The 576,716-nt window shown below is 40.2% G+C and overlaps 4 protein-coding genes and 1 non-coding gene across 6 annotated transcripts; 1 reads left to right on the top strand and 4 right to left on the bottom strand.

The window, feature by feature from the left end:
• Positions 1 to 900: 900 nt before the first annotated feature.
• Positions 901 to 19,258, bottom strand: WHAMM (WASP homolog associated with actin, golgi membranes and microtubules). Its single transcript, XM_036735446.1, has 10 exons — positions 18,447 to 19,258; positions 14,820 to 14,993; positions 13,532 to 13,682; positions 12,166 to 12,335; positions 11,309 to 11,474; positions 10,608 to 10,795; positions 8,517 to 8,603; positions 8,195 to 8,290; positions 5,558 to 6,053; positions 901 to 2,710 (listed from the first exon to the last, which is right to left on the bottom strand). Exons 1-10 carry the CDS (start codon positions 19,059 to 19,061, stop codon positions 2,415 to 2,417), a joined length of 2,439 nt encoding a protein of 812 aa, XP_036591341.1. The 5' UTR covers positions 19,062 to 19,258; the 3' UTR covers positions 901 to 2,414.
• A 19,147-nt stretch (positions 19,259 to 38,405) lies between these two features.
• FSD2 (fibronectin type III and SPRY domain containing 2) lies at positions 38,406 to 116,139 on the top strand. Its single transcript, XM_036735653.1, has 13 exons — positions 38,406 to 38,564; positions 46,928 to 47,678; positions 47,759 to 47,854; positions 56,321 to 56,551; positions 63,955 to 63,977; positions 69,684 to 69,805; positions 74,347 to 74,502; positions 81,711 to 81,845; positions 86,797 to 86,950; positions 89,260 to 89,393; positions 102,322 to 102,454; positions 110,240 to 110,416; positions 112,901 to 116,139. Exons 2-13 carry the CDS (start codon positions 47,001 to 47,003, stop codon positions 113,151 to 113,153), a joined length of 2,292 nt encoding a protein of 763 aa, XP_036591548.1. The 5' UTR covers positions 38,406 to 38,564; positions 46,928 to 47,000; the 3' UTR covers positions 113,154 to 116,139.
• A 3,006-nt stretch (positions 116,140 to 119,145) lies between these two features.
• Positions 119,146 to 119,277, bottom strand: LOC118830392. Its single transcript, XR_005009037.1, has one exon.
• Positions 119,278 to 155,089: 35,812 nt separating this feature from the next.
• Positions 155,090 to 408,561, bottom strand: PDE8A (phosphodiesterase 8A). Of its 2 annotated transcripts, XM_036734908.1 has the most exons (22): positions 406,809 to 408,561; positions 250,180 to 250,236; positions 245,475 to 245,665; positions 241,428 to 241,484; positions 239,626 to 239,680; positions 233,381 to 233,469; positions 227,966 to 228,044; positions 225,797 to 225,934; positions 218,525 to 218,613; positions 214,393 to 214,444; positions 214,248 to 214,290; positions 208,078 to 208,155; positions 204,785 to 204,855; positions 203,591 to 203,755; positions 191,386 to 191,434; positions 190,986 to 191,118; positions 187,601 to 187,799; positions 181,299 to 181,516; positions 177,235 to 177,367; positions 167,821 to 167,988; positions 160,509 to 160,638; positions 155,090 to 156,519 (listed from the first exon to the last, which is right to left on the bottom strand). In XM_036734908.1, the coding sequence occupies exons 1-22, from the start codon at positions 407,064 to 407,066 to the stop codon at positions 156,413 to 156,415; spliced, it is 2,559 nt and encodes an 852-aa protein (XP_036590803.1). In that variant the 5' UTR covers positions 407,067 to 408,561; the 3' UTR covers positions 155,090 to 156,412. The 2 variants fall into 2 exon arrangements, with proteins under 2 accessions (XP_036590803.1, XP_036590804.1); XM_036734909.1 differs by lacking the exon at positions 208,078 to 208,155 and having other exon boundaries at positions 406,809 to 408,427.
• Positions 408,562 to 519,841: 111,280 nt separating this feature from the next.
• On the bottom strand, positions 519,842 to 564,323 carry SLC28A1 (solute carrier family 28 member 1). Its single transcript, XM_036735713.1, has 17 exons — positions 564,237 to 564,323; positions 557,932 to 558,020; positions 556,687 to 556,778; positions 555,465 to 555,648; positions 553,699 to 553,840; positions 552,196 to 552,309; positions 550,514 to 550,591; positions 539,625 to 539,705; positions 534,820 to 534,900; positions 531,188 to 531,313; positions 528,970 to 529,100; positions 526,832 to 527,000; positions 525,552 to 525,749; positions 522,017 to 522,098; positions 520,737 to 520,835; positions 520,385 to 520,496; positions 519,842 to 519,953 (listed from the first exon to the last, which is right to left on the bottom strand). Exons 1-17 carry the CDS (start codon positions 564,321 to 564,323, stop codon positions 519,842 to 519,844), a joined length of 1,977 nt encoding a protein of 658 aa, XP_036591608.1.
• Positions 564,324 to 576,716: the final 12,393 nt, after the last annotated feature.

The raw sequence follows: 576,716 nt of genomic DNA, 5'->3' as shown, positions 1-576,716 counted from the left end.
GAAATAGCCATTTGCAGGGCTGTGAAGCTGCAGCCAGCTCAAACTGGCTTGAGGGTCAATTGTTAAATTTTCAGTGTGAACTTCTACACCTTGGAAATCAGGAAAAACTACAAATCAGGGCTTGACCGTTTTATTGATTGTCTCGATGTAAGAAGGTGATGGAGAAAATGTTAATAGTGCAGATTAAACTTAAAAGTGTGTCATAAGTACATTTCCCCCTCCTGAGAGTTGATTGTTAAACATATAACAGCACAACACAATGTATTATTATATTATCATTTAACTGGAATTTTAATAGTCATTTCCATCCCAACTAGATGTTTCTCATTTTACAAATGTGAAAACTGAGGTACAGGGAGGACAGGGCCCAAGATCATACAAGCTCTTCAGCGGCACAGCTAGGACTGGAAGCCAGGGTCCTGCCAAGTCAATGCTTTCTAGTGTACTATAATTGCCTTTCTTCATTGAAATTTGGTGAATGTAAAAGAAGTCCTGTAATCAGTCCCTAAAGTTTTTTTTTTCTTTTTTGCAGGGGGAAGGCAGGGCAATTGGGGTTGAGTGACTTGCCCAAGGTCACACAGCTACTAAGTGTGTCAAGTGTCTGAGGCTGGATTTGAACTCAGGTCCTCCTGACTCCAGGGCCTGTGCTCTACTAATTGTGCCACTTAGCTACCCCTAAAGTTTTATTTTTTAAGAAACTTTTTAGAATGCAATATAAAACTTGACAAACTTCAGTAACTTGTAAAGTAACTCCTAACTCATAGCAAAGGGTTTCTCTTCCCAAGAAGCCTGTCTTTTAGACAGATAAAGAAGAAAAATCCCACGGCAATGGTCTATAAAGGTATGTCATAGAATTTGAAGTAAACAAATATAATTAAATGAAAAAAGTACGTGTCCTGCTTCATTGTTAAAACATTTTAATTTCAATTTTGCCTTTGTTACAAAACACAGAAAGCTCTATCGTCCTATAACCAAGTATAAAACTGATGACCAAGGCAGCACATTTTCTCCCCAACAAAAAGGCACTTGTCAACATTCTAGATGGAGAGCTCATGAAGGTGCATTTTAAATTACTTAAACTTAAATTACTCAAGCTAAACCAAAATGTTACTATATTAAACACCAAAAATACATGAAATCCAAGTTTTTCATATAAAATGTTTTTAAAATAGTAAACTGTGTTTTATAAACACAGTAAAAACTGTGAGAGCCAAATTCTACCTATCACCAGGGTATCCATCCCCCACAGACAAAAATAAGGTGTTTAATGGGGCAGCTAGGATGCATTTCCTCATTTTATAATAATGTTTAGATACCAGAAAGGGGGAACATAGTTTCCAAGAGCAGCCATTTCCTGAGAGGAAATGTTTCCAACCCACATTAACTACATGATTTAAAATCCCCTCCCACCCCCAATAAAATTGTACATGGCAAACAAAGGATCAGTTGAAATCCTACTGAATCTTAAACCTCATATTCTGCCAGTTTTGCCCTGGAAATGTTAAAGAATTAGTAGCCACATATTACAAAATTATATCAGTTAAGGTATTGTGAGATTTCCATTCCCCATAAATGTAACACTGAGGTACTGAAAACAGTTCTGTGCACAGATATGCTAGAGAATATAAAATAAATTATCTTTATATTTAAAATGTTTCCCAAATGCCATCAAATTACTCTGGTTACTCATAATAAATTATTCAGTTTTAACAAATTAAAATGTTGATAAACACAATCATTTCAATTATATAACTGCATTATTTATGAACCATAGCAAAAACTGCCCAACACCTCCAAAAAACTCTTCCCTCACCAATAAAGTAAAATGGTAATGTTTACTTTTCTGATGTGAAATACGCTCCAGAATCAGAGTGTAATACATTCTACACTGCACGTGGCTTAATGGATAAATACTTGTGCCAACAACGTCTGCCAGTTTCTTTAATCTCAATGCTCTTCCTCTCTCCTTTTGTCTCTAAAGCAAACATGGTTAGGCTGGGGGTGGGGAGAGGAGAGGTGACTTGTTTATTTCATTATCCAAAGTATTTGCTGAAGACTTTACACTTTTCAAATTTATTCTGTGGTAAAATATACCAGACACATGTCCTAAGTGTGTGGTTTTTTTTTCCTGGGGGTGGCTCAGAAACTTCACCCATGAAATGTAATCTAAAGGTTCTTTGGTTAATCTGTGAATGAAAAGATTAAAAAATCATGCATACTCTATTTCAATAACAATGAAAATAATGAAAACCCCTGCAATGTGGTTCTCGTGCACAAAATGCTGTTTCTGATAAACAATTATGGAGGCTGTCCTTCCCTGAGTACATATGCTTCTCACAAGTCCCCATGCGCCTATATTGCTTCATCCTGAGAACTCCATTATTCCAGCAAACCTCCGGCCTTGACAAATCAGGTTAACTGTCCCATTCTGTGTTATTCTGCTCTCCACCGTCATCCTCCTCAGAGTCAGCAGACACTCTCTTAATTCTCTGGAGAGCTGCCTTGATGCTTCTCTCCAGCTCATTGGGTGACTTTTTGTTGACGTCTGTGACGGGCTCTTGATGAACCTTCTTCAATTTAACCCCTTGCTTTATAGCAGCCAGAATGCTATCTCGGACTGAAGTTTCTGGAGCAGGCAGAGTGGGCTTCTCTACTTTGTGGAGAAGCATTTCACCATGCTTTAAAGAAGCTAAAACTTTATCCATAGCTCCTGTGACAGATTAAAAACAGTCATAATTATCATAAAAGCAAAAAGTTTGTCCAAAGCTGGTTAGATGCAGTACTCCCATTTACATTATGTAGATACAAGTATATTTACATGTAAAATGACTTAAGGATTTAGCCAACAATCCATAATGAGTTAATGGTGGTGATGCTACAGCTCTCTATGAAGACATAGGGCTTTTTCTCAGAACTGACCCTCTACCCTACAGCTAATTCCTCCAATTCAAATCCATGAGCAATACAGAACAGATGAAAATAAATATAATGGTAGCAGCATCATTATTTTCTTAGACAAAGTAATTTTAATTTATTTGCCAGAAGTGATTACTTTCTTTTAATATGTATAAACTTTATATTAGGCTTCATGTGAGCACCAAAAAAAGGTTAAAAGGACCCCAAAAGAAGAGCCACAGTGGGCTGAGGCATAAGTGAACTATTAAATTGTAAACCTTGACTCCAACACAATGCAAACACTTTAACAACTTTGGCTCTTCTTTTTCTAATCTAAACATGTTCCATGTTAAGTGGAAATAGTTTTATTTTTCAACAAGCCCTGAAAAATATAGATAATAGATAAAAATAGATTAAAATAAGATAAAATAGAAGAAAATAAAATTCTCTGTGGTTCCATTTATATAGTATGCCCTGTATTCTATTCCCAGTTCACAAAGCTGGACTTCTCTAAGCTAAAATCTTAGGTACTAGACAGTATGCATGATTTTTTAATCTTTTCATTCACAGATTAACCAAAGAACCTTTAGATTACATTTCATGGGTGAAGTTTCCAAAGAGCCCCCAGAAAAAAAAAACCCACACATTTAGGGCATCTGTCTGGTATGTTTTACCACAAAATAAATTTGAAAAGCGTAAACTCTTCAGCAATACTTTGGATAATGAAATAACAAGTCACCTCTGTTTCATTCTACAAGCCTGAAGTCAGCTGGTCTCTACAAGTGAAAAGGTGCACAATAAAACTTCCAACGAGCAGCTCAATTATGGGAGGTCCATTGTGGACACAGCAGGACTCAGTGCCTCCACTGCACTTCAGCGAGTACACTTATGCTACGCTTGAGGAATTAGAAGTGTAGCAGCAAACTATAGACCAGGGGTGGAGAACCTTCGACCTGGAGGCCACATGTGGCCTTCTGGGTCATTGGGTGCGGCCTTTTGACTGAGTCCAAGTTTTACAGAACAAATCCTTTTATTAAAGGGATTTGTTCTGTGAAGTTTGGATTCAAAGCTGGGGCCCCCACCTTTTGTGAAGAGAAGCTACTGGAGCTGCTTTTCATTTCCCTAAAATCATGAGGAAGGTCATTATGAAAAGATGGGGGGTGTGTGGAGAGGAAGATGGTAATAACAAGCCCGAATAGTGAGAGAGCTTTGCTAGAAACTCTGGCAAACTGTTTATATTTATGGGTTGACGTGTTTTGGTGGGGAAAGGAAGGGAGGTGGTGGCAGCATTGGGCTTGGAATTTTATCAGGTAAAGCTTCTAAATCCAGGTCTACTGATTGGTAACTCTCGGGATTTGCTATGACTAGCTAAACATGGTTTGACTTTGGATTTAAACTCGTAAATTGAATTCACAGTTTGGTTCTGGGAATGAAAAGATTTCATAGTCAAGGTCCAATTATTTTGGTGTGATCTAATTTTCTTTTGGCATAACACGCAGAAACTTTGTGTTCTAAGGCCAAAATTGCTACTGCCGTATAAAGACCTGTCCATAATCTAAACTTTCAGGCACTTTTGCTTTCTTTCATCACTCATAAGAATAAATCCACGCAAACATCCAATTTAGTTTCACAATAATAGTGCTGAGATTTTACATGGCACATAATAATGTAAAACGCAGATACAATAAAGCCTTTAATAACCTAGAACCCAGACAACAAGAATCAAGGGCATAGAATATTTTTGTATTAACACAGACCCTTGCCCATAGGCTTGATGAATAAACACAAAATGACAAGAAAACAAACTTGGTTCATTTCAGCAAGTATTTGTCAAGTACTCATAATGTGCTCAGCACTTTGGAATACATTTTAAATATTGTTTAAAAACACCTCTGCACTTGCTAGCATCAATACAGATTTATCCTAATGGTCTAAGACTACAGCTATTATGAGAATGTATTCAGAGTGAAATTATTCTACAGATGATCAAGACCCTTGTCTTGATAAAGAATGATTTGATTATGCTCCCTTTGTATTTTTACTAAGGCAGGAAAATGTACCTATCCATTTTAGAAAAAAAATTTTCTATAACAAAAGTCAACAAAAGTTGAAATCAAAAAGGTGTTTTACTTATCCCTCAGTTAAATTACCCCAAACCAAAAGTTTTAGGACAATATTTTCCAAAGTAAAACATATTGATTTTCCTTTAGAAAAGCAAGAACTAAATTCTCCTTACAAATAGCAAAAGTTGTGGAATCACAATACTGTAACTGATGCGAGTTCATATAAAATAATAAACAGCTCCTCAAGATCACAAATCAGTACACTCTCAGCTTAAGAAACTTGTAAAGATGGATTCATTAATACCCCAAAAGATCCCAAATCATTAAATTCTTCGAAGTGGTCATGTTTATCAATAGCTATATTAATAGAAGACAGCCTTATCAATATAATCTATTGAACTTAAAAACCAAAGGGCTGCATGATTTAAAAAAAAAATTGTTAACTGTTATCTAAGACAGAAATCACTGGAATATTTTGAGATCAGAATGAATTTAGGGCCCTGTTCTAAACTGGGGATACAGTGACAATTTCAGATTTCTGAAACAGGAAATGGAAGTTTAAATTATCATAGCAAGAGACAGAAATTTCAAATATTTACCTGTACAGAGGTTTAAAGAACTTTTAGAGGGATCATATAATCTTTCAGCAGTTGATTCACAGACCAAAGGAAGTGGCTGATCATTATCCTTCCCAGGTGTCATGAAGTGTGGAGGCAGAGGAAATGAAAGTGAAGAGGAAGAAGGAAGAGGTGGTGGAGGAGGAGGAGGAGGTGGTGGTGGTGGTGGAGGAGGAGGAGGAGGAAGAAGAGATGGTGCTGGTGGTGACATCAGTTCTTTGTTGCGTTCTGGATGTGGTGGGTCTCCAAATGGAACCAAAATCTGAACAGGGATATCTCCAGGACTGTTTTTATATTTAGATGTTTTCGAACTTCTGACTGTGCATGAAGGAATGTTTCTTGTTTGCTTGGAAGATAAGTGGACTATTGACAGTGGTTGAGAAGCTGGTGATGAGATTTTCTGGGAAATATCTTTGGGCAATTTTGGACTAACTGGCTTTGAACAAGATGTTTTAAGCACAAACTGAACTTGACATTTCTGAAAAAGAAAAGAGTTACATTAAAAATTTGCTAAAAATGCCAACAACAAAATTTAACATAAAAAAGTAACAATAATTCCCATTTATGTAGCACTTTAAAATTTACCTCCCATCAACCTTGACAGAGGTAGCTGATGTATTATTAACCCCACTTTACAGATATGAAATACTTTGCCCAACATTAGTGAGGCAACACTAAAAAAGGCTTGGATCCAGATTACTGTAGTTTACAAAACCAATCCTCTACGAGAAGTAAACCATCCTTGGGTACTTATACTTTACTCTCAGACTTTCTTCTCAACCTCCCTGTAATATATGTAGTAAGGCAGTTTTCTCCTGATTTTCTACGACACAAGTTCAAGGACTGAAGCCTCTTGCCCTGGGTCGAGCAGGTGCCAAGACAAAAACTGAGCACCAGGACTCAGAGCCCCTGATGACAAGCCCCCTTAGCTTCCTCAAGATGGCACAAAAACTTACAAAGAACTTAATAGGAGAATTTCGAGAATGGCTGATAACTTTTTAAATATTAATTCATTTGTTCTAGGCAATTACATCAGACTACAAAGCCTGAATTGCAGATTCAACTCAAGAAGAGCATTTATATAACAGAAAGGGAAAACAAGTCCAAGACACATGAGTAGTGGTAACAGGTAAAGAATCAGTAATGCAGAGCTGCAAGGACTTCAGGATGAGAAAAAGGCTTACAAATCACAGAGGTTTCAAAGAAAAATAAATTACGAAAATAGGCTGATTCTATCTGGTCACAATACCAAAGATTGTTAGTATCTCCTGGTTCTTTGCAATATATACCGGTACTGGCCAGTAAGCAATTTATCTTGATCAACAGCTAATGTTTTAAGTTGGAGCCCTACTTAATTCAGCCATGGTATTAAGGCCTTTTAATTCTACTTTATTTATGTATCTGAGACTTAATATTCTGCCTCTTCAACAAAAATAATGGTTTTTCAGATCATCCTTTTGATCTCGTGGCTTTTCTTTTCTTAAATTTGCAACAAATTTAATTTCAATAACTCAAATTTATTCCTAAGTAATCTTCACAAACTAAAAAAATTCTTACAATGCAGCAGACATTTCACCTATTTATTAGATAGCTCCTTTTAATGTAAAAATCCATAACTTTGAAATAGTAAAAGTACTATACTTGGGGACATAAGAAGCATAAATATCTTAGCAGTCGTCTAATTTTGGAAGGCTTGTTTCTTGCCTTCCTAAAATAAGTTCTTAATAGTTATGAGAAATTCAGAATTTCTTTGCTTGAATCAGATGAAATGCTCTTCAAATAAAAAAATAATAAATTATGGAAATCTGATCCTTGTCTAGGAATGTCAATCTAGACTAAGGTCTAGATAGATAAGGAATCCAACTAAATTTAAGAAACATACAAAAATATCTATACTTCTCATGTACCAAATTTTTCAAAGTATTTTCAGCTAAACAATTCCATACGATCAACATTGTTAATATTTCTTGAAAAGGATAAATACACGAGAATAGTATTTCTTTAAAAACTCGAATTAGCAAGTCATTTACAATAAGTGATTTTTCATCATTACTTTAATTTAGAGGTTTTAATTTACTTTAAGGTAAATGAATCTATTTTATTCTTCCTGACAGATTCTAGTCTTCCAGATGCTCCTTAAATGAAGATTCACTCCTCATTCTTGAGTCTTGCTTTTCTCCTTAAATTACAGCATATTTTCTTCTCTCTCTCCTTTTATCTTAAAAACTGCATTATCTACTTCTGATCCTATAAGAATATGCTCTCATGTTCTGAGTGGTGCTGGGCCCTGGAGCAGGGAGCTGGTGACCAGAAGTAGGGAGAGGGCCAGAAATCTGTGGAGTGGTGAGCCTGACATCCGCTCTGGTCAGAGACACAGTGGTGAATGGGGTGAGTGAGGAGGGGGAGGTGGAGGGCAGGGAGGGAGTATGGCTTTTATTTTCTAAATTTAGATCACTAATTATAATTATAGTAAAAGAAATAAGACTATAAGCTGCCATTTCTCATCTTTATATCTCTAGCACACAGTAGGCCCTTAAATGTTTGAATTAAATTTAGACTATCTTTCCCTCAAAAAAACTTCACCAAAATATAATTGAGATAATTATTTCAAGTATTTACCTCTTTAAATGATTTTAGGCGTTGAAGTGTTTTCTGTCGTTCTTGGCTTATCCACTCCTGTTTTTCCTTCTCCTCTTCTTTTCTCTTGTTTCTTTTCTGTATTTAAAAAATACATACACATTCGTAATCTTTAAAATGCTTACCTCTGTCTTGAAAAATAAAGGTGTCTAAATCTCCTAACCTGTATCATTCCTCCCATGCCACCTAACAAACGTTCAGAGCATGAGCCATGGAAGAAAACTGAAGGTTTCATTTTCTTTATTTCGGTGTTATGCTAGCGTGTAGTGGCAAATTGATTAGGCAATTTTCTTCAGCTACTCACCATCTGAATATTATGATGCTGATGAAACTGCTTTATGTTTTCCTGTGCCTGCTGCAATTTGTGGTGATGACTTTCCTTGCATTGATCCTGTCATAATAAAACAAATACAAAATTCAATTTGATTCTTATTTCTGTGGGCCATGTTTTAAAAAGTAGGTTAAAAAGCATTCATCTTATAGGTTGCCCATTCAAGACACTGAACTAGCAGGAGTTTCCCTTGTAGCTCAATAGCACTTCTTTCTACACAATACTGCCTAATAACTTGAGAACTGAAGAGATTCTCCACCAAAATGCACATGAGATTTTATTGGGCAGTTCCCCAGGCTGTGACTAGGTTGTGTTCCAAAGGGGCTAAAAGTGGTGGTGAAATACATAGGGCAGCCTCAAAGCCTAACAAAAATTGTAAACAAAATTTATGCCTGATAATTGGGGAACAGAATATTACTCTGTCCCAAGGAATGAAGAACACAAAAAATTCAGAGAAACACGAGAAGTTCGTATGAAGTGATGCAGCGTGAAGAAAACAGAGCCAAATAAATAAGCATAAAAATGTAAATAAACATTGAGAAGCAACAAAACTGGTCAAATACAGTGCTCAATGTTATGCCATACTATCCAAGATACATTATATAGATATACATATACATATATAGATATCACACACACACACACACGTACACATTTCTATAAGCTTGTATACACATACATGTATATCGTCCTTTCTGTTAATAATCAATAATCTGTTTTTTTTCCTCTGGGAATATACTTTGTAAATGGGTTTGTTTGGAAATAGTTCTTGAGCCAAAACAACATGTATCAATAATTTAAGTCCATTTTACTAATAACGTACCTGAAGTACAGTATTAATAATATGATTAAATGCGTAGCCTTATATATGACCTTGAACTTATCAAGTTATCATTCAACTACATCTGACCACCATTTATAATACTGTCTTGAAGGATATATTCTAAAATTCAACCTCATATGTTAGAAACATTTTCCTTCTCTTGGAAAGCTGTCACAGGAGGTTAGAGCAGATGTTCCTGATCACCAATAACTTCTAACCACTGAAGCCTGCACCTCTTTACAATCCTCCATCTTTTTCAACTTCAAAAATTCTATGAAATGTATAAGAGAAGGCACCTGTTAGAAAAGCAGTTCCTAAATATAGCAACTATGACTTTGGAAAATGAATTGTTACTCTTCAAATTCTCTTTATCCACTTAAGTCATGGTATGCTTATTTTAGACTGGGATAACTCAAGAGGGCAGCTAACTGGTGCAGAGGACAGACTGCCCAGCCTGGAGTAAGGAAGACTCATCTTCCTGAGTCAAAATCTGGACTCAGATACTTACTAGCTGTGTGACTCTGGACAAGTCATTTAACTCTGTGTCTCAGTTTCAGTCTCAGTAAAATGAGCTAGAGAAGGAAATGGCAAACCATTCCAGTATATTTGCCAAGAAAACCCCAAATGGGGACATGAGGAGTCAAACACAACCAAACAACTCAGAACCCAACAAACATAATAAAGCTTACTAAGTCATAACCTGACCCCCTTGAGCACACCTGAAGTCCACTGGAAACTGCCTGGGGTGGTTGCTTGTCATTAGAGTAAGATAATTCTTTAAGTATTTTAAATTTCATCTGTATAAAGAGATTTTAAAGAAAAAAAACCTCACTGAAATTAGGAAAATGAAACTTCATTTTAAAGACAGATGAGATGAAGAATGTTATTTCAATAATGTATATTTTAAAGTAACAATTTTTTTTACAATAGCTAATTAAAAAAAGCAGTAAAGCACTACCCTACAGGAGTCTCAAATTGCAAGAAATTGTGAATAAATTGTGAATTCCTATTATAGTGATTGGCATTTTTTTTTAACCAATACTAATTCACTAAGGAACCTGAAAAAAGAGCTCATAAGAAGGAACTTAAACATGTGTTTAGTAATGGGAAATACTGCATAATTGCACACATTCTTCTATAGTTACTGGGTTGCTAAAAACTTAGTTTTTAATGCATTTTTATCCACCAATAACAGGAAATGACAGGAAAGGAAGATAGACAGATTCCAGCAGCGCATTTACTTTTTTGTTCCTGAGATAGGCTCTTCTTGCACAGATGGCTCCTCGCTTGGATTCCAGCTGCTGGGACTGCCGCTTGAGGGTCTTCATTGCTGAAATGTGGGGATTCTGTTGTCCCACTAGATGATCAACAACTTTAAGTTCCTCAGGATTTTCACATGTATCATAATACACAACTTCATCTTGTTTCTCTAGAAAGTGGAAGCATGAATATAGTTTTAAAATTAAGTCCTTAATTTATAAAAGAACCTTAATGAGGAATTTTAAACATGCATTTAGTAATAAACACATGTAAACACTAAAATAACTTAGTATTTTTTAAAATCAAGAACATTTTTTTGGGTCGAAACCCATGATTTCTTCCCTTCCCCTCCCCAGCCCCCAATACTGATTAAAAATTTATCTGTAACATAACCTTACAAAGCTGCCTTATGTATTGAAAGCTCAAGTGACCTATACAAGGTCACACAGCTATTCTATGTGAGGCAAAATCTGAACCCAGGTCTTCCTGACTCCAAGTTTCAACCCACATGCTATCTTCTGAAGAACATTCCTTAGATGCTAAACATCTAAAATGTTTAAAACTCAAGTTTTAAAAGTTGGTTTAAAATTTTTAATGTAAAGTATATCATTTGTAGGAACTGAATTACATTTACCATTGTCTCTAGCCACTAGATACTGCACACAATTTGTTCTCAGCTTACCTCTTATGAGTCGCCTCACAGTGTCTAGCTCTGTAATAAGCAGCATCTCTTCAAACTTCAGTATCTCAAGCTGAACTTCATACAATTCAAGTTGAACTTCATAATACTGCATTTCTAGTTCATCTACCACATCCATGTTTTTCTCTACTTCAGAAAGACCTTCTACCTTATTAATGAAAAAGAACATAATGTCAATAAAAATAACACCATGGAAAGTTTGTTTACAGATTGTCCCAATTATTTTCTGACAAGCAATAGATACATGCGGCTATGGAGAAAAATACTGCTGTAACTTGCCTATTTAACGTGACAAAGGCACTAACTAGTATATTGTGACCAATTCAAGTCTATTTACGAGAGGTCATCTTTAGCTTTTCCTCATAAACTGTGAAACGTTTGTCTTAAGAAACTGATGAAAGGGAACAATGTGTATTATATAGTAATTTCCTCTTTAAAGTCATAGGAGCCCAGGAAGTTATATGGTCACGACCCTATAATGAGTAAATTAACAACAAAATTTCAGTGCACCATTAAATAAATTACAATCTCCAAACAATAAAAAGTGTGCTAGTGCCTTGAAAGTATTAATTCATTGCCCAAAGTAGCTTATCCACTTTTGTAATGAGTTTTAACATTATTACAAAGAGAATTATACCACAAATAGGTTAAATGCTGACTTTCCTATCTCTTATTTTATGGAAAAAAAACCTAGAATGACATCAAGTTGCTCTCTAGTGATTTTATATTGGCTTATTCCACACCGCCCTCAAAAATGTTTTGAGCTCCTACAAAGAAAGGTGCTACATATATTGTAGGGGCAGAGTTATTAATCAAGATCACATTTGTTTTCACCTTACCTTCTTTTTAATTTCAACTCTTTTTCGATTCAAGCATAGTTCTCTGGCCCTCCTGTGTTGTAGAGTCTCTCTTGCTAACATGTACTTCAGTTTTTCAAGTCTGGGAGCAGCTAAGGCCCAGGTGGCTTGGCCAAATCTCTCCTCATCCCGCTCCATCTGTTTTTGCATTACTATTGCATTAAAATTTAGAAGATAAATGATACAAGAAATCAGGGGTTTGTGTAACAATTAAACAACAGGCCCCTCCCTCTACTTTTTGCCCACTGTCCCTAGTTATCTTTCCCTTTAAGCATTATGCACAAATGGGTAATAAATCATAATGATGCACACCCTTTTAAAAAACACGAAGAGAAAAGGAGTTGTCTTTTCTATACATACCAGATACCTCTCAATATTTCTTCTTTTGAAAGCAGAAGGACTGAAAAATCTTTTGAAAAGATTTTTGTGTGTTATATATAGTACCCATCTCATTATAACTGCTAAATGCAAACATTAAGGGATGAATCTGTTAAACAACCCACTTTGAAAACATGTACTACTTTATTATTCATTTCAGTGTGCTGATAAACCCTGCCAATTAATCTAAAGCAAGTGGTAATTATCAGTAATAAATATGGCAAAAAGCAATTTTAAAATCAATTTCACCTAAAATGCTTTTAAGAGTAACTTCCTGTCCTACCAATGAAAGCCAAATTCTTCTACTTAAAAATCCACATTACTCATTTTTAAAAAAGAATTCTGCTTTTCTAGCCTTACCTGGTGCATTTGCTTTCATTTAACCAAAATTAGGCAATCTGGTTGTACTCTAACAGTTTGACCATTGTTTAATCCTATTTGCCTGAACATCTGCAACAGTGAGTACTGTAGAGCTCAAAGAAACAATTTCACTCTTATAATGAATTCTGGGAGGGTAGAGGTATATGTAGGGGGTACAGGGGAGTAAGGAAGCCAAGTGAAGCTGGCAGTCAGTAGTAAGACCTCCCCTTATACTAACCTACAAGGTGGATTGCAGCTTTGAAAATATTTGTATAAGGTCAGTGGATCACTCATACCCAACTACTGTTCCGATTCAGGAAGAGCATGGAAAGTCATTCAAAGTCATATGTAGTTCAGAGAAAGCTGTTCCTTTAAAAATAAAAAAAGTTGATTGCTACAATTTTACAGATATCTAATACTGAAGCAGATGTCTACATGACATTTCTACTGCTGGAAAATGAGACTGTTAGGAAGAACAGCAAAACTCTGCTTCTTTTTAACTCCAGTAACACTTGAAGAAATGAAATTCATACATTATTGTTCACTGGACGGGGGAAGGGGAAGGGGAGTGAGAAGTCTATGCTCTATCACTAAATTCTCTGATGCTTACTAGCCAAAGCATTTACTATTTCCTTAAAATAATCCACAGTGATGTCCTGAATGGATGTCACAGCTTCTTCAGCCTGTCTGGTCCATTCTTTGGCCTCTTTCTGCAATGCCTCTATTCTCTTAGGGCCCAATTCATCAAACTCCAAGGACTTCTATAGAGAGAATGAAAGAACAACTTCAGCTCAGCAGCCGATAATGGCAATATGGATGCCAAATGTGTTTTGCAGGATTCTAAATACCTTTGCCCCTCATCTAAAGCAGGTAGCAGGAATTATTTTAGCTATGTATTATTACTTTTCTCCATAAAGTTTTGGCTTCTCTTGGTATGGAAATAATAACACCCTAAAATTTGTATACCACCTACTTGGGAAGAAAAGTACAAAGTCATTTTTTTTATGAATAAAGAATTATCCTTTTCTTTATGTACAAAAACACAGTATTTACAGGGAGAGAATTCTGAAAAAGCAACATTGTTGGCGAATGTTTTATGGCTATGAACAGGAGCTCCTCTGTGCACAATTCTATAGTTTTCTTTTAGAACTGTGGAACATGTGTGTGAATTTCTCAACTAATTAAATTTGATAGCACTAATTCCATACTTAAGTTAATTTATATTGAAATAGCAATTCTAATTGTAGCCTAGCTTTAAAATCTTTTTCTGTGAAGTACAATTTACCAATAAAAAGAACACTATAAGAGGAGGAAAAAGTAGAATAAGTTCATTAAAGAAAACAGTATAATGCAAAAACTGCAAATGAAAAGGAGACTTATTTTGTAGAAGAAGTCAGAATAGCATGTGTTTATATATTCATTTAGCAATAAGGTTTTTAAAAATACCAAAATATGGCTGGTTTTTAATGTGTATTGTTGGGTGGGGGAAGAGAGTGGTACGGTGGATAGTACAATGAACTGAGAGTCAAGAAACTAGGGTTCTTAAACTCTGCCACTAATCTGCTTTTGAACTAAGATAAGTGATAACATTGCTGTACAATACCTCTGTATTTCATTTGTGAAATGAAAGTAATACTTGAAAAATTGCTGCAGGGCTCAAATGAGATAATAGTATAAAGCACTTTGAAAAGCATAAAACATTATGAAAATAGATTATCATTACTTAATTTCCATTCCCTTCCTTTCGCAGACCAGCATAGATACACTACTAAAATATTCCTGTATGGGTAACTAATTTACCAATATAAAATATATTATTATTCATTTAAATTCAGGTGGTAAAATATTGCTTTACAAACAGTACAATAAATATAAGAAAAATATGAAAGAAAACATACCGAAATTTCTAGCTTGTATAACGTTGCAAGCTCTCGCATATCCCTGAATGGTTGCAACAAATATTGGTAGAAGTTTGTTGCCACAGTAACTAATTCCTGGTAAGCTTCATCTTCTTCTTCATAAACTTTCATTAAATCTATCATCTTGTCAGCATTTTTATGCCCATGAATAATCTAGAGGATAAAAAGGATTTTAAAGGTTAGCTACAGCAGGTTTATGATTTGTACAGAATAGAATGACCATAATCACTGTATTGAGTACAAATTTTATGCGTTTACTGATTTTTCCCAAACCATGATTCGCCTTTAGTTCCAAACCCAGGTCCTCTAACTCTATAAAGCCAGTTATTTTTTTCCACTGTAACACAGTGATTCTTATAAAAGTGTTTGATATAGTATAACTTTTATAATATGCTTAATTTTGAAAGTATAATCAAAGTTGGATGAATTAACTACCATTTTAAAAAACAAGTAAAATTTGGTTAAATTCCCCTTCCCAGTCTCTCATTCCCTGAAACATGCCACAAACTATAACATTAGAAATTAAATAGTAAAGTTAAAACTATTTGGCTTAGTATTTAGCCTTTCATAGTGAAAATGTACAAAGTCATGTTTGAAGATGGGAATATGCCTCAAACATCCTCACCTTCCATCTGTGAAGTGAGGGGAGAGGGGAAGACCAGGTGACCTCTGAGGCCTTTCCAGCTTTAAATCTTACCGTCTTAGCCTAAGAATTTTTAACCTGGGGGTCCATGAACTTGTTTTAAAAAAAATTCTGACAACTGTACTTCAAAATTGGTTTCCCTTTTAATCCCATATATTTATTTTAAGCATTTAAAAAGACTGTTCTGAGTTCACTGCCTTCACCAGCCTGCCAAAGGTGTTTGTGACAAAAAAAGGTTAAAAGATCTCTGTCTTGAGTCATACCTATTACAGTCATACTATCCATGTTAGCAAAACCCTTCTATAATGTATTTTAGTCCCAAACTATGACTTTTAAGAGAATCTTTTAAACTCTAGTATTCTGAGAGGTGAATGGATTGGCTAATGAACAATTTCCAATTTACCCTTGATACAGCCTTTATTACTTAAAAAGATTTGATTCTATTCCTCCCCATCTTCATAACTCCAAAAATGAGGAATCCTAATCTTAGTTTGCCCTCGTGTGGATATCCATTCCCTTCACCATTTTACCTGCCCTTCCACATGTGCTTCCAGTTCCATCAGAGAAGCTTTTCATTACAAAGACTAAAACATCACAAAGTACTGTAGGATACACCATGATTTTATGCAAGAATAGGATGCTTTTCACTATGCCTCCAATGCACCTTCCAGACACCAGCATTTTATAATTTTATTTTTACTGCCAACTGACTGCTAGATGCTTCTACCTGGATGATCCATTAGATTCTCAAATGGGATGTGTCCCAAACAGAACTCATCACTTCCTCAAAGCTTCATGTCTTCCAGACTTCTCTATTTCCACAGTAAGCACCACTGTTTTCTTAGTTACTCAAGGTCATACCCTTCTAGTAATCCCTGCCTCTCCCCCTCACTCCACACATCCAATTAGTTGCCAAATGTGGTTGAGTCTGCTTCCAATCCTTACTTTTGCTCCAGTCACACAGCCACCATCTTTTAATTCAGATCCTAATCATCTTCCAGTCTCTCTTCCCGACATTCACTCACCTGCCAAGATAATCTTTGTAAGGCATGTCTACCCAAGTCCCCTTCTCAAAAACCCTCTCTTTATTTCCTCTAGAATAAAATGCAAATTCCTCACCCTGGCATTTAAAACCCTTCAGAAATAGACATAACTTACATTTCCTACTTTATTTCATATAATTCTCCCACGCTGAAATATAGACTGCAGCTAAACCAAACTATTAACTGTTCCTTAAACTCATCTGCTCACACATTTTCATAAATCATCTCTCATACCAGGCATACACGGCTTCATCTTGGCTTGCTGGTATCCTCAAATCCTTTCAAGACTTAGCTTAGGTGCTATTAACAAAGAGCCTTACAAGCCAGTTGTTGCCTTGCTCTTCCTTAACCACATACATGTATTGTATAAATTTCTACATTCTCTTCAGCAGAATTTAAGCTCCTTGAAGGCAGTTGCAGATTCACTGTCTTCCTATTCCCAAGGCTTGCCAGTGTCTTGCACACAAGCAAGTGCTTAATAAATGCTAACTGAATTGCTGAATTACTGTCATTTTTGTCATAACAATTAAGCAACAGTACATTGTAAAGTTTTCAGGTAACTGAAAAACTGTACGATGACCAAAAGATCCCTTTCCTGGGTTTTGATTTAAAACATATGATAGGCCATGAGCTATTTGAACTCTGCTTCTGAAAACTCTTTACATTTGTCCACAATAAAGCTTATTCACCACTTTTTTTGCCCTTTCATTGCCTTATGAAGTCCTTCTATAGCATTTTCCTTGTCCGTTCACTATCTATAGACAGATTTCAACTTTTATTTCTATTTTCACATGCCCAGCCAAAGAGATTGTGTCTTCTGCCTTCTATAGTTCAAGGAATCAGATTTAGGGTTGGAAGGAACCTCAAAATCTATAGTCCAGGATTTAACTTGGGATCTGTGAAATAAAAAAATTTATTTTGATAACTATTTCCATATAGATTGGTTTTGGGGTTTTTTTTTGGCAATCCTATGTACTTTATCATGCATCTAAAAACTTTCTGAGAAGGGGTTTAGTCTTTGCTAGCTGCCATGGGCAGCTAGGTGGCACAGTAGATAAGAGCGCTAGGCCTGGATTCAGAAGACTCAATTTTGTGAGTTCAAATGCCAATGCAGACACTACCTGTGTGATCCTGGGCAAGTTACTTAATCCTGTTTGCCTCAGTTTCCTCATCTGTAAAATGGAAAGGAAATGGCAAACCACTTCAGTATGTTTGCCATGAAGACTCTAATGAGCACATAGAGTCCAAACACAACTGAATAACAACTGTTTATGACACACAAAAAGGGACTGTTCTTATTGCTTCCCAACATATACCTCCCAAAATACATTAATGCTAGTTTCTGGATAAAAATGTTTGACATTTTGTAAATATCAACCCTTACAACAAACCTTGAGGCAAACAATATATTCCAACAATGAAGTTCATCCTTACAGGATCTGCATTGGAAATATTTATTTCTCGGTTGACAATACTGTTACCCAGCTGTTCAGGAGAAGCACACATGCCTTAATTAAGGAAAACTCCTGTAAAACCATCCTCGCAGAATGTAATCTCACAATAGGGTTTGGAGAGAACACTGAAGTGAAGGCCTGAATGTAAAACAAGGGACCACCTTTTAGAATTAAACTTTTAGCATGGGCTCTCAATCCCTAAGACCAGGAGCCAGGTGCTTAAACCTCACCTCTTTTGTTCTACAGGTGAGAGGGGGTTCACCGAGGGGGCAGACCCGCCACAAAATTTTAATTGGATTGATTTACGCAAAGTAGCAAGTAGCCCCTCCCACTTTTGGAGCCCATGTGCTTGTCACTTTCTCCAGGTGCCAAACCTGCACCTGAAGGCGTGGAGCGGGGGGGATTTGGTGACACTGTCCCCGACCCCTGGAGTCCCCTGCCCCAAGGTGCTGCGGGCTGGCCGTACCCCCTGGAGTCGCTCTTTGGCCCGGGCCACGTGCCCCTGCAGGGTCTTCTTCCGGAAGTCGTGCAGGTTCTCGAAGTACTCGTCCCCCGGCTCGGCGTCGGCGGCGAAGAGCGAGTCCAGGAGCATCCTGGCCCCGCACCTGTCGGCCGCGGCACTCAGGTAGAGCTCCAGCTGGCGGCAGCGCTCCTGCAGCGCCGCCTCGTCGGGCGCGGGCCCGGCCGGGAAGAGCAGCGCCCACAGGCCGGGGCCGAGCTCAGGAGGCAGCGCGGGGAAGCAGCCCTCCAGCTGTGGGCTCACGGCGGCCAGCTGCCGGTGCACGCCCTGCAGCTCGGCCGCGGAGAACAGGCCGGCCCAGCTGAGCGGCCCGCACGACTCGGCCTCCGCCTCCTCCGCCTCGCCGGGGGCGCCGCCGCTACCCGGGGCCGGGCCGAGGCCCTCGCGGCGCCGCCGCCGCTGCCGCTGCTGCAGGGTCCGGTTGTGACAGGTCACGGCGAACTTGGCCTCGGGCTCGTTCCAGGCCACCATGAAGCGCAGATTGGGCCGCTCAGGCTCTGAGAACAGGTTCTCCTTGACGGCCACCCAGCCCTCCAGGCTGTCAAGCCGCTCTTCCGCCATGGCCCGGCTCTTTCCGGGAAGGGCCGCGAGAGGCGCTCCCCTCACGGGCCGCAGGGCTCGCAGCTAGAGGACAGCACGAGCGCAGGGCCGCTCCGCCTTCGCGCGGCCCGCGGCGCTCTGAGCCTGCCCTCTTGTCGCGGTCTCCCAGAGCCGCACCGAGCCGGGGACATTTTCTGCGCGGGCGAGGCGTCCCAAAGCCGAATCACCCTCCACCGCCGCCCCTCCCATTGGCCGAAACATTTCCTCCGCTACTCCTCCCACTGGAGGGGAAGGGGGCCGGGGGCGGGGCGAGAGGGTCACCCTCCACCGCCGCACCTCCCATTGGCCAGACACTTCCACCAGTGCCCCTCCCGTTGGCCGGGTCACCATCCACCATCGCCCCTCCCATTGGCTGAACCCAGGCTCAGGGGGCGGAAGAGGGGCGGGTGCAGTCATCGGCTCTGCTGTGAAACTGAGGGGAGTAGAGGTAGAGGGCGGAGCCATACCGTTGGGGGCGGGGCCAGGCTGCTGGGTCTGGTGCCACTTAGGGGAGAGAGGGCTTTCCAAATGTCCTCCAATTTTTAGTCTCCCCCCGACCCCCCACCCCCAGGCCCTTTACAATTTCCAGTTGTAGGATCATAGAATCATTGACCTAGAGTTGGGACTTAAGACTCCATCTAGTCCAATCCCCCCATTTTATAGATGAGGAAAACAGACCTATGGAGGTTAAATGGTGAAAAGCCTCTTTCTTACAAGCTTCAGTGTTCAGTCGTTTTTCCCTTGTGACTGACTTTTCATGACCCCATTTGCAGTTTTCTTGGCGAAGATACTGGAGTGGTTTGCCATTTCCTTCTCCAGCTCATTTTCCAGAACTAGGTTAAGTGACTTGCCCAGGGTCACACAGCTAAAATCTCTGAGGCCAGATTTGAGCTCAGGAATATGAGTCTTCCTGACTCCCATCCACTCTGCCCCTTAGCCGCCCATAGAGGCCACCGTGGTAGATGTAAAGACTGGTCTCCGTCCTCAGAGACGCAGGGAAGGCTTGTGTGTAGGCACGCTCTAACTCAGAATCCTAGGATGCTGAGACGGGAAGGGACATTTGGAGCTCATTTTGGGCCTAGGCCAACTCTCTCATTTTACAGATTAATAGACCGAGGCAGGAAGAAGAGAAAGGGCTTGTTCAAAGTCCTTTTCAGTCAACAAGAGCCTACTATGTATGGGATACTGTGCTAAGTGCCGGGCGCACAAAGAGGCAAAAGACAGCCCCTGCCCTCAAGGAGCTTGAGTCTAATGGGAGGGGGGGTGGGGGCGACAACATGCCAACAAATATGTACAAAGCAAACAGCCTACAGGATAAATAGAAAATAATCAACCGAGGGAAGGCACTGGAATTAGTGATGAGGGCACAGTCTCTGGGAAACCCCTTGAATCTGGAGTGCAGTCTCTGGGAGCCCCCTTGAACTGTCCTTGAATCTTCCAACTGGATCTGGCCTTCCCTTAAGGCCACAAGCCTCACATTATCATTAGGCCCAAATCTCTACCTAGCCTCGCCCTTTGTTGTTCAGCTACTTCCCACCCTTAATCCCATTACCTCACCTTGCCCTCCTTAGACTTCCCCTCAAGACCCTCCCTAAACCCCTCCTCTAGTCACCCCAGACCACCCCCTCAATCCCTTCTACAATCTTTGTGTATATAATCTCCATCTTGCCTCCATGAAGGTGCTCAGATTCAATCTAATTCAGTAGGTTGAATCTGGCCCGCTTGTGAAAACAGGCGTCACAAAGGGGGGGATTTCTTAAGGCATCCCGTTGTGGTGAATCCCTAATAAACTTTCTCTTTTCCCTTGGCTGAGAAGGCTTGAGTCGAATTCTTTCGGCAGGACCCGGCGTGTAGGTATTTTGGGGCCGCGGGGGTCACCCCTAGAAACATATAGTTCCGTACAATCTTCATTTACAATAACCTCTTCATTAGGGGTTGGGGAAGGTTTCTGGTAGAAGATGGAATTCTGGTTTGGACTCAAAGGAAGATAGGGAGGTCACAAGTCACAGCCATGGAGGGAGAGTGTTCCAGGCACGGGGGACGCCAGAGGGAATGCCTGGAGCAGAAACACAGGGAGTCTTGTTTGTGCTAGAGCCAGGAGGCCAGGGTCCCTGTGATGAGGGCACAGTCTCTGGGAAACCCCTTGAATCTGGAGTGCAGTCTCTGGGAGCCCCCTTGAACTGTCCTTGAATCTTCCAACTGGATCTGGCCTTCCACTAAGGCCATAAGCCTCACATTATCATTAGGCCCAAATCTCTACCTAGCCTCACCCTTTATTGTCCAGCTACTTCCCCACCCTTAATTCCATTCTGGACTCTGACCCCACCTTATCCTCCTTAGACTTCCCCTCAAGACCCTCCCTAAACCCCTCCTCTAGTCACCCCAGACCACCCCTCAATCCCTCCTACAATCCTTGTGTATATAATCTCCATCTTGCCTCCATGAAGGTGCTCAGATTCAATCTAATTCAGTAGGTTGAATCTGGCCGCTTGTGGAAACAGGCGTCACAAGGTGGGGGGATTTCTTAAGACAGCCCATTATGGTGAATCCCTAATAAACTTTGTCTTTTCCCTTGGCTGAGAAGGCTTGAGTCGAATTCTTTCGGCAGGACCCGGTGTGTCAATATTTTGGGGTGTCGAGCACCTCTCAACCTAAAACCTCTTCACCTGGACTAAGAAGAAGGAGAAGTAGGAGGGGCCTAGATTATGAAGGGTTTTGAATGCTAAGATAATAGCAGAAAAGTTTACTATGGCTCACCCTCCCCCAGGTTTAGAGATGGTTTCAGTTGACTCCCTAAGACCAGAGCTGCAGAGGGTATCAACCCTCCCTAGAGTCTTAATCTCAAATTCTTTTCTGTTTTTCCTAATCTACTCCAGCCAGTGGAAAGAATACTGGTTCTGGAGACCCTCCTCTGATGTTTATTGCCTGTAGGATGGTAGGCAAATCCCTCACCCTTTCTGGGCTCTTGGTACTTCATCTCTAAGATGAAGGGACTGAACTAGATGGCCCCTGAGGCCCCTGATCCAATTCACTGTGAGCAGGTGAGTAAGTTAGTACAGGAAGGCATGGGAAGGAAGGCGTGCCTGGGCTTTGATGGGATGCAAGAGAACATGATCTCAGATTCTGGAACACCAAGATGCTGAAAGTTGGAGAGGATGATACAAGCCACTCTATGTTACCAGGGTGCATAACAGTCTATCGCCCTTCTCCCCATCACAGAGCGGAAGTTCCTTTGCTCTGGTCCCTTTCTCTTCCAATATTTTTAAAATAAATGTTTTATCTATTTTTTTTTTAAATCGACAATGTGGTCATCAATTCCCAACATCTCCTGCTATCCCCTAAAGAGAACTGTGTCCCCTCTATAAAAAAAAAAGTAGTTACATTAAACAAATCACCATATTGGCCTTGTCTAACAATGTATGATTCGTTCTGAATCTAGAGTTGGACACCTCTCTCATTAGATTGTCAGTTCCTTTAAGACAGGGATAGTCTTTGGCCTCCTTTTGTATCCTAGCACTTAGCACAATGCCTGACACATATTGGGTGTTTAATAAATGTTTATTGATTGATCGACTGAGAGAAGGGAGGTATGGTTTCACCAGTCTTCCAGAATCAAGGTTGATGATTGCATCAGAGTTCTGATGTCTGCTACAGTGGAGAGAACTCTGTATCTCAAGTCAGGGGACCATGTGGTGGGGGTGATGGGTTACTAAAAGTTTAGTCGTGTTTTGGAAAAGAGAATAATGATTTTCCACTGAAAACTTTGTCAACCACTCATCTGCTTACTCTTCTCTCAAGTTGATTACTTTGACAAGTAAACAAGGGACTTCTCAGCTCTGACTCACTCTTCTCCTATAGGAATATCCTCTTTCCCTTTGTATAAATCTAGATCCCACTTGAAAGTGATGCTTTATGGATGAAACTGCATGATGTGAATGTGAAAAATGCCAAAAGAGAATTATTATTGCTGAGAAAATCCCCACTTACAGTATAGCAGTTGAGACTCTGAATTCCCAGATCAAAAGGGTTGCTTCCCAACAGCCTTCGCATTTGGAACTTTCTGTTCTACAGCATTCTCCCCACACTTGATGCCCAATGTCTATGTGCTTTTCTAAATAGAATTCAGGTGATCCTATAACCTGGAAAGTGAGGCCCAGAGTTGTTGTTTGGGTAGTGCTGAGGGTTTTTTTTTTTTTCCAGCATGGTGATTTGTCTACAGCCATCTCCTCATCTTGAGGTCAAAGGTATCTTGGTAAAACAGTTTCAGTTTTTGTTTTGCCCAAGTTTTTTTTTTTTTTAAATGTGGCCTTTCTGATAGTCCCACTTTTGCCTTAGTGAGATCTTGTCTGGAGTATTATGATCAGTATTAAGGCCACTGATAAGCTGCCAGAATGTCTAGAGCAAGGCAGCTAAGATGGTATAGGGTTAACCTGGGGGCCATGCATAGATTTCAACACGATTGGCTTCCTTTGTAATCTCATGTATTTTATTCTAAGAATTTAAAAACTATTCTGAGAAGGGGTCCAAAGGCTTCCCCAGACTGTCAAAGAGGTGAATGGCACAAAATGGTTAAGAAGCCCTGGTCTAGGACCTCAATTTCATGCTATAGGAGGGTAAGCTGAAAAAAACTAGAGTTATATACTTTCAACATGTAGAAACAACTTAGTTAACAAGAACTAGCTAAAATTAGAAGCTACCAGATAGTTTGCTTTTATCTCCTTCTTCCTCATGACCAAAGGCGAGTTATTCCCTGGCCCATCGCCACCCTCCTACGCATCTTCCTCTGAATGGCCTCTCCTCTACATTACCGTGCCACTGCATGGTAATGTCCCAGGGTCTTTCCTCCAACAGGCCCTGATGTTTCAAGGTCTAAAGTCTCCTTACCTACCCTCAGACGATTTTAATCCAAGAATAAGAATTGCTGGTTATGGCTGTAGTTGAAGGCATTGTAAAGCCAGGCCTGTCCTTAAGCATCTTCTCTCAGTCTTTCCAGGTTTCCCTTCCTTCTTTCCCACCTGGTATGAAATTCCCCAACTTATCATTAGTTGTAGGTTAAATAACAGTGGCAGAGTTATTGTGAACACTGAAAATGCAGAAGTGAAGATGATGTGTCACCCAACTGAATGGTTTTGGTGCTCAAACTGGAGCCCAGGTCTCATGATTCCCAATGAACAAATTCAATAAACGTTTATTAGGTAACCACTCGATGCCAGGCACTGTGTTAGGGTCTGGGGGACACGAGGACAGAAAAAGAAAAAATCCACCCCTTCTAGGACCTTACAAAAATCTAATATATTTTCTACTGCACCAAACAATATTTCTTTTCCTTTATATGCTCTTATACCTTACCATGATATCTTACCCCCTATAGACCTCAGCCTAGTCTGGGTCACCTTGTAGGTGGTAGAAATTGTTGGATGCCATGAATCACAGCCTGCTGTGGAAATTTGCCCACTTTTGCATTAAAAAAAAAATGGAATGCACCGTCTCTGTGTCGGTGAGTTGCTTGGCATTTGAGCATTCAGGGAGAGACTTGAATGACTTTCCAGGGATGCTCTAGAGGGGTCCATGGGCAGGTGACTGTCAGGTCTCTTCCAGCTCTCAGAGTCTGTGATTTTGTAAATAGCCAAGGTAAGGTTACAAAAAAGCTGCACATTCCTACAGTTGTCCTTTGGGTAATTTATTTAATAAAATATCTGTCTTCAGCAGGTTCTCTGGTTATGGTGTTTTTAATCACTAGTCTCTCCAGTTTCCACAGAATGGATTTGTCAAGAAACAATAAATAGAATTATAAATTCCACAACCTGTTGCTGTTTCTCATTCAGCTTCTGTCCCATGTTGAAGTGATTGTAGGCCTTCCATATTTCTATTGACAGTTAAAGTTAATGTGATTGGGAAGGTATTGGTGCAAAGAGAGGATAAATCAGCAAGATTCATTAGAAAAGAACACTGTCTTATCAATCAAAGGACCTGGGTTAAAGTCCTTTTTCTTCTACCTGTGTGACCTTGGGCAAGTCACTTATCCTTTTGAGGTCTCAGTTTCCTATGTATAAAACAAAGAGGCTGAATTACATAATTTCTAAGTGAAATAATATAAACTATCTAAAAATCAAGTTTTTTACATTTAACCACTTTAAATACCCTTACCTTTGGCAAGTCTTCCACTGTATTTCTTGCATATTATTCAACATGATCATTGTCTATACTCTTTTTTAAATGTCGCTGTAACCTCTAGCTATTTTATTTCGTATTTTGCATTGATGAATGTTAGCAATATTAATCTATAATTTTCTTTCTCAGTCTTCTCTCTCTGTGATTTAGTTATTAGGAACATATTGGTCTCCAAGAAGGAGTTTGTTAAGATGCCATCTTTTTTGCAAACAGTGTGTACAAAATTAGAGTTCATTGTTCTTTGAAGTCCTTGAACTTCTTCTTCTTTGGGAGTTCATTCATGGCTTCCTTAATTTCTTTTTCCATATTGGGTTATTTGAATTCTCCATTCCTTGTACTGCTAGAAGGGATATTCTGCACTTTTACAAATATTTATCCATTTCATTTATCATTTTTTGTTGTTGTTGAGTTGTTCCAGTCATGTCCAATTTTTCATGACCCTGTTTTGGTGTTTTCTTAGCAAAGATACTGGAGTGCCACTTCCTTCTCCAGCTCATTTTCTAGATGGGGAAACCGAGGGAAAAGGGTGAAATGACTTGTCCAGGGTCACACAGCTGGTAAGTGTCTGAGGCCAGATTTGAAATCATGAAGATGAGTCTTTCCTGTTCTAAGCCCAGGGCTCTATCCACTGCACCATTTTTACTGCCATATGATTAGGCAAAATAATTTCTAACAATTTCCTCTTTATTTTTTCTTCATTTGCTATGAGTTCTCTTTTCAATTTTGATGTTATTAATTTGGTTTTCTTCTATCTTCATCATCAACTTTTTATCATCAGTTTGTCTATTTTACTAGTTTTTAAAAATAGTTCCTTGTTTTATTTATCTTTTCAATGGGGGTGTCTATTTTGTTTATCTCTTTTTTGATTTTTAGGATGTCTATTTTGTGTTTTAATTGGGTTTTTTTATTTGCTGCTTTTCTAATTTTTTTAGTTGTATACCCAACTCATCAATCTGTTCTTTCTCTGGCTTTTTTTTTTGGGTGGGGGAGGCAATTAGGGTTAAATGACTTGTCCAGGGTCACACAGCTAGTAAGGCTGGATTTGAATTCAGGTTCTCCTGACTCCAGGGCTAGTGCTACCCACTGTGCCACCTAGCTGCCCCTCTCTCTTTTGTTAATGACAGTGTTTAGATATAGAAATTTTCCCCTAAGAACTGCTTTGACTGCATCCCTAAAGTGTTGGTGTGATACATTTTGTCCCTCCAATCCTTTAGGATTTAATCTATATTTAAGTTTTCATCCTTTCTTCAGAAGTCCTTTATTGATTATAATTTTATTGCACTATGGTCAGTAAAGATGTGTTTAGTATTTCTGGTTTTTTTTATGAAGGCTTTTTTTTTCCCCCAGCATATGGTAATTTTTTTGCAAAGGTGCCATGGAGGGATAGCAAATGTACATAATCTATTCTGCTTCCATTTAGTTATCTTCAGAAACCTAGCATACCTAATTTTTCTAAAATTTCATTCACATCCTTCATTTTTTTCTTTTTTCTTTTTATTTATCACAGTACCTAGCATATAATGTGCTTAATAAATGCTTATTGTTTATGAGTTAAATTTATTTTCTTTGTCTAATAAAAACTTTTCACTTCTGAATTTCTTGAACTGCGTACCAAAAACAAGTTGGTGATAACATTCTGGGTGGGAGTGAGGGGGGAGGGAGAGAGTATATATTCCCAGATTTCCTGAATGGTTACTGTGAGGCACAGAAGTGAGAACTCCCCCAAAAGTATACATGTAATTGTAGTCATGTAAAGGCCTCTAACACAGAGATCACATGTCTATAATCTCCTGTACAAATTTAGAGCATGGTCACAGCTTGCCCAACATTTCAATCAGAATTACAGAATCATAGAATTTTATTTCTCCCAAACATTTGACAATCTGCCAGTCCAACCCCCTCAGCAAGCTAATTGACTGATCTTTAGCAGATTGGAAGGTAAGGTCTGGTATCCTAGAAAAAAAAAGAGTGGGGTCTACAGATTCTTCAGAATTTAATCAAACTTTAAATCCATATATTGACTTTACTGAAAAATCTTAGACCTGGGTGACTCACAAAACTCCATTTATATACAGTTGCCCACTTTAGTAAATCACCTTTCTCAAGTAGGTGGGCTGTTGTTCAGCTTGTTTTGCAGATGACAAGGCACAAAGGACTCTTTCTTTAAAATTTTACTTAGACATTTAGGGCCCCAGAACTCAACCTCAGGTTACTGTAGCTGACTTTTTTTTTTTGGAGTAGTTAAGCTTGGTAGAGTCTATGGTAATCATTGACTTCTAAATATCCTATTCCAATGCCTCATTTTGGCATGTAGCCCTGGGTTCTGACAGGCTGTGCCAGCATAAGCCTGTCATCTAAGAGCTAGCTTGGCTATGTTTGGACGGAGGCATCTCCAGATTGGCCGTAGGATGAACTTTTTGGCTACAGAAAGTCACAAAGATGGTATACTAAGGCCTGGAGGAGTTGTAATCTGTAATCATGTAGAAAGAATGCCCCTACTGAAAAACAATCTGGATCCTTAAAGCATCAAACAGTTAGTGACAGTCTTAGCATGGTAGGGTAACAAGAATACTGCATTTGGACATAGGAGACCCCAGTTCCTGGCTTGACTCTGACACCAAATGACTGTATGACTTTGAGCAAGTAACTTCCTGTCCCAAGGCCTCTGATTTACTCTTCCATAAAATGAGGAGGTTGGGTTAGATCAGAGCCCCTTGTGATCCATCACAGTCTTGAATTTTGGTGTTGGGAAATGTTCAACAAAGTAAATAAAAATACAGTAAGACATAAATAATATTAAATCTTTAAATTAAGTCAATATATGGCCCTGAAGGATCCTTATGTATGAATTAGAGGCCCTCTTTCCTGTTTGAGTTTGACATCATTGGGTTAGATGATCTCTGAGGTTCCTTCCATTCTAAAATTTTCTCTGCCTCTCTACTTTTTCCTTTAGTAATGATGATTAACTGTAAAATCTAGGTAGCTTAGGTGAGTCCATGTTTTTACCTACTGGGGCCATTCCACACCTGGAATGCATTCCTTCCTCTACCTCTTAGAATTCCTAGTTTCCTTCAAAGTTTAGCTCAAATGTTACCCAGCTGGTAGTATCCCACTCCCTCAAATTACCTCAGATTTATTTTGCACATTTTTTGTATATTTGTCTTCCTTTATAGTATGTAAGAATCTTGGGGATAAGGATCATTGCATGTTTTTTCTTTGTATCCCCTGTGTCTAGAACGGTGCCTGGCGCGTAGTATGAGCTTAATAAGTTCCTGCTGATTGATCATTGAGAAGCCCTGGTTGAAGCCCTTGGATTACTTTTTCAGGGGTCCCAGCTCTACAGTGTTTTGTGAAGTCTCTAAGGATCTCCTAGGAACATAGTACATGAGACTTGAAGAGGTCTTAGAGGTCATCATATTCAATGCCCTCTTTTTAAAGATAAGGAAGCAAAGGCTCAGAGAGGTTTTGTCTTCCAAAATCACACAGGTAGTAAGTAATACAATAGCTAGTATTTATATGGCACCTTAAGGTTTGCCCAGCACTTTACCAACATTATCTCATTCTCATTATAACATTGGAAGGTGGTTGCAATTATTATTCCCACTTTACATATGAGGAAACTGAGACTCAGAGACATTAAGTGACTTGTCCAAGGTAACACATTAAATACTTGAGGCTGGATTTGAACTCAGATTTATGCATAGGAACGTAGGTAACCAGCTATCTGATTTGATCTGAAACATGCTAGAAGATCTCAAAACAAATCCCTGACTGGCATACCGTGCCATTCTTTCCTTTCCTCTCCCTCCCTGCACTCCCCTGAATATACACACCTGTCTTGAAATTCTCACCATTAGAATATTAGACAATGAGGGCGGAATACTACCTTCAGAAAGCCAGTGTTAAAATACACAGATATTATCTGTTCACAGATAATATTTGAGAGAAGACTGGAGTTCACTTTTCTCCAATTAGCACATATTGGTTTATTAGATTACTTGAGATGTGGGTAACTAGGGGCTTAAGAGCTGCATTCTAGTTTTTAAATACATGAGTTTCTTTTTGCCAGTACGGGCAAAGGAGTTGCCATCTCTGTGTTGACTCATCTCATTAACATGCAGACTTGTTACAAATGGTGGACAATGACTTGCTAACCTTGGAGGTGAGTAGAGGACAGGCTAGAACTCTCAGAGAATCACAGACATTAGAATGAAGTACAAAGGATAGGGACTTGGGGAGTCACTCTGTTATCTTAGAGCTGATGACCCCTAAGGAAGGAAACAGCCGTTGGCTCATTTCAGTTTAAGAGAACACACCTCAAAGAATGCAGAGAAAGGATAGATAGGGTCTCACGATCTGAAACTCTAAGAAAAAGTTTGCTTATGAAGCTTAGGAGACACTTAAGATAGAAATTCTGATAACAGAACTACTGTTCATTCTGTCAAGGAGGAAAATGTGGAGGAATTGGGAGAAATTGATGATGTTGAACAGGAGGCTCACTGACCAGCACAAATTTTAAAAGACACGTATAAGAGATGTAAGTAAAAATAGGAATCCAAAGACAAATTTATAAGAGCACCAAGATCTTGAAAGAATTGTTTCAGGAAGGGCAAAGCTTAACCTTTCTATGAATCGTAAGAACAATTTTTTAAAAAAGCATTTAAAATTATATTGAGAGCAAGAAGAATTAGAACAGGGAAAGGATAGCATCACTTCTGGGTGTAAGGAGATAGATGTCCATAAGAGAAAAAATAGAACTACTCTTTTGTTTCTGTTTTGTCTGCCAAGGAGAATGAGCTTGACCTGAGGAAGGATAGAACAAGAATGAATAACAGGGAATTAGAACCCACAATAAGTAAAGGGATGACAAGAGGCTACCTAGCTGCCCTCATTAAGTTCAAGTCACATGATCCAGATGAACTCTGTCCCATGGTGCTGAAAGAACTTGCAGATGGATACAGTGAAAATGGATCAGGAGAATCAGGGAATGGGAATCCACTAGCCTGGAAGTAGGCAAAAGTTCAAAAAGTACTTATTTTTAAAAAGGGAAGTAAAATATTTATTCTATGGCCAATGAATTTGATGTTACCTCCTGGTAACAATCTAGGATGATTATTATAGGGATTGTTTATGAGCACTTAGAAGGGGAAGTGGTGGTACATCCAAAATAGGACAGGTTTGTTGAGAAGAGTTCATGTCAAATCAACCTTATTCATTTTCTTAAAAAAAAAACCCGATATTGTTAGCTCAGTAGAAAATGAGCATGATGTGAACATAATTTATATGAATTTCAGTAACACATTTGACCACTTCGTGATATCCCTATAAACAAGACAGGGATATATGAACTGGATGGCCATATAGTAAGGTGTATTCAAAACTGGTTGACCAATGACATAAAGAGCACTGATTAAAGGATCCTTGTCAGCTTGTGGGGAGATCTCTAGTAGAGGGCTCCAAAGATCTGTCCTTGGGTCTGTTCTGGTCAGCATTATCAGTCACTTAGGAGAAAGCATAGATATCATACTCACCAAACTTGAGCAAGACAGAGCTAGCAGAGGTTGCTAATTTATTGGATGACAGAATCAAGATCTAAAATGATAAGCTGCAAGAGGGTCAGAAGTTAAACAGATGAAATTTAATAGGTGTCAATGTTAAGTCTTGGACTAACTGGAAGGCCTAAGGTCATGGAGACTTGGCTAGATAACTCATACAACAAAAACCTTTGGGTTCTTTGGAACTGCAAACTCAATGTGAGTCAATAGTATGATTCAGTTGCTAAAACAACTAATGCAATCTCAGCCTTCATTAATCACAGTATAGTGTCCCTTTCCTGAGCCCAGCCTTATCCTTTCCACCACCACAATCCCTTCCTCAACACTTATGGTGTCATGAGCCCAGATGAACAATTCTTGGAATAGACTGTTACCTCACCTGATGTTACTGAATCCACAGTAGACGTGACCCCGCTGCGGCTGTTGTTTCCAGATCCCTGTACACACACACACAACACACGCAACACACACACACACACACACACACACACACACACACACACTGCATAACTGAATTTGCCAAAGGCACAAACATTTATATCTATCTATCTATCTATATATATATATATATATATATATATATACACATACATATCAAATTGAAATTTACCTCTCCCGCACCACAGCTAGTTGTGCCCTCTGAAGCCAAGCAGAAGAAATGCAATCCCTTGACTCTTCAAACATTTGATGACAGCGAGCATGCTCTCCTGAGTCTTCTCTTTTCCAGGCTGTACATTCACAGTTACTTGAGTCTCCCTTTCTTTATGTTACATTGTGTCAGGGTCTTTCATCATTCTGGTTACTGTTCTCTTGATGCTCTCCGGCTACACAAGGTGAGCAGAACTTAACCTACCACTCTAGACGGAGTCTGACTAGGACTATCACCTCCTAGGTCCTGGACCTATAGCCTCTTTTATTGAAGGCCAAGATTGCAGGAGTCCTTTTGGCTATCCTGTTGCATATTAGGTTTTCAATCTACTAAAACTGGGATTGGCAGCTATGGCCCAAAGGCCAGATCATGTCTGCCGCCTGTTTTTGTATGACTTTCTGATCCCTGCACTAAAACCTCTTCCAGCTTTGGGTGTTGTATGTATGTAGTGCCTTGATTCCCTTTCACATGTGGGCCCCCAGGAAACTGCCCTGGCTGCCCAGTTCATTAATTTCCTCAACTCACATGACCCATCTTCACTGTACGTCAGTTACCCTAAGAGGTGATCATTATCACCTAAAACTTTTCTACCTCCAAATCTCCTTATTTCCATTGATAGTGACCTCATTAGGTTCAAGACTTTTGAGCCATCTTTCCCCCTTTTCACCCTGATCAGTTGCTGCCAAGTCCTATTAATTCCTCCACCCCTCACCTGTGGCTCCAAGAAGCTGTAGCATGTGAAGGCTGGTTGTACTCTGGTAAAGCCATCTTGGCATATGGGCTGAGGGTAACTGGCAGGTCTCCAGCCAGTTAGTGAGTTAAGGTAATGTCCATCCCAACCATGTAAAGACAACCTCTCGGTGAATGAGCAGATGAGAACAATTTGTTCCAATAGTCATGAAAGCAGCTGGAGCAGGCATTATGGAGTGCTTAGAGCTTGGCCAGACATCGAAGATGCCAAAGTCATCCACTGCATCCTGGAGCATTGCTAATCATCCTGTAAGTGGACTTTAATAACTCTGGAAGAGAAAATGGTGTCATTGGTCCTCTTCTAAAATAAAGGACAAACAACAGCTGTAATTCCTCCTTTTATAATATCTCTCAAGTACTTTTTCTTCCTCTCTATTATTACTGAAACAACACCGGTTTAATTTAGTTCCATTTAACAAATGTGTTGAGTGCTCACTATGCACCAGGCACTGGGGGGAGAAAGACAAAATGAGAATTAATATCTTCAAGGAGCTTAAGATTCCATTGGGGGAAAAGATGTAGAGGGGTAAATACTTACAAATATAAAATCCCATTTGGCTTTTAAAGTCCTTTATAGCCTGGCCACTTCCTACCTTTCCAGTCTTCTGCCTTACTCTCCTCCAGTGACTCTGGCCTCCTTGCACAAGACACTGCATTTTCTAACTCCAGGTGTTTTCGCGGGCATTCCCCCGTACCTGGAATTCTCTTCCTCATCTCTGCTAGAGTGGAATCTTGAAGTTAAGGATGACTATGAAATGGTAAATCTGGGTGATTGAAAGGATGATGGTGCCCTTGACAGAGACAAGGAAGTTAGAAAAAGGGGTAGATTTGGGAAGAATAAAAAAAAGTCATTATGAGAGGAAGCATGCATAACAGACAGGCAGCTAGCTGGCTTAGGGGTTGGAAATAATAATAATATTAATAATAATACTTTATGCTCTTCTTTGAGGTTTACAAAACACTTTACAAATATTACTTCATTTGGATGTCACAACAACCCTATGAGACAGGTGCTATTATCCTCATTCTATAGCTAAGGAAATGCAGGCAGAGGTTAAATGATTTACCCAGCTTTAGAACTAAGTATCTGAGGTGGACAAAATTCAAGTTTTCCTGACTCCAGATCCAATGTTCTGTCAAGTCCTGACATATATTGACTGTGCATCTCTGGGGAAGTAACTTCCCCTTTCAATGCCCCAGGCACTTTTGGAGACTGTAAATTGCAGAAAAGGCACTGATCCGCTTTGGTAGATGGATGTGCCTCACTGGAATTTTCCTAGTTAAAATAAAAAGATACTGCTATGTTAATATGTCCTTTTATAATTAGTCTGCTTTCTTGGACTTCATCAACTCTAGAAACTCATCTTTAGCAAGATGAAATCAACTCAGAAATTCACACCTTCTCAGATCATTTCCCAATCCACTGCATGATTTCATCTTCCCTCCCCTACATCCTGATAACCTCCCCTCCCCGTTTCATCTTCTTTTCATGCCTTGTCTCATGTATTAGATTGTAAGCTCCTTGAGGGCGGGTACTGTCTTTTTTGTTTTAATTTCTTTTTTAATCCCCAGAGCTTAGCACAGTGCCTGGGACATGTTTTATTGGCTTTGACTCTGACTCAGTCCCTTATCAGTTCTCCCCTAGATAATTGTGTTTAGTTTTCTCTCTAGTCTCTAGTCTCCTCCCTCTTCTTCCTTCACATAGTTGGCAAAAATTCTTGCCAATCCACAGGCCTGCTTGTGTAAGATCTTCAGTCACTCCCTGTTGCCACCAAGATAAAATACAAATACCTTAGCTTGTAATTTAAGGCCTTCCAAAGTCTGGCTACCACTTCTCTTTCAAGTTTTAAAGCACATTTCTCCCTTTCAGAGGAGCTACCTGGTGGTGCAATAGATTGAGCACCGAGCTTGGAGTCAGGAAAATTTGAGTTCAAATTTGGTCTCAGACATTAACTATATAACTCTGGGAAAGTCATTAACCTTTGTTTGCCTCATTTTCTTCAACTGTAAAATTTGGATAGCCTACCCTGAAGAGTCGTTGTGAGGATCAGATGAGATGATAGTGCCTGGCACATAGTAGGTGCTTAATAAATGCTTGTTTCCTTCCTCAAGTTCTCCTAGGATGATTTCTCTTGGTTTCTCCTTTGTCCCATCACAATTTGCTCTGTACCACATTTATTTGTTAAAATGTTGCAACCCCCCCCCCCCATTTTTCTACTTTATATCTCCAGTACCGAGGACAGTGGCTTTGTGTAGGTAATAAATGTTTGTGAAATTGAATTTATATAGCCCTTTGCAGTTTACAAAACATGTTTTACATACATTATGCCATTTGGGTCTCATAGCCCTATGAGGTTGAAAAGGCAGAGATCATTATCTGTATTTTACAAATGAGGAACTTGAAGATTAGAGTAGTTCAATGATTTGTCCAAGGTCACGCGTCCAGCTAGCAAGCAGACTCCTAGTCCAGTGTTTTCTTCAACATAACACACTCTCTCTCACATTTATTGTAATTTATTTGCCTAGCTCTAGATCAACCAATATTGATAGCTGGAGACAATAGAATAAAGTAGATGTTGGACTAGACCAGGAGTCAGGAAGATCCAGATCTGACCTGACACCTACAGCTGCACGGCCATGGGCAGTTCACTTAATCATTCTGAGTCTCAGCTTCCTCATCTGTTCAATTGTCATGATACCTACACAAACACCTAATTTATGTAAAGTTGCTTTGCAAACCTTAAAGATCTATATAGGTGTCTGCTATTATTATCAATGTAAGTAGAGAGTTTTTGCAAGCCTTAAAGCCTATTGAGATGTCAATAATCACTATGCTCTATGGAACTTTTCATGACATATTTGCTTTGAAGTGATCCTGATGATGAGAGAGAAATGGTCACTGAGAAATATGGCCAGAAAGAAGGAAAGGTTTCCAAATGAAAAGCAGAACATTCCTCTTAGTGCTATTAGACAAATGTCTCATTTTTCTAGAGGGTCACTTTCATTCTGACTTCCTTTTATACAAGTTTGTAACTTTCAGGACCACATAAATAGACATTTAAACCATTGCTTCATAACTTGGGACTTTAAGAAAAAATAGAAGTATCCGAGACAATTCCAAAAGACTCATGATGGAAAATGCTATTCACATTCAGAGAAAGAGCTGATGGAGGCTGAATAGAGATTAACACATACTATTTTCACTTTTTTTTTGTTTTTTTTGTGTGTGATTTTTCCCCCTTTTGTTCTGTTTCTTCTTTAACAACATGACTAATGTGGAAATATATTTATATGATTACATATGTGATGGAATCCTAATAAACCTGCCCCCAGTCCCAATATTCTAACTTCCTTAGGGCCCCACTCAACAGCAAGTATGTCCTGATTTAACCACACAATCTGACTTTAAGCACACCACAGGCACCCAGACTCAATACAGCCACTGCCTCTAGCTAGCCACTGCCCCCAGATCCAGTTCACATATTTGAAGAGGTGTGTTCTTATACTCAACCACAATCACGTCATCCATTTAGACCAAGACAGGACCACAATACCTAAGTATTCATCTTGACCAGATAGGACCACAATAGCTAGCCAATCGGAAGGCAGCATGACTAGGATGTTTGACCACTGAACCATAGAAAGGACCCCTTACCATTACCTAATCCCTTAACAAATTCCTCCTGCCTTTTTAATACTCATCATTTCCATTGTGTAATCAGCATTATTACACCATAAATTTGCCTGTGTTGTCTTACTAAGTTGCTGTTTCCTCTTGGAACTTAGCCCACATCATGAGAGGTATCAGTCTCAATAAATGCCTATATTTGGATTAAAGGTGGTCTGACTGAATTCTTTTGAGATGGCTCTGCCACAACACACCATGAAACTGCAACATGTGTATAACCTACATCAGATTGCCTGCTGTCTTGGGAAGGGGGTGAGGAGGGAAAGAAATTTGGAACTTAAAATCTTTCAAAAGAATGTACGTTGAAAATTGTCTTTAAATGTAATTGGAAAAAACCAAAATACTATTAAATTTAAAAAAGAAAAGAGAGAAATGCTATACAATTTCCTTCTCTTTACAGAGAGACTTATATCCTCATACCTGATAAGAAAGAGGAAGCTCCTTTTTCTTGCCCAATTCTAACACATTCTCTCTTGGAGCAAAGTAGGAGAGGTGAGAGAAATAGAAGAACTGTAATTACCCACCCTAATACCAGTAATGTGACTTTCCCATTCCTTTCTCACACACTGGGAACTCAGAGGTTTGGAGGAAAGTCTAGGAGAGGATGACAGGAGGAGAAAGACAATCTGGTGGTAATTTGCCACTGTTCAGAAGTGGAAAATCAGACTTCAGTCTTTGAACTAAGAAACAGAGCACTCTACTTCCCTCTCCACCCCTCACCCCAAGCACTGTCATAGAGCCAAGGAACATTGGATTCTAGGAGACAACCACTCTTTCCAAAACTGACAACCTATAAACAGCTACCATTTTAATACTCACTTTTCTATGACACCCCGAGAATGCTTCTGGAAAATATCAGAGCAGGCACTTAGCACTTCTCTCTGTGTTCCCAGAAGAATATCTAGAAGTGCACATGGTTAGAAGATACTTTATTACATTAAAAAGGGCATTGACCTGAGAGTCAAAGGATCTGAGCCTCTCTGGTTCTCAGTTCTGCTGCTGGTTTGTGACCTTGGACAGCTCAGTGTACCCTCTGTAGTTCTTGCATTCATCATACATCAAATGAGGGGTTGGAGTAGATAACATCTTCAATTCCTTCCAGCTATAACATTCTGATCTTATATTCTAATGCTGTAATAATCTGGGACCTCTCAAAGAGCAGACTGGTTATAGAATAATTAATAATAATAATAGGTAGGTGACATTTCTTTATAATCCACAAAGTACCATGGACAGCATAATGTAGCAGATAAAGCACTGAACTTAATTATCAGGATGACCTGAGCTTGAATCCCATCTCTCACACTAGATGTGTGGCTTTGGTCAAATCATTTAACCTTTCTAAGCTTCAGTTTTCCCAACTGTAAAATGAGGGGGTTGGAATCTATGACCTCCAGGGTCCCTTCCAGCTATAAATCTATAATCCTAACAACAACCTTAATAGGTAGGTAGTATAAGGATTATGCTGTGGCCATTTCACAGATTAGGAAATTGGAGGCCCAGAGAGATTAAGTAATTTGTTTGAGGTCACACTGTTAGTAGATGGAAGAGCAGGGATTTGAATTAATGTCTCCTGGTGACAAATTTAGTGTTTTTTCTGTCCCATTCTGGCTTGCCTCTGCACCCCCACATCTCAGGACTCCCCTAGATTGTGGATTGAAGCCGAGCCAGGGAACTTCGTTTGGCTGGATGTTACTTTGCAGGGTATTGGCTTCTGAGCTATCTGTTAAAGCCATGGTAGGCTCTGGGGTGGGGTGCTATGTTTCTATAGCCTGCTCGTAGTTCCAGACCACACCAGTATGTGTTCTCAGGTCACTAAAATTAACCCAAGCCTCTTTGAAACATTGCTCTAGAATAGCTCAGAACTACCCCATACAACCCTCAGATTCCACATGGCTCCTCTAGCCTAGCATTGGATCCATTGAGGGCTCATAGCTATTTCCCTACCCTATCCGGCACCCCTGCCCATACCCGTACTTCTAGTGCTATCCTTAACCTTAATCCCAGGTTCTACTAGCTGAGGCCTTTGGAAGCTGCCCTGGAATCCTAAGACACCATCAATATTTGTGCCATACTGCAGGGGTCATCCAAGAGCTTCTGCCACTCTGCTGATCTCAGTGCCACCTAGAAAAGTGTTAGGTTGTGGGACCACTTATGAACCTGATGGATGGACTGAAGAATTGGAGCTACATTAAGTGTGGTTCATTTCCTATGTGGCGTAGTGATGGTGTTAGGCACCCCTCCTCATTAACCCGCAGAGCCTGTCCTCCACAGATTTCCAGCATCCCAGTCTTTAGCCAGCAATTGAGAGAAATAGGTTATGCATGCTTTGTAAGCTGAAATGCGTAATAATTATACAGGGGGCTTGAAACACTTGGTTCCACACCATGATTTCCAATTAGCTTTGTAACATGTGACATTCTCCCTGGTGACACCTGAGGAGTGTGAAACTGCAGGACAGCTGGGCTGGGGCTATATTTATTTCCTTTGCTCATGGTTGGCATGTTACTATTTGGGGGAAGGAGCAATCTCGAATTACTCCAATATAGTTTTCCTAGGCTACTCTCAGAAAGCTGGCACTGAAAGACTGAAGATGAATTCATTTTTTTTCTTTGCAGAAATTTGGTGTCATCTGAGTTAAAAGAAGAGTTTATGGATTCTTAAGTTAGAAGGCAAGTTTATATATAGTCATAGTCACTTGTTTCTAAACCATGTTGGGTTATTAAAAACCCTTACTTGAGCATGCTGCATCGTAATATGTCTGTCCTTGTAGACTAAGCAAACCACTTGATCCAAAAACTTTCTCTTATGTGAAAAAAAAGCATCATGGTTAATTGAAGGCATTTTATGTAGGTATAACTTATTGGCAATAAATGGCATAAATAATTTTCTATTCCTTTTTTTAAATCAGTAGTGACAAGTTTCCATGTTATAAATAGGATATTTTCTCTACGCTAATGAAAGTTTTTGGAAGTGGTAAGAAGACGATGTTTAAGCAACATATTTTAGCCTATTTTAAGTACAGTGGCCAACTTAATATCCTAACAGTTTCTATAACTTGGTATATTTCTAATATTTAGCCATGCTTTTATTGATGCATTTATGTGTATGTGTTTATTTTGTCACCAAATTTATGTATCCTATGCCAGCAATCCAGATTTTAATGGTTATGTTAATTGAAAGTGCCAATTTCAGAAAATATTCTCCCAGCTTTCATTCTAGGGTTGTTTCTCTTCTCCTCCTCTTCCTCACTTCCCCAAGCCCTAGAAAAAGGAAGTAACCTGGTTGTATAGTCAAGTTGTTTTGATGGACCACTGAGGACTGGAGCTCTAATTAATAACAGTAAATCATATGCTTGTGTGTATATATGTGTGTATATATATGTGTGTATATATGTATGTGTATATATATTTATACACACACAGAGAGAGAACAGGGTATAGTAGGTAGAATGCTCAGCTAAGGATCAGGAAGAATCGAGTTCAAATAACTTAATGGAAGACAATGGACTTCATGGAAGACATGTGTGACCCTGACTTCTTGTACCCTCAGTTTATTCAAATGTAAAATGGATAATAGTACTTCATTGGGTGGTAGTGAAGACCAAATGATATCATATTGCAATGTACTTTGTAAACCTTAAAGGCTATGTTAGGTAGGATGAGCTTTTTTGTATAATTCTTTGTAGTTTGCAAAGTACATTTCTCACAATCATCCTGAATGATAGTACAAATAATGGCATCTACATTTCACATGAGGAAAATGAGATTTAAGAGAGCTTAAATGCCTTTAGAATTGTTATACTAAAGCTGGGACTCAAACTCAGGGATTTTTTATTCCTAATTCTGTGTTCTTTTCCTTTTTTAAAAGAGTTTATTGCTTTTATTTTAAAATTAACATATCTTTAAAAATAATCTATTTCTCCTACTATATCCTCCTATTTCCCCCTACTTCCCCTTTCCTCCACTATTCCCACCATTGATCAATTTTTTTTTTAAATCTCTACATAGTATGGTAAAACAAACTCCCACATTAGCCGTGTCCAAAAATTTTTCTGCATTTTAAGTTTATTATCTCTCTGCTTTATTTTTTATCTTTATTCTTTCAGACTCATTTTAATTATCACTGATCAGAATTATATAGTCTTAAAGTTATTTTTCTCTAATATTATAATTATATAAATTGTTTTCTTAATTCTGCTTACTTCATCAGCTCATAAAGGTCCTCCAAGTTTTCTCTGAAATTGTCTATTGCATCTTTTTAAAGCATATATATAATATATAAACTATTCCATTATATATTGGAATATACTAATAGAATATATACATTCACAATGAAATATATATATATATGTATATATATATATAATGGACTATATAATATTCCATTACATTCATACGCATAATTTGTTTAGGCATTCCCTAATATACACTCCTTTAATCTTCCATTTTTGCCTACCATTAAAAGAACTGCTATACATATTTTTTTTTGAAGGGGGGAAGGCAGGGCAATTGGGGTTAAGTGACTTGCCCAAGGTCACACAGCTAGTGTGTCAAGTGTCTGAGGAAGAATTTGAACTCAGGTCCTCCTGACTCCAGGGCCAGTGCTGTACTCACTGCGCCACCTAACTTCCCCATGCATATTCTTATAATAGAGATCTTTTTTCTTTGATGTCTTTGGGGCATCAGCTTACTAGTGGTATAGCTGGGTCAAAGGGGTTACATTTTCCTAACTTAGTAGCTGGACCCCACTAACAGTATACTAGTGTACCCATTTTCCCGTATTTGTCATTTTATTCTTTTGTCATCTTTGTCAGTCTGATAGGTATGAAGTAGAACCTCAAATTTGCTTTAATTCACATTCTTCTAATTAGTGATTTAGAGCATTTTTTTATGTGATGATTTATAGCAGGCCTGCACAACTTTGGGCCAGTGGGTGCTTATGGCCGTCGGGCCACTTGTGGCACTGCCAAAGGATTTCCTCTACGTAAAAAGGATGTTTTCCTCTACATTTTTCACCGTTAAAGAACATAAGCTGCCCACAGGCCACAAGATGTACAGGCCTGATTTATAGCTCAGATTTCTTCCTTTGAAAACTTCCTGTTCATATCCTTTGACTGTTTATCCACTGGGGAATGGCTCTTGCTCTTATGTATTTGAATCAGTTCTTTCCATCCCACTATGCTGCTTCTCACATACTATTCCACACCTAATATTTTTCCTCTTATTTTTAAATTCTAGACTTAGTAACCATCAACAAAAACATTCATCCAAATGAAACAAAAGTTGATTGTACATGAAATCACAAACTTCAAATCATTCATATTTTTTAAAAAAATGTATATTAACATTAATAAAACGTACTATTTACTTTCACTTCCCTTTCTAATTTCTTTTTCTTCTATATATTTTTGGAGGTTTTATTGCTCTTTTATTATTATTTTTACATAGTTATAGTCAGTACTGTTGTTTTGGTTTAGGAGTCTAAGGACATAAACAATTTGGTCTTTCTTATTGTATATTGCCGCCTATTCTATATCCCCCAATTCATACCTCTACCAGCAGTGAATGGAACTATACTTGTTTTTCCACAGCCCTGACAATGTGGAATTTTCTTGGTTTTAACTTTCTTTGCCATCTTAACAAAGGTGGCACCTCAGAGGTATTGTCATTTGTATTTCTCTGATGTCTGGAAAGTTTGGCCAATTTTTTCCATGAGATTGTTAATATTTATGAAGACATTTCTAATTAAACCAAAAAAATGCAGGCTCACAGAAATGTATTTTCTGAGACAAATGAAAATAATTCTTTTTTTTTATTTGGCACTTTTTGGGGGCTATCTTGTGAAGTGAGATTGAACTGTTATTAAAGAAGTGAGTAAAGACTAGGAAAGAAAATTGATGGCAGTGCATGGGCCAGAACTACCTGCAGCTGAGTCTTATTGCTTTGTTAGCCCAAACCTTTGGTATGTTGGGATTAAATCTTTGGAATCTTTGCTTTAAGAGTTTTTCCTAGTTTTATGAGCACAAGTAGAGTACATTTAGTAGACCAAAAAGTATTCAGTCTTTAATGCCTTATAGAGGCAGTATGCCATAGGGGTTACAAGTTCCAGAATTAGTCAGGAACAGGTGAGTTCAAATACAGTCTCTGCTATTTACTATGTGACTATGACCCTTATTATCTCTGAGCCTCAGTTTTTTTACCTCCAGTATAGGAACCTATCTCACCAAGGTTGTTGTAAGGTACTAGTGACAAAATATCTGTAAAATACTTTATAAACTTTAGAGTGCTATATAAATGCCAGTTATTATTATCATTACATGTTTCTCTCCCTCACCTTCTTCCTTCCCTCTGAGATGACTTTTCACCTACTCTGTCTCTATCTTAAATATACACAGTTGTTTACATGTTGTCTCTCCCATTAAAAATGTAAATTCCTTGAGGGCATAGATAGCGTATTTGCCTTTCTTGTTTCCCCAGCATTCAGCACAGTGTGTTAGCACACGGTAAGTGCTTAGTGTTTATTGACTGACCAGCCGATTATAACTTTAGCGCACCTTCCAGTCCCTGTGTTGAGTTAAATCTTTGACCAGGTGGAATTTCCATGACTTGAACATCAGTAGGCTGTGGCCATCACAGCCCAATTCTCGGTTGTTCCTTGGGGTGTTTTCTGGGTTCCTGGATTTTGTTACACTAATGTTCATAGACCATGATACACATAAGTCCAGGGGCCTCTCTTGTAGGCCATGTTCATTCATAGTCTAGCTGTTTGTTTGCCTTTAAGCTTCAGGGGTCTTTATTATCTCTTGTTCAACCTCAGCTTCCTCATCTGTAAGACCAGAAGAGTTGGGCTGGATGACGCTTCCAGCTTTCAAGTTCTATGTCTCTGTGGCTCAAGAGGCAGATGGTAACAAAGAGACCAATCATTGTTGGGGGATGAGCGGGAGTGCCCGTGTTTTGGGGATTGTTTTGTCTTTCAGCACCTTGTCTTATTTTCAACTGTTATCAGAACACTTAAGGGTGACATTTATCAGGCCTTACCCTACCCTCATGCCAACCTTAGCTTTTTATATGGTATTTCATCAGTGTAGTAGAGCCTAGAGAGGCAGGCTTTCCACTTTTCCAGAGGAAAGAGCACAGGATTTAGAATCCAAGGACCCCTGTTAGAATCCTAGGCAAATGTCTTAACCTCACTGGGCTTCAGTTTCCTTGCCTGTAAAATGGATGGGTTGGACTCTATGGTTTTTAAGTTCTCTTCCCCCTCTACATCAGTGAACCCAGGGAGGAAACTTCCTCCATCAAGGCAGAAAAGTAACTCATCTATGGCTTGTTTTTAAGAGTTGCCCAGGACACCACGAGGTTAATTGACTTATCCATGGTCAGAGTTAATACGTGTCAGAGGCAGGATATGAACCCAAGTCTCCTTTCCTTCACTGATGGCCTCCTTTACACTATGTCACATGGTCTCTCAACCAGGACCGTGCTGGAGCTGGATGGGACCAACTCCAGCAGGATTGTTAAATTTTCTGTGTGAGGGTTTACACCTCAGAAACTGGCAAAGGCTACAAATTGCCTATCAACTTGAGTTATTGTTTTGTTGATTTTCTACACTTAAGAAAGTGTTAATAGTACAGATTAAACTAAAAAGTGTGTCATGCTTACTCCCCTCCACCCCCCCCAAGCCTGTTGTTAAACTTTTTTCAGCATATCTCTGCTTTTAACACAAATTAAATCATTTAAATGTTTAAATGTGACTTACCTAAACATTTAAGTCATTTAAGTGTTTAGCTCTGCTAAGTGACAATAGGTCATTCCAGAGTCTTGGTGCCAATGAATTTTAGGTTTCCATAGTGACAATTAAGAAGCCAGTGTTCTGTCCATTTTGAGTGCCCAAGGCAGAAATAGTAACCCTGGTTGTAATTAACTCTGTACCTCACTCCCATTATCAGATGTATGTGACAAGTGGCAGGCCCAGAAGGATAGCACGGGCATTAGAAAAGAGATAAAATATTTGGCAACTGTTGTAGTGAGATTGAAGCTGGTATTTTCCTCTTATTTTTCAATACCCTGAATTTTTAATTTTTTTCTTTTAATTTCTTTATTTTGTCACCCAGAAAAATAAAAAGCCTTCTTAAGTGCAGGGGCCTACATCATCTTTTTCTTTGCATCCTCCACAGTGCCTAGGAAAGGGGACCTTGAATACAGTGAGTGGTCAACTCTCTGACTACGTAAGATGCAGAACAATGACGGAGTTGAACTGATAGAGAATTTCCTATACCACTGGATAAGATCACAGGTCCAGACCAAACCACTACCACCACCAACAAAATTAGCTAAGACTATCCATCACTGCGCACATCAGTGATTGCCCTGCACTTCATGTTTAGAAAGTGTGGATCATGGGGCTGAATGTTAGGTTGGCTTTAGGAGATACCTGGGAACTTTTGTGAAAACCATAAATATCAGTTTCCATTCTTGTCATTTGCCCAATATCATTCAGAGGGAAAATAGACCTTAGAGCTCATCTCTTCAAACTCTCTCATTTTATAGACAACAAAACTGAGGCTTGAAGAACTGAATGACTTGCCAATAGCAGAGTCTGGGTTCAAACTGAGGTCCTTGCTTCCCTCTCTGTATCATACTACTTCTGTATCATAAAAGTGGAGTGTAGAGTATGAAGCTGCAAGGCTTCCTTTCTATAAAATGAATGATTGAATTTCAGGCTGAAACCACCTTCTAGATTGTTTTCTTACTTTCCAGAAATTTTTTCTGCCTTTCTCAGGGTCTTTTGAACTTTCAGTGGCGTTCACTATATACTTCCAAATAATTAACACAACAGATCACTTCCAATCCAACCCAACAAGCATTTATTGAGCATTTCTATACGAAGGCACATGTGTTAGGTGCAAGGCAGCTGGGTGGTTCAGTGGATAGAGTGCTCTACTTGGAGCCAGGAAGATGAGTTCAAATCCTGCCTCAGACACTTATTAGCTATATGACTCTCCACAAGTCATTGTTTCAGCCTCAATTTTCTCATCTGTAAGTTGGGGATAATATTAACAGTTACGTCACAGGATTGTTGTGAGGATCAAATGAGATTGTAAACATCAAAGTGCTGTATAAATCTTGGTTGTTGTTAATCTGATGATGATGTTGGGAGATACAAAGACAAAAAACAAAAGAACTCCTTGATTTCAATGAGTTTGCATTCTATCAGGAGGTTACAACTTAATTGAAAAATCAGTATAAACATAAGACTTTGAGGCAAGAGAGTACTAAAAAATAGAAGGATCAGGAAAGGCTTCTTCAAAAAGGAGTGTATTCTAGGCATGGGGAACAGCCTGTGCAAAGTCATGGAGGTGGGAGATGGAATGACAAGTTTGAGTCACAGCAAACAGACTAGTTTGACCAGACTGTAGAGTATATGAAGGGGAATGATGGAAAGTAAAGCCAAAAAAGAGGCAGGTTGCAAAGGGATTTAAATGCCAAGCAGAAGTTTGTATTTTCTACAAAAAGAAATAGACACTGAAAGTTCTTGAGCAGAACGACATGGTCACATGTACTTAAGGAAGATTATTTTGGCAACTGTGTGGAGTTTGGATCAGAAAGAGAAGATGGGATGCTGGGAATCCATTTCTGCTTCTGTTAGCTTTCACACTCCCTCTTATCTTGAAGTGTTTGTTAATGAATCAGGAAGAATATATTTCATCACTTCACAGGTTTATTTTTTTTTCAAACCTTGCTCCAAAACAAGTTTCCTTCATGATTTCAAAGATTTGTATTGGTACATTTTCTCCTCAAGGCCTTAATTCAAAGCTACAAAGTTTTATCATCATCATTATCAGAAGACATTCTACAAATATAGTTCCAGGCCAAAACTATCAACAAGCTCCTCATTATCTTTGAATTTTTAGCAGAATTCTAGGCAGAAAAAACATTAAAAATGATATCTTTTGATAGGCTGCCAAAGCACACCATTCACTGGCATAATCTTTCAGAACTCAGGGTCTCAATAAGGCTTTGGGGCAGGCCTTTTGAGGAGGGCAAAGATATTACCAGACACATCCCACTTCTTCAAGGTGAGGTTTTGAGTTGTCCAACGATGCTATTCTTGGGTAAGTCTGGAGTTTCTGTAGAAGTTCAGGCATACAAAAAATAGGTTAGAACCAGTTAGAAAAGGTTGTCCATTTCTGCATGCATGGTCTCTGCAAGTTGTAGGTAAATGTATGATGCTTTTGAAAGGTTAATGACAATAAAATAATTTTCCAGACACCCGAGATTTTGTTTCATGGGATCTTGCAGCATGAACACGTGGGTGAACAGTCAAATCATCCTTATTCTGCTTTAATTTCCAGCACCCATCAGACTACAACTGGGTGACTAGGCCCAAAGGAAAATGAGTCTCTTGAAAATCAAGATATTTTACAGCTTCTTGGTTTGCTGATGATGTATGTTCAGAAAGGAGGTTTTGACATTTCCAAGTGAGATATAGCATTAGAATACACGCTGGAGTCAATTTCTAAAAGTCAGTCAGTGGTATTTGCTTATGAAAGGCTTGTGCTTTGTCAGTGAGCATCATTCCAGACTTGTGCATTGACTGATCTTTAAGTTGAGAACCACTTATAAAATATAGACTGATTCTGATCCCCTAGCAATCTCATCATGGTACCCTAGTATTTTGGGTGAGATCTTGCCTGAAATACAGTTAAGTTCTAGGGTGCTAGAAAACAAGATTTCCTCCTAAAGACTTTGAACATTCTCCAGGCCATCTGGTTTTCATTAGGACACACCATAGGTAGCTGACTCTTTTCTTATTAATTGCGTAAAGGTAAACAATCAAGTCAGTAAACTTTATTAAGGCTGTACTATGTACCAGGTACCATACTAGGGATGCAAAGAGAGGCAAAAACGCTGTCCCTGCTCTCAAGGAACAAACATCCTAACGGGGATGATCACAAACCACCTGTAAAATTCATCAGAAATATGGAACAGGTAGATTGCAGGTAAATTAACATTTCGTCTTCTTTACCCTCCAGCACCAAGAGAATCTCTACCGTTTATCTGGAAAGGCCACGAAGAGCAGGCACCCAGTGCAGGGTTGGTTCTACCATGGAGGAAAGAACTGACAGAGCTCCATTGTACAATCGCGACCCAGCCCTTAGTCCTACTGCCGGCCAGGGCTTCAACTTTTATCACATGGATCTCTACGACTCTGAAGACAGGCTGAAAATCTTTCCGGAAGAAAAAATTCGAGTGAGAGGAGAAATAGCAAAAGAATCAAAGAGAGGTGAGAGGGCCCCAGAGCTCAATTTGGCCACCCACGATGTTCAAAAGGAAGTAGAAGAATTAGCGCAGTACTATGGGCTTGAAGACGATAAAGACCTAGAGGGAGAGATCGAGGTGGGGAGTATGCTTCGGTCTGGGATTTCAGAATACCGGTCAGCTCCTTCTTCTCTCAGACCCCACACCGTACCAAAGAAAAGAGACCCAGGGAGAGAAGAGAAAGAATGGCAGTATCTAGGGGAAGAGGCAGATGAGGAGGACAGATTCCCCGCATGGGGCTCTCGGGGTCAATACCAGGAATTACGGGAAGCCTACAGGTACGCTCGGGGTCGCTCCAGTGAGGACTATGAGTGCTATGTCATACCAGAAGAAGAGGACGAGGAAGAAGCCGCTGATATTTTCTGTGTCACCTGCAAAATTCCAATCAGAGCTTTTGACAATCTTTTTGGAGAGCACAAGGGACATGAGGTGACCCAGCTTAACACCGCAGCAGAAAATGCCCGGGTAAATAAGACACCTCTTTTTCTTACCATTGCTATGTAAAGAACATTCCAATTACCACTCATAATCCTTTTGTTTGACAGGAAGAAATTCATAAAAACATGTTCAAATTGGAAGAACAGATTATTCAAATGGAAAACTTCGCAAGTCATTTGGAGGAAGTTTTCATTACTATAGAGGTAAGAGAGCATTTTTTCCATTAACCCACCAGTAAGTGCTTTTTCAAAATCAATATTGGGTGGGTTAACAGTCATTACATGGTATGGATGCTCAACACAGATTTGATTGTAATAGTCTTATTACAGGAACTTGGGAATTCAAAGAAACTGCTGCTCCTCTCTCCCTGATGCAGGCTGGAGCTCATGGCATGGAGATTGTAGGTCATATACTTGAGCAGAAGCCGTACAGTACAACTCCCTCATTTTACAGACGAGGAAACTGAGGACCAAGGAGGTTAAATGATTTGCCCAGGGTCACACAGGTAGTAAGCATCAGAGGCAGGCCCAGGTTCTCTAACACTAGAGTCTATGCTCTTCAATATTGTTCCAGGGAAGAGGAAGAAGAGTAAAGCCTCTGGAATTGCTTTGAAGGTGACAGAAGTGACATTTCCATGTTCCCCTCCACCACATACTGAAATTAATTCCCACCTGTTTACTATGCTCCATTGTCCTTTGTCTTAAACTAGCATGTGTGCTGTCTCCACTCTAGAGCGAAAGTGGTAATGAAAGTGCTTCCTGGTTATAGATTGACTGTTTTTGAGCTAAATGACCGCACTCCCACAATGCAATGGACAGAAGCAACAAATGATAGCGTCCTGTCATAGATGTCTAGCTGGGCAGGACCTTAGAGCACAGTTAGCCCCACTCTCTCACTTTACATATGGAGAAATTGAGGACTGTCTCTTGAAAAGCCCAGCTATATTTCCATAATTACTTACTAGAACTAGTGAGGGGCAGGATAGGAACCTAATCTGAAAGGTGATATCTGTGTTTTGGCTGCATGAATCACACAGAAGACACCACCCACTCCTAGTTCCAAGGACTTATCTGTGCTTCTGAGGCATCTATCATATTACCCTGCTGTCTATATATGCCTGACATTTAACAGCTGTCAGTGAGGGAAAACACTGACCACTCAGCAATTTCACCAAACCTTTCCTGGAGGAGGAGAGCCCAGGTTGACAAACTGCTAAAGAGAATGCCTCCATGAGGGTCTAATTCACTATTTTCACTTGAAATTTCCCCACCACATGGCAAAACACATTTAATATATTAATGAAGCATTTTTTTAGGCACACCAGGATCCGCCATTAACAGCTTTCCATTCCTATATTGCATTGGGTTTCTCAATCAGCAGAGCTGTAACTAGGACTGGGTGACCAGCGATTTGCCCTGGGATACCAAAGTTGTTAGGGCATAAAGTATAGTTGCTATACCAACTAATTCCCTCTCCCATTCCACTGAATTTTTCTTAATGAATCTTACATTATGTGCATAATTATAAGTTGTAAAATTGATCTGAGAGCTTTCCTGCTGCCTGCCCTGGACATGCTATGGCCCCAGGGGATAAAACAGCTAGTTACCGCTCTATGCACCAACAAAAACTGGTAACAATAGCAAGTAACGGTGCAGGGTGCTGTGAGGAAACAGAAGCATAAGGTAGGTGACCATTCTTGAAGAAACATTTTATCTAGTCGAGTGGACAAAACATGAAACAAAAGCCAACAGTGCAGGACTGAACATGATTAAGTACAAAAGTGTATGGTAGCATTAATAGCCAATTTCCTACTATAGGTGCTCACCAGAGATCTGCCAACACCCTTAGAGTGCCATAGGCATTCAGAGAAGGCAGAGGATGGGGAAAGTAGAAATTAGTGAGGATTAGAAGGGGTAAGGAAGACTTAATGGTGGGGGAACCTGGGTTGGGCTTTGAAGGATTAGACTCGGAGAGAGGAAAGGATGTTCTAGGACAGAGGTAGGGAACCTGCGGCCTCAAGGCCTCCTGTTCTAGGCAAAGGGGGTAGAAGGGAGCATGACAGGAGCGGGAGCTAGAGGGAGTCTTAAAGATCATCTAATTCAAAGCTCTTATTTGATAAAGGGAGGAAACTGAGATTCAGAAAGACTAAATGACTTGAGTCGGATGAATGAAGCACAGTGGTAGTCAGTCATTAAACATTTATTAAGAACCTACTATGTGCCAGGCACTTTGCTCAGTGCTGCATATGCCAAGAAAGGCAAAAGATGGCCCCTGACAGTTTAGTGGAGTTCTATATAGACAAGTTCTATATAGGATAAATTAGAGGTCATCAATAGAGTGAGAGCACTAATATTGAGGGGAATTGGGAAAGACTTGCTGTAGAAGGTGGGGTCTTAGCTGGATTTGAAGGGAGCCAGGAGGTGAGGAAAGAGAGCATTCCAAACATTCAGGACAGCCAATAAAAATGCCCAGAGTCAGGAGATGGAGTATCTTGTTGGAAGAACAGCAAAGAGGCCAGTGTCACTGGATTGAAGGGCAGGGGAGAGTTGCAAGGTGCAAGAAGACAAAGATGGGGAGGGGGCGGCAGGGTATGAAGGGTTTTAAGAGCCAAACAGAGGATTTTCTATTTGATCCTGGTGGTGAGAGGGAGACACTGGAGTTTATTGAGCGGAGGTGAGAAAGTTAGATTGAGGCAGTCAGACCTGGCTCTAGGAAGATCACTTTGACAGCTGAGTGGAGGGTGGGCCAGAGTGAGGAGACACTTATGGCAGGCAGACCCACCAGTAACTATTGAAATAGACAATGGACAGATGTGAGGTGATGAAATCCTGTACCGGGGGGTGGCAGTGCCACAGGAGAGAAGGGGGCATATAGGAGAGATGTTACAAAGGTAAAAGCAACAGACCTCAGCAATGTATTGGATGTGAAGAATGAGAGAGAGTGAGCAACCAGCTTAGATTTTCATGGGATGATAAGGACATTGGTTTAATGAGATCTGAGACTGGTGTATAATGGGAAATAAATTTGGATAGGTAGGGACTGCCTAGCCAGACTTTGGAGGGCCATGCCAGGTTTAGATTTAATGTGAAAGGAAGTAGATATTAGGGGGAATGGGGAGGAAGGAGGGAATTGGAGTGTAGTACATCCTAACACATCTACAGCCTTCTTTGATGGCACAGCTGAGGCTCAACAAGCACAATACGGAAGCCTGGCTTTGAGCTCTCCGGCTCCAAAGGGCAGTGACATGCTGTAGGAAACTGAGTGGAGCAAACTGGCCCTAGGCTGCCCACACCTGGACAAGGCCCTTCCGCTTATCTCTTCATTGGCAGCCTGTTGCTTCTGGCCAGACCCTAATTAAGCTCTCACTGGGTCAGATGTGGTTGTGGTCATTTAATTTGTTGGCCTGCAGTAAGCAGGCCTGCTTTACCTCAGTTCTTTTCAGGAATGATCTACCTGCCTGCTCCAAACTCACATTATTGTTGCACTTGACAGATAAGCTGACTGTTCTCACCTTTGGACTTTCATAATATCTGACTGGCGGACCTGTGGGACTTACAAACTTGCTCTCCCCTTCTTCAGTGAGTGACCTTCCTGTTCCAAAGGTCTGACCCCAGGCTGAGGCCAAGTACAAGAGGACACAGTGTGGTATGGAGAAATCACTAGACTGGGAATCATATTCTAGTCTTAGTCTGTCATTAATTAGCCACATGACCTTGGGTAAACGACTGCGTCACTCTGGGTCTCTGTTCCCTCCCATCCCAGCATTTGTATAGAACCTTAAGCTTTGAAAAACACTTTACACATCTTATTCAATTCTAACAACAAGTCTGAGGTAGCATCTCCATTTTACAGATGATGAAACTGAGGCTGTAAGAGGTTAAGGGACTTACCCAGGGTCACCTGGTTAGTAAGTATCTGGGGCAAGATTTGAACTTGAGTCTTCTTTAGGTCTTCCAAATCTAACACTCTCCCATGTTATGCTGCCTAGTCACTGCCTGCTGCTTTCCCATCAGTGAAATGAGGAGAGCACATGAGGCTTTCTGTAAGGTATCTTTCAGCTCTAAAATTATTATTTTTGATAGTGTTTTATTTTTTCCAATTACATATAAAGACACTTTTTAACATTCATTTAAAAATTTGGGTTTCACATTTTTCTCCCTCCTCCCCTCCCTTCCCCCTTTCCTAAAATGGTAAGCAATTTGATATAGATTATATATGTGCAATCATGTATAACATATTTCCATATTAGTCATCTTGGGAAAGAAGAAACAGACCAAATAGAAAAAAAACCACCACCAAAAAAGTGAAAATAGTGTGCTTCGATCTGCATTCAGACTCCATCAGTTCTTTCTCTGGATGTGGATAGCATTTTCCATCATGAGTCCTTTGGAGTTGTCTTGGATCATTGTATTGCTGTCAGCTCTGAAATTATAAGACAAGATAATAAAAACAATATTTAAGGAAGAGAATTAAAGAAACTATATTAAAGGAAATGTATCCGTGGATTTGAATGGGAAGAACCTCAATTCAAGGAGGTCAGTTCCTCCTTCTCAATGGGAAATACCCAAACATAAGTCATAGCAATCCCAAAATGTATTTGGCTACTATTAATACATTACATTTGTATGATCCTTTGTGTTTTCCAAGTGCTTTGTATACTTATCCCATTTATTCTTCGGAACAACCTGGTGGCCTATATAATACCGTCCTTTTAGTATTTCTCATATGCAATGCTTCCATATTCCCATTTTTGAGCATTGGTACTACTGGCTTCCTCCATTCCTGGAATGCTCTCTCTTCTCGTCTCCATCTCTCAGAATCACAGGCTTCCTTCAGATTTAGCTCAAAGGCGACCTCCTGCTGGAAGCCTTTGCTGTTGCTAGTGCCTTCTCTGCTAACATTAACTTCCATCTACTCTGCAATATCTTGCATGTACCAATTTACACCCATGTTGTCTCCTCCTATTAGAATGTGGGCTCCATGAAGGCAGGGGCTGTTTTTGTCTTTTCTTTGTATCTGTGCCTGATGCAGAGTAGATGCTTAATAAATGATTGATTTATTTATTAATAATACTAATAGGTGACTATGTATAGCACTTGAAAGTTTGCAAAACAATTTGCACACATTATCTTATTTGATCTCTATCACCCATCATTATTCCTACTTATGAGCAAAATGAGACTTGAAAAGCCTAATTGACTTATTTAGTAAAACAATCAACAGGATAGAGATACAGAGAAAAAAAATCATACAGCTCCTTCCCTCAAGGACCCTCCAGTCAACTGGGAGAAACAACGTGTACACATGTGAGTAGAGTCAAAATATATACAGAGGAAACACAAGAGCAGCTGAGAGGCAGGAGTCACTAGAACCTCCTGGAGAAGGCAGCCCTTGAGTAAAGCTTTTAAGGAATCTGAATTCTAAGAGGTAAATGCATGCATCAGGTGTGGAAGCTAGCAATGGAATGTCACAAATAAAGGACAACAAGTGACAGTTGGACCTTCCATAGTGCACAGGACGGGTAATAATGTGTAATGAGTCTGAAAAAGTAGGTCGGAGGCTGGTTGTGAAAGGCCTTGAATGCCAAACAGATGAGTTTGTATTTGATCATAGAGGTTACTAGGGAGTCACTGGGGCTTCTGGAGCAGAGGGATGACACGTGTTCAGACCAACACTCTAGAAATATCACTTCGACAGGTGTATGAAGTACAGATGGGTGTGGGGGCAGGGAGGAGATTGGCAACCAATTTAAAGGCTCTGGGAATTGGCAACCAAGGGTATATATGCTAGTGAATGTTTAACAAATGGCTGAAGGAGGGTGGAATACACCCACAACACATTTTTAAGTTTAATTTGCCTTACTAACACTTTCCCCAGTACTTTCTTAAATCTAGACAATCAACAAAATAATAAACCAAGCCCAGATATGTAGTTGGGCCAATTTCCTAGGTGTAAATGCTCACACTGAAAATTTAATTATCAGCTCTAGCACATCCCTGAAGCCAGGCAAAAGTTGATGAGAGCCTGAACTAGAGCAGTGGCTGTGTGAGAATGAAAGATAACAGGGAGGTAGAATTGACAAGGCTGGATATGTAGGTGAGGGCAAGTTGCAATTCAAAAATGACCCTAGGGTTGTAAACATGGTGACTGGAAGGATGGTGGTACCCTAGTCGGAAATGGGGAAATTACAAAGAATGGTGGGTTGTAGAGGGGAAAGATAGAGTTCTGTTTCAGAACATGAATGATAAAGAGTTCTGTTTTAGGCATTGTTCATTCTGAGATGCAGCACTTGGAAATCGCTCATTGGAACTTGTTTCTAGGATAGAATTCAAACTCTAGTTTGGCTTTTAAAACTCTTCAAACTCTGGTCTCCAAGGCTCTCTACAATCTTTCTTCCTCCCTCCTACTCATTCAGTCTCATCTCTCAAATTGCTCCTCAATGCAGACTTCCCACTCCAGCCAACCTAGTCTGTTTTCAGCCCTCCAAAGAAATCATAAGCAGATTCACCTCTGAGTCTTTGCTTATGTTATTCCCTGATTATAATTCCCTTCCCCTTGTCCCCAAATTAGCCAGAGCCTACCTATTCTTCAAGACCTTGATCGCTTTCCACTCCTACAAGGCTCTTCCATATTACTGCAACCCACTGTGAGCTATCTCTCCCTTTTCCCATGGCAGCTCCATAAGATTAGGACTTCATTTATGTACTGCCTTATCTAGGATTAGAAATGTATTGTGTTTGTTCGTCTTATTTTTTCAACAAGATCATAAGCTCATTAGGAGCAGAAATTGTCCTCTGTTGTAGCATTTCTGCCCCTGGCACAGCACTGTTGGTAAATGTGTGTTCATTGATGCAAATGATAGAAAATATGCTGTCAGGAAACATTAAAGGGGCCCCCTTCTGACTCTAAGATTTTATGATTATCTCTCTAACTCTCTGTAAGCATGTGAAAAAGTGCTTTGGACACCCTCTCTTCATTCCTACAGAAGATAAAATTATAGGAAATACATTTCAACAGTCAAGAGTGAGATTGGAAGTTAGATAATTCTATGAATAAATGTAGGGGTTTTTTTAACAGATTATATAAACTATACTTCAAAGGTTTCAAGGCAAAAATGAAATGACTGGGTTTCCCAATGAGAGATTGACAGAATCTGACCTTGATAGTGTTCAAGGTCATATAGTGGAGAAAACACTGGAATCAAATTTGGAGGAGCTGGCTGGGTTCTAGTCCTGATTTTGTTAATAATGTGGCTGGATAGCCTTGGACAAATCCCTTTAACCTGAATGAGCCTCAGCATCCATTGAGAACAGAAGCTAGGTCAAATGCTTTCGATTGTTGTTGTTTAGTCATATCTATCTCTTTGTGACCCCATTTGGGGTTTTCTTGGCAAAGATACTGAAGTGGTTTGCCAGTTCCTTATCTATTTCCCGAGGAGACTGAGGCAAACAGGGTTAAGTGACTTGCCCAGAGTCACATAGCTACTAAGTGTCTGAGGCTAGATTTGAATTTGGGTAGTTGGGCCTTCCTGACTCCGGGCCCGGCACTCTATCCATTATGCCACCTAGCTGCCCGTTTAAGTTGTTAAATGATGTAATGCTTGCTTTGTGTTAGCTCTGGAATGTTCAGAAAGTGGGTTGGGATCACGTTCTTGCCCACCCTCCCACCCCTCTGCCCAACCTTCCTACCCCTCCTGCCACCCCTGGGAACCTAGACAGGTTCATTGGTTTTGGAGTTTAAAGACCTGGGTTTTTATTCTGGCTCTGCCACATACTACCTTGTGACCTTGGATAAATTGGTTAACTTTTCTATACCTGGTGTCTTCATCTATGAAATACAGAGGATGTAATAGATGATCTCTAATTTGAAGGAAGGAAATATTTATTAAGCACCTACTGTGTGCCAGGCACCATGCTAAATGCTCTGCAAACATCTCATTTGGTCCTCACGACAGCCCTGAGACAGAGGTGCTATTATTATCCCCATTTTACAGTTGAGGAAACTGAGGCAGACAGAAATTAAGTTACATGCCCAGGATCCCACAGCTAGTAAGCATCTGGGTCAATTTTAAACTCAGGTCTTCCTGACTCCAGGACCAGAGCTATATCCACCATGCTACCGCACTGCCTCTAAACAGATCCATCTCCAGATCTCAGGCATTTTCACTGACTGTCCCCCACCTCACACTTTACACAGGAAGTCTTTTCCAGTCTCCCTTAATTAAAATGCTTTCCCTCGGTTAATTATTTCCAATTTATCCTGTCCAAAGCTTGTTTGTACGGAGCTGTTTGCATGCTGTCTCTCTCGTTAAACTGTTAGCTCCTTTAGAGCAAGGACTTTCTTTTGCCATTCCTTGTATCTTTCGCACTTGGCATAGTACCTGGCACACAGTAAGTGCTTAATAAATGCTTATTGACTTACTATGACCTTTGTTCTAGTTCTGGGTCTTCCCCTAATCAGCACTGTTATTATCGTAGACAAACCACTTAACTTTCTCAGTCTTAGTTTTCCTTTCCTATATATGGAGGGTTTAATTAGTTGATCCTAAAATCCCTTCTATCTCTAAATTCAACAACTGAACATTTTAAGGTGCTTAACTATATAATATGGCTGAAAATGTTATGGCATGGTCATGTAAACTAAAATAACTTGTCTCAAATTTCTTACAGGAGAATTTTGGAAGACAGGAGCAGAACTTTGAGTTGCATTATAATGAGATCTTGGAAACTCTTGCTCAGAAATATGAAGAAAAAATGCACGCTTTAGGGGAAAAGAAAAGAGAGAAACTAGAAGCATTATATGGACAGCTGGTCAGTTGTGGTGAAAACCTTGACACTTGTAAGGAACTAATGGAAACAATTGAGGAGATCTGCCACGAGGAGAAGGTTGAATTCATAAAGGTAAGCAATGATACAGAAGAAAAGTATTAACTGGGATAGATTTTGCTCATTCCAGCCTAGAATAATTTCAATTAACTGAGGGTGTAAAATGGCTTGATGCCATTGAGTATTTGTGGTGAGCGACATTATCACTTTCCAAGGGTAAGGGGCCATGACCTGCAGGGAAGGTATATATATTAGCTAATTCACCCAACTTGGGAGAGCTAGCAGAGTTGACAGGATGGCTGTCAAATGATATTGCACTGGATTTATGACCTCATCCACATGGGCACTCCCTACAGTGGTACAAATGGCAAACCATCTATGCCTTCTTACTTTGTACAATTCTGGTCCACATCCATCCATAGATTCTCTAAAGTGCCTAGATACCTAACATTTTGGATGTCTTCCTTCAACTGATAGCACAGTTAATTATTTGTTACAAATAATCTCTAATGGTGCTAGGTAAACATTTTCCCAAAGTGCTCTTGGTACCCCCTGGAGATCTAGAACCATGAAACCACAAGGTTTTTCAGGGTGGAAGAGCATGTATACTTTTCTCAGTTTCTACTAACTTCTTCCCTCCACCTCCATTTTTTGCTAACTGTAGAAAACACAGGGATGTGTACATCTCAGTCCAGAGAGATCTTTAATGACAGATAAACCTTTAAAAAATAACCTTGCTTCTAACTCTATAGCAAGGCTGTCCAACCTCAGGTTATCTTAGGGGCTCATTAAAATAAAATAATTATTCGAGGGCTGCACCCAGAATAAAAAATACAGTACACTACTATAAAGTGGGGGAACGTGCGTCATCAATATGACAAGCAAAGGTGCGAAGCACGAAAACAAACACAAAACAACAAAACGACAATATAACAGTATAAAGGTAGGGGCATACTGACTAGTCTGCATCATACAGAGGGAACGCGTCCCACAGAATGATTGAAAATTCTGTGCTATATGTTCTGTCCCCAATACTGCTTAAAAACACCAAAGAAAATTAACATCAACGAGATTATTTATTAGTGGTGGAATTAAAAAAATCTAATACGCATTCCATGCAAATTATTATTTTATTTTTTCGCTTGTGAAAATTAAAACCCACAGGCGGGCCTCATAAAATCGTATTACAGGCCGCATGCGGCCCATATTTTGGACAGCCCTGCTCTGTAGAGTCATTGAATTAATATTTATGAACTCTTATTATGGGTAAGGCACTACTTTAAAGGTGTGTGAAGTTTCTATATCAAAGACTCCTTTTTAGTCCTCACAGGATGATAATAATACAAGGAGAGAGGCTTAGGGCCTATGTCCACAGCCCATGGAGCATTTGGATTCCTTTACAGGATTCCCCCATCTGCTCAGATAAAGTGTGTTTAGTGTCCATCAATATAGATCAGTAGTATCAAATTCAAGTGGAAACTGGGGCCACAGAAGGATCTGTGCAGGCCCCATGTTGACTTAGAAAAATATATGTTAATATTGGTATTTTATTGTGTTTTTATTTATTTTGTTGGATTTCCCAATTACATTTTATTCTAGTTTGAGCCTTACTTGGAAGTGTTATGGCTCTTGTGTTTGACGCCTCTAGTGTAGATAACTCTTTTAAATCCCAAGAAGCTGGCCAAGAGTGGAGGGCTAAACAGGCAGGCCTGAGATGTCACATCTTAAAAAGCAGCAGAAGCCCCCTGGCAGCTATCAGAACAACTACTGCCACGTATCTACCTGGTTGCTACAACCATGGACTGTGGGCTCTAGAGTATTCTGTTTTCTGTTTTCTTCTTTTTGCCACTGCAGCATCCCTTCAGTGCTGGTAGACTGGTTGTCACCGGAGACATTGATGTCACCGCATCTGTCTTGCTGTTTAATGTTCAGGCCTGGACTTTGTGATGCAGCAATACAGGTTTCCTTGACCAGATTCAGAGCTAGGCCTCTTCATCTTTGCACTGGCTTTAGGATAGATGACCTAGCCTTGCCTTCCACATTCTTACTTCGTCCTTAGGGAAATGTAAGCTTTGGTGACCTAGACTAGTAACCATGAGGCTGTATAACAATGCCCAGTTGATCCCATCACTTGGCTGACTCCAGTCTAACAGCATGGTGCCGGGGATGAGTATGACTAAAAAGAACAATATGTGTTCCTTCCCAAACTTTGCACACATGCCATAAATGTTATCTGCTTTGCAACAATAGCTGCTAGTTGTTAAACTTGTTGGTCTCAGGACCCCTTTACACTCTTAAAAATTATTGAGGACCCCAAAAAGCTTTTATTTATGTGAACTGTATATCTACCAATATTTACCATTAAAATGTCTTAGTATTACTATGAAAATAGTCTTGACCTCATAGACCCCCTTAAAGAGCCCTGGAACCCCCGTATTTGAGTCAGTTTCAGGTTCATAGGCCTCCAAAGGAGTTCAGAAGATCATATGTTTAGAGCTGAAAGGGAGTTTGGTGATCTTCTAGTCCAGCCCCACCATTTTCTTTTTATATATGAGGAGACTAAGGCACAGAGAAGTTCAGTAACTTGTCCAAGATCATGCAAGTAGGAAGAGACAGAACTGGGAGTTCCTTTGGAAATCTGGTGAAACCTGTGGACCTCTTCCCAGAATAATTTTTTAAAAAAAATTCATAATGGAAGAAAATGCTAAATTTCAGTTAGAGGCTATAATAAAGATATAATTTTCCTACCATATAAGTTGATAACTGCTCCCCCCCAATCTACCCATGAACCAGTCTGCACACCCTGGGGTAAGAACCCTTGCTCTATGACTATAAGCTGCAGAGGAGATGCTGACCTGTACTTACTGGTAAAAGGAGGTTCCTCACCCAGGGATTCCCTGGTATCAATGAAATCACAGGTTCTACCCTTATCCTACCTACCCCACAAAGGATATTAAGAGGAATATATAAGAAAGGAGTTGTAGAAACAATTTACAAATCATAAAACACAGCACAGGGACAACATGGCCATGTAACCCATTTATGCTTTTGTTGCTGCTCAAGGAAAAAGAGGCCATATCTATGACAGGTGCTCCAGAGATCCATAGACATGATCAGGGAAGAAGCTAGACACCATCAGGGACTCCAGTTCAAGAGTACAGAGACAGGATGTGTTGGCCTCCCTAAGTCACTTCTCCATTCTCTTGTTAATCCCTGCCTCATTAAAACATGCACAGCCCGTGTTGCCAGTGAAAATCTGCGGCTCTGGATAGGGCTTCCCTGCTGCATGACCCCAGTCATTTGAGGGATTAGCATAGTCCACAGCTGAAGGATTATTTTTAGTACACCTACTTCAGGACCCTATAGGAAGCTGACCCCTAGTAAGGTCATAAAACATTGAGAACCTTGGAATAAATGCTCAGGCCTTCCCCTAGACCCTCTAGAACCACTATTTCTGCGCCATCTTGTTTAGCCATCATTGTCCTTAGCCTAGGAACAAATTATGGGATAGTCAAATTGAAAGCTATGAGTAAGTTAGATAACTCAAATAAAAACAGAAGGCAAGAGAAGAGGACTACCTCAGAGGTGATCCATCTAGGCCTATCCATCATTTTATAGGCTAGTTTCAGAGACAGGGAATGAGTTGTCTAGAATCTCATGGATAGTGAGGGTTGGAGCCAGGCCTCTGAGACCCTGTCCAGTATTCTTTGCTTTATACTATCCTTTCTCTTCAAGACTGCATTCCTTCTCTGGGTGCTGATTTTACACGTGTTACTCTGACATATATATATATATGTATATATATATATGTATATGTATGTATATATGCATACACACACATATAATATATATATATATATATATATATATGTAAAACCAATGGCTTGACTCACCATACAAAGAAGCCTCAAAGAACTAAGCATAATTAATAATGATGATGGTGATGGTGGTGGTGATAAAAAAAAAACAGCAATAACAACCGACATTCACATAGCACGTTAAAGTTTACAAAATCTTTTATTTACATTGTTTCATTTGATCTTCACAGCAGCCCAGTCAGGTAAGTGCTATGGATATTGTTATCCCCTTTTAACATATGAGGAAACTGAGGCTGAGACATTGCCCAGGGTCACAAAGATGGTGAGTGAGTGTCTGGGCATGGGATTTGAACCAAGGTCTTTCTAACTTCCAAGTCCTTGGGAGATGCTCAGTCCACTGTGTCACAAGAAAGCTATTTCTTCAGAGGTAGGAGCCAGGAAAGCACTATGATCTATGTAGCCAAATGGCTCACAGGGTTCATAGTTGTAGATTCTTCCTAGTGACAAGGAGAACCCCCAGTTGATGATGGGTAATACAGCTTTGAAGAATCTGGAGTGTATATTTATAGCTTACTAAACCTCTAATTGAGAAGTAAAGCCTTGCTACCTGGGAAACTTTTTTCCGCTTTGTAGTTATATCACCTATTAGGCGTGGCTGAGGTTTTATTTTTCACCTGAGGATGGGGTCACATCAAGCATTCTGTTTTGTTCTTTTGCTCATTTTTCCCAACAGTTCATCTACATAGTAGAATGTTCAGGAATGTTCTGAAACATACATAAGGAAACCCCCTAGTGACCGATTAATGATCCCATTAGCCTTCCCCATCCAGAGGCACCATTTTCTTTGGCAGGTGCCCCTTTGGGGGAAATAATAGGTATTTTCAAACACAGCATTTGGTCCTCTTAATCCGAGCTGCCTCGTGACCCCGTGCGTGGGTGCTTTTCCTCATAGCACAGCAGTGGCTCTGAATTTGGACAGGGAGGGGGAAAGTTCACATGCCAACATCCTCCTCCTTTCATTGTCAAGCCACCTTGGGGCCTTTCTAGTCTTCTCACCATTTGACATCATGCCTCTTCCCTTTCCTTTCTCTCAAGGCCAATCCCTATGTTCTCCTTGGTTTAGCTCAGCCAGCACTGCAGTCATTCCCCTTTGCAGCCCTCCCTGGGTGTAAAGCAGCAGATGTGAACAGCCCAAATTGTTTTTCAGCAGCTGATACAACCTGAGAAGTATAATTGCAGTAATCTCCAAAGTAGCTGGGGCAGAGAGTTCTTTTCATTGCAGAGCAGGGACCAGCTTTGAGCATTCCACTCGTTTCATGGTGTTAAGCTTTCTACTAAAAGAAGGAAAAAACCAAAAAAATTAACACACAAACGAAAAATACTCCCTAGTGCCCCATTCCAGGAGAAAGAGAAGCTTAATGCTTTAATTGCTTCCAGATTTCAGGAAGCTTCTCCAATTTGTCCTAGGTGGTTTATTTTCTTTCAAGGAATGTGACTGTGCTCCAATTGTGTTTTCTCCTGGACTCATCTGGGCTCTTCAATGAGGCTTCTTTTGGTTAGAGGGTAAGCAGTGTCTGTCATTGTAAATAGTGGCCAATCGCCCTCTTGAAACAAGACCCTAAAAAGTAGACTAGTGGACATGGCGTACCCCGATATTGAGGCTTCTGATAAGCATTAAAATGAAAAGCGGATAGCCTAGAGATGAGCATAGACATAAGACAAATCCTTTATTCAAGTTCTCCACAGGACAAAATGCAATTAATGTCCATTAGAATCCTCACTCAGCATCACCAATGAAACGATATTTGTGAGAGGCAGGATGGCCTAGTGGATAAAGTGCTGGATGTGGAGTAAGGAAGAGCCAAGTTCAATTTCTACCTTAGAAACTTATCAGTTGTGTGACCCTTTATCTCCTCTGTGCCTCAGTTTTATCATCTGTTAAATGACATAGTAGGATTTGATGGACTCTAATGTCCTTTTCAGCTCTGAATCTTTAGTCCTACATGAAACCCCAAATGATATTTCAAGCATATATCAGCTATATACCATGCAAAGATGGTGGGCCATTTATTCATTATTTTCATCATTATTATTATTGTTCATTCTACCTAAGCCTTTCAAATCTGCTTGCAAGTTACTTCAATTTCTGCAAAACTTTGCTATTAATATAATTAATCACCAAATTATAGCCTGTTGTTACAAATGGTTTGCAGTTTTCACAGCACCTGAAGGGAGTGCACTAACAGCCCATTTTTCATCTTCTTTAGCTCAAATTAGAAAACCAAAATTGCTTAAATTTAGCTTTGCCTAAACTGGGCTGTCACTTGCTAGAGTAATGAGTAGCTGCCTATGTCCTCAAATAAGTTTAATTTACTTCTGGCAGCTTTGGTATTTTGGCGATAGGGAAAGCATTTTGTTTATCATGGTACCTTGCCTATAGTTGGCACTCATTAAACATTTGTTGAATTTAATTGAATATTTCTTCTGAAGAGATGGATTGTTCCATTTTGGAATGTGGGGCAAGGTTCAAAGTACATTGCTGGGGATGGAACTAATATGAAAGACAACCCTCAAACCAATTTTAAGGATTATTTCAGTTAAGAAGAGAATGAAATAAAAGGCCACAAGGTATCAAAGACCCTTGAAATACTGAGGAGGCTGCCACTGGAAGCACTGCATGGGTTTGGTTAGGAAGGAGCTTACCTGGGTTATGGCCACCAGGAAGAAGTACCACCTAAGAGTTTCCTATTTTTAATGAATAATCTTCACAAAATTTTTAAAACTAAACTTTTTGGTCAGCAAAAATATGCCTTCCCCCCAATTAAAAATGAAATTAAAAAACCAAAAAACTATTAATTAATATTCTCGTTAGTTAGGTGTCAAGAGGCACCCTGGTATAGTGGATAAAAAGTGAACTTCTAACTCAGAAAGACCCAAGTTTAAGACCTGCCTCTGCCATAAGACCCTGGGCAAATCACTCAACCTCTGAGGGCTCTAAATAACTCTGTAAGACTCTGAATGGCAAAGAAAGGGCTGACCCTCACTGGTAGGAGTTGCCTCACATAAGATTTCCCTATATCATTGCAATCACGAACCAAGTCCTCTTGTCTACTCCTAACTAAACCCAGATGCTTTTATGCTCCTACAGGAATGTAGATGTTGTCGGCATCCTCTCATTACAATGCTTTTGGACAGAGACCGAGTCACCCCACCCTAGTTAAAGCTCTGATTCCCCCAAAGGGCCTCGCACACAAGGCACCAAACAATTGTCTGCATGGAAGGATTTATTCAAAAGCATATCCCTAGAAGCCACAGTGAGACTGGTAGATGCAGAGAGGAACAAGAGGGGATTAGAAATAATTTCTCTCTAGAAGGGAAAGCAGTTTAGGGCCATCCCCCCTTTCAAAAATCTCTCAGTCAGATGTAGGAGGGCTGCTTGCATCAAACCAAATGTAAGGTAAACTTGCTGTTACAAGCTTTCTACCTAGTCTTGGCATCAACTTTTTGCCAAGATTACTTCAACTGGAATAAAATCTGATTAAATTAAATCTGAAATTGTATAGTTCCTTTTTTTTGTTTTATTTAAACACTGAATTTCTACTAATGTGAAATATTCACCATTTTCATCTAAATCCCCTTCCCCTTTTCCTCTCTTTCTAGGACGCAGTAACTATGGCTGACAGGTAATATTTGTATTTTGGCATACATTGCATTTTGTTTGTTTTTCCCACCTCCCCACCCTGCTGTATATGTCTAAGCACATTCCATTGCAATTAGCTGGATTGCCAGGATTTTCTTCTAGGGTGTGAATGCTTTAGATTGAAGCACAAATGGCTTTAGAGTAATAATATTTTATAGCCGAAAGGGGCAATAGAGACCAGTCTAATCCCCTCATTTTGCAGATGAAGAAACTGAGGTCCAGAGAGATGATGTAGGTAGCTAATTACTCAAGATACTCTATGGCAGAGATAGGAGTGGAGTCCTGACCTTCTAATTCCTAACCTTTCCTATCACTCTATATTTTTTTCCACCCATGACTACCACCCTAGTTCAAGTCTTCATCACCTCTCACTCGAACCACTGCAGTAGCCTTCTAATTGGTGTCCCTACTTTGAGTCCCTTCCACTCCAATCCATCCTTCACCCAACTGCCAAAGCAACTTTCCTAAAGGCTAGTTCTGACTGCATCATAACATACAATAAACTCCAATGTCTCCCTGTTATCTCCAGGATCAAATATAATGTCCTCTCACATTTAAAGCTCTTTACAACCTGGTCCCTTCCTACCTTTCCAGTCTTTTTAAGACTTTACCCTACTCTTTGCAGTCTGTGGTCCAGTCACACTTACCTACTTTACTGTTCCTCACACACAACATTCCACCTCTCATCTCTGTACCTTTGTTCTCCATGCTGTTTTCCATGCCTAAAATGCTTTCCTTCTTCATCCCCATCTCTTAGAGTACCTAGTTTCCTTAAGATTCAGTTCAATTCAGTTTGAATCCCCCCTTCTGCAAGGGGCCTCCCTGTGCCTTCCCATCTGAGAGATTACCTTTCATCTACTCTATCTCTTATACATATGTTGTTATTTTATGTTTGCTTCCCCCATTAGGTGAACTTCTTGAGGGCGGGGACTTCTTTTGCCTTTATTTGTATTCCCAGTATTTAGCACAGTGCCTGGCACACAGCTTAATAAATGCTTGTTGACTGATAAATCTAGAGAAATAAACATAACTGAGCTTAGATATAGCCAACTCCTTAGAGATATGCTTTTAAAGACTGGAAAGTTAATATCCAAAGGGTTTGGAAATAGTTTTACATATTTTAAGAAATATGCATTTTATATATATATATATATATGTATATTACATGTATATGTACTATAAGAAAGAAAAGTTATTGAAACTTGAGTGCCAACTTCTCTAGGAAGCCTTCACTGATCACCTCAATTTATTTAATGTTCTCTCCCTTCTTAAATAAACTTCTAATCTCAGTGGTATACATGTTATGCTCTAAAACTCCCATCCCTCCCCCAGCAGTAGAATGTAAATACCTTGAAGCCAGGGACCATCTTCTTTTGTTCTTTGTCTCTCTGTCACCTGAGATGTGGGATGACATAGTAGATTGAGAACTGGCCTCAGAGTTAGAAAGACTTGTATCCAAGTATTGCCTCTAACACAGGATGGACCCTGGGAAGTCATTTAATCTCTCAAGGTTGTGGGTAACTCTCTAAGACTGTGGGTTATGGAGAAGGTGCCAGTCTGCATTGGTAGAGTGAGTTTCCTCCTTGAGGGTTCCTATCTCAATAAAATCATAGGTTCTATCCCCATCACCAGCTCCAATTATCAGCCCACACAGTGCCAGGCATGTATCATGTACAATAAGTGTTTGTTGTTTTGTTGAATATAATCTGACCAGAAAAGAGTACAGTAGAACAATTGTTTCTCTTGCTCTGGGAATTATATTTTATATTTCTATTAATGTAAGGACTGTTTCATTGTCTTTATATCCCTAGAATTTAGCATAATGCCCTGCACAAAGTAGGCATTTAATGAATACTTATTGAATGGAATTGAATCCCTTCTGTGTGCTATTAGTAACTTAGATGATTGAACATCAATGAAAAATCAAAAAAATACATAAAAATATTTGTAGATGTCAGTTAGGTTAAAGAAAAAAAAGGAGTTGCCACCTTGCAAAAATCAACTGCTTTAGAATTTATTTCATTGGCATTTGTAAAACAAAATTTCAAAATGCCATCTTAGGTATACTAAGCTGAGAAGATTCATTATAACAAAAATGGTAAAACTCTGCCCCTGTAAGTCTGTATCTTGGTTGATTTGTTGGTTTTGGAATTAGACAGACCCTTTTAGTATGGGTATATGCACATGTGTCTGTGTCCCTACCAGGACTAAGCTTTCTTAGATGTGTTACTCTACTCAGAGTATCTTTTGCCGCAGCAGCACTCAACAACACTGAGAAAACTACTTTAAACTTGTTGATTCATATACAACCCACTAGGCTTTTCCTCACTGGACTCTTAGAGTGACTCTTCAGGACTTAGTAGAAAGGTGTGATGATGCCTGATATGATGCCTGAGATGATTTCTGATAGCTGCTAGCAAAGGAGGATGAGAGAAGAAAGAGGGAAGCTATCCAGCTATAGTGTGCATCCTATTGCCACTCCCTAAAGCCTGAAGCGACCATGGACAGCACTCAAATCATAACACTATAGTCTTTCTCTTTGTTAATCTTCCTTCCTTTTTCACCACTGCGCCACTCCCCCACCCATTCTCTCCATAATTACACATAATATAGAATTGAAGAATATTTTGTATTCTGAATTTTGTATTTCTCTCTAAGAAACAAAACCTAAATTAAATTACCTTTTACTTACATGGCCTGATTTCTTCTGCAGAATGAAAGAATAGACTAGATGATATAAGGTTCCTTTGGTTCTAACACTGATTTTAGGATTATTCCAGTCCTGCTATGAACCCTCTATCAGACCACAAGTAACTCACTTGACCTTAATTTCCTCATCTGGAAAAAAGGGGGTTGGACTTGAGGATTCTTCTGGCTCCAACACTGTATGATTACTACTACTACTACTACTACTACTACTACTACTACTACCACCACCACCACCACCACTACTACTACCACCACCACCACCACTACTACTACCACTACTACTACTACTATTACTACTACTACTACTACTACTACTACTACTACTACTACTACTACTACTACTGATGAGGTCAGAGTTGGGAGAGCTGGTTCAAATGTGAAAGAATTAACTTAGATCTTCTCTGTAGCCATTGGGAGCAAAAGCAAAAGCAGTGGGTCTGTGATTTAGCAAGGAGATAAACAAAGGCTCTGATATGGGAAAAGAACCAGACTTATACAGACAGAAAGCTATACAGTCTGTGGAATGTTGATGTAAATTTTAGGGTTTCTAATGGGGGTTGGAGATTTAGGGACAGGATGAGGAAGAGGGATGACACTAGAGAAAGGAGACGGGAAATTTTATGACCCAGGATGGGAGGAGACAAGGAATTTCATGGTCTAGGATAAGGGGTAAGTTTTGTGGTACCTCAAGATAAGGGGAAGGGACTTTAGGGCACCTTCAGGGTAAAGAATAAACTAGGGGCTTCACAAAGTCAACTCTTAATGTTAATTTTAACTCTTAGGGCACTGTTTGTATCCAGATCACTACTACTACTACTACTACTACTACTACTACTACTACTACTACTACTACTACTACATAAATGAAATCCAAATAGATGATTGGGTAGTGAAAAAATATGGAGTGGGAGAAGAGTCAAAGGACTTTGATTAAAATTCTGGATTTTCTACTTATTAGCAGTGTAACCTTGGGCAAGTCACTTCTCTCTGGGCCTTAGTTTACATATCTGTAAAATGAGAGGATTGAGCTAGATGATCTAAGAGGTCTCTTCCAGCTCTAAACCTATGATTCTATGTTTTGTGTTTTGCCTTCTCCCCCGGCCCCAACTATCTAATTAGGAATTGTTTCATATGCCCAAAATGGGTAGGAAGAAGAAAGAGAACTATCTATATCATTTAAAACTAATAGTTAGCTGAGGCTATGTGTTGGGCTCCCTCTCATCAGACTCCAAAACAGCCTTTGCCATAGATTGTCTGCTATGAGTTATAGAATCATATGCTCTTAGAGTTGGAAGTGATCTTCAGAGTCACCTAGTCCTAACTTCCAAATAATGTAGGAATCCATTCTACTATGTCCCTGATAGATGAACCTTCAGCTGTTGCATGGATATTTTTAGTGGTGGAGAGTTTACCACATCCTAAGCAAAACTTATTCCATTATTGCATAATTCTATTATAAGAAAATTCCTCCTATGCAGAAATCTTCCCCAAATCTGCCTCTTTGTACCTTCCACCTATTGATGCTAGTTTTGTTCTTAGAATTTTGACAAATGATTCTGCACTCTTGGACAGTCACTGCAGAGGATCCCTTATTACCTGTCTACTATGATCGAGAGAATGATCATTTTTCAGTTCACAAAACCTTTTCCCCTACATTATCTCATTTGATCCTCATAACAACTCATTGAGGTAGACAAGATATTATTCCAGTTTTATAGAAGAGGAAACTGAGGTTCAGTAATTTGACCAGTATCATATTATTAGGGAATGATGGAATTGTGACTAGAGACCAAGTCTTTTGGCCCCCCTGCTTAAATCTATAAATGGGAATCTTAAGAATCTTTATTTGCAGGGTTGCTGGCTGTGCAGTAGAAATCATGAGACTACTTTATAAAACTTTATGTAGGATAGCAACTCTAGCATGTGCAGCAGTACTGTGTGATGGTATGATTCTAGGCTCCTAAAACTCATAGTCCTACAATATATGTAAAGGTAAACCAGTGATCAGACATCCCACAACCATGTCTTCCTCATTGTTTCTGGGAAAGAGCAACAACAAAGCACTTGAAGGGAAGAAGAGCATAGAGTGGGTGTCTGTGGAGGGACTATTGGGCAGAGACCCCTTTCTTGAACTAAAAGACCCTGGAACAGCTCTAGGAGGCATATGGAAGGCCCTGAAAGACACATACACAGGTGAAATGGTCTTTGAGAATTCTGAATCATGCTGAAGCTCTAGGAATCCTTCTCAGCACGGGTTAGACCCTGAGGGGCCAGTCCCATTTTGGAACCTCTGAAGACAGTGATCAGAAACTCCTGCATGTCTCCTGAATCTTTATCCAGGGAGTGCATGCCTATTCTCTGCTTTCCTGTCTCTCTCTATCTCACTTTGGTTGGAGATGGTTTCTGATGCATCCTTTTGTGTCTTTGCTTTGTAAACCTCAAAGCACTATATTAGCATGAATTATTATTGTGCTTTTATATTACATTTACCTAGAACTAGGACAAAACACTTGTATGCCCTAGGTAAGATTTGAAAACTGTAACTGCACCTCAGTTCTCACGCTGCTGTTCCCCTCACCATGACCCCTTATGTGTCGCTGACCAACAGAGGCTTGAGCCTTTACTGTAATTCCTGTGACTTGACATTATAAGAAATAACTAAGTACCATGGACAGCAGAATTCTAACATGTCCTTTCTTGCACACTTACCCTGTCTTTCACACAGCAGGTGCCTACACCTGATTCCAGTGCTAAGCATATTTAAAACAGATGAGCACAGCTAGGCAGAGTTCCAGAATTCCTGTTCACATTTTCTATGCAACCAACAGAAACTTAACACTAAGTAATAAAGATTCACTTTCTGCATTGAATAACAGAACAAAGAACTCCCCCTCCATCCATTAGCAGTGACAGAACAGTGTAAGCAATATCCCAACGGCACAATTCTATGCATTGTTAACATGGTCTCTTAAATGTGCAGACTCGGAGAGTTCCTGAAAACCAAAACAGATGTAGAGCTTTCCACACATCCAGATTTTGAAGACCAAACCATCGATTTCTCTGACATTGAGCAGCTGATGGATTCTATTAATGCCATTCCAGGTAGTTTTTTAATAAATGGACAAGCTTAGAGTCAATTTCAAGTTTGAATACTTGATACTTGGGAAATGTCTATTGTGACAAGCTAATGTTCCTCCACTTATTACCTAAAAGGAAGATTTAAAGTTACATTTTAGAAATCCATTTTCCTCCTAGCCTTCACGTTTTTTATCTTTACCTCCAGAAGTTCTTAAGGGATAGAACTCAGGGTATTACCTGTTGGTGGGTAAAGTTGCCTATGGTAACTATCCCCTTGGAGGATTTTAAGGCCTTAGATTTGTTACTAGGCAGGATTAAGATGTCATTTTGAATTTATAGCTGGTCCAGCTTTGTAAATAGCTACCAATTCACCTAGTTAGTTCCAGGAAAGTATTTCTGCTTTTACTTCTTTAGCTGTAGTACTTGAAATTCCCCTAGAGAAGAGGGCCAGCCAAACGAGTTGTGACGGTCAGTAAAAGCTTTGTATTTATTTGCAAGAGCATGGCAGGAAAAGTTGACCCAGTTCCCTTTTCCCATTAGAATAATTGTTCACCATAAAATCCTGTGGACAGCTATGTTGTAGCTATAAAATAATGGGGCTAATTAGCATAAACCACACATTAAAAAAACCAAACATTCTCTTTAGGTTACAACCCCAGGCTTAGCAGCATTCCATGAAAAGGAAATGAACCATTGGCCACGAGCACCAGGAAATGATCTTTTATCTGGATTCCTCTAAGAAACCAAAGTTTGATGTTGTAGAATGATAATAGTTATAACAATGACTCATTTGTGTATGCTTTAAAAGCTTAAGAAATGATTCATATCTCTTTGAAGACTTGGGGAAAGCTCTCTTCAAAACCTTAAGGTGATGATAACTTACTATAACAGTCCAAATTTAGGATTTCAGAAATCTTACAAATCAAATTTTATCCCCTAACCTTTCCCCCTTCCTTCCCTTTCAGTTAAAAACCAAACCCTGTGCCCCTCAACCCACCCCCACCCTCCCCTTCAAGACCGCAAATCCTTAGGCAGGGATGTGCCAGACTACTTGATTACACATTTAGAGGTGAGATCTTCGTGTCAGATGAAGATCAAAAAATCAGAATTCTCTTCCAAACATTATCAATAACAGCACCCAATGATCCCAGGGCCAGCAGCTCAGCATCATGCTCTTTATTTTTTTTTTAATTTTTATTGCTATTTTTTATTTTTTAAATTTGATTTTTTTATTTTTAGTTTACAACACTTAGTTTTACATGTTCTTGAGTTTCAAATTTTCTTCCCTTCTCTCCCCTCCCCTCTGCCCCACCCAAACCGGCATGCAGTCCGATATAGATTCTACATAGACCTTCGCATTAAACTTATTTACACAATAATAAAGTTGCAAAGAAGAATTATGACCAATGGAATGAATCATGAGAGAGAAGAAACAAAACCAAAAAAAAAAGGAGGAAAAAAAGAGAGCAAATACTTTGCCTCAGTCTGCATTCAGACTCCTCAGTTATTTCTCTGGATGTAGATAGCTCTTTCCATCATGAGTCCTTTGGAGCTGTCTTTGAGCCTTGTATTGCCGAGGAGAGCCAAGTCTATCAAAGTTAGTCATCGCAGAATCAATATGTCTGTGGTTATGTATAATGTTCTCCTGGTTCTGCTCCTCTCACTCAGCATCAGATCACATAGGTCTTTCCAGGTGATTATGAAGTCCGTATCTTCCCTGTTTCTTATAGCACAATAGTATTCCATTATATTCATATACCACAACTTGTTCATCCATTCCCCAATTGATGGGCATCCCCCTGATTTACAATTCTTTGCTACCACAAAAAGGGCTGCTATAGATATTTTTGTACATACAGGTCCCTTTCCCACTTGTGTGATCTCTTTGGGATATAGCCCTAGGAGTGGCATTGCTGGGTCAAAGCGTACGCACATTTTTATAGCCCTTTGGGCGTAGTTCCAAATTGCTCTCCAGAATGGCTGGATCAGTTCACATCTCCACCGACAATCAGCATCATGCTCTTATTCCCATTTTATACTGATAGGTTATAGAAAGAAACCTTTTTGTTTAAAATGTTTGTTCTGTTCTCTTCAAATGTTTTTAGTATTTTAAACTATTTGCCTGAAAAGATTGAGCGATCTGATGCTACTCATTTATTTGTTTGTTTGTTCATTCATTTTAAAATTTATTTTAAGGAGAGGGGGGCAGGCTTCTGGAAGCCTGCTGTAGAGTTACTAAGGAAAACAGTGCTATGGAAATACAGAACAAATAAAAGGAAGAATGGAAGAAATAATTCGTAAAGCAGTTACAGAGCTCTATTTCTGAATGGGAAAAGACCATCTTGGGATTTTAGAGACTTGTATCATACTGAAATATGATTTTTCTCTCTTTCTAATTTTGGCATCTTTTCAAAGAAGACACAGGAATCAGAGGAAGCAGGGAGCACCTGGAGTGATCATGAAGTATGCTAAGAAAGTAATTTAATGCCTTTTCTCTCAGGTGTGCCTAAGTCTAAAGGCCTAGTCTTTTAGAGGGTGTTCAAAGGCCTAAAGAAAGTTGCCCACAAAGGCTTTTTCTTTAAAACCTTGAAACACCCTAAAATCTTGAAGTTCAGAAACCAGAGCCAGAGCTATACAAGTGTTCTAAAAGTATTTCCTATGTGAAGAAAAGGATCAGGAGGAGTTTAAAGGTTGTTTTCTGCTTGAGGAAGAAGGAAGGCCATTAGAAGATTAGGTAGTAATTCATCATAGTTAAAGGTTAATGAGAAAGATCATAAATTGTAACTAAACATTTGTATTTTAAAATCTTGCTCTAAACCACAGGAGTCTTTGAAATGTGTTATGCTGAGTACAAATTAGCGATTAGCTAATAACTACATTTTTGTACTTTTAATTCTTTAATAGAAAAAAGCACAGGAGAATGGAAACATATTAGGTCATGAACATAAAAGCCAGGCATTTCCATACACCTACTGGTAGCTATTCAAAGTCCACGCACACTATTTGAGAGGAAATAAACAGTTTCATGTGTTCCAGCTTTGTAAACTCAAATCTACAAAGAGATAGCACAGATCTCGCTTCTTCACACTCCTTGTCTCCCCTCCTCCACAAAACATAATGTCTTAGGAGTCAGTCCATAGGTGGGGCTGTACCCTACCTTCCACAGGCACCTTTGTTCACATTTGTTCTCTCCCAGCTCCCTCATGTCTAACTTCTCCCCTGAATCTAGGCTCATTTCCTCTTCTTTAGGCTTACACTCAAACCAAAGGGCCTCCAAGTTTTCTCTCTTTTTTCCCATACACAGGCAGTCTTCCTGAATGATGCATCCCATTCCTCATCAACTCACAAGCTGCAGCATGATTACAATTCTCTTACTCCTGTCTTATTTTTGTATGGGACTTTTGCCCCAGTCCTGAGATTCTATCATCCCTGATGAGGTAGACAATCCCTTGGTGGGATGCTGATCAGGTGGGCTCTCTCTGGCCCTCACCTTTCTAGGTTGAGAACATCAATAGCTCCAATTCATAACAGCTGACAATGGGGTAACAAAGAATGCAGGAACCTAACAGGAAGTTAAAGAAACACAAAGGCTGGATTGAAATGAATAGACTCACGCAAGGCTGCATAAAGTAAATAGTCAAAACTTCTTGGCTAAAGCTGTATCCATTACACAATACCTTCAGGTGGAGAAATAGAGGTGGCAAGGGTGTGGTATAGGACAGGAGGAGAGCAGCTGTGTGGGCAGCACAGCCAGAACAACTTCTCTCTAGCTATTGCCACTACTTTAGGCATTAACCTTGAGCTATATCTTGCAGCATCAGGGACTCCTCTGATGCTGGTGATCTGATTTCCATTTTTTTCCCCACATTCTTAAAGAATTTATTAAAGATTAATCATGATGTTTGTTTCCACAGCATAAACTCTTATTTTCTAAAGAATCCAGTACCTAGGAAGGCATCAATTAATCTATCTATAGTTGGGAAAGGAATGTGGCAGGAGGGACTCATTTGAATTGTTTAGTTTGCTAGGGATGTTGACCACTGAATGAGAAAGTGGACACCACTCAAGCTAACCATCAAGAGTATAGCACCTCTTATCTCCTTATGGGAATACTTGGGGAAGAAGACTGAACTCACTCATGGGAACTATTTTATCTGTGTATTCATTGGTGATAAAGTTTTGGGGGACTGATTCATGCCACCCAAACTCACAAGAGACTGATTGGCAATGGGAGATATACCAAGCAAGATGAGAAGGATTGGAGGTAATCTACATGCAGTCCTGAAAAAAGGAGAGTAGGAGAATACGAATTTGCTCATCTTTCTCCAGGACTGTTCAGGGAGGGAGAAGCTCTAATTCTAGATGACTGCTTTATTATTTAGAAAGAATTATTTTATTTAGATTACTTAGAAAGAAATAAAAATGAAACGGAGAGAGGTCATTATGGGTTGGACTAGAAGACACTGAGCTTCTATGAATTCATCAGGCAATCGTAGCTTGAAATAAATCTCTCTTTGACACCTTTATCTCTAGCTGATTTTTTTTTCTTCCTTGACTATATATAGCTCCTTGTGCTCCAGTGATCAATACGCAAACACCTAATTCAGCAACGGGGACGTCAGTCAAGGTGTGCTGGAGTCTGTTCTCTGATGACACTGTAGAGAGCTACCAGCTGTCTTATAAACCTGTCAGTGATGGTGCACAAAGTGAGGAGGAAAAAGGTATGGTTTCATGAGCAGTATTTTTATAGAGCAGACTATGTGCTATGTTCAGAGTTGTATTTACCAAGTTAAGTCTAGTGGTTATACATAGGATGGACCAAAGGGTATGGGATTGGGGTGGGGGAAATGAAACTGGTCCCACATGACTTCTGAGATCTGTGATCCTAAGAGACATCAGTTAGGAAATTCTGCCCCCAAATTTGCTAGTGTCCTTTCTCCTGAAATTCCTTTATTTTTTATTTACTTATCTGTGTACTTGTTTTCACTCTAATAGAATATAAGCTCCTTGAGGATAGGGATCATTTCATTTTTTTTTTGTCTTTGTATCTAATGTGCCTAATATAGTGTTTGGCATATAGTAGGCATTTGATAAGTGCCTTTAATTTATATTTAATAAATAAAGAAAGTTAGGTGTTACAGAGGCAGCTAGGTGGTGCAGTAGCTATAATACTGCAGTTACAATCAGAAAGACTTGAACTGAAATCCTGCCTCAGGCTCTAACAGTGTCACCCTGAGCAATTCACTTAACTTCTGCCTGCCTCAGTTTTTTCATCTATAAAATGGAGATAATAATAGTAGAGAATCAAATTATGAATTGTTCTAAGGATCAAATGAGATAAAATTTGTAGAGTGCTTTGCAAACCTTAAAATACCACATAAATGCTAGCTATTTATTATTATTAGTAGTAACAGTATATGCTTGCTGAATGAATAGTCGGTTCTTGATAAATGATTTTGGATGAATGGAGAGATGATTAAATGAATGAATGTACATCCTTAGCAAGACTGGAGGAGGAGGAGATGGTTTGGTATTTCACCTAGATCATGGTTGGGAGTGGGGTTGATCAAGAATGGGTCTAGGATAGAGAGCAGCTTCTTGTCTGAAGATTGCTTAGCTTTCAGGTACGAGGCAGCGTGGCTGAATTGAAGACAAAACAAAGTTTCCCTCATCTAAGGGAGGCTGATCAGGCTGCTAGGTAGCATAGGGCATTGAATGTGGTGTCAGGAGGACATCAGATTGAATCCCACCTCACATACGCACTAGCCGTGTGAGCCTGGATGAGTCATCTGACCTTTGTTAGCCACGGTTTCCTTGTCTGTGAAATGGGGACCTTAGCACCTATCTCTCAAGGCCAATGTGAGGATCAAATGTAAAGCACTTAAAGCACGATATAAATGCCAGTTGTCATTGTTATTATCTGGGAATTACCCTGTTCTCAAAGGCTGTAGAAGCAATTTGGCATTGCTTAGAATGGGCAGTAATCCCCCCTCCACCTCCAAGAAGCCATTCAAACTTCATCAACTAAATTTTTCAAAGCTAGTGATCCTACCTCTACTTTCTCTCAGCTGCTGATGTCCCGGTAAGGAGAGGGGGAAGGGGCAGACCTAACCTAATAAAGAAACAAGATGTCACAGGTCAAAATACCAAATTTTAAATTAATATTGTTGCTGTTGTTTAGACATTTTCAGTTTTTTCTTACTCTTCATGACCCATTTTGAGGTTTTCTTGGCAAAGATACTGGAGCAGTTTGCCATTTCCTTCTCCAGCTCATTTTACAGATGAGGAAACTGAGGCAAACAGGGTGAAGTGACTTGCCCAGAGTCACACAGCTAGTATTTACTGAGGCTGGATTTGAACTCAAGTTTTCCTGACTCCAATATAATCAGTTTTCTTTGTAATTCTATATATTTTGCACATTTAAAAACATTATTTTGAGAAGGGATCCATGGTTTTACTAGACTACCAAAAGGATATATGACACAAAATAAATTAAGAATCCCTGCTCTTGAGGATGCAAATGGAGAGAAGCCATTTTCCCTAGCCTTAGGGAGTGGAGAGTTTAGTTGAAGAAATAAGCTATAAATAAATAAAAAGTTAAATAACCATGATTTAAATGCCAATGTCATAAGACCATCCATGATTAATTGCTAAATTAGTCATACAGTTAGTACATGCAAAAGATGGAGAGCTGATGTCAGCTGTAGTGGTCTAGTACCTTTTTATAGTTCTATTTTGTCTTCTAATTTGTAAATATGTATTCAACATAAAAATGTCAAAATGCATCTAGGGCCCCCAACCCAAAATATTGGGAAGGTGGTATTTAATTTCACCATGTAGTCATGTTACTGACATTGAGAGGTTCTGACACAGGCTGCCGAAGAGCAGACAAAGCCTTGGCTAAAAAATGTTGCTGTTCTTTCTATGTCTTTGGAATTGCCATAGTGACAGCTTCCTATTTAATTCTTCCTATTTATTCTTGCTAACTAGGTGATAAGCTCAGTTGTTTCTCAGCTGCTGAAGGAAGGAAAGAAGGAAGAGTTATTAACCCCCTTTAATTTTATTGCCCTGGAACAAAGCCATGATCACCTGTTCTGGTTCGATTTCTGCATTGGTTAGGCACTTGTAGAAATGCAGCATTTTAACCAGCCACAATCTTAAATCCAACAACCTGAGAATGCAATTCTAATATCTTTTGAAAAAGGGCCTCCTCAAAATATAAAACGCCTGATGGTCTTAGCTGAGGAGAATTAAGCAAGTGGAGGGGGGAAATAAAATCTTTTTTCCTGAGTTTAGTGTAACATTTATAGAGGGTCATAGATTTAGAAGTGGAAGAGACCTTACAGATTATCTAGGTTAACCCTTTAATTTTTATAAATGGAAAAACTGAGGTCCAGAGGGGTTAAATGACTTGGCCAGGGTCACACAGGGAGCAGCTGCAGAGGTGAGTTCTCCTCCCACTGCACTAACCTGCTGCCCCAGTTAGAGATCTGGAATGTGACAGGTGTCTTTGGAATTGGAATTTCCAATATAGAAGTAATCGTCTTTATGGAAGCAGGTGTCATTTGGAAATGGAATTTCATTTAAAAATGAACATGTTACCAGGGACATTGATGCCGATCACTGAGACTGGAGGACTAAGAAAGAAGAGAAGAAAAAGATCTAGAAATGTTGGTACCATTTATGCCTAATTATCACACAGGCAATTGTGATTATTTCTTTCCTTAAATGAGTCAGATTAACTCAGTTTTAAATCTGATTTGATTACAACATTGAATTGTTCTGTACACTCAGCCCTCTGAGTGTGCTTCAGAGGATTGTCTTCTCACAACTTTAAAAATTAGAGGAAACATTGGTTCCAATGACACACAGCTTTTCTCAAACTTAATTGCCAAAGGTAGAAATAGCACAAGGGGCACAGGGGGTTTACTCCACGATGTCAGAAAAATGAGGTTCGAGTACAAAAATATCACCAAATGCTAACTGAAATAATAAATAATTAGAAAACAGAAGATATATGCCTTGGAATCTTGGGGAAGAAAAGGAGGGGAATGTCAAAAGAGAAAGGGACTGACTCATTTGGATAGATTGTAAACTCTTTGAGGTCAGGAATGGTTTCATTTTTGTCATTCTGTCCCCAGTACCTGGCACTGCACCTGGGGGAGCAAATGAGATAATAGATGTACTGCAAACCTGAGAGAGATATGCAAAGGCTAGATATTATTATTACACAGTAGATGCTAAAATCAACACTTGTTGGTTTGGATTGATTGAACGGTTTGGAGACTTAGGCTGGACATTGGAAACCTACCAGGTCTTAGAAAACCTTAGTGATGATGGGACATTTGTGTTGGTGCCCCCAAGGGCATTCTAGATCTTGTCTTGTCAAGGGGAGGAGAAACTATGAAAGGAGACAGACTAACTCATCACTTTTGACCCATTTCTCAATGTAAATCACTGATAACAGGTCTATTCTTGTTTTTATTGTGGAAAGGATATTAGGATATTAGTTCACTGCGTACCTGCAATAGGAGAAGAACCTGTGGTGGGGAAATGGGAGGCTTGAGTTATTGAAGACCAGGGTAAATGATGGATATCAGATTATTTCCTTATTTGCAGCTGACTCTCAGTGGTAGAATATTAGAACTAAAAGAGAACTTAGTCCAATCATCTAATTTTATAGAAAAGAAAATGGAGGGTCAGAGAGGGAAATAAATAACTTACGAGGGTCACACAGTCACAGAACTAGAACTTAAGTCTCCTAGACTCCTGGTCCAGTGCTCTTTTCATTAAATTAGGCTAATTTTGATGGAGAGTTTGGAGGTAGGATTGAGGTAAGGGAGCAAGGGAGCACAGGAAGAAGGAAAATGAATGAAGTCTCAAAAAGAGAAGCTGAGATACTAAACACAAAGTTACACTTCACAGTTGCATAAGGGTCAGACTTGTGTATTGACAGACAGATAAAAGCCGTATCCTAGCCATAACAGGCAGTGTGGAATTATAGAGGGCCTGCCGGGACCCAGTAAAATCAAGGTTTATTCTGTAAAATTGACATTATACACATAGTGTTAGACCATTACTCTTGCAATGGTTACATTCTCCTTTTCCTATCTTGTAACTTTGGTGAACCAACTCTTTGGTATCTTCCACTCTGGATTCCTTTGCCTCTTTGCCCTATTGCCAATCATGACTTGCCAAGCCCCAGTAATTCTGCTACTTTCTACCCTCTTCACTCCTATTCAGATATTCCTGGAGCTGGAAGAATTCATGGAACTGTGCCGACTAGTCACACTACCAATTTGTGTTGTCTCGTCTCCACTGTGTCCTCACTATCACAAGAAAAATAATCTATTCTTTCATGATGGGTTCACCATCCTGCTCTTCACAGTGGCTGTTCTAAACCTTCTCATCTTTCCTCAGGTTTCCCACTATACCTACACCCCCCCACCCTCTAAGCCAGGGACCTTCATCAAAAAATTGAGACCATGTGCCATAGGGACCCTCTTCTTCCTCCTTCCTCATCTCAAATAACTTGGATATTTTCTTCCACTATCTTCTATTTGAGATTAAAAAAAAGTAGTCCTTCTACTTGCCAAGGCAAAAATCCTATATCCTCCTGTCTTTTCCAGCAAATACGCCCACTACCATCCCCACTTTACATTGCTCTTTGTCTGCTGGTCTCTTCTCTGCTGCCTACAAGCAAGTATGCCCATATTTCCTCCATCTCTAAAAAGAAAAAAAAGCTACACTTGATCTGATTGTTTCTACTACTTGTCATTCTATTTCTCGCCTACTTTCCATGGTTAAACTCCTTAAAAGTGGTGCCTTCACTTCCTTTTTTCTTACTCTCTTCTAAAGTCTACGCATTCTGACTTCTGACTTCATTATTCAACTGAAATGCACTGTCCAAAGTTACCAGTGATCTCCTAATTGCCAAATCGAATGACCTTTTCTCAATCCTGATCCTCCTTGACTTCTCTGCAACATTTTACACTGCTGATCACCTCCTGCATATTTTCTCTTCTCCAGGTTTTTGAGACACTACTCTCTCCTGATTCTCCTCCCATCTGACTGATTCTTTTCAGTCTTCTTTACTGGTTCTTCCATGTAATACCCTGTAACCATGGGGGTCCCCCAAGGGTCTCTCTTGGGCCCCCTTCTCTTTTCACTCTGCACTATTTCGTAGAGTGATCTCACTGACTCGTGTGGGTTTAATTATCATCATCATGCAGAAGATTCCCAGGTTTATATATCCAGCCTCGATCTCTCTGCTGAACTACAGATGCAAATTTTCTAATGCCACATGGGCATCTCAAATCGGATGCCTGTAGGCATATCAAACTCAATATGTCCTAAACAGAGCTCATTTTCTTGCACTTGTACCCTCCCTGCTTACGAACTTCTCGATCACCTTGAAGTGAAGATATTTTCCCAGTAACCCAGACCTACAATTTCTGTCATCCTTTGACTCTTCACTCATTTCATGTGTCCAATCCATCGCCAAATCTTCATTTCTAGTTTCATGACATCTCATAAACAACATTTTCTCTCCACTCACACAGCCACTTCTCTATGTCACCCCTTCCTCACCTCTTGCCTGGACTACTGCAATAGTTTGCTGACTGATCTCCCCCAGCCTTCAGATCTTGCCAATCTAATCCATCCTTCACTCAGCTTCGAGGGGATTTTTATAAAACATAGGTCTGATCACATCATCCTCCTCTACTCAAAGAGCTCAAGTGGCTTCCTCCCTCCAAGCTCAAATAGAAACTGTTTGGCATTGAAAGCTCTTCATAACCTGGTCCCTTCCTGGCTCTCCACCTTTCTTAAACCTTACTCTCCTCCATGTACTCCATGATCCAACTATAGTGACCTACTTGCAGCTCCTTGAACATGACACTCCATCCATATCTTTGCAATGCATGTCTACCATGCCTGGAATGCTCTATTCCCTCCACCCCTAACCTCTCTAGTTTCCCTGGCATCTTTCAAGACTCAGCTCAAATCTCATCTTCTGCAGGAGGCTGCTAAATGCCTCCCCTTTTCAAACTGCCTTTGTATGCTCTGTAATAGCTTGTTTTTACGTTAATATTGTCATAGTATTAAAATTTACATTCCTTGAGAGTAGGAACTATTTTTTGCCTTTCTTTGTGTTCCCATCATTTAGCACAGAGCCTGGTACAGAGTAGGTACTTAATAGATGTTTATTGACTTGTTGACTTAGTACCCTGCCTCACAGGGTGGCTGTGGGTCCGCAGTGAGAGAATGTATGTGTATCACTTTGCAAACTTGAAAGTGCTTCATCACTATATAAATGTCAGATATTATTATTATTATTATTAATTTGAGGAAAAAATCCTCAAAACTTTATCTGATTTTGACCTCTAGCCTCATGTCCTTGTATCTCTTTATATTTTGTATTTAGTTATTTGTGTATGTTTTATATCTTTCCAGGAGTATGTGAGCTCCTTGAGGGCAGCGTCTCTTCCTTCCTTCCTTCCTTTTTCCTTCCTTCTTTCTCTCTCTCTTTCTCTCTCTCCCTTCCTTCCTTTCTTTCTTTTTTCTTCTTTCCTTCCTTTTCTGTCTCTTTCTCTCTCTCTCTCTCCTTCCCTCCCTCCCTTCCTTCTTCTTCCTCTTCCTTTCTTCCTTTCTTCCTTCCTTCTTTCCTCCCCCTTTTTTTGGTCTTTGTATCCCTTGCACTAAGACAGTGCCCTGCACTTTGTAGGTGCTAGTAAAGGTTTACTGAATCAAATTGAATTATAAAATACATTTGTTTTGAGGAGATTCCTTCATCAAAGGATGACTATGCTTTAAGGGGCTGCAGGGAAGGATGTTTTCAGGATTTAAAGCAATGAAAAAATTCAGGGACATTCGACTCATTTCCATGTTTTATAAAAGAGCTGAGGTCATGTCTCTTTTTTCATTTCAGAGTTTTCAGTGAATGTCAAAGAATCACACTATTCTGTGGCCAACCTTGTGCCTAATACCCAATATGAATTTTGGGTCACAGCTTCGAATAGCACTGGCGTCAGCCCACCAAGTGAACGAGCAGTGTACGTGACAGGTAATGTGTTCTGCTGATGTCCAGGGAGCCAGGCCTCGGTACATTCACTCAGAGAGACACAGAATCTTGGCCAGTGCAGTTTTATGTGCTATTCAGATGGATGAATTATGTGGTTTCTAGATAAATACTGGCATTTTCCTTTTAGACTTATAATTCCTATTATGATTGCCATGCTAAGAAATAAATTTTTTTTAAAAATGAAAGCAGGGCACAGTAGTGTGTTTGGAGGGTGGGAATGGAGGGGAAGGAATGGTGGTATAGAGATGTGTGATACACATTGGTCCCCAAATAGCAAGGATCTTAGAGAGGTTTGAGAATGTAAGAAAATCAGGAATGAGAATGGGAGAATCTCAGTGAAAGAAAAGGTTCACACAGCAATCAAGAGAAGCAGAGATGGGCTGGGAAAGGGCCAGCTGTGCCCAGAGCATCTCCTCTTCACAGCGTATGAAACCCCAGTCCCAGCCTCATACCTGGGTAGCTATGAGGTAGTAGAAGGCCTTCTCACTCACATCTAAATTGGAGTCTGGACTTTAGTTTGTTCATGTTGGATTAAAATTATAGATTTAGGAACAGAAGAAACCCAAGGGTCATCAGATTTCAACACTTCATTGTGCAGATGAGGAAACAACCCCAGAGAAGAGACCTGCCCAAGATGGTGCAGGTAATACCAGTAGAGCCAGGAGTGTGGAGCCAGGTGTTCTGGTTCCAAAGCATTGCTCTTCTTACAGTATCACTCTGGCTTCCATGTAAAAGGAGGGACTCAATAACTCAGTTTTCAATTCAACAGTCATTTAGTAAGTCCCTACTCTGCTCCAGGCAATCAACAAGGCTTTGTTGAGAACCTACTACGTGCTAGGCACTGGGAATAGGAGCACAAAGAACAAAAATAAAAGTCCCTACGTTCTAGTCTTGATGGAACTTACAATCCTTTTTTTGGTGGGGAAACAAGACATACGAGATACAGAATACAAATTCGTTTCATGTGGGGAGGTCACTAGCAACTGGGGTGATCTGATGGTGGCACTTGAGGGAATTGGACTAGAAAGTCTGTGAGGTCCTTCTAACTTGGAGATTCTGTTCTATGTCCTTTCCTCTCTCAGGGCCCTCCCTAGCTCCTTTCCTTCCTGTTACTTGCGCTGCTTACTTCATGAGGTTGTTGTGGGAATGGCTTCAGAGATTCTGTGCTTTGTAACCCTTTAAATCACATTAGATAAAACAGGAGGTCATTGTTCTTGTGGTCAGCATTACTCCATGCCTCTCCAAGGCACACATTCTCAGGAGAAACCCCGCCAGACAACCTGTGTTCTCTTGTTTTCATTTATTGGCTATGAATTGAATTATGCTACTGAAGTCCAGAGTGTGAAGTAATGGCCACCAACATAAGATGTTGCCATGATCCATGTAGGCATGCTTCATAACGCTATGAGGCAGCAAGTTATAACCTAGTCATTCTTTCACATTTTTAACAGCACAATTTCCCCCATTCAGAATAAATACGGGGTATTCTTAAAGTCTTAAGGCAGTTTTAACTTACTAAATCTCAAGACTTTGGGAACACCCTATATACACTGTGGTTGCAAGATTCTGATGCCAAGGCAAATCTTTTGCTTCTCCTTAGTTCAGTTCAGAAAAGGGGACCAGTCATTAGCCTGGGAGTCAAGACTCCTGGGTTCTAATCTCACCTCTGCCAATAACTAACTGTGTAACCTTGGGCAAGTCAAAGAACACTGGATGTGGAGTGAGAGGACCTGATTCTGAATCCCAATCCTACCCCTTGCCACCTCTTTGACCCTGGGCAATTCACTTGGCCGTATTATCCTCATCTATAAAATGGTAGTTGGACTAGATGACCTCAAAGGTCCCCTCTAAATTTATGATGCTATGACCTCACCTTTTGGGGCTTTGATTTCCCTATCTATAAAATGAGGAGGTTGGACTAGATGGTCTCTAAGGTTGCCTTGTCTCACTTCCTCTCCAGAAGACATTGCTCCATACTTTGCTGAGAGAATAGGAGCCAGACATTACTTTAACCTGGTTTTACACTTCAGACCCGCTCAGGACCATCTCCATGCTTCCCTCCTATGCTCTAGCCTCAGAGGAAGAGCTTATCTCTTTTCTTGGTAATGTCAAGTGCTCCTCTTGTGCCCTTGATCCCCTCTTTCATCTCCAACCATCAATCTCTATCCACTGGCTCCCTCCCTACTGCCTCCATTGGACCAGATCTCTCCTATCCTTAAAAACCTTCCTTTGACCCCACCATCCTTAAACTACTGTCTCATGTGTCTCCTCCCTTTCAAAGCCTTATTGCTAGAATAATCCATTTAATCTGGTGCCTCTCCTTTCTCAATTCTTAACCCCTTGCATTCTGCTACTTCCTAACTCCACATCTGCTCTCATCAAGGATACCAGTAACCCCTTATTTGTGAACAAATGGCCTTTTCTCAGTATCCATCTTTCCATCAGTCAATGTCTTAAGTGTCTGCTGTGTTCCAGGTACTATGCTAGGCACTGGGGATAGAAACACAATTGAACTTCTTGTTCTCTCTGCAGCATTTGATCCTGGATTTCCAAGATATTGCTCTTTCCTGGTCTTCCTCCTACTTGTCTGACAGATTCTTCTCATTCTTCTTTGCTGGACCATAATCCGTGTCCAACCTCCCGTGCACGTCTGTATTCCAGGGTGTCATCCAGAATCCTCTTCTCTTCCTCTCATGCTACCTCTTTGATGCTCTTATCAGTTTCCATGAATTCAATGATCATCTCTATGCAGATGACTCCCCAATCTACACATCGTGACTTCATGTCTTTCCTGACCTCCGAACCCACATCACCAGCTAAGAAACACTGACACATGTACATCCCATAGGCGTCTCAAACTTGACGTGTCCAAAACAGAACTTATTATCTTTCCCCCTTAAATGACACTCCTCTAAATTCCCAGTTTCTACTGAGGGCACTACCATAATTAGTCATTCAAGTTTGCACCTTTGGAGACATATTTGACTCTTCACACTTTCTCACTTCCTCCCGTTCTCCACCTCCCCCATCCAATTAGCTGCCAGGTCATATGCTCCAGAGGCAGCTAGGTGGTGCAGTGGCTAGAATGCCAGGCCTGGAGTCAGGAAGACTCATCTTCCCAAGTTAGAATCTGGCCTCAAACACTTACTAGCCATATGAGCCTGGGCAAGTCATTTAGCCTTGTTTGCCTCAGTTCCTCATCTGCAAAATGAGCTGGAGAAGGAAATGGCAAACCACTCCAGTATCTTTGCCAAGAAAAACACAAATGGGGCTACAAACAGTCAGATACAACTGAAATGACCGAACAACAGTGACAACATGGCTCCTAATCTCCTCAGCATCTCTTGAATCCATTACCTTCTCTCCATCACAGACACCAGCCTAGCTCAGGCCTTCATTACTTCTTGGTTAGACTACTGCCATAGCTTCCTAATTGGTCTTCTTATCTTGTGTCTCCCCTCTCTGGTCCTTCATCCACAAAACTGGTATTTCTAAAGCTCAGGTCTGGCCGGTCATGCCCATGGTCAAGAAAGTTCACTTGCCTGTAATATAAAATACTAGATCCTCCGTCAGTCATCTAAAAGGCTTCATAATCTGGCTCCAATCTATCTCCTTAAAAATATTACTCCCCCTCAAACATTCATGGATTCCAGCAAAACTGACCTCCTTGCCGATCCCATTACACAACATTCCACCTCCTGCCTCTATGATCTACCATTCCTCATGCCTGGAATTCTGTCCTTCATTACCTCCATCTCTTGGAATCCCTAATTCCATTTAGGACTCAGCTCTGGTGCCACATTCTTTCCTGATTGATCCTCCCACCCCACCCCACCCCTCCATGCACCACCTGAAATTACTTTGTATTTACTTATCTATATGTGCATCATATCCCTCAAGTAGAATGTGGGATATTTTAAAGCAGGGATTGTTTTGTTTTTGTCTTTCCCAGGGTCTGTCTCAGGAACCTTGCCCAGCACTTTTCACACAGGAGGCACCTAAATGTTTGTTGAATTGGATTGAATTCCAGCCCTAGCATTTGATATCTCTTAAATAAACAAAACCAAAACAATTTGCCTGATACTCCCTCCCTTGATTCAATACTTGTTCTTTGGTCATGGAAAGGCGAGAAACCTTCTTAGCTCCTCTCCCATCTTCTCTCCAAGAGTTTGCAGCTTAAAGTCCATACAATATTAACTCTGAAAGCATAGGACTTAGAGGCAAGAGATCTGGGCTCAAATTATAACCCTGGTAGTTATTAGCTCTGTGACCATAGGTAAGCCACCTAACCTCTCTGTTCCTCAGTTTTCTCATCTGTAAAAGAGATCATATTTGTATTACCTACACGGGGCAAGGTGAGGCAAGCACTCCATAGGTCTTATGGCATACTAGTGGGGTGAGCTCTTTTTGTTATTAGATCATTTGATTGAAATATGGAAGGGACTCTGACCCAACAGTTTCCATTTTAAGATGACGAGACTGAAGCCTAGAGAGGAAAAGTGATTTGCCCAAAGTCACACGGTAAAGAGTGAAGGCAGGATTCGCACCTAGACAGTCTGACTTCAAATCTGTCACTCTTTCCATTATTTTTCTTAAGGAATTTTCCTTGTATTCTTTTAATTACAAAATATTTTGGGGAAAGGAATGGGTCGAGGATGGTTGCTTATGCTTATTTGCAGCCAAATATTAGATCAGAAGCAAATGAATCATAAGATCATGGATTTAGAGATAGAACCAACCCCTTCCTTGTACAGATGAAAAAAGGGGGTGTAGAAAAACGAAGTGTGACTTGCCAAGTGTCACATGGCTAGGTAAGTGTCTGAGGTGGGATTGAGGCCCAGGTCATCCTGACTCCAGGTTCAGTGTCCTGTCCACAGCATACCACGTTGCCTCTCCAATGGTTTCCCTTCTGCTTTCTTTCCCTGAATCTTAGCTCCTTCACCTCCCATTATCAAGAGCAAAGACATCCTAAGTTGTGAGCATGCTGCCTTGGTGCGCTGGGAATCTGGAAACATGAATCCTGTGGACTCCTACACCATTGAACTGTCTAAAGTAGACAGTGAAGAACCCGCGAATGTCGTCACAGAGTGAGTCAATACAGGTCAAGGCTATGGCTCAAGAATGCTCAATAATCACTTTTATGTCATGCAGGACAACGCTCCCTAGTCACATTGCGTGTGAAACACAAGTTGCCTGAAGAAAGAAAATTGGATTTTGAGATAAACAATATCTTTAATTTGGCCTTGCTTGGTTGTAGCAAAAAGTGAAAGTTTAAACCCCTTCCAGGGAGTGAAGATGCAGGGGAAATCAGAAAGGCCAAGGACTCAAAGGCTTTTTTTTTTTCATATAGTCATGTTAAATATAAACCTTGTCTATACATTCATCTTTTTAAAAGGTTCCAATCTTTTCAAATAATTTAGGATTTTACTTATTTTCCTTGGAAGATGGAGCAATGATGTGTTGGGGGAAATGTGGTGGAAAGTTAATAATAGACTAGATCAGAATTATATAAGGCAAGTGGTATTTTTCTTCTTCTTTGCTGTCTGTCTGTGAAGGTAGTTCAATTCCTGGCACAGTACAGGTATACAGGTGTGTAGGCCCAGATCAGAATAGACTTGGACTATCCCCATCCAAAAATGTCTACCCACATGACTGGTTCAAACTCTGTCTAGAGCAGACCTCCTTGCTAATGTTTTATTTTATTCTTGCTATTTGCAGAGTATAGGATTATTTACTTAGCCCTAAAGATTCAGCTAAAATTAATTGCAATAATCTTATTAAAATAACAGGACAAAAATGAATTTACAATAATCATTAGAATTTACTATAAAACTCATCAGGAGATAGAAAATATATATCCAAATTAACTATAAAGTGTATAAAATATCCAGGAGCCTCCCTACTAAGATACATTCAGGTCCTGTTTGAATACAACTTCAAGACACTTTAAATGAGAAAAAAAAGAAGACAAATGGAAGAAATACAAGTTGTTCATAATTAGGTCATGCCAATATAATAAAAAAATGACAGTACTTCCGAAACTGATTTATATCCTTAGCCTCATAACAATCAAACTTTCAAAGAGTTATTTGTAGAACTAAACAAAATAATACCAAATTGGAGAAATCATGAAAAGAGTAAGAATGGAGACTAGCATGAAATAATGAAAGGTGAAATGAGCAGGACCAAGAGGATGCTGTGCACATTAACAGCTGTATTGTTCAAAGAATAACTGTGAATGACTAAGTTATTCTGAGTATTACAAATACTCAGAACAACTAAAAAGGACCTATGAGGGAAGATGCCGTCCACTTCCAGAGAAAGAACTGATAAACAGAATATAATATGTCAAATGGTGGCCTTCTCTAGTGTGGGGTGGGGAAGGAGGAAGGGAGACAGTATGGAACGTAAAATGTAACAAAAAAATTTTTTTAAAAAGACTGCAGTCTAGCAGTACCAGGTTTCAAACTCTATTGCAAAACTAGAATCATTGAGATTATTTGGTATAAGTTTTAAAAAAACAGAAACATTGATCAGTAGGTGAAAAGGTTCATCAAATTAGGTAAATAAACTCCAGAAATAAATGGACCCTGAGGAGGTCCTAGAGCGGACCCCACAGAGGACACCTAGAATTCAGGTTGGGCTTTCAGTTCCCTGAATATGGAACCAAATCAAGTGATAACAGGGGAACACTGAACTGGAAAAGACCTGGGGCTGCATCTTTTCTTCAAAGAGTTCTCTGATCTAGAGTTTCAGTCTTAGGTATGACCTAGAAATCAAATGAGTTCCACTGAGTGAGGAAATGGCCGTTCAAGTGAGTCAGTCGACAAGCATTTATTAAGTGCCTACTGTGTACCAAGCACTATGTTAAGCACTAAGTCATTAAATTAGCCTTCCTTTTGGACTGACAGTGGTCAAAGTAAACAGAAATCTCAGAAATCCAGAAAACTGGACTGGTATAAAACTTTATTCTCTCCGAGGGAATAATGTTGTTGTCCTCAACAGTGTTGTTGTTGTCAGTCCATAATGATATAAACCGACTATATAATGTTTTAAAATTTGCAACATGCTTTACACCCATCATCTCATTTAATGATGATGATGATGATAAGCTAGCCCTAAGGTGGGCAAAGTGCTCTGCTAATGTTGTCATCTCATTTAACAATGCTGTAAGTGAGGTAGGTACTCCCACAGGTGTTATCCCCATTTTAAAGAGGAGGAGAATGAATCTCTGAGACGTTAAGTGGCTTGCCCACAAGCCTACTGTCTTACTGCCTGGCCATCAATAGTAGCAAACATTGGAGTGCCTAATGCTTATTATGTGAAATGTTTATCAAGCACTTTACTACTACCACGTATAATTATGTTTTGTTTCATCGCTTTAATTTGTTTTTAGGTCTATAGTAGGAATTCCTACCTGTGAATCTCTAATTCAGCTGCAACCTGGAGAAAGCTACCTAGCCTACATAAGAGCCATCAACGTGGGGGGCCCTAGTGAAAGAAGTGAGCCTGCTACTATCCACACTACAGGTATGGTTTAAATCCACATTTGGCTCTTGGGAGTAGAGCTTTTGGATATTGTGGTTAGAAGCGAGTGGAGGTGATCTCTCTGTTCCTAACATCTTTAAGGGCTGAGATGCATAGGTCTTTGATTCTATTCTCTGTCGTCCCTCTCACTGTTGTCACTCACTAATGTTCTTGGACTACTCACCTACATAGTGGGTTAGTCATAGGAGGATGATTTCAGGAAGTAGGTCTCCTTCTCCTCCCTCTTTTGCTAACCTCAGAAGGAATATGACATAATAGAAAGACCTGGGAATCAGGAGATCTAAATGCTAGTCTCAGCTCTGCCACTGACTAGTCATGAGATCATAGATGTATATATGGGGTATGCTGGGCATGCCCTGGCAAAGTCAAATGTCCCAGTGCCACAGTGAAGTTGTCCGGGATCTGGAGCCAATAGAGGTGGGGGCATCTTTCTTGGTATCTGCAGTTGCTACAACCACCACTGCCACTGTTCCTGCTTCCATTCACTTCCCCTCCACTGCTTCTGTCAAACTCTGGTTTGTGAGGAATAAAGTACATCTAGTGATTAGGTGTTTCTGGAGCTCAGGGCAATCCTCATGACAATCTTCTAGATTTTTCCATGATGTCTCACCTGCTGTGCTGGTGGTACTTCTTGGCAAAGCTTGATTCTTATTTCCCCAACTCATCTGTGCCCCCAAGAAGCTTGTGCCCAGGAATCCCAACTGGGTCAGAAAACAAATCAACTAGTCCTTTATTCCCCCTTTATTCATCTAGTCACCTTGTTTTCCATGGCCTTGGGGCTCTGGTTGATATGGGAAAGAAAGGCAAAAATAAAATTTTAAATTTTAAAAGGATTTACCAGTCCTTGAACTCTACCCCTGGCTCTTCTTAGCAAAGCAGAGAGCAGGGTCTAATTGGAAAGAGGTTAAAAAGGTTGTTCTGGATTTAAGGGAAAGTGTATAATTTAAAATGAACTGTATGAAAAGTTTATATTTTAAAAGTAAAATTTAGTGGTTAATTAAAAAAATAAAATTTAGTTGTTTTTGTTTCCTTAATTTGATGAATAAAAGTTTTATAATGAACAGTTAATATTTACCTTTACAAACAGAATTCCCTAGGTGCACTCCTCAAGGAAACGCGCTGAACATGTCTATAAATGTGAGCTAGGGCAACTTACTTTTCTGAGCCTCAGTTTCCTCATTCGTCAATGAGGGGCTCTGCTAGATGACCTCTCAGGTTCCTTGACTCTAACATTCTATGACTTTATGATTCTAAGTTTACAATTATAATTTCCTTATTAAAATAGACAAATCAGCGGGATCTCACTGTTGAGTTGTTCTCTCAGCTAAATCAGATGGACTAGAGTTTCATTATTCTCTTCCTGCATTATTCAGTTATCTATTCAGCCCACATATAAGAAATTAAACACTCCTATGAAACCCATTGTATTTATCTGAAGCATTTTCTAGAGGAGTGACTTCTCCCTTTAGCAAAGAAAACAAGCAATCTATCACAATGGCTTCTGGGGATATGAATTAACTTTTAGGGAGAGAACACTTGTATACTATTCATTCATTCACTCAACAAATATTTATTGAGTAGCATTATGAGCAAGATCATGGTAAATGCTGACGATACAAAGGTAGATACAACCCATTCAGTAGCAACACAGATTACTAGCTCAGTAAGAACAGAAATGGGCTCTATATGATCTTGTCTCCCTGTCCCCCAGGATCTTGCACTTAATTGGCCAATGCAACAAAGTCGGTAGAGTGCTGCCCTTAGAGTTAAGAAATACTGGGTTTGAATCCCACCTCTGATGCTTGCTGGCTGGATATCCCCAGCCAAATCATTAAATGGTTTCAAGCCTCAGTTTTGTCATCTGTAAAAGGGGAATAATGACGGCATTAGGTAGCAACCTCATGGAGTTGTGGTGATGATCAGATGTATGTAAACTGTCTTGAAAACTTTAAGTAGGTTAAAAAAACCCAACCTCTTAAGTGTCTACTTTGTGCAAAACATGGTGGTGAGTGAATGCATAAATACGCCTGTTGAAGGAGTGGGTTACAGCAACAACAGATGCGGTATCAGCTTAAAAGTTTCAGTTTCTCAACAGCAACAAAAATTACCAACAATAAAAAGCCAAGAAAGAACTAAAAAGTTCTCTGAAAGTGCATTTACCACTGACCAAGCTGTCCAAAAATAACATGCGAAAAAAGTTTCTGATTTTATCTGCATGGTACCCCTATAAAGTAGTTGCAAAAGCTGTTATCCTCCTTCTGCATTTGAGAAAATCAATGCCAAGGAGGTGAAATTGTACCTCACATCATGACAAGTCAAGAATGGAGTGGGGGGTTGGATACGTCTCCACTCCAGACCCGCATCCTAATTGAGATATTAGAGTATATTAAACATAAAAATTCTATTAAGTCACGAGCCAAGAGCCAACAACAATAAAACCCCCAAAGCTCTGGGCTAAAACTTTTCTGGAAGAGACCAGAGAGAATGCAGGATTGTGGATTTGGAGCTGCAGAGGGAATCAACCACAGCTCTCATTTAAAGATAAACACAGAGGTTCAAAGAGAGTAAGTGATTTGCCCAGAGTCATCTGAGTTAGGGTTGTAAGTAGTCAGGTGCCCTGACTCAAATCTTGCCGCTTTTTACCACATCAAAGAGCAAATGATCCAACCGTCTGGTTTTTCATTCAGAATTGTTGGCTTCTGCCAAATTCTGGCAAATGGCGGAACTTTTCTTTGACCTGGTTCTTTTATCTGCATAATGAAGATTAATAATGCTTATACTTCTGACCTCAAAGGGTTGTGGTGAGAATCATATAAGATAATGGATATGAAAGTAGCTTGAAAGCACTGTGTGATGCAGAAGAAATAAACACAATGACTACAATGGGTAAATGAAGATAATACAAAAAGACAATAGAATTTTAGTCAAGTACAGTGGTCAATGATGGTTCCAGGTGATTGAAATATATTCCCTTTCTTTTTGTTAAGAAACAGCCAACCAGGAGTGGAAAGTTACACGAGCTGATGATGGCAATCACTATATACTTGAATGGTTTTGCTTAGGTGGTTTGTTTGTTTGGTTTTTTTAAGTGAAAGTCTTATATCAGGCTTGTTTATTGAGAAATGAATGTAGGTCCAAATAAAAATGTCAATAAAAAGAAAACATTAAATTATATATAAATTTTCATATATCTGTTCCCATATCAAAGTTAGAGACCCTTTGTCTTTATTGTTTATACACAGAGGGGAAAATCAACCATGAGTCATACACAAATAAAAAGCAACTTGATTAAAGATGATTTTTTGAGAGGTATTGGGTATTGAAGCCCAGCATAATCAAGTGACTTGTTTCAAGTCACACATCAAATTAGGGGCAGAAACAGAGAATGTTCAACTCATTTGCTTTCAAAATTAGGGACAAAGAATATAAAATTGTATTCAATGAATACAATGAAAATACTTCAGTTCTGTATTGTATCCAGTTAAGGGAGAGAGGCAGAGAAGTTTGGAGAAGGGGAAGGAGTTAAGGGAGAAGGTAAAGAGGGAAAATGAAACAGAGATGGAGGGTGGGGGGAGAAAAAGGAACATTAGAGAATAACAAAGATTGGAGAAAGAAACATGGGACCAGAAATGAAAAAGAAGGAGGAGAGACAGAATGGGAGAAGAACCATGGAGGAGAGTAATGGAGAGAGATTCAGAGAGAATGAAACAGATTCAGTAGTTCTGAGAAGAGGATGTAGGTCATATTAGGGTTTTTAATCACACCCCACGGTTACCTTGGACTGTGAACATCAGATTATGTTTTTGCTTGAACTGCTCCTCCCTCAAGTATAGATGGATTTTTCAGGAGTCAGTTCCTGCTTACAATTGTTCACTGATTCTTGGCCCTTTTAATTAATCCTTCCTCAAAAGAGGCTGGCCATGGAATTATAATTCCTTCAGCTGTGGCTCTGGGTTGCTAGAGCAATGTGTGTATGTGTGTGTGTGTATACACACATACATATATGGTATATACACATATATAGTATATACATATATATTATACACACATATAATACACAAAAACACATCTATATATAATCCTGTATACACACATATATATCATATATATCAATATCCTATGTATCTTACATATATACTATATATACATATACTGTCTGAGCAGATTTATGCTAGAGCAAAATATCATATATATATATATATATATATATATATATCCTTTGTGCATATGTATTCTAAATACATATATCCTAGATCGGGGTGGAGAGCCTGCGGCCTCAAGGTCACATGTGGCCCTCTAGGTACTCAAGTGTGGTCCTTTGACTGAAAGGATTTGTTCTCTGAAGAATAAAGGATTTATTCTGTGAAGTATGGATTCAGTCAGAAGGCCACACTTGAGGACTGTTAAACCTGAAAATTTGGTTGAAGGAAACAACAGAGCTAGGTGATAGAAAAATCCATGTTGTTTATTATTTTCCCTTAAAGCATAGCGGAGCTAGCTTACTTGTACGTACAAGGAGTCAGAGTATAACTCTGGCTGCCTGAACAAAGCAATGAGAAAACTTATATACGTTATTTTAGCAGAGCTAGCAAGCCTGTATGACCTCATTTTTATGACCCCCATGTATGTTTAACCATGATACAAGAAGAGGATTTTCCTTAATGGAATAGATTGTAAATACAACAAATTAGATAGTTGTCAAAGTGTCAATTGGATTTGTAGCCCCAGGATCTCTGTGTTTAATTGGCCATTAACATTCCACAACATAGTATATGCCCATAAAATATTAAGATAAGGAAAAGTTACACAATTCAAGATAGTGTCTGGGCTCAAGGTTTTCACCCTTAATGGCCATGGACAGAGCAAGGAATACTCCATCTGGATTTGTTGATACAAGATAGAGATGTCTCTGAGCTTACTCAGAGAACAAAGAGACTGTTAGGATCAGGCTTTTCTTCTGGTTAAGTAGTTCAGGCCCTGAGTCTTATTGAAATTACAAAAATGATATAAAATAGTATAATATTTTCCACATTTCCTCCTTTTGGTCAAAGGTAAGCTGAAAGCTTCACCTGAAGACCAATTAAGGTATGGAAAAACCTCTATCTTCCTCAGGGGTAAAGTTGTAAAAATCCTTATCTAGGTGGATTCAGGTTTTTTTTTCTCTTTCTGTGTTTGGACATCCCCAGAGATGCACAGTAATTATAAACTACTTGTAAACAAGCAGGGGGAGCAAGTTGAAAGGGGTATCAGTAGGCAGCATAATGGGGAAACTAGAACACCTAAGTAAAATAAGCTAAAGACACCAAAGGTACAAGTAAACAGTCTTGGGAATGCAACGGACTCAGAAAGGGAAAGAGCAGTTCTTCGTTCAGGTTCTGGTCCAGGCTCTTGGGAAGGTTGCCTGCGTCTGATGCTGTCCCCTTCAGGCTCCTTGAAACCGGAGGGCAAGGTGTCCTATGGGCTCAGATGTCCACTCAGGAGCACAGGCAATCATCAGATATGATAGAAGGATCAAGGAGTCCATATCCACAAGTTGGCAGCTGTAGAAGTAGTCAGATCTGACAGGAGCTCTCAGAACACATGTAATTTGATAATTGAGAGAAAAACAGCACACCATAGGTCCCAGCCACTCAGGGCCAAGTTCAAACAGTACAAATACAAAGTAGCTTTAAATCCCAGTTACATATTTCCAATGTCCATTTAAAGCAAAAAAAAAAAAAAATTTTTTTTTTTCAGATGCCTGATTGTGGTTATCTGGTTCCTAGATAGTAAAAGAGAGTTCTGCTTCTCTGGTTCAGATCTAGAAATCCTCAGACAATTCTAACTTAATATAACTTAATCACTTAAATTTGGCTCTCCTTCTTTTAACTTCAGAGTATTGCAGTTCATATATCATCTACTGTTTCTAACCTTACCTAAATTTTGTACCTGGTATAAGAGTCCTTTAAAATATAAAGGTCCAACCATAAATTGAACTCATCTTCCTTTTAAAATCATCAGACAGATACCTTAATAAAGGAGATATAATTTCACTTGTACTATCTCATACAATTTTCTTGTACAAAAATCCACATTTAAGATCTTACTACCAAAACACACTAATTAACTTGAATTTCCATGACTGATAAATTTTGGAGCCAATCATACACATCTGTATATAATTCTTAGAGGAATCAATTTGGTCCTATTGCCTTTTCCTCTCAAAATTTGCTATCCTATTTAATTAGACATTTATCACATTACATCTTTGTCTTATTACTCTGTCTAATCATTTCCTCCTTTTGGAGGATGTTATCTCTATATCCTTCTGATCTTTATTTGGTCATGAACATAGGTTAAAATTGTAAGCTATTCATTCCTGTATCCTATTATAATAACTCAGAGATATTCCAATATCCATCTATTATCTAATAGATTTAGCATTGTGCTTACAAAACTTTCTTGATAATATAAATTTGCTATGAAAGAAAAGAGGGACAGTGTCACACAGAAAGAAAGAACTTCCTTAGCTCTGTTTGATTCCAGGCATGAGTCATATCTGATAGCCAATCATATAGCCATTAGATGCTGAAAGCAGGGCTTAGGAGTAATCAGGTGGGGATTTTCCTTTTCAGAAAGGAAATAGCAGAATTGGGAAATAGAGTCAGGAAGATCCTACCTAGGTCGTGTCCAAGGTCGTCTTCAAGACTTTTTTCCAGGCATAGACATCCACCTTTAAGAATTTTCAGTCTGTAATGCCTGCCATTCCACTACTGGCTTCATGTGACCTATACCTGTAATCAGAGCTTAAAACAATATTAAATTGTAGTCCCATAAAATCTTAAATAGCAAATAAATATCCTTCAGATAGGACTGTCCCAAATTTCATTGAGCTAACAATTAACAAATCAAGCTACATAACTGTTCCATCTTCTAAAATACTTTTTCACACTCTCAACTTAACTTAAACCATCTGAAACTATCATTCTCAGGACAGGGGAGGCTTAGCTAACTTCCATTTGTCCCCTAACTTTCTCATCTGCCTTTCGTATCCCCTCAAGCTTTTATTTACCTTTCCAATCTATTACTCAGTGTCCCTTTATGTTTCAACCATAACACAAAACAACTCATAAGTTAGTACCTTTTACTGACATAACTGTGTATACTGGAATCCCATTCCAGTTTGCTTAAACAAACAAAAGAGGTTAATGACTGACCTCACAAGTTGATGGATTGTCCCTGTTAACTCATTCTGGAGGGAAAAAAAAGGAACACTTCAGGAATCGAGTCTTATACACATTGTTAAGCTCTAACTCTCGCTTAAAATCACAAAAACATTTTCCAAAATACTTCTAGAACTGTTTACCTAAACTGAAGATGTCTCTGATTTAGTCGCAGTAATTAATTACACTATTTGTGGCAATACCTAATTGCTCTTATATCACTTCACAACACCTAAGCACTCTATTTCACATAAATACAGTATAACTTTAAAATCCCAATCTTAGTCCACGGGATAATGATTCAACCCTACATCATAAAACTTCTCTTCCCTTTCTAATTATTCTCATTAACACTTTAGAAACCATATTATCTTTCATTTTACTATACAAGAGTACCAATATAACCAGTCATTTGATTAAAACAACAATATTTTACATATTTGCATTTATCCAATTTCCCATTTTTTCAAAAAAACAACTTTTTTCACAATGGTAACAGATTCTGGCAGATAACTTCCCTTTTGTCACTACCTGCTTATTTCTGATTAAAGAGATCTGCCACATCATCTCCCCCTGAGGGTGGGTTCTTTCCCATCAGATGGCAAGCTTCACTAATAAAAACTGTATCCTTAAGACCCACATCCTCCTCGAAACCTAATCTTATCCTAAAAACGCATCACTTTTGCTGACTTTAAAAAGCCAGGTTTTTTTTTTTTTTTTTTTTTAGGCTTCTGACCCCTACTGTTCTTTCTTTCAGTAAAAACTCAAATCCCAGTAATTGTTGCCCCTCCCCTTTCCTTCCCTTCTGACAGGCGGGCTAAGGTGAATCTTCTTATCTAAACTAAGGGCGGGGAGGAGTAAGGAATTCAGACTGTCTTTTCCAACCTCCTTACTCAAAAAAGAACCTTGAATAAGACATTGAATGGGCGCTTCTATAGATAAGCATTAATTCTAATAATTCTAATTAGGTTCTCACCCAGAAACTCAGAGAACTCACAATAGGTTTGAACTGCAACCAATTGACTTACAGGTGGAAATTCAGCGGGCCTTCTAAAATTATACAAAAAGATTTTACAGAACATTTTCCAAAAGTATGTTCCTTAAAGCAAATTAATCCTTAAATGCTGGAATTCATTAACTGAGTTGGTACCAAATGTCCTCATTCTCAAATATTGCCCAGAATTCCTGGATATTACAAATTCCTTAGTCAAAAAGTGTTATAATGTGGAGGACACTTAGTTTGTAAAAATTACATACCCAATTAATTAGCCTTATCACAATAATAAAGTTTACCAGGACTTTAAAAAGCTTTTTCCAGAGTAATTCCTCTACACTGAAAACCACACAAGATTGATAAGAATTCATGACTAGATGGTTTCAAAAGTTCTCGTTTCAGTTAAAAACCTCAATTTCTTAATTAACTACGATTCTTAATCTAACAACATCCAGATTATAAGAGAAATTATTCTAATCACTAGTGGTAACATTTTAATTTCTAAGGCCCAATACTCTTAGCACTGTAAAAGACTACCACATTTTTCAATATTGCTGTTACATCTATTTGTCAAATTACACAATTTAGAAATGTAACAGTGCCCTAAACATAATTATGCATTTTAAAACTTGAAACAACCCATTTATCAGTTAGGTGAACATATTCCTAAATCTCCTTGCACAGAGAATCTTTCATCTCATCATTTGAAACTATAACTTTAAATCACCAGATATATTCTCATAATAGAAAATTTTTCACACAGAAAGTCTGTTCTCATGGTTAAATATCAGTATTATTAATTATTTACTTGTTATAACCACATATAACGGTTCCAAATTTTATCACATCCCTTTGAAAACCCAATTCACATATATCAAAATCAGATTAAAATTGCTATAATATCATTTCTTACCACACAATGGTCTTCTCAAATTCCACAATCTAAGAGAATTTTTGGGAACACAATGCAAGTTTAGAAATACAGAAACAACAATTTTCAGATGACATCTATTGCATTTCCAGATTACCACATATAGAAATTATTCAGCTTATTACTTTTGGTATTTTAAAAACCACTTCAAAAGTTAACAATTACATTAAATCAGAGAGAGATAATAATAATGTTGTGTCTAACATATACCAGACTTTATGTTACGCATTTTACAATCATTATCATTTTGATCCCGTAACAACCATCATTATTACTTTCCCTTTAAAACTCAGGAAACAGGTCAAACAGATTAAAATACAGTTTTGCAATTGGAACAAGAAGTGTGAAGTTACCTAGAGAAGTCACCTAGTATCCCAGCGGTGACAATTCTGGGAAGCAGAAAGTCCAAATCCATCTACCTTACCCTTCCCCCACAACTGCAAAAGTTACTGAGCCTAGGGCGGTTTGCAGCTGCTGGGGACAGAGTGGGCAGAATGCATAGGACCTGGGTGACAATTCCAAACTTTGCCAACAAGGATGGGCTACAAAGGTACCCAGGGGCACAGGACTGTCAGAATACTGTCAGTCTGTGAATTTCTGTCCTTCTCCTCCTTTTGCCAGGTGGGGAAAGGTGATTTAAGTTTTCCCTACAGTTCTCCTGCATTCTCTTCCCCTAATCTGATCTGGCAAGAGAGGAGTTTGTTTTAGCTGCTCTAACTTTTACTGCAGCTCTGGCTTGGTCAGAGACAAGACAATGGTGAAAGATCTCAATGATTGTAACTCTAGTAAACTTCATCTAAGTGATCAGCAAGAGTGAGCTCCTGGAGGGATTTTACAGTCTCAGGAGTTCTGTCCCAAAATCCAACTAACCAATTTCCAAACTTTTAATGAATAATCAATCCCAGAATATGCTAAAATGTTTCAGCTCTATTTTTTTCTTCAAGTTCGGCTGGCCAGGCCAAACATTGAAAAAGGAAATAGAGTCTCTGTTTCCCTAACTGCAGCCTTAGAATTCTCTGGCTACCTGCGTTTCAGATTTTACACGGTATAGACATTTCACAGCACACGCTTTCACACAGACAGTTAACAGACAATTAACAAAACAAATACAGAACAAATACAGACTGAGCTCAGAGTTTAAACAACAGAGAATTAGAAGCTTTCATGAGTTAGCTATTAGCACCCCTATGGTCTTTGGGGAAGCCTTGGCATTCCTGATTTTTCTGACTCTCCATATCCTATCCCTTAGGAATGAGGAAAGGGGAGATGGAGGAGGACTAGGACAGGTAAAGGAAGGCGAGGAGTAAGGATAAAATGCATTTATCCTCCCCATAATCAGAGCCTTCAAGGGAAGGAAGCAGGAATAGGGCAGAAGGCAAAAACAGAGCCCTTAAGGGAAAGGGGGAAAGGGGTGGGGAGGAAAGAGAAGGCAACGGTAGCAGAACAGAGTTACCTCTCTCAGGATCAGAGCCCTTCCTGGGAGGCAGAAGGGGAGGGAAAAAGCAAAGTGCAGTTTTTCTCCCCAGGACCAGAGCCTCCAAGCGAAGGAAGAGAGGGAGTGGAGGAACAGTTGGACTTCTAATTCTAGTTTTTGACTGATCCATAGTTAATTTTCTAGATCAATCAGTGTTTCCAGGGGATCTATGTGCGTTTGACCGCAGATCTGTGTTTTACCACAGATTTGATCCCTGCCCCCAGAGCTAGCTTAAAGGGAATTTCCAGACTTCAACCAATTTTGTGGGAGTTCTTTTTGGAAGCTGGGAAGAGAGACAACTTACCCCACCTTGTCAAGGCCAAAATTCCAGGAAAAATTAATCCTATGGCGCCCAAAAGCGTTGGCAAGGTTGGGCTGCGTTGTCCCGTTTCCATCATTTCCATCCGAAAGTCACGGCACCATAACTGTTAAACCTGAAAATTTGGTTGAAGGAAACAACAGAGCTAGGTGATAGAAAAATCCATGTTGTTTATTATTTTCCCTTAAAGCATAGCGGAGCTAGCTTACTTGTACGTACAAGGAGTCAGAGTATAACTCTGGCTGCCTGAACAAAGCAATGAGAAAACTTATATACGTTATTTTAGCAGAGCTAGCAAGCCTGTATGACCTCATTTTTATGACCCCCATGTATGTTTAACCATGATACAAGAAGAGGATTTTCCTTAATGGAATAGATTGTAAATACAACAAATTAGATAGTTGTCAAAGTGTCAATTGGATTTGTAGCCCCAGGATCTCTGTGTTTAATTGGCCATTAACATTCCACAACATAGTATATGCCCATAAAATATTAAGATAAGGAAAAGTTACACAATTCAAGATAGTGTCTGGGCTCAAGGTTTTCACCCTTAATGGCCATGGACAGAGCAAGGAATACTCCATCTGGATTTGTTGATACAAGATAGAGATGTCTCTGAGCTTACTCAGAGAACAAAGAGACTGTTAGGATCAGGCTTTTCTTCTGGTTAAGTAGTTCAGGCCCTGAGTCTTATTGAAATTACAAAAATGATATAAAATAGTATAATATTTTCCACATTGGATTCAGTCAGAAGGCCACACTTGAGGACCTAGAGGGCCACATGTGACCTTGGGGCCACAGGTTCCCCATCCCTGTGACAGATATATACATCCCGGTGAAACACACACACACACACACACACACACACACACACACACACGATGCTCTGCTTCAGAATGAATCTGCTCAGACAGCCGTTGTCTTCCTTCCCACATTCTCTTCTTCGACCTTAGCCATTATTTATCTATCCTGCCTTCAAGTTTTAGAAGGTAGGCTTTGGAGATGGGTTCCCTGTCCCTTCTGCTATCACCCTTCCTCACCCTCTCCTATAAAACAGTTTATTACTATCTGTACCTTTTACATCTGACTGCTTTACACTTTTCTTTTTTAACTGCTAAATGAAACAGACTTTTCTATTATTCAGGTCATTTCAACACATGTTTATTGGGCACCTGCTTTCTCCAAGGACTCGCCGGTGCTTCAGGGGATGTGAAGGATAAGACAGAGTTCACTGCCCTTACAGATAGATGGAGCTCCAGGTCTAGAAGGCGAGATAAGAAATGTACACAAATGAAACGTGATTTGCCCAAATTCCAGCTCTGTCTGTTCTCTCTGTGACCTGGGACAAGTCACTCGCCCTCTCTGGGCCTCATCTATAAAAAAATAAAATGAAGGAGTCTGCATAGACGGCCTCGAAGGTTCCCTTCCAGCTCCAACACTCTTGCTTAAGTTGTTCATGTAGACAGAGCTCTGGACTCAAAATTAGGAGGCCTGGGTTTTCCCTGTGATTCTGCCACTAATTTGATGTGTGACTTGAAACAAGTTGCTTGATTAGGCTGGGCTTCAATACCTTTATCTGTAAAATGTGGTCTGGGGGCTGCAGGAGGAAGAGTGGATTGATCATTCTCCAAGGTCTCTTCCAGCGCTGACATTTTATGAGTTTGTGATTCCAGACTCATCATAGTGACTATCTAATTAAATTTAGAACCTCTCAGGGCTACTTGTGGGAAACTATCCAATGCATGATGCTAGCTGTTCTGGATATGGAGTCAGAGGATGGGGGGAGGGTTGGATCTCAGCTCATCTACTTTCTCTCCAAGTGACACTGGACAAGTAGCTTCAGATTCCTCATCTGTAAAACAAAAGGATTGAGCTAAGGGATCCCTACCGACCCTTCCTGCTCTAAATGTTTGATTCCTGGACTTTGCATCACTGACAAGCTCTGTTAGCTAAAATTCACATACTTGCCATGTATTCTTCCCTTCCCTAGGTACCTACTTCCACCTTAATAAGGATACCAGCCATCCTTTGCTGTCCATTTCAGAAGATGGGTTTACAATTGTGCGTGGTAAAGGAGGAAACTCAGCAAGTGAGCCCCGTGATGGTGACACCAGGTTTACCAGGTACTTAATCAGTAGTAATCTCAAATTCTCACAGGGAAGTGTCATGCAGCAGAGAGAATGTTGGTCTGGGATGGAATTAGGAAAGACTTGTGTTTAAATCTCAGCTCTGGGTTTTACTAGCTCTAGGCTAGAATTTGAGCGAATGTCTTTATTTTCCTGATCTTCAGTTTTCCTATCAACATAATAATACTTCCACTACCTACCTCACAGGGTTAACAAGGGGAAGGTGCTTTGGAAATCTTGAAATGCTATAGAAATATAAGCTATTACAAGATAAGAGTGGCATGGCTTATTCCACTTGTCTTATTTCACTATATCTCTCTTCTAGATCTTAAGTCAATAATTTCCCTATAAACAATAAAAATAACCTCTCATCTTTAAATAGCTTAATTCCTGAGCCATTCTCAGGGAACATAAAGTCCTGAAACGTTACCCCAAAGCGATCCCATGCTACACTGGGACAGCTCTAATTGTGAGGAAGTGGAGATAAAATCTGCCTGTGGAGTTTCCGCCCATTCATTACTCCTAATTCTGCCCTCTGCGGTCAAAGAGAATAAATGCAATCTCTCTTCCAAACTCTTAGTGATCAAACTTGGCCCTAAAGAAGATACATGAGAAAGTCTTTCCTTATTTTCCTTTAGGAACATTCAGTTTTGACTGTTTTGTGGTGGCAATTCCTTCCATGTGCATTGTTTGTGGTGACTGTGTATATGATTTTCCTGGTTCTGCTTGCTTCATTTTGCATCGGTGCATAGACATTTTCCATAGGGCAGGGACTACTTCACTTTTGACTTCTCATGAGCAGCATGCCTGGGACATAGTGGGCAATTAATAAATGCCTATTGATTGAGTGATGGGCACAACAGGATTATGTGATCCCTTTGTGGGTACAGATGGCTACAGAGGGCCAGAGACAACCACAGCCCAGCATACTCATGTGGTTATAAGACTATACTATAGACTGCAAACAAATCGCTTAAATTCTCAATTGTCATCAGTCTCTCACAATGGGAGACTCCTAAGTGGTCATCAGTCTTTCCATCTATATGCTAAGGGAAATAATCTCAGGCTTATGGAGGTATTGAGAGGCCTAATTAGATAATGCCCGTAAAGTGAGTGGGGCACCGGGGAAAGGTTTTTCATAATACAATAAGGTGTTCCTTAATGATGGGTGAATCAGGGGACAGTGAACCTTTCTTGTCTCTTTATGGGCACAAACAACCCAGGCCTGATGAAATTCCCCAGAAAACATTTGGAGAAGAAAAGAGATGGTACCCAATGTGACTCATTCCATTAAAGCTATCAGGGAAAGGACTACCGGGAGCTCAGTCTTACTAATGGTCCTTTTAGAGGGTCCTGACCTGTCTCTGCAGGTGCTAAATGAGGGGGATCTGTTTTGAAGCTGAGATCTAGATGAACTCTTCTTTCAAGCCAGGTGGGCTGTCAAGCTGAAAATACAGACGGAGCCCAAATAACTGCTTCACTACATCAAAGTCAACCATTGCACATTATTTTTTTTTAATGGAACTTTAATCAACCATACATTTAGGCCTCAAGTCATTCAGCTCCAAGCCCCAGATCAAAATGGCACTACTAGTTAAGCTACTACAATAATAATAGCTCATACTTGTATAGTGTTTTGAAGTGTACATTATTTCATTTGTTCCTCACCAGAAATAACCCTCTGAGATTGGTGCTATCATTATCCTCATTTTATAATCAACCAACCAGCATCTGTTTAAGCACCTGTGCCATGCACGGTGCTAAGCACTGGGGATATGACGACAGCAAAGCGTGAAACAGCCCCAGATCTCAGGGAGCCTGCATTCAGTCAGGAGAGACAGCATGTATATTTAGAATAAATACAAAATAAAATCCAAATAGTTCAGTTTAAAGTAATTCAGGAGGAGGACACTAGCAGCTGGAGATGGAGAATGGGGTCAGGCACTAGAGCTGAGTCTTAAAGGGAGTGAAGGATTTTGGGGAATCTCATTCTTACCCATGAGGAAACTGAGTCTCAGAGAGGTTTTGTGACTTATCTAATAAAGTGTCTAAGAAGGGATTCAAAACCAGGACTTCCTGAAAGCCTTGTGGTTGCTGTTCAGCTGTGTCTCACTCCTTGGGACCCCCGTGCACCATAGCAGTCCATGGGGTTTTCTTGGCAAAGATCCTAGAGAGGTTTCCTTCTCCAGCGGATCTGGTGGATCCTTTTGTCAGGCAATCAGAGGTTAAGTGACTTGCCCAGGGTCACAAGCTAGAAAGTGGCTGAGGCTGGATTTGAACCCAAATCTTCCTGACTCCAGGCCCAGTGCTTTATCCACTGAGCCACCAGCTGCCTCAGGGAAGCCTTGGTCATGTGCTTCTATTTCACACACGAGTTTTCTTAAATTTACAAAGATGTACTATCAAGTACATTGAAAGTTCTTCACGACCTGGCCCCTAACATATGACTCCTCTCTTATCACTCTATGATGCAGCCATATTGTCCTGCTCACTGTTCCTCTTTGTATTGGCTGTTATCTTTCATGCTTGGAATGCTGTTTCTTCCAATCTCTGCCTTTTAGAATTCCTGACCTCCTTAAGATTCAGCTCAAGTACAACCTCTTCCAGGAGGTTTTTCCTGGTCCCCCTAGATGTTAATGCCTTTTTCTCTAAAGCTACCTCCCATCTACTTTGGATGTATCTTACATGTACATGCATATATTGTCTGTCGCACTATAGTAAGCTCCTTGAGGGTACAGACTGATTTTCCTTTTTTTTTTTTTTGTCTCCTCAGTACTTAGCACAATGACTGGTACATAGTAATAAATGCTTATTGATTGATGTTGATAATTCAGTTCAAAAAACACTTACTTAAAGCTTACTATGAACAAAGTACTAAAGTACCCACTGGAAATACCAGGGCAGAAGGAAAAACAGCCTCTGTCCTCAAAGAGTTTATTATATTCTATTAGAGGGGAGGGATAGAGACAAGTTCTCTGATTTCATTGGTATAGGGAATTCCCAGGTTCTCACCATAAATATCCAATTGCTTATGGGAAATGGATGTCCCATAGGCATTTCAAACTCAGTATGTCTAAAATAAAAGTTAACATTCCTGCAACCTCCCCCACCCTGCACCACCCCCTCCCCAGCAAAAAAAAGAAAAATTCTTATTCCAAACTTCCTTATTTCTGTTGAGGGCAACACCATCTTGGCAGTCACCCAGGCTAAGGTTGACAAGTGACTTATTCATAGTAAGCAGTCAATAAGTGCCTTCTGAATTGAATTATCAGGAGAGGAAACTCCCTCTATCAATGCAAGTTGACACCTTCTCTGCAAGTTCTTAGTGCTACCTAGCTTACTGAGAGAAACACAGTACCTTCCCCAGGGTCACACAGCCAGCATGTGTCTTCAGAAGCGGGGCTGCAGCCCATGTCTTCCTGACTCTGAGACCAGCTCTCCATCCACTACGCCACACTATCTTCATCATTTAAGCACATAGGTAAATTTGAGATAATTTCAGTAGGAATAGGGCAATAATCAGGAAAGACTTCCTGTAGGAGGTGGCATCTGAGTTAAGCCTTGACCAAAGCCAAGAATTCTTGAGGAATGGAGGTGTGGAGTACAAAGACAGGGCGGCTGGAAAAAGAATGTAAAATTCAGGAAAAAGCACTTAGGCCAGAGTATATAAAAGGGAATAATCAGTATGGAAATGTGGGCTGAATGAAACCAGTCTGTGGAGGGCTTTTAATGCTAAGATGAGGAATTTAACTTAAACTTCGTGATTCCCCCAAGTGCTGGTCTTTTACTTATCCTTTAATTCCCCTTCCATGGAAGGGACTGTGGACAGGAGTGAGAGAATTCTTGAGTCTCAATCAGAAAATACTGCCTCTGAGTTCTCTGCAAATTGCTGGGATTCTTTCATTCTTATCTTCAAGCCCATGGATACCATCCTTTCCTCTTCTGGGCCCCATAGAATCTCAAGTCTGTCATCAATATTCCATGTTGAGGTCAGGCTGCCATAAGTCACTTTGGAAGCTTAGGTGGAGGTGGAGGCGACAATGAAAGAAATCAAGGGTCTGGTGCCATTGCTCCCTATACTAAGTCAGCAACCAATCAATTAGATCTTGATGGACCACTTATTTTGTGGAAGGCACTATGTTACAGTGCTATTTCAGATGCAAGGAAGCATTAGGTATGGATCCTGCCTTCAAGCAGCTAGGATGGGAAGGTCATCTAGGCAAAAATGAAAAATTAACAATACAAGATAATAACAAAGTACCACATGACAAAAGATGAAACCATACGAGTTCAGAGGAGAAAAGGTTCATTGTAGGGTGTGGTGGTAAGGATGCATAGAGATGTTACTTTAATAAAACAGTAACTTGTATAGCATGGTGCTAAGTGCTTTATAAATATTATCTCCTTCGTTCCTCTAACAACCCTGGGGGGTGGGTGCTATTATTATCCTCATTTTACAGCTGTGGAAACTGAGGTAAATAAGTGACTTGCCCAAGGTCGCACAGTTAGTTCTAAGTGACTGAGACAGAATTTGAACTCAGATCTTCCTGACTCCAAGCCCAGTGTCACTGTACCACCCAACTGCCTCTAGGTACTTGCTGAACTGGGCCTTGAAAGATGACTAGGATTTGACTACATAAAGAATACTTGAGGTGAAGGGTGGGAGGGGCAGGAAAGTGAGCAAAGGTAGTGAGAAAAATATGCAGCATCTTTTTGAGAGAGATCCTGGCTAAAGATGAAGGCTTCATGTTGGGAAGTGGTAGGAGATCAAATTGGAAGGATAAGCAGGGACCAGATCAGATCTTCAGTGCCAGGGTATCAAGTTTAGATTTTTATTCTGTAGGCAAAGGGGAGACAATGAACATTTCTGAGCAGATGACTGATAGGAGTGGTATTTTGTTTTAAAGTTTTATTGGTATTCAAAGTAATTTCCAGATATACTCCTCCACCTACCCCCTGAGTGGGATTTTATAAAGATTAAACTGACAGCAATGTGCGGGATGGATGGAAGGGGGATAGATGAGTCACGGAGACTGGTGAATATAGTGGGATATTACTGTGCCTTGAGAAATGATAAAAGGGACAGTTTGGAGAGACTCGGGGAGATATGTATGAAGTCATGCACAGGAAAGTGAGCAGAACCATGAGAACAAGTTAGACAACAATAACACTGGAAAGATAAGTGACTTGGACAGACCTAAGAACCCTGACCAATGCAGTGCCTAGCCATGACTCCAGAGGACTGATGAGGAAGCATGCTACCCACCTTCTGACCAAGAGGTGACGGGCTCAAAATGCAGATCTATATTTCCGTACACAGCCAATGAAGGCATTTTCTCTGTTCACTTGACCCTGCATGTTTGTTAGCAGGGTTTTGTTTTTCTTTTTAAAATTTGGGGAGTAAGGGAGGTAAGAGGGATACCAATCAGTCAGTCAATTGTGCCTAATACATGCCTGGCACTGTAGAAAGTGATGGAAGTACAAAGTGAGGCAAAAGACAGTTCCTGCCCTGGAGGAACTTACAATCTTAACGGGAAAAAATCTAATGGGGAAGAAATAATAGATGCTTATTAGTTAAAAAAAAGTTAAAATAAGGAGACCGTAATAATCTAGATGTGAAGTGGCAAGAGATCTTACTAAGGAAGAATCAAAAGAACATGGTAACTGATTTGAATGTGTGTAGAAGGGAGCAGGAGGTGGCAAGAGACAGTGGAGAGGGAGGAATGACTGAGTGAATGGGAGAATGAATGGCATCTTAGACAAATATCGGGAAGTCAATAAGGGGAGCTGTTTTGAGGAGAGGGGAAAGGATAAAGGTTCTCCCAGGCCCTTGGGAACCCCTGTTCAACTATCCTCTTAACTAAAAGTGCTGATACCTCTTGAAAAGTGTCTGGAGGACTGTGAAAGGAGTGAACTTGCCAAGGTGTATGAGGTGTATGTTTTTGAAGGCAGTGGAGATCATTGCCTTACAAAGTTTAGCCTGAGCAATCAGAAAGTGAGAATTTTGAGAGTGGGTGGAAAGGCTCAATGATTCCAGTTGAATTAGGAACTTTGACGGCTTCTAAATTAGATCTTGGATAGTGTAGGAGGCTTCTGGACAGCCAGTGCAGCAGAAATACTGGCAATGATATGCTTTGGTGGATGCTTAATTTCCAGAGAAGACCCTCTTCTGCCAAGTCCTCTATCTTTATAGGACAAGACACAAGTCTAATGCTTTGTATATTCAAAGACCCTAAGGTCATTTCTGAAGGTTGGCATTGGAATCAGACTGCCCGGATCGCCTATGCTGCCAAACACCAGCAATGACTTTTAAGTCTTTTCTTATTACTAAATGCTCTTTCCTGACACTCCTACCCATTTCACTCTTGCTATCCTGTGGCTTTTCCCTATGATTGCCTTGAAAAATTGCAACCTTGATAATGAAGTCTGCCTGCACAGCTGTGAGCTAGGTACTCTGTGTTCCGTTCCCTCCCCTCCATACTGCTGGGCTCTCCACTGAGACACCACTTCCTATTAGTCTCTGCCACTGATTCTAGGTGGAGTGAATTACCCCCCATTATAAGCCATTTCTATTATAGCAATTAGCTTAACAATACTCCACACTGGCTTTGCACTTTATGCTCTGGAAAATTATATTTTGTCTGCAAGCTTCGATGTATATGGTTGCCTTTCTCCTTTTTCATTTTGTGAGCTGTCAACTCATTCCCTTTCCACTTGTGACTTACAATTTTAACTTTAGCCGAGTTCTTATTTTTATAACTCTAAAAACCACAGTGACTTTTATAAACAATCACCTCCTTCTCTGGTATGTTTCTTCTCCCTTTCTTCTACTTAATCACCATCACAGTAACCTTACTTTTCTCATCTTCAGAAGAACTGAAGAAGTTAGTGAATTGTTTCAAGAGAATCACGCTCAGAAGGATGATGGTAGTAGGGCCTGTGAGAGTGTACCAGCAAAGAGGCATAGGATATCCACAAATCTGCCTGAAGGGACTCACACTGTAGATGACCACTACTTCTTGTTTTACAAATGGCACCATGGTACCATAATGAAGCAGTGGTGCATAATGGATAGCGTGTTAAAGTCAGGGAGACCTAGGTTTGAATTCTATTGCCCTCCTAGTAACTGTGCAACTCCAAGCAAGTCACTTAACCTCAGCCTGTTTCCCCATATCACTATCCATCTCTGCTCAGATGATTCTCATCCCTCTCTCCTACCACCTCTGCCACTCAAAGTCATATCTGCTCTTCAGAAGCTTAGATGCCACCTCTCCACAAGACCTTTCCTGAATCCCCCCATACACTTCATGCAAAGTCCATGATCTCTTATGACACTTAAAAGTGTGCTTTGTACCCTCTCCTGATATGTGGACCTGTCTCTTCTACTAGATTGTAAGTTCTGTGAAAGCAAGGTCCATGTCTCATTCATCTTTGTAGACCTCACAGTACCTAAAACAGTGTCTTGCTTGGCTGGCATGGGATAAAAATTGAGAGGCAGTATGCAGTAGTGAATAGAGTGTGATGTTAGAAAGGACTAGATTCAAAGCTTGCCTTGGACACTTACTAGTGGTGTGACCCTGGGCAAGTCATTTAACAGTTTTCCTCAGTTTTCCTCTCTGTAAAATAGGGAGATTAGCAGTACCTACCTCTAAAGGTTCATGTGAGGATCAAAGGTATTTTGCAAATCTTATGGGATGAATATAAATGCAAGCTGTTACTACTATAAGTATTTGTTGAATGATTAATTAATGAAAACTAATACTTACATATTCCAAAAATTAGATGTGTTGCTGTTATGGGAAGCCTGATACCTATTAAAGGACAGCACTACTGGGAGGTGGAGGTCAATGAACAGATGGACTACAAAGTTGGTGTTGCATTTGAAGATATCGACAGACAAGGGGACCTTGGGGCAGACAGCTCATCCTGGTGCATGAGTCACACTTTTATATCATCAAGGTAAAGTAAAACCTCCACTTCCTGAGGATTAAAATTGCCTTGTAAAGGCCTTCTAATTAGCAACAGTGAATGCCGACAAAACAGCTTAGACATGAGAGTATGGTTCCATGATGTTTCATGACCTTCATGCTCACCTCTCTTGCTGTGTATTCTGAGGTCCAAACCGGGAAAAAAAAAAAAGATTCCTAGAAATTGCCTACCTATTCAGAAAGGATCTGATTTACCATGTAAGCTCCACTTTGTGTTAAGAACATGCATAATTTAATTTCCCCCTCTAGTAACATGGGGGGAAATTTATATTGTGGTTCTCTTTGATTTGTGGTCAGGGACAGAAATTTCTTTTCTTAGACATTCTACTCCAGTGCCACACTACTTCAACAAAACAGCCAGGGCAAATTTCCACGGTACAGAATTTCCAACAGGGAAGAGCATTCTTGCACGCTTCCTCCACTTCTGAAATTGTTTAAAAAAAAAAAAAAGACAACTTCATTTGACCATCAGGAAAATGTCTAATTGCCTTTCTAAGTAGGCTGACCTTGTCTGGGACCTCATGGGCTTTATGAGGCTCCTGTTCCTATCTGCATCATTCCCACAAATTGTTACTTTTCATTGCTCTCCAAGGGATTAGTGTTATAACTCTAATTGCATCTTTTGTCCAAGCAGATAGGGTAAGACTTAATTTTTCCCCATAAGATATATTCTGCAAGTATAGAGCTGAATTTTTTACTGCATGGAAAATCCAGTTCGGGTGTCCTAAGGATTACTGTGCCCAGAGCCAGATTACAAAAAGTATCTCCAGAAAAGAGATTGAAAACAATAGAAAGGTAGGTAGAACACTTGAATTTTTAGAATAGATAGCAACAGCATTTAAACCAGATTCCTAGACTTCTGCTTTAGTATCTGGGCCAAAGGTGACCTTGACTAAAATCCAGAAAGGAGGGATTTGCTGAGTGTTGAGCCTGATCAACAGATCCCTCAAGCCCCAGCAGCTATTACTCTAAACAACTTCCCAGTTTCTACTTTCTAGCTTTTAAATTAGTATTGAGCCTTGAGCCTTCCTATGTGGTGAACTCAGCTAGTCAGGGCAATATTTTAAGAACCTTTTCCCACACAACACACCTCTCAAGTGCTGAATTTTCCATTACATACCAAAGGAGATAGACGGTCCTTTTAACAGTCCGTAGTAGGGATGTGTAAACTGGCAGATGAGGGGGTAGGGACAATGGCACACACACAAAAAAAGACATTTTTACAAGTCCCTACTTTTACACTAGAGGAAACAGACCAGGAGAGATCTCATCATAACTGAATTTCTAAGTGATTAAAGTGGAAACCTAGGATACAAAAGGCTAAATTTAATGACGACATGGAACCTGCCCTACTGATAGGGGATCAGGAGTATGGTTGTTAAGTGAAAGAGATTAGAATAAAAAAAAGCTGGGGAGGACAAAGAAAACAGTCAAGGGTGGAGTTGAAATGCAGAAGAGAGAGATGGGAGGTGGCATAGTACAGGAGAAAGGGGACTGACTCTGGAGTCTAATGACCTGGGTTTGAATCTTGACTTGGATACTTATCACTGGGACTTGACTCTAAATGTAGCCCTCTTTCCACTCCACCACGATGCCTCTCACTAGAGGGATTTCTTAGTGTCCCATCACATTCTGCCTTTTCTAGCATAGCTGCAGCATTGCCAGGTATAGGGCAGATAGCAGTGACTGGTCCAGAAGTCTAATTCTAGGTACTGCTGCTACTCCCACTAATGAATGATCATCATTCCTATGACATAGTCATTTGGCTCTTTGGAACTGCTTGGTTTGGAACAGGAAAAGCTTAACATAAGGAAGCAGCCTGGTCTGCTGTGACACCAGCAGGGTATCTGAAAGGTGAACTAAAGAATTTCAGTGCAATCACTGGGAACCAGTGGGTTAGAGCACACGGGGCAAGTTATTCATTCATTTGGGTACTGAGCCAAAGATCAAGATTTTTCTGTAAAATAAAAAGGTGCTAGAGATGGTAAAAACCTCTTTAGAATTAAAGTTTCCTGTTTCTTTGGACAGATTAACTCCCCTATTTTGTTAAGCACTACTGTTTGTCCTTAAACTATCATGATGTTAATTCTGAATTTCCTTTATTACCAAGCATACTTTCCCACCCAAATACTATAATTCAAGTTCCTTAAATTTATGTTTTAACAGCTTCCTACAGGAATTTTAATGTAAAATGAGTTTCATGAAAACACTATATTGAGTTTCTTAGGTAGAGTGATTTGCCTGCACAAACAAATTTGAAATTAGTCTCTTGAGTCAAGTGCTGAAAGAAGACACAGCTTGGAAAATATATGGCTTTGGAAACAACAAATTACTTTGGTATTCATTTAACGAAGGAAATGTCATAAAAATGTTAATAAAATCAGGAATATAAAATGTTATGTGCAATAGCAAAGCCACGAGTTTTGTGAAGCTTTATTTGTTTTCAAATTTTCAGGCATAAATATGAATTTCTGCACAACGGGGTTACTCCAGAGATCCAGATTACAGTTCCTCCAAAGAAGATTGGAATCCTACTTGACTATGACAGCCATAGATTATCTTTTTTTAATGTGGATATTGCACAGCATCTTTATACATTTAGCTATCCACTTCAACATTTTGTGCAACCCTGTTTTTCTTTAGAAAAGCCTGGATTGTTAAGAGTTTGTAATGGAATTTCAATGCCAAAGTTTGCCACAGTCTTCTAGACTAGATTGATGTCTAATGGTAGGCTCAATTCTAGGGGAAAAAAATGTGAAGTTGGTAAAACTGGTCCTTGATGCTCCCTTCCCCGAATTTCCCACCTTTCCTCCCCCCACCCTCAAAACTCTTAATTGTACATGTACTCATGCTGGTCAGTTCTCTAGTTAGATGGAAAACTGATACTGTTTGAATACAGGCTGAAGCATGCTATTTTTCACTTGCTTTCATTATTTTTCTTTTATTTGAGTCTTCTTGTACAAAATGACTAATATGGAAATGTTTTACATGATTGCATATGTATAACCTGTATCTGATTGCTTACTGTCTCAGGGAGGGGAGAAGGGAAGGAAGGAGGGATAGAATCTGGAACTCGAAAACTTTTTTAAAAATGTCAAAAAACTGTTTTAACATGTAATTGGGGAAAAATAATATATATATGAAAAAAAGAAACATACTCTATACCTAAAATTAGAAGGCTGTAAATTATACAAAGTATCCAGGCCTCCATGTCATTTCTGGGCCATTTCCAAACAATGCTAGCACTCATACATCCTCCCTTCTCCTTTCTGTTGCCTTCCCCTATTAGAATGTAAATATCTTGAGGAGTCTGTCTTGCTGACTTGTATCTGAATCCCTAGCGTCTAACACACCACCAAAAACACAAGGCTTAATAAATGCCTTCTCATTTTATTTGGAGAGAGAATCACTGTGGACAAAGATAGTTAGGAAGAGCTTCACAATGGAAGCAGGATTTGAACTGGACACAGAAGTATCAAGTTACATGGTTATGCCATAAACATTCAAGGGATAGTGATTGTGTCCCTATATTCTGAAAAAAAAATAGAAGGGAAACTAAGACTTATGGGTGGGAGGCAGAGAATCAAGAGGGGAAACTTTTTAGGGATCTGGGCTCTGGGGAAGTCTGAAGAGCTTAATCTGGGGTGCACTGCCTGAGCTACGAACACAAACTTCAGAGCCAGACAGAAGCCGTTATACTATACATCATAAATGAATTTATAAAAGTGGGCTTACACATAACATGTGTATGAATACATAAAATACCCAAGAGTGGATCATCTGATATTCCTTCCATATAGCGAGGCTGCTTCTTCTCCTAGCCAAAGCATACTGTTTGTGTATGGGATACCCTTGTATCTGACTGCTTTCCCTTGGCTCCTGGTGCAATGACTCTGCTTGAGGACTTTTATCACAGAGAACCACTGCCATAGCTTCTAATCTACTTTACCTTTAACCTACCCTTCATACTATGAGATTGATCTGAATAAGACTGTTCATCACATTGCTTCCCTGCTTAAAAGGCATCTCTGCCTGCCTAGAGAATAGGTCTGATTTCGTACTTCAATTTAGTTTTCATATTCTTGGTGTTGTATTACCTTTATAAACATGTATTACACAATCCCACTTCCAAGCCTTAGTTCACACCAACAGCTCACATTTTCAAAGCACATAGCCTTCAACTCTGTGAGATAAGCATTGCAAAATTATCTCAGTTTCTTACAGAAGAGGAAACTGAGACCAAGAGAGGTTAAGCAACTTCCTCAAGGTCACACAGCTCAGGAATTCTCAAGCTGGGACCTGAACCCAGGCCTGATTCCAGGTTCTAACCTTTTCTCACTATAACACAGTACCTTCAAATACCAACCCCACTCAAAACATCATTTCCACTCCCTGCTGGACATCCCCAAGGTGCGCAAAGCCTTCCCTGACCAGCCCAGCCCTCGATCTCTCCTCTGAACTCAACATTTCTAAGCAGATTACATTGTTAGTTATTTTTGAGTTGTTTTCCTCCACATGGAATGAGTCAGGTGAATTGGCCCATGATAACCTTCTCTAGAGTAGCTGCTCAATATTTGCTGAAGGATAGAAGCCTAGTGAGGGCAATTAGGTGGCTTCGTTGATAGAGTGCTGGGCCGGAGTCAGAAAGACTGAGTTCAAATCTGGCCTCAGACCCAGGGTAAGTCACTTAACCCTGTTTGTCTCAGTTTTTTCATCTGTAAAATGAGATGGAGGAAAACACGGCAAATCACTTCAGTATGTCTGCCAAGGAAGCCCCCAATGGGGTCACAGTCAGATACGCCTGAAAATGACTGAACATGACTGAACAAAGAAATAATGTATTGCTCAAAGGGAACACCTGCAGTCACATTTGACAGGGACATTTTGCAGCTGGTATTGTCTCATGTGAGGGTGGAGTGTAGCTCTTTTCAAGTCAGTAATGGAGAAGCAGCAGTTAAAGAGATGGGAATTTCTGGCACAAGGAAGAATGAGGGCAATTGAAAAGCAACAGATACTTAATAACAGAGCATATAAATTGGTTAAACAATTGTTCATTTATGAAAGGTTGAAATGCTGCCTCTGCATAGGGGGAGGGACTGCTTTGGAAATCACAAATCTACTTACTATTCTCATCACTACTCCGGTGCTCAACTGTCAGTAAACTTTACCCTAACCAGCTTCATTTCTGCTTATCACGTTTCAGTTTTCAATGGTAAATTTAAAAACTTGGCAGTCAACCTTTAAGCTCTGCATGTATATTAGTTATAAAACTGTTTTATGAATTAAAATATAAAACTGTCCTCATTAATGAAACTAGAAACAGTAGGCAACTTAATGCCATGCATCTCAACTTGTCTATGCTCTAATCTCATAACCAAATCCTTAACACACTCAGAATATGCCTCACTTAAAATTTCCCATCATTTTTTTGGCACCCATTAACTATGACAAAAAGAATAAAAGTTTTATGTTTTGAAAAGCCCCATCTATTGGAGAACCATAGCTTCTAATCTCATATTATTCATGAATTAACAACTTATCCAATCAATGTGGTAGGTTTATTTCTAGAACAAAAAATGTTAAGGACACATAGTGAAGTATAGTATTCGTTGACACTGCTCAAAATTCTATGACTTCGTAAAATAGAAAAACCCAAGTGCTAAGATTTTTTAATAAAATTTTATTTGTCTTAAAGTAATGACACTCAAAAGAAAAAAAAACATTAGGATGTCTGCCTTTCATTAGTAAGGCACATTACCATTTCTATATATCCTTTCTACCAAACATTAAGAAATAAGCCTAGTCTAAAAACAAACCCGTTTTTGCAAACATTAAACAGTCATTCAAACCAACACCTGCACTCTTTCAATACAGTGGTCTTGTTCACATAGCTGGTTTCCATCAAGAGGACACACCCAGTCACCTTTACATGAGCCTGTTGGGGAAAAAAAAAGCCCAGCAATCACACAGAAGAGAAGCTGCTCCATGAATAACAAAGACATAGCCACGTAAGAGCTTGCTGTAGAAGTATAGGAAATATGAAAAGCTTTCAGTTCCCTTGTTTTATTTCCAAGTTATTATGTAGCTCTTGGCAATTTATCCAAGGGTGTCAGAGCTTTGTATTTCAGGACAGGGAACAAGCTAGTGCAGGACCAACGTCAATGACTATGTTATGAAATTAAAAGGATTTTTTAAAAAATTAAGTGGGATTGGAAAGTCATATCATATAAAACCTAAGATAACAATTGTAGTAGAATTAGAGTAATTTGTTAGAATTGTTACACAGATGACTATTTTCCTGTTGATACATTAACCCCTTGAATATACCCAATAAAAAGTTTTTAAAGACCTGTACACAGGTTTTCATGACATTGAGTAAAAGCTTAATAAGTAAGTACATGGCTACCAAAGCATTTATTATTTTTAACAATATATCATGCTTAATCAAAGAAATACTAAATTTAAGGGTCCTTTAAAAGGTGATTTGGCCTATTTCCTCCTCTTCCACATGCCTATACTCTTGAAAAAGGATACCAGAAAGTTAAGCGAGGATCCTAGACGACCCAGAGCAAACAAAGCAGAACCACTGCCCTCCTCCTCCTGTCAATACTTTCTTCTCTCTGTTGAAAAGGTCTAGGTGTAGACTAGATAGAAAACTGAACTTAAAGAGTCATTGCCTGAACCAGGGGAGTAGACGTGAACTAAGAGAGAAGGGAGAGGCTGTGGAGGTGGAAAGACAAGATTTGGCAACTGAATGCATATGTGCAGTAACAGAGAATGAAAAGTCAAGGGTAGAGTTTTGGAGGTTTTGAAACTAGGTGACTGAAAGGGTAGTGGTCTGGAGGGAAAAAAAGGGAAGTTCAGAAAATTGGAGCAGAGGAGGGGAGAGAAGGAACATGTATTAAATACCTACTCTGTGCCAGACACTGTGCTAAGTGATTTACAAATATTATCTAATTTGATGAAGGGCAGGGATTTGGAGAGACGATAATGAAATTTGAGATGCCTATGGTACACTGAGTTCAGAGATATTTAATAGTGCGACTAGGGTGCAGAAACTAAGGATGGTGATTAGAGAGGTCTAGGAATCACTTGCACATGGATGATAATTAGACCCTTGGGAGAAGATGAGGTCACCAAGCGAAAGAAGAAGAAATAAAAACTTAACTAACCCACTTAGAAAAAGAAATTCAATAAGCCATCAGTGAACTTCCTAAGAAAAAATCCCCAGGAACAGATGGATTCATAAGCAAATTCTACCAAACATTTAAAGAACAATTAAACCCAATACTATATAAACTATTTGGAAAAATAGGCAAAGAAGGAGTCCTACCAAATTCCTTTTATGACACAAATATGGTGCTGATACACAAACCAGGAAAAACCAAAACAGAGGAAGAAAATTATTAGACCAATTTCTCTAATGAATATGATGCAATAATTTTAAATAAAATACTAGCAATGAGATTACAACAATATATCACAAGGATCACACACTATGACCAGGTGAGATTTATACCAGGAATGTAGGACTGGTTCAATATTAGGAAAGCTACTAGCATAATTTACCATATCAATAACAAAATCAACAGAAATCATGATTATCTCAACAGATGCAGAAAAAGCCTCTGACAAAATACAGGACCCATTCCTATTAAAAATACTAGAGCATAGGAATAAATGGAGCTCACCTTCAAATGACAAGTAATATTTACCTAAAACCATCAGCAAGCATTATCTGCAACAGGAATAATCTAGAGGCCTTGCTAATACAATCAAGAGTGAAGCAAGGATGCCCATTATCACCTCTGTTATTTAATATTGTACTAGAAATATGAGCTAAAGCAATAAGAGAAGAAAAAGAAATTAAGGGAATTAGCATAGGCAAGATTCTCAGTAGTGAGGATGGAGAACAGAAAGATGTAGGGCAGTCTCTGGGCAGAATAGGATGGAGAATCAATTAGAGAAGAGTATAAAAATATTTCTTTATTACAGGGACATAATTTTCTTGTTGACAGCTTGGCTGACTGACTTTAACCAGCTCCTTTCAGAAGCAGCAGTGGAGGAATGAAAATGGTGGATAGTAGGAATAATACTGGGTAGGGATATGCCAAGGCATGAGAAATGACAGTATATTAGAACAAGGGATCTGAAAGTAGCGGACAGTGTAGGTTGAACTAGTTAGACAGTTAAAAATGTGAAGGGAGAAAAGTGAAGTCATAACAGGGATGACAACCTAAGAAAGCTATAGAACTAGTGGTCCTAGTGAAGATGAACAGATGGAAGATTTGATTTTTTTTGCTTCCTAGCTGTGGATTGAAACTGCCTCTCTTCCAAATTACCCTATTTGAATTGAGTGTACCACAAATCTCTCAGTTACTGAGGTCTATTACCTTGGAATCACTGACTCTACCCTATTTTCCATATCCATTTTGGGCATGTTGAGTATGAGGCACTGACAAACATCCAGGAGGAAATGCCCAGTAGGGCGTTGATGATTTGGGACCAGAGTTCAGAACAAAGTTTAGAGCGATTGCTATTTATAATAGCAATAGCCACTCCAAGAAAAAATAAAGCTTACCCTCCTGCTTGCTACTAAAGCAGGCTCCACAATGCCACATCCCTCCAATAGTTATGACTCCAAGAGTCTGAAGAGTTACGAATCATTTTATGATGTCAGAATATGGTAAACTTTATATGCAGTGTTGGTTGATGAAGTAGGACCTGAGTTCATCTTGAAGACAGGGCCTGTTCCAACCACCGTTTCATTTAGGAGGCTAGTATCAGAAGAGTCAGCTTGACTTCAATGACTCCACTTTCTTAGGCCTCCAAGAGATTCAAATCCTGAATCAAAACATTTTCTCCTTTTGAATGTAAGAATATTAAGATAACAATAGAGAACAGAGAAATAAAAGCTTAGATCTGAATCTTTAAAGTCTCTGGATACTCACTTCACTGCAATTAGTAGCTGCTGAATGAATTCACTAAATGCAAGTAGCAGATGAACTCATTATCTGAGAATAAGCCCCCAGACAATCAGCATTTCCTCTGTCGGCCATAAGTGAAGAGTCCTGGAAAGAATGAAACGATTTACTAGACACAAACATTCTATCAATTCCATTACTTACTCTGGAATTTAAGTCAAATAGCCCCCTTTCTCCCTTAGATTTATGCTGGTTTACTGGTTCTATTTAAATTATTTCTTAAAACCTTATAAGCTGCTCTCGTTTCTCCCCCTTCTGGCCAAAGGAAGCAATACTCACTGGAGGATAAAGATGTCCCTAGTTTCCAGCTTCTGAAAGAACCATACTTCTCATCTACTTTCACTTGCTTAATTCTATACAAAAACTTGGGTATAAATCTTGTAGTTTCCTTTGTTCATACTCCCAATGCCTAATAGTGTGGTTTTTCTCAGAGGCCCATTGGTCTTTCTCCAAGTTTTATGTTCAAAAGGGGCTGGCAACACACAAAAAACTTCAGAGGGGCCAATGCCACATAAAATGTCCAACAGGAAAGTACCAGCCCTCCACCCTCACCCCGGCCCTACCCCCAAGTCCCCATGGAATTCTCAGTCATATACTTGAAGGACAAACAAGAAATGACACCCCAAATGACCACTCTCAAAATGCTTCACATGTAAACTTGTCTTTTTTTAGCACCTTTAAAAAAATTAGCTGGCAGCCCTAGCCATCTTTAATCTCTGCCTCTGGCCTTTGGGGCACAAGTCTTAAAATATCATAGGACTAATCTGCTATTTAAAAAAAAATTCAGGATTTAATAAAAGATAAGGGAAAAGAAATATTAAGCATGTTGACAATCTCATTATATGAGGCAGGGCAGGCCACTGGAAAATGCAAGGTTAGCACATTTCAATGCTTTTTATAAGACTGCATAACCCATAAAATAGTTGTCAAATCATTTTGATGGCCATTTTCTGGATAGTCCAACAAGCTATGTGTCGACTGGCAAGTTTAACCTTCAAACTCACACTAACCAAAAAAGCATGAGAAATATATTAGTGTCATATGTAATTTCTATTATTTAAATTGAATTACCCTATAGCTGATCCGTTTACAAGTGCCAAAGCATCATGATAAAATTGCAATTATCTCCTTTCCCTATATAATTTGCAGGAAACTTTAGAAGCCTGACTGTACAGAGCTGCTCTTGAGTTTAAACAGAAGCTTCATACTTTAAACTTGTTATCTCAAGGAACAAAAGACAAGAGCTACAAAAAGCTTTGCTCTAGCTCCACATTACTTTTCACTTAAACCCCAAATAGACATGAAGGCATCTAGTGAGGATGGGTTTTTCTTTTAAAGAAAATGGAAAAATGGGGGCTACTAGCCATTTACAACTAGTCTTTGAATGAAACAGATAAGCACATTTTCTTTGCATGCTTAAAGCATTATTTCAAAATTCTGCCACAATATTTTCTATTATTCTTCCTATGTACCTGACACTAAAAAAGCCTTAATTTTAATGCTATGTTTACTAGATTTTTTTACCCTTCCAATCTTTTTTTCCCTTCCAGAACTATTTAAGAAAAGTGATCTAAATAGGAGATTGGCCTAGAACCAAAGAGGAGTCAGGGAGTATCTGGTTATTCAATTAACTCTGCCCTTAGCATGTATAAGTCTGGATGACTCATTATTATTTAGCAAATGAAGGTGAGACTTCTAAAAAAGATGTATATTGTAACATTGAAATAGGTGCCAGTTAGTGTGAATAATGAATTCCCTGATGTGACTGTATTATTTGAATTTAGACTGTATATTTCAGAGTTAAAAAAAATGTTCAAAAAAACCCCAATTTACTATATGAAGTTACCTTAGGTCCATGCCTTTAATAGATATGAAGGCAATATTTTTAAGCCTAAATATAGCAGTAAGGACTCAAGATAGAGTAGACTGAAGATGGTCTCTGGCAAAAGATGTACAGAACTACCTGGTAATTTTTTTTATTTTACAATTTGTAAATGAGCCAGAGATTCTTATGTTCCTTTTAACTGCATGTACAAAACGTAAAAGCCAAGTGATTTTTTAAAGAAACTCATACTTAGAAAATAAACAAAATAAAAAGACTGTCTTCACAATCAGGAAAAAAAAGCAAAGTCTCTTCTTTAAATAAACAAAGCAGAGATCAGTCATATGGCAAGAAATGCTTCAAAATACAATTTTACCTCAAAGAGCCATTTCTCCAGAATGGAATCTGCAGCTCTCTAAAGTATTGTAAAGACTGTATCAACAGCCATTTAGAGTATTTCATGAATGACTCAAAATTTGAGCTTAGTTTTAGAAGAAATTAATAGAATTGTACATATCCACCCAACGCACTCTTTCCCTTTAATACAACAAATTAATCTGAAATGGTGACTATCAGATTTAAAACTCCAAGGAGACACATGTAATACCTCCCCCAGGCACAGTGCTTTGCACACAGCAGGCACTTAGTCATGGTTCTAGAACTAGAAGGTTCTTTCCACTTCCTTGTTTACAAGATGAGGAAAATGAGCTTCTACCAGGCGGAGTGACTTTCAGTTTCGTACAAGTAGTCAACGGCAAAATCAGAATTTGAACCCAGGTTTTGATTCCAAACCCTGTCTTCTTTCTAGTAGTAACAGGGAGCCAGATGAGCCTACCTGTCTATACCTACCATGAATTCTCTCCTCAGATGAGGACCCACGTCTGCTATAACAAGCAACACGAATGACACTGTTAACAAAGCATCACAGTTTTGTTTTGTGTCCCTGGAGCTTACACATGCACTTAGGAGGCTCTCAATAAACACAGTAAGTACATGTATGGAAAACAGAACAGGAGATGACTAGTAAATACTGGATTAGTTGTACCGTCTTATAGACCAGGTTCTCAAGCAAGATGCGAGACTTGGGCTAGATGCTTTCTAACATAACTTGTCAAGTTTCTCCTTTCATATTTCTTTTGTAAGTCATCCCTCCACTCACTAAGCCACATACCTTAGCACAGGCCCTCTTTACCTCACACCTGGGTCTATTTCCATGGCCTTCTCATTTATCTCCTTGCCTCTCTTCCCACTCCAATCTATCCTTCACTAACTGACGAAAGTGATTTTCCTAAAGCATAGGAAAGTATATCACCCCACTACTCAAACTCCAGTGACTATTACCTCTAGATTAAAAAAAATATAACCACTGTTGGGCATTTAAAGCCCTTCACACATTTAAAACCCTAGGCTCCTTCCTACTTTCCAATATTCCTACACCTCATTCTCTTCTCCCGCACCTCGGTATCTCCAGACTCCAAATCTTCGCACTGGCTGTGCCCAGGCCTGGAGCCGTCCCCTCCTCTTTGGTTCCTTCAAATCCCACTTTCTGCAGGCCTTTCCAGGTCTCGGCGCCCAGTCCTAGCCCCAGTTCCTTCCCTCTGACATTACCTTGCATCCATTCGGTCTGCATGTGGTACGTACACAGTTCTTTACGTGTTACCAGAACGTGAGCTCCTTGAGGGCAGGGAGTTTTGGCCTTTGTATCCCCAGCAATGAGCACAGTGCCTGGCCCATAGTAAATTATGGTTGTTGACTGAATTCCCCATTTCATTCTAGGTCGTACAGTGGTAAAGAGCACCGGATTTTGAGTCGGAGAACACGGGTTCAAATCCGTTTTGCTATTTACTCCCTGTGTACCTCGGCCAAGTCAATATCCCTGCTGGGCCTCGGTCCGTCCATCCTTAGAGTAAGGTTTAGACGTTAAGGTCCCTTCCAGCTCTGACTCTAGAAAAGCGGATGGGCCCATCACGGGTGCAGGGTACGGGGCCGCCTCGAGCCCCAAGGGAAGGCGCAGGGTCCCCTGGAGGGCTCCCCACTGTCTCCCTCCCACTCCTCTTCCCCGCCCCTCCCCAGGCAAATGTAGTCAGGGCCATCCCCGTTCGAACCCTGCTCCTATGCCCTGACGTCCCCCTGTCCCCCAACCCCGCTTGTGGTCCCCGGAGGCCCAACAAAAAACAAACGCAAGGCGCCCCGGGACAGATAAGACTCCACAGGCCATCCCGCGCTACAGCCAACGACTCCGAGCCACTGGATAGGAGGACGGCATTTCCGGCGGAAGCGCTTCTAGTCCTGAAGAGGAAGTCCCGCCCTTCGCCGCACCACACCACGCTACGGAGAACGTAATGACGTATGACGCCCTTAGAGAGATATCCGCCCTCCCCCAGGGGGCGGTTCTTTGAGTTGGAGGAAGGCTCAGGGCGGAGCTTTGGTGCATCAGTCAAGATCTTTGAAACCTTCCAGTCCAGGCCGCCAAATGTCAGCTGGTTAGGAGGGTGGAGGAGAAGGGGAAGCAGCCCAGCCCTGGACGAGTGCAGTTAAAGTACATTGGGAGGCTTCCTGGCGCAGGGAAACTTGGAGTCCGGGACTCGAGTTCGAATTCCGTGTCACTGTCCCAAGAGGCTCTCGGAAGCAGGGAAGGGGCCTCCAGTGTGAGTAGCGTTTCATCCACCACCAGGCTGTTTGGTGCAGGACCCAAGCTGACACCAAGCAGGAGCGTGCTGGTAAATGTTTAAGAACCAACCCTCTTTGGGGGAAAAAAGTTCCCTTAATAGTTTTAAGTTTAATTTGTATTATTAATATCTTCTCGATTGATTTCTTAAAGTCAGACAATCAACAAAACAAAAAACCAGGCACCTAATTTGTAGCATTTGGCGGTTTCCGAGCTCACACTGAACACTTCGTAATCAGCTTCCCGCTCCGAGCCGGCTCCAGCACACCCCTGGCTGGAAAGGCATCTGAGAGATGGAAAAAGCACTGGTTTGGGAGTTCTGAACTCAGGAGACAAAAGTCAGTGAAGCCGGATCTCACTCTTCTCATTTATAAAATGGGCCATGACCTGTAAGGTTTCATCTTAATTTATAGTCTCAATTTATAATCTAGGCTAAATGCCCTTCTTAACAGTTGAAGAAACTGAAGTCAGAAGAGATTAAGTAAATCACTGAAGGTCACATAGCTATTTAATAGCATAGTAATACCATAATAATCTCTCACTGATTTCCCAAACTTCTAAATTCATCCACTTTTGTTTGAGGAGCACTAATAGGGCCTGGGCAAGGCACCCGGAGCACTTATAAAAAATACATGCTAGGAGGAGCAAAGCAATCTTCATTTATCAGAGTTTTTCCTAGGGTACCTTTGAATATATATGCATGGAAATGGTACATTTCTTTTCCCTTCCCCCTCCATAATAACTTATCAGAATTTCATATTTTGAAGAAACTTCAGAGCCCCTGTAGTCCTAACCATGCCTGAACAAAAATCCTCCCTTAACATCTCCAGCAAATGAAGTTTTGCGTAATCAAACCAAAATCTGCTTCTTTCCAACTTCCACTTTTTACTCCTAATTTTACCCCCTGGAGCCAAGCAGAACAAGTTTAATCTCTTCCACTTGATTAGTCCTTAAAATACTTTAAGGTAGCCTTCACACAATATCCCCAAGTTTTTTCTCCAGGCTATACAATTTAGTTCTTTCCATTGATCTTCATCTGAGGTGATCTCAAGGCCCACTCCAGTTTATCAATTTTCTTTCTAAAAATATGCACAAAATGGAATACAATAGTCCAGTTATAGACTCACAAAGGTGAAATACAGGGAGACGATAACCTCCCTAGTTCTAAACACTGTGTCTCATTCTAGCTTCCTTGGCTATTCACCCTTGACATATTGAGCTTGTAAGCCCACTGAAATCTCCAGTTTTTTCATATTACTTTTTTTTTTTTTTTTAGCAATATCTCACCCATCTTATACTTCTGAAGTGGAATTTAGTTTTTTCTTTAAAAAAGTTATTAAAAATAACATTAAAATAAAAACAGACTTTATTAGTGACTAGTTATGTTTAACCTAAATTTATCAAGTAATCTGTAGAAAAACAACTGGGACAGAAAGGTGGCCTAAGAGATAGTACAGAGCCTGGAGTCAGGAAGACTCCTTCCTGAGTTCACATCTGGCCTCAGACACTAACTAGCTGTGTAGCCCTGGGCAAGTCACTTACCTCTGTTTGCCTCAGTTTCCTCATGTGTAAAATGAGCTGAAGAAGGAAATAGCAAATCCCTCCAATGTCTTTGCCAAGAAAACCCCAAATGGGGTCATGAAGTGTTAAAAACCACTAAACAACAAGAAAAAACCATTTGTTATGATGGAAAGAGGGCTATGTTTGGAATTAGGAAGACCAAAGTTCAAGTCCTCCCTCTGAGATATACTGACTGTTTGAACATGGGCAAGTCATTTAGTATTTTCAAAGAACTCTAAGACTATATTGCCTCAGCATTGGTAGGGAGAGTTTACACAGTGGAAGCTCCTTCACTGATGATATCACAGGTCCAGATTTTTCAAAAAGAAAAAACAAACCCCCAACCAACAACCAACAAACAAAAAACTAAAATTTATAATACAAATGAATGCTGAATCATTAGAAGTAATTTGTTTGGGAGTCTGCCACTCATTCTAATGATGTCATTTCTCAAACTATTTTTGGAACTACCTTTAGAGCCTGTGGCACTTTATATTCTTGAGGGAAAATATTTGTTCTTTTTGAGTGAATTTGGAACCAAGTCTGGGGAGTAAGGTGATCAAACTACAAATACAATTTTTGTCAAAAAAAAACAAAACCTCTTAATAGAAAGCACATTGTGACATGGTAAAAAAAAATCGAGTTGTTATGTCATAATTCACTTTTGTGCACATTTACAATCTACATATTTTAATTTTTTAAAATAATAAACCTGGGTGACCATATAGGGCAACTTTTTCATGGAAGATGCCTCAGCAAAAGAAGCTAGTCAGGTGTGAGGGTTGAGTCCATTTAGGTATCAAGAGAGGTATAAACAAGGGAGTCTTAGCTCCACTGTTAAGCTTCAATTATCTCTGTCACTAAACATTCTATACCAGTAGCCTTGAGGCCACAGGTCCCCCACCCCTGGTCTAAACAAACTAGATGGCTATTTGTTCAATTTTCGTCAGCTAACCTGGACTTCACTTCTTGGATTTTTCTATCAACTTTATGGAATTTGGGTCCTCCTCTGTACTCATAAGTAGATTCCCCTCCAGTTCCCACGAACAGCTCAATTCATTAACTCCTGGTCCAGTCCCCCATTTCACTGTCTGATAATCAGCTCCATGCTCACCATAGAATTCCCACCAAAGGAAAAGATTTACCATATTAGAAGGGATCTCTCCTGTCCCTGATTAAACCTTGTCTGCTTTGACACTTTCCTGTCAATATCTTATTGTCTCAAACCTACTCACAGAGGCAGTCACTCATGGTTGTGGTGTCTGAAGTGGCACCTCCACTCCTTTTCCTTCACCCTAACCTGTCCTCACGCAAGTAGGTCAGGTTTGTTTGTTTTTTCCTACCCACAGGAGGGGGAGGCAAACCACATGGTTCAACTCAGCTTCTCTTTATCAGGGCCCTACAGGTAATTCTGCTTTGGAGGAGATATACTCATACTACTTATCACTAGAACTTCTGAGCCCCTACTGGTGTATTTCCTATTTATGTGAAATCAGTCACCATGTCACTATTAATTCCTAAACATAAAACATTTCCTTAAACATAAGGTGAAAGCAAGAAAGATCACAATAGTATTTACTTAGAAGGCAAAAGCAGAAATAACCCTAACTTTTACTCAAAAGAAGGTAAAATCAGGAATATTAAAACATAACATAACATTACTCATTAGAAAGCAAAGATAGGAACAATCACAGCATCATTCTTCCTATAAACTTTCATACAATGTCTGTGAGGGCTAGTAAGAACACATTTTAGCAGGGAAGGATACGAGTGGAGAAACCCATGAATGCAGGGCAACTCACAATTCTGAACTGCAATTGATGTCCTTAGTCCCTATAGGAAAAATCTGTACCTGACAGAGCTTCTTCTCTGCTAACTGCTCCCTTCTTGCCAATTTTTTCCTATAATTTGTCTTTCTGGCTTTTAGCAGCTTTGAATGCTGTTAAATCAGAGCTTCCTGGTGGTCAGTGGATCATGAGGTATAAAGCTCAAGAAATTTTCCTTTCTGTCAAGTATGAACCCAGATATATAAACTTCCCATAATCCCTACACTAAAAAAGTTCTTGTCTTTACAAATCCTGTCTTATCTTTACTGTAAGAAATCAGAAAGTAAAGGAACACCAAAATACAGTAATGGAATTCAGCTGCTGCATGAATTCAGCTGTTTCCATTGTTGGCAACAAGCAACAACAATGAGCTGTCCATAGTTAAAACTCACGCAAAAGAACTTAGAGACAGTAGCAGATTTAGCCCTCAACAACTGAGCTAAAAAGAGCATTGACGAACTCATAGAATCAAAGACTCTCAGAATTGGAGCAGACACCAAGACATTTAGTGTAACTCATATCTGAGTAGAACTACAATATCCTTAACAAGTCTTGAACATTTCCTTCTAAGAAATATCATTCCACTTTGAGAGAGATCTAGTTTGTTAGAAAGCTTTTTTTCTTATACCAAACCAAAACTGACCCTTCCTTTACCTTCTAACCATTGCTCCTAGTGCTGCCCTCCTTGACTAAATAAAACCAATCAAATTTCTCCTCCATATGAAGAAGCTAGGTGATGAATCAGATAGTGTGCTAGTTTTAGAGTCATGAAGACTTGGGTTCAAAGATAATTTGAGAAACTAGCTCTGTGACAAGTCACTTAACTTCATCTGCCTCAGTTTCCTCATCTGTAAGAAGACGATAATAATAACACCTATTTCCTGGGGCTTTTGTGAGGATAAAATGGAATAATAATTTATTTACAAACCTTCAGTGTTATATAAATGCTAGCTATTATTATAACATAGCTTTAAAATATTTAAAGAAGCTTATTATATACCACCAAATATTACCTTCCCTAGGCTAAACATTCTCTTCAAAAAAAAATCTGTATTTGCTGTGGTTTCAAGTCTCCTCTGTATTGAGGTCTCCCTTTTTTGGATAATACATGACCTAGGACATATCTCCATGACAGTCAATCAACAAATATTTTAAAGTACCTACCACTACCAGGCATTGTCTTAGGCTCTTGGGATATAAATACAAATACAATGCAAGGAGCTTGCATGGAGTTGAGGAAGACATCAATTACATAAATAAGTATATACAGAAAGAGAGTAGGTACCCAAAAAAGGTAATTTAGGAAGGAAGGCACTAACAGTTGTACTGATTAGGAAAGACTTCATGCAGACAGTAGTACTTGGTTTGTGTCTTGAAGAAAGAGAGGGATACTATGAGGGAACAAGTGCATACTACACTGAGGATAGCCAGTGTAAAATCATTGAGAAAGGAGGTGAAGAACATTAACTCTCACAGGGGGCATCATATGGACGATGAGGCAAACAAGGAGGAGAAGGAGGGGTCAGACAGGTAGGAGGCAAACCAAGAGACAGTGCTGTCTCCAGAGAGGAGAGTATGTCCAGGAGGAGATGGTGGTCAGCACTTTCAAATGCAACAAATAGGTTGAGGATGAGGATAGAAAAAAGCCATTAGGTCTGACAAGAGATTATCGATAACTTTGGGGAGAGTACTTCAAGTTTCAAAAGCCAGTTGAGGAATGAGTGAGAGAAAGTGGAGATAGCAAGTGTGGAGAGCTTTTTCAAAACTTTGGTTGAGAAAAGGAAGAGAGATACAAGATGAATAGTTTGAAGGGATAGAGAAGTCTAGCTAAGATTTTTTTTTAAGGATAGAGGAGTCTTGGGTGTCTTTGAAGATAGTAAGAAGGAAAGGAAAGGCTAAAGATGTAAGAGAAAAAGGATAATTGAGGTTATAATCTGCTGAAGATGATGGGATCAAGGGTACATGTAGAGGCCACTTAAGAACTCCATCTACTTGATAAGAAGTATGGAAATGGAATGGGGTACAATAGAAAGAGCATTGGATTTAGAGTCAGAGGACCTAGATTCAAATTCCTGCTCTAACATTTACTACCTGTGTGTTCTTGGGCAAGTTAGTTAATGTTCTGGGATAATGGGGTATATGTGGAATGGATGGCCTCTAAGGTTTCTTTGCACTCTCTCTGTATAATCCCATAATCCATGATCTCTTGTACCAGTTGAATGGAAATGATTTTTTGCATGAATCCATTTGAATACCTTGTTCCATGAACTTCTTTGCTGTTTGGATTCTGGCACTTATAATTGCTACTCCATATTTCTAGACCATATTTCTATTCCTACTTCTGACCCCTCACTCTTATTCACTATTTGGCGACAACCAACCCTTTGGCTTTTCTTCTTGCTTTTCATCTCTGGAACCATTATGATTACAGATGGCCCTCCTCAAACCTGGTCTTTGTTGGGATTGCAGCCTGTGCCAGGGAAGGCTCCCAACTTGACATTTGAGAGAAAGCAAAATGTGGGACCAAAAAGCTGGACATGGGGATAGAATGGTCACAGTTTCAAGAACTAGAGTAGATACGAGATATTCCCATTCTAGTTAGCATTTTTTACAGGAGGAACCTACAAGCAAGGTAATGTTCCTAAGTGGTTTGAGAGGGAGGGAGGGAGAGAGAGAGAGAGAGAGAGAGAGAGAGAGCGCTCTATTATGAATGCTCTCAACATCACAGTTCTCTGTGACGGCTTGGTGAGTGGGCGCCACTTATTAACTTACTCACCTAGTGAACGTAAAAGGAAAAAAAAAACAGGGGACCAGGCCATTTCCTGGAGAGTAATGCTTCACTTAGAGGAAACAGTGTCTTGAGTCAAACCTAAAAGGCTATTAATCTAGGGTTGTAACTAATCCCTAGGAAATGTTGTAGACAAATATCTTTAATACTATGATAAGCTGTTTTTCGAACTGCTCTTCTGCATGGGTTTTGGCTCTTCTATTGCCACTGAAGTCACTGATGTTATCTTTGCCAGGTCACATGCTTGGCTGCCCCAGCAATTGCTAAAGCTTTGACATGAGCCAACTGGATTTCTTCAGTGATATGGCTGTCCCCAATTTAGTTCCTAATCTCTCTCTCTCCTACTCTTATAGAGTTAAAAGCATCTCCTGAGAGCAAATTGAACTTCTGTATTCCTGTCACAATGCACACAGCCACTGCCAGCATCCAAGGAAACATCGTTCTTTCTCACATAACCATCTTGCCTTTTCTCCTGGGAATGATTTCTCTCTCCATTTTTTCCTTTCTTGCTAGCTTATTGTCCTCTTCATTTTCCTCCTCTTCTCTCTTTAAGAAGTGACAATGTCTATATAGAATTTTAAAGGTTCTAGCTCGAGCTCAGAAACTAATTAATTGGTTTAAATTGAACAAGGCACTTAACTTCTACCCCATTTACTTATCTGTAAAATTGTAAACAATATTTACCTCTTCTCTAGCTCACAGGGATGATTTAAAAATGATTGAACTAAGATATGGGAAAGAATGTAGAATAATATACCTTCACACCTGGTAGGGATCTTAGAGATCTATTCTAACCCATTCATTTTACAGATGAAGTAACTGAGGCCCTGAACGAATGAATGAAAAAGTATTTATTAAGCATGCTGTGTCGAGTACTATGCTGTGTGCTGGGGATACAAACACAAAAGCTATCCTGCCTTCAAGGAGTTTAAATTCTAATGGGGGAAGCAGCACATAAAATAGAGGGCTTGTGGCCAGAAAAAGATTTTGGTTCTGGAAGTCACAGAGATAGCAAATGGAAGTCTATGTGATCGTTCTTTTCTAGTGGCAATGGTAGTATTGATCTGATTATTACTAGAGGTAGAAAGTGAAGAGTAGGTTTGGGTAGATTGAGGAGAAGGAAGGAGGACATGTTCACGGTGACAGGGCAGACAAACCTTTAAATTTACCTACTGTGTGAGTTAGTAGCAATCTAGAACCCAGTCTCCTAATTACTGGTATGCCTTTGAGCTTAAAGAAAAAAAATTATATTAAGGAGCAGTAGCATGATATTGTAGTGGAAAGAAAACTCAATTTGAAGTCAGAGGAGAAGACTTATTTTCTAGTCTTGGTTCTGCTACTTGTCACCTATGTGTCCTTGGAAAAAAAATAACTTTGCTACTCTGGGCTTCAGTTTCATCAGTAAAATGAAGGGTTGGACTCAATGATCCCTAAGGTCCTTTCCAGATCTAGTATGACCCTATGAACGCAACGTAATTGCAGTGATGCTCCACCATAAAGTGCAGTGATGCCTGCCTACCTGGAAATCAGTGATCTAATGAACTTCACCTATTCTGAACATAACTAAGAACCAACAAGTTAGCAAAAAAGGCACCTGAATAGCCAATTGATGTCACAAAACGTATGCCTTTTACTCCTAAAGAGAGCTTCTTAAGCCTTCATTCAACTGTACTTACTGATTTTGCATCCACTTCTAATGAGTGTGGTTACCTGGTTTCTCAACTCCCAGAAGATTGCATGCAGCAAATTAGAAGGGGAGAGTAGTAATGTGATGATACAGAGTAGAAGTCACTTTTGTTCATCAAGAGAAAATCTAGATTCACCATGGATAAGGAGTCTACAGTCTAAAGTATCACTTTAATAGAAGGAATTTAAAGGTAATGGGGTGAGGGAGTATATAGGGTACATCTCTGGATGTAGGGACAATGATCACATTACAGAGGAGGACGGAAAAAAGGCATTTGGGACTGATGAGAATAATATCTCATCAATAATCCAACCTATTGAGCATGTATTATGTGCAAGACATTGTAGGGGAAGAAAAATAAATTAGAAGTAGTTCCTGTCCTCGAGAAACTTACAGTCTAGCTGAAGAATTTGTAATGTTGCACAGCAGAAAAATCACTGAAATAGGAACCCTGAAACCTTGGTCTTGGTTCTGGCCCTACTACTAATTAACTCTATGACCTTGGATATGTCATACATACCTTTCTTGTCCTCAGGTATCTGTCAAATGATGAGATTGGACTAGATTGTCTCTAAAGTCTTTTCCAACTCTAACATTCTTTGTTACACACTCTTGTTACCTAAAAAGATCTATGTTTTTATCTGTGTGAATATTACCCATTTCCCTACCAAAATAGATTATAACCCCTTCACATCTTAGCAGACGTTTTCATAGAAAAACAGAATTTCAGTATTGAAGGGACCAACCTGTACCTGAATGGGGACATGCTATAACATTCCTATCAAATGGCCAGCCAGCCTTTAATTGAAGACCTGAAGTGAACCTCTCAAGGTACTACATTCCAATTTTGGATATTTTGAATCATTGTTAAGAATTCTTTATGTTGTTATTCAGTTGTTTCAATTATGTGACTCTTTGTGATCCTATTTGGGGTTTTCTTAGCAGAGATACTTGAAGGGTTTGCCGTTTCCTTCTCCAGCTCATTTTATAGATGAGGAAACTCAGGCAAATAGGGTTAAGTGAGTTGCCAAGGGTCACATAGCTAGTGTCCGAGGCTGTATTTGAACTCAGGAAAAGGAGTCTTCCTGATTCTAGGCCCAGTCCTATATCAATTGCACTCCACCTGCCCTGAGAGTTCAACTCAAGACTTTTCCTTTTTTGGAGCATCTATCCATTGCTCCTATTTCTACCTCTATGAGACCAAGCAGAACAAGTCTAATTCCTTTTCCCTTTGACAGCCTTTCTCGCCTGAAGAAAGTCATCATCCCGGGGCCTGATCCCCTCCCATTTTCTCTTCTACAGGCTAAATATCCACAGGTCCTGTAACCCATTTTCACAGATCACGAACTTAAGGCCTTTATCAACCTGGTTTCCCTCCTTAGTACAATCTTCAGTTTAACATTGTTCTTTCCAAAATGTAGCTTTCATGAGATGCTATGGTCAAAAAAAGTCATTACCTCATGACCAACTAAAGGCCACAGACCCCTGGTGGCTCTGGCAGCAAGCCTCTCTGCACTTAGCTAGTCTAATACTTGACCCACAGACATGAAAATCTGGTGCTGGGCCCATACTCAAAGCTTTTCCAGCTTGGTGGGCCCTGTCATAGTTTGTGCACTGCCAACATGAAAACCTAGGGTCATCTCTATTTCGTTGAAAGGCAATGTAGGACCTTAGTGAAGAATAGCACTATTATTATAGCATAATAAAGTCATACTTCATTTGATTTTATACTTCATTTTGATTTTAAAATGACTGAGTTTTTGGAGACTGTGCCACTAGGGAAGAAAGAAAGTTCTGACATGTCTTAACCACACTGGAAAGGCTTAAAGTATAGAATCAAAGACAGAACTGAGGACCAGCCAAAAGAAGTTTAGAAAGATTTATCATCAGGTTGACTGGAAGCTGTTGAATATTTTGGCCACAGAAATTCATGAAGATAATTTACCGTTAGGTATAAGTGAGGGGAAGCGGGATGTGATCTACATTAGTATAGAGAATACTTATGATATGATATCATAGATCTAAATATTGAAGTATATAATTATTATTAATCATTATTTACTGCATGTGTATATTATGTTTGATTATTCAGGTATATGAACTAAAGAAAGATTCCTTTAATTCATAATGCAGCATTAAAAAAGCACAAAACCCAAATAAAAAAGCCAGATAAAATATCAAACCAGAACTTTCTAGAATCCATTCAGTACAATAGGTCAGAAAATGGCCATCATTTTGGAATACAGGATACTCACATTTTATCAAAGCACTTAACAATAATATTATATAATTGCACATATATAACCTATTTAAAATTCTTACCTTTTTAGGGAGGGAGGGAGAAAACGTAGAACTCAAAAATTTTTTAAAATGAATGTTAAAAATTGTCTTTAGACGTAACTAGAAAAATTCTATTAAAATAATAATTATAGCTAAGATTTTTATACCTCTTTAAGATTTGCAAAGTGCTTTCCCTTGTGGATAAAATGGAAAAGGATATCTTCCTACTTGTGTGGACAAGATGGAACAATATGACCTAGATGACTATACATATGGGTGCATTTGGAAGTGGATGAATGGCTTTACCTAAAGAATAATCAGTGGATTTCTGTCATCTTAGAGGGATGTAGAGTGGCCCAGGCAGCTTGTCTTCAACATTTTTATCAATTATGAATGAAAGCATAGAAATTTTGTTTATCTAATTTTTTGACAATGAAAAAATAATCAGCTAACATGTTGTATAACAAAGTCAGGGCTAAAAATGTCTTTGTAGGCTAGAACAATGGAGAAAATATAAGATAAAATTTAATAGGGTACATGAAATCATAGGACGTTGGAGCTGGAAAGGACCTTAAAGATCGCCTAGTCCAATTCCTTTATTTTTACAGACAAAGAAAGAGGTAGAAAAGAGAAGTAACTTATATTTAAGGTCACATAGTAGGTAAATGACAGAGCCAGGACTAGCAAGACTCCTAACTTTCAATACAATGTTCTTTTCAATATATTTTGTCTCCTACAACTATTAAAAAACTAGAGATCATAATCAAGGACTTTTGGGTGAAAAGAAAACCAATCAACATACTATTGATATGGACTGAATCTGATTTCAGTTTTCTTTTCTGTAGGGTGAGAAGATTAGATGACAGCAGGGATTCTTAGCCTGTCATGGACCCCTTTGGCAGTTTGGTGAAGCCTATGGATTCCTCAGAACAATATTTTTAAATGCATAAAATAAAATGCATGAGATTACTGAGGGAAGTAATTATGTTGAAATACAGTTATCAAGATACTTTTTAAATCAAGTTTATGGACCCCAGGTTAAGAACCCCTGGACTAGAGGAAAGGGCTCCAAAGTCCCTTCCAATACTAAGATTCTATATTTCTCAAGTATTCAAAATGCAAGCCTATTTGGTTTATATAGTATGAGGAACAAATTGGGTGCAGCTGCGGGAATGTGGGACAAAGGTCACAGCTCCAGCTCTTCTCAACCAAGTTAATTGAAATTTCAGGGTAATTTGTATGGTCCAAGAATACCAGTCAGGGGTAAAATGGAAGTTGGAAGGAATTTACTCACCTGAACCTAAATATCAGACAGGGCTGAGGAAATTATAGAGTGAAGTGAAGAAAGTAAAGTGATTTTAAAAGACAAGTTTGACCTACGGGACTTTTGCAGGCTGATTGGGCAAGATGAGGGTCTGCTTCACCAAAGAGTTGAAATTGTCCTGTTTTCCAAAAAGAGTTGTCAACATTCCTCTTGCAGAAAAGAGATTACACGGCATCTGTAATTCTGTATACTGTCAGCAGATGGCAGTATACACACAATGGAAGACCTATTGAGCAACATTTCTATGGAGAAACAGCTGGCTGGGATGCAGATCTAGGAGCATGAGTTGCTAAGTCTGCAAATGTTCCCTCTCCTGCCGATCACGTGGGAGAGTGAATCCCTGTGCATATGATTGTGGGTTGTAGAACTTTTTCCTTGTTATTTTCCTTGCTATTTACCTTGCTGCGTGTCAAATGCCTTGGATATGAGTTAGGGCTTTGACTGCTTTGGTCTGGTAAAAAAGACGCATAGGGTGGAGGTTTACAAGCGGTATGTTTGAATAAATGCTGACCAAAATGTACCTTGAATCTGAGTATAGCTTTTAGGGGCCCCTGTTTGGGAGGTACTCAGGTTATATTTGAATAGGAATAGGATTTATAGCCCTATTTTGACTTTTAAATTTTTCCTGATAAACTAATTAAAATTTCAACTTCTTTTCTTTAGAGACATGGTCTGTTCTTATTCTTGAAGCCTTCACTGAACAAAATTCATTCCAAAAAACTGCAGTTTTTATCTGAGTGTTTTAGTCATGCCTTGGGGCCACAGTTGGGACTGATGGAATCTAAAGTATTAACTTTTTTTCCCATGTACTTCAATCTGTTAAGACACTCTGAGAGCTGCATGTATGTATGTGTGTGTGTGTGTGTGTGTGTGTGTGTGTGTGTGTGTATACAGACAGGTATCAGTAAAGATAGCTTAAATACATTCTGTCCCTCAAAGAACCTTACTCATTCCCTGTAACTTCCTACTCTCAACCATCAGTTTGCAGATCTTTCTGTTTGTTCTCCTCTCTTCCATTCAGTTTAATCGAATATTGATTTAAGGGCCTTCTATGTGCAGAGCCCCACACCGGGCACATTTATACACTAGACAGAGTGAAGTAGAGTTCCTGGACAGAGATACAAAGTTTAGAATGGCCATGATCCCTGCCCATATGACTCTTGGCACCTAGCCTGATTCATATGTAACTATTATGTGAAATAATTCATGATTAGTGCATTAGAGAAATGCCAGCAAAACACTTTGTGAGATCTGAGGAGTAAAAGCTCATGCGTGAAGGAAGGATGAAGAGAATCTTCATGGCCAAGGAGGCCTTTGGGTTAGGTGATAAAAAATTCAGTGGGCAAAGTGGGAGAGGGAAGATATTCTTCATTTAGGTAATATGAGCAAAGATCTGGAGCTGGAAAAACACAGTGTCTTTGGACTGCAAGTAGTCACATGTGACTGGAGTGTAAAATACTTGGAGAGTGACAGTGTGAGATAAAGCTGAAAAGGGAGAGTGGCATCATATCAGGGACAACCTTAAGTGCTAGGCAAAAGAATTAGAACTTCCTGTAGGCCAGAGGGATGCTTCTATTTCTACATCCCACCACAGGGCCTGAAAAGGGAAAAACTATTATCCAATTCACCAACAGGTGTCACTCAAACATAAACCTTTGGAAAGAACACAAAACCTAGAATTACAAAAATATAAATCTCACACACACATGAAACCCAATAGCACTGTTATATTTTATCCAGTTTCTATGATTCTCATGCGTTTTCAAAGCACATTTTCCTTGAGTTGGGAAGGAATTAGCACATATGGCAATGCCTCATAATGACACAGTGCTGAATGGGCAATTTTAAAAACAACATATTAGTCTGGACTTTGTGATTCAAGTCATGTGGAGAGCTCCTAGTGTGGAAATCCCTCCATGGATCCAGGTGAGTAATTAATCTGTAACTTAATAATATTAAAGTGTTGCCTGGATAAACTAACAGGTTAAGCAAGAGGTCAAGTGACTTCTCCATGGTCACCCAGCCAGCATGTTTCAGAAGCAAGATTTGAGCCCTAGTCTTCCTGACACAAAGCTGGCCCTTTATGTCAAGTTAACCTTGGATGGACATTGTCCCTTTGTGTATGTAGCCCAGCTTTAATTTCCAGTGTATGACCAAACACTTAAGCATGAACATATGAGGAAATGCTCCAAATGATGAATCTGGAATCACTTTGTCCTATTATGAGATTTCCTTGAAAGAAAAAACTGCCCCGTTTCATAACAAATCACATTTTGATTGTGGCTTTGTGGTGATAAAGTGTTTTGCACATATCTTTTCACTTAAGGCAGCAGGACAGGTATTACTGTCAACATTTTACGGCTGAGAAAACTACTCAGATAGAAGTAGTAACTTGCTCAAAGTCATGCCATAAATAAGTGAGCCAGTACTTTAAACCAAGTGTTTTGACTTCCAATACATTGTGTTTTCCACGACACTGTAATTTCTACTGTGTAAACTAAACTTACAGACACCTTGGAATCAAAATTAAACATTTGCCCTTCTTGTGATAGACCAACAAGGAAGGGGAAAGGGAAAGAACTAGATATATCTGCTGATGGCCATTTTTCAACAAAAAGATGGTAAAGGAGACTGGCTGGTTGTGCTTAGTGGCAGGAATTCTTCACATCTGTGCAGTGCTTTATGGTTTACAAAGCTCTTTTACATGCATTTACCACCACCTCATTTGAATCTCACTCTGTAAGGTTAGCAAGATGAGAACAATTAACCTTATTTTGTAGGTGAGAACCTGAGTCCAGAGAGATTAGATGAGTTACTGAGCCCCTTGGGGTGCTATCCTTAAGGGTCACCATGATTTAGTATTCTAGTCTCTTGGTTGTATGTGTCTGAAACCTTGATGCTCAGCTTAGCTCATCTAGGAGCAATCAGAAGCATAAAAAATTTTAGTTTATACTCCAAGCTCTCTTGTTGGTACCAGAAAGGCAACTGGAACGTAATGTGGGTTTATCCTTTCTTTTTTCCTGTCCAGGGGCTACATATCTCAGAATTGGGGCATGGAGGGATTGGAAAAGGCCTCCTGCAGAAAGTTGGATTTGAGCTACATCTTGAAGGAAGTCAGTGAAATTCAAAAGTGGAGGGCTGGGGCGGGGTGAAGCATACAAGGCTTGGGGTACAGCCCGTGAAAAGGTAGAGTCAGGAGGAGTGTGGTGTGTGAGGGACAAAAAGGATGCCAGTGTACTTGGATCACAGAGTTTGCAGAGGGAAGGAAAATCTAAGGGGTCTGGAAAGGTAGAAAGAGGCCAGTGAGGGCTATCATAGAGGGGATTATTTTTTTTTTCTTTTGGGAAGAGGGTAGGGGGAGAGCAGAAATGGCACAGCAGAGAATAATCTGACTATGAGCTAACTCGTTTCAGGAAAGGAAATGTCTTTCCCTGAGAAAGTCCTGTCTTGGCCCCCATGACTGAGAGGGGCAAGGTGGGCCAAGGAAAAGGGTGTCATACTACATTGCCCTGGGGATGACAACTGAGGCTAGATGAAGGAGCAGCATTGTGCCATGTGGACTCTGAGGCACAGGTACAGAGTCTGTCACAGGGGGAAGCAGACCACCTCTCCCTATAGAAGAGGGGCACCCTTCCCTGAGATAGCAACACTTAAATGTCCACAAAGCCCCCGTTGCACGTCTAGTTGGAATCCTAATTGTTGATCTTGGAGAGAACAGTAGAATAGTCATGCCAGAAGCCAGTTTGTAAGAAGTGAAATGACAACTAAAGTATGTAGTATTCTTCCTAAATGTTTAGTAGTGAAATAGAGGAGAGATCTAAGGCAGTAGCTTGAAAACAGTCGAGGAAAAGCTTTTTAGGAAAGTGGAGAGCAGGACATGCTGAGTACACACTGCATGCAAAGAGTGATAGAATTTGAAGATGATAGAGAAACAATGATTGACAGAGGAAAGGAATAAGATTAAAAAAAAAACCAACCCAAACAAAAACCACTGTTTCAGGCAGAGCCCCAGTGAGGCTTCACTTTCCTCACAACTTGACTCTCTGGACTTCTGTCCTCCAGCCACTGTGACCTGACACGGGTGTCTTTCTACTCCCCTTTCTGCTCCCCTTTTTGTGTCTTTCTACCCCCTTTCTGCTCCCCTTTTTGTGTTTTCTTTCCTCATTAGAATGTAAGCTTCCTGAGGGTAGGACTTGCTCACATGTGTTTTTGTCCCCACTGCTTAGCCCAGGACCTGGCACACAGTAAGTGCTTAATAAATGGTCTACTTTTCTATCTAAGCGGAGCTTGAGTCGATTCTAACCTAGCCATGAGGATTTCTATAGGTGCTCAATAGGTTTTGATCACTTTTGTTCCAGGGGTCTTCAGAGAGGCTTCATACCAGCTTCTGGCCTCAGGAGAGAGTCCCATACCACTGAGCTCCAGGATTTGGGTTACATCAGGTTCCCCTTCCCCTCTGCCCTCAGGATGCCAGAGATGTTCATTGTGGTTTTGTACAAATAATAATTACTTTCGGTTAAGTCAACTACATTTCCCCCCAATTACCATGCAGTACGGTAACCATTATACATGTCATTAAATCTGTGTCAGATGAGTTCTACTAAATGTTTTATTGGATTATAACACTAAACTCCATTCCCACATGCTCAAGTCTTTATTGTTTATTGCTGATGTTAACATGGTGCTCTAACTGCAACTTAGAGGGAACTCTGGTGGCAAAATTCATGAAACAGCCAAAGTTTCTAAGGGCTCTACTCACTCGTAGGTTCTACCCCGATATTTTCTTGCCATGGAATGAGAAGGCAAAAGTGTTGTGTGGGCATCAAAGGAAAGGGCGACAGAGAGGAAAGCCTAGGTCTGTTTGGAGGGAAAAGTCTCCCCCTTGTCTCTTCAGGAAATGAGTTCTCATCCCTGGGATTAAACAACGGTCTAATACTTGAAGCTGTCCACTCGCTCCCCTGTGAAGACAGAATAGCTTACTCCTGAATAACACTTCCTAGGCGTAATGGCAACCACGCTGGCAGACCCAGGGTGGCTGCTAGTGCAGGTTCTTAGATCTTCTTTACTAGGAAAGACAGCTGTCTTTAAGACAGCTTTCTTTAATTAAACAGAAAAAAACAGAGAAGAGAAATAAAGATCAACAGACAGGGCTGTACTGCCTGAATCAAAGCTTTACATCCACTTGAGAGAGCCTTTACCTCTGAGGAGCCAGGGAGTGCTGAATGTGTAGCCACTCAGTCTCGACCAGGGAATAACAACATCTCTCTTATATACGAGCCCCCAAAGCTAAAGCTCACTTCTTAGAATAGATACTCTTTCAGCTAATAGGCTCAGAGCCAGAACCCTCCTGACTCAGTGCCTAATTAGAAATTAACAAAAGGTGTGTAAGCCTTCCTACAAGCAAGCAAGCTTTCCTTAATGGGCTGCCCATGAGGCCTGTTGATGGGCAGGGAGATCTTATTCCCCATTAACCTTACACTAGGTCATACTTCACTGGTGGGAAAAAGATCTCCTTGAAGCAAAATTTTGCATCAGGTTGGGTACCACCTGATTCCTTTTCCTATCCCTGTCCACTCCCTGATATGCTGTGTCCTCAAGGTATGTCTTAGACAGCCTGACCTGTTTTGTTGCTTCTCACTCATAAAATTTACCCATCTTGTGTCCCCTTAGAGTCTTATTGTTTAGCTAGATAATGATAAGGTTAACCAGGTAAACTAGTCCCTGCTCATGTTTGAGCTAGCTAATGGGTTAATCCATCCCTCATCGTCAGTGATGGGGTAACTGTGCCTATTGCAGGTGTTGGGACATTACAATAAGATATAAACCACAGCTTCTCCCCCTAGTGAGATTAGAGTCACACACACACAAAAAAGAACTGTTCAAGACAGTCTACAATGAAGTGCTAAGTCATGTTCTACAGATGGTCAGTACTGGGGAAATTCAGAAATCATTGTAGGCTAGAGGCAGTGCTTCTTAAACTGTGAGTCTTGACCCCACACGGGATCACAAAACATTTGGCAACAGTAAAAGGTTTCTGAATGCATAACGACCAAAAATTAATTAAAAATCAAACATGTAATGAATCCAAGGTGTTTCTGGCCTCACTTGCCTGTGTGGCATGGTTGTAACTTCACTGTAGCCTCGGTTCTGAACACAAAGCAAATGCACTTTGCAATTCGAATGCCCTCAGGCCACACAACACCAATGAATGCTGCCAAAACGCCAAAAGGGATAGAGAGTGGAAAAAGTTTAAGAAGCCCTGGCCTTAGAGCAGTTTCATGGAGGAAGTGGAACTTGGAAATTGGGTTGGATCTGGTTAAGGAGAAGAGAGAGGAAGAGCATTCTAGCTGTGTGTGGTGGTAGGAAGGAGGCCCAGAGCACACTGTATCTCAGAGGAACGGTAAGGACAATGGCATGGCTGGAGAAAAGGGCTTCTGTTGGGAACTAGCAGGAGATCAAGGTGAATCAATAAAGTAGTTATCTACTCATTGCATGTCAGGCAGAGTTTAGGTCAGGGGTGGGGACTAGAGGTCAAGTGTGGCCCTCTAGGTCCTCAAGTGTGGCCTTTGACTGAATCCAAACTTCACAGAAAAAATCCCCTTGATAAAAGGATTTGTTCTGTAAAACTTGGACTCAGTCAAAAGGCTGCACCCAAGGACCCAGAAGGCCACATGTGGCCTTGAGGCCGAAGGTTCCCACCCCTGGTTTAGGTGATATTAAGTAAAGGGAAGTATCAAGCAGTTGTCTTTGAGCAGAATAGTGATACAATGAATGTCCCTCTAAGGGACAACTTCTACTCAATGAGCTGGGAAATTTCTTAAGAACTGTCCAGGGGGGTGAAGTAGCAGAAAGAACATTAAATTTAGAGTCAGAGGATCTGGGTTTGAATCCCAGCCATGTTACTAGCATTCCAGGTGTCAGGATGATGTGGGAGAAAGATACTGAGACTGGAGCAAATATGATCAATTTAAGGGTTAGTGAGGAGATCGACACAGCTGGGGGAAAGGTCTTTATGTACCAGGCGACTCTGCCCATGCCACTTAGTCAAGTCAATAAACATTTATTAAGTACCTTCAATATGCCAGGTACTGGGCTTAGGCCCAGGGATACACAGAAAGGGAAAACAGCCTCTGTTCTCAAGGAATTTGAAATTTATTGAGGGGGGCTTCATGATTTAAGTATTTGAGCCTCATTTTCTTCATGTGTAAAATGTTGGGCTAGACCACCTACCTCTAAAGTCTCTTTCAGTTCTAAATCCCTATGGTCCTGTTAACCTATGAACTCAAGGGGACAACCTACTGCTGCTACCCCTTAGCACAGGAAAAATGCAGTTAAACCCTGTGTTCAGTGGGCTACTGGTCAAGCATCTGTTTGCCCTCTGGGGTCATCAGCATTTTCTTTCCATTTTCTTCCCCTCATCCCTAAAGCAAGAGTAGAGGCAGGTAAGATGCACAGTGGATAAAGCCCTGGGCCTGGAGTTAAGAAGACTTGAGTTCAAATCCAGCCTCAGAGACTTACTAGCTGTGTGACCCTGAGCAAGTCACTTAACCTTTGCCTCAGTTTCCCCAGTTGTAAAATGGGGATAATAATAGCACCTGCCTTGCAGGGATGGCATGAGAATAACATGAGATAATACTTGTAAAGAACTTAGCCCGATGCCTGGCACATAGTAAGCATTTAATAAATACTCATTCCCTCCCCCCCACCCCGCACCTGTCATCTCATCCCATTTCATCCTGGTGTCTGATTTTCCTGAGATACCACCACCACAAAACACAGGGGAGTGGAAAGAACCACTGCAGTGAGCCATCCTGTAGGCTAACCCTAACTCTGCCCATACCTTGTTCTGTGACCTTGAACAAGTAATTAACTATTTCTTGCCTTGATTTTCTTTTCTGAAAGTGAGGTGGTTGAGCTCCATGCTCTTGAAGGTCACTCTTACCTCTAAGAGGCCATGAATCTAATCTTCGAGACAAATACCATGTATGAACACCAGTTCCTGCGTTCTGCTCAGATCCACAATTGGGTTTCTCACTTAGAACCGTTCAAGAAACAAAATTGTTATTGGATCATGGAAAAAAAACCCTGTTTGTCCAAAGATTTTTATAGCAACATTATACGTAATTGCAAAAAACAAAACAAATTCCTTTGTGGAGTACATTACTGAAGATTTTCAAGTTCTATATAGATGGATGAATGGAGAGTCCAGAAAACTCATAGTGAAAAAGAGGGTTTGTCATCCCACTTACAGATGGGAAAAGCGAAGAGTAACCTTATCAAGGTCTCATGGTAAGTCCAGAGCAGAAATCTAATCCGGTTCTCTTCTCCCTTTTATCCAATGCCTTTGATTTTTTTTTTTTTGTTAAGTGATAAGAATTGGAAGAAAGGAGTATAGGGAACACTATGACCCTAACCAAACCAAATTAGTTTATAACAAGGATTTGTCTGGGGGGTAGGCAGGCAGGGAGATGATATCAACTGGTTGTTTTCATCCTCCAGTCCTCAGTTCCCATATGTAGGTTGGGCTGCAATGAAGGGAAAGGTTCCCCCCTCCCCCACTCTGCGCCTAGAGGGACAGAGAAGGGGACAACAGAATCCTGGGATGTTTAGAGGTGAAAGGAATGTTAGAGATCATTCTGATCCAATCCCCTAAAATTGTCAGTGTGGAAACTGACACCCAGGGAGGTGAAATGACCTAGGTCATGAAATGAATAACTGCACCTCCCAAGTAACTATGTAGGAAAAGACCTTCTTTACATCCGTTTTTACCACTGCCACTTTCTTCTATTTATCACCCAATAACACCAGTTCCTATGTTCTGCTCAGATCCACAATTGGGTTTCTCACTTAGAAAGACCCATTCAAGGGTTACTCCTAAAATTGTTGTTAGATCATGGAAAAAAAACCCTATTTGTCCAAAGATTTTTATAGCAACATTATACGTAATTGCAAAAAACAAAACAAAATAAAACTGGAAGCAATTCAAATGTCCAACAATAGGAGAATGATAAATTAATTGTGACCCACTAATATAATGGAATACCGTAAAGCAATCAAGATGAGTAATTATGAGACATACAAAGACATCTGTAGAGACCTTTATGAAATAATGCAAAGTTTTAAAAAAAAGCAGAACCAGAAAAATGGAGCACATGCTTAGGTGAGGAAATGATATGAGGAAGATCATATGAGGAAAGATGAATGAAAATAAATGGGCAAGGAATCCTGATGGAGACTTAGCAGGAGTAATTGAAGTATTGTAATATTTTATGAATGGAAATGCATTTAAATGTAAATAGTTAATAAGTAGGTAAAGTTGGTATTGATGGTTAACACTAAGTTTCTAACGAAAACTTTTAATTATAAAATAAACTACTCAATCTCAGATTCTGCATGCTTAAAAATTATTATGCTAAAGTGCTAATGGGTTGGAGAATACAGACTATATTCTCTGGAAGAAACAGTATTAGTTATAACATAGAGCTTTCTGTGTGGAGTTGCTGGTAGAAACTTCAGCTCCCTTCTGTACTAACTACTTTAAAAAACTTGTATATTCATTTTCCTTTATGTAACCTCAGATACTAAGATGAGAGAACAATCTAGTCTCTGAACATAGTTGAGGGGAAAATGGGATCTGAATATATTCCAGCTCCTCAAGGTCTGTTTTATCTTTTAACTGAGAAGAGATTACATAATTTTAATGTTCCTGCCGCATGTCTAAATGGTACACAAAGTACTGTCCATAATTTAACCCAAACAAATTATCTAGCATGTCAGTCAAACCCCCACAAAGCAGTCATTTATCCATAAGCCTGTGCATAAACCATAGGCTGATGCCCATTTTAACGTATTTTATCCATAAGGGTCCTGGAAGAACTGGTTAATCATCCTTACTCAGAACAAGGGACATTATTCTCCTTTAATGAAATCAACAAATACCTTTGGTGACATTTATTGTTGCTTTTACCAGGAAGTCCTTGGGTCTGATCAACAGCTATGTGCTATGCTTCCGTTAAATGAACAGTGGCAACTTGAGTTTGGTTGTAGAGGATTAACAAATTGGCTTCCTCCTTTTCTCCAAAACATTCGTCCATGGACATGTAAAAGATATGAGATAAAGTACAAAACCCTACCGATAACGCTTTTTCTACAAAAATAGAAATCCTCCTTAAAAATAATGCTAGTATGAAAGAACCTAGTTGCCCTTAATGAATTCAAGGTGTCAGACCTGGACAAATTTTGTTCCATTAGGAGCAGCTAGGTGGCACAATGGAGAGAGCATGGGCCTGGATTCAGAAAGACTTGAGTTCAAATCCAGCCTCAGACACTTACCAATGGTGTGACTTTGGGCAAGTCATTTAACCTCTGTTTCCCTTAGTTACTCAACTGTAGGATGGGGATAATAACAGCACTTAGCTCCCAGGATCGTTGTGAGATTAAATGAGACAATATTAGTAAAATTTATTGTGTGCATGTGTGAGACATCGCTTCAAAACACTCTCATTTGTTCTGTCCGTGTCTGTCCATCTTTACTATCACCCCAAATCTCCCGCAAAAAAAAATCGTGTGTGTGCTTTAGTAAGATCAGTTTGACAGTAGAGTAGAGAATGAACTAGAGTGGGGAGAGATTTAAGACAAGCAGACCAACTAGCAGGCTATTGCAGTGGTCCAGGTGTGAGGTGAAGAAGCATGCACCAGAGTGGTGGCAATGTCAGAGGAGAGAAGGCGGGCTAAACTTAATTTCTATTGAACTTCTTTCCAGTTTACCCAGCAATTCTTTGCAACTAGGATATTCTTCCCTACTTAATTTATGTTTCGGGGTTTAATGAACACTGGTTTATTCAAAGTCTTTCTTTTTGACATTGATCTCCTCAATTCTGGTGGGAATTATAACAGGTTTGCTTGATGTTTAGGTTGGGGTGAGTAAATTCCTTTCAACCAGCATGATTCCTCTGGCAGGTAGTTCCAGGGACATCCAAATTATCCAAGGGTTTCGCTAAGTAGCCCCGGAGATCTGGGTATAATTAATGGCCCTTACCCTGAATTTCAGCAGCTTTATCTACATCGCTGTCTATATACTATTTGAAGCACTGTGACATCCCCTAAAAGAACAATGAACTCAGTCAGAAGATCTGTATTTGAGTCCTGACTACTACTGAATAGTTGTGTGACCTAAGATAAGTCACAATAACTTCACTGATCCTCAGTTTATTAATTTATAAAATGAGGCTAAGTCTCTCCCCCATGGGATTGTTGTAAGGGTCAAATGAGATGACATATATTGAAAGCATTGTGGTGCTTTACAAATAAGCTACTAATTGTCTATAAGACAACATTCTTTATTATAGAAACAATATACAGTGCCCCCCTACTTCCAACATTCGTGACTTAAATTTCATTCCTTCTTAGTAACACTCACGGATGATTTTTTGTGCATTGTTCTTAGCCCATGATGTTTTTCGTCATCCCCACCCCCCCCCCCGCCCCGCCCCAGTTAATTCTATTGCTTCCTCACATAGAGATCACTGTCTTCCTGCCTCGCTTATTTAAGAAGGACGTTGTCATTAAGACAGGACACATGGGTCTCAGACATTGGGGGAAGTGGGAGTAGGAGCAGGGAAAGGAACTAGAGTGAAATTTCTGTGTAGCTGTGTCTCACTTTGTCTCACTTTCAAAACTTAACTCTACTGACCAAAGCGCCTCTTTCCTCCTTTTCTTTAGCCGAGCGTACGCCATTCCTTTGGAGAAGACCTGCACAACTTGGCAGTAGCTAGGGGCCAAAATTAAAATAGGCTAAACTTCTTCCTCACCGTGGATAGGTTAGACTAGATGGTTGGCTGTTGCGGGTCACATGACAAACATGACAGTGCATAGTGGTAACCCTACATTTTTCAAGGCCCCCCCCCAAATCCTTTGGAGGCAATGCATGTTGTGGAGGCCTGCTTTGGAGCCTTGAAAAACCCTAGGCCCTAGCAAGATCCACCATTTTGCAAGGAGAGCATCCACTAGTGACTGATGAATAGGGATCAGCCTTCCTTTCTTGATCACATACATGGCTATAAATGATAATGTGCAGAAATATTCCCTCTTAAAGATTTGTAGATTCCCCAGATCTTTTTGATCCCAACATGGGGCAATGAAGTTGTACTGTGGATAGACTGCCTGGCCTGGAGTCAAGAAGAACTGAATTCAAATCCAGTCTCAGACACTTACCAACTTTGTGACCCCGACCAAGTCACTCCACCCTTGTTTGCCTCTGTTTTATCATTGGTAAAATGAAGATGGTAATAGCGCCTCCTTCAAAGAATCAGATGTCGTGAGGTTGAAATGAGAATTGTAAAGCACTTAGTGTAGTGCCTGGCACATAGTAAGTGCTATAAAAATGTTAGCTGCTATTATTATTATTATATTGCTGTCAGTACAGAATACTGCTATTTTTTCAAAGTCTCCTTTAAGCACTATGGAAAGAATTGTTCAGAAGTTTATTCAGCTTCTTCCTGGTCTGGTTGAACTCTCTGAGTCTTGTTGACCTGTTTGAGATACTAGCCCTTGGGAAAAGATTTCCCTGTGATTCAGACTTGGTTCTTCCACATCTAGTTATTCCTTAGGGGAAGACTGGGGGAGCACAACTCCTTCCTACTTTTCTTTGACTTTTTCCTCTCCCTTTTAAGAAAATTCAGGAAGAGAATGGCTGTTAATATCTCTAGCATGCATGCAAAGCTTGGCCTTTGCCTCAATCTCTGCATTAGTAAGCTTTCTACTCTATTTAAATCTTCATTGTTTGAGCTCACTGAATTCCTGATGGACACATTAGCACAGTATCCGCTATTATTCTACATAGCTGGAATGTCGTGGTCATGTTAGAACCCTGGATTGGGGTAGTAAGAAGTCCTAGGTTCTAGTCCTATACTGCCAATAACTGGCTATGTGATCTTAGACCAGTTACTTTACCCTTCTAGGTCTCAGTTTTCTCATTTATAATACACAGGGTGTCCATAAAGTCTGTGTGCAATTTAAAATAGTTGTAACTTTGTAACTGTATGTGATAGAAAGAATCTGTAACAAGGATTAGAAAGCTTGATGTATCTAGCTTATTTTGGTCTTTAGAAATTTTATGTTTATGTTTATTTTTAGTTTTAGAAATTCAACTTAAAAATTACTTATTTTTCAGGGTTACTGTTGACCCATGGCTTCACTAGAAGAGAAAGTAAACTGTGGTCTTTGGTTGGCTGAACTAAAATCTACCACCGCTGTCCAAAGTCTACCATTTTCTTGGCCTCCACATTCGCCAGATTTGATACCATTGGATTTCTTTTTATGGGGACATGTGAAAACTAATGTTTATTCAACCAAACCTCGATCTAAAGAAGACTTGCAAGCTAGGATAACTGATGTGATTGCTGGCATTACTGAAAATCAGCTTGAAAATGTTTTCCACAAACTACAGAATTGTATTACCCTTTATATTAGTAATGATGATGAACATGTTGAAAATTAACAAGAACGATAAAAAATTGTGTTTCTTCTTTCTTTTGCTATTTACAGATTCTTTGTATCACATATAGTTACAAAGTTACAACTATTTTAAATTACACCCTTATGGACACCCTGTGTAATTATGATACTTAAATATATAGTTATTTTGTCAACATGGGGAACTCCCATTGTGGGAGCTCTCTCCACCAACCAGATCACAAGCACTCATTACTTAATAGATAAGTCCTAGGAAGTTGCCTCAGGTACATAGAGGTTGTGACTAGGCCCAGCTAATAAATGTCAGAGGTGGGATTTGAACCTATGTTTTCATGACTCCAAACCTAGCATTCTATCCACAAATCGTCTACGGCTGAATTGAAATTGTTTCTATGATAAAAATCTGTGCCTTCAACTTCTAAAACTTTTTCTTGTGCCCCCAAAGTCTCCTTTATTATCGCCATAAAGCTTTCCACCTGTTTCCTCATACTCCTTTAATTAAACTTTCTTTCCCTCAAGCAGAGATTGCTCAAGGTAGAGTTAACTGAATTGGGAATCATGAAACAGGGAAAGTGTGGAATGCATGGGATTCTCCGAGAGGGAAGAAAAGCAGTGGTACAGAAAAGATACAGAAGAGATCAACCACAATATTCTTGATTGGTTGCCGTCTTGGGGAGAACGTAATGGGTAGCTGGAGGAGAAGGCAGCTTATTTGTATATATTACAGGGCATTTATAAGCAGAGGTGGGCTGGAGCCCACTACAAGGGCTCACGAGAGCCAATTGTAAAATTTTCAACGTGAGCATTGGCAAAGCAGAAATTGGCAAATGCTACAAATAAGAGATGGATTTATTACTTTGTTGATGGCTAGGCTTAAGAAAGTGATGGAGAAAATGTGAATAATGCAGAGGAAACCTGAGTGTATCATGGGCACATTTCCCCCGGAGAGATTGTTGCTAAACATTTACCAGCATATTCCTGTATGTCAGGTTTTCGTAGGTGGGGGGAAGCCTGTGTAGCTGGATCCTCCTGTAGGAGAAAGCAGCACAGTGGAAAAAGCACAGAGCCTGTAGGTGGTAAGAAATGGTTGCTTGCTTAATAGGTTGAAAGAGAACTGAGTTTAGAGCAGGAGGATCTGGGTTCAAATCCCAGCTCTGCCACTTACTAACCATTTGATCTGGAACCTTAGTTTCTCCTTCTCTGAATGGGAAAACCAACACTTGTACTCCTCAATCTACTTTACAGGGTTATTTGCAAGGAAAGCATTTTGGAAAGTTTAAGGCTCTACATAAGTATGAATTGTTATGTAATATTGGTTGCAGGGGTGGAGAACCTGTGGCCTCAAGGCCACATGTGGCCCTCTAGGTCTTCAAGTGCAGCCTTTTGACAGAATTCAAACTTCACAGAATGAATCCCCTTAATAAAAGAATTTGTTCTGTAAAACTTGGACTCTGTCAAAAGGCTACGCTTGAGGACCTGTGTCAAGTCACATGTGGCCTCAAGGCTGCAGGTTCCCTACCCCTGATTAGGAATGAATATAATAGCCATGTTATAAACTGCCCATGTTAATACAGAAAACAAATACACTATGTATGTAGAGGATTTGATTTAACATGAAGTATAACATTGCTTGTGCTATAAATGGAGTATTTTATGATTTTAAGGGCAGTGAGGTGACACAGTGTATAAGCCCTAGGTTTGGAGTCAAAAAGACTCATCTTCCTGAGTTCAAATCTGTCCTCAGACACTCACTAGCTGGGTGACCCCAGGCAAGTCACTTAATCCTGTTTGCCTCAATTTCCTCTTTCTGTAAAATGAACTGAAGAAGGAAATGGCAAGCCACTCCAGTATCTTTGCCAAGAAAACCCCAAAAGGGGCCATAAAGAGTTAGACATGACTGAGAAATAACTGAACAACAACAAAATTATGATTTTTAAATTTCTAGAAATACTTTTGTGAAAAAGTTCAATCAAATGCATTTATTCAGTGACTACAATGTGTCAGTCGCTATGCTAGGCCTGGTCCTTAATTCTAGTGCCTTGCCTCTATTGATTATCTCCACTTTTATACTGGTATTATTGGTATATATCTTGTTTGCATGTAGTTATTTGCATATTTTCTCCCCTATTAGGTTGTGAATTCCTTGACAGTAGGGACTGTTTTTTTTTTTAATCTTTCTTCACATCCCCAGCCACAGTGCCTGGTACATAATAGGTGCTTAATACATCCTTCCTTCCTTCCTTCCTTTCTTTCTTCCTTCCTTCCTTTCTTTCTTCCTTCTTTCCTTTCTTTCTTTCTTTCTTTCTTTCTTCCTTCCTTTCTTCAGTCCTTTCTTTCTTCCTTCTTTTCTTTCTTTCTTTCTTTCTTTATTTCTTTCTTTCTTTCTTTCTTTCTTCCTTCCTTCCTTCCTTCCTTCCTTCCTTCCTTCCTTCCTTCCTTCCTGTCCTTCTTCCCTTGCTGCAGGTGAGAATAGGGAAGCATTTCCAATTGCTTAGCATAAATATAACCCAATCCTCCACTCATTCTCAATAGTATGAGGAATTGGTTGACTGGGATAGCCAATAAATCCATCATGTGGGACTTAGGGAAGGTCTCCTATTCTGAGTATTGTCAGATACATTAGTGTCTTATGCATTTAGTGCCCAGCACAGCTATATGCTGCCTTTAACCACAATCCCCAGACAAGGCCTGCCTTAGAGCACCTTTCTGAATACCAGGATTATTAGATGGTGTTTAGCATGACAAAAGTAGAGAAATGGGCACAATATAGGTTGTTCATACCATCAGCCTGGTTTGGGGTCTCCAGACTGCCAGCTCCAATCATTTAGTAGATCAAATATGGCATCTGCAAGAGGTTTTAGAAAAGAATCAGGAGAAAAATTTCATCCAACCCTCTACCTTCCCTACCAAAGACCCAGTGCCACTCCTTTAAAAAGCAGAGCGGGGAAGGGTAATGATCTGAGGCTCGTTGTGGGTGTCATTATCATCTGGAACTAGTATTCTTTACCCTTGATACTTAATCTGATGGACTAGTTGGCTTGGTTGGTGATGGTTACCAAATTGCACTTCCAGGGGCATACTACCTGATCTAGATATGAAGAGGTGATAAATGGAATAGATCTCACATGGCTTATATAAATATCTGGGTTAATGTGTTTGGCTTGAAATAAAACTAGTATTTTTGTAGGGATTTTTAAACCCTCCTAGAATCCCATTTTTATTTTTTAGGGATTCAAAATCAGTTGGAATCTTGTGGTAGTTTATTTTAATGAAAAGTTCCCAAGTTCCTATGCAACATACCCAGTTGGTCTGAGTAATCTTTTAACTAATTCCTTTGGTGCCAATATTTATAAGCCAGAGACAGTTATTATCTAAAAGTGGAGAAATGCTAGCTTGAATAGGAGGGGATCCATCCCCTCCTCGGGAGTTCCTGGGGGAACTTAGAGGAATAAGTCAATAGGGAGTCTGAATGCATTTCCATTCAAGTTGAAGGCAGTAGGGGATTCCCTGTGTATACAAAATGTTTAACAACCAGCTCTCAAAAAATAAAAATTAATGCATGACACACTTTAAAAATTTAATCTGCATTATTAACACTTCCTTAGGTCTAGATAATCAACAAAACAATTAACTCCTCATTTATAACATTTCCTGATTTCCAAGGTGTAAATGCTCACACTGAAAATCTAACAATTCACTCTCCAGAGCAGTTCAAACTTCCTGTAGCACATCCCTGATTCCTTCTCTGTGCAGGGCCCACAGTGATTTATTTGTCAGTTTTAGTTTCTCTGTCCTGACAGCTCTCATCATGGACCTGCTTGATCATGCCAAGGTGGACATGTGGAGGAGGGTGAAGTGGGCACATTGAGTATCTGGAAGACTTAGCCCATGCCAAATGGTCACTAGCTCATTATAGGGACTAACACATTTCACAATGCCATGGAGGCCATCCTCTCACCTTTTTCCCTTCTGGCCTGGGGCTTGCTTCTTTTGCAAGCTGACCCATACAGAGAAGAACTATACTGTCTGGGAGAGGAAGCTGCTGGTATTCAAAACCACATTTGAGGCTGAGGAGATGCCTCACTACATCATTATCTTAGAGCACTCAGCCTGCCTACAGCTCAATCAACACCAGATCCACCGTTTTATTTTTAGTAGATTCAATCTTGTTTTCACCCACATCCTCAGACACTGAAATTTGTGGGTGGATGAACTGTCACAAAAAGCTAAGTTTGTGCACCCATTGGATTGATCATTCTGACACCCAACAGGTCCTTCTAGCATCTACAAAATCTGAAATTGCTAACCCTCGACTAGAGTTAAGCTGCCAGCAGCAAACACAAGAACATTTTGCCTACCTTGTAAGTAGGCATGACACCTACACTTGAGAAGAGGTCAAGATACGCATTTGACTTCTAGTCATATGAAGTTGGTGAGTGCAAGAAAAAAAGATGAGAGGATGGCCTTGATGGCAACATGAAAGTGATAGTCCTTACAATGATCTAGTGACCAACTGGGATGAGCTAATTCTTCAAGACACTCTTCATCCTCCTCCACATGTCCACTGGAAAGCCTTGACACAAATAATTAGGTGCATGAAGAGTGCTGTCAAGAGAGAGAAATTAAGAGTGACACAGCAGTGTCTCACAAAGCCGATGGATCACTGTGGGTCTTGCATGAAGGAGGGATCAGGGATGTGCTACAGGAAGCTTGAACTGCCCTGGAGAGCCAATTGTTACATTTTCAGTGTGAGCATCTATACCTTGGAAATCAGTAAGTGCTGATTACTGGAGCCCTCCTCCAATGCCTTCTTTAATCACAGACTAATGTTGGCACCATGTACTTGGAGGCTATGCTAATGGAGCCTAACCTTGGTGGCCTAACCAAGCTGTTTTGGTACACTGGCAAGAGAGCTGGATTTGGAGTCAGAGAAACTAGGTTTGAATTTGAACTCTGCCCCTCGTTCCCTGGATGACTTTGAACAGATTGATCCTCCTCTCTGTGTCTCAGCTCTGCCATCTCTAAAATGAGAGGGGACTAGATGATCCCTAAGGTTCCTTCAGGCTCTAAGTATATGATCCCAGCCTAAGCCCTTCATTTTGCAGACAAAGAAATCGAAGTTCAGACTAAGACCCAAGGTTATACAAGTATTATTAAGTGGCAGAGTCCAGATTCAAATTCTACTTTCTTGATTCCAAATCCAGGCCCCTATCATCTGTACTATTCCATATCCAATGTGAGAAAACCTAAAGTTTTAGTCCTGGCTGTTTAATTTTTGTCTTTGTATCCTCAGTGCCTAGTATAGTATCTGGCACTTAGTGGGTACTTAATAATTTTTGACTCATTGGTTGGCTTTGTCATTAACTAGCTTTGAAAACCTGGGTAGGCCATTTTGACTCAGGCCTTCATTTCCTCATCTGTAAATTCTAAGATTTCTTTTAGCTTGAAATGAACAGTTACCTAGATCATATCTAAGGTATCCTTCCAGCTATAAAACTGATTTGAGAGCCTAAGAAAAAAATTGTAGTGAAACTTTATAGTAGGTTTCACATTAAACAGAATCAATGCATCGAATCTTCTTCCTCCCTCCCTCCATTCCTCCCTTCTTCCTTCCTCCCTCCCTTCCCTCCTTCTTTCTTTCCTCCATCCCTCCCTTCCTCCCTTTCTTCCTTCCTCCCTCCCTTCTTCCCTCCCATTGCTAATTGGCAGGGAAGTTTGATCAGCTCCATTTCAGATCTGGATCAGATGACCTCTCTTCATGTAGCCTGGTGGCCCCCTCCTCTAGGGGGCTCACTACATAAATACCTAATCAGCTATTTAGCCTCAGAACCTATGGGCTCAAGTGATTCCATCAGCCTTAAGCCTCACCCAGCAGCAGAGGTTACAACAGTGTGCAACCATACCTGCTACTGAATTTTCTTAAAAATTTATTTGAGAAACAGTATAGTGTAGTGGATAGAGGGCCAGCGTTAGACCTTGGAAGACCTAGGTTCAAGTCCTGCCTCTGACACATACTGGCTGTGTGACTTGGGTAGGTCACTTAACCTCTCTGTAGAAAACTTTCTAAGACTATCATTGCACTACAGGTACTGAACCACACTAGTAGTAGGAGTTCATTATACTAAGTCATAGATCTAATCCCTATCCCTATCAGGAATCCCTATGCCTATCATTCCCATCCAGGGAATGAAAAATATAGAACATGGGGAAAATGAAACGGTTCAAGCTTAGACACTTCTTAAAATATATGTTTTATTGTTTTCTGGTGTTTACTTCATTCAAATTGTGAAGGTACAGAACCTTTACAAATTTCCAGAGTTAAAGATTTCCACTGCCAAGGAAAATAGAGAGGCTATAAAATGCTGAGATTCACTAAATATTCCATTGGTTATTTCCTTGTCTATGATATGGAATGCTTTGTAGAAATACTGTATAAAATAAGGCAGACTTTTGATAGGGAATTTAATTATAAAATTTTAAAGGAGAAAAAAAGTTCAGTCCCAACTTTTTTTTTCCCCTGTCTGACCAAGAGTTGTACAATTTCACTTTGGGAAGTCATCAGCAAACAAGAGCAGAGAATGATAGCTAGCGTAGCACAGCTCTGGTGTTTCTGGAGCAGAAGAGTCTTTCAGACCTTTGTACTCTGGAGTGAGTGAGACCTGTCAACCAAACAACCTTCTTTGATTAGCATAAATCAGAGACAACAGTTAACATACACAGTTACCCATAGAGTACAGTAAAAATGTGTGTCATTGGATAGTATTTTGTCTTTGCATTATGAAAATAAAAGGTCTGTACATCAAGTAATGCATATCAATGAAATGAATCATGTAAATTTGTAATGGCATCTAAAGTTGGCTTTGGCTTTTAAGTATTTATAAATTCATAGAAAATATTGAACATCTAACAAAATAAATAAAACATATTTTAATCATAGATGCTAACAATCAACTTCAAAAAATTCTTTGTGGTTTTTTCTTTACATTTGCTACTAAATTTCTTTTGAGAGAAGTCACTTTCAGTAGTGCTCAGAAGTGAATGATTGCACCTTCTGCGATGTGAAAAAATAGAAGATGTCTATTTTTCATAGAACAAAAACTTGTTCATGAAGAGTTGCCTTTAAATGTCTAATTGCTATTAACAGTTCTTAAGTGCTAAACCCAGCACAGAACATTCTCCACAAAGCTATGAGTCACCAATGGGGATTTCTCCTTCACTTGCTGAATTGAGGATCCGGGAATTTTTTCTATTATCCTTCCATGCTGCATTGTCTTGTATGATGAGAATGCAGATGTATGGTTCATATTTGACCTTCTTCAGGATAGTCTCTGCAGCCATCCATCCAGTGTAACATCAGGGGAAAGACTGACTCTACTCCATGGGTTTTCAATGTTGAAGGCCATAGGAGTGTGCCATGTCCTTTCCAGATCCTCAAGTGCACGGGCCGGTCTGACTAATACTGAAAAGGCCAAATGATTCTGGCTTAAGATGAACCCAAGTGAGCTTGAGGAACAATGCATCTGGATGCCTGGGCTGGGTAGGGGAGGAGCAATCGTTATTCAGGTGGTGGTCGAAGGCTCCGGAGCTGCTTCTCATCTAGTCCCTTCCAGTATTTGAAGTTGTTGTCAAGATGCTGCATTAAGTTGGGCAGATCTGCAAAGGCTAGAGAGAAAGATATCAATGCATCAATCCCTGGTTTTGAGTTTTAGGCTTTGAAAGGAATAGAAATAGGAAAAAGACCCCTAGGTACAAACATCTTTTTGTAATGGCAAAGAACTGGAAATTAAGAGGGATGCTCATCAACTGGGGAATGGCTAAATAAATTATAGTATATGAATGTAATGATGAAGGGTATGGTTTCAAAGAAACTCAGGAAGACTTATATGAACTTATGCAGAGTGAAGTGAGAAGAACCAGGAGAATAATTTAACAATGATATTGTAAAAACAAGCAATTATGATGAGTTTAAGCACTCTGATCAACACAGTGACCAACCATGATTCTAGAGGATCCATAGTAAACTATACTATCCTCTTGACAAAAGGTGATGGACTCAGGGTACAGATTGAGACATATCTTTTTGGACCTGGCCAATATGGGATATTTTTTCTTGGCTATACATATTTGTTTTTCACTTTTTCCTTGGGGTGGGGGACAAGGTGATGAGAAGAGAGAAAATAGATTTTTATTCACTGAAAAAATTAAATTAAAAAAAGAAATGGATAAAGATCTATTGCGAATGTGTATGTGACTTACATAACCAAAATAGCCACATAACACAAAATAGCTATCTATGGGTTCAACATCTTAATTGTACTTTAAGGCCAATCTTGCATTCAACCTAATTGATCTTGTATGAGTGACTTTCTATCTCTGGACCTCAGTTTTCCTTATATGTAAAACCAAAGGGTTGATTGATCCCTAAGGTCTTTTCCATCTTTAAAAATACCTACTAATTATCTGCTTTGCTGACACCTCAGTTGCTCCATAATGAGAGCAATGACTGGGTAATATAGTGTTGCTAAAATCCTTCAAGGCCCCGTAAGAGTCCTGGCTTTTTCATGACCTCCTCCCAGAACTACTCCAAACTATGGGGATCAACCTCTTCTCTCAACTTCCATAACACTGACTGTCTCTACTCGCCATTTGGCCTTCTGTCTTATGCAAGCTTGGGGCAACTCTTGTCTTGCTTTGTACTGCCACTTAACTCTTGTGCTGTTATTTAACTTTTTATGAGTATTGAACAAGAGGACCTGGTCAATTTGATGAGGTAAGTTGTTCCTCATTAATTAATCACCTTGATGGAGATAAGCTTTGGTTTAGAACATCGATTGCACTCTTCATGGAGGGTGCAGACACGTCCATTAACGGCTCCCTCGAGATAATTCAGGACGTCTCCTTTGCTTGTATACTTGGCAGCCCTTACCGATTTTATTGAGGGTGAGTGATTTAAGTCTCAGCATTTGGGGATAATTTTATTCACTCAAGCTATTTGTGGATCAGAGCCCACTTCTTTGCTCTGAACCAACAAAGGAACAGGCAGACCTAGGAGATCTAGTCTGAACACAGACTAGAGACCAAATATTTCAGACCAGACCTTGGCAGCTGGGCCTGGAACTTGCGTATCGCATAGTCACTCAGAGACCCATCCTTTCCCTTTGGGCTCGGAGTCAGGAAGACCTGGAATATTACCCTTTATATTTAGTAGCTGTTTGACCATGGTTCAATCACTTAACTTTTCTTGGTCTCAGTTTCTTTATCTGTGAAATGAGGGAGTTGTTTTTGAAAACCTCTAAAGATTTTTCTAGCTCTAAATCTGTGAGCTATAATTCCTTTGGCCTTCTAGAAAAAGGAGAAGTCCTTGAATAATAGTAGCATTTTGCAGAGAAGAGTGTCAGGTATACATGGCCCTGGAGCTGGTGGAGTAGCAAGGGACTGAGCCACATTTCAGAAGGGAAGGGAACAAGTTTTTATTAAACATGTACTATATGCCGGGCACTGTGCTCAGAACTTTTCATATATTATTTTATTTGATTTAGCTGAGCAAAACCTGGATTTTACCTTATGATACTACTGTGAGTCTGAGGAGAAGGGGTTGGACTCTTCCACAAGCCCAAGTTTGTTGTTCTTCTGAGGGAATACAAACTCTCAGGGTTTCACTGAAAACCTGGAGGCCTCTATGGATCCCTGGGATGAAGGCAAGAACCAAATGAATGTGAGGAGTTGCCTTTTCTAGCGGCCCCAAATTTGTTTTCCTTCTTAGGGAATACAAACCCTAAGGCTAGTACTATAAGACCGGTGGCCTCTACAGGTCTATAGGGTAGGAGGTGGAACTCACGGGAAATTGATACAAAAATTTAATTTTTTTTATTGTGAGTTCTTTGTATAGTTCTGCATTCTTTGGCAGGCTGTTCATTATCTGAAAGGCATTGCTCCCTTCTGTGCTTGCATGGGAACCAGGGACCCTTTTACCCACATCAGTGGAAACCTAGACATGAATTATATTTTAAGGTGGGAACCTTCCTCTGGGTGGAGGCAAAGGGAGTCAAAAGGACATGATTTACAAGGCAGCTCCAAGTTTAAACCTGCTCTTTGTAAATCTAGAGCTCGTGGTTCTGGACTTCAAGCTACATCTCTGTATATTTTATCTTTTTAACTAGACATAGTGTGGTATGGTGGAGAAAGAAGTGAATTAAAACCAGAGGCCCTGAGTTCGAATCTTGGCTCTACTTCTTACTCTCCATGTGACCTCTGGCACATCACTTAACCTCTCTTGGCCTCAGTTTCCTTATCTGGAGAATAAGGTATTGGACTAAATGATATAGATTTAGATTCAGGGGACTGAGAATCAAATTCTGGCTCTGCTCCTTACTGCCTGTGTGACCTGGGGCAAGTCACTTCTTTGGGCCTCAGTTTCTCTATCTGTAAGATGAGGGGGTTGGAGAAGAAGATTTTCAAGTCTCTCCTGGCTCTAAACCTATGATCCTATAATCTCTAAAGTCAGTTTCAGCTCTAAATCCTTTGATATGTATATGTTATAATTTCCCTGAGGGTGGGACTACCAAATGTACTTATCTATATTTCCCAAAGTGTCTAACAGAATAGTCAATAGTCGATAAATACCCATTCCATGTTAATTGAATGCGTATCTCAACTACTTCTATCTGGAACTATTTCCTACTTGGTCAAATGGGGTAGAGGGTGGGGTGCCAGTGTAACAGATAAGCTATGGTAGTGGCTTCCAGCTCTGAACATATGATTCTATTTTCCTATTAAAGTTTGCTACCCCAACAGTTAACTATCTTCCTTGTTCCAACAAAGCTTTGAGAAAGGGCAGGCTTTATTCTGCTGAAAGAGATCAGTCTATTCTCTACCAAACATGGAATGTGTTACATAGAGGGAGTAGTTTCGGGAACCTAGGCAGTTTCCCAGCCTTTTTTGAGTCAGGTCTTCCCAGCATGTCTGGGAAAAGTGACTCTGAAGTGAGTATGAATTCCCAGACCATCAACCATACTCCTATGCAAATGTAAGCACAACACATGCCAAAGCCAAATAGAAATGATTAAAAAAAAAGATTATCTACCCTTTTGGATGCTTATGTCCATTAGTACAGATAATCAAGAATCAATTGTACAAATAAATAATTTGAGTGTTCTAGATGTCTGCACAACTCTGACACCTTCTCCAAAGAAGCAATGACCTTACAGGACTTAGAGTCTAAAAGCAGAAACTTTCTGGCAGCGACCCACATAATAGCCTCATAACCACATTTGTATTCTCAGTTTCCAATCACAGGAAACACAATTAGGCCATTACAAGAGAGCTAATGTTTTCAATACTGTACTTAAATCTTCAAGGATATGATTGAAATACACTTGGTACTGCTTAGTTTACAGAAATTCCCTAATGAGGTCTGTTCTCCAGTCTATTTGAATTTTACAATGACAAGCACATTCCATTTTAGGAAGATATAGCTAGGTAGGATTGGAGGAAGATATTCTTCGTTCTGTTACACTCTAGTTAGGCTGCTTTGGGGGCATCGTTTTCCTTTTTGGTCAGGAGTGAGGTGAAAAATTGTGACCCAGATGCAAACAGTGTAGATTTAATTATCATAATTTGCAAAGAAAAAAATATGCCGGATGATTTCTTACCGTCCCAAGCATCAAACATGTCCGTAATGAAGTAGTCAATGAACGAGATTTGGGATTTGGGGATGCTGCAAGTGTTTCTGTCAAAAACTGGCATTACCACAGGTAAATCCTGCCTCTTCTCTTCATCAGTCTGCCAATCAGAAAATATTCATTCATCAGAAAACATTTTCAGGATTACTCACTGGTATCAGGTCATACTCAACCCAGCTTTAGGTAGAACGATGATACTTAGGAAATTCGTCTTTTGGTAGATGGGAAAGGTTTAACTCTAAGGAACCATTATCATGTCAACAGCCAATATAATCCAATTCCATTCAAAGGTAGAAACTTACTCTCAATGTGAGACTATTTGGGCGCCAGAAGTGCTTCGAGACATACATGCCCACAACATGGTGATAAATAAGATATTGCTGATCTTTTTGGAGGCACTTCAGGAGAGACTCCCAAGCGATAGCTATCAGTGAGATGGCAAGGTCTTTTTCTACCAGCTCTAGCATTCTTTGATGTTATTTGAGCATTCATTGGCTCTCTGACCTTGAACAAATCATGGAACCCCTGTAGACCTCAGTTTCATCACCTATAACATGAAGGAGGTTGGACTTCTCTGATCCCTATTTTCAGTGGCTCTCTACTGATTGACTCTATGAAAAAAATACAAACTTCTCTGTTTGGCATTTAAAGCTCCTCACGATTGACTCCAGTCTATTTTTCCAGATGTATTTCACATTATTCCCCATTGCACACTCAACCAAAATGACCTGCTTGCTATTTCTTTCTGAGCTACACTCTTGACTCTTCACAGATTTTCTCTACCATGCCGTAGGAATCATTCGCCCTGGAAGCTCAGTCTAACTCTTTACTATTTCTCACACTGAAAGCAGCCTCTGCCCCAGAGGACTCTTCCTCAGATTGTCCAGCTCCTCCCACAACCTTTACTTGAAGGAAGACGACCAGGTCAATCATATCTTCATTCATCTCCAGGTTCCCAGTTTTTCTACCACACCCTCGCCCCAGGTATCTCCTGTTTTCAGCTTCCTTTCATGTGTTGTCTTCTTTTTCTAGGATGCAAGCTCTTTGAGGGCTGGGACTCTTTCTTTCTGCTTTTATTTCTATTCCCAGCACTTAGCACAGTCTGCAGCTCATAGTAAGTACTTAATAAATGCTTGTCAATTGTTTGATTTCCATACATACCACTCTATCTCTTACCTCTGTGTCTTTGCGGAGGCTGTCCCCCAGGCTGGGTCCTTTCAAGGCTCTACCTACATGCCAAATCCTGACTTAGGCCTTTTCTGATCTCCTCCCCACCCCCATTGTTGTTATCGTTCTCCCCCATCCTACTGTTACTTCATGTTTACTTATCTGGGTATGTCACTATAATGTAAACTCCCTGAGGGCAGGGATTGCTTAATTTTTTTTGTTTTTGTTTCTCTAGCACCTATCTTAGTGACTTGCTTGCTGAATTGAATTCAATTTAGAATTTATGTTAGTCCTGCTCATAAATGATATCTCCTCTCACTCATGATAATTATTTTTTAACTAGAAGAAATGACTATTTCTGAAGACCTGGAGTAAAATGTGGCTCTTGGTCCAGTGACTTAGCTCCTTTGACTATATTATTTTAAAATACTATCATGTATAGAGCTGTCTGGGTGTGCCAGCAGTTCTGGCCCATGCTGTATGCACAGCTACATTCCAGAATGCCTTTTAATGATTGATTCCCTAAAATACATTCTCCATAGCACCTGTTATAAATTTTCTCTTGTCTCCTCAATCTACCACTACCGATGCCTCTATTCTCTCTTATTCTTTATGGTCAAAAGTGAGGCCATTCATTTCGAGGTGACTTTTGTCCCCAAATGTACTCTCAAATCTCCTTACCATGATTCCCTATTCTTTCTCCAGGAAGGAGAAGGAGAAGGAGAAGGAGAAGGAGAAGGAGAAGGAGAAGGAGAAGGAGAAGGAGAAGGAGAAGGAAGAGAAGGAGGAGGAGAAGAAGAAGGAGGAGGAGAAAGAGAAGAAGAAGAAAGAGGAGGAGGAGGAGAAGGACGAGGAAGAGAAGAAGGAGAAGAAGGAGGAGGAGGAGGAGAAGAAGCTCTTCTGCTTGCTCAGGCAACACTTTCACTCATGCTTTTAATCCTATTTCCTATCCCAACTCCTATGGGAGTTTGCCCTTTCAATTATCCTTGTTCTTATTTTCATTCCATCCTCGTCCATTGGCATTTTTGTGCTGTTTACAAGCATGTTAGGATATTCTGAATGCTTAGAACAACATTCGCTTGACCCTCCTCCCTCCTCCACCCCCAGCTATAATTCCTCCCTGTTTCACAGCCAAACACCTGGAAAAAGCTGTCTACATTTCTTGCCTCTGCTTTCTCCACTCCTACTCACTTTTTACCCTTTGCATTCAGGCTTTTGACCCTAATACCCAACTGAAATTGCTTTCTTGAAGGTCACCAATGATTCCTTAACTACTAAATCCAACAACCTTTCCTCAATCCTCATTCTTCTTGACCTCTCTGTAACTTCTGACACTACTTACGACCCTCCTTCTCCTGGATACTCTCCTTGGGTTTTCATGACGCTGCTGTTTACTAAGTGTCATCCTACCCGTCTGCCTGTTCCTTCTAATTCTCCTTTGAAGGGTCATCAAGGCATTGCCCCTATTTGTAGCACTCAAGAGCTCTGTCCTAGACTCCCTTCTTTTTCTATGATCTCTCTTACTGATCTGGTTATTTCCCATGGGTTTAATTATTATCTCTATGTATCTAACTCTTAGATCTATATCTATATCTATCTATATCTATATATCTAATCCTCCCTTCTCTCCTGAGTATCTGTCCCATCTATATCTATATACCTATTTCTCTCCTGAGTGTGCATCCCACATTTTCAACTGTCAGACATCCTCCTATAGAAGTCCTGATGGAATCTCAATCTTTATGTTTAATACAAACTCCTTATTTCTGGCAAGGGCACCAATCTCCTAATCACCTAGGTTTACAACTCCAGAGTAATATTCAACTCTTCACTGTCCTTCACCCTCCAAATCCAATCTGTTGCCAAGTCTTATTAATTCTATTTATGACATCTGCATCTGTTCCCTTTTCTCCGTTCAAACAATCATGTTAGCTTAGGTCCTTCTTGCCCTTTGCTTGGACTATTGTAATAATCTACTAATTGGTCTCCCTGTTTCAAGGGTCTCCTTTCTCTAATCGAGCCTCCACACAGTTGCCAAATTGATATTCTTAAAACACAGATCTGAACCTGTTTCAATTCTCTGGGCCTCAGTTTCTTCATCGGTATTTTTCACTAGAGGCGATAATGAGCTGCTAAATTTCTTAATCACAGGAGTGATAGTATGACTTGTCAGAAATATTGTAGGAGAGAGTCTTGATGGACCTCGTTGAATTCTTTTTGAATATAGAGATTGGAATACATGTTCTCTGAGGTCCTTTATAATTCTGAGATTCTATGATTCGAAGGGTGCATAGGAAAGTGGAAGGAGTGCTAAGAGGGGGCAGACTTGGGTTCTTATCCTGGCTGTTGTTCAGTCAATAAGCATTTAATAAGTATCTTTTATGTACTAAGTACTCTGCTAAGTGCTAGGGATATGAAGAAAGGCAAAAGATGATCCCTGCTTGCAGGGAGCTCACAGTCTAATGGGAAAGACAGCATACAATCAACTATGTAGAAATGAGACATACATATGAAAAAAAGGCAATAATCAGTAGAGGGAAGGCATGAATGTTAATTGGCTATCTGACCTTGGACAAATCATTGAACTCCTCTGGGCCTCAGTTTCCTCACCTGTAATATGAAGGAGGTTGGACTATGGTCCTCTTAAGAGCCTTCCCAGTTCTAAGATACAAATGTCTGTGTCTTTTCTGTATGGCTATATTAGGAGTCCAGTGAAATCTGCATCCTGAGCTTAGTGGTGTTTCAATAAAAAGCAGGGATTTGCCTGTAAATGTACAAACTTTCTGACTTTTACAATTTTTTTTGTCCTTGAATGAGAGTTGAGGGTTTCCAAGAGTGCACACTATTCCTTGACATGCTTTGACTAGAATGAATTCTGTAGGCAAAACATGGACCCAACCTACAACCAATATAAGAATACTGGTGAAAAACACCTCAGAAGCTAGAGTATACAAGTTGGCATCAGAGCATGTTTTCCAGAATGTTATGTATAGGAGCTTTTGGATACATACAAGTAAGGTCATTTCAACACAGAATTGTGATATTTTAAAACAAGATTTAGGTAACCACGGCTTGTACCTAGTTCAGTTAATGTTCCTCACCAGGCTACAAAGTCAATCACTTGTTATTATTCTCAGTCTTTCTCTCCATCTTCCCTTCCCCACCCTACCCCCCCATCTCGGGCAGTTTTCCCATATTTGAGTCTTGCTACAATTCTGTGAGGTGGGCAAGGCAGGCATTGTATACACACATAACGTGTGTATATATATATATATATATACACACACACGTGCACACACACACACAAATATACATATACACATATAGGTACATATAGATACACACATTTATATGGAGATGTATATTTACTATATATATATATATATTATAACTCCTGTCTTGCTCACCTCACAGAATGGCATACACACATATATACATACATGTATATATACACACATATTCACACAATGTACATATGTATATACATATGCACAAATACATGTGTATGAGCTTAAAACTGTACTAAGATTTTTGAGATACTGTATACACTTTACATACATATATATCGTGTATGTATGTGTTTACTCTATATATACTCTCTCTATATATACTAGAGACATAGATATATAGAAACTCCAGCTCAGAGAGAGTTGCTTAGGGTCACACAGCTGGCTAATGGCACAGCCAAGGCTGGGACCCAGGTGTCCTGACTCCTAGCTCATCTTCTTGCCACTACTCCATGTTTGCAGCCTGGAGACCTCCTATGTGGAGAACACATGCAGATATGTTCCAGAGGGATTCCTATTACAGGTTTTCCTTCCCCTATTTCCTTCAATGGCTCAGTTCTTTTAAAGGATTCAGTACCTCTACACAACCAGAGACTATTTACAAGTGCCCTTCACACAGTTTTCTCCTTTGAAGACTCTCAATATTACTGAAATACTTATATGCTGGACACCTAAGTTAACTTCTGCCCTCATCCAGTGCTATTTTAGTGTAATTCAACTTCATCTAAAACTTCATCTTATTTTCCCCTTATGTTTCCTCTTTCCTGAATCAATTCGTCTTTCTTTCCTGCCAGGCTACTGCATTGCACTGCACTCTCCAGCTCTGATCTGGCACTCCAGCTGCTGTCTTGGGGCACTGTACTCCTGACTGATGAAAGCTGACCATGTCTAGGCTCCCCCAGGCCCACCACAATGCCCTCTTGTCACCCTTCTGCCATGCCACCACATATGTCTCCCTTTCCTTGCTCCTTCTGGCCTTCCACCTCTTAAGGACTCAAATCAATACTTCTGTTTCTGGAAAGGGCATGTTAATTAGTTGCCAAGTGACTTCATTCACCATCCTTGTCACTTCCTGACCAAAATACCCCTCTCTAGCCAACATTCCCCTATGTGTGTTGTCTTCCCTATTAGAATAAAAGTTCCTTCAAGAGAGGGACTTAAATTTGTACCTCCAGTGCTTAGCATATCTCTGGTACATAGTTACTGCTCAATAAATGCTTATTCATTCATCCATTCATAATATAAAATTTGTCAACACCAGTGAGTTATTGCATTGCTGTATAGCAGTTCACTTCAGAAGGAATATAACTAATTACTACTACTGTGGCCTAATTTAAAGAGGAATCCAATGATCAGTCAACAGTGCCCACTATGTGTCAGGCACTGTGTAAGGCACTGGGGATACAAACACAATGAAGCAAACAATTCCTATTAGGAAGGAATTTACATTTTAATGAGGCAGACAAGGACATATAGGAGGTCATGCAGAATAAACATAAAAATAATAAATACAAATGAGCTGAATAGAAGGTAGTTTGAGAGGAAAAATGCTAGCAGCTGAGGGGATCAGCAAAAGCTCAATGTAGGTCGATTAGCTGGTCAGTCAATTAGCATTTAAGTTCTTACTATGTGTGCAATGCACTGTGCTAAATTCTAGGGATACAAAGAAAGGCAAAAACACTATCTTTGCTTTCAAGAAGTTTCCATCCAAACTGAGGAGACAACATATTAAAAATTGCCTATGTGACAAGACACAAACAGGATAGATGGAAGGCAGTCTGAGAAGGGAAGCGCTAGCTTTTAGGAGGGTTAGGAATGGAGGAAGTTGAGAATCTGAGCTGAGTCTTGAAGGAAGCCAAGAAAACAAAGGGGCAGAGGTGAAGGGGTGGAGGGTTCCAAGCATGGGAGCTGGCCAGGACAAAGGGAGAGGACAGATGGAGTTTCATGTTAGAGGGATCCCAAGTGGGCCAGTGGAGCTGGTTAGTAGAGCGCATGGAGAGCAGTCAAGTTTATGTAAGAATACTGTGAGGGTAGGAAGGAGCCAGGTTATGAAGAGCTTGGATTGTAAAACAAGGGAGTTTATATTTGATCCTGAAGGTAACAGAGAGCCACTAGAACTTACTGAGTGTGTATGGTGAGGGTGGGAGTGATGGGGGCAGGGAGTGACGTGGTCAGACTTATGCTAGAAAAGTCACCATGGCAGCTGAGGGGAAGGTAGATTGGGGTATGGAGCTCTGAGTCAGGGAGATTAGTTCAGGTGAGAGGTGATAAGGATCTTATGTAGGGTAGTGGCTCTGTGAGTACACATAAGGGGATTTATCGAAAGGTGTTAGAAATGCCCAGATTTTGACAATGGATTGGAAATGGGGGGTGAGTGACAGTGAGGAGTCAAGGATGACACCAAGGCTGCAGACTTCAATGAGTGGGTAGGTGGTTGTACCCTCAGCAGCAAGCAGGATACTTGGAAGAGGTGAGGGTTTGGGGGTAAAGGTAATAAAAACCTGTTTTGGACATATCGAGTCTGAGATGCCTATGGGCTTGAGCTGCATTATGAAGAAAGAGAGGGATTCTATAAGGAAGATGAGAGGAGGGAGAGCATTCTAGGCACAAGGACCAGAGATAGGAGATGGAGAGACACGTGTAAGAAACAGAGAGAAGACTGGTTTGACTCGATCACTGAGCATGGGATAGGATACAATGAAGCTGGAAAGATAGGTAAGGCCAGGTTGTAAAGGGTTTTTAAAACTAAATAAGAGTTCATGTTTTATTATAAAGATAAGCTCTGGTTAAAAGTCTAAGGAATTGAGTTTTATAAATTCTCTTCTTACCTGTGCAAAGTACTCCTCAGAGATGCGCCCAGCCCATTCAATGCACTGTTCTAGGGGACGGCATGGATTGGACACATCAGCACACTTGATCAGCATCCGTTTGATAAGAATTCGATTCTCTGGAGATGTGAGCACATTTTTGACTAATTCTCCATCACCAGTGTTAGCCTGGGAGATGAGCAAGTACAAAAGAGGTGTGGTTGTGTCTGCTGGCATTAAGGGCCCAATTACTTGAGAACATCTTCCTTAACCAATAAGACAAGAGGAATGAGTAATCATCTTGTTCTCTTGGTAATCCAAGGGAGGAATTCAATACAGCAAACATTTATTAAAGACCCACTATTTGTAAGACCCCATATTATGTCATGAAAATACAAAGACAGAAGTGCTTCTAGAAACCTGCAATATTAAAGCTGAAAGGGAATATCATCTAATGTAAACCTTTCATTATACAGATGAGAAAACTGAGGTCCAGAAATAATAATAATAATAAACAAAACAAATGGTGCTATATGATTAAGATTGGCAAAAGACTTTATGTATTTTTCCTCATTTAAGTCTCATAATAACCTTGTGAGGTAAGTACTATTATCCCTATTCGGGAGATCAGGAAACTGAAGCTTGGGGAGGTTAAGTGAATGGTATCAGCTGTTAGTGTTGGAAGTAGGATTCAAATCCAGATTTTCCTGGCTCCAAGTCCAGCACTTTAGCTACTATGCAGAAGTTTGAGGGAGGTGGGCCACTATGGGGATCAAGAAGGCTGGTTGGGAAGACATTAACCTGTCCCTGTCTCCCTCCCCAACACCTGTGTCAATCTCTCTTCTTTTTCTTTTTTATCCATATCTTTCACAATGTCACTTTGTCTCTTAATATTGTACTGAAGTATAAGGTATATTTACTGAATAATGGGTAAGTTGACCATTTTGTGTTTCTCTTTTTTAAAAATACCAAATACCTACATGCTTCAGGTGACTCATAAGTCCTAAGCTACAATTTACTTGTATGTGGTACATGACTATTTTTAAAAATCCTATGGTTTGAGTAGCCTGATAGCATATAAAAAGGTTCCCTGATCCTCCACCATTTAAGAAGGGCACCCAGGATATTCACCTCATCATTTCCTAGCTGATTGCTTTCACCATCCCCAGAAACATGTCATTGTGTAAGATGAAATCAATTCAAAGCTGATGCCTCCTCAGCATCCCTGTCCCTGGAGCCCCTCCTTCCCCCTGCCTGGAGGGTGTGAGGGTGGACATCAGAGAGCTCCTCTCTGATCCTTCACCATTTAAGGAGGGGACCCAGGGAATTCACCTCATCATTTCCTAGCTGCTTCCCTGGACTTCATGGGCTTTAGAAACTCATCATTCTGCAAGATGAGACCAACCCTATAACTCATACCTCCTCAGCTCATTTCCCACCTAATGTAAAACTTCATCATGTCCTGTACACCACCCCCCCCAACTTCTTTTTATTGTGTTCTCTCCCATTAGATTGTGAGCTCTCTGGGGGAAGGGACCGTCTTGTGCCTTTCTTGCTTAGCACAGTACCTGGCACATAGTAGGAGCTTAACAAATGTTTATCGACTCTCCCTCCAACTTCCTGTTCTAACGAAAGCTGGGTTTAGCCATGGGCTGTCTAGTCACTGATAAGTAGCAACTAATAGCAGCTCCTCAGCTGCCTTCTTCCCATACCGCCACCCCCTCCCCACCAGATCCCACCCAGGGTTGACCATGAATATAATGTAAAATGTGGCAGTGTGGTACAGTGAATAGGTTGAATAGCTTGAAGTCAAGAATACCTGGGTTCAAATCCTGCTTCTGAAACATAGCTAGTTGTGTAACCTTGGACAAGTCATTTGGCCTCAGACAACTCCCTTGGACTTATCTACTAAGTCATAAACAAATTTTAATCTGCATTGTTAGAGGGAATCCCTATATGAGGAGTTCCCCACGATGTGCTAGGATACTGAAGAGACAGCATTTCTGCTAAAAAAAATTTTTTTTTGAATTAACAATGAATATATTTTAGTGAATGACTGTCTCAGCAGCAAATGGACATGTGGAATAAGAGGGACAGCAGGAAGTAGGGAAGAGCTCAGATTGTACAGCAAGAAGATAAAAGAGAAGGAAGAAGGAAAATAAAGGAAAGCAAATCATGCTCCTTTGTTTGCTTTGTTGTATTTAAGAGCTATTGGGGAGAGAAAACTATAAGGAAGCCTGACTATCTTAGACTTGGGACTCACTTGCACCCCACTGAAATGCATCAGTCTTTTTATACAACAACAATAACACTGTAAAAACAAACAACTTCGAAAGACTTAAGGACTCTGGTCCTTGAAATGACCAACCACAATTCTAAAGGTCCAAGAGAAGAAGCATGCTACCCACCTCCTGATGGAAAGAGGATGGACCCTGGGTACAGAATGAGGCATGTTTTCTGGGTACTACCAATGTGGGAATTTATTTAATTTAAAAAGAAATGGACTCGTCTCATCACCAAGGTGCCATGTCTGAAGCATGCGTGCTGAATGTGGAGTAAAACATTCGAATCTTTATGTTAATGGGAGAAAATAAGGGGGCTACCTCTATACTGCAAACGTTCATTAATGGTGGCCTTGAAACATTCTAACAAAACAGATACACTGGAAAGCATGATGACTTTGCAATTGCAGGTCCTGGGTTCAAATGCTCCCTTTACCATCTGTATGACCTGGGGTGAATCACTGTACTTCCCTGGGCCTCAGTTTCCTCATTCCTAAAAGTAAGGAGTTGGATTAGAGGCCTCTGAGGTCTCTTTCATTTTTAGATCTATGATATTATGATCATGTCAGGCTTTCCATTAATGTGCTAAATTGCCTTGGGCATGTCATTTAAATTCTCTGGGCCTTAGCTTATTCATTTGTAAAATGAGGAAATCTCACTAGATCTTCCCTAATGTCTCTTATAGTGTTAAATTTTTACATTTATGTGATTCTATGATAGTCATTAAAGAAGTATCGTAGGTTTCAGAACTTGGGAATGCTATGGTGAAAACATTGTTTTGTAGGGAGATTAGCCTGGTAGTGTTAGGTAGGATGAATTTTATGGGAGAGACTAGAGTCAGGCAGACTAGTTAAATGGATTTTACAATACTCTAAGACTGGGGTGATAAGGATGTGAGCTAAGGTGACAGTAGTAGGAATCGAAAGCGATCAAAGAATCATACAGTCATAGATTTTATCTCAAGAAGGGGACCTTAAAAGTCTTCTAGGATAGTCTCCTCATTTTATGGATGAGAAAACGGAGGCCAGAAGAGGTGGCAGAACTTGCTCTATGACATATAGCAAGTTAGAGGCACAAGCTGAAGATGAATCCAACAGGCATTTCACAGGAAGAAACAAAATGGGATTCAAGTGAAGAAGGAAGATCACATATTACTTCTAGATTTCCCCCAAAATCTCCCTGAAGGTTTGAATAAAGAAATAGATATTAGAAAGTTTGGAAGAGTGATCAATCACAACAGGTCATCCAAAGGCTACTGTCCTAGAGACAGAGCAGGCTGGAAACGAGGTGAGCCTAAAAGAGGCTACAAATGATAAAGTGATGAGTGTGTAGGAGAAACAATAAACGAGAGGGTCTAAGAGCTGGAAGGGACTTCAGAGACCATCATATCAAACCCTGAATTGAATCATGAATACCCTGAAGAACAACCCCAACAAATTAAATTAAATCACACTGGAAATTAAATTGATACTACAACACTATTGTGTCTGAAGAACTGAAGTTGAGGATCACCCAAAGGGCAGTGGAGAGGCACATGGCAGATGAGAGTAGGCCACTATACGTGACTCACAAAGCATCATTGGGAGGGGGGTGATGCAGAGGGTGTCATCAAAGAAATGTATGACTGAAAAATAAAACTGGCCATTCATGTGGAAAGAGCGAGGGATAAAGGACAGTCCACATGTGTCACTGGTGTTCTGATGATGTCAAAAGAATGCCAGGAAGGCCCTTACACATTGGATGGATCCCTTGCGGTGAATTTATGGCAGTACATGAATATAGTAGGAAAAGAATAGAGGAGGATGAACAGGTACAGTTGAGTTGTAATCTGCATCACTGAGGGAATTCCCCTATTTGATGAGACTACAAATTCATTGGATTCTTAGAATGCCACTGATGTTGGAAAACTCATTATTTCATGGGTCCATTGTTGAACAGCTCTAATAACAAACTAGAAAGGTGTTCCTTATATTAAGCTGAAATGTGCCTGTCTATAACTCCTTCTCAATGGTCTTAGGTGTCTCTGGGGCCACATGGAGTTAGGTCTGGCCCCTCTTCTACATAGCAGTCTTTCAAATAGTTAAAGATAGTGATTACATCACCACCAGTCCCTTAATTCTTCCCTTCTCCAGGCTAAATGGGCAAATTCATGAATTGTTCTTCTGTTAATACTTCTAAAAGCAGGGCTAGTTATTTAAGGAAAGACCTTCTGTCTTCTGGAAGGCCATGAGTGAGTGAAACGATGTTCACATTTGACAAGTATGTCTGGATTTGTTCAAACGTTTGCTGTTGTCAGGCCAACTTCCTCTCTGTCAGTCTGTGTTGTCACTTTTAATTTTCATTGCCGACTGTCTGTTCCAAAGGGGACAGTTTCATTTTTAATCATGTAAATGTAGTGATCTGTGACGTATATGTCTATCTTTTGCTTGTTTTGGATCTGTCTCCATGAAGAGGCAGTATGATACAGTGGAAAAAGAGCAGAATTTATAGTCAAAGGACATGAGTTCAAATCCTAACTCTTTTACTTATTATCTGTGCGACCTTGTACAAATTACTTAACTTCTTGGGCTTCTTCATCCGAAAAAGGTGTGTGGGGGGGTTGGACTAGATGAACTCTAAGATCCCTCCCAGCTCTAAATCTATGAGCTTCTGAACCTCTTACAGAGCTATACAAAAGTAAAAACAGTGCCTGGCACACAGTAGGTGCTTAATAAATGTTTATTGATTGAATGAATAAGTGAATGAATGAATGAAGCTTTGTTTCCTATCTCTTCCCTGTGTTCAAAGATAGAGGAAGAAAACCATATCATTTATCTTCCCATTTTACTTAATAATGTCTCCCCAAGTCAGAAATGAGTTTTCCTCTTCTGGCCCTAACATAGTACTTAGCTCCTCTGCTCTTATTAAAATTTAGAAATTTAAACAAAATTTTTAAAATTTAATTTTGTTAAAATTTAATTTAATTTTCATGTTTGCATTTTGTCCCTCTCACCTTCACTATCTCCTTTCAATGACTCATATTTATAGTGTGCTTTGAGGTTTACAAAATGAGTTCCTTATAAGATCCCTATGAATTGGGTAGCATGTGTGTCACCATTGCCATTTTACAGATCAGGAAACTAAAATTCAAAGATGCCAAGTGGTTTGCCAAGGTTGGGAAGCTAGTAAATGTTAGGGTGATATTAGGACCCAGGCCTCACACTCCTTTTCCATTGTATCATGATGTGCTTACATATTTTTTTGGTATGTAAAATTTAAAAAGCCCTTCATAACCTGGCCCCTTCCTACCTTCCCAGTCTTCTTACACCTACTCTCCTCCAGATACTCTGAGATCCAGTGACACTGATGTCCTGGCTGTTCCTTGCACAGACACTCCATCTCCAGACTCTGAGCACTTTTATTGACTGTAACCCAGGCCTGGAACCCTCTCCCTACTTCCTAGCCATCTCTGGTTTCCTTCCAGTCTCAGCTAAAGTCCTACTTTCTGCAAGAAGTCTTTCCCAGAGCTCCTTAAACATAATGCATTCTCTATGAGACCACCCCCAGTTTATCCTGTATATTCCTTGTTTGTACAAGTTATCTACAAATCATCTTCCCCAGCATACTATGTGTGGGCTCCTTGAGAGCAGGGACTGTCTTTTGCCTTTCTTTGTATCTCCAGTACTTAGCATAATGCCTGGCACATGGCGAGATCCTTAATAAACGCTTGTTGGCTGGCGAGGTATCACTGGTATGTCTCAGATTCTCAGTGGAGAGGACCTCAGAGGCCAGCTAGTGTAGTCCCATCTCCCTACTAGATTTTCAGCTTCATGTAAACAGTAGCCACGTCTTATCTATCCTTTGTATATTTTTCAGAACCTAGCCAGGTCTCATATATCAAATGATAAATGTAATAAATATTTGTTGAATCAAATTTAAAGCTTTTTACACGAAGTCAGCATTTGAAATGCTTTCTACCTCTGATTTCCCAACAGGTCATTAAATTGCAACACTCTTTATCAACATTTTCTTCCAGGATATAAATATCCTAACACTGGGAGTCACTATTGGAATTTTCTAGGCTTCAGATACAATACCAAAGTGTAGTAGATATCAGTCTGTGTATGTTGCAAAGGTTTGGGAAGGTAGTACTGACAAGGTTGGGAGGAGAGGTAAAATACCACTGTAAAATGTGAAACCCCTTGGGTGTCAATTAGAGGTCACTCAGAACATGAAGATATGACTTTATGTACCTTCACTACAAAAATCTTTTAATCTCAAGATGCTCCTTGAAAGATTGGAGGGCTAAGAGGGCTTAATGAAGCAATGTGACAGAGGGAAAAGAGAAAATGACCAGCAGTCAGGAGACACGCAAGTTCTAGTCCTGGGCTTGTCACTGACTATATGACCTTGGGAGATTACTTAAACTTTTAATTTCTTTATCTGTAAAATAAGGAAGGAGGCTCCTTTCTTTGCAGATGTGGGGAGCCTACCTGTGTGGAACACTGTATAAATCATTGGACTCAGTTCCTGTGTTGGTTAGTTTTGCTTTTCCATTTCTTTTTCATTCTTTATTAAAAAGGGATGGCTCTCTGAGTAGAAAATGGGGGGGGAATATTAGGGGATAAAGGTTATCTTTATATTATCTATTATAATATATTTATATCTATGATAAAGGTTATTAAAAGATATCAAAAGTTTTTAAAAATGAAAAGGGAAGACTGGTAAGCTAAATAATCTCTAATGTCCCCTCTAGCTGAAGAGAACATAGGCAGAAGATAAGTTAAGATAGGTAGTGAAGGCCTTGAATGTCAGGGTAACATGTTTTAATTTGATCTGAAAGATGTATTTTAGGTCACTTCCTCAACCAGGGATTAATATGATTGTCTGTGTGCAGGCAGACTAGAAAAGAAAGAGAGCAAAAGTAGGTAATTCAGTTGCTAGAGAATTATTACTGTAGCACAGATATGCATGAAGAGAAACTTGATTAGGGTGGTAGCGAAAGGGACAGAGAGAAAAGAATGAATCCAGGAAATAGGATGAAGTAAGAAATTTTCTTGGTGTCAGAGACAGATTGCAAATAAGAGATGAAAAGGAAGTTGGAATCCCAGATGCCTTATAAGTTTCAATCGTGAGTGACTGGTAAAATAATAGTGTCATTAACAGAAATAGGAAAATAGGAAAGGAGGGGGTGTCTGCCTCTATTAACGTAACCTCTACTCCAGTTCAGGCCCCCAGAGTCTCCTAATTGGTCTCTCTCTTCCCTAACCTCTCTATCTTCCACATAGCTACCAAAAAAAAAATCTTCCTAAAGCATAGGTCTGACCATGTTGCTCCCCTGCTCAGAAATCCTTCATGGCTTGTCATTGCCTCTAGGAAAAAATATAAACTCAGCCTCGTGCTTAAAGCCTTTTGCAAACTAGCTCCAGCCTCCTTTTCTAGATTTACTTCACATTACTCTCTTTTGCCCAGTATCCTCCATGCCTTTGACCTGGTAGGCCCCCATGTTTAGAATGCATTCTCTTTTCACCTTTACCTCTCAGAATGCTTAGCCTTCTTCAGAGCTCACTTCCAGTAACATATACTTCAAGTTATCTTCCCTAATTCCTCTAACTGTAAGCTAGGGCTCTCTCCCTCCTCAAATGATCTTGTATTTACCTATTTGTGTACTTTGTATTCTCCAGTAGAATACAAGAAGCTCCCTGAGAGCATGGAATATTTTTTTTTTGTCCTTGAAAAATGCAATGCCTTTATATGGCAGATGCTTCATATGTGCTTGCTGAATTGAAGGGATGTTGGCTTAGGAAGGAAGATGATAAGTTTGGCTTTAGACACATGTAAATATACATATATATATGCATGTGTGGGTATATATGTATATATACATATATATGTACATACACACACACAAAGTAAACACAGGGTAATTTGGCATTGGGGAAGGCTATATTTGGTGAGTGGGAGATGGGGGGAACCAATAAAGGAGAAAAGACTCATCTAGAAGATGACACTTGAGCTGAGCCTTGGAGGAAGCTGAGGATTTTCAGAGATGGAGGTGAGAAAGGAGCCAATTCTAGGTGTGGGCAGCCCCTGTATAAAGATGGGAAATGAAATATGATGTGGGAAGAAAAGCAAGTAAGCCATTTGCTGAACTGTAGGAGATATGTATAGGAGTAATTATAAGAAGATTGGAAAGGTAGGTTGGAATCAGATTGTGAAGGGCTTTAAATGCCTAACCTGAGGAGTTTGTTTTTGATCCTAGAGGCCACTAGAGTTCTAAGATGACCTTTGAGATCTTGTTCAATTCTAAACTTCTAAAAGTCTAGTTTTGGAGTGAAATTTTGTTTTAGTGACAGACAATATAGATAAAGATTATGTGAGATATGAGCAGATACCAATAAAGATTCTTATTTGACCCTACAAGGCATCCTCATCAAGAAACTAGGAAAAGAGGGGCCATTCCCCTACAGTACACTCAGATTTTCTTCTTCATTGAGTGAGTTATTGATGGCATTGTGAACTTGGAAGAAATGTAGGAGAAGATCCTAAGTCCACTACTAATTAATACAAAGAGGGATTTAGATTAGGTCTAAGGGTATTCTTCCTTATACGGTAGCTTTTAAAGTACTGGAACAAACTGCAAAGAACTTCTTTCTCTAGTAAGCTTTAAGGCTAGGGCACAATTAATATGCTTAGATAGTCCTTTAAGGTTTACAAAGGAGCTTCCTTAGAAATAGTTTTTTTTCTGAGAAATAATGCCTTCAGGCCCCTTTTTTTAACCTACACCCACATCCTTCTGAAAGTGTTGTTCCCTCCATTCAAATTTCCTAGGGTATTCTACCTTGATCTTTCCTTTGCTTGTGTCACATTCTACACTGCATCACCCTTGTGTATGTGTCCTATCCCCATTGATAGTACTTAAATTCTCCAAAAGTAGGCGGCTGTACTGTTTTCTTTCTTGGTAGCCCCAGAGCCCAACAGCAGGTACTTTGCATGTGGTAGGTGCCTAGTAAATGTTTGTTGAATTAAATCTCTCTGGTAGTTTAATTTTCCAAGTCTTCCTAGCTAAGGTATCACAGTGACATTGCTAAGCATAATGATGATGGGCTTACAGGGTGATCTGACCTTATTCTGCCCATTATGGGGGGCAATCTTTGAAGCAGGCTTCACTTACCCCATTTTCTTCTAGTGTTGCCAAGGGCTTGTTGATGCTGTTGACAAATTTGTTGACATGCTCAAAGTGCTTGGTCATTTCTGTTGCTAAGACCATGTCAATGATGGCTTGGCGAAGCGTCCGATATTCATTCCTGTTTAAAATGACAAACGAAATTCCACCACTAATCATGGACAGGGAGAAGGCAAATGCCTCTGAAAGAAAGAATATGATCTGTGTTGTGTACGCCCACTGTGCCAACAATTTAAATATCAGAGAGCGAGAAGTAAAAGAGGAGAGATAAGCCACACTGGATAACAAATATACAAAGAAAGTGACTAAACTGTTGGGATCCTTTTTGACCTTGATGATAAAAAAAAATGAAACACAGGTCCAGAATACATAGAAATATTTTGTAGTGGCGCTTATTGTGGAAGTAAAGAACTAAAAAAAACTAAAGTGGGTGTTTATGGATTGGGGAATTAATGCATATGTATGTTATTCAGTTGTTTTTCAACTGAAATTGTGACCCCATATTCTTTGTGACCCCATTTGGGATTTTCTTGAAGAGATACTGGAATGGTTTGCCATTTCCTTCTCCAGCTCATTTTACAGATGAGGAAACTGAGGCAAACCGAGTTGTGATTTGCCCAGGATCACACGGTAAGTCTCTGAGGCCAGATTTGAACTCATGAAGAGGAGTCTTCTTGACTCCAGGCCTGGCACTCTATCTGTTGTGTCACTCAGCTGCCCTAATGGAATGTTATTGTGTAGTAAAAAATAGCAAATATAAGGAATACAATAAAACATAGGAAGATGTATTTAGGGGGGAGGGTTGGACATATGATTTCATTGAATAGGGAACTCCCAATGAGGAAACTTTCTGCCAATGTAAATCAACATCTGCTCTGACTTTTAAAAATTATTATTTTATTTTTAGTATTTATTTTTTTAAAAATTCGAGTTCCAAACTCTCTTCCTCCTTCCATCGCCTCCCCAATCCATTGAGAAAGCAAGCAATATGGTATCAACCATACGTGTGATACTTTGCACTTTAGAATCCTAGAGAGTTGCCTGGGGGTGTTGGAAGTTTAAAGTGACTTGATCAAGATCACACAGCCAGTTCATATTAGAGGCAGATCTTCACCCCATTCTGCCTTTTATGAACTGACACAGCGTAAAACCAGTAGAAGTAGAAGAAAAATATACAAAATGACTACTATAATGTAAATGAGAAGGTCACTTGAAGGAAGCCAAACTGTGTTCTCAGAGAAAAGATAATGAAACAGAGCTCTCTTCTCAGGAGAGAGGTCAAGGGCTCCTGGGGCAGGTTCTTAATTACATTGTCAGGTAAGGTCACTCGATCTGTTATTTTCACTTATCTTCCTCCTTAAAGAGGAAGGGTTCAATTTCTTTGTTATGATGGTGGCAACTGGGAGTGGAAAATATATCCAGAAATGACAGTGATATAAAAACAAAAGCCATCAGTAAAACTGTTGTGTAAGGAAGAGGAAGAAAATGCTTGGCAGAGAATAAATGCCTTTTTTTTAAAAAAGAATGCAGCAGGTGTGATAGAAGCTGGCTGGAGTCAGCAATTGTCAAGAATGGAACATAGATGGGAGCACCTTGACACATTAAAATGCCTAAGGGACTTGGCCATAAAGCCCCAAAGGGAACCCCCTGGTAGCAGGGAATATTGGGGTCATCTAGTTAAATTATCTCACCAAGAATTCCTTCTACAACATCCTCAACATGTAGCCATCCAATCTCTGATGAGAGGCCTCCAAACCTAGGGAAGGCCACCCCCACCCCCCACCTCTAGAGGCAGCCTCTGCCACTATGGGGTTGTCCAAGTTACGAACAAGTTTTTCCTTTTGGTAAGCCTATGTTTGTCTCTACCACTTCTTCCACTATTCCTAGTTTTGTCTTTAAGAACCACACTGAACAAGTCTAATAATCCCTCTTCTACAGGAGATATTTTCAAATACTTGAAGATGTTATCATTTCCCCATTAAAACTTCTTTCTTCCAGTCTAAATACTTCCAGTTCCCTCAGCTGATCTTCACTGGGAGTAAACTCCAAGTTTTTCACCAACCTTGTCATCCTTCTATAGGTATTCTTCAGCTTATCAATATCCCTCCTAAATGGAGGCACCCAGAACTGAAGGAAATATTCCAGATGTCAAACTAAGGGAGAGCGTGTTAGGACTAACATTTCCCTAAGTGCTATCCACACTATGCCTTTCTCATTGCAGGGACATCACTTTTTTCATTGAGATTGAAACCATTTGTTTCAGTATTAGAAGTAGGTGGGATCAATATGTTTCTGGAAACTGACAAGAATTTCTGTTCTCAATTTTACTTCTCCAAGGGAAATTCTTGGGCTCTCTGAAATTGTTGTTATTCAGTTGTGTCCCAACTCTTCATGATCCTGTGGACCACAGCATGCCAATACTGTCCATGGGGTTTTCTTGGCAAGGATACAGAAGTAGTTTGCCATTTCCTTCTCCAGTGGATTAAGGAAAACAGAGGTTAAGTGTCTTGCTCAAGATGACACAGCTATTAAGTGTCTGAAGCCAGATTTGAACTCAGGTCTTCCTGACTCCAGGCCCAGCATTCTATCCACTGAGCCACCTAACTGCCCCTTTTGCTCTGCAATAGTAATATTCTCTTCCTCTCTATTCCACATTGGTTCAGGAGACTGATCACTCTCTTCCCTGCCTAGCCCCTAAGGGTAGAAATCTTGATTTATTCTGTCCTTAAAATTTTTTTTCCATTCATTCATAGCTGTGATTTCATTACAGTAATTTCTAGTGAGGAAACTTCCTCTACGAATGCAGACTGATAATTATTCTGCAATTTATAGGCTTAGAGAGTTGCCTAGAGCAATGAGAAGCTAAAAGACTTGCCTGTGGTCATACAGTCAATATATGTCACTGGCAGGACTCAGAGCCACTGTCTTCCTGACTCCAAGGCTGTCTTCATCTCCTACTCCTTCCTTGCTCCAGATAAAACTTTTTATCCATAAAATTGAGAAATTTTTAGCATTTTGTAGAAGACATTCAATGGGTAAATGCTACCCTGTCAATCATCTTCTAATGGTATGACACTATCTTTATGAATATTTTTCTTGAAATTTATACATAATCTGTGGCTCAGAATCACAAGTCTGGGTTCAATTTAGAAGGCTTCTCAGTAATGACACTACAGGAGGAGATCTTAAACATTTTTGTGTCATGGACCCTTCTGGCAGTCTATGGATGGACCCTTTCTCAGAAAAATGTTTTTAAATGCATAAAATACAATACATAGGATTGCAAAGGAAACTGGCTATATTAAAATGGAGTTATGAAAAGATTAAACAAAACAAGTTCATTAACTCTAGGTTAAGAAATCTTATTTTATAGCTTTTTTTTTTGGTCCCTACAAAAAATTTCTATGGGAATGTCTGAATCTGATTAATCTTTCTTTTTTTTTTTTTTTGAGGCAATTGGGGTTAAGTGACTTGCCCAGGGTTACACAGCTAGTAAGTATCTGAGGTAAGATTTGAACTCAGGTACTCCTGACTCCAGGGCCAAGGCTCTATTCACTGCACCACCTAGCTGTCCCTGAATTTAATTAATTTCTAACTTTTTCCTAAGGATATTCACTTTTCCTTCAAGCATCAAGCTAACAAGACAAATAGATCAAGTTTATTCCACACAAGAAGGAACATAGAAGGGGTGCATACCAAGCATTTAGTCAGTCAAGAAAATTTTCCCCTCTAGCAGGTCCTACATCCCCCAGGGACTTATTTCACTTGAGAATGCAGACCTAGAGTTCCTCATGCAGAAAAAGAATTTAGGGTTGCTAGGGATTCAAGGTGAGCTTCCTCTTTCTATATTCTTTTCTGATTCCCATCAGAAAGCCAGGCTTTGCACAACACTCCTAGGCATACAGAAGCCTCAAGAAACCACTAAAAATTCTGCAACTGAGTAGAAAAAGTTGTCATGGCTACAATGGCAATATCACCAGCAATAAAGTACGATAAGCATTTAAAAAGACAGAAGCTAAAATATATGGAATAGATCAACACTTTGGCTTTACCTCTCCATGTTTTTAAATATATTGCATTTTTCATCTCGGATAGTGAGCTGGAAAGCTAGGGCTGCATGGTGGCTCTCCAGTACGGCAGTATCATTATATAAAATTGCCAGCTCACTCCCTGCATTACACAGGAATGAGTTTGTTCTTCCAGGGTGATCCACATCATGGACAGTGGCAGCAATGAGAGCAGCAACTTCATCAATTGGGTCTAAAGTTTGCTAGGGAGAAAAAGAGATTAAAAAAATTCAAGTTATCTTATGCCTGAAGTGTCTGTGCCCTTTGGCCAAAGATCCCAGTGTGAGGCATATATACTTCAAGGAGATCAAAATAGTCATATCAGCACTTTTTCTGGTGTGTATGTGTGTGTGTGTGTGTGTGTGTGTGTGTATGAGAAAGGGGGGGGGAAGCAGTAGAAACAAAGCACACATATGTGCCAATCAACTGCAGAATGGGTAAATGAGTTTTGGCACACAGACATAGTAGAATATTATTGACCTGTAAGAAGTGATGATCATGCCATTCCCCAACTGACAAATGATCAGAAGATATGATCAGTTTTCAGATGAAGTAATCAAAACTATCTATAGCCATATGAAAAAATACTCTATCAATATAGACTAGAGAAATGCAAATTAAAACCATTCTGAGGTACCACTTCATACTTAATAGATAGGCTAATAGAACAGCAAAGGTAAATGACAAATGTTGGTGGGGATGTGGGAAAAATGAGACATTAATGCACTGTTGGTGGAGTTGTAAACTGATTCAACGATTCTGTAGAGCAATTTGGAACTATGCCCAAAGGGTTATAAAACCAGGCATATCTTTTAAGCTAGCAATATCCCCAAAGAGCTAAAAAACAAAAAGGAAAAAGATCTATCTGTACAAAAATATTTATAGCAGTTCTTTTCTGGGGCTCAAGAATTAGAAATTGAGGGGATGCCCATTAATTGGGGAATAGCTGAACAAATTGTGGTATATGATTATGATGGAATACTATTGCCCTATAGGAAATGATGAGCAGGATGTTCTCAGAGAAACCTGGAAAGATTTAGATGAACTGATGCAAAGTGAAATGTTCTGTGTACAAAGTAAGAGCAATACTGTAAGATGATCAACTGTGAATGACTTAGCTATTTTCAGCAATACAACAATCCAAGACAGCTCTGAAGGACTTAGGATGAAAAATGCTATCCATCCAGACAAAGAACTGATGATATCTAAATGCAGAATGCAGACTGAAGCATACTTTTTGGTCTATGTTTTCTTTCACAACATGACTATTATGGAAATGTTTTGCATGACCACACATGTATAACCTGTATCGAATGGTTTGCTTCTCAGTGAGGAGGGATGGGGAAGGAGGAATTTGGAACTCAAAGTTTTAAAAATGAATGTTAAAAATTGTCCTTTACACGTAACTGGGGAAAAATAAAGTACTAAATGAATTTTAAAAAATTTAAAAAAAGAAATGATGATCATGACAAATACTGAGAAGCGCAGGAAGATGCATATGAACTGACGTGAAGTAAAGTTAGTAGAACTAGAAAGACAATCTACAACATGACCAAAACAATGTAAATAGAAAGAATAAAAACTGAAACTAAATGTTGTGTCATCAGAATGGCCAGGACTAGCTCCAGAAAAGAGATGAAAAAAAATAGAGAAGTAGGAGATTATGCATATGTGATATTGTGTTTACTGTGAAATTTGATCAATCTGTCAGTTAGTTTTGCTGAAATGATTTTTCCTCCACTTTCTGTTTTATTCTTTATTTTAATGGAAGGCTTGCTGGATAGTGGGGTAGAGGGAAAGAGAAAGTATTTGAAAATGAAGCTGATATAAAAACAAAAAAATCAATAATTTTTAAATAATAAAAAAAACCTTGCTGTAGGATTTGGATGACTTAGGAAAAGGGTATGACTGCCAGAAGAAAAATGCCCTAGGTGTAGTTTACTACTCCGGTTTTTGTGATATCTAAGAACCATAAGTGAAGCGGATGTCAATCAGTTGGTGAATGGCTAAACAAATTGTTTAGACAATTTGTCTAATAGGACAAAAATATAATAGGATATTACCAATGTTCTTAGGATGGATACAATTGGGGGTTTCTTGTGAAAAGTGCATTACTACATGACAAAATCCAAGTTTCCAACCCCCAATTGTGAAAACATGTCTGCAATAACACTGGGAAATAACAGACTAGGTGACAAACAAATCTGAATCTGCCACTTGACTCTCACACAGCAAAGTCTAAACTTTCTCAGAAAACTGGACAAGGAGTCGGAAAAATGTGGAGTGATCAGCTTTGCATCTATGCCCCCTTTCAGCACTCTAGATTCCAGCTGACATTCCATCAGAGAGTAGCCAGTTGGTACACACTAAGAAACCTTTCATTCATTTCATTCATAATTAAATGGTGTAGTGAAACTTCAGTTGATGGAGGCAGCTCTCTCCCTGAGGTCGTAAAGAGTTTATTATAAATAAAGGGTAAGTTCTTTAGAGTTTTTTTTAAACACTACTAGCTGTTGATGGATCAATAGACTATCCAAAAATATCATTTTTCCCCTTTGTTCTTGGTAAAAGAGTTCATTTTTCATAAGAACATCAGACCGTAAGTTCATAGAAGGCAATTAGGGATAAAGCCACCATTTCTTATCCATTTATAAAAGATCATTCCTGAGCTTTCAAGCCAGCTGCATTAAGCTAAAGTGACCCTTCATTGTGAGAAAAGCATCCAATCCAGCATTTTTTTCATACAGAGTAATGTCTAGGCTAACAGTCGTTCTTGTAAAATCTTGGGGCTCAATCCAAAATGTTTTCAGTTTTGGACAGAGCAGGAGGGTGGTGTGAACCAGGTTACACTACTAGTCTCTGGCTGTGCTGTATTTGTTTGAGGTTTCATCTAGGGGCAAAGATCAGGAAGCAAAACTGAAAAACCTCTATCTCCATTGTAACCCTTCCCATCTTTCCTATCATGGGTTCTCACATCTCAATGATAGCACTAAAGTTCTTTCGAAACTAGCAAAATCAGGCCTTTCTGCTCTCCTTCTTCACAACTTTATCCAAAGTATGGTATTCAGTTGACTTTAGACCTGAGCGGCTTTTAGGTATTATGTTTCTCTGGGACATTAAACACCGATCCGTAATTCTGAAGAATTTAAAATTGGGTGGAAAGAATGACAGACCTAGGGAATCAGGAGACAGTGATTCTAGTTCAGTCCTGGCACCAGACCTTACTAGTTTTGAACTGTTTGGAGAGCTAATACAAAGCTGAGTTTCCTTGACTGTGAAGCAGCAGTTGGGAGAGGAATGGACTAAATAATCTCTAAGGTCCAGGTCAGTTCTTAAGTGTTCAAAGTAGAATTTGAATGCAGATTTTCCTGACTCCAAGTCCACTATGTCATGTTGTTCCTCTAATATGACAAACTTTGTTGATTAAAAGCCAAAAAGTTTAAGTTCAAGGTGTCCCTCCTCTCTGTCTACTGAATACGTGGAATGCTCATTTGCCAGTGTCTACAGTTTCCAAATGAAGGTCTTTAACTTTAAGAATCAGACAAATTTAGACCAGGTCAATGGACAGGTATAAAAAGAAAGCAAAGTATCATTTCTTAGCATCAGAGATACTAAGAAATACTTGTATTAAGTATATTATACTAAGAAATACTTAGTATCAGAGATAAGAAAATGAGTCTTGCATAGGAAGTTGAAATTCTTCCGTGTCTCAGCATATTTATTATCTTGGTCTTTTTTTGACAAGGAACTCTGAGTAGAATAAAAGTTCCCATGGTGTGCTGGCCTGCTCTTAGGACTTGATTATTTCAAGGTCTAGCTTAAGACAGGGTTGGGGAGGTATAACTCATGCCTCAAATGGAATGGTCACAGCAGGCAATGTTTTACATCTTAACATTTTCTATTCCTATTTTTTTTCCTATCCTAAAAATAGAAATGCTAGAAAAATTCCTTATGAACTAAGCTCTTTACTTTTATACTAAGAAGGCAAATGGAGTGAAACCACAATATTTATCTATGTATTTTCCTGTTCCTGTTTTGAGAAGAAAATTTAAAAACATGTTTTCCCCAAATAATTCTCTGACCCAACTTCCTCCCCTTCCCCTCCACCCCGTTCCCAAAAGAGGTATCTTCAAATGGAAGATACTAGAAACTCCAAAGCAGAAAATGGGAAAGGAAAGAAAACCCTAAATGTCAACGCCTTCCTGAATTCACCTGAATACCACTTTCTTCTCATTCTCGCTGTCTCTTCTAACATGTATGTAGTTGATATCCCACTTAAAGCAGTCTTTCTGTGTCTCTCTGAGTCATGGCAGGAAAGGGTTAATGACATAAGATTGGGATTCCAATTAATCTGGCTTCTGTTTGCTGTGGAACAGGAGAAGTTCTTTAATAAATGTGGGTAAGAATTTCAAGGACTGATCTCATGATGCCAAGTGGGATGGTGGTGAAATATCAAAATCCAGATGTTCACTGAATTCCTCCCCTCTCTCTGCTTTTAGAATAAAAATTTGTGGGGTAATAGAGGAAAACTATGCAAATAAGTAGGATATTTTTTCTTATTGCTTAAAATTTTTTTCCAAATCTCTCAACTTAAAAATCATAATATAATGGAGGAGGGAAGAACTAGATGATCTCAAAGGTGTTTTGTGAACCTATGATCTGAATGTTAAGCCATTTGGGTATGACTAGGAAGTAAAAAACTCTTTTTGCCAGAATCGATTTCTTTAGAGAGAAATAATTAAAAAAAACTAACATGGGGTGAGGTGGAATAAGTTTGATTTTGAAAGCAATGGCATTGAAGCTTTTTGTTTTTTTAAATTCCTGAATGAAGACTAAAAGCAATGGCGGTTTCCCTTCAGCAGGCTGGGCCTTCAAAGTGAATACGGATAGCCGTTTAAATGGGCAGAGATGTTTTGGGTAAAGTCTCATTATTGCACCAGGAACTGAAAAGTATTACTTGTAGCAGCCAGAAGGGGTGAGCTGAGACATGAAAGAACCTCACTCTTTCTCCTCCCCCAGCTCTCTGGCTCCTGCCCACCCACCTCTGGATGCTTTTAGCATCTCTCCTCAGCTGCAGCTCCTGCATGTTGAAAGCAAGTTACAAAAGAACTAATTTTGTAATAATAAAACTTACTTCTTAATTAAAAACACAAGGGATCAAGAGTGGGAAAAGAAAAGAAAAAAAAAGACTCAGAATTAACCAGGTGTGAACTGTCAGACTCAGTGATGTTGTGTTGATTGGTTTTGCTGAACTGCTTCACTGCCCACCCCCCTATTTCTTTTTTATTATTTGCTACAAAAGATGGCTCTCTGGGGAAGGGAAGAGAGGAGGGGCTGAATTTGAAAATGAAGGCGAAAGGACAAAAAGCATCTAGTCAGACTGGGAATGAATAACAACCACTGTTACCAGTTTTCCTGTTTCATAGAATGTCAGAGCTGGAAGGGGTATTTGGAAGCCCATGATCCCTACACCTCCTTATTTCATATACCAATATACCATGGAGCGATGATTTCTTAGGTGTGGGACCTAGGGGTGGGAAGGCCAACCAGTCTGTCACTTACTAGGTGTGCCTTTTTGAGTCATACGTACACTGTGAGCTCTCTGAGGGCAGGGATTGTACTCCCTTTTGCATTTGTATGTTCATGACCTAGCACAGTGTAGAGCACATAGTAGAAGGAGAAGGGGGAGGGCAGAAGCATTTATATAGTGCCTACTATTTGTCAGACACTCTAAGTGCTTTTTATAAATAGCATCTCATTTGATCCTCACAACAACCCTGGCGGGGGCGGGGGGGGACTGCTATTATCATCCCCATTTTACAGTTGAAAAAATTGAGGCAAAGAGAAGTGGAGTGACTGTCACACAGCTAGTATTTGAGGCCACATTTGAACTCAGGTCTTTTATCCACTGTGCCACCTAGGTGCCCCATAATAAATGTTGATTGACTGATTGAGAGAATTACCTGAGGCTCAGGTCACAGAGCTAGTAACTATCAAGAAGGGGGACCTGAACCTAGGTCTTCATGACTCGAGGTTTAGCGTTTTATCTATTTAAGTGGATAAAACTCTTTATCCAATTAAACAATGACGTTGCCTCCTTATAGAGAAGGAAAAGAGATGAAACTGTCCAGGGCACAGATGGGACTTGAACCCAAGTGTCCCAACGACCATCTTTTCCCTCCAACATGCTGCCTCCGATCAGCTGTGTGACCTGTTGAGTATTGGCTGCCTCCGTCCCTCCTCCCTCCACATACTGATAAATGTGCATGTTCCAAAAGGCAGCTTACCTTGACTCTTTCCTTAGAAAGGAAGTAGGCAGTGGCATGAAGTACATCTGCAGAGTGTGTAGAATTGTGGTAGGAGTTAGATGAATGGTAGTTGGCTTCAATGATTTGCAACCAAGACCGTAGAGTTGACTCAGAGCAATTTAGGAATTCACAGATTCCAAAGCGAGCAAAAATCTTGAGACCAAGATAAACCAACGGCCTACAGAGAAAAACATTCACAACACTGAAACATGGAGCCAGGCCTGGAGGACAAAGTTTGTCAATACGGAGGCTCTTGAGTGTTTCAAGCCAGAAATGTCACACTCAGCCCTACAATTCAGACAGAGGGCCCTGGTTCACAAAGATCACTCAAGTTTGGTTTTTGACAATGTTTCTGGCAATTAGAAAAAGAAAAGTTAGCATCGAGGTTGTCTGCATGCCAACTCAATGCATTTCAACAAACACTTGCCAAATGCCTACCGTGTATAGAGAATTAGAATATAAGCTCAGTGATAACAGGGATTGTTACATTCTTGTTCTTATATTCCCAGTACCTAGCACATAGCAGGCATTTTAAAATACTTGTTGATTTAAAAAATCCTTTCCTGATCCTAATCTTTTTTAAAAAATTATTTTTTTTAATCGTTCTTTTCTTTTAAAATTTTGAGTTTTAGATTCTCTCCCTCCCATCCATTGAGAAGGCAAAAAATTATGATATCAAATATATATGTGAAATCATGTAAAACATATTTTCATATGAGCCATATCACAAAACAAAGCAATTCAATTTGCACTCAAGTCATCATTCTTTTCTCTGGAAGTGGATAGCATTTTTTCATCATGAGTCCTTTGGAACTGTCTTAGATCATTGTGTTGATCAGAGTATCCAAGTCTTTGATAATTGATCATCATTACAACATTGCTGTTACTGTGTGCAATATTATCCTGGTTCTTCTCACTTCACTTTGAATCAGTTCATATAGAGCTTGTCGTGTTTTTTTCTGAAACCACCTCCCTCATCACTTCTTATAGCACATAGAACTTCATCATAATCATATGTCACAACTTGTTCAGTCATTCCTCAATTGAGGAGTATCCCTCAAGTTCAAATTCTTTGCCACCACAAAAAGAGCTACTCTAAATATTTTTGTATATATAGTCCTTTTCCTTGCATCTGTTTGGGGTACAAACCTAGTAGCAATATTACCAGATCAAAGGGTACACAAAGTTTTATAGCACTCTAAGCATAGTTCCAGATTGTTCTCCAGAATGGCTGGACCAGCTCACTACTCCATCAACAATTCATTAATGTACCTATTTTCCCTCATCCTCACAAGCATTTGTCATTTCTGATAGGTATGAGGTGGTACCTCAGAATTGTTTTAATTTGCATTTCTTTAATCAATAGCAATTTAGAGCATTTTTTATATGACAATAGATAACTTTGATTTCTTCTTCTGAAAACTTCATATCACTTGACCATTTATCAAGTGGGGAATGGCCCTTAGTTTTGTAAATTTGACTCAGCTATCTATAAATATGAGAAATGAGGCCTTTATCAGAGAAACTTGCTCTAAAATTTTTCGATATCACTTCATTGTCTATGGTAACTTTTAGCAAAATGTAGTTTCCTTGATTATCTCTTTTAATTAGGTCTTCTTTTGCTTTGTCTGAGATCATGATTGCAACCCCTGTCTTTTTTACTTCAGCTGGAGCATAATACATTCTGCTCTAGCTCTTTATTTTAACTCTGTGTGTACCCTTTTTGTTTCAAGTGTGTTTCTTATACATAACATAATGGGGGATTCTGGTTTCTAATCCATTCTGCTATCCACTTCTGTTTTATGGGTGAGCTCATCCCAATCCTATTCATAGTAATGATTACTGTGTATTTCCCTCCATCCTATATTCTTTTGTTTATCCTTCTCTCCCTTTTTATCTTGTCCCTCCTTAAAAGTTTGTTTTGCTTCCAATTCCTCCCTTAATCCACCCTCTCTTTTATCACACACACACACATACCCCCTGTCTCTTATCCTCTTCTCTTCCTGTTGGGTAAGATAGATTTCTATACCAACTGAGTGTGTGCGTGCAAGGGTGTGTGTGTGTATGTGCGCCAATTCTCAAGACAGTAAAGTTCAAGCATTCCCTGCTCCCCATTTTTCCCTCCACTGTAAAAGCTCTTCCTTGCACACATCTTTTATGTGAGAAAATTTTCCCCATTCTACCTCTACCTTCCCCCTTCTCCCAGTACATCCTTCTTTCTTACTCCTACTTTAAAAAAATCATTCCAACATCATTAACTCATACCTGTGCCTTCTATCTGCATAGCCTCCTTCTATCTCCCCTAACAGTTATAAAGTTCTTAGGAGTTACATATATCATCTTCTCATATGGGAATATAAAAAGTTTAAGTTTATTGGGTCCTTTATGATTACTCTTTCAGGTTTACCGTTTTTTTATTGGAGGGGGGAGGGCAGGGCAATTGCGGTTAAGTGACTTGCCCAAGGTCACACAGCTAGTAAGTGTGTCAAGTGTCTGAGGCTGGATTTGAACTCAGGTCCTCCTGATTCCAGGGCCTGTGCTCTACTCACTGCGCCACCTAGCTGTCCGTATGTTTACCTTTTTATGCTATTCTTTAGTCTTCTGTTTGAATGTCAGATTTTCTATTCAGCTCTGATCTTTTCATTAGCAATGCTCAGAAGTTCTCTATTTCATTAAATATCCTTTTTTCCCCCCTGAAGGATCATATTCAGTTTTGTTGGGTAGTTTGTTGTAGCTCTAGATCCTTGGCATTCCAGAATATCATATTATAAGCTCTCCCTCCTTTAACATGAATGTGTGTGTGTGTGTGTGTGTGTGTGTGTGTGTGTGTGTGTGTGTATTTAAAATAATTTATTTTTAGTTTTCAACATAATTTATTTTTAGTTTTCAACATTTATTTCCACAAGATTTTGAGTTACAAATTTTCTCCTCATCTCTACCCTCCCCCCACCCCAAGATGGCATGTATTCTAATTGCCCCTTTCCCCAATCTGCCCTCCCTTCTATCACCCCATCCCCCTTACTTTCTTATATGGCCAGATAGATTTCTATACCCCATTGCCTATATATCTTATTTCCCAGTCAACATGCATATATATTTTTTAACATATATAGATATATATGTGTGTGTGTATATACATATAAACATATGCATATACATATATACACATACATATATAAAGATATATATGCATATACTTAGATATCTATAATCATACTCATATATAGACAGATGCATTCATATGCATCTATGTAAGGCCGCACTATACTTATTTGTCCTCTGTTTCTCTGAGGGTGGATAACCTTGTCCTTCATAAGCCCAAGTCTTTCCATATTTTGTATTGTAAGACTTGAGGGTTACTAACCTTTTGTGAGTGGCAGCCTCCAGTTCAAAAATGTTAAAGTCCCAGTACTCTTCATTTTCCATGGCCTGTGCTATCCGTGGTGGGATGTCATTAAGGGAGATAGAAATAAAATTGCTTGGAACCTGATGAAGTTCTGCAAATGGATATATTTCAGGAGAGAAACAAAATTAGAAGTCTATATTTGTTGAAACATTTCTTAACACAGCATTTGCTTTATGGAACCAAAAAGACTCCGTTATTTCTGAAATTTAAAAAAAACCAATGACTTTGCTATACTAGTAAACCTCTAGGAAATAAAAATTAGAAAAAATGCCATTTGGGAATTTTTACGTGAGCAAGCTATTTTTCAATGCCATTGTGTGCCAAGGCACCAAAACTGAAAAAAAATAAAACAACTTACGTTTTGATGAAAAAATGTATTCATTCCCCGACAACCTTCGTAAACCATCCTATTAAAAATGGGATAAAATGAAAAAGAAAGAAAAACAAAGCTGTTAGAAACATTCTTTTTGACATCACACATCCAGGCTGTGCTGATTACCCCCAATCACTTCTCAAGGGGTAAGGAGAGGGTAGCTTACTGACTCAGTCAACAGCTGGTAACTGTGCCTCTGGTGTGCACTAATTTAGTAATGTGCTAGTCACTGGGGGGCCTACAATAGATATGGAAGACTCAGTCCCTGACCTGGAAGAGTTTAAGAGCTACTTGAAAGGCCAGGGTGTGCACTAAAAAAGATTTGAGAACAATGTAAGACAGGGCACGGTCCAGCATTGCATTGTGGGCTATGGACAGACAATAATCAGTAGCACAGGGGAGGTCAAGAAGGGAAAAGAGCCACGTGTGCACTGGAGTAGTCAAGGTTGGCCTCGTGGTAACACTTAAATGGACCTTGAAGAAGGACAAGGATTTCGATAGGTTTAGAGCAAGGGGTAGGGCATTCCAGGAATGGGGATGGGCCCGAATGATGATGCAGAGAGATCCATTTGGAAGGAGTGTGAGGTGAGGTAAGTATCATAACATTTACACAGATCCTTACAGTTTGCAAAGCAAATATAATCTCCTTTGAGTCTCAAAATGATCCAGTGAGGGTATGATTACAGGTATTGTCATCCTCATTTTACACAAATCAAACAGGCTGAGAGGTTCAAGGATTTGTACCTAGTCAGAAAGATAGCATTTGGGGGGGGATTTGAACCCTGGTCTGCCTGACTTGAAAATCTAGCTCTCTATATACTGTGCCATGCTGCCTCTCAGGAAAAACTTAGCCTGAGGGGAACGAAAGGTATACATTGGGATGTGGTAGGAGCTAAGGCTGGATAGGGCTAAGTCAGCTTGTAGAAGGCCTTAAATGCCATAGGATTTAGCCTTAATATTTCTGATTTCACCAAAGATCTGTGGTTGCAACGTTATGGGTATTCCTGCTCTCCATACAAAACATAGTGTCTGTACAGCTTATGATTATTGATCTAGAAAGGAACCTTGAGGGTCCGTCTAGTCAAATTCCCACCCCCTCCTTTTATTTTCTTTTTTACAGAGAAGTTAAATGAGTTGTCTGAGGTCTCAAAAGTTGTAAGCATCTGAGGCAGGATCTGAACTCAGGTCCCCTGACTCCAGATCTAATGGCTTTTCTGCTGTACTATGCAATTTCCTGAAGTGCTATGGGCAACATATTTCACCACCTGTTGGCCAACTTCTCATGACGAATGTCACTTACTCTGGATAGGCTAACCCTTGGATGGCAGAGACACAGTTCATCCATGACCCCCAAATTAAGGCCTTTTTCTAGCTTTGTCAGACCAGCTAGAGCTTGTGTTCCAATGATATGGCCGTTAAGATCTCAGGGACATCTTCACATCATTATGAAATTTTTAAGGAGATAGTCAATAAAAAAAATCACCATGAAGTCGTGAGCAACTGAGTGTAATGATGAAAGGACTATTAATCTGATGGTGATAGGAGGAATCATAAGAAAGAGACTAGTGATAAACTAGGAGGTTTTTATAGTCATTCAGGTAAGAAGCTATGAGGTCCAGGACTAAAATGTTAGCAATGATGATCGAGATGAGGGGGAGAAAACCTGAGAGACATTTTGAAGAAAGGATCAACATGCCTTATACCTGGCTGACTCTGAAAGACAAAGGAATGGCAGAGGCAAAAGGATGGGAATGTGGTACGGTAGAAAGAAATGCTGGATTTGAAGTCAAAGGACCTGAGTTCAAATCCAGGGTCAGCTACTCACTACCTGTGTGTGCTGGGTAAGTCAACCTCTCCGGGTTTCATTTTTCTCATCTGGAAAATAGACTATGTGACTGCTAAGGTTCAACCTTGACCCAAATCTGTGGTCCTGTGACTAGAGTATTTATAGTTTGAGAGACTAGAGATACTGATGACAGGCATAGGGAAGTTTGAGGGGAGATATGAGGGAGAACAGCAAATAGAGGCCAGAGTGGGACCAGAAAAAGGACACTATTGTGGGAGTCTGGAAACCTGGGTTCTAGTACTCTGCTGCTCAACCATCTTCTTCATTTCTTATTGATTTTTTAGATCACATTTTTAACCTTTTCTCCTCTTCTCAAATTCTCAACCTTACCTTAGGTTCTTCCTCAACAGACGACGTCCCTCCTACTTTACTAAACAGAATGGAAGGAAGTGGGGGTTCAGAACTGTGATTTCTGTAACGTAGTGAACAGCGAAGGGTAGAATAGACTACAACCACCCTCAGAGGGCAGCTAGGTGGCGCAGTGGATAGAGCACTGGACTTGGAATCAGTTACACTCATCTTCCTAAGTTCAAATCTGGCCTCAGACACTTAGTAGCTGTGTGACCCTGTTTGCCTTGGTTCCCTCATCTGTAAAACAAGCTGCAGAAGAAAACAGCAAACTATTCCAATTCTTTACCACAAAAACCCCAAATGGGGTCACAAAGAGTTGGAAATGACTGAACAACAGCAACACCCTCTAAGGCTCCTTTTTTTTTATTTTTTAAATCATTTTCTATTCATAAGGCTCTAATTTCTAGATGGTCAAATTGGGAAAATCCAATTCAGCTCTTTGTGAGGAATGAACCTTTCTTTTTTTTTTAAAAGTTTCAAAAAATTTACTTTTTGAACTTCTTTCTTAAAGTAACACTGCTGTCTTTAGGTAGGTGAACATATGACCACTGGAGCCATTTTTAGCTTGGTTGTGTTTTTGCACCTGTAGGATAAACAGAATTTTAAAACTCATGGGTGAGACCTCTGAACTCAAAAAACAAAAGTAGTGCCTTCAGTTCCTGTTTCATGATCTCTATGTACTGCTAGTTGGGACTTTTCCGAAATGGTGAGTGAGGCTGTTCTCCTACTGGAGGACGTCTCTTCAATTCCAATGGCTCTTTCCTATACATATCTAACACCTTTTTAGTGCTGAACACAGCATGCTGAGTATGTTGGATGTTTGGTAATTGTAGCTCACTAACTTGCAGATGAACCAGAGGTCTTGTGGAAAAATCCAACAGTTTTGGTTGAACTTAGCTAATCTATTTTAATTACACAATTAAGTGATTCTCGGATGACAACAATAACAGCTTACAATTTAATAGCACTCGACAATTTACAAAGCACTTTTACCTCTCTTCTCTCTTTTAGTCCTCAAAATGACCCTGTGTGGTATGTGGAACAAGTACTATTATCATCACTATTCTATGACTTTAGGATAATAAGAGCACCTGCCTCACAGGATTGTTGTAAGAATCAAATTAGATAATATATGCAAAGCACTTTGCAAACCTTAAAGACCTACGTAAATGTTAATCATTATTTGAAAATTCCACATATCAGATAATTTTCCCACTGATTTTTTTTTTCAATATCACCTGCAGGATGCCATTTCATATATCTAACCTGAAGTACGTAATGACCAAAGTCCAAAATTTTATTTCCTGGCACTTGTCTTGCTAATATACTCCTCGTATATAATGTCAATTTTCATTGGTTTTCATTATCCGATATTTTAGTCAGTCATGTAGCATTTATTAAGCACCTACTATGTGCCAAGCACTGTACTATTACCATGGCAGTGTAGGTCCTTGAGTTAATGCCATAAAAAGATCACCTAAAGAAAAAAGGGCTGTTTAGCCTGGAGAAGAGGTGTCAAACACCTGGCCCATGTGGCCAGCAGCCCTGATTCAGATTATAATAGAGACTATTTAACAAAATAAAGATATAATAAAACATAGATAATATCACATTTTAAAACTAAGTCACCATGTAGTCTGCAGGGATCCTTACATACAGATTTCTGGGTTTCTATTTGAGTTTGACCCATTGACCTGGAGAAGGCTTGAAGGAGGCAGGGAGGAAACCACAGTTGTCTTAAAGCATTTGAAGGGCTCTCCTCATGAAAGATGGATTAGACTTGTTTTATTTTATTCCAGAGGACAGAATTAGGAGCAATGGGTAGAAGTTTCAGAAAGATGAACTTAAGCTTGGTTTGAGGAAAAACTCTAACAACTGGTGCCAGGACTCAGTAGAATGAGCTGCCTTGGGAGATACTGGTTTCCCTCTTGAAGACTGGAGATCTTCAAGCAGAAGCCAGATGATTACTTGTCGGGCATGTCATAGAGGAAATTGGGAAGGATTACAACTCCACTGAGGTCTCTTCCAACTCTGACATTATGATTTTAAAAAAGTCTCTCTGTGCAGTCAGTGGCTACAAATTAGCTATCTTACTATGGACCCCGTGTAGCTACAGAAAGCTATTAATGTCCATTCAAGGATGGATACACCTTCTTGATTTTTCTGGGAAAGAAAAAGGTGTATATGAATTTGCATGGGGTTATTCATATACTAATTAATTAGTATAATTAATTAATGAAATAAATAACTGTATGAAATTGTTTATATATCTACGTATTGATATATTATATATTAATGGGATTGTATTATATACACTTTGAGCATTTATGAATCTTGAGAAGAAGGATTGTATTCAATTGATAGAAGGCTACAGATGCCCAAATTGAGGGTATCCTGAAATATGGTGACAAGCTAATCAACATGGCACAGTGTAAAGATCACTGGATTTAGAGTCACATCTCCTGTGTTCAAATCGTAGCTCAGTTTCTGTATGACCCTGGGTAAATTGCTTTATCCCTCAGATACTTAGTTTTGTTATTTGTAAAATCAGAGGGTTAGATAAGGTCAGTTGGTTTTAACCATTTTTTTGGGTCATGGTCCCCTTTGGACAGACTGGTGGAGCCTATGAAACTTTTTTAGAATAATGTTTTTAAAAGCATAAAATAAAATACATAGGATTACAAAGGAGACCAATGACATCGAGATACAGTTACCAAAAGTAAAAAACAAAACAAAATCACCAGGTCTATACTAGTTAATCTGTAAGCGCCCTTCCAAATGCTGCTATGAGCCTCTGAACAGGAATTGTTACCCACTGAACAAGAAATAATGCCACTGTAATGGTCTACCTGGCTTTGTGCTTTCTATCTCTCCTTTAGTGATCAGATCTGGGGCCACTGAACTAACCCTTGCTAAAAGCAGGCCTCAAACTGTGGGCCGAGTCCAGGGACAGTGGCTCATTCCAGGAACACTCTGTCAGTCTCTGAAGGTACCACTCCCACCCTTGTACTGGGGTCCGTACACGATTTTGCTACTTAGCAGTTACATGATCTTAGCCAAAACATCAAACCTGCTTTCCCACCTGTAAAATGGGAGCAATAATTCTTAAGCTATGTACCCAAAGGGATTGTTGCAAGAGTCAAATGAGATAGTGCATATAAAAGGCATCTCAATTTTCTTACCTATAAAATGGGTACGTATGCAGTAATTACCTCACCAGGTTGTCGTGATAATCAAATGAAATAACAGCTATAGGTTTCTTATAAAGGGTAGTGAGCTTTGTGAATGTGTATTGTCACTGTTGCAGTCATGAGTGGGTAGTGGCTGACATGGTCTCATAAGAATAGAAGACATTAAAAGGCCTATGCACCCACTGGCAGGAATGACTCCTTTGGGTTAAAACACTATCTCAAGAAAGCTGCTCTAATGTAAATATGTTTTTGTAGCTGAGATAACCTGTGAACCCATTAGTACCTATTAGCACCTCAGCAGAGAGTGAGAGCTTAAGGGGAGGTGTCAACAGGCCATGTTCTTGCTGGGGGAAGGTAGGACCGCACAGTCTAAAGAACCCAGCACGGGAAATCAGGAGGCTGCATCTCAGCTCTGGAGCTAGAAGGGATCTCAGAATTCATCTACCTAGATCTGTTCCTCCATTTTACACACGAGGGGACTGGGGCCCAGAGAGGCAGCTAGGGGGCATAGTGGATAGAATGCCTGGCTTAGAGTCAAGAAGACCCAAATTCAAACACCACCTCAAACATTTACTTTGTGGCGTGAGCTTGAGCAAGTCACTTAACTTCTTTCAACCTCAGTTTCCTCGTCTGTAAAATGTGGATAATCACAGCATCTACCTCACAGGGTTATTGTAAGGATCAAATGAGATAACACATAAAGAAAGCACTTTGCAAACCTTAATGCACTATATAACCGCTAATGACGACAATTACGGTGCTGGTGGTGGCGATGATATGATTTGTGCAAGGTTACGCACGCAGTAAGCGGTAGAGCCAGGACTCAAATCTAGGTCTTCTGATCCCAGTCTACTGCCCCCAAATCATTTTTTCTTTTGATGTAGAAATGCAACCAAAACACAACAGTCCTGGATGTCTCTAATAATTAAATGCTGTGGCTAAGAGTTCATCTGGTTATGGCTCCATGTCGAGGAGTTCAAGGCTCTTCGTAGGGAAAGAATAACTTCCTTCAAGTCCGTGACTATGGCGACATTCCCAACCAGTCCCAGTTATCTGTACTGCAAATGAGGGAGTGTGAAATTGTCCCACGTGGAAACCTAACTGCAAGCACACCCAACGGAGATGCACTACATTTCTGCCAGGGTTGTTGTGAGGTGAAGATGGATAGGAAAGGGCTCTGGAACCTTAGGGCACCATAGAAATGGAAGCTATATTATTGAGGCCGTTATTATAATGAGGTGATTAAGCAGTCTTCTAAAGCTTGATAAATTTTTTCAACCATAGCAACACACAACCACCATCTGTTAAAGCATATGGGAGTCGCGGTAGGCACTGGTGGAGGGAGCAACCCTACTGACAAAATCAGCGACTTTGGAACGAGAGCTGTGTTGGCCCAATGGAAAGAGTGTTGGCTCTGGAGTCAAAGGAACTATGTTCAAATCCTGCTTCTTATGCTCATTACCTATGTGACTTTGGGCAAGTAAATGCACCTCAAAGACCTCAGTTTCAACACCTGAAAAATGAGAGGGCCTTTCTAGCTCTGTATTTATGATTCCAAGATAAACAGAACTGTACAGGCACATCTTTACTTATGAGGAGGAAGGTTGTGCATGTACATACACACATTTTTGTCTAAAATTTCATCAGAGGAAGAAATAATATAAGAGGCATGAAAATACCATAATCCCTAATCAAGGATGTCAAAATAAATGGGGTCAAGGCATAAATTCATTAAGCATGTTAAAGTAAGATCCAAAATCCTGAAATTATGAGAGCACAACAGCTTTTCCAAACGTTTTCCTCCCTCTTCAAAACTCCCATGGCTACCCCTCCCTGCCTCTCTCATCAGAGAACCTTGCTTCATGTTTCAATGAAAAAAAATGAGGCCATTTGCACAGAACTTCATTTTCTCCCTCATCCCAAATCACTCAGAGGCCTTCTCCCACTATCTGCTCCTTTACTCCCCTTCTTACTATCAGCACAAGTGACCCCTTTCTACCTCTTCTTTGCTGACAGATTATCCTCTCTATCATTCCCACTCTCTCACTCATCTTCTATCTCCTCCTATCTACTGGCTGCTTCCCTACTGCCTACAAACGCACTCATGTCTCCTCCATCTTCAAAAAACTCTGACATGATCTGTCCATACCTGCTATCTATCATATATCTCTTGTTCCTCTCGTGGGTAAACTCCTTGAGAAGGCCATCTACAATCCATGCCTCTACTTTTCCTCTCACTCTCTTCTTCAGTCTCTGAAGTCTGGTTGCCAGACTCATCATTCAGTTGAAACGGCTCTCTCCAAAGTTATCAGTGAGTTCTTAATTGCTAAATCCAATGTTTTTCCTAGTTCTCATTTTTTTTGGTCTCTCTATAACCTTTGACACTATAGATCACCCCTTTCTCCTTGATACTCTCTTCTCTCTCTTTTTGTGATACGGCTCTATTCTGCTTCTCCTGCCTGTCTGATTGCTCCTTCTCAGACTCCTCTGATGAATCTTCATCCAGGTAACATGGATATCCTCCAAGGCTCTGTCCAAGGCACTGTTTTCTTTTCCCTCTATATTATTTATCTTGGCGATTTCATCAGCTCCCATGCTTCAATTATCATCTTTATGCAAATGATTCTCCAATCTATTTATCAAGCCCTAACCACTCTCTTGAACTCTAGTCTTACATCTCCAACTGCCTATTGGACAGCTTGAACCAGATGTCCTGTAGACACCTTAAACTCAGCATGTCCAAAACTGAAATGATCTTTCCCCTTAAACTCACCCTTCTCTTGAACATTTTCCTGGTCACCCAGGCTCCCAACCATCCTTGTTGTCATCACTGATTCCTTTCTCACTGCCCCCCCCAATATCCAGTTAATTAGCTGACAAACCTGTCATTTCTACTTTCTGTAACATCTCTCATACATGCTCTCTTCTTTCCTCTTACATCACCACCGCCCTGATGGAGGCTCTATAACATATAATGTGCCACCTCCCTCTCTTGTCCTTCCTCCCAGAAGCCCTTCAAGTCTTATTTGACCGCTTTGGTGGGGGAGTGCCCTGAAACTACTTTCTGGGGGGATAAAGCTTTTAATCTCATAATTAGAGATAAAGTGCTTAAGATGCAGAGGCAACTCATTGAATTTTACTCTGATACTGCCTGAAATTAATCGATCAATCAACAAATATAAATGGTGACATCATCATAATTGACATTTACATGACATTCTAAAGTTAACACTCTTTCTACCCCATGATCTCATTTCATCCCTATCCCACCTCATGACGTAGATCCTGCAGGTATCATGCAGATAAGAAAAGCTAGGTTCAGATGGGGGGCAGGGTGGAATGAAGGACGTGTTCAAGGTTACCTAGCCAGTCAGTATCAGTGTCAGGATGTCATCCCAGGCCTTCCTGAGTCCCATCTACCACTTGACCCACAACGTCACGCTGGCTCTTCTCTTGCTTTATCCAACGCATAGAAAGGTTACAGAACAACAGAGTATTTCTTCCAGGACTGATGAGGAAGTGTTTTAAACATGGCCAGCTTTGTTTAAAGTAACTTAATTCTCAGAGAATTCATGAAGGGAGATACTAATGTAGTCTTATTTATGCTTACATGGTCATCCATGCCCTTTGAAATTCTGACTGATCCTGCTAATGATATAATGCAATAATAATGTAATGATATAATTAGATCTATTCCAAAGGGGCCTGTCAAAAGGAATGGTATGCTCCAGGCACATTTTATCACCTTTTCCCCTTCTTTATTACCCCTACTCCACCCCAAGGTATGAGCTATCGGCAAAGAAGGGAGGGAGTGGGATTATTTGGCTCAATGTGGCATTAAAAAATAGTAGTTACCAGTAATTCATTCAAATGGAGGAGCTTAAACTAGTTTTTCTATGGGTTAACTAAATTAATCAACATTTTTGACTTTTTTTGATCTTGAAAAAGTGTGATTCAAAACACAGCATGTTTAATATCTCTATTCTTCTAATATTTCTGTATTCCTGTGAATCATGGAACATTATGGTCTCCGAGGAATCATGGTTATGGATGAAACCAAAGGCCAGAGGAGAGATGCATGGCTGGTGAGAGCAGGCTGCAACACGTCATCATGAGTGACATGCCCCGTTGTATTCAGTGTCAGCTGAACTCCTAAAAAAGCTGTTTACGTTTGTTGCTGTGACTCCCTCACCTCCCACTCACTTCTCTTTCCTTCGCAATCGGACTTCTGACCCCAGCATTCGAAACTGCTCTCTCCAAGGACACCACTAGACCAATGGCCTCTTCTCGGTCCTTATTCTTCTTGACCTCTCTGCAGTATCTGATGCTGTGGACAGTCTCCTCCTCTTCCATATTATCTCCTCCTGGGATTTTTTGTGATACTGCTGAGTCTCATTCTACCTGTCTCACAAATCATCTAAACTCTGTGTGCCTTAGTTCTGTCATCTGCAAAATGAGCGGGTTGGTCTAGATGGCCTCGAAGGTACCCTCTGGCTCTGAATCTATGATCCTATGCTCCTGTCTCTCCAGACCCAATTCACTTCACTTCTTCTCACTCCCACATTCCAGCCAAACCGGCCTCCTAGCCGTTGCCTGTACACGATATCCCATCTCTGGCCTCCCTGACCTTGCATTAGCTTTTTGTCACACCTAGAACACAATAATAACAACGACAACAATCGTCATAGTAACAGTAATAATAACATTCCCATTTTCCACCAGGTTATACTCCTTTGGACTTCTCTACCATATAACCTCTTCATTCTAGGAGATCAGCCCAGTCCTGGAACTCATACCTCTTGCTGCCCTCTGCTTCTGGGGCCCCTCCCTCTGATTGGATCCTGCATTTAAGGAGGGTGCCCAGGCCAGCCACCTCTTCTCTATGTGCATGCATTTTTTCCCCTCCAGAAGACTGTAAATTCCTTAAGGTATGGACTATTTTCTTTGTATCTTTGTGCCCCTAGCACATAGAACAGTACCTGACACATAATAATAGATGCTTAATAAATGCTTGTTGAATGAGTGAACAAATGATTTGCCCTACAGAGGTGGTGTCATTAGGGATGTGTGTGATCAGAAAAGGAGTCATATAGCCAGGGCAAAGGACACCAGATGGACAGCCCAAATGCTGTGGTGAAACCTGTGGAATATAGAAAATCTCCAGGCTAATAGGTAGAGAATGTGGACATGAGTCACACAGGATGAGAAAGCATGGATAGGCTGTGATCTGCACAGCAGAAGGAAGACTCAAAATCAATATCATGGATTCTCTGAGATATTTTTTGGTCCCTGATCCATCTGTTAGATGTTTACTATACTCAACTGGCATTTTTAAAAGGACTGATGGTATGTATATATAGTTAATCCATTTCAGTTGCTGAGACAGTGAAAACAATTGGAACAACCTTTTCTTGGTTGAGTTACTTTAGTCATCTTAATTATAATGATTAAACAAGATTATCTATAGGGCAGTCCTATCTAATGCCCAGTAGCTTCACTGTAACCAGTAGAGTAGTAGCATGGCATAGTAGGTATAATGTTAGACTTAGAAGACCTGAGTTCGAATTCTACCAAGCATCATCTATTATTATCAACTGGTAGGCTTTATGTCAATTAGCCTAATGCTTAGGTAGTCCTTTATTTTGTGTGACTTGAATGGTGTCATGAATCTCTGCAACCCAAAAAGTCTCTTCTGCTTATCTTCAATAGTGTTAGAAATTCTACTACTAGAGATTTTTTTTCTTTTGAATTAGGTTATTCCCTCTGGAAGTATCCTTGGTTAAAATGTAGATTTTCCTAGGTATGAGTACTATATTAGGGGATTTTAAGTCACTCACACCTTAGTATGAATAATTTATTATGTATTTTCTTTCCTGACAGCTAGCTGAAATCAGGACCATGAAGGAATGGGGGACCGCCAGTGAAAAAAGCATGGGGTTGGGTTATGGAATGCTGTGCATAACAAGAAGAAGGCCAGTGCTCTTGGATTAGAGAGTGCATGAAAGGGGGTAAAGAGTAAAAAGAGTAGAAAATTCGAAGGTGCCGGGTCATAAAGGGCTTTAAAAGGCAAACAAAATTTTATATTTGGTCCCGGAGATAATAAGGAGTCACTGGGATTTATTGAATAGGGGAGTGACATTCCAGAACTGCTTTAAGAAAATCACTTAGACAGAGGAGTGAAGGATGGGTTAGAGTGAAGAGAGCCTTGAGGGCCTCTACTGAGGGAGCCACCATTTGAGAACAGAGAAAGGGTTATTACATGAGGGATGTTTTGAAGGTGAAAATGACAAGACTTGGCAACAGAAAGGACAGAGGTCCTTGGACTTCACATAGCACTTTGCTTTTCACTGCCAATGTGTCCTTATCATACATTCCAGCTATCTGTGTTTGTGTATGTCTATTCCTTGATTAGACTGAACACTCTATGAGGGCAGGGATTGTGTCTTAATCTAAACTTGATTATCTCCCCCAGCTCCCGGTATACTGTTCTGTACACAGGGGCTTTAATAAGTGTCTGTTGAATTGAATTGAGAGGGTGCCAAAGACAAACTACTGCCCCCTTTTAGGGCTAGCCTTGGTTCTATTGACCAAGTCCTGAGGGCATTTGGCGACTCAAGGTTCTGGTGCTGAACAAGGTTCCTTGGCATACCCACTGAAAATTAAGTCTTAACAAATTCACTGGCTCCATAGTTCTTTGGGTATTCAGATAAAAGGACTGGACATTTCTAGTTTCTGAAAATGTGAAATGCGGCAAAAATGTAAAAGTGAACCCCCACCCCCTACTATTATCTTTGTTACTTACAGACATGAGGCCACCAACAAGGTCGCTGGCATGGGGATCATCATCCTTAGTCCCAAGTTGTGGAGAATATAACTCAGTAGTTCTTAGGATCTCCAGCACACGGTCTAAAGCTTCTGCCACAGGCATTGGACTACTTTCCTGCGCAGCGTTGATGATATTTATCACCTATATTAAAACAGTGCGTTATTTGTAGACTTAGTAGATCACAGAATTTCAAAGTTGGAAGGGGACTCAGTGGCCAATTTCTCCAACTCATATCTTAAAAAGAATCACCACTACAACATATCTATCCAATAAATGGTCATCCAGGCTTGGCTTGAAGATCTCCTGTGGAAGAAGTCCACTATTTCCCTAGGCTGCCCATTCCAATTTTGGATAGCTCCAATTGTTAGGAAGCTTTTCCCTCAAATCAAGTCTAAATTTTCCTCCTTCCAATTTCTGGCCATTGCTCCTGGTTCTGTTATTTGGGAACTAAAATAAATAGACCAATTCCATCCACATGATAGCCTTTTAATTATTTGAAGACAGTTATCATGTTCCAACCCCTCCCCCCCCCCCAGTCTTCTCTTTTCCAAGCTAAGCATCCCCAGGTCTTTATATAGCATAGATTTAGAAATCTTTACTATTCTGGTTGCCCTCCAGCTTATGAATGTCCTCTCTAAAAGATGGTGTTCAGAATTGAACACAATATTTTAGATGTAGACTGACCAGTGTAGAGGACAGCAAGACTATCACCTCCTGATTCCTGGAAGCTATGTCTATCTCAATTCAGCCCAACATCTCATTAGCCATTTTGGCTGCTTTAGAGCCCTATTTCATATTGAACTTGGAGTCCATGAAAATTCCAGATCTTTTTCATTTAAACTACCTTCTAGCTACATTGTACATGTGGCACTGTTCTTGAACCAAAGTTTCAGTCTTTACATTTGTGCCCAATCAATTTCATTTTATTATATTCAACTCAATTTTCTAGTGAAACTACAGGAAACCTAAGTGAGGTCAATTCTATAGGTTCCAGCTAATGATAGCACTCATTGCTGACTTACGTAAGACTCACCTCATCTCTGTGGGATACAGTTCCTTGTACATTGAGCTAATTTAGAATTTTTAAAAGCCACCACCACCACCAACAGACAATAGAAATTCTGGTTCATGCAGTTCAGTTTAATGAAGAAATGAAGTAAAAGCATATACCTTGGTGATAGGTGCTTCAATAGTCATTGAATGTATCCTGGCCATGGAAGAGTGCCGTCTCTGTGAACTTCCTGTGATTAAAATAAAATGAAGATTACCAATGTAAATAAACATTGTGCCACACAGTCTGTGTCTCAAATCAAGTCATCTCAATCTTAGAATTGTAGAGTTGGAAAGAAACTTAGACGTTAACTAAGGCATATTGGAAATGATCATCCCTTTCTTTTTATAGATAGAAAAATTGGGGCCAGCAAAAGTGATTTGTCCAAGGTCACAATCAATATTCTTTTCACTCCGCCATGCTACCTTTTCCAGGGAATCTGACTCCTTATTTTCCAGGGCTGTGCCTAAATCTTCTCTGGCACAGAAAGTCACACTGAAGATTTGTCCCTGCAATTTGGCACTGACTCAAAAGTATTAACAGAGAAATAGCTTAAGGAAAACTTCATTGCCCTAAGCAATGGTACCCATCTCTAAAACACAAACCATTTCTCTGCAACCACGATGACAAAATCAGGTTCATTTAACTGCTCGGTCTATTAAATCTTCTTGCTCTGCTCTAAGAGTCTCGATCAACCTCTTTTGTATGACTACCTGCTTCTTTTGTTCTATTAACAAGAATCACAGCTTCCCATGCACTGACACTGCTGAGGTTATAGCAGGGAGGAAAGCAAAAGGGTCTCTCTTGTGCTCCAGCCCCACATCATCAGCTGCCTCCTGGAGAGCTGGATGTCCAATGGGTATCTCAGTTTCAACATGCCCAAAACAGACGTGATGCTACATCCCATCCACACTCCTTGCCAATGAGTACTTCCTCCAAAGTTCCCTTATAGTTAGAAATTGAGGGCACTGCCATTCTCCCTGTCGTCCAGGTTCACAACTTTGAAGTCGTCCTTTAGTCTTCCCTTTCTCTCACTTCCCACATCCAAACAATAGCCAAGTCCTGTCAGTTCTCCATCTACAACATCTCTTGCCTCTATTCCCTTCTTTTCACTTATATGACCCTAACTTGGGCCCTCATCACATCCTGCCTGGACTAGTGCAAAAGCCTCCAGATTGCTTTTCCTGATTCTCGTCTCCCCCTCCTCTAATCCATCTTCCGCTCAAGTCCTGGAATAATTTTTCTAAAACATCTGGCTATGTCATCTCCCAATTCAAGAGTATTTACTCTAAGGTAAAGACACAAAGGCGTCACTTTGACATTTAAAGCCATTGACAAGCTGGCTCCGGTCTACCCTTCTAGACTTATTCTCCTTTGAACACTCTATAATCCAGCCAAATTGGCACATTTGCTGTTCCCAAAATTTAGCATTTTATCTCTCATCTCAATTTCTTGGTACACGTTGTCCTCCCTGACTGAAATGCACTACCTCCTTGACCCTGCCTTAGAATTCATAACTTTCTTCAGATCTCTGCTCAGGTGCTAGCTCCTACATGAGGTCTTTCCTTACCCTAATTGTTTATGCTGTTTCCCTCCTCAAATTATCTGTTACTTATTTGTATATATGTCTTTTACCTGCAATAGAATTTAAATTCTTTGCAGTTAGACCTGTTTTTCACTTTCTATTTGTCTTCTCAGCTTCTGGCTCAGTGCCTTGTGGAAAGGAAAACTTAAAAAATGTTAAACTACTGGATTATTTAGTCCATATGCCCCTCACATGCCTTATTTTACATGAAGGAACTAAGGCCTGTTGAGCTTAGGTGGAGGCAGAAAGATAGTAAATAGTACAGTCCAAATTTAGACCCACATCCTCTGATTTTAAATCCTATGCTTTCCCTATTACGATCAATCCAGAAACCCAACCTGAAATATTAGAGTTATTTCCTCTTTTTCCCCACCACAACTCTAGGAAGAATAAGTAACATGATCCACGGTTAAATGGACAATACATGATTTTCCGGCTCAATTTTTCAAAGCATGATGTGCTATCATTTTGGATGCTTAGACTAAATATTATATGAGGCAGTAGAAGCTTTCTGGATCTGAGATGTGATTTTTTTTTTGGCCATTGTTATTATTAAGATATGGTTCCTTATTTAGGATAGGGATAGAGGGAAAAGTCCCTATTCACATTCCACATACAGTTGGTACACTGTTAAATGAAGGCACCAACAATCTTACTGAAGAACAATTGCTTGGCCTGGAAAGGACTTTATAAAAAACCCTCTCATTTGACAGAAAAGGAAAGAGGCTGACAGTGAGGAAGCAACTTGTCCAAAGTCACACAACTGGTAAATGGCAAATAGGGGACTAGAACGTAGGTAGTTTGATTCTGCTTCTGGTCCTGTCTCTACTTTGCCCGGCTACCCTGGACCTCTACGATCCACCTACCCAAATGAAGGCTGCGGACACATTTTTCCTTGAAGTAGCACCTAGTATAATGCTTGTTCTTTAGCTGCCAAGGAGCCAGAACATTTCAAGACAACCATACGCATGCACTTCACTGCTCTGCCTTTGCTTCCATACCATCTAGGATGATTTTGATCACATGTATAGTAAACAAGACAAAGCAAAAAACCAACAGGCCACTCCAAGCCATCAAGTTGACACTTCCATGTTGTTGTTACTGGGTTGTACTTGGAATAGGATTATTCCACTGTATATTTTCCAGTATTCTGGCCAGCCTAGGCTTTAACTGATATCTTGCTAATAATAAGTCCTTCTTAACAAAAAATAGCTATTGACACAAACAGAGATCAATGAATATTGCCAAAAAATTTACTTAAACAATTTTTTGAGGGGAGGGGTGAGGAACTAGACTTGTGATTTCACTGGCGTTGGGAACTCCCCACAAGGAAACTCAACTAATAAAGATCAATAACAGCTCTTCAACTCACAGTATTGGAGTTGTGGGGATACTGAGAGGTTAAGGGATTTGCCTGGGATTACACAGTATGTCAAAGTCTGGACTCAAACCCAGATCTTTCTAAGGCCTCTTCTGTATCTACTACATATACTGCCACTGATATAATTAAACCAGGTAAATTAACATCTAGAGTTCTTTGATAATAATTCAATTTTAATTTGTTTTAAACTGTACAAAATGGCATGAATCAATATATATAATGGGGAAGATAAAAGAATACCATGCATTGTACTATAAGAAATACACAGAGAAGTTTGGAAAAGGCAAGTTCCTATAAAGCCTTTGAAAGAGATTATTTTTGAAAGTGCAATCTAGAATGAAAGAAAATAACTACAACTTTTAAAATATGCACAAATGAAAGTGGGCAGGCCAAGATTCTATAATATTGAGATGACAGTCATTCCTGTTGCCCTATTTGTCACATACCATCACTTCCTCGGGAGGTGGTTGATCTGACATCTAATGAACCTTTCCTCCTATCTTTGTGTCTGCAACACTGATTATCTGTGGAAACAATGTTGTTGTTGTTTTTTTAAAAAAATCTCTTAGAAGAATAATAGCAAACCACCCCAGTCTAAAATTTTCAGAAAATAAATTATAATTCAATGTGGGATAAGAGTACCACAGCTTCAGTAATGTTACAGTTTCACCGAGGCCAATAATGTTCCCTTCTAAGAACAAGACCCAGTTGAACTGCAAGGAAGACAGCCATGTCAGAATTTCCATTATAAAGTGGTGAGGAATGTTAGCCAATTAGAACTCTCCCTTGGCTGAACATTCCACACCTTGTTAAAAAAAATCCACACAGAAAGGTTCCTTGTATAGAGTTTCTGGATCATACGCTTGCAGAGAGTTCCTAGAAATCTGTAAAGAAATAGTCTAAAGTGGACATTGTGAGTGGGAGGAGGGAAAGAAATGCACATTGAAAAGATTTCCCCCTTTAACCTTTAAATGAAACCTGAAGTGAATCAGTAGAAAAAATTTGATTTCCCCCCCCCTCCAAATTTTCTCCATTTTCTATAGAATATAAGTGGTTTTAAAAGTCTTGGGGGTTGAAAAGTGAGCTCTTTTGATAGGGGACATCCACAGCACTTGGTTTTGGGTATATTCTAAATGTGACCAGCCAGTAAGCCTGTTGGCTTTCCCTGAAAACCAAATCTAACTCTAGCCCTCCCTGTCTTTGTCCATAGCACCACCATCTTTTTGTCTCCTTCAGGCTCAAAACCTTTGAGTTGTTTTTGATTGTTCTCTCCTCATAGCCAGATAGTCCCCATGTCTTTTCATCCTTCTCTCCTAATATCTCTTCTGTCTTTATATTTTTGTTTCAGCCTGTCACCACCCTAGTTTAGGCCCATTGGGCCTTCCTGACATACTACTCTGATAGCCTCCCAACTGGTTTCCCTGCCTCCAATCTCTACCATCTTATACATCACTGCCTGAGTAAACTTCCCAAATAACCTCCCTCCCGGCTCATTTCATTCTCCTGATTTTAACAATGAAAACAAAACCAAAAAATTCCCTATCATTTCCTAATGCCTACAGGACGAAGTTCAAACTCGTTCGCTTGACATGCAAAGCCCTCCATAATCTGGCTCCAGCCTAACTTTTTGCCTTTCTCTCTCACCACTCTCCTGCATAGACCTTCTGCTGTAGCTTGACTGCCCTATTCACTGTCAAGGCTCACTCCATCTCCCCTTCCCCCCAAAAAAACACCCTTGTATTTTCCCATGTTTCCATTTTCCATTCCTACTCATCTGAAGTGCCTTCACTTCCTCCTATCATTCCCTGTGGAATTTCCATCCATCCTTTAAGATCTGCCTATTCTATAAAGTCTTCCTGACCACTTCAGCCTGGTGCTTTAAGCCTTCTTTTGGCACTTATGCTAATTATTGCCTGGTCCATTGGTTTGTTAATCAGTCATGTGCTGGTCTTTTGCACTGCTCTATTAAAATGTTTAAATAACATAGTATTAGTTTTTGTTTGAATCCAGAGCTGAGATTTCATTAGGTATGGAATTCCTGGTATAGGAATGTCCCCTGCTCAATGCATAATTAATAATAATAATAATAATAACAACTAGCATTTACATAGTGCTTTAAGGTTTGCCAAGTGTATTCATCTCTGCTACCTCATTTAATCCTCACAACAATCTTATAAGGTAAGTGCTATTTTTATCCCCATTGTATAGATGAGGAAACTGAGGCTAGAAGAAATTACATGACTTGCCCAGGATTCCATAGCTAGTAAGTGTCCAAGGCAGACATTTGAACTTAGATCTTGCTGACTCCCAGTCCAGCACTCTGTTCACTATCCCACCTAGCCATATCTAGGTCTGTAGCTGGTCTGCAACTTACAGTCTTAGAGGACTGCCTAGGGCTGAGGGGTTAAGTGACTTGTCTAGAAAAACTCAGCTAGTATGTGTTAGAAGGAGTGGAACTCAGGGTTTCCTGAGTCTAAGACTGGTCCCTTTATCTACTACAGCATGTTGCTTCATAGGTCCCAACCCAAATAACATTATTTACCTCCTCCAAGTTTAATCTGATTGTTTGTTGAGATGTGGAGGAGAACTTGGATTAACAAAGACTATGATAGTGGAACATAAGCTCTGGTAAGTTCTGCCAGGCAGGAGGAGCTTCGCGTGTTGGTCTAGTGATGGGTTTGATTTATGTCTGTTATCCAATGACCAGTATTAGGTTTGGAGAGTCTTATTATTAGACTTCTGGTCATTAGATCATGACTTATTTTGGCTGAAGCATCTCATGAAGATAGTATATCAAGGTCTAGAGGAACTGTAATCTTTATAGATGAAGGTAGTACCCATTCCATCTGTAATTATGGATCCTTGAAATAACTAATGCTATTTAAATTTTTCCGTATGAAATTCTGAAGACCCAAAGTGAAACAATTTAAATGAGGAGGAGAAATGGAATTTGTCTAAAGAGAACGATGTGGATGCACAAGAAACTCACAAACTCACTTATATTTTAAAGGAAACATACAGAAGTTGGAAATAAGCCTAAGTAATGGAGAATGAATAAGAGTGTGGGAAGGTCCTGTAAAAAAAAAAGTGTCAGTAATTACAAAACTCAGAATGAACTGAGGTGGTAAGGGAAGCTGAAGACAACATAAAGGTTCTCTATTTTGTTTTGTTCTTGTTTGTTTGTTTTTTTAGTTTTATGGGAGAAGTATCAAAGAAGGAATAGGACCTCTGCTTGGAGTGAATGGGACAGGGATGACTGTTAACAGAAGGTAGCAAAGCTCTTCAATTTTTACTTTGTTTCATCCTCTTCTGCAAAGGAGAATAACTATAATATTGGAAATGGTCGAAGAAAAATGACTTCTAGGGAGTTTAGACTAGAGCATTTGGTTGTTCTTCAAAAACATAAATCACATGGCCCAGATGGACCACATCCTTGGGTACTGCAAGAACTGACAGGACAGGTATGATTGCTGAACTGCTCTCAATGATATTTAAAATATTATGGGAAAGAAGAGAGCTACCACAAGATTGAAGAAGGTCAAATGTGTTCCAATTTTCAAAGAAGGGAAGACAACAGAGTCTACGAACTACAGACCAGTAAGCTTAACTTCCATTCTTGGGAAAATTGGTCTCTTGAAGGAGATTCAGACTCTTTCAACCAATCAACAAATACTTATCAAATACCTACTACATGACAGGTATGGTTTTAGGAATACCAAGCTCAAAATGGAACAGTTCCTACACTCAAGATAGTTGCATTCTCTTAGGGAAACTATAGGGATACATAGAAGTATGAATTAAATATATACAAAGTAAACATAAAATAAATACTGAGTAATTTTGGGAATATCCTGGAGGATATAAATAGAAAAAGTCTCATGTAGGAGAGATGGTGTCAGAACCGATCTTTATATAGAGAAATAGATTGGATTGGCTAGATACATAGATAGATGAATAATAAATAGATGGGTGATAAATAGATGATAGATGAGATGGGTAGATAGATGAGAGACAGATGATTAATAGACAGAGAAATAGGTGCTAGACAAATGATAGCGAAATATATTAGATCGGCTAGATATATAGATGAATGATAGACAGATAGATGGTAGACAGGTAGGTGGATAGATGGATAGATAGATGATAGATGATAGGTAAATAGATGATAGCTGAGAGGTGATAGATCAGTAGATAGATTGATAGATGATAGACAGGTAGATAGGTGGATAGATAGATGGATAGATGGATGGATGGATGGATGGGTGGATGGATGGATAGATGGATAGACAGGTAGACAGAGAATTATTTAGTACTCATTATATTTCAGGCACAGTGCTAAACACTGGGAACACAAATATGAACTTAAAAGAAGACAACACTGAAAAAGGAGCTGAAAGGAGAGGCTGGGGGAGGTTGTGGGCAGGGAAGGTGCCCACTTCAGGGCAGTCAGGAGTGGAGCCAGAAGAGAAGTGAGCAGGGCTGGCCTGGGCACTCTCTTAAATGGGAGCTCTCAAGGGAACTAGGGGTTCCAAGAGATGGAGGTGAGAAAGCAGTACATTACTGGCATGTGGGATGTCCTGTTTGAAAGCCTGAAGGCAAATAGTAAGAAGACCAATTTGACTGGTTCATAGACTATGTTAAGTGGACTGATGTATAATAATCCTGGTAAGGTAGGTTAGAGCCAGATTGTGATGGGTTGAAATGCCAAACAGGGTTTACACTTTATCCTAGAGGTAATAATGGGTCACTGGCATTCATTGAACAGCAGATTAACAGTCAGAATCTCTGCTTTAGGAATATCAATTAGGCAGCTATATAGAGGGTGGATTCAAGTATGCAGGAGGCCACTGCAATAGTGCAGGTGAGGGGGGATGACCTGTCCTCTACTTTCATCTCCTCATTTTACAAATGAGAAGACTGAAGCCTAGACAGGTAAGGTCATTTGTCCAAAAGATGAGCCTTAAGTTGGGCCTTGTAGGAAGCTTAAGTTCAAGGCCAGCAAACAGTATGAGAAAAAATACAAAAGGTAAGGATGAGTGGAGTGTGTTCAATCTTCAGTTAGAAAGCTAGTCTGATTAGGGCAGAGGATAAGGATCTCTGTACCATGATCTATTAAGAAAGGACAGATAGTATATAGATGGTAGACAGATTTGGAAGAGATTCTTCTAAATAACAGGTGTACCTGACATCAACCTAGAGTTCAAGAAGCCTGGCAGGGGTCATGCTTTAAAGTGGAGTGCCTCTGGCATCCATAGCTTCACAAAACACATCTACCATCTAATATCATGAAATGATGTTGAAGCGGGGAGGCAGGGATGGGTGGGGATTGTTTTGCTGGAATTATGCTACAAGTGAGTCAAAGGCGGAATGCCATTAGGACACACTGCAGTTTGGTTAAAATGTGTTAAACAACATTATTGTGAAAGTGTTAATCAGGAAAGCTTATTGCCCATTGCCCATATGGTGCTCTGGCAAATGAAGATTTACTAAGCATCATCAAATAATTTTTTTTTTATTTGAGTTAACCAATTCAATTGTTCACAGTTTGAGAGGGGTTATCTCTCTCTCCTCACTGCCACACCTTGGAATCCTGTCTCAATTCAAATGCCACTTTCAAAGAGAGACCTTTGTTGACCCCCTAATTGTTAGTTCTACCCCGAGGCTCCAATTGCTTTATTTACCTATCTGTATCTATGGTTTCCAACCAATAGACTGGAAGGTCTTTGAAAGCAGGGACTATTTTTGTTGTAGTCTTTGCATCCCTTATACCGGGCACAGTGCTTGACACGTAGGTACTTGCCAATTTTTTTTTTTTTTGGGCAGGGCAATTGGGGCTAAGTGACTTGCCCAAACTCACACAGCTAGTAAATGTGTCAAGTGTCTGAGGGCGGATTTGAACTCAGGTCCTCCTGACTCCAGGGTTGGTGCTCTACTCACTGCGCCACCTAGCCGACCCCCAGATATTTCTTAAACTAGAATTGAATATAGGAGAAAATCTTACATTTCTAAATAATACAAAAGTGAGCAAAGTCATGTGTGGTTGGGATTCTGTGAAGTCTCAGAGAAAACAAGCCAGGCAGGTATAGAACTATCCCCTTGTTGGTAATAAAAACTTATTTCTCCTCCAGGATATTATGAAACCTCTTCAGTGTCAAAGGGTCTTTTAAAGTCTATTCTGCATAAATTTAACAAGTTTAGAAATTGCACAAGTGGCAAAAGCTTTGTTATCACATAAATGAATGACCAGAAAAAGAAAGGAGCTGGCCATATGGGCATAACTGAGACGCAGCTCACATGCTCTACTGGTATCTGAACAATGCCGAGAGACCTAGAGGTAGCGCCCCTCAGCATACCGGTGGGTTGTGATCTGCATTGCAGAACAGTGTGATTATTGATAATAATAGTTCCCATTTAAATATCATTTTAAGGTTGGCAAAAAGCTTTATATAACATTTTCTAGTTTGACCCTTACACTCTTATTATCCACATTTAACCAATGAGGAAAATTACTCTGAGAGAGGTGAAGTTATTAGGTTACAATCCCATTACTACCCATGCTGAGGACACACAGAAACTTTCGTAGGAGTAACACAAGAAGGAAAATGTGATATCCTACCTGTTTGAGATTCAGCCTGAACACGTTCGCACGTTTTTTCTACCTATAAATGAATACTCAGAGATATTAGTTCATGTTCCTTAATTACTCATGCGTATTATTTTTGCCGGAATTGATATTGGGTAATAGCCTTCTTTTTACTGACCTTATTGGTGTCACTGCACACTCTACTAATGGACACATAGTGTCTAATCTTTCTGCAAGCAAAAAAAAAAAAGCATTATTTTCTTTCTGATTCTCCACGCTGATTAACCCAGTCTAGTTTTCTTTTATGAGGACAACAAAAAACAGTCAAAGGTATTAGCCAGTACACAAAATGCTCAGGGCACGATATTTACTTTTCTGGTTTCTATCCAAGGTCATTGATAAAGGAGCAGGGGGTCTAGGAACATCCATCTGTGTCTCTGTAGAAAAATGAGTAGCTCTTTAAAGAAAACAAATTCTTCCCTACAAAGAAACGAATCTTATGCTCAGTAACTACGTCAACTGGGTCGGACAACGAAGCAAAACCTGTCTAGCAACAGAATTCTGAGGCTGAGGGCAGGGGGTCAGTGCTTTGACTCAAAACAGCAAACAGTAATTTATTCTTTAAGATGCTTGCTTCACATGTACTGCAATTGTGGCCACCTCTTGGGCAACTTAACCAGCTCAGTGGTGCCCAGGACAGTGAGGCTGTTCTTCAATAAACTGTTTGATTAGAATCCACCCTGGAAACATTGAAGCTTCCTGTCAAATTCTCCTAAACTTAGCCAGATTTGCTCTCACAATACAACAAACCATCTCAGCTAAGCTCTGAAGCTCTTCAGTTCTCTTGACTATTTGATGAACTCCAGAAAGGAGTTTACAAAGTAGATTTCAAAGTTCTTTCTAAAATTTCCTTGAAAAAAAAAAAGAAGCTTTACTTTTCTGGTTCCCGTAAGAAGCATGATAACTGGCTAAGGACATTTTGAAAAAAAGGTTTTCTTGTTTAAGTACAGAATGGGAAAGAAGGGGTTTCTCACATATCTAAGAGATGTCCAATTTCTGGGTATTTTGAATCCATTGGAAATTGGTTTGCACGTAACCTAGTTTGCTCCTAAACCAATGTTTAGTGTATTTAAAAATCATAGCTTGTTTGTACAAGGATGACAAATGTATTAATTCAACTTCGAAATGATTTTGATTTTGACTACAAGTGGATCTATAACCTACTGAACTTTAAGGAATCCAGTATCTTTGTTTTTGATGGTTTTTGAGAAGTAGGTGAAAAATTGAGAGCACAGGAAACCACTGATATTTGTCTTAAGGATTTTGTAATTGCAATGTCTTGGAGATAAAGAATTCAATCATTTTCATATGAGAGAAAGGGAGGTGGAAATCCAAGCACAACTTTCATCCCACAGAACCCTGCCTAATGGGTATCATTTTCTGAGCTACCACCATCAGCAGTTTTTACTTCTTCTGAGGCTACATTTTTATTACCTTCACAGACTTCCGAAAATTCATGTTTGCTGAAATTGAAAGAAGCCTCTCCGCTTATTCTCATGTTTGTTTATTTTTTTAAAATTTAGTATAAGTCCTTCCAAGGAAACATAGATCAGTGTTTCACATGCTATAGGAACTAGAGGAGTTTGAATTAGGAGAAGGCAGAGGAGGCGTTACATGGAAACTCCACCCCCCTCACTGCAGGTATGCAATTCTAGCTCAGACCCAGGAGGTTATTTTTTATTCTACAACATTTGAAAGGAATTCCCAAGAAGGTGTCATTATATTGTAGCTTACTTTGTAACCCAGGCTGACACAGAGGCAGTGTTATCCACACTTACTTTTCTGCCTTTGATTGGTTCCAAGAAATTTGAAGTGATTATTAATAACTGCATATAGTTTGATATAAACTCTTCCTTCAGTAGGGTTTTTAGAAAGCATATTATGGGAAATGGTCAGTTAGGGCCAAGTAGCAATAAAGGAACAACTATCTTAATCACGTTACTAATCATTCTGAAGAATTGCAAAAATTGGTGGAGTGGAAGAAAGAAATCTAGTTTTCCATCAAGTTTCATTCAATGATGGGTTTTATTATTTTATTCATTGATTTTTTTGAGACTCTGGGTCACTCTATATCTCCTGGGCTAGAAGAGTATAGTTATCCCTTCTATACACAAGGGCTAGGGGTGTGGCGCTCCTGCAATCTTGCAAACCCACGTAAAATATTTTTGGACCTTTCTTTGTACCAGAGAAGAAGTCTGAATTTTTCCTTTCTCTTTTATGAGGTGCTTATAGTACCTTATTGTAAAATCTGTGCTAAGTATTTGGTCATAGGCCATATATAAGTCAATGTTAAATAAAGATACTTTTTCTGCGTCATCTGCTAGCCTTTGCGTGTCATCTGCAGCTTCTGTAAAACTCTCCAAAAATTCCCATTTAATTTCTTATGCTGACTTGCAATATGTCGAAATTGTGATGGGAAAAGTCATGATGTACAATGGATAACTATCGTTTACTCCTTAGGCTTTTTTGTGGCCCTCTGCTCTAAGAGGGTCATTGTATTAGTGCCAGACTTAGTGCAGACACCAGATCTTTAGCCCTACTGCTGCTCAGAACTCCTGCACTCAATCAATCCAACCTCAGCCTCTCCCAGTATCGGAGATTATAGGTGTGCACCACCATTCCCATCAAAAAATGGGTTAATTTTTTTTAACTGAGATACAAAAAACATGTGCAAAGATATGTTTAGCATAGCCCAAGTTTCTGATCCAAGCAGCTACAATCTAGTCACAGATGGATTTGACTGGCATAGTTTATGGAGCACTCAAGCCCACATTCTCTTCCTTCTCAATTTTTGGCCTAGATATATTTGCATGTGATTCTGGCAATGGTAATGAATGGTTATCTAAGCATAATGTTTATTTTTCTTTTGGAGAAGCTCATGTAGAAGATCCTCTTTTCACTTCTCTGTCATTCTGTGCCTCACCTCTTTCTTTAACCAACATCTCCTTTAGGATTTTAGCTCTAGCCATGATTCTCCAGTTATCTGGCAAATATGTCACCCCTCAGTTGGAGAAAGAAACCCTTATGCATAGATATAGATAGTTCTCCATTATCATGGTGAGAATCACATACCAACCTGACTGTGCCTCCCCAACCAACAAGTGCCTTCTTGCCCTCTTCACAAGGGCAATGAAATCACTGTTTCTCTATGGAAATTCTTGCTAGTGAAGATGATAATGGGACAAGGCTGAAATGTGAGATCTCCTCCTAGTGAATTCTAACGTCAAATTTGGGACAGAATGAAAATTGCCATGGTATATTAACTAATAACCCAAAACTTCAAAAAGATATAACTGATTCTAAAGGAATTAATAGCATTTTTTTTAAACAACAAGTATTTCAACTCTGTTATTCCTAAGAAATATTCAGGAAATTTTTCAGAACTAAGGGCTGAGTTCCACCATGTGTTATGCTGGAGAATGGTGAAATTCACAAAGGTTACAAGGGGTAACCTATGGGAGTCATCATCTCATTCATTCAATCCACTAAATGAAAAATAATTAAGCACCTACTACATACAAAGCACTGGGGAAAACAAGAAAAGAAACAAAATAGTTTGGAATTTTGTCACACTGGTTACACAAATGTGAATAATGTAAAATCAATTTACTATTGAACAATAAATTAAAAGTGTTGCTTTTCCTGCTTTATAGCAAAAATAATATTTAGGAGTAAAGGCCTAGAATATGCAGAGTAACACATTTCCTCTAGTATTTTTTCTTCATTGGCAATGCCACTTATAAACCGAACATTCTGCCTTCAGCTTTGTAGCTAATGTGTGCCTTTCTCCCAGGGTGTAGCACATTGCCTGGCACATAGTAAATACTTAATAAATACCTGTTGACTTGATTTGAATATTATTTTTGTGTTTGTATATGTGTATGTCACTACTGAGACTTTAGCTGCACAGGTGGGGAAAAAGGGTTTAAGGGATGTGACATTAATTCTTTCTTGTATGGAAGAAAATGGGGGATGGGAATAATTTTGGATAGAAGACAGATAAAAAGAATTCTAGAGAGAAAGATGGGCTTATATCCCCTGAAAACAATTACTTTAAAAAAATCACCATTGTAAAAAACCCAAAATCACTGTTGTGAAGGTATTTAGGATATATCAAATTAATTTTCTAGTTTACCTATGACCTTGCTGAGGGTTTTAACTTACTCAAATAGGCATACTGTAAGGTCAGTTTTGAAGCAACACAAAAGTAAATATCTGTTGACTGAAGCACTGGATTTCTTTCTACTCACCCTCCCTGTCCGATGACAGGTATTATCTTCACATTTTGTTGTATATTATCCCCATTTTTCTTTTTGGCATAATAAATTCCTTGCCACTCCTATAAATGGAGTTCAAGCATCATTAAATTTTGTATTCAAAACAGAAACCTCAGAACATTTCCCAGTTTGTGTTCCAATTCATTTAACACTACTAAGACACTTAAGGATAAAAAGTGATCTAAACCCCAGACACAATGTTTTCCTCCCTGCCTCAGTTATTGACAAAGGTCATTGTTTTGCAAGCCCATGTGGACACTGGCCAAGAGCCCCTTTGCTGGCTAGAGGGTCTCATTATATACTAAGTACCTTTCACAGCATGGTCCTCCATACTTGAAATGTAAAGGCTACCAACCTTTAGGATATGACAGCCCCAGTTTGCTACAAAGATCCAGGAGTCTTGACCTCTGCCCCTGTCTTTGAGGTCCTCAGACTAGAAAAATAGCAGTACAGGGGAAGGAACATAGCTTTAGAGTCAGAAGACCTAGACTCCAAGACCAAATCTACCACCAACTGCCTGACTGACTATGGGGAAGTAGCTGGGCTCCAGTTTTTCTGATGTCAATTAGGGGGTTGAATCACATGACTTCTGGTGTTCCTTCAACCTCTAGACCTATGATATTGAGACTTCCAAGGAACCCTGAAGTCTCCAGACCCTTTCTCCCTAAGGACTAAAAGGAGACTCATCTGCATCCACTTTACACTTCAATTAGTAAATCAATAAGCATTTATTAAGCACCTACTATATGCCATGCACCGAGCTGAACACTTACGATATAAAGACAAAAATGAAAAAAGCTTCTCCCCTCAAGAAGCTACCATTATATCAAAAACATGTACATATATAAATATATAAATAAAATCAAACAAATGGATGCAAAACAGTTTGGGGAAAAAGTACACCAGCAGTTAAGAGGGAGGTAGAATCAGGAAAGGTTACCTATAAAAGGTAGCTTTTAAGCTGAGTCTTGCAGGAACCAGGTAAGAAGAAGTGGTGCAGAATTTCTGGGGGGACCACCGTACAAAGACACAGACACTGGAGTTGGATCATTCAGATCAAAGGTGCCTGAAATTCAGGTCCAAGGGACCTTTACGAGACAGGAGAATTTCTCTCCCCTGGCACACCAGGAAGAGAAGCAACAGAACAAGGATAATCCAATGCACCCCTGGACAGGGGGAGCAGAGCGGTCACTGGGCTCTAGGAGGTGCGAGCTAAGGGGTAGAGTGTGTTGGTATTCTAAGTCAAATGCAGGCAAGAGATTAGAAATACAGATGGTTCAGATAAAGGTAGTTATCAGTAGTCAAGAGTAAGTAAGGAGTCATAAATCCAGGTACACAACCAAGTAAGTTACAGTACCAGTGATCAGAGAATGGGGTGTGATTCTGATCCTGATATGAAAAGTATTTAGTTTAGGGTCTATCAATATATTTGCCAGGGCAAGAACTGAGGTCATTGTAGGACAGGGAGGCAGCATGGATAGGGGTCTGAATTTGGAGTTAGAGGTCCTGGACTCAAATTCCAGCTCTGCCCCCAGCAAGACCTTGGATAGATTGCTGCCACTCTCTGGGTCTCAGTTTCTTCATTCATAAAATGAGGCAATTATGCTAGATGACCTATGAAGTCTCTTCAAGAACTAAATTTATGATCCTACAGGCCTGTGATTCTAGTAAAGGAGTGACTAAAACTGGTTAAGGAAGGGGAAAACTGATTGGTGAAGACAAACTAGAGTTGTGGCAATGGGAGTGGAAAGGAAGGGACAGATATGAGAAAAATGTTAAGGAAGAATGGAAAGATCTTAGTGATCAGATATAAGGGAATGGAGAAAGCAGAAATTCAAAATGACCAGAAAGATTTGAACTTCTGTGATGGGAAGGATAGAAATATAGAACATACGATCTTTATTCTAAGGGGAAAGTGATAAGCTTGGAAGGCAACGGTGCCTAGGTCTGTAAATTCAGTCATCTTGGTCTCTTCACCTTCTCATATCTAATCAAATGCCAAGCCTGGTTACTTCTACCTCTCTCTCAAATCCATGCCCTTCATTCCACTTATATAACTACTACTCAAGTTCAAGCGTTAATCACTCCTCATCCAGGCTACTGTAGTAGCCTCCTAATCAACCTCCCTGCTTCCTGTCTTCCCCATCTCAGATCCATCTTCCACACCCCTGTCTTAATAATCTCCTTAATAATGACTCTGTCTGCTCACGTCACTCCCCTGATCAATAAGATGCCTCCTTCTGGTATCTCAGGCCCTGGTTCCACCGTAAGACTTTTCCAGCCTCAGTTGACATTCATCTCCTTCTCACACTCTCTGTCTCATCCAAACTGAACCATTTGCCATGTCTTCATCTTAAAAATTCTCTCTCTCACCTTAACTCATTCACCAAGTGTTCCTCCATGCCTGAAATGCACTTCCTCTGCCTCTCCATCAAGATTCAACTCTGCACTCTCCTTAAAACTTTCCCTAACCTCCCCGTTGTTAGTGCCTCTTTTCTTCCCCAGTGACTCAGCTATTTACCTGTGTATACAGTTTATCTTATCTGTGTACATATTTAAATCTCCTCCAAAGTATGTGAGCTCCTTGAGGGCAGGGACTATTTCATTTTTATCTTTGTAACCCCATCGCCTGAGTCAGGGTAGCCTAGAGGAGGGAGGGCTAGCCTTGAAGTCAGAGAGATCTTGGGGGCCAAATCTGCCTCTGAGACAACTAGCTTTGTGACCAGTCTCTCACTCAATGTACCAGGCAACTAAGACAAGTGGCTAATCTACATTGGTAGCACTACAGCAGGAGCTGCTTGATCCTAAACATAACTTAAATTTACACAGGCTGTCTTGAACGTCTTAGTGCAACTTTAAGTTTAAAACTGAGACTTTCCAGATAGCTTCCATAGTACTTAATGTAACGTAAAGCACTGTGCAAATGTTACTCGCATTTGATCCTCCCATCGACCCTACCCTACAGTACAGATCTGTACCCGTTTTACAAATGAGGAAACCGAGGCTCAGAGCAGTTAAGAGATCTGGCCAGGGTGATACCGATAAGTGTAGGAGGCAGGATTTGAATCCAGATGTTCTTGACTCCAAATCTGGCACTCCATCCAATATAGAAATTGTAGATTTGGCCAAAACGAAATAGGGAGGTATTTAACCAATGTTTGTTTATGTGAATTTTAGACAAATTGAGCTGAAGGTAATGGAAGAACATTTAAGAAGGAATAGTTAGCTTGCATTTGGAGATGAGGTACTGGAACACAGGTGAAAGGTCACAGCTAGAGACACAGATCTGGGAGTTGTTTGCGCAGCTGAAGTGATGGGTACTGATGAGCTGGAAGGGAGGGAAGAACAGACGGAGGCTGGAGAACCAGAAGAGCAGCATCATGAATGCTAAAGAAATACAGAGTCTCAAATCAGCAAATGCTACAAGGCATTTATCATTTTGTTGGTTGTACAGACTTTAAAAAGTGATGAGGACTATGTTAATAATGTGGATTAAATTTAAAAATGTGATATGTGTACATGTTTCCTCTTGGAGAGCCGGTTGTTAAACATTTACCAGTATACCTTGCTTATACTCTAATGAGAAAGATATGTACAAACATAAACCTGTAGAATATTATTTTTTTTTAATATTCTTAGTGTAGTTTTATGCATATGAAGTTTAAAACTGCATTAAGACTTTTGGCACTCCCTGAATACAGAATAAATATGGAGAGAATAAATACAAAGTAGTTAAATATTAGGTAGTTAGGGAGAGAGAAGTATATGTGTGGGGGTGGGAGGATGGCGACAACCACCATCACCAAAAATTTATACATTTTAGGCAAATTAAACTTGTGTCTTGAATATATTTTAAAAGACCATATGTGTTTTTTTTCAAAGCTATCACATGCAGTTTTGGATTCTGAAATAAATTGGTTATAAAAATATGAAATTTCTGGTTTTTATTTATTAATATTAAGCAGATTTTATTACATTTATTTAATAAATTAATCTTAAATTTATTTAATAATTTTACTAAATTTATTAAAATTAAGCAGATTTTTGTCAGGTCAATAAGAAAAAATTAGCATATTATGCAGCTAGGTACGGCAGTAGATAGAGCCAGGAAGACCTGAGTTCAAATTTGACCTCGGATAATTACTAGCTGTGTAACCCTGGGCAAGTCATTTAACCTTTTTCTGCCTTAGTTTCTCAACTGTAAAAGGAGGATAATAATAGCCCTCCCTCAGAGAACTGTTCTGAGGAGCAAATGAGATAATATTTGTAAAAGTACTTTGTACAGTGCCTAGCACATGACACTTGATTCCCTCATTCCCTAACTCAGTTCTCTCCTTCTTCTTCTTGCTTGTTCATGAAATAGAAAAGAAAAAGAAAGTTTTCTGCCCCTTCAGTTCCAAATGTATTCTCACTTTAGAATCAATGAGTCAACATTTTGCTTCAAATATTTCCAAAGATCTGTGGTTTCATAGGTCAAGGGAAGGTGGGGGACAACGTGTACTCCCTCCACTAACAGCAAACCCGAGATGCCTTTAATTATGCCACTTTGTGAGTGGCTATGACCTTCAGAAATCACCAGCTGGTGGCTAACTTTCTTGATGATGATCCTCTCTGAACTTGGCCAGGCAAGACCATGGAAGACAGGCACCCCCAGTCCATCAATGGGCTGGTCTATGTAGAAGAAGCCTTTCTCTCTGTGTAGCTTTCGCCAAGCTAGGGCAGCTAGGTGGTCCAACGGATAGAGCACGGGGCTTGGAATCAGGAAGACTCCTCTTCCTGAGTTCAAATCTGGCTTCAGGCACTTACAAGTTGTGTGACCCTGGGCAAGCCATATAACACTGTTTGCCTCAGTTTCCTCATCTGCAAAATGAGCTGGAGAAGGAAATGGTAAACCACTCTAGTATCTTTGCCAAGAAAATGCCAAATGGGGTCATGAAGAGTCAAACATGACTGAACAGCGGCAGCCGAGCTCATGCTCAGCCGATACAGATTTCAAGAAACCAAGGTCACCTCCACATCACAATGAGGGCCCAGAGCAGGACTTCAGGGGAGAAAATGAGTCAAAAAGTGATGAAAGTGGTTTTTATCTTTTGCAGAAAGCTTTTTCTTTAAAGAAAAAAGCTAAATGATCTCTCTTCTCTCACAGGGTGGCTCTGGAGAAAAGCACTTAGTATGACATAAAGAAAACATTATACAGATGTGAGCTTAGATGATTTCCATTCGGGTAACTTTCATTGGCAAGTGGACTTACTAGCCCTGAAATTCATTATAGATGCTATTAAGAAAAGGTGGGTGAAAGTGGATGCTTCTTGTCCTGTCTGCACTATGCAATAGAAAGGCCAGGGAAGTGGCTCAACAGCGAGTGTTGACCTTGGAGTCAGAAGGACTTGAGTTAGAATTCTGACTCAGACACTTACTAGCTGTGTGACCCTGATTACTTCTCTCGGCTTTAGTTTCCTCATCTATAAAGGCAGGACAGCAATAGCACCTCCCTCCTAGGGTTGTTGTGAGGATCAATTGAGATAATGTATGTAAAGTACTTCACAAACCTCCAAGTACTATTATGATGAGGATGATAGTGACAACTACGTGGGGGATGGTGATTGCAGATATATAGTGAGTTAGTTGGGTCCAGAACTGAGCCAGGGGAAGAGAGTGAGCTAGATTGCACTTGGAAAACTGTGCTGGGTTTTCAGGGGTCTCAAGATGCTCCTTAGCCCCCAAATCACCCTTGTAGTTTGTTTTCTTTAAATAAACACAAATATTCTTCTAGTGATGTTGTATGATTGCAAAACTTGGAACAGAACAGTCTCCAAAGGTTTAAAATTACAGGAGATCCAAAAGGGAGTGGAAAGATACACAGTGTACACAAATTGCCACTGGAGGATTTACAACCATGACCTATGTGCCAGAAGTGAAATCAGGAACACCATTGAGGAAATGTATGGACAGAAAAACAAGAAGTGGGGGTTATGTCAGGGGGAGAAGGAATACAAGATAGACAATCTTAAGCAGGGTACTACTAACCACAACATGTAGAAATACCCAAATCAAAACTCTCAACATGCTAGACAAAGCCTTTATGGAAGATGTATGGGAGAACATGGAGAAGAATCACATGGGATGAAGACACAGGGGAAGGAAAGGGAAGAGAGCTGTAATCTGCATCAAAGGAGGGAATACCTACACGGGGGAGATCACAGACTCACTGAAGTAGTCAAGTAGGAAGAGATAATTGCTAGTTGAAATATAGATGGAGAAATTACATGACAGTTCTGTTTTTAGACTGTTAGTTGCTGCCTGAAAATGGTTCAATTGTTCTATTTCCATGGAAAATGTGTCTCGTCGCTTTAAAGGAAGGGAGTCTTGCAGGCCAGGCTATAAAAACTGCAGCACGGCTAAAGGAAAGGTTTAATCAGTAAACTGGAGAATTATAGTTGGTACAAGTTAATCAGTAGACATCTAGCAGCAGCCTGATGTCTGAGGAGAGGGAACAAGTTGGGAGAAACTTGGAAGTTTGCTTTTGCTTATAATGCTTCCTCAAAATCAAGAGGCTCTTTACTTGTTGAAATCCTACATACCTTTCAAAGTCCAGTTCAAATGCCACCTCCTCCATAAAGAGGCAGCTAGGTGGCCCAGTAGGCAGAGCGCTGGGCCTGGAGTCAGGAAGACGAGCTCAAATCCAGTCTCAGACACCTATTAGCTGTGTGACCCTGGGCAAGTCACTTAACCTCTCTCTGTTTCCTCAACTGTAAAATGAGGATTATAACAGCATCTACCTCAAAGGTTGTTGTCAAGATCAAATGAGATAACATTTGTAAAAAGCACTTAGCACAGTGTCTAGTACATAGCAGGTGCTTTATAAATGCTTATTCTCTTCACTTCCTCCCCACTCCTAAAGCCTTCTCTAATTCTCCCATAGGCAAGCTCTCCCTTCTCTAAACTGTCACTGCATTTTGTGTATCTCATGGCCCCAAAACATACAGCCTTGTAGTAATGTTGTTTATATACATGTCTTATGAATAGACTGGTAGCTACCTGAAGGCAGGCAGGCATTGGGCTTATTCAGTTTTGCCTAGGAGGGTGGGAGGGAGGGTCAGAGATAGGGAAGGTGGGAGAGAAGATGAGGTGTTCTGCTTTTGACCTGCTGATTTTGAGATGCTAGTGAAATATACAGGTAGAGGGTGTCTCAATTGGGTGGATGGGTGGGTAGGAGGATGAAAGAGTTTTAAGATTCTTACTTACCTTTCCTATCTTTATGCATGAATTAATAGTATCCAGGAAATCAGCTTTTTTTTCATTTAGAGGCACTTCTGTTAAGTCCTTCCCAAGTAGTTCACCTGTTTGATAGCCCATAGCCGTTTCAAATGCAGGATTGACATACTAGAAAAAAAAGGAGAAACTTGTCAAAATCAGTGCTGAAAAAGAAGGCAATTGAAGTTACTGAAGTGTAAACATACGTAGCAGTCTGTCTTGGGCCAGCACCTTAGTTGCTAAGGCATTTTATCCATCCAAATTTAAAGGCCATCAAATTAAGCTTACATTGTAGTGTTCCTCAAAGCAATTGAGGACAAAATCAGAAGAAAAAAAAGCCCTAGTTTAGAGAAAAGATCCATCTTGGGACCTTCTCATAGTTTCTCTGACTTTGGAGTTTGCTAAACTCCAAATCCCTTATGTGCTTGCTTCCCAAACTCCCTACTTTGGCTGGAGGCAGTTAACCTTTTACTTTTGAAATGGTGCAGGGAAGGGAAGATGTGAAGATACCAAGTCAGCCACAACATGATTTCCTGCTGGAATAAACCCCCAAACTGGGGGGCGTGAGATCAGCCACACAGAACACTATGACATAAGGGTGGCAAATGGAAAACATATTGTCTTCAACATCGTGATGGCCTAAAAGCATTTATTGATGACTTACCTAAGTTCAGGGTGCTGGCTCTGTAGGCACTGGAGAGAGGCTGGTTACTTATAGGAGAGATGGGGTGAGGTGGGATGGGGCAGGAAACTTCATGGGAATAAGAGAAGGCTAGTTCTCTCTCATCCCCACCTCTTTAGAGGTGACTCAGGATTTGGGGCTGAACTTAATCTCCTTAAAACTTTTCAAATTTGCCCTGAACTCCAAAGAGGGGCACAGGACCATCTTTCTCCCTATAGTTCATTAACATTTTTTTGTGTTTGTCATGGATCCTTTTGGAGGCCTGGTGAAGCCTAAGGACTGCTTCTCAGAGTAAATATTTTAAATGCATAAAATAAAATATATAAAATTACAAAGAAAGCCAATTCTATTAAAATAGAGATATCAAGAAAATGTTTTTTTAAACAAGTTCACAGATCCCTGGTTAAAGACTCCTGCTATATAGCAGGATGTTCTAAGAATAGAAACCTCATGTGCTGACTCACTGACCCCACTAACCTGTCCAGCAAGGACAGTAAAGGAGAACACATTGGCTGAGAAGCACAGTGAGAGAGGAGCACACTTTAAATCAAAGTTTTGGACACAGAATTATTATGCTAGCAATATATACCAGGAAGAGTATCACAAATCTTGCTCAAACAAGATATGAGGGGGAAATGGATGTGGGCCAAGTAAGAGAAGGGGATCCCTAAAGGAGAGGCGCATCCCTCTGGAGCAGATTGCTTTTTCTTTTTAAAATTTTTTTAAAATTTAAATTTTTTCAGCAATTTGGATGCTATACATCATAAACCGACTGAATAAATAAGCTGATAAAATATGATTTAGCGGCACGATGGAGTAGAAAGGAGTCTAGATGGGATTGGGAGTCAGGAGATGTGGGCTCAGATCCAGAGCATTACCACTTCTAACTGTACAGCTTTAGACAAATCTCTCAACACTCTCTGAACCTCACTGTCCTCCTGTGCAAGCCAGAGACGATACTGCTCATACCACCGACATCCCCAGAGTGTCGTGAGGATCAAATGATGTTATGTGTGCACGGTGTTTTATAAATAAAAAGCAGTATTTAATGTGATTTCATAAACATAGATATGCCATGTCATTTCCAGATTATAAATGAGATTATTAAATTTATTTTGTTTTTTAAGAGAGAAAAGGATTCAAAATAAATGTGATTATCTTCACAGCATTTGGTAACTCCTAAAGCTATCATTAAAAGATCTATCAGTCCTTTTTATAGAAACTATATTTGATTTAAGTGAAATATTTTATTTCATGTTACCTTTCTTGTTTCCGGAACCTTAGAGATGAAATATAGTAGTAATAATTCTATGGGTTTTTAACTACTGAAATAGCCAAAACAAAATAACAACTATAACCCTCTTACTCTTCTCCAAAAAACAAAAGGGGTGGGGGGTGGGGGGAGCCAGAGTCAGCGCCAAGTCCCTTAAGCCAAAAAAGCACATTTCTACCCTTTAGAAAAAAAGTTTGTCACAAACCTGTATGATGTGATCTTCACTTTTAATTTCGACGGCTTCTTGACTTTTCTCTAGTGCTGTGAATATTGAATTGCAAGCCCTTGTTGGGTAGAAAATAAGAAGGGATTAGAATGGATGTAATTTTAACATATTTTCAGTGGAAATGATCAGAGTTACCTTTATGGGTAGGTAGAAAAGAAGCTATGGAATAGAATGCATTGGGGGCATCAAAAAGCCCTAATAACTAAAAACATTCCTTTCTACCTCCCACAACCTTCACTTTGTTGGTGCTGAGTCGCTTCTGACTCTTCCTGACCTCATCTGGGGTTTTCTGGGCAGCGATACTGGAGTGGTTTGCCATTTTCTTCTCCAGCTCATTTTACAGATGAGGAAACTGAGGCAAACAGGGGTAAGTGACTTGTGTGACTAAGGGTCAGATTTGAACTCAGGAAGACAAAGTATTTAACCTCTCTGGGCCTCAGCTTCTTCATTTGTAAAGGGAAGGGACTGTACTAGAGACTTAATAATGTCAAAAGTCTCCCTGGGCTCTAAATGTATAGGATTATGGATTCTACATATTTAGAAAAAACAAATGATTTTTTTTTTGATAAAGGCAAACCTCCATTAGGAGGATGGTAGAAGGGATTCATGAACTGGGTACAAAGTTAAAGAAGTCCCTTCCAATCCTAGGATTCTATACATTCTGAAATTTGTATTTGAAATGCATTCTGATGTAGTATTTCAGGAAGAGCAACAGAGCACAGAAAACTTCTGGTCCTTGCACATTCTTGGTGATCTCTCCATTGTCAAATCTGGTGGTCTCCTCTCAGTTCTTTTCTGACCCCCTCCCTCTTTTTTAAATCAGTTCCTGTTGACTCCTTCTGGATCCTCTTTCTTTTCTAGGTTTTCATGATCTGACTCTCTACCGGTTCCCCTCAAGCCTGTCTGAACATTCTTTCTCAGTTTCCTTTTTTTTAAAAAAAATTCAGTGCCCACATCACATGCCCTAAATGTGATAGCTGTTCCCCCAAGATTCTATCTTAGGCTTTCTTTTTTTATCCCTCGGTACTTGATAATCTCATCAGAACCTCATGGGTTTAACTATCATCTCTATGCAGATGGCTCCCAGAGCTACACAGTCTTAGTGAAGTTTAAAATAGGTTTAATACTGGTTTACATAGGTTTTTTTTTAAAAATAGGTTTAAATAAATTTAAACCACAGTAAGATTTTTGGGACACCCTGTAAATCCAGCCCCAGTCACTCCCCTGAACTTTGATCCTATATCACCGACTGCCTATTGGATATTTAAAACTGGATGTCCCAGAGGCACGTTAAACTTTACCTATCTAAAACGGAACTCATTATCTTTTCCCCTAACCTCACCCCCTTTCAAATTTCCCTATTTCTCTCAAAGACACCACCATCCTCCCCCTTTTCTTACCAATCTCTCTCGGGCACCTTTCTAATCAGTTGCCTAATCTGGCCATTTCTGCCTCCGCATTTTCTTTCCTATCTAATTCCTTCTCTCCAGTCACACTGCTGCCATCTCCGTTCGGGCTCCCGCTACTTACATGATTGATTGTAGCAGCCTCCTCATTGGTCTCCCTGCCTCTGGCCTCTCACCACTCTGGTCCATCCTATGCGCTGCTTACAAAGTAAGGATCTTTAAGCACTGATCTGATCATGTGACTCCTCTAACTCAACCAACTCCAGTGGCTCCCTAAGGCTTCCAGGATGAAATGTAAACTTCTCTGTTTAGCTTTTGAAGCCCTAACCTGGCCCCAAACTCTCGTTTCAACCTCGTTGGCTGGCGCTCCTGCTCCTGCACTCTGTGCTCCAGGCAAATTGGCCTTCTCTCTGTTCCTTACACACAGCACTACATCTGTCTCTACAATGGCTGTATCCCCCATGCCTGGAAAACATTCCCTCCTTACTGCTTCACGGAATCTCTCTCTTCCCCAAGACTCAGCTCAGGCACTGCCTTTTCTGATCTCCCCAACTGTCGGTGCCCACCCTGCTAAACTACTGTGTATTTAATTATTTCATATATATCAGTATTCACTAACTTTCTACATATTTCATATGTACTTGGTATGTCCACCATGTGAGCTCCTTGAGAGTAGAAATTGTTCCATTTATCAAATATTTGCTCGTTTCCCCAATATCTAGCATGGTACTTGGCAGTTGTAAGTACTTAATAGATGTTTGCTGATTAATTGTGGAGAGAGTTAACAACCCCAGGCCTTAGCTTCCTCATCTCTAAAATGACAGAGTTGAGTTAGACGTTCTAACTTCCAGTCCTAACACTGTGCGTGATGAAGTTTTGAGTTTGTTTTTCACACCTAATTATCCCTTGTTTCAATAAAGGCATGGTCACAAAGCATTTTTTGCTTTCTCCAAAATGCAGTCCAATATATTCATTTTTGATACTTTAACAACCAGAAAGATTCCCTGGATCTATTCTCTGATTGAACTTGGAGATTGGTGACAGAAGATAAATGGGGGTCATGGTTATTCTTGATAATGGGCCTCTCTTAGGGTAGTGTCAAGAAGAATAAGTATTCAATAAAATGCTTACTAGATTGGATCAGAGCCAGGACTAGATATTTTTTTCTAGTCCTCATGTGCACATCATTCTAATTTGTGACACGAAATCAGCAATGACTGGAATCTTTCAGCTTCCTTTTGTGCATTGTCTTCACCCCTTAGATTACAAGTTCCTTGAGGGCAAAGATTGTCTTTTTTGTATTTATATACTTAGCATTGCGCTAAGTAAGGCATAGTGCCTGGAACATTTGTTGTTGCTCAGTCTTTTCAGTCGTGTCTGAAAATTTGTGACCCCATTTGGTGTCTTCTTGGCAAAGATATTGGAGTGGTTTGAGATTTCCTTCTCCTACTTATTATATTACAGATGAGGAAACTGAAACTGAGGTAAACAGAGCTAAGTAACCTATCCAGGGTCACACAGCCAGTAACTGTCTGAGGCTGGATCTGAACTCAGGTCCTCCTGATTCCAACTCCAGTGTTCTATCTACTGTGCCATCTGGCTTCCCGCCTCCAACACAGTAGATGCTTAATATATTTATTGACTATTTTATTTAGACACTGGTCCTAATAAAATATTGGCGTGTTGTATGGCTGCTATTGCACACACCTGCTGCAGAATTCCCTCATAAATTCCTAATAAAACACTGGTGTGTTGCATGGGTGTTTTTACAACTATCTCCTTTGAATCAAGAGTTCTCTGACAAGAGCAGATCGGCCACTTTTTGTGCCTCACAAAACACCTTTGCTTCTATCACTGGAAGATTAGATGAAGAAGCCAATTTTTTTAAATGATTAAATGAATGATTTAAAAGATTGAATGATTTAAATGATAGTAGACTAACTTGGAATGTTTAATGAGATTGCTGAGGCAGAAGTATGAAGAAGTAGTTTCTTGCCATTTTCTCAGCTGATGAGAATGCAGCTAGGTGCCGCAATGCATACAGCATTGGGTCTGGAGTCAGTCAGGAGACACTTATTTGTTTGCGTGACCCTGGGCAGGTCATTTAACCTGTCCACTTCAGTTTCCTCAATTGCAAAAATAACAGCACCTACCTCATAGGTTACAAGATTGTTGTGAGGATAAAATATAAAAAAGATATATAAAATATATGTAATATATAAATATGTAAAATAAAATAAAATATAAAAAAGATAAAATATAAAAAGGAGTATAGTGCCTGGCACTATATAAATACTATATAAATACTAAATCCTTTCCCTCCAAGGAGACAGAGAGGCTGTCAACCATCTCTCACTGCTAAGTGTTAAACTAAAGCCTCTCAGCCCTAGCAGACCAATTCCTATTTTTGCAGTGACAACTGAGGACGTGGGTTCTGGATTGTTTTTCCAGGAGCGTTGATGGGTTTCCTGAGCCATCCACTCTCATCTGGCTGGTCCCTGTTGGCATGCACTGATGAGAGGACTGTCTGGGGCTCACAGGGCAACCTGTGGCCAGGAAACAGAGTTTCCTCTTTGTGGCGTTAACTGGATTGTATGGTAACTGAAACTGTGATCTTGGCCTCTTGAGTATCATGCTCTGATCAATGCCACTAAATGACACAGCTTCACATTTCTACATGCCTGAGGGATAATTTCATCAGGGAGCTTGGACCTGTAGGACCATCACCAATTTTGAGAGGATTGATTTTTGCCTAAATCAAATAGAAGACATCTATAATAAATCTGTTTCCTGAGCCATTTAACAGCATTGATTAGAAGCAGTATGGTACAGGGAGAGAATTTTGCTTCTGGACTCTCTGTCTCTGCCACTTACTGTCTGTGTGACTTTGAGCAGATAACTTTAACTCCACTGAACCTCGGTTTCCACATTTGTAAAATGAGGGGATTTGAATAGACGACCTCCAAATTCATTTCTAGCTTCGGATCTATGATTCTGTGCACTAGATCCCACTAGTGGCCTGCTTGGATCCAGCCTGGTGGGTTACAGCCAGGGCCCTCTTCAGCATGGCTACCAGATATAGGGTATTTCTATAGGTGAACTGAATTGGGCCTATGAAGTACATCCCTAAGTTTATTTAATAGTTCTATGTATTGCTGATTGAGTCCTAGGCTTGGAATCTTCTTCCAGACTCACCTTCCAGAGTTCAAATGAAGCCTCAGACAGTTACTAGCTGTGCGACCTCGGGCAAGTCACTTAACCCTCAGTCAAGTGCCTCAGTTCATCTGTAAAATGAGCCGGAAAAGGAAATGGCAAACCACTCCAGAATCTTTGCCAGGAAAACTCCAAATGGGGTCACGAAGATTCAGAAAAGACTGAACAGCAACAACCACTATTGACCTCAGTCCTTAAATATCCAATCATCTAAATCACAGGTGAAAGAAGTATTGAATTGGAGGAAGTAGAGAAAAGGTACTGGATTTTGAGTCAAGAGACCTGGATTTGACTCTTAGCAGTGCCAGTGACAAATTGTGTGAGCCTGGCTGGTCTCGCTAAGTTTAAATTTGCTGATCTGTAAAATGGGCCTGATAATACTTTCCCTATCAACCTCTCAGGACCCCTGGCAAGGAAAGTGCTTTGTAAAATTAAAGCACAGGGGAATGTGGGTTATTATTATTGCTGTTCTTAAATAGCAGCGGTCCCATGACCAATCTCAGGCTTCCCCAGGCTGCCAACAGACCATTTATAGCTATTCTTTAAGTATGACACGACAATCACTTAGGTATCCACCTAATGGTTATTTTGGCCAGACAATCCAGTAAGAAAGCCCCGATGATTCTGGATAGGCAGTAAAAGTTGGCAGAGGCCATTTGGATGGCCAGGCATTTCTTACTCTCCAGTTCCGCAAATAACAAGTCAATTATAGCTACAAAGTCACCCTCACCACTTCATTCTGCCCAGGCATGCTTATTCAAAGTGACAGAATTACCTTAGTTTGAGTTGTGACCGCACCTCGCCATATTCCAGCTGAATTAGTTCGTTGTAACAGGCCATGATATTGGAGTTCTCTATGTATCTCTGCAAACAGAAAGGCAAGAATCATTTTGGTTTTCATGTATTTCTGTTAATAATTACATTATTTTAACCAAAGGGAATTAATTTTTGCTAATAAATCTCTTCGGACAGGGCTGCGCGTCAGAAAGCTCACTAAAAAGCTGATGGCAAAAATTTCCAAGGTGTTTCATAATATTATTCAGCAAAAATGGTGTAGAAAATATTTTTTGAAACAAAAGTCCAAGCCTTAAATTTCTTTTAAAAAAAAGTAATTCTAAGTCTGCATATCTTTAGAGGCCTTATGATTATACTCATGGTCAAAAGAGTTCATGCAGTGTTTATGTTGCTACAAAAGCCTAAAATCTGCAATAGGGGAAAAAAAAACCTCACAATTAATTATTTAAGCTCCTGTTTACATTTTATTGTCAAGGTTAATTCTTTATTGAAAGACAATACTTTGCCTCCCTTAAATAAAAATTTTTTAAAAACCATCAACCTCATACCCATCAGTGGGTTGCAATGTACTGGAACTTCCACACATTTCACAATGTATAGACTCTGGCTCAGTTCATAAATCCACAAACAATGCTTACAGGTCTCATTTAACAATCTACTTGTTATTTCTCACAAGAGGAAAGTAAATCTCACTTCCTTGCTTAGGGACTTTAACTTGCTTTTAGCCATAACATTTCCTGGGCACAAATATTTCAGGGAGACCAAAACAATTCGCAAAGTTCCCAGCCAACTCTTAACCCTTGAAAAATGTCCATTAAACCATGTTTCACAAAGTCATCTTGGAAGCTGCTACATTCTTTGTAGACGCTCTTTTTATCCCATCCAGAGCATTTCATTGGCATTCTTTAAGACTATAAAAGCACAATGGGTGACATTTATTAAACCTTGTCTTTTGTGTACGTTTTTGGTTTGGCCACATTGGTTGAATAGACAGGCAATTCATAGTTCCAACTCTATTACAGAGCCAGGAAGACCTGGGTTCAAATGTAGCCTCAGACACTTACTAACTGTGTAACCCTGGGCAAGTCACTTTACCTATGTCTGCCTCAGTTTCCTCATCTGTAAAAGGGAGATAATAATAGTATCTATTTCCCAGTGTTGTGATGATCAAATGAGATATTTCCTCCTCTTCTCCTTCTCCTTCTTCTTCTTCTTCCTTCTCCTCCCCTTCCCCCTTCTTCTCTGACCCTTGGATCTACTATCTTCTTGGTATGGTAGACCATTTGCTCTGCCATTGCCCTGGTGCTTTCTTTGCCAAAATCCAAGTACCAGTTGGCCTTTCTATCTGCCAGGAGCTGGACCCTCCTTTATACGCTATCTCTCCCAAGTAGAGTATGAGTTCCTTGAAAGCTGATACAGTCTCATTTTTCTGTTTTTTTTTTTAACACTGCTTTCCACAAGTCAGCATTAATCAGAGTTTATTTCCATCTTGTTCTATGTTCCATTCTACTTCCTATTTGTTCCTATTTAAATGCCTATCCTGTGCACACCAAAGGCCATTAAAAAAGCCCAGTTTGAAGTCTGTCAGCAGTAGACAGCACAGGCCCCCTGTGCCTTTAAATTAACTATAAAGCACATAGACAGGTATAGCTATTACAATATTGGTAAAAGTTCATCAGTCGCCAAAACAAAGATGACCAGCAGGTAGCTAGCTGCTCCTGCCCACTGCCTCACATGACAGTCAACGCTGACTGTGTGGCCAACTTCATCTCACATGGTTGAGATGTTCACTTCTTGGCTCAAAGAGAGAGCCTGAGAATAGACCGAAAACTCAGCCAGCCCACGCGCAAAAGCAGAGCTGACTGGCTGTAAATTGGCATGGGAGGCCTCTGTGGTTCGGGTAAGAGGGCGGCCATGCATGTGGACCCGGCAGAGGTCAGCTGATGGACAAAAGGGTTCTGACTCCAAAATGGGGCTCAACTGAGAAGAGCAATAGTTTGCTTCCTCCTTGCTGAAATGGGCTGTCTCCATCCATTCTGCATGCCATCTGCCTAGGACTGCTCCCAGGGAGCAAATTCCACAAAGGAAGGAAAAAGAATATGTGTTTTCACAAACAAAGATATAGTCACCGGTGCAAGCTGTTTGCTTCCTTGTCTAGTCATGCTATGAAGACCGATGCGTGTATTCACATGCACACATACATACACTGTTAGAAATAGCTCTAAACAGTTTCGTCATGAAGACATGTATTTATTCATCCTTTCTGTGTTTTCTTCTTCTTCTTCTTCTTCTTCTTCTTCTTCTTCTTCTTCTTCTTCTTCTTCTTCTTCTCCTTCTCCTTCTCCTTCTCCTTCTCCTTCTCCTTCTCCTTCTCCTTCTCCTTCTCCTTCTCCTTCTCCTTCTCCTTCTCCTTCTCCTTCTCCTTCTCCTTCTCCTTCTTCTTCTTCTTCTTCATGTTTTGATTCCTAAGTCATGATACTTCTGCCTTACACTCTCATAGCAACAAGGTGTCTGTGCTTTGCATTAGCTGTTCCCTATGGCTAGAATGTACTTGCTCCTCCCCTCTGCAATGAGAACACTCAGCCTCAGGGCTGTGCTGGAGCCAGTTCCTAGAGCTGATTGTTAAATTTTCAGAGTTAGCATTCACAACTAGAAATCTGCAAACCACTACAAATCAGGGCTCAATGTATTGTTTTGTTGATTGTATTGTCTTGAGAAGATGATTGAGAAAAATGTCAATAATGCACATTAAACATAAGTATGCTGTGCTTTTCAGAGAGTCAGGTGCTAAACATTTACCCACACACTCCTGGCTGGCTTCCTTCAAAACTTGGCTCAAGATCCCCCTCCCTCCAGGAAGTCTTTCCTTATCTTGCCCTGCCCCAGCTACTAACTAGTGCCATCTCTCCAAAAATTACCTTGTATTTATTTTGCATTTTTTTGTATAGATTTACATGTGTACATGTCTTCCCTAATAAACTCCTTGAGGACAGGAATTATATGCTTTTTGTTTTTGTATCCCCAGAACCTAGCACAATTGCTGACGCATACCACAGGCATTTAATAAATGCTCATCAACTGTCTGGTTGGTTGTTTGGAAAGAATGTTGGATCTAGAATAAAGAAGTCCTTCATTCAAATTCTGCCTTTGACACACACATACACCAGTAGGGTGAATGTGGACAAATCCTTTAACCTCAGTCTTCTCATCTATAAAATGGGATTAATCATACCTGCAGTGCCTTCCTCCCAAGGGTTGCCATAAGTCTCAGAGGAGATGATATATGTTAAGAGCTTTGCAAACCTTACAATGCTGTATAAATAGTTATTATTGTTGCTGAGGTTCTAGGAGCACTGTAAAGACTGACGCTGTGATTCTAGGAGCATTGTAAAGACTGATAATGTGACTATTTGAAAAGTGTCTTGTGCTGTTTGTATGGGAGACTTTAGCTCAGGCATGCATAGAAAAGGGGCCCTGGCAAAAACCTCCCTAGAGTAAGTAGGCCTGCATGACTGGGGAATGGACTGCTTTGGTTCACTGGTCAACTAAAGCTGTCCAGAGCAAGGATACCATGCAAGCATGGGCTCTAGAACCTCACTCTGGAGATCTCTTCTAGATATTTAGAGTTGTTTTGGTGGACCTCTTAGTTAATATGCTTTAAGAAATGCAGCCAGTTATCAGCCACAGGTAACCCAGATCATACCAGCATGTCAAGCCTTTGAAAAAGTTCTTATAAAGATAATGAAGTTAAAATTAACTCAAATGACCTTAGCTGAGCAGAGTAAACCTAGAGGGAAAAATAAAATATTTTCCCCAAACTTCACATAGGTGGAAAGCAGAAACTTCAAAAGGCCATGAGAAATGATGAATATTTACAAAATAAAGTTGGCTTGGAAATATAAGCCAGAAGCAATTGTTTTGAAGAATGCTAGGGCAGTCAGGAAGCATTTGTCAAAGCTGGGGTTCTTAGCCTTTTTAGTGTCATGATCAAATGCATAATATATGTAAAGTTCTTTGCAAATAATAAAGCACCATATAATTGTTAACTATTGTTGGCTATCATGGATCCCTTTGGTCTGCCTATGGACCACTCTTCAGAATGATATTTTTAAATACATAAAATAAAATACTTAGGATTAAAATGGGAACACATTGTGTTGAAATTGTTATACAAATATTTTAAAATAATAATATTAAATTTTTTTTTAAAGAAACAAGTTCTCAGATTCCAGGTTTAAAGTTGGAGTAACTAGTGATGAAAATGTAGAGCTTAAATTATCTCTTAATATCTTAGAGAGCCAAATAAACCAAGACTCAATCTAGGTGGAATCTCTTTGCACCCCCTCCCCATAAAGTCCCCACCTTCAACCCCATCCAGGATTAAATCTAGAGAGGTAAAAAGCAATGAGGCTTCAATGTTTGCAAACTTCTGGGTTAAGCAGATATTTATCTCTGAGTAAGTCCAACTCAAAACTCCATTACGCAGATTTATTATACTTGCTAGGGCCGGATGAGTTGTAGATTGGAGTTTCCCACCCTGGCACACCAGACTTCATGGCCCATGACTAAAACACACAGAGTCCCATTAAGTGAGTTCTGAAGCTCTTTTCTTTCATCTGAAGACTTTAACTCAGGTCTTGGGTCTCTGGGGTGCACAGGCTCACTGGAACTTCTGGATTGTAATTTTTAGCGTCAGTTCCTTGAGACTGGGTAAGGGCCAGTTACCTTGACTATTACTATGTTATTAAATTAGATTGGTCTTAAGTACTATATTCATAGAAGTAATAAGTACAATAAAGTGTTCCACACTATAATTTTTAATTAAAGTATCCCATTAAAGAGGGTTATCATACTCAGAGACATTTGCAATCATTACTTTAAAGGGACAAAAGAAAGAAAATACAAACCATGTGCTAAAGCATAATTTAAGTCCGGATAAGGAGCAGGATTCTTTCTAAGGTCATTATCATTCAAAATCTTTGTTGTTCACTTAATCCATTAAAACAATTTCTCACAAAGAAGCAGATATAGTAGTGCTGGTAGTGCTGGTGGTGGTGGTGGAGTAACAGTAGTAGTGGTGATGGTAGTGGTAGTGGCAGTAGTAGCAGTGGCAGTGGTGGTAGTGGTGGTGGTGGTGGTAGTGGTGGTAGGAGCAGCATTTATATGCTTTAAGGTTTGCAAAGCACTTTACATATGATATTTCATTTGAGCCCTCACAATAACCCAATGAAGCAGGTGCTATTATTAATCTCATTCTACATATGAATATGAGGGTAGTAAGTGCCCCACCCACGGTCACAAAGCTAAGTAAGTGTCTAAGACAGAATTTGAACTCGCTTCTTCCTCTCTGACTCCAATTCTAGCTCTCTACTCACTATTTAAACTCTAATAATCAGAGACACGAAAATAAAATCAACTTTGAGGTGCCACCTTATACACACCAAATTTGTAAAAATGATGAGAAAGAGTACAATTTAATGTCGATGGGGAAATAGGCATATCATTACCTTTTGAAGGAGCCATACCTTAGTCTAATCTTTGTGGGAACCTTTGAGGTGACATACAGTCTGTGGCATCAAATGGATCCTACCTTTTGTCCAAATAATCCCATAACTACTACTCTATCCTAAAGATTTCTTTTTACAGAGCTATCCACACAAATATATTTGTGGTGGCTTTATTTCTAAGTGGTAAAAAAAATGGAAACAACCTCTGTGTTCAATATTTGGAGGACTCTCTGGACAAATTATGGAAGAACAGTGTTGCAGAGGGCTGTGAAAACTTCAGATCTGAAGAACAGAAAGAAATGTGTCTATGAGGTGATACAAAATGAAGAAGGCCAAATTAGAAAAAAAAAACAGCCATCACCTGACTACTACTATGTATTTTTAAAACTGTCAACAGAACTTTGTAGGTGTGCAAAAGGAAAAGAGATAGTAAAAAGACCCAGAACAAATAAGTTGCTGTCACCATAATTTTGTTGAAGTTTATATATTTTTTCCCTAAAAAAACCCAAATATATTTTGCTCTAGGCACGTCTATAGTTAGGATTCTATTCTTTATATACAAATATAATTTATATCCTATTCTTTGAATATATTTGTTTCTTCGTATTTGTCGACATTGTTAGTGAGTTTATAATAAAAACTATTCATGTGAAAAATACCCTAAAGCAATTTCCTCACATGATACTATAACTTCAGAGACAAAGATGCCTTTACGTACCCTCGTAAAACCAGCAGCAATAAGGGGCATGATAGATGCTTCTTCACGCTCCCCCCTTCAAAAGAAAAGGACAAAGGTAAGATGCTAGCATTAGTGACCTTTCATATCTACTCATAATCTTAAATAATGTTAGTATTTCTAATTAAAGCAGAGTGATTTCTAGAGGAATTGGAATTAAACAAGATTATCCTGCCTCTCAATTTATATTTTAAAGCCTAAAAATTTTTTTGAAGAGGTTATTCTCTCTCAACTTTTTTTTTCAGAACACAATGCTACTTCAAAATGTGAAAATTAAATTAGCCAGTCAGCTTTGCTACAAATATCCTAACTTGAGTTCTCTCCCTTTGTTTTTCTATCCAATTATATTTTTTAAAAATTCCTTTAGCTAAAAAAACTAGCATCTTTAATGATGAGAAATACAATTCTATTTATAAAGGTAAAGAAGCTATTTACTATTTACCTAAACATTCTCCTCATCACATATTTTTTTTAACTCATCCCCATGTTTTTATGATGGAAGGACATCTTTATTCTTTCCTACCTATTACTGCTTCCTCTCCTCGCCACCCAATACAATCACTCTCAACTATGTGTCACCCATCAGACTGGAAGTTCCTATAAGGGCAGGGACCATGTTCTTTATTTCTTTTACATTCCCCCAAGTGCCCAGCATGGGGTTGGTTGGGCATGTGGTAGGGGACGAATAAGTCTTTGCCAATTCAATTTGCCTTCCGAGAAAAGAAGCTTCACAGTGGCCTTAGAGTCTCTTAAAAATGAGAGCTCCAGGAGGAGAAAGCCAAGTTTAGCAAATGAGGGGAAGAAAGTAGGGGCATCTAGAGGGGTTCCAGAGACATCACCCAAGGCTAAACAAATACTACAAACCTGACATCTCTCCCACTTGCACATTTTTCTAGCTAGTGCAGAAGACAGTGGGGTCCAATACAAAAATATTCCTCAGCTTAAGATATATGATTGTCTGAAAGGAATAGGGGCCCCAGTTTTTCAACGTTTATTCCCTTAGATTTTTTTTTCCTTTCTGCACTCCCTGGAAACATTAAAGTTGTTTAAGAATACACTTTTGGATGATAACTTTATGTGGTTCTGATCTGGAAACCGTATCAGACATATAATATCAGAGCTTTAGCTTCACACACACACACACACACACACACACACACACACACACACACTCCAAGGCCATGCTGCTCTGAAATTCACCTCTTTCTGCAATTCACTCAGAAACAAACAACAAAACCAAACCCACACTTGCAAAAGACCTACGATTCTGAAATGTGGCTATGAAACTGTTTCAGTCAATGAGCCAATTACTCCTAAAAATAACATTGGGTTTGACTACCCCCTGAGCAGGAAGAGTTTGGCTTTGGTAGCTAAAGAACAGATAGGATTTCACTACACTGTAAACACAAGGTCCCACCCCAAGGCAACCCTGCAAGTGTCCCAAGGTGATAGACATGCCTCTTCCTCCCTTGCCGTTCACAGACGGCTACAGTCATTTAAGGGAGCCAATTTTCTCCAGGCTTGCCTATTTTGGAGTGGAGAAGCAGTTAGGACTTAATCTTCAGAGTCTAGAAATTGATCTGAGGTTTAATCCACAGAGTTAAATGGAGCTGAAAATCCTGCTAAAATCTCCAGTGAGCAGAAGGAAACAAGGAAGGAATACGACGTCAGAGGGAAAGCTTGTCACACAGCCCAACATTCTAAAACTGTGCAAAGTGCTTACATTTTTATATGAACAAACATTACATTTCATGTGATTCTTGACACCAAAAAAAAAAAATTACCTTCGTACTACACCAACAATAACCGTGTTTTCTGAGGATTTAGTTGTTCTGATAGACCTTAAATAAAAATCAAAAATACTTTAAAATCAACTCTAAAATACCTTAAAAAAACAAATACATTTGAACTTATCATTGTAAGACAATGGAAGAGAGCCTAATTTTTGAGAAGGAAAGGCAAAAGAATTTCAGATAGTGTTGATGGATGTTAAATGGGTGTCAGCAAAGAGATATAAGACAGGAAATTAATAGTGAAATAAATAGCAGAGACACAGAAAACAATGCAATTAGTTAAAGGATTGCAAAGATAAAGATAGAGATAAGACTCAAACAAAATAGCAGATAGAGATAAAATAGGGAGATGAATAGCAGAAATATAAAATAGGGAAATAATAGAGAGAAATTTTTAAAAATAGTAAAATAAAGAGCGGAGATTTAAAACAGGGAAATGAATAGAAGAATGATGTAAAATAGTGAAACAAAGTCCTTAATTATTTTTATAATCTCTAAAATAATCTTTTTTTTTTTGACCTAGACCTCTGATTTCAACAGTGTAGGGAATTCCCTTTACCAATGTGATCAGCAACTTATGTATAACTTAATAGTCTTTGTTGCCAAGGGTACTGGGAAGCTGAATCACTTGCTCAGGGTCACAAAGCCAATATATGTCAGAGGCAAGTCTTAATTCAGGTCTTCCTGACTCTAAGGCCAACAAGCCTCTATCTACAACCCCATGCTGTCTCTCCTCTATTTCTTTATTATTACAAAAATTTTACTAAATGTATGCTCAGTAATTTTTGGAAAACATCAACCGGATGTGGAAACATTTTGAAAGCATTGGGGGAGGCGAATCTCTTGATGGGAGCAACGAGCTTTCTATATTTCCTAAAGTTTTCAGACTATTTTATGATGATTTTATGCAGAATGTTGTTGAGACAGAAGGGCAGCCTTTAGCAGGGAAAGTTTTAGTGGGAGCTGATACATTGCAAAAATATTTGCAAGGCTGTTTGGGGCTTGCGGTCTTTAATTGCAATTGAGTGGTAGCATAACCAATGAGGCAGGGGTGCCAGGTGGGCAGTTTGAAGAGCATGGATCCAAGCTCTGAAATGTAGCTGGAGTGCCTCCCATTCTTTCTTCCAACTGTATTCACTATCAACTAAGAAAGATCAAAGTTTTTAAAATCAGGGAGCAGTTCAGAGATTTAAACTGGAGGGTGGGGTAGGAAGGATACCAGCAGTAATTCCTTAGGGCATCAGGCTACTTGGCCCCATAACATCACTGCTTTGCCGGGATCCCTTTCTATTCAGAGAATCTAAAGGAGGTTCAAGGAAGTGGGTTACCCTTGGCTTGATAGTACCAATGGTTCATTTCAAACCCTTTTGGGTTTACTGCAGTATAAAATAATAATTGATAGAGCGCTGGATTTGGGGTTGGGAAGAGATGGGTTCAAAAACTGCCTCTGATGATTACTAGCTATTACCACAGGCAAGGTAATCACTTTGAGCTTATTTCCTCATCTTTAAAATAGGGATTATGATTCCTGCCATACCAACCCTCACAGGGTTGGTGGAAGACTCAAACAAGACAATGTATGTAAAACGTCTAGCAAAATTTAAAGTATTACATAAATGTTGTGACTTATTATTTGCAATAATTTTATTTTCATTTTTAACTAGCAAGAATTTCCATTAATCTGTCCTTCCCTCTAGCCCCTCCCATTGGACATATTTTTTTTAAAATCCAAAAAAATAAACCCTTCAACAAATAGCTGCATAGCCATACTTCTGTTATTATTTGACCATTCTGACATTTAATGAAATGCTCCTCCCTAAAGATAGTGTCTTCTAATCAACCTGCAGTGGATTAACAATTACAAATCACAGCTGGGGCAGCTGACTCTATAACCTTGGCATTATATAATACAGTGGACATTCTGTACTCACAAACAATAAAAAGTATTATTTATAATACCACTGGATCTTGATTAGGTGGAATGCTCAGAGAGTTTGCTATTTTGGTTAATTAAAGTTTCTGGTCAATTAAGAGTAAAGCACTACAATCCTTTACTTAATTGGGCTATTCTATTAAACTGTAAAAACTATGGTACCAAAGCCCATGTCTTCTTCATCTTTGTACCCACCACAGTGCCCATTACATAGCAGAGCTCAATAAACATTTTATTCATCCATTCCATGGATGTTTTAGTATTGAATAGACCCAAGTTATTAAAAGCTTTTCTAATATGCAGCACTATGGTATCCTTTTGTGTATGAAGCTAAGTACCATGTAATGAGGATGGCAATTTTTTTAAAAATAATTCACTATCTTAGAAGGCTTCAGGGTCATCAGCGTGAAGACGAATTTTCAGTGTGCAGTATTGCAGGTAGATATTTGGATATGGGCAAAATTGTTGAAGGTGGCAGAGTGAATCTTTAGCATCTACCTGTCCATCCTCCTCCTTTTACTACCTTATCCTTCCTCAGATCCCTTTCCTGATCACTCAGGGTTCCCTGACTAGGACATTCCTTCCACACTTAAATACCGTGTGTTCTAAGTCAGAGTTATCAACTTTGGGTTTGAACCAGATTAAAATGTTACTGGGAAATATTTAACAAGATAAATAAAAATGAAACACAACAGAGATAATGTTAATTTGTGGTCTTCTAAGTCAATATGCAGCCTGCAGGGATCCCTCTCTACTTGAGTTTGACCCCCTTGCAGCCGCTCTTGACACTCTAAACTATTTAAGTTTAATGAGAACAGAATTTGGAAGTCAGTCTCCTCTCCCATTAAAACTGAGCAATCCTGAATCACATTCATAGTATGTTAATATTGAAAGAGACTTTAGAGATTCTTTAAAACAATCTCTTCATGAGGAAACTGAGGCCCAGAGAGATAAAGTCACCCGCCCAAGGTCGCATAGCTAATGAAAAGTGAGAGCTGGGACAAGAACCAGCCAGTCCAATGTTATTTTCAATATGCCAGCTACCTTTCCTTAGGTTCTTGCTGGGTAATATGCAGGAGGTTTGATAAACTAATCTTAGCCAAATTATTAACGATTGAGAGTGGCTTAGTGTGTTATCTCTACAAGGAAAGACCTGCATTTTGATACTTTGTTTTCCTGATCTTTTGTTTAGAAACTTTGTTATATACTGTTTAAATATATCTTCTACCCTATAAAATTAAAGACCCCATTCCCTGCCAAATACTGCTATTTGAGGGGTCCAGTTAATCAAGGTTTGAAAACATTGTATCTTATTAAAATCTCATTTTCCTTTCTTAAAAAAATGGCCATATTAAATAACTTAATTTTCAGTAGATATGCATCTGTAGTTAATTACGCATCCATAGAGAAACAAGGCAGACTTCTAGATAAAGCATAGTAGAGTCAAGAAGACTTGAGTTCAAATACTAACTTTAGTAGTTAGTAACGGGGTGACCACAGGCAAGCCATTAACCTTTCTGTCTCAATTTCCTCATTGATCAAATGGAGGTAATAAGTCACAGAGTTTTGGGGGTTCAAATAAGATGCTGTACCTAAAGCATTAGGTCAACTTTAAAGGGCACAATGGAGGTCGGTTATGATTCTGATTATTGTTACTATAATGTATTTGACTCTCTCTTGGACCTTTCTTTCATCAGACGCCAAGCTAAAGATTTATCCCTTAACAAACTACTTTATTAAAGGGAACCTCTGATCTGTACCTGCTACTCTGTTCGTAGCACTATACCCACTACATAGTCATACTCTGCAGGGATGAAAAACTCAAGAACACTATTTTCTTGTTCAGTCATTTTTAGTCACATCTGACTCTCGTAACCCCATTTTGGGGTTTTCTTGGCATAGATACTGGAGTCGTTTGCCATTTCCTTCTCCAGTTCATTTTACAGATGGGGAAACTGAGGCAAACAGGGTTAAGTGACTTGCTCAGTGACTTGTTAAGTGACCTGGGATACTGAGAAGTCAAGAGACTTGACCATGATCCCTGAGCTGGTTCATGTTAGCCCTTGATTCCAAGTCTCTATCGATGAGCTGAGGCCCATTCTTACCTGCACAGTGCTACTGCATCCAGCTGTCGGGGATGTCTGTGATCAATGATGATGATGTCATGATGCTTTTCCAGAAAGCTTTCAAGGGCAGACTGAGGATTCTTCACAAGTGAGTACTTATACCCTGCCTTCTCACATGCCCAGCAGAATCCATTACTCTGGTTGTCTTCTTTGGTAAACACTAAAAGTACCTAATTCAAAGGAACACACATTTTTAAACCAACCACAGATTGTGACCTCAGCATCTTCTTCCCCACGATGGTCCAATGATGACAAGTTATTTTTTTTAAAATGGATGAATATATAAACACATATACATATATACTCATATCTATCTATATAGATATAGATTAGGATCTATATCTCGATATATCTATATAGATATATAACCCTAAATGTGTAGCACACATAAAAATTTCTTCTAATAAACAAATTCATTGATATAATCTATAAAACTTTTTTTGGGGGGGGTAAGGACATAATGCTTTTATACATGCCACTCATTGAGTTTACAAAATTGTGTCTGTTTCATTTGTTTAGTACACTGTAGGTACTCAGGAAATGCATGATTAGTTGATATACAACAAATATTTGTTAAGCGTTTTACCTTGTCTCATGTCTTGCTATTATTACAATCAACTTTAACACTCAAACGTTTGTATTATTCAAATAATCACATCCACTGCGGAGCAAATATGATTATCCAGAATATAAAACATCGTTAAGAATTCAAATAATTTAAATAATTCCATTGGAACAATTAATGCTTTAAAATTTAAAGAATTTTACAGAATCATTCAGCATTAATAACTCAAAATTTGTGCAAATACTACAAAGAAAGCCAACTATAAGTGTATGGTTAGCTCTGGTTCTTATTTCTCTGGTGTATTCATCTTACATTATTATGTATCACAATCACTTTTTTTTTTAACCAGGCCCAGAGTTGCCCAGACTGTTGCTGCCAAGTAGGAGATGAGGGCTGAGAGAGGGCCTATGAAATCAGGGTCTGGCCAGGCAGTCTGTTCCCAAATAGTGGCAAAGTAAATGTGGATGAGAAATACCAAACAGCAGGAGAGTCGAAAATTACATTGGCTTTGGAGGCAAGAGGGCCTGGTTTCAGATCTCACTCTGACAGTCACTCCCTATATGACCAGAGGCAAATTATTTAGTCTGTCTAGATCTTAGTTTCTTCATTGGTAAAATGAAATGGCAGGACTAGATGGATCTTGAGACCCAGCTCTAGAACTACGATCTTATGAACAAAGCCACAGTATTTTACTGAGAGCAAGTCTGGATAATGCAGGGGGGAGAAAATAGATATAAAGTACCAAGAAAGGCACAGATCAGGAACATCAACTAATTAGAGTGTGGACATTCCAGGTATACTTGGTTAGCCTATGTATAGCCTTCCTGGTTCACTAGGCAGTCTAGTCATGCCACTGTCAGAACTTTTGAACTTTCAGAACCATGAGTTCTTCCTGGTCATTTATGAGCATGGGGCTGGTTGCAGAACAATTATTGAAGCTCAAGGTTCTCATGAACCTTAAAGAGAAATGACCAGCGGGACCCTGGGCATACAAAAAAGGGAAGGGACAAGGGTATGGAAGTTATGGTTCTGAATGATCAGAGAAAACCCTGAAGTTCTATCTTCCAATTTCTAAAATGTATAGTTGGATTAGCAATTGTATATATATAGCTGTGGTCAGTCTCTACCTTAAAGGTTGCTGGATGTCTGGTGGTTGTCCTCTGTTTGCTTGTAGGAGACCCGGACCAGGTTTATTGGGGTTGACAAGCAAGTGTGGGTGGATGCTAGTTCCTTCAGATCATAGTTTTCAACAGGAATCAGTATGAAGTGTGATGTTAGCGAAAAACTGAGGTTGGAACCCATAGTTGGTGAAGAAGGGTGTGTTCAGTGTAGAGGTATATGCACAAGATGTTCGAAACAAAATTCTACTGCAAGGAGAAAGGGGATCTAGTGGTCTTGATGGTATGAAATGTAACATCAAGGATACTGTTAAGAGGTCTGATTTTTTTTAAAAAAGTCATTCTGATCATTAGTCTAGGTGCAATAAAGAGGCATATCTTGCCTTGAAAGCTAGGGAAAAGCATTGACCAAAAACCAGAAATAAACTGTTATGGGCAGGCTGAGATAATGTATTTGGGAAGCCTATGGATATGGAAGATTTCCTAATAAGACTCAGATAAAGAGAAGGTTGGTCTTAGTGACTATGGGTAAGCTGGTCTAGAGTGGACCATTTAGAAATGGGCTTCAACTATCACCTAAGGGAACCCTCTCTGAATTGGGGCAGATTCATAAGAAAGTTCAGGAGTAAGTCTTTACTGGGGATTGGAGAGAAACAGATACGAAATATCAAGAGAGAAAGAGAAAAGGACCCACAGATACAAAAATATTTATAGCAGCTCTTTTTGAAGTAGCAAAGAATTGGAAATTGAGGGGATGCCCATCAATTGGGGAATGGTTGAACAAGTTATGGTATATGAATGTAATGGAATACTATTATGCTATAAGAAATGACGAGCAGTGGATTTCAGAAAAACCTGCAGAGATTTAATGAACTGATGCAAATTTAAGTAAGCAGAACCAGGAGAACATTGTACACATTAACATCAACATTGTGAGATGATTAACCATGATTGACTTAGCTCTTCTCAGCATTACAATGATCCAAGATGATTCCAAAAGACTCATGATGGAAAATGCTATGCACATCCAGAGAAGGAACTGATGGAGTCTGAATACAGATTGAAGCATACTATTTTCACTGTTTTTTGTAGTTTTTTTTCTTTTGTTCTGTTTCTTCTTTCACAACATGATTAATACGGAAATGTTTTACATGATTGCACATATATAACCTATATTAAATTGCTTACCACTTTAGGGCAAGGGAGGAGAGAAGGAGAAAAATTGAAACTTGAAGTTTTATTTTAAAAAAAGAATGTTAAAAATTGCCTTTATGTGTAATTAGAAAAAATACTATTTAAAGAAAAGAATGAGTCTAGGAAATTGCTGTCCAATCAATTATTGAACAAGCGTTTATCAGCTGCTTACCATATGCCAAGTACTGTGGTAAGCTCTGGGAAAACAAACAATTAAACAAACTAACAAAAAAACCCACAAAAAGCAGTACCTGCCTTCAAAGAGCCCACATTCTAGGGCAAGAGACAACATGTAAATAAATAGGTCTACCCAAGATAGAAAGTAATCTGAGAGGGGAAAAGACTAGTAGCTGGTGGGACTAGAAAAGGCTGCCTGTAGAAGGTGGCATTTAAGCTGAATCTTAAAAGAAGCCAGTAATTCTGACAGGCAGAGATGAAGAGGGAGAGCACTCCAGGTATGGAAAACAGCCTATGCAACTACATGGAGATGGGAAATGGAGTGTTTTGTGTGAGAACAGACAGGGCTATAAGAGGAATAGGGGCTGTTCTGGAAGAACTAGGGATTTTCTGACAGAGTCCTTTGTCTGAGCACAGAGTTTGCAGATTCATACATGGTAGCTCTGATGGATATATCATATCCATAATATCATGATGAATTTGAAGGCACCCGGAGTCTGAGATAGAGGGGATTCTACATTCCCCAGGGATCCATAGCAAGACCACTATGACAGAACCTTAGTATTTCTCTCCAGACTTACCCCAAGTACATGGACAGGTAGGCACGAACACAGTATAGGAAATCAACTACGGATTTCCTTTCTGGGGAGGTAGGAAGATGTTCTTGGATATAGACTGGCCAAGCAAGTAAGGAATCTGAAGATCATGCCATATAAGAACATAAGAGAATGTGAATGCAAAGGGCCAAGGAAATATGAAACCAGGAGAATAAAAAAATTAGCCAAGTGAGGTTCAATAAACTTGGAAAAGTCAAGAGGTCTGGGATTAATTTTGTGAAGGATGAATATGAAAGCAGCAGGGTGATGTTCTCTGATCAAGACTTGCTCAGACTCTCTGCTTTTCAGGAAGCAATGGTGGAACTTCCCCTGATGCTGACAAGGTGTCTTAACTCCCCTACATGATCATAAGCTCCTTCAGGACAGGGAACATCATTTACTTATCTTTGTCACTTTAGCCCCTACTATTTGCATACCATGTGCATATTTTGCATATAGATGGTATATTTTAGGTATTTGTTGAAATAGATGAAATTGGTTGAGTATTTTTTTTAAAAAAAGAGTGAAAAACCCATACATTTTCACTGACTTTTCTTTTTTTTTTCCCAATGCTTTTCAGTGCAGGCAGCACCAAATAATTCCCACTGCTGAGCATCATTGCATTCTTCCTGATCTATTAATTAGAATCCAAAATCCATTATCTGTTTGAAGACTAGGAGCATCAGAATGGGGAAGATCATGTTGGGTGTGACTAGAATTTGGAAGCCAGGTTTGACTCTTGTTCAGATAAAGAAGGAAGGCATGGGTGGGTCCCACTTTGAGCTAATATAATACATGAAAATGGATTTCCAAAGCTGACAAATCAAGATGGGATTATTGACCATATAAAAGAACCACCATAAATAAGCTTCTATAATTAGCAAGCTCCTATGTTTAAAATATGAAATTTCTCTTAAAAATGTTTTAATTGATTTACACAAATCTTTTCAGCACCACATTGTGCAAAGTGAGGTTCACCAAAGGAGTGGAAAGTAAGATGTAACAAAGAATGATCACTCATGTTTTGATATTACCTGAAGCTGATCTTGATGGAATCTCATGGGGCCAAATTGTACATCTGTTACTGATGCCTGTAAGAAAGGGAAACTTCTTGAGAATTGACCTCTTTTATCAAAGTTACAAACAAAAATGAAGTTTCTTTCAAGGTAATTCACAGAGAGCTAGAATTGGACAGTAAACAAGTTTTAGAGATCTATTAGGAATCTCAGATGATACTCTAATTAGCTTTTGCTTTCATTTCTGCACAATATGTCCAGCTACCTGCTGGATATTTCCATACAAGGTGGAAACTCATTTCAGACTCACAGTTTACCTCCCACCCTGCCTGCTTCATCAACATCAACACCAGTTCCAACTCCAATCTTTCCCATATCTTTCAAAAACCAACATCACTCTTTCAGATCACTCAGAATGATTAATGCCTTACACATAGTAGGAACTGAATAAATGATCATCAAATGGTGTATTTTGGAAACACTAAGGAGGAGTGCTTGGCTGAAATAGAAGGCTTTTACTGGGGAATACCGTTGGATAGAGAGATTTTGGAAGGCACAGAAGGTGAGGATAAATGAGGTTGGTTGTTGCTCCATGGGCATTAGGAAGCCAGTGGGGGCTTTGGAGCAGTTTGGATGACCTTGGGCAAGTCACAACTTTCCTGAGCCTGAGTGAAGGAATTGAACTAGATGGCCTTTGAGGTCCCTTGAACCTTTAGATTTATGATCTAATAATTCTCTGATAACAATAGCTAATTTGGTAGAAGGCAGGACCAGCATCACACAAAACTTCAAAGGAACTGAATGTTGTAAATTAGGCACAAACCAGACCCTTTCTGTTAGCTTAGTAAGGAGCCTTTAAACCTACCCCCAGATAGCATCTCTGTGTGATCCCCAGACTGTTGCAATCTGCTATTTATGATCAATCCACAAACTTCTGGTCACTCCCTTTGGGGGATCTTCCATTTGTGGCCTTTCCTTACTCCTCTGTCCAAGAAACCTCAATTTATGCCATGGAGGGCCCTTGGCCCAACCCATGGAAAGCTTTGTCCTCAGCTCTATGCTAAGCAGACCCAAACACCTGTCCCTTCCTTCCCACCTTGGGTTGGACCCCGACTCACATTTTAGTGGTCACGGATAAAATAGAAGTGGGAGCTACAGTCCCGTTCCAAACACATTCTATTTAAATACTGTGACAGAAGAAAAGGAAGTGGAATTCTGTAGCTCCACACTAATCAATAGATGGCTTGATGCTCTGGGAATCAGGGTTATAGATTCCTGGAGCAGGAAGGGAGATTAAAGATCAGTTAGTCCAGCCCTCAAATTCTACATCCTGGGATATAGAAAGATGTAGTGGACGTGACTGCTGGCCACTCTTGGAGCTATCAGGAAAAACAAAAAAAAATGGAGCATGTATCCCAGGATATGAGTTATGTAAATGTTAGACATGCCCTCTCACACCTATGAGACTCACATCAGCCTTTCTGGGCCTCTGATTATTTATAAGATCAAATTTCTAGCTCTGAAAATATACTATGATCGCATAACTAGAGAGGGGCAGATGTTCTATTTTTTTAATGGAGGGGGAAGGGCAGGATTTCTACAGAAACAGACTAGCAAACAACTTTAATATCCGGTAAAATATTGTTATTAGTGGGATGTTTTGTGAGCATTTAGAAAGAGAAGTGCTCATCGTTAAGTTCGGCATGGGCTGATCAAGAAGACTTCATGCCAGACAAATTTTCTTTTCTTTTTATGACACAAGGTTACTAGACTAAATGATTAGCTGACTGTCACGGACACAATGTAGCTTGATTTCACAAGGCATTTGACAAGGCTTCTCATGATAACTTTATGGACAAAATGAATAAATTTGGACCACATGATGCTATAGTTAGGTGGATTTGAAAGTGGTTGAATGAGTGTACCCAAAGAGAAATGGTTAATGGGACTGATACCAACCTTGAGAGAAAGAATTAAAATGATAATAGCTTACAGCATGCACAGTGAAATGATAATCACTTACAGCATCCATAGTGAAGTACCCCTTAGGGATCTGTCCTTGGCCCTGTGCTGTTTACTTTTTTTAAACAATGATTTGGATGATGAGAAAGATGTCATACTTATCAAATCTACAAATACCATGAAGCTGAAAGGGATAGTTAATATGACGGATGAGTCAGGATCCCCAAAAATCTCAATAGGTTAGAGAACTAAGCTGAATCTAAGAAAACAGAATCTAATAGGAAGAAATGCAAAGTCCTGTCCTTAAGTTAAAAAACTCAACTGTAAAAATATAAGATGAGGGAGGCAGGGCCAGACAACAGGGCATGTTTTAAAAAAAGATCTGGAGATTTTAGTGGATTCTAAGTTCACTATGCATCAACAGTGAGACAGAGAAGCCAAACAAACAAACATACTCTTAAGCATTAATAGAGGAATAGTGTCTGGAATGAGATGGTTGATCACTCCAATGTAATTTAAGTAAGAGTACATCTGGAGTGGAGCAGTTAGGTAGAATAGTGGATAGAGTGCTGGGCTTGGAATCAGGAAGACTCATCTTCCTGAGTTCAAATCTGGCCTCAGACACTTACTAGCTGTGTGACCTTGGGTGAGTCACTTAATCTTGTTTGCCTCAGTTCCTCATCTGTAAAAACGAGATAGAGGTGGACATGGAAAACTAATCCAGTATCTTTACCAACAAAACCTCAAAATGGGATCACAGAGAGTCAAATGACTGAATGACAACAACACACCGAGTTCAGTTCTGTGCAACATATTTTGCATAGGCTATTATTGACAGCTCTCAGAATTCCAAATAACTTTCTACATTCAAATAAATTTCAGATGAGTTGCCAGTTTATATTAATGGAAAGACTGTACACATGCTCCACCAGTTCCTCCACCAATTATATTACATGTCCAGTCTCAGACCCCTCCACCATTCTTGAGCACATCCACTCATCTAATGCACAGGCACACAAACACAAACACACACACACACACAAATTGACACAGAAAAGTGATCTCCAAAAGAGGTTGGCCAGATAAGGAAAGGACTGTAGACCATGACGTACAAATAAAAGACTGAATAAACTAGTGATGCTCCATCTAGAGAAGAGGAGATTGAGCACATGATAGCTGTCTTCAAATATTTAAAAGTATGTCAGTTGGGAAAGAGGTTATGCTTCTGCTTGGCTCCAAAGAAAGTAGAACAATGAATGGAAGTTGTGAAGGTATCGGTTTCTGCTTATTTTAATGAAAACTCAATGCCCCATGGCCTCAGTGAATTATTCTTCCTAATTAAAAAGTATTATTACTTCATAAAGGAAATGAAACCTTAGTAACTCAGTCTCTACTGATTCAGAATTTGATTCCTATATATTATACTGAGTTGAATTGAAGCTTACCTTTGTCCAAACCAAGAAATGAGTTTGCTAAGCAAATGAAAGTTTTAACAAGATTGCCAGGGCATGTGTAACCAATTTAATAGGCCAAATTCATTCAATATGCATTTATTAAATGTTGACTATATTCCAGGCACATATAATTTATAAATAAATACACATTTAAATATGCATACTTGGTCCCACATGTTTTTTTTTTTCCTGACAGAGGTGTGTACAATCAGAAAAGCTGAAGAAAATCAGTTTAGAATACACTTCACAGGAAAAGAACACTGCTATTTGCACATCATATGATGATCATATATTAATGGAAGTAGAGGAAGCAGAAAGAGAAATTCTATTGGTAAATTCTAAGACTAGGTCCTGTTGGCTACTCATCAGCCTCCAACATTTGAAACACTGTAGCTTCCAACCTTCTACTTATTTGCAAAAGTATTCTATATGTTGGGTGGGGGTGGGGAGCCTAAATTGAGATTTCTTCTCATTGTCTCAAATTCCCAGATATATCTGTGATCCCATCCATGTGAAGGCTTTCTCCCACCCTTCCCTGCCTCTCCAACTTGTGAAGCTCTAATCAATGTAGTTCCATAAGCTTGGAATAAGTCTATAGGGCTATGTCCTAGGTTCTGAGTATACAAAGGTAAATGAAACAATTCTTGCTCTCAAAGAGATTACATTCCATAGGGGTAGACGAGAAGTACATAAAAGAATGAATCTCATCTAGTCATTGAAACACCTGGAAGTGTCACTTGGCAACCACTTTATTGTAACAAAAATGATAGCTAGCATTTATATAGGCTCTAAGGTTTGCAAAACACTCCACATTTGTCTTCTCATTTGATCTTCACATCTTTGTGAGGTGGATGATAGTATTACCATTCCCATTTCACAGCTGAAGAAACTGAGGCTGAAAGAGATTAAGTGACTGCATAGGGTCACACCAATAGCTAGAAAGTATGAGAGTTAGAATTTGAACTCAAGTTTTCCTGATGCCAAGTCCAGAATTCTATCCCCTATACCACATAGACATTTCCCTATTATTAATTAGACATTAATTTATGGATCCGTAGATTTAGAGCTGGAAGGTCATCTAGTCCAAGTCCTACATTGGACTGGATGTATTTAGTTAATTAGATTTGCTATATTAACTTAATGACATTTCATTGTTTTTAAACATTCTATCCTTTCCCCCCCTTCCCCGGACAAAAGTGATTCCTCTTTCCTTTGAAATGCCATTGCCTTTCAATGTTTCATGTACTTTAACCCTCTATTTCATTTGTGTCTGTGCTTTACGCCACTCCCACAATTCATCATAATGTGAACTCCTTGAGGGCAGGACCATGGCTGATTCATCTTTGTGTCCTCATATGACCTATCATGGTGCTTTCCTCAGAGCAGGTTCTGTATTTCAACTGTGAATTTTAATGACAATGGACAGCACCCTTTAGTTGGAATTAGCGAAAGGGAAAATGGAGGTCTCGGTATCCTTTTATTAAAATAGAATTAGTGTTGATGTGCCAACATAAAGGTCTTCTCAAAACTCAGATTTGTGATCTCCCGTGATTTTCCCCCATTTGTCATCTGGATTGTCAATCAGGTTTAGGATTTCCTCAAATCTAACTTATTCCAAACCTGGGTTCATTTTCTGCTTTGGACACTAATTACTTGTATGTTTTTGGGTGAATCACTTAATCTCTCTGGGCTCTAGTTTCCTCATCTTTAAAATAAGGAGGTTAGATTAGTTCAGTAAATTTTTTTTCAGTCATTTCCAATGCTCCAATGCTTTCAGTCATTTCCAAACCCCAAAACTCCATCTGGAGTTTTCTTGGCAAAGACACTGAAGTAGTTTGTCATTTCCTTCTCCAGCTCATTTTACAGATGAGGCAACTGAGGCAGATGGTATTAAGTGACTTACCCAGGGTCACACAGCTAATAAGTCTCTGAGGCTGGATTTGACTCTTTCTGACTCCAGGCCTGGTGCTCTATCCTCTGCAGCATCTAGCTGCCCTTTAAATTCCTGTTTAGCTCTAAATCTATGAACCTGTGAACTTAAATTCAACTTGAGGAGGAAATAACAGACCTCGGGAAGTAATCAATAACCCTCTTCTTATAAGGCTGTTTAATAGTTAACAAAGATAGCATATTCTCTATTAGTAGAGGAAAGGCGGGAACATTGCACTCCAACCTTCAACTAAGGAGGAAAATAAATGGAAGGGACCAAATATACTTCACCAAAACAAGAAATTGGCTAAGAAACAGCACTAGCCAAATGTTCCGTGTAATTGGTGGTTTTTTTTTTTGCATTCTCATTCAGAAACTCTACTAATACATTCCACACTGGGCCAGGGATGGACAGGAGAGCCTCCCTCAGGCACTACAAAGTAGATCAGGTCCTTTCTATAGTACTCCAAATTTTTTGTGACCCATTGACTTTCATTTATTATATCATGTCGTTCCTTTTTATTAAACACTAGAGAAATTATAACTATGCCTATTATGACCAACCCTGCCCCTCCCCACCCTCGACCAAAAACCACAACCAAATTGGTGAGACTTTGACTGTGCTTTAGAAACCCCAGCTTTCTTTTGCAAAGATATGTTTGGAGAATGAGGAGGTAATTTCAGGCAATATCTGGAATTCAGCACAGGGTAGAAAATCTCAACAAAATCTGGTTTTGCCCTGCTGTCCTCAGTGGGGCTCCTCAACCTCTCTGTGGTAAGGGTGGTCATCCCACTCTTCTTCATCTGAGTCTGACAGTCAGCTTTGGCAGATGTTGGGGAGAGGGGTAGTGCGATAGAGAAGGTAAAAGAAAAGATCTGTAAAGGGAGAGGAAGTAGAAAGGGAAATTCAATTGGCAAACGGCAGGGACTAGGTCCTGCTGGCTACTCATCAGCCTTCAATATTTGAAACACCATAGCTTCCAACCTTCCGTTTTTCTGCGGAAGTATTCTATACATGAGGTGGGGGTGGGGAACCTAAATTGGGATGTCTTCACATGGTCTCAAATACTCAGATGTATCTGTGATCCCATCCATTTGAATGTTCCCCCCAGCCTATCCATCCTGAGATACTCTAATCAATGTACTCCTATAAACTCAAAACAGGGGTCTGCCCAAAGGGCTGGATATTAAGAATCAAGTCTATAAATTTTAATTTGACTGTTGGTACTCTAAATACAAGATTCTTGTCCAGTGGCTTCTGCAGATTCAAAGAGAAAAAAAATTAAGCTTATATTTCTGAGGCCGAATTATAAGGATATCCATAAGAGGGTTCTGATATGTAATCTTAGCTTATTTTCATCAGACTACTGGTAAACCCAGAGCAGCTAGGCACTTTCTAGCTATTCTTTGTAATTCTCCCCACCCATTCCCATTCTGTGAGAGCCTAACCATAGAGTAAAGGCACATAGTTACAGAACAGAATATTAAAGCTATCTTAGAAATGAAAATGAGACTCTCAGAGTTGAAAGGGACCTCAGAGGTCATCTAGTCTAAACAGCGTGCGACCAAGAACCTCTTCTACAATGTCCCTGGCAAGTGGACAACCAACCTTTGCCATTCATTACCTACCCAGGATCATTTCACTTTTGGACAGCTCTAATTGTTAAAAAGCTTTTTCTTGAATTAAGCCTAAATTTTTAGAATTTAAGATCAATAAACATTTATTAAGCAGCCACCATGTGCAAGGCACTATGCTAAATCCTGAGGATGTAAAAAGAAGCAAAAGACAGTGCCTGCTTTCAAGGAGCTTACACTCCAATAGGGAGACAATATGTAGACAATTACATACAAATCAAACTATATACAGTATAAATGGGAAATAATTAACAGAGGAAGGCACTAGAAGTAAGAGGGGTTGGGGAAGGCTTCCAGTAAACAGTAGGATTTTAGTTGGGCACCAAGGAGGTCAGAAGTCAGAGTCCAAGCATGGGGGACAGCCAGAGAAAATGCTCAGAATGGAGAGATGGAGTGTTATGTTCACAGAAGAGCCAGAAGGCTCTGGATTCCAGTGTCACTGGATTAAAGAATATGTGTCAAGGAATAAGATGTAAGAAGACTGGAAAGGCAGGAGAGGATATGAAGGTTATAAAGAGCTTTGAATGCCAAAGAGACAATTTTGTAGGATCTGAGGGGCAGAGATTTAGATCTGTAAGGGAGTCCAACTCCTTATTTTAAACATGAGGAAATTGAGACCTGAATAGGTTTGAGACTTACTAAAATCATAAGGGTAGTAAAGTGAAAGAGCAGGGATTTGAACCCAGGACCCCACTCCAAAATTAACCCCCTTTTCATCACACCTAGTTCTGCTCCTAAAAGGAGATACTGAAGGAGGCTTGCTATTTGATGGCCAATATCTGCTGTTTTTAAAGAAATTAATCATGCCACTTATGGGTATACATTGGACATTAAATAAAATTGTACATGATTGTTTATTGAATCAATCAAGAAGCATCTACCTTATTAAGTGCCTACCACCGTGATTCACACTGTGGACATGAAGACAAAAGCAAAACCCAAGTTGTCTTTGTCCTCAAGGAGCTTATAATCTATGAGAGAAGACAATGTGTACCTATATAAATATACAAAAATAAATATTAGATAGTTCTGATAAAGAAATTTTCCCTCAGGAATATCCAACAACAAATCCCTCAGTGTAATGAATAATTAAAAGAGACAGCATTGGGTTCAACAGGAAACTGAGCATCTCAGTTTCAGCAACTGAGCTCTCTGGAGCTAGGGAAATGTTACCAGGACCTACACTATGTTTGTATATCTTCTAGTGCCAGTGCAAAGCATAAAATATAAATAATTTATCTTGTTACTCAAAGCCCTCCCTAATCTTGCTCTAAATTACCTTTTAAGCTTTATCACATAAAATTTCCTCAATGGGAAACACTATCCATCAGTGCAGATGACAACCCATCCATCACTTAGTGGATAAGTTCTAGGGAGTGGCCTGAAGCAGAGAGGTCAAGTAATCTTATCCATGGTCACACAGCTAGTAAGTGCTAAAGGCAGGATTTTAATTCAGATTTCATATATGTCCCCTCCCAGTCAAAACAGACTACTCACCATTAGCCAATTTTGTCTTGCCGTTTTTATAACTCCATGCTATTGTACAACCCACCCACTGTGCCTGGAATAGTTCTCTGAAACCTGTATGTCACGACCTTCCTTTTGTCCATAGTATAGCTTAGGTACCACCTTCTCCCCAGCTATATGTGAAGCTTCTCATCTTGAATTTCTCATATCCTCCAGGTTGGATCTCTCCAATTAACTTAGCATGCTGTAGCTTAGACCTATGTGGATATTTGTCTTATTCCCCTACTGGGATATAAATCTCTTGAGCCATAGACTCTGTCTTGTTTCATTTTGTGTCCTCATTTTCTATCCCAATGTATTACACCTTACAGCCACTTAAGTGTCAGTATGGTGAATGAAAATAAGAACTCATAGATATTTCTAATAACTTAAGACTCTCAGATAGTCCCCTTGGAAATATCATTGCTCCAGTGGAGTTTATTTCTATAATGACACATTATTAACAGTTTGATTACAGCCAGGTCCTGATTAGTGCAAATAACAAATCCCTTGAAGTGGTCAGGATACTATTTGGAATTATAATTACATAAAATGTGGTTATTGGTTCCAACCCAATGGAAATACACAGTATGAATTCAAATAATTATCTGTACTAATCAGCCCCTAGCTATATGACTTAGTGGGGTAAGCACTGTTGGCATCGTCAAGAGACCTGCCACCTGTAGGGCAACGGGCTTACTCTCTCTAAGCCTCAATTTCTTCATCTGAAAAATGAGGGCATTGGGTTTGATCTCTCAGATCTACTTGAGCTTGAACTCTATGATCCCATAACCCATGATGAGATGAGGTCTGAGGTCTCTTCTGGCTCTGCCTTTTTATGACTACAATTTTATATAGAAGCCCTTCCCTACTTCGGAATAATGAATATTATAGAACAAAATGGCAGAAATAAAGAGAGAAATTGGGCTTTCCTATTTGGGAGACTTAGGATCATCTGATTCTCATAGAAAGGAAATAAAGTTGAAAGAAGTAAGAGGATTTTAGGCAACTGCATTTAGGGAATGGTCCTTTCCAATGATATCAGTTTGTAAATCATTTAACAACCTGCTATATAACAGTAGAATAGTATCAGAGTAAGTCATTTTTATTTTTATTACTACCTAAAAAAACCATAGTTATTGATCACTGCCAAGATTAAAGTTGAACTCTGTCAATGCAGTAAGGGAGGAAAACAATCAATACAGGATATAGGATGGCCCTATCTCACTAAAACAGGGGAGAGGTTAGCTAATTCATGAATTGTGCTTTGGGTTGGGCCTCCATTTTCACGTTTAATTGTTTAAGTAAGGCCTTTGCCTAGTTTAAATGGGCTGAGGGGTAATCCCTAGGCGGAGATCTGGAAATAGATGAGTTCAAATGCAAACAAAGAAAACTGAGGGGATCACTGAGATAAAGTACAAAGGGCATCAGATTTGGGGTGAGAAAATTGGAGTTCCAATCCTGCCTGTTCCAATGACTACTACCTATTTGACTTGGCACAAATTACTTCTAGTCTCTGAGCTTCAGTTCCTTCATCTGTATGGTAACCACATTGCAAGAATCATCAGCGTTTCTACAGTGTATTAACAAAAAAAAAAAAAAGAAAAAGAAAAGGGAAAAAACAAGAGATTCCATTCAAAATAACTATGAAGTGAATAAATATCTGGATGTTAATCTATCAAGACACATTCAGGACTTACACAAACACAGCTACTAAAGGAAAATTATTAAGACCATGATTGGAAAGATATTTATTGTCTGGGACTGGGTAGCATCAATATGATTAAAAATGGTGACACTACCTAAATTAATTCATGGATTTACTGTTCTACTAATCAAACTTCCAAGGGATTATTTTATAGAACTAGACAAAGTAATGAAATTCCTTCAGAAGAAAAAAAATCTAGGATCTCGAAAGGAATTTTTTTTTAAATCAAGGCTTAAACAGGTCTATCATTACCAGATCTCAACCATATAAAAAAGCAGTATTCACAAAAACTATTTGGTACCAGTTAGAAAAGGGAGAAGCAGATCAATGGAATAGACTAGATGAGGAAGACTAAAAACCAAATATAGCAGTCCAGTTATCAATAAACTCAAGAGCACAAACTATAGGGAAAGGATTCTTAATTGACAAGAACTACTGGAAAAACTTGAAGGCAATTTGGTAGAAATGAAGCGTAGACCAGAATCTCCCACCATTTATCAAGCTCCAACTGGATGCTCTACCTTGATATAATAGGACATAAACAAATTGGAAGAAAATGAAATATGTACAACCATTATTGCTAAGAAATCCTCAAGCAAACAATATTAAGAATTGTGAAAGAGTTTTTTTTTAAAGATAGTGCATAAAATATAAAATTGACAATTTGGAGACCACATAATTTGTTTGTTTTGTTTTTGTTTTGAAGTTTTGATGTGAATTTTTTTACACTGAAAACATTTACTGATTATTTCCACTTCATAAGAGGTCTCTTGAAATCAAGTGAAACAGTTAAGTAAAATTAACAATATAATGATTTCATCTTAAAGTTCATGCAACATTTTATATCTGTAGAACCCCCCCACATGTATACATGTACATATATATGTATATATTTATGAACACATACACATATAAAATGTATATTTGTATACAGGAAATTTGTTTTTATTTGACTTGCATACTTTTACAAAAAATGTATTTTTCTTTATTTTTTGATAGGTTGGGGAGAAAATAGATTTATTTTTTCAATATGAGAGAGAAAGACATGTATGAACTAATGCACAGTGAGATGAGCAGAATCAGGAGGATAATTTATATAATAACTATGAAATTATATTTCCCCTCAAACTCTCTTCTCTTCTAAACTTCCCAACTTCTGTCAAAAGTACCAACATCCTTCCAGTCTTCTATGGTCATAACTTCAGCATTACTTTCAACTTTTCATTGTCCTTCAGCCACATATACAATCATTTGCCAAATCTTGCCATGTCTACTTCTGTGAATAACATCTTTCATCTCCAACCATCTCTCCTGCTTCACACAGCTATTTCCTCAGTTTAGGCTTTCATCACCTCTCACTCCATTATTGTAACAACCTCCTAATTGGCCTCTCCCCACTCTAGTCCATTCTATATACTCCTCCCAAGTGATTTCCCTTAAATGCAGATCTGATTGTATCATCCCACCCCCTACTAAATTAACTCCATTAGCTCCCTAAGATGTCCAGTATAAAATATAAAATCTTCAATCTTCCATTTGGCTTTTAAAGCCGTACACGACCCAGCCTCAACCTATCTTTCCAACTTCACTGGACATTACTCCACCTCCTGCCTTCTGTGACCCAACCAAACTGGTCTCATACATACCACTCCATCTTCATTTGCTGAGCTCTTTGCACAGGTCATTCACCATACCTGGAATGCTCTGTATTCTCCCCTTTGCTTCACAGAATCCTTCTCTTCCTTCTAATCATAGCTTAGGCACTACAGTCTCCATGAAGCTTCTCCTGATCCCCGTATTTGGCTAATTTGTATTTATTTCTACTTATTCTCTTTATATTTATCTACGGATGTAGGTACCTATGGTCTTTCCCATCAGAATGTAAGCTCATTGCAAGTAAGGATTTCTTTTTGTTCTTTGCATTTGAATCCCTAGCACCTAGCATAGCACCTGGCACATGGTAAGCACTTAATACATGTATGTTGATCGATGGATGACAACTACCTTCCAATATCTCTCATGTGGAAGAACGGTCTGACTTGCTCTGGTTGGCTGAACTCAAAGGGCAGATTAGGAACAAGGGATAGAAGCAAGGGAGGAGTAGATTTAGGCTCAATGTAAGGAAAACCATCATAAATAACAATGCAATGTACCTGAAAGTGGAATGGGTAGCCTCAGGTAGTACTCAGTTCTCTTTTGCTAAAGATTTTTGAGCAAGGACTAGACAACCATTTGTAGGATATGATGCAGAGAGCACCCTTTTTCAAGCACAGATTGGACAAGATGGCCGCTGAGGTCTCTTCTAACTATGAAATTCGATGGTTCTGTGTTTGTTTCAGTTTTCTCTCCTCTCCAATCTATTCTTCATACAACTTTCCAAGTAAGCTTCTTAAATCACACGACAGGAGAATGTGGCTTAGTTAGCTAAATACTTTGCTGATTGTTTCCAGGATCAAGGCCTTCTACAATCTAGTTCCAACCTATTTCCTTACTTCTCCCCATCACATACTCTACATTCCAGTCAAACTGGACTGTAATGGTCCTTGTTCCTGGACTGCCTTCAGCTCTTTGCTCATGCCATACCTTACTGTGAATGGACTCCTCCTCCACCCCAATTTTCCTTTGCTGGTATCCCTCTCAAGGCCTAAGTTAGACATTGCCTCCTTCATAAATCCTTCTCTGGCACACAGACACACATACACACATACATATAATTAAAGTCACTTGTCAAATTTCTCCTAGTTAACTGTCTAGACTTCTCCTTTATATTTGTATACTTTCCCCCTTCTCCCCTGTGATAATTAATAATTGCTAATATCTCATATCTCATATTTGAGCTTTGCACAAATTGTCTCATTTTATCCTCACAACAATCCTCTGAGGTAGGTGCTACTCTATCCCTACTTTACAGATGAAGAAACTGAGGCTGAAGGAGGTTAAGTGATTTTCCAAGCTAGTAAATGTCTGCGCCTGAATTTGAACTCAAGTCTTACTAACTTCAGGTTCAATCCTTTATCTGCTATGTCATGTGGCATCCTATTAATGCCATGAAATCAAGGCCTGTACAGAATTTATCTGTGCATCCCTAATGCCTAGCACAGAGCTTTGTATATAGTAGCTACTTAATAATTTTTGTTGAATTAATGAATATTGAATAATGAATATTGTTTTTAATTGTATGCATGTTTTTCTATCACCATATTTGTTGTTATAAAAAATGTTAAATGATCTTTTGCATATTGATGGAGTTTATTCCCCAACCCCTGCTCCCCACTCAGTTCACAGATTTTAGCAATGAGTTGCTAGATTTGCTAATCATGCAAGTTTTTGTATAACTCAGCTGTTATTCATGGAACATTTCTTTTAGAGAACAGAAATTCCTACTAAGCCAATATGGTTTTTCACTCTTCTGATGAAGCACCACACCATGGCTAGTATCTATGGAAACACCTCTCCAAAGACTTTGACTCTCTCTATTTCTCAATAAACAAAACCTCAAGAAAAAAACACTGAAAATGGAGTTCCCAACTGATAACAGAGGTGCCCATCTGAAAAGTAAAATTGCTTAAGTGTGAAGCAATATCATCAAGTCACTATTAAAGAGTACGGCAACTGTAGAGGTTTGTTCTCAAGGGTATATGCCAGCTTAGGACCATCAAAACCCTAAGAGACTTTAAAGATACAGCTAGTTCAAATCTCTCATTCTATACACAAGGAACTGAGTCTCAGAGAGATTATGTCACTCGCCCAGCCGGAAGGAGGACATGCTTTGTTCACGTGGGGTGAGGAAAAGAAGCCCATGATTAGAAAGCAGGAGATGTGGACTCTAGTCTGGGTTCCACAACTCGCTAGCCATGTGACATTGACAAGTCATATTACCTCCTGATGCCTCGGTTTCCTTATTTATAAAATGCGCTCAAATTAGTCTATGTCTATGGTCCCTTCCAGCACTGATTCTGTGATTATAGCCAGGCACTGATTAGTACAAATAATGAATTCCAGGAAGTAGTCACGTTATTCAGACTTGTACTGCATATCCTATTAGTCTCTACAACCAATTTCCACATTTTACAAATTATAAGTTCAAAAAGTGCAAATTTGAATACATGTATTTCTAGTATAGATTATAAAACCTTCTCAAACAAAAACGTGAACTGGCAAGATGTCAAACTATACTGACATCTACTAGAAATCTAATTCTTCTAAATGTAGAATATCTAATAAATTCTTAATGTATCCTGAAAATTTCATCTCTCAGAAGACAGAGGAAGAAACAAGGGGAATTCCTATTCTGTACTTATTTTTGACTAACAAGGAAGAGAGTTGGTTGGAAATGTGGAAGTGACAGGAACCTTGGGAGACAATGACCACAACAATTTGAAGTTTGTAATAACAAAGAAAGAGAACAGTGTATGTAGTTATATGTGTGCCCTAGACAATAAAAAAACAACTAATTTCAGAAAGGAAAAGGCATGATCCCATGGCTAGAGATTCTAAAAAACAATATGCCTCATCTGAGATAGTTGATGCTGAAAAAAAGATTCTGACAATATAATCAGAAATCATGCCAATGAGGAAGAAAAGTAGGAAGAATAAAAACAAACCAATGCAGTTATCAAGTTAGCTGTCTGATTAGCTCAGGCATTAATGGAAAACGTACAAAAGATCAAATGAGGAGCACTTTGCCAAATATGAATATAAAAGGGTGATAACGAGCCTCTCAAAATAGTGTCACAAAGGCTACAACCCCATATGCATTTAAGCTTTTGAAAAATACTGCGGGGAAATTTTAAAAATTATTTTAAAAGTTGTGGTAATGGGCCCACTGTTTGGGGAAGGCATTAGCTACTGCTAATAGGTGACACAGAGAAGGCAGGACTACTCCACTCCTAGCTGGTACTAGCTCACTCCAGCAAGAAGAATAATCTTCAAAATGGAAAACATAACAAGCAATATAGGAAGGAAAGTGCAGAGGTAAGGAGATCATAAGATGGCTCCTAGCCATTTTAGCTTTAAATCTCCAGGATCAGATGAATTATACACCAGAATGCTGAAGAAACTTGAGGACTTGATTTGGAAGTTTGGATTAGGGCAGTGCTGTGTACCATTAGACATTTTCTCAATGAGCAAGATGAAGATATCAAGATTAGATATTCTATATTGAGACGTATATTAAATCTGTAAATAACATAAAGCTGAGGAATAATTAATGTGCTAAATAATAATAACTAAACTGCAGCAAAGTGTTTTAAGGACATTATCACATTGGATCTCACAACAACCCTGTGTACTTAGTAATATTATCCTCATTTTGTTGTTGTGGAGTTGTTTCAGTCGTGTCTGGCTCTTCATGGCCCCATCTGGGGTTTTCTTGGCAAAGATACTGGAGTGCATTGCCATTTCCTTTTCCAGCTCACTTTACAGATGAGAAAACTGAGGCAAACAGGGTTAAGTGACTTGCCCAGGGTCTCACAGCTAGTAAGTGTCTGAGGCCAGATTTTAGTTGAGGAAGATAACTTCCTTATTCCAAGTCCAGTGCTCTTTTACAGATGAAGAAATTGAGACAGAGGGTGGTTAAATGAATTGCCCAGGTCACACAACTAGTTAAGTCCCTGAGATGGGATTCAAAACAGGTCTCCCTGACTTCAAGTTCATCACCTTTTGCCATGGGGTCTCTAAAAGATTTAAAAGTATCTTAATAAGTTAAAATACTGGGGAAAAGCCAATAAGATAAAATTGAACAGGCATAAATGCAAAATTCTATGCTTAGACTCATGAAATTAAATGCATTAAGTATAGAATAGGGGATGATCTAACTTGGGAGCATTTAACATGAAAAACATCTGAAGGGTTTTCAGTTAGCCATCAGCTGAACAGGAGTTAATAGTAAGATCCAGCTGACAAAAGCACTTACCACCCTGTTTTTATGAAAGGTACGAACCTTGTCCCTTATTAAGGTGTCTGCAATGTAAATTGTGGCCAAGCCTGAATCCCTGTTATGAAATATAAGATGACAGAAATTCAAAAAGACAATCATATTGGTTTTAATCAAAGCAGAACATTTACTGTTTAAAAAAGAATAGGGGGCAGTTCCCTTGACAACAGACTATCACCAGAACACTATTTTTTCCTTTTTTTCTGTGCATTTGTCTAATTTGTCTGCTGTACTCATGTAGCTCTGATATAACCTCCCCCCCAAACAAGCTGTTAAGTAAGTTTAGGGAGCAGTGGCAAGTGAGGTACATGGGTAAGGGGAGATTGAGCAAGCCCTGATAGCATGCTAGCTCCATAGAAACAATATACAGTTGTCTCTTTGTTAGCCGTGATCCAGATTTTGGGACGAGTCAATCTCTTTACTCTTACCACACAAGATATGGGATATGGGAAGGAGGAGACTGGACAATCCCAGTGGGAAAAGGAAGGGGGAGACTGGACAATCCCACTGCATCTTCCCAACAACAGCTTCTGAACGAGAAGGTTCCAACTAATGAGGGTTAAAAATGATTGGTGAATTTCATTTTCTACACTCCCTTTCTTTCCACAGTTAGCTCAGAAAATGGAGGGCTGAACAGATTTCAGGGAGAAGAACCCTTTCGTCTGTCTGCTTTCTCTCTGTGAAACGCAGTAAGTAGATTTGTCTCCGGATTGATGATTTATCCAGAGGTCTGGAGCCTGACGGATGAGCAGCTTCTGTTTAGGTGACCGCTTCTTTATTTTATTATTCAGCCTGTATCCCTGCCTGCCGATGGAGCTTGCCAGCAAAGATAGGATTATCTGCTCTTTGGGCTCAAGTCAATCCAGCCCAATTCAATTCAACCAACGTTTCATTCAGGCTCCACGGGCAGGGTGCTGAACTTGGGTAGTCAGGAAGGACCAAGTTCAAATCCTAACTCCAACACTTACTAGCTATGTGACCCAGGGCAAGTCACTTAACTTATCTCAGGGATGAAATAGGAATCATAATACCCCCTATCTCCCATGGTTGTTGTGAGGATCAAATGTGATAACATATGAAAACACTCTGCAGATCTTAAAGAACAATATATACACCAGTTATTATTGCCAATTACTTTCCTAAGAGCTGGGTAATGGGGATACAAAGGTGAAAAGCAACACAGCCTATGCCCTCAAAGAGCTTGTAGTCTGATGTGGATGTTGAGAAGGGGGGGTGGAGAGATGGGGGCGGATAGGATATACAACCCCATGCTGACTGGGACTGTGATCACTAGTAGGGCAATCCCTCTAAGTTAGATGAATGAGAACCTTCTTTTCCTAACTCATGTATATGTATGCATGTATGCATGTACATATACATATATGTAAGTATATATGCATGTATCATATACATGTGCATAATATATGCATACACATACCAGTAGGCAATCCCTGTAAGTTATTCATGAGAATCTTCTTTTCCTAGCTTAAATATCTGTGTGTGTGTGAGTGTGTATGCATGTACGTATACTCAAAAATGAGTATTGTATAATGGGCAGCTAGGTGGTACAGTAGATGGAGTGCCCTGGCCTAGAGTCAGGAAGATCTTAGTTCAAATCTGGCCTCAGACATTAGCTATGTGACTCTGGGCAAGTCCCTTGACCCTGTCTGCCTCAGTTTCATCATCTCTAAAATGAACCAGAGAAAGAAATGACAAGCCGCTCCAATATCTTTGCCAAGAAAACTCAAAATGGGGGCCTGAAGAGTTAGACATGACGGAAACGATAGAAAACATGCAACTGTGGCATAGGTGAGCTCTTGACACAGTACTCTAGGAAAATTGGAGGTGGTAGAGGTAATTTCTAATTAAAGGTATCAGAAAAGGTTCCATGGAGGAGAGACCACCCAAGCCTTGCAGGATCATCCTAAGATCTTAGACATCGAGCCACCAGGGACCTTGGAGGTTATCAAGTCCAACCTTCCTCAGTTTACAGATAAGGAAACTGAGGCTCAGAAAGATAAAATGATTTGCTCATGGTATAAAGGTAGTAAAGAGGCAAAGCAGGTATTGGAAGCCAAGCCCTCAGATTCCAAATCCAACTCTCTCCAGGGGAAAGTTCTAACACAGTGCCTTGCAGATAGTGGGTGTTTAATAAATGTTTGCCACATTGAATTGAGCAGGTACTCCCCTCATTGTAGATCCATCTGTCCCAATCTGAGACAGAGGCAAAGCCCTCAGAACCACCTTCCTTCAAATATCCCAAGAATCAACCCGGCCTAAAAGCTCATGACTACAGTTTGACCTGAGTTGAATAGAATGAAGCAGCCAAGACCAGCTCAAGCCAGTAGAGTGGCTAAGTGACATGTGCAGTTCTACAGATTAAGGAGAAAGTAGAATTTTTGGTCACTCCAATAAAACTTAAACAATTTTGTGCCTCCATCAGTAAGACTAGGAATGGGGGCACCAGAATCCTTCCTGCTCCGATATTGGGATGCTATGATTCTACCCTATAAACTCCACGGGAATAAGGGGCAACTATAACTCTCATGGAAGGGGGAGGGAGTCGGCAAGACTGCACAAAGGGGGCTCCAGTCACACAGAAGGGGGCTCCAGCCCCAAGAATGCTGATGTCATACTCACATCTGTCTGTCTTTATATAGCATTGACATGTTCTGACAAAACTGTTCTGTACTGGGTTTCCAGTTGTGAAGTCAGCAGTCTTCCCCTCCCCCCTTCCTCTCTCTCTTTCTGTCCTTCCCTCAAAGCCAAAACAAACAAACAGACTGCCTAATTGTTTTATTTTCTATACTCCAGTAACATATTGTTATGGTTTTGTACCATAACTAACTTTCAGGCTCTGGAATACGTATAATCTACAAAGTAGGTCAGGAAGAACAATCCTTTTCAATAGGCCTTGGCTGAACCTTTGTCAAGTGGCTAGGTCTTTGACTTTTTATGGTCAATACATAGCTCATGCCACAACTGTTGCATCTTGCTGACCTCTGTCAAAACTCTCCCCTTTCCACCATCAATATTCTGCAGAGCACATCCCAAGAAAGGATTTTTAAAAATGTTTGTATCCTCTGTCTATAATCTGTGGTCTCCCACAATCTCCTGTTGTTGCCTGGCTGCTCCTTCCCAGCAGCTCCCCACATCTACACACTTCCTGGCAGGGAAAGGATCGCTGGAATGCATGCCAGGAGACCAGGGTTCTAGTCTGGCTTCTGCCACTAAGCTGCTTTGTGACTTTGGACAAGTCATTTCATCTATCTTGGTTTTGGTTCTTCATGTGTAAAATGGGGAATTAAGTCTGAGCCCTTCTCATATTCCATCATCCTATCATTCTCTGGGCCTCAGTTTACTCCCTGGCCAAATGGGAAGTTGGACTAGGAAAACCTTTGTAATTTCATTCCATTTGCATCTAGTGACTAGGAGTTCTTGACTAAAACTCAATTAACTAGAGCTAAGGGTCCTTATCTTTTTGTGTGATGGACCAAACCAGAATATTTTAAACATATAAGATGTATCACATAAAGAATTTCAATAGAAAACCAATTATATTGAAATGTTTTATAAAAAATATATACCTATATGCATACACATACATACATACATACATACATACATACATACATACATACATACCTAGGTCCCATGTTAAGAACCCTTGACTAGAGGGACATAATTGTGAGTTGGAATAGACTTCTCAAGAAAATCTCTTCCCGGTTCAGTAACTTGGTTCTTTGACCCCCTAGGCTTGGCATGATCTCTCTGTTCCTGAATCTCCCTAATCTCCTCAACCTAGTGTTAGTTCCCTCTCCTCTAAGTGGCCTCTGACTCTGATCTTCTGTGCCTTTTTATAGTACTTAGAAAATCTTGCCTTGTATTATAATTACATATATATATATAATCACAGGTCTTAGGACCAAAATGATAATTATTTGGGTTCTCATTTTATTCCTCATACTTTGCTGTAAGTTCCTTGATGACAGGGTCATCTCAGTATTGAGCAAAGCACTTAGCACAGAAACTTGTGTGCAATGTACACTGAATAAATAACAGATTTGAATCGAGTAGGATACATAGTCAACAATCTTCATAGATTTTTAATCAACTAGAAGAAACTCAGTTTCTGCATTTTTGTGTTCCTATTCTGTTCTATGTATATTTGAAGAAGCTAACTGATTTTTCACAAAATATTGTACATTATCAATGGGTCCCTTACTGACTTCCTACTCAGGTGCCTCATGGTGACACGGAGGTAGACCTGAGTTTTTAAATGCCAGCACAGCTCAAATTTTGGCAGGTTCCAACGAGCTGGAGAGGTTTTAAAAAAGAGTCCAAAGGACAGATGGGTCCAAGTACCAACAGCTTGTCTAAGTTTAGAGGCTTATCACCAGAAGGTGGGTGACAAGGTAATTTTTTTTTTGTCATGGTGATGTATGCCTGTGAAAGTCCAAGTCACTTGCTAAACCTGGACTAGAACTATGGTTTCTAGGCTTCTAATATAGTGCTCAACTGGAAACAAACATGGCAGCCAAAGTTTCAAATGAGCATATCTTCTAAACTGTTGAAGAGATTGTAGTGGTGTTTGTTATGTGAACCAAAGTTATACAAATGTGGGATAAAAAGGAGTGAAGTTGAATGGAAGCTCCTTGAGGACAGGGGTAGATTAATTTTTGTCTATACATACCCAGTTCCTAGCATGGTACACTATACATGTATAGAAGTTGCTTAATAAATGTTTGTTGAATTATATTGAACTCTATGAACATATTTGTTTATTTGATGTCAGAATTAAATTATCAATTGCAAGAATCCTTTATAGAAGGGATTCTTAACCTGCCATGTGCAGACCTGTTTCTTGTTTTTTTAATACTTTGATAACTGTATTTCAACATAATTGTTTTCCTTTGCAATCTTATGCATTTATGATATTGTGTAATCATATTATTCATTTTAAAACATTATTCTGAGAAGGGCTCCAAAGGCTTCACCAGAATGCCCAAAGGGTCCGTAGCACACACATACCCTAAATGTGCACGCATGTGTGTACACACACACAAATTAAGAACCTCTGCTCTATAATATCATATAACACCAGAGCCAGAAGGGACCTTAGAGGCTATCTAGAGAGCAATGTCCTCATTTGCAGATGAGGAAACCCGAAACCCATGGAAGGGGAGTGACCTGACCAAGTCAGTGGCTAAACCTTGATCAACACTTTGGTCTCTAGACTCTTGGTCCAGTGCCCATTCCTCTATATCACACAGTTTCAGTTTTCTCTGCATTATTTTATGCCAACAAATAAGAAAAAGTCACGTTTAAGTAATCCTAGCAGCAGCTCAGCAGGAAACAAGATCCCAGGGTTCTCTCCAAGCTAAATCACTAAACCCAGCTAACATGAAGGGACAAAGCCCCTACCCCAACCAGGAGACACACACACACACACACACACACACACACACACACACACACCTCTGGGAAAGAGGTGTCCAGTAACTTGGAATATTAGTAACTGCCTATTCTAACTTCACTAAGTTGTCAAGACATTTCCCAAAGTATTTGCAATAAGGCTTTTTTCTGTCTCTGAGAAACAAATATTTTGTCCTTGTCTTGGCATGGGTATTTCTGCCTGTATAGATCTTAGGCTGCAAATGTGCCTGGAGTAAGGCTTCCTGTTGACACTGAGTGACAACTCTTTAGTTATTAGTGGGTTCATTTGGCATCTTCTATCCAACCAAAAATGGACTCCCTTTCTTTTTACCTTCCCTTCAGGGTAGTATGATTGGTTCAAAGCACCCTACAGACTCAGTTTTACCAAAAACCCTATGCTTGTAGATTGAACTGGTCCCATCACTCCTTGCTTCTTCTTTCAGTAACTTCTACTTCACTAACCCCCCCATTACTTACCTGGTAAGAGTAAAACTCCACTCAAGACCATCAATAATATGGCACCACCCTAACTTCCTACCTCATCTGGTCTGTTTGCTTATTTCCTCTTATACACAGTCCATCTCTCATCTGCATGCTTTTGCATAGGCTGCCCGCCCCCCACCCCCAAGCCTGGAATGTGCATGCTCTCGCTCTCTCTCTTTCTCTCTCTCTCTCTCTCTCCTTCTCCCTTCCCCTCCCCTTGTGCCCCTCCTTCTGCCTGTCTGGTTCTCCTCTTTCTCCTTACCTCTTGGAATCTCAAACTCTCTTAAAGACTTAGTTCAAGTACTATCTCCTGAACAAGGCCTTCAGTAATTACCCCCTAGTTTTTAGGCTTCCCTCCTCTCCTCTTGAAATGAAATATGTTTGCCCATCATTAGAATAGATGCTCCTTGAGGGCAGGGGTTGTATTGTGTTTGTTTCCTTAGCACCTATTCAGGTGCTTGTCACATAACAGATGCTTAATCAATGTTTGCTGAATTGAGTTGAAGAATGCCCAGACTATGCTGTACCATTGTATGGAGAGCACACAGAGCTGGTCCAGCAGTATATATGTCTTTTACAGACTTTGAAGTCAGATCATGGACTGGACTCAGAAATGAACAGGAGGAAGAGAGAGGGTTGAACTGCCTTTGGGAAATTGCCCAATATTTTTAATGACCCCAAGCTTGCCCCTGAAACAAAAAGTCATCTTTTGAATACCCATATTCTTTCACTATAAATCACAGAAAATAGGCTTTATAGAAAAGGCATCAGTTTTAATTTTAATCAACCTTACCATAGGGTGACAGAGGCTTCTCTTTACAATAATAATGATTTGGAAACAAAACTAATCGACCTAAAATGTGGAGGCAAGATAGTTCCAAACTGTGGAGGCTGAAAGTTCAAATTCCAAGCTATTTTGCTGAAAGTACATAGAATCCCAAGTACAGCAAATTGAAAAAAAAGCTTCCTACACAATCCCAACTTACCTGACAAGATCAGCATCCATGATCTAGGAGAATATACCAGGGAAAAAACTAGCTCAATAGCATTTGATGTCAAAATCACCTGGGTAGGGATTCTTAATGACTATAAAGTCAAAAATATGACTTAAAACGCCATCTCAATTTTAGGCTAAATTAGAGGCACCATATGTCTAGTTCATAGGAGGTAATAGTCCTTCTGTGCTGTGCACTGGCAAGATCACATCTGTATAGTACACTGTCCATTTCTGGGTGGTATATTTTAAGAGGGAAATTGAGAAATTCAGGCATATCCAAAGGAGAGAGACCAAAATGGTTATGGGTCTAGAAACCCCATTATTACTAAAGTATAATGGAAGGAACTGGAATGTTTAGCCTGGAGAAGAGAAGGAATGATGGTTGTCTAAGTAATTGAAGGTCTGTCAGGAGGATTATGGACTGGGCTTGTTCTGTACAGTTGCAAAAGGCAGAACCAAGACAAATGGGTTGAGGTTAATTCAGGAGTTGGATTTCAGTGTAGGAAAAGGAAGAACTTTATAGCAATTAAAGTAGCCCTCAAAGTGACTACTAATAGCTAGCGTTTCTATAGTGCTTTAAGGTTTGCAAAGCACTTTACATGTGTTCACTTCTTTGATCCTCATCACAACCCTGTGAGGTAGGGGATATTACTATTATCATTTTAGAATTGAAAAAAAATTGAGGCTGAGAGGTTAAGGGTCTTGCCCAGGATCACACAGCTAAGTTAAGGGTCTGAGGCAGGATTCACACAGGAATCAGGTCTCCCTGATTCCAAGTCCAGCATTCTATCTGTTCCATTTTGTAACTGCCTACTTATATATTAGCAGATAGAAGGAAAGAAGGAAGGCAGGAAGGAAGGAAGTAAAGGATGTAGGAAGGAAGGAAGGGAGGAAGGGGGGAAGGAAGAAGGAAGGGAGGGAAGGAAGAGGAAACAGAATTTATTAAGCGCCATAGGCACAAATGTTTGTTTACCTCCTTCCTTTCCAGGGCTAAGTGCTTTATAAATATTTTTTCATTAGATCATCACAACAACCATGGGAGGTAGGTGTTATTATTCTCATTTTACAGTTGAGGAAACTGAGGCAGACGGAGGGGTTAGGTGATTTGCCCAGGGTTACAGAGCTAGTAAGTATCTGAGGCTGGATTTGAATTCAGGTCTTCCTGACTCCAGGCCCAGTATTCTATGCATTGTACCACCTAACTGCCTTAAATGAAGCAGACAGACAGAGGGATAGACGGAGTGAGTGAACGAGTAAGCAAGTGTAAGGAAGAGAATAAGATAGTGAGAATGTGAGCACGAGAGAGGACAGAAGTGAGAAGAAGAGGAGAAGCAATACGGCATAGTAAACTGAGAGCTAATATAGTTAGGAAAACCTGGGTTCAAGTGCCGCCATTGATACCAACTGACTATGACTCTGAGCAGGTAACTTAGCCTCTCAGTGTCCAAGGTAACTCTCTAAGACTTGACTGTCTTAGACTGATAAGCTACAATTTCATCAGCCTAGAGAATGGCAGATATGAAAACTCTTCCAACAGTGCGACCTAGCAAGTCCTCTGTAACTTTTGGTTTTAAAGAATTTCCTGGACACCGGGAGGTGCAGTGTTTTGCCCACAATCCCTTAAATACTCTGTCGGAGGAGAGACAACCATGTCCTCTAGACTCCAAAGCCAACCCATCCCTTCACTACTCTATGTGCCTTTCACTATTATCGTAGTGTAGACAATGGTAAACAAAAAAGAAATCTGAAAGAAGAAAAGAGCTGGACATAGTGATGTAGACCCAAGAAAGAAGAGTTAGAACAACCAATATTTTGACCGAAAGCGTTTGAAAAATGACATCTACAATGATTCTGTAAGAAACTGGAACCGGAATCATCACTTACATTTCAAAAATAGGTAACCATGGGGGATAGTGGGATCAAAGGAGTCAGATGAGGCGACATGGCTAGTAAGCAGCAAAACTGAGACTTGTACCCGTGATTTCTGACTCCTAGTCCCAGTCTTCTTTCCTCTGCTCTGAGCTTCCTCCTTGCATTTAAAATAGTGTCCTGAACTCAGAACTAGGGGCAAGTACTGGAAATCACGGGAGATCAGGATGCACAATCAGGAAATACAGAAAGATGAATCCTGAATCTTCCAGTTCTTACAATTTTCTCCATGTTGATGCTACATGGTAGACTGGAAAGAGCAGTACACTTTTAATGGAATGCTCTGTTAAAGAAATTATTCTTTCAATAATCAAGGAAAAAGTTATTTCTGGCATAACAGAAATCAATTGAGGAAAGACAGGTTTGAAAACCTCTTCAAATACTTTTTCTTTTGGAGCAATTGATTTAACCAGGGGTGAGGAACCTGGAGCCTCGAGGTCACATGTGGCCCTCTAGGTCCTCAAGTGTGGTCCTTTGACTCAATCCAAACTTCACAGAACAAATCCTCTTAATAAAAGGATTCGTTCAGTAAAACTTGGACTCAGTCAAAGGGATGCACCCAAGGACCTAGAAGGCCACATGTGGCCTCAAGGCTGCAGGTTCCCCACGCCAGGTCACTTAACCTTTTTAAGCCTTAATTTTCTCATCTGTAAAATGAGGACAATAATACCTACCTATTTAATAATATAAATAATAGTACCTACCCCACAATGTGATTGCAATGATAAAATAAGATAGTGTACATAAAGATTATCATAAATCCTGCAGCTTTATAAAAATTCAGTTTCTTAAAAAATATATCAATTTATCTGGACAAATCCCAAAATACATTCCTTCCTGTCATGCATTAACTCTGACTTTAGCATTCATTGGATAGTGTAATGCCTTTGATTCTGCATGCACAAGGCAAAAGGCCTTTGATTCAAGTATTTTATTTTTGGCGAATATTACTTAGGTAAATACCATGAAAGTTATTTTGTTTTCATTGGGGGTAGGGGTGGAGTAGGGCCACATCATCTCAAGACAGTTTTATTTTATCTGTTGAGCCTTGGCCTAAATTAAAGCAATACAATTTATATTTTATAACTCAAATAAGAAATACAAAAATTATTGTCATTCCCAAATTAGATCATAGTTGCAGATGAAGGAGAAAAATAATTAGCCTTCCACTCCTTTAATAATGCTTCTTTCAAACAAAATGTATCACTGCTCAATTCTCTCCTTTGAAACTTGGGAAAGGGATGTCTATGTAGTCTTCCCCATCCCCAGCAAAAGGGCGAAGTGAAAGCACCTCCCCTAGAACTACTCTGATTAATGGGTAACTGGGGATCAGATTGTGGGGTGTTACATAATCAAAAGTCAAATTGAGGCTTTCATTAGGTCAATATGAGATGTGGAGAAAAAGACTTCACATAGAGGGTAGGATGTTGGGACTGGATGAAGGATTTTTAGAGTCTGGCTCCTTCCTTTTTTTTTTCTTTAAAGGAGTAGCAAAGCACAATGATTTGACAGTAGTAAGCACTTAATAAATGAATGAGATGAACTGATTGATGCCTAGTGGGAAATTATGATTTCATATTGGGAGACAGCGCAAAGTTATAAAAAAGGGGGAGTACATAATGTCAGAGGGAGGGTTGTATTCCACACCCATTGTTCCCTACTCTCAAATAAAAGAAGTCTGATGCCTTTGCTTATCTCTTCTCTTGAGTCAGGATTGGTCATTACAACTATCAAATGTTCAGGTTCATTTTATTTTTATTTTCATTTATATCATTTTAGGAAAATCAGTCATTCCTCATTTTACTATTCCGATGTTTCTCTAGGTTTCTCATAACTAGGAATATCTTTTCATATGGCCTGATAACATTGTATTAAGACATTAAAGGGTTGTCTACAGAAGCAGTGATGAGAACCAAAGAGGAAGGGAATTCAAACACTGCTCCTGTTACTGTCTGTGTGACCTGAGATGAGTCATTTAATCTCTCTTTGCTTCTGTTTCCTTGTCTATGAAATTAGGGGTTTGTGTGACAGGGAGGAATTTTAAAATGAAATAGGGGGTAGAAGCCATCATAAAAGGTAAAATAGACAATCTGGGGGGAAGAGAACTCTGATCAAAGCAATTACCAACCACGTCTCCAGAAGACCTGAATGGGCTTTGCCTCACTCAAAGTGAGAACCTGAAAAGACCTTAGCTTAAAAGGGCCAACTTCTCCCATTGTATCCTGAGCCATCTCCAGTCATCCTGATCAATATAAGGCCACTGGACCCAGATGGCTCTGGAGGAGAAAGTGAGGCTGGTGACTTTACATAGCCCTCCCTCACTCAAATCAAAGTCAATTGCAAGTCATATCATCATCTTCCTGATGTCATGGTCCTCTTTGAGAACCAAGGACAAACCACACACAATGGTGAAGCATCCCCTTTCACCTCCTGACAGAAAAATGATGGACTCAAGGCACAGAAAGATATACGTGTGTATGTATATGGATATGGATATATACACACATATACATATATATGCAATACACACACCCCACATAAAGATATATACATGTATATATACACATACATACATACACATATTTGTCAGAAGGGCTTTTGTTTCCTCTATTTTTAATAGGGGGAAGGGTTAGCAAAGAGGATGCAAAAAAGAAATTTTTTTATATACAGAAGAGAAGGAAATTCAGAAAGAAGCACAGATAAGCAGGACAGTTTTGAAGGTGATGTGTGGAATTGGCACATACTATTTTTTTTAAAGGCAAGTGATATGAAATGGAGATTTATAGTTTCACATATGTTTTTCTTCTGTTCTGTTGTGTATATGGAAATGTTTTTTTTAATATTAAAGTTCAGAATAAAAAATGTTCTTTTTTTTTGGAGGGGGAAAGGCAGCACAATTGGAGTTAAGTGACTTTCCCAAGGTCATACATCTAGTAAGTGGGTCAAATGTCTGAGGCTGGATTTGAACTCAGATCCTCCTGACTCCAAGGCCAGTGCTCTACTTTAATTTTTTTAAAACTCTCCTTTTGTCCTGCTTTTCTTCTAAGAATTTTCTAAGACAACAAGTTTTGTATGTCTTTTTTCTGCCTGGCTATAGGTAATTATGGGTTCCCAACTATGTATGGTCAATCAACCAATTAAGAAGCATTTATGTGTCAAACATTGTGCTAGGTGCTAGGAATACAAATACAAAACTCCCCACCCTCAAGGAGGTTATATCAAATCAGACAGCATATTTACATAAGTATGTACAAGATAGATACAAGGTAGTGGGGGGGGGCGGGGAAGGCACTAGGAGGTGGTGGCAAAGATAGAAAAGACTTCCTGTAGAAGATGAGAGCCACTGTCCATTCTGATTCCTTTCTAACACATAGAACAAGACCACTGAAGACTTAAAAGCTCCAGGGAGAACTCCTCAGGAGTCCAGAGACATGGTCCTCAATTCTGTTCTTCCCTCTTTTTATTGAGATGTGCCTCCCCTCCAACTGAATTTTATGGACTTAAGAATGTGGATGGAAGATGGTGGAGAAAAGCCAGGAAGTTGCTTGAGCTCTCCCCAGTCTCCCTCAGAAATAACATTAAATAGAGCCTCTAAATGGATTCTGGAACAACAGAACCTACAAAAAGATGGAGTGAAGTAATTTTACAGCTTAAGACAACTAAAAAAGACTTCAGGAAAGGTCTCTCTCACTTGACTAGAAGGGGAGTGCAACCCAGTGTACATCGTGTCCAGGCAAGCCAGTGGGAGGGTCTTAGCCATAGCACAGATCAGCAACTGACACCCCTTGATACTGGGTCAGCAGGTTAGTGGTACAGCAGGCCAGCTGTGAAGCCTACAGACCCAGATCTGAAGGCAAATTGCCAGCCCAGGAAGCCCTGACACAACAGACATAATTAGGCTGGGCCACCCAAGTGGCAGTAGGCAAGCTGCCAGCACCCAAGGCCCTAGTGCAAAAAGCCAGTAGCCAGGGCCCTAGCCCCCAGCACAAGAAGCTTAGGATAGTTCCCTCTGTGACCCAGGAGCAGAGCTCAACTTTAAAAGTCATGAAATAAGTTTAAAAATGAATAACAGAAAAGATCCCTGACCATAGAAAGCTACTATAGCAACCGGGAAGATCAAAAACACAAACTCAGAAGAGGACAACAATGTTAAAATGCCTAGATGCAAAGCCTCAAAAGGGAAGGTGAGTTGGTCTCAAGCCCAAAAGCCTTTCCTGGAAGAGCTCAAAAAGGATTTTAAAAATCAAATAAGAGAGATAGAAGAAAAATTGGGAAAAGAAATGAGAGGTATGCAAAAGAGAGCCAACAGCTTGGAAAAGGAAGGACAAAAACTGACTGAGGAAAAAAATTCCTTAAAAAATACAATTGGCCAAATGGGAAAAAAAATCCACTGAAGAAAACAACTCCTTAAAAAAGTAGAATTGGACAAATGGAAAAGGAGGTATAAAAGCTAACTGAAGAAAATCCTTAAAAATTAGAATTGGCCAAGTGGAAGCTAATGATTTGATGAGACATCAAGAATCAGTCAAACAAAATCAAAAGAATGAAAAAAATAGAAGAAAATGTAAAATACTTCAATGAAAAAACAACTGACCTGGAAAATAGATCCAGGAGAAATAATTTAAGAATTATTGGAGTACCTGAAAGCCCTGATCAAAAAAAGAGCCTGGACAGCATCTTTCAAGAAATTATCAAGGAAAACTGTCCTGATAGCCTAGAACCAGAGGGTAAAATAGTCATGGAAAGAATCCACTGATCACCTCCTAAAGGAGATCCCAAAATGAAAACTCCCAGGGATATTGCAGTCAAATTCCAGAATTATCAAGCCAAGGAGCAAGAAAGCAAGAAGGCGGAAAGAAACAATTAAAATATCAAGGAACCACAGTCAGGATTACACAGGACTTAGCAGCTTCTACATTAAAGGATCCAAGGACTTGGAATATGATATTCCCGAAGGCACAGGAACTTGAATTACAACCAAGAGTCAGCTACCTAGCAAAATTGAGCACAATCTTTCAGGGAAAAAGATGGGGATTCAATGAAATAGGGGACTTTCAAACTTTCCTGATGAAAAGACCAGAGCTGAAGAGAAAATTTGATCTTCAAATACAAGACTCAAGAGAAGCATACAAACATATAGAAGAAAGAACATGTTATTCAATAAGGTTAAACTGTTTACATCTCTATATGGGAAGATGATATTTGTAACTCTTAAGAACTGTATCTCTATTAGGGCAGTTAGAAGGAATATACATAGACAGAGGGTATAGATATAAATTGACTTTGGTGTGATGACATAAAAAAATCAAGGGGTGAAAAAAACAATTGTACCGGAAGAAGTGGAAAGAGGGAGGTGTAATGGGGTAAATTAATCACATGAAGAAGCACAAAAGGGTTATTACAGTATAGAGAAAGAAGGAAGGGGGTGAGCATTGTTTGAACCTTACTCTTATCAGATTTAGCTCGATGAGGGAATAACATAGACATGCAGTTGAGTATAGAAATTTATCTTACCCTATAGGGAAGTAGGAGGGGAAACGGAAAAGAAAAGTCTGGGGGTTGGGGACTGATAGAAGGAAGGGCAGATTGAGGGAGGTGGTGGTAAGAAGCAAAACACTGGTGAGGAGGGAAAGAGTGAAAGGAGAGATAAAAGTATAAATTGGAGGAAATAGGATGGAGGGAAATACACAGTTAGTAATCATAACTGTGAATGTGAATGGGATAAACTCTCTCATGAAACAGAAGCAGAGAGCAGAGCAGATTAAAAACCAGAATTCTGTAATATGTTGTTTACAAGATACACATCTGAAGCAGAGAGATACACACAGAGTAAAGGTAAAAGGCTGAAGCAAAATATATTCTGCTGTGAATTTTTACAATCAGTGTTTCTGATAAAGGCCTCATTTCCAAAATACATAGAGAACAGAGCCTAATTTATAAGAATACAAGTCATTCCCCAATTAATAAATGGTCCAAGGATATGAACAGGCAGTTTTCAGATAAAGAAATTAAAGCTATCTATAGTCATATGAAAAAAATGCTTTAAATCATTATTGATCGGAGAAATGCAGATTAAAACAACTCTGAGGTGCTACTTCATACCTATCAGTTTGACTAATATGACAGAAAAGGAAAATGATAAATGTTGGAGATGATGTGGGAAAATTGGAACACTAATGTATTGTTGGTGGAACTGTGACTTGATCCAACCATTCTGGAGAGCAATATATCCAGCAATATCACTACTAGGTCTGTATCCAAAAGAGATCACAAAAAAGGGAAAAGGACCCACATATACAAAAATATTTATAGCAGCTATTTTTGTGGTGGCAAAGAATTTGAAATTAAGGGGATGCCTATCAATTGGGGAACGGCTAAACAAGCTGTGGCATATAAAGGGAATGGAATGCTATTGTGTTATAAGAAATGATGAGCAGGAGAATCGCAGAAAAACCTGGACTTACATGAAGCAACGCTCATGAAGTGAGCAGAACCAGGAGAGCACTGTATCCAGTAACAGCGACATGATGCAACGATTATCTATGATAGACTTAGCTCTTCTCAGCAATACAATGATCTAAGACAAGGCCAAAAGACTCATGATGGAAAATGCTGTGTCCAGAAAAAGAACTATGGAATCTAAATGTAGATTGAAACATACTATTTTTACTTTTTTTTTTTTGCTTTCTTATGGTTTTTCCCTTTTGTTATGATTCTTTTTTCACAACATGAGTAATGTGGAAATATGTTTAACATGTTTATAGATGTACAACCTGTATCAGATTGTTTGCTATCTTGGGGAGAGGACAGAGGGGAGGAAGGGAGGGAGAAAAATTTGGAATTCAAAATCTTATAAAAAGAATGTTGAAAACTATATTTATATGCAATTGGAAAAAATAAACCACTATTAAGTGTGTGTGTGGGGGGGGTGAGAATCTGGTTGGAAAAGCTGAATATAAAACAGCTGCAATATGTGTGAGTGCAGTCTGGCCTACTTAGATTATGCCTGGGTTGTGAGTTGAATAAGAGCTCACATTTCCCTAGTTTTTTAGTTTACAAATTACTTTCCTAACAACTCTCAGTGTGTTATTAGCTTCATTTTATAGATGTGGAAATGGAAACCTAGAAAGGCGAAATGATTTATGTACAGTCACCCAGCTCATAAATGTCAGAGTTGGCATCTCAGTCCAGGACCCTTGGAAGCTTTTAAGCAAAAACTGATTCCCAGGGCCACAGACTCCATCTCTAAGTCTAGCAACCTCATAAAATGGGTCCTGTTGGTTACAAACTGGGTTTCCAGGTGAGAGAGGGTTGATGGCTCAGCACAAAACCAGTCATTCATCCATTCAATAAACATTTGCTGAGCATGTAGTATGTGCAAAATTCCAGTTTTTCAAAAGTTCAGTGAACACTAATGTTCACTAGCAAACATTTCACACGTTCTTTGAGATCTGGATCAAAGGTTTTTAAAAAAAAACCCACAACGTTGAATGGAGGGTACAAGGAAGAATAAGACAATCCTGAGCCTCAAGGAGCTTGCCAGAAAACAGCCTCCAAGGCACATCTCTATTAATAGTATGTCGATGTCTCTTCATCTTCATTTATGAAGGATAGTCTATCATGATTGTTTAGACATTATCTTATTACTGTGATTGGGAGGGTAAAGATTTTGATTTAAATTTTTTTTTTTACAAAAAGCATAAATAAAGCAGTATGTTTTCCTCATCACCTAATTCTGTGTTAATAAAGGGGGGCGGGGCGGGGGGCACAGGCCAGGCCCCACTTTATCCTCTTGGTAAGCAGACAGCTGTATTTCACCACTGAACACCTACTTTATTTACTTAGCTATGCTGCATTTAATCTTACATCCTGTCTGCTGGGTGTATCCGGCACTGGGGATCTCTGGGCAGTAAAGCCGTAACAAAGTGGGACAGCTTACTAGCCACCAGCCAAAAAAACAGGAAATTTGATGACATTGTTCAGTGAGCAGACGTCAGCAGAGAGGGATACAAGAGTAAACAGCTTCCTAGCCGCCCGCCTGCCTGCCTGCCCGCCTGGGATAAGTGGGTCGCAACTACTGGAATTCCCGTGATGGCTCTTGTATTTTGCATGAGCATCAGTGCCAAAGTGACATAATGTTTCAATTCGCAGCTCGGGAAGCACTCTGAATAACCACTTAGTGTGCCTCGTCGTGTCTAGAAGGAAACAATTGTTTGGAAAGCTGTATTCAAGAACAGCTCTTGGATGAGACCCTCAGGTATAGGAAGGAAAAAAGACTAATGAAGTCTGGGGTGTGACGGTGGCACACCAGCACGTTCAGGGGGGACATTCGCAGTTACATGTGTTCATACTGATTCTAATTGGCTTTGGATAGAAATATTTATCTTTCTATTTGGACTTTTTTCTGCATTACATAACATCTCAAAGGACAGTAAGGGGTAGGGCAACGAGTACTGGGCTCTTTTACCGATTCACTATGTGATTTGTTCTTTCTGGCCCTCAGTTTCCTCTCCTGTAAAACAAAAGGATTTTATTCTATGATCTCTAAGGTCCCCCCCACCCCGATCTGATATTCTATGTCCCATCTATGACCTATGGAATTAGGATATTCTAGCAAGCGACAAGAACATTTATTTGGATTGTAATCTTGTGGATGCCTGACCAAAATGAGCTGAAATTATTTTTACCTAGAAGTTTTGATGACTCACATCCCAGAGCTATTAAAAAAAAAAGAGGAAACCTAAAATTTTGGTGTTTCAGATACTCCTCTCTTTCAAATCAATTCAGGCAACACTTAATCATTCATAAATAATAAATTATACACCACCTTGCATTTACATAGTGCACTATATTTCCCAAAGTGTTTTCATATATATTATCTTATTAAAGGATGAAACTGGATTCATGGTACATGTGGAAAGAGCTGGATTTGGGGCCAGAGAATGTGGATTCAAATCTCAGCTCTGTGTGGATAAATAAGACACTTTACCTCTGGGCCTCTGTTTCTTTATCTGTAAAAGGAGGGGCATGTACTAGATGATCCCTGAGGTCCCTTGCAGCTCAAAAATCAATTGTTCTTAGACTGTATGACTAAAAGAAAAGAATTTTATTCCAAAGAGCGTGTCGCAAGGACCCCTGATGCAGGATGTTATCAGTCTAGTTTCCTCAAACAGGCAAGTTGCTAAGTTTGGCACTAATGTTGATGTCAGCCTTTTCTTCACCCAAATTCCTTCTTCATGGGAAGACGCTATGCTATTTAGAGTTAAACCTACACAGATCTAGGGATTATCGGAAGGCCCTAGCAAGGCTCCTAGTTCCTTCCTGCCACCCGTTCTGATTTTTCCTTAGCCACCCCTGCACCTCCCATCCTTCCCTAGCTGGCCTCTAGCAGCCCCCACCTTCCTTTCTATGATGGAAGAGACACACTGTAATGTGCCAGAAAGAGTATTGAATCAGGAGTGGGAAGTCTTGGGTTCTACTTGTGGCCCCTCCACTAACAAGCTTCTTGGCCCAACAGTTCTTTGTTTTCCTTGAATCCCCAGGCCTAACGTGGTGCCTGGAACAATGCAGGAACTTAATAAATGCTTATTGGATTGATTAAGCAAGCTGTATAGTTTGGGACAAAATGTTTAATCTCTCTAGATCCCTGTTTCCTTATCTGTCAAATGAGGGGATTGGGCAAGGGATTCTAATCAGATACAAGACACACTAGTGCATCCTTTTCACCTTCTTCTCACTCCTCTTCTCTTCTCTTATTTTTTCCCTTCCTTTCCCTTCCCTTCTCTTCTCCCTTGCTTTTTTCTTACTATCAGTCATAAGAAAGCAAAGCCTGTCAAAAGTCTACATACATATGCTTTCCTGTCAATCTCCAAGACCAAAGGAGTAGTTAGAGAAGGAGCTGAGTACCAAGACCAAAGTCTAATAAGTGGTGAAACACATTCTTTTTACTAATAGCTCATGTCCTGAAGGAGCCCACAGGATCACAGTTCTGGAGCTGGAAGGGACCTCAGAAGCTGTCTGGTCCAATCTCTCATTTTACAGATGGGGAAACTAACCGAGAAGTGATGTGACCGCACTTTCAGTTTATCTGCAAAATGAGGGTCTTGGCCTAGATGACTTCTGATATCTCTTCTAGCTCTAAATCTGTGATCCTTGGATGGCTTTTTATCCTAGATGAAATAAATAAATAAATCTAAAAGCATTTTGTGACCCAGCATTTTAAACAAATTTCAACTACCCCAAAAGTCCTGAGATTTTGGTGCCGTGCTTCTTTGAGAGCAAAGAATCATAGTAAAATTGGAAAATTGGATCACCTCATCCACCCCCCTCTCATTGATGAAGAAACTGAGACCTAGAGTGAGGAAGTGACTTGCCTGAGGTCAAACAGGTGACAGGAAGTAGGACTGGGATTAGAACCCAGGTCCTCCTCCTTCAGATACATCACCCTTTACAAGGCACCACAATCATTAACAAGGTCTAAAGAAATAGACAAAGATGCCTACTTTAGTAGTTTGTAGAATTAGGTTTATTTCAATCCAATCCAATAAACATTTATTAAAGAGTCTGCTTTAGATAGAGAAATCTGGGTGTAAAAACATGAAATAAAGCTGTTTGCTACAACTACAAAAGAAGTACAAAACACAATCCTCGACCTCAAGGAATTCGTAGTCTAGAGAGGGAGTTAAAACATGTCCACAAATTAAATTAAATACATACAGTGTGACTGTGCTGTTTGTGTTGAAGAGGAGGGAGAGAAGATCTCAATAGGTTTCAAACAATGGAGCCAACTGCAATAGAATTTCCATCTAGCAGGCTTAAAAGGCATTCCTGCTATGGTAAAAAGGCACTGGACAGACGAACCTGGGGTCTAGTCTGGGATATGCCACTAACTCTCTGTATGATCAAAGATGAAGAAAATTATAGGAATGCTAGACTTGGAAGGGACCTTAGAAACCATAGCCCAACCCTCTCATTTTACAGATGAGGAAACAATTGAGTCTTGCAATATAGAAACATGGAGGAGGGAAGAATGGGCTGACTGATAAGTTCAAAAGATTTCCTAATCCTATTTTTCATTTGGAGATTTTTAAAATTCTGTTTTAACTTTAGCAGATAGGGAAAATGAAATTAAGATAACTAAGAGATTAGTTTCTGATTAAAAAACCCAAAACATGAGTAAGGAATGTCCAAAAACTAGGGGTCCTGAGGTCCCTAGAGTTAAAAAAAAATCTTCACATACATTCATTCATTATCCTGTTCTTCTGATCTATATTTTCAGAGTAACAAGAAATTCTTTAGTCAGAATTATTACCACTTTAAAAATTAACATCTTTCAATACAAAGTGGAATGCATCATATCATATACAAAGGCATTTTCATCAATAGTCTTATTTTTTAAAGTAATATTTGTGTTTCTTTCAAAGCTCCTCTTTGAAGTCTCGTCTCTGTTTCCAGTTCTAAATATTAAGTGTTGGTACCAGGAAATCAAGGAGCAATTATTTTCCCAACATCCCAAGAATTTTAATTTGAAAAATGTATTCATGAATAAATCTCTAGACTACTTTTAGAAGGAGGTCTGAAGTCCACAAAGTTGACCGATATTTACAACTTTGAAAAATCCAGAAATACATGAAGGCTAAGTTCTCTCCCATTTTAAAAGAGCTCTTGGGAGAAAGAGGAAAGAGATCTGTTGCCTCTACAGTTTGTCCAATTACCAAAGGGAATGGGGCTGCTTATGGGACTAGGCACAGTAGAAAGCTTTGTTTCCATAGAGATTATGGCAGGGCTGAAGTTAGACCTTAAATTAGAATATTCCTCTTTGAATTGAGAAATGATCTTTTTGTGTAAATGAATAGTGTATTCAGCGTGAATAAAGCTTCTGCATAGTTCATTAGCCCTGCTGATGTCATTTCCTCTTTGTTATTTCTGTAATAATTAATAACCCGAGCACATTGACAGAGGCCATAAATAGGAATGTATGCCCTGAAAACTTCACAAGTGTCTGAAAATACAGGAAACAACCTATTTCTTCTGGGCACGTAGAAGAAAATATTGACCTCAAAGTATCCACAGCTAACACAGAATAGGACTTCAAAGGGCTTTTTCCCCCCGTACAAACTCCTTTTACAAACATTTAATTTAATTTGTATACTGGCAGCATTCTAAGGGCTTGCGAATAATCATCGTCTTCTGCAAAGGGCAAGAGTCAATTCTGTGGAACAGAGGTCAAGAGATGCTCCTTCGGAGACTCTTATGACCTGAGGACAGAGGTCCCCGCAGTAGAAGAATGAGGGACCATTTTTCACTGCCAGAGTCTGGTATTTTAAATTTATATTGTTGCCTTTCAGTATGAGATGTTTTGTATGGATGCCACTCTTGGCATGAAGACATAAATCCAGAGCACAGAGAAGCCAAGAAAATTGGAAAGCTCATTTCCAAAGTGACTGAAATGGAGGGCAATACCCAGAAGTCCCATCGGCCCATGTCATTATGAAAGCTACAAGATTTTCTCCTATGTCAGTAAAGTTCCCACGGGGACTTTCTAAGAGGAGGAAAGATGAACTGATATCTTCTGGTTTTTCAGAGGATGAAAATGTGTCAGATTCTTGACATGCTTCATACACAAGTCTGGTGCCTGCTTTATTTGGCTTTCACTCACTGAATCTAGTAAATCTGAAGCATTCATAGAGCAAAGAAATGGAAGGGGGCTTGGTGATATGCTATATTTCAGTATCCTGCTGGACCTCCTAAGCCTTTTCTGGCAGATGAATATCTACCTACCCTGTTCACAATAGTCTCTAGGGAGGAGATGCAATCATCTCTCCTGTTACACTCGGCCCATCCTGAATATACAAAGAATTTCCTATTAGAAAAAAGTTACAGGGGATGAGATTTTTGCCCTGTTCTGCCTCTGGTCATTTCAATAGCCCATCATTAAAACACAAGGTTTACTTATGAGTCATTGAAAATGTCTGAGGTATAGCCAAGAGCTTTAATTTCAGTTTTAAAGTTATGGTTAATTGTTTTTGTCCCACTTAAAATAAAGCAAATGCATCAATGGTTTTTGTCACATAGGACTGAGGGCTGAGAGTATAACACAGAGGCAACTAGAAGAGGTTGGGTCTCTTTCTCTGTTTCAAAAGAAAAAAGCGCAGAAATTTTAGGATGACAATCCCTCTTGGGGATCATAAATCATCTCAATTATACAAATACAGACATTTATCAAAATGGGAAGAATCATCAGCAACTAAATGTCAAAATTTTGAGGATTTTATATCTAACATTGGATCTTTGAATCAACATGTACATCAAATTTTTTTAAAAAAGGCTTTCTATAGCCAAGACACACACACACACACACACACACACACACACACACACACAGAGAGAGAGAGAGAAAGAGAGAGAGAGACAGAGAGAGACAGAGAGAGAGAGAAACAATATGGTAAATTGACAGCATTCATATAACTATGTAAGGATTCTAATGTTATTTCAATACAATAATATTTCTGCTTGAAACCAATTTCATCGATAATGAGAAGAAGTTACCCCCTTGGAAATTTACTTAAGGGAACAGCAGTTTTAGGAAGGCTTACTAAGACTATCCCCTCCTTTGCAAGGGAGTTGTTAGTCAATAATTTCAATTCAACAAACATTTATTGACTTAGTTAATATATGCCCAGCAGCATAGTATACTGGATAGAGAACTGACCTCAAAGCCAGGAAGGTTGGGTTCAAGTCCTGACTGTGACACACACTGCTCGGGTGGCAAAGAGCTCTAGGCAACTCTATCAGACACTATCGGTTGCAGAGAGGATGCCCATCTGCATCGGTGGAGTAAGTACTTCATTGGGTGCTTCCTACAACAATGAAATCATTGGTTAAGTCCCTATCCCTATTCCTATGTGCCAGGCACTGGGATAGGGCCTGAGGATGCAAAGATGAAAAATGATAGAGTCTCTGATTTCAAAAACTAACTAGAAATGGGGATGAACTGATACACTACATATATAATATGACACCTAATAGAATGTGATACAGGAAAAGGGGAGATCCAAGCAAAGCATTCCAAGAAAATCTGAGAGATTATTTTTAGTTAAGAGGGTTGAGGGAAGGTTCAGTGGAAGATGGTACTCAGCTGGGCTTTGAAAAGTAAGGTTTCAAAAGGCAGAAAAACACAGAGGGAGCATGTTCCAGGTACAGAGCTGTCCATGCCATACTTCATGCTAATATATAGGTGACAGCAGACAGGATATAACTAGAGAACATGTATCTAATCAGCCCAGTTAGTTCAAATGTAATGAGCATAAAGAGGACTAATGTGACATAAGACTGGAAGAAAAGGCAAGAAATCAGATTTTGGAGGGCCTTATGTTGCAGACTGAGGAGTTTGTATTTTATTCTAGAGGCAACAGGCGGCCACTGAAGATTTTTGAGCAAGGGAATAACAAGGTCAGATTGGAGCTTTAAGGAAGAAATCCCATTTTCTTCTGACCCTCTCAACCAATTCTTCCTTCTCTATGTTCCCTTGCTCTTTCATTAGTTTCACAGACTTGTGCTGACCATATGACCAATTTTGGTAGATTCTGAATCACCAGGCACACTGGGGGAAGAAGGTCACAAGGGTGGGATCTTCAGTCATACAATCAGGGAACTACCTGATATACTACAGCATAACACGCCTTCCCAAGAAAGTTAAAGGAAGGTTCAGTCTGAAATAGAAATTGTGTTTCACTCAAATAGCAAGAGTCACATGATGAGCTTTCCAGTCACAAAAGAGTCCTCACACTGACTTTGAAAAAGTCAGATAGTACAGCCACTCAGACTTACAAACATCTTACCTTCTAGTGTCCTGGGAAGACATTCCCTCTCTCAGCTCTGGGCATTTTCCTTGTCCATCCCCCATACTTGAGTGCTTTCCCTCCTCATTTTTGCCTCCTAAGACTTTCCCAATCCATCTTAATTCTAATGCTTTCTCTGTGTCGATTCTTACCAATTTATCCTGTATGTAACTTGCTTGTACATAATTCTTTGCATGTTGTTTTCCTCCATTAGACTGTCTTTTGCCTTTCTTTATATCCCCAGTGCTTAGCCCAGCACCTGGCAAATAGTAGGTGCTGAATAAATGCTTATCGATTGATTGACTGGAAAGAACTAAATAGACCAATTGTTAGCCCATAGCTTCTAGAGAGCAGCTAGGTTCTTCTGATAAACCCCAATGACAAGCTCAGAGGACTGTCTCACCCACGTCTTTGCCATCACTTTTCCCCCAACTCTGATGGACATGGAACATGCCATTCTCACTCATCTGCCACACTCACTTTTTTTTCTTCCTTCCTGGTGAAGTTTGGACCTATAATTTCATCTGTGTGGAGTACTCCCTAAGTGGGAAACTCCCTTTGCTGATGCAGACCCACACTTGTTCATAGCTTAATACAATCATGGCTCTACAGCTGGAAGGGGCCTTAGAAGACCAACCCTCTAATTTTATAGATGAGGGAACTGAGGCCCAGGGAGGTTAAGTGACTTCTTGGTATAAGATCAAAGATCTAGAGGTGAAGGGAGCCTCGGAGGTCACCTAGTCCAACCTCTTCATTTTACAGACAAGCACACTGAAGGTCAAGCAGGTTCACTGATTTGCCCAAGTTCACATGGCTGGCAAGTGTGTAGGGTTCAAACATATATCAATACTATATAATCAAACTTATGGGCTTATAGTTGCCTGGGGGCATTAAGAACTTAAGTGATGTGTCCAAGGTCACACAGTCAGGGACAGGATTTTAAAGAAGGTCTTTCTGACTCCAGAGTCAGAAATTAGCTACCTATCCACTAAGCCAAACTATAACACTCCCCTATTACTTACAATTCAGTTAATTCTTCTAGAGGCAATTTTTTTCTCACAGGTACACACACCCACTCTCTTTAACCCTCTTCTCTTTCCCCTCTTCCATTTCTTTGGCCCAATAACCTCAGGAAAATCTCCCCTCTTCACCAGCCAGTTCCATTTATGAGCCCCAAGTGACTACAGCCATACCTCATATGTAAATTACTGAGACACAAGTATCAAGCAAAAGGAAAGATGTAAGTTCTGATCAGCAGTTAAACAAACTATGCACAATAAATATTAGAAAGATAACTTTCAAGAGGAAAAAGACCCATATGAACAAACATTTTATAGTAACTTTTTTTGTTATGGCAAAGAACCAGAAACTTAAGGGGATGCCCATCAGCTGAGGAATGACTGAACAAGCTATGGTACATGAATGTAATGGAATACCATTATGCTGGAAGAAATGATAAAGTTGGGTGATTTCTGAGAAACTTGGGATGACTTACACACGTTGAGTCAGAGTAAAGTAGAGCCAGGAGAATAACCTATGCAATAAGAACATTGCAAAGACAAACAACTTTGAAACACTTAAAAAATACAATCAGCATAGTGGTCAACCATGATTAGAGAGCACTTATGATGAAGCATGCTACCCACCTCCTGATAGAGAAGGGATGGACTCAGGGCACACAATGAGACATATTCTAGGGGTATGGTCAACGCAGGAATTTGCGTTACTTGCCTACACATTTTTGTTATGAGGATTTTTTTCCTTCTCTATCAGGAACAGGAGGTAGGAGTATGAAAAGGATATTTTTGTTAATTAAAAAAAGTAAAAATAAGTTTTTGAAAAAAAAAGAAAAGAAATACTGCTGGATTTGGAATTCAAGAACTTGTATTAAAATCCAGGCTGCACCTCTTACAACCTGTGTGACCTTGGACAAGTAACTTAAATGCTCAGGATCTGTTTCTTACTTTATAAAATAAGGGGATTGAAATAGACAATAAAGATTAGTGGTTATTAACCTTGGGTTCATGAACTTTGTAACAAATATTTTGATAGCTGTATTTCCACGTAGTCCTACAGATTTTACTTTATGCATTTAAAATCATTATACTGAAAAGAGGCTTATAGATTGCATCATGCTGCCAAAGGGGTCTGTGACACAATATAGGTTAAGAGCTCCCAGTTTACATTCTAGGAGATTCCTTTGAGTTCTAAGTCCTAGGTTTCTATGGGTTATAACTGAATTATTCTTTGTAATAAAAATTGTGCTATCAACTACTGAAACCTTCAAATATACCCTAATGTAACCTTTACCATATTCATAAAAGCTCCCATCTTCCACACCCTTCTAATTAAAACTGCTTTTTCTTAAGCATTAGCATCCAAAAAGAAGAGAAAGGAAAGATATTTAAATTATTTTTTCTGTTTTTTTTGTTTTTGTTAATTATTGGTATTACAACAATATTACCTACTAATTTTCATTGCAAATATATAGTGCTTCAGCTACTTTATGCTTTCTTTGGGTTAGCCTGGGAATCTAGCAACTACTGGTCAACATCATTTCTATAGGAACATTTATTTTATCCTCCAAAAAACCTTCTCTGCGTGAGGATGTGTGTTTGGAACACAACCCAATTGTGAACTAGAAGCTGCCTATTGGGGGAAGTTGTTCTGGCTGTCAAGGATTAACAAAGGACTACATTAGATGGTAGAATTGTCACCATAATGGGCTTATATTTATATGTTTATATTCCACATAGACTCACTAAGATGAACTACAAGTTTAACTAGTCCCTAGTGAAATGGCCAGAGAAAGGAGCTTTGTTAAAGAACCCTAATACAAATGTCCCAGAAGAGAGAATGACTCATGAGAGTTCACATACAACATCAAAAAACTTCCCATATTCTCAAAATGTGTCCTCAATATAATCGATATCATTTTGTAGAAAATTTATTTTTAAAATAAGCCAACGAATAGGTTACATTCTGCTCTTGAGATCAATTCTGTACAAAGTCAGAGTCCTAAATGAAGGACCAAGGTAAAAATTTAAAAATCAATTGATTTCTACTCTATTTTAAACTGATTGAACAAAATTATACCCAGAATAAATATGCTTTACCCTTCCACTTAATCCTATACCTAGCTATTCAAATTAATCCCTTCCTGAAAAGTTGCTTAAAAATCAGCCTTTAAAATATCTGTTTTGAAAATTCTCATTGCATTTAACTCATGGGAAAACACTCTGACTCTTGCACTCTAGGTAACTGCCCAAAGGGATTAGTAGGATTCTACCTCTCTAACCATGCACCAAACTTCCACAGTGTAAGTGAGTACTAACATGTCTATGGGGAGGAAAGGAGATAGTGGGAGAAAAGAAAGATTTATAAGAAGGAAAGTGTGGCAAAAAGATATATTTTTTCTACTTCCCCCACTAATCACCCACCTTCATTACCTGGCCTAGGTATGGTTAGGCTCTAATTTCTTTCTGCTTATTAAATAAAGAAAATTCATTACATTAATAACATGGTTCACAGGATAAAGGTCCTTTTCAATAGCAAGGTTTTTTCCTTTATGCACCAAATTCTGTTTTTCATTTCTATCAATTTTTTTTTTGCACAGAAATCTCTCTAAAATCTATTAAACATTTCTTTGCCTTCCATGCAGAGGATCAGAAGATTACGAATGTAATTTTACTTTTTCTTGGTGGCCAGAGTTACCACGATAAACACTAGTTATTATAGGATAATAATTATGAAAGTACAATGCTTTTAGGGGTTACTCAGGTAGTAATGACTAGTAATAATAGCCAGCAATAATATAGCACTTTAAGGTTTATAAAGGGCTTACATATGTTATCTCATTTGATAAATATAGGGCTTTTGTCCCCACAGTGACCAGCTCCAGAGTTGTTGTTGTTTTAATTTCTTGTGTCTGCTTTTGATGATCTTTTCTTGCTGTTTTCTTTTCTTTCTTTCTTTTTTTCCTGCCATCTTGCTTCTTATCTTCCTTTTTCTGTTTTTCTTCTTTTTTTAATTTCTCTCCTTTCTCTTCTTTTTTCTCTCTTTATCTTTCCTTTTTCTTTTCCTTCTTTCCTTCCTTCCTTCCTATCACTGCCAGTAGACATAACAGCAGTAGTAGCAGGATCAGCAATAAAGGTAACAGAGGTAGGAAAGCATGAATGATAAAAGTCGTGAACTCAAAACTTGTGACTGGGAAACTGAGAGAACTGCCCTATTAAGTATAACCTTCCTATCCCTTTTTTTTAAATGGATTTTTTTCTTTTTTACATTTTAGAGTCATTTCTGGATAACACACCTCGCCACTCACTCCCTTGGAATCAAACCCTTCCTTGTAACAAAAGAAAATGGTTAAGAAAAACAACTGAGTGACTGTTTCTGACAATGCGCAAAGTCTTCTCATAGAGTCAGTCCCCCAGCTCTCCGCCCAGAAGAGAGAGGCTTGTTTCCCTATCTCTTCTCTGGGACCCAAACTCATTTTTAAATTGCTCGGGTTTCAGGCTCCTTTCACTGACACTGTTGTATCATTTATGTTGTTTTTCTGATGATGTTTATTCACTCTGAATCAATTCACACAAACTTTCCAATGTTTCTCCAAAGTCCTCACATTTCTTATGGCACTTTAATATTCCATTACATTTATATGTCCCAGTATGTTCCTTCCCTAATCAATGGCTGTGTATTTTGTTTTTGTTTTGCTACAACAAAGGGTACTGTTATGAGTATTCGAGGATATACAAGATCTTTCTTTTTTTGACCATTTTGGGGTACATGCCCTCTAGTGGGATTGCTGGCTCAAAGTGTATGAACAATTTGGTCACTTTTCTCACATAATTCTCAATTGTTTTCCAGAACAGCTGGACCAATTCACAGCTCCACCAATATGCCTATCCTCTTTCAGAAGGCAAAGATGACAAGCTTAGTCACACTGGTTAAGGCCTTAGCCTAATTCTGGATTTAAGGAGATAACATGTTGCCTCCCTGTTCCCAAAGTGGGAAGAGTTAAAGGTGAAAGGAAATTGATACAAAATGGAAGATAATCCACCTGGGACCTTTCCTTACAATCACAGGAGCTCATGGGTCCCAGAAAAAGAAAGATCAAATCAAATGAAAGAAAGAACTAAGACACAGCCTCTAATAAATATCTATCATATGCAAGTCACTGAGGACAAAAACATGAAAGTGTGACATTGTTCCTGTCATTAAGAATTTCACCATCTAGTAGGAGAGATAAGACATCACACAAACACTTCTTTGAAAGTGCCACTATTTCATTAACATAAGCACATCCCTCAGTTAATGAAGATCAAAGACCTCCCTGCCTTAAAAGATGACTTTTGCAAGTTGCTATGAAGGCACAGTGGATAGAGTGCTGGGCTTGGAGCCAGGAAGATTCATCTTCCTGAGTTCAAATCTGACCTCAGACACTTACTAGTTGTGTGATCCTGGGCAAATCACTTAACACTGTTTACCTTAGTTTCCTCATCTTTAAAAAAGTGACCTGGAGAAGGAAATGGCAAACCACTTCAATATCTTTACCTAGAAAACCCCAAATGGGGTCATGAAGAATTTGACATGACTGAAATGACTGAACAACAGTGACACGGCAAAAAAAAAAAATCAGCTATCTGGTGAATCAACCTTAAGATGAGGAACCTCTCTGAACTTAGGTATGTTGGTTCTTGAACAGATACGGTTCATCGACAACCTATACTCAAAGTTTTCCCACTTGGGAAAACCTACCAAAGCTTGGCCTCCTCTGACACTGCTTTCAAAAATACAAGGCCACTTCTACGACCCTATGGGCAATATGAGTACAACTTTAGGAGGGAAACTGTAACAGAAATTAGAATGTTATACTTCACGACTTCCAGCCACGAGGCTGGTGGAAAGTCCCTGAAGAGCAAACAGGCACTAATCTTCCTTGCTAGGTGAGGTTTTGCACGGGCAACACCATAGATCCAGCACCAGTTGAAGTGGCCAGCCAAGCAAACAGTGGAAAAGCCAATAAAGGGTCAAAGGCAAAGGACAGGCCTGTCCAAGTTCCAGGAGTCCAAAAATAGGGAGACTGAATGCAAATGAATTTTATAATTTTTCTTTATGTCCAGTCTCTTTAATGCCTGTTTGCTGAGTATTCCATTTCTCCTTCAATTCCTTATCAACCATTAGACGCAGGCAACAAAGAAATTGTTAGGAAGGCGAATGTGATCTACTTAAGTGACAAACCAAAAACTTGTCTTGCACAAAGCTGGAGAGAGCTGGCAAGATCTGTTGCTATATTCCTCTTTGGTCAAGGTAGATAAACATCTGGCATGTTGACAGTCTATGGCAGGAACTGTTAACGTGTGTGTGTGTGTGTGTGTGTGTGTGTGTGTGTGTGTGTAGGGAGGGACCCCTTTGGCAGCCTGGTGAAGCTTATCGGTGCTTTCTTGGAATAAAAGTATTTTAAATATTCATAATATAAAATACATGGTATCACAATGGAAATCAATTTATATCAGAAGATAATTATCAAAATTTTAAAAAAAATTCACAGAACCCCTTGTTTATGACCAATTGCAAATATACTAACCAATCTCTAAAAAGAGGAAACTGAGGATTCTAAGAAGCAACTGGGAAAATCTCATTTAGCCCTCAACTTCCCCTATTCTTTTCCCAATCTTCCCTTCCATCCTGCCCACAAAAGAATGGCTGACAGACTTATCAGAATGGAATAAGAAGATGATGCCTTGGAGAGCAGGTCAGAGAGAGCCCAGCAAAGGAAACAAACAGAAGGGAAGGGTGGAGACAGAGCATGGAGATCATCCACAGTGAGAAAAATCTGCATATAAAAACTCATGAATTAATTTTATAAGTTTGTGAATTTGCCTGATACATAAACTTTGCATGCTTTGTGTGTCTTTGTATGCTCACACCAGGCGATAATTATTGGAAACTTTATCAATAATGGGTATTTTCTTTCCATACAGGCAGCAAAACCTCCAGATTTTATTTAAAAGTACTCTCAGTAAATATTAGAAAAGTACACACACACACACATACATGTTCTAATTCCATATTTTATTTCCCTAACTATTCAAGACTTTTTAAAAATTAAGCATTTCTTAGCAGAGCTTATTTTGAGATTTTTAAATAATTAGAAACATTAGTTTTTCTGTGACTTTTATTTCTCAGGACTTCTCTACCTGTCATTACTAGGTGCTACCTTTTCTAGCTGACTCAGGTATTGCCGGTAGTTCAAGTTTATAAATGAAGAAGTCAAATGAATAAAGCAAGAGACAATAAAGAGTTTTTAAGTTCTGCCAATACAATTTCTTTTCTTAAAACAAAAGTAAATGAATTATCAGAGCTACTGTAGCTTTCAAATGTGGCTATCTCCAAAAGTAATGTAACAGGAGGAGTTGAAATGTTTACATTTTTAGAAATTGACGTCTCCCACACACAAAACATCATGGATCCAGGGACCAGACTCGCAAATGTCACTTCTATTACTAATGGGGAAAATGTTGAATTTGGTTCCTTTGGTTCTTAGAAACAAAAACAAGCATGACCTGAGTAAATAAGAGTGCTTCCAGCACACTTAAGTTGGGGTTCTTTTAAAAGTTATTGCTTCCCCTGACATCTGCTACCAGACTGTAACACACTGTACTTTCTTAGTTTTTCATTGACTGGATGGAGAAAACCCAGAGTACAAATTATCTGTGTATTCCTCTGAGCATAAAAACAGTCTCCCAAGGTTTCTCATTAGGAAAACTTACTGTCCCTGTTATGAGGGGATAACATACAGCTCGGTTTGCTACTTAAAAAGTGTCTCTGTATAGTGGCTTCCGAAGTGGGAAAGTGGGCAATTGGCTTGCAGACTGTATTTCTGTAGAGCTTCCCTTTCTAATCCATTTCCTTTTGTGAATGGAGACTCTGAGCTATGAAAACAGTGAACTGCAAAGCTGGTGTCAGTTGTGAAGTAAGACAGAAACATCCTGTTCTTGCAACTAACCTCACAGACAATTAAAGGTTTTTGGTGGCTTTTTGTTGGGTTGGGGAGGGGAGAGGTATCCTCTTTAATGTGAAATGAACTTTTTTCTTTTTCATAAAAACATCCCCCACACAAATAAAACCAAACCTCCAAATGATTGTGAAATCCAGGGGTCATGTGTACACAATAGCAAAAGGCCGAGATAGAGCAGCAAAGAAATTGCTATTTGAATGATATACTCAAGGAAAGTTTTCCAAATGCTTGGTGGAAGGGAATGGGATGGGGGGGTGCTCTGAGATAGCCCCCTTTCTGACCTAAATAGATTATCCAGGTTTAAAAAACAGTAATTTTTAAATATTCAATGATAGAGGGTCAGTGCCAAGTAGAATCAAGTAAGTGGCATGTGACACTTCCTCTACAGGGGGGGAAGATTGTCCTGGACCTGGAGCCCCAGCACAGAGGGAGCAGCGCCAGTGATGGCCAGCTTTGGCAACTACCCTCCTCAAACCCATACTTCTTGGGATACCACAGCTAATGGGCCAAGGTGTAACACTAGTTTTGGTTTGGTTTAATCATGGGTGCTCACTAGGGTAGCTGGAGCACTGAAGGGGGAAAAACAGATGCATTGTGGGGCTCCTGGAGGAACTGGTGGTCCTTATTCCCCTCCCCGACTTTATTTCAGCTGGGTGTAAACGGCATCCATGTCTACGTAAGTTCTTTTATTACTGTTAAAACCTGTATCTGACTGATCTTGTAATAGTCAACCCCTGCCCCTCCTGTGCATTTTCCTTCATTCAGGGCGGGATGGCATGGGATAGCTCAGGGAGCCATTTAGGAGAAAGTAACCTTTCTTCCCAACTTCCAGTCCATTGTTAAATACTTTTCTCTCTCTAACTAGCAGCATATTGATGAGCCATTCATATGTTTCATAATTAAATTTCCAAGCTGAGTGTTACTATGAATATATTAGCCTGCCTCTCATTAGACCATGGGCCTAACCTGTTGTGACATGTAGCATTAGTATACATAGAAATGTCACTTCTTCTCTCTGGGGCTCAGTTCACTCATCTGTAGAATGAAGGAGTTGGATGAGATGGCCTTTGACCCTTCCACCCCTAAATTTTAGATTCTATGGTTGTGTAAACAATGAGATCTCGATAATAATTTAGTCTAGGCCTAGGGATAAGAAGAGATTTACTCTAGGACAAACAATAAAATTTGTAGTCAAGGTAAAAATTAGGTCTTTTAATTCCCAATCTGATACTCTTTTGATTCTGCTAGAAACTACTGAATATCATGTTAGTTCACACTCTAACTGATCATTTATCATTATTCAACTGGCATTTATGAACTCTATGAGTTTGGAATGGAGTAAGATTCCTGTGAGTAGGTGGTCAGGAACAGCCTGGAGGTTGATGAGATTTGAGCTGGGTCTTGAAGAATGAGTAGAAGCTAAACATGTGGGAAAAGGCCAAGGACTTTCCAGGCAGTGATAAAGTAGAAGAAGAGAAGTCAGAAAAGCTATTCACTTCAATTTGTCTCTCCTACCAGTTGCAAAGCAATCTTATCTCTTCATTAAGAGGGAGAATGGTATTGTGGATGGGAAATGGACTTAGAGGCTAAAAGACCTAGGTTCAAGGTATGCCTCAAAGACATGCTACTTGTGTGACCCTGAGTAAGTCATTTAACTTCCTCTGCCTCTGCTTCCTCATCTGTAAAATAAGAGGGTTTGACTTAATGGACTCTAAGCTGTCTTTTCTAGATCTAAAACTATATAATATATAGATGGGACTTAAATTTTGCTAGTAATTAGAAATACTTCAAAGTAACAAGATTCAGATTCCATGCTAATTCCCACTGACCTCCATTCTCAATAGATCCAAAATGGTGATCTTTTACCATATAATCATTGCCCACATAAAACAGGGAGAAGCTAATGTAGAGGGTCACTGAGGTCTGCTAAGTAAACAATGACAGTGAAAAGAAGTTTATCAAACTCCTCCATCCCAATACTGCCCCTCCCTCCCCCAAGCACAGTCCTAAGCTACGGCTGAAAGTGAAATCTCTGCATGTAAACAAACGATACCGTGTAACTGAGATTTAATAATATCTCACAATCTAATACAGAGCAGAAAATCAAGAGGAATTGAAGTAAACAATATCACAAAATGCATCCTTGCCCTTTACTCACAGGAGAGTCATCCAGTTTCTTCACCCAGAACTGATTTGTTCTTAATTGATACACAATTCTAACAACTGTAGTTATGTATGAGCAACTTTATATACATTTATTTATATTATACACACACATATATTATATACACATATGTATGTATGTATATATATATGTATATATAGTTGCAAATTATAAGCAGAGAAGAGAGACTGTTAGGAGAAACAGTCTGAAATTAGTAGGCGAAAGTGGCAGCTACCGACAAAGAAGGCAGAGAAAACTGCCAAAAGCAGACACAAGAGCAAGGGCAAATAAACCCTTTACATCTAGGTAGGATCCTGCAGGAGTACACGTAGAGAAGTGTTAAATTATGGTTATATGTTCATCATATTCTGCTTAAGAAGACAAGGATTCCCATTCAAAATCACTGACACTTTGTGATTTGGTGCTTAAAAGGATTAAACTCTTGGCCATCCAGAAAATGCAGCTATATAGATGAACTCATTCCTTAAAAATCTGGAATAGCTACAGTTTTACTGTATAGAAAAGACTATCTGACCTGGATAGTAAAACTAAGCTGGTTGTATTAAAGGCGATTAGGGGAATTGAAAAATTAGGTCAAGGAATAATAGCAGGGGATTGAAATGAACCTAAGTGATACAGGTGGAATGTGCCCTCAGGACAAGATGTAGAGGTGAGGATTCTAGGTGGGCCAAATGATTGCTTCCTGGTCTGGGCAATCTTTGCGCCCACGAGAAAGAGTCTGGACTTTGGTCCTGGGCAGTGAACAGGAACCTCTGCAGGAAGCAATTGTGGCTGGGCCATCACAGAACAGTGATCATAACACAATTAAATCCACTTCCTGCTGGGAAAGGGAAGACCAAAGAAATCCATCACCCAGCTGTTTTACTTCAGCAAAGAGAACTGCCCCTTGATGCAGGCATCGATCTAAAGCTGAAAGAAAGTCAATGACCCATAGGAAGTCTGGAGAGGGACTGAACATGCCTAATAAAAAGCTGTGGATAAATGTGCAATGATGGGGGTCTTGGACTACATTATCTCTCAGTGTCCATTCAAACTCTAAAACCTATGGTCTTATAATCTCTATTTTACACCATGAATAGTAAACCAATAAAACTCATTACCTCCAAAAGGCTGTACTGGCAAACTAAAAATAGAAGTAACATGCAAACAAATGTGGATAAATACATACAAATGAGACCATGACAGGATATTTCAGGAAACTGGGATGTTTCAAGGATATCTTTGAGGGATAACGTTTTGCAATGAAAAGAACACTCAGGTCTTGGCATCAGAAGATCTGGCTTTGGGTTCCCATTCCACAGTTCACTACCTGTGATATGAGGCGGGTCATTTTACTCCAGTGGCCTTGGTTTCCTCATTTTTAAAATGGGAGATAATAATGTTTGGCACTGTTAGAGAGTGTTCTGAGGATCATATGAGATAGCGTGTGTAAAACACTCTGCAACCCCAAAGTTAACTTCTCAGTGCCCCTCAGCAATACCTTAAGGTAGGGGATCTTCTACCTGGAGGACTTGTTTTCAAAATAATTTCTGATAAATGTTTTTCAATATAATTGGTTCACTACGTAATCCTGTGTATTTTATTTTATGCATTTAAAAATATTATTCTTAGAGGGATCTATAGGTTTCACCCAGACTGGCAAAGGGGTCCATAATGCCCCAAAAGCTTAAGAACCCTTGCTCTGAGGCTATAAGTTGAAGATGTACTGCCAAATACAGTAGTGGAGGGAATTTTCTAAATTGTAGCTCCCTGTAAGATGAAATCACAGGTCCAATCTCCTCCCCCAAATTATCAAAACTTCTGACACATGTATTATTCCTCCTTTTATTGGGTACGGCAAGAAAGCAGCTAACAAGAGGAGGCTAAGAAATAGGCAGCAACCTATACCTGATTTATTAATAGGATCTTATTTTTAATCATGGACTTAGTGTCTTTCACAAAAACATAGCAATTATTAATGATTAAATTCTGATACCCAAAATACACAGGAAATTGACACAACTATAAATACCAAGAGTCAACTCTCAATAGAAAAGAAGTTATTGGCTTAGAGAATTTCGAATAGGAAAGGAACCTCAGAGGCCAGCTGGTCCAATCTATGGGGGAAAAAAATCTTGTGAGCAACGTACATATCTGAAAAATGGTCATCCATTATTTATGTGAAGGCCTCCCATGAGCTGAAAGCTCCTGCTTCCTGAGTGCCTCCAATTTACCTTTGGATCTTTTTTCATTATATCATACAGTAGGTGGGAGTCAGATTGACCAAACAATATAAAGTTTTCAAGAGAAAAATAGCAAATTATAAGTGGATACATGAAAACATTCTCTAAAGCACTAATAAAAAGAGAAGTACAAATTAAAACAACTCAGAAGTGTCACCTCAGACCATGCAAACTAGGAAGGATGACAAAAGATAGGAAGGGGCAAAGTTGGTGAGGCTATAGAGGGAGCACACTGATGCTCTATTGGTAAAATTTTGAAGTAGCCTAGCCATTTTTAATATCAATTTGGTTTTATACAAGAAAAGTAACTAAACTGTCCATACCCTTTGACTAAGTGACCCCACTTCTGGATACACAACACAAGAAAATAAAGTTATAGAAACAAAAGTCCAATATGTACCAAAGTAATCCCAGTGACACACACTTCATGGGAGCAAGAAACTGCAAAACAGATGCTCATTTTGGGGAATGGCTGAAAAAAACTATAGAATATAAATGTAATGTAATGTCATACAATAATAAATAATGAATATAAGGAATTTAGACTTATGGACAGATTTGTATGAATGGATGAAGAGCAAAGTAAATGGAACCAAGAGGACTGTATACACAATGACTATATCAATGGTAAAGTTGAACTCTGAGTAATTAAAAAAGAGAACACATAATGAAATAAATCTTTCCACCACACAGCAGAAGCTCCTGCAGAATACTAAATGGAATGTTATATGCATTGTCAGGCAGGGTCACTGTATCAGATGGTTTGGCTTAATTGTTTTTCTTTGTCACAAGGAAGGATTCAATTTAAAAGAGAGAGGATTTTGAAGTGACGTAAAGACAAAATGATGTAAAGACAAAAAGCATCAATAAAACATTTTTTAAACCTAAACAAATGTTAAATAGTCTGACTGATGACCAAATGTTGGTTAATGACCATAACAAGGAAGAATAATGAACTTCATAAACGATCATTTTATACTTTTATTCCAAAGGAAAAACATTAGCTTAAGGAAAGATTTTATGTCATGATCAGAGGAATAAGCATTAAGAAAATTAAGTTTAGCTTCAAGGTAGGAATGCAAGACAAGAAAAATTCAAATACACTTGTGAACACCAAGGACCTGTTTAATTTATTAAGAGACATGAATGTCCTCTAATCAAGGAATGATGCTGGAAAAAATAAAGTCAGTAATTAGAACATTAGTGTGAAAATCAACAGAGGGTATTTGGTGATTTTTGTTAACTCTTCTTTCTAGTTGTCAATATACGGAAATATTATAATTTTTTAAAACTTTATTGTTGTCTTTTGCTTTTGCACCAGTCATTTCCCCTTAACCACCCAACCCCCCACTAAATCCTTCCTTATAACAAAGAAAAACATTTAAGCAAAGCCAAATGACACAATGACCTTGTCTGATGGTGTATATACCACATTTCATATCCGCTCACCACTCAACAGAGAAGAGGAAGGTATGTTTCCTTGTCAGTTCTCTAGGAACAAGAATGGTTCCTTAGCATTAATCAGAATTTTACAACTATTAAATGTTGTATTCACTTATATTGTTAAGCACTGTGCGCAATGTTCTTTTGGTTCTGCTTTTTTTCACTCTGCATCCCTTCATGCAAATCTTTCATTGTTTCTCTGTTGTCTCTTACAGTACAAAAATATTCCATTACATTCAAAACCACAATTTGTTCAGCTATTCCCTAAACAATGGGCAACCATTTTGTTTCCAGTGGGGTTTTTTTTCCAACCACAAAGACTGTTGCTAGGAATATTTTGTTATATATAGGTTCTTTCTTTCTGTCACTGGTAGTGAGACAGATGGGCCAGTGGGTATAAACAGTTTAATAACTCATCTCCACTAATTCCAAATTGATTTCCAGAAGGGTTGTATCAATTCATAGCCCCATCAACAATGTATTAGTGTACCTGTCTCCTCACAGTTCCCAATTCTCCTTCTAGTTTTCATCTTCTTTGCCAATTTATGTGTGGAGGGTTTTAAGGTATATTTCTCTTAATTGGGATTTAGACCAATTCCCATTTGGTTGTTGATCATTTGCATTTCTTCTGATTACTGTTCATATCCTTCACCCACTTATCTATTGGGATATGGGTCTTGATCTGTAATATCTGTACCAATTCCTTACATATCTTGGATATCAGCCTTTTTGTCAGATAGTCAATACAAAGATTTTTACACACACACACAGCGATTACTCCACTCATTCTAGGTAGGTTTTATTCTAGTTGACTTTGTCTACACCAAAGCTCTTCATTTTTTCTTTAATCAAAATTGTCTATTTTATCTTTTATGATCATCTCCCTCCCTTCCTTGGTTAAAGATTCTTTCTCTAACCGTAGTTGTGAAAGGAATCGCCTTTTATTCTCCTCTAATATTTTTATGATGTGGTTCTTCTTTTAATTAGGACATTCATTCATTTGGTAATGTTGTAAGATGTCGGTAGAAATCTAATTTCTGCCAAAATGCCTTCCGGTTTTCCCATTAGTTCTTGTCAAGTGGAGAGTTCTTTCCCAAATAGTTTGTGATCTGGGTTTGTCATACAGTGGACTGCTGAATTCAATTGCTTCTGAATCTTATCTACATAGCCTGTTTCAGTGAACAACTTCTCTATTTTTTAACTTATATCAAATAATTTTAAGGATTACTACTGTATAATATAGTTTGAGATCTGATAATACTAGGCCTACTTCATCCCTGCTTTATGCCTCATTTCTTCCCTTGAGATTTTCAACCTTTTGTTGCTCCAAATAAATTTTATTATTTGGTCTTATTCTATAGAGTACAGTTTTGACTGGTATGTGACCAAATGTGTAAATTAATTTAGGTAGTACTGCCATTTTAAATTATAGTGATATGGCCTAACCATGATGAGGAATCATGTTATTAAATCCATTTATTAAATAAAATCCAGTTATTAAAGATTTATAATTAAAGACTTTCTTTATTTCCATAAAAATTACCTTAAAATTGTGTCTACATAAGCCCTGGGCTTCTTCTCTTCAACTGAGATAATCTAGGCCAGTGCTTCTTAAACTGTGGGGGTCACAACCCACAGTTTAAAAAGCACGGAAAGGGTTGTGAGTGGAAAAAGTTTAAGAAGCCCTGATCTAGGCAATTTATATAAAGTTATCTCAAATAAAATTTCTCTATTGTTTCCTCCTTTTCATTAGGGTTTTTCCCCTCTACTGGACATAATATTTCATCAGTATAAGGAAACCCTGGAGAGAAACTTCCTTTACCAGTGCAGCGTTGGTCTTGGAGTCTCAAGTCCCACTTCTGACACATACTGGTATGACTGTGGGCAGCTCACTCTTTGCTACTACTGCAGAGAAATGCTGCTGATTTTTGTGGATTTATTCTGTATTTTACTATTTTGTTGATGCTATTAACTTTCTCAATTAGTTTCTCTGCTGATTGATTCTCCAGTTTATAATAACAGCCATAATAATATTAATAATAGCAGCTAGCATTTATGTGGTGCTTCGAGGTTTGCAAAGTACCTTGCATCTGTTGTCTTATTTGATCCTCACAATGATATTTATAAAGCTATTAATTAATTATCTCCATTTAACAGATAAGAAAGCTAAGACCAAGAGAAGACAAGAAACTTGTGAAAAATTGGAATTCAGGCCTTCTTGACTCCAAGCCCAGTGTTTTGTCTACTGTATCACCAAAGTAAATAGGGATTTTCTTTCTCTCTCTCTTTTTTTTTAACAATGTTGAAACCTTTGTATACAGCCCACATTTCTAGAGCTGTGTTAAACAGCAATAGGGAAAGGGGGAGTATCTTTGCTTTACCCAACCCTGTATGTATTGGAAAAGTTTCCAAGGTTTCTCCATTGCAGATAATACTAGCTTTGGGTTTTACATGTTTACTTTTGATCAGTTAACATGTAAATATTGTATAAATGTTTAGTATGCAATACTCTAGCACATTGGTAACCAACTTTTCTGAGGCCCTTCCAAAAGAAGTGCAGAGCTCTCTTTGTGGTGGCAAAGAATTGGAAATTGAGGGGATGCCCATCAATTGGGGAATGGCTGAATAAGTGGTGGTATGCGAATGTAATGGAATATTACTGTACCATAAGAAATGATGAGCAGATAGATTTCAAAAAAACCTGGAAAGACGTGCATGAACTGGTTCTGAGTGAAGTGAGCAGAACCAGGAGAACATTGTACACAGTAACAGCAATACTGTGCAACAATCAACTGTGACTAACTGACAGCTCTTCTCAGCAATACAATGATCCAAGACAATTCCAAAAGACTCATGATGGAAAGAATGATGGAGTCTGAACGCAAATCGAAGCTTACTATTTTCACTTTTTTTTCTTTTTTGCTTTTTGGTGTCTTTTCCCTTTTGTTCTGTTTCTTTTTTTCACAATGTGACTAATGTAGAAATATGTTTATATGATTGCACATATATTACCTATATCAGATTGCTTGCCATCTTAGGGAGGGGAGGAAAGGAGAAAAAATTGGAACTCAAAATCTTATAAAAATGAATGTTGAAAACTATCTCTACATGTAATTGGAAAAAATAAAATACCATTTTAAAAAAAGTGCAGACCTTCATATGGATAGTCTTAGGCTATTACTACTCAGGAACTGAGAAATTACATCAGCAATCTACTACAAGTTCAGTAGCATTTTTCAATGATATTGTATTTTATTGATCACAGCAGTCACTGTAATAAAATTTAAAATCATATTACATATACATGTCAGCCATTATTTATTAAAAGGTATTTATTATTTATTAAAACATATTTATTAAAAGGTATGTTTGGTTATTTATTATATTGAGTCAGCCTAGATAGTTTTCTGGAGCTAAAAATAGAGAAAAATGAGTATGGCATAAGGATTTAGAACTCCTTACAATAACGTGTCCTAGACCCAAGTGTCTGTGGTCCACAGGTTGGAAATTAATCTCTAATGAATGACAGTAACTTTTCTCCTTGTCTAAAGTGGACCTAGGAGTAAGAGAAAAATCTAGTGACAAAATGTATACCCCTGCTACTTATTATCCATGTGAGTGTCAGTCTCCTCTCTGGAGTTGCCTTGCCTGTAAAATGAGGTGGCTGGATTCCGATTTCTAAGGCTTCTGTGATTCTATGATTCAAGAAGAATTAAAAGGAAGTTTGTTTGTTTTTTACTGTAATCTCTCCCTGTTCTGAACTCCTTGTAACTTCTCTCCACACAATTGCTTTGGCAATTAATATTGTATGCCCTTGGAAGCCTTTTCCTACTATTATTTTAACCTATTCCTCTGTGGGGGATTTATGTAAAGACATGGATAAGAACCATACAAATCACACAGAATGAGATTTGAAAGGATTGCCATCTGTCACCATGGGGTCATCAATGTATTAATGTATTCATTAAGTTTTAGAGATAGAAATGTTAGCAGCAAGGACAGACAACAGCTAAACAATCGTGCCTTAGGAACAACACAGGGATCCACACAGGAGGCATTGGCATGAAAAAAAATTTAGGGACCTTTAAAACTAGTAACTTTGGTGACAAAAAGGAAGGAAAAGGTTTTAAGCAAGGACAGGGACATAATCACACAGGGACAGCTACCTTCTGGTCAATCTACCTTCTGGTCTCCTAGTTCCATGATTTTCATAACAATTTCCTATACTTGGGATGTCTCCCTCCTTGCAACTTTCACTTGCTGAAATCATTGGGGCATATTTTTTCGGTACAGAAAATGCCCAGGTGAAGAAACTCCCTCTATCAATGCAGATTGGTCACCTCTTTGTAATTAATAGCTTTAGAGAGTCATCAACTACACTAAGAGATTAAGTGACGTGTACAGCATCCCACAGCCAGGAACATGCCAGAGGTCTTCCTGGCTCCAAGGCCAAGTCTCCATCTATTACACCAGGTCTGAAATCATCACTGTAAACTTTCTTAGCTAGATAAGGCATTTAGTACAACCCCTTGTACAGAAAACAAGCTGAGGTTTAAGCAAGTGTCACCCCACCTAATTCTTCAAGGACCAACTTATTTGTATCCATGCCTTCTCTTCCATGTTAAATTATGAACTCTTTGAGGGCAGGGACTATGACTTACTTACCTCTCTGCCTTCATCAGCACCTAGAACAGGCCTTGCACATGAGAAGCATTCAGGAAGAATTTGTTGAATTAAACCTAATTGACTTTGTTGCAGAAAGACATTCAACGTCGCTTTTTCAGTCTCTTCTGCTGCAAGGACCCTCAGAACAAATAAACTAGAAAAGCAAACTAAGCCTTCCCTGGGATTAGTCTGAAGTACATAAATGACTACCTATATTTGGGTTTAGAAGATATTCAACAGATACAACAGATAAACAGTTCTGGAGTATTTTGACACCACGCAAGGGAAATCTGAAGTTGAGGTCAAACAAATGGCTATTAATTCCAAGGTAAGTTTCTGAGCAACTTGTTAAAAAAATGATCAGTATAGTTTTTGCCTTTCTTCCACCTCCATGGATTGAGGTTCATGGGCATTAATCCAAATCTATCTCATGGTCTTCTGCTTCCATTCTTTTAAGATCACACCATTTTCTACACTTGGATTGCTCTCTCCCACCTCCCCACTTTCACTTGCTAAAATCAAAGGGATAAGGACAGGAACTAAACTAGAATTTCATTAGCAGAGGTGAGGAAAGGTAAGGTCTCCAAGGAAAGATAATTGTCCCCATTACTGGAAAAGTTACTCCATTTCTGAGAAAGGTAGCAAATTATACTTGGGCATGTTTCTTTCAGATACTATGCTACAAGAATTGTCTACTCATCAATTAAAGCTTATTAAGTTTAATTTTATGAAGTTTGTTTTTTTCATGATAAAAAGGCTAGGAAAAAAAGTTTATTTGCCATCATATTTAAATATGTCTATACTAGATAGATAGATAGATAGATAGATAGATAGATAGATAGATAGATATAGATAGATATGCCTTACTGCCTGAGTCATGTGGCCATGGCATATTACCAAGGCCTAAGTTGCAGGCCCAGATTGTGCTGGAATGGACACAGTGGGAGAAGGGTACCAAAGAACAAGCAAAGAGAGAAGGTTGTGACCCAGCTGGCACCAAATGTGTTAAGCAAACACCCGTCCTCCTCCCTCCCTTCCCCTCTAAGCTGACCCTGACCCACACCACATACCAACCACCACCCTGCTTTACCGGAGCTGCAAGACAGTCTGAGTCAGGAAGGGTGGAAGAAAAGGGTGGGCTTTATGGAGTCATCTCAGAGCCAGCTGGAAAGTTCTGATCCCCACTCTGGAACTGTGGAGCCCCCGCCCCACTGGATGCATGATCACTGCATGAATAAATATTCTGCATCCCAAGTCACACTGGGTCAGCTTTTAAGAGAACATCTTAGCCAAACCTATTGAGATTCACACTCTGCATTAGGAATAGTCACTGTAACCTTGGTTAAAAATCCCTAGCAGACAAATTAATTTGATTAACCCACCAAAAAGGGATATACAATGCTGTCCTTTGAAAACACCTTTACTTAAAATTCTAATCAGATTCTTCCTTCTTGATTATTTACTTCGATTTTCAAGCTCTAGAAAGAATTTTAAATTTTTGAAGTCATATTCTAGCAATATTTACCTAATATGGATAATTATCAGAAAAAATTTTTGAAGAATTCCTTCCTTGAAAGAATTGTTATTAGATAGGTAGACAGATAGCTAGAGAGTTACATGTCTATAGATAATTAATTCACTAGGGAGTAAACAGAGGAACACAGTGAAATATTTATATTTTATCTTTTCAAAAATTAGGTGTTAACTTTTCTCTAGGCATACATTTCTTACGTTTCCAGTTTTGCATCCATTGTTCACTTTGCAGATGATTTCCAGATCTCCATGTCTAGCCCTTGTCTGTCTCCTGAGCTCTGGTTCCTCATCATCAACTATCTACATGACATTTCCTCCTGGATGAATCTCAAATTCACCATGTCTAAAACAGATCTTTGCCCCTAACCTACTCCTAAATTCCCCATTTCTGTCTGGAGCACCACCCAGGAATCATCCCCAACTCTTCAGTCTCCCTCATCCTTCCTCATGTCGAGTCAGTTGCACTTCCAAGGGATCTCTTGCATCCAATCCCATTCTCTGTAGGCACAATACAATCTCCCTAGTCCAATCCTTTATCCCTTCTTGACAGGATCGTTGCAACAGGCTCTTACTTAGTCTCTCTATATCCAGGCTCCTTCCTCTACAATCCAGCCTCCACACAACTAGTAAATGGGCATCCCTAAAGCATGAGTCTCTGTTCAAGAAGCTTCAAGTAGCTCCTCATTGCCCTCAAGATAAAATACTAACTACTCTATTTGGCATTTTAAAAACCCTTCACGATCTGGCTCCGGTCAATCTTTGCAAGCTGATTATACATCACTCTTCTTTTACACGGAAATGTTGACTCTGTGCTCTCAGTAACCTGGCTTACTCATCGTTCTGCACAAGTGACAGTCCATCTCCTCCTGGTGTGCCTTTGTCAAGCTGTCCTTCCATTGCCAGAATGGGCTCCCTCCTCACCTCTACATCCTGTCCTTGAACTTTCAGGGATCAGATCAAATGCCACCTTTTCTTGATTTAATCAATGACAAATTATTGTGCATTTATTTTCTTTATCTTCTAAATTGAATTGTATGTGAACATCTACCTCATAGAACTTATGCTCCTTGAGAATAGGAACTTTCTCACCTTTATATTTGTATCGTCAGTATACAGCAACAGCTTAATAAATGCTGACTTGATAGTTGATTGTTAACGCAGAGAATTGTAGAATCTCACTGGCATGAGACTGTACTGTATCTCAATTACATCTTAATTGTAGACTTGAAAGGGATCTCAATGGTTATCTACTCCAATCTTTTCCTTAACGTTATCCAAAAATGGGCATCCAGCTCTCCTTGAAGGCCTCTAGTAATGGGAAACTCCCAGCCTCTCAAGGCAGCCTACTCCATCTTTGGAGAGCTCTAATTGTTTTTCCATTCGTCCTCCTGATAACCCTCAGCTGAACACATGCCAGCTTGTTAATGCCCTTCCCAAAATGTCCTACCCGGAACTGAACATAATACTCCATATGCAATCTGACCAGGGCAGCAGAGGACTACAGGACTGCAGAGCCTCTGTTCTGGACACCTGTTTCTTCTGGTAATGCAAGCCTACCTTCCAATTCATATATAAAAGACACAAGATTGGGGGGGGGGGTGGAGTATGGGAATATGAATAGATTTCAAATGATGATGGTATGTCATGATATGATAACACCTCACCTATCCAAAACTCAGCTGCTATGTGTCCTCACCTCCCCAGAATACTGCTAAGAAACACAAAGTAAGCAAAAAACAAAATGAAACAAGAAGAAGAAGAACAAAGCAACAACATTTCAGAACAAACAAAATAGATTCTAATGTCCAGGCATCAAAGTTTAAGCATTTTGTGCCTAAGAGAGTCCCTCAGACTCCCATTTATAGTCTAATTACTCTTATTTTATGCACATTTCTAACAACAAGCCTGGCTATTTGATTGCCCTGGCCATAGTCAACTTGAACCTGCTACTTAGAAGAGGGAAGAAGGACTCATAGACAAGACCATTAATAGCAATATAGAGTGACAGTTGATAAATAGAAACCAAAGAAGAAACAGAAAAACCAAATAGATCACTCTCTCTCTCTCTCTTTTTCTCTCTCTCTCTCTCTCTCTCTCTCTCTCTCTCTCTCTCTCTCACACACACACACACACACACACACACACACACACACACACACACACGAATTTAAGAAGCACAGCAGTCTAGGGTCATTATTGATCCCAAGATCATCCCTATGTTATACTTACTGAGGGCTCGAAATACTGACTCTGAGACTTGCAGAAAAAGCTCAAATGTGCTCAGTTTCCTCTCAAAAGAAACAAGGAACGAGTGGAATATATTTTGGTGATTTTCCATCAGAAGTGGTCAAAAATTTTTAACAGCATTGGTGTTTGAATGGGTAGACCATCAGCCATCCTAAAATCTCAGCCCTCTAGCATAGCTCATTCCTCAAGGGACCTGGAGAGCCACAGTCTTACTAGATTTTCCCACTAACCACAAGTCCCTTTTCTTTTTATTTTCAGGGCTGTACAACAACAGCTCAAGCCAGTTTGATTGGTTTGTTTGTTTGTTTATTCCTTCTTTTTTCATTTAGTTTTCTCCCCTGCCAGGATTTCTGTTGCCACGAACTCTTTGCATACTTGCTGACATGAGTAAATATGGCCTGCTGTGCAGCCAGTATTTGTCATAAATGACACCCCCACCCTAGCCAAGGAGTTACAGAAAGCATTAAGGGATAGACACAAGGCAGTTTTGTGCACTTAATTATCTTTCTCTAAAGACATATTTGAAAAAGTTAGATTACAGAGGAACTGGCAAACAGGGTCAAACTTCTGATCATTGTCTAGTTAGACTAAGGGACACAAGAAGCATTAAAAAACAGCTTTACTCTGCACGTTCCTTTTTTTAAGAAAAGGAAGATTAATAGTTGAGAATCAAGTGAGTCAAGACAACAAGCATCTATTGAGCACCTACTATATGTCGAGTGGGGACACAAAGAAAGGAAAAAACAGACCATTCCCTCAAGAAACACCCACTCTAATGGGAGAGTCAACATGCCTGCAGGTACATACATACAAACCTTAGGCTAACTGGAGTTAATATCAGAGGGAAGGCACCAGCATTAAAGAGGACTGGCAAAGGCTTCTTGCAGAAGGTGGAGTCTTAGCTGAGATCTGAAGAGAGCCAAGCAAGCAAAAAGGCAGAGACAAAGAGGGAGGGAATTCCAGGCACATAGCAGACATCTAAGTAGATGGCAGTATTCCTAAACTTCCGGGGTGTGGGAGGGAGGGGAGAAGATTATGTTCTAAAAGGTACAAGTGGAAGGCATCAGAGTGTGGAGGGAAGAGAATCGGGATGCGAGGCAGCAGACTTGGATCTCAAGCTTAGGTTTGCTACTAAATGCCCGTGTTGCCTTGGGCAAATCATCTCCCTTCTCTGGAACTTTCCTCCTCCATAAAACTGAGAAAAGTGGATTAGACCCTTCCAGATCTGGTGTCTGGGAAAGCATCAGTAAAACTCAGACAATATGCACACAACTATGTACAAACAAGATAGATACAGATATATATATGCACACATATGTATATGAAAATATGTATATGTATATGTGAACAAGATATATAGATAGATAAAGATAAAGATATAAAATTGGAAATAACCAAAAGAGGGAAGACACTAGCCTTAAGGAAGACTGAGAAAGGCTTCATGCAGTAGAATTTTAGTTGAAACTTGAAGGAAGCCTGGGAATCCAGGAGGTAGAGACAATGAGGGAGAGAATTCTAGGAATGGGAGGGACAGCCAGTGAAAATAAACTGAGTTGGGAGATGGAAGGTCTTGTGTGAGGAATGTTAACTGGGCCAGTATCACTGGATTACAGAACAGGTAGAGAGCAATAAAAAGTATAAGACTGTAAAGCCAGGAAAGAGAAAGGATGATTTTTCTCTGAGTAAAGATAACTGTCCCATATGGGGAGTAAGATAATGTAGTATTATTACTAATTATTAATGACTTTGAAGAAAAATAATTATCCTAGGTGTGGTGGCACATGCCTGAAATCCCTGAATGTCCCACTGATACCTCCAGCTCAAGGTATCTGAAACCATCTGAAACCAAACACATTAGCATAACCTCCCCATCTCCACCCCAAATCAAGTTGTCCTCCTGCTGTCCTTGTTCCAATTGACATGCTCACCATTCTCCCAGGTTGGAAATGTAGAAGTCATCTTAGTCATCCCCCCCTTCTCTTGTTCCTCACACCAAGTTCTATTGATTTTACATATACATTCTCTTGCATTCATTCCTTTCTGTTCCAAATGAAGCCTAGTTCAGGGCCTAATTATCTGTCAACTGGACTATGGACACAACTTCCTGAATGACCATCCCAACTCTGATTTCTTTTCTTTCTAATCTACCAGAAACACTCCTTCTATTTTATGGTTCTTCTTAGGGAACCATCTTGATCAATGTCACTTGGCTGTTCAAAAACCTTTCATGGCTCACTACTGCCTTCATAATAATATCTATACTCCTAAGTCTATGGCATTTAACTTCCTCAATGACCTGACCCCATCCTCTCTTTCTTAGCCTTGCCTTCTGTTTCTCCCCTATTCATGTACTCTATGCTTCAGTCAAAACTGTCTTTCCTAGAATTTACTCTGAACTTTGTTGTCCTCCTTCCCTTACTGACACCACTCCCAGAACTAGGATTGCCCTCTTTTACAAAGTCTGTTTAAATCCTACCTGTCCTTTAAGACCTTCTTAAACTTCTACCTCCCCTAGTAGCCTTCCCTAATTCCCCATAACTGAAAGTAATCTCTCAAGTTCTCCTCGAATTCATATATCTATCTATATACATATATATGTGTACACACACATATATATTCATATGTATGTAAATGTATATACATACAGACCTCCCATTCTCTACCAGCTAGGGCTGCCCCGTATCTTTCTTTGTATCCATCACAGCACAGCACCCTGATTACAATGAGCACTCAGAATGGATGACAAATGAATAAGCTATCCTGTCACTAAAACTCAGTGTTCTTTATCTCCTGTAGCATCTAGCACGGTGCCCTGTATACCTTGGACACTTAAGAAATGGTTTATGAATGAATACTGAAGTTGCTTATTAGCTTTCAATAGCTAAATCTCACTAAATGAATGGAATGGTTTATGAATGAATACTGAAGCTGCTTATTAGCTTTTTCCTCCTTGTGTCATAGGATGATAGGTTACAGATTATTGATTGATTTAGAGCTGGAAAGGACCTTAGAGATCACCTAGACTAAGCCCCTCATTTTATAGATGAGGAAAATGAGGTCCAAAGAAGACTCCGTGACCTAATGGTAGCCACACAGGTAATGAGCAGTAGAACCGAGTCTCACACCCAGGCACTCTGACTCTAGGTCCACCATACCACCTCCCTTCAAGGCTGAAGTCAGAAACTCGAATTCTTCTGCACCCTGCTGGTCATTATTTTGGCTGTCACACATTCTAGTGATAGAGTGACCAGGTTGCTGTCAATCTATTACCTGTATGTGCTCAGTCTGATGACTCTGAGTTCTACATAGGTGGCTTCAAAATTAACACTTTGACGAGTGCTAACAACAAACACAGCCTTATAGTCAGTACATGACTTACCAGTCAGTGGCCATATACATTGTGTGACCAGTGGTCACATAAACTGTAGAGTTGAAATCCTCCATGAGGGGACAGGCCCTCCAAGGGATGAGAAGTCAATGTGTCAAGAACTTGTGATTTCCATATAACAATAATAGATAAAATAATATCTTACTTTAATAGAGTGCTCATATTTTATCTACTTCTTTATTACAACCCCAGAAGTTCAGAAGGGCAGGTTTTAATTATTACCCCCAATTTTCAGATGAGGAAATGGAGGCCACAGTGCTATTAAGAGTTGGAGTCAGAACTAGACTCCAGGTCTTCTGATGCCTTGTCTAGGACTCTTCTTTATTACACTACAGCCCTCCCAAACAGAGCATTCCCCAGCATTTGGAAACAGGGTCCAGAAGGGTCGCTCTGGAGAACAACGATAACAAGGATTCACATACAATGGATGAGATTGAGATCAGCCACTGGCATAAATTTTCTCCACACTGCCCCACCCTAAGAGATGATTTGTAGATGTGCTGCCACCGAGGGAACAGTAATCCATGTGACATCGACAGAAATACACCAATCACAAGTATAACTAGGAAAAGGCTCCTGTTAAGGAAGAGGATATATTTCAGAGATCTTCATCAGAAAGCTTGCTTCTCAGAGGTAAAAATTATATAGAGGGGACAGGGTCATGGTCCAGGTTCTAAGTACAAGAATACCATTGGATACTAAGTTTAAACCGCTAATGTGTAAGAAAATATGAAATATGCATCTAAGACAGAGCTGTGGCGGCTGCATGCAGTGTGATTTTATGCGGCCCGCCTGTGGGTTTTAATTTTCATGAGCGAAAAAATAAAATAATAATTTGCATGGAATGTGTATTAGATTTTTTAATTCCATCACTAATAAATAATCTCGTTGATGTTAATTTTCTTTGGTGTTTTTAAGCAGTATTACTGATGGAACACATCGCATGGAATTTTCAATCGATCTGTGGGATGTGTTACGTCTGTACGATGCAGACTAGTCAGTATGCACCTACCTTTATACTGTTGTGTTGTAGCTTTGTTGTTCTGTGTTTGCTTTCAAGCTTCTTGCCTTGTCTTTTGTATTGATGACGTGGCGCGTGTTCCCTCACTTTCTATTAGTGTACTGTATTTTTTATTCTGGGTGCAGCCCTCGAATAATTATTTTATTTTAATGCAGCCCTAAGATAACCTAAGGTTGGACAATCCTGATCTAAGATATTGGCAGGAGTGGGGTGTTGGAGAGTGAGAACATGGACCCATTCTGTAAAGGATGAGAGATGGGAAAATGAACCAAATCAGAAACTGGTAACAAGGGATAAATACTTCTCCAGTATTCCTGGCAGCACAATTAGCCCAAGACTAGGCAAGAGAGGAAAGGAAGGGGAAGCAACCACACATATGTGATTTTAAAGTCTCCCTGACCATTTTCACACACACACACACACACACACACACACACACACACACACACACACTCTCCCCCTCCAATGACTGAAATTCATCAGAGAAAAGAAGTCTTCTCTTCTACTGGGAGAGATAAAAGACTTAAAATGCAAATACTGTTTCAAGTCTCACATAAACTAATCACATTGAAATGCTCCCTAATGAGATGTAGGGAGTATTCGTGATTGAGGGCTAACACTGGGGAAAGAGCGAGGCAAAATGAAGGAAGCCTGCACCTAAAGTGGGGAAAAGGGTCACAACTTGAGAAGAAATGAAGGTCAAGGAAGGGGGGGGTGGCTGGGAATGCTACAAATGAAATGTGTGAACCCTCCTACCTTTAACTCTCAGTCTAGGCTTAGAGTAAAGAAAAACCATGAGTTTTCAAAACTCGGTTCTGACATTTACTACCTATACGGCTCAGAATAAATCACATAACCTCTTTGAGACTCTCCTTCCCTCTCTGTAATGTAAGGGCAACAATACTCACACCATCTACCTCCCAGGGTTGCTGTGAGGAAATTGCTCTATAGCTAGAGTTCAAAATCCTATGGAAATGTTCATTGTGATTATTATTTGGTAGCTCTCTCCAGCATTTTCATACTCCACTAATTCATTCGAAAAACATTTATTCAAGGCATAGTCTTATCTCCCCCACTGGATTGTGAACTCCTAGGGGCCCCATGCATGTTTTATTCATATTTTTATTCCCCACAATGCTCAGCACAGTACCTTATGACTAAGAGGAGGTTAATAAATGCTTGCCAAGTTGAACCGACTTCCCAGTTCTGTCTAGAGTATGCCCTGCGTACATTCAAGAGGATGGAGATAACAGAAAATACATGTAAAGAAATGTCTGTCCCACTGGAGCTATATATGCTCAATTCTCTGGTCCTACCAGACTTTAGACCATTTGTCTAATTTTTTAAGCTGGCTACTGTGAGCAATGGCTACCATGGCAGAAGAGTTCTAATGTTGGAATTGTGACTTATTAATGGAAAGTGCACTCCAAAGAACACTGGTGGCCTAAAGTAGGGTCTTTGCATCAGAGCCGAAGAGTAACACTTTGGCAAGTGAGATTTCTAGCATTGGCCAGAGAAGAGGATGCTCTGGTTAATGTGTAACCCCAGCTAAAGACACTTTTATTTTCCTCTAAGTGGAAAAGAATAACAATACAAGTCAGCTCTACTAGTCTGATTCAAAGATACTCTAGGCAAGATCAAATTTTCTTTTTCTGAATCTAAGATTTCTAAGCAGGTTCCCCTTCGTCATTTGGCCTCCAGACTGAGTCTACAACCCTGGGAGGAATCACCCTGGGAAAACTGGAACTGGTTATCCAGTTAGGTACAGCTCCCATTATAAATCCAAAAGGGGACGTCGTGGTTTACCAATCAACCAATTACTTCCTGTGAGTCTGGTAAGTGTGAGTTAGCCCTCCAGAGATAGACCAAATTCAACAAGTAGTTATTAAAAATCTGATATGTACAAGGCATTGTTGTAATTAACGAGGCAAATATAAAGATAAATAAGAGAGAGTCCTCCTGAAGATGAGTACAGTTTAGTTAGATACATAAAGCGTGGTAACAATTACAAAACAAGAATGAACACAATGTGTGCAAGACAGATTCAGTTATAGCACTAGAAGTTTATGGAAGGGCAACACCACTTCTAGCTGGGCAACCACAGAAGGCTTAGAGAAGGAAGGACTGAACAACGGATAAAATTTCAACTGACAGAGATGAGAAGGAGGCTATCTCAGGTACTGGGAACATCGTGAACAAAGATATAGGGGCAGGAAAATGGAGTGAGAAATCCAATTTAGATGAAATAAAGTTTATGAAGGAGATGAAGCTCAAAAGGCAGGGTAGAGCCAAATTATACGAAAGATCTAAATGCTAGATTGAACAATTTTGACTTTCTTTGGTAGGCAGCAGACAAACACAGAAAGACTATGGACAGTAAAGTAAGGTACTGTGCTTTGTGTACTAATGTACACTAAGATTATCTAGCATCAGTATGGAGGGTGGAGATGAGGCAGATGAGGGAGACTTGAGACAAGGAGGCCAGGTAGGAGTCCAGAGAAGATGTACGAAGGCCCAAACTAGGGTAGTGGCAGTAATCACCCTTTTCTCACAGGATTATAGATTTAGAACCAGAAAAGCCTTTTGGAGGTCATCTAGTCCAGGGCTTCTTAAACTTTTTGCACTCGCATCTCCTTCAGCACTTCACACAGATAGATAGATACCTATGTAGGTCAATGCCCTTCACCTTATATTCAATATAGGCAAATTCAATTCTGTTGGCAACATACTCTCTAGAAGAGTAATGTGCATCCTTGAAGAAGTTCCCTGGTGATTCCTGGATTTTAAGTGGTACTCCTGGATGCTCTATTGCTAAAATAAGCTTCTCCTCTAGTTGGTTCTGGAATCTTGCTTCCATAGGCCCTATCCTCCTTTCTTTCTGCTGTGCTGCTCAAGTCAAACAAATTCAAAGGAAGATTAAAGAAAATCACCATAAACCAGCTGTTGAGGTAGAAATCTACATTTCTGTTGGGTTCAGGTTGTCAGTTTTTATCAAAGTAGTTGCAGCAAGGGGTCTGTCTGTCCTGCGGTTCCATCAAAAGTAAATATAGAAAGGAGCAGGGTTAAAGTCTTTTGTCAGACTTCCATTAGGGTCAGAATTCCATGTCTGCAGGCTTGCTGGGCACCAGATTCCACTCTTTAAAGAGAGTACACCTGTCCTGTCTATCTAAGTACACAGGCTGGCACTCCCACAACTAGACCAACCGTGCTAAGGATAACCCCTCCCTGAAACAGCTCATTCTGAGAATAAAATTGTACTGGCAGAAAAATGGATCAAATAACCATTCTCTCAACGCATTTTTATAAAGAAAGTCCTGAGCACTCTGGCAAGATGAGACCTCTCATTTTCTACATCTCGCTTCAATTTCTAATAATGGGCAATTCTATTTTCTGCTTGGTATTTAACATGTTGAGGGAAAGGGAAAATTTGAAGAGAAGAACGTTTATAAAACATACACACACAATATGCACATCTTGGATTTGGAAATCTCTCCAATAAACTTATTATGTATCATGTATTAAAGTTGTCTGTGTTTGCATCTTATCTCCCTGCTAGACTATAAGCTCCACGAGGATAGAGAGTGACTGTGTCTTAACTGAACTTTCTATCTCACCCAGTTCCAAGCACAGAGTTCTCAACAGAGTAGGCATTCAATAAATGTTTGTGGGAATGGGGGAAATGAAAGAAGAAGAAAGCCACTTGAACTGAGGTTTGACCTGATAGACAATTACTGACCTCAACCTTTAAGGCCAATCAACATACCCAGAAATTCCCTCCTTTCATCTTTTGCATCTTCACTCTTTCTCTTGACATCAGATTTGCTCATGTCTCCAGAGCCTCTCCTCCAGCAGCAACATCCCTCTCCCCAATGTATCCCTCAAAGTCCTTTGAGGCAGCTGGGTGGCACAGTGGATAGAGTGCAGGGCCTGGAGTCAGGAAGACCCTGTGTTCAAATCCTGCTGCAGACAGCTACTAGCTGTGTGACCCTGAGCAAGACACCTAATTCCTCTGTCTGCCTCAGTTTCTTTAGCTATAAATTGGGGATATTAATAGCACCTATCTCTCAGGGTTGTTGCAAGAATACAATTAGATAATATTTGTAAAGCACTGCATGTTGTATGTGCTTAATAAATGCTTGTTCTTTCCCATCTTTCCAGGGACAGCATGATGTGCCAAAAAGACAAAAAGCCACTGAACCAGGAATCAGAGAACCTGGATATATAGAGGTTACAAGAGAAATGCCTAATTTGGAGAATGAATTGGTTTTGATCACTTTACAAACATGCTGTGAACATTCTATACACCTACGCATTCCTCACGTGCTAAAAGACACCATCCAGGAAAAAATGCTGCCAGATTTAACCTCTCTGTGGGCCAGAGTGTCCTCACCTATAAATGAGGGAGTTGGACTAGATGACCTTTGAGGTGCCTTCCAGCTTCAGACATAATAATGATAATAATAGCTAGAATTTACATTGTACTTTAAAGTTTGCAAAGCAGTTTATAAATATCACATTGTTTGATCCTTACAACAAGACCCTTCCTTCCAGGGGATCCTATAACGAAAGAATGAACAAACTAAAACAACACAGGGTATGAGAAGGGCCTCTGCCACAGTTTTCTTTCTGATGCCTCATCTTGGCATGGAAGTGGCTTCTTGAATCCTCAGCCTACTAGTGGAGAAGAAGCTCTAGCAGGTGCTATGATTATACCGATTTTACAGAAAAGTAAACTGACAGAGGTTAATCGACTTGCCCGGGGTCCCACAGCTAGTAAGTATCTGAGGCTGGATTTGAACGAAGGTCTTTCCTGACTCTAGGCCCAGCACTCTATTTGCTGTGGTGCCTAGTTTCCTCTGTGGTCCTTTGAAAAGAAGGTAGAAGTTAAAACAGCACGAGTAGCGAGGGCTAACAGAAGGATGGCCTGAATGCTGCCCACTGATGCCCATCAAATGTCAGGAGGGCTACAGGAAGGTCCACAGAACATTGTGGAGATCTTCCACGGAGGTTTCATGGGAGGACATGGCCAAGGGATGCAGGGGATAAATGGGCAAGCTTGGGCTGCAGTTTGTGTCTTTGGAGGAAGTATGCCCATTGACGCTCATAGCACCATTGAAAACAACCAGGGGTACTAGTTGCAGATCCTGATGATGATTGACATTTATATCATGCCTTATAAAGTGCTTTCCTAATATCAACTCCATGAGGTAGAAGCATTATCATCATCCCTCTATCACTGGAGAAGAAATCATAGTTCAGAGAGCGACTTTCCTGTGACCACAAGATCAGTATTAAGGCCGGGATGTGAACAGAGGTCTACTGAATAAAAGGCCTTTGGAAATTCCAAGTACAGTGTTCTTTCCACTACATCCTGTTGCCTCACAAAGCACGTACCCTGCTCTTCCCCCTCAATTATTTCACAGTAATGAGGGTTTTGTATTTGTTTTGTTTTCACTGTATACTTACAGATCTTTCTGCACATCCATTTTAAATGAAAGCATATGGTTGCTTAAGTTGCTGTGACCAAAAGATTTCTGTACAATTGTCTGGCTCTTAACTTTGAAAATGTACTTTTTCAAAAATAAATCCTACTTTGAGAGTACAATTTCTTAGCATACAGAATTTTTGTGATGGAGAGACAATGATTTGGACACCTTTTTATAATAACCATCAACATAAATATCACAACACATTAAAATAGACACAAACATAACTATACACCATAGCTTTGTTTGACAGATGAAAAAATTAATAAATAGGAAGCATAAATTTAAAATGATGACTTTATGAGGGTGGGGAAAGAGACATCTCCCTATCTCAAGTGATGGAAAATGTTTGACTTACCTTAGGCAAACACATTCCACCGCTAATTTACCCTGAGAATTATAGCTAATATTATTAATAGCCACCACGCCCATCTATGTAAGCCTTTATGGCTACAAAGTACTTTGCCATCCACTCTCTTAATTGAGCTTTGTGATAACCCCGTGAGAGCACAAGGAGTAGTTCATTCTACAAATCAGGAAATCCAGCACACAGAGGAGAACCCAGGTCTTCTGATGATACGTCCAGTGCTCATTTCTCTACAAAACCATTTCTTGATTATGGTAAATATTAATCTTTCACATGACATGTGAGAGCCAGATCTTAAAGAACACTGGGCTTGGAGTCTGGAAGACCTGAGTTCAAATCCAGACACTTACTAGCTGTGTGAGCCTGAGTAAGCCACTTAACTTTTGTCTGCCTCGGTTTCCTCATGTGTAAAATAGGGATAATAATAGGACCTACCTCCCAGAGTTGTTGTGAGGATAAAGTGAGTTAATATTTGTAAAGCACTTAGCACAGTGCCTGACATATGGTAGGTGTCTAATAAATTTTCTCCTTCCTTCCTTCCTCCTCTCTCCTTTCCTTCCTTCTTGACTTTCTTTCCTTCCTTCCTTCCTTCATTCCTTCCTTTCCTCTCTCTGCTTTCTCTCTTCCTTGCCTTCCTTCTTTCCTTCCTTCCTGGATCCTATATTGAAAATGTGAACAAACTGAAATAACACAGGGTGTGAGAAGGGCCTCTGCCACAGTTTTCCTTTTGATGCCTCATCTTTGCACGGAAGTGGCTTCTTGAAGGCTCCACCTACTAGAGAAGAGGAAGTTCTAGCAGGTTCAACAAAACCCAGCAATAGACAAGGGCCATTATTTGAGGGCCGGCCTAAGTGCTGAGAAATTCATAACCTGAAGGTTAAGCGCTGGTGCCTTTGTTTGTTTGTTTTTGGCCCCTGGCAACTTATTAAATGTAAAAAGGTTGCAATCTGTGCAGATGATCGAAATTGCCCACAAGGATGAAATCACGGCTTATTGCAGGAAGTATGGAAGATGCTTAAAGAAGATGATAGATTTGGAGCTAGGAGGAACCATAGAGTCCATCAAGAGCCTCCTCATTTTGCAGATGAGGAAAGTCAGGCATAGAGAAACTAGATGATACAGTCAAGGTCATCTAAGTAACAAACAGCAAAGCTTGGGTCCTCAGATACTCAGGGCAGATGTGTTTTTCCTTCCCTGTACGGCTTAGGCCAAAGGTTAAGAATGAGTCAACAGGGGCAGCTAAGTGGCATAGTGAGTAGAGAGCACTGGCCCTGGAGTCAGGAGGACCTGAGTTCAAATCTGGCCTCAGATACTTGACACACTTAGTAGCTGTGTGACCTTGGGCAAGTCACTTAACCCCAATTACCCTGCCTTCCCCCCTCAAAAAAAAAGAATGAGTCAACAGTCTCCTGGGGAGGCTGGGACTAGTGGATTGCCTAAGTTCTGGAATTCTGAGCTACAGTGAGCTAAAGGCAATGTGGGTTATAGGTGTGGGGAATCTGCAGCCTTGAGGCCACATATGGGTCTTCTAGGTCATCGGGTGTAGCCTTTCGACTGAGTCTGAGTTTTACAGAACTAATTAAGGGGATTTGTTTGGATTCAGTTACAAGGCCACACTTGAGGACCCTATAATGTAGCCTACACTAAGTCTTGTATCAACACAGTGAGTTCCCAGCCAAAGGATCTGCTGGCCACCTGGCACCCAAAGGAGGGACATGCCAGCCCAGTTTGGAAACATTGTAGGTTAAAGCTCCTGCTGATCAGCGTGGGGTTGGGCCTGTGAGTGACAGCTGCACTTCCAACCCAGTCAAGATAGGAAGGCTCAGTCTTAAAAAAAAAAAAAGGAATCTGCACCAGAGAACCATTTCAGCTCATAACAACACAAGAAAGACAAGAGACAGCTAGAATGTCAGAGTGCAAGGTCACCAGTGTGACCCTGGATAATCAATCACAGATTATCTAATCCAGGGGTTCTTAGCTTGGGGCCCACTGACCACTATAGATTTCAGGGGTTCGATGAACTTGGGAGGAAAAAATTTATATTTTTATTTTAATACAATTGTTTCCTTTGTAATCCTATGCATTTTATTTTATGCATTTAAAAGCATTATTTTGAGAAGGGGTCCACAGGCTACCCCATACTGTCAAAGGTGTCCATGACAAAAAAAAGAAGAATTCTGGATCTAGTCCAATCCCTAAATTTTGCAGATGAAGGAAATGGGGGTTCAGGGAGGTTTAAGTGACTTACCTAAAGTCATATGAGTCTTTAGCAGCAGAGCTGTGATTTGAATCTAGGCCCTCTGACTTCATTGTACTGCTTCTCTAAAGAGCCCTAGAGATCTACTAGGGGTATGGGAACATTCTATGGGGAAGCAGGTTCTAATCTATGCAACAAGATAAGAGAAGTGATCAGTACTCCAGTGGCATCTTGTCAGTACCAAAAGATACAACTGTATGTACCTGGTCAGGGCAGGTGTGAGAAATTGTCAGTTCTCCAAGTGACAATTGGGAGAGGGTAAACAACTCTCTCATTCAAAAACTGAGACCTGGGGAGACTGAGTGACTGGTTGAAGGTCAGACAGGTAGGAATTAGTACAATTCTTCCAATGCCCAATCCAGTGTTCTCTCTACCAATGTCTCGCTCATTTCTGAGTAACCTAAGTAACCACCCAAGAGCAGCTGTTGAGTAGCTTTTATGAAGGCCTACAGCATCCATGAAGCCATTCTTCTATGAAAATCGCAACCATTCTCAGGCTGTCTGGGGCCACACCCTGGGATAACTCTCAGCAAGTCAGGGATGGTCATAGGTGTGTTATACCCAGGAAGGAGTTCACCTAGGCTACAATAGAGCCACACCTCAGAGTAGACCTAGTTGCTGAGTAGATCCATGAATCAGTCATAAGGGGCCCCCACATATACATGACATAGCTTGTAATGAAGCATTGCCTAGAGTTTACTCCTCCCACAAGCTTTTCGAGTCAGTGTTGTAGAAAGAACCCTCTAATGAGAGATAGGAGGGCTCTAGTGTGTTCATCCCAGCCCTGCCATTAATTATCTGTGTGACCAGCCAAGGCCATTTGCCCCTCTTTGACTTGGTTTCCTTATCTAAAAAATAAGGAGGTTGGGTTGGCTCATTCCTAAGGACAGTTCTAACATTCTGGTTCTGTGAGTGGTCCTTGCAGGTTGCTATGCTTGGCAGAGAGCAGACAATAAACTCTATCACAAGAGTCCTGGACAACACTGCCACCTCAACACAAATAAAAAGATCTTGAAACACAATCCATAGATTTCCAGTGAGAAATTGATGCATGAAAAACCTGAGTCTGTCATGTTACCTACATAGAATGTTTCAGCCCGAAGGGACCTCAGTGATTCTCACCCCATTCCGTACCATTCTACATTCTGAAAAAGTGATCTTCCTTAAGTGACAATCTGATCACAGCAGTCCCCCTTCCCATTCAACAAATTCCAGTGACTTCTTATTGCTTCCACAATAAAATACAAACTTCTATTCTGAGCTCATAAAGCCTTATGTGACCTGGCCCTAAGCTATCTTTCCAGCCTCAGTGGATGGTATTCCCCCTCCCACACTTGGCCATCCATCCAAACTGCCCTTCTTTCTGCTTCTCACTCACAAAACTCTGTCTCTGATCTTTGTGCCTTTGCACTGCATCCAATCCCATGAATGGAAATTACTCCCTCCTTACCTCATGGAGTCTTTCCCTTCATTTAAGGTGCAGCTTGGGCACCAGCTTCTGCATGAAACCCTTCCTGATTTCCCCTCCCCTCACTAATGCTCTCCCTCCCAAATAGCCTTGTATTTAACTATGTATGTATGTATGTATGTATTAACTTTATAGTTATGCTACATATGGTTACTTGTTGTCCCTTTCCCAAAGAATAAAACAGTTCCTACATGCAGTTTTTACTGTTTTTATTTTAATGTTTTCTCTCCCCCAACACTACTGTTCCATAAGAAATGATGAGCAGGCAGATTTCAGAAAAACCTGGAAAGACTTACATGAACTGATGCTGAGTGAAGTGAGCAGAACCAGGAGAACATTGTACACAGTAAAAGCAACACTGTACAATGATCAACTTTGGTAGACTTAGCTCTTCTCAGCAATACAATGATCCAAGACAATTCCAAAGGACTCATGATGGAACATGCTACCCACAGCCAGAGAGAGAACTGTGGAATCTGAATGCAGATGGAAGCAAACTATTTTCTCTTTTTCTTCCTTCCTCGTGGTTTTTCCCTTTTGTTCTGATTCTTTTTTCACAACATGACTAATGTGGAAATATGTTTAATATAATTGTATATGTATAACCAATATCAGATTGCTTGCTGTCTTGGGGAAGGGGGAGAGGAGGGGATGGAATACAAAAGCTTATAAAAGTGAATGTTGAAAATGAAAAATAAATAATTTTTTAAAAAATGTTTTCTCTTTCCCATTAGAATGTAAGTTCATTGTGTATAGGGATGATTTTCATTCTTTATACTTGTATCGGCACTTAGCATGGTGCCCAGCACATGGTACGTGCTCAACAAATACTTTTTAATTGATTGTCTAACATCCTCCTCCTACAGATGTGGAAACTGAGGCCCATTGTGAAGAAACACCCTGCCCAATGTCATGTGGCAAGTAGGAGAGGTGAGCCAGGACTCAGGTACAGAGAACAAGTCTGTCCTCCACCATGTCCACTGCTTCTAGCGTTATATATATTTACAAGGTATTGAGGAGATCCAATAACCATAATTTGCAAAACGTCAGGCCTCACAGTCTGTGTGACAAAGTCTATTCATTTCCCTTTTAAAAGCCTCACCTCCTTCTCTTGAAATTGGGCCTGTCTTACTAATCACCATGTTCATCATGGCATAAAAAGAGGAAGACCCATGATCCATCCCATACTCAAAGCTTCCAGTTTAAAGTGGAAAATGATTTATTGCAATTCAAACCCCCGGATAATTGCTTAACTCTGCACTTGACTTGGCCTGCGTGGACAGGGCCTTGGGCAGATACAGCCATGACTCACTAATTACACCAGAAGAAAACAGATTCTTCCTGTCTTTGATAGAGTTCTGTCAGAATGTGCCATTGCCTTCCCTTATCAAAACGAAGAAATAAATCATAGCGAAGGGCCCCGGTTGTTCTTTTCATCAAAGGGTGAGAAAAAAAAGGGAGCTCTCCTTTGAAAGTCTGATGACAGTTACCTTTTAACTCTGAATCCTTCCTCACTGAGGCGAGGCTGTTAATGGATTTACTATCCCTGCTATAATTCAGGGTGTGCCTGCAGTTAATTACTTTGGGAAGTGCAAGAATTCTTGGCCACTTCTAGTGTCACTTCAAGGGCCCAAATCGCATTCACCGGCACCACAGACACTATGATGAGGATCCCAAGCTATGGGAGTTAGAGGGCCCTAATGTATAGAAGGCCAGCCTCAGAGCCCCAGGAAGACCTGGATTCAAGTCCTGACAGTGTTAGCTGTATGACCCTAAGGAAGTTTCTTCTTTGCTCCAAGTTGCAGGATGCTTTCTAACCCAAGACAAAGATGAGTTGTTTAAGAAATTTTTCTAGGAAGCAAGAAATAGAAACAAGATAGATAGATAGATGTGCATTGAAGGGGAATGACTAAGCAAACTGAGGGACCTGGAGAGGATTGAATATTCCTGTGCCATTAGAAATTATGAATGTGAAAAATACAGAGACGTGGGAAAACTTTTGAACTGATGCAAAGTGAAATCAACAGAATCGGCAAAATGGCACATGATAAATACAGTAATATTAAAAGGAAGAACAAAATCACAGAAGGGAAGGTTGTATAATTATAATCATCAGGCTTGGTCAAGATGAAAAGGGAGAAAATGCACCTCCTTGCCATCCCGGAAGCAGCTGCTGGTGCAGTAGACAGAGCAGAGTTAGGCCTGGAGTGGGGAAGACCTGAGGTCAAATCCACCATCTCACACTTGCTAGTGGCATGACCCTGGGCAAGGCCCTTTACCTTTGTTTGCCTCCGTCTCCTCCACTGTAAAATAGGGAAAAGAATAGCAGGTACTTCACAAGGTTGTTATGTATTTGTAAATATTTGTAAAGCACTTAGCTTAGCACAGTGCCAGGCACAAAGGAGCCACTATATAAATGTTTATTCCCTTCCCTGCCCCCTTTCTTTGCAGAGGTGGAGGACTACAAGTACGGAATATTACATATATTGTCAGACTCAGTTAACATATTGGTTAGTTTTGCTGAATTGCTCCCCGCCCCCCGCCCCCTTTTCTTTAAATTCTGTTACACGGGAAGGCTCAAAGAGGACAGGGGAGGAGGGAAGGACGTATCTGGAGATAAAGGTGACATCAAAACAAAAGAAGTCAACGCAAATTTTAAAATGAAAATTTAAAAAATAAAAAAGATCTGTACCTATTGCGGATACGTATCTAAGGAATTTCCATACCAGGAATTCCCCACACTCGATTTTACCAATAAGAACAGCCATAACAAAAACACAGTTTGAATAGATGCAGCATCAATTTCAGGGCAGCTTTTTCAAAGTACTGGTTTAAATTCTTTTTAATCCTTCCTTACTGCTTTCTGGATGCTTCAGTACAGGGCGCCAGCCACTTTGGTCAGACAATCATAGGTTTGACTGATTTTTCATGGAAATTGCTGGTCGCTTGGCTGAACTCAATCCCGCTGTCCCTTGAAGACCTCCTCAATCAAAGGAAATTGCTTCAGCACGCTGCAGTCCTGGCTAAGCCAATGGTCTTGCATTTTCAAATGGACGTTTGAAGTAAGCACACAGCCATGCTGTGCTGTCTTGTCATCAGGCCCAAGAAAGTCCGAGCTGGGAGGGACCTTAGAGGTCACCTAACTACTCCAGCCCTTTGTTTACAGAGGTTCTCCTCCCTCCCCCCAGCCCCCACCCCAGGCCCAGAAAAGTGATTTGCGCAGAGTTAACAGCCAAGAACCTGAGCCCAGCTCTCTTATTTCCCTAACCAATAATCTTTCTTAGCCTCTTCTCCGAACAGGAAGTGATATAACTAACCCATCAAGAGCAGGATTTGTTAAGAGGGATGGATGCACACTGCCCTGTCCTCACTCCACCCAGTTTCACTCAACTGCAGTTGTGTAAAGGGTTCTTTTTAAAAGAAAGATCCTGATCAGTTGATGTTTCGAGTTTACATTTATTGGGATACCACTATTACGTATACTGATTCAGTTGATCCCTTCCCAAACATGATTTGAAAATAAAATCAGAAAAATGATTTCTCCTCACAAACCCTGCCCTAACCTCTCTGATGACGTTAAAAAGCCAGCCAACAGCAGAGGCTTCTCTCAAGAGACTATTCTTTGCCTCGGTAAGGAAAGAGGAGGGTTAAATTAATGACCCAGCCAGTTGTTTTGACTGGATGGGGTGGAGAGGGCAGAGTTGGTGACCTTTCACCCTTTTAGTCTTTCCCAGACAGCTGCCTTTCACCCCTTCCCTTTCCTACCTCCCCTAAGTTGGGGGTGTGATCAGTCCCCTAAAGCACTTCCAACCCTCTGGGAAAATATGGTCTGTAGTGGAAATTATTTAAGCCCTAAACCTCAAACTTGAAAGTAAAGGGAATTCTGAGTACACACATACACAGGCAAGAAAAGAATGTATGTTAGGATGTTGGGAGATCTAGAATCCAATTCACTCTGCCGCTGACAGCCGCATAACTCTGGGTAAATTACTGTTCTTCAGTAAGTGAGCTAAGATCATCAAAGACTAATGGGGGGGGGGGAAGGGAAGACTTGTATGAACTGATTCAAAGTTTAAAAAAAATAGAATCAAGAAAACAATGTACAGGACCACAAAGGGCCTAAAGGAAAACACCACTTAAAAAAAAAAGACATCTGAAATCAGGTTAAATGCAATGACCAATCTTGCAAGGTTCCAGACGGCTGGATGGTGAAACAGTGTTCCTGCCCCCCTTGGTAGAGAGGAGGGGGACTTCGCTGGGTGTGGAACATTGCAGAAGTGCCAGACACCATGGCTGTGTCACTTGGTTTTACTTAACGGGTTTTCTTTGTTACAAGGGAGAGAGGGCTGTCTTGGTGGGACGGTGAATGGAGTGTATGATTGGGAAGTGCCTGCACTATGACAAAAAAAATTACTAAAACTTAAAAAGTAAATTGGGTGTGCTGCTGAAGGCCAGGGCTGCAGCCATCCTAAACACAGCTGCCTCTTATTCAAGAGGATGCAGCGGTGAGGCGGAACCCATGGCAGCAGCCACCCACTGGACACATCAGGCAGGCAGAGCTAACTCTGAGTCACCCAACTCAAGAGGGCGGCCACTGCTCTAAATTGACTGAGAGTGACAAATCACGTGGGAAGCTCTTGAACACCCCAGGACCCTGCCTTCCATCTACCTGTTAACTATTTTGTTAACCCTGGATCGCTATTTCTGTAGTTACCTGCCCAGCTCACTCCTCCCCTGCTGCCAATAGTTTTGCTCTGTATAGAGCAGCTAGGTGGCACAGTGTCCGACAGAGTGTTGAGCCTAGAGTCAGGAAGAACAGAGTTCAAATGTGGCCTCAGGCACTTAGTGGCTGTGTGACCCTGGGCAAGTCGCTTGATCTCTGTTTGTTTTAGTTTCCTCATCTGTCAAAAGGGAGTTAATAATAGTACCTAACTCTCAGGGTGATTCTGAAGATCAAATGAGACGGTATTTGTAAAAAGCACTTAGCACGGTGCCTGGCAGTTGCAGGCACTATTCAAATTCTAGCTGTTATCATTACTATTACCCTTTGCCTCTGGCCTTTCAAGCACTGTATTTCACCTACCCCGTGGCATTTGGGGTTCACTTTGATCAGTCCCTTCAAAACTTCAGCCAGGGGTCTGGAAGGTTCCCAGCCACCCAACTCCTCCAATTCCATCCCTGGACTAAGTCCAAGAGGGCATAAGGCTGTGGACCAGAACCAAGATTCTCTAAAATCTCCTCCTCCTTTTTCCTGGTTTAGGATGAAGATCAGAGTGAGGGAAATTATTGTTAATGTTGTAGTCTTATGATGTTGTTAATTCTTCACTCCCTCATTAAGATTATTTGTTTTAGATTATTTGGAACCAGATGTGGGATTTCATAGGTTCATGGAACTCTCAATGAGTAAACTCTCTTTACTAAAGCAGATGAACAATTGCCCTGCAACTTATTCTTTGCAGGGATTCTTAACCTGCAGCCCGTGAACTTATTTTTTTTAACATTTTGATAACTGTATTTCAATATAATTGGTTTCCTTTGTACTCCTATACATTTTATTTTATGCATTTAAAAACATTATTCTGAAAAGGGGTCAATATACTTAACCAAACTGTCTAAGGGGTCCTTAACACACACACATTAAGAATCCTCATCTTAGCTGCCTGGGGCACTTAGGGGTTAAATGACTTACCCAAAGTCACACAACCAGTATGTGTCAGAGGGAGGACTGGAACTCAGGTCATCCCTGTTTTCTATCCCCAATATAGGCTGCTTCTCTTAAGAGCTCTCCTAATCATCGAGATAACTTTCAAGCAACTTCCTTAAAAGAAAACCCCAACGAACCTAATTTTTATACTATATTATGTAGGGCTCACCAGAGCCCGGCTTTGATGCTCTATCGTGTCGTGGAGGTTCTCAAAAGTTAAGCTTTCTGAAGACTGCAAGCTCTGGCAGCTGCTTCAAGCAGGGGTCTGTCTGGCAGAAGACTTTGTAGTCCAAGGACCAGCCTATAGAAGCCCACAAAGACTCATCATCACAAAATTGGCTAACAGGTGATTCAGATATGGCAGTTCACAGATACAAGAGCACTATGATCCGTATCAACAAAGGGATGCCCCCACCGGTGAAATCAGCAATCCTCAAAGTACTGAGAGCAAATATGTGATCAAATGCACAGCTTTGGGAACAATCAAGTTGAACTTTGTGTTTCAGCTTTTAGAGGCAAAAAACAATTTAACTGAAGCAAAAATAAATTTTATAGAAGCAATCCCCCCTACTCCACCCCTCCACAAAGAAAAAAAAAAAGGATGGAGGAAATCAGATATTGGCTAGGTTTGGGATCAAAAGTTCTGATTTCAAATCATGGTTCTATTGTTTATTACCTGTGTGACCTTGAGCAAGTGATTTAGCATCTCTAGACCATGTGAAGAAAATGAGAGGGAGAAGTAGGAGCAGGAAGAGGATGTGAGAGAAGAAGCATGGTAGAATTGATAGAAAAATCCAGCCTTGGAGCCAGGAATATTTGGGTTGAAATCCCACCCTTGACACCTACTAGCTGTGTGATTCTGATCACGTTCTTAACTTCTCCACGCTCTAGGAAACCATCTAAAACTACAAATTTCAGAGAAGGTGCCAATTCCCTCATCTAGAAGTTGCCCATCATATGAAATCACAGGTCTAGTAACTATCTTTATCCTTACTAACAAATGACCAAAATTATACATTGGAGGCTCGTTATCCTCTATAAACTAACAAATTACAAATCTCTATAACATTAATACAAACCACCAAATATTCTTGAGGAGTCAACAAGTAAACTGCACTAGAACTCAAGCATTATTGTAGGCGGGACTGTTTCCCACAATTGCTTATTTGTAACATCGAGCATGAAACTTCAAGCGCAGTGTTTTTAATAGCTATTATTGTACCAAAGACTCATAACCTCCAAACCACATGGAATGAAAAGTTTTCAAAATACAAAAATCCAGTAGAAGAAATTAAAGTCACGTGAGAACAAGATGAAGTAGGTACATATCATCTGCCATCCTGGATGCTCACTGGAGTTGTCCAAAGGATACCTTCAGTGAATCTGCAGAAGGTGAGCTGAAATCCCAATAGTCTTACTCAAATATTAAAAAAGCAGACATTTAATATTTCCACACCGAAGTCCATAGAATGCTAACTATAAAAGAATGATAACATGATTGCAAATGATCCTTGAACTGTTTCTTTCAGAATCCCAGAAAAAAAATATGAGAAAAACGAGGCAGTAATAATGATGGTGGTGATAATGATGATGGAGTTGATGCTAGCTTACTTTTATGTGGTTCATCAAACACGTTACATGTGTTATTTCTAGGAAAACCCAGGTGTGGAAACTGCCTCGACATCTCCCTCTACCTATGCCGATAGTCATCTGCAACCTGGAGGCTTAGAAAGTTGCTGGGAGACACTGTTGTTCAGTCGTTTTCAGTCCATCCGACTCTCTGTGACCCCATTTCAGGCTTTCTTGGCAAGGGTACTGGAGTGCTTTACCATTTCCTTCTCTAGTTCATTTTATAGATGAGAAGACTGAGGCAAACAGGATTAAATGACTTTTCCAGGATCACACAGCTGACTTTCCACAAAGCACAGATTAGCTACCTACTCTTACAAGAGACCTTCTCTGATCTCCCAGGCATTAGGGCTCTACTCCCTGCCCACTCCACCCCCACAATTATCTTGCATTTATTTCACATATGTTTTCTATATACTAATCTATGTACACGTTGTTTCCTCCCACTAGAATGTAAACTTCTTAAGGGCAGGGATTGGTTCCATTTCAGACCTTACATCCTCAGCCCTTAGCCCTGTGCCAGAAACCTGGGAAGTGCTCAAAAATGCTTGTTGAATTGAATTACACTCTCAGGTCCAGAATATTCAGAGGCCCAGTTTAGAATGTTGAGGGAAAAAAATCCTGCCAATTTTTGCATCCAGTGGAAAAAAATTGAAAGTGGGATTCAGAGAAAAATCACTGTAAGAGGAAGTTCGAGTTGCTTTCAGTTCTATTTCCAAGAAGAATTTCAGAAGGGGGGGGGGTTGGGGAGGGGCGAAAATCAAACCAAGAATTGGAGACTAATGAAAGAAAAAGGAAATAAAGATTCTGGAAACTAACTTACAGAAAATATTTCTCAGACTCAAAATAGATCTGACCTTAGGATTGTCTTCAGAAAGGCCAGAACAAATGAAGTCATCATATATAAATTGTTCAGTCTCATGAATGTGACTCTGCACTGGGGCAAGGGACAATAATTAGCCAATAAAATTTGCTTTTTCCTCCTTTAGCTGAACATTTTGCTACAAGTTGGATTTCGGAGCTCTCAAATTCACTCTAGTCTTGTAGCTATTCACTATTTTTCAATATTATAGTCCTTTGGATGAAAAATTGAGGGAGGAAATAGTCCTATCTCCAAGAAAAGCTTGGGATTCTGAGACGTGTATGTGTATACACATATCTACTCACATATATATATTTGTATGTGTGAGTAGATATGTTGTCTGTCGGTCTGTTTCCTTTTCAATGTCTGTGCCCACCCCTTCTCTCTGTCTGCCTTTATGTCCCTCTCTCTCCCCATTCACCATAGATCAGGCTAAGTGCTCGTCTTTGATTGTCCACATCCCAGCAGCCTATATATTACTAAGGCCATCTTTCCAGACCTTTTCCCCACAGTCATCCTGTTCTTATGAGATGTTTTTGGATTCAATTCACTATGCATTCATTGTGTACTAAGTCTCTAGTCCTGCCTGTAGGAGATATAAGAAAAGTAGGAGAAGCCCCTCCCTAAAGAAGCCAACAATTCCATGAAGGCTCCATCTGAGAACAATGCAAGTGACTGGGCTTTTACACCAAAGAGACTGTAGCAGTTCAGAGATGTGGGAGAGATCAAATGGGGGAGGGGAGCAGGGCACTCCATGGAGGGGAAGAGAATTGTATGAGGCCCTAGAGGATGGGATTGTGTCTAGAGAGGCAGAGAGGTGGGGACTGTGAGCATGAAGGGCTGGAGAGGGTGAGGGAGAACAGTGTGGCTGCAGTGGAACATTCACGTTGGGGAGCGTGTCCGGATGAAGATGAAAATGTTGGTTTCTATATAAAATAGATCCAAATGACATTATCCATCACAGTAAACATAAGTAAACAATATACAATTTGCTTAATCAGTTGCAGGATCAGTTATTTCAGTCATGATTTTTCAGAAGAGTTTATAAAGCAAAAGCCTCATAGAATCACAGGAAATATAGAATACCAGAGCTAGAAGGGATCTTTGAGGTCTGAGACCTCCATTTTACAGAGGAGAAAACTAAGTTGCAGAAAAAAAATAAGTGATTTGCTTCGAACAGGATAGTTTATTCACTAGTAGCAAAAAAGTGTAGGGGGAAAAATAGGCTGCATGCAAATCTCTGTTCAAATGGAATCTACCTTGTCCTTTTGCAGATAGACCAAGCTGACCTGGCAAGATGCAAAGAAAATCTCAGTGTTGGGTTTGGTTCTGCCACATGGCTGAGAAACCTCACGGGGGAAGCAACAGATCGCAACAGAAAGAATCCTGAGCTCAGAGTCACAGGGTCTGAATTCAATTAGTAGCTCTCCTACTTACTACCTAAGTGACTTTGTTTTAAGTCACTTAACATCACTGGGCCTCAGATTTTAGGCCTCTTGGGCAGAGAGAGAAAAGCAGTGTTGATTCATATCCAAACTCCTTACCACCTTTTTGTTCTGAGAAGGCAGTTAGGTGATGCAGGGGCTAGAATGCTGGATTTGGGGTCCAAAAGACCTAAACTCAAACCCTGCTTCGGCCACTTACTAGCCATGTGACCCTGAACAAGTCATCCTCTCCTGTTTCCCTTCTGTGAAATGGGAATAATAGCATTACCTACCTCGCAGGGTTTTTGCAAGGATCAAATGAAGACATGTCTCTAAAGTGCTTTGCAAACCTTAAAGGGCAATGTAAATGCTAGCTATCATTATTAATTGCTACCCCATGAGTGCGATCCTTGAAACAAATTCCTATTGCCCAAATTTCACTACCGAAAGCCAATGTGGAAGCTTAGGGACTTTTAGTAAGGAAGGACTTTTACCTATCACATTTTCTGACTTTTGTCCATGTCTTCTGTGACTGTCAGGGATTTTATATAGAGAGAAGTATTTCATATTTGCTTTTTTAAATTCAAACTCATTCACCTGCTTACCAAGGCAGCCACCTGTGTCTTTGAAGAATTAGAAAGGAATGGGACTAAGCCAGTGGAAACCAGTGGAGTGAGGATGAGAACATTTTTCCTCTGGTGACTTAGGGAAGCAGAATTAACCTGAAGAGAAAGATAAAAATCTTTGCTTTCACTTCAATTTGCTCAGATGGAGAAAGCTGAAAACACAGAAGTAGAAGGAATAAAGCTTCAGAAGCACAGGGGAAATGTCAGGTACTTATAAAATAAACCTTCAACAGTAAAGAAAGTTTGAGTAATTTTTCAGATTCTGCTGAAACGGGCCATTCAAAATATTTGTTACTGCTGTTAGGCTTTGCTATGATGAAAATACAAATTTGGGTTTGTCTCACTCAACTGGATTTAGAAGATTATAGACTTTTTAAGAGGCAAAAAAAAAACAAACCCAGATGGGAAAATTATTTGATTAGTTCTTAATGAAAGATGACCTCTATGAGACTTACTTGGGTGGCAGCCTTAGAAATCCTTTACACAAAATATTTCTCAGTTTCCAACCAAAAGACCCTTCTGGGCTCTGAGCCACTTAAGCAGAGGTGAAAACAACAGGGCAGTGGTTTGAGACAGCTTGGAACTAACAAAGGAATATCTACATTCACAGAACAGTTTCAGGGCCTACTTGGGAGAATTTTTGGAAGAAAGACAATAAAATAGACATTCAAGGACAAGAAGACTTTTTTTAAACACTGAAAGCTAGAAATCACAATTTGTTTGAGAGTTCTTCAGAAGACCCCAGCTATTTCTGATGTGGCCTCCCTAAACCTAAACCTAGATTTTCTTCAAATCCTGGTCAGTTGGCCTGGCCCTTTTGCAAATGGGCAAGCCAGTTTGCATTTGGATCAAAGTTCACATTCTAACTGTGACAGATGTAATAGTTAAGCTAATGTAAATAAATAATGGATATCTCCCCTAACCTCAAAGGCTTGACCCTCTTTCCATCTGGCTGTTCGTACTGTTTCTTCCACCTAAGATGCCAATTTCCCCACTTCTGTGGTAATTCAGACCTGACATTTCCTTCAAGGCCCAACTCAAAACATAGATTCCCCATAATATGGAAAAATAATGGGCATGAGATTCAAAATTAGTTACTAAAGGAAATTAGGATGTTTTGGGGTGTGCCCCTCACTTCTGAGTGAAAATTGGTGAACATGCCCCTGAATCTGGTGTCATAGACAGGGAGGGCCCTGCATTTAAAGTCAGAACTCCTGGTGGGGAGATCCACCTTTGACACTTACTAGCCATGTGACTATAAGCAAATCACTAAACTACTCTGCCTCAGGCTCCCCAACTGTAAATTGGGGCCTCATAGGGTGCTGATGAGGTAGGTGCTTTGTAAATAGTAAAGTACCCCATAAATGTGAGCTAACTGCTTCAATCACCAGGGGATGACACCTGAATGCATCAAAAAGCTAAGAAATTCATTTTAATTTTCCTTTTGATTAGAACCAAAGCAAGGGTTCTTAACCTGGGGTCCATGGTTGGATGGGGAGGCAGTTCAGGAACTTGTAGGGGAGTGGGAGGAGAGGAAATCACAAGTTTATTTTCACTAATCTTTAACTGAAATTTAGCATTTCTTTCAATTATTTAAAAACATTATTCTGAGATGGGGTCCATAGGCTTCATCAGACTGCCAAAGGGGTCCAAGACACACACACACACACACAAAGATTAAGAATTCCTAGAAGATAACTCCTGCCAATTATCTGTGGAAATTAGCAAGTAAGAGCTAAAAAAAAAGAGGTCTGGTTTTGGGTTAAAAAAATTAAAAAGCTTAAATTTCCTTACAAACTTCTTATTCAAGAAATACTTACTGAGACTCTGTGCAAGATCCCATGCTAGGTGTTAAGCAAGATATAATAATGAACAAGACCCCTAAACTTGGAATCAAGAGAGAAAAGGGAAGGAGAAGGAAACAAGTATTCATTAAGCCTCTGTGCCAGACAGAGGCAGCTGGGTTGCTCAGTGGGTAGGGTGCTGGGCCTCGAGTCAGGAAGACCTGAGTTCAGATTTGACCTCAGATACGCACTAGCTGTGTGACCCTGAGCAAGTCACTTAACCTCTGTTTGCCTTAATCCACTGGAGAAGGAAATGGCAAACCATTCCAGTATCTTTGCCCCAAAACCCCATACAGGATTACGGAGTCGGATGAGACTGAACAGACTAATCAAAAAATGTGCCAGGCCCTGTGCTGAGTGATTCCACAAACATGGTCTCATTTGATCCTCATAACAACCATGGGAGCTCGGTGCTTCTATGATCCCCATTTTACAGTTGAAAAGTATACAGAGCTGGTAAGTGTTTGAGTCTGGATTTGAACTCAAGCCTTCCCAACTCTAGGGAAAAATCTCACCTCTGCTGACTATCACCAGTTACGAACTTGGGCATTAAGTTACCTCCCCTCATTGAGCTTCGGTTTCCTGGTCTGCTAGAGGAGATTAGACTAGGTAGGGGATGGGGAACCTGGCGGCCTCAAGGCCACATGAGGCCCTCTAGGTCCTCAAGTGCAGAAGGGATGCCCTTGAGGACTTAGAGGGCCACATGTGGTCTTGAGGCTGAAGGTTCCCCATCCCCCGACCAGATGATCTAACATTCTATGATCTTGCGACACAGTCCTTTCCTGTCCTCAGGGAACTTACAGTCTTGTCTGGGAGAGAGAAAGAGAGAAGACATCTGCAAAAATAAGCACAACACAAGGACAAATTCTACTCTCATGGAACTTCATATCTCTCTCATACACCCCTCCTGGCCTAAGAGGTTCCAGTGATTGGTCTGAGAAATTATGGAAAGGGACATTGAAATTCAGCATAAGTTTGACAAATAGTCACACAATGCACACATTTGTTAAAGGGAAGAGACAAGAGACAGAGAAAACAGAAAGTGAGTCACTGACAACAAGAAACCCAGAGAGGTGGAGAGAGATGATGGGGAGATTCAGAGGGAGTTCAGAGGTATGTGTTTGGGTGGAAATTGGCGGAGCTGGCTGCTCCCACCCTGCTGCTCACGTGGGCCAGAGACCTCAGAGGCTCTCCATGCTGATTAACTTGACGGCACACCAAGACCTTCTAAATGGACAGTCGGCTTGAAGCTGACGTTTTCCCACTAGAAGGCTTATTTTTCCATTTCCCAAATTCAAGTTTAAATAATGGTATATTTTCCCATGGAATTCTGAAAATGTTTTCCACCTGTGTGAGTCTTCCCTCCACAAACATCCAGTAGGACGGCAGCTAGAACACCTGTCCCTGCTTTTTCTTTCCCATTGCCACCACCCTCATTTACAAAGTCTTTATCACCTCACACCCAGGTTATTACAGAGACTTCCTATGTAATAAGCCTACCTTAATCCCCACTGTCTGGTTAGACTTCACCAGTCAGAGGATTTAATATAAATCTCTGCCTCCTGGCCTTGTGAATAAGTAACAGAGAACTCTGCATTTCTCAGGTAGGTGAGGTCCCTCTTCCTCAGTAGCAGGGCTGCAGTCTGGCTTCTAGCAGAAACAGCTGAGGCACCATCTTTGTGGAGGTCTTCTTCCTCAGGACTTCCCCTTACACTCTTCCTCAGGAGAAGTCCAGTATCAGGGCTGGCCTCTGGCCAACTCTGACCTTTTGCCACCCTCCTCCCTGGGATCTCCACAGCTGACTTCAGTCCTCTTGATGCAGTACAGAAGCAATCCCATGACTCCCTGATACTCCCAAATGGTCTCCCTGACCCCAGCTAGGGGTAGAGAACCTGAGACCTCGAGGCCACATGTGACCCTCTGGTCCTCAGGTGTGGCCTTTTGACTGAGTCTGAGTTTTACAGAACAAATTCTTTTATTAATTAATTAATCAAATTAATAAAATAATAAATAATCAAATAATTAATCAAATAAAATAATTAATAAAAGGATTTGTTCTGTAAAACTTGAACTCAGTCAAAAGGCCACACCTGAGGACCAGAGGGCCACATGTGGCCTCGAGGCCACAGGTTCTCTATCCCTTCGAGCCCAGACTCTCCCTCTTCCTAGCACTCCATCCAACTCCTCACACAACAATCAGATCTATCTTCCTACCCGCAAAGCTCTGATGATGTCACCTCTTGGTTCATAATCCTTTAGTGGAGACAGGATAAACACCTTAGCATGGAAGGCATTGAAGGCTCTCTACAATCTAATCCCAACCTGCCACTCCCTATTTATTTTCATGAATCTTCTATTCCAGTCCTGCTGATTTCTTCATCTTCCACCTGACATATCTTATACTTTCCCACCTGCGCTCCTCCTTATACTATTGGCTTCTGCCCCTAGCCAACACCCCCTCACCTCATCTCTACCTACAGAAATCTCTTTCATCCTTACCCAGCTCAAACCCCACCTTCTGCAGGAACCTGCCCTTGATCAGGGAGGAAGCCTGGTACAACGGAAAGGCATCAGAGTCAGATTCCAGCTCCAACACTCAAGACGCTCCATTCTCTGGGGACTCCTCTCTTGTAAAAGGAAGGGATTGGATGAGATGAACTCTTAATGAATCCATTCCAACATCAGGCCAATGATCCTATGATTGCCATCCTTGTGTAGGCTGCACCTGTCATTCGGTACTTAGCACTTGTAGCTCGCTCTCTCTTTAAAATATAAATATATAATATATATACATATTGCACACACATACATACATGTGTGTGCGTACATGTGTGTAATATACATATGTGCACATATGTGCACATATGTGTGTCTACATAGATGTGTATATATGTGGGTGTGTGTCCCTCATTAGAATGTAAGCTCCTTTCGCTTTTGTCTTTATAGCCCCAATGCTTAGCACAGTGCCTAGCACATAGCAAGTCCTTAATAAATAACCTGATTGACTGTTACTGTAGCCAAGTTCCCCTTTCACAGGCGTCTCATCTCCCCCATATAGCTGATTTGAAGTTTGAATGTTGTTGGTTTTTTTTGAATGTTGTTGTTCAGTCATTTCGGTTGTGTCCAATTCTTCATGACCCCATTTGGGGTTTTCTTGGGACAGATATTATAACACTGCCATTTCCTTCTCCAGCTTGTTTTACAGAGAGGAGTTATACTGGAGGATGTCTAAGGGCCTTCCAGCTCTTATTTCCTAAAATTCTAACATTTTGATAAGGCTGCTAAAAATGTGGATACAATCTTCTATTGCTGGTGTATAGCACCCAGATGAAAGGATGCAGAACTATCATTGTACTTTACATTGGTCACACCGCTACTGAGATCAGATCTGAGTCCTGCATTTGGGCCAGATAAAATGAAATCAAGGGTGGCACCCAGCCCTGGGGACAAAGATTCCCTCTACTCTTGTATTCTACTGCCTTCAGGACTTTTCATCCTAGAGGGAAAAGTAGAAAAATGAAGAGATGAATAACTGTAAGAAGGCATGCAGCAGAAACCAGACCTATAAATACCAAAGGCAGGCTACTCATTTGGGCAGGCTGAAAAGGCCTCCCCGTCCAGGGCCACCCCCTACACACAGTGCTTCTCTCCAAAGTGAAGTTGTTGACTCTGCCCTGTCCCGATGGCTAGGAGAATGACATCAGAAGAAACCACTCAGCATAAAAGAGGGAGTTCTGACCACATATTCAAGAATAAGGAAGTATTCTTCCCCAACCAAGGTTCTAACAGAGAATCAGTAATCTGGTAGAGAAGTTTGACAAAATTGTGAGACCCTCAACAACCTAGTGTTTGCCGACTTTCACTTAGTCTTAAAAAAACAACAACATAAGCCACTTTGGAATGAATGACATTTTTGGAAATAAATGATTCTGACTTCTGGTTAAGATGACCACATGAAAAGTTGTACAGGATAACCACATGCACTCCAGCAAAAATCTAAAAGGGGTTCCAGATCAAATAATGATAGAGAAATCCAAAGAGGGACAACAGCAAACTCCCTCCTGTAACTCAGGACAGCACAAATGGGCAGTTAGAAGACTGTGGGACCCCTCCATGAGGGAAGCGAAGGCAAGCACAGTAAAGAAACCAGCAGTCTGACCAAAGACACTTCAGGGGTTATCTTTGTAACAGCCCTATGGCAAGGACTAGCTACAAGAAGACACTGAGAGTTCTACTTCTTCCAAGCTTAGGAAGAGAAACTAACTTGATATAAGCACTGGAGGGCCGGGGGTTTTTCCTCCATATAGAATTTTTGGGTTTGAGTCCCAGAAAGGGAATTTTTAGTATCTCTCAAGAGGGAAATGGAAGTCTCAAGGTCTTTCACTTGCTCATTGTTTGGGGTTTGATGGCTCAGAGACAGTGTAAATAGCAATTGTTTCTGTTCTGGCCAGAAACTCTGAGGGTCTTCCCCTCCCAGACTGATTCTTTTGTGAAGGCAAACTAGGCCATCTTTTGCTTCAATTCTTACCTAGTCTTTCATTACTGAATGGGTGTTGCCTCAGACAAACTGAGACCTGGGAAAGACCTTAGTTTAAAGAGGCCAAGATCTCCCAATGCATCCAGGGCTATTGCCAGTCTTACTGACCTATGTATTGATACTGGACTCCAGTGACTCTGGAGGAGAGAGTGAGACTGATGACTTTGCACAGTCCCACTTAAACCCAATTCACTTGCAAGTCAAGACATTACCCTCCTGATGTCATTGATCCTCTTCGAGAACAAAGGACAAATGACAATAAGAGCAATGTTAAACCTGAAAATCTTCAGCAATCTTTTTTGGGGGGAGGGAGCGGGGAGTCACAGGGAGTCCAGAGTTCCTGGGTGGGGAAACTCCATGAAATTATAAGTTAAATAACAGTTTTGAAGAAAATAGTTAAAAGGAAAATAACTAGTTTAATACTGAAGATGGAAAATCTTACCAAAGGAACTGCTGGGAAAATTGGAAACCAGTCTGGGAGAAATTAGGCTTAGATCAACACCTCATACCATATAGCACAGTAAGTTCCAAATGGTTACATGGTCTGATAGAGAAGGTCACATCATCACCAAACTAGAGTCCCATAAAAGAGATACCTTTCACAATTATGGATAAGGGAAGAGTTCTTGATTAACAAGAGATGAGATCACAGGAGATAAGATGAACAATTCTGGTTACATAAAATGGAAACTTCTTGTAGGGACAAAAATGATGCTGCTAGAATTAGAAAGGAAATAACAACTGGGGGAGAAATCATGATTACAAATTTTTCTGATAAAGGTCTGATCTCTAAGAAATATAAGAAACTGTCAGTCAACAAGCATTTATTAAGCATCTACTATGTGCCAGGCACTGTGCTAAGTTCTGGGGATATAAAAAGGACAAAAGACTGCCCCTGCTGTAACGGAATTCATAATGGAATGGAATTGATTTAAATATACAAAAACAAGAATCATTCCCCAAAAGACTAATGATCAAAGTATATAGTCAGTTCTTAGAATAAAATGAAAAGCAAGCTATCAAAAACCATATGGGGCAGGTGGAATGCTGCAAATACTAACATACAAATTACAACTCCAGGTTCCTCTTTGTACCTCTCAGAAAGATAACCAAAAATGGAAATGACAATTTTTGGAGGGAATGTGCAAAGATAGACACATTAATGCACTGTTATACTGTTAAAACTGTTTCCAGACACTTTGGAAAGCAATTTGGAACCATATTTTAAAAAATCACTAGCCAAAAGTACTAACCTTTTGATTTATAGAAACCCATAACAGACATATACATAAAGAGATTAAAGAAAAAAAGAATTTGCACAAATGTACAAATGTAGAAAAAAAGAATTTGCACAAATGTACAAATGTATTTATAGTTAGAAATTTAGGGAATGAGTGCCCATCAATTGGAGGATGATACTATGAATGGAGGAAGAAGTCTGGATCTGTAATTTCATTGGGACAGGGAACTCCCAGGGTAAAGAAACTCCCTCTATCAATGCAAGCCAGCATCTTATAATGTACAATTTACAATCTTAGAGAGTTGTCTAGAACATCAAGAAGGTAAATTAGATAGACGACAGAATCAGAATTAAATTAAAAGATGTCAATGCAGTAACAAAATAGGATGAATAGGATGAAATTTGGACAGGGGTAATATGAAAAGCTGGACAAGGATGGCGAAAATCTGATTTAAGGAGTAGTTGGTGTGCAAAAAATCTAGGGCTTTAATTGACTGCCAATTCAGTCTGATTTAAGACTAAGGTGGCTGCCTAAGAAAAGTAAGATCAGCCTCAGGTTGAATTAACGAAAATTGTTTGTCCAGACAAAGGAAGAAATAGTTGCATTATAATCTATGCCACTAAGACCACATCTGGAGAACTGGGTACCATTCTAGGAATTACATATTAAGACGATTTTGACAAAATGACTCTAAAACTATAAAGTTGCCAAACATTTGTCGATCTGCACTGGTAGAGAAAGTTTCCTCACCCAAGGTTTTCTATGCCAAGGAAATCACAAGTCCAAACAAAAACAAAATTAACTTGGAGTTTGTCCAGAGGAAGGTGACAACACATGACATGCAAAACCATGTCATATATGAGGATTAGCTGAGGATATTGGGAGGAGAGGGGTTAGCCTGAGGAAGGGGAGGCTTAAATGCTACATGACAACTATCTCCAAATATGGAAAGGCTGGTCACATGGTGTTAGACTTTTGACTCTAGAGAAAAAAAAAAACTAGGCTCAATGGGTGGAAGTCACAGGAAAGCAGATTTCAGCTCAGCATAAAGGGAGAACTTCCTAGTAATTAGAGCTGTCCAAAAATAGAATGAATGGGCTCCCGCCTCAAGTCGTGAGTTCCCCTGTACTGTGTGCAGAGAACCTCTGACAGAAGATATTCTCCAGGGAACTGATACACCCAAGGGTGTTAGGCTTGATGGCCTCTAAGGGCCCTTCCAACTCTGGGATTCTAGGGAAATCTGATGCTAAGAACTTTCTGCTTATTTTAATTGCCAAAATCAGGACTGACTTTTAAATATTTTCTTTCTACACCTTGCTCCATCTATTCTAGAGATGAATAGGGTCAATGTTTTCCAAAGTGATCATTTGTAACTCAAGAAGAAAAGACATTGCACTCTCTTCTAGAAAAAGCATATTTCTATCAGTCAATATTTTCTTTCATAAAGTATGTCTATGTTATTATGTGGAATATGTTTGATATTATATAGAATATATATTTTCTATATTATTATGTATAATATATACAATATATGTCCTATATTATTGCATATAATATATACATGTGTTATATACTATATATAATATATACCATATATGTTATATATTATAGATAATATATACACGTGTTAGATATTATCATATACTGTATATGTTATATATTATTGTATATAATATGTACTATACATACTATATGTTCTATAATAGATACAATATATGTCATATATTATTATATTTGATTCCATAAAGTATGAGTAAAGTGTGAGTATATTCGCAACATTATAATGTACGGGTAAGATGATAGCCACCAAAAGGATGACTAGAAAAGAGACGTCATGGAAACTGCTAAAAACATGAATTCTGACCCTGAATTTCTCATCCTAAGAAACCACTTGCAACAAACTAAAAGCAGGTTTATTTTTTTAAAACATGATCTAGACTCAATCAATATCAGACCTATTCAAACATATATTAAAAAAATCATCTTGTGGAAGTAGATTTTAATATCCCATTTTAGTATCAGTTCATCTGTTAGAGATAAAATCAAAAAAGTCATCTGAGGCCCCGCAAAGACAAAAACCAGGCAGCTAAGTAAGGCACAGATGAATGAATGCATATCTGAATATAAAGAGGTAGTCAGAGAGATAACCTAGAAAGGCCTGGGTTCAAGGAAAAGCAAGGCACTCCAACTCTCAGCCTCTCCCGCCCCCTTCCCCAGCACCATTCTGTTCCCATTAGTTGCTAGGAGTTGCCAAGTTGTTATCAGCATGAATAAATGGCTTACCCAATGACTTCTATGTGTGAAGCAAGCACATGTTGAAGTAGATACCACTCCGAGATGCAGAGAAAAGTTTATCACTCATCATTAATGTCCATGATTGCCTTAACCCTACCTCCTCAGAGTCTAGATCTCAAGAGAAATGAGAGTGGACAAGGAGGAGTTAGGAAAGGAGGGACACTCAGAAAATAAAGGGTAGAAAGAAAAGGATTGGAATCACACCTCAAAGAAGAACCAAAAGACAAGTCTGTGATGGGCCAAAATGAGACCTAAAAAAGATCCTTGCTCCATCTATATTAAATTGAATACCAGTAATAACTATTATTATAAGATTTTTAAGACTTTTTTTTTAAAATACTCTATTTCTTTATGGTTACTGCTAGGTTAGAGAAAACAACAACCTCAGAAAACCTCCAAAGGGAGACTTAGGGACAGGAGGGTAGAACAAAGCTGGGAACCTATTTCACGGTGGAATTGGGAAGGGAAGAACCTAAGTACCAGAAAAGAAGGTGGCAGCAAGGCTAGGAGCAAGAAGGCCAAGCTCTGGTACCCAAAGGTCAAAGAGGAAAGTGAGATGGGGCCATAGGAGGGGCTGTCTTGGGCCCTGGAAATCAGTCCAAGGGACGTTACTAAAAGGAGACTCCAGAGTGACTTTCCCAACACTAGTCCAGATGATATATGTGTTTGAAATATTGGTTCTTTAATCATGTTCATGTAGTCTACGGAGAAACCTAATTACTGAGAACTTCAGGCAAAGGTAATCACAAAAAAACAAACAACCTTTCTTAAATCCGAGGCCTTAAGCATCTGGTCTGACTCAAGGGTGTAACTCACCTGAGATTTTTAATAAGACAAAACAAAAAATGAAACTCATTAGCTCACAGACAAAAACAAAAGCCCAAAACCTAGGAAGCCCTTAGGTCCTAACCACCTGAAATTTCTGATTATGTAGCCAAACGTTTCAATCTGCCTGGCTTTGTGAAAGTGAATTCCTTTTCAAGAAACATCTGAAATCAAGGTTGAAATGCACCTTGGAGACCTTATCCTGGAGTTAAAATTTTGAGATTTGCTCTGACTAAGCGGCTGTCCCGCTTCCCTTTCCCTGAACTCCTCCCTTACTTCCTAGGATAGTTCACTTTGGTAACTACTAATATTCTCATTGATTTGATCCCCAGTGATCAAGGAGAAGCACTAGGTCTGTAACTAGACACTTTTATATGGGTCAGTGTGCCAGGCATGATGTTGTAGGCTCAAGACATTTCCTTCTCCAGCTCATTTTACAGATGAAGAAACTGAGGCAAACAGGGTTAAGTGACTTGCCTAGGGTCACACAGCTAGTAAGTATCTGAGGTCAAAATTCGAATTCAAGTCTTCCTGACTCATGGCCCAGTGTTTATCTGCAGCAGCACCTAGCTGCCCTAGTAGGCACTATATAAATGCTTATTTCCTCCCCTTCCCCCCTACCCTGTGATCACAATTTTGGAAGCCAATTTAACCAATTAAGAAATTCCTGAATTTGTCTAGGAAAAACTAAAGGGTTTTGGGGTTTAAGTGAAATGCTCATATTTAAAAAGGGGTGAGAGGATCATCATCTGTAGTTTCCAAATGGACCTTGTAACCCCGAGAGCATTACAGTGGCCAGAGTGGGATGGAAGTAGGTCTCTCTCTCTTCCAGAGTGAGGAGCAGCCAAAGCACCTGACCACAAGTTTTTTTCTTTCAATTGTCCCAGTTGCTTCTAAGTGAGTCTGTATGTTACGCATCCAAATGTACTTCCTCCTTAGGTGCCTGAACAGTTACATGACTGAGGACCTTTGAAAGAAATAGTTAAATGGTGAAATCCATTTAAATTTCATCAATTTCCCACTTGCCTAGAAATTACTAGGCAAGAAAAATATTTGTTAACCAATTGCATATCTTTCTCATGATGCTCTTTTCAGAGTTTTATTAACTCTTCAAGAGAGGAACGTTCAGTTATAGCTGTACATTTACAGTATAATCTCTTGAGAAGAGAAATATTTTGCTGTCATAAGTGATTCTTTTAAAGACAAATTCATTCTTTGTTTTTAAAGGACAGATAACCCTAAATTACTCGATTTATTTAAGGCAAAAGGCTGTATTTTCCACAAAAGATCTCTGGCACATATCTTGGCTCAATACCCAGTCAGATGACTCATCAGAAGCAAAACTTGGATTCAGAATGCCATATTTTTGTTAGATCCACAAAGAGAAAGAAGCAATCTAGAGTGGAGGGCTAATGTGAATCCATGACATGTATCAAGGCATGAATGGAATCACAAGATCTGAAAGAAAGGCAAATCTTCCCTGTCCTTCTCAGGACCCTCACACACTTGAAATACAGCCCATATAAAAAGGCAGGAAAGTTTTCATTCCTTCAGGTTTGTGAATTCTCAATTTACCTCCCACTCTAACCCACCAGTTTGTATCCCTAATTCATAATTCAAAGGAAACTTGTTAAATGAACTAAGAACAAAATACTCTTTCTTTCTCTTTTAAAAAATAAGCTAATGAGATTTTAAAGTTATTAACTAGCAACACTGTACTATGCTGATCACCAGCTGGTATCTAATGTCAATAGTCAATAAACATCTATTAAGCACCTACTATGCACTGAGGATATAAAGAAGAAACAGAAAGATTATCCCTGCCCTCAAGGTGTTTACAATCTCAGCTGGGAGGAGAGGACAAAAGAAAGCCAAAAAATGGTAGGGAATATCGAGGATTCCAGGGGGTACTGCCACTGGGGCATAAGTAAATGAAATTACCCAGAAAAGTCTGGGCTCTTTGTAAAGGGAGGCCTTGGGAAGAGTTCATAGCTCCACTGTCCGGCCCTCCAATTAGAAGGGAGAGGCAGCTGAAGGTGCGGAGCGGAGCGGGTGTTGACTATCAAAGGTGAAAAATATCTCCAAGATAATGAGATTTCAGGTGATGAGCTTATCCTAGGGGAGGCATGATGGTGATGGAGTCAAAACCAGGCAGAGCAGCTAAGCATAAATGAAATGTCCCATCTTAGATAAAGCATTCACTCATCCGGTTTCACATCCCCAGGTATAGTAGACCCTCTGCTGGGTGAACGAGTAGTAGTCAGTCAACAATTAACAAGCATTTATTATGCACTAATTATGTGCTAGACACCTTGCGGTAAGGGTTAGAAGACAAAGAAAGACAAAAACCTTCAAGGAACACATATTCTAAAGCAGCAAGCAAAAGAACAATTAAAAAAAAAATTAAAATCTCCAGAATCACATGCATGCAGAGGAAAAAAAGAACCCAACAGCTACTCTGCAAGAGCTAGAACAGGCAGGAAGACCAATTCATTTCATTTCAAGAATCCATTCCCTCTCTCACCATCCTAGTTCCAGTCTTCATTATTTCATGTCTGGATCACAGCATTGGGTCATTGCCAGATAAATCTTCCTAATGGAGAGCTCTAACCATGTCACTCTGTTTCTCAATAACTTTCAATGAATCCCCATTGCCCATCCAGTAAATTCCAGCATCCTTACTCTGTTATCCCTCCCTCTACACACCAATCTGCCTTTCCAACTTGAACTCATACCATACTCTCTCTAACATTTTGTACTCCAGGTGAACTGGTAGGCTCACTATCCCCCAAATGCATCTAAAGTTCTTGCCCTTTCCCTATGTATTTGCTCAGTATTCCCTGTAATCTTTGTCCCCTTCATCTCTACCTCCTATGCATTCCTCAGGACCCAGCTCGGATACTATATTTTCCCTGATATCTCCAAGTTCTTCCCACATTTGAAATCATACCACTCAAATGTACTTATATAATACTCTACTTTGTCTCATATTTCTCTATGCATGTATATCTTAGTTCCCCAATTAAACTGGCCTTTGCTGTCAGGAAGTTTACAATGTTTGTCTTCGGTTTTACTCACCCCTCCCCACCATCTAGTAGACTGCCTAGCACGTAGTAGGCATTTAACAAACGTTTGTTGTTTGTTGAATTTAAGATGCTCCATGATCTAATTCCAATTTACTAGCTTGCCTTCTCTCCCGCTAGTCATCAAATATATTTTACCTTTTCCTCAGGCACCCTAGCTTACACTGAGTGGCTCTCTATTACTTCCAGGATAAAACAGAAATTCTTCTGTTTGACATTTAAGGTTTTCCACAAACTGGCTCACACCTACCTTTTTGGACTTATTTCCCATGAATTCCCCTTCACAGCTCCTACAAACAAAATGACCAATTATCTATTCCCTAAACTTTGCATTCCACATCATAGAAACATAGGACAGTAGACAGAAAGGGACCTCAGAGGGTCAACTAGTCTGAGCTCCTCATTTCAAAGATAAGGAAACTGGGCAGAGAGAGGTGAAGGAATTTAACCAAGGTCAAACAAGTCAAGTGGGATTGAAACCTTGGTCCTCCTGAATGCATTCATTCATAGGCCACCTTTTCTCCCACCCTACCTCATTCTACATAGATGAAATCATGGGTTGAGGTTCTGGACCCCCCGAAAAAGTTAAGAAAGTGCCACACTGACAAAAAATCTGTAAGAGGCCTCATCGTCTGGTCCAGCAGGATCAGCAAATCTGGGACAACAAAACAAGGCCCCAAGGCTAGGTAGAGAAGCTGGAAGGCCTTAGTCTCCCAAAGGATTTTCCATAGGAGGGTTCCCTAGGACTAAGTACGTGGGTGGGGAAGGAAAAGGATTGCCTGGTTGCAACCCACTGTAGGAGAAAACCTGCTGGGAACAGGGTGATGAAGCCCAAGGGTTATGGAGAGAGCACCTGCACCACTCTGCCTGAGGAAACTTTTGCTGGGGCTCTCAGGCCAGGGCAGGCTAGACAAGAACAAGCCCTACTCAAATCTAGGGCCTGAGGGAATGCTTAAAGTCTGATAGGAGTAGTTCCCGGAGAGCAAAGAGGGTGACATCACTCAGGGCTGGCAGTAAGAGGAGCAGTCAATCATCAGGATGACCTCAGCCGAGAAGTACTCACAGATTGCAATGACTCAGGCAGCACAGGCCCTGTCCTCACTGAAGCTCAGAAAACAGAGCTTCTCCAAAAACCAAGTGTTCAGGCCCTCCCCAGAGTCCATCATGTCAAGCCGGAAGAGCCAATCATCACTGTCCACTGTCCAAGCCAGCCTAGCTCATTTATGAGGATGAAGTTCCCAGCACATGAGGCCTCCACCCCAGGCTGGAAGGTCTAGAGAAGAAGGAGCAGGAGCAGGAGCAGGCAATTTACTCCTCCTGAAGATACAAAACAAGTGGAGAGCATGATTGAAGCAATCCTTAGTTCTGCCCAATTCGGCAGATAGATATAAAGGCAAGGCAGCTGAAAGGAAGAGCAGAGAATTCTGGACAGGGATCCCAGTGAGATAGGTTATGAAGCTGATCCACTGACTCAAAAGAGGGCAGTGGTCCCGGAGGGACAACATTACCAGGTTCCCTCCCACCCAGCAGTACCTGGAGAGGCAGGATCACCACTCCAACTACTACCTCTAGGAAGAAACATGGAGGCCGGGTGGAGGAGGCCTTATATGGATTGAAAAAGATGACGACAGTGGAAGATAACTGTTGGAGAGGCAGAAGGAAAACAAATATATCAATGCAGTATTGGTGAAGTGCATTGGCTTAGCTCTTCTAGAAAGCAATTTCCAACTATCCCCCTCAAAAGTCACAATACTATTTGACCCAGGGATACCACTACAAGGCCTATAGCCCCAAGAGATCAAAGAAAGAAGGAAAGGACCCAGATTGTAAAAAACTGATAGCAGCCCTTTTTGCAGTGGCAAAGACCTGGAAACTAATGAAGTGCCTATCAACTGAAGGATGGCTGAACAAATCATAACATTATAGATGCATAAGAATATTATTGAGTCATGAGAAATAATGAAAAGGGGTGAGCTCAGAGAAACTTCAGAAGACTCTATGACCTGAGGCAGAGTGGAGTGAGCAAAACCAGGAGAACAATTTATACAAGAACAAGCACACTGAGAACACAGTGTCTGATGTGGAACAAGCACTTAATAAATACCTGTTGACAATTATGACACTTTAAAGACAAACAACATCAAAAGACTTTAGAACCCTCTGATTAATGCAATGATAATGGTTCCAGAGCATGACAATCTTTGCTACCCACCTCCTGACAGGGAGGTGATGGGTTCAAGATGGAGAAGGAGACAGATGTTTATGGTGCCTGGCATACAACTGACACTAATGAATGCTTACAGATCAACTGATTGATCCTCTTAATTAAAAGTTCTCTTTGATTGTTTTCCTATAATGAAATTCTTATAAATAGTTTTACATTTGAGTAGCAAAAAGTCATTGGGGGTTCTTACCTTGGACCACTTAAAAACATTCAAATGATCTGACATAGTGAACTAGATTGTGTTCATATCCCTTTCCCAGGTCTTCCTGAAGATCACCTCATAGATAATTTTATGGTGTGCAGTCCTCCTGCTGTTCATACACACCATTAAGGTAAAGGACAAAGCATTCACCTCTAAGATGAGGAAGCATTTATAATGTAGTAGAATAAATAAGAAAAATACCCAGAAAAAAGTAGGTTGTAATGTGTGCCATACGGGCAGTGTGGATTATTTGTTCAAAGGATACAATATCATTTCTGTATAGGGGATTCAAAAGCTTCATGAGGTAAGTGGCATTTGAGCCAAACCCTGAAGGATGCTGATTTCAACAGCCAAAGACATGAGGAGAGAGGGCAAGATATGAGAAAAGGGGTAGAAGTGGGTAACACTGACTCCATTGCTTCAGTTCCTGTCAATTAATTTTCACTTACTATTTTTATTGATTGTTCATCTCACAGATTGGGATTGTGCTGTAATTATCATAAATGAGATGTAAAGTAAATAATTTGTGCATTATTAGTTATAAGTCAAACATCAGCTGCCTCTGTCAAATGGAGAGAGTAAAACTTATATTAGCTAACTCTTGGGGACATTGTGAGGAATGCAATCTGTAAACCTTCACAGAATCACAAGATTTAGAGCTAAAATAAAGTTCGAAAGATCATCTACCATTAGCAATCTTCTTCCTTTTAGAAATAAGCATGCCAAAGTCCAAAGTTAGCCAGGGACCAAGGAAAATGAATACATGATGAGTTTTAGCAACAGTGGTATTTGCCCATCAAAGTTCATCAATATTGACTTTATAAATCCTATTCAACACTTTCTGTAGCAGATATTCTGAGTTTTACTCTCGGTTATTTGTACAAGTCACACCATTTTCCCATGCCTCAATTTCCCTATGTGGAAAAGGGAGAAAATAAACATCTCTGTATTAACTATATTATAAGAACTACAGTTAAGAGCTGGATTTTAAGAATAAGATGAGCCAGTTTGGTTTAGGATTTTAATGTCAACAAGCATTGGACACTATCAAACCAAAGAATGGTAGAGCTGGTAGGAACCTTGGAGAGCATCCCAGTTTCTCTTCTTTCTTTAGAGTTGAAGAAACTGAGGTCCATAGAGGTTAAGTGACTGAACCAACATCAAGCAGCCATTTAGTAAAAGAGCCTAGACTAGAACCCAGACCCCAGATTCCTATTCCAGTGTTCCTCTCATTTCATCTCACTACCCCCCTTACAATATTACTGCTAAATTGTATTATTAGTTTGCCAACAGCAACGAAACATTTCTTGTAAGGCAGAATCACTAGATTTCTGAAAAAGCAAACTCAATTGTATTCTCCTTTTTTTGTTTCATCACCAAAACTTAGGCCCACTCAGCTTGAACCATACAGATTCTCTTACTGGTCAAAATTCTGGTCTCTAAACAAATAAACTCCCCAATCTACCCCACCCCAATTACCTGAAAGAACAGTTGGAGGAGAAAAATATTCTTTTGTATCGTGAGTGGCACAAGTAAAATACATAAATTAAAGAGAACAGATAGATTTTTTAAAATTTCCCTTTTCAATGGTCAGTGACAAGTTTAAATAAAGAAAAAACCAAATTCTACAATTTAGCAAACTTCTACATGCACAGGAGTTATAAGTTCTATATAATTTCACTCCTTCATGTTGCTTTTCACCTTTTTGAAATGTAGAATTTTTTTAAACGACATAGATCTCTAACAAAAATGCTAAACCTTCTCATACAGTCAAGGCCATAACAAAACTCTGTTGTCTGCCCAATGGCAGAGAGGTTAGGCCCTCTGCATAAACTCCTTCCTAGTCTATCCACTAAGATGTCTAACTGCTTCCTAAATGAACCATCTGCAACTAAGAAATAACTCTTTTTCAAAAAATTATGATTATTCTGTTAAATATTTCCCAATTACATGTAAAATATCTCAACAATCATTTTTTTAAAATTTAAGTTCTAAATTCTCTTCCTCCCTTCTGCCATTCTCCCTTCCTTGAGAAGGCAAGAAATTTGACTTTGATTATACATATGAAGTCATGTAAAACATTTTCGTATTAGCCATGTTGTGAAAGAAAACACAAACAAAATAAAGCAATAAAGATGAAGAAATTTTTTAAAAGTATGCTTCAATCTGTATTCACAGTTCATCAGTTCTCTCTCTGGAGGTGAATATCATTTTTCATCATGGGTCCTTTGGAATTGTCTTGGATCATCATCTTGGTCAGACAATGTCTTGGTCAGTTGATCATCCTTACAATATTACTATTACCATGTGCAGTGGTCTCCTATTTCTGCTCACTTCATTCCGCATGAGTTCTTGTAAGTTTTCCCAGGTTTTTCTGAAACCATTTTGCTTGTTGTTTCTTAGAGCACCATGGTATTCCATCACAATCATACACCATAACTTGTTCAGCCTTTGCCTAACTGATAGGCGTCCCCTCGATTTCCAATTCTTTGCTACCATAAAAAAGCTGCTATAAATATAGGTCCTTTTCCCTTTCCTTTGATCTCTCTGGGATACAGACCTAGAAGTGGTATTGCTGGGTCAAAGGATATATACAGTTTTACAGCCCTTTGGGCATAGTTCCAAATTGTTCTCCAGAATGGTTGGACTTAGTTCACGACTACACCAGCAGTAAATCAGTGTCCCAATTTTTCCCCATCTACTCAAGCATTTATTTATTTTCCTTTTGTGTCATGTTAGCTGATCTGATAAATATGAGGTAGTATCTCAGAAATATTTGCATTTTTCTAATCAGTAGTGATTTAGTTATTTTTTTCATGTGATTATTGATAGCTTTGATTTTTTTCTGAAAACTACCTGTTCATATCCTTTGACCATTTATCAGTTGGGGAATGGCTCTTCATTTTATAAATTTGGCTCAGCTCCCTATATCTGAGAAATGAGGCTTTTACTAGAGAAACTTGCTGCAAATTTTCCCCCAGTTTCCTGTTTTCTTTTTAATTTTGGCTGCATTAGTTTTGTTTCTGTAAAAGCTTTTTAATTTCAGGTAACTAAAATTATCTATTTTATTTCCTGTAATCTGTTCTATCTCTTGTTTGATTATAAACTCTTTTCTTATCCATAGTTCTGACAGGTACATTTTTCCATGCTCCCCTAATTTACTTACGATATCACCCTTTATGTCTAAAATGTTAATCTATTTTGACCTTCTCTTGGTATACAGCGTGAGCTGTTGGTCTATGCCTAGTTTCTGCCAAACTACTTTTCAGCTTTCCCAGCAACTTTTGTCAAATGGTGAGTACTTACCCCAAAAGCTTGGCTCTCTGGGTTTATCTAATACTAGATTACTATGGTCATTTACTACAGTGTATCTAATATATTCCACTGATCTACCACTCTATTTCTTAGCTGAGACCAGATTGTTTTGATAATTATTGTCCAATCATTTTTCAGTTGTGCCCAACTCTTTATGACCTCATTTAGGGTTTACTTGGCAAAGATACTGGAGTAGTTTTCCAGTTCCTTTCCGAGCTCATTTTACAGATGAGGAACTGAGGCAGAGTTAAGTGATTTGCCCAGGGTCACAAAGCTGAGTTTTTGAGGCAGAATTTGAACTTAGAAGATGAGTCTTGCTGATTCTAAGCCCAGTACTTTATCCACTGCATGACCTTGCTTCTTGTTTTAATGACTGCCACTTTGTAATATAGTTTGAAATCTGGAATTGCTAGTCTGTCTTCCTTAAATTTTTTTTCATTGATTCTCTTGATATTCTTGCCCTTTTGTTCTTCCAGATGAATTATGTTACTATATGTTCTAGCTCTACAAAATACTGTTTGGTAGTTTGATTGGTATGACACTGAATGAATAACATCTTAGGTAGAATTGTCATTTTTATTATATTGGCTCAGCCTACGCATAAGCAACTAATATTTTTTCCAGTTGTTTAGATCTATTTTTATCTGTGTGAAAAATGTTTTGTAATTGGTTCAAATAATCCCTGGATTTGTCCTGGCAGGTAGAGTTCCAAATATTTTATATTGTCAGCAGTTGAAATGGAATTTCTCTATCTTTTCCTGTTGGATTTTGTTGGTAGTACATAGAAATGTTGATGATTTGCATGGTTTTATTTTGTATCTTTCAACTTTGCAAAAGTTGTTCAATATTTCAACTAGTTTTTTAATTGATTCTCTAGGGTTCTCTAAGTATACCATCATATCATCTACAAAGAGTGAGAGTTTTGTTCCTTCATTGCCTATATTTATTCCTTCTATTCTTTTTTCTCCTCTTATTGCAATAGCTAGCATTTCTATTACAATATTGAATAACAGTGGTGATAATAGACATCTTTGCTCTACTCCTGATCTTATTGAGGCTTCAAGTTTATTCCCATTACAGACAATGCTTGCTGTTGGTTTTAGATACTACTTCTCATTTTAAGAAAGATTCTATTGACTCCTATGCTTTCTAGTGTTTTTAATAGGAATGGGTTTTATATTTTTCAAAGGCTTTTTCTATATCTATTGATATAATCATATGATTTTTATTGTTATTATTACTCATATGGTCAATTAGACCAATTGTTTGCCTAATATTTCAACCAGCCTTGCATTCCTGGTCATAATACATGATCTTTGTGACAGACTGCTCTAATCTCCTTGCCAGCATTTTATTTGAAATGTTCATATTGATATTAATTAAGGAAACTGGTCTATAGTTTTCTTTCTCTGTTTTTGCTCTCCCTGGTTTAGTTATCAAAACCATATTTGGGTCATAAAAGAAATTTGGTAGGACTCCTTCTTTACCTATTTTTTTTCAAATAGCTTATACAGTATTGGGATTAATTGTTCTTTAAATGTTTTGTAGAATTTGCTTGTGAATCTATCTGGTCCTGGGGATTTTTTTCTTAGGGAGCTCATTGATGGTTTATTCAATTTCTTTTTCTAAGACAGGGCTATTTAAGTATTCTATTTCATCTTCTGTTAATCTGGGCAGTTAACATTTTTGTAAATATTCATCTATTTCATTTAGACGGTCAGTTTTATTGGCATATAGTGGGGTAAAATAACTCCTAACTGCTTTGACAGTTAAGTGAAGGATGGATTGGAGCAGAGAGAGACTTGAGACAGAAGAATGATAAAGAAGGCTATTGAAATAGTCCAGGCAAGAGGTGATGAGGGTCTGAGCCAGGGTGTTGGCTGTATGAATGGAGAAAAGATTTACAAGACATTGTAAAGGTAGAAACGGCAAGACTTGGCAGCAGATTGTATATGTGGGGTGAGTTTGAGTGTCATGTCAAGAATGACACAGGCTGTAAGCTGGAATGACAGGAAGAGTGGTGGTATCCTGGACAGTACTGGGAATGTTTACAATAGGGGAAGGTTTGGGGGGAAAGATTCCAAGGCAGCTGATGATGCAGAATTGGAAACATAGGTCTGGGAATCATCTACATAGAAATGATAACTGAACCTACGGCAACTGAAGTCAACAAATGAGATAGCACAGAAAAAGAAGAAAAGAGGACTCAGGACAGAGCTTTGGGAGATACCCAAGCTTAACAGGTGTGGCATGAATGCAGATCCAGCAAAGGAGACTGAAAAGTCTTTCTATCTCTCATGAGCAATAGGGGTTCTGATACAAGGGAGAAAAGTAAAAGATATGTAACCCATCTAAGAAACTTTGTAATCATTCCCTTTTCTAAGTCATTATTCACACTGTATTTATTTTCTATGATAGATAGGTAGATAGAGAGATAGAGAGATAGAGAGATAGATAGATGATAGATAAATTTCAGGAATATTAATAGCATGTCTCTCTACATGTAGATTCTCTAGAGTCTAGAGAAAAAAGGCAGAATGGTGTAACAAGATCCTTGAGTCCAGCCTCAGTCTCTTCCCCTAGTCTACTTCAATTGATTATTTACCTTTTGTTTGAGACATCTGTCTGTCCTGGTAGTTATCTCTAAACCAAGGAAGGAAGGGAGGGAGGGAGGAAACAAGGAAGGAAAGAAGGAAGGAAGGAAGGAAGGAAGGAAGGAAGGAAGGAAGGAAGGAAGGAAGGAAGGAAGGAAGGAAGGAAGGAAGGAAGGAAGGAAGGAAAGAAGGAAGGAAGGGAAGGAGGGAGGGAGGAAAGAAGAAAGGAAGGAAAGTAGGAAGGAAGGAAGGGAGGGAGGGAGGAAGGAAAGAAGAAAAAAACAAAAGAAAATATATTTAGAGTTAACTTCATGTTGAATACTGTGCTCAACGCTGGAAACACAAAAACAAAAATGAAGACCCCTTATCTTCAAGGGGATTATGTTATACAGGGAAATGGTGGCTGGGAAATGGTATTCTAGTTTGTAAAGTTATGGTGATGGTGAGTGGGACCATAAGGGAACAGACTGACATACCCTTTGCCTAGGAGCAACTAGGTGGCACATTGGATAGAACCTTGGGCCTGAAGTCAGGAAAACTTGGGTACAAATCCGTCCTCGAATATTTATCATCTGTATGACCCTAGTCAAGACACTTAACCTCTCTCTGTCTCAGTTTCCTCATCTGTAAAATGGGGATAATAATAGCTTCTGCCTCCCAGGGTTGTTGTAAGGATCACATGAGATAATATTTGTAAAGCCCTTAGCACAGTGCTTTGAACATAGTAGGCGCCTAATGAATGCTTGTTTCCTTCCTTCCTTTCTAGGAGTAAAGGTAGCATTGACTTGGTTTTGGTTTCAGAACTGGAAAGCAGCATCTGGGGAGGGAGACCACATCTGGTGGCAAGGTGGGCAGTAAGAAGATGGTAGGGGGGAACAAAGGAAGCATGGTTAGAGCAGCTAGCCTCACGCTGAGGCGCTCACCAATCAGGAATTCCAGAGACGAAGCAATTAAGACCTCCAGGCAGCAAGTCACATTCCCCTCCTCCTCCTGTATTAGCCAAAAGCCACTGTTCCTGAGCTATAGATTCCAAATTTGAGTTTCCCAGGGTATCCACATTGATGCAACTTGATAAAGAAATATCAGACCCTGCTGTGAAGACAGCAATGCCAGCTACAGTGAAGCCAGAAACCACTTTCATGGTGCCAAAGCCTACTGAGATGACCTCTGAATGCATGAAAAAAATCAACTATTTCAGCTTTACCCAGTGACATTTGCTTGAGGCCACATATAGGAAACACCCCAGCACTTTTATGAAAGGCCCCTGAGTCACAGGCTTACTGAGTCACAAAATGATGGAGCTGGAAGGGACCTTAGAGGTCTTTGCTGAGGCTGTGATCTAATTAAAACCCCTTCATTTTACTTGGGAAGCAGCAGAGTGGGGGTGTGCCCAAGGTCAAAGAGTTCATTTGTGGCAGAGCTGACACTCATGAGGGCTTCCCCTTCCCTGGTCAGAGCTCTCTTCATCCTGCCAGACCATGATACATAAAGTATACGATCGATGAGTGAATCAACTTAGTGTCTACACCGTACAAGCTACTGAAGAGGAAGAAAAAAAGGAAGCAGTCCCAGCCTTCAGGGATTTTACATTCTATTTGGGGGAAACGGCATGTATGTATACAAGGCATCCCAAGAGTTTTATGCTATTAAAACTCACTACAACTTGAAACTGCACTTAAGTGACAAATCCAGAGAAGTGTGGAGAGAACCACATGAACTGATGGAGAGTGAAGGAAGCAGAGCCACGAAAACAACACACCCGGTGACCGCTATGATGTAAATGGGAAGAGCTATGGCACACAAACAAATCAAAAGCAAATGTAGCAAAATTGCAAAGATCAAGCATGATTCAAATGAAGGGCGATCAGAGGATGGCCCCAGCCATGGAGGCAGGAAGGCTGCAAGTGTTACATGACACATATTTTTGGCCTTTTTCAATGAATTGATCATTTGTGGTTTTTTTCCTCTCTAAAAAGTACTGTTTCTTAGGTGGGATGGCTCTCTGAAAGGGGGAGGGAAAGGGACACTTGGGATAATAGTAATGATGAAAGAAACAGAAGACATTCACAAATAGTTTTGAAACTTCACTAGGACTTTTGGGACACCCCACATAAGCACATTGAAAGTAAATACAAAGTGACTTTAGAGTGGAGAAGCATGAGGGAATCAGGAAAGGCCTTGTGTGAAAGGCGGGTAGTACAAACTCTGCTTTATGGGAAGTTAGGGTTTCTAAGAGGTAAAGGTAAGGAATGGAATGCATTCCAGGCAGAGGGAGCAACCAGTGCCAAAGCCCGGAGTCACATGGGACAAGAGATAATTCACACCACTTAAGTACAGTGTTGGACCCCAATAGGACCAAAAAAAGTGATAAAGGAAAAGAAGGAATAAATGACATTGCTGGTCCCCTGTTCTTGTACCATCAAGGAATAAATAAGGCTAAAGAAACTATGCTTTGTCTAAGGTGCCTTCCAGGTCTATTTCCTAATCGTAATCTTATCCTCTCTCTGAATGACATCCAGTCCTTAGAAATGATGACGGAAGTTAATAAGGGGGAACTGATTGTGCCCATGAGCAATCCCAGAGCTCAGAAGCCTGATGCTAAGGGGACATCACCTGCCTTTTCAAAACGAAAAAAACAACCTTCCATAGAGTAATCTGTCCCTGCCCAGAGCCTACCCCACCAGGTAATCACTACTAACCTGACAGAAACACCTCTCCCTGCCAAGGGCATTAAATGTGAGAGAGTGACTCTGGTTAATCCTGTTGGTCCCAAGAGAGCAAATCTGTGGCAATTCTTTTGTCCGGAAGAGGTGGAAAATAATATCACCACTACCCCCCCCCAAAACAACACAACGCTATGATTCTCTTAAACCCTAAATAGCTAAGAAATCCAGATGAGACATATTACCTGCTGGCCTTACTCCTTCCCACACTACCTGTTGAAAAGCCTGGGCTTAACTATGACAATACACAGAATGCATTGCCCCAGAATGCCACAGGACCCCAGTCTTCCAGAAGCCAGGTTCCTACCTTTGCCCCCAATACATAACCCCCTGAGTTCAGGTGCCTGTGTATAGGTCCCTAATACCTTACGACAGCTCTCTCTGCCAATGATTTGCTTGCCTGTTTGGGCCATCTAAGTTCACCTGGTTCTTTGACCCTCTGCCAATTATGTACTTGTCTAGATCTCCTCCAGTCATACTGGGGTTCTTCAGGCAAAAGATTAAAAACCTTCTGTGACCAAGCCTAGACTAACATATCACATCCTAGACTCAAATCTCAGTTAACAGTACTTGTGACCCACCTGTTCTAGCTTCCCCTGTAGGTAAATGTTCCAATATTGCTTATGCCTGCCTGCCAGACCTTAAATCAAAGGGCTCCTAGGTTTATACTTGTGTTTAGACCAGAGGCTCTGAAACTTTTTGTGCATCATAGACCCCTTTGGAAAAGTCTGATGACACCTATGGATCCCTTCTCGAAATAAAGTTTTTGAATGCACAAAATAAAATACATAGGATTATCAAGGAAACCAATTCTATTGAAATATCCAAAATATTTTAAAAAGCAAGTTTGTGGACCAAGAGCCTCTGACTTAGACCTTCCATCTGCACCCCATCCTTTTGATGTACCTGAATCACCAGACCTAGACTCCCAATTCTAGTATAACCACTTGGTGTCTAAACCTAAGCCCTGGTTTTGACAATACATTAACTATATTTATACTTTATCGATTGTTCTTATCAAACCTTCAAAGCATTATGGATGGGATAAACTAATAGAAGGAAATTATGCCCTGGAAGTCACCAGGGCTGCCTGAGCAACACCACGTAATCCCTATCTGCTAAGTAAGGATCAGACTAGACCTGTCCCCTACCCTTGGCCAAGAAGGTAAAAACCTCTGATAGGCACCTGACCTCCTGTGGTCTAGAATGGATGCCTCAGAATTAATAACACTCTTCAGTACCTATGCATTTTACCTTATAATATTCCTCTTATAAGGTGGGCTGGAAGGGAAGAGAATGGAACGGGCAAGAGAGGCAAGTTGAGGACAAGAGGGCATTTATAGTGGAAGGAACTTTGGGAGGCAACATTCTGCCAAGAAGCATTGGTTTTGTTTGGAAGAAAAGGCAAGTACATGAGAGAGAAGGAAAATCTGAAAAGTGGGTCCAAGACAAAATGACGATTCTGGTGGAACTCAGATTCCTCCACACTAGTTTTCATCTTTAACAGAGGGCTATCAAGTCTTTTAGGAAGCCCAAATATGAAAGAGCTGTAACACTCAGCATGTTAGTTTAATGTCATTCCTCCACAAATACAGTTTTCAGCTACACAAATGTCTTAAAAGAAAATGAATGAAACTTTTATTTTTCCTCTACTTTTGCCAGGGGCTCTCTGGTTTTTCATTCTTAGTATCTCTTGAACTAACTCATAACCAAGAGACATGCATTTAATCTTGAACACTCCTATGGAAATTATTCTCACACTCTGTACTGAAAAATCCAGCACATTTTTCCTACTTCAGAGTACCCAACAGTCACAATTACTTTAAATCTCTCTGTTTGTATATGTCTCTGAGGCATTTTTCTAAGATTAAAAGGCTTTACAATAGCCATTTGCAAACATAAAAGTATGCCATCAAACACCTAGTCTCGCAGAGAAGCTCTGTTGATTTGGACTTAAAACCTAATATGAAATTGCAAATTAAATTTAAAAAACTAGTCTTTACAAGGTGTCTGGGAGTTAAAGGCCAGGCATTTGGAGACTGGGAATAAAAGACAGAAATTTACCCACTGGAGGAGACTGTATGGTGCATTTATTGGAAAGGACCTGGAACCTGAAGCTTGGAAACATAAAACTGCCACAGCACCCTAGTGCCTACTGCAGGAGTAAAGGTCAAATCCCACTGTTGACTATTCAAAACCTTCAATTTGGTGCCCCTTTACCTTTACAGCCATATTTCACAGTGTTCCCTTCCAAATGATCTACAATCTAGCCAGATGGGATTACTTGGCATCTCCAATATGTGCCCCAAACTCATTGCCACTTTGGTTTTGTTCAATCTGTTCCCCCTACCAGGAATGTCCTTTATTTTCATCTCTGAGGCAGCTCGGTGCAAGAGTGGATAGAATGCAAGCCTTGGAGTCAGGAAGAGCTGAGTTTGAATCCTGACTCAGACACTGTGTGACCCTAGGGAAGTTATTTAGTCTCTCTGACACTCAGTTTCCTCCTCTGTAAAATGGGGATAATAACATCTAAGATAATGCAGAGGTAAGGGTTCTATTAGTGTTAGCTATCTTTAGGACTGGATAGAGATGGGACTTGTAATTTTACTGGCATAGAGAACTTACAGTTGAGCAAACTCCTTCTCCCAAGATAGATCGATACCTTGTCTGTGACTTGTAATCTTAGAGAGTCATCTACCTAGAACACTGAGAGAGTAAATGACTTGACTAGGGTCACATAGCCAATATGTGTCAAAGCCAAAGCCAGCCTCCTCTTCTACATATTTATCATTGCTGTCATTGTTCATATAAAGTACTTTGCAAACCTTAACATTGCATAAATATTAGCTATTATAATTATCATTGCTATAATCATCATCTTTACTTCTTGGATTCTCATCTTTCTTCTAAAGCTCTTCTCCACGAAGTCCTCCATGATCCCAAGAGTCAGTAATGACCTTCCCCTCACCCCCACCCACCTCCCTGAGTCCTCGCAATGAACTTGGTTTTCACCTTTCTAATTCTACGTAATAGCTACCTGTCTATCTGTGGACCTCCAGTGAAGTCCTCCTCCAATGCCTCCCCACATGGCAATATGGCAGGCCTGAGTTCTCTAAGGCTACCCCTGTGGAGAAGAGGACCTAGCAGGTTCCACAAAGCTGGAAAGTTGACAAGTGTTGGTTCAGTAAGAAATGGGCATCTGCTGTCCAAGGAGTACCCTAGCTAAGTTTGGAGAGATCCGTCATCAGAAAGTAGGCACCCAGTTAAAAACTTTGGGCCATAGCAATTCACAAACCTTCATCCATGGATCAATCACAAGCATATACAGATTAAGTGGTACCATTCGCCATGTTCGGCACTGGAGACAAAAAGGCAAAGAATGAAACGATTCTGACCCCCAATGAGCAAAGTCAAGGGACTGTGCGAACCCCACCCCAAGGAAATTACAGGTCATTTATGTATTGAACTGAATGAATGTGTTATTCCCCATAAGCTCTCTGACATCTTAACTAACTTTTTATCTCCCTTAGCAGCTAACATGGTGTTCTCCACACAGCAGCATCAGTAATTAGGAGCCAGAAGGGACCTCAGAGGGCATCTAGTCAAGCTTTCACATTCTACAGGACAAGAACCTAAGGTCTGGATACACTGATTTGCCCAAAACCACACTGGTAATTAGATACAAAGACAGGATTTGAATCCTGCTCCTCTGACTCCAAATCCAGTGTTCTTTTCACCCTCAGAAGCTTCAGAAGACTTTGTGTCCAGCTAACTAGTTAAGCAAACTATGGCAAGTTTAATTTCTCTGAACCTCAGTTTTTTCAACTGTAAAATAGGAATATTACCTGCCTTGCAGGTAAAATAATAATATTACCTTCCTCATGGGGTTGCTGTGAGCATTGAAGGCAATAATATCCACACCAAAAAAAAAAAACAAACTCTTGGAAAGCTATGCAAGCTGTATAAACATAATTGACTGTTATTCTCCTTACCGAAGCAGGTAAACTTTACTCATTTAACATTTTTTTTTAAGTTTTACAGTTTAATAGTCAACAAACACTCACTAAGCTACAAACATCCAAAGGGGCCAATCAAAGTCGCACTCTGCTTCTAAATACTGAAACATTCCTACGGGCCCTAAATGTCATCAATGGAGCTATTTTAAGAACTCGAGGGGTTAAGAAATCGCTGAAGGACATTTTCCATAATTCCCATAATGAGAAGGTTCTCTTAATACTCTGGGAACTCCTGGCACTTGGACCTGTACTCTCCCTCTCTGCTGTAAAAGTTTTCATCTCGTGCCCTTGGTCCCTCCCAGAAAAGGAGATCAAAGGCCACTGCCTACTGGTCTTCCAGATGCCTTAGGAATAGATTTATATGGCTTGCTCTTTTTTTTTTATTTCTTCTAAAAACAAGTTGCTTGCTACTTTAAAGAAAAATAGGGGTTGGGTGAGATAGGAAACAGCCATTTTGAACGTTTTAGAATAATTTATTTTAAAAACTTCAGTGGCCAAGGAGCCCAAGTAATAAATGTACTATTTTATGGTTCATCCAATTCAATAAACATCTAGCCATAATGGCCTGTTTGCTGTTTCTCACATATGGCACTCCATCTCTCACCTCAATACCTTTACCCTGGCTGTGACCTATGTGCTTCCTCCTCACCTCAATGCCATCACTTCCCATAACTACCTCATGTTCATTTTGTAGATGTTATACATCTATGTATATAAACACATATATATTGAGAGACATATATACTTATATGTTTACATGTTGGCTCTTCCATTAGAATGTAAGCTCCTTGAAGGCAAGAACTGTTTTAATTTTGTCTTACTATCCCTAGCACAATGCTTGCTCTTTAGTATATATTTAACAAACATGTATTGACTGATTTAAATGTCTATCATGAACAAGGCATTAGTGGGTACAAAAAGACAAAAATAAAGCTGACTCTACCATCGAGGAATTTACATTCTAACGGGGGAAAGGAGACAGTAAACAAACAGATTATATGTGATAGTTAACTAGTCTATGTTGGTTAAAAAAGAAACTAAATGAAATTTCAAAAATGCACTGCATAAGGACATTACTGAGCTCCGCTCACAGCTGAAAGGAATTCAGAGGTGGCTAAGGAAACGAGTGAGACATTTTCTAACAAGACCAGTGAGATGAGAACATATGTGTATGCGTTAGAAAAAGAGAATTTGGTGAGATGGAAATTTCTCCTTAACTTCAGCCTCACTTTATCTTGTAGTTGGAACAACAAACTGACCGATGTGTGATATGGTACGAGTGTGCTGTACCCATCCCCTGTTTGTTTACTAAAAGATACCAGGGGGCAGCTAGGTGGCCCAGTAGATAGAGCACTGGCCCTGGAGTCAGGAGGATCTGAGTTCAAATCTGACCTCAGACAGTTGACACTTACTAGCTGTGTGACCCTGGACAAGTCACTTAACCTTGATTGCCTTACTGAGCTGCCCCCCCCAAAAAAAGATACCAGAGCTGAGAAAAAGAATCCTATATCAAGGATAGAGATGGTCACAGGATCACATATTTAAGAGGCCATCTAGTTAAACTCCTTCATTTTACAGATGAAGACAATGGGGCCTGGAAAGGCAAAATGACTTTCCCAGGATCATGCAGCCGGTAAGGACCTGCAAGTTTTTGAACCCAGGACTTCCTGACTCTAAGTTTAGTATCCTGTCATGTCTTGGCTGCCTTTCTTCTTCAAAAAAGATGTTTTAAAACTAAGGAGCCATGAGCCAGCAATGCCCTTGGGTAATAATATTATGTAACAGACATGGAAAGAAACGACAATAAATAATTTTGTGATGCCCCACTTATAAGTGTGTTATTGTTCAGTCGTATCCGACTCTTTGTGACTCCATTTGGGGGTTTTCTTGGCAAAGATCCTGGAATGGTTTGCCACCTCCTTCTCCAGTTCATTTTCCAGAAGAGGAAACTGAAGCAAACAGGGTTGGGTGACTTACTCAGGGTCACAAAGCTAGTAAGCATCTGAGGCCGGATTTGAACTCAGGTCTTCCCGACTGCAAGCCTGGGTGCTCTTACCCACTTTGACAACCTAGCTGCCGTATAATAACAGTGGCTCCAATTATAAAGCTCTTTAAGGCCTACAGAGTACTTTTACTTATAAGAACCCCATGAGGTAGAGAGTACCAATATTTTTATCTCCATTTCGCAGGTGAGAAAACTGAAGATCAAAGAGGTGTTCAGTTCTGGCCCCAGAGGAGAAAGAGAAGCTGGTAAATTTGAACAGTTTTATTTTTGCCTTTTTGTACCCACTAATGCCTTTTCATAACAGACACTTAAATCAGTCAATACGCATTTGTTAAATATTTACTAGATAGTACGCATTGTGCTAGGGATATTAAGACAAATTCACTCGCAAGTCAAGGCTTCACCTTCCTGGTGTCATGGTCCTCTTCCAGAACGAAGAACAAACAACAATTCAGTGCAATTCGACAAGCATTAATTAAGCCCGCTAGATGTAAGGAGCTGGAATAAATGGCCTGCCTGCACTTACATGGCTAGTAAGTGTTGCCCAGAGCTCCATTGAGCCCAGGTTTTCTGACTCCAAGTCCAGTGCTCCACCCACTACAATGCACTGTTTCCTTTTGCCAGGGCTCAGTTATCTGGTATCTTTTACTGTGCAGACATGAACAGTAACAGAAGGATAAAGAAAAGATAGGGAGAGGAAAAGTGCACTAGAGAAGGAAGAACATAGCCATGAGAAGTGATAGACGTGAGCATAAAGATGACCAAGAGGAAGAACATATTTAGTGACAGGTTAGGGAAGTCCTACATATCCCAAAGTCACAAGGGCATCACTTTGCTACATTAAGAGACATCCAATAGCTCCTTGAAGCATCACTGGGTCTCACAGTATCCACACAATCACTGACATCCATAATGATGAGGCTGGATAATCGGAAAAGATCGAACTGTGTCCCCAGGCAAACCTTTGTTTATCAATGCAGGGAAGTGTCTAATTTGTATAACCTGGTAGCTGTGTGGTACAACTCCCAAACAGAACTCTCCCTAGGCTACTTCCCGCTGCTGCTGCTTTCTAGCAACTTTCCCCTGCTACCACCCAGGGGAATGGGGAGGGAAAAGGATGACTTTTTCAAAGATGGCACTCCTGGGATTTACAGGATTTTCCCAATACTCTTTTAAGTAGTCAAACTGGATTGGAGTTGAAAAATCTAGGTTCAAGTTTCAGTCTATACACTTCAGAGTTGTGTGGTCCCAGGCAGATCATTTAACACCTTGATTCTCGGTTTGACCATCTGTAAAAGTTATTGTAATATTTGCATTATCTCACGATACAGACTAATGAGTGGCTAAGGCAACAAGGTGGTGTAAAGGATAGACTGAAGGACTTGGGAGTCAGGAAACCCAGAGTTCAGAGCCTGCCTTAGATACTTACTAACTGTGTGACTCTAAGCAAGCCACTTTACCTCTATCTGCCTCAGTTTCCACATCTGTAAAATTGATTGAGATGATAATAACACCTACCTCCCAGAGTGGTTGGGAGGATTGAAAGATAAAGATATAGATATAGATATAGATATAGATATAGATATAGATATAGATGTATATGAACACACACATATATGTATATGAAGTGTATTACAATCCTTACAAGCTATGGAAATGCTGTTAGCGCTTATTATTATGTAAAGACCACATGAAATAATACATGTGAAAAGACTTTGCCAAACTTAAAGCACTATATAAACATCGGCTATAATTATTAAGGTAGAATGTTATGAGGGAGGAATATTGTGAGAAAGGCAGTTTTTAAAACTTAAAGTGCTAAATAAATTAGTTATTACTGTTACTACCTTCCAATGATAATCAGGAACCAGCTCAAAGGGGCTGGTTGTTAAATTTTCAGTATCAGCATTTATTTACACTTTCCGAAATTAGCAAATGACCCAAATCAGGCGTTGATTTATTGTATTGCTGATTGTCTAGACTTTTAAAAGTGGAAGAGAAAATGGTAATAATGCAGATTAAATGTAAAGGTATGTTATGCATTTTTTCCTGGAGAGCTGGTTGTTAAATATTTATCAGCTCACCTTGTTATCATCTCTCCTCTACCCTGTGGCCCATAGTACAATCAATACATACTTTAAAGTACCCAGCTATTTTTACTATAGTGTGAGAGAATGATAGAATACAAACTCTACCCATTGGGGTAAATCACAAGAAGACTCTCGTGTGACTCAATCCGCTTGTCCCAAGAGTGAAGCATTATTTTGTCTTCTCCAGCCTCTCTTAAGTGCCTTCTCTAATGTCACCAACCCTTGGAGGGGAGTCACTGTCCTTTCTTGTTAGCTCACTGACTTCCACCCTCTAACCCATGGCCAGAACTGTTCATCCAAGCTCCCTTGCTTTCTAGGAAAGTATATTTTCTTTTCTATATCCCAGGTCAACCCTTCAGAAATGTAGTATGGGGTAAATTTGGAGTTGGAGGGCCTGTGTTCTAGTCTCGGCTCTTCTTTATACCTGTGTGACATCGGGTTATTTTACTTTGCGGGGCCTCAGTTTCCTCATCTCTGAAATGTGGTGAGGCAGGGTTGGATGACCTCTAACATCTCTTCCAGCTCTAAAATCCTCTGATCCTAAACTAAACTGTTCTTCAAATCCTAGGTTCCTAACAGTTTCCCCTACATCACCCAGAGAAATCCCATGATCCAGTCTTTCTCTGTCCTGAGCAAAGGCGATCAGCTCAGCTACCCTGAGCAAGCCCCTCTCCTCCCCACCAATCTCCATTACCATATTTTCACCATATTTCTCTGCTCAGCTCCAGCCCATCCTTTAATCAAAGCCTGAAAGTCTTTCTCAACTCACCTCTTTCCCAGAGCTTCACAGAGCTCTCATGCTGCTCATGATGGCAGAGAAAGCCTCCTTCAGCCCAAACATGCTTCCCTGGCATGTGCCCATAATGCTGTTTCCTTTTACAGCAGTGGTGTCAAACTCAAATAGAAATGGGGCCACTTGAGTGTCCACTGACCACAGAGACTGACTTAGAAAACTACATGTTAACATTATCTGTGTTCTATTGTATTTTTAATAATTTTGTTAAATATTTCCCAATTACATTTTCAGGCTGTACCTGGGAGTGTTGAGACTGCAAAGGGGCCCTTGGGTTGAGTGTTTAACATCTCTGCCTTACAGGACTGATGTACCCACATTTCTATTTTGTCATCTACACCACTCCATTCTGGAGTCCCATCCTCTCCCTCCCTGCCAGTGAATCCACAGTGATTTGGGGAACATTAGAAATTCTAGGAAGATTTCCATGAAAAAAAAGTTAAAAATAAAAATGTTTTAACACCTTCAGCACTAATTTAACCACAGCCTATCTTTTCTCAGGAATGCTAGGAAAGTAAGATATAATTAGACAGATTTATATAGCACATTACCTTTTTGTTTTTTACCAAACGATTCTCCATCTCTATTATCTCATTTATACCTCATATGAGTCTATTATCTCATTTCTACCTCAGAAAAGTCAGAGCCCAGACGATTTCGAGTTGACACCATATAGTCAGTGTTAGCTGGCTAGAACCTAACCAAATATCCTTGTACCACTATGAGATTACCATTTAACTGAGAAGTAGACAAAAATTGTCATCCCCATTCTCTGTGAAAGCAACATCACAGAGTGGATGATAATGTCAGACCCAGGTCTGAATTCTGCCTCAGATACTTCCTAGATGTGTGACTGTTGATAACTCACTCAAACTTTCTCAGCCTGAGTTTTCCCCTCTGTAAAACAGAGATAATAATACTTCTCATCTCATGGGATTGTTGTGAGTGAAGTGTTTCACAAACTTTGAAGCACTCTAGAAACATGAGGTTTTGTTCTGAAGAGGAAGAAGAGGAAGGAGAAAGAGAAGGAGAAGAAAGAAGAGGAGGAAGAAGAGGAGGACAAGAAGAAGAGAAGAAGAAGAGGAGAAGAAGAGAAAAGAAGAAGAAGAAGAAGAAGAAAAGAAGAAGAAGAGAGGAAGAAGAGAGGAAGAAGAGGAAGAGGAAGAAGAGGAAGAGGAAGAGGAAGCAGAAGAAGCAGAAGAAGAAAAAGAAGAAGAAGAAGAAGAAGAAGCAGAAGAAGCAGAAGAAGAAGAAGAAGAAGAAGAAGAAGAAGCAGAAGAAGAAGAAGAAGCAGAAGAAGAAGAAGAAGAAGAAGAAGCAGAAGAAGAAGAAGAAGAAGAAGAAGAAGAAGAAGAAGAAGCAGAAGAAGAAGGAGAAGAAGAAGAAGAAGAAGGAGAAGAAGAAGAAGAAGAAAATGAGGTTCATGGAGGCAAGAGAAGGGGGAAAGGAAGAGTAGAAAAATAAAGACTCTCCCAAGGTTAAACTCCTAGTTCATAACAGAGTGAAGACTGTTGGATCTCAGAATGGTACTCTGCCCATAATATCTCCCTACCTACCAGTTACCAGTCTTTCTTCTAGATGGTGTGTTATATATGATCCCCACTGTTACAACAAGCAGGAAGAGAGGGCAAAGGGGCTGTGGGAGCAGGAAGGCAGCAGCTGTTGCCAATAAACCTAATAAGGACATTAGCTCCATTTCCACCCTGAGGCTGTCCATGAGCAGTACAGTAGGGAGAACTTGGGTCTCTGGGCTTATTTTCCCTAAACTATTCCTTGTCCTGTGGCCATAGAGCTAAGTGTGTTGACAGGATGTTGTGTATGAGAGCCAAATCATAATTATTTGTGGCAAAACAACACAGCTCTGGGGAGTCTGGTTACCTAGGTGGTTTTCCTGTGTGTCTGTGTTTGTATTCCCCTGTGTTGTGTGTATCCTTAGGAAAGTTTTTATGCACTGGGCTGCTCTGCAAACTGCCTGAGGTCTTAGGAACAGAATATACCAAAAGGCTTGTCAATGATGACCCTGACAGAAGGTTTATAATAGTTGTGGCCTTGACAATGCCTTTTAAATCTTTTCCTATTCTCTTGGAAATATCTGCTAAAGGTTACAAAACTCTAACACCCATTGCTGGTGCTGGGGCTCTCATTTGAACTCTTCTTCTCCCCTTCACATTGGGTTGGACCACTTTGATTCTGTTGGTATTTGTCACTTCTGTTACATGGTACATCCAGATGACTGGGTTGATGGCATCTTGCTCTGCAACACCTACTGAAGCAATGATTGTCCAGCCATGTCAATGGATCACAGAATCATACAGCCTCAAGATTTGGAAGAGACTATCTGATCCAACCTGTATTGGAGAATCCCTTCTACAATATCTCCACCAAGTGTTTATCCAGGTTTTGCTTTAAAATCTCTAATGAGCAAGAACCAGGGGCATGATAGAATAAAAAGACTACAGTAAGACAGGCCATGCCCTCAAGAAGTTTATAGCCTTGGCAATGCAACACATGCATCGATAAATAAATACATAATATATATATATATGCATGTATATTATATAAATTCACAAGGCTAGGATGCTAGCAACTAGGGAAATCAAGAAGAGCCTCTTGGAGAAGGTGGCACTTGAACCAAGCCTTGAAGAAAGCTAAAGGTTCCAAGAGGCAGAAGTATGGAGGGAGAGGATTCCATGAATGGGGCACAAACAGACCAGGAAAGAGAGACTATCCAGAAGGAGGAGATAATAAACAATGTCCAATATGGCAGAGAGGACAAGAAAGATGGAGACCTGGAAAATCCAGTGGGATTTAGCAACATAAGGAGATCATTGGTTACCTTGGAGAGAAAAGTTGCAGTCAAGTGGAAGCCAGATTGAAAGAGATTAAGGAGAGATGAAAAAGTGAAGGCAATGAGAGTAGACAAATTGGATGTGAAAGGGAGAAGAGGTATCATTTCAAGGGACTTTTGTTTTGTTTTTTCGAGGACAGGGGAGATCGGTATGCATTAATAGGCAGCAGAGCAGCCTGTATAAGAAGAGGTTGAAAATGAAGGAGAGAGAGGGTATAGCAAAAGGACCAAAGCCCTTGATGGAACAGAATGAGGTAAGATCACAGCCACAAGGCTTACCTATCCACTGAAAAAGAAATCAGAGCTTGAATTTGAATGCCAGGTCTCCTAAGTCTAGTCTTCTTTGTATTCTCTCAGTGAAATGACTTGCCAAAAGTCATATACTTAAGTTGGTAGCAGAATTAAGATGAGACGGCCCAGGTTTCATAAGCTCTCAGTCTGATATTCTTCCCCCTCTACGATGAAGTTCAAAAAAAGCAAGTGAGTACAGATCCTATTTACTCCAACAACAAACCTAGCACACGATGAGGGCCTCACCTCTTATTATACCTTTTATTCATAATAAAAGGTGTCTTGGTTTAAAACAAAACAAAGTCCTTGTGGACAAATTAGTAAAATAACAAAAGGTAAAGGGAAAAAAATCGTAAAGACTACAGTCAAATTCTTCCTTGGGAAGATAAACAAAGAACCTCAGAATTTAATTATCAGAGGAACTATTTACTGTTGAATTTTGGGAGGAACATGGCCCAAGGGTCAGGAGGAAGGAGGGAGATGAAGAATGTCGCTAGCCTGACTCTGACTTGTGGTTACAATGACTTTGGGAATTTGTTCTGTGTTTAAACAAGGCTAGCGACGTCATTTCAGATCCTTGGATGTTAGTGAAGAGTCCAGAGGATTAAATTAGAGCAATAGAAGGACCCTGAGAGGTCATCTAGCCTATCCTCCAGGCAGGCCATACGTATGTGCATAAGTAATCCCACCCGTATTAGTCAATACTCTATTTTTAATAACCTTGCAAGAAGGAGATTTCGGGTTTAAGATTTACCTAGGATTAATCAATGTTGAGAACTGAAAGGAACCTTACGTAGATCCTCTGGTCTCATTTTAGAAATAAGGGCCAGAAGGCAAATGATGAGGAAACAATATTGATAACTGGAATAATATGAATGAAAAGTTTAGAAAGGCATCTTCTTCACAGGAGCCCTATGAGGGAGGGAGGGTTTGTGAGATGTTTTGGTCCCCAGGGGTGGGGAACCTGTAACCTTAAGGCCACGTGTGGCCCTCTAGGTCTTCAAGTGAGGCCCTTTGACTGAATCCAAATTTCACAGAACAAATGCCCTTAATGAAAGGATTTGTTCTGTCAGACTTGGACTCAGTCAAAAGGCCACACCCAAGGACCTAGAAGGCCACATGTGGTCTTAAGGCCACAAGTTCCCCACCCCTGGTCCAGACCAATGATGTCATGGGTGATGGGGATCCCTGGGGGAAACTCCTTCCATGAATATAAACGAACAGCTATCATGTAACATATAGTCTTAAAGCCACCCGGGGCACTGAGATACTAAGTGCCTTATCCATGCTTACAAAGCCAATAGGTATAAGAGGCTTGACTTGAACCCAAATGTATCTGACTCCAAGTCCTTTCCTCTGTCCATGATACTACACATCCTCCCAAGGTGGGATAGGACCAAGTATTTATTTTTTCCCAGATTTATAATTTCATTGATGTAGAAAGTTACCAGGTAGGTTAGCTCTCTCCTCCATCACAAATTAGCAATTGCTTTTAAATATATAGTGCTGAAGAGTTGGCTGGGCCACCAAAAAGCCAAGGTAATATAACTAGGTTTTGTTCAAGACTTGAACCCGGATCTTTTGAAGGCCGAAGCAATCTCCAATCTTTCTACACATGATGCCATGACTTGCCCAAAGTCACACAACTATTTAGTGGCAGAGCGGAGACCAGAACTCAGAGTCCCTTGTCTCTCGGAACAATAATCTCTATACTACACCTTAAAGCTCAAAATCACAACCAAGTACAAATTATGCTATCACTGAGTGAAAGATGAGTACCCACATCAATGAGATCACAGCTCCAGTGAGGCAGTTAGTGGTACATGATACAGTAGAGAGGGTGCTAGACCTGGACTGAGCTCCAATCCAGCCTCAGATACTTACTAGCTGTGTGATGCTAGACAAGTCACTTAAACTCTCTCAGCCTCAGTTTCCTCATCTGCAAAAAGGGGATTATGAAAGAACCTACTTCTTGGGGTTGTTTGAGGATCACATGAAACAATATTTGTTGGGGGAAAAAAGCGCTTAGCACATTGCCTGGCCTCTAATAGGCACCATCTTCTTATTGTCTCCCTTCTTCTCACTGAAACATCAAAGGTAACTGTGTAGAAAAAAATACAAGCTAAACCATGGTGAACTGGATTGTTTGGGAGTCAGTATTCTATCTAGTTAATGTTCTGTCTGATTCAGGGTAAAACGAAAAACTCTCTCAGACCTTGTTGAATGCCATGATAATAACAACTTATACAAATATAATAGCTTGCATGTGTATGGCACTTTAAAGGTTTACGCAGCACTTCACATATATTATCTCACTTGAGCCTCACAACCCCCATGACAGGTAGGGGCTATTATCCTCCCCATTTTACAGATGAGGAAACTGAGTCGGAGCAAGATTAAGTGACTTGCCTGGCATCAAATAGCTAGAAAGTGATTGAGACAAGAATGGAACCCAACTCTTCCTGACTCCCAAATCCGGTACATCACACATTGCAGCACCTACACAACAGATACGAACCCACGTTCTGACCTAGCCAACGTAGCATGCTTATTCAAGATCTGCTGTGAATCAAGCTGTAGAAAGTATGAAGGCAACTGGTGTAATGGAAAAAAAACATCACATGGGACCGAGTTTGTTTTACTGTGTGACCTTGGGTCCGTTGCTTAGTCTCTCAGCTATGATTTCAACTATAAAATAGGGATAAGAGTACTGCAAAATCTATCTCAAAGGGATTGGGATGAGGAGCAAATAAAGTTAGATAGGTAGACAGACAAACAGACCGATGGGCAGATGGAGAGATGGATATATGGACAGAAGGATAGACAGACAGACAGATGATAGATGATTGATAGACAAATGATAGGTGATTGATAGACAGAAAGACAGGCAGACAGACAGATAGATAGATATACAGACAGATGGATAGATAGAAAGATAGATAGATGGATAGATAGACAGACAGATAGATGGATGGATAGAGATAGAAGGATGGATGGATAGATAGAAAGATAGATAGATGGATAGATAGACAGACAGATAGATGGATGGATGGATAGATGGATAGATAGATAGATAGATAGATAGATAGATAGATAGATAGATGGATAGATATTAAGTGTTTGTTAACTACAGAGCACTAATGAAACCTACAGAATGTTATAAGAGACCGGACTAAATGAAAACAGACCCACTAAGAAGATTCACTTCTATGGCAAAATCTTTGATATCAGCTTTTCTTGTCTCTTGCTCCTTGCCCTTAAGAAAAAAAAAATGATCACTTAAGGAAGTTCTGGTGCATTATCTTGTAGTGAATCAAGGTTTTAGCAAGCTACAAGACAATAAGGTGACAAGTACATCCTGGTCAATGAGGACTTGGCCCACAAGCTCATGCAAGCTTTGTCAGCCTGATATTGAAACATATGAACAAGTCCATTACCATAGGCAAGGGCTCATGCCAGGGGCTGGGAAGACAAAGACTGATGTGACACAGGTCCTTCTCTAGCTCTCTTTACCCCAATCCCCAACAAGAAAGAATCCATCTTCCCATTTAGGAACAAGACCATAAATCGTCTAGTCCCATAAGTTGTCAAGTGTGATCTAGGAACACCTGGGCGGGGGGTCTCCTGGGCCCTTTCAGGGAGTCAAAACTCTTCATAAAAATACTAAGATGTTTTAATTTCTAATGCATCAAACATTTATAGATAAAAATCACATTAACAAAAGCTGGGGGGGAGTTCTCAATATTTTTTAAGAGCATAAAGGGGTCCTGAGACCAAAAAGCTTGAGAACCACTAACTGTTCCCACCTCTTCATTTGACAGATAATGAAATGCAAGCCTAGAGAGTATAAGTGAATAGTCCAAGATCAGACAGATTTGCTGGGATTCAAACCTAAATGCCAGGATGCAAAACTATATTTCTCTCAAGAAGCTTATAAAGGAATGCTGGTAGTGAGATATCATTATCATGATACATGGGAGAATGTGGCAAAGACATAATCAAGGTCAGTGACCCCTGAATTGGGCCTGAAAGGAGGGAAGGGAGAAGAGGAGGAGAAGTTAGGGGAATAATTTGTTCCAGGTGGAGAGCATGGCATGAGCAAAAGAAGGAAGAAAATGTGGTGTGAAGAGAAGTTGGAGAACATTGAGTATATGAAGAGGAGAAATTCCAGTTAAAGCTGGAGAGGTAAGTTGGAGTCAGATTGCAGAGGGGCTTTGAAGGCCAAGATAAGGAGTCAATACTTTGTTCAGGAAGCAGAAGATCTTGGAGGAGTCAAGTGATCTTGTATTGTGTTAGGAAAATTATGCAGGCTATGGTGTGAAGGGTGAATTAGAAAAGAAATGGACTAGAGGCTAGAAAACCAATTAGGAGGCCCTTACAGTAAAGAAGGTTTAAACTAGAGTGGTTTCACTGTTGGAGGGAATGCATTTGAATTATTGTGAATGAGGGGGAAAAAGACTCAACAACTAATTGGATGATGGGAGGCAGAGTGAGGAAAAGGAAAGAAGAGGAAAGGAACTGTTTTTTTTAAAAAAATTCCCACATAATGGTATTTTTTGGGTAAAGATAGTTTTCAACATTCACTTTTATAAGATTTTGAGTTCTAAATTTTTCTCCCTCCCCATGGCCCTTCCCTAGACAACAGGTAATCTGATATAGTCTATACATGTACAATCATATTAAATATATTTCCATATTAGTCATGTTGTAAAAGAAGAATCAGAACAAAAGGGAAAAACCATGAGAAAGAAAAAAAGAGAGAGAGAATAGTATGCTTCGATCTGCATTCAGACTCCATAGCTCTTTCTCTGGACGTGGATAGCATTTTCCATCATGAGTCTTTTAGAATTGTCTTGGATCGTTATATTGCTGAGGAGAGCTAAGTCTGTCATAGACGATCATCGCACAATGTTGCTGTCACTGTGTACCATGTTCTTCTGGTTCTGCTCACTTCACTCAGCATCAGTTCATCTAAGTCTTTCCAGGTTTTTCTGAAGCCCACCTGCTCATCATTTCTTATAGCACAATAGTATTCCATTACATTCACATGCCACAACTTGAACTGGCATTTATTAAAAGCTTGTTAAGGGCCAGGCATTGTGCTAACCATTTTTTAAAAAACAAATATCGTCTCATTTGATCCTCACAGCAACCTTGGGAAGTAGATGCTATTATCACCCCCACTTTACAGATGAGGAAACTGAGGCAGACAGCATTTAAATGATTTGCCTAGGGTCACACAGCCACAAAGTGTGGGAGGCCAGATTTAAACTTAGGTCTTGTTGATTCCAGGCCCATAGTTCTGCCCTCTGTGCTACCTAGCTGCTGCTAAGAGGTAGATGACTTCAAAGTTAGGAGTCTGATGGTGCCTCACTAATCACTGCTGTTGTTGTTGTCACTGGGGTTTTCTTGGCAGAGATACTGGAGTAGTTCGACATTTCCTTCTCCAGCTCATTTTACATATGAGGAAACTGAGGCAAACATGGTAAAGTGACTTACCCAGGGTCACACAGCTAGTATGTGTCTGAGGCCAGATTTGAATGCAGGTTTTCCTGACTCCAGACCTGGAACTTTATCCACTGCATCACCTACCTGCTTCAGTTACAGGGAGAGGTCAGCTCTAGGTTCTCCATGCTATTAAAAGAAGGGCTCTCTTCGGGCTTTTATCCTGACTTCAGAATGTTATCCAAAGATCTATGATTTTCTCAGGCGTAGTTGCTCCCTTCCACTGATACAGACTGCATCTTCTCCATAACTAACTAAGTGCCTTCTTGGATGTCTGCAATGACATCTGAATGTGCCTCTCTGAATGTAGATATGTTACTTGTAGAAGCACAGAATCTCGGAGCTGGAAGCCATCTCACAGTCCATCCTATCTATCGCCAAGCCCATTCTCAAAGCCTTCTCAGCTTGCTAGGTCCTGGCAGAGCTTCTAGTTCACTGGCATGGCTTCTGAGGCTACCATGGGGGACATCCTGGGGTGCTGGCCATGCCACGATGAGGCTGGGCCTTCACCAAAGGTCCCAGGGGTGGGAAAATTCAAAAGTTAAAGGGCCAGCAAAAAACAGACTCAAGGAAAAGCCCCAAGAAGGAAGTGAGAAGGATTATAATAGATACCCATTTTGTTCTATTCTCTTTGATTCCTACCTTCTATTGGTAGGAGGGTATAAGGAAAACAGCACAGATCTGGAAATCGGAAACCTCCAATTCTTGTCCCTCCTGTCCTACTAACTACCTGTGTGAGTTAGGACAGGTCCCCTAACTTCTCTGGGACTCGCTTTCTTCACCTGTAAAGGGAGGCATTTGGGTAGAACGAAAATAAGGCCACAGAGTCACAAATGAGGTCAAGGACCTTGGAAACCATCCCTCTCATTTTATAGCTGAGGAAACAGAGATTCCAGAGAGGTTAAATGGTTTGCCCAAAGTCTCATGCTCTCTTCGAGGTACTTCCAGTTTTAAATCTATTCTGATCACTCTCTCAGGTTGAAACCTATGTGGCCAAGCCATGGAGTGTGAACCCTAGAACAGTAAGCTTTTAATGGGCTGTGAATTTCCAATGACAGAACTCAGAAATGACCTGATAGGCTCTCTACCTAGAATTCTGGTCAACCTAAAATTGTTTAGAACATATGATATCATGAGGGAGTTATCAGATACATGAATTACGTTCAACAGCATGGTGTAGTGGAAAAAGTACTGACAGGGAGTTAAAATTAGATACTGATATCAGCCAGGTCATTTACTGACCACATTAGCTGAGGAGAGTCACAACCATGCTGTACCTCAATTTCTTAATCTGTAAGATGAAGTGTGTTTTGAAAAAGTCAAACCACCATGATCACCATTTCTCCTCAGACAATTGCAGGGATAGCCCATTACCCTGAACCCAAGAGTACTAGGAATAGCAACGCTTCCAGCTAGGGCTGTGCTGGCAAATGTTTAACAATTGGATCTCAGGGAAAAAAAAGAATGTATGTATTATTAACACTTTCTCCATCATTTTATTAAGTCTAGAGACAATTAATAAATCAAGCCCTGATATTGAAGCATTTGCAGATTTCTGAGGTGTACATACTCACAGTGAAAATTTCACAATTGGCTTTCTGGAGCCTGTTTGAGCCGGCCCCAGCATACCCTGTCTTCCAGCTCACTGCTTTCAGCCATCATTCTGGGAAGCAGCCCCTGTGGAGTGCAACCCTGGCAACTGCAGATGCTAGAGCCACAGTTACTGAAGACCCAGATAAGAAAGGTCTCAGCACCAAAGCCCTTGGCACCATCAAATGTTTCAGCATCAGAAACCAACGTGATTTTTATCAATGATAGCAAACGATAGCAAAGAAGAGGCATTAACATCTGCTTTGCCACTGTATCCCTAAGGACCATGGGACCTTTCCATCTGACTTGCCCCTGAAATCATCCACAGGTGTTGTCTCCCCCCATCAGAATGTGAGCACCTTAAAGGGACTTTTCTATTTGTGTCCCCAAGCACAGGGCTTGGCATATGTTAAGAGTTAATTAGATGTTTTATTCATTCATTCAAGATGAGGGATAATAATTCAACCTCAGGAACTATTTAAAAATTAGATGAGATCGTATATATGAAACCAATCAACAAGCATTTATTACATGATTACTATGTGCCAAGCACTAACTAAGATGATCTATTTGACCTTTTATGATCTCTTCTCTCCCTGGTTTGGTTACAACATTTTCCCCATCCATAATGCTTAAAGATCTAACGTTCCATTCTCTCTTTTTTTATGCTGTGGCATGTATGCATGTATGTACGCATATATATGTTTGTGTATATATGTATGTATGTATGTGTGCATATGTACGTATGTATGTATGTATGTATGTATGTATGTATAGGATGCTCTCCTAATAGAATATAAGCTCCATGAGGGCAGGGCAGGGGCTCTTCCATTTTTCCATTGCCTTTGTATCCCCATACTATTCTTAGTGTGGTGATTGGCACAGAATAGACATTTAATAAATACTTGTTGATTGAATGAAGTAACCTATTCTATTATTAAATGGTCTTCCTTATATCAATGCTCAAATGTGCCTCCCTCTAACTTCCACCCATTAATGCTAATTCTTTTTCTCTTGAAGCCACAGAAAATAAGTTACACCTTCCTCCACAAGAGAGTCCTTTGGCTATTTGGAAAATGGAGACTGCCTGTCAGATTGTTTTCTGTTCCAGGCCAAACGTCCCAAGCTCCTTGTAGGCCAGGACACTAAAATATATTAGTCATTATTACCCAACAGTGACACTGAGCCTTGTAACCTTCTATGAAACATTACTTCAGTGCTGAAATGTCTTAGGGACCTGTTACACTCAATGCTAAAATGATTAAAAGTGAAAACTTCTTCCCATGCACACTGGAGCTACTGCTCAACAAATACTAATTTTCCAAAGAACCTTAAATAATCCATGTGTACATAGAAAACCTAACACAGATAAGCGAAATGCAAATACTTTTCCCCCCTCACTACTGACACGTCTGGATTTTTATAGATACAGTGAATCATATGCGGTACACAGCATGAAACTGTGATCAAAGAGCACCAAAACATTTGAAAACCAAGGATCTTAGAGTAGTTTCGAATGTTAAAAAAAAAAGGGAAGGGGGTGGGGAGACCTAGTTCCTAAACCATAAGGCACTCACTGTCAGGAATAGGACAAGAATCCATTCATTCCCAATGTCTAGGTGGTACAGTGGATTAGAGTGCCAGGTCTGGAGTCAGGAAGACTCATCTTTCATGAGTTCAAATCTGGCCTCAAACTCTTACTAGCTGTGTGACCCTGAGCAAGTCACTTAACCCTGTTTGCCTCAGTTTCCTCATCTGTAAAAATGAACTGGAGAAGGAAATGGCAAACACTCCAGTATCTTTGCCAAGAAAACTCCAAAAAAGGGGTCACGAAGAATCAGACATAACTGAAAATGACTAAATAGGAACAGGATATGACAGTTCTAAGGAGTGCCATTATAAATGCCAGCAAATTGCTACAGATTGAATTTTAAGTCCTAAGGTTCTTTTTATATAGTAAATATGCCTGCACAATGGGAAAATTAGGCAACCTCCCCAAGACATTTATTATTAGAGAAGATCAGTGTGGGGCCCAGAGAGCTACAGTGAACAATAACACTGCCCCATTTCAGCAGGTTGACTCTACTGCAAATCAAGGCAAGAATTTGATAGACTGATACTTTTAAGTGAAAAGTGGTAGGGGATCATTTACTCCCCACATCCTGGGCCTTGCCTACCCAGCCCTTTCTCAAGTTCTCTGTCATCCAGAAAACAATATCCAATCCACAACTTTGCATAATGAGACTCATTTAGCCCTTCTGGGACAAGAAAAGCTCTCCTAGACTTCAGTGGTACACCTTGGGAAGTCATCTAGTCTAGCCCAAGCAGTTAGATGTTCATATGGAGATCTGTTGAGTTTAGGGGATGAGCCCCAGCTTCAGCAAAGTCCTGGAGTTAAAATAAGGAATTTGTAGCCTACTCCATCCCTGGTCACCTCTTTCCTACAACAAAATAAGCTTTATGTAAATGGGCCGCTCAGTATCTTACCAACAAGTGCTGAACCCACCTGGCCTCCTGAGTGAAATCAATAAATCTCATAAATTTAGGGATCAGAAAGCATTTTATTGCAAAACAGCAAAATCATCCAGCTTTCCTAGGTTGTTTAGTTAGAGCCAATGGGTGTTCTGACTCAGACACTTTGATGGAACTCTGACCTCACAATTAGGGTTCTTTCTTCGTGGGGATCACAACCCAACTATCACTGCCCATCCTATGTGATTCTAGTAAATCTAGCACTTAGCACAGCACCTGGCATACAATAGGTGCTTAATAAATGCTGAGTGATTGATTGATTCATCCTTCCTGGGGGATCCCCCAAAGAGCTAAAGCCCTTTCTTTCTCTATCTCACCTGAGTTTTGATATCCATTGGTTATTCCTTGTTCTTGCCCCTTCACCAATGTTTTTTCCAGGCATAAAAACATCCAGGATTATTACTGGGTGTTTTGAATTATTTTTTTAGATACCAAACAGAATTTAAGATTCAGACTTCTAAAATTCCCTGAATACAGAACAAGCACTAAGGCATCAAATCACTCAAAACCTCTCTCCCTAGGCCATCCAATGAATGAGCTGCCGGACAGCAGTATTAAAATTCAACAGGCCTCAATGTACATCCCAGAGCCTTCGATCATCAAGGATGATCATTAGAATTTCACTAAGACCCCTTCTCAATTCCACCAGGCCCAGTTTTAGCAGATCTGGCTGCCCACAGGTCACAGTGGGACGGCTCAAGCTGACTCCCCAATGTGACCTTATGTTTTGAACCACAGAACCATAGAATGTTGGAGCTGGAAGGCACCCGAGAGGGATCATTCAGTCCAACCCACTCATTTTTCAGATGAGTGACCCAGAGAGGAAAAGGTCACACACAAAAGACGTTAGCGAGTCACAGAGCCTGGACTAAAAGTGTGGGAAAAGATAAAATATTCAAGCACTGTAGGCAGAACTAGGGAAAAAGAGGAGGAGAAGACTCCCGAGGTGAAAACTCTCAAAGTTTTAAAGTAACTAAACTTGGCTATCGGATGGCCTCTAATGCTGGCTGATCTCGTCACCTAAGGGTCCCTTAAAGGGTCATCAGAACATTGGGCTTTATAATAAGAGGTCTCTTCCCTTTGAATCCAGCTTCCTGGAATCTCTATTACAAATTCCAAATATCCCAGCCATCATTTTACCAATGCCACAATTTCTGCTAACAAACCCCCTGCTACTAAAAAATGAAACTAAATCACTCCTGGACTGATGAAAAGATAGGCTATTCTTAAAACATTTGCAAGAGAAAAGTCACCATCATCTCCCTTATTAACACATTCCAGGATCTCAAAACTCTTACACTTGAGAAGTTTTTTCTATCATCTAGTCCAAATTTAAGATCATTGCTTCATATTATATATACAATGAAAACAAGACAGTAGTCAAATAATGTATTTTTTTTAATCAAATTAAACAGAAAACCGGAGAGAACTGTCACACCTTCACCAGGGATCTCCCCTCGAAAAATTGATCTTGAAATGAATGCTCCCTGGATTTCCAAGCAACTTTTAAGCACATAATGGCAGTATTTGTATAGGAATATACTGAGCTTTTTTGGACAATGTTTCCATATGCTGATAGAGCAGATCTACCGAAAATAAGAATAACTGGATTAGCATAAAGCATCTTTCCAGCTCTTGGTGAAGCTAGGAAGAGCACTGGCTTTGGAGTCAGAAGATTTGGGTTTGAATCCTACTTTTGCCATTTACTACCAATGTGACCTTGAGCAAATTAAGTAACCTCTCTGGGCCTCAGTTTCCTTATCTATACAATAATAGAGTTGAACAATATTATGGTTGTTATTATTATTATATAATATATGTAAATATAAATTACATAATTATAATTATTAAGGTCCATTCCCACTCTCTATTTGGGGTCCCCCTATTTGAATTCAAGCCCTTTCTTTCCTCTATAGCTGGACACTGGCACACAGTGAGTTAAACTAAGACTACTCTGTTCTCTGTAGGTTTCCAGCTCATTTCAAAACCTGCTCCTAATTTTTTAAAGGGTCAGACTGTCAGCCTCTTTTTCCTTCTGATCCTTGTTTTTGTAAAGCCATTAAAAATAACATTTTTTTCAACAGATAAAACTGCAATGATTTCCCCACAAGCCAGTCTCCCTCTTCCTTATTAGACACCAAATTCCTTGAGGAAAAGGGTTCTTTTTTTGTCTTTCACCAATGTCCCTATTTGCACGTAACATCCACTCAATAAAAGTCTGACAAGATACACTGACATCTTCCTTTCCTTTTGTATTAATAAGAATAGTGTTTTTCCACCCATGGATAAGTAACAGAAGAAAGTTCTATTGAAATCCTGTGAGAGCCTTTGAATGTACTGACAATGGAAAAATAAACAGAAGTAAATATACTGACCTACTAGCATGTAAACCAGAAAAGGGCTTCGAATGCCAAAAGTTCTGCTTGTCATGTGATGCTCAGAATGTCTTTGAGATGCTGCCTCTTAAGGACATCATCAGATCACAAAAGCTTCACACAACAGTGATTCTCTAGTGTGGCCAGACTTGGTTTTTTGATAGGCTAATGGTAAGCTAGACCTACCTTTGCCAAATTATAAATCTCACACACACACACACACACACACACACACACACACACACACACAAAATTTCTTTTCCCTGGTGGAAATAAAGGCAGGATAGGGAAGTTGAAGTTGAAGTTCTTGAGTTGAAGACTCAAGATTCCCAGAGGCATAGGGATTGACTGTCTCCTAATAAAATAAAGCCCAGGGATGGACCACATGTGGCCTTAAGGGAGCAGGTTCCCCACCCCTGATGTAGTCACTAAGCCAATGAGGGCAGGGTTTCCCAACTGATGATTGGGACCTCCCTGGGCATCATAAAGGCCTAGATGCTAGGTCCCCACAAACAGGGGTCTGACTCCATTTTAAGAGCCTAGAAAAGGGAAGTAGGAATCTCCAATCACTTACGAGCTCTATAATCATGGTTAAAGTCACGTAATTTCATTAACCCTTAGTTTCCGTATCAAGTGGGAATGATCCCACCTGCCTCATGGGATTATAGTGAGTCTCGAATGTGATCATGGATATAAAGTGTTTTGCGATCTTTACATGTCAATTATGATTAAGACAATAATCATGAGTGGCCAGTGCCTTCTTTGTTTTCTGGCTCTCTCTTCGAAAAACAGGAAGAAGAACTGGCTTTGGATAACACCTTACCCTGAAGGGGGCCACTAGACCTTTTCCTCACCTGAAGTATAATATAAGACCTCAATCATCTCGTATCCAGGAAACCAGAACTTTCAAGCAATTATTGCAATGCAGGAAGTTGCAGGTTTGCAAGAATTGACAAAGCTTCGAAGTTCGGAAAAGATTAGCTGGAATCATTCATTCTGACCACCAGAAGGCCAGAGCTGTGACTGGAATCATTAGCTCATAGATTTAGAGCAAGAAGAGGCCTTAGAAATCATCAAATCCAATCTCCTCTTGCTATGTACTGGGCACTCAGATGAGAGAGGGTTGCCCAAGGTTATACCTGCCCAAGGTCACACTGACAGTAAATGCAAGGAGATGAATCTGGGTCTGTTAACTCCACGTTCAATGTCCTATCTGGTATACTATAGTGAGCCAACCTCATGGCTGAGCAAGGCAAAGGCAAGCTCTCGATGTCGGGGAAGGGGGGAGCCAAGTGGTCCGGCCACACTGGACTACTTCACTGCCCCCACCTCCCCAACCCATCCCCATACCCTCCCAAATATGTCTCACATTCTACCACCTCTTTGCCTTTGCCCACATCATTCTTATTCCTGGCATGTCCTCACTTCCCTTCTTTGCATGGTGAATTAGTACTGTCCTTCCATTAAAATCTAACTCAGGTGGTTTCTTCCATGATGCCTTCTCTCCTGACTCCTCAGTGGATCTCAGAAGTTCACTGTGCCTCTAATTCATCCAGCATGTATCCTTGTGTATGTTCATCTGTGTTTGTATCTGATCCTTCTGCTAGACTGTAAGTCCCATAAGGGCCAAGGATAGTTTTTAATAAATATGTCAATGAGGACAAGGATGAGATCTTATCTAAACTTTGTTTTCCCATTCACCAGCATAGTACCCAAGAGACAGAGTAATCACGTAATAAATACCTGTGGAATGAATGGATGAATGTTTGTTGAATGACTGCCAGACAGACAAGAGGAGAGAAAACAACAAAAGCAGAGAGAGAGCCATGAGAGACAGAGACACAGGCACAGACAGAGAGAAGATAAGCAAAAACTGAGGTGCCATGCAGAAAAACCTGAAGGGCAGTAAAGAAATACCACCAACTCCCAAAACCTGCAACACACCAGATTCAGCAGGAAATCACAGACAAAAAGCCACTTCACCCATTCCCCCACTTCACCCAGAATACAAATGCATTAGCATTTGGGGAATGGTGCAATGGCTTCAATAGCCCTGGGCTGTTCCTTGATTTTTAAACCCACCTTTTAAAAACAAACATTCTTCTAATGAGGTCATGTGGCTCCTGTGTTGTCTGAAGAGTCAACTGCAGGTAATACAAAGGAATATGGAGAGGCATGTGGGAAAGGAAGGAGGCTGCAAACGATTACCTATGATGACTTGGGAACTGTAGTAAAAGATTTGGTCCAGGAAATATATGATTGGGAAAAGGAGGTGGGCTGGTCATGGAGCAAGAGGAATGGCTAAGAGATGGACAACCCAAGAACTATGCTGGCACTTGCTGTTTTTGTTCAGTTGTCTGAATCTACATGACCCCCGTGGACAAAGTCCATGGGCTTTTCTTGGCAAAGATACTGAAATGGTATGTCATTTCCTTCTCCATTGTGTCCCCATTTTGCAGATAAGAAACTTAGGCAAATAGAGGTTAAGTGACTTGCCCAGGGTCACACAGCTAGTAAGTGTCTGAGGCCACATTTAAACTCAGATCTTCCTGACTCCAAGTCCAGTGCTCTATCCACTGCACCACTTAGCCGCCCACTGGCACTCTTGGGATGTCTAAAAGAGCAATATTTAAGGCCAACCTCCAGTGAGTTGTGAAGACCCTCTTTGGAGAATTCACAGGAGGTGAGAGTCTTGTAGGAGGAGAAGGCACCCATAGGCTTCTATCTATACTGCTGGAAGGAGTGCCCACATTGAAGAATGGTTGACAGACAATCCAAGTACTGCTGACATGCATAAAATATTTTAAAAACAACCTTAAAGGGTGACCTCCAGTAAGTTGGGTAGAATCTCTCTGGAGAATTCATGGGAGGACATGGGTGAGAGTCTTGTAGGATAAGAAGGCAATGATAGGCTTCCACGGGTACTCTTAGATGGAGTAGCCACAATGAAGAGATAAGAAATCCCCTGAAGAATAAGTATTGAAGTGCACGTGTAAGGCACCATTTGAAGCAGACACACGTGAACAAAGATAACTAAGACAAGGCACCTGCCCCCAGTGGGCCTAACCTCTGACAGGAAAGGTAATGCAATCTTACAGCTGTCAACTCCAATGCTATCATATAGAAGTGAACATACTAAGACAAAGGTTTGTTTGTCTTTGCGGGGGAAGAAGACCCATGCCTGAAGAGAGAATCTGATAGGACAAGAAGATAGCAGAATCCCTCAGGGAATCTGTTTGATCCTTGTAGACATGTTCTTGGGTCACAAAGGCAGATTCAGCTCATAGGCTCCCAGCCCAGGAATTCACTAAGAAAGTCACAGAGCCGTTGAAAGATCATTATGGGAAATGTCCGTCCCTCCCTCAACTGAGACAGCCCCATGACTAATAACTAGATATAAAGAAATGCTGTCTCTATTCCTATTGCCAATTATTGTACATCAATCAGCAAACATTTGTTACCTGTAATAATGTAACCTAGGTACCGTCCTTTGTTGCTTCTCCCCACAAAGGGCCCATAATTTAAAAAAAAAACAAGATTCTCCGATAGTCCTTTATATTTGCATCATCCTTTGGGCTCTCAAAGCACTTTCACTGGATCTCCACAACTCCATGAGGTAAATAAGTAAGGTAAACAACTCTTATCCCCTTACTTCTGCAGGTGGGCAACCTGAGGGGAGTTACTTCACCAAGGTCAAACAGGCGGTAAGTAGCAGGACCAGGCCGTAAGCAGCCACTGCTATTTCTCCTACATGATTCGACTTCTAGTAAAGCTGTTTTCAATATCAAGGAACAGGTGAATTTCTCATGAAATTATCTCATAGAGGCAGTTTGCTTACTTCCCTAATTTGGGCTGACTGGGAAAGTCAGTTTAAATAAGTGAAAAGTTGAGATACGGATTGCTTTCAAAGAAATGCCATATGTTCACTAGGGCACAAGGGTACCAGAAAGAAGACGTACTTACTTAGGAGAGTTCTGTAGGGACCTTCTTCTATGACTAGGAGAGAATAATGTGTAATTAGCCTATCAATTGTGTACCCTATATAAATGGCTGTTTTTAAAGTGCTTAACAGAGATTCTCTTCATAAGTTTAAATATTTCCCACAATCTTCTTAGAATACTAATTTGCTTAGCAAATGCTTTCCTTATAGGTAGTATAAAGGCCCAGCCCTGATTTTGGTACTCAGGGCCAAAGGTGGCACCAGAGAGATAAGGCACCTTGGAGGCAATATATGCTCCTGGGGCCCTCAGCAAAATCACAATGGAGGCAGTTTATCTGTCGGGCCTTTCTTTGCTTTCCTTCCCCTCTCCCATTTCCTCCCCTCACCTTTTCTGGCTGTCCAAAGCTCACTTCTATATCACTGCACCCAGGTCTGTCCTCCCCTGAAGCCTCTATGTATCAAAATTACCTTCCCAGTAACCCTGTCCTCCCACGCCAGAGGAAGAGTGGTCAGGTATTCAAGAAAGCAAGCAAACATGTATTAAATACTTACCATTTGCCAGGCATTACCCTAAGTAATGTGGATACAAAAAAAAAAGATAAAAACAGCCCATGCCCTCAAGTAGCTTCCAGTCTAACAGGAGAAATAAGGTACATAAATCAGAATATAGAAATCAAATACAGGGTAGATGGGAGGTAACCCCATAGGGGGATGGCTCTAACAGCTGGTAGGGGAGAGAAACTTGGCCCCCTACTTTGATAAGGCTGCCAACCCCAAGCCTGGCCTCTAACCCAATTTTCAAACATCTCAACTAGGGGAGTCCAGATGAGTGAAGGTTTACTATACTCTGGAGACAACATGGTCAAGTGAAGAGAGGTCTGGATTTGATAGCTTCTCTCACACATGGTGTCTGGTACTGTGCTGTGCTCAGTTCAATGGATCCAGAGAAAACCCTGAAAAGTGACTTGCTAACTTGACTTATCTTCAAACTTTCCTCACATCAGTAACCAGAAATCCAACACAGTACCTTCAAGGAAGACCATTCTAACTAAAAAAAGGCAACTTCATAGTGCACTCTGTCTGCAAATGGGGCCTCAAAAAGTTTCCACTGAATCCCAACAGGGAGTGAAAGGTCACTGCTAACTCCAAGTTAAAAACAATGGTAAGAAGAAAATGTCTCTTACATTTACCCAGAGATCCTGTGTTCTCTCTGCAGGGGTTTGCTCAAGAGGTGTCCAAATCTAGTTGAAATGATGCAATCATTTCCAAGTTACTAGTATTCATTTATACAAATCTGTGTTTTCAATCTGCATTCTAGACTCTGTTTCTTTGAAAAGTGTTCGCTTAAAAGGCAAAGCCTGTACTGCCTCAAAATGGGTCATTTTAGCTTTCTGTGAACTACTGAATGTATCTTTTTTTCCTATAGAAATTAAAAATTCCTTTGATGACTCCAGGGAGTTTTGAAATTGAACAAAAGCTATGTTAAAACGCAAATCCCCATATGATCCAAGAATTTTAATGCTTGTAGAATCCAGAGTAATTTGTCAATTAAATCCTTAAGTTCAATTTGCTGTCAACCTAAGAACTCTCTGTATAAATTGCCAGGACAATGGTGAACACTCAGGAGTACATGTAAGTGTACATGTAAGTGTGAGCACTGGGCCAAGAACATCACCAAAGTGAGATCCTGCTCCATCACCTAGGCCTCCTAATTACACAGTAACCCCCTTGCCACCACTGCGGCAACTCCTCTAAGTTAAGTTTGCTGAGTTAGAGTCAACACCATGGCACCAGTAAAAAGAAAAACATTTTTCTATTGGAGAAGTAAGTCTTAGGTCATAGAACATATATCATAGGATGTCAGAACACAAAGGCACCTTGGAAATCGTCTCTTAAATTTACAGATAAAGAAACTGAGGACAGAGAGACGTCGGAGTGAATGATCCAAGGTCACCCATTGTTTCAATTTGTTCACACAATTCAAATTGGGTTTAGGGCTGTTTTTCTTTGTTTTAAACATTTTATTTTTGGGTAGTTGAAATTTAAACTATTTCAGAGTTAATTTGGCTCTTAGTTCTCAAGTAAAAGCCAAGTTGTTTAGTAACTTAGATGGAAAAAAAAATAAGTCAGGGCGGGAGGGAAGGGGCTATGATAATTCTGAGACATTTCATGAGGCCATGGGTCTTGAGTTGAAAGGGACCATAGAGAGCATCTAATCCAACCCATTTATTTTATAGAAAACTGAGGCACAGGGAAGTTGGATAATCTAGCTAAGGTAGAGGAAGCAGGAGGGTCAGAATTTAAACCCATGTCCTCTAATTCCAAATTAAACACTCTTTCTACAAAATGCTACTGTTCCCAGAAAGGGAAAAAACCCAACAATATTCTTTGTACAAATTCCACACATTTCATGCCATAGAAAAATACCTCTTGGTGATTGGTTAAGTGGTTATTTTTCCTAGAATGCAAGAGATCATCTCACCAAAGCCTCTACAGAGATGAAGTGTCTTGTCCAAGGTGACTCAGCCAGGGCCCATCAGAGGTGGAATTGGGATGCTCATCTCCTAATTCTCAGCTCAGGGCTTACTCTACCACACCACACCACTTTACATTTTCCCTTAGTTTTTAAAAAAATGCGTGTAGAATATCAGCTGTCATAGCCCTGCTGAAACTTGAGCAACTAATGTGATTCTTGGAAATTTTGTATACTCTGAAGCTGTTTTGGCTACATTGAACTAGTGTTAAAACAAAAGGTAAAAAGAAATTTAACAGATAGTTTATTAACAGCAACTTGTTTTATCTGTCAAGGGGTCTCCAGGGCCAAGTGTTCCTTAATGTTTCATGTTCACACCATGGTAATTTTGTTCAAGAGCAGAACTGGTAAACATCTACCACTTCCTCATATAAAATCTTTTTAAGGTAATCAAATAGAGGGATGTGTGTAAAGGGAGAATATGATCAAGGAAGAACCAATTTGTCAAAAGGCCCAGAGTCCAAAGATAGTACTTTATTATTTTCCAAAGTCTGGGAAGTCAGAGAATGTCTTGCCCTTGAGAAAAACAAAAACATTCACAGGTGGGGGCCATAACTGTTGGTTTACAAAATGAGAAACTTTTTACATAGCACTTAGTGACATATTTACAGATTTCATTAAAAAAAAGAGGAGGAAAGGGCCTGGGAGTCTGATTTAGGGCCAAAAACCGTGCTTGGAGCAGTGGGAGATGATCCGGAAGAATGCGCCCTTCAGAGGACTTGGTGTCTAATTATGGTTACTCAGCAGTGGTAATGTGATTATTTTAAAATCCTTTCCTGGGTGTTTAATTGGCAAAGTTAATAAACTGATCAGAAGGCATGGCTGGGTGAGACTGTTGAATATACAATTTCTAACAATCTGCCACTTACAAACATGTTTAACTGTGGAACTTAATAGTCTGTTTTTGCATCAGTTACTGATGGTATAAATATTTTGTGGATCCTCCAAGGACTGCTTACACAAGAAATGGTTAAGTGTAATTCATTTAGATGAAGACTTTGGATAAGTCACGTCACCCCTCTGAGACTCAGTTTCCTCATCTGTTAAAAAAACAGCATATTTTTCGCATTTCATATAGGAATGAAGATGGATTTGAGAATTAGCCGAGATTTCATCAGCCCAGGGAGCTCCTGGTATGAGAACTCCCTTTCCATCAACCTACATTTCAAGCCCTCTAAAACTTAGTACGTCCTAGGGAGTTGCCTGTGTGTTAACACAGAAGTTATGTGACTTGTCCAAGGCCTCACAGCTAGTCAATGTCAGAACCTGAATTCTAACCCAGGTCATCCTGACTCCAAGCCCAGGGCTCTACCCAGGACATTATAACTCTTCACATAATGATATTACCAAGATTTTAGATGAGCAAGAAAGGAGGAGGATTGGTTAGATATTGAAAAGAAACAAAACAGACTGTGAGTAGTACATTGGTATGCCTAAGATGGTAAAAGAATGAAAAAATCTGCATTTGAATGGATTTTCTAAGTTCCCTTTTGGCTCTAAACTTTCTGATCCTAATCATGGTCCTAATTACAAGACACAGAGAGCAGCGGCGTACATATAGTAATGCAAGCTTTACACGGAATCTTTATTACATTATCTAACATCATCTAACATTATTTAACACCTATCCTCATGACAATCCTACAAGGTACTGCAGCTAGAAGCATCCTCATTTTATAGATGAGGAAAATGGGCTGAAGTGACTTGCTCATGGTGACAGGACACAAGTAACTGAAGGAGAAGCTTCTGTCATCCTCATATCTCTATCACAAGCCCCTTTTTAAATGTGATTCAAATTCAAGGTTCTTTGCTGCAACAAGAACATTTCCTGGTTGCATTTCTGCAGCAATCCAGCCTATGTCCCTTGAATTCTTCCCTCCTCAATTGCTAATTCAGGTTTCTTAGAATCATAGACATGCACAAGATTCTCTTTGCCTTTGACACCGTCCATCACCGGATGCCAAAAACACATGGAGATGTCAGAGCTGCCAACCCAAAGATATACACGTGTATGTACGTATATGTGTGTATGGATGTTATGTGTATGTATATATGTGTGTATGTATGCATATATAGAAAGGTTGGGGATAAGGGAATCTTAGAATCCTATAAAGAATACAGGGGGAGGAGAAGGAGTTGTAAGAATAACCTAAGGAAAAACGATGAGAATAGTACACTTTTAGTAAAAGGTTCATATGGTTTTCTACTTACTGCTGAAATGTATTACAGGGTGTTTTTAATCTAAACCTCACAGCTTCCCCTGTATGGTCATGATAAGTCTAACATGACTGAAATAGATATTACAATTCATATGGTGACTGGAGTTTAGCGCTAATAATGAGTTTGCATTTTGGTCACAGGCTCTTAGAAGGGACTATAATTAACGGACCCCCTGCCTAGTTAGTATTCACAAAGTCAGTGACTTGTATCTGAAAGAGAAGTGTGATTTCATATAGAAAAGAAGTTTAAGGAACATTTCTTATAAAGAAATTAGGAAGAATTCATATGATTATGAAATGTGGGTTGGTCACATAGAAGAGAATAGACCAACACCCTGAGTGGTACATTAGTACCCTCAAGAGGCTAAGAGAACAAGAGGAAGACATCAGCCCATTGAGTAGACCCTCTTTGGAGGATTTACGGAAAAATATGGACAAGAATTAAGAGCACCGAGGTGGAGCAGTAGTAGATAGAGTTCCAGGCCTGGAGTCAGGAAGATTTAACTTCCTAAGTTCAAACCTGACCTCAGACACTTCCTAGCTGTGCGACCGTGGACAAGTCACTTAACCTTATTTGTCTCAGTTTCCTTATCTATAAAATGAGCTGGAGAAGGAAATGGCAAATCACTCCAGTACCTTTGCCAAGAAAACCCCAAATGGGGTCACAAAGAGTCAGACACAACTGAAAAAAATGACTAAACAACAACAAATGGTTTACAAAATGCTTTATGTTATTTGGTCCACACAACACCACCACAACATACAACATGTAAGTGTTGTTACCCTCATTTTACAGACGAGGAACCTAAGATTGTGGAAGTTAGGACTTGACCAAGGTCACAGAGCTAACAAGCCTCTACACCAGAACACCATAACCCAGGGCCAATTTCAAAGCTAGAAGAATCCTTAGTCCTAGGAGAAGCTCCTGTCATCCTCACATCTCTATGACAAGCCCCTAGTCCTAGTCCTACCCACTCTTTGCCCAGGGAGTTAAGTGTTCCTCAGTCTCCTGCTCCAGGTCTCTTTCCATGACAACAAAACTGCCTCCCTTCCTGTTTATTAGCAGAAGGAAGTTTTATGAGAACATTAAAATGGCATTACAGATTCTCTCCAAGGTGCAGCAGGTAGAATGTACCAAAATGTGACAAGGGGTGTGACACCAGTCTTTTGTGTCTCTCCCATTCAGAGAATAAGAAGGATTAAAAGTGACCACCACAGTTCAGATTGGCAGGGGAAATTCAAAGATTGTGGCAGAACACAGAAAGGATGAAAGATATGGCCATGGGTATAGGCCGGAGGAATGTACTTCAGATCTACAGATAATAAGTGCTTTGAATAGTCCTACTAGAGTTGTTCTATTGACATTATGGCCACTTCAAAGTCCCAAAAGGGCGCTATGTGGTGTTCTCAGTGACTGTGTTGTGGCCAAACAGTGTGCGATGCTTGTAGCTAAGAAATTTCCACACTGGGACTTGTCAAAACAACTCTCTGTAATCATATTCTACCCCTCTCCTTACCAAACTCATCCAACCAAAATTAGAACAGAGGAGAGAGACCCTGGAGCATTGCTCAACTCAAACATGACCAAAATAAGAGAACAAAAGTTTAATTAATCATCTGATTCCAGGCTTTGGGGTGAAAGTTTTTTTTTAAAACTGATTTATTTATTTTTAAAAGGTTGATCCAACAGTTTAAACATGGATTTCCCTTGAGAAAAGAAGATGAAGGCTATTCTGGTGATCTCTCAACCCTGGAAATCTGTAAATGGAACCAAACTCCCAAATGGTATTCTGAGTAGAAGGCTTACTACTGACTAAACAGGACCTGAATGGTAAGAAAGGGAAAGTGACTCTTCAGGGATATAATTGCAGTGAAGGGAGGGAAGGACCAATAGGTATCACAGGATAGTTGACTTCCGTTTTTATATGGGACCAGGAGAAAGAGAAGCTACTAAGCCAAGATGGTCTACCTCACTGAGAAATCTTAAGATTTGAAACTGGAAGGATCTTAGATCACTGGGTCTTTCTTACTTACCCCTTTGTTTTACAAATTAGGGAACTGAGGCCCCAAAAGGTAAAAGGTTGTTGTTGCTTTTGGGGGTTTTTTTAGATCACAAAAGTAGTTTGTAGCAGAGCTGCAATTCAAACCCAGCTCTTCAGACTCCCAATCCCGTGGTTTTTTCATTAAGCCACACAGCCAAAAGGAACCTCACTCTGATGGTGACACAGTCACAATCTGCCTGTGCAAAGCCCAGGTGACCCTCTGCTTAGCATTTTTCCAGTGACCCACAGGAAAAAAAATTCAAGAGTCACATTCCAAAATTACCTTAAGAGTTTCTTTTCCCTTTTCATTAAAGCAAAGAATACACAATTTTCAACTGCTTAAAAAATTTCAGACAGGAAACATAAAACTTTATTATTCAAAAATAAATACCAACATACATGACTTGTTTTCATTTGATGGCCAGTTAAGGAAAAGGGATGGAGGAAGGAAGAAGGCCCAGAGAGGGAGAAAGGGGTGAGAGAGAAGGAAGGTAGGGAGAAGGAAACAGAGAGAGGGACCTGTGCAAAGAAGAAAGACCAAAAAAAGAAGAAAAAGGAAGGAAAGAAAGAAAAAGAAAGAAGAAAAGAAAAAGAAGAAAAGAAGAAGGAGGAAGGAAGGAAGGAAAGAAGGAAGGAAGGAAGGAAGGAAGGAAGGAAGGAAGGAAGGAAGGAAGGAGAAAATATTTGAATTGTTAAACTTTCTCTTGGGTTGTAGGTTTCAGCAGTTAACCACTTCCCTCTAAAATGCAAATTAGCATTAATCAATGCTCATTCTCAGCTCTTCACCACCTCCAATCCTTAAACTTTAGAGATTCTATTCAATAGAAAATCCTAACTTGGTGAAAATTGTTCTTGGTCTGCAGTAACCATGACCAGAACAATAAAATACCAAACACAGAATGAAATCCAGGCTGGGTCAGATCTGACTCCTGTGCCTTCAAGCCAGAAGATCCTACAGGATAAAGTCCAAACTCTTCACACTCTAAGTTTTTCAGTTTAATTCCAATCTGTCTTTCTAACCTCATTTCCTATTACTGCCATCACAAAACCGCCACTTCCAGGAAGACTAGCCTACTCGGTGTCTCTAAAATGGGTCATTTACAGGGTCTGCTCATATCATGTCCTTTTGCTAGCATTCTGCAGTCCCAAATCTGACCCTTCAGGTCCACCTTTTCCATTTGGCCTGCCCTTACAACTCCAGCCCAGAGTTATCTGCCTCTCCTTTTAACTCACTGTAATCACTGGCAGTTCAATTCAGTGGTCATTTAATCATAGAATGTCAGCTCTGGATAAGAACTCTAGTGATCCTCTAGTCTAAACTGCTTTTTTTTGGGGGTGGGGGAAGTGGTACAGCTAGGTGGCACAGTGAGTAGAGCACCAGCCCTGGACCTGAGTTCAAATCCGGTCTCAGACACATGACACACTTACTAGCTATGTGACCTTGGGCGAGTCACTTAACCCCAATTGCCCTGCTTTCCTCCCTCTAAAAAAAATTACCCAAACTGCCTTTTTTTAAAAATAGATAAGGAAATTGAGACTCAGCAGGGTAAGGTGATTTGTCACAAGAAGTAAAAGCAGCATTTGAACCCAAGTTCTCAGACGCCAAGACCAGGGCTCTATACACCTCCTTACCTCAAAACTGCCTCTTTGCCTGGGCAGGAACGGAGGGGTGGGAGGGCAATGAAGAGGAGGAGATGGGTGCCATAAGTGGAGGGAGTATGGATCAGGAGTCGAGAAGCCAGTCCCAGGGTATCAGACCTGGTGGATATCCACCATTACTTGTTTATTCACCCGAACATCATCCAAGAATCCAGAGACAGCATGGCCCCTAAGGGATGGCCAGTGAAAGGAAATAAAAGCAAATCATACGTTCTCTGTTGCCGCTGCTAGCATTTAACTTTATGTATATGTGTCGTCTTGCTCCAAGCAGACTGTAAGCTCCACGAGGGCAGGGACTCTCTCCTATACTCCTGTTTTTCCCAGAGTTCCTAGCACAGTGTTTTATACATAAAAATGACTTAGAAATGTGTTGAATGAATAAATGAATGAATGAACGAAAGCATGTCCATAAAGTGTATTTCTATAGTGGCTAGGGCCTTGGAGTCAAGAAGAGTGGGGTTCAAATCTCAGCTCAGATACTTACTGGCTTTATGACCCTGGACAAGTCCCTTAACCTCTTTGAAGCTTGGGATTCTGATCTATAAAACATTAGCACCAAAATTCTCACTGATCTCACAGGGTTGTTTTGACAAGCAAATGAGGTGCATAATCAAATGATTTATGTAATGTATGTAAAGAACTTTGCAAACTTTAAATCCCTATAGAAATTCAAACTATTATTAAACTTTGCATATTAGAAGCATACCTGACTTACAGTGTAAAAGTTGAAGCCAGCATCTGCAGAAAGGACAGAAGAGGAGCTAGCCTTAAGGCTGAAATTCAAATATTAAAATGCTGAAGTGGAGGTAGTCAATTCTCATCCTACAATTTGGAAGAATTCGCAAATACTGCTAAAAATCAGAAATGTACAAATGACTCTTTTTTTTAATACTGAGTTGAGGTTCATAACGATGACCCTGAGGTACTAAAATGTCTTCCTTCTGAATCACCAAGGAGTAATGAAAAAAGTCAGATTTCAATGCTAAGTGTATTATAATCTTTTTATATTGATAATCCATCTAGCATTCAATTAATCAGAGTAAGTGGGTTAACCATTTTCTCTCTCCTTGAACATCAGATCTGAATACATACGGGAGACACCTTAGCTTCTTAGAGCCTGAGGAGAGGTATTCCTACGCCAGGATCTGATATCAATTATCTGGACGACCTTGGAGGAGCTAGGTGGCACAGGGGACAGTGATGGGCCGAGAGTCAGGAAGACTTGAGTTCAAAGCCAGCCTCAGTACTTACTAGCTGTGTAACCCTGGGCAAGTTACTTAACCTCTGCCTGCCTCAGTTTGCTTAACTGTAAAATGGGCACGAGAACAGCACCTACCTCACAGAATTACTATGAGGATCCAATGAGGAAATATTTGTAAAGCAATTAGCATGGTGCCTGACACATAGTAGGAACTTAATTAATGCTTATTCCTTGACTTTACCATTTAACTTCTTTGGGTCTCCATTTACTCATCTGTTAAAAGGGATAAAATAGCTTCTAAGGTCTAAATCCAGCTCTGAATCTATTGTTCTACGATCCTCCATAAGGTTAACCTCTCTAACAGTGCCCTTGATGCAGCCTTCTCCTTCCTTCCCGCACTACCCCCAAACTCTTTCCCTCCATTCCTCCTTTTCTACTGGTTCCTTTCCATCTGTTTTTGAAATATGCTCAGGCCTCTTTAATTATTCCCACTATCCTCAAAAAAAAAGCCTTGACTTTTCTCCCCTATCCATCTGCCTCTTCTCTAACTCTCTTCCCCTTCAGTGCCAAATTTCATGAAAAAGTGGTCTACACCTAATGCCTCCACTTCCTCATCACCCACTCTTTTCTCAGTCCCCTGTGATGAAACTTCTGGTCCCTTCTGTTCTACTGAATGTGGTCACTCAGAGCTTACCAATAACCTCTTAATCACTAAATCCAGGGTTTTAGTTTTCTTCCTTGGCCTCTCTGAAGCCTCTGATGTCATTGAGCTAATTCTCCCCTTGGATACTCTTCTCAAGCTTCAGAAACACCGCCACCCCCCCCTTCTCCCAGTTCTCTTGCCACCCTCCGTTGTTCACTAGCTCCTTCAAGTGGGAGTCTGAAAAGGTCCTATCTTTGGTCCTGCGCTCTCTCTTTTCTTTCCCTTGGCAAGTACATTCACTCAACTGGCCTCAACTACTCCTTTGCCTGGGTGCTGAAGCTAAGAGTGCCAAGATAAATAACCACTTCAGCAGAGTTGAAGGATATAAAATAAACCTACATACATCTTCAGTATTTCTATATACTACCAACCAAACCCAGAAGCAAGGGATAGAAAGCGAAATTCCATTTAAAATAACTGCAGACAATATAAAATATTCGGGAGTCTATCTGCCAAGACAAAACCAGAGGTTATATGAACACAATTATAAAACACTTTTCACACAAATGAAGGCAGATCTAAACAACTGGAAAAACATTAATTGCTCACGAGTAGGCTGAGATGATATAATAAAGATGACAATTCTAACTCAATTAATTTTTTACTTATTCAGTGCCAAACCAATCAAACTGTCAAAGGATTATTTTATAGAGCTAGAAAAACAGTAATAAAATTAATATGGAAGAACAAAAAGACAAGGATATCAAGAGGGTCAATTTTAAAAAGGATAAGGAAGGTAGCATAGCTGTTTCAGATTTCAATCCATATCACAAAGTGGTAATCATTAAGACAATCCGGTACCAGCTAAGAAATACAGTGGTGGATCAGTGGAATACATTAGATACACAACACACAGAAGTGATGTTTGATAAACCCAAAGATCCAAGATTTGGGGGTAAGAACTCCCCATTTGCCACAAATTGCTGAGAAAGCTGGAAAGCAGTTTGGCAGAAACTAGCCATAGACCAACACTTCACATTATATACCAACATAAGGTCAAAATGGATAAATGATTTAGACATATAAAGTGATATCATAAGTAAATTAGGGAAGCATGGAAAAATGTACCTGTCAGATTGATACATAAGGGAAAAATTTATGAACAAACAAGAGGATAATGGGAAGTAAAATAAATAATTCTGATTACCTGAAATTAAAAAGGTTTTGCACAAAAAAAAACTAATGCAGCTAAAATAGAAGGAAAACAGGAAATTGGAGAGGGAAATTGCAGCAAGTTTCTCTGATACAGGCCTCATTTCTCAAATATCTAGGGAAAAAAGCCAAATATATGAAAATAAGAGCCATACCTCCGTTGATAAATGGTCAAGGGATATGAACAGGCAGTTTTCAGAAGAAGAAATCAAAGCTATCAATGGTCACATGAACAATGCTCTAAATCACTACTTATTAGAGAAATGCAAATTAAAACAACTCTAAGACATCATCTCACACCTATCAGATTGGCTAGCATGACACAGAAGGAAAATGACAAATGCTGGAAGGGATGTGGAAAAATTGGAACACTAATTCACTGCTGGTGGAGTTGTGAACTAGTCCAACCATTCTAGAGAACAATTTGGAACTATGCCCAAAGGGCTATAAAACCATGTATACCCTTGGACCCAGCAATACCCTACTAGGCCTGTATCCCAAAGAGACCAAAGAAGAGGGGAAAGGCCCTATTTGTACAAAAAAAATATTTATAGCAGCCCTTTTTGTGGTGGCAAGAAATTGGAAACTGAGAGGATGTCCATCAATTAGGGAAAGGCTGAACAAGTTGTTTGTGATGGTTGTGATGATTATGATGGAATATTTTTGTGCTCTAAGAAATGACAAGCAGGATGGTTTTAGCAAAGCCCAGGAAGCCTTATAGTGAACTCATGAAAAGTAAAGTGAGAAGAACCAGGAGAACATTGTACACAGTAACAACAATGTTGTAAGAACTGTGAAAGACTTAGCTACTCCAATCAAGATAATGATTCAAGACAATTTCGAAGGACCCATGATGAAAGATGCTATCCATCTCCGGATAGAGACAACTGATGAACTCTGAATGCAGAGTGAAGCACACTTTATTTTTATCATTTTTTTTGTCTTTTCTTTCATAACAAGGCTAATGTGGAAATATGTTTTGCATGACTTCACTTGTCTAAATGACATCAAATTGTTTGCCTTCTCAAAGAAGAGGAGGAGAAGGAAAGAGGAAAAGAATTTGGAAATCAAAATTTTTAAAAATGAGTGTTAAAAATTTTTTACACATAATTGGGAAATATTTAATTAAATAAATAAAAATGATCTTAAAAAATTTTTAAGAGTGCCAAGGTTGTAGAAAAAATAGAGTGAACTTGGAAGCAGGGGATCTGGGTCCCAGGTCTGTTACTTCCTAGTTGTGTGACTTCCAGTAAGTCACTTTACCTTTCCGAGTCCCAGTCTCAGCATCTATAAAATGAAGTAAACAGTCTGGGTGCTACCTTTGTAAAGATTTTATAAGATCACATATGTCAGATGACTCGTAATAATTAAATGCTATCAAAACATCTACTGTTACTGTGAGAGGCAATGTGGCATAGGGCACAGAACGTTTGATTTGGAGTTCAGAAAACCTTCAGCTGTGACGTTCTAACTGTGTGATCTTGGGCAAGTCACCTGACCTCTTTGGGTTTCAGTTTCCACATCTGTAAAATGAGGGCTGTCCCAGATGTCCTTCTATTTCTAAATTCTCTGATCCCCTAATCCCCTAAGTCCAGCTCTGATCTCTCCTCCAGGCTGTGACTGACATATCAAACTATCTACAGACCTCACATTGTACTTAAACGGTTCCACCAGAAACATTTCAAATTTACCAGGTCCAAAGATGAGCTTATGATCTTCCTCCCTAACCTATTTCTCCTTATGACTTCATGATTTCTGTCACTGAAATTACTATTTATCATTTCTCTCATGTTCAAAATCTTAGTGCTCTCTGACTCTTCCCTGTTTCTTACCTCCCATGTTCAGTCGGTTAGCAGCTCCCATCAATTCTCATTTAGCAAGCTCTCTCGTATCAGGCCCCTCCTCTCTAACCTTACAACTACCACCTGTATTGTTAACGTATTTTTTTTGATGGGAAGATCTTTCTCATCCATTAATAGGCCCATGTGACCTGCTTAAGTTACATGGAAGCCTAAGTCACATGAGCATGGGTCACAAAGGTTGTGATGCCCTCTGACCCTAAAGAAGTGTATTATACTCGGAGGTTCATTTTACTTTGGGTATCCCTCATGGGAACAGTGTTTGCATGATGTAGCCAGATGAGACTCTGGGTAGCCCTGGCTTTGAAAATCCAGATGTTGGTGATTCTCTCTCTGGTAACTATGCATGTATTGCTCTGGTCAGATAGTTTGAAGTCCTGTCTATTGATTTGCGTTATTTGCTCTGTTTATATAATTTCTGCTTGTAATTTCTGTTTGTATTTTGCTCTGAAGCTCAGGGTGCTGACTCTTCCCCTGAACTAAGTGAATGATATATTTATGTTTGGTTAGAATAAGATTGTTGACCCCTTTTGAGTTGCTTTCCTTTAGAAAAGCAGATCAAAGAACCTGTGCTAGCAGACTTCCTGCATGCTGGTGTTATTGGTCTTACACCCTCACAGCAGCTACAAGCAACATTGTTGTTACACCACCTTAATATGGGCCTTCATTACCATCCTCCTGGACCAAGAGTGGGGAACCTGTGGCCTCAAGGCCAAGTCAGGATTCAGTCAAAGGGTCACACTTGAGGACCTAGAGGACCACATGTGGCCTTGAGGCTGCAGATTCCCCACCCCTGTAGACTATTGCAATAATCTCCTTAGAAAAGTCTTCTTTCTCCACAACCTAAAATCTACTTCCAGAATAATATTCTGCATGCATAGATTTGGTCATTTCCCTCTTCTAAAAGCTTCCTATTATCTACCAAGTAAGATTCCCTTTTCAAGGTTCTTCATAAACTGGTGCCACCTTACTCCTTATCTCTCCAGCCTTATCTCATACCTCTATACGTGAAGAATGTTTGACCCAAAACCTTGCTGCATAGAATTTGGGCACTTTTAAATTCATTAAAAGAAAGTTTTTTAATTAATTAAAATTCTGTTGTAAGAAAAATATAATATCTAAATAAGATAGTCATATATAATTACTCTGTTAAAATGCAATAAAGTTTTAATAATTGCCTCCTCTGAGTGTTTACATTATTTTTTGATCCCTAGAAAATATTTGGTATCTTAAATAAATGAGTGTACTGAACCTTAAAGATCGAGATAGACCTGGGTTTTTAATGGCATAGGGACATCCTTGGTGAGGAAGTTCTTTCTATGATTGCAGTCACCTCTTACAACTTGTCTAACAAGACTAATGTCAAAGCACAGAGAGGCAAGCCTGTATACCTGTTGATGATGCAAGGCTAAACCAGGAATCTGAACCCCTGGCTGCCTCTTCTGCTTTGTGTTTCTTTCTCTGAGCATAGGTGACTAAACAGTAACCCTCAGATGGACTGTTCCCATCTTAGAGGAAACCTGAGTTCAAGAGGAAGGAATTCCTGAGTCCCTAAGTAGAAATAAGTTTCACTGAAAAGGTTCCCCTTCCAGCTACTACAATGCCTCTCAGAAAAGAAAAATCCATACCAACAGGAGGATAAGCTAAAGCCCTGACCTGGATTAGAGGAGAGATTTCCCCAGGACCAAGCCCATTTTCCAGAAATCCAGAGCTAGGGGATCCTGAGAAATCTGTTCTTATACTAGTTCCAGAATTAATGGTTATCAGCAGGTCAAGGGATCAACCATTTACTGAACACCTTCAACATGCAAGATTCTGTACTAAAGACTGAACAACAACAAAAGATAAGATGAAGTTCCTGTCCTGGAAGAGCTCATAGTCTAACGGAATCTTATGTGGGATCCTTCTACTTTAATTCAACAAACATTTACTAAAAGAGTACTGTGTACACTGGTGATACAAAAATAAAAAAGGAAACAGTCCTTGCCCTCCAAGAACTTATATTCTACTGAGAGGGGATGGTCTAAACATGTCTGAGCCTATAAACCCACGAGCATACAAACATGAAATACTTGAGTTTTAGTCAAGCAGTACCTTTTTTCAAAATGGCTTTTCTGTCCTGAAAGTTCAACATCTGCTGGACCAAAATCATTTTTGATCAAAGTTTAGAAGATGACCAAAGTCTTTACACACCTGTCTAATTGACAGCATTATCTAATAAATATAGCCTACCCGACCGATGATCTTAAAACTAGTTAAGCATATTTAAAATACTACTATCAAAGATGGACTTTAGCCCATATATGTGTATGCATATGTATATACATACATACACACATACATACATACCACTGCTGGCAAAAATTAATCATCCTTGATAGAGTAGAAAACTACTCTCCATTTTGAAATTGGTGCCATTTTCCCAGACTCTTTTGGAAAGGACAGAATCAAACCTTTTAAATTTGATACCAACAAAAGGTGAAATTTTCACTTAGAGGAAAGAAATCCCTTCAGCTGTATTATGCAACCATTAAAAAAAAAGGACTTCTCACTTTCATGAGGAAAGAGTATTTACCATGGTTGTTGTGGCATAGGGCAGAAAATGAAGCATAGCCATAAATATCAAACTTGGATGGCCTTTAGTCCTCAGTGAGCAAGGAAAACCAAGACGATTTTGCAAATGGCATTTTTTAAAGTTGTGATGGTTTCAAATTATGGGTCTGAGGCGATGCAAAATTTTTGTCTTCATTTTTAAGGAAGGTTTGGGCAAGTCGTAGAGAACTGCATGAAGCCTCCTATCTCAACTAAAAGATATTTTTCCCTTACTTTTCCCTTCCTTTCTTTTCCCTCCCAAATAGCAACCGAGACAAAGTTAAAAAAAAACCAGAAAATTCTGCAAAACTTGAGCTAAACTATGCAAATAAGAGGCAGTGAGTTTCTATCCTGTGATTTCAAAGTTAAAGTTTCTCCCCAAATGTTAACTTTGCCCTGCTGGGTGCCATGAAATGACGTATCTTCTATCCTCTATTCCTATTTTTTTCTGCTTAGATATATAGTTTAATGCAATATTTATTCAGATACATCCGAATCTTAAGTAGATACAAGGAAATGGGGCTGATGTTGCCAGGGAACTGAACACCTGATATTCCTATAGAAAACGAAGATACTTTAGTTGCCTGAGTGAGGCAACCAGGGAAAAATAAAGTGTTACACCGCTTTACACACCCAACTGCACAAGGCCAAACACCCCTCCCCAGCCCCCCAGAGAGTTGTGATGATAACAGAGTAACCATGAAAACAAAAGGGCACACTTGGTTTATAATAGTTTTCAAGAATGGAGGTCAGGCAGTTCCATTTACCTATAGACACAATCTACCCCGCCCCCCCCCTCCACTACACACACACACCATCCCCTCCTTCTAAAACACCAGTTCATCGAAAGGGAACTAAATATGTAAGAAAGATATTTCTGGGTCATGCTCCATTTGTATCACTGGACATTTCCAAGATATTTCTCGATCTCGACTCTCAGGGATTTCTATCAGACACTATATTAAGGAAAGTGGGTTCCATAGGCGGGGGCCAACCATCTTTTTTGTGCCAAACACACTTTTGAGATTCGTGAAGAAAGCAAACGAAAAACTATTCCGAAAAAAGATACCTATCTGCAGTACAAACCATAGAAACTCCAGCGCCGTGGCTTGCTGTGGGTACAATCAAGACCATTTCTTAATTAAAGGCAAAGTCAAGGCTAAACATAAAGGGGGAACTTTTAGTGTTTCCCCCCTTTGATTCCCCAGGCTCCACACTTCAAATTTGAGGGAGGGAGAATTCTCAGAAAAAGCTAAAGTTTCAACTCAGAAAGTGTCAGTGAACCCGAAAAACGATACACAGAGCTGATATAAAATGTCACACACAGTCCCTCCCCGTGAAAGAAGCTACAGAAAAGAAAAAGAAAAAAAAAAGGAAAGAAGGGGGGAAAAAGTAAGAAAAAGAAAACCCTTCCAAGGAAAACTAATGTTCCCATCTGGTGGCTTTTTTTTTTTTTACCTTAATACTGGACCTGCTGCTCTGGGTCTCCGTTTCCATGCTGTTCTCCTGCCTGTCTTTCTTGGACGCATTAGTCCGCACTTTGTAAGTGGACGTGTTAGGGGATTTGATGAATAATCCGGGCATAGGGTTGCTGTTTTGCAGCTGCTGAGACATGGTGGTATTGCTCTGGTTGGGGGAAATAGAGTCCTCGGACTCTTTGCCACTGTGGTACACCACCCTGCTGTCAGAAATGTGGATGCTTGGAGCGCAGCCCATGCTTTCAAGTCCCTTCGGACACGATTTTCTAAATCGACTTTTGCTTCGATCCGCTGGATTTGGTCTCGGAATTCTCAGCTTCTCAAGGGTCTGTCTAGCTAGTCCTTCTTGTCATCCGCTGGGCTCGAGGGCTGTGTCATTATGAGTTAACCTCAGCGAGCAAGGAAACATAGCCCTTTTCTACTTCTTCTGGGAGCGGGGGCTTCTTGGAACTTTAATGGGAACCCGGAGGGGGGCTGTGGGGAAATGAAGCGCAGGCCGAGCTGCACATCGTTGCCTACAACGTTCAGCGGGCAGGGTTTGGGGCAGGGTTTTTCTCCCCCCGGGGAGAAGTCAACAAGCCCCTATGACTTAGCGAGTGTGCCTCTCGGTGGGGCGCGCTCCCATTTTCTTGAATTAAATATTAAAATCCCAGAGAAGCAGTATTTTTTTTTTAATTTCACAGTGTTTCAGGAGGATTTCGGAACGGGGTCTGGGACGAGGGGTGGGGTAGGATGAGGGAAGGAGATCCCTGCTCTTCCACACCCCAAGTTCTAAACTGGCAATTTTCTTCCCACGAAGTTTAACTGTAAGAGACGCTACTACTCTTCGCTGGGGGTAGGGGGGAAGTGAAACCCCCTTGGATTGCTCCCCCCTCCACAGTTAGAGACTAGCGCTCACGTTCCCCTCCAATGCATGCTCCCTCCTTTCCTTCTCCTCCACCTCCTCCTTCCTCCCAACAGCGGCGGCGGCGGCTGCGGCGGCGGCGGCGGCAGCGGCGCAGACTGGCTATTGACATGCACACACTATCCTCTTGGCAGCAGCTCCAGAAGGCAGATTTCCCCTCCGAAAAGCAGGTTTACCCTGCAAAGCATTCCATCCAGCGGTGCCAATTCCTGGAGTAGAGGAAAAGAAACACGGGAATCCCGTTTCAGTGCATGTTTGCCGCGCAAATAGAATAAAATAGGTGGGGTGTGTGGGACGGAAAGGGGGGTGGGGGAAGAGTTCAGAGCTTCAGTCTTAAGAAAATGGTAATAACGCTGAAGACGGGCAGGAACAAAAGGCTGGAGATAGCCCAGCAGCGAGCGTGAAGGCAGGTCTGTAATGCATGCGGGGCCCACGATGTTTCTGGTCCCAGAGATGATGCATACACGCAAATCTGTTGGAGTCCCTGGCTCTGCATGGAATGAATTAAAATGGCGAGACGTTTAATGTTCGGGCACAGAGCCTGCGTTGTGCAGCAGAGATGCTGCTCCTGCCTCTTCTTCCCTCGTCTCCCCTCCAAGAGTGGAGGGGTGGCCCCGCTCGCAGGGATGGTGCCCCGCACCCCCTTGAAATGCCCGGTGAATCTCTGCCAGGTTGTTTCCCCGTCCCAGTCTCTGCCCCAGGGTTTGACAGCAGCACGTCCAATCAAAGCACCCGCAAGAAGTGACCTCCAGCCTTTACTGGCGTCAATGCAAAACAGCCGGTGTAGCGCCGGAGCTTCCTACTTGGAGCCAAACCTGCCTGAGCTACTGAGCATGCCCAGAGGGAGGGAGGGGAGGGGGGAAATGCTGCTGGGAGCCCTGAAGAGTCTCTCCAAAGCGGCTTTTCTTTTCCTTTTTCTTTTTGCCCCTCTCCATGTTTTAGCCCTGCCATGGGGAAATTGTGAGGTGAGAACCACAGATGAATTCCACACCTCCTACAGAAGTACAATAGCCCAGATTTGGGACCTTCGAGACCATCTCTCCCCAAATCCTCTTCTTACAGAAAAGGAAACTGAGGGCCAGAGAGACTGGGCCATTTGTACAAGGTCACGCTGGTTGGTTGTACGGTTTGGTACGAAAACCCAGATCTCCGGACTCCAAGACCAGCAGCTGTCTACCCAGTGCAACGTCTCTCCTGAACCTTACTCAGATCTTCCCTGTGTCCTCGAATTAGATTTCCGTGCTCGGGGCTGGCTTCAGTTAAGGGTCAGCTGACCATAAACCCAGGGGTCGCGGGAACGTTCTGTTTATGGGACAGCCGGAAGGTGTCCTTCCCCCTACCTCCCCCGGGAGGGGGGCGAATAAGAGGGCAAGACTAGAGAAGGAGGAAGAAGGGTGGCGAAAGGCAACATTTGGCACTCCCTGAATACTAACCGGGGTGTTTGGAAACCGGGGTCCTACTCCAAGGGTTGTCACGAAGAAGTTGTATGACCTTGGGGAAGTCACTTCTTTCTGCGACTCAGTTTCCTACTATGTAAAAGGTAGGGTCTGGACTAGATAATTTCTAAGGCCCCTTCTGGTCTGCTATTCCATAATCTCCTCTGAATTAGATGTTTATAATGAGGGGTAGCAGAGGCACAGCTTCTGTCTCCCGCCCCCTCCTCCAAAATAGGTTGCTTTTCACGCTCCCAAAATTGTATGTCCCCTGAAACCTAACTCTGAGTGCTGCTTGGCCCCACGTCCCAAGCCCCTGACTTAGGAACATCCGCGGAAAGCCCACTCCGAGTGGACCAGTCTTTCCCCCAGGGTCCTCGTCCTAGCCTCCGTCTCCTCCTCCTCCCGTTCCTTCCTCCCTCCCTCCCCCTTCTCTAGTCCACACCTTTTCCTAGTGCGGTCCCCGAGTTGAACCCTCTATTCCGCTGGGCTCCCTCCTCCCAGTCCAGCTGCTGCGAAGACCCGGAGAAGTGGATTTTGCAAACTGCTCCAGCTCCCTGCCTGGAGCCCTTTCCTCTGTGGCTCCAGCGGGGAGCTGGGCGCGCCCTGCAGCAGGGCTGGGTTCCGATCGCCAACTGGTTTTGTGCACTGGGCTGTGGGACGCTCCTGCCCCAGGGCCAGGGGCGGGCGTTCGGCCAGCCTGGCTACTCCAAACCTGAGAGGGAAACGTTATCCCGCAGCTCCTGCCGAGAACCAAGCACTGGAACCAGACGGCCTTGTCCGCTCCCTCTGGTGCCTTGCTTCGGTGCACGAATTCTCAGGGTCACTGCCAAACAGCCCCAATTTGTTCACTTACAAATAGGGAGTGAACAGCTAGCCTTTTGTGCTTAGAGAGCCCCTACTCCTCACTGGCCAGCGGATTGAAAAACCCTAGAATAGCCTGGTCGGATGGGGAATTCGAAGCCCACCCGCCAGACACTCTATCTAGTTTCCCAGGTCCTATCCTGAGATCCTCCTCCCGCTCCTGTCACGTCGGTTTTAGAGTCATTTTAAATTTAGAAAACAGTCTTCATCTCTAGAAAACCGTGACAATTTTGGAGGGGGGAGGGTGGGATTCATTTCACTTGGGCACGGTAATTTCCGTGGGTAGATTTTTTTGACAAGAAAGTGTGAACTGAAAGGAAGTTATTTGCAACTCCCAAACAAATGGATAAAAGCTGGGAGCAGATTGGCTGGAGAAACTTTCTCACAATGCTTGCTTGCATCCTGTCTCTTTAGGAACAGGGAGCTGTTGTTTTATATCCAGGAAATCATTAAGCGAAAGATTTTCTCTAAAATGTGAATATTAAATAATAAGCTAATTATTTTAGCACAGCGCCAACGAGTGATGGAACTGGAGTCAGAGAACCTGAGTTCGAATATCAGCTTGCCCAATTTCCTACTCGTGTGACCCTAGGCAAGATGTCCATCTTCACTGTGTCTGTAAAATGGAAGGGGGCGGGGAGGAATTGGACTAGGTGGTCTCTAAGCTCCATTCCAGCTCTAAATATGTGATCCTATGACTTTAAGTTTAATGACAATTTTCCTGTAGTTTATGGAATTCTCTTTTTCACTTTATAGTAAACATCCTTTCTGTTTCTTCTTTTGAATTTCTTCTTCTCTTTCCCTTTTCCCTTCCTTTCTGGTGCTCAAGCCCCACTTTCTGAATGAAATCTTTCCTATCTACCCTACTCCATATTGATGTCACTCTTCTCTGAACTCCTCTTCCTCTTTTAGTTGTAGTATCTAATTAAGTACTTAATTAGATACAAGAGGCCCTCACTATTTGCAGGGTGTGGTTATAGAAATCCTACTCAAATAGGAAAATCCTTGAATGAGATGGGAGAAGGAAGGAGGGAAGTAGCAGGAGGAGAGGCTGTGAAAATATGAGGCTGGCACGCTCTGGGGGTGGGAGAAGGGGTATGCCTTCAACTGCCCCACCACCATCAATCCATCTAGGAAAATAGCAAGAATAATGCACCTATTTTCTCATTCCTTTTGCTCTTTTTTTCTTTCCCTCTTCTTTAGAAGTTGGAAGGTATGGAGGAATTGTAGAGGAAGATGCTGAAAAAAGCAAGAAGGGCAGGACTTAGAGCTGGGTGGGGGGAAGGGTTCCAATTAAATTTTTAATTTAAGAATTCAATTAAATTATTAACAATTTGCAAATAAGTCCAGACATGGAGTTTGGGAAGGGGTTAATGCATATTAACCAAAGCACATTTATCAAAAGAAAGTTAATAACGTTGATAACAAAGAATATAGAAAGGTCTAGTAGCTTGGACCTAACTATTTGTTCTTTCTTTTTCATCTACAATTCAATCTAAGTTATGTCATTCCCAGACTGCAAGTGTTTGGTGTTTGAGTAGCTCTATTAATTAGAAGAAGAGGGTCACAACAATGATGGGTTTGATCCCATGATCCAGCTAGGTTTTTACAGATAAAGAACTCCATTCCTTTAGAATGTTGGCCAGCTATCTGGTTGGCAGAGGTGCTTGAAGACAGACTGTGTTCTATCAACTACTCATGGAATGTTGGAGTTTAAACTTAGTGGCCCAATGCTTTCATTTTTCAAAGGAGGAAACTGAGGCCCAGACAAGGAAGTATGTGAACAAGGTTATAGGCTGATGTAGTAGCAGAATCATAACTAGAACCCAACTCTCCTGATTCTCAGACCTGGCTGGACTCCTCCCACAGCAGCCCAAGCTTTCAGCCTCACCAACACTAGGAAAACAACCCAAAGAACACTCTCTTCACAGGCCACTGATAGCATCCTTTGCATATGAAAGCACATTGTTGTACTTCAGCGAGTGACAACTTTTAGGAAGGGGCAGCTGGGTGGCAAAGTGGATAGAGAGCTGGATCTGGAGTCAGGAAGACCTGAGTTCAAATCTGGGCTTAGACACTTACTAGCTGTGTGACCCCGGGTAAGTCAATTAACCCTGTTTGCTTTGGTTCATCTGTAAAATGCAAAACTCTCTAATTCTTTGCCAAGAAAACCCAACCCCTAAGTGGGGTCACAAAATGTTGGACATGGCTGAAAAATGACTGAATAAAAACATTTAGAAAAATCATTTAAAATTGGATTACAAAAAGCATAATGTTGATCTACAGTGTAGGCTTTAGGGATCTGGGCAGCTCCAAAAACAACCCTTAGTACATTGCTGCCCTGGTTAGATGACCGATATTCCCATTATGGTCACTAGAACTTCCCTGCTATCTCTCTTCCCCTCCATCCTGCTCCTGAGAATACCTACAGCCCTCTGTCTTTTCCCCTTTCTTTCCACTGTTGATGGTTGGGCAATGAAAGGGAGGAAAGAGAATTCTCCCTTCTACATCCAGAGGTAGGTTCCTAGTATCTATCCCTTCTTTGGATCTTGGAACAAGCTGCCACATATAAACAATGTGATAAGTGGTGATGAGATTAGATAATAAAGCTCAGGAATGGTATTGTTCTAAGGGCATCCTGGCATGGATTCAGGAGACTGAGATGGAATCCCATCTATACGGGCATACTAGCTTTGTGACCTTGGACAAGTCCTATCACTTCCCTCACTCCCAAGTGAATATAATAATATTTATACAACCTATCTTACAAGATCATTGTAGGAAAGGGCTTTGACTGCTCTAATACACTAGAGAAATGGGAGTGGTTAATAGCATTCACAAACTATTCACAAATACCTGCTCTGTTCCAAAGTCCTGTGCCTGCTGAGGGAGGAAAAGCTCACTAGGAGAGTAGAGTCAGTCAGTCAATATGCATTCAATAAGTGCCTGCTATGTGCCAGCCATTGTGTTAAGCACCGGAGATACAAAAAGGCAAAAGACAGCCCCTGCCATCAAGGAGCTCACAATCTGATGGGCATGAACAGAGGCACAGAATCAGGTGAGCATAAGTCATGTTTGGGAAGTGGAATCATACAATGTCAGGGCTGGAATATAATATATAATGTAATAATGCAATCCAATTACCCTTTTTTTTTTTGGCTGTTGACAGACCAATGTCTAAAGGGCAACTAGGTGGTGCAGTGGATAGAGCATCAGGTCTGAAGTCAGGAAGACTCATCTCCTTGAGTTCAAATCCAGCCTCAGACACTTACTAGCTGCGTAACCCTGGGCAAATCACTTAACCCTGTTTGCCTCAGTTTCCTCATCTGTAAAATGAGCTGGAGATGGAAATGGCAAACTGCTCCAGTATCTTTGTTAAGAAAACTTTAAATGGAGTCATGAAGGGTTGGATACAACTGAACAACAGCACCAATGATGCCGAAACCAAGAATGGGGAAGTGACTTTGCCCAAAGCACACAGGAAGTCAACGGTTTCAAACATAGGAAGAACTCAATATTGATTGATTGATTCTAGGCCTGGTTTTACTGCTAGGTGGCTGTCACTGCCTTGCACCTATTTCACTTGCTTCATCTGCAAAATGAGAGAGTTCAGACTGAAAGTACCTTGAAATCTCTTCAAGCTACATGATTCTGTACCTCCACAAGCCAGGCCCCCTAACTTCCAGTTTTCTCACTAAACCATGCTATTTCTTGTACATTTTCATAAGATAAATATAATTTATAACATTAAATTGGTCCGAATATAGGCCATCTCCCCAAACATAGCCTGTACTTCTAAAATGATATTTATTAGAAATGAAAAAATATATATGCAATAAATTTTTTTAAAAACCACCTTTTATAAGTCACACAGGTTTTAAATGAGCTAAATTTGAGAATAGGGTAGTATGGCCTATATATCAACCAATATACAAAGGGATATTTCATTTTGATGATAAATATTTTACAAATCTATATATGGCTTTTCTGGACTGACAAGGAAATTTTACATATTTCAGAGTTATGATTAGAGAAGGGTGATTAGGAGTTTGCCCCAAGGCCGGGGTAGGGTAGGAGAAGGAGAAGGAGATACATACTCCCCTCCTACACTGCCATATTGAATTGACTATTTCATAGTACTCTACTAGCCCCCCTGCCAAGCTGTGCTATGCTGAAGCGTTTCCAAACTTCTCTTGAGTACCACTTTCCTGCACAAGGAAATCCCTTCTCAAACCCCTGATTGGTATCTAGCTGGGCCCAAACCCCAGAACCCTGCACCCTGCAAATCCCTCCTCTTTCCAAGGGGAATTCCCAGCATACACATACCCAACCAGAGTATACTAGCCTCTGAATGCCTCTCTTTCCCCTGCCACCTACCCTTTCTCTTCTCCAGCGGAATTTCTCAGCATATATATACCAGCCAGAGAAAATTTAAACACCTCTCTCTCCCCAACCTACTGTGTGAATGAACAAATGAATGAATGAATGAATGGAAAAGCAGTTTATTAAGCACTTAACTATGTGCCAGGAATTGTCCTAAGCACTGGTGATGCAAACAAAAAAGTAAGATAACCCCTGCCCTCAAGAAGCTCATTCCAATAAAAGAAGATAAGCCCTATAGGGAAGTGATGGTCAGGCAGGCATGTTTGGGTCTGAAAAGTCACAGCGATGATGAGGGGTGTGACAGGAAGATGGATGTCATTGCCCTCTTCAGGACTAGGCCTGTTGATTTGACTACTGTTCCCAGACCAAGAACTGCCAGTTAATGCATCTATAGCATCACGTCATAAAGATGGTCAGGGTGCAGGTTTCTGGAGTCTGGGCCCAGCTAGATACCGATCAGGAGATGTGCTTAAGGGCCTGGTGGAAAGAACAGTGGCAGCAGTAACTATGTGTAACTCAACTAAAATTGGGCTGGGTATCAGGAGTCTTGGTGTTGACTCTCAGAAGCACGTAGTCTAATTCAAACCCCAGTAGAACCTCTTTGTGGCTGTGTCCTTATCATGGAGCTCTGAAACATGGTAGGGCACAGGTGGGTCGGCACTTTGAGTCACAACCTTGGATCATTTTAATATTGGATTGATAACTTCAAAGGGCTCTTAGGAATGATCTAGCCAGAACCATTTCTTTCACAGAAGAAGAAACTGAGGGTCAAGGAAGTGATCTTCCCAAGGCCCTGTGGAATAAGTAGCAGAGCCAGGCTTTAAAAAGAAGGGCTCTGAGTCCATCTTCAGAGCTCTTCCCACTACATCATGTTGCCTCCTTTGAGTATAAATAACTTATTCAAGGGTCATTCTTTCAGCCCCTACATGCCACTACAGTGCTATAACCCTGGCAGCTGCTGGAGCTATGAGTCCTGACTGCACCAAAAAAATCAAGAGAACTTGTAAGAAGGCTCCCTCTTCCTCTGCCATGAGAAAGGACATTGCTAAGGAGAGGCAGCATGGGATAATGGAAATAGCACTGATTTTGGATTCAGAAGGCCTGGTTTCAAATCCCAGTTCTGCCAAGTACTAGCTCTATGACCTTGGGCAAGTTTCTTGAAGCATCAATGTCCTCCTCAGAAAAGTGAGTGGGGTTGCATTCTATGATCTGTAAGATAAATTGCTTCTAATTCTAAGATGATAGGCAAAGTTAGGCGATCTATATGTCCCCTTCCAATCTGGAATAATCTTTGGTTCTATAACATCCTTCTGAAAGCAGGGTAGAGATTCTGATACTCCGAACTACCTGTGGATTGGAGACTAGGCTTTGTAGGAAACCGAACCCAGAGTGGCTTTCTCATGGAGATAAAATGACAGCCCATATCTTTCCCCAATGTCTCTAAGTTCCTAGAAAGGTATTAGAGCCATGTAGAGGCTGCACTAGGCCTGAGTCCTAGACTGTGCAGAGAATCTGGGACACATGGGGCAGGGGCAGGAGGAAGGTTGTAGTTTGTGGAACCAGAAATGGCTGAGCCAGGGCTAACGTGTGGAGTCGTGTCCCTATAACATATATGGTGTTCCTGTAATGGATATTGGGGTTTATTTCATGATTTTATTCTAATACACACTGATGGGTTTACCTTTTCTAGCTGGATGAAGGACCCAGCTTTTCAATACTAATATTCTTCCTGAGATGCTATGAAACTGGAAATTCAATTAAATTCAACAAGCATTAAGTACCTATTATGTACAAGGTGCTGGGCTAGGTGCTAGCTATATAAAACAAAGATGAAAATAGTCCCTGACCTCAAAGAACTTACATGGGGAGAGGAGTTGGGGAGGAAGAGGAAGGTATACAAAGAAGTAAATATAAAATCTATACCAAATAAATACAAAGTAATTTTGTCCAGAGAAGTATTAACACCAGAATGATTCAGGAAAACTCATACCTGCTCTAAGAGCCAATTGTTAAATTTTAATTGGGAGCATTTACACCTTGGAAATTGTCAAAAGTTACAAATCGGAGTTTCATTTATCATCTAGTTGATGGCCTAGACTCAAAAAAATAATGAAGAAAATCAATGCTGATTAAACTTTAAAGTGTGTCACATGAACTCCCCCCACCTCCGAGATCTGGTTATTAAACATTTACTTGATGTATACAGGGAATGACAAGTCAGTTTGGCTGGAATTAGAGGGATGAAAGGGAGTAATGGGAAATAGGTCTGACAAGATAGGCAGAGGCTAGGTGTTTTGGGCACAGCTAGGTGGCTCAGTGAGTAGAGCACTGGCCCTGGAGGCAGGAGGACCTAGGTTCAAATCTGGCCTCAGACACGTGACACTTACCATGTGACCTTAGGCAAGTCACTTAACCCCAATTGCCTTGCCTTCCTCCTCCAAAAAAAATATAGACAGAGGTCAGATTTTGAATGGCTCTAAGTGTCAAAAAGAGAAGTTCATATTTTATCCTAAAGTCAGAAGGGAAGGCCTGAAGCTTTTTGAGCCAGGGAGTTAGATGGTCAGAACAGTATGGCAGGAATATCATTTTGTCTGCTGTGTGGAGGATGGATTGGAGAGGGTAGAGATTGGAGGCAGGAAGACCATTTAGGAAGCTATTGAAATATTCCAGGATGGAGGCTCTGTGGGTAGAGAGAATGGGAAGTAAGAGGGGTTATGCAGCTAGATTAGAGAAATCATTGAACAGTACTGTAATAATAACAGAGAAAGTGAGTCTGATGATTTTGTGCAACTCTGCCTCACTTTAATCCAATTCATGCACAAGTCAAGATATCTTCTGTGTTGTCATTGGTCCTGTTTGAAAACAAAGGACAAGCAACAACATTGACATTTATGTAACAATGAGGTTTATAAAGCACTTAATAAACATTAACTCATTTGATTCCCCCCCCCCAACGACCCTGGGAGATAGGTGCTATTATTTAGTCCCCTTTTATAGATGAGAAAACACTGAGATGAAATGGTTAAGTGACTTGTCCAAGGTGACACAGTCACTAAGTGTCTGATTTGAACTCAGGACTTCATGATTCCAAGTCTAATGTTCTATCCCCTGCACCACTGAGCTGCCTCTTATCCATAGAATCAGAATTGTGGATCTGCTATAAAGACTTGCAATTTTATCAATAAAGAATCAAACATTGATAAATGGTATAAAATAAATCATTAAAGATATTTATGACTAGAAAAAGAGGCAGGTAAGTTATGTAGTATGAGTGAGTGATAAAAATGGAGAGCTGTAACACTGTTTGGTACCTATGAGGAAAGCCTTCAAGCCCTTTGGGTGGACTCTTGTGGAGAAGTTAAGGAAGGACATGGACAAATGTCATGTAGGATAAGAAGACCTAGATATGTTTGGGTTGCAATTTTCACCACTGGAGGAAGTACTCACATTAGTGATGTCATAGATCCGTCCCTTTATGGATAATTAAGACAGATAAAGAAGGGTAAGATTCTTACAGCATTGGTAGGGAAAGTGAAGCATTTACTTAAGGCTAACAGGAAGCAGTGTCAAGGAACTACTGAGTAAAGAAAAACTTTGTGGCCTAGAGGAACTGGATCTCAGTGTCTTCATCTGTAAAATGGAGAAGAAGGGGGAGATTGGATAAGATGATTAATAAAGTCTCTTTTAGCCCTAACAGGCTATGATTTTATGAGTCAATACTCCTTTGAAAGTACCTAAAACATTCCTAGTTAGGCATTTTTTCCACTGGGAGAATCTGGCCAGTTGCTAAGTATTCAATCCAATTTTGAAAAACTTAAGAGAAACTCTCAAAACTACACTAACTTTAATGTAGTCCTTAACATATTCAGTCTAGCATCAAGCTTACTTTCATTGTTCTTCATTCTAGAAAATGACAGAGTTGCACTATGTGTTCTCTATGGTACTTTCCAAGCTCTTTCTCCAATTCTAATTATATTTAATAAAATTAATCAAATTAATGTTAAAAGAGAAGATTTTTAATTCTTTAAAATTTATTGTTGCCCCATCCAAAAAAGGGGGTGGGGGTAAAATTCTCAACATAGATCACATAGCTTACTGTATGTAAAGCGTTTTGCAAACTTCAAGGCATTATATAAAAACTAGCTATTATGCGGAGCTGTATGGGGCCCCTTATGATGCTGCTAAGTGGTTTTTGTAATGTAACTTCCTTAAAGACTGGCATTAGTCAGCCTCCATTTGAAAAGAACATGAGATTTCTTAGACATGATGACTGCCCCTTCAGACTACAAAAGGCTGAACTCTGGAGGATGACAACAACAGAGACAAGTTGAAATCACATGATAGCTAGCCTTGTTTGCATTTGCTCTCTCCGACCAGGCACAGCATGACCTTAGGTGACACTGGCTTAAAAAAAAATTACACAGTCGAGAGCTGAGATTAAAACAGATGAAACTGATAGGTAAGAGTCACATGAGTGCACCCAGCCGTCCTCCTCTTCTAAAAGTCCCAACACTATGCATTCCCGCTGTTCCAAAAGGCATCTGGATTCATGCTGTCCTTTGGAAACGGATGGTGGATGCTGCCTGATGACCATCTCGAAGCTCTTCAAGAAAACTGTGATAAAAATACATTATCCAAGGGCATTTCATTCTGCCAGAAGGACAGGTATGCAAGTGAATTTAAATGAGATCTCATATAGTGGATACCATGCAGATAACATGATAGGTCCCTGGCATCTAGGCCAGTCCCCGGCTGCTCAACAGGACTGCAGCTAGGTCATCTCAGACAAATCATAGGATGTTATACCTGAGAGGGACCAAAGGGACCACCTAGTCCAACCCCACCTTTTGTAAATGAAGAAGATGAGACTCAGAGAAGGGGAGAGGCTTACTCAATGTCAAACAGAGAGTAAATGGGAGAGCCAAAATTCAAACGCTGATTTTTTTTTTCTCTACTCCAAATCCTTTATAGGATGAAAGCTCCTAGAATTTTAGCATTGAAAAGAAACTTAGAAATTATCTAATCCAACATTTATTTTATACTTCTGGGAAACTGATCAAGAGAGGTAAAATAATTTACCTAAGGCCATACAGGAGTGACAAGTCCCTCTTCAGATGCATATTGCAGGTGCTATCTACCTGTCTAATGCCATTCTCTCTCCCTCTCTCTCTCCTTCTCTCTCTCTCTCTCTCTCTCTCTCTCTCTCTCTCTCTCTGTGTGTGTGTCTCTCTATCTCCGTCTCTCTCCCCCTCCTGCCTTCCCTTTCTTCCTTCCTCCTCTCATTTATTAAGCACTTATTTATTGAACTCTGTCTCTTTGTCAGTGTTTCTCCATCTATCTTGTTCAAACCTTCACCACCTTCATCCGGACTCTTATAATATTCTCCTAATTGATCTTTTCACTTCTAGTCCTTCTCTTTTAACTATCTTTCACACAGTTTGCAAAATAATATTCCTAAGGAAAAAGTCTAACCATATTATTCCCCTGCTCAAGAACTTTCGTGGGCTCTCTATCATCTCTACAATCACATACAAACTGCTCTTTTGGGTATTTAAAGACCTTTACAATCTGACTCCAGCCTACCTTTCCAGGCCTACTGCCCAGTACTCCTTGTCACTCACTTTTAGGTATAGGGATTGTACCCATGATTTCATTGATATAGAGGAAACTCCTTCTACAATGCATTTTCTCTACCCTTTATAGTATTGGCCACTTGCCTAGAGCACTGAGGGGCGATTATCAGAGCATGGTGGACAGAGAGTTGGCCTTGAAACTAGTAAAACCTGAGTTCACATGTTCTCTGTTATGATCAAATCGACTGACCTACTTTCTGTGCCCCTTGCCTGGCATTCCATCCTTCCATCTCTGTCTGCCATGGTTGGCACGTAATCCCTCCTTACTTCCGCCTCTTAGAATCTTCAGCTTCCTTCAAGACTCAACTCAAGCTACACCTCAACACCTCAGCCTTTCCGGATACCTCTTGGCTGTGAGGGCCCTCCCCCACATGATGCCGTATTTACTTTAGTATCTAGTGGAGTAATAGAATCTCACACTGCCTCGAAGATGCCACAGAGATCCAGGCATGAGGTTCATGTCAGGGCAGGATACCGGGGGTGGCTCTTATCATTCAGAAATAAGCCTACAGTTTGGCTCTCCCTCATACTACCATACTTTTTCTAAGAACCCAGATTGGTGTAAAGACAGATGGCTTCCAAAAGATAATAGAGAAGGAAGGCTGGCATTTGCATGGGCACTGTGGATATTTGCCCTGCTTGCTATCACCCAGTCAATCAATATTTATAACATGCCTACTATGTGCCAGGTACTGTACTAAGCACTGAGGATCCAGAAAGAAGCAAAAGTCAGTTCCTGCCCAAGGAGCTAATAATTACTCCCACAGTAAGAGTTCTATTTTTAAACAAATAATTACTTTGCTTTTTTTTGAGTTGATAGTGAGAGCTAGGAACTTGGGGCTATGTGGCTGCCAGGGTTGGGAGACAAATTAGTTCTGACTTCTGACCGTCTGAGAGACTAAAGCAGGCGTCACTGACCCACAAGAAGACACACTCAGCATTCAGATCCTCTGCTTTGTGTAATTTTGGAGAGTTGCTTAGTATTTGTAGGAAGTAAGTTGGGTTGGGCTTTGGATAGGAAGTGATGGCAACTTTACAGAAAGGGGAACAGCACCATTGTAGGAAGGGAGGAAGAAAGAAGACAGGATGAACTTCAGCCAAACATTAGAAACCCCCAAGCTCAGCTTTGCTATGCTATTACTAGCTCTTTGCGATTGAGTTCAACTCATACCTGTTACTAGTGATTTGTTGGTGGGATCTGTTGTTAACACAAAAGATCATGTACACACAGGGAGCCAGCTGAACAATCTCAGGAAGGTAATTGTTAAATTTTCATCGTTAAGTATTTACACCTCAGCAAATACTACAAATCAGGGCTTGAGTTATCATTTTTTCACTGTCTCAGCATAGAAAGTGATGGAGGAAGTGTAGTAATACAGATTAAACTAAAAAGTGTGTCTTGTGAACTTTTTTGGAGAGCTGATTGTTAAACATTTACCTACACACCACTATGCGCATTTCCTCAAGAGTTTGCTTCATGCTTGGTGATCCTAGGACTTAGAGAAGTGAGGAATCTTAAAGGTAACCTAGTCTAACTCTCCTGTTTCACAGATGAGAAAATGGCAGACTTTCCTAAGGAGGCATATTTGTATCACATGTGGAGTAGAACAGGGAATTCAAACAAATATCCTCCAAATCTCAGGCTCTTATGCCCAGAGGAGGGTGGAACAGAAGGCAGCTTGATGAATGAGCACCGTAGTTGGAGTCAGAGGACCTTGGTTCAAGTCCTGTCTCTGACACTTAGGATTATAGATCCAGAGGAGGAAGGGACCTCAGAAGCCATCAAATCCAATGCCTTTATCTTACTATGGACAGGGTTGGTGACTTGCTCAAGATTGTAAGAGGCAAAAGCAGGATTTGAACCCAGCTGTGTAACTATGGGGAAGTTACTTCACTTCTCTGTAGAATCACATTAATGTTTCCTCATCTACATAATTAGTGAGATGTGTATTTGTTAATAAATATTTGACTGGTTGAGAAGTATTGCTGAATTTTTTAGGCACCTACCCAAGGTACCAAAGGTTGCTGAGCTATAAATTACAAAAAGTGCCATCTAGTGGTAAAATCTACACATTAAAAGCTATGGCTTAGTGCATTTATACATGTGAGCAGGGTGATCAGCTCTTGGTTACAAATTACAAGTTACATCTATAAAGTAATGGCAATACGTCAAGACACCAAAACAAGCAGTTTGAATTAACTGGTATCAAAGCTGAGGGAGAAATAGTATAGCATAGTGAAAAGAGGCAAGGTTTTGGAGTCAGAAAACCTAGGACCCAAGTTCAAGAATAGACTTTACCGATTACTAGCTGTGTGACCGTAGGTGAGTGATTTGACCTTTCTAAGCCTTAGTTTTCCATAAAATGTGGACAAAAACTTTGCCCCACTGATCCACAGTGCTTCACAAATTATAAAATGTTACATAAACATGATCTATTATTGGAGAAATAGCACAGAAATTAGAGATCACTGTGGAGAGATTAGAAGAGCCAAGAGACACTCCCATGAAGCCTTTGGTTCCCAAGAGGTTACTGAAAGCTGTGATGTAAATGGCTTCTAAATATATTTAGTTTTCATTGTAATAGAATCAGAAGACTTGAATTCAAGGCTTGCCACTAACCACTTACTAGCTGTAAAAGTTTAACTGGGTCATATAAGCTCTCAGCCTCAGTTTCCTCAACTGCCAAATGGTAGTGACAATACCTGCCCTTTCTACCTCATAGGGTACTTATGAGGATCAATTGCAATAGCATTTTGTAAACTGTAAATTACTGGGTTGAATGTCATAATAATTACAGTTTTCAAGGGACCATTCAGAAGGGACACGATTTTGATATTTGAGTATGTGTCTTATGAAATGCAAACACAAACCCATGGATCTTAATCTTGGCTCCAACACTTACTAGTCATGTGGCTCCAGGCAAGTATAACCTTTCTGAGCTCCAACTTCTTCATCTGCAAAATGGAGATAATAGAATACTTTCATTACTGACTCCCATGGGGTGAAGAGGAAAGTATGTTGTAAGCCTTAAAGCGATACAACTGTGATAACTGTTATAATTATCATCTTTTGAACTAGGTCTGTGCTTTCTTTGGTATAAAGGACTCCCCAAAAGGAAATTTGTTCCACCATTGCAACTGTTCGTCAATTTCTAGACTTACACAGTTGCCTAGGACAAGTGAGAGGTTAAGTGACCCGCTCAGAGACACACAGAAATCACGTGTCAGGGATGGGACTTGAACCTGGGACCTCCTGATTCCATGGTCAGCTTCCTATGCACTGTGCCAAGCAACCTCTATATAAAAATATTATCATATTATGATCATATTCTGTTTCAAATACATGCATAAATATGTATAAACAGTGTCTGTCTACCATTTAAAATGGACTAAATCAACCTAAATCTATTTCCACTTAATCCTCCATTTCTAAGTTTAGAGTTTTAAAACTTTAAGATGGTATTCTTTCAGAAAGTTGTGGTGGGGCAGTTACTATCTGAAGCCTTGGTTACAACAAATTCAGCTAAATAACCTTCAAATCATAGGCAGATTTAAGTCAAATACTAAAGGGAAATATTCCTATTGTATGACAATCTATCTTATGCTCTGAAGCATAAGGTCACCTTAGCATTTTTTGTCTGTTCTGTCATGCTGTTCATATAGACTTTTCATTCCTCCCAGTCTTTTTCAGGCTTACTGTTGCCTACCTATAACTCCCCCATTCTGTATTTGTTTCTTTTTAATGGTGCCCAACTTCTAAATTGAGTCCTCCTGTCCTCTTCCTGCTTTTCTTTCTACTCCAGCCTACCACCCACTCCTTCCCAAACAAAGGTCTAGTTGTTTTTTCTCCTGTTGATTCTAACACTGAGCTAGGTGCACCTAGGGAGGGCAACAGCCCCTAGAAGAGAGATCGGGGTTGAGGAGGCTCAAGAAGTCCCTGAACCATTTCATTTATTTCACCGAAAGGGCCCCAAGCAGTTGAAGGTTTCAGGACCCTGACAAAATGCCAGCGATTACTGGTGACCAAAGCAGTGCCAAAGTTATGCAGCTGCACATAGCATATTTCAGGGGAATATTCTTGTTTCCAAGGGATTTGTGGCCTGGCGCTACCAGTTACCCAACAACTGTGATAATAGCCACTATTGATGTGTGAATGATAGCACTCATTCATTCAACAAACATACATTCAAATTGTTGACAAGGTGTCATAAACACCAACAAAGGAAGGATGCTTTAAAAAAAAAACAATGAAATGACCTTGGTCCCTGTTGTGCTTTAGTCATTTTCAGTAGTGTCCAACTCTTCATGGTCCCATTTGGGGTTTTCTTGGCAAAGATACTGGAGTGGTTTGCCATTTCCTTCTCCAGCTCATTTTACAGATGAGGAACTGAGGCAAATAGGGTTAAGTGACTTGCCCAGGGTCACCCAGCTAGGAAATGCCTGAGGGCTGATTTGAACTCAGGAACATGAGTCTTCCTGATTCCAAGCCCAGTGCTCTATCCACTGCACCGCCTAGCTGCCCCTAGTTACAGGTTTTAATAAATATCAGGTCTTTCCTTTGTCAATAAGAAGAACAGAATTCTGTTTGTTATTTTATATGAGGCATGGCTTATTTTTAACAAACATGTTAGAACCTACGTATTGATTCATTCATTCAGGAGTTGGCCACCATTAAAAACATCATGTATTCAAATGAACACTTACTGAGCAGCAGTGTGCATGCAAGGTACCAGATGTGGGGGAACAAAAAAAGATATGGTTGCCATTTTTAAAGGTGTTTATAGGTTAATTAAAGAGAATGAGCAATGTGAAATTGCTATAAGAGAAATATGAACAGAGGAATATAAGAGTTCAGAGGAGAGAGGACAATTCTTTAGGTTTGAAAGGCATGAAGCCTTTCATGGGCCTTGGAGGAGGGATTGGGAACATAGGAAGAGGCATTCCAAGTAGAAGGGATGTTATGAGCACAGATACAGAAATAAGAAAGTTTAGGTTTAGCATGTTTAGGTTACAGTGAACAAGAATATAGACTAAGAGCTTGAAGGAGCCTTAAAGGTCATCTACTCCTTCCTCATTTTACAGATTAGGAAATAGAGAGTCGTCAGAGAGGTTTGGATTATTAATAGATTGTAAGCAGCAAAGAAATGATTTGAACCCAATTCCTTTAACTCTAAGTCCTGTGCCCTTCACCTGTATTGTACAGCCATCCTTGACCAACCTATGCCTGAGCAAGAATGCCTTCCACGTTATCCCCAACAAGTGGTCATCCAGTCTTTGCTTGCAGACCTCCAGTGAAGGGGATTCCACTATCTCCTGAAGGTAGTCTCCTGCATGTTTGGATAGATCTAATTAGAAGTTTTTCCTTGCATACAGGTGAAAACTATCATTTAATATTTCCCAACTGTCACTCCTAATTCTGCCTCCTAGAGCCAAGCAAAACAAACCTAATGTTCTTCTACATGACAGCCCTTCATTGAAGAAAGTCCAGTTTGACTGAAGGATGGGAATTAGTGGGGGATAAATCCAGGAAGATTTATTAGGACCAGAGGGACTTGATACCAGACTAATGAGTTTGGATTTTGTCTTATGTGAAATAGTAGAGTCAATGAAGATATTTTTTAGCATGAAATTGATATGACTGGAACCATACTCTAATTTCTCATAAAGCTAATCCTTTGAGGTGAGTTTGCTTGTACCTGAAGTCCCACAAATCTAACCCCATTCAGAGGCAAAAAAAACTAATTGAAGGCCAATGTAGCCTTTAAAAAGATACAAATATATGAAATCAAGCAAAATGGAAGTCATAAAGAGTACATATGAGATGGACATACCAATAATGGTCACTTTTACAGTTGTTTGATAATTTATAACATCAAGGCACAAATAATTTTAAAGAAAGAATATTTCCTTAGTACATTCTAATAAGTGATGGTATATATTTGTGCTTGTTTGTTCACCAGTAACCAGAGGTCCTTTGTTAGGGTTCTGGAACTTGAATGTTATGAATTTCATGAACTGTAAGATCAGACCAAAAAAATAGAGAGAATGGTTTGGCAATGTTGTTAAGGATGCAACTATCACTGACCTTATGATGCAGATAGACCAATTCAAAACCCTCTAAGTTATCCATATTCAAGCCCATGTTCATCTTGCAACATAGCACAACATATAAGCATTCTACAGTTGTATACAAGATATAGAGAATAGAGGGATGCACAAGGAAAGCCATCCCAGATCTATAGTCCCTTGAATTATTTAACCAAGTAATTAGAAATAAAAAATGTGAAGCGGATAGTAGAAACATCAATGCTGACTATAATGATTTCATCCAGAAGTTTAACCAATGTAAATTTTTTACCACAAAAAGACGACCAAAAAAGACCATTAAGTGCCTTAGTCAGCAGACATCAGACTTACTTGTCAAAAAGAGGGAGAAGGCTTCCAAAGGCAACATTTGGTTAGAATATAAACATGTTTGGAAGATCTTATGACTATAAGGGGGATGGGAACGGTTAGTAAATATCTTTGCTAGAATTAAAAGCTAATTTGGGCTTCTGGGTGATAATCAATGAAAAAATACACCAATGGGGGCTTATGATGAATAGTGCTAGAGACCCCAGCCCCTCAGGGTTACTCCTTGAGGGAAATAGTACTAATTGATCCCTTGTGGACCTAGCCATACAGTGCAAGTGGGAGATGGGAAAGCACCCCAGAGTAAATACTACATGGAGGAAGAAGATGGATATTTATGAGGAAGTATCATCACATAAAGCAAAGAGAAGCAGCAAAGGGTAAAAACATTTTTTAAAAGCTTGACAAAATATCCAACTAAGCAAAGCCATCCCAAGGGTATTTGAGGATGAAAATGGAAGACTAACAAACAGAAGCTAAATGGAGAATATTTGCAAAACCCATTTTGACAAACTATTTTCTCTTTAAGGGATAGTGAACCACTACATTTATACCATAACATCGTAATACTCAAGGTGCTTGGGAAGAGATAGCACTAAGGAGAACAAAGACAGGAAAAGCAGTGAGATTGTTCAATAACCCTCTGATAAACATCATGCAAGACATACAAGAGGAAGATATAGGCTCCATTTGTCACTGAGACGGAGGAGATCCAATGCTAAGTCCAGGTCAAGAAGGGATTCCCTGTGGATGGTAAGGTCTTCTAGTTTGGAGATGGCATAGTACTGATTGCATCAAGCCCTAAGATATTGAAGAGCTTCCTGAAAGAGATCTGTAATCACACAAAGGAATCGAGTCTGTCCATCCACACAAGAAAAACTAAGGGGATGAATCATCATCATTATCATTCTAAATAGCTTATGTTTATATAGCACTTTAAAAAATGCAAAATGCTTAACGCATATTATCTCATTTGATCCTCGCAGCAACCCTCTAAGGTGGTGGTTGTTGTGTCATTTCAATTGTATCTGACTTCATGACACCATTTTGGAGTTGTCTTGGCAAAGATACTGGAGTGATCGGACATTTTCTTCATCAGTTCACTTTACAGATGAAGAACTGAGGCAAACAGGATCAAGTGGCTTGCCCAAGGTCACGACAGCTAGTAAGTGTCATGAAGAGGAGTCTTCCTGTTTCCAAGCCCATTGCTCTATCTACTGCACCACCTAGCTGCCTAGGATCTTGTGAGGCTGGTTTTATTATTATCGCCATTTTACAGATGAGGAAACTAAAGCTGAGAGAAGTCCAGAATCACACAGCTAGTTGGGTGTATAGAACAGAAACCAAATTCAGGTCTTTCTGTCTTCAATCCCAATGCTTTATCTACTATGCTACCTAGTTGCCTCTAGATCTATTGCCCAAATTTCAACACACATTTGGATGGACACCCTAAGAGGGGGTCTTAAACTGGGGTCTGTGAACTTTTTAAAAAAATACATTGATAAACGTACCTTATTAGAATTTAATTCCTTTGTAATCCTATATGATGCATTTTATACATTTATACATTATGTATTTATATATATATATATGTATATATATATATATATATTTTACAACACACATTTTTACATTATTCTAAGAAGGGGTCTATAGGCTGCCCAAGGGGTCCATGATACAAAAAAGATTAAGAGTCCCTACTGACAGAATGTACATCTGATGGACAATGCACAGAACTGATAAGAAGGTGAATGGGCCAGATTGCTTTGGGGAAATTGCAAGGCTCTTTTATTGACTGACCCCAAATTCCCAAGGAAAGCCAGGGCTCATCTATTCAATATTAACATTTTCCTGGTCTTGCTCTCACTGTAGGACGAGCCATGTAACACCACTGCCTCCAAAGAACAAAAGATAAGTATCACTCAGAGGGGCAGTGGAGAGGCACGTGTTAGAAAGGACTATGTTGCAACATACAAGCAACAAGGAACTCTGAAGAATAGGAATAACCAACGTCATCAAGAAGTTGTGCAACAATAAAAAAAAAAAGATAGGCTGGTGCCCTGGGGAAAACAAGGGATGATAGGTAGATAGCCAGAGTGCTCCACTGGTACAGTTGCTCATACCTCATTTCCTCTCCCATCTCTGCTTCTAACTCTCCAGCTAAAGCCACCTCCTTGACAACAGCCTTCTCACCTTGAAAATGCCTCCACTCCTGCAGCTCCCTGATTGGTGAAACCCTGCCTGGGGCCACTATTTCATGAAGAGTCTAGGCTATCCATGCTCACTCCTCTCTCAGCACCACTCCTGGCTCTCCAGATTTCCATCTTGTCTCCACATGAGGACCTTCCTCTGGCAGCATCATGCATGTGCACACACACACACACACACACACACGCACATATACACACATACACACATTCACACACACATACACACACGCACATGCACACACACACACACACACATAGGCTGCCTTTTATGTACTGTCTTACCTCATTGGAAAGAATGTAAGCTTTTTGAGAGCAGGGACTGTCTTTCATCTTGTTTGTCTTGTTTGTATTTGTATTCCTTCAAAGACAAGGGTCCCAATACTTAACATAGTGCTCCACCCTGCACACAGTAAAAGTTTAATAAATGTTTTCTCTATCATTATGCTAAGAGAAACTGAGGGAAGTCTAAAGAATGCTGAGTAGACCCCCTGTAGCAAATTTTCAAGAGAAGATAGATGATTATTGCGCAGGACAGACAGGGTTGAAAGTGTTGAAACCTGCATTGTTGAAGGGAATTCCCAAATTTTTGAGATGACAGATCCATGTGAGTACTGCAGGAAATAGAATCAGAGAAAAATGGAATAATTGTACCTTCTATATAGTAAGAGCTCGATAGAGACTAAATAACATGAATTTATAGTAGACCCAGCCTGCAACCCATTTTTGACCTGGTCAGCAAGGGTATGTGACTCTCTCTTGTAGTATTGAGCTGCATGGTGCTAAGAATGGAAGGGGCATATGGTGGAGATGACCTGGGTTGGAAAACTGAAAAGGCACAATTGGGGGTAGTACAAAGGGGTAAAGACAGAATAAAGTGAACTTAGTAAACCATAAACTGACAAGGGAGGAAGGTGAGGACAGTACAGAGACTGGGAAGAAGAACAAGGAGGGTTCAAGACTCTGGAGGTTATGGTGGTCATGAACAGTTTTGGGAGAAAGGAGGCACAGAGAAAGATGGAAGGCAAGATTATGATCAGAGAGGGCAGTTTCAGGATTCAAGATCTGTGGCTATGAAGCCTACCTTATGAAGGGTAGAAGTAGGATTAATAAATCAACAAATATTTACAAAGCTCCTATCATATGCCAAGAATTGAGGATATGAAGACAAAAATAAAAGTTTTTGCCATGAAGGAACTTTCATCTAATGTAATCTACTAGATTTCCAGTTCAGTGTTCTTTTTACTACACATCAGCTTGGTGGTAACAAAGGGACTGCTCCAGGAGTGAAACTGGTTAAACCTTTAAATCTAGGGCAGCTAGGTGGTCCAAGGCATAGAGCACAGGCTCTGGAGTCTGGAGGACCTGAGTTCAAATCTAGCCTCAGACACTTACTGGGCAAGTCATTTAACCCCAATTGCCTCTTCCTCCTCCCCAACCAAAAACAAAAAACAATCTTTAAAACTGAGCCAAGAAAAACATGACATTAGCTTGTGCTTCTTAATTACTTCAACTATACACTAGCATCCCCTCACTGCCCGAACGGTGCCTGCTGTACTACTGCAGCCATTGAGATTGAGTTAGGGTGTGGATGGAGAAGAGGATGCAAGGGGAGCATGGAAATCAATTATTAGCCTCAGAAGAGGAAAAAGTTCTAGAGTATTACTGGGATCTGGGGTAACATGAATTCAGGTGCCCGAATCTGAGTAAAAATGAGATAAGGGCTACCTAGCACAGAACAATAGTTCCCCTTCCTACTTCCTACTTCCTAACTTGTTCACCTTCTGTGTGTAGTGAGAGGGCAACCACTAATATCTTTCACAGAGGATAAAGAAGAGAAATTCTACAAAGACCTGGACAATACTCAGGCATAGATAATTGTTATACCTGGGAAAATAGTGTCCAGAGGAGGGCGTCTCTGTTTTCCAAAGTTATTGAGTCTTAAGTATTTTTTAAAGTATGGTAAAGGCTATAGGGATATGTTTTCCAAGTTCAGAGGCAGTGACTGGTAATTAAAATCCTGCTGTTCCACTTTAAAGCACACTGTACCTAGCTGGAAGGGCCAAGGGCAGAGATCACTCAGGGGGGTAGACTCTCATCCTAGACCAGAGGATCACCTCAAAAAGAAGTAGAGATACATGGGAGGTGGAATGGAATAGAATAAGCTCACAAATGGAAGAGAAACTAGAAGACTGAGCTAAATATATCAATTTAAAGATATTGGATATAGTCATTTAAGACACTGGAGAATAGTCTGTGTCAGTGACTAATATGGAATAAAGGGAGAAAGGGATTGGCCACCCAAGAGCAGGGCCTAGAATGGATGGATAGCTTCTTTTAAGACTTGAGCCGGCAAGTGGTAGGATAAGAAAGAAAATGAAAATTAAGTATTCAAAAAGGAGCTAATTTGGGCTATTAACCTCAAAAATTACTAACGTGTCTATCCTATTTTAGAGATGACAGTAACCTCTCAGAATATGACTGTAGTCAATAAAAGAGAGCTATCTAGCTGAAGTTAGTTTAGAGCAGAATTTTCCAAACTGTGGGCTATGTTTCCCTTATGCTGAAATAAGAACCTTGGCAATTAAAATATGTACAATTTGTTCATATTGTATGCTTCATGAACAATCACTTTTTGTGGATTTATAGTTTTTCAAATTATAAAAAATAGCCAAATTTATTTTTTAGGTCCATTAAAAAGAAAGCCCTTTACAAAATTATGCAATGATATGGGGACAGAGCATAAAGTAATTCTATATCATTGTGAAATATGCTGGGTTTCTTGTGCCAAAGTACTTTGAAGAGTGTTTCAACTAAAAGAAGAAATTGTCACTTTTCCTAGTCGCAATATAAAGATGAAATAAATTCACCATGTTACAAAAATTTTCTCCTGAAACGCACATTTGGAAGCTATTTTGGAAAAACTGAACATTTTCAAATTCATATTCTGATCCAAGAAGAAAAAAAAGACTACATTTGTGAAAAAGTTAGAGCTCTGGGTAATAAATCTTCAAAATAATATTTTATATTCCTTAGTTTTAAAATACCTACCCTGCAAAATAAAATACAAGTAATGATTTATTAATCATTTGACTGATCTATGGATGATATTGTTTTTAAGACCTAGGTATTTCTTAATATGAATGGACAAGAAACCCATTTTCCACGGGCCATCAAAACGAGAATGGGTAAAAGATATCTTGTGATAGTACGTACAGCGAAACAAATGTATAAACTGGAAATTCTTATCATAGTCTGGCTGCAGGTGAATAAAGAGTTTTCATTTAGAAAACAGTGATACAAATTTTACAAATGTAACAGTGTAAAACTGGGTCTTCTATCATAGCTGCTATAAAAATAAAATACTGAACTTGATTAGTGGTTGCAAAGAGATTACTAGTAGCAATATCATTATTGGTCTCACATTTAAAGAAATTTTGCACCCCAAATGAGCCTACCTATAACATTAATAATATTATTGTGATTATTGTAAGTTGTAAAATATGAATATTATATAGATTTTACAAATAAATATGCTACATTAAAGATTTGTTTGTTATAATAATTCTTTATTTTATTTGCAAAAAACGTGAGCTAAGAAAAGTATCTACACAGATTCCTTTGTGAAAATTGAATAATGAGGCAATTTTTTGTAAAACAATAAAAATAACAACAAAGGGATACATCGCTACACAAAGTTTGGCAACCACTGATTTAGAGGAAGATAAAAGTAGTCAGGACTGATTCATCTCTTTCCCTTGGACATACAAACATGCACACCCTACCTCTATAGGGCTCTACGTGATGCAGATTACCTTGGACTTTTTGTGAAATTCAAGTTCTCCAAGCCTGACCTTCTGCTTGACCTTAGAATGTTTCTCTTCACTGGTCCCTTGAACTCTGTGATTTGTTGGTATTGAGGCAGAGTCCTGGTCCTGTTCCTAATTCTTACCCTGCCTCCTGCTTCAGTCAGTCCTCCTGGGAACAGACTTCTGGCTCTGCATTATGGACAGGACACTAATACAGCCTTTGTAGGTGGGCGCCTTAACACAGAGGCCCTTCTCTGCTCCTCAGTTTAAGAAACTTCCCCTTAAGAAGCCCTACTCCCAACCCATGGCAGGTCCCATCCCTGGCTCCATCTCAACGCTCCTGTGATGATCATTATCATAAGAAACTGGACTAATGTTGAGATTTCATAACTGGATTAATTTGTATGTCAAATTTCTTTATTTTATAGGAAAGTTAGTAAACCTTAAGACCAGAGACAAGGCAAAGAATGTGTATATCCAAGAAAGGTTTAAAAATTCCAATTAGAGGCTTTGAACTTTTATTGTAACACACATAACTTGACTTAACAAAGAGAAGTTTATCTGGTATTAAAATTATGTGTATTTATAAAATATATATATAAATATACATATACACATACACACACACACATATGGAATTGGGGCTGGTCACTGTCCAATCATGCTTGAAACTACGTGTTAAGTCCCATTGAACCAGGAGGCAAGTAAAGGGGAAATTGATGAGGCTGAGGCTGCCAAGAGAGGAAGCCCTTAGTGCTAAATGGTAGCAGAGCTAATTTCAGGAAGCCAATTTATCAAGGGCTAATATAGAGACTATTGGGAGGGGGCCAGTGTTTCTACCTTCATTTCTCTATAATGGATACCCACTCCATCATGACCCCTCCATATTAATGTCTTTGATAAAGTGTATTTATACAGACAGTATATAAAGTATTTATACATATTGCTTGCCTTCTCAAAGTGTATTTCAGACCAGGCAAAAGCCCCCAGCACCAAGAATAGAACATGGGAGGGAAGTGAAAGAATTTTCTCCCCTCTGATGTTAGGAACTATGCATTATATAGCATGGAGGAAGATTCAGGCTATCTATCCACAGCCATAGACTGCACCCCAAACCTTAGCTGTATATCTCCCTTAGATGTACTATGGTTAAGAGGAAGACCCAAGTTTAAATCCCCCCCAAGACACTTAATAGCAGTGTTACCCTGGGCAAGTCAATTACTATCTCTCAGACTCATTTGCCAAATAGTGTTAATAAAAGGACTTAGGTTTGTTGTAAAGATCAAATGAGATAACATTTTTATATAGACCTTCAAGGTCTATATAAAATGCTATCTATTGTTAATATGAAGCCTAGTCTGTGAGACTACCAGAAACGTTAATCTGAGAATGGAATCAATGACTAACCAATACCTATGGGAGTCTGGTCAGCCACATTGCTGATTGTCTCACAGTTTCCAAGCTCCTCTTAGTAGGTCACTATGTTTAATTGATGGAACAAAGCCTAATAACATTAAGTGTGTCGGGCTCTGTTCTGCTGACTGACCATTATGCATAGAAATATAAAGAGGAAGTGGTGACTGTACATTCATTATAAAGAGCTAAGAATTGTAAAGTGACTTGACACTTTTCTGGAAAAAACATTCTTGTCTTAAAAGATCATGTGCTGGGTTAGGAGCAGGGTTGGTGTGTGAAGAGCCCTGGTTCACAAGATTTTCTGGTTAACAAAGGTCCAACTGATTTTATATAGTGAAATTCATCAGAGCAAAGACACTCTAAAAGCAGATAATTTAAGATCTATATCTGGAACTCTCCTTCCAGGTTATCATTTTAGTTAATTTCTCAATTCTATCCTATAAAAAATTATCATGATAAAATGCAGTATTTTATCTAACACACTTGCCTGGAATGCCCTCCCTCCTCATCTCCACTTAGACTCTCTAGTTTTCCTCATGGGTCAGCTCAAGTACCATCTCCTAGAGCAGTATTTTCCAGATTCTCCCCCCTCCCCCAGCTCTCCTCCTCCCATGAAGTTGTTTGTAGATATTTTGCATTGACTTATACACATGTTGTTGCTTTTTAATTGAATACAAGTTCCTAAGGGCAGACTCTCTCTCTCTCTCTCCCTCCCTCTCTCTCTCTCTCTCTCTCTCTCTCTGTCTCTCTCTCTGTCTCTTCTCTCCCTCTCTCTCTCTCCCTCTTCCTCTCTCTCTCTCCCTCTTCCTCTCTCTTTTTCTCCCTCTCCCTCTTCCTCCCTCTCTCTCTCTCTCTCTCTCTCCACCTTCCTCCCTCCCTCCATCTTTATCTCTCTCCTCCCAATGTGCTCTGTATAATCCACCCAGAAGGGCAGATCCTAGCATGCTCTAAGGATTGGGCCCTCATTGACCAGTCTTCTCATTACATGTGAAAGTCATGGAATATGACTGTGCCCCAGGAAATGGCAAAGGTGAAAAAATATTAGAAGACATATGAAGTGACAGTAAATTGGAAAAAGATCAATGGATTTGTGGTTAAAGCATGTGGGGTCAAAGTCCCACTCCTTCATTTTACTGATGAGGAAACTGAGGCCTAAGGTAGGGAAGTGGCTTGCCAAGATCACATGGATACTGAAGTTCAGCTCTATCACCCCTAGTTAAAGCTGCTTTTTTCTGAGCTCTTGCTGACCTTCCCTAATGACAGGAGGTGGGGAGGAGACCTAGAACATAAGGCAGGTGTGACTGTGGGTGACAGAACTGGGACATAGACAGGCATCCCTTTGAGACTTGCGGTCAGCGTTGGCTCTTCCTGGCTACAACTCTGCATTACTATGTTCCAGACACCAGTTAACCAAGCCATCACTGTAATTAGTCAGATATTGGCCTATGTGGTCAATGTTCTGGCCCTTTCTGCTAGGGAAGAGCCAGGTTTGCTAGCTTTGTCACTAAAATATCCACGGACCAAGAGCACTGGCTGATAGGGAAGCACCCTGTGGCTAAATGGTCTCTCTGCAAATGACTGAGCCACATTTAGGCCCATACTCCAGCATCTTGGTTTTACTCTGAGAGCCTTTGAGATTCCCTACAGGGATCAGTATTAAAATTTGACAGGCATGTCGCCAAATTCCAGAGCTCCCAGATCAAGGAGAAAATACTGCAAGCAGCCAGAAAGAAACAATTTGAGTATTGTGGAAACCCAATCAGAATAACCCAAGATCTGGCAGCCTCTACCTTAAGAGATCGAAGGGCTTGGAATATGATATTCCGGAGGTCAATGGAGCTAGGATTAAAACCTAGAATCACCTACCCAGCAAAACTGAGTATCATGCTCCAAGGCAAAATATAGACTTTCAATAAAATAGAGGACTTTCAAGCTTTCTCAGTGAAAAGACCAGAACTGAATAGAAAATTTGACTTTCAAACACAAGAATCAAGAGAAGCATGAAAAGGTAATCAAGAAAAAGAGCAAGAAAAAGAAATTGCAAGGGACTTACTAAAGTTGAACTGTTTTGTTGACATTCCGACATGGAAAGATGATGTGTATGATTCATGAGACCTCAGTATTAGGGTAGCTGAAGGGAATATGCATACATATATGTTTATGTATATATATGGGTGAATGTGTATGTATGTATATATCTATGTGTGTACATATATATATATATATGTATATGTATATATATATATATATATATATAGAGAGAGAGAGAGAGAGAGAGGGGGGGGGGGGAGGGAGAGAGGGAGAGAGCAGACACAGGGTGAGTTGATGATGAAGGGAAGATATCTAAAAGAAATAAAATCAAATTAAGGGATGAGAGAGGAACATACTTAGAGAGGGAGATAAGGAGAGATAGAATGGGATGGATTATCTCCCATAAAGGTGGCAAGAGGAAGCAGTTCTGTGGGAGGAGGGGAGAGGGCGGATGAGGGAGGAATGAGTGAACATTGCTCTCATCAGATTTGGCCTAAGGAGGGAATACCATACATACCCAATTGGGAATCTTACCCCACAGGAAAGAAGAGGGAAGAAGATAAAAAAATGGGGGGGATGATGGAGGGGAGGGCAGATGGGGGTGGAGGTAGTCAAAAACAAACACTTTCGAAAGGGGACAGGGTCAAGGGAGAAAATTCAATAAAGGGGGATGGGTTGGGAAGGAGCAAAATATAGTTAGTCTTTCACAACATGAGTATTGTGGAAGGGTTATACATAATGATACACATGCGGCCTATGTTGAATTGCTTGACTTCTTAGGGAGGGTGGGTGGGAAGGGAAGAGGGGAGAGAATTTGGAACTCAAAGTTTTAAAAACAGATGTTCAAAAACAAACAAAAATGTTTTTGCATGCAACAAGAAAATAAGATACACAGGCAATGGGGCGTAAAAATTTATCTTGCCCTACAAGAAAGGAAGGGAAAAGGGGATGGGAGGGGAGTGGGGTGACAGAGGGGAGAGCTGACTGGGGAACAGGGCAACCAGAATATATGCCATCTTGGAGTGGGGGGGAGGGTAGAAATGGGGAGAAAATTTGTAATCCAAACTCTTGTGAAAATCAATGCTGAAAACTAAATATGTTAAATAAAATTAAAAAAAAATTTGACAGGCATAGGGGAACTACTTGAGTCTGGTTACCAAGGAAGAGGCTGCTTCTTTCCTGAGTTAGCCCCAGAGGTCTAGAAGGAGCCATGGAGGTGATAATAGTGTCAAGGCTTCTATGTGTACCCTCTTAGAGTCTCCACTTAAAACAGGTGAGCTAACGTTTGTCATTGGTCAGTCATTTCAGCCATGTGTAACTCTTTGAGGTTTTCTTGGCAAAGATACTAGAGTGGTTTGCCATTTCTTTCTCCAGCTCATTTTACGGGTGAGGAACTGAGACAAACAGAGTTGAGTGACTTGTCCAGAGTCACACAGCTAGTAAGTGTCTGAGGCCAGATGTGAACTCAGGAAGATGAGTTTTTCTGACTCCAGGCCCAACACTCTATCCACTGTGCCATTTAGCTGTCCTAGGCTTAGGTAGATATGATATAATAATAACTATCATTAGCATTTATATAAAGCATTAAAGTTTTCAAAGTTCTTTCCAAATATTTTCTCATTTGATCCTCACAAAAACCTTTCTTTCTCCCAATAGAACCCAAGACCATCTCCTACATTGTAGGGTATTGCAATGAAGTCACAGATCCCTGAAGTATCAAGTAATAACAACTCCCATTCATGGACTATTTCCTTACAAAGCACTTGTGAAGCAGACAGTGAAAGTATTATAATCATGCCTCTTTTGTAGATCATGAAATGATGGTGCAGAGAAGTTAAATGAGATAGTTTCTATTACTATCCTTATTTTATAGACAAGGAAACTGAGGCATGCAGAGATTAAATTACTTGTCCAGACTCACACAACTAGAAAATGCCTGAGTCTGGGTTTGAACTCAGGTCTTACAGACTCTAGGCAGCCTCAGACATTTCTAGTAGTCAAATAGGTCTCCCATGTCTCTGCTGTCCTGTCCCACCCGATCTAAGATTTCCAGTACTGTAGTTGCTTCTATAGATTGGCAGGCATGGTAGTAGGGGAAAGGTGGAAGATGAAGGAAGTAGTCTCCAGAATACTGGTCGTAATGTCCATATTACTTTTTGTGCCTATTGATTGGGAAATGATACGCTAGATCATGGTATACAATTACAATGGATAGCATTTATATAGACCTTTAAGGTTTGCAAAGCACTTTACACATTATCTCGTTTGATCTTTACAACAAAACCTAACAAGGCAAATTGATGCAAAATACAGTGGAATCTTGCTACTCCCTAAGAAATGACAACTATGAAGAATTCAGAGAAATTTCAAAGATTTCTATGAACTAAGGCAAAGCACAGTAAACAATGCCAGGAGAACAATATCTACAATGTCTACAGTGATGTAACTTTAAAAGAAACTAAAAGAAAACCAGATGCTGAGTAAATGTAATGATGGTCAATCTTTGGCCCAAAGAAAAGATGAGGAAACACCAAGAGGTGGGAAACTATGAGTACAGAACGCTTCTTACCCTATCAGACATCACCACAACAGCTGGTTGTGCTTTGATCTTTTTCTTGGTTACAAAGGAGAGCTCATTTGGTTTGGGGAGTAAAAGGGATGGATGAAGAAATAACTCTGAGGCAAAAGCAAAGGATTTCAATAAAATATATGCTAATTGTTTATTTTTAAACAATATGTCATTATTTATATAACATTACCTATCATATAATCAATATATTTTATAATATAGTTGTTGCTATTTATAAAATGTAAAAGGGAGCCACAATGGTCTGTACACTTATGGGCAAGGAAAAAGAACACTGCTGGAAGGAGCCATCATGCTCTTCCCTAGCATTGATTCTTCTTTACCTTCAATAGCCTGTTCTCAGAGAGTTAGATATAGTAGTTTAACAAAGAAGGCTTGGATTCATAGCAAAAAGGCTACAGAATTATTACTAACTGTATTAGGCAGCGAGATGAAAAAAGTAAAGGAGAGAAAGGGAAAATGCAGGTGAGACAAAGAAGGAAATAGAGAGATCAGGCAAATTACTCAGCTTCTGTGCACCTTCATTTCATGATCTACAAAATAGGGATGATAATAATCCTTTCACTATCTACTTCACAGACTTGTGAGGCTAGTGTTTTGTAAGGAAATGGTCCATGAATGGGAGATGTTATTTATTGTTATCTTTGATACTTCAACACCCTAAAACACAGGAGATGGCCTTGGAATGTTCCTTTGGGAGAAAGAAAAAAAAATTACTGTATCCATCCTGATGATGAGTCTCTCTGGACTTACCTTAGTAGATCCTTAGACAACAGATATGTGATCTGTCACTGGACCCTTAATGGAAGCCTCGCTACCTGAGTAGAACTCATTAGCACTTGCATTCTGCTGGCCTATCCTTCAAGATCCAATATTCGCCTCATTGGCACAATGAGGCATGAGAGCAGGGCATTGGTAGAGACTGCTCTTACGAAGAACACAACCTACCCATGCCTTTTCAACCTACATGACTCATTCATGTCTTCCCTCAAATCCTATGCAGGAAATACACTCAACACAACACTCCTGGGCCTTCCTCACGTTCTCTTGACCTTGTGTGGCACCAGTGGCATGGGAGGGTATCCATTAATTATTACTCTAGCTACATCATAAGCCTCTTCCCTGGTTTTTGGTTTTTTTTCAGTCATATACCTCACTGATAATGTTCTTTATACTGCTTCTCTTGTATGGTTCTTTTTAGCAAAGTGTCAAATCATTGATCCCGCAGATCACCATTGCCCTTGCAGTGACCTTCAACTTTAATTCCTTGGAGACTGGCATTCCATGACTCAGTTATATAGCAGCTTGGGAAAGGTATTTTTTGTTAAAAATAGAGTTCTTCATTTCAGGGTACAACTTTGAGCCATTAAAAAAACTTTGTATAATGACCAAGATTGGCAAGAGAAATGGAAAGACACTAATCATTGCTTTTTGCAGAGGTAGGGGACCCTGAGTATGAAACACTCGCATATGATGTCAGTCTTTTTTTTATATGTTGATTAATTTTGCTAAACTTTTTTAAAACTCTCTCTTTTTTTTACTATTTCTCGTAAAGAATGGCTAGAGAGATGTAGTAGGAAATGTTGGTGATGTCAAACAAAAAGAAATCAATAAAAATTGAAAACTACAAAAAAAAATGTATCGTATAATTTCCCTACTCCAGCCTGCTCTTTTCCTCCTAATCAAACCTGGGTCCAGCTCATTATCCATTTGCAGTGACTACCAAATATAAATGTACATAGAACCAGATCAATAAGTTGCCCATCCAACTGTGTATCACAATCTGAACAATGGTTAGGAGGTATTCTTCATCCACTTGGTTTTTCTTGAGTGAATAGTTATGGAAAATTCTCAACTGATTGTAGATCTAATTTTCAAAGCTCTGAAAGATTTTGAGAATACAACATATACGAATATTAACCCTCTGTTTGCACCTAAGCAGGGTAGGGGAAGGGCAGCCTTGTGTTCCATGCTGCAAGATGGAAGAGATGTGACTCCTAATTGGGGAAGGCAATGCTGTATGCCTTTATGAAGGGTGGAGTGGGTGCATGCCTTCTTGAGTAGAGACACACATGGGGTTCAAGGCACTCTTCAGGAGAGACATGTGGAAAGACTCCTCAACATGATCCTGATTTCTAGCTTGTCTCCCAAGAAACTTCAGAGAGAAAATTTCCCCTTAGGTGAGATAAAGACCTCTTTCTTGATTAAGTTGAGATCTTATCTTACTCCCATCTAAAGGGCTCAGTTGTTCTTGTGAATTTTCTGGAATGTTCTAATCTGTATAAATTCTCTGATTTCTATCTGCTCTTTACTTAGATAAATAGGTTTATCTGATGTTTGCTATTTTTGATAGTCTTCTGTATAACCAGTGTTTGATGGGAAGGAGTTAGGCAGGCTAGCAATTAGGAAAGCAGCTTTTGTTCTGTTCTGAACCAAACTCATATCCCCAGACTAGCAATATTTTAAGCAGGTAGGTAGATATCATTTTAGTCTGATACCTTCTTAGAGACAGGCAAGGGAAGGAAGCAGATTTTTTTCTCCTGTTCCCCTCAAGCAAAATTCACAGTCACCTTTGGAGAGAGGTGAGCCAGATTCCACAGATATTTATCTATGCTGCCCACAAATTGCATTTAGACAATTCATGTGCCATATCTTATAAGGGCACACATGTGTGAGTACACACACACACATACACACACACACACACACACACACCTTATACATGCAGTGATGAGTAAATTCAAGCTATTTTAAGGAAAGAGAAAGGGCTAACAACTAGGAAGACCATGAAAGTCTTTCTGCATAAAGTATAACCATAGTTCAGCCTTGAAGGAAACTAACTATAGTAAGAGGTAGAGCAAATCTGGACAGCATTCTGAAAAAAGCAAAGATACCACCTTGCTGACAAAGGTCTGTATAGTCAAAGCTATGGTTTTTCCAGTAGTAATGTATGGCTGTGATATTTGGACCATAAGGAAAGCTGAGAGCCACAGAATTGATGCCTTCCATCTGTGGTACTAGAGAAGACTTTGGAAAGTTCCATGGACAGAAGGAGATCAAATCAATCAATACTTAAAAAAATTAACTCTGGCTGTTTATTGGAAGGATAAATACTGAAGCTGGAGCTTAAACAGTTTGGTCACAAATGAGAAGATGAGACTCCTTGGAAAAGGCTTTCATGCTGGGAAAGACTGAAGGCAAAAGGAGAAGGAGAAGGCAAAGGATGAGACAGACAATGTCATGGAAGCAACAAACATGAGCTTGGACACACTTCGGCAGAGAGTATAAGACAGAAATTTCTGGTGTGCTATGGTCCATGGGGTCATAAAAAGTTGGACACAACTGAACAACAGCAACTACAAGAAGAGAATAGGAACAGTATTCATAAGTTTCACAATTTCCAGGCATGTTGGACACGTCATCTGTGCAAAAGAACAGATACAGTAGGAGATAGAATGCTAAGTTCAGGGAACAGCAAATTGGCCATTTTTAGCTGAAATGTAGATTAAATGAAGAGGAGAAATAGGTAGGGAAAGGTATTCTGGAGCCAGATTATAAAGGATTTTAAATGCCAAGTTAGAAAGCTTGTAATTTTTCTTATTCTTGATCAGAGAAGTGATATGATCAGGTCCATGCTTTAGGAAAATTATTTTGGCAGCTGTGTGAAGGATGGATTGGAAAGAGAAGAGACCAGAAGTATGGAGAGCAATTAGGAAGCTAATCAAATAAGATGGCCTGAATTAAGGTGGTGATCATGTGGGTAGAGATGGATAGGAGATATTGTAGACATGTAATGGACAAGAGTTGGCAACTGATTAAATATGGAAGATGAGAGAGAGTAACTCAATCAACCAACAAACATATATTAATCAGCTTGCCGATGTCCTAGGCGTTAGAAGAGAAAATGGTCAAAGACGACTGACTCTGAGGTTGTAAATATGGAAATTTGGATGGGGTTAGTGTTACCTTCAAGAGAAGATTGAGGGGGTGGGTTTAGAAGGGAAGATAATGAGTTCTGTTTCATTTATTTTGAATTTTGCCTCCAGCAAAAGATTTTCAGCTGACATCTGGTGAAATGAGACTGTAGTTCAGGAGAGAGATTAGGGCTGGATATATAGACTTGGGAAACATCTACAGAGAGATGATAATTGAACCCAATGGAGTTGATGATATCAGAAAAAGTGAATATTTATATATATATATATATATATATATATATATATATATATATATATATAGAGAGAGAGAGAGAGAGAGAGAGAGAGAGAGAGAGAGAGAAGAGGTACCCAAACAATCTTGAGACATTCACAATTAGGGCTAATGATCCAAAAAAAGAAGATTGAGGAGAGGCCAGGTAAAAAGAAAACGTGATACAGTAGATAGAATGCTGGGCCTAGAGTCAGGAAGACTCAACTTCCTGAATTCAGATTTGGCCTCAGACACTTCCTAGCTATGTGCCAGTAAGCGCCTAACAATGATTTCTTAATTGATAAATCCTATGGTCTTTTATCGGTCCTCACCATCTTTGATCACTTACAGCTTTTGACCTGGTTGGCCATCTCCTGCTATGGATTACAATCTCTTCTTTGTGTCTTCACATCTTTATTGCTTTTCAGTCATCTTTCAGTTGTGTCTGACTCTTTTTTACCCCATTTGGGGTTTTCTTGGTGGAGATCCCGGAGTGGCTTGCCATTTCCTTCTCTAGCTCATTTTACATATGAAGAAACTGAGGCAAACAGTTAAGTGACTTGCCTAGGGTCATACAGCTAGTAAATGTCTGAGGTCAAATTTGAACTCAGGTCTTCCTGACTCCAGGCTCAGTGCTCTATCAACTGCTAGCTGTCTCACCTGATTGGGTATCTGAACTAAGTCTGGTAACAATATGGGGAATCTGTGGGTTGGAGAGAGAGGAGATCACCAGGCTGTTTAAGGAGGGGCAAACTGGTCTAGGTCAGAAATGGAGCAGGTCACAACATCCATGCAATCAACAGTGGAATTGGGCCAATGAATGACTTCTGAACTTCTAACATGGGTGAAATAAGGAGACCCAGTTTCAAGGGAAAAAAAATTTTACTCATCCAGGGAAATGCAGCTTTTAAGGCTCATCAAATGAATTATCTCCCAAATATGTTAATATCCTATAAGACTTCATACCATATGCAGCCACAGAAATAATTTTGTTCAACAATATGCTGAGTATCAGCCTTAAGTAAGGCAACCAACACTGAAACAAGCTCATCAAGTGTCTTTACCAGCCTTAACGAGGACGTCCTGGATAAAATCCAAATAAAAGGCAAATTCCATATCAATGGATATGTTATATAGATGTTCCTGTTACACAGATGACATTGTGCTGATCACATTGAGCCTCAAAACATTATAGGGACTTTTCAATGGATCTATAGTCACTCAAAAGGGGTTGGTCTAGCCATCCACACTTCAACAATAAAGTGGATGAGAAACACACATTCACCAGATTATGACATGCAGTTCAATGGACAACTCATTGAAATTAGTCATCACTAGACGTACCTTGGACTGGTGCTGTAAATTGACAATAATGTAGCATCAGAATTAATTAGGAGGAAGAGGTCAGTCTGAATCACATCTGAGAAACTGTGCAGTAGCTCCAATTATCAGAAGCAGATTGCTGCTCCCAAACTCAATTTTTATCACCAATATTGTCCTAGTGATGCCAAATGGTGGTGAATCGAGAACATCTACATCACTAATGAGATACCCACAGCGGCTGCTATGAATATGCTCACGTATTCCCAGGTTTGAATCGCAAGATATAACATATTTTCTCCATGGGAGATGACGCCAAAACATTTATTCAAGCACTAGAAAGCCAAATCCATCATAGTAATAAAGAAATCTATACACATTAGCAATGTAGGGGGTATCTCCATCCCCAAGCCTTCCCTCCATCAGACTTCCCCACAAACAAGCTCCCTCAAGCAAAATCACTCCTTCTCTCATTCACCTAGCTGCTCTGCTCTCTCTCCAAGCTCCAACTCACTCTGTCCCCTCTGCCAACAGCTCCAACTTTCTGCTCTACCTCTTCCTGCTCCACCCCTTCCTGCTCCACCCATTTGGGTAAGCTCCTCCCACCACAGGCTCATGTGACTCAGACTTGTGTAACTCAGGCTCGTGTGACTCAGGCAGGTCACATGGGCCTATTGATGGGAAAGACCTCATTTTCATTAACATAACATTGCAGCCTCAGGAGAAGCAAAACTGATTTTTAAAGGGTAATGAAAAGACTAAGGATGAATATAAACAGTCTGCCACAAATTACTTTCAACAATTGCATGTGAGGAGCAGCATCAAAGATTTAATCAAGGACACGTACAGTACAACAAGAAGAGGGGTAGGCCAGTTAGGTAATAAGAAATGAAGGAAGGAAACATAAATTTAGCAAGTGCCTTCTATGTGCCAGGCACCATGCTAAGTGCTTTACAAATATGATTTTATTTGATCTTCACAATAAACTTGGAAGTTACTATTATCATCACCATTTTACAGTTGAGGAAACTGAGGCAGACAGAATAAGTGTGACTTGTCCCAAATCACTCAGCTAGTAAGTGCCTGAGAACAGATTTGAACTCAGATGTTCCTGAATCTAGGTCTGATGCTCTATACACTGCATCTCCTACCTGCCTCTGTAAGTAAGAATAGGAAGTGACAGATGGACAGGCTGAGTGTTGCAGTGATATGCACAAAATAAGGTCTCCAGCATATCAGGCAGGTTCATCATGGATGATATATGGAAAGACATGGTTTCCTGGGAGCCCCAAACCAACAATCTATACCATCATTCATCACCACTAAAGCTAAGCTTCCTGCTCATCCCAGTGACACACGGGACAGAAGAATCAGAGAGAAGGGCCCTTCCTCAGGCAAGAGAAAGGATCTTCCTTTAGTCCCCACCCACCCCATCTAGGCCGCCATCTTCTAGGGATTTATTTTCCTATGTAGTTAGAGGTTTCGTTGTTATTTCAAAAAACATTTATGAGAACATACAATTGTGAGTTCCGCCTAACCACTGGTTTGTTTGTTTTTTAAGAAAGATCTTTGGGTTTTTTTTTCCTTTGAACAGATGTAATTTGCTCTTTCTAAGCAGAGAACATACTGTCTTCATTTGAAATGTGCAAAAATGGTGTTAGAAGTGGTTTGGAAGCCTTGGTGCATCAAGCACTCTGAACCACCACCCCAAATCCTCCAGACGGCTTGCCAGGCTAAGATCTGGCACCTAAGCTTCCCCAGGGAGAACTTGGTCATCATATGCCTCTCACATTCTGTCCTCCTGCTCAGATGCTGAACTGTGGCCTGTGAGTAAAAGGGGATTTCAAGAGAGGAGACCAGCAGGTTCCCCTCCTCCATCAACACGTGCTTTAGAAAGATGGGATCTGTCCCTCAGTGTGGGCACAGACATGTTTTTCTCCTTATTCTAAAAGTACCAGAAACAGCATCCTATAGTAGACAGATCATGAAGTTGAGAGTCCTGGGATTTAAAACTCATAGGAAACTTAGAGAGAATATTGGGTCCAACTTCCTCATTTTAGAGATGAAGAAACTGAGGCCAACCAGGGAGTAATCTGAAGAGCAGAGATTCCAACCCAGTCTTCTAAGCTCAATCTAGTACTTTTTCCATGGCATGAGTCAGGAGAAGTGAGCCTAGGCTGGGTCACTCACTTAACTATGTGACCAAGAGTAATTCCCTCCCATTCTCTGGACCTACCTCATTTTCCTTCTCTGAACAAAATAGCAGAACTAGATAGCCTTGCTAAGGTACCATCAGTTCTAACACTCTGTGATTCTAATATTCTCTGAACCCATTTTTCCAGGAATGGCAATTCATGTCAAAGACACCGATCAGGCATAGTGCATTACGTAATTCCTCGACGTACACATTACCTTCCAAAGGCAGAAACCTCTGGGAAAGATCTCTGCATGGCAGCAGACTTCATATAACCGAACCAAACAAGCCAGGGCTCAGTTACAGATCTCCTGTGGCTGTTTAGAGGCTTATGCAACTTCTATATCAATTTAACTCCCCACTTTGAATTCTCCCTGAGGTTTAAGTGAATTCAGAGCTCTAGAGGGGTGACTAATGACAGAAGCCCCTACAGTGAATCCTTCCGTCCCCCCAAACAGGCACACAGAGGCAGACAGACCACAGACCTCTATCCTGTGGCTTAGCAGGAACCCATCCAAGGCAAAAGCACTGTGAAGTTTCTTTTCCAAAAGACCTTAGCCCTGGACTCCAGGACTCCAGAACATTTGAGAGATGTGGTCTGCAACTATCTGATTCCGGAGGAGTTGAAAATAACTGTTTAGGTAAAAATGGTTTGAGGACAACACATCTCAGTGACTTGTCTCAATGTCCTTGTGACCCCATATACTAGAGAACTAAAGAATGGAAGAGACAGCTCTTATTCTTTCAGTAACAAAGAGTAGAAACTCACTTCATTTCAATTTAACAAACATTTCACTTCATTTCACCTCAGTGAAAGTCATTTCATTTCAATCCAACAAACATGTATTAAGTTCTGGGATTAGAACCCAACAAGGCTCAGCCTCACCGTAATAAGGTTTTGATAAAGTGGTTGCTTTTCCCCAATAAGATTGTATGACCAAGGTAACTTATATTTACCATGTAGGATTTGCACATGCACTTCCACTGTTCCTAGATGAACATATGGGCAATTAGGAAGCCCAGACCCAGTAAGACTAAATTGCTGCTCCAACTGCAACCTCTATCCCCTTTATTTTTTGGATCTGCGGGTTGATTCGTCTTTCAGGGTCTGACTCATAGTTTTTACCCCAAAACATTTCTCACATTTAACAGCTGCATTTTCAAAGTGTGACCTAAGAAGTTATGAATGTTCATTAAATTAGTTTCTATTGACATGAAATACATCTGAAAATCTCAGTACACTAACAACCAAGACATACATTGTGGCCGAGTCCCTTGTATCTCTGTTTTAAAATCCTATTGGATTTCCAGTCTAAATATTCTCTTTGTCTATGTTTATTCATTTAATTTTTGTCAAGGGAATTTCTTTTTTCTTAATCTCTTTTTAAAAATTCAGAATTTAACAAACCCCAAATAAAACGAGCATTTTCACGTATGTTACAGGAAAGAGTTGTATGTGAAATTGTGAATCTCTATTATGTAGAATTTGATTTGTTTTGAAGTATATGATAGCTGGGTGTGGTGGGTATGCCTGTAATCCTTCAACTGGAAAGGCTGAACCCTGTAGCTCTGAACTCCAGTGTGCTAAGCAGATGGGGTGTTCAAACTAAGTCTGGCACCAATATAGTGAGCCCCTGAGAGTGGAGATCACCAGGTTGCCAAAGGTGGGGCAAAATGGCCCCAGAGACAAATGGCAATGGTGGTCAAGGCTCCTGTGCCAGTCACCAGTGGGTTTGGTCTCAGAGTTTTACCTATACTTTTACTTTTAATCTCTTTCTCTTGCCTTATTGCTCTCCCTAGGTTTGTTCTAGATGAGACGATTGTTTTAAAAAAAGATAGTTACAAGATAAACCAAGTTTTTAGTTATTCCAAGTTCTATAACAGAGGCCAAGTTACTGGATGCTAAGGGGGTCGTTTGTTTCATCAATAAGCATTTATCGAGCTCCTCCTATGGGCAAGACACCGCGGCGGATGCAAAGATCCAGCACTTAGTACAATGCCTGGCACATAGTAGGAGCTTAATAAATGTTGATTGATTGATTATTGAATGAAAATTTGCATTGTTAATAGCTGTTTGTATTGCAAACTCTACTTTTATGAGTAGAAGCTAGGTGTCCTTGGGAAAGGAGGAGACAATAGGTACATGCAAGATAGATGCAGAAGAGATGAAAGGTAACCTTAGAATGGAAGGCAAGGGAAGAGGGCAAGAGGGGAAGAGGGCAAGAGGGGAAGAGGGCAAGAGGGCAAGAGGGGAAGAGGGGAAAGGAGAGACCAGTCTCTGGAAGAAGATGTCATTTAAGCCTGGTCTTGGAGAAAGCCAGAAATCCCAAGAAAAACAAATCTAATCCCTCTTCCACCTGAAAAATCTTCAAATACTGGAAGACAGTTATCCCATTTCAACCCCTTGTTCTTTCCTCCAGGTTTCAGTTCTTTCAACCACTCTTCACATGGCTTAATTCTATGACTCCAAATCTAGTTGTCTCCCCACTAGACTCCTGAGGTTCAGACTACTGATATAGAGATGTACTGATGTGACTGCAAATTCTTTCTGTATCTACCTGAGGATGGAGAGAGAGGACGTCTAGGATCAGGTGGAGCTAGAAGGAATTAGAAGGGTTGTCCTTTTCATGAACCCTAAAAGCCAAGCAGAGTTTGAACCCTGTTTAGGGCTGTGATGGAGTGCAGTCATGAGGGTACAAAGCAGGAGAGGGGGGTTGGTTGTGCCTAATAGTTAACAGCTTTTAGGTTCCACAAGGTTCTGGTCATAAATGGTCCTTTAAATCTTGACCAAACATAGTCAATGGTAGCCTACAAAAAGAGGTTATGCCAGGGCACACATTACCAAAACAATTTGCCAAGATACTTCTGAGCCAAGGCCTTCGATGTGATAGATTGTTTGACCCTAGCCTTCAGACTTTGACCAAAAGGTTGACTCCCTCACTCTTGCTTTGGCCTTCTGGTAATGTGATTGTCTTGGTTAATTAGGGGCAAACAAATGACTCCATTTGGACTGAGAGGACCCATATTTGTATTCTAGCTTCTCCTTTTACTACCTGTATGACCTTGGGCCAGTGACTCAATACTTCTCTAGCATAAATGTTTCTTGAATTAAATCTGCAAAACAAGAAATTTGGAAAGGCTAATAACCTCTAAAATCCCTTTCAGCTCTATCCCTATGTCCCTATGATCTTATGTCATTGGTGTTTCCTGACTAACCCATGTAATAGCCTTTCACCTTTCCCTGATCACAAGTCATCTTCAGATGTTGACACATCAGGTGGTCAAAGCTTGGCATAAAGGTTTGTCCATTCTGGTTGATTATTTGTGGTTGTATATAGCAGAAAGAAATAGTATTTAACACAAACCCCAAGCTCCTGGGTTTGAGATCTAGCTCTTCCACTTAGCACCTGTGAACTGAAAACAAGTCATTTTACCTCTCTTGGCCTCAGTTTCCTCATTTGTAAAGTGAGAAGGTTGGGCTAGGATCACAGCTTTAGAGCTGGAAGGAACCTCAGAGGTTATCTAGTCCACCCCTCTCATTTAAAAAACATTTTTCCCCTTATTTTTTAAATGGACTCATCATACACTGTAGAAACCATATTTACTAACGGAATAAATAAGTGGAGAGACAAATCATACCTTTATATAGACCCACCAAAAAAATCACAACAAGAAAAAAATTGACCCAAACCTATTAGGTACTGAAAACAATTATTTACACTTTCCAATAAGTCCTTAGAAATAATAAGCATTCTAAACCATTGCACTGTTTTATGAAAAGAGGTTACCACCTGGAAAAGATAGCCCCCTCTGCCTTGCAGGCAGGCCACTAGATTTTGGTTTCATGAAGTGCCTGCACCATTCGGAATGTGTATCTGTGGTGAACCCAGCATACACATACACACCCCACACCAAGAATAATTTCAAGTTGGAAGAGAGAGAACAGTCTGGCCGAGTGTTTGGTTTTTGTGTCCTTTTTGGTCTGCTCTCCAGCTCTCTGCGCAATCACAGTTTCCTTTCTGCTTGGCGGCAGTTAAAGGCTCTCTGCGCAATCACAGTTTCCTTTCTGCTTGGCGGCAGTTAAAGGCTCCTGATGAGGAAACTGAGGCACCAGGTCATATAGCAGATAAACAGCCTGATTGGGATTTGAACCTCTATCCTTTGGCTCTAAATCCATTGTGGTTTGCTTTTCTCCCCCCACTATACCACACTCCAGCTAGGAAATGAGGTCCCTACCCCTTCTAACATTCTTTGATGCTACCCTAGCTGAGAACTTGAGACCTCAAATGCCTTCTTTATGGTTTTCTTCCTAAGTGCTTACGCATCCCAAGTCCAGCCCACGCCCTTTTTTTAGGGAGAGAGGGGGAAATGGGAGAACTGAGTTACACAAGGTTTTGCTGGATTTGTAGACCATCTTCAAGATCATCTTCCTGTCAGTGCTGAGACTATAGGCAGTGAAGGGTCACAGGTTTTAGGGAAAGGTGCCCAGACCAGGACAGAGGATAGGTACCCCAGGGCCCTGAACCAGCAGCAAGGCCCACAAGCTGGAAGTCAATTCAGAGTCCAAAGACCTGGAATCAAATGAGCCATCTGAAGTCAGAGCACATCCAGGCGCTGTCAGAAATAGCAGGACCAAAGATCACAAGACAGAAGACTAGCCAAGGTCGGGGCATATGCAGATGGTGAGGGTCAAGTTCAGAGTCTAGGCTCACAGACAAAATTTAAGGGGCCATTAAACCTGGAAGTAAGAACATAGGAAGTCATCAGAACTGCCAGGTAACAGTTAAGAATCAGGATGTCTGGGGGGGAAAGCAAACCCGGCCAAACAGCAGTTAGGAAGAGCAAGGACCACCACAGACCCAGAGTTCTCATCTCCACACAGGGAGCCTGGGCCCGGGGTGATGTGTCTATAAGCTTAAGTTGTTCCAACCAGTCAGAAGCAAAAGCACTGAGTCAGGTTCTGGTATTTTCTTCCCTCCTCTTGGTCCTTCTCCCATTTTTAAGGGCAGTTTTGCACTGAAAGGCACAGTAGATAGAATGGGAAGACCCAAGTTCAAAGCTAGCCTTAGACTCGGTTTCCAGCTGTGTGATCCTCGGCAAATCACTTAACCTCTATTTGCCTCAGTTCCCTCATCTGCAAAATCAAGATAATAATACCACCAACCTCGTCATGAGACAATAATTATAAAGCGCTTGGCACAAAGTCTGGCACATAGGAGATACTGTAACTATTACTAATATTATTTCTCTACTGAATCTTTCCAGTGACTTTTTACGCATTCAGTCCCAAGCCTCAGGTCAGTGACTCACTTTTTAAATTACAGATTTAACAATGATCAATACAAACATTTCATTATACAGAAAAGAACGAGAAAGGGGGTTCTATATGAAATTGTAAACCTCTTTTACTTAAGTTGGTTCTGCAAGAACTGTATATAGACAATTTCATTGGTGTCCAGGGAGGAAATTCCCTTTACAGAAAGCAGATCAGTGATTGCCCTGAATTTCTAACCCTCTAGAGTTGTTTGGGGCACTGAGCTGTTAAGTGTCCTGCCCAGGATCTACAGCCAGGATATGTCCAAGATAGGACTTAAGCCAGGTCTTCTCTAAGACTATAAATAGCAGAGAAAGAAAGCGCTGATCTACTTGGGAAAGAGAGTTTCTTCCTCAGGGAGCCCCCAGTAGCAATGAAATCAAAGGTCTAGTCCCAATGTTGACATGAAAATTGCACTAAGACTTTTGGGATACCCTGAATATATATGTACATAAGTATGTGTATGTACATAAGTATTTACATACATGTGTATACACATTAACTTTAACAAGATTGTAATAAAACTATTTGTTCTATTTGTGTCACTTGCCACACTCTTAATTATTCATAAACATTTAAAACTATTTGAACATAACTGCTTTTAAACAGCAGTTTCCTCCTCGTGACTTTTCCAATGGTATGTTTTATACCAAGATGACATGCTTCCCAAAGGTTTCTTTTGGGGGGGGAGAGCCAATTGGGGTTAAATGACTTGCCCAGGGTCACACAGGTACTACGTGTCCGAGGTCATATTTGAATTCAGATCGCCTGACTCCAGGGCAGGTGTTTTATCCACTGTGCCACCTAGCTGCCCCACTTGTTGAAGTTTTTATATATAAAGTTCAGCTCTTACTTCTAAGTCAGTTACAACTTCCAACGCCAGTCATCTTCTCAAATACAGTGAACTCTAAATCAGAGGAACAGAGATGATTAGGCTTTGTGAAAAATTTGAATTTTATAATGCCTTTGTGGGGCAGCTAGATGGCACAGCAGTTAGAGTGCCAGGCCTGCAGTCAGGAAGACTCATCTTCCTGAGTTTAAATCCAGCCTCAGATATATACTAGCTGTGTGACCCTGGGCAATTCATATAACCTTGTTTGCCTCAGTTTCCTCATCTGGACAATGAGCTGGAGAAGAAAATGGCAAAGCACTCCAATATCTTTGCCAAGAATACCCCAAATGGGGTCACAGAGAGTTGGACAGGACTGAAAACGATTGAACAACAAATAATGCCTTTGAAGAAATTATGTTTAAGCAAGTTCTTAAAAACTTACAATAACTAGGAATTTACAAAGTGCAACAGGGTGGAAATTTGAATATGTAAGAACCATTTTGTTATTAGCATATGTATTATAATTAGCATATTAATTGTAAACAACTGCTGCTCCCTTTGAAAAGTCTTTAACTAGGTAAAGCTTCCTCTCATCTCATTAACTTTTAATTTCTTAGGCTACTCTCTTTTGTATACTCAGGCATCCCTCAGAGAGAGTGAGGGTTTGGTTATAGACCACTGCAATAAAGAGTCACACACATTTTTTGGTGGCGCATATAAATGCTTATGCTTACACTATACTGTAATCTATTAAGTGTGCAATAACATTTTGTGTAAAAAATGTACATACCCTAATTAAATAATACTCTATTGCCCAAAATGCTAATCATCACCGGAGCATTCAGCGAGTCTTTTTGCTGGTGGAGGGTCTTGCCTCAGTGTTGATGGCTGCTGATTGATCAGGGTGGTGGTTGCTCAAGGTGGGGGTGGCTGTGGCAATTTCTAAAAATCAGACAACAATGGAGTTTGCCACATGGCCTTCAACACTTTCACTTGAACACTTAGAATCCATTTAATTGGCCTAACTTCATTATTGTTGTGTCTCAGAGTAGTCAGAACACACACATTTATCGATTAGGTTCACTATCTTTATGCGTGTGGTTTGTGAAGCCCCAAAACGATTACAATAGTAACATCAAAGATCACTGATCACAGGTCATCATAACAGATATAATAATAACGCAAGTTTAAATATTGTGAAAATTACCCAAAAAGTGACACAGAGACATAATGTGAGCACATGCTGTTGGGAAAATGGCACCAATAGATTTGCTCAAGGAAGGTTTGCCACAAACTTTCAATTTCTAAAAAAAAAATGAAATATCCACAAAGTTCAATAAAGCAAGGTAAGGGCGTAGTTCAAAAGTTATCTTTATAGGCCAGAATTCCAAACAGATGAATTTCAAATTAAGAAGGCAGATAGCTGTCCAGAAATCCTGGCTTAGGCTTCCAGTGGACTACATTTTTAGAGGCACTGGATAAAACGAGCCACAGCAGATAAGCCAACAAGTCATAGAAACTTAGACCTTTAGAAGAGGTGGAGGTCATCAAGTTAGTTAGGCCTATACCATTCATTGGAGACTTATGGGGTTTGGAAGATTGGGTTGTTCTTTTTTTTAATCCTTTGGGACCTCCCAGTTGATAGACTTACTTCTACTAGCAGTATGGAGGTCCCTCCTAGGGATTACAGTTGAAGAAGGAAAGAAGGAAGGAAGGAAGGAAGGAAGGAAGGAAGGAAGGAAGGAAGGAAGGAAGGAAGGAAGGAAGGAAGGAAGGAAGGAAAAGAAGGAAAGGAAAGGAAGGGAAGGAAGGAAAGGAAGGAAAGGAGAGAAAGAAGCAAGGAAGGAAAGAAGCAAAAGAGGGAAGAAGAGAGAGAAGGAAAAAGAAAGGAAGGAAGCAAAGGAAGGAAGGAAGACAGCAAAGGAGAGAAGGAAATATGGAAGCAAAGGAGGGAAGGAGGAAGGGATAAAGGAAACAAGGAAGGAAGCAAGGAAGCAAGGATGGAAGGAAGGAGAGGAGAGAAGGAAGGAAGGATGGATCAAAAGAAAATCCTGTTTGTTGGAAGGAGTCTCTAGCCTTCCAAGCTGAAATTACCCTGTCTCCTTATACTCATACTGACTACTTTGACCTAAGGAAGAAGAATGACTAAAGTTAATTCAAACTTCTGTGTTTTAAACCTATGCATGGTTTATGAAATGCAGTGGATAAAGCATCAGCCCTGAAGTAAGGAAGACCTGAGTTCAGATCCTCAGAAACTTACTGTGTAACCCTAGGCAAGCACCTATTGACTCCAAAAGCAAAACAAAAAAGAAGAAAGAGAAAGAAAAGTAAGAAATTCCACTCTCACTTCTTTTACTAAAATAAATTTCCTTTTCTTCTTCCATGTTTGTGTGTGTGTGTGTGTGTGTGTGTGTGTGTGTGTGTGTGCAAGCAGATTTCTGCCATGCCAAATGCTAAAAAGTTTGAGCTTAAATAACTGACTAAGCAAGGGGATAGTGCCAACAACCCCCACTCTATTGTACTTTGAGGTTTACCCTTGTGAGGTAGGCCATTACTGGCCCCATTTTACTGGTGAGGCAACCAAGGCGCAGAGAGGTCAGGCGTGGTCACAGAGTGTTGGGGCCAGGACTCAAACTTAGGTTTGCTGGCGAAGGTCTGGTTCTTGTTCTGGCGAGTACAAGGCTGGCCAGGGCCATTCAGCATGTGACACTGAACAGTTCTGCTGTTAGTATAACCCGGCCACTGGCTGTTGTTGGGGTCCTTGTTCTTCCCTGAAGTCTTCAATAAGAGACACTTTGCCTAGATTTTAAAATCAAGTTACATTCAAGTTGTTTCCTTGTTGTTGCTTTCCAGCTTTCACTCAAGCACCTCTAATTAAGAGCAGATGGAGACAATAGTCCTTTTGACTAAAGGAAAATCTAATGCTTTGCCTTTGAAAGATTACCCACTGTGAGAAGCCTTGTGGTATAATGAATGGTAAGAGTGTTAGAAATTACTGGAAATCAGGAGGCCCTGCTCTCCTCCTGATTCTGTTGCTGCCTAACTGTGTGGCCTTGAGCAAGCCATTTAATTTTTTCTATGCCTCAGTTTCCTCATCTGTAAAATAAGGACCCTTCCAGCTCTAAAATTCTGTGGATGATTCTATCAGAACACCCAGGCATGATTTTCCTGAGAGAAAAGATGTCTTTCTCCTCAACAGTTTCCATTGAAGATGAATTCAGTTATATCATCTTTTATTATAGTTATTGTTGTGGTTGTTCAGTTGTGTTATTGGTGTGATTGTTGTGGTTGTTCAGTCGTGTCCGACTCACCATGATCCCATTTGGAGTTTTCTTGACAAAGATACTGGAGAGATTTGTCATTTCCTTCTCCAGCGAATTTTACAGATGAGGAAACTGAGGCACTCTAGCCACTGTGCCATCTATCTGCCCCCTTTCATTATAGATTCTACCCAAACTCCTGCCAACTCATCAGTAGCTCTTTATCGAGCACCTGAGGCTATACAATCCTAATTGACCTTAATAGAGCATTTTAGAATTTGCAAAGTTGTCTCCTCATGACTCCCATGTAAGACAGTAGTGTGGATGCTGTTGTCTCCATTTTACAAATGAAGTTAGAGTATAGGCCTTTCCCCACCACTCTGAACCCATAGCTCAGGATCAAGAACAACAAAACAAAAACAAACAAGGTAACTTGGGTCAATTTACCAGGCTGAGGCTAGAAAAAAAGGATCTAAATCATAGGGTCATAGTTGGAAGGGACCTTCAAGGACACTCCCCTTTCATTTTACTGATGAGGAAACTGAGTCACAGAGAGGTTTAAGTGACTTGCCTAAGGGCACATAGCTCATAAGTATCTAAGGCAGGATTAGAACCCAGGTCTTCTTCATTCTAAATCCAGCACTCCATCCAATGTGCCCTACTGCTTCTCAAGATGAGACAAACACAGAGATTGGGTGGGCGAAAGTTCAGGAATGCAGATCAGCAGCAGGAGTAGAGTTCAGTTCAGAGACTAGAGCAGGGTCAGGCCAGAGAGGAAGATTCTCAATAGGAAGGGTGTCCCCATGAGCCTTAGATACCTACATGCCTTAAGGTCCACCCCTTCGATTATCTATGGCTTAGTAACACTTGTCTCAGAGCTGTAATTAGAAATCTATGGCCAGCAGCAGGAATTGAGTCCTGAAATCAACTTTGAAGTCATGATGTGAAAAATCAAACAAAAAGTAATGAGGGCAAATTGAATTAAGTAGGAAGGATAATTCATTACTAGAATGGCTTAGGGGAGAGCATCTCAAAGCCAGCAGAAACAGCTAGGTTGCTCAGTGGTTAGAGTACTGGGCTTAGAGTCAGGAAGACCTGAGTTCAAATCCTGACTCATGTAACTATTGACTTGTGACTTTGGGCAAGTAATTTAATGTCTCTGCTCTTCCATATGCTCATTTGTAATTAAGAAGTTGTCCTAGATTACCTGAAAAATCCCTTCCGGCTCTAAATCTATGTGAGATTATGCTGCCAATTAATAGACAATTTGTTATATTGTGTAAAGGAATAACGTAAATAGGATTTGACTTGTAGTGCAGGCAGAGGAGATGGACATTAAAGGAGAGATGAGAAGAGCTATTAAGAAGGAAATATTGGTAGAACTTATGACTGGATATAAGGAAGTTGGGAGAGGAAAAAATCAAAGATGATTCCGAGATTTTCGAGCTTGGATGAGAAGAGAATAGCAATACCATGAACAGAAATGGGCAATTCAGGTCAGAGAAATACGGTTAGGGGAAAGATGATAGATTTGCCTTTGGACACATTGAGTTAGAGGTATTAGTGGGACAGTCAAGTAGAAATGTCCAAGAGGCGGTTGGAAACAATCAATCCATGAATCAACAAATGGACCTACTATGGGCCAGGCATTGCACTAAGTGCTGTACTACAGAACTAGTATTAAAGAGAGAGGTCAGGGCTGGGGATACAGATTTGAGAATCATCAGCAATGAAACAATAGCTGAAATCATGTGAAATCATCAAATCATTGAAATTGATCATGTGAAATCATCAAATCATTGAAATTGATCATTGAAATCATCAAACTTTCAGAAGCAGAAAATAGAGAAGAAGAGAGGGTTAAGGATGCAATAGGATATTTATGAGGCAGGAGGATTTTTGTGTATATTTAAAAGGCAGAAGTAGAAAGAAACCCCTTCTCCTTAGTCCCCTACATGTAATCAACCAAAAAGTTATTTTGATTCTCTCAGCTACATGGCACAATGGATTGAGCACTGGGTCTAGAGCTAGGAAGACTCATCTTCCTGAGTTCAAATCTAACCTCAGACACTTAGTGTGTGACCCTGGGAAAGTCACTTAACACCGTTTGCCTCTGTTTCCTCATTTATAAAATGAGCCGGAGAAAGAAATGGCAAACGACTCCAGTATCTTTGCCAAGAAAACCCCAGATGGGATCATGAAGAGTCAGGAACAACTGAACTGAAAAACCAAATAACAATGTCTCTCATAACATTCCTTTTTTTCTGTTCAACTCCCATCAAGCTATATGGAACCTATAGGGAAGTAGGTAGAATGGGGGACAAGGAAAAGCTATAACTAGAATGGGGCAACTAGGTTTTAAGCCAAATTACTGGGGCAAATTTAGAGGGCAAAAAATGTTAACAAATGTACTCCTACAGCAGAGTAGAAAGGCACGAGGGAGCTGAAAATAAAGTGAGAACAGGTTTATGAGGATTTTTCTCCTTCAAGGAACCCTCAGGTTTCTTTAAATTCTGGTGGAGGAGTAGAGAACAAAGAAGGATGAGATAATAGTGGCTATGGGGGTGGGGGGGGTATGGACTTTGTCTTGCTTCCTCCCTACTTTTTTCTCTCCAACCTGTGAAGAAAAATCCCCACCCTCCACCTTTTCCCTTCCCAGGTAGTTCAGACTTTCTGTTACCCTCCTTCTATAGACAGATGTATTTCCCCAACCCTCCACCCCTTAGCCTTTCCTCCCACCTCACTGCGGCTTCTTCAATGGAATAGAAACAGCAAGGGAGGCCAGATCCCATGGGGAGGATCAGATACCCTCTGTGGTAATAGAATCATAGATTTAGAAATAGAAGGGACCTAACTTGCCATCAAGTCAAATTCCTCCCATTTTACAGATGAGAAAACTGAGGCTGAGAGCAGTTAAGTGACTTGCCTAGAATTATACTGCTAAAGCTTATGTGGCAACAGAGACTGGATTGAAACCCACTGACTGACATCCACTGCTCTTTCTACTGTATCAGCATATATCACTATATGTGTATCACTGTGTCATATGTATCTTAAGTATATTGTATCACTGCCTCAAAGTGGGTATTGAAAGGCATTTAGTCATAGAACAACCAGCACTCAGCGATCGACCTATCAGCAGAAGACAGACAATTCTTCCCTATGAGAGTGCCTATAGGAGAATCAAGCAGCAGAGGATATTGGTGATGATGGATAGACAGACAAATAGATAGATAGGTATAGACATAATCCTATGGCTAGTCTATCATTCTGCTGCTACACAGTACAGATTCAAGCCCTCTAAGAAAGACAAAGGACTAACTCCCTCACGATGTGCAGAAGGGACCATGATGTCTTAGTAAAGCTGGATTTCTCCTACCCTGATATGTTTTCTTTGTATCCCTAAGGAAGTGAAGTCAGCTCCATTGGACATGGTAAAGGAAGTATGGAGGCTGTCTCTGTGCATGTTCCCCACTGGGAAGAGAGTCAGTTGGGAATTACCACTGGTCTTCGCTCTTCCAAGTGGTAGAAAGCCTAGGGTACTAGCATCCCCACCAAGGGAATAGATTTGTTTCTGTGGCCAGCACAATATTGAGCTGATTTTCATTTTTAGTAATTGGGTTATTCTATCATTCAAATAGCAGGATAGATTGGATGGGGTTTATGGTGGGGTTAGGCGGGAGAGGCATGGCAGTGATGACATAAGGCTGCTTTTACTGAGGTATCAATTATGGCCTATTCTTTAAAGTTTGGGGGTTTTTTTTGGTAAAAATAAGTTCCAGGCTCCTAATAGCTAATCTCCCTGCCTCTATCCTCTCCTTTTTCTAGCCTTTTCTCAATACCACCATAAGAACAATCATAATTTTCATCCTGTTCAGACACTTTCCATGCCTCTCCATTGTCTTTAATATAAAGTCTATAATTTTTGCCTTGCATGCAAGGCCCTCCATAATTCACCTCCTCTCCCACTATTCCCCCATGTGAACCCTCTACCACAATCTAAATGCCTGGCATTTTCCTACCTGTGTACTTTTTTTCATACCATTTCCCCCTCCTTGAAATATAAGAAGAAAAAAGGATCATGAACATATCATGTGTAATGTTAAGCAGAGTGGGACTTTTTTTACTGTCTTCTTTTTTGGAATGCTGAGATAATTGCCTTTCAAATGTAATGGCAAGGAAAGTGGACTTTTGTTGTCTTTTGTTTCTTTGATTGAATCAAGAGTCTTTGACCTGCTTAAGAAACAAGAAAGCCTAGTTCATATAGGTTTGAGTCACATGGTTGTGACCCCCTCTGACCCTGAGAAAGGTATATAAGATCTGAGGTTGGCATTTTTGTTTTGGGGCTCTCACTCATTGGAAGAGTGTCATGTGATTTGACCAGACAAGACTCTGGGTAACTGTTGTTAAGAGCCCCCTGGCTTTGAAAACGCAGATGTTGGTGCTTCCCTTTTTGGTAACTATATAGGTGATGTCTTGATCAGACAAATCCTGTCTGATCTGTTTGTAGTTTCTGTTTGTACTTGCTCTGAAGTTCAGGGTGCTGGCTTTTCCCCCTGAACTAAGTGAATGATATATGTATGCTTAATTAAAGTAAGATCGTTAACCCCATAAAGTTGCTTTCCTTAGAAAAGCAGATCGAAGAATCTGTGCTGGCAGCCTTCCTGTGTGCTTTCGTTGTTGTTCTTTCACCCCCACAACAGTTGCTAGCAACACTGTTGTTACATCATGAGAAGTAGAGCCTGTGCACTGGGACGATGGCTGTGGGCTTACTCACATGTTCAATCTTGAGAGTCTCTCAAATAAATAGGTCTTTTTGACTCATGCACCCACCCAAAATTTCCCCTGGGAATAGCCAACTTCTTCTGGCTCCTGTCTAAGTCTCTACAACAAAGGGGAAAAGGCCCTCAGTTCCCATGTGTGTGTATATTCATATGCATATTGATACAGATAGATAGATAGATGGATACACACACATACACACACACATATATAATACACACACACACACACACACATATATATATATATATATATATATAAAATATATATTAACCTATTAACCTATTTTTTAAAACTACAAAGGACTTACACCCAAGGCCATAAATGGTCACATCTTTATTTCCTTCTCTGGTGAGACTCATCTCCCTAAATAGTATAGAGTGCTCTCAATTTATGATACTACCCTGGGTGCCCTTATACCTACCTCATAAACTTGGGACAGATTGTGTAACTTTCTAACAACCCCAAGATCTTTATTCTTTTGGGAATTCCTACCCCAGAGTAGTTGGAGAATGGTACAGATTGCTTCCAGTCAACTCCCACATACCTACTTCAGCAAAATCCTGAAGTTTACATCTTACTAAATAATGATCAGTAAGTCCAGTGAGAACTACAATGACTTCCTCTACCCCAGAACTGCACAAGAGGCCAACCAGAAGCCCAAGAGCAATAGGAAAAGGGGACACCAGCACAGAGTAGCTTCCCAGAGGGGATAAAAACCAGCAAGAGATATCTGTAGACTGAAAATCTCTGTGTCCCAAGGCAGTAACAGTAGAAGATTCTCTTTAAGAAAGTCCTATGGTGGTCAAAAAGCCCCTAAGGTGGGGACCTCAGAAGCCCTAGGGAGCAGCAGCACAGCAGGCAGCCACCAGAGCATTGTGGCCATGCTCAGATCAGAACAGTATAGGCCCAGGGGATCTAAAGTCCCTAATACTCTGTTCTGAGACACCAGAGAAGGCCTTGAGGATCTAGCACTCAAAGATCTAGAGAGGCCTAACCTCAGGAGGTGGAAGTCAACAGAGAAACCCCCAGTTGACTCAGAGTAAGACTAAGCAGGCCTGATCATGTCACCCAAAAGTACAGCAGGAAGTAGACCCTGGACCAGTCACAATGTCCCAATTTAGGAACTAAAGTTGAGAGAAATGAATAAATCGAAGAAAGCATTGACAAGCATAAAAAATTATTATAGATCTAGAAATGTCAAAAAAGAAGGAAATTTGTAAATGTAAGAATAAGCTCAAAAGAAAAAATGGATTTTTCCATAAGCACTACACAAATATGTAAAAGGAATGATATAAGAAATTAAAAATTAAGTAAAAACACTGGAGGAAAGAATTGAAAAGAGAATAAATAGCTTAGAAGTTAAAGTCATAAACCTTACCCAAGTAACAAATTCCCTGAGTAGACCAAACAGAAATCACTGATGCCATAGGACAGCAAGAAATATTAGAACAAAACCAAAAGATTGAAAAAGTACAAGAAAATGTAAGTTGTCTGCTATAAACTGATCTGGAAAACAGATCAAGTAGAGATAATTTAAGGATCACCGGACTACCTGAAAACATGATGCTTAAAGACCGCGGACAGTATATTATAAGAAATCATAAATGAAAACTTCCCAGTTCTATTAGAACCACAGAGCAAAGTGAATATTGAAAGAACACACTGATCACCTCTTGAAAAAGTTCCTAAAGAAAGAGTCCTAGAAATGTCATAGCCAAAAGTTAGGACTCCATGTAAAAAACAAATACTACAAGTATGCAAAAAAAAAAGTAGTTCAAGTACTAAAGAAGCATAGTTAGGATCTTATGAGACCCAGCAACTTCCACCACAAATGAGAGATCTTGGAATGTGATATTCCAAAAGACAAAAGACATACAATTACAACCCAGAATAACTGCAAAGCTGAGTATCATCCAACAGAGTAAAAAATAAATCTGTAATGGAATAGAGGACTTTCAAACATTTCTGAAACACCAGAACTGAATGAAATTTTGAAATACAAACATGAGGCAAATGAAATCAAAAAAACCTAATTTATTTGAGAAGCTAGAAAACGCTTTATTATGATGTAGTGTTAACATTCTAATAAAGGGAGACCTGAGTGCAAAAGCACTTGCTATTTGTGTTTTGTGTTTTGCGCACTTGTGATACGCTCTGGGCAAATCAGTTAACCTCTATTTACCTCCTCAGCTTCTTCATCTATAAAATTGAGATAACAGCATCTATTTCCAAGGATTGTTATGGAGATAAAATGAAATAATATTTGTAAGGTCCTTCACAACCTTAAAGCTCTATATAAATGCTAGCTATTATTACTATTATGATATCATTCTGTGTTTCCAGAATTATGTTTGTTCTAAAGATCAACATTTGAGATTTAGTATGAAGAAGGAAGAAGTGTAATAGAGGTAGGGGGAGTGGTATAGATAGCATGGAGGAGTTGAAATAGATATAGAAGGGACAGAGAAGGTATAGTACAGAAGTCTGGGGGAGGGGGTAGCTATGATGTTCCAGATAAGGTACCACTGGCCCACTGTCTTAGGTTGTCTCCACCCACCCAGCTTCAGAGAAAGCAGAAGGTAGACATGCTCACAGAGTTTCAGTGGCCATGATAATACAGAGAGGACTTAAGAGTAGGAGAATCAGTGCCCCAGAGAGGAGAAACCACCTAGGGATATAGCTGGTGTGCAAATTTGAGAACAAAGATCAAAGTGAGGTATATAAGGTTATGGTACCAAGGTTCCTGTATGCATTTCTACCATGCTGCTGGACAGGAGTAAGAAAACTGGGCTGGTCATATCCTGTGGAGCTGTATGAGCTGAAACAGTTGGCTTCTAAGATCGCTTTTAACTCTAAATTTCTGTAAATCTGTAATTATGTGAGATCCTTTCCCTCACACTTGCTGTTGTAATGGAAAATAGCATACCTTGTACTTGTAGGTGTTACAATGGTAATCAAGGAAGAGGGGCAATGGGGGATGTCCTAAGGGACAATCTAGAGCTCTAGCATTTAGCCTTGTGGACACCATGAAGAGCAGACTCTTCCCCCTCCCTAAATTGGGATGAATTTGGAGGTTTGAATGTAAGCAACCAAACTCTGTCTCTTCACCTCCTGAATTCAGGGACTGACTTACAGATTAAAAGATTCAGAGCTACTTGGGTCTGGGAGAAGTCACTGGCACCTAGCTCATATGAGGCTTTTTTAAAAAATATATACTTTTTAACAAAAAGAAAAGAAAAAAATTTAAAAACATACTTTGGTGGTTTTTTCCCCTCTTCCTTCTATCTTTGTGCATAAAGAACTATAAACGATATTTATGATTGATTCAATTCCATTGTAACTCAGTAGTGAAGGGAAGAGGGAGTTTTCCAATAGTTGGTAGCACCACAAACTATAAAAGGCTAATTTGGGTGAGTCTATGAACACTGCATCCCTCCATCCTAACAAGATCAGCACTGCACTGCACTGCACAAAAAGAGAGGAACTAGGGTACAGAGGTAGCCAGCTCTCTGAGAGCAATAGGTAGTTTAGTGACACCCTAAGTACCTTCTGGCATGGATGGAACACTTAACCATCAGAAGGAGTGTGTGAAGACTTCTCCGCTTTGTAAACTCCAGTTTCCTTGTCTGAGAGATGAGGGGATTAGACTGGATGATATCCAGCATCTTCCAGCTGTAAAGCCTATGGTCCCATGACCCAACCATGAGCAATAGGCAGAAACAACAAGGAAACAGATTTGGGCTTTAATGTAAGGGGGAATTTCCTAACAATTTGAACTGTCCCAAGATGGAATAGGTCACCTTGGGAAGTAGTAAATGTACATCTAAGTAGCAAATGTCTAGGGAAGATCTGAAGAGAGACTGGATGACCACCAGCCAAAGACGTTGTAGTGGCAATTTCTGTTTAGAGAAGGGTTAGACAAGGTGACCGCTGAGGTCCCTTTCAATTCAGATATCCTTTGATTGCCAGCATTTGATCTTCATAATGGAAAAGGGCAAGCAAAGTATTTGTTCAGTATCTCCTCTGGCGTTAAAAATAGGTGTTAGGAGGAAGGGCATCATGGGGGCTGAGAAGCAATGGTTTAAAAAAAGATCAGCAACTAGCATTATCGATGATCACTCTCCCACCGTCTATAAATACTGTTTGGCTTCACATTCCCCCAGTACAGCGGTTCCTCTTCCTTCTATATTTATGAGTAAAGCACCATGATCCATATTTGTGTGGTTGACTCAATCCCACGGTCACTCAGTAGTGAAGGCAAGAGGGAGTTTTCCTCCTTGCTCCCTCTGCAGCTCAGCTGTAATAAGAATAATAACATTAGCTGACGTTTATATAACACTCACTGTGTGTCAGGTGCTGAGCTAAGCACTTTACAATCATTACCTCGTTGGATCTTCACAACAGTCTTGGATGTAGGGGCTGTTTATATCCCCATTTTGCAGATGACAAAAGTGAGGCAAAAAGAGGTTAAGTGACTTGCCTACAATCATACAGCTAGTAAGTATCTATGGCTGCTCTGGGTATGGGAGAAGTCACCGGCACCTAGCCCATATGAGGCTTTTTAAAAATATATACTTTTTAACAAGGAAAAAAAATTTAAAAATTTTTAAAAATTAAAAAATATACTTTGGTTTTTTTCCTCTTCCTTCTATCTGTATGCATAAAGAACTATAAACCATATTTGTGATTGACTCAATTCCATTGTAACTCAGTAGCAAAGGGAAGAGGGAGTTTTCCAATAGTTGGTATTGGTAAAGTCAGGTGTGGTACTGCATCCATTCTGTCCACTTAGCTACCCCTCTGATGGCTCTCCCATGGTGTTGTCAGGACATGACCTGTTAAGGCCAGGGAGAAAAGTTAGACTGTAGGCATTAGGGTGGAGCGAGCCAAGGTAAACAGGCTAGAAGCTGTCAGTCAGTGGGTCATAGATTTACATGCGAATCTTAGATCAGAGATTTAGAGCTGAAAAGAAACTCAGAAGTCATCTAGTCCAACCCCCTCCTTTTACAGATGAAGCAACCGAGGCTTGGAGAAGTAAAGGGATGTACCTAAGATCACACAGGGAATAAGGGTAGAGTCAAGTAGAAGGTCAGAGCCCAGTCAGAAGTCAGAAAGCACATCAGTAGCCAGGGTCAATGGAAGCCAACCAATGGTCAGGAACTGGGGCCTCAGTCACGAGCCAGGGACTGCACAGATCTTCCAGGCAAGGAAAACATTCAGGTCAGAAGCGGTCTGTGAAGGGCTGGTGATATTTTGAATCTGATATAACTCCTGCCTCAGGCTAGAAACATCTTGTATGTTTCTGATGTGACAGGAGGTGCCCTCAAACATTGGAGCAGGCTAGGGTTAACCTGGCTGTTAGGTGGGGTGTTTGACTATGAGGTCCTCGAGGGCAGGGACTGTGTCTTTTGTTCCTTTGTATCCCCAACGCTGCCTGGCACATAGAAAGCACTTAATAAATGCTTGTTGATTGACTGACTGAGTGGAGTGTAAAGGGTCAGATGAAGGGTCAGATGAGGGCAGCTAATGATGAAATCCTTGCCCATACTTAGAGGCTCAGGTCAGTTCCCCAGTCCTCTTTGACCACCCCCCAGCTGGAATGATCATCCATTTTCTGATCTACTGTCTGTATCCCTCATTTGACACTTATTACACCCTGGCCAGCTCTGTTGGTTACTTTTTCACGAGTCTTCTGACTTTTCCTTTCCTCATGATTGTAAGCACTCAGTAAATGTTTGTGGATTGATCAATCGATTGATTGGACTAGCCCTAGAACATATTAATCTTGGGCCTGCTTAGCCTTGGCAATTCATTTTTTAAGAAATAACTAATTTTATTACAAAAGACCTTTGGTCATAGAGGATCTCTTATTTTCCAATAGCTACAGTTATCAATTATACAGCAACAGGGATTGGAAAGAGCTATATTTTCTGTTTCTGTGACTCTTTGTGCTTGCCCATGATCTGCTTTTCTTTTAGGCTGGGACAAATTACTTCCCTGACCTGAGTCCAGGGGCCAGGGTTAATTGTATGGTGCCAAGTAGTGGGGGGGGGGGAAGCTTAGCTCGGAAGCTGCCAAAGGCCAGAGCTATAACTAGGGACTTTTGCTCCTAGGGCAAATGTCAATGGTTGGTTGTGGGGCAAGTCCCCTGGGATGAAGCCACAGGGGTGGAGTAAACACCAGTTTTCTAAGCCACCCAAGAAGCATAAGCCAGGACAAGGCCACTGGTGCTGTCTTGTGTCCAGGACAAGGAACTGTGCTCTTAGGTGGTAGTATCAGTACTCTGTAAATTCCCTGCCCTGGGCAAAGCCTCAATCACACATAACACTGCTCCAGGTTTTGCCTCTGTCAAAGGCCATAGAATGCCCCTCTTCTCTGTCCTGGTCCACCTTAAATTGGTGTTGAGGGCCTCTCTCCAGTCACTTGGCTTATGGAAGTTGTACTCAGGTGAAAACTAGCCTTGCTGATTAAAACCTTGGATAGGGTGTGAGAAATGAGGAAAGGCCTACTCTCGGAGTGATAACTGTCACATTATCATCTCAGTGGGACCCCCAGGAATTAAGATGAAACCACTTTGCCTCCCAGGGACATGGATTTGGAACCAGGCCTTTGAGAAAGATTGTCTTTGTCCTTAGCCCCGCTTCCTGACTTTCACTGGGGGCCATGATGGTTTGGGCCTCCTTTCCCACAGGAAGAGTCACAGACTTATGGGACCTAAGAGCTAAGAAGGGCCTAGCAGGGTCCCCCTCATTTCTAGGTAGCTAGGAGATAATGCGCAGAGCTGGACTCAGTCATAGAACTTTAGAATTGGGAGTAATTCAGCAGCCACCTTGTCCAGGAAATTTGTTCAACCCATGCCCCCAAGTACCCACTATAACATATGGAACAAGTAATCATCTAGTCTCTGTTCGGAACTTTCAATAAAAGATAATCCACTACCTCCCAATCTGTTTTTGGGTAGTTCTGATTGTCAGCCTGTCAACTTAACCATGGTCTCAAGGCTAAATTTGACCGTGCAGCTTACACCCATTGCTCCTGGCCCTGCCATCTGGGTCCAATCAGAACAAATCTAATTTATCTTCTACATAGCAGCCTGGGTTCAAATCCTCCCTCAGACATTTACTGTCTATCTAATTAGGGACCTCTCTGAGCCTCAGTCTCCTCACCTGTGAAATGAAGGAAAATACTTGTCATAGCATTTACTCCACAGGGTTGTCATAAAGACCCAAATGAGTCAATGTATTTAAAGAGCCTTGCACACTTCAAAAACCTATAGAAATTTCAGTTATTATCATTTGACATGAAAGCCCGGGGGGGGGGGGGGGCTGCGAAATCACTTGCCTGAGGTCACGTAGTTAGTTCATGCTAGATCTGAGATGATTGCTTGGGAGCTATAACACTCAATCCAATTCTCTTTTCCACAGGGCCTTACACATTTTGCTGATGTAAATTCTCATTTCTTCTCCGATGCTGCATACAATTAATAACTTGGCGGACTGCTGTAAAGTGTTTAGTTAATAAGACAGATATTTATTGAGTGCCTTATATCCAGCCCTGTTTTTGTACTTTTCTAGGCAGTAAAGAAAAGATCAATGGTGACTTGTCACTCCTGGAAACTCTCCTAACCTTATGCCTTTTTCCTCCTCCGGTAGGTAGAAGTTCTCCTCTTGGCTTCATGCCTTTGACCCTCTGCCCCAAACCCGGAATGGACTCCCTCCAGGGATGTGCTGGAGCCAGCTCAAATGGCTCAGGTGAGCTGATTGTTAAATTTTCAGCGTGAGCATTTACACCTTGGAAATCAACAAATGCTACAAAAAAGGGCCTGATTTATTCTCTTGTTGATTGTCTAAGCCTAAGAAAGTAATGGATATGCAGATTAAACCTAAAACTGTGTTTTATTAACTTTTGTGGAGTAGGCAGAGAGGTTGTGAAACATTCACCAGCACACCACTGACTTTCTTCGTACCTTCACTTCACAGAATTACTCTCTTCCTTCATGACCCAGCTCAAGTACTATCTTCTGCATGAAATTTTTCCTGTTTGTAATGTCCTCCCTCTAGGGGTGTGCTGGTAAATGTTCAACAACCAGCTCTCTGAAAACACTCACTACACTTTTAAATGTACTGTGCTATCAACATTTTCTTTTCCACCACTTTCCTAAGTGTAGACAACCACCAAAACAATAAATTAAGCCCTATTTGTAGCATTTGTCAATTTCTGAGTTGTAAATGCTCACACTAAAAATTTAACAATGGGCTTTCCCAGCTGGCTCCAACACACCCCTGCCTCCCTGGGGGGGGGGGGAAATGTTGTATTTAATTACTTTGTACATATTTGTATTTATTAACTTTATGCTTACACTGTGCAGACTTATATATCTTTGTTATCGGCCCATTTGAACAGAAACTTCTTATGACATGGGATTACTTAATTCTTTCTACTTTATATCCCTAGCGTCTTGCACCAGTCTTGGAACATAGTACGTGCTTCATAAATATTTGTTGCCTGATTCATATTTACCCTATGTAGTATAGTAGAAAGAGTGTTGCCCTTGGAGTTGGGTGACTCAAGTGTGAATCGCAATTCTGGCATGGGGTAAGCGACCCTAGGCAAGCTTATTCTCCTGTCTGAGTCTCAGTTTCAACTTTTGTAAAATACTTGTAGTATCTCCCTCACCGATATCAGAGGAGAGAGATTTAATTCAGTGTAATTGCTATTCCCAGGAGAGGACATTTCATCTACAGGATCTGTGGCTCTGCATGAGCCACTTCCCCATGCATGGGATAGGTGCTTCCCCTTCTCATCTGCAGCTCTTGGCATCCCTCGATCTGTTCACAACCCAAGAGCTCTCAGTTCACTGAGGTGAACCATTTCCTCTTTGTGGAGCCCACTCTCTAGCCTTTATCTTTATTTTCACCACTCCCACCTTAAACTTAGACTCTTTCCCTGGGAAATTGGGTCCTGGTAGAAACAGCTTTTCTTTCATCTTGTCCTGGACCACACCACCTCCCAGCTCCTCTGATCCCCTTTCCTGCTCCCCTTCAAGGGTTGTCTTCTCCCATTCGAATATAAGCTCCTTGAAGGCAGGGCCTGTCTTTTGTTTCTTTGTTTTCGTATCTCCAGTGCTAAACCTGGAACATAGTAAACTCTCAATAAATGCTCGCTCTCTCTCTCTCTCTATCTATCTATCTATCTATCTATCTATCTATCTATCTAACAATCTTCCTCTAACAATCTCTATCTATCTATATCTATCCCAATCTAACAATATATCTAACAATCTTTCTGTCTTTCTAACAATCTATTTCTCTAACTATAGCTCTCTATCTCTTCTAAAAATCTCTATTTGTCTAATTTATATGAATGCCACAACCTATATTAGGCCTTTCCTAATCTCTTCCTAAGTCAACTACTTTGAATTTACTTTGAACATATACATATATATACACACACATACATGTGTATGTGTATATACACACATACATATATATGTGTGCACATGTCTATATATGTATATATGTTTGTGCATGTATATATATGTATTTAACTTTCCTATTTCCATATTGTCTCCTTCAAGTAAAATACAAAAGCTTCAAGTAAAGAGGCTGTTTTCATTTTTACATACTACGTGCTAGTCATTGATGACACAAAGGTGAAAATGGAAAAGTCCCTGCCCTCGAGGAGCTTCTATTCTATCAGGGTGAAATGATATGTACACAGATAAATCAATGCAAAATATATCCAAGGTCATTTCGAAATAAAAATTAGGGGATTCCAAAAGCCAGAGGGAAGGGGCACATATAAACATGGGTGATGATGATAGTCTATGTCAAGGCTGGGGAGCAGGAGGTTGAATACTGTACATGGGAAACAGCAAGGAGGCTTGTTTCACTAGAACATAGAGCATATAAAAAGGATTAATATGACTAAATCTGTAAAGATAGGTCCAAGCCAGGCTTCAGAGGGTTTTAAACGCCAAACAGAGAAGCTTGTGTCCTAAAGGCAAAGAGCTGTTTGAGCAGTGATTGACATGGCCAGACTCAGAAGTTTTGTAGCTGCGTAGAGACTGGACTGAAGAGGGGCAGATACCAGAGGCAAGGAGATCAATTAAAAGTCTATTGCTGTAGTCACCGGGAGAGACAACAAGTATCTGGATGAGGGTGGTGGCTATGTAAGTGGAAAGAAAGGGAAAGATGGGAGAAATGTTGGAGAGGTAGAATTGATAAGACAAATCAGTGTGTACCACAATCTCCAAAAATTCAAAATAGTGGGTCACCTGCCTAGAATGTGGGAAGACAAAGGGTGAGCATTTGAGAACCTCCTTAGGTTCTAAGTTGGTGTTGTTTAGAAATGGTTTCTTCTGGAACAGATAACCATCTTTTTAGAAAACATTTCTTGTCTGAGTTGAGTTTTTGTAGCTCTCAGCTGTGATAACAGACACAGTTCTGTCTGCATACTAGGTGCTATGGGGACCATTGGATGAAAATGTCAGTTCCCGCAAGACAAGGATTAGAAGGGAAGGGAGAAGGTGGGAAAGAGAGTCACTCAAAACATAAAATAAGTGGTGGGGGAAGGTTATGACAGAGAAGTGGCCCTATAAGACCTTCTTCTGATGCACAGTGCCTGACACATAGTAGGCATTTAATAAATGTTTATCGACTGATTTACTCTGATGGAAAAGACTTCAGTGGGGCTCAGCCAGCTAAGGTAATTAGGTAACAGTATAAATTTGTAATTTTTTTTCCCCTTTAAGCAACCTTATATGAGGAAGCAAGAGAAAAAGCTGACTGGGGCATATTATAAAGGCAAACCAGATCTTCCCTAACAAAAGTTAACCGTGAAGCAGAAAAAAAATGGACTAACTGTGGTTGTAGTGGAGAAAAGCTGTAAAAAGTTGGCAAACTGAGGACTAAGTGCTGGAGGAGATTTTCCAAGCTGACCTGGAGCACAAGAGCCATGAATATGCTACAGGAAAGAGCTTTTGCAGGAGTGGGATGTTTAGTTTTGTTTTTTAACTAAAAATTAAAAGATTTATCTCTAAATAAGAAGGAAGCATTCTATTTAGGTCTGGGGGAGAAATCTAGGGTTAGATTTAACAAAGACTAACAATAAGGATCGGTGAGGAAAATATAAAAATATATACAGCTTTTTTTTTTTAGTTCTTTCTCTTTAGGACTCTATTTCCATTTTGGAATGTCTAGGTAGTTGAATTAAAATGTCTGCTTTGTCTTCTCAAAAAGGATCCATTAAAAAGCATATTGGCTTTTCTCTGATATCTGTAGAACTGCTCAGACCATGGAGCTGCAGTTAAAGTACTATTCTATTGTTCACCTGATAGCAACATATACTCATTATAAGGAAGGTACATGATAGGAACCAAGCAGCCACTTTAGTGCAGAGGTTGCAAACCTAAACACACAGAGTAACAAGTAATTGGGGCACCTAGGTGGCACAGTAGATGCCCTGGAGGCAGAAGGACCTGAGTTCAAATCCAGCCTCAGATACCAGCTGTGTGACCTTGGACAAGTCACTTAACCCTGTTTGCCTCAGTTTTCTCATCTGTAAAATGAGCTGGAGAAGGAAATGGCAAGCCACTCCAGTATCTCTGTCAGGGAAACCTCAAATAGGGTCACAAAGAGTCAGACATGACTGAAATGACTCAAAAACCAGTAAACGGCCCAATCAACAAGGATCCCTTCACAGAAAGGGCATCCCTTATAAGGCTCAGCAGCAGAGTAGTTTAAAGAGACCAGGAGCCACCCGAGACTCTCCCTTGGTGGTGTGCTTTAGGCCTGAAGACCACAAGAATCAGAAGAGGCAACATATGGATCCAATCACCAAATGGGGGCAAGGAAATCAACTCAGTTTGACAAATAAGGAGGAGTTGGTTACTCCAAACATGTGGGCTGTGGAAGAAGAGCATACTAAAGAAATTGAGGGGAAGAAAGAAAACAGATGTTGGGTTCCACTGTGCCACTTGGTTTAGATCATGTTACATGACCTAAAAACCAGAGATGTTCCTTTGTTTGTTACCAGTTAATAGCTTGAGTATCAAATCTTCCACCCAGACCCAAAGTGAACATGTGGGAAACTTTCTGGCTGTAAAATAATTCTTTTCATAGAATAGCTTCTTTGAGACCTGAGGTATCCTCTTCCTCAGCCTGTTTTGCCCACTACTATCTGAAAACTCTTTGGGGTTCACATTTCAGTGTACTGGAATTTGGACTTTCAAGTGAAATGGGGAGCTGAGATGATTTGTGTATAACTCATACAGAAGAACTAACAATTGAAGAAAAAGATGGATTTGGGGCCTGACCAGTCTGCAATTACTACCATAACTCTTCACTCTGCTTTAGTAGAAGAGACCAAGCTCTCTACCTGTGAAGGCTAAAATTTAGGGCATGCTAGGATCCCGACATTGTAGTGTTCAGGGATGGATCTAAGGACTCTCTTGGTCCCTATCAACTACCCATCCTTCAAGATAGAATTTTACCTTGGTGTCTGGCAAGGGTAGAGGCCTCAGATGCCATCTAGTCCAATCCCCTGCATGATGCATGAATCTCCTTGACAACATCCATGACAAGTGGCTTTCTAGTCTCCCCTTGAACACTGCCAGGGACTACAAACTCACTCATTCCATTATTGGGCAGTTCTAGTAATTGCAAAATTCTTCCTTAAAGTAAGCAGAAACCTGCCTCCCTAAAACTCAAGATCATAAGACTTGGGCTGGAAGGGACCACCCAAATCCTGTCTCTTAATAGTTGAGGAATCTAAGGCCCAAGGAAGTTAATTAACTTGCCCAAGGACACCTAGATAGATTTAAAAGAATCAGGATTCCAACCCAGGACCTCTGACTACATATCTATGAATTACTGGTCCTAGTTCTTCATTTTGAGGAATAGAGAATCAGTCTAATCCTTCTCCAGATAACAATTCAGATGTTGGAGGTAGTAATCACATTTCCCCCTAAGTCTTCTCTTCTCTAGGCTAAAGGGAATAATTAGCTCTATTAATTAGCTCAGCATGTTTTTGATGATGTCTTGATAGGTACCAGGTCAGTACACTTCTTGACTCCAAATGTGGGACACTCTATCAACCAACTCCATATTTACCTCTTGATGAATGGACAAGGAGGATCCCAGGATACAGTGTCCATTTTATTTTTTGTTGTTGTTTATCAAAACCTCACTACAACCCTGGGAGCTAGATGGGGCTGATTTAATTATGCTTACTTTGCAGGTGAAGAAACTGAGGCTCCCAGATATTAAGTGAGTTTCCCATGGTCCCAAGGAAAATAAGGGACAGAAGTGAAGGAAGGGCAATTGGGGTTAAGTGATTTGCCCAAGGTCACACAGCTAGTAAGTGTGTCAAGTGTCTGAGGCCAGATTTGAGCTCAGGTCCTTCTGATTCCAGGGCTGGTGCTCGACTCACTGAACCACCTAGCTGTCCCCAGTGTGCATTTTAAAATAAAAGCCCAGGACCAAGAGGGTTGCTTCAACCAAACACCATAACCAGTGGGAATTGCCTTATTTAGTATTAAGTCATATTGCATGGTACAGATCTGAAGAGTAGGCTTCCATCATCATTGTCATTCCAGACGTGGTTTCACTGGTGCATATGATCGCCTCCAGATAATGTCACTGCTTTCCAAAAACCAAGGTGGAATCCACCCTCATTCTTCCATGGACTTTTGGGATGGCCTTAGAAAGCCATTTTGCCACCCGCACTGTCACACACAATAACATTAAGTGTCTTCTAATTACACATGTGATGATTCAATAAACATTTATTGATCTTATTTTTTAAAAAAAGCTAACATTTGTAAAAAATAACTAACATTTACGTAGTGCTTGCTATGAACCAGGCACTGTGTGAAGTGTTTTGCAGTGATCTCATTTGATTTTCACAACAACTCTGTGAGGCAGGCTGAGGTTAAGTGACTTGCCCAGGGTTATACAGCCAGTCAGCATCTGAGGCTAGCTTTGAACTCGGGTCTTCTATCCAGCACTCTATCCGCTTCGCCACTTAGCTGTCCGTTTCCCTTGCCTGGGCTTCATTTCCTTCATCCATCAAAGGTAGGTTGGATGAAACGACCCCTAAGGTTCCTTCCAGCTCTGACAGTCTATGATGCTGTGACAACAGCTGCTGCATCTGAAACAACTCTCCTACCAGAACAATTCTGTTTCTCCCTCTCTAATTATTTAACAGCCTGTCGTCTTGGCAAACTCCACCCGGTGAATTCAGCACATTAACGAAGAAGCAAAGTGTTCCCACTCCAGCAGCCGGTCTCTGGGGTTTTCCCAGAATGAATTCCACCAGGAGTGTGTTCAACTAAACAGAAGTGGATTACAATAATCTCTGACTTGGGCATAGCCGTCTTGAAAGTGCTTTTGCAGACATGATCTCATCAGAACCTCACTACAACCCTGGGAGCTAGATGGGGCTGATTTAATTATGCTCATTTTGCAGGTGAGGAAACTGAGGCTCACAGATGTTAAGTGAGTTTCCCATGGTCCCAAGGAAAATAAGGGACAGAAGTACAAGAATGATCGACCCTTACCTAGGCCCTTCAGTGGCACTGTGGTAGAGGTTGTGTTGGCATTTGGTGGGTGTGCCAGTTTGTGCATGAGGTCCTGCAGTAGTGATAGCAGCTCTGCTTTGTGGTTGTTGTTCAGTTGTGTCTGACTCTCTATGACCCCATTTGGGGTTTTCTTGGCAAAGATCCTGGAGTGGTTTGCCATTTCCTTCTCCAGCTCATTTTACAGATAAGGAAACTGGGACAAACAGGGTTAAGTGACTTGCCCAGGGTCACACAGCTAGTAAGTGTCTGAGGCCAGATTTGAACTCAGGAAGAGGAGTCTGCCCAACTCCAGGTCTGGTACTCTATCCACTGAACCATCTAGCTGCCCTCTCACCCTCTCCAAGCCTATAGAAAAACAGGATGTCATTTAATCTGTTTGTCTATTAGCTAATAAGTATAGCATGTAATTTGGCTATTAGGTGGTGCTACACTCATGCTACTAGCCAAGTTGCTTGGTTAGCATGTACCCCAGTACTTCAGCACAGGCCTCCTCAAAGGCATTGGGATACCAGCTATTCCCCTCAGGCACTCACCCTACAAACTCTAAGTCTACCTTCCCCTCCAACATCCCTTAGTTCTCCTAGTCCCTCATGGCAGCAAATGCTGGCCTGGATTCAGTATTGATCTAAGGGTATAAAAAGAAAATACTCCTCCAAATTATTAAAACATTATAGGAACACATCTATATGGTTCTGCCCCAATCCTGTGTCTCAGAAATTTCCTTCGCTCCATCCAATCTTCCATTTTTACATTTCACGGGCAATCCAGATTGTGGCCACATGGTTTAGTCAAACAGCAAAATGAAATCACCAAGAGACTGTCAAATATTCTTCTCTCCTAGATCATCCCAATCTACCCAACCATCCTGTGAAACCTCCTCCAGTCTATAAATCATGGGAAAGATTATAGGAATTGATTAATTGTTTGGAATATACTAGGATCAGTCCAGGGGATAGAATCAATATCACTCTTTCTTCTCCTTAGCAGCTGAAGTTTCATGGAATTTCCAGTCCCATGCCATTTGTCTCTGCCTCTGCTTGCTGGTCTGCCTTACCATCCCCAACCCCAGAGGCTCCGTTTATGCCACCGCAGCTCCTCAAGAAATGTCCAGCTCTGCCTTCCCTGTTCCCACTTTGGGTTGTGAAACCTCAGTTGAAAGGTCAGTAGCATCCAGCAGCAAGTGTCTGGCAATGGCTGCTTGCCCCATCGACAGCTTTCCATCTCTGACCCTCTGCTCCCAGCCACATGGGAAGGAAAAAATGGCCAATGGAAAGTCTCTTTTAAGAGCAGAGGAAAGGGGCAGCTAGGTGACACACTGGATAGAGCCCTGGCCCTGGAGTCAGAAGGACCCAAGTTCAAATCCAGCTTCAGACACTTAATACTTATTTGCTATGTGACCTTGGGCAAGTCATTTAACCCTGATTGCCTCCCTAAAAAAAAATAATAATAATAAAAATAATAAGAACAGAGGAATAGGAATCAGGATTGGAATCTGTGTGCCTGCATACTGGCAACTAGATGGTGTGGTGGTTAGAGTGCTGGGTTCAAATCTGGCCTCAGACACTGACTAGCTGTGTGACCCTGGGCAAGTCACTTAACCCTGTTTGTCCCAGTTTCCTTATCTGTAAAATGAGCTGGAGAAGGAAATGGCAAACCACTCCAGGACCTTTGCCAAGAAAACCCCAAATAGGGGTTGAACATGACTGAAATGACTAGATAACAACAACAAATACCTGCAGTCCACCTTCTCCCAGGAGCACCATGAATCTCTTTCTTCTTGTCTGGATTTCCTGGCCCCCATATTCCTGCTCTAGTAGATCGGAACATCACTGTACAATAGCATATAGGTAGTATATTGCATGTACTGTCAGACTTGACTGATGTGTTGGTTTATTTTGATAATTTCTTTTTTATTCTTTGATGCAAAGGATGGTTCTCTGGGCAGGGAGAGGGAGAAGGATATCATTGCAGATGAAGCTGATACTAATTTTACTGATACTAAAAGATACTAATAAATGAGCTGATTTTAAAGGAAAAGCCACCTGTCACACAAGATCGATACAGCATTTCCCATACATTCTCTTGTCTTATCATCAGAAGAAGCTTCTGATGTGGGTAGTACATGGATCATTTCCCTCATTTTGCGGTTGAGGAAATTGAAATTGAGAGAAATGACTTACCAAAGGTCACACACAAGTAGTGAATTGTAGCACTAAAATTCAAACCCATGCCTCTTGTTTCTTAGGTGAAAAACTCTAAACTCAGTCAGCAATCTATGATGAAAATGGTCTGTGATGGTACAACCCTCTGTCCCCACCCAGAATATTGCATCAAACATTCATAATAATTGTTGTTCAGTCTTTTCAGTCATGTCCCACTCTTCGTAACCTCATTTGGGGGTTTTCTTGGCAAAGATACTGGAATGGTTTACCATTCCTTCTCCAGCTCATTTTACAGATGAGGAAACTGAGGCAAACAGGGTTAGGTGACTTGCCTAGGGTCACACAGCTAGTAAGGGTCTGAGGTTGTTATGGTACTTGAATCCACAGGGCTTGGAGATTATGTAGCTAGATGACAGAGTGGCTAATAGGGGTGGACTTGGAGTCGGAAAGACCTGAATCCAAATCTGGCCTCCAACACTTGTGTGACCCTGAACAATCACTTACCTGCTTCAGTATCCTGATCTGTAAGATAGGAATAATAATAATAACAGCACCCCCCCCTCCCAGGGTTATTGTAAGGATCAAATGAAATAATATTTGTAGGTTTACAGGTGGGGGGTGGGGAAGATATCCTGAGCTCACTTTGAGAGATGCTGCGATTGAGGTACTGGTAGAATGGCCCAGCAGGTGATATCTCAGTATGGTGATCTTGAAGATCAATGTGAATTGCCCAGTGAGACCTTGCTGAATTGAAGTTAATGGATGAGTTAAATTGAATTGTTGTTACTAATTGCTAAACCTTATATGAAGAAGTGTTCTAAACCACTATTGATTATAGAAATGCAGATTAAAACAACTCTAAGACACCACCTCACACCTATCATATTGGCTAATATGACAAAAAGGAAAATGAGAAATGTTGGAGAGAATGTGGGAAAATTGGGACACTAATGCACTGTTGGTAGAGTTGTGAACTGATCCAACCATTCTAGAGAGTAATTTGGAACTATGTTCAAAGGGCAACCAAATTGTGCATGCCCTTTGATCCAGCAATATGACTACTAGGTCTGTATCCCAAAGAGATCATATAAAAGGGAAAAGGACCAACGTGAAAAAATATTCATAGCAGCCCTTTTCATAGTGGCAAAATATTGGAAATTGAGGGGATGCCCATCAATTGGGGAATGGCTGAACAAGCTGTAGTATATGAATATAATGGAATACTATTGTGCAATAAGAAATGATAAACAGGCAGATTTCAGAAAAACCTGGAAAAAATGAACTGATGCAAGTTGAAATGAGCAGACCCAGGAAAACATTGTACATAGTATTAGTAACATTGTGTGGTGATCAACTCTGAATGACTCAGCTCTTCTCAGCAATACAATGATCCAAGACAAGTACAAAGGACTCACAAAGGAAAATGCTATCCCTATCCAGATAAAGAACTGATGGACTCTGAACGCAAATCGAAACATATTTTTTCATTTACTTTATTCTTTTTTGTGTTTATTTTTCCTTTTGATCTGTTTCTTCTTTCACAACTGTGACTAATATGGAAATATATTTTACATGATAACATGTGTATAACCTATATCACATTGCCTATCATTTTCAGAAGCGGGAAGGAAGGGAGGAGGGAAGGAGGGGGGGGGAAATTTGGAACTCAAAATCTTGTAAAAATGAATGCTAAAAATTGTCTTGACATGTAATTGGGGAAAAAATTAAATACTATTTTAAAAATAAAAAAAAACTAATTGCTAAGCCTTATAAGCTTTCCAAAACTGAGGGCCTCTGGGGGATATTTACATTTACCACAAATGTTTCACACATTTGTGCTTAAGAGCATTAGGCCTGAAGTCAGGAGACCTGGGTTAAATGCTATTACAACACTCTATGTAATCATGGTTAAAGGTATTTAACCTCTTTGAGAATCATTTCCTCACCCTAAGGAAATTGTTCTGCATATAAATGAGGTAGGTTTATTATTGCCTCGAAGTTAAGGTTTTGGTTTACTAAGTAAAAGAATAAACTTTATCTTGCAGTAAATGGAATATTTCTTCAGAGCACCCTTAGGTGCAATTCTTTAAATAAAAACTCCACAAACTTTGTTTCATTGGGTTTCTCTTAAAGCAGTTGTTGGTTCTCATTGGTTCAATATTTTTATTAATGATTCAAGTGAAGGCACAGATGACCTGCTAATCAGATTTCCAGATGACACAGAGTCAGTAGGGATAGAAAATATTCTGGGCAACAGAAGTAGGATTCCCAAAGTTGTCAACAGGATGGGATAGTCAGCTAAATCCAAGGAGATGAAGTTTAATTGGGATAAATGTAAAACTCTCCACTTAGGTTCAAAAAGTCAACTGCATATGTATAAAATGGAGAAGCCATGGCTGTATAATAGCCTATATAAAGACTATCACAGAGGAATAGAGGTAATAACACTAGATCATAGCCATAATTTCAACTACATGAAACTGAAAAATTTCTACACTAACAAAACCAACCACAATAAGAAGGGAAGCTATCAACTGGGAAAAACATATCAGAGATATGGAATATGTCTGATATTCAAGACATAGGAGACTGAAACTAAGATTGGAAACATATCCTAAACAGATATGAATAAACAATTCTCTGAACGAAAATTATAAATGAGTAACAACCATATGAAAGATTTCTCCAAGTCACTAATAATAAGAAAAATGTAAATCAAAATAACCCTGAGATTTTATCTCACATCCCCAAACTGTCAACTACGACAAAAAGTAGAAATAACCAATGATGGAGGGGCTACAGAAATATAGATACACTAACACACTGTCAGTGGGATTCCAAATTGGTCTAACCATTCTGGAAAGCAATTTAGAATGATATTTAAAAAAATGACTAAAAGGTCCACAACCCAGAAAACCTACTGCTAGGAAAGTACCCCAAGAATCGTAAGATCATAGATCTAAGGCTGGAAGGAACATCAAAGGCCATCTGGTCCAATGTTCTCCTTTTAAGAATGAGGAAACCAAAGTCAAGGGGGGTTAACAGACTTGTTCAAAGTCAAAGCTCACATAAGCACCAAAATATTCCTAGCAGCCTATGATAGCAAAGAATCAGAGGCAAAAGAGATGCACGTTATTTGGAGAATAGCTAAGCAAAGTGTGGTACATGAGTGTAATGGAATACACCAAAAGACACAATGAGTATGAATAAGAAGTGTATAATCAGGGAAGAACATACAAGAGAAACAATGGTGAAATACATCCGTGCATGTGGCAACTGAGTGGAACATACATAACCCCTGACTGGCAGCTCACAGCAGTTTTGTCTTACTCACCACCAGGTAGGAAAAGAACCCAAAAGGGCTGACAGAAGGTACCAGATCATTGCTTTTGTGTGCACACTCAGTTTTGGATTAGCAGTTCATGAACCATCCATCTTCCTAGCTTCTCATAAATCCAGAAGACTCTTAGTCTACAATATGAGCCCCTAGAGGCAGCTAGGTGGCGAAGTGAGTAGAGCATGGGCCCTGGAGTCAGGAGGACCTTAGTTCAAATCCGGCCTCAGACACAACACACTTCCTAGCTGTGTGACCTTGGGCAAGTCACTTAACCCCAATTGCCCTGCCTTCCCCCCTCCAAAAAAAATAAAGTACAATACAAGCCCCTCAGGCATTTATGGATAGAAGTAGGTTCAATAAGCCTCTGTGTCTTGGATTGGAGCAAAGAAGGGGTCTGTACATGGCCACCAGGCAAGGGTTGTAAGTGTTCTATCATGTCCTCATGCACTCCTTCCATTACAATAGGATAACGTCTAACTTCCTTTGTCTGATTTTCAAATCCCTTTGCAATCTGGCCCACAAACCACCTGTTATAATGGCAGTAGTTGACTTTTATCTAGTGTTTTAAGATTTTCAAGGCTCTTGGCATGTGTTATCTCATTTGCTTCTTGGAACAACCTTTGAGATAGGTCTTCCAGATATCCTTAATCTCCATTTTGCGGAAGAGGAAATTAAGGCCCAGGGAGGTACCTGTACCTAGTGAGCAGCTCTTCCTCCCTGGGTGGCCACTCCTTTTTGGAAGTGTCTCCCTCCCAAAACAACAAGACCTTATGTGCTGAGCACATGTGTCCCTGGAAGAGACCAGAGGGACTTGGTGCACACTCAGTGGGGTCTGCTCCAATCCAATCCCTGCTACATTGATGTTTACCATTAGGTTATAGATTCATGCTCTCAAGTTTGGCTCTATAATAAAGGTGTTTTCCCCCTCCCCTTAGCTTCTTTGTCTACAATTCAGTAGCTACTATCAGATTAGTGGCGGATTTAGGACTCAAAGCCAGTTTTCTTCAATCTTCCCTTCCTACTTCCAAAACTAAAAAGATAAAATAAAGGTTGTCTCTCTGCTCAGCTTCTAAAGCCTTACTTTATTCATTTTATGGAACAGGATAAGGGTAACTTAAATACCTTAACCAGATGGAATTTGGTCAAATTTCAAACACAGGAAATAGGAAAATTTTGATGTGATGGCAAAGTGACTCCTACCATTACTAGGGCCACATGTAAACCAACATTGTGGACAACACTGAGACCCATGACTGAATTACTTAACAGCCTCCTTTATGATCTTCCATCAAGTTCAATTATACCCATTACTCAGATCCACTCTCACTGTCTAGAGAGCATTCATAGAGAGTGATTAGATGTTCTCTACGTAGCTCATTCTTCCCAGGAAATAAAAGGGACCTCTCTCTTTCTTTTTAACTTGGTCAATGCCTTCCCTGCCTGACTCTAACTTACTTTATTAGAGATCTTAGTACCAAGAGGCAGCATGAAATAGTGGAGAGAAGACAAGACTGGAAATCAGGAGACCTACAATCTAGTCCTAGCTCTGCTACTATTGGCGAGATGTCTGACAACTTTCTGAACCATTCATTTATCCATTAATGCTTATTTTCTTTACGTATGCTTCCAGGTTAGCATCTGGAGCCAGTCTAACTGGTGTTCTATCATGCTTAGTCCTTGACTGGGCTGTGTGCTCTTGCATGGGTTCACAGATGTCTACACCTATGAAAAGCCTAGCCAACTAGAACACAACCAAAACCCAAAACATCACTATTCACCAAGTGGGTAACATTGTGGGCCCAGTACTAAAAGGAAACCAGTTGCCTATGAAGCCTATGAAGTTGAAAAGCCAGAATTTTATGGTCAAAGAAAGTAACACAAATACCCAAATGTCTCTAAGCTTCTAATCTATAATAGTGTATATTACACATAGTAGGTGTTTAACAAATGCTTGCTGAAATAAATTGACATTTTAATCTTTAGGAAGAGGTCAGAGAGGGACAGGGGTTGAGGGCAGAGTTGTATCCTGCCTCATAGTCCTCAAAAACCCTATAAAAGCAGCCAGCCTTTCCATTCATTGTAAAGTTTTCCCCATTCCCATCCATTTGAAACCCAAGTTAGTAATCCTACCCTCCCCTGATATCTGCTCAGGCTGAACTGAACAGAACACTGAACTTTGAGTCAGGAGACCTGATGTCCTCGTGTCTTTCTGTGTAGCTTTGGACCAGTTATTGATTCCTTTGTGCCTTGGTTTTCTCATCTGTGAAATGTGGATAATACCTTTCCTGACTACTTCTAAGGGTTGTTGTGAGGAACAAATGAAATAACGTATGTGAAAGTCCTTTGTAGCTTGTAAGGTGTTATACAAATATAAGTTGTTATTATCGCTATTAATAACAGGGGTAGCTTTTTTTTGGCAGGTTCTTTCTTTCTGGCTTCTGTCTACATTCTTCTGATATCCCATGAAGTAGTAGTAATCCTATGGTCTGTCATTCATAGGCATCTTCCTAAGTTTGTCTCTCTCTGGGGTGCAATCTCAATCATTTCTGACCTGACTTTCCTCCTTTACTATATCCTCTGACATTTTCTTTTGGCTGCTGCCTTAAGCTGTTCCACTCTTAGCCACAATAAAATCACTTTTCTCTTTCACCTGGAAGTAGGTGTAAGTGGGGTGAGAGTAAGGGATTTGGGCAAATCACTTAACTTTGGGGCAGCTAGGTGGCAAAGTGAGTAGAGCACCGGCCCTGGAGTCAGGAGGACCTGACTTCAAATCCAGCCTCAGACACTTGACACACTTCCTAGCCATGTGATCTTGGGCAAGTCACTTAACCTCAATTGCCTTGCCTACCCCCCTCCAAAAAAAATCACTTAACTTTTCTTGCTTCAGTTTCCTCATCTATAAAATGAAGTGGTATACCTGACAACCTCTAAGGTGCCATCCTATGATTGGGTGTGTGCATGTGTATTGAAGAGAATAAGTGCCTGTGCCTTTGGCTGTGCCAGGGCGTGAGCAGTTGTGGAACTAGCTGTTTCTGTCTATGCTCACCCTGCCCTCTAGTGTCCAAATTTTAGCAAAAAGAGATAAAAATCACATTTCCATTTCAAATCCTTGTTACATTCTGTCTTCACTGGTTTCAGTTTATTATTACTGGTGTAATTTGGGGTTTGATCTGGAAGAAATGCTGACCCTCTTAGGAATCAGTTCTGAGGCTCCATCTTCAAAAAGCCAGCTGAAAGTCAGGTGTGCCCAACCTATTCCTGAAGAAACTAATTTACAGAAGACACTATGGATTGGGACAGAAAGGGAGGAAGCTTGAAACAAGTTCTCCTGATTGAGAAAAAGACAATCACGAGGTCTCAGGGAGTCATAGCACCCCTGTGAGCCTGATGATTGTTTTCTCTCCATGGCTGAGGAGACAGAGGAGCAAGAAGAGCCCAGTGCAGAGCTTTGCTCAAGAAGAGCAAAGCAAGCAGTGCAACCCCAACACAGCTGATTTTTCCCCATACAGGGAAGGTTAGGAGCAGATGAAAGCAAACCATGGGGTTGGACACCACAGGCCAAGATTCAAAAGGACATCTGGACATTCCCTGTACTAGGTCAGATTGCATAAGAGTTTTCTAGTATGAGCTAAACCTCTTTTGACATCTGACCTTTAAAAAATCTTTTGCATGACCTTGGACTTTTCTCTACCTGGCCCTTAGACCCCAGTGCTACTGCACTACTGACCTGTTTTCCCCAATCCCACACTTGCCTCCTTTCTCTGGCCCAGAGGTCACTTAGTATTCTTTAATATTTTGATGGATCAGTGAGATCATTAATGTGGGCATCCCCACACACAACGGTACAGATCACAACCACCCATGAGCTTAACAATCCTCCACAGATCCACGCAACATCCAGATGGAAGCCTTCCTTTCAGGCCTTCCTAAAGTGGAGTCTGTGAACTTGGGAGTTTTTAAGGAAAACTTTGATAACTGCATTTCCATATAATCCATTTCCTTTATAATCCTACATATTTTATTTTGTGCATTGAAAAGAACCATTCTGATAAGAGCTAGATTATAGGCTTTATCAGACTGCCAAACATTGCGTGGCATAAAACAAGGCTAAACACTTGCGCTTTAGATCTGTACATTTCGTGGGTGCAGCGCAGTACTTGCTCGGGTGTTTCATCTGCTATCCCCTCACTCTCTCTACACGGATTCAGAGATGTACAGTTGTAAGTGACCTTGGTGGTTGTCCAGTCCAGCTCCCTTATTTTACTGATGAAGTAACTAAAGTCTAGAATGGATAAGTGACTGGTGCACGATCATATATGTAATGAGTGGCAGAACAGGGATTCAGACTCAGGGATTAGAATTCTAATTCCACTAATGTTCCCTTTACATTGCACTGCTGCCCACCTACCTTTCCCATGATGCATTTCTTCAGTGATACCTCTTAGGTTACATATCAGTCATCATTGGAACTATGGAACATTATTCTCTCTCTTTTCTTCTCCCTCTATACTCTCTCTTTCAGTAACCTTATCAGGTCCAATGGGTTTAACTATTACCTTTATGCAAATGACTCCCATATGCAGCCCCAGTCTACCAAATGCCTATTAGACATTTTAAACTGGGTATCTTGGAGACCTCTTAAGCTCAGTAGGTCTAGTGCATTATCATTCCCCCTAAACATTCCTCTTTTCTAATATTCTCTATTTCTGTTGAAGGTATCACCATCCTTCTGGTGCTTTAAGTTATTAATCTCTATATTATCCTGGACTCCTCATTCTCCCTCACTCCACACATCAATCTTGCCATTTCTACTCTTACAACATATCTCACGTCCAACCAGCTCTTTCCAGTCAAACGGCTATCTTAGTTCAGGCCCTCATCACCTCTTGCCTGGATCATTGCAACAGCCTCCTCACTGGTCTCCTCTTCCAAGCTGTTCCCTGCTCTAGTTCATTCTACATACTGCTTCCAGAGTAATTTTCCTTAAGTATAGATTAGACCATGTGAATCCCCTACTCAAACAACTCCAGTGTCTTCCTATTGCCTCTAAAATAAAATACGAATTCCTGTGTTTAGCTTTGAAAGCCCTACACAACCTGACCTCAAACTTCCCTTTTCAGCCTGGACATTGCTCTCTCTCCTTCCCTGTGTTATCCAGTCAAATTGGCTTTCTCTCTGTCCCTCACACATAACACTCTACCTCCTGTCTCTATGCCTTTGTATGAATTATCTGCCATGGCTAGAATACCTGCCGTCTTTCCCTCTGCCTTATAAAGTCCTTTAAGACATAGTTCAGGCTCTGATCCAACCATTCTGGAGAGCAATTTGGAACTATGCCCAAAGGGTTATAAAATTGTGCATGCCCTTTGACCCAGCAACACCATTACTAGGTCTGTATCCCAAAGAGATCAAAGAACAATGAAAAGGACCTATATGCACAAAAATATTTATAGCAGCTCTTTTTGTGGTGGCATAGAATTGGAGATTAAGGGGATATCCATCAATTGGGGAACGGCTAAACAAGCTGTGGTATATGATTGTGATAGAATACTGTTGTGCTATGAAAAATGACAAACAGGATGCTTTCAGAAAAACCTGAGATTTATACAATCTGATGCAAAGTGAACCCATCAAAGCCAGGAGATCATTGTACATAGTTACAGCACTGTTATACAAAGATCAGCTGCGAATGCCTGAACTATTCTCAGCAATACAATGATCCAAGACAATTCCGAAGGAAAAATGCCATCCATGTCCAGAAAAAGAATTGATGGAGTCTGAATGAAAATTAAGCATACTTTGTTTTTAAACTTTATTTTTCATGGCATTTTTGGTCTGTGTTTTCTTTCACAACATAGCTAATATGGAAATGTATTTTCATGACTGCATATGTATAATCTATATTAAATTGCTTGACTTCTAAAGGAGGGGGGAAATAAGAGAGGAAGAGAGAATTTGGAACTCAAACTTTTAAAAATGAATACTAAAAATTGTTTTTAGATCCAATTGGAAAAAATAAAACATAAAAATCTCACATTAAATAAAAGGTGTTGTTCAGGCACGATATTCTGCGTAAAACTTTTCCTGATCCCCCACACACACTCCTAGTGCTGTCCCTTCCTTAGCTATCTTGCAGTGAACTACTTTATGTATGTATATATCTCCATATAAGTGTATATATTTATATATGTATGTATAGGATTATATTTATGTTGTATTTTTGATATGTACTTTCTCCCCATTAGAATGTAATCCTCTTGAATTGGATTTTGTTTCCTTTTTTGTACTCGTATCCCCAGTGCCTAGAACAGTGCCTGATATATAGTAAAAGAATATTAAGTAATTGTTGATTGATGCTGCAGTCTATTTGTGCCCACCATGACCCTGTTCCTTTACCTTTCAGTCATCCATAACTCTGATTTATCAGAGATTGTTGTGTTTCATCATTCACAACTACACAGCATCTTGAGGATAACAGTGGGTTTTTAATGAAGTTTTGTGCTGGCAGAGTTGTTAAAGATCACTGAAAGTACTGTAAACTTTTTCTGAAATGCTATACAATTTAATCTCTTTGTCATATTCAGTTAGGGACCCAATTTACTGGAGACCCAAATGCTTAGATAGATAGATAGATAGAGATCTGCAGTATCTATCCCAGCTACATATGCTAATATACTCACTCTATGTACTAGCCATCAAACTATGTCATCGAGATCAATGGTCTCTAAAATGGGTGCATATACCCCAGAAGGTACACGAGATAATCCACTGGGAGTGGGGAAGAGAAAAAAAAAGATTAGAACTTCTATTTATATTTCATCTTTAAAAATCAATTTATACTAATATTAAACAGTGGTAAACACTGGTGCCTTCATTTGGTCTGTATGTCAGATGGCCACATGTCACATGCTGTACGTAAAGTATCTTGGGGAAAGAATCGGAGTTCTACAATGAGAAGGGGTTGATAGTGGTACTCTCACTAAGTTTATTCACTTTCCTTTTTCCTTCCTTTTTTTTCTCTTTTTCTCCCAGGCTGGATGTGCAATGATCATACATAGGCTCTATTTTACCATAGATCCATACAGGAGCTTTGACTTGCTCAGTTTCCAAGCTGGGCCAGTTTGGTGCCTCCTCAGTTCACCAGCACCCAGGAACTTACCATGTTGATTCCTGACTTAGTGTAGACACCTGACGGGAGTTAATCCACTGGAGTTCAGAAGCCGCTAGGGCAAGAGACTCACCAGCCTCAGACTAGCAGACTAAGCATTGACCACTACACCCTGCATTCATTCACTTTCATTTTATTGCAGTGTACATGTATCTAGTTAAGTGGATGTTTGGATGTTCAGTTTATATTATCTGGTTTTAACTAAATGCTAATAAAATGAACAAATGGCTTTAAAAAGATTCCACAGACTGAAAATAAATACTAGTAACATGAGTGCAAGGGAATAAGAAAATGGTAGCACTCAAAACTTCTACTATAAGCTCTTCATCACCCACATTATGGGGTAAAACAGTGATGAGCTAATCGCATCTGACAAGAAGTCAGATAGGGAGTGACCATGAAAATCTTTTGTAGCATACAGTTGCCTGGTTATCTCTTGGCAAGGTACTTAAAAGAGTTGTCAGATTTAAATTTAAGTTACCTATTTCTTCTATATATTTGCTGACCTTTTCTGTGATGACAAGCAGCTGTCAGGAGTATGCTTTTTAGCAGATATTTCTGAAAAAAAATAATAAACAGTCTGTCCCTCCAAGGTGAAAGTGATGCTTTAAAGATGAGAGAGAAAGAAACTCATGATGGAAAGAGCATTTTGAAAACAGATGTTTGGATACATTTCCATTATTAAATTATTTTACTGCTGAAAACAATGTGTTACTTATAAAAACTCTCTTCTCTAAACACTTCAAAAACTTACAAATGGAATTTTCTAATCTGTTTAAAAATCTTCCAAATGGAAAGTCTGGGTGAATTTTAAACCCTTTTGTTAAAGTGATAAAAAATATAATGCCTCTCAATTATTTTGCAGAAACAACTGATTGACATTGTCCGTTCACACACACACACACACACACACACAGAGCAAGCGAAAGAGAGAGAGAGAGAGAGAGAGAGAGAGAGAGAAATCTACTAGCTGGGATTTCAACAGAAACCTTTGCACAATTGGCAAGTGTCATTGAATATAAGTATCATTATTTAGTAAGTTTAGCTAAAGACGTACTTTTTTTTAGATTTACATCTATTTGTGAAGTGTCTTTTTCAAATATGACAGCCATTAGAACCTATTACTGAAATAAACTAAATTTAGAACAATTTATTAGGGGTACATGCTCAAATATTCTTTACTGTTAGGGGTGCAGGATCAAAAAAGTTTGAAGGCCATTGGTCTATTTGGTGTCAAACGTAGCAGGGGCCCTTGAATGGCCTGAAAAACCAAACCAGATTGAAATTTGAGAGATGTTTAACAAAATAAATAACAATACAATGCAACATAGAAAATGTTCATTTGAAGTTTTCCAAGTCAATACGCAGCCCTGCAGGGACCCATTTTTATTTGAGTTTTTTACCACTGATCTGGATACTCGCCCTACCATTTCTCTCTTTCAGTATCAATAAATAGGACACCTGTAACAAGTAATCACCTTCAGGATGCCCTATAATATTCTGGGGATTGATATATTCAGCACAAACTCATCCACAAACAGTGGACAACTTCACCATCTATAAAGAATCCCTCTTATTTTTGGTCTGCTTCTTAGGATGTTATAGGCAACCATGGCAAATATCTTTCTGACCCTATAGTTTCTTGTTTCATAGATCATTTGATGTTAATCATCAGCGGGTAATGGAACAAAGTTACTCCTGGTTGTATTTATCGAGGAATCTTATAAAATAATGTATGCATAAGAGATTCCTTGTTGAAAGAGAGCCTTTTATAAGGCTGCTTTTTGTTCTACCAAGTCAAATTTTGTTTTGGTTTTTGGTTTGTTTGGTGGGTTTGGGTTTTTTTTTTTTTGTAACTAACAAATGAAACACATGCTCTGTATTCTCTATGCTATTAATACATTGTCGGAATCAACTTTCAATATCCCTACCATCAGCCATACCATCTATGATAACTCTGGATCAAGGCAGCAAGTGATGAGTCAATTAACAGTTCCAAGAACACCATATTGGCTGAGAAAGCTAGTCTTTTTACAGGATTGTATGAAACTTCTGGTGGAGATGCTCTGTTGCAGAAATGGCAAAGCTCAAGAGACCCGCAAAACTCCCACCAAACCAGATTAAAATGTAATTGGGATACGTTTAATAAAATAAGTAAAAATATAATGCGACATGCCTAATGTTAATTTGTGGTTTTCTAAGTCAATATGGAGCCTGCAGGGATCCATTTCTATTTAATTTGATACTAGTGCTCTACAGCAGTGGTTCTCAAAATGTGGTTGAAGGTTGCCAAGACTCTTTCAGGGGGTCCACAAGGTCAAAATAATTTTTATAATAATACTGAGGTGTTGTTTGTCTGTTGAAATACTCCCCCCTTTCTAACTACACATCTGTGTGAGACAAAATTTTCTTCATTTACTTCAACCAAAACAACATATTGCAACAAATTGAATACAGAAGCAGATATGAGAATACAGCTGTATTCTATTAAGCCAGACATCAAAGAGATTTGCAGAAAGATGGAAAACAATCCCACACTGCTCACTAATTTTTTTTTGTTTTGGAAAATATAGTTATTTTTCATTAAAACTGTGTCATTTATGTTAATATGTAATGGGTTTATTATTATTTGTAAATGAATTTGTAAATAAATATTTTAAACATTTACTCATTTTAATTTCTAATAGGATAACTATGGATAGTTATAACTCACAGAAGCAAAAGTTCTTTGGGGTCCTCAATAACTTTTAAGAGTGTAAAGGAGTCCTGGGGCTAAGAAGTTTGCTAATTGCTGCTCTACAGTGTGTTAGCACCACCCTGTGGGGTAAAAGTGTTGGGGGAAGATCCACGAAGGGTGGTGCATTAAAGCTAACCTAGAAAGACTAATTGATCCATTCAGCTCAACAGCTGTGTATAAAGCACCTACTATGGGCGTGCTCTGTGCTAGGAGCTGAAAGCAATGTAAAGGTCATTAAGACTTGGTACCTGTTGTCCTGGAGTATTCTGCAATGTCCCTACTTTACATTTGCAGATTCCAGAAACATTTCATTCCAAGGGCATCATCTTTTCAGTTGTTTCATCATTCCCTTCCAATCATTCCATCATTATAGGTGTTTGGTGACTTTTCCGGGTCTTTTTTTTTTTAACACAAATTAGCACAGGAATTATTTCGTTAAAAATAGTTCAAACTCTTATTGATCAATGTCAACTTGCTAAATGCTTGCTAAAGTCACATTTCCCTAGTTTGTATTTTAAAGACATGCTACTGTTTGATGTTTTTTTTTTTTTTTGGCCAGAGAAACTTAACCATGAATCAGAACTTTAGAACTGAAAGGGCACTTAAAAATCATCTACTTGAACACTGTCATGTGACAGGAGGAAATTGAGTCCTAGGGAAGAAAAGTGACCTCCAAGGACTGTTTAGAGCAGCTAGGTGGTACAGCAGATAGAGTACCACGCCTAGAATCAGGAAGATGTTCACTAGCTATGTGACCCCAGGCAAGTCATTTAACCCTGTTTGCCTCACTTTCAGCATCTGTAAAGTGAACTGGGGAAGGGAATGGCAAACCATTCCAGTATCTTTTCCAAGAAAACCCCCAAATAGGGTCATGCAGAATTGGACACAACTCAACAAAGAAGACTGTTTTCAAGGCTTGAATTCTACCTATGGTCATGCCACACCTTTACATACCAACCTGTAAAATGTAATCTTCTTGAAGAGAGGGACTGTTTCAGTTTCCTTGGTAAGCCATGGCACTGGCCTCCCTCTAACTGGGCTCATGCCTACCACATCCAATCCTGGGGACTGATCCAAGAGGGTCGTTTTCACTCTTTTGGGTTCATGGTTCCCACCTGGAGTTTACTCCAGGAAAAACTCTCAAAAAAGCCTGAATCTGGGTAACTTTAAACACAGGTAAAAGTGATCCTCGGCCCCCATATAAAAGATAATAAATGAAAATCAAACATGGAACAGTCTTTATTTCATCCCACAGAAAATGCAGGCTAATTAAAAGACTCATAGGAACCTATAAAGAGAAGAAAACACATACAGCATTCAAATAACTCATAAATTCTGCCCAGAAGGCAATCATATTTTAGGACCACTGAAGAAGTAACACCCTTTCCATTAACTCTACCCTATCTGAATCACTTATAATAACAGGAGGGTGGTAGTGGCAAGATCTAGGTCCCTTTCGGCCTCAAATCACATCTCCTTCTTGTTCTTTAAGCCACAAGGGACCATGCGGATGGCCCTCTTTTTCCTTCAAAAGGTAAGGCTGCTCAGGAAATCTCCTTCAGTCTCTAAAAGATTTACTCCCCCAACTCTGTAACTATGAGTCTCAGCTCTCAACTAAGGAGAAATTCCCTGAAGTCTCCAGTGTAGTAAGATGAGAACAGGGACATGACCAAAGTGTCAAACTTTCTATATGTCAAGAGGCCAGGACCAATTTATTATTCTCCTATCCTACTGAGTTTCAGCTAGACAATAACCTTGGGGATACCCCAGTTGGTGAAAACCAATCAGGAGTCTTCTGCATCCTCTCACCAGGGGCCAGTGGAAATGTCCATGCTCTCTATGGGGAGGTACCTTTCAGATGCCTCCAAAAGCTCACTCCTTGTAAAATCATCAACTCAATTGGAAAGCTGAAGGATTTCTCTTATCCCTCTTGTGATTTTGTATCACCGGTGTCTTATAATGTAGTAGCCTCTTTTCAAAAATGTTTATTTAATTTAATTAGCCACTGTCTACATTTCTGCTCTTATTGACTTTAATGGGAAAACAGAAGAGATATCGGACATGTAGTTTCTAAACTGTTCTTCTTCCACCATCATGCTTTAGGCAGCCAACAAAACTTGTTCATTTCAACTGATTACTCAGTAATAGCATCCTCTCAGAAGTAAATTAGAAATTATTGGAAATATCTGACTCCAGGGAATTTCATAAGAAAAGATTCATTGAAAACAGACTGTCAGTCTCCCCCATTCCCTTATGTTTTGATAATATTTGTTTCTCTTCCAACAGAGACATCAGTCCTGAAAAAGAAAAAAAAAGTTTTGTCCAAAACATTAGTGGGAGGTTGTTCTAAATGTAGGAAGCAGCTAAGTGACTCAATAGATAGAGTGATGAGCCTGGAATCAGAAGACCTGAGTTCAAATCTGGCCCCAGATACTCACTAGCTGTGTGACCCTGGGCAAGTCACTTAACCTCTGCCTTAATCCATTGGAGAAGGAAATGGTGGGGGGGAGCGGAAATCTTTGTCAAGAAAATCCCACAGACAGCATTGGCGTGTTATGGTCCACAAGACTGAACAACAACAAAGCTCTAAATGTAGGGAAGAATGAATTGTACTAAAATGAATTATACTAGGGATAATGAGATTGATACCATAAAAAGAGACCCTCCTACCACCTCTTATCATCATCCCCAAATGTCCTTGCCATTCTCTTTCAATGGAAAATGACTCTTTCCCATGTAGCAGGTGAAAGATGAAATGACTGAGGAAACAAAGGTTTGATCTTCTGAGCATATTGATTTATTAAGCAATGCATTGCAATTGCCTAACAAGCAGGACCAGGCCCCTTCTTCAGCTTAGGCCTGGACCCTGAATACAGGGGGGACAGACTTTTATACATTAAAAACAATTACTCAAATAAGACCAATTAATTAAGAGGAAACAATACATTAGGTAATCTGATTTCTAATTGGATGAAAGATTAGGAACTTTCCAAATTGGAAGGGGAAGAGTGAATAGGTGCAGTTCCCTGAATGCAGAAAAAGATGTGTCCCATTCCTCCCAAGTGTCTGTAAACACCCAAAGGAACATGGAAACAATAATTGATTGATCAATATGGGGCTAGTTTTCAGATATGACATATGGGTTACTGGAGATGTACAACTGTGAGAAAATTCCTTGCATTAGTCTTTAGATCTAACTGGGTTTCTGGTCAGCACAACCTAGATCCTTAGTTAAGGGTCTCTAAGCAGCAGGGAGAGGTGGTCTAGCCTCCCAGCCACGCAGGGCTAGATTCAAACAATACAACAAAGTTTTCTCCCAATTCCCACAATTGAATGAAGTTTTCTTACAAGTTAGAAGTTGGACTAGACCCATGATTGCATAGAAAAGGAACTGAGCTAGCTCCAGAATTGAGTCACAAGATGGAGTCAGTGTGGTTCACTTAAGTCCCACAATTAACTTCTTGCTGTCCTGATCCCCTCAATTCCCTCACTCCCAAGCTTTTGTCTTTGACTCTCTTCACTTCTCTCTCTGTACTTTCCCTCAGATATTTTACCTAATCCCACAACTTCAACTAAATACATCTATACAGGTGATTTCTAAATCTGATTAGTCCTGACCTGTTTTCAATTCTAATTGTTGGCCGGGCTACTCTTCCCAGATGTTCCATCAGCACTTCAAACAGAACATATCCAAAATGGAATAACACCTCTCCCCAAAAAATCTCCTTCTGGCTTCTCTATTTCTGTTAATGGCATCACCAATATTGCAGTTTTCCAAGTTCAAAGCCTCTGAGGCATTTTAAACTTCTCTCTCTCCCTCCTTTTAGGTTACCTAATCTTCTCTGTCTCCACTAATCTTCTGTCTACTAGGCACTTTTGTTCTAAGTCAGAAAATTAGCACAATTTCAAATGTCCACAAGTCAGGAAAAAAATCTGATCTTTCACCACTACTCCTTCCATACTGGTATAAGTGGGGGGACAGTGGGAAGGGAGTTCTAACCCCCAGGCCACACACTCTACCACTGTTCCCATCATATTGCCCATTCAGGGGAAGGAGCCCTGTGGCAAGCCTTGCTGTGAAGAGGGCTTCCAATCTCTGTGCTAACTGGCCCTCAATCTCATACATTAGGCAATTCTCAAAATATACTACTATTCCCACATTTACCTATCAGGTCACACCAGTCAGGGTCTTAAGCTCTATATCCAATGACTTTAATTCTGTCCATACTTTACATCACTCCTTGGATTTGTTATCATCCACCATACTATCTGTTCCAGAACCCTGTAATGGCAAGCAAAGTGGAACTTTTTGCTGTTTTTTCTTTGGAGTGCTTCTCAGCACTAAGGCAATCAAGTGCCTTTGATTGAGTCTTGCCTTTGTTTGAATCAAGAGTCTTTGATTGAATCAAGAGTCTTTGATGACCTGCTTAAGTCACAAGAAAGCCTAAGTCACATGAGTTTGAGTCACATGGTTGTGATGCCCTCTATGGGCTGGCCCTGAAGAAGTGTATATACACCCTGAGGTTAGTATTCTGCTTTGGGGCTCACTCATTGGAAGAGTGTTCATGCGATTTGGCCAGATGAGACTCTGGGTCGCCATTATGGAGCCCCTGGCTTTGAAAACCCAGATGTTGGTGCTTCTCTCTCTGGTAACTGTTTATGTATTGCTATAGACAAACAGTTAGAAGCCCCATCTGTTGATCTGTGTTATTTGCTCTGTTTATATAATTTCTGCTTGTAATTTCTGTGTTTTCTCTGAAGTTCAGGATGCTGACTTTTCCCCTGAACTAAGTGAATTATATATGTATGTTTAATTAAAGTGAGGTTGTAAACCCCTTAAAATTGCTTTCCTTAGAAAAATAAATCAAAGAACCTATGTTAACAGCCCTTCTGTGCGCTGGTGTTTTTGGTCTTACACCTCCACAGCAGCTGCTACCATCACTGTTGTTACAAACCCACACTCTGGACATCTTAATCCTCTTATACCCTGATCTCACAACCTGAGTCCCCTTGTGTCTTGAATGGTGGTTGCCTCAATCCTCTCTCTAGACTTCTCACCATTCTACAGTGTGCTAGAGTGCTATGCCATTCCCTTTCCAGTTCCGGAACCATAATCAAATCAACTCTGTCATTGCTCTTGGTAAAGAAATGCCAATCTACTCTCCCATGGCTCCCCTCACCATCCCTGTAACTTTCCAAACCTAAATATGCCTTTCTGGTCAACATTTTTCTATATGTGTTGTCTTCTGCTAGAATATAAGCTTCTTGAGGACAGAGACTGTATTATGATTGTATTTGTGCTCCGAGTGCTTAAAGGACAGTACTTGGTGCATTATAAGCACTTAATAAAATGCTTTTTCATTCATTCATTTTTCATTCAAAAGCACACTCATCAAAACTCAGACCAATCCTTCTTATTCCTTATTCTCATGTCACCACACAGTCACCAAAGCCACAACCTGTCTTTCCATGCCACCATGTTCCTGGCACCCAAGCTAGCCTCCAATCCCACAAAATTCCATATAAAACAGTAGTGCATTTCTTTCCTGATGCCTCTAAGAAGCCCCCATGTAACAGGAATCAAAGCAAGTATATCCAAAATAATGATTAATTTCTTTTTAGGGACATAAACATCCAAAATATAAACTATTTACTTACATTCTATGTTTTTTCATAGTTCTCAACATTTCATCCCAAAAAACAAAATGTATTTTTCTTTTACAAGCTTTTTCATTCTTACTTAACACACATTTATTGGATATTTACTATGTGACCACCTTGCACTGTAGGAGATATCAAGGATGCCTACCTCCAAGAGAATTAAGACGTGGACATGTGTTTTTAGAAGATGAAAATTCGGTAAGATAAATGAAAGCAAAGTGAGATAGGAGGTTAGCCAGGGAAAACATTTCATAGAATCATAGAATTTCAGAAATGGAAGGGACTTCAATGACCATCTAGTCCAACTCCTACCCAATGAAAAATATTCTCAACATACAATATACCCAGCAAGTGGTCATAGAGCCCAGTGGGGTTAAACTCAAATAGAAATGGGAGCCATTGATCCATGAATAAAGATCCCTACATTCTGCATATTGACTTAGTTTTAAAATGCAACATTCTCTATGTTTTATTGTATTTTTATTTATTTTGTTAAATATTTCCCAATTCCATTTTAATCTGGTTCAGTCAGCACTGGGGAATGTTGAGGACTACACATGGCCCAGCTGCATTGGCCACATGTTTGACACCTCTGATCTATCTTTGCTTGATGCACCTCTAGGGAAGGGGATGCCGTTACCCCAAAGGTGGCACATTCAGGTTTGGCATGTCTCTGTTTTTTTTAAAGTTTCTCCTTCTACCTCCTACCTGTTACTCCTAGGTCTGCCCTCTGAGGCCAAGAACAAGCATAATCCCTCCACATGACTGCCCTTCAAATACTTGAAGACAGCTGTCATTTCCTCCTAAATCTTCTCTTCTCTAGCTCTTTTGGCTAACCTTATATGCCAGGAACTCAAGAACCTTCGTAATTATAGCTATTTTCCTCTGGATACTCTCTGGCTTGTCAATGATCTTTCTGCAATGCAGTGCCCAAAACTGAACACAATACTCCAGCTGTGACCTAATTGATAGAGAGCTGGACCTGGAATTGGGAAGACCTGAATTCAAATCTGGCCTTGGATATTTACTAGGTGTGTGACTATGGGCAAGTCATTTAATCTCTGTATGCCTCAGTTTCCCCAACTATTTAGTATCATAATAGTACCTACCAGAGTTAGAGGAATCAGATGAGATCATATTTGTACACCGAGCACTTAGCTCAGTGCCTAGCACATAATAGGCACTGAATAAATTCTTGTTCCTTTCCTTTTCCTATCAACTCCCTGGTCCTGAATACAGGTTACATTAGCTTTCTTTTCTGCAATACCATATCATTTACTCATATTAAGCATGCAGTCCACTGAAACCTCCAGATCCTTTCTGGATGAACTACTGTCTAGTCAGTCCTCTCCCATCTTGTAATTTTCTTTTTGAGCCCAAGTGTAAGACTTTCCATTTATCCCTATTCAAATTGATTCGGAAAAATTAACGATCTGTTCTTTGGAGCCTGATTCCATCATCCACCATGCTAGCTATTTCTCTGAACTTTATGTCATCCCTATACTTTATTAGAAGGCCATTAATGCCACCCAAATCCCACACAATCATGTTAAAAGTGTGACCAAAGAAGCTCCACTGTTAATCTCCTCCCAAAGTGACTTTGAACCACTCTGAATGACTCTGCTCACTCAGAATTTCAAGCAGCAACTAATCCATCTAACTGTATGATCATCTAGGCATGAGATTCTAGATCATATATGTCCATCTTTTCCATAGGAATAGCATAAGAAACTTTGTCAAATGCTTTGTTTAAATCTAGGCAAACTATTATGACACATGGCCCAGGGACTCCAGGCTCACATAGACTGGATTAGATCCTGGGGGCTGATCCCAAGGGGTCAGTTTCTCTCTTTAGCTCTTACCCCCACCTCAGAAGTTTTTTATTCACAGGATGTCCCCGGATGATGCTTAGATATGGCTCGTGTCTAAGCTTCCCCACATCTAAGTAACAGGAACCCTCACTCCCACATGGGTGTTCCATGCACGGTATGAATAGGGCGCCGTCTTTATTTTACCCACCACAGAAAATGCATAAGATGCAAAGAACTCAGAGAAACCCATGAACAAATACAAATTCAGAAAAATAAAGTCCTCAAATACCCCATTCTATTCCTCCCTCCCTCAGAATTAGGGTACCCCGGAAGGAAAAGAAATTTGGGGGAATTTACGAAGATCTATTTCTCATTTAGCTTAGACATGCCCTGTCTAAGCTACTCATGGCAATAGTGGGATTGACAAAGTACAAATCTCTCACCCTCCCTCCCCCCCATGTGATTTTATTCTTTCATCTACAGGGCAATACTGTGCTGAGGAACCTCCTCCTTCTCCAAGAAGCGCACATTGGAGGAAACCTTTTCCTTCTTAGAGATTGGTTCCCAAATGCTCAAACTCAGGAACTCTGAAACTTGGGGTTACCATGGGGCAACTTCCAAAACTGGTACTTCCCAATAAATCTCCTTTCTCTGGGTAGAAGACTAGAATTATGGAATAGTGGGACAGGTGTGGGCGGTAGATGCTAGGTGGATATCAGGAAGAGCTGCTGGAACTATTTTCGCATTGTCCCATAATTAAGCAGCTAAGAGTACAGTATACATTTTGACCACGAGGTGGTGCTACACACTAACCACCAACCCAGGGGTTATGTCAGAGGGAGGTCAGTTTGCAAGCAGATTTTCCCCAAGGCTGTATGTAGCCTCGTTCACTGCTCACCAGATGGTACTCAGACTACCAACAAGTCACCTACTCCCTGCTTCTATTGGCCTGCTCTCTCCTTAATCAAGAGCTTCAGATGGCACCAGATTTTATATAAATCTAAGTGTATGACCTAGGATATGTTCAGAAACTACCAGAAAGACGGAATCTCATGACTTCTCTCTAGCCCCCATCCTTGATTTGGGAGTTGGGGGAGGGGGAATAGGAAACACAATTATTTTGCAACATCTTGTTGGACTAATCCTCCCAACCACCTGGTGACCTAATATTAGAAAGTCCCCAACTCTTATTGAAGGAGAAATAAAATACAGTAAACTCTGAAAGGTCTTATCCACTATTATAACGAGAGCCTGCCTGCAGTTTTGTCTAAAAGGACTCCCTTCAGAGTTTTAAAAGAATTTGGTCACTTCCTCTTGTCCCCTGCCTTTGATCAGAGGATATTTTCCTATTCCAATAATAAATCCTGGCAGCTGCCTTCCAAATACACTCTGTTTCTCCTTTGGCTGATCCTCCTCTTTCTCTGCGCCTCCTTCTCCTGTGAAATGCTTTACTTATCTCTCCTGAGCTGCATTGGAATGCAGCCTGTATACTCTAATTGGGCCTGAAAGGTTATAGAAACCAAATCTGCACTCTGGAAAGCTGACGTTGCTATTCCAAGAGAGAAGCCTTGCTAGCGTAATAATAAATTCCTTTACTTTCGGTTTGGCTTCCTGTCTTTGACCCACAATAATGGTTACCTTTCCCAAGACCAACTTCTATCAGTTGAAAGAATTCCCCAATAGGGTCTCCCCATCTCCTGCACAACCAACCAATTTTGTTCATAAGACTTAGAAGCTTTACTATTTAGTGGTCCTGTTATTTACTGAAACACAGCAAGGTAACTATAAAATGGTAGCAGAGGATTGAAAATAGAAAGGATTCAAATAGTTTTGAGTCAACTAAAAAGTTGAAACAATTTCAACAAACTTGCAGGATATAAAATAAATGCAAGCAGATCTTCAGTATCTCCACATAATACCAATAAAACCCAGCAGGAAGAGATAGAAAGAGAAATTCTATTTAAAATAACTACAGAATGTAAAAAACACTTTAGAGTCACCTCCAGAAATACACACCAGAACAATATAAATAAAACTATAAATCACTATTTGCAGAAATAAAGACAAACTGAAATAATTAGAAAAATAGTCATTTTTCATGGATAGGATGAGCCAACATAATGAAAACAGCAATACCACTTAAATTAATTTATTTATTCAGTGGATTACTTTAAGGAACTAATAAAATAATAAAAATTAATATGGAAGAAAAATAGCTAAAAAATCTCAAGGAAATAAAGAAAAGAAGCAGGAGGAATGAAAGGGGTCTGGCAGGATCAGATCTGAAATTCGACTTGTTCAGTCATGTTCAACTCTTCGTGACCCCATTTGGAGTTTTCTTGGCAAAGATACTGGAGTGGTTTGCCATTTCCTTCTCCAGCTTGTTTTATAGATGAGGAAACTGAGGCAAGCAGGGTGAAGTGACTTGCCCAGGGTCACACAGCTAGTGTCCAAGGCCTGATTTGAACTTATGAAGAGAGTCTTCCCGACTCCAGGCCCAGAACTCTGTCCACTGCACCACCTAGCTGCACTGACACTCTGCTACAAACAATGTGGTACTGGATAAAAAAAAAATTGAGATTGATTAGTGGAACAGAATTGGCACACAATATATAGAAGCAAATGTATCTAATACCCCAGTATTCAATAAACACAAAGACCTCAACTATCGAAATAAGCTCTTGCTATTTGATAAAAATTGCTGAGAAAATTAGACATTACTACAGAAGAAAATTTAGGCTAGGTGGCACAATTGACAGAGTACCAGAGCTGGAGTCAGGCAGTCTCCTTCCTGAGTTCTAATGTGACCTCAGACGCTTTTTAGCTACATGTCTCTTGGCAAGTCACTAACCCCGTTTGTCTCAGTTTCCTCATCTGTAAAATGAGCTGGAGAATAAAATGGCAAACTGCTCCGGTATCTCTGCCAAGAAAACCCCAAATGGGGTCACAAAGAGTCAGACAGGATTGTAAATGACTGAACAAGAACATAGAAGAAATTAGATTTAGACCAACACCTCACCGTTTGTACCAAGATAAACTCTAAATGGGATGTGATCTAGATATAAAATATCACATCATAAATGAATTAGAGAAACATGGAAGAAATTACCTACTAGATCTATTGATAGAAAAAAATGTTTATAACCAAACAAGGAATAAAGAAGATCACAGAAGACAAATGGATAATTTTGATTATGTAAAGTTAAAAAGGTTTTGCACAAACAAATCCAATAAAGCTAAGATTAAAAGGGAAACAACTGGGAAAAAGATCTTTGCATCAAGTTTCTCTGAGAAAAGTCACATTTCATAGATAGATGATAGAGAGATAGATAGATAGATATGCACGTATATATGGCACTGATTCTAATTTATAAAAATAAGAGCCATTCCCCAATTGATAAATGGCCAAAAGATATAAACAGGCAGTTCTCAAAGGAAGAAACTCAGGCTATCTAGTGCCACATGAAAAAAAATGCTCCAAATCACTACTAATTAGAAAAATTACTAATTTTAGTAGAATTAGAAAAGTTAGTAATTAGTAAAAAAAAAAAAAAAGTAATTCTGAGGTTCTACTTCATTCCCATCAAATTGGCAAAAATGACAAAAAAAGGAAAATGATAAATATTGGGGAAGCTGTGAGAAAACAGACCCTTTGATGCACTGTTAGTGGACCTGTGAATGGATACGATCATTTTGAAAAGCAATTTCGAACTATATACAAAAAATTGCTGAACGGTGCATACCATTTGACTCTTTGACTGCTAGCTTCATACTCAAAAGAATATGCCCAAAGAAATGGGAAGAGGTCCTATATGTACAAAAATACTTATGGCAGCTCTTTTTGTAGTGGCAAAAACTGGCAACTAAAGGGATGTCCGTCACCTGAGGAATGACTAAATTAAGTTGAGGTGTATGAATATGATGGAATACTATTGTGTGGTAACAAGAAAATAGATGATTTCAAAGAGATGTGGAAAGATGTATATGAACTGATAAAGAGTGAAGTGAGGACCAGAACAATTTGTAGTCTAACATCAATATTTCAAAAGCAAACAATTTTGTAGACTTTTTATAAATGGACGAGTGAAATGAGCAGAACCAGGAGCACAATTTAAGCATTCACAACAACCCTGCAAAGACAAACAACTTTGAATGCTGTAAGAACTATGATCAACACAATGACCATTCATGATTCCAAAGGACCAGTGATGAAACATACATCGGCCTTGTAACAGAGATGAGAGATTCCAGGAGCAGAACAAGGTATGAATATTTTTGTATACAGCCAATGAGAGAATTTGTGTTTTCCTTGACATTGCATATTTGTTACAAGGAATTTGTCTTTATTTTCTCTTTTTCCCCCAGTGGGGTAGATGGTGGGAGGGAGAGAAAATAAATTTCTGCTAATTACCAAGAAAAATTAAAAATAAAGAGGTAGTGGGGTGCTAGGTATATGGAATGTTGTATGCACCTTCAGATGAAGACACTATATTGTTTGTTTTTGCTTAATTATTTTACTTTGTTAGAAAAGATCTCTCAGGGAGTTGGAGTAATCTGTAAAAATTTATACCGTAAAAACAAAACAAGTCAATGTAACAAAGAAAAAAGAAACCTTACACACGCACGCGCGCGCACACACACACACACCTTTTCTCAGACGAAAAATTGGGGGGAGGAGGGAATTAAAGGAAGGAATTGTGGGTTTTGGAACTCATTGGGTTTGTCTTTTCAAACACTGAAAAAAATGGGGTGTGGGGAGAATTAAAGGTTGTCATCACCTTCCACATGATCTCAGTGCAGCTGAGCAAATTCAAGGTGAAGCCAGTCCTATCATTGCATTCCATTCTGCCTCTTCCTGTCTATTCTAGGTCTGTAGTGTTCCAAGTCTCTGTACGGACTTCAAAGAGCAACCCTGACACACACGATTGCACCCTGTTTGGCTACAGCAGCACCAGAAAATGTTCTGCTCCAGTCAGTTAGAAGGAAAATATAAAAATGGAGACTGGACAACTTTGCTAATCCCACCTTTCTCCCCCTTCTCTTACACTCAACTGAAAGCTAATCTACCGGTTCAGTAATCCAGCCCCCCAAAAAGGAATTAAGGTTAGTTTGGCATGAACCACCTTTGATGAAACCTTGCTGGCACTTTGTGATCACTGATTCTTCTTCAATACATACGCTAAAAAAAAAAAAAAAATACATACGCTAACCAACCGTCTCTTTAATAATATGTTTTAGAATTTTGGCCAGAAATTGAAGTCAAGCTTGCTGGTCTACAGTTTGCAAGCTCTATTCTCTTCCTGTTTTTGAAAATTGGGATAACATTTGTCTTTCCCCAATACTGCAGTACCTTTTGTATTCCCCTTTGTTCTGGGCAGGGCCTATGTTCACTATTGGAACAAAACAAGAGCTCATTCAACAGCTAACAAAATGAGACATACTTAGCCATAGCAGGAGAAGGATAGTCATCATGGATATATACTGAGAAAATCTCCAGTTGATTCAGCTGAACAAAGAAAGCTCCCTTCTCCAAGTTGCCAGTTGTTTTTTACTAGCCAAATAACAGAGATTAGAGTTCCTCCTTGCTGTTTTGTGATGCTAATAGCTGAAGCCTTTAGTCCCTTGAGCCAATCAAGTCTCAAGGACGGTCTCAATGCCTTTTAAGGAATAACTGGCCTAACTTGTACGGGGGCAGGGGTTAGGATAGTGCTCCTACCACATCTACAAAGATCACTGACATGGCTAAGCAATCACATCTGCTGGTTCTTTCAATATCCAAGGATGTAGTTCATCTGGGCCAAGTTGACTACTAACTTTCAGCTGAGGGAATAAGGAATGGCTTTGTAGATGGGAGGAAACTTGAGCTAGTCCTTGAAGCAAGGGTAGAATTTCACAAAGTAGTGATGATGGAGAAGGCATTCCAGGGAGGAGGAAATGGCATGGGCAAAGGGGTTAGAATAAAGAGCATGTTTAAGAGAATAGATGACTAAGTGATGTGTTTACTACAGAAATACAAATACAAGAAGAAAAGATAGTCCCTACTTTTGAGGGGAGTTAGGAAGAAGTTATTCAGATCCAGCTAGAATCAGCTGGAAAAATAGGTAGGATCCAAATTATGGACAGTCAAATCCCAGACTAAGGAATGTGGATTTATTTAGTAGGAAATAAAGATCTTTGATCAAAATCTTCAAGATTTTATTTGATTAGAATGATTTATTTAGATTTAGAAATTCTGCAAGCTAGAAAGGACCTTACAGATCATCTAGCCCATCATTTGACAGATAAAGAAACTGGGAAGTGGAGAGTCTGACCATACAGGGTACAGTCGAGATACATCACCTCCCTCTTTTTTCTTTCAGCCTGGTCACATAACTTTCTCTGACGGGCAACCCAATCCAATAATACAAACATTTGTTAAGAATTTATCATAGCTAGGCACTGTGATGGGTAATGGAGATAGGAAAACAAAACGGAAAACAGGAGACACTCTCCAATCACATGGAGCATGGGTCTAGGTTGGTTTTACACATACAATGAGAGCAGGTATAGCATGGACAGGAGAGCAGCAAAACCAAGGATTTGAAGCACAGATAAAACATGGTGCAATAGAAGGAATACTAGACTTGGAGTCAGGGGACTTAGCATAATGCTTGGCATATAGTAGGCACTTAATAAATTGAATTGGTGGTTTGAATACTGATTGATACTTTATCCTTTGTGACCTTGAGCAAGGCAATTAATTCTAAGCTTCATTTGCCAATATGTAAAATGAATAGATTAGACTAGACTCTGGTCATCAGAGCAGGGGTTCTTTTTTTTTTGAGGGGGAAGACAAGGCAGTTGGGGTTAAGTGACTTGCCCAAGGCCACACAGCAAGTAAGTGTGTCAAGTGTCTGATGTCAGATTTGAACTCAGGTCCTCCTGACTCCAGGGCTGGTGCTCTACTCACTGTGCCACCTAGCTGCCCCCAGAACAGGGGACCATGACCCCATTAACCTGGGGTCCATGAACTTGGGGCTTTTGACAACTATTCAAATATAATTAGTTTATTTTATAATCCTATGTATTTTACTTGATGAATTTAAAAACACTATTCTAATGAGGGACCCATAGGCTTCATCAGCCTGCCAGAGGAGTCGGTGCTACAAACATCCTGCACTAGTCGATACCTAAGGTCCCTTTCAGTCCTAAATCTATCATCCCATAAGCCATTTAGGAGGTTATTATGCTGTCACAGGCAAGGGACTGCAAAGGCAGAACTAGGGTGGTAGACATGGGAACTGAAAGGAAGAGTCAGACACAAGGGAGGTTGTAAAGATAGAATCGACAGGACGTAGAGACAAAGTACCTGAAGAGGGGGAAGGAAGAGGAAGATGAGTCAAAGATGATTCCAAGCTTTTGAGCTTTGATTACTGGATAAATTAATAAAAATAGGAATTTGAGAGAAAATACAGATCTGGGGATAAAGAGGAATATAGTGAAGTTCTCATTTCTTCCTAAGAACTTGTTCTGATTGGGATAGAGAAAGAAATCCATTCTATTTAAGAGTATATGCGCAGAGCACTAGACCTCCAGTCTCTCTCTTCTTCTATTGTGGTGGGTAAAAGATGAAAAGACAGGAAAGAAAGGTCCCAGCTTCCGAGCATATTGATTTATCAAGTAAGGCGTGCCAATCGCATAACAAGTCAGGACCAGTGGCCTCGCTCAGCTTTGGCACTGGACCTTGAATACAGAGGGGCATAGATTTTTTTATCCATTAAAAATGATTAATCAAATAATAGTTAAAAAGAAAAATTAGTTAAAAGAAAACAATTAACTAGGATACAAAATTAAGTGATCTGATTTCTAATTGGAGGAAAGATTAAGGACTTTCCAAATTGGGAGGGGGAAAGCCAACAGGTGCAATTCCCTGAAATCAGAAAAAGAGGTGTCCCTCTTTCTACAATGTCTTCAAAGGAGCATGGAAACAATAACTGATTGACCAGTAAGGGTCCAGTTTTCAGATAAGATGTATGGGTTGTTTGAGATATATAAATGTGAGAAAATTCCTTGCATCAATCTTTGGATCTGACTGGGTTTCTGGTCAACATAACCTAAGTCCTTAGCTAAGGATCTCTAAGCAGCAGGTGGAGGTGGTCCAGCATCCCAGTCATGCAGGGCTAGGTCCCAACAATGTGATAAGTTTTCTCTCAATTCCCACAATTGGAAAAAGTTTTCTCACAAGACAGAAATTGAACTAGACCCATAATTGAATAGAAAGGGAACTGAGCCAGTTCCACAATTAAGTGACAAGATGGAGTCAGTGTGGTTCATCCAAATTACACAATTAACTACTTGCTGCTCTAATCCCTTCACTACTCTGTCATAAAAAGCTGAGCAAGATCTGGAGTGGAAGAAAAAAGGGGAGAAAACGTGTGTGTGTGTGTGTGTGTGTGTGTGTGTGTGTGTCACTGTTGGGTGGAGAGAGATAGCTATAGGGTATGACAAATTGAAATGTGCTCTCTGTGGGCCCTATGCTTCTGCGGGAAATTGGTGACTGGAACATCATAGTGACTCAAGGTGGCAGCAGTGGGTGGAGGAGAAGGAGGTGGCTTCCTGGATGGTGATAATAAAAAGCTGAGAGCCCACCACCCATGCTTATAAACAATTAGCATCACCTCCTTCCTCTGTCACCAAGGCAACAGAGTAAGGCTGGAGCTGGCTGCCTGGCAATAACACCGCCTCCCCCTGCCACACAATCTCCTACCTCCATCTCTCTCCACCTCCAGTGGTACTACATCTCTCTGCTCATCCAGTTCCCACAAATCTCTTGCCTCCATTATAAAGCTCCTGGTTGCTTCAGGTGGAGGTGGGGGGTGGGGGTGCTTTCCACCCACCAGATTGTACTGTCACTGCTGAGTACCACTTACCCACTGGGAATAGGGTACCAACAGCAACCCACTGATGTGGCAGCAAGCACTTTATAATGCAGACTACATAACGAAGCTATTCTTTTCAGTACAGTATTTTTACATGTCAATGCTACTTAAATACCTACATAATCCCAAATAAGTTGAATAAAATTTGAAATATGCTGCAAAATGTTATGTTAGTGAGTTGGGAGGGCTCTATATTAATTGTTGGTGATGTTTTTTTCATAAAGATGCTTCTTGGAGAAGTTGGAGGTCTGTGGGCCACAATGGAGTTCCTATTCTCAGATAGAGTTTCTAGCATGGTGTAATGAAGAGCGTTAGATTTGGAATTAGAAGGTCCTGGTTTCAAATTCTACCCCGTCACTTATGAAGTAGCTGCCTCAATAGATTGAACACTTGACTTGGAGCCAAGAAGACCTGAATTCAAATCTCATCTCAAACTCTTACTAGCTGTGTAACCCTAGGCAAGTCACTTCACCACACAGGGCCTCAGTTTGTTAATTTATAAAGTGCCTAGGTTAGACTAGACAACCTCTAAAGGTTCATTCTAACTCCAAGTCTGTTTACCTCAGAACATGACCTCAGGCCTCCATATCAATGGAATGGCAACTTCATACTGTTGGTATTACATATTTAGACATTCAGGTATTTGGAGGGTATTTGAAAGGTGAGGTAAGACAATTCTAAGCAAACCACCTCTAAGTCTGTGGAATCCTGGAAAATCTGGACCACTATGGGTGAACAAGGGGAGAAGAGGGGATAGCCACGCCTACCTGACCTTTTACTAATGAGTTGGGCATTTTTGATTCTATCACGTGTTTCCTTTTCAGCCCCCAGTAAAAGCTCACATTTGACGAAAGTAAAAAGGGCATGGTGATGGAGAGGGAAAACCCCTGGTATCCAGAGAGCTGGATTCCATCCTGGCTCTGCCCCCTTGCTAGTTGCAGGATTTGGGGCAAGCTGATGAACTTTTTTGTGTCCCAATCTCCCCATCTCTAAAACAGAGATGAAAATACCTGCTTTGACTACCACCAGATGTTGGGCAGATCAAACAATATATGTAAAAGTCTCTTGAAAACTATAAAGTTCTATACATGTGAAAGGTTTCACTGTGATTAGGAAAGTAGAAGTAGGGTATGAGGACCAGCCTTGAGGATTCCATCCTCCCTTCTGCCTGAAACTGAATGTAAGAGAGACAAGATAAAAGAAAACAAAACCCTGGGGGGGGGGAGCCAAGATGGCGGCTGGTAAGCACGGACTAGAGTGAGCTCCGTACCCGAGTCCCTCCAAAAACCTATAAAAATGGCTCTGAACCAATTCTAGAATGGCAGAACCCACAGAACAGCAGAGGGAAGCAGGGCTCCAGCCCAGGACAGCCTGGATGGTCTCTGGGTGAGGTCTATTCCACACGGAGCTGGGAGCTGGGAACAGAGTGGAGCAGAGCCCAGCCTGAGCTGCGTGGACAATCCAGACCAGAAGCCGGGCGGAGGGGGCCCTAGCGCCCTGAATATGTGAGCTGCGGCAGTTACCAGACCCCTAGACCCACAAACACCAAAGACTGCGGAGAAGGTTAGTGGGAAAAGCTGCGGGAGTGGAAGGAGTTCGAGGTTCGGCTTCCAGCCCCGGGGGCAGCGGAGGTGGGGCAGCTACAGCTGTTGTTACTTCTGGCTCCAGGCCCATCTGGTGGGAAGAATTAAGTGGCGGATCAGAGCAGGAGTGCAACAGCCTGCTGAAGATCTAAGTCCAGTCTGGACTGGGGGTCCTTGGGGAAGGAGGAGTGTGGCTCTGACAGAGCTGGCACCTCCCCCCCAAACGTAGAACATAGAACTCGTTAGTCTACAAGCAGTCATACCCCACTGAAAAACTCAAGGGTCAAGTTAGTTGGTTGGGAATATGGCCAGGCAGCGAAAACGCGCCCAGATTCAGTCTCAGACTTTGGATTCTTTCTTTGGTGACAAAGAAGACCAAAACATACAGCCTAAAGAAGACAACAAAGTCATAGAGCCTACAACCAAAGCCTCCAAGAAAAACATGAACTGGCCCCAGGCCATAGAAGAACTCAAAAAGGATTTGGAAAAGCAAGTTAGAGAAGTAGAGGAAAAATTGGGAAGAGAAATGAGAAGGATGCGAGAAAACCATGAAAAACAAGTCAATGACTTGCTAAAGGAGACCCAAAAAAATACTGAAAAATACACTGAAGAAAACAACACCTTAAAAAACAGACTAACTCAAATGGCAAAAGAGCTCCAAAAAGCCAATGAGGAGAAGAATGCCTTGAAAGGCAGAATTAGCCAAATGGAAAAGGAGGTCCAAAAGACCACTGAAGAAAATACTACTTTAAAAAGAAAACAAAACCCTGGCACACACTTTTACCGCCGCCACATGCACAAACTCATAGCACCAAAGTGGTTTCAGAATGCTGATGGAAAGACATGATGAGAAAGAAGTGGTGAAATAAAGAAAAACAAGAGGTACAACAAAGAAAAGATAAATTATTTTATTTAGACTGTACATGGTTTTACTTAGTTCTTTAAGCTGTGGTAGTTTCAGTGACATGGCTAAAAGCAGAACTTTGGGAAGATTGATGTGGTCCTTGTGTACAAGATGGAGGTAGGTAGCAGGAAAATCATTAGAAGGCCATTGTTATATAACCTAAGGGCCCAGGTTCCCCCAAAACTCTGGATTTACACAGATAGGTCTAAAGCCAGAAGGGGTCTCCCCCCAAAAAGTCATTTTCTCTCTGGTTCATTGCCTCCACCCAGGGTGGAAAATCTCCAAATGCAGCTCCTATCTAGAGTTCCACATATGTGTGTTAGCCAGCTTCCATGCAATCAAAACAACAAATGCGTAATGGCCAGCTTTTTATTTCATCCAGAGAAGATGCAGAAGGTGAAAAACACTCACAGGTGCCATAAATGTAGGAAATACAGAAGGCATTTCTAGTAGCACCTGGGTTCCCCACCCTAAGGAACTAAACTTGGGGTTGCTATTAGGGTAACCCTTTGACATTCCAGTGAAATTCCATCGAGTCCTGCACAGTCCCTCCCAGTTTACCGGGTCACTGTGTATATTAGACTCGCCTATAAGGCTAATATACTTTGAGGATGCCGAACAAGCCAGATCCCTTTCCAAGCTGATTTGTACTATCCAGGTTATTCACTGTAAGAGCTGAGAGTGGCTAGATCCCTTGTGCCTGGCCCTCCCAAGCAGCCGCTCCAGGAACAGGAGTCATATGAGTGATCCTCTTCTTTCTCCAAGAGGTAATACTGCATGGGAATCTCCCTTCTTTCTCTAGAACAGGGATTCTTAACCTTGTGTTCGTGTGTGTGTTTGTGTGTTTGTGTGTGTCTGTGTATGTCTGTGTGTACGTGACAGGTGCCTTTGGTAATCTGGTGAAGCCTATAGACTTCTTTTCAGAAAAAAATATATTTTAAAATACATGAAATTGCAAAGGGAAGGGGGAATAAAGAAAAAGCATTCATTAAGTGCCTACTGTGTGTGAAGCACTGTGTTTAAGTGCTTTACAAATATCTCATTTGATCTTCATAACAATCCTGAAAGGTAGGTCCTGTTATCATCCCCATTTTACAGCTGAGGAAACTGAGGAGGACAGAAGTTAAGTGACTTGCCCAGGGTTAAACAGCTAGTAAGTATCTGAGGTCAGATTTGAACCCAGGTCTTCCTAATTCCAGGCCTGGTGCTCTATCCGCTATGTCACCTACATGCCAATTGTATTGAAATGCAGTTATCAAAATATTTTTTAAAAGTTCGCAGACTCCAAGTTAAGACTCCTGCTCTAAAAGGCATTGTCAATGAACCACCCTTCTCTGATTAGGGGAGCTAACACAGGTCTACTTTGGTCATGTGATTCTATAGGAACTCTATCATTGTCCTGGTTGGTGTCATCTCTTGGGTTTGAAAGGCCACTCTCAGGGGCTTTCCCCTCAGGCCATGTGGGCAAGCATAGACCTGCCATATGTTTTTGTACCCATTCCCCATGAACTACTGGAGGTGTGGTGGGGGAGAATGAGGAGAAAAGGCAAAAAGAGGAAAAAGACAAAAGGGCTGAGGGCAGCTTGTCACCCTCTTTTAAGGGTCAGCACAGAGAGGCAGTTCTACCCACCAGAAACTGCCTCCTGAGCATTAGTCATCTTTGGATAGATCCAGCCACTGAAAAATAATCAGGATTTGTGTGTAGCTTCTCAATGGGCACAAATGGAAATGCCCACGCTCTCCAGGGATAGTGCCTTCCTGAACCCAGAGAAAATCTCACCTCCTGTAACCTCATTGATTCATCGGGAAGATCATCAAATTGATCTGATGAACTTCCCTGACGATGACAATCCAGGAAGGAAATGACAGGTATGGACTTGGGTAGTGGTGGCCTCTAGAGAGAGCGTGAGAACAAGGAACATGCCAAAGAATCAGCAGAACTTGATGAAAATTCATTATGGAGAAGCACTTACAGACCCTAAGATTTTGTATCTAGGGGAACGGGGAAAAGGCAATGCTATGGAATAAACTGAGTTGAAAAGGAGATACAATTTTGTGAGAGAGACAATGAACATAGTTTTGGACATATTGTGTTTGTGATAACATCCTTATGAATTGCCTAAGATGGAACTAGAAGTTCAGGACCATATTTGGAGTGAGACATCCAGGTTTGAGAGGCAGATGTGGAAATGATTTGTGTAGATGGGATAGTTGAAACTTTAGGAGAGGCAAGAGTGTCACTGTGATGACCTCCAGTCCCTTTCCTTCTCCCTGTTCTCCCAGTCCATCAATCCTGCTTTGACCTCACTTCTCTCCACAGGACTGCCCCTATAGCTAACTAGTTGAATCATACACTATTAAGTATTCTTAAATCTTGCCCTGTAATTTAAATCTATTACCACCTTTCCAGAATCCAACCCTGGATTACCCTTGCCATTCTCTTCCTCCATTCCTAATTCCATATACTGACTTCTTCCAGAAAAAAAGTCATGCAACCAAACTGACTAGGTTCACTACATATTTATGTTATCTAATCTCAAATGGGCCCTTGCTGCATAGAAATCTTTTTCTTTGGAAATCAAGGGGCTGCCCATCAATTGAGGAATGGCTGAACAAATTGTGGTATATGAATGTAATGGAATACTATTGTGCTAGAAGAAATGAGGAGCAGATGGACTTTGTTATAACCTGGAAATACTTATATGAACTGATGCTGAGTGAGGGGAGCAGAACCAGGAGAACATTATACAGGATTACAGACACACGGTCTCTGAAAGGATTAACTTTGATAGACTTGGTTCTTCTCATCAGTGTAAGTTCAAAGACAGCTCCAAAAGTCTCATGATGGAAAAAGCTATGCACATCCAGAGAAAGAATTATGGAGTCTGAATGCAGATTGAGGCAAACTATTTGCTCTTTTTTTTCCCTTCCTTTTGGTTTCATTTCTTCTTTCTCATGATTCATTCCATTGCTTATAATTCTTCTCTACAACTGGACTAGTATGTAATAAGTTTAATGTGAAGGTATATGTAGAACCTATATCGGATTACAAGCCATCTTGGTGGGATAGAGGGGGGAGAGAAAGGGAGAAAATTTGGAACTCAAAAACTTGTGGAACTGAGTATGGTAAACTAAAAATAAAAAATAAATTTCAAAAAGAATTTCAAAAAGATTATAAAAACTTTGGAAAGAAAAAAAGAAATCTTTTTCTTCTTTCCTTATTGACAATCATACTCTACACGGTGACCATCCCAAACTTTCTCTTATTACTTCCTATACCAACTTCCTCCACCTTCCTTCTCGCCAAAGGACCTTGCTTCCTGCTTTACTGAGAAAATAGAGATCTTCCATCCTGAGTTCCTCCTCTTCTTCTTTCTATACCTCTACTAAGTGTAAAAGTGGCCATACTTGATCTACCAGTACAGTACCTTATAAAAAAAATCAGGTTAATCTAGAATGACTTGTTCTTGATGAAGCCATGTTGGTTTTTTGTGATCCCATGCAAAACCAGCCATAGAAGGTGATAGAATGGGCAAATGTTGCCCAATAATGGGTAGAGCGGTTGGTATAAGTTGTGTTGAAGGCAAACTCCTCAATTCTATGGGAAAGTTAAGAAGCAACCCATCTCCTGATTGGTTATCCCAAATCTTTGGTCATGGCACAGGTTGTACGGACTATGTCGGCCCCACTTTGCACACAACGTGTGTAGATGGCATCTAGTAAATAGAATGTTACAATTATAAGGAATCCTCTAGTTCAAAACCCTTATTTTATTGATACTTTTTTTACATCATGGTCATAATTTCTACCTCTTGCTTGCGCAAGAAGTACAATTAAGAGGAACAGGCTGACACATTTACCACATTAACCAATATATGCCTCATCTTGTATCTGTGGACCACTACCTCTCTACTGAGATGAGAGAGAGATGTTTCATCATCAGTCATCTGGAGTTAGGAGTGGTCATTACATTCATCTAAATTTTGATATGTTTAGTGCTGTTTTCCTTTACATTATTATGTGTATTTTTCAGTTATGCTTATTTTTCTTAGTGTCCATTTGGAATAGTCTTCCCAAGTTTCCCCAAATTCTTCATATTTGTCCTTTCTTGTGGCACAATAATATTCCATTAATTCACATACCACAATCTGTTCAACCATTAACCAGTCTATTTCTAGTTTTTTGCTACCACAAAAGGGTCTACTGTAAATATTTTTTAATATATGAGACCTTTCTGTCTTTGATCTTGGTGGTATATATTCCATTCACAATCAACTCAACTCTACATTTGGACCCTGCTCCATTGTATTATAAAGCACTATGGCTGATAGCATCCAGGAAGAGAGCCTCAAGAAGCACAAGAGAAAAGATGGTGAGAAAACTTTGCTGAAAGCTACCTGCCTTCTCTACTGACCCTGAAGCTTGATTTTCTGCTTTTAAATTTTATTTTATTTTATTCTCAACTTTTCAAATACCAAGAAACTTGAATATTTCCATAATTAAGGAACAGAAAAGGAGTATTGCACTAAGGCAGGGCTGTCCAACCTTAGGTTTTTATAGAAACAATAGACAATATATTTTGGTTTGCCATTTTAGTGAGAGTTCTGTGGTAGCTCAGCTTCATTTACTAAAGCATTTCTTAAGCTTCTATGCTTGTAGGGGGGGCCACATAAATCGCACTGCGGGCTGCATTTTGCACAGCTCTGCACTAATGACTAAGGGATCGAAGGGCTTGGAATATGATATTCCGGAGGTCAAGAGAGCTGGGATTAAAACCAAGAATCACCTACCAAGCAAAACTGAGTATAATAGTTCAGGGCAAAAAAAAAATGGATTTTCAATGAAACAGAAGACTTTCAAACATTCTTGATGAAAAGACCAGAGCCGAATAGAAAATTTGACTTTCAAATACAAGAATCAAGAGAAGCATGAAAAGAGAGAGAGAGACAGACAGACAGAGGGCACAGGGTGAGTTGAATAGAAGGGATGATATCTAAAAAAATAAAATTAAGGGGTGAGAGAGGAATATATTGGGAGAAAGAGAAAGAGAGAGAGAGAATGGGGTAAATTATCTCACATAAAAGTGGCAAGAAAAACTGTTATAATGGAAGGGAAGAGTGGGGAGGTGAAAAGGAACAAGTGAATCTTGCTCTCATCGGATTTGGCTTAAGGAGGGAATAACATACACACTCAATTGGGTATCTTACCCTACAAGAAAGTAGGGAGGAAGGGGACAAGGGGCAGCGAGGATGATAGAAGGGAGGACAGATTGGGAGAGGAGGTAGTCAAAAACAAACACTTTTGAAAAGGGACAGGGCCAAAGGAGAAAATTAAATAAAGGGGGACAGGACAGGATGGAGGAAAGTCTTTCACAACATGACTATTATGGAAGTGTTTTGCATAATGATGCATGTATAACCTATATTGAATTGCTTGCCTTCTTAAGGAGGGTGGGTGGGGAGGAAAGAAAGGAAAGAATTTGGAACTCAAAGTTCTAAAAACAAATGTTTAAAAAATTGTTTTTACATGCAACTGGGAAATAAGATATACAGGCAATGGGGTATAGATATCTATCTAGCCCTACAAGAAATTAAGGGGGAAGGGGATAAGGGGGGGGGGAGTGGGATGATAGAAAGGAGGGCAGAGTGGGGAAAGGGGCAATCAGAATATGCCATCTTGGGGTGGGGAGAGGGTGGAGATGGGGAGAAAATTTGTAACTCAAAATCTTGTGGAAATGAATGTTGAAAACTAAAAATAAATATTTTTTAAAAGGAGTATTGTATGTGCAACCATGAATATAACTATTTAGAGGTAGCTTTTTGTTTTTCTAAAGTATATGTTAAATTCAACATGTTAGTTCCAAAAACTATCTTCTTGTTGGTATTTTCCCCCAAATTCCTCCTTCTGTTGTCCTCTGTGCATTTTTAAATCATTTATACTATTTTTAAATTTCCTTTACAATAAGTTAGTATAGTCACACAAAATAGATTGCCATTTTGGCCATGTCCAAATATATGCCTCATTCTGCATCTCTAGCTCATCATCTTTCTGTCAAGAGGTAGATAGCATGGTTAATCCTTGTTTTAGAGTTGCGTTTGGTCATTTCATTGATCGGAGTTTGAAAGTCTTTCAAAGTTGTTTTTCTTTACATTGTTGTTGTCTTTATATAAATTGTTTTCCCAGTTCTGTTCACTTCATCTACATCAGTTCAAGGAAATGTTCATGGGTTTCTCTAAATCTATCCCTTTTATTATTTCTTATAGCATAGTAGTATTCCATTACATTCGTATATTATAATTTCTTCAGATTTTCCCCAATTGATGGACACTACCTTATTTTCTAGTTCTTTGCTCCGACAAAAAGTGTGATATTTTTGTTCATAGAAGTTCTTCCCCTCTTTCTTTTATCCCTTTGGAATATATGCCTACTAGTAGAGTTTGGTGACTTTGGAGATTTAATCTCAAATTGCTTTCCAGTGTGGCTGGGTCAGTTCAGTGCTGCACCAGCAGTGTATTAGTGGCCCTGTATCAGCACATTCCCTCAATACAATAGTCATTTTCCATTTTTGTCATCTTTGCCTATCTCATAGTTATGAGATAGAGCCAGAGAGTTATTTTAACTAACATTTCTCTCATTATTAGTGATTCAGAGCTTTTTATATACTTGTTAGCTTGCTTTTCTTCTCTGAACTGACTATTCATATCTTTGACCATTTTCTATATAGCAATGAATCTTGTTCTTATATCTTTGAATCATCCCTTATATATCTTGGATATCAGATTTTTTCATCAAAGAAACTTGCTGCAAAGGTGTTCCCCCCGCTCCAGTTTACCCTTCTGATTTTAAATAAATGGATTTTGTTTATGCAAAAGCTTTTCAATTTTATATAATCAAAATTGTTCATTTTATCTCCTACTATTCTCTCTATCCCCTTTTTAATGAAAAACTCTTCCTCCACACATAGTTGTGAATGGCATATTCTTCCACTGGACTCATATTAGCTCATGAGATGAGCTTTTATATCTAGGTCACATATCCAGTTGCAACTGATTGTGGCATGTGATATGAGACGTTGCTCTAAAACTAATTTCTATCAGAGTGCTTTTTGGTTTCTCAAATACAGGCTAGAAGTCCTTATTGAAGTCATCAGATTCTCTGGGTTTGTTGAATGCTATACCACTTATTTGCTTTTGGTTCTTAGATTCCTGATCTGTCCCACTGATCAGCTTTTCTATTTTTCAGCCAGTATTAAATAATTTTAATGACTTCTGTTTTGTATTATACCTAGAGAATTTGTATTGCTATGCCCCAACTTTTTTCCACTTTTTTATTATTTCCCTTGAGAATTTTTAATTTTTGCCCCTCCAAATGAATTTTATTATTTTTCTAGCTTTATGCAGTCAGCTTTTCACGGTTTGACTGCCTAACACTAAACAAGCTAATTTAAGTAATACCGTAATTTTTATTATATTAGTATGGCTTATCCAAGAGCAATTAATATATCTCAATTATTTAGGTGTATATTTCTGTAAAAAATATTTTATAGTTGTATTCACATAATTCCTCTCCATGTCTTGGAAAATGGGTACCCAAATATTTTATACATTCTGTAGTTATTTTGAATGGAATTTCTCTTTCTAGTTCTTTCTGCTAGGGTTTGTTGGTAATATGGAAAGACTGGTGTTTTGTATGGGTTTATTCTATAGTTTGCTACCTTGCTAAAGTTATTGTTTCAATTTTTTAGTTGAACCTTTAGGTTTCTCTAGGTAGATCAGCATATCATCCTCAAAAAGTAATAATTTTGTTTCCTCCTTGCTATGCTTGTTTCCTCGATTTATTATTCTTGTTCTATGACAATAGCAATAAGATATCTACTAGTTTTTCAAATAGCAATGGTTATAGCAGACATCCTTGCTTTACCTCTGATATTATTAGAAAGGCTACTAGCATTTCTCTAATACATTTGTTGCTAGCTCTTGGCTTGAGATAAAAACTACTTATCACATTAAGGAAACTTTTTTTGCTTTAAATAGTATTTTGTTTTTCCCATAATTACAAATCAAGAAAATTTTTAGCATTCATTTTTATAAGATTTTGAGTTCCAAATTTTTCTCCCTCTTTCCCACCCCTCTTCTGAAGACAATAGGCAGTTTGATATAGTTTAGACATATGCTATCATGTAAAACATATTTCCAAAAGTAAAAAAAAAAACACAAGAAAAAAATAAAGTTAGTAAAAAAAAATGCTTTGATCTGCATTCAGAGTCCATCAGTTCTTTATCTGTTCATTTCACATGGGTACAAGTCTTTCCAGGTTGCCCTTTACTCTGTGTGTGTGTGTGTGTGTGTGTGTGTGTGTGTGTGTCTTCTTCAAGTGTGTTTCTTGTAAGCAACATATTGTAGGATACTGGTTTTTGATCCACTTTGCTATCTGCTTCCAATTTTGGGGAGAGTTCATCCCATTCACATTCACCATTAAGATTACTACCTGTGGATTTCCCTCCATCCTATTCTTCCTCCTGTTTATTCTCTCTCTCTTTTTCACCTTTTCTCATATCACCAATGTTTTACTTCTGTCTACCACCTCCCCTGATCTGCCCTCCCTTCTGTCAGTCCCCACTATTTAATCTTTATTTAATCTCCTCCCCTCCTACTTCTCTGTTGGGTAAGATAGATTTCTATATTTATCTGATTGTGTGTATTATTCCCTCTTTGAGCCAGTACTGATGAGAGTAAGGTTCAAGCAATACACATCACCCCCCCCCATCTTCTCCTCCACTGTAATAGGTCTTTATACCTATTACCTCTTTATGTGAGATAATTTATCCCATTCTACCTCTCCCTTCCTTCTGCACCCATTTTACTGCTCTTTCTCATCTCTAATATATTTTTGTCATTACTTCAAATACACCTTATGCTCATACCCTCTCTATGTTTATTCCTTCTATCTGTACTGTTAGTAATATAATTTTTTAAAGAGTTACAAGTATCATCTTCCTGTGTAGGGATATAAATGGTTTAGCTCTATTGAATCCTTTCTCTTTTCTTTTCCCTTTTTACCTGTTTATGCTTCTCTCGGGTCTTTCTATTGGAGGTAAAATTTTTGGTTTAATTCTGGTCTTCTCCTTATAAAGACATGAAATCCTTCTGTTTCACTGAATGACCATTTTTTCCTCTTGATATATTATGCTTAATTTTGCCAGGTAAGTGATTCTTGGTTGTAGTCCTAGCTCCTTTGCCCTCAGGAATATCATGTTCCATTACCCCCAATCCTTTAATGTTGCAGCTGCTAAGTCCCATGTAATCCTGATTGTGGCTCCCCAATATTTGAATTGTTTCTTTCTGGCCATGTGCAGTACTTTTTACTTGACCTGATAGTTCTGAAATTTGGCTATAATGTTCTTTATTTTGAGATCTCTTTGGTGAGGCGATTGGTGGATTCTTCCAGTGCCTATTTTGCCCTCTGGTTCCAAGACAACAGGGCAGTTTTCCTTGATAATATCTTGAAAGATGCTGTCTAGGTCCTCCTTTTGACTATGACTTTCAGGTAATCCAATGATTCCGATATTATCTCTCCTGAATCTATTTTCCAGGTCAATTGTTTTTCCCATGAGGTATTTTACATTTTCTTCCATTTTTTCATTCTTTTAAATTTGATTCATTCATGATTTCTCAAACATTAGCTTCCACTTGCCCAATTCTAACCTTTAAAGTGTTATTTTCCTCAATTAGCTTCGTATTTTCCTTTCCATTTGGCCAATAATACTCTTTAAGGAGTTGTTTTCTCCAGTGGATTTTTTTATCTCTTTTTCCATTTGGCCAGTTCTACTTTTTAAGCAGTTTTCCAAGCTATTGAGTCTTTTTTCACAATTCTCTCACATTACTCTCATTTCTTTTCCCCATTTTTCTTCTACCTGTCTTACATGATTTTAGAGCTCTTTTTTGAGCTCTTCCATGAGTTCTTTCTGGGCTTGAGATGACTTCCTGTTTTTCTTTGGGATTTTACCAATAGGTGTTTTGATATTGTTGTCCTCTTCTGAGTTTGTGTCTTGGTCTTCCCTGTAACCATAATAACTTCCCATGGTCATTCTTCTTATAATTGTATCATAGAAAGAATTGGGTAGCATTCCATCAAATTCTACTTTCACAAGAAGATTATTTAATATTAGAATTGGTTGTTCTTTGCATGTTTGATAGAATTCATTTGTAAAGCCATATGGTCCTGATCATTTTTTCTTTGGGAGTTATTTATGGCTTGATTCTTTTTTTTCTGAGATTGCATTATTTAAATTCTCTATCTTGTTCTGTTAACCTTAGTATTTCAAGTCCCTTATTTTACAGAAGAGGGATCTGAGGCCCTGAGATTTTAAGTGATTTTAATTATTCTATAATTGGGCCTAGAGTCCTAATCTCCCAACTCCCAGGCCAACATTTTTCCACTATGCCATGGGACATTTTAAGTGTGCAGTTGAATGTTAACCCACTGAAGCTGACTGGGAGCTAAGTGGAAACTAGAAAAAATAAGAAGGGAGGTTGGAAGGTAGGAAGTTTTCCTCTCTGGAAAGAAAGTGGACACCCATGCTATACACAGGCAGGATGGTTGTAAAGTCTGCAGCAATTGATCAACATCTCTGGGCTAAACTCCATCCTGGAGCCAGCGAAGGCAGGGGAACTGGTACCCATGAGTTCCATGCTGAAAAAGGAAAGTCAGGATTTATCTAGAATGATGCTCAGAAGCCATCAGGCAAGGGGCTGAAGTCCATACCCTGCTGACAAGTAGCATGACTGTAGCTGCCCCCTTTCTCCCTCACTCTGGTCCTATAGTAAGTTTTCCCATTGCCTGACTCCCACCCATCAATACCATGATCCTCCAAATCCACTACCTCCCTTCCCTGCACGCGCTGCAGCAAACACAGAGACTGCTGAGGAAAGGGAAAGAAGAGAAAGAATAAATTTACTAGATTACATCAGCCACCCCTTTATACTTTCTAATTCTTACCAGTACACCTGTCCCTAGAGCCTTTACTTTTCACCATTCATACTGACCTATGCTCCCAATGGCATCACTCCCTCCCCCTTAAATCTCACCCCAAAATGGCCTTATAAAGGCCCCAGTAACCTCACCTCTGGAAGACCTGCTTACAACACATATAGGTGTCATAGCTGCTGTTGGTGAAACTTGTGTTGAGGAAGGAGAAACAGTTGACTTCTGCCCCTCTGGGCACATAAAGGATTCCTGGGTAAAGAAGTTGAAGAAGCGGCTAAGTTGTGTCTCATAGGACCAGGATCCCAGGATCTTTGGAGTGAAAACTTCAACCACTGTGCCCTAGGAGAATTAAGCTGACCCCTCATGGGAGGGAGTAGATGGATTGGGGCAGTATTCCAGGGCAGAGTCCTCCCACCAAGGTACAGAAAGGGATTCTGATCAGATTATTCCATTTCCATTAAGACAGGAGGCTGTAGAGAGGTATCTTACCTGCCACACAGGCATTGACCAGGGATACACAGGCACCAGTCAGTAGAGCACTCAGAATAATCTTGGAGAACTCACTCTTCCGATGGGGAACCATTGAGGCTACAGACAACAAGAAGAGAGCAGGGGCAAAACATGAGTCCCCCTCCCTGCCAGGGACCCAGTAATCCAAGGTTGGTGTGTACTTCCAATCACCTTAGTTATACCTGCTGACCCCTCACTCCAGAAACAAAGTAAGCATGCTTCCAGTTCTGAAAAATTGGAAGGAAGTAAATGTTGCCTATAACGTTGTCTTGTGGTTCAATGTTCCTTCCTTGACTTAGTTTTAACCTGTAGTCTAGACCATAACTTCCATGAGAGCAGGGACTATGTTTTACCTAAACTCTGTATCTTCCTCAGTGCCCTGCACACTTTTTCCTTAAAATTTTTTTTTGAATGAATGGACTCTCTATGCTACAAAGGAAAGCCTCATCTCACAGGCTTTACTGAAACTGGCCTATAAACCTAAAATATAAGAGAAGGCTCAGACGAGTACAATCTCAGAGACTGCGCCCCTTGAGATCACCCCTAATATTCTGATCTGGGACTTATAGTAACTTCTACTTTCCACTGTCAACCCCTACTGTCCAGGGAGAATTTTAGACAATTCAGTCTTTCCAAACCCATTCAAGAAATAATCCATATAACAGTACCCCATCCCTCCTGAGTTGATGGGTATTCTTTCTTTCACATTCAGATTCTTTCAGATGGTCATTATATTCCACCGCAGCTGATGTGTGACAATACCACCCCATACAAAGTTTATACAAAGCCACTCTCTTTGAGTCTTTGTGGCCTTCTCTCCTATCCTTATCAAAAGCAAGTATTGTGCTGGTAAACACAGCGCCTCCCCCCCAAACTAGATGTGGAGAGCCTGGCATCATATGGCCCCAAAGATATACTATAATACCATCCCTGCCCCTCCATGGCAGAGGCCTAGAGAGCCAAGATGCCAGCCGCCTTGGGAGTCAATCTCAAACTTCAATTGCATGAATCAATCATAGAATCGTAGAAACTAAGATTCGTAGAATGTCAGAACTGGGAAGGACCTTAGAGATCATCTCTAATCTCATTTTATAGACGTGGAAACTGAGGCCTAGAAAGGTTAAGGGACACAAAGGTCACAAGGTCACAAATCTAATTAGTAACAGAGCTGGGAATAGAACCCAAGTCTCCTGTGCCTGATTCACTTAAAAGCTAATGTTATTTCAAATGCTGACTTAGAGCATACTATAGGGACTTACTTAGACCTCCCAGCATGATACCAATGGAGTTGAAATTGGCAAATCCACAGAGAGCAAATGTTGTGATAACTTCTGCTCTGAGCTGAAAAACAAATGAAACATGTGATGGAAAAACCCTAGAGGTGACCTGATCCCTACTGTGCAATACTGTCCTGACTCTGGCTTCTCTTCTACTGCTTGGAGTCCTGTGGTCCACAGTCCCAAGGAGCTTTAGCCATGGTCCCTCTAGGACTCCATAAGTGACACTTTCCTGTGACTGCCTACCATCTTGGCATAGCATACAGAACTACCACTAGTAGACTTCTCACCATGGCCTTCCAAGTTCACCACCAACTGGCCCCTCATCTCAATCCATGTCTCCTATGCTTTCTTTGCTTCTGTCTTCAGTCTCCTATCTCTTTTAGCCAAAGTTGTGCCATCTAAATGAACCAATTTCATTCTTTTGCCATGCCACATTACTGGCCTCCTTGAATTCAGTTCTAAGACCCACAACATCTAGAAAGCCTTCCTAGATTAACTCAGCCTATTTGCCAGCCCATTTCACGAGACCTGCTTCTGAATCCTGGTCCTGACACTTATTAACCTTGTGACTCTTGGTCAATTTACCACCCTGAGTCTCGAGGTTCAAAAATACTTGAACTGTCTTCCTTATAGGACTATTGTAAAGATCACATGAAATGATACCTATGAAAATAGTTTGCAACCATAAAATATTATGTATGTAAAAGGGATTATTATCACTAGATTAGATAATTATTAGGTTGTTGTATAGATTATATTCTCTTAAAAGGATTTATGTCTTTGTTATTTCTACACAGTAGTCAATGTCCAACCACTGGCTGTTGACTAAGTCCCCTTAATACATTTTTTTAGTTTTATATTGCTACATTTCAGTTGTCAGTATGATCATGTACTCTTTGTTATTCAGTCATTTCAGTCATGTCTGACTCTTTGTGACCACATTTGGGGTTTTCTTGGCAAAGATACTGCAGCAGTTTACCATTTCCTTTTCTAGCTCATTTTACAGATGAGATAACTGAGGCAAAAGGGGTTAAATGGCTTGCCCAAGGTCACATAACTATTAACAGGGTTAAGTGACTTGCCCAGGGTAACGTAGCAAGTAAGCGTCCGAGGCTAGATTTGAATTCAGGTCTTCCTTACTCCAGGCCTGGTGCTCTATCCACCATGCCACCTAGCTGCCCAATTATGTACTCTATTTGAGGATAAATTCCTTGAAAGCAAAGACTGCATCTGTTCTTTGATGTGTATACCAAGCAACCAGCTTCCAACTTTATACCTTGTTTGCGTGGGGGGAGTGGGGTGTGGCAGGGGTATGCCGGTAAATGTTTAAGTGGCAGAGAGAAATGTTTGCACACATACTACATTTAAGTTTCATCTGCTTTATGAAAACTTTAAGTCACTCTAGACCAATGGTGTCAAACTCAAATAGAAGAGGATGCCTCAAAACCATATGTAAGTATCCCTGTAGACTGAATATTGACTTAGAAAATGACATATTAACACTACCTGTGTTTTAGTGAATTTTTGATTGTTTTGTGAAATATTTCCCAATTATATTTTAATCTGGTTTGAGTTGCACTCCAGAGTGTTGTGGGTCAGGTGTGCATAATCAAACAACAGATCAAGCCCTGATTTGTGGCCATTGCTGAGATGTAAATGCCTACACTGAAGAAGGAACAATTTGCTCTTGTATGTCAGTTAGAGATGACTCCAGCACACCTCTGGGTTGGTTTGTTTGTTTCCCAGGAGGGAATGAATCCCCAACCAAGATGTGGCTCAGCAACTTAAGACTGTGAGCCAAAGTCCCAGGCAAGGAGGCATTAGCATTCTCAGCTGCCTCAGTCGCCTCTCCCCAAACCCACTCAAGATTTTTCTCCTTTGCTGGCTTCTTCAGGTCACTCAGATCCTCTGTCCTGGCAGCTTTGTAGACAATCCCTTTTCTCCTTAACAAAATAAGGAGGAAGCAAGGAAAAGGAACCAAGGTTGGGTGAAAAGCAGTGTGACCTGGTGGAAAGGTGGCAGATTTAGTAACTCAGGGGTCCAGGGGCCAAGAACCTACTCTGCTCCTTAACCAGGTATATGTAATCTTGGGCAAGCCATTCCACTCTTCTGGGTCTCAGTCTCCACATCTGTAAAATCAGGGAGTTATACCCTGGGGCTTCTAAAATCTCTTCCGGTTCTTGATCCTCTAAATTGATTCATGTGCCTGGCTTTAACCAAGGTCAGAAATCTGTGTTTCCTGGGCTTTTGTATTTGTTTTTTTCTTCCTTTTCTTGCTCAGTAAAATTTTCCTTTTGAGACATCTCTCCTTACCTCCAACTCCTTTGCAAAGGATGGGGCAAGGGGGTCCACAAGTGTGGAACATTGTATATATAAGCAAAGTTTTTTCAATGTGTTGATAGATTTTGCTGGTTTTTTAAATCTTCTTTCCCTTTCTACTTTTTAAATTCTGTTTTTATAAGGGATGACTTTCTGGGAGGGAGAAAGCAAGGGATACAGGAAGAAATTTAGATGATTTAAAAACAAATTATCAGTTGAAAAAAATTTTTAAACCTTCCTTTTGGAAGATTCTAACTGTCTCAGCTAAGTCAAAGGGAGAGAAATGTTTCCGTTCCTTATTTACACAAAAGATCCAGAAAGATCAAGAGTACCCAGAAAGACCAGGTAAGGAGGAGTTTGTATCTTGTACCTGGCCTGGTGTTTATGAAGCTAAGACATAAAGAAAGGGGAAAATTCAGATGGCTAAGTGAGGCCCTCAATCTCTTCCTCCCTGACATCTTCCCCTCACATAGCTTAGACCTTCAGAGGCAGAGGAACGTGAAAATATACACATGGTCTCTTTTCCAAGACTGTAGCTAGGACCCTAAAGGTGCAGTGAGAGCAGCCAGGCAGTGAGTGCAGGGGCCAAGGCAGAAGGCAAATGTATTTGAGTATAGAGAAAATAGCAATGTTTCCCTGGAGGAGCCTGGCCTTGAGATCAGACAAGGAGATGACCTCCCAACTAGGAGCCTAAGGGACCTCAGTAGTGACACAGAACCAGAGCAATAAGGAAAGATCTGGGTCTTCACTTAAGGTCGGGAGTGGAAGAGGGGAACCAGAGGACTGCCAAACACTAATTAAATGCCTCAGGCAGAAATAGCCCCAGTTATCTAGAAACAACAGCTAAACCAAGACAAGTAGGCAGTGGCACAACAATAATACAACAGAAAATAATACTAATATGGAACACATGGCATTTTCTAATTTGCAAAACACTTTCACATAAATTAACAACAATAATAGCTATAATTACATAGCTCCTCAAACTTCTCATTTGATCCTTAAAACAACCCATTAAGAAAGGTGCTAATGCCCATTTTTCAGATAAGGAAAGTGAGGTTCATAGAAAGAAGGCATTGTGCCTAAGGTCACCCAATGAGTTAGTAGCTCAGTTGCCCTTATCCCTAGTCCTTTGACTTTGCCCCTCTACCCCATTGCCCAAGTACCATGGTCACAGCCTGCCCACGTCACTTACAGAAATCCACTGTTTCTTGTCTCCAATCCATTCTTCGACTCCTTCTAGTCGCCTGTTCTTGTACTTGGACAGCTCCTGATAAGCCACAAATTCGTTCAGAAACAGCTTGATGCCCAGCATTTCAGCCACTATTGGACAATCTTCCCAGGCTACTCCCAGCATGAACGCCACGGGACGCAAAACGTAAGAGCAGATGAGCTAGAAGGCAGATCCGTGACAGGAAGGGTTCATGGCAGGGACTAGGCGTCTGCCCACCCTAGCATGCCCCTCAAGAGGTGACCTATCCTAAGAAGTAGGAACGAGAAAAACACGGGGACACATCCCAGGTCCTGTTGGGGCCCATCAGCTACCTTAGACTAGGGGGATCACAACTCTCATTTATGTACCACCATAGGGCTTACCAAGTACCTTCCTCAAATAGCCCTCTGAGATATAACAGGCAGTGTAAATCACAGAACTTTAGAGTTGTACGGGACCTCAGAACTTATCTAGTTCAATCCACACCTGAAAAAGAATCCCTACTACATACACCCCAAAAGTGGTCGCTCAGCCTCAGCTCGAGATCTCCAATGAGAGGGAATCCGCTATCTCCTGTGTCACCACTCTCCTTTTAGAGAGTGCTAACTACCGTTTATAATAATATTAATAGTAGCTAACATTTATATAGGACTTCTTCTGTGCCAGGCACTCAGCCAAGCACTTTACAAATATCATCTCATTTGTTTGTCACAACAACCCCCTGAGGGAGGTGCTATTATCATCCCCATTTTACAGATGCAGCATTTTAACAACTGAGGCAAAAACAGGTGAAGTAATTTGCCCAACCTTACACAGTTAGTAAGTATCTGAAGCTGGATTTGAACTCAGGTCTTCCTGACTCTAACCTAGCAATCTATCCACTTTGCTACCTAGGTGCCCCATTTGTTGTAAGCTTTTCCTTACGTAAAGCCTAAATTTGCCTCTTTGCCTAAATCTGCCCACTGCCCCTGGTTCTTCTCTCTAGGGTCAAACAGAACAAATTTAAAACTGTCTTCCACATATTATTACTGCCATGTAATGGGTGGGGTGACAAGGTCAGAGGAGTAAACAGCTTACTTGTGGTTACCCAGGCTAGTTGTCCTACCCCCAAGTCCTCCGTCACTGATACCACCTGGACTGAGGTCTTCAGCACTGCACTCAGGTACTGGTAGGGACTTGGGGCCCCTGCCCAGTTCTGATCAACCCTTAAACACATGCCAGGAAAACTGGCCCTTCCCCTTGATAGCTAAGGGTGTTGTTACCTGGAAACTGAGTTCTTGGATGTCCACCATCTCCCCCAGCCAGGAAAGAGCAGCATTAATGAAGGCTGACGCAGCCAAGAAGGCAATCAGGTTGGTGGCAATGTTTGCAACGACCCCCACAGAGAGGGAAGCTCCACTAGTGGCAGCTTCCAAAAGGTTCTGAGCCTCCCTGCATTCATGTCAAGAATTATCATTAATTAAAAAAAACAGAATTATCATTAATAACCAGTCTCCAACAATTAGTAGAGGCTTCTGACTGTGTACCCAAGCTGTAACTCAAATCCGAGGGTCAGGAAAAAGCCTTACTTAGAAGGGGACGGGGACACAATACCAGTGGGAACGGGCATTACGGACCCTGTCTGTCTTAAAACTTCAGACACTCAAGAAAGAAAAATAGGGTAGAGAGGATTAGAGAAAGGAAGGCTGAGATGTCCCCAGGGTAAGGAGTTACTTGTAGAAGGTCCAGAGGTGAGAGTAGAAAGAAGATAATGGAAATGAAACAAAAAAGAATGGACATTATGATAATACATATCATAGAATATTAGAGCTGAGAGAAGGACTTTAGAATCTATCTGGTCCAATCTCCACATTTTACAGAGGAATGATCTGGAGCCCATAAAGGCCAAATGACTTACCCAAGGTCATATGGCTATAAAAGGCAGAGCTGGGACTAGAACCCAAATCTCCTGACACATCTCCAGTGAGCTTTCCACTACATCACACTGACTCTCATGAGTAAGAAATAAATGTGGGATAGTGGATCTGGAGTCCAAGAGGCATGAGTTCAAATCTTGACTCATTCACTTACTAAATATGTGGCCCTGGCCAAATCATTTAATCTCTAGATGCTTATGTAAAATGTGAATATTCATAGCTGTACCACCTATCTTATAGAGTCACTGTGAGACTCAGCCGAGATCGTGAGATGTCTCCTAAACTATGGAGAGCTTCACGATTGTCAGCAAGCACTATGGTCACTGTCACAGGACCTCAGGACCATAGACCTCGATCTGGAAGAGACTTTAAGAGGCAACCTGGCTCAATGCCCTCATTTTAATCATGAGGCAAATGAAGCACAGAGAGGTTAAGTGACTCATCCAAAGTTACAGAGCCAGGATCCAAACACAAGTCCCATCATCTCAAGCTCAGGGCTCCTTTCATTGGCCCCCTGCTGCCCTCAAGGAACCTGGGCAGTGAGAATAAGAAATTAAACATGTAGAAGAAACAACCTGAAAATCAGAGAAATAGAGAAAAATTTTGAAAGAGGAACTTCAGCCCACAGAAGAGAATTAGCATTCATAGGGTTAGTAAGAGACAGCAGCTAGGGAAGGGACAGTGGGACAACACGTTGGCCATGGCATTGTGATACCTGAGTAGCCAGCTATTGCTAAAAAACCCTGCCCCCAGCCCCTAATTGCAAACTCCAGTCTGCATATAAAAAACGGACTGAGTTCCTGCCATTCGACAAGGGGCCTGGGCCCCTAAGACTCTTCTAAGGAATGTGAGCTAATTACCAGGAAAAAAATCTAATGCCTAACAACCTTCCTCTGGCAGAGTGGGCTCAGAGATGTCTCTATCTTATATCAACAGACTGAGCTAAATATCTCTCAGTCTGTCCATGGCCATTAAGGATGGAAGCCTTGACCCTAGACATTATCGTGAATTATATGACTTTTGCCTTATCTTGAGCCTTCCTAGCTTCAAGAGTTATGGCAAAAGTTGGAGACAGAGATCTTGGGTTGTAATTCCAATTGACACTTTGTCAACTATCTGATATGTTGTATTTATAATCTATTCAGGAGGTTCCTCTATTGTATCATGGTCATAAAAGGTGAAATAACACAGGCTTGCTGAGTCTGCAAAGTAACATATGTAAACTTCAAGAGATAATTAAGCACTGAATCCTGTATTGTCTATATAAACTACCCTCTCGCTTCAAACGTGGTCATTTGATTTGGGAATTTCCCCGAATGACCGCCGGCTAATAAACTTCTCCATTCAAAACTTATACTCTGTGGCGTGTCTCACTCGCTTCTGGTATAACAGCATCATGATCTTTACTGCTTCCTCACTTCCTGTTCCAGCACCTGATCTCCCACCCCCAAAAACAGACACGTAGGGTCTCTAATAGGACTTACCCATAGGACAGCTTCACCCCCTCTTTACTCTTGAACTTGGATTCTTCCACTTCTGGGTAGACGAGTTTGGACAGGGCCAGAGCACAGGGGGCAGCCATCACAGAAGCAGCAATCAAAGAAGCAGGGTCAATCTGCAAGGCCCAGGGTTTGGGATTAGAAATGACAGGAAGGGGCAGCTAGGTGGCGCAGAGAGTAGAGCACTGGCCCTGGAGTCAGGAGGACCTGAGTTCAAATCCAACCTCAGGCACGTGGCACATGTACTAGCTATGTGACCTTGGGTAAGTCACTTAACCCCAACTGCCCTGCCAAAAAACAAAAAAAAAAAAAAAAGAAAAGAAATGACAGAAACACCCTCGGTGTTTCCTAAGAGTGGCTGCTACAGGCAAGTCAAGGCACTCTGACTTTTGTTTTCAAGCTAGAGTGTGACATTAGTAGGAACAGCGGAGTTTGTGAAGACTGACCCAGATGCCACATTTTCTGTGTGTAACGGTCTGCTCGGCTCTCTGCCCCAATACCCTCAGGGGTGGGGAACCTGCTCTAATCTTTGTTGCTGGGATTACTTAATCTCCACCAAAAAAGTCAACCAAATCTCAGGCTAGGACCACTCCTGTCCTTAGCCAGAGAAATCATTAGGAGCCTTAGGACCGATCCTGCTCCTGGATAGAACATTAGGAGCTTCAGGTCAATATCCATCGTTCTATTAACCTTGATGCTGGCTCTTCTCTCACCTTGTGCTCCAGTCCAAAAACTGGGTTCTTATCATTCCCCCTGTTACTAGGCCCCCACCTTGGACCCCACCTGCAATAAATCATTCCCAGTCTTGTCTCCTAGATGCATGTCTGACTGACTGTCCTACACCCATTTCCTCAGCCCTAGGCTTCCAACCTTTCCACCCAAGTTCTTCTAGGTTCTAGAGCACTGACCTGAACCCCAGAGCTCCTATACTAATAGCTGGTGACTGGCCGCCTCTTCTGTCTCCCTGCCCTGAGCTGTTCCCCACTCTGGTCCATTCTAACATTGCTGCCTCATTGTGCACATGGGACTGTGTGACTCTCCCACTCAATCAACCCCAATGGCTCCCTACTGGCTTTGGGATAAAATCAGAACTCCTCTCTTTAGCTCTTGAAGGCCTTCACAATCTGGACTCACCTTGTCTCTCAGGGCTGTTTGGGCATTAGGGAGGGGATCTCACACTTATATAGCACTTATTATTTGGCCTGGCTAAGCAGTTTTTACAAATATGTTACTCATTTGATCCTTACAACAGCTCTTCTTAACAGCTGAGAAGACTGAGGCAAATAGTGGTTAAGTGACTTGCCCAGGGTCACACAGCTAATAAATATCCGAGGCTATATTTGAACTCAGGTCTTCCCAAGTTCAGGCCCATTTCTCTATCCATTGAATCACCAGCTACATTACTCTCCCTCCTGTGATCCAGCCAAATTTTTCTCTGTTGCTCACACCCTACACTCCATCTCCCATCTTTATTATATCTTTGTACTGGCTGTTTTCCATCCCTTGAATGTACTCTCTCCCTATCTCTGCGACCTGGGGCCTAATGCCAGAATCTAGGAGTTGCCTGACTGTACCTACTACCCCTGGGGGGGGCGGTCTGTCTGATTTTTAAGCCCTCACCGTGCTCAGTCTGGCCCATTTTACTTACAGCTGAGCTCAGGTTATGACGTCCTAGAGCTGGCTTCCATTTGCACTTGTAAACATGGTTTCTTACTCTGCTGGTAAGCTTAGCTGTTCTCAAACCTTACTGGGCTATTTGAACTTTTAGGGAAAGGAATTAGCTTTACAAAATTAACATGGGTTTGGATAAAAAAATAAATAAAGGTACTGGAAGCTACTTGGTGATTAAAAAAATATTAAGACAGAGACTAAGAATAATATTAAAATTGAGGAAAAAAACTTGCCTAGATAAAAATAGATTTAAGAGACTTTGAGACTGCTCTAGCAAAGCTGCTGGCTAGACGCGGAAATTCAATCATGACATCTAGTCACAGGGCTTGAGACATCAGGTGTTATGTGTTGCAAACAAAATGTACAGTCATCGAATGGGCCCCTTGAGAAGGCCCAGCTTGCTAGGACCTGCCATAGTTTGTACTGTACTGTCAGAGCCTCTGAGAATCAGGATCACCTTTCCACTGCAATGAGGCATCAGAGCAGGACTTTATTGGAAAGGCATTGTCAGGGCTGAGAGGGTTGAGCTTACCCCAAAGGAGATATAGGCTCCCAATAAGCTGCCCGCGATGGTGGCATAGCCTCCTGTTATAACAACGTGAATTTCAGAGAGCGTCATATCTGCGAGGTACGGCCGGATCAGCAGAGGAGCTTCTGTCTACAAACCAGGCAAAGATGTTTAGCCTCCAGGAACTGGAGCAGACCAGGAATCTTGTGGCAAAATAGAGAATCCTCATCCTGAAGAGGGAAATGGGAACTGACAACAAGGCATTAGGTACATAGAACAGGGCTTGAGGGAAAGAGCCTTCCTAAGGAAGAAGGGAAAATCCAAATGTGGTAAGAAAGAACCAATGGAGTTCAGTGCTTTGCCCCCAGCCCCATGGCACCAGAAAGCAGATGAATCTTTTTTTATGTATGTCATGGACCCCTTTGACAATCTGGTGAAGCCTATGGATCCCTTCTCAAAATAATGTTTTTAAATAATGGAAAGAAATACTAAGCTTCAGTTACAGATTAGTGAAAACAAAAATATAATTTTTTTCCCATTCAAGTTCTTGGGTTCTCCTGAAATCTCTCCACCAATCAATCCTTTGGGGCTCTCTGGAGCCCAAGTTCAGAACTCCTGCCTATAAAGGCACTGAGGTATCTGGACAGTGAGTTGTAGCGGCCATCACAACACAAGGAGAGTGTCAGGAGATTGAGATGCTACAGAGCTAGAAGGAGAAAAAAGACAAAAAGTATCGATTACTGTTTACGATGAGTGATCACCTCCATGACTCTTGTGATGGAGAGAGCAATCCTGGAAGAAGGGCAGGGGAAGTGATTGTCATTCCATGGGGCATATTACAGGGTGTTCAGGAAGATTTCTGGTCTATGGTGGAGAGAAGTGGGTATGAAGCCAGCTTAGACGCAAGAACACCAGAATGTGATAGGCGTGCCAGTAGTGCCAGTGGTTGTGGTGAGTTGTGCATTTCAGGAGAAGAGTAATGAGTGAGTAGAAAAAATGAGACACTTTGGAAAAAACTACTTTCCTTGTTTGGCCACTGTGGTGTTCCACAGAGTCCTCCTGGCTGGTTATCTCAGGCAGGGTAGTTGCTAGTGCTCTCACATAGTGTATCAATGCAGAGCAAGCAAGATGAGGGCTGCAAGGCCAGATTCTGTATAAAACGGCTTATAGGACTTGTGGTCCATAGCCAGGCTTGCCCAGCTCCCATTTCTGAAGGAGACCACCTGGGGCCCAGTTGATCTTCAAAGAACTTTCCTTCAGACGAACGATACTGACTTAGTTGGCTCATCTTTTCCTAAGGAAATCAACCCTCGCCTAATTGGTCTATAATGGGAGACTGGCTAATGAGGGCTCAGGTCTGGGAGCCTTCACTGGGAACCCATGTACGTGTCTGGTGAGGCTACTTCGGAAAGCTTGAAGTGATGTGGGATGCAGGGGCTCAGCTTGACACTTCAGGTCATAATGAGGGTGTTTATTCTCCACTGTTTTCTGTCTGTTTCCTTCCTAGCGAAGAAAAGAAAAGCTCTTTTGGTCGACTGTTGAGCCAACCAAACTCTCAGAACTGAGAGTGTATACAAAAGGCACCAATGGAGAAACTTACCCTCTCCTTGTGGCTGCCTGCAATGTATAAGCCTTGAGCTCTAGAGGACTGTGGGGTGAGAGGGGAGGCAGGGAGAAGAGTAGGCATGTCTTTTGACAAATTCTGCAAGCTGGAAAGAGCATTACATTTCTGCAAAGCCATTTTTATGGAGGGGATGATAGGGTATTTGGCGTGCCAAGCACTTTATGATTATTTATTACTGAGGCAACCTGACTGAGTATTACTGAGGATATGGAGTCTGAGGTCTCTTTCCAGCAGCGCTCTCTCTCTCTCTCTCTCTCTCTCCCTCTCCTTCTCCCTCTCTCGGCTTTTGTGGGATGGCATAATCCCTTCCCCCCTGAGCTACCCCCCTCCCTTCCCCCACTTCTATCTTCTGTCTCTTCTAAGGATGGATGGGGAAGGTAATACTGGACGCTTCTGAGAAGAGAAGAGCTGGATGTATAACTCCAGTAGGCCCAGAATGTCTACCTAAGAGGGTCAGGAGCCTGAGGGTACAGGCACGGGAGGATCTCATCTTTTCATGAGGAAATCACACCTCATCCAACTTGTTTTCTGCCAAATACTACAGTGTACAAATCGCATTCTATTTCTGCAGACCCAGTTTTATGGAACGGGGATGATAGGGTACTTGGAAATGCCAAGTACTTTGTGACTATTTATTACTGAGGTAACTAGGTTTTCTCTGGCAGTCACTTGGGTGATGTCTGACTTTGCTGCCAACATTTTCTCAGTTGCCTCTGTCTGTATGATGGTGGAGGCTGTAGGATGTTTAGAAACCTCTGCTTTCCTAAGCCAGACATTGCCCAATGAGCTGAAAAAACAAAACTCCCAAATAATAAACAGAGATTCTACCCAGGTTCCTACTTGAATGCCACCTATGAAGGTGAGGCAAAGTGGGCTCTAGCCAGCATCTAATTATGACAGAACCCAGAGCAGGATTCAGCTCACAAACACAGAAGGCCCTAGCATACCCAAAACCTCTAAATTAAGGATTCTTAACCTTTTTCATGGGTCACAGACCTCTGTGGCAGTCTGGTGAAACCTATAGACACGTCCTAATGGTTTTTTAAATGTATTAAATAAAATACAAAGGATTGAAAAGGAAACCAATTATAGTGAAATACAGTAACAAAATATGTCAAACAAACAAAGAAAATTCATGGACCTAGGTCAAGAACCCCTGCTAAATGGAGAGCATTTTCAAAACCTCCCATTTATTTTGGAAAATTAAGTCTGGATGTCATATCAGTCCAGTCCTTTAGGTCACCCTGGGCACCCTGGCCAATCTCTGTCCAAAGCAGATCTCATAGGAAAGAATACAGAAGCCTATAATTCGGATTTCAGATATACCATACAGGACAGAATATGACTTTCTGATTTTTAATCTGTAGCAAGCAGTTGGTTTGGAGCACACAAACCCCTGGAGCACGTGTGGAACTGAACTGAGCTCCCCAGACCAGTTCTGACAACACCTATATCCTGTGTAGGGCATTTCTCATAGAGAAGAGTACATGTGCCCTGGACCCTTCCAGCAGACTGGCCCTCATCATAATGTGCCTGTGCAATCAAAGGCAACTAGTTGGTCCTATATACCCCACCCCCACCCACAGCTTTGGGTTCTGTCAAAGATGTCTAGAGATGGAACAGAAAGAGCTGCCCACTCAGTAGACTTAAAAGAAGAGACAGCTTCTGCCATCTCTGTTAATGTCTCTGGGACTGTTTGGGTTTTTCCCACCCATAAAATGAAGAAGTTAGACTAGGTGCTTTCTCTACTCCCTTCTACCTGTAACATTTTAAATCTATAATCTAACAAGAATCTGAGTCTTGAGGGTGGCCTGGGGCAAAAAGAAACCATTAGATGGTGGGGATTGTATAGCTGACAGTACTTGGAGCCCTTCAATACCAGGAATACAGCAAGGAATATGAGCTTCCTGGAAGAAAGGTCTGAAGGATTCTTAGTATAGAGAGCTGTCAAGACCAAGAGCTTAGTGAATTTCTGAGAGTGAGTCTGGAGCTGCTTGTCAGGAGAGAGACAAATAAATTAGACAGCACCTACTTGGCTCACAAAGATGTTTCCTGCCACACTCAGGGTCTCTGGGGCCGTGGTTCCCATGGTGACCTGCATCAACCAGGAGATCTAGAAGGAGCCAAGGTAGTACATTAGATCTTGGCATATAAAACAACTTATGCTAACTTGTTTTCTCATGTGAGACTCAGGATTACAACCTTGATAACCCTCCTTCTCTCAAAACAACAACAAAAATGGTCTCTTTCCCTCTCTCTTCCTTCCCTTCTTTCTTTCTCTCCTTTCTTTCCTTTCTTCCTTCCTTCCTCCAGAGCCCTATCTCTCTCTTTTTCTCTCTGTCTCCCTCTTGCTTTCTCTTTCTCTCTGTCTCTCCCTCTTTCTTTCTGTCTGTCTCTGTCTTCCTTTTCCTCTCTCTCTTTCTCTCCATCTCTCTTCCTCTTTCTCCCTCTCTCTTTCTCTCTGTCTTTCTCTTTCTTCCTAAAATGATCTCTCTATCTTACCCAGGCCGGAAGGGCAGAGGCTACTCAAGGGTCCAATCCCAAGCCAGTTAATTGGTACAGGGAGCTTTGCCTTGTTCTATTTCAGACATAGGCCAGTTCATTCCTCCTTAGTCAGCCTGGTGGCCCCCAATACTAGGTGCTCACCATACTGATACTGGACTTAAACCTCATCAGCTTCACCCACTGAAGCTCGTAACTCCACCAGCATCACCCACCCCATTAACAGGGATTATAAATGTGCACCCCCAGACTGGGCAACATGATCACTTTCTGTGGTGTTACTCATTATCTGTAACAACCTTAAATATGTCACTTTTGCCTTCTAGGTCTCACGTCTTCATCTATAAAATTAGAAGGTTGAACCAGACCATCTCCATCTCTATATATGTTAACTATAATCTGTGGCTCTCTAGCTCTTTAGTAAATGTGACTTTTATATTAGTGATTAGTAGCCCAAAGGCCCCGAACTAAGTGGGATTGCTTTCTCTACCCAGGCACAATGCAGAGACAATTCAAAAGGGAACAGTGTGGTGTACTGGAAACAGCACTGAATTTGAAGGCAAAGGACTTGGGAACCTCAGACATGGAAGGTACCTCAGAGCCCACCTAGTCCAACCCCTTCCTGAACAAGAATCCTGTCTGCAGCATCCCTGACTAGTGGGGATCTAGCCTTCACTTTGTGGTGTGGGAAAGCCCTTTATATGGATCTCTACTTTGCTCCTTACTATCTGAAAATCTTGAACAAGTCATTGACCCTCTCTCAGCCTCAGTTTCTTGATCCATAAGATGGGTGGGTTGGACTGGATATTCTCTGAAGTCTCCTCCAGCTCTACATGTTAACTCTGATCTGTTCCTCAGTGAAGTACAGTGGAAAGGGCTCTGAACAGGTGGTCAAAAGGCTTGAGCTCTAGTTCTGATTTTGCCACTATTTCATTCTATGATCTTGGGGCAAATCATTACATCTCTGAGCCTCAGTTGCCTTACCTGCCTAATGAAGAAACTGGACTTAATTCAACTAAATATGGCACACACTAAGTGCCCATTGGGCACAGATTGCTGTGGAATGGAATATTGGATTTGAAGGCAGGAGAAACTTGGGTACAAATCCCAACTAGTTGTTTGAGTATAGACAAGTCACTTAACCTCTCCAAATGTTTCCTTATCAGCAAAATGGAACTGGAAACACTCTTAGTGGTTATCTTGCAAGGTTATCATGAGAATGAAAGGAGGTCATGTGCTCACAACATTTTGCAAACCTGAAAGCTCTGTCCGAATATTAACTCGCACCAGTGGTAGTGCCCTAAGATGATTTCTGACTTCAGAACTCCACAATTCATGTATCTAGTGCTCCCTTGCCAGGCCTAGCAAGCCATCCAAGGACTCTGCCGAGACCTGGTCATGCTGAGACAGCTATTCCAGGATCAATAATAGATGATGCTTTTTTTCCTGGCCAAAAAAAGGTTTTCCTTTCTCTCTCCTAACAAAACCTCCTCTCTGCAAGGTGGAGGCGGGAGATATTAATGCAGAGGGGTGTCTGATTATGAACATCTTTTTTTCCCAGTAGAGGGAAAGCATTGGAAAAGGGGTCTTGGGCACCTTCAGGGGACTTCAGAATAGCACCAAAATGCACATTTCTATAGTGCTTTACACAAGTAATCATTAATGAGCATTTATTAAACATTTCATATGTAATGGTGCTGTCCTAGGTGCTTGGGGGTACAAATACAAAAATGAAATGTCCCTGCCCTCAAGGAATTTGCATTCTATCAAAGGAGATGACATATATATGCATATACATATACACATACATACATGCATATACACATATACATGTATCTATATATGTACATGTATTTGCAAAATGTATACATAATTACAAGATATTTGAAGAGGAGACTAGTAACTCAGAGGATCAGGAAAGGCTTCATGTAAAAGGTGCTGATTAAGCTGAGTCTTGAAAGTAAAGAGTAATTCTAAGAGGTGGGGATGAGGAGGGAGTGCATTCTAGACATGGCGGATGGCCAGCACATAGACATGGAGACAGGAGATGGGCTGTCATGGGTGAGGAACAGGAAGATCAGTTTTCCTGGACCACAGAGTACTTGAAAGGGAGCCATGTGTAATAAAGCTAGAAAACCAACCTGGGACCAAGTTTGAAGGGTTTAAAATGCCAAAATCAGGAATTTTGATCCTCAAGGCAAAAAAGCAGCCTTAGACAATTATCGACTAGGGAAGGGAAAAGATTAGATCTGTGCCTTGAGAAAATCACTGTAACAACCATTGCATTTTGCTGCTACAAAGCGCTCTGCTTACATTTTCAGCTCCTTTGGCCCTTGCCACAGCCCTGTAAGGTAGGTACTATGAGTATCATCACCCGCATTTTATAGATGAGGGAAATTGACTTAGAGGAACTAAGTGACACTGCCTAAATTCACACAGCTAATAAATGGCAGAACCAGTGCTCCAGCTCAGGTCTTCTGACTCCAAGAGTAGTCCCCAATCCAGAAGTGCAGCCAAAACTAGTAGTAGAGAAGTGGCATTGAGCAGTGTATATCAGAGAGTGAAATCTTGGCAGTTCTCCCAGATTAAACTGATAAACATACAAGATAGGAAGCTTCTGTTTGGAATTTTGTTTGTATCTTCCTATAAAGGGTATGGATACACTTCTTGGGAGAATGGGTTTCGCTGATGGAGGCTAACCCCATGATGGTTTGGTTGGTTGAAGGACAGACTGTTTTAGGAGAATTCAGACTTTTGCATTGGCTTAGGAAAGGAAGCCTATACATCTTTTTGTTAGTTCTCTCTTCTTTTTTCACATTCCTTCCAGAGATATCCTAAGGGTGCACCAGAACTAGATAGAGACCTAAGTCCTGGGAGGAGGGGGAAGGTCCCCCTATGCAGGGTTCCCCCTCCCCCAGGAGCCTTTAATAGGGCACTAGGGCAAAGCACCTGGTAGCTGCATAAGCTCACCCAGAAGCCTGAAAGGAGAGCTCCTGAAAAATGGTTACTTTTTGGCTTCCACTTCAGTGAGGCAGTAATGTAACATCTTGACACACTGGGCACCCATAGAGAGGGGAGCCACATGGACAGGAGGTGAAAGTTCCTGACAACTGCCTTTCTGATTGCCTTGAGTTCAAGAATCCTAGACTTTGGCTAAAGAGAGGAGGATTTCCTAGGTGGTGCCAGCCTCAGGGTTTGCCTCATGGGCAATTCCAAGTTTGAAAAATCTGTAATCCAGCCTTCTATCGAGAGACGGGGGTTTTCTTGAGCAGCTCAAAGTGTCCGATTCCATGAGAAGCAACAACAAGGAACTAAAGCCACAATATGGCAGAACAAGGGACCTAGATTTTTTGACTCTACTATTACTATAGCTATTTGGATGATATAGGGATAATGGGGAAGGAGAGTTTTCTGTTTATCAGCCCTAATTGTGTTCCTCTTACAAAGGAAATCCAAACAACGAGGTGGCAATATGAGTCAGAGAAGCAGTGTGGTGTAGTGGATAGAGTACAAAACATGGAGGGAGGAAGACCTGGGTTATAATCCTGCCTGAGACACTTACTAGCTATGAGACACTGGATATCACCTCATGTCTTTATGGCTTGGTGTCCCCGTTCATAAAAAGAAGGGATTTTACTTGACTCTACAATCCCTTCCAGGTGTAAATCTATGATCCTTTGACTTTAGGACCCTGTAAAAAGGTGGGAGCCACCAGAGTGGGAGGAAAATTGTGTTGTTTACATTACTGTGAATAGTTTATGTATTTTCTCCAGTGTTAATGGACTCAGACAAGTCCTTTGCATTTTCTGCACTTGCTACGGAGTAGCATACAGTCTGTCTGCTATTCATTACCTTGAATGTTTCTACAAGGCCAAGGGGACTCATTTTGCCAATATCTGTAGAGATCTAGACACAATATGTTCAGATATTTTCCTAGCATATACTCTGGGTGTCATAATGGGCCAAAAAGAGAGTAATATTTTAGTGGTAAGATCAGATGTGAGCCCAGAGCTTGGAGCACTGGACCATGGGCTATGTGCAAGTGCTTGAATAATGCTCTAGTGAGTTCAAAACTCTGGGAGCTAGCCAACCAGTGCTGATAATTAGTAATTCAACAAATGCAAAGTCCAAGTGCCTCTGCCTGGTGCATCTGCTCTCCAGATTAGAAATGCTCCTCAGCACCTATATTCATAGTCCTAGACCTCTATAGGTCCCAACTGCTTTCCCCTGGATGCTTTAGGAAGCCTAACACTAGCACCAGAAAATACAGTCCTCACTTCCATGAATTCTCTTGAGAACTAATCAGACTCTGATCCCTGATTAGGAGGAACTCACCTTCAGGATCAGCCACTGCATGAGACCCATATAATAGAGAACAGACATAACACAGCTGAAGAAGACGACAATGGGTAACACCTGAAAGCAAAAAAGAAAACCAAGAGTGAGTGCCCAAAGGTGTAGTGCCCACTGCCCAGCTGTGGAGCCCGGGGCAAAAGATGCCAATCAAAGATTTACATTTCACAGGGTCTCACTTTAAACATATTTTGGGAGTTTAATTTGCAACACATAGGTTGACACTATTGAGATACCAAAAAAAATATTTTCTGAACTACATGAACATTCCTTCCATTTTCATCACTGACTCCCAACATCTTCCCATTCATCTACATTCAAAACTTTTCTTCTTCTATATACCAATCAGTCACCAAGTTCTATAAATTCTAATTGTATCAGTGCTTAGTCTTTGGTGCTATTGTGTCTACTCTCTTAATGCCCAAGAAATCATCTGTTTCCACAGGCTCAACCATCTACTAAGAGGATGACTCCTAGATTGATTTCTCCAGTGTCAACCTCTCTCTCCCATGATCCAGTCCTATATCAATTTACAGGAACCTCTGTCCATCTTTGACTCTTCCCTCTCATTTACTGCCAAACACTGTGAATTCTTCCCTCTCATTCCCTCCTTTCCATTTCTAGTGATGCTACCAAGTCCAGGCATTTGGCCCTTTATGCCTGAATTGGTCACCTAAATAATCTGTGTCCCCTACTCCATTCAATATATATTCAATATATTTATTCAATATATATTTGATATGATTGAATATATATTGAATGGAGTAGGGGACATAGATTAGTTTTATATATATACATATATATATACACATATATATAATTCTACATATATATATTCAATATAACCCATTCAATATATCACTATGAGACTACTTCCATACTCTGACACTTCAAGAATCTGTAATTTCATCAGTGTGAGTACTCCATTATTACAGATTGCAGCCCTTCTCTAACTTAGTAGATGTTGCTGTGGCCAAAAAATGTATAACCCTCAGTCAACTTGGTGATGAGACTTTCCAAACTTAGCTAGGCTGAGCCTTAGACAGCAGGTATACAGTCCATCACCAGGCCCATATGTAAGGTCTTTCCAACATGAGAGGACATGCCAGGGATTGTACTTTGCTGCAAAGCCTTCCAAAACCCAAGGTCACCTCCTCACAACAATGAGGCGTGGGAGTAAGACTCTGTGAGGGCCTACCAGATTAGCTTTTCTAAATATCTATTTAGTTAGGTTCACTTCCCAGTTCAAAAACATATAATAGACAATACCTAACCCCCTCCTCTCCCCCCACCCCCACACACAGGATAAAGTTGAAACTCCTTGGACAGGCCTTCAAGGCCCTCCACAATCTGACATCATCTTATTTATCCAAGTTTTCCCCTTATTCCCAACTCAAAATCTCTGTTCCAACAAAGCTCCTTTCATCATCTCTCCAATAATCCAGACTCATTTCCCACTCCCAGCCTTTGCTCATGCTGTTTCCCCAATTTGGAATGCCCTCCTTGCTATCTTCTGCCCATCCTAATTCAATCAATCCTTCATGTCCCAGCCTGAGTCCTATGTCTTCGAAGAAACTTCCACCATTTCTCCAGATTCTGTTAAGTCCTATGACCCTTCCTTCTGTTAAGTCCTATGACACATCTTTCCTTAAGTATTTATTAAGCACTTACTTCACGCCAACCACTTTATAAATATTATCACATTTGATCTTTATAACAGCCCCGAAAGGTGCTATTATTATCTTCACTTTACATTTGGGATAACTGAGGCAGACAGAGTTATCAACTTGCCATACAGGTCATACATATAATTAAGTGTCTGAGGCTAAGCCCTGCATCACCTAGTGGTCTCTGAATGTCTCTACCATCCAGCTTTCCATTTATAAGGATTAGCAAAGAGATATATGGGTTTGACCTAAGCTGAGATCTCTTGTTGGAATTTAGTAAGAGATACTGATAGATACATAGAGTAGGGTCAAATGGTAAAGGTCCTTGGTCTGAAGACTGTAGACCTTTCTCTAGAAGGCAATTAAGAGCAATTTTGTGTTAGGGGGAAGGGATCTGACCTGAGAAAAAATAAAGGTCTAGGAATAATTAAAAATTGATTAGGTAGGAGGGCTGAGACAAGAGGAAAGAGGCAAAAGTGATGACAGGTCCAGACATTGGCAAAATGGCAGTCTCAACATTAAAGACAGAGAGAGCTGTCTGTCTATTTCACACCAGACCCTGCTGAGTCCCTCCAAAAACCTATAAAAAATGGCTCTGAACCAATTCTAGAACTGCAGAACCCACAAAAGAGCAGAGGGAAGCAGGGCTTCAGCCCAGGACAGCCTGGATGGTCTCTGCGTGAGGTCTATCCCGCACGGAGCTGGGAGTGGAGCGGAGCAGAGCAGAGCCCAGCATGGGCAGCGCGGACCAACCAGACCAGGAGCCAGGCGGAGCATGCCCTAGTGGCCTGAATCAGTGAGCTGCAGCAGTTACCAGACTTCTCAACCCACAAACACCAAAGACAACAGAGAAGGTTAGTGGGAAAAGCTGTGGGAGTGGAAGGAGTTCGAGGTATGGCTACTGACCCAGGGAGAGCGGAGGTGGGGCAGCTACAGAACTACAGCTGCAGTTGCTTCCGGCCCCAGGCCATCCTGGTGAGAGGAATTAAGTGGCAGATCAGAACAGGAGTGCACAGCCTACTGAAGATCTAAGTCCAGTCCGGGTTGGGGGTTCCTGGGGAAGGAGGAGTGCTGGTGTGGCAGAGCTGGCGCATCCCCCCAGGCGTGGAACATAGTTCTCTAAACTCTACAAGCAGTCAGACCCTGCTGAAAAACTCAAGGGTCAAGTTAGTTGGTTGGGAATATGGCCAGGCAGCGAAAACGCACCCAGATTCAGTCTCAGACTTTGGAATCTTACTTTGGTGACAAAGAAAACCAAAACATACAGCCTGAAGAAGTCAACAAAGTCAAAGAGCCTACAACAAAAGCCTCCAAGAAAAACATGAACTGGTCTCAGGCCATGGAAGAGCTCAAAAAAGATTTGGAAAAGCGAGTTAGAGAAGTAGAGGAAAAATTGGGAAGTGAAATGAGAAGGATGCGAGAAAACCATGAAAAACAAGTCAATGACTTGCTAAAGGAGACCCCCAAAATGCTGAAAAATACACTGAAGAAAACAACACCTTAAAAAATAGACTAACTCAAATGGCAAAAGAGTTCCAAAAAGCCAACGAGGAGAAGAACGCCTTGAAAGGCAGAATTAGCCAAATGGAAAAGGAGGTCCAAAACACCACTGAAGAAAATACTACCTTAAAAATTAGATTGGAGCAAGTGGAAGCTAGTGACTTTAGGAGAAATCAAGATATTATAAAACAGAACCAAAGGAATGAAAAAATGGAAGACAATGTCAAATATCTCATTGGAAAAACCACTGACCTAGAAAATAGATCCAGGAGAGATAATTTAAAAATTATTGGACTACCTGAAAGCCGTGATCAAAAAAAAGAGCCTAGATATCATATTTCAAGAAATCATCAAGGAGAACTGCCTTGATATTCTAGAGCCACAGGGCAAAATAGAAATTGAAAGAATCCACAGATCGCCTCCTCAAATAGATCCCCAAAAGAAATCTCCTAGGAATATCATCGCCAAATTCCAGAGCTCCCAGATCAAGGAGAAAATACTGCAAGCAGCCAGAAAGAAACAATTTGAGTATTGTGGAAACCCAATCAGAATAACCCAAGATCTGGCAGCTTCTACATTAAGAGATCAAAGGGCTTGGAATACGATATTCCAGAGGTCAATGGAGCTAGGATTAAAACCAAGAATCACCTACCCAGCAAAACTGAGTATCATGCTCCAAGGCAAAATATAGACTTTCAATAAAATAGAGGACTTTCAAGCTTTCTCAGTGAAAAGACCAGAGCTGAATAGAAAATTTGACTTTCAAACACAAGAATCAAGAGAAGCATGAAAAGGTAATCAAGAAATGGAAATTGCAAGGGACTTACTAAAGTTGAACTGTTTTGTTTACATTCCTACATGGAAAGATGATATGTATGATTCATGAGACCTCAGTATTAGGGTAGCTGAAGGGAATATTCATATATGTATATATATGTTTATATATATATATATGTATATGTGAGTGTGTATGTATGTATATATGTATGTGTATATATATATATAGAGAGAGAGAGAGAGCGGGCACAGGGTGAGTTGAAGATGAAGGGAAGATATCTAAAAGAAATAAAATAAAATTAAAGGATGAGAGAGGAATATATTGAGAGAGGAAGATAGTGAGAGATAGAATGGGGTAAATTATCTTGCATAAAAGTGGCAAGAAAAAGCAGTTCTATAGGAAAGGAAGAGAAGTCAGGTGAGGGGGAATGAGTGAATCTTGCTCTCATCAGATTTGATCTGAGGAGGGAATACCATACATACTCAATTGGGTAACTTACCCCACAGGAAAAAAGGAGGAAGAAGAAGATTAAAAAAAGGGAGGATGAGAGAAGGGAGGGCAGATGGGGGTGGAGGTAATCAAAAACAAACACTTTCAAAAGGGGAGGGGGTCAAGGGAGAAAATTCAATAAAGGGGGATAGGTTAGGAAGGAGCAAAATATAGTGAATCTTTCACAACATGAGTATTGTGGAAGGGTTATACATAATGATACACATGTGGCCTATGTTGAATTGCTTGATTTCTTAGGGAGGGTGGGTGGGAAGGGAAGAGGGGAGAGAATTTGGAACTCAAAGTTTTAAAAACAGATGTTCAAAAACAAAAAAAAAAGTTTCTGCATGCAACTAGAAAATAAGATACACAGGCAATGGGGCATAGAAATTTATCTTGCCCTACAAGAAAGAAAGGGGAAAGGGAATGGGAGGGTAGTGGGGTGACAGAAGGAAGGGCTGACTGGGGAACAGGGCAACCAGAATATACACCATCTTGGAGTGGGGGGGAGGGTAGAAATGGGGATAAAATTTGTAATTCAAACTCTTGTGAAAATCAATGCTGAAAACTAAATATATTAAATAAAAAAATGTGGGGAAAAAATGTAAAAAAAAAACACATAAATAGTATTTAAACCTTGTCCTATATGACAAGGTAAACAAAAAGAGCAAGGAGGCAGTGCTAAAAGAGCCCTGGCATGGGATTTAGGAATATAAGGGCTGAGCCTGATTCTGAACAGAACTACATCTGTGTGACCCTGGGTAAATCACTTAAGAGTTGGACTAAAGGCAGTGTTGTCAAACTCAAATAGAAACCGCTCTCTGTGGACCACATATAGACTTAGAAAGCCACAAATTAACATAATCTAAGTTGTATTTTTATTTATTTTGATCACCATTTACCAATTACATTTTAATCTGGTTCAGGTGGCACTCAGGAGCTTGCAGACTGAGTCTTGACACTTCTGAGATCTATTCCAGCGCTAAGAGTCTGTGGATCCCTGGCTGCCCATCCCTTATAGGGGATATCATATCAGCCCCTTGTCATATCAGTGATTAGGAGTCTGAGAAGATCTCAAAGCTAGGTGTTGTGACCTGGAAGAAGAGAAGAGATCTTTTCTACATAGAGACAAGTCAACTTTTCATGGGAGGGAAGTGTGGCAGAACAGGAAGTGCCCTGGATTCAGAATTAAGATACCTGGGTTTGATTCCTAGTTGTGCCACTTACTACATAGGTGACTTTGGGCTTAACCTCTCTGGGCCTCAGTTTCCCCATCTGAAAAATAAGGGGACTGGACCATTCTGGTCTGCTTATACCTGTACTTCCCTTCTCCTTCTGTTATATGGGGATCCCGTGACAATGGCCTTCTTTCTGTTCCTCAAACAAGACATTCCATCTCCAGACTGGGCATTTTCACTGACTGTCTGATACCTGGAATGCTTTCTTTCCTAATTTCCATCTCTAGACTTCCCCAACTTTCTTCAAGTCCCAGCCAAAATCCCATCTTCTGCTAGAAGCCATTCCTGATTCCCTTTGATGCTATTGCCTTCCCTCTACTGACTATATCTAATTTATCTTGTATATGTCTTGTTTGAACATTGTTGTTTACATGCTGGCTCCCCACTAGACTGTGAGTTCCTTGAGAGCAAGAGCCATCTTTCACCCTTTTTGTATCCCCAGCACTTGGCACAGTGCCTAGCACGTAGTAGGTGCTTAAATAAATGCGTATTGACTGACTGTCTGGACTTCCAGATCCAAATCTATGATCCATATGGTCTTCACTCTGCTATTTCCTTCCTGTGTGATCTCAGACAAGCCACTCAGACTCACTGAATTCATCTGTAAAATCAGGGAGCTGGGATTAGATCAGGGGTTCTTAGGCAGGGGTCCATGAGCTTGTTTTTTAAAATATTCTGATAATTGTATTTCAATATAATTGGCTTCCTTTGTAGACCTATGTACTTTTTATGCATTTAAAACATTATTCTGAGAGTCTATAGCAGGGGCGGGGAACTTGAAGCCTCAAGGCCACATGTGGCCCTTGAGGTCCTCAAGTGCAGCCCTTTGACTGAATCCAAACTTCACAGAACAAATCTCCTTAATAAAAGAATTTGTCCTGTAAAACTTGAACTCAGTAAAAAGTCAGCTCCCAAGGCCCTAGAAGACCACACATGGCCTTGAGGCTGCAGGCTTCACCACACTTCCAAAGGGGTCGATGACATTTTTTTAAAGAAAAAGGATAAGAACTCCTGGACTAAGTAATTTCTTTGAGCTTTAAATCTTACGGCTTTAAAACCAGCCATTTTTTTCACTGTGTTTTAGGAAGATGCAGAGAAGGCCAAAAAAAAAAAATCCAAGTCCCTTGTTTTCCCCTAGAAGTTGAGAGCACTTGCTTATGTTAGCAGGGCTCTGTATACCACACCCTCTAAAAAAATCCAATTATAATCTATAAACCACAGGAAGTAGACTTTGAATGCAGAATTGAAATAAACCTGTAGAGGGACACTTCTAGGCTCCCTCCCTTCCTAGAGGGAATTCAGCCAAGTCTGCTCTGCATTCTGTTAGATCTTCCTCCTTCCTGACTCCAGAACAATGTAAATTCTTCCTCTTTAGATGTTGCCTCTAAAGGTATCAGCAGGGAACCTTAATCCCCACACTCCAGCAAGGACGTGCAGAATTGAAGGCATCGTTCCTTACCCTTTAATGGCATCATTTTCCCATGATGGCACAGTGTAATTAGAAAAGTACAGGTGGAAGAGAAAGCCCATGCAACTGAAGGAGGGCAGCCAGGAGTCCCAGATCTGGGAGCCTTGGAAGGGGCCTCTTGAGCTAGGAAAGGTTCTATTCCTCACCTCTGTGTCTGGGAAAGCCCAGCACTCTCTACGGTTCTGCTGCAGTTCCACACCAGCAGCTTCCTGACTCCCCTAGCTGCTAATGCCCATTCCCAAATAACTGCTCTGAATTTATTTTATGGTTTACATCTTATTTTCCCTTCAGTAAAATGTAGGCCCTAATTATAACAGAGATTCTCGACCTCGTTTGTGTCCTTGACTTCTTCAGCCATCTGATGAAACCTACAGCTGCTTTCTCGGAGAATAATGTTTGTAAATGCACAAATAAACTGCATGGGATTATAAAGAAAGCTGATTATATCAAAATACAGTAATTGAAACATTTTTAAAAGGATTCACAGACCCCCTAAAATCTGTCCATGGGCGCCAGGTTAAGAACTCCCACTCTAGCAGAACATAAGCTCACTTCTTGTTCCTGTTATTCAGTCATGTCCGACTCTTCATGATCCCATGTGGGGTTTTCTTGGTAAAGATAGTAGAGCGGTTTGCCATTTCCTTCTTCAGCTCATTTTACAGATGAAGAAATGGGGGCAAACAGGGTTAAGTGACTTGCCCAGGGTGACACAGCTAGAAAGTATCCGAGGCCAGATTTGAATTCAGATCTTCCTGACTCCAGGCCCAATGCTCTATCCACTGCACCACCTAGCTGCTCATTTAGAGGGAACATTTTGTTTTAATCTTTGAATTCCCAGCAGTGAATTTAATGTGTGGCATACAGGAGGCATTTAATAAATGCTTGTTCACAGAGGATCATCAAAACCAGCCATTTTTTTCACTGTGATTTAGGAAGGTGCAGAGAAGACCCCCTCAAAAAAATCCAAGTCCCTTTTTACCCCAGAAGTTTAGAGAGCTTGGTTATATTAGCAGGATCTCAGAGGCCTTCTAGTCCAGATCCCTCAGCTAAGGAAATTGAGATTAAGTGACTTGCCCGGCATCAGAAGTGGTATTTGAACCCAGATCCTAAGACTCCAAAGCCTCTCACTCTTTCCAGGGTACAATGCCTTCAAATTAAATAGACCTTAGAGTCCAGGTCTCAAAACTCCTAGTCTTGTGCTCTTCCTGCCATGCCACATTGCCAACTGAACTCATATACAAACACAGGACCTTAAAGCCAAAAGAAACCCTAGAGCTCAGTATAATCCAAGCCCTTCATTTTTCCATTGAGGCTCAGAAAGATGGAATGAACTGTTCTAAGGTCCAGGGTGAGTTAGCACAGCTACTTCTCCAGCAGAAGGCTCCCAAAGAACCCACGCCCCTTGTCATTCGAGGTGATGAATGGGTTTCCTTGGTTCCCTTTATTTACCTATAACATTCTTGCTGGAATCTCTCTGTGTTATATGAGCTCCCAGGAGCAACTTTTCCCAGATGACTACACCTCCTTAGGCATTGACGCCTTGTCAGCTATGTCACCCCCTGAGCCCATCAACACAGCAATTGTCACCAGCAACAGCCATTTTTAGCAACCTTTCCACCACGCTCTGAGCCAGCCACAAGAGAGAATTGGCAAGTAGGTCTCCACAAGGGTCAATTCTGGGCCTGGAGTCATTGGAGATGCTCACAAAGGCAGCGTCTGGGAAAAGAGGCCAAAGCCTCCCAAAGACCGTCTACTGAGTAACTGACCAGTGAACCCCAGGGAAATGCCATGGAGTTTGGTTAATGACAAATCAACATCACTTATTACTTCCTCCTTGATCGAATGTCAAGTCTCAAAGTCCTTTGCCACCAATTAATAAGTTTTTTTTTTCCCTTGGTGATACCAAAAGGCTATTAATGTGGAGTACAGAGTACTAGACTTGGAATAAGGAAGACCCAGATTTAAATCCTGTCTTAGACTCTAGCAGTGTGACTGTGGGCAAGTCACCTAAGCCTCAATTGCCTCATCTGGGATAATTAAGTGCCTACCATTCAAGGTTATTGTGAGGTTCAGAAGTGATAATGCATGTAGATAAGCTTTGCAAACCTTCAAGTAATATTTAAATGGAAGCTATATCCATTTTGAGGCTGGGAAAAACAGGGTCATTTTTCTATTTGTTGTAATTGATAAAGTACTAGAGTAAGAGTCCAGAGACCTGGGTTCTAATTCCAGCGTGGACACTAACTAGCTCTGTGTCCTTGAATAATCTCTGTGCCTCAGTTATCTCATCTGTAAAAGGAAGGTGTTGGACTAGATGGTCTTAAAGTTCCTTCTTGTTCTTGACCTTCCAAGTGCATACGTATATCTAGATTTAAGTTAAGACCAGAAATCTGGGCTCTCTGTTAATTCATCTGTTTTTTTTTATTATTTTTGTAAATTAACATGATGTCAGAAATATAATTTGAGCTCCTTTCAAAACTGTGTAACTTTGAGATAAACATCTAATCTGGTTTTGTTGTGGTTTAAGTTGGCATTAACTTTTGTATTACAGAAACCTCCTGGATTAGATGAGGTCCCAGGCACCACTTTCTGTATTTGTCCCTGGATTGAACTAAGGGTTTAGCAAACTCATTCCCATGTACCCCTGAGTCTGTGGCAGAGCAATCACCCTGGGCCCAGAACTGGGATGAAGCATCTGTGTTTGTGTATTTTAGGCTTTGTCTGCAAACCACCTCCTCCCCTGCATGTTACTGTCGAACAGGTCTCTGAGCCTTCTCTGTAACTGACATTATTTCACTTTAAGGTTTGCAAAGGGTTTTTACCTATTTTATTTCGTTGATCTTCACAATGATCTAAGGTGGGGGCTGTGATTAGCCGCATTTTACAGATGAGGAAACTGAAAGAAGGTAAGTGACCTGGGCGAGAATCACACAGTTATAGGGTGTCTGGGACAGAATTTAAACCCACTCCAGCTTCTAGCACTCTTATCTACCACAGAACACTACCCGTCACATGTAACTGGATTTATCACAAAATAAATACCCATGGGCCTGGAGAACAGAATTTTCTAGCATTTAAAAAAGTTCATTTATAAAAAGTCATATCAAAAAGTGTCTCTTGTTGACCTATATATTACCTCCTAGACATCTGCCTACCTTGCCTGCCTCTAGCCCTAATGCTGCCTAAATCCCAGCCCTGGTCGGTCACCTAAGCCTACATGGTATCCCCCAAACCTGGATCTTAACCCCACAGACTTTTCACAGGCTGGGCATATTATAAAATTCTTTATTTACCCGATTCCAGGCTCAGAATAAATCCTTGCCCATGCTAACCATCTCCTGACAAAGAGGTGCACGATGGGCTCCAGATATAGAATAAGTACATTTTTGGACATGACCAATTGGGGAATTTGTTTTGCTTAACTATGCATATGTATTATATAGGTGATTTGGAGGTTTTGTTTGTTTGTTTTTCCATTTGGGAGAAAATAGAGGTAATAGGGTGAGAAAATAAATGCTTATCAATTGAAAAAAATAGTTTTTAAAAATCTGTGACCACATTTTAAAAGCCACTTTGCCCAGGGCTAGCTCCCTGACAACAGGAGACACTCAGCCCCCAGCCGTCTCCATTCCGGCCCCTGCCTGGCAGGTCAGTGAACCGAGCCTCCACTGGCTTGACGTCTGGCAAGCAGCTGTTCCAGAATGTCTCCTATCTATAAATGCAGACCTGACCTGAAAGGCAAAAATGTCCTTCACCAGCGTCTCCCCAAAGACAAAGCTGGAGCCAGCTACGGTGTAGTCCAGGAAAATCTGAGGGAGGAACAAAAAAACACAGCGTGAAAGGAGGAAGGAAAGACAGGCAGGAAGAGAAACCAGTTTTCCTGCCTCCAGAGCTCCCCTCCCACTGCCCAGGGTAGCCGCCAGTTAACAGTGTGAGGCCCAGGACCCTCTTGATAACTGCCTCTGTCTCACAACATGCTCAGCTGAGATAAGAGTCTTGGTCAGGAGATGGGGCCCTGGTTTGTCCTGTGGGCCAAGGAATCTAAGATCTGTAAAAGGATCTCAGAGATCACACATTCATAAATCTAACGCTGAAAGGGTTGCCTGAGACCATCTAGTCTCATTTTATAGCTACAGAAAGGGAGGCACAGGGAGGTTGTGGCTAAGGTCATCTAGGTCGTAAGCATCAGAAGCAGAATCTGAACCCAGGTCCTCTGACTCCAAAGCCAGTGCTCTTTTACTTAAGTCAACCCTTTCCCTTTACAGATGAGGAAACGTAGGCCAAGAGAAGGGAAATGGATGGCTTGATCAAGATCACACAGAGAGTCCCTGTGTCTCCTTCATTCTTGGCCCAGTTTTGTTTCAGCAATATCACACTGAGGGCTGAAAGATTTGAACCTTCCCTTCTAGAAAGAAGCCTCTCTTAGAGGCTTCTCATTCTCTAGCGGGAACATAGAGAACCCAAGTCCTAGATCCATACCCATTAATGCAGATGTTTGAATGGATGGAATATATGATCAATGCTACGGGGAGATGAATTCTAATATGTACATTTTATAGTCCACTAATGTGGAGTCTTGTGATGCTGCTGGTGTGGGGAAAATCAAGGTCTGTAAAAGGCAGGGGATGATGGGACCCAACAGCTGGAGGCTGGGGACCAAGGGGTGCATGGGTGTAGGGGCAGGGCGGGGAGGCTAAGAAAACAGATGCCGATGGAGAAAACTGAACCACTGACTCTCTTTGAGACTAGGAGCAAGCTGCTGCTTCTCGCAAGTCACCATTTTGAATGATCCCCCGTCTCTGATCTGAGAGAGCTCAGGGGTTGGAAAGGCTTTAAGCCCCTTGGGAGAATGTTCCGCCTCAGTGTTCCAGAGGTGTTACTGGGGGGCACAAGCTACAATTTCCAGATCTGAGACAAATTAGTTTGATAATCACCATTCTTTAAAAAAGAAAAAGGAGAGAAAGATTGGACCAGATGATCTTTCAGGTTCCCCTGTCCAGCTCTATGCATCTACAATTTCTACAATCTGATCCCACATCTCAAGTGAGATAGCAGGTAGAAAGGTGCTTTGACAAGGATGAAGTATTATATATCAAACAAAGAACAATGCTTATCTTAAAACTGAATGCCTCAAAATTAGAATAACCAAGGTTCATACCAAAAAAAAGCTATAAGGAGATACCTACCCTGCGCACTTTTTTTTTTTGCAGAGGTAGGGGACCACAGGTATGAAATACTGCATATTAACATCAGGCATTCAATATTGGTTAGTTTTGCTGAACATATTTCCTTTTAAAAAAATTCTTTATGATATGAACCTCTGAGGGAGTGGGGACAGTGGGAAATGTAGGTGATATATCCTACCTGGTTCTACCTTCCCAGGGCATTAGGACAAAAATAGAGCCTACCATACCTTGATCTGGTCACCCAGCCACTGGAATGCCACAAATCCAGGTTCAGTTCTGATAACAAAGATGCCAAGAACAAACTGCAGACCAAGGCCCCATAATACAGCCCTCCAGGACACCTGAAATACAAAAGAAAATGTGGCCCGTATTTTCCAGGCCTCTGCCACTAAGGTATGGCCTCTAGGTAGCAATTCACTACCTAGGAGCTCAGGGAAGAATAAGGCGGGGAGCAAGCCAGGAGACTGCCAAGAGGTATTTTCCCCTGGTCTAGCGGATTCAGTCATAGTTTGGTGTGATAGATTGAATACAGAGGGCTGAGACATCAAATCCCTCTGTGACCTGGACAACCTAGCCCAATGAACTGTGGCCAGAAACTCTACAATCCCCAGAACAAAACCATTCTCTCCAAGACTGGGGGTTTCCTAGTGCTACTTTCAGCAGAAATATATTCATGGGGGACCCATGACCTGACTTGAACCCAATGTGCCTTATCTAGGACTGAACCGAACCTGACAGTTTTGATGAATCATCTTTAGGTCCCTGCACGAATGCCCCCTGAGAAAAGTAAACAGAAGGACCTTGACCCCAACCATGAATATAGAATGAGAGAATCTATTTCAAGAACCAAGGTACTTTCCCCAGCACAGTATTCAATCGCTCCAGAACCTGGAGAAGCTTCCAAATCCAGAAAGTCAAACAAATGAGAAACGAAGACGAAGCGGTCCCTTCCTCTCAATGTGCAGGAGTTTGCTACGAGGAGGGAGTCAGAGAGGCGACAGCCCAGGTTCACAAGCACATCAGAGCAAGAGGCTGTAACACTGATTGTAGTGATCCTGGGTCTGGTGAGAAGACCCCACCCCACCTTACAGTCACACAGACTGCAGCTGGGGCCAGGGTATGTTCTTTGGAAGTTCTTTCTTCTTCTCACTGTCCCCACCTCCCTCCTTCTGTAGGGGGAAATAAATCATTTTGCTATTTACCTAGCTGGATGTGTGACCTTGGGCATGTTGCTTACTTTCTCTGGGTCTCAGTTTCTTTGTGTGAAAAATGAGGAGATTAGACTAAATGACTAAATGCCCCCCAAGGTCATTTCCAACTTTAAATCCCTGGCCCAGTGACTAGGGGTTCACTAAGTCCCCTTCTTGTACAATGCAGTTGAATGGACTGACTACATCCCCTCCAGTTCAACATCCACCATTCCACTGCCTCAGGTGCCATGCTTCAGGCACAGCCCCAAGGCTAGGAACACACTGTAGTCCTCCATAACTGCTTCATAACCACATGTTGATACCCTCAGGCACAGTCTCATCCCTCAACAATCTCCACCGATCTATGGCTATGTGGGGTGGGGTGGGGTGGGGAAGAACTTGCTAGTCTAGTTATAGGAGAGCAGGCTTCTCCTGACCAAAGAGAGCCCTGAGGAGTTCATGGGAAACCACTGGGGAAGAAAGAAGATGCTATATCCCTCCCTCCCAGCCCCCTATAGGCAGCCCAGCATGTACACTCACTTTGAAGTGATGTTTAGAGAAGGCAAAGAGGAAAATAACGAACATGCAAATGCCTGCAAAGGACACCAGCTGCTCCGGCCGTTGGGAGGTGTCCAGAGCCAGCCACAATACCAGGCCCACCAAAGCAGCTGCCCCTAGACACCTGCAGATGAAGTGCCAAGGAACATGTTACTCACTACCCATGGGTAAGCCCACCAAAAGCTGTAACTAATAAAGGGCAACTGGGGCTTTGTCCTAAGGTACCAGCATCCACGAGTATCATGCTTCTATTATGTTAGTCTAGAACAAGGAGAAAGTCCTACCATATACCTCCCTGGGTCTCTGGACTAGACTCAGAATTGGATTTAGGATTTTTCCAAAGGCTGTACAGACATTCAGACTTAGCCCAGGAGCTATGCCTGATGACCACTCATTCTTTTGTGCTAACATTAACTGTCTAGTGTGTACACAACAGTGGTTACATTGCTAAAGTTGGAATCAGGAAGGCCTGGGTTCAAATCCCACCACTTACACTTAATAGCTGCGTGACTATGGCAAGTCATTTATCTCTGTGCTTTGATTTCTGAGACAACTTTTTAAGATTTTGTCAGTGAAGGAAGTTCTCAGGTCTGTGAAATCACAGGGCCTTGCCTGCTGACTTGTACAGAGTCCTGAGATAAGCTTTGAGAATGAAACAAAATTTAAGATAAGATAGGTCCTCTGCCCTCATGGAGTTTGTCCCTAGTTGTGGCAAAGTGGGGCCAGCCCAAGGAGCTAGGTACAGAGGGCACTTGGGCACTCTCAGCTGGGCTCAGACTCACAGAGGCCCAGGAATGTTGCCAGTGTGGAGAGTCAGGTGAGAACACCAGTCGACAACTGGACAATCTCCAGCCTGTGTCATGAGCTTCCTACATCACTCTCATACCTTGAAAGCCCGGATTCCAGAAGAGTAAATTCCAAAGGGGGTGAGAAGAGGTGGCTGTCCCCACTGAGCACATCCTTTCAACAGCGGGTTTAATCAGAATATATATTGAGGACAGGGTGAGGAATCTTGTTTGTTGGGTGTTTCTCCCTTTCCATGGTTGTACATTCTCCAAGTAATAGAGTCCTCAATGATATGCTCAGGGCCAGGCCTCTAGCACCCAAGCCTGCAGATGCTAATCCAAGCTGGAGGATGGCCCAGGACACTGAGACCCAGGGACGAGAGAAATGCTGGTGTGAGAATCCAAAGCCTGAGACTGAGTAGAGACATGTTACAGCTCACTCAGAACCCAAGGTAGCAGGGGTGGGGAACCTGCAGCAGCCTTGAGGCCACATGTGGCCCTCTAGATCCTCAGGTATGGTCACATATCCCCTTAATAAAAGGATTTGTTTTGTGAAGTTTGGATTTAGTCAAAGCCACACTTGAGGACCTGGAGGGCCACATGTGGCCTCAAGGCCACAGATTCCCCACTGCTGGTAGGAAGCATACAAATTGGGCTAAGATGGAAGAGCTTTGAAACCATGTAGATCTTACTGAGCCAGTGACTCAGCAGGTAACCAGAGAAACCAAGCACAGTTTGCTCAGATTCCCCATGGTGTGGGAAGACCCTTCTGGGGAAGCAAAGCCCAACAGTGAGTGGAATAAGCCAGGGGCCACAAAACTCAACCAAATGGGCTTATCTCCCCAAGGTAGTAGTGGGAGGGAGGGGGCATGGTACTGTGACAGCCTAATCCAGCTCAGGATGATCCAGTAAGAGATGACAAGGAGAGGCAGCCAGGTACCCAGGGGGCCCTCTCTTACTCACCGTTTTAGCCAGATATTCAAGGTAGGATTATTTAGGTGCTTCAGATATCTTAACACTTTCTTTCCCAAAAGTTTTTTGAACAGGCTGTGGGCCAGAAAGAAAAGAACTACACATGTGATGATGAACAAAGCCAGAGCTCTTTGGAAATCCAGGAGACAGGCTGTCAGCACAAAGGCAGCATAAGCTAAAAGAGATGAAAGGGGATGGGGAGAGCTTCAGAGTCATGACTTCTCCAGAGTAAGTGCAACCCTTACCCCCAGGGAGCTTTGCCTTTCTCTACCCCTTACAGAGGCTACAGGAACAGTAAGGGTGGTGAGTGAGTGACTCAATTGGTCTCACTGTCCAGTTTTAGGAAATCAAAAATTCAATCCCACAAGAGCAGGATCATGGAATAAGATCATCGATATGGAAGTGGGAAGAACTCTAGAGGCTATCTGGTCCAATGCTTTGTTTTACAGATGTGGAAGCTGAGGCCTGAGGAAGGTAAGTGACTTGCTGAAGGCCACACAGAGTTAAGCCTCAGAGGCAGGTTAGAAAGCCAGGACCCCTGACACAGAGAATCACCGAATTTGAGAGTTGTAAGGACCTGAGTGGTCTTCTGACTGCAGAGTCAATGCCTTTTCCACTATATCATGATGCTAAGAGCAAAGATAGATTGTTAGAGCCACAAGGGACCTTGGACCTTAATCCAACCCATCTTATAGCTGAGAAAAGTGAAGGTAAGAGCATTAAATGATTTACCCAGAATCACCCACCTAGTTAATATCAAAGCAAAAACTAAAACACAGGTCTACAGGCTCAGGACCATATTCTTTCTGCCATACAATGCTGACCCTCAACCACCAAATATGTAACTGGCCAATTAACAAATATGTATTGACTACCTACTATGTGCAAGGCACAGGGGAGGGATCCCAAGATGAGCAAGGCATAGACCTTGCCTTCAATGAACTTTGAAGCGTGACCTGCTTTTGGTTGAGTCAGAAGGCAAAGGACAGCACATATCAGGGACTTTGGGAAAAACAAACTGGAAAGGGCGGGCTCTTTGGGAGATGCCAAAAAAGGGAAGTCAAAATTTAGAGAGCAAATTTGTGGAAATTCCAGAATTGGCACCTCCCTGGGACCAAAGCTGGAAGGAGTCTTTTGTGAAGTTTGAATAGTGTCAGGTGGGGGCATGTGGAACTCCCCTGTGTCCCCAGAAAGAACAGATTTGGTGTCTCACCTGTACACAACAGGCCCAAGAAGATCCATCGAAACAATTCAGCATGGTCTCTGCAAAACATTCTCGCTTTTGAAGAAGCCAGCTGCAATCTCCTACCAAAGCAAATAATTAGTGACTGTTTTTGCCCAGCTCTCAACTGCTCCAGCTAACTCCCACTGCGATCCTGGGGGCCTTCAGGTTAAACTGTCTAGTCCCTTAAAAAGCCAGGTGGCTGCCATGTCATCCCAGCAGATGGACCAATGTAAGTGGACAGCAGGTCAGAGCAAACCTGACCCTAGGCTGAACTGGATGAGCATCATCCCCAGATGACTTACATTCATCAGGAAAGGGAACTGAAAGCTCCCAGCCCCAGGAATGCTATCCTTCCACTCACATGTTCATATGTGTGTATACATGTGCATATATTATGTGTGTATATACACATATGTGTATGTATACACAATATACATAGATCTACATATAAATGTGTACCTACAAACATGTATTGTACATATACACATGTGTATGTACATACATATGTATATATATATAATGTGTATGTATATAGAATGAGAAGGGGTGAATATATATATACATAAGTATACACTGACTACTATGGTACTGAGTACCATGGCTCTGTGTGCATATGTATAATATAGACATATCATATATGTCTATAATATACATATAGGTAATATTCTTATGTAAATACATATATGTCTAATATGTGTGTATGTTTAATACATATCATATATATGATATATACATACATATATACATATATATACACACATGCACACAGGGCCATGGTACTATTCAGTTCCCATGCTCTGATGGGCAATATTATCCTAACATTTACGTCCCCAGAATGGGGTTTTCTGCATCCTCTCCCTGCCCATCCCATATAACCTTCCCCTCTGCAGAAAGCCAGGTGGACATTTCTATGTAGGAACCCCATTCCCACAACCCACAGCCTAGTAAAACTCCTTGGAATCTCCTGAGTCTAAAAGTCTGGCCCGTGATATAGGTGATATAGAGGTAATATGCACCACTGGAGAAGACCCCTCATCCCTATTGCTTAACAATTTCTTCTGGCCCACTTCAGGGTTTCCCCAACACCTAGAATCAGAAGACACTGGTATAGAGGTGTCAGAGGAAAAAGGGAATAGAGAAAAAGGAGCCTCTGGACAGAATCTTCCTCCCACTGTTTCCTGCTCCCACTTTTAGCTCTTGTCACCATATGAACAAAAGTTCTAAGCTCCATACCTCCAGAATGGGGAGGGCCTGGCCCCAGCATCCAAACCAGTCCCCCTCTCTTCATCCCATACCGGTCCACCAATGTCCTGGCCTTCCTCCTCCACACACAGACAAGGACCAGACAATGAAAGAGAAAAGTCAGCAAATATTCACTAAGAGCTAACAACATGCTAGGTTCCAGAGAAAATACAAGTACCACTGAGGCAGCTGATGACACAGTAGACAAAGCACTGAGACCAGAACCAGAAAGATCTGAGTTCAAATCCAGCCTCAGGCACTAGCTAGATACTTAATCTCTGTTTGCCTCAGTTTCCTCAACTGTAATATGGAAATAATAATCACAAAGGAAACAATATTTGCCCAAAAAGTGCTTGGTGCAGTACCTGGCACATAGTAGGTGCTATATAAATGCTTATCCCTTTCCCCATTGTGTATGGCACAATGGAAAGAACACTGAACTTCAAGTTAGAAGAATTCAGTTCATATCCCAGGTCTGATACTTGTTGACCATATATATGTGGGCAAGTCACCGAACCCCTTCGAGGCTCAGTTACCTCATCTGGAAAATGGGGTGATAGTAATAATTAATATTCATATAATACCTTACGCCTTACCTCTTAATGACTCTATGAGGAAGGTGGCATAGTATCTACATAAGACATGGTTCCTACCCTCACGGAGCTCACAGGCAGGTGGGTGGATCTAACACAAGCAGAGGCATAGTATTCTGATTTTATGGGTGAGGAAACTGAGGTCTACTAGAGAGGCTAGGTACTTTCCTAGGACTATACAGCTCAGAGTCAGATCTCAAACCTGAGTTTTCTGTCTCCATATCTGCTACACCATACTATCTAATGCATGTGACAATTGGAAGGAAAACGTTTTATAAATTTAAACTGTCAAGTCACACACAGTGGGTTGGTTCATTCACTAAGGAAAAAAAAACTAAGCTGTAAAAATCAAAACTGATGAGGACACAGCTCTGAAACACATTCATATTTGCCATATTTGGGGGAGCAGTGAACAACTTTATACTTCTCTGGCCATTTTGAAGACCCAGGTGAGTTCTGATAGTCATGTTTATACTGGTTTGTGATGCATCTTAAAATATATGCTTTGCTCTCTTTGTGGTGGCAAAGGACTTGAAATGGAGGAGTCTGTCATCAGTTGGGGAACGGCTGAATAAGTTACGTTATGTTAGTGTGATGGAATACTCTTGTGCACTGGGAAATGATGAAGGGGATGGTTTCAGAGAAACCTGAAAAGATTTGGATGAACTGATGCCAAATGAGGGTAGCAGAACCAAGAGAACAGTTTATACAATAACAACATTTTAAAGACAAACTGTTTTGAAAGAATTAAGAATTCTGATCAATTCAATGACCAGCCATGATTCCAAAAGATTTTCTTTAAAACTAAGCTCAGATATTGCTACTGGGAAAGGTCTCTTCTGATTTCCCCAGTAATAGCACTCTCTCCATCTTGAAATCACTTCATACATATCTCATATTTCCTTATTTGTATATTATGTATGTATTCTCTCTTGATAGAATGTAAGCTCCTTGAGGGCAGGAACTGTTTCACTTTTGTTTTGGTATCTCCATCACCTTGTAGCTAAGAGGCTCCTGATGAATGTGTGCTGAATTGAAAACATTAATGTGTGGAAGTTTGTTGTCATTTTAGTGAAGTGTTAGAGTAAAACTAGGTAGAGTGACAGGTTCTTTAATAAATATTTTTATATAATTTATATTAAAACATATGCATACAATAACTATAAATTATATAATAAATATAAATTTTAACTATAGAAATGTCAACAATTATGCCACAGTCTCTGCCTTTAGAAGCTTAGTTATACAGGGAAGATAAGACACAGACACATTAGAAACAATTAGACAACGAAGTAGGAGGGAAATGCAATTTGGTTACATATGTCACAATCAGGAAGAGGTGATATCATTGCTGACTAGAATTACTGAGGGAGGCTCCATGGACACGAGACCTGCTTTGGCCTTTGAAGGATGGATACTAACTTGCATGCTCCTTAGAATCATAGAGCCTCAGATAGAGAAGGGATACTTAGAAGTGATACAGTCAACCCTTACCTACAGCATTTTGAACAGGGGAGAGTCGGATGAATTCATAGTCAGAAAAAATGGGTTCAAATCCTATCTCTGATACTTACTACCTGTGTGACCCATACAGAGTCATCTAACCCACTCTGGGCTTCAGTTGCCTCATCTGCGTAATGACAGCATTGAATTAAATGATGCCTCTACATTGGTCTTTCTGTAATATCCCCAATGACTTCTATTTGTGTCATATCCACTCACCAGCCCGAGAGGGTAGGGATGGTGTAAACATATGATACTGATGTATGGTTATATAGATAATGTATCTCCCTCAGAACCCAGCACCATGCTAGGTGTTTAACAAATGTTTGTTGGGCTGAATGGAATTGTTTGAACAACACTAGTCACAGGGAACTCACAAAGAGGCCCAATCCATCTTTGAAGATCTCTGATTACTAAGAAGCTATTCCCTTTATTTAGTCATTCTGCTTCCCTATAACTTAAGCTAATGGTATTAATTCAGTTCAGTTCAACAAATATTTATCGGTCTGGGGGTATACAAAGATAAAAATGAAACAGTCCCTTCCCTCATCAAGTTTGTATCCTATTAGGGAGATAGAATATATAAGCAACAAAGTACAAAGTATATACAAAGTAACTTCGAGAGGGAGCCTTGGCTGCTCTCTGGGGGAATCCAGAAAAGTCTCAGTCACGTAGGACATAAATACAGCACCTGAGTTGTATTTTAAACCCAGCTAGGAGTTTTACAAAAATGATGTAAGGAAAGTGTGTTCTGGCCACAGGGGACAACTTGTGCAAAAGCGTGGAGGCAAGAAATCGAATATTGTAAATGGGCGATAGCCATCAGGTCAGTTTGACAGGAATGGAGACTGGATGAAGAGAAAAAATATGAGATAAAAACAGAAGGGACCAGGATGAAGAAGGCTTTAAATTTCAAACTGAGTATTTCCCAATTAACAAATAGCCAAAGGATAAGAAGAGGTAGTTTTCAAAAGAAGAAATCCACGCTATCAATAGCCATAATGAAGAATGTTCCAAATCACCAATAATTAGAGAAATGCAAATTAAAATGACTCTGAAATTCCAGCTCATACTTGGATCAGATTGGCAAAGTCAACAAAGGAGGAAAATGACAGATATGGATGGAGCTAAGGGGGAAAGGGCATACTGTTGGTGGTATTGGTCCCCCAGTTCTGGAAAGCAGTAATAGCACAAAGAGGTTTATACCCCAAAAAGATTAAAGAAAGAAGAAAAGGATCCATATGTACAAAAATGTTTATAGCAGCATAGAGTTAGAAATTAAGGAGGTGCCCAATAATTCAGAAATGGTTGAGTAAGTTATGATATATGAATGTAATGGAATACTATTGTGCCAAAAGAAATGATGAAAGGGATGGTTTCAGAGAAATCTAAAAAGACTTTTAGGTGCAGAATAAAGTGAGCAGAACCAGGAGAACAACTTATAAAATAATCACAACATTGTAAAGACAAACAAATAAAAAAACCCAAAACTTAAGAATGTTTGTCAATGGAGTGCCCAACCACAATTCCGGACAACCAGCAATGAGGTGTGCTATCCACCTCCTGACAGGAGTGGCAATGAACTCAAGATTCTGAATCAGACATACAGTTACTAACAAAGTCCAATAGCAAGACATTGAAAGAGAAATTCCATCTAATGTTACTGCAGACATTATGAAATATTTGGGAGTCTGCCTGTCAAAACAAAACAAGGAACTATATGAATACAATCACAAAACACTTTTCACACAAATAAAGTCAAATCTAAATTATTGGAAAAATGTCAGTTGCTCATGAGTAGGCCAAGCTATTATAATAAAAATGACAATTCTACCTAAATTAAATTACTTATTCAGTGCTGCACCAATCAAACTATCAAAAAATTATTTTATAGAGCTAGAAAAAAACAATAACAAAATTCATCTTGAAGAACAAAAGGTCCAGAATATCAAGGAAATTAATGAAAAGAAATGCTAGGGAAGGTGGCCTAGCCATACCAGATCTTAAACTATATTATAAAGCAGCAGTCATTAAAACTACTTGATACTGGCTAAGAAATAGAGTGGTGGATCAGTGGAATAGTTTAGATACACAAGACACAGTAGTCAATGACTATAGTAATCCACTGTTTGATAAACCCAAAGACTCCAGCTTCTGAGATAAGAACTCACTATTTGACAAAAACTGCCAGGAAAACTGGAAAGTAGTATGGTAGAAACTGACCATAGACCAGTATCTCACACCATATACCAAAATAAATTCAGAATGGGTTCATGATTTAGACATAAAGGCTGATACTATAAGCAATCTGGGAGAGCAGGGAATATTACCTGTCAGGTTTATGGAGAAGGGAAAAATTTATGACCAAACAAGAGATAGAGAGCACTATGAAATGCAAAATGGATAATTTTGATTACATTAAATTGAAAAGTTTTTATGCAAACGAAGCCAATGCAACCAAGATTAGGAGGGAAACAGGAAGCTGGGGAACAATTTTTATAGCTGGTATCTCTGATAAAGGCCTCATTTCTAAAAACTGTAGAGAACTGAGTTGAATACAAGTCATTGACCAATTGATAAATTATCAAAGGATATGAACAGGCAGTTTTCAGAAGAAGGAATTAAAACTATCTATAGTCATATAAAAAATGCTCTAAATCACTATTGATTAGAGAAATGCAAATCAAGAGAACTCTTGAGGTACTACATTATACCTATCAGATTGGCTAACATGACAAAACAGGAAAATGATAAATGTTGGAGAAGATATGGGAAAATTGGGACACTGATGCATTGTTGGTGGAGTTGTGAACTGATCCAACCATTCTGTAGAGCAATTTGGAACTATGCGCAAAGGGCTATAAAATTATGCATACTCTTTGACCACTTCTAGGTCTGTATCCCAAAGAGATCATTAAAAAGGGAAAAGGACCCACATGGACAAAAATATTTACAGCAGCTCTCTTTGTGGTAGCAAAGAACTGGAAATTAAGGGGATGCCCATCAATTGGGGAATGGCTGAACAAGTCTTTATATAGTGAATATAACGAAATACTATTGTGCTATAAGAAATGATGAGCAGGCAGACTTCAGAAAAACCTGGAAAGACCTACATGAACTGATGCTAAGTGAAATGAGCAAAACCAGGAGAATATTATACACAGTAAACAGCCACATTGTGTGATGACTGACTTTGATAGACTTGGCTCTCCTCAGCAATGCAAGGATCTAAAAGAACTCCAAAAGACTCATGATGGAAAATGCTATTCACATCCAGAGAAAGAGCTTTGGAGTCTGAATGCAGATGTAAGCATACTATTTGTTCTCCTTTTCTTTGGTGGTTTGGTTTTGTTTCTTCTTTCTCATGGTTCCTCCCATTAGTTCTAGTTCTTCTTTACATTGTGACTTAATGTGAAAATATGTTTAGCATGAATGCATAAATAGAGCCTATATCAGATCGCACGCCATCTTGGGGAGGGGGAGGGGAAGGAAAGGGAGAAAATTTAAAACTCAAAATCTTTTGGAAGTGAATGTTGAAAACTAAAAATGAATAAATAAATAATATATTTAAAAAAGAATGAGACATACATTTTTGGACATAGTCAACATGGGAATTTGTTTTGCTTGACTGTGCATATTTGTTAAAATGGTTGGGTTTTTTCCCATTTGGGAGTGAAGATAATTTTAGAGACAAAAAAATGTTCACTAATTGAAAAAAAGTAAAATTAAATAAAGACTTTTTAAAATGTCCTGTTTGAGGAGTTTTATCCTAGGGGAAACAGGGAACCATCGAAGATTTTTGATTAGAGGAGTAGCATAGTCAGATCTAAGTTTGAGAACTAATATTTTGGAAGCTATGTGAAAAATAGAGTAGAAACTGGAGGCAGGTTCTCCCCTCTGGACACCATCAGAACATGTCTAATCCCTTTTCCTCATAAGAGACTTTCAAATCTATTCACGTCTTAGAAATCTTTGTATCGCTCACAATGCTTATCACAACACTGAACACATAGAAGGTACTCAATAAATATTTGAATGAATGAATGAATGAAGTGATAGAGGTAACATTGAATGGAAGGGGGAATAACTTGGGCAAAGATGATTTCAAATTGATGGTACTGGGAGTCGGGAGCAGGAGATTTAAGTCTAGAAGGGGCTGCTGATAGTGAAAGTGCCAGGATACAGGAGATAAGAGATTACCAGGAACTCCATTCCCAGGTTCTCCACACCATTCTCCACAGTAGCAAGAGAAATGGGCTTCTTTCTTCTTTGTTTTTCTTCATCCATTTCCTGGTTCTTTCAGCTGAAAGATAAGTCCAAGGCAAAGGTCGAAAAGATCTTTGCCCAGGGAGAGGTTTGAGTGAGAGCTGACACCTAGCTTGGGGATGGCACAGAGTGGAAGGGATAGGCAGTGTGCTCATGGCCTGTATTAGAGGAGAGACATAAGGAAGCTCATTACTGCCTCTGAAACCCAGATTTGCATGAGCCCTTTCTATTCCCAGAGGCTCAGGCAACCCATCAGTACAAACAACTTCTGGGCTTCTTCTACTTTCCTTAATACAGAGCTTTCTGTAGACATTTGTCTCATGAATTTTAGGAGAATGGATAAAATCATGACTTAGATGATAGAGTGTTAAAATAGGAAGGGCCCTAGAAATCATCTAGTCTGTACATCCCTTGCACCCCTTTTTACATATGGGAAAACAAAGACTCAGGAGAAGTTAAGTGACTAGCCCAAGGTCACAGTTTGGGCTAGAACCCAGGGCTTCCATGTCCCAACACTGCTTCTATTCCCTTTCTTTTATAAATGGGGAAGGTGGAGACTAACAAGGTACAGGAGCTTTTACCAAAGACACATACTCAGTAGTTGAGCAGAGATGAGAAACGAGGGGTCCTTAATCCCTGTCCTAGGGTATTTCGTTCAGGCCTCTCCTTTCCTTATTTTATTAACTTGGAATTTTCTCATCAGGGGAAGGGGAAAGAAAGTCCTGGACAGAGTCCAACAAGGGGCTCAATCTACTAATGAAGATTCCCAGCTATCTTCCTGGGACCTGGTACTATAGACATCCAACTGAAGACTGGAATTTCTTGGCACTTCTATCTTGTCATCCCGAGGAGGCAGGGCCTGTGAAGGGGTGTTGCATAGGGTTGGCTTCAAAACATATCAAATCCATTAGAGGCAACATGGTGCCTCTAAAGCACTAGACTTGGAGTTGATAAACCATGGGTTCAAATCCTTGCTTATGACATTTACTAGCTGTGTGATCCTGGGCAAGTCACTTAAACTCTCTGGGCCTTAGTTTCCTCATCTACATCTAACAAGGAGGTTGGACTTGATGACCTTCAGCACCAAATCTATGATCCTATGATCATTCCAACTTCCTTGTTTTTATGTTGTCCGAGAGAAGAACTGATAGAATTATGTTAGATGGAGGAAACTCTGAAAGATAGAGCACAGCCTCCTTTCCTACTCCCTTCACCTCTCATCACCTTCTTCTCTCTCCCTTTAAATGATACTCCTCATTATGACCTGTATAAGAACAATAATACAAATACTGTTCCCCTACCCCCCCCAAAAGAGGAAAATATATGGAGCTATAATGCCAGAACACCAAAAGCTAACAGAGCTCCCCAGAAAGCAACAGTCTCAGCACTGGAGCATCCTAAGAATTTAGTTTCATGTTGCTTAATCTCCTTCTACTCACAATTCATCTCTTCCCCAAGAGTGAGAGGGAGATAAGCACAAGGTAGGGGATGCCTCCTGTCCCACCCAAAGAATTTTAATCTCTTTTGACCTTCTACAAATGCCCTGTTAAGCCTCTACTGCTGGAGAGTTTCCTCCAACTGAAATAGTTGTGGGTAACAATGGAGAAGAAGAGAGAATGGGAACATCAACAATCATCATCTCCATTCAGAATTAGAAATGGAGAAATCCATCATAAAACCTTATCCCCTTTTTCCTTCTTCAACGCATGCTTTCACTTGGTAAATTTGAATTTGCAAAGTCAGCACATGTGAAGTTGGAGGTTCGGGGTATTTTTCTCCCCTCTGCATATCATATCTTCAATCTAGGTTCATTGCCATCAGGCAGATGGTAGTCCCTGTACCATGACTCAAGATCCAAATGAATGGGCTTTCTATAGAGAAGACAGAATATAACATGCTCTTTCCACTCAAATATGAATTTTTCTGTAAAATAAAACTATTTATTAAAACCATAAAGTTGGGGCAGCTAGGTAGCGCAGTGAGTAGGGCACCAACCCTACAATCAGGAGGACCTGAGTCCAAATCCAGCCTCAGACCATTGACATACTTACTAGCTGTGTGACCTTGGGCAAGTTGCTTAACCCCAATTTCCCTGCCTTCCCACCTCAAATAAAAAAAGATTTAAAAAATTAATAAATAAAACCATAAAGTATAACAATTTGTCATCCTTATATTCTCATACCTTTGACTGAAAAACAGTACCTTTACTCCTGACTTGTGGTGCCCACTGTGGTTATCTATGGTTGCCTCAGTCTCTCACTTCACCTAGGATGAGCTCCAGCCACACCACTCCGTAATTATCTAATCTAATCACCAGCTACTATGCTACAGGTGTAACTTCTTGTCTCCCCCTTTCCCTTTCTAATCCTGAAAGCAAAATCAAATCAACCCTGCCATTCCTTCTGGAGAGGATGTGTCAATCTACTCCCCTCCGGCTTTACCCCATCCTCATAATTTTCAAAACCAAAATATCCCTCCCTGGCCACCACTTCCCCATCTGTGTCTCCCTCTATTAGAATACAAACTCCATGAGGGCAATAGTTGTTGCGTGGTATTTGTATCCCCAGCACTTAGCATATGTTTGACATTTAATAAGTGCTTAATAAATGCCTTTTCATTCATTCATTCTGTTAGATGAAATTATTTTCTTGGACCAAAAGCATAGCTGCAAGAAGGAAGAACAAGGTGTTGAGGAAGACAACATCCAACTAGCAACCAAGAGCAGGCAAATCAATCCTGGTTATTTGTGAAATGACAGGTAGCTGAGTTAAAATGCCTTCAAATCCAAATTGCTTAAAACATGATTCACAGTTTAGTACAAGATTTAAAGAAATGGTCATATAGAAACTATTTACTACATTTCTCACAAACCTCCAAATGTAATCAATGACTGCCTTATCAACTCCAGTGCTCTCTCTAAACTGAGGCAGACCAATTCCATTGATTGTGCTAGCCTCTCACCATCAGCCAGCACTCAGCACTCTTGTTTCTTAGTTACCTATCCCTCCCTGACTCTTGGCAAGTGAGAGAAACTTGTTTTCTGCTCTGTGACGATTAGCAATATGAATCCCAGTGACTGCCACTTTCCACTCAAAAGGTAGTAATTGGCCTTCTCAAAGGAGAGAGCATCCCCATCCTCATCACTATTTGACTAGGAGGTGTTCACTAATCAATTACCTGCATCTGCATACAACTATAACCTTTAGCAGTGTTGTCTTTAGCTAGACTCCTGAAGTTAGTAATGTTTGGAGTTTTGTTGGCTTCCACCAAAAATGACCCACCGTAAGAATTCATGCTTTGCTTCCCAGAACAACATTTCAAGACACATTTGAACAGGCAAATAGGGATATAAAAGTAATTTGTCCATGTCTTCCAAAAGTATGAAAAGCCTTAGAAATGAAACCACAGACCAAGATGAAAACAAAGCAAAAGAAACAACTCTTCGTATCTCTTATCTTTGCTTTTTTTCCCTCTTATCTTCACCTGCCTCCTTCCCATTCTTCTTATAGGCCCATATAACCCCTTTCCCCTGTAAAGAAGTCCTGAATTGCCTGACTTTGGAACATGCATGGAAGATAGAGAATCATACAAACACAGGTGTATAGTTTACATAAGGAGACACAGTCTCATGCAAATGCACACACACATGTATACACATGAACCTTAACATGTACATACACAAACAGAAACAGTTTTTTACTTACATATTTATGAGCAACTAGGTCACACTGCTCAGTGAAAGAATTAAAGCCATATCACTTTCAGAGAAGTAAAAGACTAAACGTGATTGTGCTTTGCCCCTTTCTTCCTATCTCATCAAGAAAAGTCTGGTCAGAGTTCAGTAATGGGCCAGATCCTCCCACAAAGATTCTCAGCAATCTCGTTAATGCCTAGTGTTACAAACAGCCATCTGCTCACCATCCTAGCAACTCCATGACGATCCAGGGCCTCCTGTGCGGTGGGTTTCAGGGTAGAATGGCATAGTAGATTAAGCTCTGGATTTGTAGTCAGGAAAGCCTGGGTTCAAATCCCACCTATGACATTTTCTAGTTGTATGACCCCAGGCAAGCTAAACTCCTTGGGCCTCAGTTTCCTCGTACATTAAATGAAGAGGTTAGACTTCAGGACCTCTAAGGACCCTTCCAATGCTAAATCTAACCCCCAAAACTTACACTGTTTGCTTTCCTGCCTACTCAACTTTTTTGTGGATCCTCTAGGGAAATCAGATTCCATGGAAAATTCTGTAACTGACTGACCTCTTGGAAATCACCCCACTGGACAATAGCTCAGCTCAAGCCTCATCTCTTTCAGGAACTATTCTCATCCAACAGGATCCCAGATCTAGAGCTAAAAAGGGATTTCAGAGGCCATCTTGTCCAACCTCCTCATTTGACAGATGAGGAAAATGAGACCCAGGAAACTTAAGTGATTTGTCTGAGGTAGCCCAGCTAGTGGGCAAAATAGGTAGGATTTGAACCAAGACCTTCTAACTACAGAAAGTGTACTTTTCACTGTACTTCTCTATCTCAATTGATCTCAACTAATATCCTATATTCCTTTGGGTGTGTGTGTGTGTGTGTGAGCTCACCAAGGACAGAAACTTATCCTTGGCATCCCACTAAGTATCCAGCTTAGCGCTGGGTGCATAACAAACACTTTAATGAATGAATTTTATTATTCTTAGAGAGACTACCATTTTCTCCCAAGTCCTTGCCTGAACCATGGCCTCTTCTAACCACCGCCACCACCACCCTTCCTTTATATACTAAACTTCTTCAGCTTCCTCTGGAGTATAACCACTATCCACGTCCTAGGTCCTTTCTCTCCTTGGGTGATTGTGCCATCTTGACCACCCTCACAGCTGTGGTCTTGTTTATTTTCCCATAAGCAGTGAATAGAAAGGGATGGGAATGAAGGATAAGGTGTGAGGTTGGCTTCTAAATCATATGCCTGAGAGAAGGAACCTCTCCCTGTCCCATTCTCCTTGTTCTCTGTCTGCCCCTGTCTGAGGCAATGTTTGAACTTCTGTTCCCAAAATGCCCCAGATAACTGCAATGTGATGGACTAGCTGGTACTAAATAAATAAATAAATAAATGAAAACCTGCCTGGCTCCACCTTGGAGTTTTGCCAGGAATAGAAAACTAGCATTTTTCACTTGGATCTTTCAGGGCAGTAGTGTCCAAAGTGAGGGCTGAGGGATGATTTTGAAACCATGGTTTGATTCCAAAGGATGTAGGTAAACCAAATGAGAGTACATCCTACTCTTCCCTTGCTAGACAATCATTAGGCTTATAACTAATGTACTTACCCTTCTCCAGGAAGAGCTCTCCACTCCACCACTGCTGTAGAAGCTTCTGGACTTCTCCCTTCTGAGCAAAGTGTTGGTCAGAACAACTAGTTACAACTTAATCTTGACCTTGGGCACTGGCAGCAGTAGTTGCCAGGTATCATTGGAAAATTCCTTCCCTACACACACACACACACACACAATTTTTTTAAATGGAGACCATCACACTAGGGAAATCAGATCCACCAAAAATGCCTGAACCAACAGACCAGTTGGAAATGGCCCACTATCTTATAGTTCAGTACTCTTTCACTTGGCAGAAAATGAATTTCCAATTCTGGAGTTTTAATGCTCTGGGTTTTTCCTTTGTATAATTCTTGTTTCTCTGAAATTACTTTTTACTTCTCCCACAAAAAAGATTTTGTGAAATTTACCTTTGGGTAAATTCTTTTTTAAAAAAATGTTTATTGATTTGTTTTTACATCACCTACATTTTCACTATATCTCTTCCCTCTCTGCTTTCCCAAAGAGCCATCCCTTGAAACAAAGAATTTTTAAAAGAAGAAAAAGAGAAAGAGGAAAGAAGTCAGCAAAACTAATCAATAAATCTAAAAAATCTGACCATAGATGCATTATTCCATAACTGTGAAACCCCCGCCCCCCCCCACACACACATATACAGATCTCTGCAAAGGAATGAGGGTAGGTAGCTTCTCATCTTTAGTTGTTATATGTTCTTTTGATTTAAATTGTTGTAGTCATTGTGTATATTTTTCCTTTGGCTCTGGTTATTTCATTTTGCATCAGTTCATGTAAGTTTTTTTTCCATAATTTCTGGCCTTGATCATATTTGTTGTTCCTTATAGCACACTCCATTACATTCCATATTCCATTACATTCATATACTGCCAATTATTGAGCCAGCCCCTATTCAGTCATTCCAACTCTTTGTTACCTTTGTTAAGCATTTTGTTTTAAAAAAAAAAAGTTCTATAAATATTTTGGTCTATATGTTACCTTTCTTTTTATCATTGACTCCCTTGCAGTATATATGTAGCAATGGAATCTCTGACTCAAAGGGTATGGATGTTTTAGCCACTTTATTTGCATAATTCTAAATTGTTTTGTGAAAAAGTACTGCTAATTCACAGCTCTACCAACAATGCATTAATATACTCATCTTTCCACTATTTTTGTCATTTTTGACAATTTATTAGGCATAAAGTGAAATCTTAAAGCCATTTTAATTAACCTCCCTCTCTCTCTCTCTCTCTCTGTCTCATCCCCCCACCCCACCCCCACCCTACCAGCGACCACCACAGCCTAGGTATCTCTATCTTGTCTAGGCTAGAAGTGCATGAGCTTCTCATGGACCCAACCCCAATGCTTTTTATTTAGAACAGCACGCCCCTTCATAGACAGCCTTGTAGTCCCACAGTCCCAGAGGGTCGCCAGACTAATGGTGGACAGTGCAGAAACCAAATGGGTTTTAGCCCTAAGATAGGTCAGAATTCCCAAACTCAAGAATCCACCAGCCTCAGCAGCAGGAATAATTGGTATCAGCCACCTCACCTGATGTATTTTTCTTATTATTAGTGATTTAGAACATTTTTCTATATGGTTTCTAATGATTTGAAATTTTTCTTTTGAGAACTATTTGTTTATATCTATTGACCAATTAGTTCTTGGGAAACAGCTTTCGATCTTTAACATTTCTATCAGTTGTCTGTATATCTTAGGTACCAAACCTTTATCCAAGAAATTTGATAAAGACTTTTTCCCACTTGACCATTTCTCTTCTTTATCCCAGATGGATTAATTTTGTTTATGCAGAAGTTTTCCATTTCCCATAATCAAAATGATCTATTTTATCTTTTGCAATTGCTTCTATCTCTAGTTTGGTTGCCTTTGACCAACTTCTACCAAAACTATGAAACTCTTCTTCCAGGACCTATTTCAAATACTATCTCTTTCCATTACATATACTCTCAGAGTTTCTTCCTTCTTTCTCTGCAGAATGGAATAGCCAAAAACTATGAGTCCCCTGGAGGTTCAATATTCATCTCAATTCAGATTTTGGGTCCTTGCTAAGTATATGGAAAGTGTCAAGGGAGAGATGGTTTGGGCTCCCAGTAGGAAGAGCTCTAAAGTGGGAGACTGAGTGCTAATCCCAATTCTGCCACTAACTTCATGCATGATCTTAAGGGAGCTATTTCCTTCTCTATACTTTGGCATGCTGCTCTACAAAATGAGGGAGCTGAGTGAGAGAATTTAAGTTCTCTAGCACTGGTGTTCTGTGATTCTGCAGAGAAGAAGATGGCTAATCCTCTCGCCCACCCCTTACCTGGGTGAAAGGACATCTGGGAAAGGTGGTAAGGAGGTAAGAAGAGGTAAACTTTACAAGGGGAAAATAGGGTAGAGAAAAAATGGCCATGGACATGTAGCAGGCTTGCTTTCCTTTGGTAAGTCTGCAATGAGGAGGATGTACCCTTTGATTATGAGCAAGCTTGGGGGAAGGATGGAATGGTGAGTAAATTCAGAAGTGAAAAGTAGGAGATGTGGCCAGAACAAAGCAGGGAGCTAGTGCATAGCAGAAAGGCAGTGGCAACAGGAGACTCCTAGGACTTCCAGTATCCTAAGCCCCAGTGAGTAGCTAACACCTCTTCTGCCTTACAGCAGTAGAAGCGGGAGAGTAGAGCACCTAAACTATGTCCCTTCAAACTCCTGGTTTGGGGTTCACCTGGTGTAACAGCAACCACACAGGCATACCCAGGTTGGCTGCTAATGCAGGTTCTTTTATCTGCTTTACTAAGGAAAGACAGCTGTTTCAGGGGTTGACAGTCTTTCTTTTTAATCACATAAAATACAAACATGGGAAATACAGAAAAGAGAAATAAAGACCAACAGTCAGGGCTCTACTGCCTGAATCAAAGTTTTACATCCACCACCGAATTAAGAGAGCCTTTACCTCTGAGGAGTTGGGGGTTCTGAACATACAGCCACTCAGAGTCTCAACCAAGGAATCACAACATCTTTCCCTTAAGCAAGCCCCCAAAGCAAAAGCTCACCTCTCAGAAGATATGCTCTTCAGTCTCAGTGCCTAATTAGAAATTAACAAAAGGTGTGTAAGCCTTACTACAAGCAAGCAAACTTCCCTTAATGGGCTCCACATGAGGCCTATTGATGGGAGGGGAGGATCTTATTCCCCATTGGCCTTACACCAGGAGACCAAGTGAGATAGTGGCTTGGTCTAGGAAGAAGCTAACCTATATTGGCTGCTTAATATAGTTTTATTCTTTTTCAAAAATGTTGACTGTACACAGTATGATTTTTGTAAATAATCTCAACAGAAATCCAGCAAGAATGAGAGAAAGCAGGAATCTCCTGAAAGAGGAATGGGGACTGAGTCATAAGAAATTTGGCTGGATAAGTTCACACTCACTAAACTGTTAGATTATCTACCTAGACAAGTACTGTCACCTACAAAGGGACAGAGTTAGCTGAAAAGAGGTAGACAGGCAGCTCTCTGAGATCCTGGGAGAGCTTGGCGGTTTCCCCAGAGTATTCTCTGGTGGTACATAGAGAGCCTCACTGCCGGCAATGAGAGCTTGACTGATAGATAGCATTTGGTCCTTGCTACTGAACAGAATCAAGCGACAATTTAGCAGCTTTCCTGGTGGAAAATCCCCATGTGGGGCCTGCCAGACCATGAGGCTACTTCACTGCTGCGCTGACTACAGTTGGGCTATAGGACCCTACATGTCAGGGGAAAGCAAAGCTAAGTGGTCTTTAGGCCTCTGCTTTGGGATGACTTCCAAGTAACCTGATGCTTGGGCAGAGAAGGCTGAAAGCCTAAAAAAAAGACCATTTAATTCCTACTTCAACCAGGCACCTTTGTGGAGTTAGAGAGAGGCAAATAAAGCCAGGGATCTTCCTAATATTAACATTTTTTTCCCTGAGAAAAAAACCCACCCCTTTGTAGATGGTAGCACTTGCCTAGTTAATCTAAGGGTTTAGTGACTATGGATTTATCTAATCCACAGCTACTGGTGCACCTATGCGGTCCAGAGGATAGAATGCTAGGTCTGAAATCAGGACTATCTGAGTTCAAATCCAGCCTCAGATACTTAATGTGTGTATACTGGGACAAATCACTTAACCTCTATTTACCTCAATTTCCTCATCTGGAAAATAGGGATAATAAACAGTACCTACTTCCCAGGGTTGTTGTGAGCATCAAAAGAAATTATATTTGTAAAGTGCTTAGCACAGTGCCTGCCACATAGTAGGCACTACGTAAATGCTAGCTATTATTATTATAATCAAATTTCTTATAACTCAGCCCTCATTCCTACTTCGTGAGCAATGTGCCTTTTCCCACTCCTGCTAGGTCCCCATTGAAGTTATTCATAAAAAGCATACTGTATGCAATTCTTTAATCCTAATTTTTGAAAAAGAATAAAACCAAATATGTGAAACAGGCCTAGGTTCCTTCCTAGACAAGGCACCAGTCCCCTCTCCTCTCTTCCACCGCCCCTCACAAGCCCAAATCCAGGACTTCCAAGGATTACAGATCAAGTGCTCAGATTTCTTGCTGTTTGTGTAACACTTTTGTAGATGTGGGGACTGAAAACATAAAAACAACTCTTAATTTTAAAAATAATCAACCAATTTCCCAGCCTTTTGACCCTTTCAAATCTAAATTCCACACTCATCCTTTCTCCCAACCCTATGCTCATCTCTTAATTATAATGACTAGCATTTATATAGTACTTTAAGGCTTACAAAGCACTTTTACACATTCTCACAACTCCTTGAAATAGTTGTATTATTATCCTCATCTTATGGATGAGGAAACTGAGGAAAATAGAAGTTAAGTGACTTTGCCAGGGTCACACAGCTAGTATCTAAGGCCAGTTTCCTGACTCCAGTTGTAGCACTCTGATGATTGGACCACCTAGCTGCTCAATGTCATGGAGTCTTCCTGACCACACCGTCCTGGGGAGAGGACATGAAATGACTGTCCCTCCTCCTCTATTATTAATGTATGCCCAATAGTACAACAGTATTGAGCAAAAATGCTTTTTTTTTAAAAAAAAATGATGTAGTGAATTGCTAAAGCTTATTTGTGATATCTTTATCATTCATGGAATAGATGACATTGTGTTAAGCTTTCTTTATTAAAAACCTATTTGGTTTCCTTCAAATAAGCCGGCCCTATTCTCTTTGCCCTGAAATGAAATGGGCTGGAATGGAACAGAAGGCATAATGTGGGGAACAAAAAGAAATGTCAAAGATTCCCCTCCATCACCCCCAAACCCAGCTGTTTCTCACATCACTTCCACTGCTCTGACCCTCCCACGTCTCGACTTTAGAGTTTGTTTCCCTGCCATTAAACAGTCTACCATCCATGATCCCAAATGTTGCCATTTTAAATGTAATTTCTAGAGCATCTCTGTCTGAATTGCTATGTATAATATTCTACAAAGCTCCATGCCCCGATGAAATTAAGTTGTTTTTCTTACCTGCCTCATTTGGGCAGGAACTTCAGTCTGTTCTGTCTGGCACAGAGAAGCACAAGTCTGAGTTCAGATCAGCTTTCCTCTCAGCAGAAATAGTAGCACTCACATGAACAATTCCTAGAGAGCTCAGCTTCCCATGCCTTCTTCCTTAAGAAGGCCCACTCGGTAACACCTCCCTCCAACAGTGGGCCTCACCTATTCAAAGGATCTAAGAATCACCCCCAAACAGCAGGTAGAGTAGTCTTTATATCTTCATTGAGAGAGACCTCTTCCTTTCAGATGTTTGTTCTACCTATAACCTATGGGATCTGTTTATGGTCAATTGCTAATTAACTGACCTGCCATAGTTTGACCCAACTCCTGGTTTTCCATAATCCACTCCCTGACCCTTGGTTCCCATGATCTAGGTGACTAATCACTGCAAATAGCTATTGGGCTTCAGGAACTGGTTAGCCCAGTTAACACAATTAGTTTCAATACACAGATCACATATGTACTAATATTAATCTTTATTATAGTTCAAAATACAAGTCCAATACATTCAGTTGTTGACTAGAATGGAAATGATCACTGAGAAAATTGACCATAAGATTGTTCTGGTGAAAAATCTATATATAAAATGTCCTTTTGTTTGTGACCAGTCCCAGGGAACTGGTCTGTATTTGGGGTGCCCCCTTAAGGAATGAATAAATGAAAGGAAAAGCATTTATTAATAATTTTCTATGTGCCAAGTATTGGGGGCACTATGTTTCCCATCTCATGGCCCCCCAAGGTTTTATCCTCCGAGGGCCTTTGATCCAAACTTAACATCCCAGTGTATTCTCTGCCTCCTTCTTATCCCCCATGGCTTGGGACAAGGGTAGAGTCATACAGAGAACAAGCAATTGAGCTAGCCTTTCCTTGTTTCCCACCTGTATTTTTTCTTAATCAAATTAAATGACAGTAATACTATTGCCCAGAAGGAATCCATGACTCTATCTACTATCGCCACCCACTTTCAAGACCAAATTGGATCAAGACTAGATCTATGCTGTGCTAGTAAATGTTTAGCAATAGGTTTTCCGAAAAAAAAATGACACACACTTTTCAGTTTAATCAGAATTATTAACATTCTATCACTTTCTTAAGTCTAGACAATCAACAAAACAATAACTCAAGACCTGATTTTTAACACTTGCTCCAAAATACAAATGCTTACACTGAAAATTTAACAATCACTCCTGAGCTGGTATGAGTTAGCTCCAATATACCTCCAGTTATAGGTAAAGCTAACCCTAAGGTTCAATGGAACTTTATAAGTGTTCCCCAAAAGTATTACTCTTGGGTTGGATGGCATTCAGTCAAACATCTCAGTCTGCAGGAATGAAGGTCGGATTAGACCACGGGGCCTAATATCAATTGAGAGTCCATCTTCCAACCCCTCATCCATGGGACCCTATTGAGAAATTGTTAGAAAGGGAAAGCTCTACCATGTGGAATAACTGGAAACCAGTCTTTTCCCAGAACTGATTTGGGTTCCCAGGGTGATTGCCCCTCTCATTGCTTCTGGTCATATTGGGGGTGGAGGCCCCCAGGAAAACTATAATTTTTATTCCCAGATCCAA

The sequence above is a fragment of the Trichosurus vulpecula genome, chromosome 8 (genome assembly GCF_011100635.1).
Source record: "Trichosurus vulpecula isolate mTriVul1 chromosome 8, mTriVul1.pri, whole genome shotgun sequence".
NCBI classification, from domain to species: domain Eukaryota; kingdom Metazoa; phylum Chordata; class Mammalia; order Diprotodontia; family Phalangeridae; genus Trichosurus; species Trichosurus vulpecula.
Note: the sequence above shows the minus strand (reverse complement) of the source record. Positions and strands in the feature narration are given on the sequence as shown.

What these genes read in the sequence shown, in the direction of transcription:
- SLC28A1 (XM_036735713.1), bottom strand. Translation starts at nt 564,323, where the DNA reads ATGGATGAAGAAAAACAAAGAAGAAAGAAGCCCATTTCTCTTGCTACT. An exon ending in ACCTGGGAATGGAGTTCCTG is followed by an intron (nt 558,021 to 564,236) that starts GTAATCTCTTAT and finishes CTGTGTGTGGAG; the next exon opens with GAGGAAGGCCAGGACATTGG. An exon ending in TATCATGCTGGGAGGTCTAA is followed by an intron (nt 520,836 to 522,016) that starts GTAAGTCCCTAT and finishes TGTTGTCTGTAG; the next exon opens with CCTCAATGGTTCCCCATCGG.
- WHAMM (XM_036735446.1), bottom strand. Translation starts at nt 19,061, where the DNA reads ATGGCGGAAGAGCGGCTTGACAGCCTGGAGGGCTGGGTGGCCGTCAAG. An exon ending in GAGTTGAAATTAAAAAGAAG is followed by an intron (nt 11,475 to 12,165) that starts GTAAGGTGAAAA and finishes TTCATTAATAAG; the next exon opens with GTAGAAGGTCTTTCTGAAGT. An exon ending in TTCTTTAAACCTCTGTACAG is followed by an intron (nt 2,711 to 5,557) that starts GTAAATATTTGA and finishes AATCTGTCACAG; the next exon opens with GAGCTATGGATAAAGTTTTA.
- FSD2 (XM_036735653.1), top strand. Translation starts at nt 47,001, where the DNA reads ATGGAGGAAAGAACTGACAGAGCTCCATTGTACAATCGCGACCCAGCC. An exon ending in TTCTATTAATGCCATTCCAG is followed by an intron (nt 69,806 to 74,346) that starts GTAGTTTTTTAA and finishes GACTATATATAG; the next exon opens with CTCCTTGTGCTCCAGTGATC. An exon ending in TGCTACTATCCACACTACAG is followed by an intron (nt 89,394 to 102,321) that starts GTATGGTTTAAA and finishes TCCCTTCCCTAG; the next exon opens with GTACCTACTTCCACCTTAAT.
- PDE8A (XM_036734908.1), bottom strand. Translation starts at nt 407,066, where the DNA reads ATGGGCTGCGCTCCAAGCATCCACATTTCTGACAGCAGGGTGGTGTAC. An exon ending in ATACATTTTTTCATCAAAAC is followed by an intron (nt 191,119 to 191,385) that starts GTAAGTTGTTTT and finishes ATCCATTTGCAG; the next exon opens with AACTTCATCAGGTTCCAAGC. An exon ending in CTGAGGAGTACTTTGCACAG is followed by an intron (nt 160,639 to 167,820) that starts GTAAGAAGAGAA and finishes TCTGATTGGCAG; the next exon opens with ACTGATGAAGAGAAGAGGCA.